Below are 576,716 nucleotides of genomic sequence, written 5' to 3' on the forward strand. Positions count from 1 at the left end.
ACCGACCATCGAGGGACACTGGGTTTCTACTGGGTGAGCTGGGCTGGTTGTGGGGGCGGGAGGGGCCAGGAGCACACACTGTCCCTGTGCTCACCGCTGAGACCCTCTTGGTGGATGCAGGAGGGCTTAGGTGTTATCCAAACGCTGATGAGGAGCCAGGCTGCTGTTTGAAATCAGGGTTGGTTGAGAAAATCCTGGGTCCCGAGCAATCCTACCTGAAGCAGAGGGCATATTGGGCCCTGCAGGCCACTGGCAGGAGTGAATAGGTCCTTGTTCACTGGACTCTGGGACCACGTGTGTATGGAAAGAAATCATTAGCAAGTGAAATGAAGCGTCTGTGTTTCACATCCCTGAAACACGACTTGCGAGCTTCTTATGCTCTCCATATTCTAGCCATATTCTGGTAATTTAATATACAGCTTCAGGGCTCTGAGAGAAGCTGAGAGCCGCCGTGCTAGCCAGGGCAAAGTTCTTAGATTCTTTTCCATGCCATGGAGCTGAGACTTATCCCAGAGTGAGCTCTGGCTTATCTGTCATTAGAGCTTTTAAAAATAGCCTGGAGGCCGATTTGTGATTTCTTTCCCAGCTTTACTGATCGCTCTCCCCTGGTGCACTATTGCTGGGGTATGGGATAGCAGCCTCCAGGTACCTGGGGAGAGATCAGGTGTGTATGGAGAAAGATGATGGAGACCCGATTTTTCCCCCTAGAAGCAGGCTGTCTTAAAATAACTGCATGACAGAATATTTGCATCAAAAGCTTCACGTGAAATCGTAACTCTGAAATGGTTACCTGCCTGGTGCCTGCTGTGTGTGGCAGTCCTCCGCATACCCAGATATGGCCCCTGTCTTCAGGGAGGATGTACTGTGAAGGGTGGGGGACACAGATGTAAAGAGCCTTTCTTTGGGGTCAGGGTGAGTTCCAGAAAGCCTAGTGGAGAGGGGAGCCCTAGAACCAAGATATCCTTGGTATGGGGAGAACTTCCTGGGAGGAGCTAGCATAGGGGGCCAGAACCAGACTGGACTGGGGACCCCAACACAGCTCTGCTGCCAGCTGAGGTGCAAGCAAGCCAAGGGAGCAGCCTGCAGCCTTTTTCTTTTTCTTTTTTTGTGAGACTGTTGCCCCAGGATGGCTTTGAACTCCTAGGCTCAAGTGATCCTCTTGCCTCAGCCTCCTGAGTAGCTGGTACAGTTCTACAGATGTGTGGACCACCCCAGTTCACGGGTCTGGTGCACTTCCTGCAAGGGCAGTGTTTAAAGCACCGTCTGGCTCCACCGTGGGCGTGAAGAAAGGGGCTGGGAATGTCCACTGACTGCTGCAGCGATGGCAGAGGCAGGAGAGCCCTGAGTGGCAGGGCCTGACGTGCACTGTGGGCCGGAAGCAGAAGCTCAGAAATAAAAGCTGGGCCTTTCCCGTTCAGACCTGGTGACCTTGGCCACAGGTCACCCTGAGCTTTTGCCCTTTCCCAAGTCTGGGTGTCCAACCACTTCCTGGCTCCAGTGACCTGTGCTCGGAGAATGCTCCCTGCATGTTTGCGGGGAGACATCACTGTCCCAGGTGGCAATGAGAAGCCTTCGAGTTCGGGATTTCAGCCCAGCCCAGAGCCCGGTCAGTCAGAGACAGGAGCAAGGGTCAAAGTGCAGCCCCAGAGAGCCGAGGTGGGGTTGGACCGGGGAGCAGGGTCTAAAGGGCTGCAAAGCCTCTGTCCAGTGGCCTGGGAGTCTGCTGCCTCCCTGCTGGGGGCAGAGCTGGGGTGCAGCTGTAATGACAGCTAGAGCAGTGGGAGTTAAAACCCAAGGTGAAGCCACAGTGATTCTTGTCCTGAAGCCCCATCCTGGATTTTCCTGGTGTGGGATCCCAGTGTTCGTCTCATGCAGTGGCAGAGGTCTTTGCTGGACGTCCTCCGCCAGCACGAGCCTCAGGACCCCCGTCGCTGTTGTACATTAGCTTTATTGTACCCATCACTTCCTTTTCCTGCCAGAGATAAAAAAGGGGGCAAAGCTCGTGGCCACAAGGGAACATGGATGTCTCACGCCTGCTTCTTTGGGAGAGACACCAAACAGGCCAGTGGCCCAGTCAGCTGGTTTTGACCTGGCAGCACAGTGCTCCTGGAATGGGCCCGAGCGACCCTCCCCTCATCCAGAAAGAAAGAAAGAAGTTCCTTGATGCAGTGGGCCACCACTGAGCCTGGGGCTGGCAGCATAGTGTGGTGGGGAGCAGTCTCGGAGCTGGTCTGCCTGGGTGCGGCTCGAGCTTTGGTCCTCACTGATCTTATGATCTTGGGCACATTCCCTCGTGCGACCCTCGGCACTGTGCCGCAGAATGCAGGCGCCTATCCCACAGGGCTCCTAGGGGATTCGCTGTGGCTCGCACCCCAGCTCCTCATAGGCACCCTGGGCTCACTGAGGCCTCTTCCCCGCCATGCCTCCAGCTGTGAAGTGCGCTCCGGGCCAGAGTTCATCACGCGGTCGTACCGCTTCTACCCCAACAACACCTTCAAGGCCTACCAGTTCTACTATGGCAGCAACCGCTGCACTGACCCGACCTACACACTCATCGTCCGGGGCAAGATCCGCCTGCGCCAGGCCTCCTGGATCATTCGCGGGGGCACCGAGGCTGACTACCAGCTGCACGGCGTGCAGGTCATCTGCCACACGGACACGGTGGCCGAGCAGCTCAGCCAGCTGGTGAACCACACGTGCCCTGGCTTTGTGGCCAGGGGTCCCTGGGTACAGGACGCAGCCTACGACCTGTGGCGGGCTGAGGGCGGCTGCGAGTGCACCCAGGCCCTACGCTTTGCCATGCATGAGCTGCAACTGCTCCGCGTGGAAAAGCACTACCTGCACCGCCTGGACCATCTGGTGGAGGAGCTGTTCCTCGGCGACATTCACACAGATGCCAGCCAGAGGAGGTTCTACCGGCCATCCAGCTACCAGCCGCCCCTGCAGAGCGCCCAGGTGAGTGGGCTCGGCGGCTGTTGAAGGGGGAGGCTGATAGCTGGAGCAGATACGGGAGGCTGAGGGTCACCGAGTAGGCTGGGACCCTGGTTCGTTTGTCACTGGAGACCTCGGGTCCTGGAGAATCTTGTAGCACTGATGTCCCAGAAACTCAGTGCTGCTCCTAAAAGGTATGAAGGAAACGTGGTGATGCCACAGCCACACTTGGAAAAGACCCCAGAGGCCCTCACTATGGAGGAAGGGGAGGGGACACCAGGGAAAGGCCTGCAGAAGGCTTTGGCTGTCAGGGGACCTGTCAGCCCATTCCTGCTGGCCCCCTTCCTTGTGCCTCCTGAGATTGATGTCACCAGGATGCCCTTGAGCAGAGGTGGTAGCCTCGGGAGTCCTCCATTGTCAGGCAATACACAGGTTTCACTGCCCAAACCCCAAGCCACATCTCCTCCCCACCGGAGCCCAGGTTCTTTCCATTCTGCTAAGTGATGTGTGAGGTCACTGGTGTAAGTTCCCTGTGAGCAGAGGGCGGCTCAGGACTGCAGGAAGCAGCTGGAACCTGCTCACACCATTTCCCTAGGGATACGGTTGTAGCTACCTGTGGAGCTCACCACGCCTTTCCTTCTGCGTGTTCAGTGTTAAGTCGGGGAGGAACACGGTGGCCTGTGACCTTGGGCTGGGGGAGCAGGCAGACCTGGCCATGCGGGGCAGGCGATTTTCCTGGGAGTGTCCCTTGGCCATCAGTCAACATGGGGGTCCTCAACACAGTTGCCTCGATGCAGAGCCCTATTGGGCTTCATTTACTGATCTTTTCATTTTTTTAAAAATCTGTTTTCATAGCAGTCCTGAGCCCATCGAGATAGGTCTGAGAACTTCCTCTCAAAGACTGCTCACTGTTACCTTTTTTTTCTCTGTTACTGCAAGCACATGGATGAAAGTGGCCTTTATTGTAACAGGGAAAGATCTGCTGAGGGAACCACGTGACAGAGGCTGCTTCCTCTGGGCACATCTTGTCTGGGTCAGGGCTGTGCTCCCTGTCCTGGCGCTGGGAGGATTTGTACTGCCACTCTGGGTTCTCCCTGCAGAGAAGGAGCCAGGTGCCTGAGTCTTGCTTTGGGAGTAGCCGGTCCACTGAGAGACACAGGTAGCATTGGAGTCCCTGTCCTCAAGTGGTGGATAAGTAATGACCCCAAAGTGCTGCCTGGCGTCACAGGAGAAGCTGGTTACCAGGCTGCTACCTAGCCAGGCGTGGTGCTGGCTTAGGTCCCTAGGTCTCTGGGGAAAGTGGAAAAAGTCGTGCATGGGATTCCAGGTACCCTCTGGGGCTCTGCAATCGGGGGCAGTGTCCAGAGACAGCACTGAGGCCACAGCTGGGCGCCCCTCTCAGGACTGTGGTGAAGACGTGGGAGGAGGTGGTGTTGCACCTAGCATGGCATCTCTGAGGATAACAGCAGATCCCAGTGGTGCAAGGTGTGGCTGTCATGAGTGAAAGTGGCCTCGAGCTACCTGATAACTTCACCTTAACCAAGAACCCCTGCTACCTGTCCCCCACCTGGACACCTGCTAGCAGGCTGCACCTTCCTCCTGCCCCATGTCCCTCCAGCAGGTCATCCTGGCCTATGTCTGACCTTCGCAGTGTCTGCGCCGTGCAGGATCAGGAGCCTTTGCTCACTAGCACTTGGGCTCCTGAAGGTCTTAAGCCTTTTTAGCACTGAAGCAAACGTGAATTAACCATAGCCACTTCTCCTGCCTGTCTCCACGCCCCACTCACTGCTGTAACCCAGTCTGGGCTCCAGCACCCACGGATCACAGGACCCTGCTGGGCTCAGCACCCACCTCATTCACCTGGGACAAGGACTCTTCCTGTTGGCCAGAGTCCCTCTGCCCCCAGCCCATCTCTTGGGAGTGACACACTCACAACTCTTGCAGGGAGATGTCTTGGAAGCAAGTCTTAATCCTTGGTCTGGGAGTTGAAGGTGACAGTTGTAGCAATGACCTTCCAATTATTTTATGAACAAAAAGTTGGAGGCTATTTTGTTAGTAAATCTGGGGGTAAAACTCAAGGCTTTACACTTGCTGTGCAAGTGCTTACCCTGGAGCTGCACTGCACCCCAACTTGTCTTTCATTCTGTCTGTCTTATTTATTTCTTCTGCATAAATTGGCAAGCATAGGGTTTTGGAAATGGATCCAGCCCTGGGACCCAGTTCTGCTGTGATTAGCTGTGCCATTGGTAGCTGTTTAACCTTAAGGAGTCTTGGTTTTTCTTTAAGGAGTCTTTCCTTAAGGAGTCTCCAGTTCCAGTGCACCCAGCCATGCCAGGGTGCAGACCCTGGCATGGCTGAGCCCTGTGGCATGTACCTGTAGCCCTGTGCTGGGTCGCCATGGCCCCTGGCACGGGATGGAAAGTGACAAAGAGCAGCTTCGGGGATCCCGGGGCTGTGGGGAGGGCAGAGCCGCCTCCTTTGAGCTCCACGCCTGGACCTAATTGCTGGTCCATAGAGACCTGGCTGAAAATTAGTTTAAATGCTAAATTGAGTTTGAAACCACTAGCCTTGGGCCTCTGTGGAAACAGGATACCATGTAAAAATAGAAACTTCAGGTCAGCTTGTTGTTTTAAGCTTTATGCTGCTTTGCCACAAGGTTCCAAGTCCTTTGGCAAATAAATTACATTTGCAGAGAATCAGGTAAGTGTTCGGGGAGTTCCTTCAGAGGAAATGGCCACTTTTCATTAACAAAAATCAAGGCGGCCGAAAGAAAATGCTTTGCCCAAGTGGACTAACCCTCTGCCAGGGGTCGCCTGAGCCCTGCAGCTAAAGGGTGAGTGACCATGTTCATTTGCATAGCGATGGAATCAGATGGCAGTGACATCAAATGATTTCCACGCTCTTCAGCTGACCAAAAAGCCTCGGAATGTGACCTGCAAGCAAGTGCAGTTGGTCTTCCTCCAAAATCCTGTTCTGATTCCATCTAAGGGTTGTAAATCAGAGGATTATCTGAAAACCAGTCAGTTTTCCCCAAGCTGCACATCTTACATCCTCTGTCCCAGCAAACCTGCAGCCCCCTGAAGATCCAACAGTGAGGAGAAGGAGCACTAACCCTGAGGCTCTGGTCCCACAGGCACTTCTCGTGGCTTGTTAGGCACCCATCATCCCTCTGTGTCCACAGGGGATGATTCTAGAACCCGTGGGTACCAAAGCCTGTGGGTGCTCGAATCCTTTCCATGAAACAGTTCAGTGCTTGCCTGGAGCCTGCACGCAGTCCCCCACATTTTTTAACCCATCCTGGATGACTTCGCAGTTGTTCTGCTGTTTGGTAAAGAGAATCATGACTAGGAAAAATGTTGGCACATGCTCAGTACAGACCCAACCCCCCCGCTATTTGTGATCATTCATTGGCTAAATCTTCACACGCACAACACATGGATACAGATGGCTGACCGAAGTGGGCTGAGGACCTTCCCAGCACCAGAGAGACTTCAGGTTAGGTGACCCTGCTGCAAGGGACAGTGTCCTTGGTGTGGCTACTGGGGATGGGTTAGCAGGTGGTGAGGGAACTCTTGCTTGCCCCCTTTTCCTGCCAGTATAGGGAAAGGAAGGGGGTTTACAGAAGTGGCTTGTGAAGGAAGAAGTTGTAGGAAGTGGAAGGCCAAAGAGATCCAACATCCAGGGGGCGCTGAGACAGTAAATGCTGCCTGTCGTGTGGAACAAGAGAGCTGGCTGTGAGGCCAGATGCTGGGGTCTGACTCTGGGCTCTGACGGCGTTGCTTTTGTGATGTTTCCTGCAGCCGAGGCCGGAGGGTCCCACGCCTGCTCCCTGCAGGATGCTGGTGGTGCGTTTTCATTGCAGATACAGATCTGTGTTTTTCTTGATGCCTGCAGAGTATCTTGCAGCCTGCGTGTTGCTTTATTTAAGGAGGCAGCAGACCAGGAAAGATGTGTGTCAGGAGTGATGCAGATGGTAAAATACTTCACCCCTTAAAAAGCAAGACCAAGCATTTCAAATGGACTTAGACATTCAAGGGTAGACAGCCACCATCTGCCACCACATCAGTACCTACAGTGACATTCTGGGGTGCCTGGGTGCGTGAGTGGGAGGATCTGCAGCAGGAAGAAACCCCACTCGCAGGTAGAGTGGACTCCGCTTTTCTGCAGGAGGCTTTTTCTGAATAAGACTGTTTTGATCCCCTGGAACAAAACTTTGGAAAGGAAGTTCCCATTCTTTGTTTTCTTTTCTTTTCTGCAAACAAAACTTTTCTGCACAGGCATGGGCTGCCCTCGCTCTGTTTGCAGGGGAGCCCCTCCACCATTCCTTCCGTTCTGGGAAGATGGTGGAAACAAGTAGGCATGACCAGCAGATGTTGTGGATGCCCCAGCCCTCCAGAAATAAATGCTGGCAGGAAACGAAGAGAGCTGGAGAGTCCCCATCCGTCATCGGCCCCGGAAGACCTCTTTCCGGGCTGGAGCCTGGCAGGGGCATCTGTGCCTCAGAACCTTTGCCTGAGAGCCAGGTGTCTGGGGGTAACACTCAGCAAGCCCCAAACCCAGATTAGGGTCTCCAGTCTGTGTTTGGCTTGTGGTCACCAGAGCCAAGTTCACCTCTGCACCTTGTTCTCTTAACTAGACAAGGGACCCAGTGTCTTCAGGAGGTGGGGCAGCTCAGGCGGGGACTGCTTGGCCCTCAGCAGCAGGGCTAGTACGTAAGCTGCAGTGCTGAATGGGATGCCACAAAGCCTAGCAGGAAGGCGGCACAGAGGAGGCGAACCCCACTCCTTGCCAGCTCTGCAGCTTACTTCAGAAGTGTAAGGTTTGTTTTAAATGTTTAGAATGGGCTGCTTTTCTTTTGGAGATTACTAGGCATCTTTCTTGTCCTTTCTCCTTTGAGTTAAAGGCATACATGGATGCAGGTGTGTACCTGTGTGCATGTGTGTACCTGTTTATGTGCATGCAAGTGTGTACCTGTGTGCACATGCAGGTGTGGACCTGTTTCTGTGCATGCAGGTGTGTACATGTGTGTGTGCAGGTATAGACCTGTGTGCGTGCAGGTATAGACCTGTGTGTGCGTGTGCAGGTATGGACCTGTTTCTGTGCATGCAGGTGTATACATGTGTGTGCACGAGCAGGTGTGGGCCTGTGGATGTTGCTGGTGATTGAAGCTGGGGCTTCCCACGTGGTAGGCAAGTGCCCTACCTTCATCACTGATCTACGTATGGCTCCTGACCCCTGAATCAAAGCTTCTTCAAGGAACATAGAGGAAACATCTGCCTTTAACTTTCAGATCCATGCACGGAAACTCGGACACTGATCTGAGATCTAGGGGGACAGGTAGGAGCAGGAGCTAAGTCACTGAGCTTGGAAAGCCAGCTTGTCAGATGAGAAGCAAGTCATCGAGTGTGAGTTCAAATTACAACCAGAGTCATTTTCTAAAGCACACGGTATTTCCTTGTGCAGGTCACTTTTCACGTTGAAGAGCTCCACGTGCTCTTCTCTTTCCACTGACCATTCTTGAAGGCCTCGAAGAAAAAGCATGTAGGAAAAAGAGGCTCTAGGGTCAGTACAGTAGATAGGCTTTACTTTCTGCTTCCCAGAGTTGCTCCTGGAGGCCAGAGTTTGTGTAATGTAAGGAAAATGGTTAACCTTGTCTACACACATGAAATCGTATCATTTTACAGATTATATCCACAACATGTCCCTGATGACAGTGGCCACAGACAAGCTGGGAGGACCTCCCTGGGTGTCACATCCTTGGTTTCTTAATGGTAGTTAGAGAGTTGCTTCAGAAAGTCACTTAGCCTGCTCACAGCAGTGGCCAGATTGGACCATGCGGAAGGCTATGCAGATGGCCAATGAGCACACAGAGAGGGGTGCTGTACTTCAGATTATTAAGAAAATGTAAACAAAACCACAGTGGGCCCCCAAGTCACCCATCAGGACGGCTGTTACGGACAAAATGAAATCCAGTGTTGGTGAGGGCGTGGGTTAGCTGCGCCCCTATGCTTTGCTGGTAGAAGTGTAGCATCCACTACAGGAAATGCTGCAGTGTTCCTCAAAAAATTAATCATGGATCGACTGTACGATCCAGCTGTCCCACTTCTGGGATTATATCCCAAAGGCTGAAGCAGATGGTACTCACACACCATGTTCACAGTGGGTGGTGGCTGTGTGGTCCCAGTGGTTGCATCAGGACCTGGGTCTCCGGATGTCCATATTTAGGCTTTGTGCAGAATGCAGTGATGCAGGAATGGCGGGGGAGCCCTGAGGCCAAGGACCTCGGGCTGCGCTGTGCATTGACCTCTGCACCCTGCGCTCCCCAAAGCTCCCTCCACCTGCCTCCATCCCTCCTTGTCTGGTCCTGGAGCTGCACAGCCCTCACTCATAGCCATAGGAGGCTGCCCTTTGTTTTTTTCCTCTAATGTGCCTCATAATTTTTTAATTAAAAACATAATTATAGGGGCTGGGGATTTAGCTCAGCAGCATAAGCGCCTGCCTTGCAAGCAGGCAGTCATGAGTTCGATCCCTGGTACTGATAAAAACAAAAAAGACAAACCCCCCCCCCATAATTATAGAAAAATACGCATAGCATGAAGTTTACCATCCTACCTATGTTCGTGGGTACAGTTTGGTGCCTTCAGGTACATTTGTGTTATGCTTCCACCATGAATCCATCCCCAGAACCCTTCACCTTGCAAACTGAAGCTGTGTCCCAAGACTGCACAGCTCCCCCGCCGCTGCCCACCCCAGGCCCTGGCAGTCACCGCACTACTGCCTGACTGTGGATTTCACTCCCTGTAGAGGTGGAACCAGTGTGCGTCGTTTCATAGCTGGCTTCTTTGACTCAGCACTGTGACCCAGGGTGCATCCAGCAGCAGCCTGAGCAGGAAATCCTGCCTTTCAGGGCTGGAGCATAGTCTCTTGCCCGCTTGTTTGTGGGTTCTACCCGACATGCTTGCCTACCCATCTGGAACCCCGCTTTCTGATTTGGGATCCACATATGGGTTCTGTGCTCAGCACTTGGAGGAACCAGCAGACCATTTCATGCAGTGACCAGTCAGGGTCCAGGTCCTTCCCCCAGCAGGACACAGGGTTCTGATTTCTCCACACTTTCACCAATGCTGACCTGCTGGATTCCCCACAGTTGTCCTGCTGGGTTTGAGGAGTCACCATTTCTTTCTAAAATCAACATCCAGCCCAGGTGGTCTGAAACCCGATAGGACTGGAGTCCAGCGTTGCCAAGCTGTGCAGTCCTTGCTGTCTTGGGGCACCTGTGTGTGCGTGTGTGTGTGTGTGTGTGTGTGTGTGTGTGTGCGCGCGCGCGCATGTACACGTGCCCACATATCACAGTGCTTGGCACAGACCTGGCTCCACATGCGTCCTGGCGGTGCTGGTGACCTCCGTGCTGCTCCCTATCTCTCATGAGCCCCTTGGGGTGAGTGGGGGAGCCCTGTGTGCCGGTCTCCCAGAAAGACAATAGTCCCTGAGGCTGTCTGTCTCCCGGCCGCAGAACCATGACCACACCTGCATAGCCTGTCGCATCATCTACCGCTCAGACGAGCACCACCCTCCACTGCTGCCCCCGAAGGCCGACCTGACTGTGGGCCTGCATGGCGAGTGGGTGAGCCAGCGCTGCGAGGTGCGCCCCGAAGTCCTCTTCCTCACGCGTCACTTCATCTTCCATGACAACAACCACACCTGGGAGGGCCACTACTACCACTACTCGGATCCCGTGTGCAAGCACCCTACCTTCACCATTTACGCCCGAGGCCGCTACAGTCATGGGGTGCTGTCCTCCAGGGTCGTGGGCGGCACGGAGTTTGTGTTCAAAGGTAGGCCATGGCCCTGGGGAGCACCCTGGTGCAGTTTGGGGACACTGCAGAGCAGAGCCGAGGGACGGGGCTTCTCTTCTACCTGGATGCAGTGGCGAGAGCAGGGAGTAAGTTCTGCCACTCTGCTCCTTGGAAACCCCAAGATCCCCTGCCTCAGTGAAACCTGGGATCTCTGCCTGCTGCCTTAGACATCACGGGGCCCATGCCATGCAGGCAGCAGGATACCCAACCTCTGGCATCTGGGTGCTTCTGATGGCCACAGCAGCTCGCACCCACGTGCTTCCTAGTGGGAGGAGCAGGTGTTAGTGTCTCCTAGGGGCTCAGAGTCCTCTTCCCACCCTGAGGTTGCTCTGCCCTTGAGAGGGTGTCACAGGCAGGGCCGGGGAATCCTGACAGGAAGATTTCCCACCTGGTGCTCACAGGCCGGGGCAGAGCACCCTGTCTTCAGAAGGTGGGCCTGCTACAGGTTTTGCTTTGTTCTTAAGTTTGAGCATCTTCAAGAACTAGTTTCAGCCTTGTCACACCAAGCAGTGAGGGACACCCACAGCCCCGGGGTGACTCCATTCCAGCCAGGAGGACACCTCTGTCGATATAGAGAAACCTGAGAGCCTGGAGCCCTCCTGTTGAGGCGGTGGCCCTGGTCCTGGGTCCTGTGTCCAGAAGGGGGCAAGTTCTAGCGCAGCCAGCCAGGCGCAGTGTGTGATGTGTGCAGTGTGGCCTCCTGGGGGACCTTACAGAGGGCAGCAGTGGAGGGTGGTGCTCGTCTGAGCAGTGTGTGATGTGTGCAGTGTGGCCTCTTGGGGGACCTTACAGAGTCCCGAACGCAGTGCTGAGGTGCTGGCCTTAGTCCGAGTGTGAGCAGCATGACATGCGTGTCAGAGGAAGCACACTGTGACAGAACCGGTGTGTTAGTTAGCTGCCCCCACACCAGCTTGGATTTCTGTTCCCTCATGTTTTTTTGCTTACAACATATTTGAGATGCCTGAGTCATGTGCTGGGATTGATTTGTGAGAATGCTAACTGGCCGAGATACTTGGCAGCAAAACTTTTAGACACTTTAAATCCTTTTCATGAGATACAAATTCCAGTTTCTGCTGCATAACTTTGCATCCTAGAGAGTCATCACGGTGTGCAGTGTGGGCAGCAGCATGGTCCCCTGGCATTTGCGGGGAGTGACCTCGCTTCCTAGGGAGGTCCTCGAATGGGGCAGAGTTCAGCAGACAAATCCCCCTTGCGCACATCTCCAGTGTGCGTGCTGTGTGCTGTGAGTCACGTGGAGATGGCAGTGTCACCTCTGTAAACAGTTCCACTGTGCTGTAGGGAGTAAACAAGCAGAGTCTCGCAGGTTCAGAGCAAACTAGCTTGCTTTCCCACAGCCTTCCTCATCTCTGGTTGTTGGGTCCTCTGATGTGGGGCCCACAGATGCAGACAGACAACTAATGGTGTCAGGGGCTGCCACTCCCAGGGACTCCTGTGACCAGCAGGGTGGGTGGGCAGGATGGCTGTGAAGGCAGCCATGGTGAGACAGAGTCCTCCGCTTTATTGTCCTCCAGTTTCTCCCTTGGAGTCATGAGGTCTCCTTTGTCCTCCACAGTGAATCACATGAAGGTCACCCCCATGGACGCGGCCACGGCCTCGCTCCTCAATGTCTTCAACGGGAACGAGTGCGGGGCCGAGGGCTCCTGGCAGGTGGGTGTGCAGCAGGATGTCACGCACACCAACGGCTGCATGGCGCTGGGCATCAAGCTGCCCCACACAGAGTATGAGATCTTCAAGATGGAGCAGGATGCCCGGGGGCGCTATCTGCTCTTCAATGGCCAGCGGCCAAGCGACGGGTCTAGCCCAGACCGGCCGGAGAAGAGGGCCACGTCCTACCAGATGCCCCTGGTCCAGTGCGCCTCCTCCTTGCCCAGAGCTGAGGACCTGTCTGCTGATGGTGGGGGCGAGCTGCACGGCCGGGCACCAGGAACAAGAGCCTGGCCCCTGCTGCTGGCCGCCCTTGCCTGCTTCCTGACTCTGCCGCTCTGGGGCGGGCCCAGCTAGAGGTTTTTAGGAAGTTCTATTTTTCTGAACTAGGATTCCTTACCATGTACAGATTTTCTTTATGAAAAGAAAAGACACTGATTCTTTTGATGCACTTGAATGCTCCTTTTCCCCTCTCCCTCCCTGCCCGTTTGAAGTCTCTGCTTTGAACTCTGTCCAGCCTGATCCCTGGCCCCAGCGAGTTTGCAACAGTAATTGCACTTTAAGTCCTCGGAGTTTCTGCTGGTGTGTTTGGTGGAGGCAGTGGGGGTGAGCGCTGGGTCCTCTTATTTCTGTCCTCCTAAACATTTGATTTCTGAGTTGGGCTTAGAAGAGCCTTTGCCAAGCTGTAACCTTTCCTGCGCGTTGACTGCAATTGCCCCCCGCCCAACCCTCCTCAGAGATGTCTCCGAGGTTTATGTCCTCGAATCGAATCGGTGCACAGCTGGTTTGGGACTGCGATCAAGGCCTTGCACTGACACACAGAAGATGTGGGTGTAGATATGTACAGAGGAGGGGGCGTGAGGTTCAGCTGGATTTCTTTACAGAAACGGGAGACCATCGAAACTTTCAGAAGTGCTGCAAGGAAAAGTGTAATTAAAGTTCCAAAGTAATTTAAACTACTTTTACATCATTGGTTTGTGGTTGTTGATGAGATTTTTGCTGTTTGCTGGTCTGGGGGGGACAAGTCTTGAGCAGCTTCTTCTTTTACCTTCTCAGCAGACCGGGTGGTGCAAGAGCAGAAGGGTGCTGTCATGAGTGCAGAACAGCGGCCGCACAGGGCCCACTGTGGGCATCCGGTGCAGTAGAAGTAGACTGGAGGGGCCCACTCATTGCCCAGTTGCCTTTGGGGGGCCAAGTCCTGGCTCCCCGAGTAGTTGGGGTGGGGGAGGAGAGATTCCAGCTCCAGCGTCTCTGCTGTCATTGCACCTTGGTGTGCAGCTTGACTCAGTTTCCCTCCTGCCTTGACTTGATGGTGTCCTGACCTCGAGCTCCAGGGCTGCCATTTGGAGTCGGCTACCCAGAGGCACCGGAAGGGCGCGGCTCCTCTGGACGATTGGTAACGGTGCTCCCTGCTTACCAAGTGCCACTACTGGTAGAGACCAGGATGGGGAAGCAGGCAGTGACTGAGAACACGGATCCTCGGAGGCAGGTGTGGTCCGGGCAGAGCCATCCTGGGGGGAGAACTGCTTAGTGCGCAGGGTCAGGGCAGGGTTAAGTTATAGTTTCTGCACAGAGTACAAGCTTCACTTTCAGACTCTTCTGAGTTGTGGTGTGTACCAGAGGGGTTTATACCAAATGAAAACACTAATTTAGTATCTGCCAAGTTTAATAAACAGGTCAAAAATAATTTCGCAAAATGCATTTTATATTTGAATCTATTTAATACTGATACGCAGTTTATAGAAAATAATAAAATTGTGAAAAACTGAATCCACCACTAAAGAATACTTCTGTAGTTCATTGTAAGAGTAATGGGTTTATAGAGCTCACTGACACCCACCTGGACTTATCTGTCTGTAACTATCAGTGCATGCATACATCCATCCAAATACTTAGGGATGAACCTTTGCGCAGTGTGTTTGCATGTGCATATGTGTGTCTTGGGTAGTATGGAATGCACGATCACACCACCTTCCGGTACAATGAATCATCCCTGACAAGGGCCAAGAATCTATTCACCAATCACTGACACAGGCAGGGGCCTGTCGCTGAGACTTGACATCCGCATTCCATCTGATCCCAGGGAATGTTGGGTTAGCACTGGCATGGGTCTCTAAACTGAAGTCCCAGACACCCCATGGCAGTGGTCACAGTGACTTTCCATCACCTTGGAGAAACAGCCGTCCATCTCTGGCTCATGCAGGTTTGAGAGTCCAAGGTGCATCCTGTCTGGGGAAGGCAGGCTTAACCCTCCAATGTTCTAGAACAAGCTGTCTCACAGCACGATAGCAGGCATGCAGGAGTGGAGATTTTCTCTTGACTGGAGCAGGTGGTGCTGCCTGTGGATGCCAGGCTCAGAGCAGTGATGAAATGCAGGATGTTTCTGCAGACCTCCCTGGCCTGCTGCAACTGGGCATCTGAGCCCATCACTGTACAAGCACTGGGTGATTTACAAAGAGCAGAGGTTTATTTGGCTCATGGTTTTGGAGACAGAGAAACTCAAGGTCAAGAACCTGTGCCCTGGGCAGGGCCCAGTGCTGCTTCGGCCTGTAGCAGAAAGTGGGAAGATGAGCGACATGGGCCCGAGAGGCAAAGCATGGGGCCAGCTTGCTCTGTATCAGTCTGTCCTGGTGGTGACTGGTCCAGTTCCGAGAGGCTGGCACTCACTCCTTGGAGAATGCTGTTAGTCCATCCTCGGGGCTCCCAGCCAGGCCCAACTTCCTGACGACCATACTGAGCACTTAGCACCCAGCATGTGAACTTGAGAGACACAGGGGCCAAAGCTCCAGGCTTTCTTTCTTAAGGGGCAGTGTGCTGACCAGGGGATGGGTCAGAAAGCTGCTCTTTGTGACAGTAAAATTCAGATGTAATCAAGACTTAAGACAACATTCAGGCTGACTCTGGGTTCAAAAAGGAAATTCGTGGCTGAGGTGCCTTTGGAATGGGCTCTCCCACAAACAAAGCTCACATGGGATACTTCGGCTTCAGGTGGCAAATATCAAACACCTGAAGTCAGATTGAAGGAAGAGCGTCTTGGGACATGAGCCTTTGGCGGAAGTTTGTATGCTCTCACGTCTTCCCCTTCTCTTAGACCACTGTGGTGCCTTTGTGACCATTCTAGTACACTACTATACCAGCCCTGGGTCCCCACATGTCCAGGTGAACTTCATTTACATATATTCACAGACTGACCCTGCACAAGCACTCGATCCACCTATTATTTCTACCAGTGTTTGCAGTGAGGCAAAGTCCAGCCTCCTTTCCACCTGCAAGGTGTTGGTGTGAGCCGGGCCGAGGTCTGTTCTGCAGGTGCACAGTTTGTCTGCAGTTTGAGGACGGCGTGGCGCTGTGCTCCACAGAATAGGCTCCTGAGGAAGTCCAGGAGGAGCTCCCACTGCTCGCAGGATTATCTTCTAGGCTTGCTGTCCACCCTCACCCCTCCACTGCCCATGACTAGCAGTGTCTCCTGCTGTTCAGTGGGGTACTGCAGGTGACCCCAGGCTGGAGGAGCATGCAGCCAGAGCCATGGCTCTGCTCAGACAGTCCTTCCCACAGCTGTCCCTCTAGATCACTGGAACCACTTCCTCCTGACCCTTCTGGCCTGAAGTACAAAGGCTTCTCCTGCCACCAGCCCTGGAGCCTTGCACCAGCCCTGGGCAGTTTCCCTAAGCTCTGGTTGTACCTAATTTTGAGGGAATCTTTGGACAATCCCCTCTGGATGATAGTCTTTTGAGTTTTATTTTTTCTCATGTCTAAGTTTATTAGAGTGACCAGGTAAACACAAGCTAGAATCATCATTTCAGATGAGGGCTCAGTATTTCCATCACAGCAGATCGTGCCTGGTACCACACATCCCCCTGCCGGGAGGTGGCTCCTTCGGCAAGTGGGCACAGTCTCCAGTGCATGCCCTCAACACTGCCTTTCTCGCACCCACAGGCTGCGTGAGCGCACAGCAGGCCCACTCCTGGGCAGGATGGGTGGCAGGGGAGGGGGTACTGAACACTGGCCGATTGCTGGGATCCATGTGGCTGGGACAAGGAGCACTTTCTGTCTTCATAGGTGCCACTTGCCACATTGGGGAGGCCGGAAACTAGCTGGGTTTCCCTTTTTCTCCAAGCTGTTTTCTGTATCCCATTTTCTCTGTCTTCCTGCAGAGGACTTATAGAACAACATGCTTGTTTTACGTATGTGCTTATTTCAATAGGAAAACTCTCCCGCATCAAGACACGCCCAGTGTGAAAAGATAGTTTGTCTTTTTTGCTGTCTGCTGGACAGTGTGAATGTAGAACTTTCCCACTTGGCACCACTGGAACGTGACACCCACTGATATGAGTGGCTCCCCTTTCCCTCTCCCTAGGTCCTGGCAGCCAACATTCTCCTGTTTCTCAGTTTGACCCCTCTAGAGGTTGCACAGAACTGGAACTCGTAGCTCCCACCTCCTGTGTCTGGCTTGCTTCCTGTGGCAGAGCGTTTTCTGGGTTAACCCGTGTTGCCCTGTGTTCCAGGACCACCTCTGTGTTAAGGCTGGGCAATATCTCACCGGCTGTGCATGTTGTAGCCATCCAGTGGTTGGTTGCTTCTATGGCTTGGCTGCAAATAACGCTATGGTGAATATAGGAGAGCAGATATCTTTTTTCAATCGTGATTTGGGTTAGTTTGGGACCACACCCAGTATTAGGATTGATGATTCCATTTGGATTTGAGGGACTTTTATGCAGTCGTCTATATATCAGTGGCACTGTTTTATACTTCTGCCCGTAATGCACAAGAGTTCCGACGTCTCCACATTCTTTCCAGCACTCATCTAGTATTTTCTGGCAGTGGCCTCCCTCAGGGATATGAAGTAAAATCTCATTATGGCATTGATTTGCATTTCCCTGATATTGGGGATATTGACCCTCTTTTTTGTGTTCCTTTTGGTCATTTGTCTATATTTGGAGTAGTGTCTATTCAAAGGCTTTACTTATTTTTAAAATTGGATATTTTCCCCTGCTTTTGGGTTACTGTAGTTTCCTGTGTGTTGGAAACATAAATCTTTTATTAGATATTCGATTTGGAAATATTTTCTCCCCTGCAGGAATAAACTATCACAAGTATGAATGATTTGTAACACTGAAAACTGCAAAACATAAGGGAAAATTACTAAAGAAGTCACAGATAAATAGAGAGCCATCAGTTGTTCATGGAAAGCCTTGGCACTACAAAGACATCCGTATGACCAAAGGGATCCACGTAGGTGGCACCACCCCATTAAAACCCTAATGATATTCTAGCAGATATAGAAAACACAAACTCAAGAGTAGTATGGAACCACAAAGGATCTCAACCAGCAAAACAACCTTAAAAAAAGCAAACCTGCCCTCTTTGATTTCAAAATATGTTACAAAGCCATGGTTACCAAAACAATGCCACAGTGACTAAGACAGACATATAGACCAAGGAACAGAATGGAAAGTCCCAAAAAACCTATGCCTCGCCAACAAGTCTTCTAAAAGTCAGCCAAGAATACATATGCAGGAAGGACAAAGTAATCTACAAATAGTTTTGGGAAAGCTGGAAAACCACATGAAAAAATGAGACGAGATCTTTATCTTGCACCATACATGAAAAGGAACTCCAAATGGATCAAAGCTTTAATAGCAACCTGAACCTGTAAAATTCATAGAAGAAAACAAAAGAAAAAGCCTTGTGTGCTTGATATAAGGTCTGATTTCGTGGAGATGATCCCAAAAGCACAGACAACAAAAGAAAATGTAAAAGTATTTTACATAACACTGCATGCAGCAAAGAAAACAATCAACAGAGTGAAAAACAGACTATGGGCTGGGAGAAAATACCTAGGCACCATAAATCTGTTAAGGGGCTAATCTCCAAAGCACACAGCAACTGCTACAACTTAACAGCAAAAAACCAGCTAGCTGCTTTAAAAGTTGAACAATGGACTTCAGTAGACACCCCCTTCCCCAAAGAGTTCACATCTCACGTTGGCAATTATTTGCTTTTTTCTTTTCTTTAGCTGTGAAAAGCACTTAATGATGTCACAGACGGATTTCATAAACATGGAAGTTTAGACTTCATGAAAGATTTGGTCAAAGATGAGAAATTGCTCTGATTTCCAAATACAAACAATTTCAATAGCCTAGAAAACAAAGTCCTTGAGATAATAAAACGCATTCTCTAAAGAGCCCCCTTTGAGTGTGTTCCAGCAGGCTGCTGCGTTCATAGCAAATTCTAGCCAACCTCTGTATTTCCTTATTAGCTTGAAACTAAATGGCAGGAAACACCCAGGGGCACCAGTAACACTTCAGAATCCTGTGCCAATTTGAAACAGGAGGGATGGTGCTGTGGAGCGGCTTGCTAAATACTTTGAAAATTTCCACGGACACAAGAGATAACAAACTTGAAAGGCAAGTGCTTTTTCGCATCAATAAATAAAAAATCAAAGTGATTATTGAGTCAAAGATCTAAAGAAGTGGCATGCATTTTTTAACGTAATAAAGCCGTGAATATGAATTCAAAGGCTCAGCCCGAGACTTACAGAACATGAAGCTTTCTATTCTTGAGCAACCTTTCTCCAAGGGAGCCCAGCAGACTCCTAGCTTTGCCCTGCTAAGCCCAGGCTCTCACTGGCTCTTTGACTCAGATCACTTGCCCAGAGCAGAGTTAACTGATAATTTTTAAGCTATCTCTCAGTTTCAGTTCACTCGGAAGATACCAAGATGGTACAGAAAATGGTAGCCATAAAAATCATTAGAAAGCACAGAAGGAGCTGGGGATTTAGCTCAGTGGCATTAGCATCTGGCTGGCAAGCACAAGATCGTGAGTTTGATCCCTGGTATGAAGGAAGGAAGGAAGGAAGGAAGGAAGGAAGAAAGAAAGAAAGAAAGAAAGAAAGAAAGAAAGAAAGAAAGAAAGAGAGAGAGAGAAAGAAAGAGTCATTTACACTTAAAAAAAAAAAAAGCACAGAAAATGTCTGGAAGCCCAAGACAAAACATACACTTAGGAAGACAGGGCAAAGCCCAGCCCATTGCTTTAGCTTGGGCTGGTAATGATTTGTCAGAAGGCCAGAGAGGACAGACCTGACCCTGGAAATGGGTTTTCCTTTTGCTGATTGCCCTGGGCACCTTGGGCAGTGATGGCATCCACAGTACCTCGGTGGCACCTGCTTGGTGCACCTGACTTCCCTAGATGTGCAGTGTGAAACCAAGGATTTCGGAGCTGAGCAGACCCCAAGTGAAAGCTGTAACCAGGAGAAAGGCCGCTTTCCCAACATTCCTATGGCAACCAGCTTCCCAGGCCCATTCCCGCCTCTCGTGGCTGCTCCCTCCTAGGGGTCAACCAGCCCACAGCCTTGCTGGACCTAGAATTTGCTAGAAGTGCACAGCCCTGGCTCCTTCCAGCCCTGGCACCTGCATTTCAGTAGGATCTCAGGAGCCTCTCTACAAGGCAGGGTGTTGTTTCCTGGGATCTCAGGTCCTGCTGCCGCCTGTGAGTTGCCATGGTCATTTATTTTCATTGCCAAATTGATTTATGCCTGCTGTTCTTTTAGTTATAAACATATTTTCATTTTAAAATTTATTTTTTAATGAGAAGAAATCTAATACATAACATAAAAGTTTTTAAAAGGGATGTTGCTGTATCCATAAAACTTAAGGTGGATGTATTGAAAAGACAGTATAAAAAGGGATAAAAAATATCAGTGCTAGCCAGGCATGATGCTGACCAAGCACCTGTAATCCCAGCTGATACCCAGTTATCACAGTGCTGTTAAATAGTCTGTTCCTTCCCACTGAAGGATCTTGGCATCCTGTGGAAATCAAGTAGCAGTGTATGCACAGATTTATTTCTGCAGTCTTAATCATATGCTATGATCTGTGAGACTGTGACCTCTTGTGAACTTTTATCTATAGTGTACCCTTCTATCAGTACCCCATTTTAAAAATTACTATAGCTTTAGAGTAAGTTTTGAGTTGAGAACTGTATATTCTCCAACTTTGTCTTAAATAGTTTGGTTAAGTTCTGTGTATTGTATATAAAGTTTGTGATTGGCTTTTCCATTCTGAAAAAAGAAGACAGAGGCTACCAGGAGTTTGATAGGGATTACACTGACTCAGTAGATCCATTAGGAGAGTATGGCTATCTTAACAATATTAGGTCTTCCAGTCAATGGACAAATTATGCCTTTCCATTTATTCAGGTCTTTTTTACTTTCTTTCAACAGTATTTTATAGCTTTCAGAGCATAAATCTTGCATCTTCTTAGTTAAATTTGTTTTCAATTATTTTTTTCTTTTAAATACAATTGTAACTTGAATTGTTTTATTAATTTCCTTTTCAGATGGTGGTTTCTAGTGCACAAAATATAACTCATTTTTTTGTGTCTGCTGACCTGCTGCTCACTGATTCATTTATGAGCTCCAATAATTTTGTGAGGATTCTTTGGTATTTTCTATATTTAATATCATACCATCTGTGAATAGACATGGCTTTTTTCTCCTCTATTATTTGAATGCCTTGTATTTCTTTTTCTTGATTAATTGCTCTGGGCAGAACACTCACTAAAATGTCAAATACAAGTGGCAACACCCTTGAAATCAAGGAACAAGAAATCTTTGTCTTCTTTTGATATTAAGGAGAAAGCTTTCCATTTTTCACTGCTGAGTGTGTGGTTAGCTATGGAACTTTTCATAAATGCTTTTATCATTTTGAGGAAGTCTCTTCTATTTCTAGGTTAGCGAGTGATTTATTTTAATCATGAAAGAGTATTGAATGTTTTCCAATACTATTTCTGCATTAACTGATCATATGGTTGTTTCTTTTTTACTGTTATTCTATTAACTGTGAATTGCATTGATTGGCTTTGTTACTTGGAACCACGCTTGCATTTGGGAGCTACATCCTGCTTGGAAATGGTACACAATTCCTTGAATATTGTTATAGTTTATATCCAGATGTCTCTTCAAAGCCTCATGCACTCATAGAAGGGGCTTTTAGGAGGTGATCAGACCATGGGGTGTGACACTCATCAGTGCATTAGTCCCTGATGAGTTTGTAAGTAAATGTGGTGTTGGGAAGTAAAGCCTCTCCTGAGGAGGTGAGGCATCAGGGGCGAGGCCTGAAGGGTTCAGCTCCCTCCCTTTGTCCTTGATCTCTCTCTGCTTCCTACTGCTGTGCCTCAAGCTGTTTCCCTTCTGCCATGCACCTCTGCCATGCCACCCTGCTTTGGGGCCAGCTCAGCCTATGGAATGGAACCTCTTCAAAGTGTGAGCTAAATAAACCTGTCCTAAATTGTGTCTGTCAAGTGTTTTGTCCCAGCAACAAAGAAGAGATACTAATAAATAATAAATAATGTGGAAATTAAACAACTCATTCTTAAATGCCAGTGGATCAAAGAAGAAATTTAAAAGCAGTCCAATGTTCAGGCTGTGGTATGGGTCCTGCTAGTTGCTGTTAGCCAGATCTACATTCAAAATAAGACACAACTGCTATTTCACCAGGAAGGAAACGCCAAAATTCATTAGTCCACTACCTGTAATGGTGGAAAGAATTAAGTTCATGAATCGAGGTGCCACTGTATCTTTTCTTTCCTCTCTCTATTTGAATGCATTTGCATCTTTGTATCTAAAATGAGTCTTTTGTAGACAGTAAATAATTGACACTGGTTCCTCTATCCATTAAGTGACTTTTATTTTTTTATTTATTTAAAGAAAAAAAGGCAAAACAGAAAAAAGGGTAGAAGTAATACAGAATTTCAAAGAAAAATATTAACCTTAAGAAACTACTAGTTAGGGCTGGGGATTTAGCTCAGCGGCATAAGCACCTGCGTTGTGAGCAGGCAGTCATGAGTTTGATCCCCGTACCGGTTAAAAAAAAAAAAAAGGGAAAAGAAACTACTAGTTAATAAGCTACATGTTGTCCTCTTGGAAATAGTTGTTTAAGTTACAATATCACAGCATAAAAAGTGGACACTCAAACATTGACAGTGTAAACCATTCTGTTCAATAATCTAATGGAAACTCAGTAATATGGTCATCTATCCCACACACTTAAATGTCCACATAGTTATACCCTTCAAAGCACTTTCCTTTCCTTCATTTTTACAATATCTGTTATGTATTTTGGATCTTATTACCCATTTAGTTTTTGTAATTTTTTACACTAGAGAGAAAATGTGATATTTACAAATGTGAGACTTCTTTCACTTACGACATTAAGTGACTTTTAAATGGAAAACTTGATTCATTTACATGTTACTTAAAGGTTTGTTCCAGATATTAGATACATTTTTACTCAGTTTCATCATTACTGCCTTCTTTTGAATTTATTTTTTTTTAGTGTTCAATTTCTGGTCTGCTTTTTAGTCATTTTCTTAGTGGTTACTCTGAGATTCACAATGAATATTTTAATTTTTAAACACTGTAGTCTGAATTAATATCAACCCAGATTAAAAAGTGTATAAATATCCTGCTGATCTTCAAAATCAAATTTTCTTTACATATTTTTATGATGGGTGCTGAAGCAAAGTCTTTTTTTATGTTTTTTGAATCCTTCATTGCCTCAAATTAAATCATTAACCATACCTTAAAAATCTAAGCCTTCTTTTCATCTAATACATTTTAGGAACTTTGTCTTTAAAATATTTTTTATAAAGCAGAAGTGAGAAAGTATAATTATCAGGGGTTCTTTTGTTTTTGTTTTGGTACCGGGGATTGAACTCACGACCTCATGCTTGCCAGGGAAGTGCTTATGCCACTGACCTAAATCCCTGGCCCCACGTCAGATTATTTTTGAAACACTTGGTGACTTGTGTTTCAATATCTTGCCGACAATATGTGATTCCACAATTTAATTATCAGGTTTTAAAGTTAAATAAAAGTAACTCTCATGTAAAACTGTGCGTTCACAAATAGTTGATAATAAACAAGTGTGAAAGAAGATGGCATCTACTCTTGTACAGTGGATAAATCTCAGCATATTTCTGTCGTGCCAAGACACAGTGGCACAAGTGCATTCATCTCAGAGGATGTGACAAATCATTGGTTCTGTCTTGGTTACTGTTTTTGTTGCTGAGACAAAATACCTGATACCCAACGTTAAAGGAGAAAGGATTTACTTCTGGGTACAGTTTGGAGAGGTTTCAATGTGTGGTCTCCTGGACTCGAGGCAGGACAGTGTGGAGGAGGGGCACGGCGGAGAAGAAACAGCACCCAGCAAGGCAGGCAGGAAGCAGCAAGCAGCTGCAGGCCTCCCTTTTTCTTTTATCTCATGCAAGCCTTTGGGTGATGTCACCCACACCCAGGGTCCCCATCACCTGCACCTAGAGCTATGGTAAACCAGTTAGTGGACTACCCAGTACCACACACTCCTACCCCAGCGTGACACCCTCACCGCACAATCCACACACCCTAGATCCAGAACCTCCAAAAGCCTAACCTCTGATCATGAGAGGCTTTGGGGGATATCTAGATACAAGTCATAATGGGTTTTAAAGTTAAATGCCTAGTTTGAGAGTCACCAGTTTTACATACATAACAGATAAATGATGCGAAGAACTTTAACTACATAACAGCAGAAAAAATACTGCAACGAAACAGGAAGTGTCACATCTCCACAAACTACACGCAGGATTTTACACTCAAGGAAAGCTTTGCCCCTGCCTGGTGCTGCCCACACCCGCTGGCAGCTGTCCAGCATCCACATGCACACTTCCAGGACCAACTCCCCAGAGTGGCTCACTCCACTTGGGAGCAGTGTAGTAGCTGGGAAATCCTTTCTCACACTGGGCTGAAATCAGTCCATCTTCACCCATGGCCCTAGTTGTCAGAGTAAGTTAGACTCTTCCTGTACTTGGAAAGCTCCCAAGGAGCTGCTCTTCCCAGGCCTGCTCTGAAAGCCAAGCCACGGCCTCATTTCCTCACACCTTGCTCAGATCACTGCCAGTGCTTCTGCTCACAGAGCTATTCCTGGGCTTTTGGTCAAGCTCTGGCTTGACAAGTTGACATTTCTGTGAAACACTGAATAAAATGTCATACTTGTACGTTGTTGTAGTCAGGGGTTGTACACAGAGAACAATTCAGGTCAGGACATGGAGTTTATAATATTTTTATAATGGTCACTGAAAGTTAACACAGGAGAATGCAGGAAATCTATCCACAACACCAACGACATAGATTATTTAAGTCAAGAGCCTAATCCCCACGGCAATGTTCCACATGAGTCCAGATAAAAACCCAGAGCTCAGAACAATGCCTCCACGAGTCCAACTGGAAGTCCAGAGCCCACAAGAAGGACTCATGCCAGTCTCTTTTACGGATTCGTGCCAGGAAGACCCAAGGGTCAGCGGTGGAAGCCAGAAAGTCTATGCCAGCAGGATGAAGGAGCTGTGCTAGTGGGATGAGGGTTCTACACTGGAGCTGAGAAGTCACACTCACAACAAAGAGCGAGGCTGTCCTGAAAGGAACCACAGCTGTCCTCAGCGACATGGAGGCCCCGAGCTCCTCCGGCGACAAGCACAGTCGGGTACCTGCCAGGAAGCAGTGTGACGAATTCACCCTGGAGACCAGGCAGCTCATGTCTTCCCCTCCGGAGCCAGGAAGCAATGCTCGATGTGAAGACCAAAGCTTCTCCAGGAGAACCAACAGCTCAGACAGCAACTTGTAAGAGAACTAACAATGCCTCCATAACGCCTCAATCCCTCTAGACACCTCTCTTCTTCTCCACCTATTTATCCTGGCAGCCCTCCTCAGGTGGAGCATCTTCTCTCAATTCATGCTGATGTAATCCAGCTGGCGTTAAGTTGACCACTAGTTATCAAACCATAACATACGTGGGCCTATGAATATGATATTGTGTTACCACCTCCCTGCTGTGATAGGACCTTCAGGGTCCCCAAAGCTTTGGGTAGTAAAGCTGGGTCCCTAAAGTGGGACTCTTGGGAGGTGGGGCCAGGGAGCAGTCTCTTAGTGGTTGAGGAGGTGTCTCAGAGGGGATCGTGGGACCCATCTCTTCCTCTATCTCTTTCACACTCTGGCTATGAGCGAGGTGATTCTGTTCCTCCATGCCCTCTTGCTTCACAGTCCCAAGCCAACAGCCCAGCCACTTGGACTGAAACTCCAAAAATGTGAGGCCAGATAAAAATTTTCTCTTTATAAGTTGAATGCCTCAGGTATTTGACAGACTAACAAAAATCTAACATATTTCCCTCCCATGGATCAATTCTGTCTGAATCCATTATGATTTGTAAATAAGACAACATTCATTTTATAGATTGATGTCCTTGAAGATTTAGAAAGTAAAGTTATTTCTTTTATGTTACATGGTGTATAATTCCAAAGATTCAACAGATCGTTGACAGAAGACGTTGAGATTCCTAGCATTCTGAGGAGAAGCAGTTTATGGATATAGTTGCTATGTGTATTTAGAAGGGATTTGAAGGTAGTGTCAGCTCTGTCTCCCTTGTAGCTGGCATCCATGAAATGCATCATAAATGATACATCAAATAGCAGATACTGCATGAAGATGCTTGTTAAAATACCTTACCTTTGACAGACCTAGTGCTCAGTAAAACTCAGACAGACCTAACTGTGATGGGAAAGCTCAGTCTTCATGGTACAGGGTTGGGAGATCAAGAAAGTTGGGAAGACAGGACCAGCAGGTTTTATTCTGTGAGGCACCAAGGAGCTTTTTGGGTTGGGCATCTTTTCAGGGGAAGGTAAACAAGGGAGCTTCACTGTGGGCTGGTAGGGATCGACTGTATTTATACTACAAGGCAGGGCTATAAATTTATCTTTTGCTTATCTTCGTGTTTTATTGTTTGTGCTTCTGAATGGATGACCTGTTTTCTTGGTTTTCAACTTATTGTGTTAGTTTGGATAGTATGGTTAAACTGTTTGAGTTCTTTAATTTGCAATCAGAATATCTTGATTTACTTATTTATATCCTACTTTATTCCTAAAATGATTCAAGGCAGCTTATGGAAATACCTACAACTCAACAAAACCAATCAGAACGTAAAAATAGCTGAGGACATCTGGACGACCAGAGAGTTGGACTGTGGAAAGAACAGAGATCCAGATGCGTCCTTGGTGCACTGGGGATGTGCTGTCAGATAACAGCCCTACTAGAAGTAAGCCTGCTTAGTGCCATGGGTTTGGGAAGCTAAAGTGGAAACAGGACTTATAATGCCATGTGACTTGAACAAATTAATTGCTCAAGAATAATAGTGAATGTTTCTGACAGCAGAGAGATCTAGCTCTCCTTCAGGGAAGGTATCCAAGGAAGGAGGGCCCACTTGTCCCCAGCATGGTCCCTCAGTTCTGTCCGAGAATGTAGATGCCAAGGGATCCCTGCCGGCCCCCTCTGACCTGGAGAGTGTGATGAGGGCACCTGTGTTCCCCACTCCAGTTCTGCCTGCATCTGTCCAAGCACGGGAGACTGTCACTTACATTTACAGCCCGGGACCCATCTGAACTTAGCCTTCATTGGTCCGGGGCTGTTAGAAAACGCATCTTTGCTATGTGTGCCTTTTAAGTCAGAGCCCTGCGTTCGGCCCAGAGCTGTGCCTTTTCCAGGCTATGTTAGCAAACTTTGACTTTCATCTATCTGTTAGATCTAATTACGAGAATGAACTGAAGAGACTTCCCATAAAATAAAAGTGAGGTGTTGTTCCATGCTAATGGAAGGTTGCCCGTGGAGGGAGATTCCTGGGGATGCAAGTCATAAACACAAGGGCTCTTGAACAGGAGGCCTCTTTCCCATCAAAGGCCTGAATTATTTGTCTCCGGAAGTCATCTGTGATTACTGTGGGTATTATTGGGCGTCAGTTGATGCTCAGATGTTTGCAGAGCGTTCTGCTGGATGTTCGATTGACAGCTTCGTTCAGCCCGTCCAAGCCTATATAACCCGAAACTGCTCACCTGGCTGGCAGAATCATGTGCTGCACAGCCCATGTGGAGGTGCCCTTGCTTTTGAAAACACATCCAAGGATGCTCCTGGATGAGATGCTGTTGGGCCGGGATGCGGGGCAGGGAAGAGCTCCTCTTCCTGTCCACATAGTGGGTCCTGGTGTGGCAGCCTGGGTCTCTCAGTTGCAGACTGCCTGAGGCAGTGTCCCCGCCCTCACACCAGCTCTCTCGCTGGAGGCTGTGACGCCCAGGTCCCTCCTGCCTTGCTGTCTACCTCCATCCACCCCTGGCCTTGCAAGGAGTCATGGGGACTCCAGCAACCAGTGGTGGTTCTGTCCCAGTGACCCAGTGGTCACTCCTGGCTACCCAAAAGTGAGGTGACACCCCAATGGGAGCCCCCGACACACCCCTCCCCATCACCCCCACTTTCTGCAGGACCCCCTTGTCTGCCCACAGAGCTGGTGTCTAATGGGCCTTAGCCAGGTCGCCCTTTCTGTGAAGAATGCCCCTGCTGTCCCTAAGAGTGGATGTGTGTAGCTGTGCATTTCTGTGTGTATGTGTGTGTCTCGGGTACTTTTGTTTCCGTGTGTGGAGTCTGGCTGTGCCTCTGTACCAGTGTCTCTGTGAGTCTCCTTGTGCATCTCTGTGTGTCAGCAAGACTGTGTGTGTTGCTGGGGCAGGTGTTTCCTGGGGTCTTTCCCTGTGTCTTAGAACACCCCCCCCCAGGGCTTTAGCTGAGCCTGCTCTTGCCTGGTCACCCCCCACCTGCCACCTGCCAAACAGGTGGCTACAGCTCAGAAGTCCCTTGCACAATACCTCAGTTCCCTGTGGGGTCGATGGCAGCCTAAGCCAGATGTAGGAGCCATTGGGTTGCAACACACCAAGGTGAGCTCTGTTTTCTTTTTCAATGACATTTTAAAGAAGCCTTTGACCTCCCCTTCAGGCACTTGCCAGCCAAGAGGTCACTAAAACAGTCTGCTTTTGCTGCTATCTGTGGCTCTTCCTCAGTGAGACAGGTCCTTCAGCTATCCCCAGATAATCACAACAGCCATGAGTTAAAAATATGTATAAACGAGATCAGTCTCCAGATGTGAAGATTCGTGTCGCAGCTCCCACCCAGTGGCTGTGGCTTCCAGAGCTGTCTTGGCAGTTTGGGATCAACCTTAGAGCCACCTCTCGGATTTTCTCGAGGCTCTGGGGTCCCCCCACGTCCGCCCCTCCCATGCCTCCCTGTGCCTCCCCTCCTGGGGTCTTTCTGCTGGGTGTCAGTTTTCTCATTTGCAATTCTAGAAACTATGATTTATCCTTATCCCTGTTGTTGCAGAGCAAGCTCCTTGGAAGGGCAGGCGTGGTCAGGTCCCCGCATACACAGGCTGCAGGCTAAAGTACTCTGGACTAACGCAGGTACCCCACAAGGGCCACTCAGCCCCTCCAACCTGGAGGCCTGGCTCTGCTAATAACTGATCCAGACAGGACTGGAAGCTGCCAAACACTACAAAATTTGACCAGAGAGCAAACATTTCATCAGAGCTCTGGCAGCCAAATTAACAGAACTTTAGCTTCAAAAACTATCCTGTGAGCTAACTCAAAGATACTCACTGTGTGTGAGACTTGTAGACTTTTTCCTAATGTGAATGTGAGCTGAATTTTCACTCTAAGATTTAAAACTGTCAAGGGCAAAGTTAATTGCAAATTCTTTCCTGAGCCAAAAGCAGTGGTTTTCAATGCTTGCCTATGAATCAGAAAGGAAATCATTCACTCAGGCAGGAAAGAGGAGCTCATCTGGGATAGTCATGTCCTGATAGACCCAGGACACACGCAGAGGTCCGCGTCCTCTCCATCTAGTGTCCAAAGCACACAGGATTCTTCCTGAACCTCGCTGGCCTGGACTGGCCAGAGCTGCATTGGGCACTGAGCCACCACTATGAGGGCATCTAACATCACCAGGCCTGGGTACCTGGCTGATGAGAGACACCTTTAGGTTGTTAAGCTCTGCCACTTTTACCCCCTTCTGCTTTTAACACACAGGACGTAGCAGAGGATACAACAACGGAGCGCTGTCTCCAGTGTCAGAGACAGACTCTGCAGGCTGGAACAGGCGGCTTTCTTTCTTGGTTAGTGCTCTGTTAGGCTACAGCCCGGTCTTGAACTTCAAAGTCACCATCTCCACATTTCAGTTCTACCGTGGGAAATGCTGCATCCTACAGAGAGACTCAGAAGCAGAGACTGGAGCAGCAGGCTTGCTGGGGCTGTGGATGCTGGCCACCCCACTCTGGGTGGGGTAGGGGGCAGCAGGAACAGCGCAGTCTGGCAGTGCAACAAGTACTGCGCCCTCATGTGGCCCATGAACCTCTCAGTGACATGCACCGGCCTGCAAGGTGAAAGCTGCCAGCTCACTATCCACCGGTCCTGTGGCTCACTATCCCCTGTACTGTGCTAGCAGTGGCAGGAAGCCAGCCAAGACAGAAACAGTCATGCAGATGTGTCCTGAAAGTGACAGGGCCCAGGGAGAGTAGAGGGGAGCTGGGGCCGACAGACCCGTCCGCAGAGAAGCCTGGGCCTGGTGCTCGGTGGGGACACTAGGCGCAGGGCTGTGCATCTGTGGAAGGTGTGAGCTGGAGAGGAGGGCCTCTGAGTGGGCACTGGGGGGCCTACCACCCGCTTCGGAGCCTGGCTCCCAGCCCTGCCTGTCACCCTCGCTTTACTGTCAGCTTCTGCTCTCAGTGCTTCTTGCCTTTTTCAGGCAGTTCCCGAGGACCACAGGGTGGGCACTGCACATGTACCTACTGACCCCACACTTGGTCATGCTGGCTGACCTCGAGAAAGAAGCCACTACAGTCCTTCAGCAGAACCCTCTGCTGCACCAGCCAGCCACATCCACCTCAGCAGCAGGCCCCTGGGCCACTGGGCAGAACCCAAGAGCCACGCCTAGGGTGAGTCTGCACCCTCAGGAACTGGTGCATTTTCTCCTATCCATGGGAGACCACTGAGCCCAGGACAGGTGTGACAGCCCAGGACATCTGTGCCCTAAAGTGTATGCTGCAGAGGGGTGGTGGGTGACATCATCTTGGGTCTGAGGATTCACTACACCAAGAAGACCTGATTTCCTAATGTTACCCAAGCTCAAGAGGCCCCAGAGAGTCACTATGATAAATGTCCCCAAAATACCTGCGAAGATCAGGTTACAGGGCCAGGGGCAGCTCGGACGTGAGAGGCTCTTGGCCAGACTGGCAGCACAACAGCTGCCCCTGATGCTCCCCGGGGCCCTTGTGCCTGCTTGGTCCCAAGGTGCCCAGTGCCTGCCAAGTGGAGAAGTAGGGCAGATTTACAGGCAGAAAAAAAGAAAGAAAAGAGGCCAGGGCACTGCCCATAAGCACTGCAATATTCCTGGCATGCAGGGGCAGCATATCGCTCTGGGACAGTGCATGTGCTTGATGGCCGAGCCAGCAGGGTGGGCTTAGAGTCCATCCTGCACCTGGCTGCCTGTGGCTCCAGAGGATTTTCAGTCCCCATGCTGGTAGGACCTCACACTGGCCGGCTGCGAGGGACACCAGGTCCTCCCCAAGCACAGGGTGGGCTCTGTGCTGTGTTACTAACCCAGGGCCCCACGGGAAACCAAGCAAAGTGACAGAGCTGCTGAAGCCTGTATGGGAGGGAGCATTCATGCTGGGACCACAGCACCACCTGCTGGGCATGCAGGGTGCTAAGTGCTGCCCCAGGGGCCAAGGGTGCTGCTGCATTGCAGCTCAGAAAAGCAGGGAGCAGGAATTGGAGAAGCAGGTCAGGGGACTTCTTGGCAGGATGGCCTAGAGGTAGAGGCCAGGGGAAAGGTGGCCGCAGCCTCTTTGCCATGGTAGCCCCAGGGTGGCTGGGCTGTCTGGGGCTCCTGAGCCCAGCTTTGTGTCTCCTGATGGGAAGTAGGGATGGCCTATGCCTTAAGGTGGTGCCCTGAAGACGGCCCAGGTCACTTCTCCCAGGTGCCTTAGGTCAGTCACAGAAAACACTCCCTCTCAGAGCAGGGGAGAAAGACTGAGGAAGGGGTGGGGTCCTAAGATATCCTTCAAGGCCACACCCCAGTGATCTCACTTCTTCCCATGAGGCCCCACCTCCTAAAAGCTCCACCCCTCCCCTCATAGATAGGGGCTAAGACTTCAACACAGGAACCTCTGAGGGACACCCAGAGCCTAACCTCCACAGTTGACACTTCTGATCTGCCACAACATTATTATAGAGGAAACAAGCTCACAAAAACCAGATCATATATGTATTATATGAAACATAGCTGAGCACTGGAGTGTGAGTGACAGTGTTCCCTCTCTTTCTGGCATAGAGCTCTGCTTGCTTAAAATGTGGACATTTTGTCTCATGAGATAACACAAACCACTTTCCTGATGGGATCTAGCACATGACAGAGCAAATCATCTCATTACGTTTTTGTTTGTTTGTTTATTTATTTATTTATTTTGGTACCAAGGATCAAACTCATGACCTTGTGCTTGCCAAGGAGGCATTTGTGCTGCTAAGCTAAATCCCAGGCCCCTAGTTACCTTTTTAAATAAATTACACTACCAACTGTGGTACCCTAGCCCCATGAATATGGGACTGCAGAGTCTAAAACCTCTCTTCAATTTCAGAGGTTGTTCAAGGTAAAACAAGGGGAACAAATGCAAGTGAGTAAAATCACAAATATAAATGCGAAGTACCTGGCTCAGCATAGGCTTTGCTCCCCAGAGGACAGAAATATATTTACATTATGAAATAAGCTGGAGCCCAGTGGGAACTCCTTATTATTATTAGATTTCTTCTTGAGAAGGATTTATAAATGAAAGCACAGTTTGCTATTTTAGTATTTTGTTTTTTAGGGAAGAAAAACTCTTTGCAAAAACAATTTCAAAGGAAAAATCATCCATTTGAAACACTTGTTTATTTTCTTATTTGCCAGGCTAAAGCTGTCTCCTTTCATGTCTGATTTTGTTGTGGGGTTGATTTTTTTTCCCTGTCTGCAAATCTGGAAGGTCTCCTTTCATTTATGAGCAGTGCTGGATCCTTCCTTTTTCACCAGGCCATTCTGGGCCCAGCACCTCCTTCTGCCATAACTGTGGGTCACCAGTTCCACCCAGTGGGCAGACAGGGAGAGACAGGGTGAGAGTCAGGTCATCAGCCATGGTCACCGGGGCCCTACTAACCACCACATCAAGGCTTCACTGGCACTGGCAGTTCACAGCCTGAGCTCCTGTTGGCCTTTCCTCTCCGTCCTGCAGACTTATGTCTCTGTTTCCAAGGAACTGGGGGAAAATGTCCACTGCTGCTTCCAGAACAGGACATCCTGTGGGCTTTGGCAACTTCATGTGGGAATAAACTTTATCTTATGTCATTGATCATTAGCACTTATTAACATTTATTGAGTTTACTACCATTTATTAGTTTCAAATCACACACATGAAGAGAAACTGCAAAAGATGTCTTCTACAGATTTTTCAATTTCAATTCAATTTTTCAATTTCGGTTTTGCACATCTGTGATCAATCCTGACCAGGGATGCCCCGTGGCTTGGTTCTATCAGTCCCCTGGTCTCCTGTTGGCCTCTGCTGCCTTGACAGCCTCCCAGCCAACCCCAAGGACAAGCCTGGCACACACTGCTGCCCTATAGGTGGACCTGGTGGCCCAGGGCTCAGGCTGCCACCTGCTGGGGTCTCTGTGTGGGGTAATCACCTGTCCCATTCCCGTGGCACCCGCACATCCTGCTGTGTTTTCACTCCTGCTGTCGCATGCCCACAGGGTGAGTCTGCCCCAGCAGCCTTCCCCAGAGTTGCTGCCATGCACATCTCCGCCTAGCTCACTCTCAGCATTCACCAGGGCGGCAAAGGTGTGCTGCCAGAGGGATTTAAAATAAAACACACATTATTTTAAAAGCGTCATTATGGAAGGGAGGCACATCTTATTTCACCTTTGCATAATTTGCATTTGCACAAAATGTAGCCACACATTCCTCAGAAAGGAAACAATTGGGCCAGAGGCTTCTCGCACAGTGTCTCAGAGTGAAGACAAGTGCCTGGTGCTCGGTGCCATGCAGGGTCTCACCCTGTGAGGCCAGCACCCACAGGGACCCATGGGAGTGGTCTGAGCTGTGAGGTGGCTCTGGGAGGGAGGAGTGGTTGATTGTGTCTCTTTAGGACTGAAAGGTAACAGAATTCTCTACAGCTGGAGCCAAATGATGGGTCTCATGAATGGGCAGCACTTAGCCACCAAGCTAAGTAAGGAAGCCAAGACAGATGGAGAAGAGGTCCCACTGTGAGCCGCGACTGTCACCATGGATGCGGAGGATACGGGGAGCTGGTGCTTTCCAGGCAGGGAGAGAAGGACCAGGAGAACAGGGAGCTGAGGGTTTGTGCAAGGGAGACTAAATGCTGTTGGTTAATAAAGTAGGCTGTGTAAACGCACGCGAGGGGTGGCTGTGATTGCCTCTCTGGCATTGTAACAAATAGTTGAGCCTTATAGAGAGGAAAGTTGATTTGGCCTCTAGCTCAGAGATTTGGTCCACGGTCCAGTGGCCCAATGTTTTGGGGACTGTAGAGAGGCAGCGAATCAGGCAGGAACTCGCGGGCGAGGAGGCCACTCTTGTTAAAGAGCCGGAAATGAGACACGGAACAGGACACAGGGTCCTGGATGCTTCAGTGATCCCGCTCTCCCGCCAGGCCCCGCCTTCTGTAGGCTCCCAGCCTCCAAGAACACCAGACAAAAGTCCTGATCCGTACTCACCAAGCCTTCGAGGGAACCTGAACCGATTCAAGCGCTTCCGCGTTGCGCCTGCGACCTTTGCAGGCGGAGCTTCTATGGCTCCCTTTGGCTTCGCTGTGGCAAGTTTGAGCATTTCGAGCCTCCGTAGGCGCCCACGGTCCCCGGCATCCTCTGCGCCGTCTGCGCGCTGGTCCCGGCGTCTTCCTCGCCGTCCCGTAGTTGCTGCTTGATCTTCAGGGCTCCGGACGGCGTCGTTCTCGCCCCACCTCAGGGACTGGACCCGAGGATGGCGGCCCAGAAAATAAACGAGGGGCTGGAGCACCTGGCCAAGGCAGAGAAGTAGTGAGTGAGCCTGAGTGCGGACGCGGGGCCCCTTCCGACCGCGACCCGGGCAGCTCTGGCGGGCTGGAGGGCGGGCGCGCAGACCGCTAGGCCGAGGGGCCTCAGGAGCCCCGCCGCGTCCTGGCTGGGGGCCTCGCGAGCGTCGCAGCGGCAGGTTAGCTGGGTCGTACGCTTCTCAGCGGGTGGTAGGAAAAATAGGCCAGGAGCTTAGAAGAGCAGATTTGATTTTCTCTGTTTTCTAAAGATTCTGGTCTGCAAATGTAGTTAATTGATAACGTCTGTTAAATGTGTCTTTCTTTCATTCTAGCCTAAAAACGGGTTTTTTAAAATGGAAGCCAGACTATGACAGTGCCGCTTCAGAATATGGAAAAGCAGGTATTTGTGACTGTAATACTTCTGTTGCAGCGTGCAACCCCTAAACAATCTGATAGCTTTGTGTCATTAGGGTGCTTATGCTTAATGTTTACCATGAGGCTTTAATATTTAAAAAAACAGAGCAACTGCTTCAGTTTCTGCATTTTTTTCCAGTGGTATGGAGAAGACAGCTCTCAGGAAGTTTCTCAGAATTTATAAGATAGTATCTTAGGGCTACTCTTCCTTGTTTTGCTGTACTGATTACAGTTGTTAAATGTCTGGTTATACTCTAGTCTATCAGTAAGATGCCTTTTTCATACATACACAAGCTGTATAAGGGCTTTGGTTTTGTTTTTGTTGTTTTGGCAGTACCAGAAGGGAACCCAGGGCCCTCTCCCACTGAACTATACCCTCAGATCACCAGCCCATTTTTCCACTTTAGTTGAGTTGAGTTTGTTTTGAGTCAGAGTCTTGCTGTGTAGTCTAGGCCGGCCTTGAACTCTCAGCAGTCTTGCCTCATTATCTCATGTGCTGGGATTGTAGGTGTTACCACCATGCCTGACAAAGCTATACTTTGTAGCCCAGGCTGGTCTTGAACTCACAACAGTCCTCCTGCCTCAGCTTCCCAAGTCCTGGGATTACAGTCGTGTGCCACTGTGCCCAGCAAAAGCTTTTTTAAAAAAGAGATGCATTACTAGACGTTTATTTGAATCTGCCAAGAGGGAGAATTTATTGTAAAATTAAGTATATATTGGTCTTCAGTTTCCAGATAATTTAATGAGCCACAACAAAAGCAGTGTTTCTGTTGAGCAATGCAGAGCTGCTGCAGTGAGTTGCAGTCTTGTGACTGAAGGCCCTGCCTAACACTTGGGAGCTCTGGGGGTGCTGGCCTTGGGATTCTGGGTTTTTGAGTGGATGTAGTACTGCTGTATTGCCAAAAACAAAATGAAACAAAACAAAACCAAAAACCATTGAAAAGACTTAGGAAATACTGATAATCAGACACATTGTAAGGGAATTCCTTGAGAAAGAAATGTCTCATAGTTTTATGCAGCTTCCCAGGTACTCGAAATCGCTAATGTATTTGTGATACTTCATGTAAAATGCAGATTTCCATAATGGTTCATTGGAGACTCTTTAAATGATAGAAATAGAAAGTCCCTATATGTAGATGGATACATTTATTTTGTTGTTGTTTTGTTTCAGCTGTTGCTTTTAAAAATGCCAAACAGTTTGAACAAGCAAAAGATGCGTGCCTGAGGGAAGCTGTGGCCCATGAAAATAACAGGGCGTATCCTTTTCAGCCTTGAAAAAAGTTTTTGAAAAAATAGATAACTTTAACAGAAACTTACTTTCTTGTACTATAAGTTTGTTGCATGCAAAGTAAAATACTTTTAAATTAGAAAATGGTTGGATTTTTAAGCTCTGAAGAGACATGTGGATCATGAGGTCCACAGTGGTTTCCGGAGCTGCACTTGAGAGTGTATTTTCTATTATAGTTCTATTATAGTTTGCTTGACAATGGTTTTACTTGAGATGAAGGAACACATGCTGAAGAATGAAGTATAGTACATTTATTGAAAGTGTATACACTTACATACATTCTTAAAAATACAGTCTAACTTAAAAATGAGTTTTTAGGTGGTTGTGAAAACATTTCGTAGGGCCGGGGATTTAGTTCAGCGGCATAAGCGGCTGCCTTGCAAGGCTGTGGTTGTGAGCTCGATCCCGGTACCAAAAAAAAAAAAAAAAGATTTTCTAACGTATCTTAAAATTAATATTTTTTAAAAATTTTATTTAAGGAGAAAAAGAAAAAAACAAAAAGGGTATAAGTTAAACAGAATTTCAAAAAAAAAATAAACTAGGAAATCGCTAGTTAATAGATTACATATTGTCATCTTAGAAAAAGTTGTTCAGGTTACAAAATTAAAGCATATAAAGTGGACATTCAAACAGTGAGACTGCAAACAGTTCTGTTTAACAATCCAACAAAACTCAGTAATATGGTTATCTATCTTATAAACTTAAATATACATGCAGTTATATTTTTAGTGCTTTAGAGCACTTTCTTTTCCTCTCTTTTTTACAGTGACAATTACACATTTTGGGTTTTATTACTCCCACAGATCTTATTACTTTTTTTTTTTGAAAAAAAAGTAACCGACAAAGATTTTTTGAAAAAAATAAAACCAAAAGTGACATAATGAAACAGAGTCAGTCAAATCAAAAAGGACATAGTACATAATGTAAAAACAGAATACAAGGTGATCAGCAATGGTTACCATAATGCCTCTTGCTATCTTAAAAAGAATTGCCTATATCATAATATAATCAATAATAAAATTGAACAAAACAGTAAGAATAAAACCAATAAAACCAAAACATTGGAGACATTACAAGAAGATAATAGTCAAACCAGAACGGGCATCATACTGAATCTTATTGTCTTCACAGTTGTTGCCTATACTCTCAAACTTGGTAGTATCAAGCAAAACAGAATAGAGGAAAATCAGTCAAAACAAGATGGTGAGAGCAATACAGGGTTTCAAATCAAGTTAATAGGAAATCAAAGTGGGTTACTATAATATATCCTGTTATTTTTTATTTATTTTTTCCCTTAATTAAAAAGATAAAAATAAAAAGAAGGAGATTGAGATAAAAGAGGACATAACAACAAAACAGCACAGGTCAGAACATAACCATTTAAGCAAAATAGTGTTTCACCGCAAGATAGCCCAACATAAAAGTAGTTCATAAGTGTATCCTTGAAATCTTTGAATATAACTTTGTATACTGTAGCATCAAACATATCAAGACAATGTAAAACCATTCAAGAGAATGACAGTATTACCGGGTATTCAAAACCAACTAACAGAAAATGAACAATGGTTTCTGTATTATCTCCTTGTCTATAAAAGTTTTTGTTTATATTATCACATATAATAAAATCCAATAAGATACAACATGTTAAGACCAATGGAGACAGAAGAACAAAAACTTGATGGGACTTCAAAACAAGATGATATTAAATCAGCACTAGCTATTATGATGTCTTGTTTTCTCCAAAATAGCTGTTCATACCATGCAACTTTCTCTGCCTCATTTCTGTTGGGCTCTTTTTCTGTCACTAGTTGTCAGTTTGTCTTCTTCATTTCACTTTCTGCTCCATTCATTGTGGCCTCTCTGCCACTGTTTCTGGAATTTGGTATTTTTCTCTTTTAGAATGTCCTGCAGTATTCTCTGTAGAGTTGAATTGGTGGTTGCAAATTCCCCTAGTTCCTCTTTATCCTGGAAGCACCTTATTTCTCTACTAATTTCTAGGGACAGTTGTGCAGGATATATCAGGATATATCAATCTTGGCTGGAGGTTATTTTCTTTCAAAGCTTGAATTATTTCGTCCCACACTCTTCGTGATTTGATGGTTTGTGCTGAGAAGTCTGCTGTAATTCTGATGGGTGTTCCCTTGTAAGTGATCTGTTTCTTGTCTCTGACGGCTTTTAATATTCTGTTCTTATATTGGATTTCTGGAATTTTGATTATTATATGCCTGGGTGTAGTTCTCTTTGGGTGGAAGATGGCTGGGGTCCTGTATGCCTCACAGATCTGAGTATCTTTACCTTTTCCCACATTAGGGAAGTTCTCCTTGATTATTTTTGTGAATAGCCTTTGCAGTTCATTTGTTTGTATCCCTGTTTCTTTACATTCTTAATTCTTAAGTTATAGATCCTCTTATCATCTTTGAGCTTTTGTATTGTTACTGCTTGTTTCCTTGTTATTTTTAAGAATTTTTTTCTTTTCACACTCGCACATTACAAATCTGTCCTCCAGTTCAAATAATCTATCCTTAGTTTCTTTCAAGCTGTTATGTCAGTTTTCAATAGAGTTTTTAGTTTCCCAATAGAGTTTTAGTTTAATCTCTTTGAACCTACTTCATGTATTCTACATTTTCTCTATTTTCTCCATCAAACAATTCTCCCCTTTTTTTCTGTTGTTCCATTCCATCATCTGTTTTTTCTTGGGAGGTGCTTAGCATTTCTTTAACTATTCTACTTATATCTTGCTTTACTTGGTTAAATACTTCACTTTTGAACTCGTCAATGAGGTCCTGGAGATATCACTTTATGTCTGTTGGTGCCATGCCTGATATTGCATGTTTTCTGTCCTCATTCTCTTTTGCATTTACCTTTCCTGGATCAGTGTTCTCAGGATTGGGGACTGAGGACCCTTTGTTGTTGCTCCCTCTTCCCATACTTTTTGTTCCTTCCATACAAGCGTATGTAGGAGGCCCAGTTTCTTTCTTTGTCAGTTACAGTTTGTTTGAATCACACCAGCTAGGTGTTCCCACCCACTGCAGTGTACTAGTGAGACACAGACATGGCAGCCTATCCTGGGCCCGCCCCTCCAGGTCAATCTACCTGCTGAAGGCTTCACTGCATTAGGGTGCACTGCCAGGCACAGGGACCTGATTTGGGTTAGCTAACTGGGTCTTAGTCACGGCGTCACCCAAGTCAAGTGCTCCCCACCAATCCCGCTTGAGAGGAAAATATGTGACTGAAGTCACTGCAGTGTTCTGTTCCAGCTAGTCTGCCCGGTCCCAGACTGTCCTCTGTTGGAGCCTCCTAGTCTATAGAAGGTCCCCGTTCCTCTCACTCACCACAGGTCGATGCAGGGCTCCCCGCCAGTTCTGCTCTCAGTTTGATTCGCAGATTCCTACTCTCAGACCTTTTGCGACTCTATCCCCGCTGTGCCGATTCAGATGCAGCAGCAGTGACAGGAAATTTAAATTGCGGTTTCCAGAGGCATGGGTTCCAGCTTTGGCACTGAGACTTTAGTTGTTCCAGTCATAGCACCAGGACTGCATTTCCAGTTAGTTTCTCTCAGCTTAGTTCGTTCCTGGTTCAGCAGGGTATCCCCCTGCTTAGGACTCCCCATACCGCACCATTCCTGGAATCTAAGCTGGCTATCTCAGAGAGCCTCTGTAGCTATTGTTATCTATCTGCCATGTTCTCCTGGAAGTCCAGTATTATGTGCTGATATATTCAATTATAGTATGTGTGATGATATAGCCAATTCATTGCACAGCTTGAGGGTCTTTCCTGCATAGGCTGTAGCTTGTGGAAGTCACAGAAAGCAGCCCATCCAGGTAGGGTCCTCTCCACAATGTGCTAGGTGCAAGCACTTTGACGCCATGACACCGCAGGGTATCTTAAAATTATCAATTAAAAATGCTTATTTTTGTCTTACTTGCAAATTATAGTCTAATAACCTTGCATTTTAGTAAAACTGGTCAGATTAATACTTGATAGGAAAAGTTTAAATCTTTGTGATCTTTTGTCAGTGCTTTATGAATATTTTGGTTATAAAAGACTTCAGCAGACATTGAATTATTATTATTATTGTGTTTTTACTTATTTGTAGGATTTGATTTTTGGGATCAGTTGGGTCAGTGAGTTGGTTAACTGTCTTAAATAACAGCTCTCTAGAAACTGATTTTCTTTTTTTCCCCTTAATTTTGACATTGTTACATCCATGCAGTCTTTTTCATGCTGCCAAGTAAGTAACACTGTCCCTGTTTTCATTTATTTGCAGACTATGTTTGAAAAGTTACTGTGAATAGACTGGTAAAGTTTTTCCAAGTTACAAATTTGTGCATTCTAAATTATTTTGTATCAATGTAAAGAAAATTGTTATTTTCTTTTTAGTGGAACCAAATACCCCACACCCACAGTTAAAGGAGAAGAGGTTTACTTTAGTGTCATTTTGTGGATGTCAGTCCATAGTTGGCTGGCTCCGAGGCAGGTTGGGATGGCCGAGAGGCATCGTAGAGGAAAAACGGTCTGTGGTGTTGCAGGCAGGAAGCAGCAGCAGCGGCCGCCTCCTCTTTATCCCATTTGGCCTAGAAGCCTACTGGTTAGTACCACCCACCTCTAAGGTGAGCGTCCCCATTATTCACTCCCAGAACTATGCTAACCCCATCAGTGGACCAATTTAGTTATCACTCAGGTGCAGCCAGCTAGGAAAAGCCCCACGGTGAGCAAATGCGGCTGTGGGGCATCTAGATATAAGCTGTGATAGCTGTTTTCATTTGCTTTGATCTCTAACTGAATCCTAAAAGCTAAGACACTTACACATTTCTAAAATTAATGTTAACAGACTGGCAGCATTTTAAAAATTATATTGTAAGATACACATTTAAATTAAATTCAGCACAGTGTTTTGGTGACTGTTTTGTTCAGTAGCCTGGAGACATTGGTGAGGCAATTCCTCCTTCCCCTTTCAGGTTACTCCCTGCCTGTGGAGAGCAGGGAGGGATCCCGCTTTTGTGGAAACTTATTTTAAAACTTAGATTTCAGTTTGTCAAATTAAGCTTGAGGTTGTCATTTAACCTTGCTGAGCCTTACCTAACTTTACATCTACAAAATAAAATGTCTTCAACTCAGTGTTTGCTGTTCCTCAGGCATCATTGACCAGGAAAATAAAACCCAGCACAGTAGGGTTGCGGAGCAGCCAAGTCTGAAGTGACACATTGTGACATGCCCTTTCACTAGAGTCCCTTCCCCCCAGGCCTGCACCCTTAGTTCACTGAGACTCACCAGGGAAACTGTCTTGTCTTTGCAGAGCCTACGAGCAAGCCGGCATGATGCTGAAGGTCAGTCATGTTCTTGTTATGTCACAAATGTTGTGTAGGTTAAATGAATTGGCTTCAGGGTGTTGGCCTAGAATTTATGTGGAGGTTGAAAAGTTTCCTTATAATAAAGCAAGAGATGCTAAGATAAGATCTGCTGTCCTGGGCAGTGCTGATTGGACACGTAGGGTATGTTCTTTGTGTCTTCAGGTGGGGAGTGTTAAAAGTGAAATGCGGGAGAAATGGGTCTTAGGGAATCAGGAGCGGGAAGGTCCGAGCTGTGTAATGGGACAGATGTGCACTGCTAGGAGGAAAGAGCAGTGTGTGAGCTCTCCCTGCCCTGGAGAACTTCAGAATGTCTTGAGATAGTAGAAGCTGTACAGTGTTTCCGTTCGTTGTGGGTTAGAAAGAGGTTTTGGGGCTGGGGATTTAGCCCAGCGGCATAAGCGACTGCCTTGCAAGTGTGCGTTCATGAGTTCGATCCCTGGTACCGATTTAAAAAAAAAAAAAAAAGGAGGTTTTTGTTTATTTTATAATTAGGTTTTTGCTTATTTTATAAATGTCACTTGGCAGTAGAGAGAATCAGAGACTTCAGCTATTGCTGTTTTACCTGATTTTCCTTGAATGGGATATTTTGATGAAGGTGTCACATTTCTGCTTATTAAAGCAAGCTAGGAAGTAATATCCTGTTGTGGTAAATGGGAACATCCTCCTGTAAGACAGACTCTCGCAGTAGGCAGGGTGGTAAATAAAATGAAATATTTCCCTTTCCATTTTTATATGCGCTTTCTGATGTGGTACAAGTTATTTGAATTATTTAAAGTTTTTAAGGCTTTGTTTTAAAAACTTACACTTTAGTAAATATCTTGATTACTTTTCTCTGGTTGCTGGGACAAAATACCTGACACCCAAAATGAAGGGAGGGAAAGGTTTATTTAGCTCACTGTTGTGGAGGTTTCATTCTATAATCAGCTGGCTCCAAGGCAGGGTGGCCTGGCACCGGGGCAACACTTAAAAGCAGCAGCCAGAGCAGAAGGAGACACAAGCCTCTTTTCCTGGCTTATGTTGCCGCTCTCCTTTAGGGGCGGGTGTAGCACTCACAAAATCTCCTTGCCCTGCTTTGCACAAGATGAGGATATTTACAAAGAATGAACCCTGGCTCCCTGCTGAGTCAGTTAAATTACCAAGCTTCTTAAGTTGACACAGTACATCAACCATAACAGAAAGGTTTTTGTTTTCTGTAACTTTGGTGCTTTGAGAGAGGATCTCACTTTGTAGCCCAGGCCTAGCTTGAACTCACTGTCCTAGCCACCTGAGGGCTGGAATTGTAAGGGTGTGCCATCCTGTCCAGCTTTCTGTGACTTAACTGATACTGTTCAGTGAGCGCATGCTCATTGTAGAACATATATAAACACTGAAGAGAATAAGGAATGTCAGTAATAGCTGTTAACATACTTAAAAGTTTTCATTGCTTTTGACGCAGCAATTTTAGTTCTAGGAATCTATCATAAAGAAACAAAATATTTGTACATAAACATGTTTATAGAAAAACAATTATCTAAAATTTTTAATAGAATTTTAAAAATGTAATACTTCTGATGAGTTGTTCATATGCATTGGAATAAAGCCTTTCCTGCTGAACATGCAGCAGAGTTGACATTAGGTGACACAGTTAAATGACCAGCAGCAGAGAAGCCAGGAGTGCATTCTGATCTCCTGTTTTCTGGCAGCTAGGAAACTCCAGGCAGTTCTTATAATCTCATTGCACCTTGTGTCTGTTTTTAGGGTACCGTCACTGCCTCCATTTATATTCAGTCAGCAGTGCTAAAGTGGTTCAAGCATCACCTCGTTGCTCAAGTACCTGTTTAATTTGAGGTTGGAAATGCAGTATTCTGAGGGCAGGGAGACACTGGATGGGTGGAGAAACAAGAAAGAAGACATTGTGTGCAAGTCTGGCATTGAGATGAAATGCCTTGGACAGATGTGGGTGTTACAGGTTCCTGAGGCTGCAGGTCATTCTGTGGGCTGATGTAGTCTGCACTGTGGCCTGCAGAGCTGCTCAGTTATGTGTGGCAGGGAGTGGCACCTTGGAGACCAAGCCCAAGAGAAGGCCTTGGGGTGACTTGGGATTTCCTGTCCTGTTTGCTCTGTGGAACTGTGCAGTACCAGACACACAAGCCGCTACAGAGAGGCAGCTGACAGTGAAAGGTACTGCTTTTAGTTTGGTAGTGTGGCATTTTTCCAAAAAGTATCAGTGTTGTGGTTGGACGCTGGTCACTCACAGACTTCTTGGTTTAAAGCAAAGTAGGGAGGTGTACAGTTGTTCTTCCTTAAACCTAGGTCCCAGTGACACCTCTTCATTCTGCTTCTGCTGCAGTCACTGCTCTGTATGCCCTGTGTTCTTCTTGTTCTTGTGTCCTTGGTGTTTATATGCTGGAGTACTCGGCATATGTTTCATAAGTGGATTGGTGAATTATGGGAAGGAATAGTCTATAAAAGTGACAATGACCCCCTAGGACCAGTTTTCCCAGATAGCCTTAACCATGTGCCAATCCAAAGACTTGGATTCTCTTACTGAACTTTGATTTCTAGAACAAAGGAATGTTTTTATCACAGCTTGGGAATATAATGTATTCCACTTGAGTAATCATGGATAGCGGCCTTAGTTCATGTAGTGTCTTTCAGGCTGTCTTGGTGATCGTTTCTATACCTAAGTAATAACCAGTTCTACCTTAGAGCTGGTAAGAAGGAGAGCAGCAGCTTCCCTGGACACATCTGCGTGTTTGTCACCTCAGTGAGGGGCTAAACAGGCCAGGCTAACCGCAGTCCGTGACCTGCCGGCGCACCTGCTTCCCCACACACGTTCACCCTAATCCGATACCTCCTGTGACCTTTACATGAACCTCTGAGTGATGTCCACTTTCAGTTTATTAAAAAAGTTTCGATTTGGAGATATTAAGGCCAAAAGACCTGGGCCTCACAGAGCGAGAGTAAGACAGAGAATTTATTCTGTGGGTGACAGCTTGGCTGAGGCTGCGGACTCTGGACCTGGTGGGCACAGGGGATGCTGGGTGAAGAGGCAGTGGGGCAGGGGCCGTGGACAGGCGCTGCCAGTCCTGGGCAGCGCCGCTCCGGATGGAGCTGCAGCTGGGAGCATGTGCTGCTGTTGCTGTAGCTCTGAGTTTTGTTTTGTTTTGTTTTTTTGAAAGAAAGCTATAAAACAAAATTTCTGCGGTTTCTGACTTGGAAATACTGTGTGCGTCAGCCAAGGCGCCCGAGTGGAGCAGCACTAGGGCAGCTCGCCTGCGGCCCTGTTAAGGAGCTGTAGGCACACAGGAAGAAGTAGTAGGGACAGTGCCTGAGCTTCCCATGGCTGTGGGGCCCCTGGAAGTCGGAAGGGACGTGACAGCTGGGCCTTCGCAGAGGGGCTGGTCAAGGCCTCCCGTGGCGGTGGCAGGAGCCAGCCATGGAGGTGTTCGCACAGAGAGCGTGTGATTCAAATGTACACGAAGTGATCAGGCTTCCGCTTGTTGACCATGTTATGTGCTGTGTTCAAAGGAGATGCAGAAGCTGCCGGAGGCCGTCCAGCTGATTGAGAAGGCCAGCACCATGTACCTGGAGAACGGCACGCCGGACACGGCCGCCATGGCGCTGGAGCGCGCGGGGAAGTGAGTGCTGAGTGTTGAGTGCTGCCCATGGGCTGCGCCCCAAGTGGGCTCTCTGTGCCTGTCTCACTGCGTCCCGCTTTCTTGTCTGATTCAGGCTCATAGAAAATGTAGACCCCGAGAAGGCCGTGCAGCTGTATCAGCAGACAGCCAATGTGTTCGAGGTGGGTTTGCAGCTGTTCCTCCTTAACTACTGGGCATTAGACCACAGCGCACCGCAGACGGGCCCGTGGTGGAGTTGGGGAGCCTTTCCCGCTCACCGCTGACCTCTGTCCCCTTCTTCTTGTTAGAGAGCAGTGATGACGCGGACTGGCAGCTCCGGTGCTCCAGCCGGTGCCCTTGCTCCTTGTAGTTACTGTGGAAGGATGAGAAGGCTCCACAGTTCAGCACCCAACACTCCCTTTTCTTTGATTCCCTCAGAATGAGGAGCGCCTGCGGCAGGCGGTCGAGCTGTTGGGAAAAGCCTCGAGGCTGCTAGTCCGGGGCCGCAGGTGAGTCTCTATGGCTGCGGACCGAAGTTAGGAGGGCCGTGCCCCAGGGCGCAGCCCATCCATCCGTCTTGCTGGCATCAGCCTTAGGCACAGCAGGTCACCTGGGGGAGATCTGGCACCTGGGAAGCCAGGCATCAGGAGGTCCGTGTTTCCAGGGTGCACTGCCCACGTTTACCACGCATTGTTTTTTACTGGGTCAGAGGAAAGCGAACAGTTTTCTTCATTTGTTACTTAGTTTAAAATGTTTCTTTCTTGAGGAAATATATATGTATTGGGATAATAGACAGGAATGCTTAAAATCCTCGCCCATGAAAATTGAGTTTCTTAAGAGTCAAATTTGACCAGGATCTGTATTTTTTTTATCCTTGAAATATGTGACTTAAAGCACAAATTGCTGGATCCTGGAAAGCTAAGCTCCTGCTGGATCTCTTCTTTCCGAACCTCTTTTTTACCTCAATTTATGCTTGGCACACAATTTGTGTAATTGATAAAATTCTGCTTGCCAACTTCTCATGTAATAATACAGTATTTAAGATAAACACCCTCAGCAGGTTGTAAATTTGGAGATGAATATGGTTTGGTTTTTGAGCAGGGTCTTGCTGTGTACTTTAAACTGGCCTTGAACTCACTGTGGAGCCCAGGTGGCCTCTAACCCTGACTAATCCTCCTGGCTCAGCCTCCCAAGTACAGGCATTATAGGCACGTACCACCACACCCAGTTTGGAGACAGATATCTTAATTAAAACTTGCATTTAGCTCTCTGGTGACAGAAAAAAACACAGATTTTTTCTTATCTTAAAATAGAAATGACTACTGAATCTCTCAGTCCCTTTCTAAGACTGCAATAATTTTTTTTAATGAAGATTGTAGATTCTAAACTATGATTCAAACATGTTTAGAATAACTTGGACATAAACCTTGAATTAACCTTTGTCATGTTCTCATTTAGATACAGCACTCTGTTTATATAAAGGCCTTTCCATTGATTAGGTTTTTGTAGGTCTAAATGGAATAGAAATTTCATTGTGCTTTTATAGTGAAGCCTATTGTATTCCAACAAACAGATTCATGAATCACTCCTGTTGTTACCTTGTTTGTTCTGCTGGCCATTGGTTCCCAGAAATGCAAATGACTGAAACATGAGCTCTCAGTAGTGGCCTTGGTCTCTATACTTCAGACAGAAACCAACGGGGGACTCTGGGCCGAGCAGAGTGGCTGACCTGCAGTTCACCTAGATTCCACTGCCAGTGAGGCGGCCCCAGCTGGAAATAGAAGGAGTCCTGTGCTCCCATCCAAGCCGGACAGAGCATGGTCACGTCCAGGCCTGCTGTTGTTCCTCTCTCTGGGGAGTGCACAGGACCCTCCCTGTCAGCCCACTGGAGGGGGAGTGAGTTGCAGGTGGTGGTGAAGGCTTCGAAGGCCAGACCAGCCTGCTTGGGCTCCCCAGTGAGAGAGACCAAGCATTCCCTGTAACTCCCTGTAAACTCCATAGCCCGCTCCCTGCTGTGTAGAGGTGGAGGAGGTTCAGGTGAAGAGGAGTTCCCACTGCTCCCTGTGCCGGTCCAGCCCTTGTAGGGGCGGCGCTGGTCTCATCCTGCAGATCTTCCCAGTGGGTATGCACAGCCGAATGGCGCAGCACTGTGACTGTCACCATCATTGTCACTGTAACCGGAGGTTGTGTGGGTAGTAGGCGCACGGCCCTGCCTGGATGTACTGGGAAGGGATCCTGTGCTCACCTCAGGGCTCCTTTTACTAACTTTTTTTAGTAAAACGGCATTTTGAAATGAAACTTTGTGCAGTGTTTGAACAAAAGTCAGCTTATGGAAACACAGTTTAAAATTATTTAATGTAGAAGTTGATGTGTGCTTGCTTAGGCACATGATAGAATTTGTTCCTGTGGAAAGCGTCCCTGGGTACGAGAGAAGTAAAAGCCCACTGGCATGGTGCTTGTGCTGAGATTTTCAGCAGTGCATGGTAGCAAGAAACATCGTGTCCCCCACAGAGATACTTAGGCCTGTTCCTGGGATCCAAGGCTGCTCAGGTGGTCATCTGCCTGGAAGGACTAAAACAGATGGCAGGTTCTGACGTCCCATGGATGACATCTAGTGCAGGATGGCCTACTGCTCTTGGGTCCATGTGAACCTCAGACCCTGTGTGGCCGTGACTTAGCGCCATCATCGGCACTGGTATGGCAGCATCAGCCCTGCTTCACATCTCATGCTGTCAGCCCTCAGCCCTCCTGCCAGCTCCGACACGGCTCAGAATCCCACTTAGGCGCATCTGAAGCAACCTCGTCCTTTGCTGCAAGCTGAGAGGACTGTGCCTCTGAGCGAGACCCTTCTCACCCAACCTAGGAGTGGGACTTTCTGGTCCCCACAACTGCACAGGGCTGAGAAGCTCAGGTGGGAATGGGACAGGAAGGCTGAAAACTTGCAGGCTGCGAAAGCAGGCCTGGGAGTCTGAGACACAGCTGGAGCAGGCACATCTGGGTGATTGTGAGAGGCGGGGAGGGAGGAAGTCCCCACAGTCTCCTGTCTCCTGGGGTGATTGCTGTGGCCAGGGCTTGGGTTCATTTTATTTGGGTCTGATTCTTTTAGTTACTGGAAGACAAAAACAACTGATTCTCTTCCAGATACATTTTATCAAGAGAACTAAGAATTTCTGGACGGGAAAGTCAGGGTCATTTCTGTTGCACTGTAAGGTTGCCAGTTCTGCGGACTTTAGCAAAGTTGATCAACTTTTTTGGCTCCAGACTCTTAAAATGCACTGGGCTACTTTTATGCCAATGAGCTAAATAACTTGTGGAAGAGCGTAGCTTCTGTTTTATGTGTGTAGATGTACGGCCCTGTGTTCCTGCCAGAGTTTGGAAGCTGGACGTGACGGGCAAAGGATGCTGTCCGTATGGTTTTTTGTGAAGCAGGGTCTGTGCGAGCACATGCTCACTGCCACAGGGGGCCAGTGGGGCTCTGAGCGTTAACTTTCCTTTGTTGTAATGAATCACCAGCAGTCCCTGGTTACCTCATGGTTAGGGTGAGATCGGAGTGTGGGGTGGACGGGCCGCCATGGCATCTGAAGGGTGCCCACCCAGGCTCACTGAGCATTGGTAGAATCTGTTTCCTTGCCATTGTTGACCGAGGTCCTTGGTTGCTCATGGTCTCTTAGCCATGCTCAGCTCTCGTGGTCCCTCGGTTCCTCAGCCTGTGCCCCACAAGAGCCTCTGCTGTGATCCTAACTGCAGGCGGCCCACGCCCAGGCAGACCTGCCCAGCACGCCCCATGGGCATGGAACCCAGGAGGGTGCCCACCTTGGCCAGAGTGGTGTGCGCCCCTGTGGGGCTTTCCGGGGGCTTCTGTGCAGTACTCTTGCCACATGTAGCCAAGAAGATGACATGCTCCCAAAAGGATGTCAGGGTGACCTTTGGACCTTGAGGATGCATTTTGGAGGGTGCACTGGAGTGGGCAAGAGCTCGTCTGTCCAATGCAGAGAAGCCTGGCACTGAGCTGGGCTGTCCTCTGCATTCACAGGGCGGTCCTGGGACTTAATAGGTGCTCGATGGTGGCCGGCACCATGCATTCCTGATGCACAGGCCAGAGGCAGGCCAGGCCTGAAGTGGAGCAGAGTGGGCACTAGCAGCCATCCTCTGTCACTCTAAAAGCTCCTAAAGCACCTCACGCAGACCTGTCTTGTTTACATTTCTTGTTCTGTTTTCAGGTTTGATGAGGCGGCGCTCTCTATTCAGAAGGAAAAAAACATTTATAAGGAAATTGAGAATTACCCAACTTGCTATAAGGTACTCTTTGAAAGTGCTCATTTTTAGTTTTATAGTAGGTAGTTTTTCACACTGGTTTAAATAAATACCCAAAAAAGGATTCTGTGGTGTGTTTCTGTAAAATAGCCCTTTGTGGGCTTCTCTTTTGTACCTGTGCCATTGCAGTCTTGCTGGTCTCGCTGACTGCAGTTGGAACTGTGGGGTAAAATACAGAAGGCAGTTGCCCACTGCACAGCGAGTGACCTGAGGGGTGCGAGCACTCTGCGGACACTAGGTCAAGGAGCCAGCTTCTGGGGCTCCCCGAGAGAAGCCTTAGCAGCAGAGGCCACAGCAGCCTCGCTGCCTAGAAGCCTAGCCACGTGGCCAGCCAGCCAGCCACAGCCCTGTGTCCTCACTGCTTGGCATGGCTCTGAGGTTGAGCCCCAGTGGCACCCGGGGGACTTGGACAGGGGAGAAGGAGAGGGAAAGGGCAGTGATGGGAACCCATTAGAGCTCTCAGTGACATGGTCCTTTCAGCACCGCTGCCCAGAGCCTCCCAGAGCAGAAGAGCAGTGTCTGAGAGGAAGTTGGACTGCAGCCCTGTAGGGTTTATCAGTGCGGCCTGCTCTCTGCTGTCCACTTACATGTCACTGAGTTACAGGTGCAGCTGTAGAGTTATGGGTCCCCTCCTCTTTCTCCTCACGGTTGTACGGCTACTCAGTTCTCTGCGAGGCATGCGGTGCTCTGAGGCTGTGCAGGCCCGAGTGGCACTGCAGCTTGCAGAGTCGGGTCTCTAGCAGCTGGAGAAATCCTCCAGGAGGTTTTCTCTCGTGTCTTTGAAACTTACTGCCGAATTTATAAACCTCTGTATAGACCAAGCCTGAAAGTTAGATATTAGAGCTCTGCTCTGTGAGACAGCTGTGCATTCGGACCCTGATTCTCCTTTTCATTTCAGAAAACCATCGCCCAGGTCCTGGTTCACCTGCACAGAAACGACTATGTGGCTGCGGAAAGGTGTGTCAGGGAGAGCTACAGGTGAGCCCCCTGCCCCCGAGGTGTGTCTCCCCCTAAGCTCAGGTTGCACAAACGAATGGCTGTAGACTTTGAATAAATTCTCTAATGAAAGTAGTCCTCAGCCACCTTTTTGGTTTAGTCATTTTCTTACCTGTGTTTTTCTCCTGGGAGTTTCCATGAAGTCAGTGACTTTAGACATTCTGTTGCGTTTGCCTTGTAAGAAATCAATTGCAAAGGAAAGAAAGTGCGGGGATAGAGCTCAGTGGCACAGGCGCCTGCCTGGCAAGTGCAGGGTCCTGAGTTTAATTCCTGACACCAAGAGAAAGGAAAGCACAACACTGTGTGTTGCAAGATTGGCCTGGGGCACCTGTTTGGGCCGCATGATTCCTTCAGGAGCGCCCTGCACACCACAGGTGTGGAGCAGCATCCTGGCCTCCACCCCAGGCAGGTGCCTGTGGAGCCTACTGGCCGTGACTTTGTCATGGGGGCGGTGAAGCAGCAGGCACTCTGTCCCCACAGCATCCCAGGCTTCAATGGTAGTGAGGACTGTGCGGCGCTAGAACAGCTCCTCGAGGGCTACGACCAGCAGGACCAGGACCAGGTGTCAGAGGTCTGCAACTCGCCACTCTTCAAGTACATGGACAACGACGTGAGTGCTGTGGGCGGGGAGAGGCTCTGCCTCAGGCTGTGCTCCTAGAGAGCCAGCCACAACCACTCGACTCTGCAGCCCTCTGAGGGCTCATCAGCTATGGGACCACAGCATTTTTACTTTTGTAAATTAGCTTATTTTGTGGTACTGGGGATTAAACCCAGGACTTTGACACTAAGTTGCATCCCTGGTCTTGTATTTTTTATCCTGAGACAGTGTCTCACTAGGTTGCCCAGGCTGATCTGGAACATTGGGACCCTCCAGCCTCGGCTACCCAGAGTGCTGGGATATATATAGCTGTGTACTACCACACCTGGCTCAGGGTAGTAGTTTTAATTTACCCTTAACTCTTAGCCTGTCCTTCCGTCTCTGACCCTCTGAGGCCTTTTAGTTAGTAAGTTCTTTTCTTTAGGCTTCTTGTGTGGGAGAGGCCCAGGATGTGGCCTGTGCAGTGCCATTCGTGTGATAGCTGCTGGCTGGCAGAGGCTGTTGTTGATGTCCCCACGCCCCAGCCGGCCCACCTGCAACAGGGTGCTCCTAGTGTCTGCCATGGTGGAGCTCGAGCAGACTCTGGCCGGCCGGGGGTGAGAAGGGCCCTGAGTGCACACTGGGAGCCGTGGCCAGGGCCTTCCGCAGTCTGTTTGTGAGCAGCGGCTTAGCGTCATTGAGTCAGGCGGCTGGAGGCCATGCGTGCATTACAGTGACACAGGTGGGGAGGCTCCTTTTCCGCCTGAGTTCTGAGTCGTGCTTTTGTGAATTTGTGTGGATTTTAACTTTGCTCCTTGCATCTCCTCCCGTGGGCTCAGCTGTACTTCCTTGGGCCCAGGGGTGTGACCTGGAATGTCTGCGTCATCTCAGTTCTCGAGGGTGACTCGGAGTTGGGTGGTAGTCCTACGCTGGCACATGCCCTAGGAGACAGCACTAGTGGGGTTCACGGGGGCAGAGGGCGAGGCTCTGTGGTTAACCCCAGGTCTCCAGCTCACAGTCTGTTGTGCCCCAGCAGCTGGGCCTGAGCTTGGCGGCTCCACTCCAGGAGCCCCTGGCTGGGGTCCCCTTGGCGCTCACGGACCTTCTCACCTGTCCTTGACAGTACGCCAAACTGGGCCTGAGCCTGGTGGTCCCAGGAGGAGGAGTCAAGAAGTCGCCAGCTGCACCCCAGGCCAAGCCAGATGGCATCGCCTCTGCAGCCCCTGAGGAGGAGGAAGACGAGTATTCAGGAGGCCTGTGCTAGATTTTGCTTAGAAAAGAAAGGGGCAACGAAATGGACCTGAAACTCACTGAAAATTACGCTTCCATGAGGTCGTGATTTTGCATATTAATAAAGACATCCTTAGTTACCATTCCCCAAGTCAGCTATTGTACCTACTACTGGGAAGCGTTTTCCTTTCCTTTCCACTGTAAGAACAGAGGATGTACTGTCCCATTGTAATATAATTGATTTTAAAATTTGCAAGCCAAATTCGAGACAAATCGTACCCTAAAGAAAAGGGTTGGTAGGTACCAGTCCTCTTCCTTGCTTGTGTTCCTGTGATTTATTGTATGAGGATTTTCTTTGTGTTTTATTTAATGTTGCTGCTAAAAGTGAAGTTTGCCAGTAGAAATACTATCATGTTAAGAACTTGCCTCGTTTTGAAAAGGAAGTTTATCCCCCATAATTCTAGACGGATTTAAATTTTAAATCTTCATCAGAGCCAAGATCAGGTTTGGGACTTGCAGTATCTAGCGCCCATGAAAGATGCATATAAGCTTTTACATGATAGTTTTGAAGTCCTTCTCTTAGGGCAGTGCTGCTGCTCCCTGAACTCTGCGGTGTGGAGGATTCGGGCATCTCCAGGACGCAGTGACTCCTGGGAGCTGCCTGGCCGCGGAGCACGGAGCCTCCTCCTCAGAGGAGCTGGTCGCGTCCCACTGTCCCCGCCAGAGAAGAGCTGCTTCGGGCCGGCACCAAGCTTGGAAACAGCACACTACAGAGGCCTGGCCAGCAGGGAAGCGGCTGCTGGCCTCTCCCAGTTAGTGGTTCCTGATGTTACTTCTGAAGCGTTCCTTTTCACCCCGCATGCTTAGACCTGCCACTTTGTGTCACCTGAAAGGAGAAAGAGGGCCACGGTAATGTGTGCCCTCCGGCCCTGCCTCCAAGCCAGTTTCCTCTCCCTCAGGCCTGTCCCCTTAGACTCCTCCCTGATTGACTAGCCTGCTTTGTCTTCCTGGGCTTCCTGAACAGGAGGGTGCTCATGACCCTGGTCAGTGGGTGGACACTAGTGTGGCTCTGCCTGGGCAGCCGACAGCGCTGGCAAAACTCACACTGCCCCAGGGCACCCCTCGGACGTGGCAGCTCAGTTACCCACTCTACCGAGACAGTGAATAGTGTGGTACGACTGTAGGGAGGCATTTTTAGTTCAGAAGAAACTAAGCTTTCAAAGATCCCCTCACTGCTGCATACATCCTTTTGGTCCATTCAGAAACTTCTAGAGTCTTCTGCTGGCGCCTTTGAGCAAACTAGCAATCCATGTGAGCAGGGTGGCAGTGCTCGCAGGTGCCTGGGCCGCCTGTTCACCGAGCACGTGACTCCCTGCGGCCTTTGGGGCCACGGAGAGCTTAGTTAAACCTTGAAGACAACGGGAATGACCTGGGCAGGGCAGTGCTGCAGGGGACGCCGCCCACCCTGTGCCAACACTGGTCACCGGTCACTGGGTGCCGGCCCAGAGTGTGCTCCGGTCAGGCCAAGCCTGCGCTATCTGCAGAGCTCCTGATCCACACCCAAACGTGGGATCTTCCCATGTGACGGTCTCTCCCGAGAGCAGTTAACAATGTTTACAAGGAGGGCATCCCCGTGTCTTCACGTTAGCAAGCGAGGGTCTGCGTGGGTGTGTCCAGAACCCGGTGCCCGCGTTCTGCACGGTTAATATATTGAAGTTACTTGTACACACGCAGAGGTGGTGTTTGTGGATGTAACCTGTGCTCTATTCCTATTTTTTTTCCAGCTCTTTGATGTTAAATGTGTTGTTACAGATTACTGCTTCTCTAAAGAAGATAATTATAAACATAAAACCAGAAACTAAATAAATGAAGTCTTTATTTTGTTTGCTTGTTCTTTTTTTTCAAGGATAGTGCCTTATTTATATGGTCTCAGCTATATTTTATAAGACTATTTTTTTTCTCTTCTGATGTATTTTCTGCTTCGGCTTTGGGAGTCAACCCTCCCTTGTGAAAGGGAGTCAGCCTTTCACCTGGTGAAAGTTAAGCTTGTTTGAGTTCTTTAAAATACCACTCAGCTACTGTCACCCTGCTGTAAAACCCACCAAAGGGTGAGGTGCACTAAGGCATCCTCTAGGAGGACGGCTGTTCCCGGGCTGAGTCAGACGGTGTGACACGAGGAGGCGATTGAGCAGCTCTGACACGCGATGCCTGTGGACTTGGCTGCAGAAGCGCCTGTGCGTCCAGAGACACTCTCTGATGCTGTGCAGGGTTTCCCCACACAGGGTGGAATCTGTCCTGTACACTGGTGCCTGGGTTTAGGGGACATCATAATAACCAGAGGGAACCCAGGAAACACAGGGCAATGAGTTCAAGACACTAAAAATGCTTGGTGGGAAGCAGACCACAGAGAGAGATGCTGGTTTGGAAAGAGCTTGCACCTTCCGTCTGAGTGCACGGAGGGCACTCCTATGGCGGCTTGTCAGCGTGTGGACTTCCCAGTTCCTTGGGAATTAGTGGGTACAAACTTACTAATTCTTTCTCTCTTAAGCAAAAGGTGACAATACTTTACATATTTCCTTATATTCTTCTAAATCATTTAAGAGGCCTAATTTTTAAGGGCCTTGAATTTCAAAAACTTTATAAGCGCTTATCTCTTACAAAGCTAACTTACCCAACACACACATGCCAAATTGAGCTTTCAAATCTTTAGATACTGTTGGTGGGTTTTGAAAGTTTCTTTCTCTAGTAGAAATCATGGCGGTGGTCAAACGAGGCGAGGCCAAAGCAGGAATGCCTACCACTTCCTGCTTCTTCCCCAGCTCCTGTTTGCGCAGGAAGCAAACTCCAGCTCCTCGCCCTCATCAGTGCCCGCCCTAAGTGCCACCTCCTGTCAGAGTTTGTATGTATATCCCATACCCCACGTTGCAGTTAGAGAAAGCCCCCACGGTCATGGAATTCTCTCCATGTCCTTGGAATAAAGGCTATTTTTACTTTATATTCTCTCTTTCATCGCACCAAAAACTCTCATAATGGTGCCTGTGTGGCACACATGGCAGAGTGAGCGGCTCCTGGGGCCCCTCCCAGTTGGGGCTGCCCTGCCTAAGAACCACCCTTTTCTTCCTCCGGGACTGTTTCCTTGCTGCTGCTAATCTGCATGCAACAGCAACCTTCCTCACTCCACACCGGTGAGCTGCCATCTGTGCCTTAGCAAGCTTGTGACAGAAACCCATCCTGCCGTCCCCAGCAGGGATACCAGTTTTCATGCTCCTTAGGCCACACAGCTTGGGCAAGACTGACATTTATGTGCCCTGGGACCCCACCTCACACTCTTCCCTGAAGAGAATGGGTGTTGGGACTTGCCGTGTCACACTTTCAAAATAGGTGACGATCTCTTTTGTTGTGACCCATGACCAGCTTCCATGTCCCAAGGCGGAGTTGTTCTCTCAGCTCACTTATAATTCGGTCATGGGGACCACTTCCTGTCCCCCGAAAAACACACCTCTGGGGCGCCTGGTTCATAACCTTGGTGCTCTTGGCCTCTAAAGCTGATGTTTTATTTATGCTTTGTCACAATGGCGGCAAGCTGGCAGAACCCTTCATCTTTAGGCCTTTTCACTGTGAGGATGTGTCCTTCTCCCACTCTGTCTTCCGTGATGGCCCAAACACTTCTGGCTCGCTCTGCACCCCCAGGATCTCCCTCCCTGCCCACCGGACCCCTTAGATGAGGCGGCTCCTGTCTTCACTGCTCCTCCCCTGCATCTCTCATACCAAACCCGCAGCCTTCTCAGCCAGAGGTTTCTGTGTCCCCTGCACCGTCCTCTTCCCCTTCCTCACCCACAGCGGCCTCTAATCCTTCCCTTAGCGTCTCTCCTGGTCTCTAGCTTCTCAATCCCTCCTACCTGAGCCATCTGTCCTATCTGAGAGTTCTTTGTCCCCTTCCCCTGCGTCACCATTTCCTCTACTGGCTCACCATAGGTGGTCTCGGGCGTTCCAGCTTTCTGGCAGGCCACATGGTTGCCAGCAGCCATGTTGCTGCAGCTCATGTGGAGGACGTCTGCCATCACATGGCCATCTTACAATGGGTCCCAGGGTCAATGGCCACCCCCTTGTGGACTCTTGTGGGATCAGCAGCAGCTATCCAGCTGTGGGTCACATGATGGCCACCCACCATCTTGCACCCCCTACTGTGTTACCCGCAGCAGCTAGAGTGACCCACCAACAGCCTATATTTCCTTGTTGCATGGTGACAAGTGGCCATTTTATAGTCAGTCATTGGGTAATTGCCCACACATGCCTAGCAGACTGCTGGCCACTTGGTGGCTACAGCCTTCTCAGTCTCAGTCTCTGTTCCTGCTTCAGGAACAAGCTGGCCCTGTTCCTGAGGGATTAGGTGATAGTCATGTTCCTTTTTTCTTTTCTGAGCTATCTCAGATTAGCATAAATTAGGTTCCTTTTCTGGTATTCTTATTTCAAGAGATCTCTGTTAATTGATCTACAAAAAGGTCCACACTAGTGTATTTATTATAGTTCAAATTGGCCAAATATATTTGAGTACACTCTAATTTTATAAGATGATTGTCAGCCTATATATCTGTTGTCTATTTGCCTGCTCTGTAAACAGCTGTTTTCCTTTTATTTGAGCTCAACAATTTTTCCTCCTCTTTTGCATTTTCATATCATTTAATCAAGGTTTACCTGGGTTATAGATTTAAAAATCATGCTTCCACCTAGGTTGCCAGCTGCTCAAAATGATGCTAGAATTGGTTAAACAAAATCCCTTGGGATGAAGAGACATTGGACAAGACTCCAATCAATAAACATGAAAGTGGCCACCTGGTAACTTTAACCAGCTCTTGTTCATTAATTGGAGCCCCCAATAATCTCCATAGCCTTTTGGGACAAACCTCAACTAAAGTTCATATGACTAAGACAATTCATTGTTGCTGATCTGATTGTATATTCACACCTTCAAATATAAAATTAGGATTGTTTATGATGACAAGTGTTTTCTTTCAGATCCAGACATCTGCCTTTTTCTTGTGCTCCAGCCAGAAGATTCAGATCAGACCAACATGAGGTCACCAGTCAAATGATAATTTTTAAATAAAAATTCATATAATGTATATGTTATATTTAGAGATGCTTAAATAGTGAGCAGTCCAAACAATGTCACAAATTTCTTCAGTGCTCAAATGTTAAAATACCCATGATTAATAGAAAATAATAGTTCCATTTAATGTTCAATGTTAAGCTTACTGTCTCTACTGTACTGTACTGTTAGCAATCTTATGAATGTTCAACAACCAAAATTAAAAAATAATTACAAGTTCCCTTTTGGATTCCTTTTGCTGGGATCTACCAGATCTTTTCCAAGAAAGTTATACGATACATATTGGGGCCATAATTAAATATACTCAACTGGTATTAAATAACACTGCAGCTAATCTCTCTCCTACATAAAAAGGTAAAATTAGTGAAACAGGCCATTCTCCAAAAATCAGATGGCATTAGACATTCTAACAGCACAAGAGGTACTTGTACAATTATAAAACCTAAATGTATGTAATGACAAATGAATGATATGTCAGTTTCTAAAATTCCCTAGACCTTATTCTTATCTTCCTTATAGGAAGCTATTACTAAACTTATAAGTACCCTGTTCATTCTGTTATTTGACTCTTGCATACTTAATTGATTCTTTTTGCCTTTGTCTCCTTACACTTAAAGCTGTACACCTACCCAAGATAAAAACCAGATGTCTTGTGACTGTGGAGGAGACAGATGCCTTCCACTGTGGGCCAGATCCCAAGACAAAAGGCTAAACTTGGCCCCCAAACCCTCCAGGGAGTCCTTCTTAATACAGCTTTTCATGTTCTCAACAGCAGAGATAGAAATCAAAAGGAAAAATAACAATCTGATCTTTTAGCAGTGACACTTGGAGCTCTGAGACAGGTAAACCAACACAAGGTGGAGCTGCCTGAGCCCCTCCTGGACCATGCTTCAAGTGCAGCAAAGAAAGACACTGGGCAAGAGAGTGCCCCAACCCCAGTGTTCTTCTGGGGTCTTGCCCCTATTGCAATCTCAAGGGCCATTGAAAGAGCAACTGTCCTAGCCGCCAGAGAGCAGGTAAACCATCCTCGAACTCCTTGCCCTCATAGGGCATCTCATCACCACCAGATTCATCTCTGACTGACCTACTCAGACTTGCTGTTGAAGACTGATGGGGCTCTGGGCCCACAGCCCTCCATTAAGGTGTCCTCAGAGCCCCAAGTTCCACTGGAGGTCTCAGGTAAGACATCTCTGTACTTGTGGACATAGAGGCCATGTATAGGGTTCTTCTGAGCTTTCAGGCTGCTATCTTAAGTCCTGAATCTCTATAGTGGGTATTGATGGCCAACCTACACAGCCTTTGCAGACAGGGTCTGTTCCATGCAGGTTCCAGACTCACTTCTCTGATCAATCCCATAGTTTGAGATACCTCCAATCCCACCTGTGCTACCCATGCCCTGCCTATGTTAATTTGTCTCAGGGATCCTTCAATTTTCCTTGTGTTCCTCAATATCCCATAACTTCCAAAGATTTACAGGGACTTAAACCTATAATTAAGCGCCTTTTAGACAATGCTTTTCTTAAACCTACCCATTTACCTGATAATACTCCCATTCTCCTGGTACTCAAGCCTGATGTGTCTTCCCTTCTAGTGCAAGACCTTAAGATACTCAATAGTTCTGTTACCCCAATCCGCCCAGGGGATTATACCACGCTCTCTCATATCCCTTCCTCCACCACTCACTTTATAGTCATAGACCTTAAAAATGCCTATTTATTCCTTTGTGTTTATGCAGGCTGACCCAGACACTCTGAGGTCTCAAAAACTTACACCTGGCATCTCTATAGTAAATACTCTTCTCAGGGACACATAGCACCCCCTTCCTTTCCTGTTCATCAATTTTGCAGACACAACCAGGTCAGGACTGGCAGGTAGATTTTACACACATTGCCTGCAAAAAAATCTCTCAAATATCTTTTCACCTTTGTTTTTACTTTTTCAGGATAGATAAAAGCCTTTCCCACAAACAGGGAGACTGCTGATGTAGTTACTAAAGTCCTGTTACAGGAAATCATCCCAAGGACTACACCAAGGTGGAGCGGCCCCTACATGGTCTTCTTGGCAACCCCAACAGTGGTCAGAGTTGCTAGACTGCCATCCTGGTTCCACATCACTCAGGCTAAGCAGTGCCCTCCAAGCCCTAAATCTAACCATCTTGAGAGGTCGTCTTGTCTTCTACTGCCCACCCATCTCTGTCTCACCAAGGCCTCATAGCCACTACTCTCAGGCTAAGTCATGTTTTGTTATACAGTTTGGTTGCTAATTTCTTACATTCTATTATCCTTGTTACTGCAGGACTCATGACAATCTTTCCTAAAGACTCCCACATCATGTGTGAGATCATCTTCTTGTTGTTCTACATGAAAGCTGTCTTAGTTCTTTCTACCCGCAGCTGTTTAGTCAAACGTAACATCCCTGTGGGCCTAAGCTCTTATCTCCCTTGTAGTGACACAGCCATGGCCCTCCCCACCTCTCTTATTCTTTCCAGCTCAACTCCTGGACCAGAGACACACCCTACCTACCTACACTCTTAGCTTTTACCCTTTCAGATGGGGGAATAATCACCTCTCATAACTTCACTCCTCCTAACCCCATAATACTATCTCACTGTGGTCCTGATGGAATGGCATACTTAAAGACACCTTCTACCTCCCCTGGGTCCTTAAATATGATAGTGGCCTGCCTCCTCATAGCACCTTGTCTCTTTGTTTTTTCCAGTCTAAGATGCAGGCATTCACCAATGATGAAGTTGTCCTGGCTGAAACACCTGGCACCTTTGTCCCAGAAGCCAGCCTTCTAGCTGGATTTAGGACCCCTTGGCTCCCCACAACTGTGGACAGGCCTTAGGGTCTGTTCTCATTGTGGGCTGTAAGGGCACGAGGGTCATGGCCACCTCAGGTCCATCACTCAGGTCCATCTTCCCCCCACTGACCAAATCAAAGGAGGCCCCTCATTTTGGTTTAAGGGAAGAGGGGTTCATTAGAGGCAGCCCCAAGGAGACACAGGAGCCCACTGGCTCAGGAGACAAGCTCCCTGTGGGTAGATGGGTGAGGGTCCTTCTTGGGAGGCAGGCACAAGTGCACAGACTGACCCCTGTGTGGTGGGAGGGAAGTGGCTCCCGTCCTGGGCCAGAAGCTGCACGTGTGTTCTGTCATCCAGGCTGGCACGGTTGGAGGAAGGTATTTTTGCCCTGGCACGAGAAGCCCACTTGTCTCTACCCGAGAAAAGTCTGACTTTCTGGTGCTGCCTGCAGGAGGGGCTGCAAATGCAGCAGAGGTCAGGCCACTGCAGCGCAGGGTCCCCAGGAAGCCGGGACCTGAGCGGCACAATGGCTCACAGAGGAAGGAAGCAGTGTCCTGGTTCCTGAATGGCTGCAGCCAGCTCCCATGTCCAGGTTTCCCTGGCCTGTTACCACGCACCTATAATGGCAGCACTCGGGAGGCTGAGGCAGGAAAATCACCGTAAGCTGGAGGCCAGCCTGGGCTTCAAGTTCAGCTTGAAATGCACAGGGAGACCCTCTTTCTATCTCTGTATCTCTGTCCTTGTTTCTCTGTATCCGTCTGTGTCTCTGTCTCTCTGCCTCTATCTCTCTGTCACTCCATCTGTTTCTGTCGCTGTCTCTCTCAGATCTCCTTGCCTATCTCTGTGTCCTCGTCCTCGGCTGCAGGGCAGCTTGGCTTGGTCCCCTGGGCAGCCCTGTGAAGCGTCTCCTGCCCACAGTGCCCACACCTGGTCTGACGGACAAAGACCGCAGAGCCACCTGGGGTTGGGGGGCTGAGGCGGGAAGCTCGGAGCGGAGCGGAGCGGAGGCAGGCGGTGGGCAGGTGCCCCATCCCGGGCTGGGCGCAGACACAGAGTGGAGCCAGCCGCCCCTCTGTCGCCTGTCTCCTCCGTTTTCCCCCTTTTTTTACTATTTATTTTTATTGGTGCAGGTTTGCAGTACTGACGCCTTTCATCGTGGGGGACGGCGCAGGTATCCCACACACCCTGGTCCCCTCCACCACCCCTTTCTTCTCCCCTTAGTCTGCCCTCTTCCTGCTGCACCAAGGGGCCTGGGCGGAGCCTGCCCGCCGGGCGGCCGCGCTCCCTCTCTCCGCCAGGTGGCGCTGCGGGGCAGCCCCGCGCCTGGGTCCAGAGGCGAGCGGGCGGCCTGTGCGTCCTGCGTCCTGCGTGTAGCGCGTCTCGGTTCCCAAGGGGGCGCTCGGAGCCCCCGGCTGGGCCAGGGAGCCGCTGGTCACGGGCGCAGGCGCAGCGTTCCCCGGCCGGCTCCCGCCTTCCCTCCCGGCCCGCCTTCAGCCCTCTACCCGAAGTTCTGCGGGCTCCCGGCCTCTCCCTCCAGGGCGCTGTCCCGCTCGGGGTTCAGGGTTCGGTGACAGCCGCAGGATGCGGGCCTGGGCTCCGCAGCCCCGCTGCTGTCTGTCCCGCGGCCATTGGAGTTCAGGGCTCTGCACCTCCTCCTGTACTCCAAGGACGCGGTCGTTACACTCAGGGCCAGCTGAGCCCAGGGCACCACCACCACTACCCCCCCCCCCCCTGCAGGAAGGCCATGTTCCGGGGCCACATTGTGCCACGGAGCAGGCAACCGCTCTGAGGTGGGGTCTGGGTGCGAGGCTTGAGGGCTCCTGGAACAGCTCCTGTGGGGCACGGAGCAGTGGGGAGCAGCAGAGGTCAGCGGGGTCAGCGGAGGCTAAGCAGGGGGCAGCAGGAGCTGCAGAGGGGCCACTGTGTATGAGGCAGGACAGAAGCACAAGAACGCGCTGGAAACCAACGTGAGACTCTCAGCTCACCTATGTCGCCCGATGAGTACTACTATCACATTTGTGATGACCCACTGCGGTGGAGCACTCAGGGCAGTTATGAGTACGTTTGTCATTAGCCACTATGTAATAAAGCAAGAATGCACTAGAATCCTGCGGTTCGTGCACAGAAGAAATGTAATTGTTGGTTTTCTCAAATTTGACAAAGTGTAGTGCTACCATCAGTGGGCTGTTAAAATGCAAACGATTTCCGATTGTCAGTAATGAAAAATAAATTTTGATCTGTCATGTTCCTGAAAAAATGGAACTTTACAGAAAACTACTATAAAGTCATCGCCACATGAGGAGATCAGAGCGTATGAAACTCTAGAGTGTAAGGAAAATTAATTCATACACAATTACAAAGGGAAGAAGTTCATTTAAAATACTTTTCTGGGTTTTTGTGACTTTTTGTGGTGTTTATCAACTTGTAAAAATGCCAGAGTGATCATTCCTTTTCTCTTGCTAAATAAACAATGAACTTCACACTTCTGTTTTCCTATTTTTGTAGTGTTCCCAATGAAGCTGTGTGCACACTGCAGAAAATGCAGGTCCTCTGGACTGAACTGCCCTGGCCCCCAGGACTGAGCCTGGTGATGGAGGCAGGGAAGACCGGCAGGCAGGTCTGGGACCCTGTGCAGGTGAGGAGGAGGTGATGTCTGAGCCGGGTCCTGGCCTGGTGGGGACAGAGCAGCGAGCTGACAGGTAGAAGGAGCACACAGCCACCGGTGTCGCCCGCAGCCTGAGAGCTGCTTCCAGTCCACAGCCCTGGAGGGGAGCGCGGGAAACTCCAGCCCCCCAGGCCTCCTGCTACCCTTCAGCCAGTCCCGTTGAGGCTTCATGTTCTCCAGCAGGGTAGGTCCCACTCTGTGCTCACGTCCAGATTTGGTTAGCTGCCACCTGTTTTGTTTTGTGTGTGGTGCTGGAGGTTGAAGCCAGGGCCTTCACGCTGAGCTATGGCCCCAGCCCTTTTGAGTTAGTGATTTTTGTTTTAGGCAGGTTTTGGTGTCACTAAGAAGCCTAGTTGGGACTCCAGCTGTGATCCTCAGCCTCTGGGGATGGCAGTGTGTACCTCCACAATGAGCTGCGTTCTTGGTAGGCAGGCTCCTGGCAAGGCAGAGAGGAAGCTACAGAGACCCCCACGTGCATGGTCTCAGGCCCTGTCGACGTCCCCCACTGTGAGCAGGGCCACATCAAGCCAACTAGGACCTGACCTTTGCATCGGCATCTCTCCTGCTGTCACACTTTCTACGGTCTGGACAAATGACACTGTCCACTGTCACAGGGCCACATGGAGTGTTTTTCTGCCCCAAACGTCCTCTGTGCTCCTCTCCACACCTCCCTTTCCCCACCCCCAAACCTCTGGCAGTTGCTGGTCTTCTCAGTGTCTCCATGGTCCTCCTTCTCCAGAATGTCACTGTTGAAATTCTCAAGACTGACTTCTCTAGCTCCGTAATATGCATTTAAACTTCCTGCACATATCTTCCTGGCCTCATAGGTCCCACTTCTTTTAAGTGCTAAATAAATATTGGTTATGCCATGGCTTATTTACCGCCCACCTCCTGAAGCACTTCTTGGCTGCTTCTATGTTTTGGCAATTATAAATAAGCTGCTGTAAACATGCATGTGCAGCTCTTCGTGTGAACACCGATGTTCAGCTCCTCTGGGCAAGGCCAGAGGAGGTGCACAGTAAGAGCAGGCAGAGGTTATCAGACGCCACTGAGCTGTCTTCCAAACGGCAGAACCATGGTCCTGCAGTATCTGAGGGAGGATGTTTTCAGGATCCCCAAGGCCCAGGGCCACAGGTATGAGAATGCCATTCTTTTTTTAACTTTTTATCGGTACCAGGGATCGAACTCACGACCGCCTGCTTGCAAGGCAGGTACTTATGCCGCTGAGCTAAATCCCCAGCCCCCACAGGTGTGAGAATGAATTCTTTCCTAGGGCTTAGCATGTCCTTACGATCACTGCACAGCCTTTAAATCATCTCTGGTTTACTTGTAATAACCAGCAGAATACAGAGGCAGAACTGTGTTGCTGAGGGAGTAATGACAGGAAATGCAGTGTACACGTCTGAATAGTTTTAATCCCCAGTTGGTTAAATCTGCCTGCAGAGGGCTGGCATGCAGTTTCTTGACCCTACAAGAGTCTGCTGCCCACTCCCCAGTCAGCATCCAGGGGATCAGTCTCTAGGATTTTGGTGATTCTAATGGGTGTGTAGTTGTACCTCATTGTTGTTTTAATTTGTGTTTTCCTGATGATGTGTGATGTCCAGTGTCTTTCCATAGGATGGTTTATCATCTATGTCTTTTTGCTGAAGATATATTTCATGTCATATATTTCAAATTGCCAAATAGTTTTATTTCATCAGAAGGTATATTTGTTAATTTGGTGAAAAATTATTTATTGCACTGCTAATATACACATTACTGCATTTTTTTACTTCAAATTCTATTGTCTGTTGCTGATAATTGCCTTTTGTATATTAATCTTGTTTCTTGCAACTTGTTAAGTTCAGATTTTTTTTTTGTCACTGCCATTGATTATTTGGATTTTTTTTTTACATGATCAGATCACCTGTGAAGAAAGACAGTTTTATTTTTTCTTTCCCTGTGTACTTTTTAATTTTCTTATCTTATTGCATTAATGAGGAATTTCAGTGAACACAGGATTAGTGAGAGGGACATCTTCACCCCATTCCTGACTTTAATATGGCAGCATCTCATTTTTATTGATCACCCCATGAAGTACAAGGCTCATTGTAGATTTTGGTAGTTACTCATTATGAAACTGAATTCTTAATTCAATTCATGTAGACTTTTTTTAAAAATTATTAGTACTGGATTTTGCCAAATCCTTTCTGTTGTTTCTCTTTTTTTAGGCTAGTGAATAGTGGATTGCATTAATTACTTTTTAATAGTGAATTAAACTTTATCTAAAGTCAATTCCATTTTTCATGATATATATATATGTATATATTATAATTGTAATTTTGATTTGCTAATATTTTGCTGAGGACTTTTACATATATACTCATGAGAGATATTGATCCACTTTCCTTCCCTCTGTCTCTTCCTCCAGGTTTTCTGGGTGCCTTGTCCAGTGTAAGGCAGGCACAAACCATATGGTGCTGACTCGGGCCTCTGGGCAGTGTGAGGAGCACTGTGAGACTTGGCCTCTACGGAGGTCACCATGTTTCACTGCTGTGAGTTGCTGTGGCCTGTGAAGCAGCATAACTCACAACTCAGCATCCCAAGTGCTTGTGCAGATGTACTGTGGGTGTTGAGGAAGACTGGATGCTGGGTGGGAGCCCCTGTGTGTGAGCTGGTGTCCCAGGCCAGGCGGGGTGGGGGCCCCCAGCTCTGTGCCCGCTGAGCCCTGGTCACAACTTTACCAGCCTTGATTTCCTGTGAAACCATCTCACAGAGATGGGACAAAAATATGGAAATTCAACTTCCCCAGAAAGAAACTTACTCTGATTGAGATGACATGAAAAATACCAAAAGGGGACCAGTGGTGGACAGAGGCTGGCTGCCAGGGAGCAGTTCTGTGGGAGGCTGGAGTCCAGGCACTGCTGGCTCCCTGGGGCGGGATCAAGGGCTGGCTTCACCCACAGCTAGAGGAGCATCTCCACCTCTGCAGTCCTCAAGCTTCTAGCAGTGCTTGGGCACATGCAGGAAGGGCTAATCCTGCCAGGGCCTCTGTGTGCCTGCCTGCCTCTCCCTTTACTTCCGGCTGAGCATCCCTAATCTCAAAATCTATGAGTTGAGGAGTGGCACAGCTGGGAACTCTCTGACCTCAGCCCAAACACAACACCTGACTGGGTGAATTCCCCAGCCTTGGGACAGTTTGCAGACAGACAACAGACAGTGTACCCAGCTCTCCCATTGGCTGGGAGCTACAGACTGCTTCACACAGGTTATTAAGGATACTGCACAAAGCACCTGCGTGCTGCGGGTGTCAGGTATCTATGAGACAGAGGTGGACTCGGTCCTGGGACTCGACTCCTCTTGAGTTCTGGGACTCAAGAGGAGTTACCAGGTCATGCTGTGACCCGCAAGGAGAAAGAGTCAGATGGAGACACTCTTAGTCCTGGACCCTTGAGCTAAGGGCCCATCACTGTCACCTGGGCTATCACCGGCTGCCTGGTGGTGGCCAGGATAAGGGGCCAGAAAAAGGTGGTGGTGAGGGGGGACCCCTTTCCTTGTACTTCTGGACAGCTCGGCCGGCTATGGAGTGCAGATGGCAGACCCTCGGTGTGGTGTGGCTGCGCTCCTGGCCAAGGTGACACTGCCGCCATGGTCTGGGACAGGACTTAGTCTTGGGTGGGGGACAGCACAGGGCCGCACAGTCCCACTGCAGATTTAATCTGTAATGGCCTTAGGGATCCTACAAATATGGGAAAGGCAAAATTATGGAGGTGGGAAATGGAACAACTAAGGGCTCCTGCTCTTCTTCCCAGAGCTCAGAGAAGCCGCCACATGCAAAAAGGACTCCAGAGCCCACATCTGCGGCTCCCGGACCCTGGGGCAGTTTGTTCAGGAGTATTTCAGTCAGACCTCACACCTTGACGGGTATGAGGTCTCTTTGTACATCTTCCTATAGCTGCTCTTTGCTAAATGTGCATAACTTGCTTTCTAGAAATTCCTCATCAATTTCCTTTTAGAAAAGAGACACAGGCACCAAGATTCCTCTGCTGCTGGGGATCAGAAGGCCACCCCAGGGGGCCACCAGGAGTAAGTGTATTGTAGAGATGACAGCTGCTGCCTTTCATGGCATGAGGACTGAATGCACTGATTGATTCTCTAGAAGACTCTGCCAATTCTGCTTTTACCTACTTAGTTTTTTTGAGACAAGGTGTGTGTATCCCAGGCTGGCTTTAAAATCATGGTGACCCTCCTGCCTCAGCCTCCCATGTGCCAGCATCATAGCAATGTGTCATCACTCCCAGCTCAATGATGTCCACTGGAAAGCTTTCCTCTGGGGCAGCTTCTCTGTCAGCAGTCCCTCCTGGCTATCTGGTTCGTACACACATGGAAAACAGACAAAACCAGCGAGAAGTGGTTCCTCAGCTCTGGGAGTGCTGCACAGTGCACCAAGAACAACGCCCCTCTTACTCCACGCAGGCAGAATGAAGAATACCTTTCAGCGACTCTGCAAGATGTGCTTTATTTCAAGTCAGCCCTGAACCCAAACTACACAAGGTCATGTTTTGACATATTCTAGCCCATTCAATGGTGCTTCTCAGAAACTGCATTTTAACATGGAATGAAAACTACATTTCACTCATAAATTTTCATGCTACACTGTTATTTCAGGAGAAGGTTCTATTACCAATGATAATAATTTAAGAAAAGGCCATTTTTATTTCCCCAAGCTCAATATACATATTTCTTTCATAATTATGAACTTAAAAAACCCGTTTCAGATGTAAAAACGTGAATTGGAATATGTAAACTCTTTGATATACCTGAAAAACAGGAAGGAGGCTGTCACGTACTGGAAAAACCACTGCCTTTCATCATGGAAGTGGGGAAAAGCGTGTAGGGGGCGGGGCGGGGCTGGGGGGGAGCACCTGTGACCTCAAGGCCTCGAGGCCCAGGCTCCTGGCCCTGGGCTGGCTGCCCCAGTCCTTCCTGCCTCTGTCTACTTTCGGGGTGGAGCATGAGCCACCCCAGAGCGGGCGGGGTCACCCTGGGGCCTCTGCCACACAGGTGGCCAAATATTGGTTTTGCTGCTTTTGGGTTTTTTTGTATTTTTGTTTCTTCCTGAGAACTTCCTGGTGTTTAATGGAAAGATTTCTTACTCATCTTCAGTAAAGGTAAGGCAGTAGGAGTATCACTAACGTTATCTTTTTGCTTAGAGTGAGGCTGGCCTTCTGTGTGCATCTCTGACGACCTGGGTTCCCTCTCTCTTGCCCTGGAAACACGGTTGGGGCTCTGGGCTGCTATTGCTCTTGTGTATCTGGACTGCTGAAGGCTCCCAAGCTCCGTCCACATATCCCCAGCTGGACATAAGCCGGCAGGGGCCTCACGGCATCACCCCAAGAGACATGTGGACCCCACAGAGCAAAATAAGATGCCTGTCCTTTTTCCTGGTTCTATCTTGCTGAGAGAAGGGACGCATACCTGGATCTTTGCCGCAGTCACTGAAACGCAAGCCACCACTGACTAAAACATAAAGCGAGTAGCCCTGATTTCAGAGACATGTCCTCAACAGCATCTCTGCTGGCGAGGCAGTTTGGACTGCAAGAGAGGTCAGCTCCTTCGCCCGCCTGTTGAAAGAGAAACAGATGCCACTGAACTAGAAATGCTTAGCTCTTAGGAGAATGTTGTGCTTTTGTAAAAAATTCAAATGTCAACGCGAATCGCAGTCCTGGGCCCTCGGGTGTCAATTGGTCTTTTCTCGGGTCCATTTGATCATGGTCTCTGGCGAGCGGTAGAGGAATATCAGCTTGGCATAGAGATCTTCTTCTAGTTCCAGTTCCCCCGTCTCTCGAACTAAAAAAATATCTGTGCACAGCTTCAGAATCCGATCTACATTTGGAAGCTCCTCGAACATGATGGAGTGTGAGATGCCGCTGAAGAACTCCCGGACGAACTTCCCAATCACCAGGACGACGGAAGCGTACAACCCCATGATGCTGGGAGACAGGAGGGGCGCAGGGGTGTTAGCGGCGGCCAGGGAAACAGGAGCCAGGGTGTCTGCGAGGGCGTGCTGCTTGGTGAAAGGCAGCAGCATACATACGCTGTTCTGAAACCAGCTGTTTGCCCATTAACAACCCTGTCTTTCTCAGGCATTTGCCCTTGTAATAAAATTCTGGGTGGATGCCCTTTCTTCTGAGGCTAACTGGAAAATCCAGCATGCCATTCTTGTGTCTCGTGTGCCTCATGTTTAAACACCAGTCAGGCCACAGGGAGGTGGTTTGACACGCTCACAGCTGTCACCTAACTGAAACACTGGCTAAAGGTCAGAAGCAGAAAATCCTGCCAATTCCTGGATTTAAATACCGAGTTTCCTCAAGCAAGGGCTCAACAGGAAGGCACCAAGTGAAGATGCCACTTCACCTGCGGGGTTGTACATGGTCCTAGGTGTTTTGAAGTCTTTGGGCCTCTGGTTCCTTATTTTTTTCCAAATCAATGGGCAAGGCTATGTGGATTTTAATACTGCAGCTATTCCATCTGAGCATTCCAAGAAGAAGCAAAGCGGCCCAACCCAGTGTTGCACAACTGAGTGGCAGGTTGCATAGCTGCTGGGGGCTGAGCGAGTCCTTACCCGTAGCCGGCCAGAAACCCCAAGCTGGGGGGGCTGACCTTGTCGTTGAAGACCACCAGCTCCAAAGCCTGAGCCTCGCGGTCGTATATTCTGTTGCCTGTCAGGTTGAGGACCCACCACTCACTGTTGGACTTGGTCATGTTGTCTCTGGACAAAATGATGGTGATATTCATGAAATCCTTTTCTGGAAGGCACAAAGGCAAACTCAAGTCAGTGCCAGAGTTCTAGGATGGATGCAAGTAGCAGCTCTCAGACGGTCACTCCTTGTATCCCACAGGCCCAAGGTGAACAGGACAAATGGACACACTGACCATGCTATCAGAAATACAACCAGCCCTAAGGTGTGGCAGTGTCTGTTTTTCAGCTAAGGAGCTTGGTGGCCAAGCTTGGTCACCTTCACATGTGCACCTGAGAGCTGCAGGGCAAACTGAGCCGCTATGTGGACCGTTCCAAACAGCTGAAGGACATTAGATTCGACTCAAACCACGGAACTCAAAGTGCCCTCATCTGCTCAGTGCCTCTCAGTGGGAGACACTGTGTTGAAACTGCACCAGTCATTGCTGCTTATCTTAACGGGAAAGAATCACATGCAAGCACAGTCCACGGTCACACGGCAACAACTCTAGGACCAGCAGTGTCCGAATCTCCCTGGCTAGACCACCGCTGGCTGGGGTGACTCATGAGTGGTCAAAGAGGAGATAACTTTGGAGCCGAGTTTTGCAGAGTGAGAACTTGGGTGGGGCTGCACTCATCCAGGAAGGCCTGGTGGCACAAAGCCAGGCAGAGCTCTGACGTTACAACATGCGGTCAGTGACTGCTTCTGCTGGACCAAGATGACAGTAAAAGGTGGGGTGGGTGAAAAACTTGGGGTTACAGTGCACGAGCTTTCAGAGAAGCTTCCACCATCCCCAGCAATGATAGCTCCTCCACTGGGAAGTGGCAGTGACTGTGCAGTCTGCGAGAGGATGAGTCATGTTTGCCTTATTCCACGATAAAGTTGTCTATCATAAGAATCTGGGACAGCACTCGATAGATGGATAAGGACTGAATGAGCAGATGGACAGAGGGACAGATGAGTGGACAAAGAACAGAAAAGGACAGCAGGACACTAACGTAAAAACTCCTATCAGGAACTAAAGCTCAGACACTCAGGTTCTGAAGTCTGGAGCCAGGTTCAAGGGGACGTGTGTGGTCCCGAGCCCAGACCCAGTTTTGGATCTAGTTCTAGGTCCTGCCTGCATTGTGCTAGAACTTTGGCTGCGTAACACACCCCCAGCTCAGCTTCTTCTAGAGTGAACCGTGAGAACCTCCAACCTGTGCTTCCCCACCCATGGTGATACCACCAACAGTGCAGATGGCAGCGTGGGGTGGGGTGGGAAGGACCAGGGGGCCCAGCGAGGCTCCAGGTGCGGTCGAGGAGGGGCAGGGCTGGGTGTGGGGGAGGCGGACCTGGAGGAGCAGAGAGGACGAGCTCTTCTCTGGCCTGGCAGGAGGGAGGAAGAGAGGGAGTGAGCCCCAGGACAACTCCCGGACAGAGCAGATCTACTCTGGAAGCCAGTGAAAGGCGCTGGCCACAACCCTGCGACAGGGAAGAGCTCAAAGGTGACTGCAGCGTGCTGTGGGCAAGGTCAGGCTGTCGAGCAAGCCACAGTCTTGCACTAAGAATCTCCCCAAGGCCTTCTCAGTGAAAGAGAATCGCGTTTTCCCTCACGGTGATGGGATGCGTCCTGAGAAACCTGCTGCTAGATAGTTGTGCCAATTTGCCATTGTGACCCACAGGCTGAAAGAAACCTAGACGGGTCCCTGCCGCAAACCCAGGCTGTGTGGGGTAGGCTGTCACATGCGTGTGCTCTGTAGGGCACATGCCATCACACACGTGTCACCTGTACAGCTCACACTGTAGTATGTGTGTGCTCTGCATCGTGTCTGCCGCCACATGTGTGTGCCCTGTGGCCCGATAAAGCACCATGATGCGGTAACTGCTGCCCCAAAACGTGGGCTGCAGCCCTCACTGTGCTCCTGAGTGCGATTCCGGAAGGGCTGGCCGGCTGAATGGCCCAGCGCCCCACCGCCTTTTACCGTTTTCACGGGAGAAGCAGCATTTAACAGTGTGTGCGCTCGTTTGCTGCCAATAATCTGCTGATAGAAACAAGCAAAGAGACTGGGTCATCACCACCACAGTCCACGACATCTGGGTTTCACCAAAGAGACAAAGAAAATGCAGAATGGAGTAAAAGTGTGCACAGGGGATGTGGGAAAGCAGCTGAAAAGGCTGCACATCTGAGCTGGGGACATGGATAGAAGTACGACTGTAAAAAGTTTTCAAATAACTTCTCATTCCTACCTGATAAGAGCTGCTTTATGGGCTTTGAGTTAGAGTCGCTGGGCGCTTTCACGTAGTACGGGTACAATTTTTCTATCGTCCTGTGTGGGGTGGGAAAAGATAGTGCAGTCTTAGCTGTTTGACCCGCCTACCACTGAGCCACTGTTTTTGACTTCACATCAAACAAATGATGATGAAAGACTACACACATGAACACAACGCAATTTCTGTTTCTATGATAATCAGAGCCAATTCCTGAGCTCCATGCAGATTCCCAGGGAACTCAGCACGCGACACCGCACGACTGACCCCAGGCTCCTGGGTGTCCCACGTCTGTCACTCGTGCTTGAAGCCTAGCAATTCTTCCTGCTAGAGATGATCCGTGACACTTTTTAATACTCCCACCTCCGTTGCTAGGATTTTAAGATTATCTGTAACCCTTAGGCCTGTGGAAGTGAAGGGCAGGGAGGAAATGTGGTGCTTGGACCCCAAGCTGCATCTGCTGCCTGGGTCCCAGGTGACCTGCAGCAGGTCCAGCTCTGTGCTCTCATCTGGAAACCAGAGAGGACTTGACGGTCTCCAAGAACACTGAGCTCCAGCGATTCAGGAAGGACCCTTCCTTTACCGGAGACTTTAGGCAACCGCCTCCGGGTGCTCCTTCTGCAGAACACACTAACGCAGGCAGGACACAGTGCAGGACAAAACTGGGGACTGCTGATGGGCATCTGGAGCACGCTGTGTAGCGTTTCTTTCGTTAGTGATGCTGGGATGGAAGCCAGGGCCTGCTGCAGCTGGGCCAGCACAGCCAGGCCAGAGCCCAGTGTTGCTCGCTTCTTCAGTGCTGGTTCTCACACTGCGCTCTCAGGCCACAGCTGGCATCTGTCTGAGGTGCAGCATGCACAGGATGAGATTGAAAAATAGGGTAATGCTCAAACTAAAAAACAGAAATGAAACCCTTTATTTCAGTAAAAACCAAACTGCCATTTTCCCCCTCAAATCTTCTTCTCTTTGAACACACGCATCCCACTGTCCTTGTCGATTTCTGAAGAGCTCTGAGTCCTCCTTCTGGAATGTCTTGCACTGTTGTAGCTACCTCAGTCTACCAAGATGATTCAAAACATGTCCCTGTCATGGTCATTTTGACTTTGGCGAGGAGCCATAGGGCACACAGTTCAGATCCAGTGAGGACACGCCGTCACGGGTTTAGGAGCCTGCCTTTCCAGGGCTCGGCACTTGGCAGCAGCCGGTACCGATTTTTGATCGCACACTGTGAAGACATCAGAAGAGAGGAGCTGCAGAAAGTGTGGAGAATGCCAGACTCTGCATGTCGGAGGGAGGGAAGGCTCTGGGGGTGTGTGACAACTTGTCCTTTACAGCAATCCCTTTAAAGATGAGAACGTTCACTGTAATCTCTGAGGCAGACGGCACGGTCACATTCCGAAGTCCAGTTCTGCTCCTCGGATTTCTCTGACCCTTGTGCTTCCTGCCTGCCTATCCCAACTCAGTCAGCTTGGTGTTCAGACCCCAGCGGGCAGGAGGATGGAGGGAAAGGGTCTTCTCTGGCTTCACTGCTTCCTGGGCTGCTGCATGGAGGCAGTGGAGAGGAAGGAATGTGGGGGACAGCGGGGCTCCCTTGGATAGCCAGTCTCTGGCATCTCCACTGGAGTGTGGTGTCGCGGTGTCTGAGAGCAGGCCGCAGGCACATCCTCCCCTCTGCCCACCCCCCGCCACTACTCGTTCCAGCCACACACACTGACTGTAACGCGTGTATGCAGGTGACCCTCCAAAGTCTTGTGCTGTCAGAGGCAAGGGTTTCTCAGGGGTGGTGGGTTCTACGGTATGCGGTGCTGAGATTAAGCGTGTGAAGCGTGGGATTCAGGGTGCCCAGTCTAGGGGCGAGTGTCACCTGCCCTTAGGGGTGGGCTGGATGGGGCCGAGTGAAGGCTGCTGTCCTTACTGCTGCTTGGCTTCTGCTCCTGTTGTGGCTGCTGCTGCTGCTGCTTCCTGCCTGCCCTGGCCTGCCCCAGACTGTTTCTCCTCTGCAGTGCCCTCTGCCAGGCCACCTGCCCACCATCAGCCAACTATGGACTGAAACCGCCACAACTTGCGGGCCAAAGTAAACTTCCATCCTTTAACTTTAGGTGTCAGGCGTTTTGCCTCAGCAATACAAAAAGTAACGAAGATGCCAACAGGAGCTACAGTCTCAGGGAAAAGCAACTTACACAGGCATTTTGGAACTTTCCGTGTCGTTGCCAGCAATCATTTTAGCTATCTGCTCTCGTGTGACATTTTTAAGAGGAAATGTGAGCTTATCTGTGGCTATTTCTGCTTTTGCACCCAGACTCATGTTTCTATAAAAAAAGAAAGAAAGGAAGAAAGAAAGAAAAAGCACAATGTCAGTGAATGTTTGGGAGTCTGGAAGAATTTAGAAATCACTTGGGTCCTAGTTCCAGTCCCCCCCAGGCTTTCATCCAGTCCACAGTGTCACCCAGCTTCCCCTCCCCTGCCCACTCATGTCCATCTTAGGAGATAACTTAGCTAATAAAACATGGGGTGGCGGGGGGCGCAGGCACCTTTTGGAACAGAATGGTACCACGTAGTCTGCTGGCTGAAAACCAAATCTATGTTTTAAAAAGAATGCTCCACCAGAAATTGAATTCTAAAATTATTTCCTGATTATTTTTCAGTAACACTTCAAATAAAAAGCTAGGAGGTAAATTTTTGGCAATTAGCACAGAAGTGGAGGTGAGGAATTTGGGAACACTTTTAAGGAGAAAATACAATTAAAGAAGGAGTTCCTAGGTCCTGAAAACCCCCATTTGAAGAGACCTGTTTCTTTGTGGATTCACTTTGGAGTCCAGAAAGCTTTCTTGTCTGTGCCATGATACTTTGTGACTCTGAACTACGCAGCTGGTCCTGAGGAGACCTGCGTGAGCCCACTGCCTGCTGACTTGAGTCCCGAACATCAGACCTCGATGATGGAGTCTATGGTTATCAGCCGGCGAGGAGTGCAAAGCTGTGTCGCTAATGTCCCAAACACCAGACCTGCATGCAGGGCCCTTCACCAGGATGCTTTCCGCCCACGCAAGTGAAGCCAAGGTGGCAGCCGCATGTGGGCTCCCAGGGTGCGAATCTCAGCTTGCCCTGCCTCTTCTGGGACCCACGGTGCCCTGAGACCCCAGGCCAGACAATGCGTCTGCCAGGCCTTCACTGGTGTGCCAGGGATGCAAGAGAAATCCCAACTGCAGAGGATGCCATTTCTTCAGCCTTGAATAGAATTTTACAGTTCCCCTAGACCGTCCCACTTCACAAATCTTTACCCGCTTTCTTCGCTATTTATTTCTCTGTCTTGCTCACAGAACTGACTGCCGGCCACTTGTTAAGAACTGAAGTTAAATGTATGAAAAGTAGGCCAGCCTGTCACTGGTTCCTGGGAAAGGGGCTACTGGGTAAACAAAAGGGCTGGCTTTGGCTTTAGCGGAGGCGGCCCAAGGCTTAATGGTCATTCCACATTCACCTCTCCCTCATCCGTCTCCCCCATCCCCCCGAGCTGCGCCTGGGGAAGAGACAAGGATGCATGGAAATGCAGTAACTACCTCTGGATACTCCATGAAAAAACAACAGAGAAGCTACTATTGGGGTCCTTGAGTTCCTGTATCATTTTCTGCTTACTGGGAGGGCTGATGGTCCACAAAGAATTTGAGTTTCCTTCCAGTTCTGCTACTGTTATATCTTCTCTTTCGTAATTTTCCAGAAATTGCATAGCACCCTGTATGCACACAAAAGCACAAGCATAAATCCTGGACACGATATTGGAGAGAGACAGCAATGGCTCTGTCTTTTCCCGGACTGCACAGAGGACGTCTTCCCCCAAGGGAGCGTCTCAGGGGGCCCTTCTCACGAGGTGGCCAGCATTTCATCCCCCCAGACAGCCCTCTCTGGCCTTGGAGTTCCTCAAGCTCCAGATTCCTTTCCACAGTGTGCACTTCTGACACCCATTCACTTAGTCAGTTCCTATTTAGAATTAAAGCTGCTACTTGAAAATTACTTTGGATGATGAGCATTATGGTCTCCTGCTTCCACAAGCTTGGGCTACAGAGGAAGGGACATATAACATCAGCTATCATTCAGCTATGAGAGCACTGGATTATTCTGTGCAGCAGGGATGGATTCCTGCTTTTTACCATTAAAAAGATAAGTTTATATCTTCACCATTTATGTTGCAACTTGAGAAATAGTCATGCTATTACAGTCTGTGTAATGTTTTTTTTATTACAACAGAGGCTACTTGGAAGATCTCCAGTCACCATGTCACACAAACGAAGTGGGAGCTGTTTTGTACTGTGACTGTCGGCGTGTGACCAAGCTGATCAAACTCCTTTAACACATCTGTCCTAGTCAATTCACCTGCCGCTCTTTGCTGAACCCTCAAATTGCTTCTCAGTTCCACTTATGTAGAGAAGGCATTCTTGTGCCTCTGTATTGCTTTCCCAAATTTTGAAGTGCTATCCTAGGAATTAGACTTCTAATTCAAAAATCAATATCCACCACAATTTAAAAAGTTAACAAACTGGATCCATATAGGTTGATCTAACATTAAAATGTTACAAATTCTAATTATATTTACTACCATCGCTGTCCAAAAACTGCTTAGATGCTCACAGTGCCTGGTGGCCAGGACCTGGCTACATCACCAAGAACCCTCCCACTACTGCATGCTGAGGTGGAGCAGGAAACAACAGCCCGACAGCTAGCAAACTCCCCTCCACAGAAGGTCTCCACGGAGATCTCTGCTATGCATTTACTTACAGTGTCCCTAGAGAAATCTTTCAAAAATTTGTTAAACCTCTGCTGGTCCATGACCTTCAGCTGGCTCTGCTGGGCACTCATTGTGAAAATGGGCTGGAAAACAAAGTGCATAGGGCTGTCAGTAATGCCTGGCTCTTCTGGAATCCTGGGTTGAACGTGGACACAGACCATAACCTGGTTCCCTGGAGGGCAGCTGGGCTGAGACTTCTCTCCTTCTGAACTGCTTTTCCCTGTGCTAAAAACCAGATGGATGATGCTTGCTGTTTCATGCACCTAAATACATGCGGGGCATTTGCGATGGACAGGGACAGGCAAAGTGTACCCCACCACTAAACAGCCTAACCATCACTCCCCTAAAACAGTGTGATGATTCAGCTGTGGGGCAGTGTGCCCAGTTACCTGGTACCCTCCCAGGGTGATTGTGACAGAGACATCCAGGGGCTGGTTGATGACCCCAGCGACAGACTTGATCAAAGACATGAAGAGAAGAGGAAACCAGACGATGCAGATGAGCAGGACGATGATCATGCCCCCCATGCCGTACTTGACCACTTTCTTCTTCTTCTGGCCCCGGGGCTGAGGGTACCTCTGCAACAAGAGTTCAGAAAGGCTCAGGCTCTTTATAAGAAATATAATTAACCTGAAAAAGGGTTTATGGACCGAAAATCAAACATGAAAAACAATGATCTATGTGACAGAGAACCAGAGAGTAATAGGGGCAATAGACTAGTATTTGTAGATAGGTTGGAAAGACAGACTTTAATAGGGGCTGACATGCCGAACACAGCCTGGCCCACCGTGGCTGCCGTGGAGGGTCCAGGAGCCGTGAGAGCAGGCGTGGCCTGATGCAGGTCGAGGCTGGCTGGCCTCTGCTTGCTCCCCCTGCTGATGAGTCCACACCCTGGGAGCTGCCGATGTCGGGTAGGGGCAGTCTGCATCGAAGTTTCCTGCTGTTGACTTCAATTTCCTGTCCAAACTTACTACTTTGAAAATAAAACTGAAATCTAACATTTGCTGATTTCAAGTTTTGACAACATACATGTGCGTGGGCATCTCCCCCCCCCCCCGACACACACACTCAGATTTCACTCTTGAGGCAAGTGTAGACAACCAGCAGCCCTTGCGGTGCCCTGGAGCCCAGCATCTCCTGTGCCAGGGTCCACGCCTTAAGGAGTCTGCTTTGTCTCTGCCAGTGGTCCTTTGTTGTCTTCTCTGCAAACTCTTGAGGGTCAGGGGTCATCTCAAGCACTCTTCTTTTTCGCTGGCTCACCCTCCACATCCCCTGGGCTGATCAGGGAAGACCTTGTGGATTGACCTTCCTGTCCTGGGTTGGTCCATGATCCCTGTCCCAGGTAACCCAGCTCCTCACCACATTTCCCAGCTTGCCAACTTACACTGTGGACACATTTCCATCAGCGTTCCAAAGTCTGTGCCAGTCCAGTTTCCATCACGGGGACACAATACCTGAGACAACTTGGGGGGGTGGTGGTTTATTTCAGCTCCTGGCTTCCAGGGTGTCAGGTCATGGGCACTCATCCTCACTGCCATGTGCCTCTGGTAGCTTAGTGGAATGTGATGGAGAGGTCTGCCAGCCTCATGGGAGACCAGAGTAGGGCCAATGTCTCAGTGACACTGGCCCCCAATGGCCTGCTTCCTTCCCCCACCTTCTGAGGCAACCCAGCCATTACCACAGGGCCCTAGGGGACACCTTGGACCCACCTTGGGCCATGGCACCTGGAGCTCACTGGAAACTCAGCAGGAGGACTGGCTGGCATTGCTGACCTTTAGCCTCCTAGGAAACTGCTCTTGCTTCCACAAAATTGCTAAATTGATCTTATCACAGAGCTTATGATAGACATAAATCAAGGCTCTCAGTGTGGGAAGGATCCATGGAGCGCCTGGGGAAAGGTGTGCTTTAACCTAGGGAGCTGGGAAAGGGGTGTTAACACTGCTGGGTAGAGCTGAGGAGTCAGGGGAGAGCCGTCAGGATGAGAGGACAAACACAGATCTCTGTCAAATCAGTCCCTGGAAAAAGCAGAGGAGAGAGGACAGGACTGAAGCAGCCAGGCACAGATATGGAAATGTATAGATGTGGACGCTGCCCTGCACGCAGGAGCTCACAAGACGCTCTCCCCGCCGTCACCGTCACAATGCCTGTTACATGCTGCATGTATTTGTGAGAGCTGTTTCCAATACCTGCTTCCCTCCCCAGATCCAGGCCAGGCAGGGGCCCCGCCTGTGGGTGTCTGTGCGTGCAGGGTTCCAGGCACACAGAGGGGGCTTAGCAAAAGCATATTGTACATTGCAAAAAACCCACAAAGGTCCCTAAATTCTCATTCTTGGGTGCACAGTCCTGAGGAACATGGCTTTGCCAAACCCCTAGCCCAGGTTCTCTTCCCCCTTGAGTCTAAGCTGCCTTTGACCAGCTCAGAATTCGGTGGGTGCATCGGTGAATGGACTTGGAGCCGTGGGCTACTTTGTGGCCAAGAGAAGAGGTGGTGCTCTCCAAGGACAAGAGACCATCGCTGCGGCTTCCATTGGTTCTGTGTCTGCAGATGTAACCAACTCTGATCAGAAATGTTTGGGGAAAACCGCATTTATACTGAACAAGAGCAAAGGTCTTTCTTGTTGTTATTCCCTGAAACATATGGCACAGGAACTACAGGCACAAGCACTGCTGGAGGAGCTGTGGATACTCGAGGTAATTCAGAGTGCATGGCAGGACAGGTGCCATCATGTGCCACCACTACGCAGTCTCAGAAGAGACAAGAGCTCCTGCAGTTTCTGGTGCCTATCACGGTTTCTGTCTGGCTGTCTCCTAAAGTCTTGTGTTAGGCTTTACAGCAGACTTGAGATTAGGAAATGGGGCCTGGACAGAGGAGGTCGTCTCTGTGGTGTGACCTCCCGTGACTCTGCTTTCTGTCCCCCATGCCACCAGCAGCTTTCTTCCACCAGGGCCCTCTGCCATGCTGCTCTGCCTTGGAGCCAGCTGACTGTGGCTGAAACATGAGCCAGAATAAACCTCACCTTCCTGAAGTGTCAGGTGTCAGGTATTGGTCCCAGCAACAAGGAAGTGACAGAGTGTCGCTGAGGTGGACATGGGAAGCACTCACAGATTCTGAGTGATGATTGCACATTTCCAGTGCCAGGGCCAAAGCCAAGCTCCTGGCCTGTAAGTGAGATGACCCAAGGGCACCCCACCCAGGCTGGGCTTGTAGAGTCAGCAGCCACAGGTCTGAGCTGGCATCTGAGCCCTGGGGCCTGGCTCAGGCCTGGGGAGGAGTAGGTGAAGCAGGTGTCATCTCTGAGCTGCTGAGGCCCTCTACAGGGGTGACACACACTGCTCTCTGTCTGTGAGTGAACAGCTGCAGGACTGGTGAGCCCCACCGCAAACCCAGGGTCTCCCCACATGTTGAGTAGAACACACTTGCTCAAAGTGGTGCTGCTGGAGGTGGCAGGACCTTCAGGGGGTGGGGCAGGTGGGGCATCAGGAGTGCACCCCAGAGAGGGGCTGCGGGCTTCACTCTCCTGTTTGGCTTCTCTCGTGCCCTCCTACCATGATGTTCAGTTCACTGGTCATGGGCTGAGTCAGTGTAAACCTGTGGTTTTAAAAGCTGATTTATCTTAGGTATTTTCTTACAGACACAGAAACCTGATTAACGCATGGAGGTGGATCCAGTGTCCTCATGATGTAAGTTATGGTTGCATGACCCTGCTTACACTCTTTGACACTTTATGGCAGCCAATTCCGTAATGGAGCAGCCTCAGTGGTTACAGATTTCCTCAGATCCCACTGCAATTTACTAGAGCTTTGTTACCAGAGATTTTTAATGTTTCTTTCCAGTACCTTACATTGTTGAAAATGGCTACTATCTCTGCCTTACACACCCCACGTATTTTCTGATTTGGTTCTTTCTCCTTTTGCACACAGGCCTGGCGTCCAGGCTCCTCTGTCACCCTGGTTTCCACCCCGTGGCCTTGTGGCAAGGTGGCTCTCACTGTCTGTACTGTGAACCGGATGTGGTCTGGCCCTGCTGCAGCCCTCGGCATCACAATGTGGAGAGGTGGGGAGGCCTCTGGGCCGCATGGGGGTCTTCCTCGTGACAGGAGTGATGGTTTTCCTGAGGGGCTGGGTTAACTATACTGGTGCCCCCTGCCCCTCTCCCCTACACCCCACTTATCTTCTTTTTGCCACCATGTGTGAGCAGTGGGTGGCCCTCAATGGAAGCTGCGCAGATGCCAGCACCTTTCTGTCCTCCAGAACTGTAAGTCTCAGTGTCTCAGTAAACTTGCTTCCTTCATAAGTTCCCTGGTCTCAGGTGTTTTGTTGCAGTAGCAAAGAATGCACTGAGACATTCTGTCATCATACCAATTTCACTAGGCATTAAAAATAAGGACACGTGAAGAGGATTTCAAGCACACTGGCCTCATTTCCTTCAATCCCACAAGCCTCATAAACACACATAAACGCACAGTGGCCCCATGAATATTAGCTGAAATTCTCAGGGACAGCTCTGCAGAATGCAGAAATCACACCAGCAAAGCTTTCCAAGGGGACATGTATGAGCTCAGATAAACTGATTTTCCTCCCGCTCACTCTGGGTAGTTGGGCATTTCAGTTGCTATAATGCAAGAGGTTCTGTTTTCATATGCTAGACTTCTGAAAAATTCTATAAGTAATAGTAATTTTATCTCTACTTGGACCTTAATATTCCATCTATAGGAATAATTGAACATTGGAGTTCCAATTTCCTTGCACAAAGAGGTTTGACAGCCTGTTCCTCTGCACAGAACGACACAGGAGCCCCTCCACACCACTGCTCTGTCCCAGAGGGCACTGAGGAGCTATGGGCAGAATAGCAGTGCATCCTTTCCTAAAATATAGCTGCAAGGGCTGGGGACTTAGCTCAGTGGTGTAAGTACCTGCCTAGCAAGTACAAAGTCGTGAGTTCAATCCCTGGTACCAACCCCCTCCTCAGATGTAATTACAGTGCCCTGCTGCTGAGAGGAGAACATCTGGGCTGTTGCTGAGGACGCACAGGAAGTTAAAATCCCCAACTCCAGCGGCCTGCAAGTCAACAGTTTTTCGGGTTATAAGTTACGATGGCTGTCCCCTTGCCTCCACTTTGTTGTGGGCCAAACTTTCAGACATCCGCATTCATCTCATAACTGAGCTGTATTTAAGAGAAACCGGCAGAAAGAAGCACTTTCCCTGGCGACCTACCTTCTCTGACTCCCGCCAGCACTTCAGGATGAAGATGTGTGCGTAGATGTCCTCCACACAGATCCAGCTGGACAGGCTCAAGGTTGTGTCCGTCCACACCCAGTCCATCACCGCCCTCAGCTCCGTCAGAAAGGGCACAAGGCGGAACCTGCCGGGAGCAACAGATTGTCAGAGACACTGGGGTGGCCCTGTCCCCATCCATCCCAGGGCTCCTGTGGTCTTTACTGTCTAAACCCTGAGACTCGTGGGAACTCTCAGGTGAACTTTGTGGTAGAACCCTGCTTTGCACAGGCAGCCCATGAAGGACCAGTGCTTCTCATGTATTTACTGCCCCTGATGGATGCTCCCCACTAGGGTTCAGTTCAAGCTGAGGGTCACTCAGCTTCTCTCGTGCCTACTTGTTTACATTGTAAGAACTGTCTGGATCAGGGGCACCAAGCTGCTGAGCTTTGTGACGGGTAAGTCAGTGAACAGTCTTCACTTGGGAAGGGAGAGATGAGGGCAGATGGGGTGGCATGGGGAGCAGGGGAATTCCCTGGAGTCGGGCCGGGAGGACGTGCACCTGTCACTGCCTTTCAGGGTGGCTTGGCCTAACCCTTGCCTTACCAAGGAACATCCTGGACTTTCTGAGCACCACAGGTCCTCTGCAGCCTGGCCACCCTGGGCTCATCCTATAGCCTTCACTCAATTTTCCTGGGGACCCCTCCGCTCTGTGGCCTGGACACAAATCCAGTCCCCAGAAGAGGAAATAGGAGAGGCTGCCAGGGAGGTGACTGGGAGGTGCTAATTCACCACAGGACAAGTGAGTGACACACCTGGCCTGGCTGGGGGCAGATGAGCACCCTCATCCAAGCACATGCTCGTTGGCCCGCAACAGAGGCCACTGATGTTTTGGAAAAGTCCAGACTTGAAATACTGTGTGACACTGTACCCAGAGAGTAGTGTTACTACTTAAGAGTTAGGGAACCCTAATTTTCACCATTAAATATTGCCTCAGTAATTAGGCAGGATACCAAAATAAAAGATTAGCCAGGGCGGGGGACACAAGGACAACTTCCTGGCCAGCTCTCGGGCCAGGCCCGGAGAGTTCTAGGATGGTGTCGTCACCATGTTCTCCATCTTGTTCCTCCCCAGGGGGATGAAATGTGCCCTTCAGTGGCTCTAATGGTGTTGCTGACACTGTCCTTACCCTTGGAACAGGAAGAGGTTGACGTAATTGTAGCTCTTGGTGAGGAAGTTTCCCAGCACGCGGGTTGGGTAGCCGCAGCGGATCTGATATGCAGACAGCCCGAAGTACACGCACTTCACAAAGTACCAGAGCTGAGCGACCAGGTTCTGGCTGAACTTCCTAACAAGATGCCAAAATGTGGCTTGTGAAGGAATGCAGTATGTTTCTGTTACACAAAGACACCAGTTCAGAAGGAACCAAAACCAATTTCCCTCTGTCACTGAGTCAGTCAGAGTGGGTCACTTCCAGAGGTGGGCAAAGGAAATCCAATAATTAAACAAGCCCTGCACTCGTGCATTCAGGTCCCATGGCCATGGCTACACTGAACTACTCTCAAGTGAATTTACCAATAAACATGTTCTCACAACACAAATGAGGCCGTGACCATACTCTCAGTCAGAGCTTATGGAAGAATGATTTTTATTTAGAAGGACTCACAGCTTGGAATACGGAGAGGAAAAGCTTGGAGAAGAGGCCCCTCTATTTCTTACTGTGCGTCTTTAAGGATAGGTAATTGTGAGGTCCCAGTCGGACCTGACTCCCCAGCCCCTGCACGCTTGCCAGCAGGGAACTTGGCTCAGCAGCAAAGCTGAAGCCGTCTTGGGCATGCACAGGGAAGAAGATGAGATAGGAGGAGGGATTTTGCAGGTTCTGGGATATCTGGAGACACCTGAAAATTCATACCGGATGCCTCAAGGACTCTGCCAACTGAGGTGCAAGACAGCCAGAGATGTTTATTAAAATCTCCCCTCCTAATGCCCCCTGCCTTCTTTCCACCCCTATAAAAGCTGCACAATTCTCTTTGTTCCCTGCAGACAGCCTTGTTGCTCTCTGCCCATCTACACCCAGGCAAAACAAATTCCATACCGTGTTGCCTTTACACAAGCCTGGTGGTCTTTGCTGGTCCTTGCCCCATATGTTTCAGTACCGGATTAACAAGCTTTCCAAAACCGGACTGTGGTCTGTTCCCAAGCTACGGAGCCTGCTCCTCAAGACACCAGCATTTTCTCTGAAAACCCTGCCTGCCTCTGGAAAGCTGTCCTTTGTTACCTGACTGCCTTCTGGAAACATGTCCTTGTCAGCAGATCTGATCTTTGTGCACTGAGCAAAGAGGCCAACAAATTCAGGAGATCTTAAATATAGCCAGTAAACATTTCCAAAAGGATGAAGACTTCTGACACCAAAGCTGTCCGCTTCTTGGTCCTCAAACTCTGGAGCAGGTTTTACACAGGCAGTGTACGACTCTTTGCACTCCAGATTTCTTTGTTTTTTAATTGAAGACCGTGTCCTTCAGTGGGCAAGCTGAGGCGCTAGGTGTCTGGGAGCCAGCAGAGCACAGGCTTTGGCTCTGCTTGGAAACCCAGGTCCTCTCTGTTGGTGTCGGCAAATTTCCTCACTGGTTCCTCCTTTAATTTGTCAGAGCCCTAAGAAGCCAAAACTCACACAGCCGCAGGTGGGACCCAAGGCCTTCTGGCTCAGCAGTGCCACTGTCATGGACACCATGGATTCTGTGATTGACTGCATCTGCTTATTTCATTCACCTCCTCTTCTTGGTGGAAGTCCACAAAAGGTTGTGCTTTTGTTTTCAGGACTGAGATACCCCTCTTTCCCCCTCCTTGGCTTCCACTTTGGCCCCTGGAGATCAACTGAGTCCCTCTTTCCCGACATCCTCTGGACTGCAGCAACAGCGGCTTCAGGGGAGTGGGGACGAAGGGACATGAAAGATTTTTCCAAATGCTGGCTGGACACCTGCATGATGTCCACTCACTCTACCTGCCCTGGGTGGGGACTTTCAAGGGCAGGATGATGCTGTCCTTGCCAGCCTGCATTGGGCGGTCAGACTGAACAGGAACAGACTCAGGCCTGGGGATGCAGCTCGGTGGCGGAGCCTTGGTGTGATAGGCTCTGGCTTAAGCTTTGGGATAATCATCAGTCAGTCAATCAATCAACCAATCAATTAATCTTATAAAGTAAAGAAAACTGGACAAGTTTCAATCTGCCCTGACCACTGGGTGTGCCCCTGGTCAGCCTACATCGTCATTAGAGTCCAGTTTTCCCAGACTAGGAGGAGAAGAAATATAACCAGTGTTCCGTATGATGAGAGGCATTGTGCATGGCCGCCTGTCATGGCCATCACTACTCTTTATCATAGTGTCTCGAAAAACACAGAAAAACCTTCACAGAGAAACTCGGGCTTTAAAAATCAGCTGAGTCCTTCCCTGTGACAGCTTTACTGAGCTGTATTCATACAGAGGAAAGGAACTGTGGGATGCCTGCATTTTCTAAAATTATATTAAGGCGGCCTGCAGTCTGTGTTCCTCGCCACTACTCCAAGGTCCCCTCCCACTGTCGTGAGACCAAGGATCCTTTCTTTTTGCTGAGTTGTATTCCAGGGTAGGCACATCCTAAAATGTGCTGGGCTGCTCGCCTCTCTGTGGACACTGACTTCCTTCCTGTTAGGGATTATCGCATAAAGCTACCGTGAACCTCGATGCGCACGCCGGTGTGGGGGCACAGGCTTGTATTGCCACACACACAACAGCCGGGTCACTTGGGAGGTGAGCAGAAACCCTCAGGAGATGACCAGATGCCTTCCACAGCTGCCCCGGCCTGCGGCCTCTCTCAGGGGCAGCCCCAGGGAAGGTGAAGGTCTCATGGTTTGAAGTGAAAGGAGCGATACTGTCAGTGATGTGCTGGCAGACATGACAGAAGGCTGGCTGGTCCTCTACATCTTGCTAAACACTCCAAAATAAGGCCCAGGCGAGCTGGGGCAGTGGGGATGGTGTCAGGTGAGGCTGCAGGGTAACACTGATGGAGACAGAGACCTCTGTGGCTGGAGTGGGGAACTCATCACACAGCGGCCGCCCCAGGGTGGGGCCTACTCGCGTGGGTGGGGCGCCTGCTCCACCTGCTGTCCTGCCCTGGACAGTGAAGGGAAACCACTAAACCAGGAGTGACTGGAAGCACCATGTTTCTGCATTCAGCCATCAACACGTGTGTGCCACCCATCCACTCCAGACTAGGTGAGTGCTTCTGGAAGTCTCAGTAAAGGGCAGGTTATTTTCTCTATTTAAAATTTTTTTTCTAACTGTGTTAAACCAAAAGTTTTATAAAACATAAAAAGCATGATCCTTAGAAAATAAAGACACAGAAAAGACCATCACACTTTAAGCTATCAGATTCAAAAGACAAAAAATTTAGTGTATCTGTTGAAAGTTGCCATCAAAGTTTCTGGGACAGTGGTGGCGAACCTATGACAGGTACCCTGCAGCCAACTGTTCATTATCACTGAACGTTCCAGAAGGTTTGCCATCACTGTTCTAGGAACTTACTGTCAATCCCTGAATGTCTTTCATTACACACTCATCACAAGCATTTCACGAGCTGGCACTTGTCTAGGGCCACGCCCAGACTGGCCCTGTGGAGAAATCTGCTAGATGCTAGGAAGAGATGAGAAGCAGCCTGCTACAGTTTAGGTCCACAATGGATCCTAACTGTGGCACCTCAGGAGGCAGGCTCTGCAAACAGGAAGTGAAGTCCTGGGGTGTGTCCTTGGGGGGTTAGGGCCTGCCCCTTCCTGCCTCCCTGCTTCCCAAACACCATGAGGTGAGCAGCGTTGTTCTGCGACATGCCCTGGCTATAATGTTCTGCTCAGAACAATGGGGCCAGAGCCCATGCACCAACACTTCTGAAGCCATTAGCTAAAATTCATTTTTCCTCTTTAGAAGCTGATTACCTCAGTATTTTGTCACCATGACAGAAAGCTGACAAGCACACCATACCTTGGTCTCCAGTTGTCTAGAGTTTATTATGAGAGATAATGAAGCTGGCAATCACAATAGAGTTACTAGATGGAGAGCACATCTAGAACACAGAGGAAGGGATCCTTGCTTAGACTGTGCTGCCAAGGTGGCTCAGAGGACTTCACAGTGCAGGTCACCAGAGTCAGCCACATGGAGCGGGAAGGCAGATACTGCTGGCAAAATTCCGAGATGTGGAAGAAAACAGCTCAAGGGGATACTGCAAGTGTTAAATGGTTCGGCGCCAGCCAGCTTCGAAGAGGATAAAGATCTGGTTTGTGCCACGTGGTATGATTTAGTCTGTGGTCACGTGGGGGCGGTTGTTTTTCAGGTTGGGTAAGGAAGCGGCTGAGTGAAAACACCCAGAAGAGCGCGTGGGGCTGCTGCGGAGGACCCCGGTCCACGTTGCACTGCACCAAGCATTCTGTCCTGTTCTGACCACAAGGCACTGCTGCTCTATGGTTACTTCTAAGTGCCTGGTAGAGAAATGTCACAGGCCCCCAAGCACATGCATGTCCCAATATCTGTGCCTGGCTAAAAGGATTCTGAGGATGTGATCAAAGTTAAGGATCTGGAGATGGAGAGATTATCCTGGGTTTTCCCCATGGGCCCAAGTCAATCCCGGAGTCCTGAACGGGAGACCTGAGGATACAGAAGTGGTCAGAGAGAAAGCACCAGACCAGGACAAGAGCACCATCACTGGCTTTGGAGGTGATGAAGGGGCCACAAGCTGAGGGAAGCGGGAAGCCTGTAGGAGATGCGGAAGGCCAGTCCTGTCCCTGAACCAGCAGAAGAAAGGCTGTTCTGCCACTACCTTGACTCATCCCACTGAGCCCCCATCAGAATGTTGATCGCAGAACCCTAAGACGGTACATTTGTGTTGGTTTAAGTCACTGGGTTTGCAACAATTCGCCGAGACAGTAATAAGACACTAACACCAGCAGGACGACTGAGCTGTCTGGCCATCATGTGATCCTGCTGGGGTGACCTCGATGACCACACCTCAGGTGAAAGCCAGCCAGGATGCTCTGGAGGAGCCTGCCTCTGCTTTGCATCTGCTCTGACTTAGCTTGGATTCCAGCCCCTGCCTGCAGCCAGCCTGTTCCCACGTGTGCAGCAAGGACCTTGGGAATCAGCCTGCAGGGGGTGCCGTGCCCCCAGGCCCCTGAGATGCTCACCTCTCTGTGACAACAGGGAGGATGAAGAACATCCAGAAGTGAATTCCAAACACGAGGATGACCTGGAAGATGACCTTGCCCAGCACCGTCTTCCTGAGGTAGAGCGCGCGGTCCACCACCATGGTGCCAAACTGGATGAGGACCATGACCAGGAACGGCCCAGGCACCTGGTCCTCGGACAGCGAGGAGGTGATGTCTGCTGCCGCTGAGTGTTTCTGGGGAAAAGAGTGTGGGTTGGTGCCGAGCCACCTTTCCCAGGGTAGAAGTCTTGGTCAGTGGACCAACCTACCCCGAAGGCCCAGAAGCCAAAGACAATGATGACAAAGTCCACGGTGTCGGCCAGGAACATGAGCACGTACACGTCGGTCACAGCGCTGTAGTCGGGGTGGATGAGGTTGTAGAAGAACTGCCGGATGGGCACGTAGATTTGCAGAGTCCTGGGAGACAAGAGAACCATGCGCGTGCTTCGAGAGGGCAGGTTGGGGGAGTGACCGCTCTGTCCTCATCCCTGCTCTGTGTCCCTCTCCCAGCCCAGCTCTGCTACATAGGGTGGGGCTGCTACATGGCCTGACGATGCTGCCATACTGTCCCCAGGACCTCCAGGCTGCTGCAGGTTCTGCAAACCTGGGTGCCAACAGGACCCGGGCCACAGGGGAATGGGGCAGGGTGAGGATGGCTCTAGGGAACATGGGGTACAGACTGGAGGGACTAAGGCACCATCCTTTTGTCTCCTTCCTGTCCCGTCCTTCTGCATGGAGCCAACTGGCCCTGATCTATCTCTCCAGCCCACTCTGCCTTTCCTCTGAGCTGGGCTCTGAGCACCACCAGCTTGGCTGGCAGCCCTCACCTGGCTCCTCAGAACCTCACATTTGCCATCTGGGTGGCCCTAGCAGGTGGGTGGGGACCCTGCAGGTGCTGGGGGCACGGGTGACCAGCGGTGTGAGTGCACCTGAGGCCTGTCTGGCTCTGTCCTTTTGGCTCTACCTGTCCACTGGGCTGGGTGGTAACCATGCCTGGGCTGTGCCCCGAAAACCCCGAAATCATTCATGTGCTTTGTTCTGGGAAGAAGAATGTGTATGTGAAAGCTACTGCATTTGCTGAAAAATGACTTTTAAGAACAGTGCAAACACAGATGGTTTTAACCCTTGGCAAACAGATGGTGTCTGTAGTCCTGACCTCTGGTGCGGAGGAGAGGGCACAGCCCAGCTGGGAAGCTGCACTCACTTTCGGATGGTGAAGTTTTTGGCCTGGACCAAGTGTTCCTGTAGCTTCTTCACATACAGCTCCCTCCTGCTCCTCTGCTTCACGCCCAGGATGCTGCTGCCCTTCTGGCTGCTGTTGCGGGTGCTCGTGCTGCCTGGGGGAGCCAGGACGGGAAGATGCTCAGGATGGGAGCCAGGTTTGCCACTCAGGGAGGCCGGGTCTGACTGCTGGGATGTGGGCACAGATGTGCCTAGCACTGAGGGACCTATGTGCTGGGCCTTCACCCGAGGTGTGGCTCTGCCCTGATTGTTCCCTAATGTTGTCCCAGGAGGGAGCACTTCAAAGAGTGGCTTCTATTGCACCAGGTAGGGTGTGTGGCCCCTGCCTTTTATCGCATCCCGATTTCTCCCACCCATAAGGAGTGTGACCTGGCCTCCCTGTGTCTGTCCCCAAACTGGCCCTGAAGATGGACACACAAAGGTGTCTGGAGAGCTCCAGACCTTGTACCCCAAAACACACAGCAGAGCATGTCACTTCCTGTTTATGTGAGGTCCACCAAAAAATCAACAACCAGCTTTGAAAGTGACTGATGATCTGGCTGACACTTCCCATGACTACACCGAAATCCATTTGCAAACTGAGCTGTGACGGGGGCATCCTGGATGCACCAAGGAGGACGTCCACCTGCAACATGCAGACTTTCCTGTGCCTAGCGTTCATACAGACCTCAGGGGTATGGTGGCCCTGCCCATAGTGACCTCAGATCCTTATCCTGGGACGGAATTTCCAGCAGAGGCAGAACATGAACCTGTTCAGCACTCTTCTCCCGTGCAGTCTCGGTCTCCTGCCAGCTCCCAGTGATTCAGGTCCCCAGGCCCCCAGCATCAGCAGAGCTGCTGTGGGACACCCACCTCTTTTTTTTTTTTTTTTTTTTTTTGTCTTTTTTTCATTTTTATCGGTACCGGGGATCAAACTCAGGACCGCCTGCTTGCAAGGCAGGTGCTTATGCTGCTGAGCTAAATCCCCAGCCCCTGGACACCCACCTCTTTTGGACCTGTTTGAGGAGAAGCTGGATCCTGGGGAGACTGGGGAGCTGCAGCTTGAGCGCTTCCTGCGCACAGCCGTGGGGGGCTCAGGGAAGGTCACGTGCACTGATTCCACCGAGGCAGCCAGGTTGATGGATTTGAGCGAGTCGGCGGAATCTCTCCGGCTGTGGCCAAGGGACAGCTCAGCATCCGAGTCCTCCTTGTCGGTACCACTGTCCACGACGTCATCCTCATCCCACAAGCCATGGCACTGGATAGGAAGAAAGGGACAATGAGATCACCGTTTTGGAGGAACAGCTAGAAGGCGGCAGCAGTTACCCCAGTGAGTGTGAGGGTCGGAACCCAGCCTGGCGCCCCCGGTGTCCAGCCACCCCCACTGCCTGCAGCCCGAGGTACCTTCAGGATGGAGCGGTGAAAGAAGAGGGCTAGGAGCTGGATGAGGTCGTAGAGCACGTAGCCCTCCTTCTTCTCCACCCCGATGATGTTCGGGGGGTGGTAGGGCTTGTCCTTGTGAACTTCCACGTTCTTGTTCCAGGGGAAGAACCCAAACTGGAAGAAATACTTCACCACGATTGCCACCTGCAGAGGGGTGACGGGAATTAGACCTATTTCGTTCTCCCTCCAGGAACAGGGTGACATGTGACATGGTGACACAGACATTCAGGAGCCCTCCGGCTCGGGCTGTCATGGGCAGGGCTGGACTCTGAGCACCTCGCAGGCAAGGTAGGGTGCCAGAGGCTCAGCCCACCCAACCCACACTGCGTCTTCTGCTTCAGAGAATGTGGATTTTGTATTGACTTAACTGAATGTTTACAGAATCATTCTGCTATGAAAACCTAGTAGCCAGGAGCAGCCAAGCCAAAGGGGGGCCTTGTCTCCATATTGCGCCAGGCATGGATTGGGCTCCTGCTGGGGCAGCACACAGGTCCAGAGCAGAATGCAGGGCGTCCACCTCCTTCCTCAGAGCAATAGAAAGAGCTCCTTTTCCCGTCTGTCTTTGAGCTCTCCTACCCACACAGCTCTCAGTGGTGGGCAACAGTTCCAACTGCGGTGACTTAGTTTCAGCTTAATTTCCTGCTTGCTTCATTCCTCGATGCTGGAGCGCCCCGTGTAACAAAGGGCTATTTTGGTTTGTCCTCTTAGACACTTGGAGAGATTGAATCCTTCACAGTGAGCTACATCTCCAGACCAGTTTTTATTTACTTTTGGAAGAGTCCTGCTGAATTGCTGAGTCACCGCGGCTGGGTTTGGACCTTCCTGCCTTAGCCTCCAGAGTGCTGGGATCACAGGCTAAGATGAAAGCTGTGCAAGCAACTCGTTCCCTTTTGTGTTCCTGGTGCCTCCTCCTCCTTGCCCCAGGTGGGGAAGGGCATTTGAGGGTGCCCTGCCCGACAGGGCCTGGAGTGCTGTTCACCCCAGCCCCGAGTTAGCTGTGACCAGCTCAGCCTCAAGAACACCAGCGGTCTTCCTACCCTTTCTTACCTGCTCCAACTGACATCCTGGGCATCTTGCTCTCCTTGGCTGCCGAGCTACTTGAAAGCCCTCTGCCCTTCCAGGCTCTTACCCTAACCTGAGCCCCTGGATGTCATGGCAGTGCCTGTTACCCCGATGTCAGCTCCAGGCAGGGTGGGTGCTCTGGACCTGAGCACCCAGGACTCTGGGGACCAAGCCTGTGAGCCTCCCTCTCTGGGGTCATGGGGCTGATTCTGAATTAAGAGGGCAGAGTGGGAAACACAGCTTCTTTGTCCGTCCAGGTGGTACTGGGAGAGATGTCACCTTTTTGGTCCCTCAGATTTTCTGTATCCAGGTAGGTCTGGATCTGCCTGTGGGTCCCAAGATGGACAGTGCCCCAGGCTCCAGGTCCCCACTCTGCTCAGCAAGGACAGCCCCCACCCCGGAGCTGATTCTTTGGGGCTTGTGGTGGGCTCCGGACGTCTCCCACCCCTGGCCAGGTGGGTCCTCTGGCTGGTCCTTGCGCCCTTGCCTCCCTTGGGAGCGATGCTGCCTCCCCCACCCCGTGTGGTGCTGGAAGGTGCCGGCTCAGTGGTGCCGGGCCTGCCTAACACACCTCGGTGTAGACGATGGCCATCATCCAGAAGCGCCGGCTGGGCCTGGGCACCGACAGCATGGCCCACAGGAAGATGAGGATGGGCAGCAGCAGGGTGATCATGGAGGCCGAGACCATGTGGTTGAGGATGATCACGAAGTAGCACACCATCTCAGAGCGGGCCACCAGTGTGTTGTACATGGCATAGAACAGCAGCAGGAAGCGCGGCTGGCCCACGTAGAACCGCTCTGACTCTTCCAGCTCGTCGTCATGGAACATCCTGCAGACACAGTGGACCGGTGAGGCGCCCGTCCCAGGCCCTTGGTGCAGTCCCTCCCACAGTGCCCGGCCCTCCTGCCTGGACCAAGGAGCCCTTGTCTTAAACGCGTGGGGCAGGACGAGCTCTGGGGGTGGGGAGTTTACAGACTGCAGAGCAAGGTGTCCAGAGTTTGGAGCCCGTGCACTTTATCCACGCAGCCTGAAGGTGATTTCATCAACTATCAGCACAGTTCGTTTCCTGACATGACATCACCCATGTCTGGCACTAGGTCTGCACTCAAAAAATGTCAGATCTGGGACCACTTTGGAGGGTCACTGTTTGATTCGAGGTTTGGGGACCGGGGGCGTGACTGCAGAAGACACTGTGAGAGCGGGGGTCACTCAGGGCCTCTGATGTTATTGCTGGGTCTGGAACTCAGTCACACAGGGGCCCCAGTGTGCCTTGGATGCACCGGGCCATCCCAGCCTGCGCGTGAGTGGGGCCGGGCTCTTACTTGTTAAGCAGCAGCTCACTGGCCGTCAGTTCGTGGGTCAGGGGTGGCAGCAGGCTGGACCCAAGCTTGTCGGTGCGGCTGTCATCTGGGCTGACCACCATTTGGTTCTTGGCCCCAATGCCATCCTGTGAGCCGAAGGACAAGTGCTCGCAGGTGACTGCCTTGCTGTAGGAGGGTGGCGCCTCCACCTCCCCGTCGTCTGTGGAGACCTGCGGCAGCTCGTCGTCATCATCTTCCTCCTCGTCCTCGTCCTCAGGAGTGAGGCTGGCGTCCTCAGCCTCTACCCCGTAGCCCACCCCGTACTCTTCCTTCTCCTCCTCCTCCACCTCCTCTTCCTTTGCCTCCTCCATCTGGGTGCCCACTGCCTCCTCCTCCACCTCGGCCTCCACCTCCTCGATGGTCTCTGTGGTCCCCTGGCGGGAGTACAGCATGGTACACTGGGTGGGCTCGCTGCAGGGACAGAGGAAGGCCAGGCCCTGGCTCAGCATCAACGTGGCCCAGACTCTCCAGGCCACAAGACACTACTCCAGACAGAACCCCACCTACCAACTTCCAGGCAGTGTGGCCACACTGCATTTGTCCTGAGCCTTCAGGATTTTCAGCTCTGAGCTGCAGAAACTGCAGCCAGAGGCCTGGAATGCAACATCACCACCAGGCCCAGGGCAAAGAGCAAACCCATCTCCTCCGAGGCTCCCAGCAGAGCCAGTGAGCCTCCGCATGTGCACAGGGCAGGAGGACACATGTCCTGCAGGACCAAGGCTCATGCACAGAAGCAGGCCTCAGCTTGGTCCTCAGCCCTGAGACTCATGGGGATGCAGTCTACCAGCAATCCTACCTCGCTGGGGGTGAACTCTGGCTGAACCAAGCAATGCACCCTTAAGAATCACCCTCTTCGACTTTTGCCTCCCCTTTGCTTTCCAGGTTTTGCCTTTTTCTTACTGGTGTGCAACACACTTGACTGAATCTCCTGCACCCCTAGGGGGCAGCCTTTCGGACTTCTTCACTTTTTTAGGGGGTGCTGCTCCTCCCCAAGGTCACTTTCCGCTCCCAAGGCCATCTTGTTGGGCTGCACTCCGGGGCTCCTGTCCCACACCCCCCATCAGCTTCAGCCTCTCCTCTACAGTTTCTCTACCCCACCACCACTCCCTGAGCTGGTTTTCTCCCCAGATCGAATCCGTTTCTCTCACCACTGCCCGCAGTGTAGACAGTGAGTAAGTGACAGTGGACCAGCCTCCACAGAGCCCTCGGGGCATTGTGAGCCTGAGGAGTTGGGTCTGCAAGATCCCTGGAGCCTTCTGGGGTCTGAATCCCCAGGACGTGGTCCTCAGAGTGGAGGGAGCCAGCTCTGACCAGCTTTGCTGAGGCTGACCTCAAGGGACAGGGCCTCCTGGGAAGCTGCAGAACCAGTCCCAGCCACAGGGGCTTCCAGACAGACTATCTCAGTGCTGCCGGACGGACAGACAGACGCAGCTTCCAGAAGTCTGGAAACCCAAGCTCCGTCCCTGTGACTGGGGCTGTCGGGGCCTGCGTGGCCATGTACCAACCTCATGCCCACCAGAGGACACCCAGGTGGCACATGCCTGCTCAACAGGCCTGCTGCAGTGCCTGCCCACAGAAGCGGGCCTCTGATGGTCACCGTGCCCGCCCTGGGGCTCTGTTCACATAGCTGAGGCCCTGGCCTTTGTTCTTGGGGGACTAAGAAGCAGTTTGGGCTCAAATGCAGATAATTGCATTTCTAAGTCATTTTACGATAGGATTTAATGAGGAGACTAATCCTAGAATATACATATATATATATATATATATATATATATATATATATATATATTTTTTTTTTTTACAAATAAAACAAGTGATAGTCTACAAAGGTGACATAGTCTACTGTATAATATTAATTCTTTTCAAAAGCCAGTGCTAAGGGGCTAGGGCTCAGAAGCACAGCACCTGCCTGGCAAGTGTGAGGCTTTGAGCTCAGTTACTGGTATCAAAAAAAAAAAAGCTAGTGGTAAACACACACTTTTAGGTTAGGTAAGTGCATGTGCTCTCTGCAGAGTTACTTTTTAGCAAACAGTGAAGTAAGGCAGAGTTTCACTTTTTACCACTGTATATATTTTTTTGTCATGAAACCTTTTCCCGTCTGAGGCTGCAGGAAGCCTGCTTAGGTCTTAGCAAATGGGAAGTGTGAACACTTAAAGGACCAGGTTTATGATAAGGATTTTTTTCTTTTTGTACCAAGGATCAAACTCACGACCTCGCACTTGCCAGGTAGGCGCTTGTGCCGCTGAGCTATATGCCTGGCCCTATGATAAGGACTTTGAATAGATAAAACTAAGGAGTGGTCAGGTCTCAGAGAGCTATCCAGGGCCACTGTGTCTCTGAAGGGCCAGTGGCAATGCTGTGGTTAATCATGCAAACTCTAAAACAAAGATGGAGAACGGGACAGACAGCATTACAGGACCCACACGGGCCGTGACGTCAGGAGGTGAGGTGAGGAACAACGCATGCACGAGGTAAGCACCTTGACACTAAGCTGCCACTGTCAGCAGATGAGGAGGACATGTCCATGCTGAGCATTTTACGGAGCCGAGGCCGCGAGCGCTCGCTCGTTTTGGGCACAGGGTCTGGTCCGTCTAAGTCATCAAGCGTGGACTGCCTCGAGAACAGCATGGTGGCTTCGGTGTAGCAGCTAGCAGCGCAAACAGTCACAGAGACACAGAGTTAGCGGTGGCGGTAGAATCCCACACGGATCGTGGACCAACACACAGCCATGCAGAAACCACACACAACGCCACCAACACCACTGACAGCGCCTGGGGACAGGACAGCGAGACACAGGGAGACTGTAGCTTAAATAACGCATCGGCTGTAATACATCATCACACGGCCCTCTCTGAATGGATGGGGACACAGACCAGCGATGAGGGCCATGAGATCTCTTGAGAAGCTCAGTGTACTTAACTTTGCAATGAGATTTTGTAGTTGAAGAAATATGCTTTCTTTAGAATTGCAATCCTGAGCCCATCAAGAGCATTTTAAAACCCAATTGCATAAGCAGAGATAACTGCTCATAGAATTTGCATAAAATTTTTTCTTTCTTTTTTTAACCACTGTCTTGCAAATGCAAGAGGAGAAGCTCAGGAGTGAGCCAACTAATAGATCTCCCATCCTCCTTCTCAGTGAGGCTCAGCTCCGTCAAACCAGAGGCCTTGGACAGGAGTGATGCTGGCTTGATATGCAGCTGGATATCAACCAACATCAAAGAACAAAAGGAATGCTACAGAGAAAATAACTAACAATGGAATTCTAGCAATGCCAGATCCTTGTGTCCATTAATGTTTCTTTTTAACTAATGTTTGTTCCAGATGCTGGGTTAGGTCTCAGACCTGCCTTTGGGGAGAGAACCTGTGGGCCCTGACCTTGGCAGGCTCCCGGCCAGGGAGGGCAGGGCCCGAGGCACAGGGTGCCCTGCAGTATACAGGGGCACCTCTAGGTGGCCTATTTTCTAAACAATGAGTATCCCTTTCAGATCTGGGAAAGTGTCTCAAAAATGTAACCGCAGCAATTTCAGCTGCTGTGGCTGCTTCAGGAAAGTGATGCTGTCTGATTCTGTAAGTCAATCACTAGAAATCAAGTTTGTCATTTTACATCTGGATCCGAAGGAAGTCAGGACCATTCTGTCCAGGAAATACAGATCCACTTGTCAGCTTCCCGACCCAAGCCTCATCACTGCCTGCTGGACAGTTGAGATGCAGGACTTGGACATCACAGCCATCGGTACACCTAGTAGATACCTCCAGCCAAGTCCTCATCCCTGCTGGGGGAGGGGGCTTTAAGGTGTCCAGGTCCAGCCTCCACAGAAGGACTCCCTCTGGGGAAGCCCACTGCCTCTCTGGCAATCATCTGCTTTCCCAAAGGCCCAAGAAGGAGCAATTATTATCTGGAAACCAGAACCTACCTACTTTTCTTCCTTCTTTCCTTCCTTCCTTCTTTTTTTTTTTTTTTTTTTTTTTGGTCTTTTTGAGACAGGGTCTTGCTATGCAGTTCAGGCTGGCCTTGGGCTCACTTTGTAGCCCAGGCTGGTCTTGAATTTGCAAACAATTCTCCTGCCTCAGCCTCCCAAGTGCTGGGATTACAGGAGCGTGTCACCACGCCTAGATGACCAGAACATTTCTGAAGTAGAGAAGCTGGGAATGTATAAAGGGTCGTGATGTAAAGGGAGAGATGCTTAACTCACTAAGCTCAGCAAAACACATCTAACTGAGGCTTCCCTTCCTTCAGGTTAAAAATCAAAGCCAAAATAGACTAAAAACAAATCTGAAAAGGTCTGGTTTTCTAGTAAATTTACTTATTGATTGGCCATTTTGTAACTTGAGGAATATTTTGACAGCATTTGCTAAAAAAGCAACCAGTGAATTTAAATATCTAATTTAAGGATCTCGTAACTCAATTTTCTTCCTAATTCTAACCCATAATTCTTGGTTGTGGATGTTATTTTACATTTATAATCTTGGGTCAGATTTTACTATAGGCAGTCTTTTTTATTCATTTTCTCCTAAGTTTTGATTCGTTGTATTTAGTTAACTCTTAACTGGAAACATTGTAACTTGTTATGCAGTGAATGATCACTGTTACAGTACTGTGTGCTATCTTGCAGGCAGTTTCTTTTCAATGCACTTTCTAATCTTTTCTATTCCTTCAATTCAGCTTCATTCTGAAGTAGCTGCTCTCAAGCCAGGCTCACGATGATGTTCAGTATACCCAGGATACCTTTTAAATTTAAGGAAATTTTTTGCATTTATGTGCACTTTATCCCTTTGGGAGTTAGCGCAACATTTCATGAAATTCCAAAAGGCTTGTGTTACCAATCACTGTTAATGTTATAACAAATGATGGTCTATTTCATTTATTTTCCTTTTTACTTGCCAAGTTCCAGGAACCAGGTAACAAAAAATCTTTAATTTATGATACAAGATAAGGAGGAAAGTTTTATAAGGGCATTTGAGAAAAGATTACAAGTCACTTTATGGGGCAGGCTGTATACTTTCTTGAAGAAAAGATGCAAAGGAACAATAGTGGAGTGGCAGACTCTGCCCAGGGGCATCAAATCCTTCACTGCGGAGGAGGAAGTCTTTCCAGATGAATACGAGCGTGACTTGCAGGTAAGTTCTCGAGAGCTGTCTGGAACTTTGTATTTTGGATTTTAAAAATATAGCTTGGATCTATGCAATTCCATACACATGGAGCCGACCTGGGCAGAGCTGGAGGCAGCTGAATATTGGTAAAAGTTAAACAAACAAACAAAAAAGAATGAATGGACAAATGAGCAAATTCATGGGTGGATGGGTGGGTGGAAGCTTAGCACATCCATCTCTCCGCCATTCCCGCTTTCTGGAAAATGGTTGTTGGTCATGAGTAAGTTCTATGTATCCTTGTTTTGTGGAGCTGGGAATGGAACCCAGCATCCCATCATCCACTCCACAGCAGGCAGATATGGAAAGTCTCCTCTGTCCCTTCACCCTTCCTGGAACAGGAAGCAGCCCTGGTCAGCACGAGAGCCAGAACAGAGACACGCCTGCCCTCACCCTGCGGCACACATCTGTACACCATGCACACCTACTTGGTGTCTTCACTGGTTATATTATCACTGCCATTTGGCACTAGGATCTGGTCCAGGATCACTGAGACACACTCCAGCCCGCATGAAAGCAGAGCTGGGAGTGATCCCGGACGCTAAGCCTCAGAAGAAGCGGGGAAGGCGGGCTCTAGGTTTTGGCACTAAAGCAAAGGGAGAACAATTTCATTTAAATCCTGGTGCCCAGATATAGCTAGAGTTTACTAGAATAAGAACACACTTAGGAAGACTGGCAGCTTTAAAACAGTCATTAGGCTCACAGGAAATAAAAATCAGCCACAGAATTAGCAAGGGCAAGGCTTCCCTAAGAAGCCTGTCTGGAGAAAATTAAGCTCGACTTTCAGTAGGTTGAATTGCAGGCTGCTTTCTGGAGGATGCAGTGAGGTGCCACAGGCGCTCACCAACTGAATGACAGGAAGTAAAACCTTCTTAGACAGAGAGTCCTCGCTGATGAGGAAATCAATGGTTTGACCTCAAAATTTGAAAGGCTCCTGCCTTAAGCATTTCCTCTTCTCACAAAAATACAGCAGGGACCCCGGAGCGGCTAGGGGTCCCTGGAGTGGAGTGGATGGCAGTGGTACCTCCATGCGGTGGCCACCACTGGGTTCCTGGGCTCGGGTCCCAGTGGAACCACGCACCTGTGGGGCATGGTGTGGCTTTCATAGGCTCCCAGCACTTGGTTTCAGGATGTCTTAAGCTCCCTGTAACCAAGCTCTGTGACTGGAAGGTATTAGCAACAATTGTTCACACCTAGAAGGATCTTCAAGGGTGGAGAAGGCAGCCCCTAGGCTCAGCCACTCTCTCCAGATCGCAAGGGAAGGAGTCAGTGGAATCAGCTCCATGGTGTTTATTCTAAAATTCTTAAAGCAATCAATCGGGACGGGAAAGATGAAACAGGTGGAAGGCCCTGTAAAACAGCCTGCATGGAGCAGCTACTTGGAAGGTGGGATGGGCTGGGGAGGGAAGAGACCGTGTCATTTGCTTCCAGCTCGGGAATCTGTCCTGGGCCCGAGAAGCAGAAGGGTTTCCACCGCTCACCGGCAATTTCCGCTTTTGGTTGCTCTGTCTGGGTGGAAACACTCTGCAAGCACCTGACCAGAGCTGAGCCCAGCCCACTCACTTCACCTCAGTGGCGTCCATCTCATTCACCCTGAGCAGGCACCAGCCTGTGCAGAAGGAGGGAGTACCTGGAGATGCTGTCGTGGGAATCTAAGCTGTCCATTCTGTGGGCTGCCGGGGCCCTGGGACCGGCTCTGGGCCCCTCCTCGATGGTGTCCAGGCCCGACTCCCGGGACAGGTTCATGATGTGGTTCTGATAGTACATGTGGATGCTCTCGCGGGTCGGGACGTTGCCCTGAGGAGAAGGGGACAAGCATGCCAGGGTTCTTACTCGAGCTCACCCAGCCCCGGGGCCCTGGCCTGTCAGGAAGACCATGCCAGGCTGGCCAGGCTGGAACGGAATCTGCTTGAACATGGTGTTAGTCAGAAGCAGCATCAGGGGATCTAATAAGAAGCCCATTCTCAAGGGCAGGTAACTTCTAGAAACAGACTACTAGTTATAAAAGCAATCTGTAAATTGTGTGTGACTGTTGCATGTTTTGCTGCTCTTCACGTAGCTTAACGTTTCCTGTGAGCAGTTTCAGGTCAGCTATCATCCTTCACGGGGCTCGTCTAAGTCCTTCACTGTAAACTCAGGAGAGCGGGGGAGGGGGACTCAGAATGAACCAAGCAGCGGTTCACTAGGATCCTGCAGGCCTGCGCAAACGTGTGGTCAATGTCTGATTACTTAATTCTGGGGCTGGAGTAACCCTCAACCTCCAGAAAAGCCAAAGGGCTTAAGCAACAACTCCCTGAAAAGAAAATGTTCTGTCTTATTTTACTTGGAGTTTTGGATCCAGCCTAGCTGTTCTGAACTATTCCAAACTATTCCGGGATCAGAAACTGCTCATGGGCTGACGGGATTTCTACACCTGACCTTGAGCACAGCTGCAGGCAGACTGAACCTGTCATGTGGAATTGGCTCTGGCTGTAGGATAAAGTGTGTGTGACTTTTTAGACTTAGGTCCCCTCCCCTAGGGCATTTCATGATGTATATAAATATTCTAAAATAAAACAATTCCACAGATGTGAAACATTTCTGGACTCAAACATTCTGGATGAGGGCTACAAAATCTGTATAATAGATTTGAAATTCCTTGTCTTGGCTTACACCGAGCTGCCTGTCTCTCTATTTTCTGATAGGAGTCTTGCTAAGCTGGTAAGTTGCCCAGGTTGGGCTTGAATCTGAGATCCTCCTGCCTCAGCCTCCCAGAGTATGGATCAGAGGTGGATACCACCTGGCCCGGTGTGGCAGTCTTTTGAGTGTGGAAGGATGTGAGGAGAATAATGCTACCTTCTTGATCTCTCGGGTCAGCATGCACCTCTCAATCCTCAGCACCGTGGAGATGTCGATGTGCTCCCTGGAGATGGAGTTGAGCCATGTGGTGAAGCTGTCCACGGTGGCCAGGAACAGGACCCAAGTGAACTTCACGATGTTAAAGATCCGCTTGATGATGTTGTCTAGGAGGAAAGGACACAGCGCCACTTCAGAGGAGGGAACACTGCCCGATGTGGCCGTCCGGACCTGCGGTGAGCTTTCACCAGAGCCACGCCCTGGCTGGGACTGCGGGATGGGACACTACCCGTGGCAGTGGTGGAACTGAAAGGAAACTGACATCAGCTTTGTCACATTTGACCCCAGGGATCAAAAGCAGCGGCTCTCACACCCCCAGGAGGTCAGTCCTCACAGAGCGCTGGGACACACAAGGCCCCATGAGAAGGTCCAGGTTTCCAAAAGCACTTGACAAACATCGCAGGAACATTGGTCAGTCCAGGGGCCTGGCCTGCTCCTATAAGGTCACTATGAATCACCGTCACACCATCACCAAGACAGCAATGACAGGGGCCTCTGTGCATATCCCTCAGAGGCCCGGTTCTCCTCCACGGGCTCGATGTGAGGCTTCGCAGCCTGCAGTGCAGCGGGCCGGCTGTGATCAGGCCCCCAGTCAGCAGGGCACGGCAGCAGCAGCACGTGTCTGCTCCTGGGGCCCGCAGTCCATCACTGTATTCTGTTCTTAAGAGTTGCTGGGGAAATAGTCTGCTCATTCATTCAGACTTCAGTGCTTCTTGCTGCCTTTGTGTTTTCAAACACCTGAAAGCTGTTTCTCAAAGAGCTCTACACACTGAGTAAGCGCGTGTGCCAGAAAACTGTTTCCTTCCTTCTTACCAGACTGAGCTGTGGCCCTCGCCACCACCATCCCCGGCCTGAGACCCCTTCCTCAGTGGCCTGGGTATGGCTGTGGCCCTGGACAGCTGTCACATAGCAGCTCAACCCAGGACCCCATTGTGTGCCCAGCAAGTGCAGCGTGTGGCTCTCTGGGGCCCCCGAGGTTTAAATGTGAAATGCTGAGAAATGCCTGAGGAGGTCTCATGGCTGTGACCTCAGTTTTAGGAATAGTATACAGCTGTAAAAATTGAGATCCTGTCATTTGCAACAGTTGGGTGAGTGTAGAAGACAGCACGTTGAAAGAAATAAGCCTGGATGCTCTCACTGGCTGGGGAGCCAAACTGCCCAGCTTTGAGAAGCAGAGTTCGGGGCTCCCAGGCTGGGAGGTGGGGTGGGTGAGGAGTGGGGCCAAGGGTTCAAGTGTGTGGCCTAGAGAGTGACTCGTGATTTGTGCGAACAGCATGAGGACCGCAGTCCCCGCTCCTGTACTGCAGACACACACCAGAGTCTGGGCGCTCTCCGCACAGCATGCACACACGACAGTGACTATGCGAGAGCTGATTTCCCGGGGAGTGTGATCTCCCACCTGGCACGGGACAGCTCCCTGGGCTTGGGCCCCCACAGTAGGAACCCCTGGAAGGACACGAGCCTTCACACCAGCACCACTAGCAATCCCTCCTTTCCGGCCTCTAGCCGTGCACGGCCCTCGCCTGGGGACATCAGACAGTGCCTTGGGGGAGCACATGGGAACTAAAGTCCACTCAGTTACGGGAACATAACTCGCGCTGGGCCTCGGTGGCTGGCTTTGGAGAGAAAAGCAGGGTGGGTGCTCAGCTGTGAATGGCACAGCCACCGGGCAGTTCTGTTGGGCCAGGCGGGATGGACACATCCTGTGTCCTGTCAGTGTTAAGCCAGTGACACATTGGCAGTCATTTTGCGATTTCAGGGGACCCAAAGAACTAACCCCAGCCCAAACACAGTGCTGGGTCAGTACTGCCCAGACAACTTCCACTCTGCACCAGATGGTGAAGGGTCACTTAGCTTCCACACTGCGCGCGTCTAAGGTTACCTGGCCCGTCAGACTTCTTTTTCACTGGTTCCTCCTCCCGGTCTTCCCATTCCACTGGACCTGCCACATGTGTTTAACAGAGATGAGTTACATTCCATGCAGGGTAATGAAATGCCAACAGTACTCCTCTGGGTGGAAAGGAATCTATAATCCAGTCTAGGACATTCTGCCTATTGCAAGAGGTCCTGGGGGAAAGGTGTGACAATTCGTTTCTGTGCATTCCAGAATAAAGATTATGTCTACAAGTAGCTGACTGCGACCTACAGCCAGGTACAGCCACAGGCTGCTGTTGGATGGCCTGAGTCCTAAAGGCTTTCATCTGTTTAATAGCTGAAGAGACATAAAAGAAGAATAGCTATGCATGGGAAAACCGTTTTTCAGTCAAATTTTAATGGCACTCAGCCATGCCCATTTCCTCCTGGGTCATCTCTGCCTGTGCCCAGGACGGCAGACCTTGAAACGCTCCTTGTTCATCCCGTCACAGAAAAAGTGCCACCTTCTGAGACATTCCATGAAATTTTAATTTTGCATACATTGGGATGGTGTTACAAATTTTAGTTTTAGTTTGCCATGTCTTAAGGTGACATCAGAGGATTCTGCTGGGTTCTTTACCCCTCACTTAAAATCAAGATAGAAAGAGCCGTAAATAAAAATACAGGTGGCCCGTCACACTTCAATTTCAGATAAAAAGGAACCTGGTTATGTTCCATTAAGTTACGTTCAGGTTGTACATAAGCTAAATATTACCGTTTTTTTTTTTTTATTTAGAAAACTCAAGCTTACTGGTTGTTACACTGGAGCCCTTGTGTTTCATTTGGTAACCCTAATGGAGACTATTCTGTTCCTGAGCTGACCTCACAGCTCACGTCTGCAAGCTGAGGTCCAGATAAATCTTTTCTACCACTGACTCGTTCAGTAGCCAAGCCGACCTGCTTGCTAGCGTTTGTGCAGGGCTCTGCTTTTGTTTCCGAAACGTCCATCTACGCAAAAACTGCCGTTCTGAGGAAGCCTAGAATCCCTCCTCCCTTGGGCCGTACCCTATTTTACTCTTTAGTCTCTTAGGAGAATTTGCAGTTTGCATGTCTTTAGGTTTCTTTCCTACACTCCTCTCTGGGGGGTTTGGAGCTGCCGGAAGTGGAGAACAGCGACACAGAATAGCCTGGTTCTGTGACCTTGGGCAGGCTCTTCCTGCTGGGGGCTGAGGTTCCTGCCTGTGCACAGAAGGTGCTGGCAGAAGGGCCTGCATGTGACCGTGCCCAAGGCACTGACCAAGGCTCTGGCCACCCAAGGACAGACAGTGAAGCGGAGGAGAGCTGGAAGAAGTGGCGCCTTCCACTGAGATGGCGCTGAGTGAGGGTTTACTAAAGGAAGGCACAAGCTGGTTTCAGCACTCCACAGCCCCAGGGTTGGTGCCTGCGCTGTGCTGTAACTGGTGGTTCTGCTTCAAGGTACAGAGCCAGCTTCAAGGTGATGCAACGACACGTGTCTAGGACTGACCACAGATCCTGAGAGAATCAACAGCCAAAGAACAAATGCAATCTTAAAAGAAGGGATGCCTGCCTTCCTAAGTGTCACAGCTGGCTACATGGCCACAGCTCAGGAGTACAGGGTGCAGGGCCAGAGTTCTGGACTAGGGAGAGGACCAGAGCAGAGTCCGGAATCAGACTGGGTGAGGGAGCCTGCCCTGACGGAAGAGGCAGTCAAATCCAATCAACAAGGAAGCACCATCTAACAAGCAGGGACAGGACAGTGTAGTTACCTATCCATTTAGGAATCCATATAACGAAAGACTTAAGGTGTCAATAAGATTAGTGGGAAAAACAACATTTGTTTATTATTTGAGGGATAAGCTTTATAAACCGGATGATGATTATGGAACCACCTGAGCAATACACATGTCACATAAATACATTAAAAACCCATTTACATAACACATACCTTAAAGTAAATCCAAATATCAACAATATGCCTAATATGTAAAGAAAGTCAATTAAGAAGAAAAAAAAAAAACCAAATAAGACCGCAACATGAACAAAAGGTGAAAGAGTTTAAATCTTAGAATCAGAAATACAAGTTAGCTAGAAAATGTGAAATCAATGTTTGGTCTCACTAGTTCAATGGCATTCAGAGGAGACTAAAGGCCACCTGTCATCTCTCGGGTACAAGTTACAAAATGGCAGGACTACCCGAGGTGTGGGAGGAGCCCCTGGCACCTGCCATGAAGTGGTGTACGTTACAGAAACCTTTGGAAAAATAGCTATTAAAATTAAAATGTCACATCCTTTAATCTAGTTAATCCATTTTAGAGAATCCAGTCTGTGACAAATGTGTTCTTCTGTACCTTTAAGTACACAGACAAACGCCTCGTTACTGAGGAAAGTTTTGCAAGAGCCTAAGAGCACTGCTTACTGTGGCAAGAGTCCGGAAGCAGCCTTTCTGTCCATTAAGATGAAATGAATGAATAAATTATGCACATCTGTATTGTGGAATTTTTGTAGCTGTTAAAAATGATACAGTTTCATGCATTTTTAATTGGAGAAATGTTCATGATATATTGTTAATGCAAGTACAAGAGTAATTCATAAGCATGAACTCATTTTGAAAAATAAACGAACAAATGACACACTCACAGACAAGGCTGAAATAAACAGAAAAGGGTGACAGCCATTATCAGCCTGCTCCCTTCAAGGCCAGTGCTGAGGCGCCCCTGGGGGGGCAGAGCTTCCATCCGGGTCTCTTCTCCAAGGCTTCCTACACTGGAGTATGAATGTATTTTGTTTCTTCACACAAATAAAAATCTAATTAAAGTCACCAAGAGATGTCAGGGGGAAAGGAAGTAAAAAAGAAGAGAGTTTTTCCCATTAAAATTACATTAGAAATTAAATTTTCCTTTTATTTTTTGGCTGCCTTTTGAATTTCACAGGGAATCTATGATGAGTTTTCTTTGTTAAAAAAAAAAAAAAAATATGGAAGACAGGACTCAAGTTCCCTGCAGTCAAACCACTTAATCTCCACCCTACTACTGTGGTTAATATGCTGAGTATTCTTCTAGATCTTTCTCTTGCATTTAATCACCATCATATTCACCCATTAACAATGCATATTACCTCAGGGGACCCAGGTCTCCTTTGTTTCATTAATGACTTCATTCTCTGCAGCCATTTTAGAAAGTGTTTTCAATAATCTGCTGGGAATCATTCTCCATGCCTATTCAGAGCCATCTACACCACTTTTAAGCTACCGAACAGCATTCCATAATATGCTGGAGATGATTCATTCATTACCCTCCTTTATACAGACATTTCGGGTGTTTCCAGAGTTGTGTTATTAACAAAAGAGGTCTGAGGAACATCCCTATATGTGGGTGTGTGCATGCTGTGAGGATGAGGACTACTTCCGGCTACGACGCACACCTAGGAGTGGGTTGGTCTCCCACAGGACGCATGCATGTGAGCAGGCCTGCTGTACACACCTCTTTGTGATGTGTGCAAGCACCTTGCTTTTAGCAGCTCTCAGGAAATACTTAGGCTCTTGCCAACCCACCAGATAAAAATTTAGTTTGTGCTTCTTGGATTACTAGTGAGACTGAACATTTTTGCTTCCTGGTCTGTGAATTACTTTTCATATCCTTTCATTTATTGGGTTGACTTTTTCTCTTGATTTGCAGGAATCCTTAGCAGACTCTGAATACTAAACCTTAGTGTAACAGCGTGAAAACACCGCGCACTGCTCCTGGGGATCACTCCTGTCGTCTGTGCACCTCTTCCCTGGGAAATGTGTCTATTCCTACACGGCACAGTGTTGAATTTGCTGCTGGTTTGAGACTAGGAGACAGACAATGTGCAGACTAGGGCAAGGCCTAGTCACCTAAAGGCCTGAGCTGGGGTAACCGGGATAAACCTCAGCAGGAATAAAACCTGCTGAGGACAGGAACATACGGGTGCATATGTTCATTTTTCGCACATCTGCCATGCTTGGTAGCAGCAGCAGAGGACACTCAACAACAAAGTGGTCTGTTTGCACACTCAGAAATGAGCATGTGCCCCTAGGTAGGGTTCCTGGGGTCCTCCCTGGGAACCTCCTCAGGAGGGAGGCTGTTCTTTGTTCTTTTGAAATGGGAAGGCGCCCATTTCACTCTCCTGCTGCTGGCCCCGCCTTGCACTATGCCCCCCCCCCCCCCCCCGTGCACTTTCTCTTTTTTTCCTGGATTAACCTCGTTGATTTTCTCCCCCAAGTCTAGCTTTCAGCTTAATGACTAAAGGCTTTCTCTTGTATTCCTTTTTTTTATTACTTAATATTAATTAAAAATTACTTTTCTGCCCCTTCTATTTTCTTTGGGTTGCTCCTCTTTTTTGCCACTTTATAGTATTTATCTTGAGTTAAATTTTTGCATTCATCTATCCCAAGTGCCAGCCGTGAGCAAGGAAGGACAAGTGGAGCTCTGGGCACCCTGGAATCTAAAACATCAGCCCTGGAAGCTGCTGTCCCTTCCATGCTGCGGTGCCCCCAGCAGGAGGTGCGGACACTCACCCTGCCCAGACCCTCTCCTCTTGCGTTTCTGCTCCTCTCTTGCAGACTTTTTCTTCTCCTTGCGCCGCTGTCTGAGTGCTGTCTTAGGGTCAGTAATCCAGGCTTGATACACAAACTGTAGGAAGAAAGTTCAATTACTTTCTGGTTTTTTAATAATTTGCAATGAAAGGGAGAGGGACCAATTGGAGTTTTCTAAGTTTAGGGAATCTTGTTTTTTTGCTCCCACCCCAAACCCTCCTTCATCTCCAGATGCTGGGCTGACCCATGCTGTTTTCATCATCTTAAGATTTAATGTGAAAACAGATGCTGTGAGAATCTGGTATCACAGCAGATTCCACTGTCATTTGGTATCACAGATGATCATGATAGGAACTTTGGGAATACACTAATCCCCTCCCCCTAAATCCTAAATCCCACCACCTCTGCCAGACTCCATGGTTGATTCTTTTATTCTACGCCGCCCAACAGGAATAGATGGAAGCCCCATCAGGGTGGTTAGAATGGTTTCTCCCATCACATCAGACTGAGCCCCGAACAAGACAATAGCTTTCACATTCACTTTGGGAAGTAGTTTTGCACATTTGATGCTCTCCTGTGTGGATAACAGCTATACCAGCAACTTGAGAAAGGCCTTGCAAGTGAGTAGTGTTTTGAGAGGAGAAATGGTATGGAGTCCGGACAGTGTGGAAGGAAACCGTGGTGTTTTGTTTGCCTTTCGTCATTTGAGTTTCAAAGCTGAAAATAGTTGCAGTAACGTATTGCGACCGATGACCAGAGATGACAGTCCCACACAGCATCCCCATCTTCAGAGTCATGCAGAAGGAAGGAGGGAGTCCCAAAGCCAGGCAGGCATGCCCCCATGCACCCCACACACTGGGTCTCAGGGAAGCTGGCTTTCACGCTAAGGTGAAGTGAAATGAGCGCTCTCCGGGCACTCCTGTGAGCCCAGCTATTTTCACTTTGTCCTACATTAGCTTCAGATTTTTGAAATCTTTGTAGAATGCAGCATGAACAAACCATTGACCTTGTGGCACCAGTGGGAGACAGAGGGGTCAGCGTTTCCACGTGTGCAATGTGAGGACCAAGGGCACCAGAAACACTGTTTTCCTCAGTGGTGGAATCTGAATTGCTTGGGCAGTAGAGACAAATATGAAATCTGTGGTTTTTTGGATAACAGATCCAATAGGCAGTGAATGTCAAATACAGGAAAAGGTATTTAACAGACTGAGAAAATGGACTGGATTTGAGCAAGGCTCACATAGACGGGAATTCTACCAGCTCGAAGGTTTAGCACCTCACAAAGCAAACTTTCTTCAGTTTAGTGTGGTTGTTTTAAGAGTTTGCACTTCTAAATGTGAAAAATGTCAGGTTTCAAGGGGAACATATGACAAATTTCCTTTAAAAAATTGTTACTATGTCGTCTTAGGTAATACAAGACTCCGCAAAATAAAAAATTAGAAGGCCATTAGAATTTATGAACATCATGTATGTAGAATTGGAGGGATTCTTTTGCTCTGAAGAAAAAGCAAACTGAGAAGGGAGGTAGGGAGCGGGAGGCTGCAGACAGCAGAACCACCAACGCTAGGCCGGGAGGCCAGACGCTGGCCCTCTCTGAGGACACTCCTGCTCCCCACTGGCTGTGGGGCTGAGATTGGGCAAATGGCGGGGGGAGTGAAGCAGGGAAGAACTGGAACCTGCGGCAATTCCATATTTGTGGGTAAACTGTCTTAACATTGAGGTTTGCAAACACAAACGCTTGAAGACTTGGGACAGGAAAGATCCCTCCAGGATGCCCTTGCTGTTCTGGGGCAGCTCTCACTGCCGCCCAAGTGGACAGGCCCACCAGGGAACTCGGGCACTGAAGCTGCCCACCATGGTAGAAAATAATCAGAAACGTATGTAGAAGACTTTGGGGGTCTCCTGAACCCCAGTAGTAGTGTACCTAAATTTATCTTAACTTTTATTCAAATTAATTTACCATCAATTTTATCATGCATATTAGAGGAAAATGGGATTTATTTTCACTGAGCTCTTACTATGCAAAAGTGCATGTATTTTCTAAAACAGGGAGAGCTCTGCTGAAGTGGAGATCTCTCCCCCAAATAGGGGAGGGTTTGCAGCCTCTGCTTTATTTCCAGCATGTCCACCGCCTTCTTCATGCTGTGTATGTTAGATTAACTAATGGTTTAGAGGTAAAGCGGAGGATTGTAATCTTTCACCTGCATAAAATTTTAAGTAGGAACTGGGTCTTGTGGTCGCCACCCAAGAGAAAAGGATTTCTTGGGAATCAGGGCAGTAACTAATAGCTAAGAGTCACTTCCTGGTATCTGACAAACTGAAGGGGGCCAGAGGGCTGGACTTGGCGACTTCGGGTGGAGCTGGGGATGGGCAACACTAGGGCCTGAGCTGTGAGGTCAGAGCCTGTGCCTCAGTGGGTGTCAGAGGCCCTGGTCTCTGTTGCACCTCACCACAGCGTTTCAGCACTAAGTGTGGTAGAAAGGGCTTTTGTGAAACACAAGGGCTTTCATTTGCTGTCTGCTGTGTTCAGTGATGATGGTGACTTCCCATGGGCATGAGATGGCTCAACTGGTAACCATTCAACAGCATGCCTCAGAGTCCGGGGGACAGGACACCGGGAAGGAGGCGACTGAGGGGGAACCAGAGGGCATGGAGCCTAAGGAGTTGGTCTTTTACAAGTTCACCTGGAATTTCACCAGCTTTCTGAGAAGAATTACCACGTGTTTTACTCATCATTACTGAGCATGCAGCTAGACGTGACCCTTGTGACATGAGATGTGACGTAAACAGCTATGCGGAGGACAGAGAGTACACACGTATCTGCATGTTCCTGTCCTACTCCCCATGGCCTCTGGTGTCAGCTTAACAGTGAGGATCAAATCATAGTACTCTGGCTTATAAAATCTCACTTTGCAGACTTTCCTTTAGATTTTGCACCTTTAGCTCTGCCATGGCAGGACCATAGAACAGTGAAAATGCAGATGTGAGGATGTGTTTGTCTAAACTTCTATGGAGCAGAGTCACGCACTACACGTCAGGAAAACATGAAATACCTTGGCAGCTCTGATTAAATACTGGAGAAGAGTTTTGGGAAGTTTAATGATAGACTTTGGCAAGGCTAAAATGGCTGACGCAAACTTCCCAATAGCTCTCTACAAAGAAGGACAAAGCAAGAGTAATTAGTAGAAAAAAACAAACATTGATCATGTCATACACGATGTCACATGAATTTGTACAGTTAACATCAACGCAGTTAAAATATGCCAAGCACTGCAGCCAGGAGAGGCTGTGCTCCACCTGTGAGGAACAAGGTCGTCCGTGAATGCAGGAGAGAAGGTGGCGCCCAAGGTGGTTAGAGTCACACTCACGAGAAGAAAATCAAGTCATTAGTATCTGCAGGCTGGCCGCACACATGCACATGGACGCAGTCACCAAGACACACACAAGAGCAAGAGAGCGGCAGAGATCAGGGGATCCCCATGGGGGATTTAGCTCTTCCACATCAGCAGGAAGACGTGGGTGGCTGGAACCTGCCTGCCAAAGAAGATCTGGCCAGCAGCCTGATGGTGACCTTATTGAGGGCACATGTGGCATGAGCCAGAAGGAACCATCCCTGCATGTGGTCACTGGGAAAGGAAGCAGACATTAAGCTGTAATCTCAGGTGCCATTAGTGGCAAGGCCTCATCCCTGAAGGCAAGACACCCCTCACCCAGCCCCCACATGGACGTGGGGATGCAGGTTCTGGACAGGCAGGTAGCAAAGCTGAAAAGAACAGAACTGGCCAGACGTCATCATCGTTATTCTGATTCCTTCTCCAGTCTTAAGCAGTACAGCGTAGACCGATCCCTGGAACCCGAAGCAGTGGTTAAACGTCCTTTTGTATCAACGCAGAGCAAGTACCACATTGTCATTGTCAGCGGTTCCACACACTGACCCCTAGGTTCACTCAAGCAGCCCAAAGCAACACCAGAGACGTTTTCTTCATCTACTTGCAACAAAAATAAAGTTCACTCAATGAAGCTTTATTTTTTTAGAAAGCATTAGCAAGTGTTTCAATGCAAGGGAATGAAGACCTGACCTGGACACAGTCCCAGATGGCAGCAGTGGTGGCGCTGTGGCCCCAGCACTCCGCAGTTTCACAGGAAACCCTGAGGGCTGTGACACCCCTGTGGCCTGCGTGGAGGTCTGCAGATGGGGAAACAGCTGGTGCAGGCATGACTCTCCTGTTCCTGCCTACCTGGAATGCTGACTTTCTTGGGGGCTCCTCGTCCTCCTTCTTCAGCTCTTCCTCTTCCTCTTCTTCGCTATCCGTTTCAAACAAATAATAATCTCCACTCCTGACCACTAAGCAAAACAAAATATTTACTTATTTTTTGAAAGGGAGATGAAATAACTGGGGAATCTTCATGAAATTCCCCCTACAGCTACACAAATGGACCATAAAAGGATCACAGCAAGAAACGTCAGCAGGGCGGAAAACAGGAGATGAAGAGACCTTCAGTGCGCCTGCGCCGTGTGGCGTTGGTGTGGCTGGGTCCACACAGACAGAGCGGCCACTGTAGGGCTGAGTTGACGACCCCACCCTTCTTTGTGGTAAATCAGCTCTACTGGGTCAGCTCAGCTCTGCAGCGGCCGGTTTCCCACAGGATGGACAGCCACCATTTCGCCATCAGCTAGGGCACATAAAGTTTAGACGAGGCCAGAGTGAAGTGGAGGAGCTGGCATCATCTGCCACAGAAGAGCCAATCAGGATGATTTGGGACCGAGATCGGTGCCACCAACCGTCCACTTCACTCGGTACCGTGCAGACCTGGCTTCTCCACATGGACACGCGACAGCACACAGAGGACAGGACATTCGGAAGAGTGAAAAAAGAAAAGAAAGGAAAAGAAAAGTCACACACACATTACCACGAGGAGGAAACATGTAGACGACTGAACACTGAAGACAAAAGGAAACATAACAACACCTCTAGGACCACTGCTCTGGCTGCTTCTGCACACGACCGTGACAGAGGGGACCACACAGTTGGCCCAGGCAGCTCAGTGCTGCAGGCTCCCAGCAGCATGTCCCTCCCGAGCTCAGCAGTAGGGAGTACTCTGCTGGCCAGGCAGGAAGCACACAGAGCGGGGTCTCTCCCTGGCCTGACCCTGTCCCTGCAGGAACGCGTGCCTGCGTTGAGAGAGGCAACGGGAGCGCCCAGAGGCGGAAAGAAACATAAGAGTCACTCTCTGTCAGCTTGGTGAGCATCTTAGGTTTATCAGGAAGAGAGACCCAACACAGACATTTCTGATGCTACAAGAGCTGCCCCATCACTTGGGAAAACACATTTGTACTTTCCAGTTCTGCCTGGGTTTGCATATGCCGAGGCATCTTTGGGGTGACATCATGGGACATCTCATGAGGTCTTTTGCGATCAGACTTCACAAGGTAATGGAAAACCTTGGCTTGTTTAAATTAGTTGTTTGCATATCACTGAACATAGTCAGAAGTCAAGTAATTTTGCCCATGGTTTCATATGAGTCTGAAGCCTCTTTTCTTGGTCTGCAGAGGGAATGAATTGGGCCTTATATCCTTGAACAGAGAAGCACTGTACTTTGATATTTTGACTTTGGAGAAAAAAACAGACCCGGAGTACCGGGTCCAGGCCTTTGGAAATAAATGCAATACAACATAAGAATAAGCAAGAACAAACCAAAGTTACAGCATTACGCTGGATAGTGAGGACAGTGAAGGCAATGCCCACACAGAAGCTGAGAGATGGCAGGGAGGTCTGGAGACTACTTCATGTGGTCATTTAGGAAACACATAGGGCTTTGTAAGTGGAGCATTTGACCCTCATTATAGGCACTGAACTCAACAACAGCTAATGCTGTGTTCAATCACACCTTCTGGAACGTTCACTCACGCGGGTGAGCCAGGGCACTATCCACAGGAAACACTGACAGCATGGATTGGATCACGAGCAACGACTCTAATTTGTTACGTGCACATTGGCACATTAATCAAAGAAGGGAGTGTTTAAAATATCCTCTTATACTTTATAAAGTGCTATTGGAACACTGAGAAATAACAGTGCCATCTGCTAATAGCGAGGAGGAAATCCTTTCCAGGTACATATGCTGTCTGCAGCCCCTGTGCACCCACAGCGTGGTATTCATGGGGTTGCCGAGCCCCTTGGAGTAGAACCACCCCACCCCTGGCATCGTCAGACCTTCGGCCTGTTATTTCAGACACCTGCCAGCGGAGGGGGCTCAGCACTGATGCAAGCAGCACTAAGTCGGTGTGAGATGTCCACTTTGGGAGGAAGGCATCATTGAACAGCAATAATGCAAGCCATGTGTGCATACAGGTGTGGATGGAGGAAACGAGGCCACAGGCCTCATGGGGGACATCTCTAACACGGCAGCTGCAGGAGGTCGTGCACAGATTTGCACGCTGGTACTCTAACCACACTTACACTCTCATCTCTGAGAAATCCATCTTTGAAGGCCTAATTACTCAACAGGGTAGAAGAAGGGCTTTAAATAAAATTCTTCCAGATCTACAGACAAGTTCTGGAACTCATCAAAGACTAAAATATAAATGACATGCTTGTTCTCTTTTGTTCCTCTCAAGCTTGAAACAGAAAATAAGCTTTGTAGAAAAATTTAACATTGCAGTCAAAATAGGATTCCAGACCATGAACCACACATATGCCTGCATTATTGCCCCACAATAACAGGCACATTTAGTTTAACTCCAGTTATCAGGAAATTGATTATAATGAGGGTGAAATGAATGTGAACACTCTAACACCAATAACCTTCACAGGAAGCTCTTTAAATTATTACAGCTGGTAAGATGATTACCAAAGACCATATCCATTTCCTTCAAAAACGCAATGCATGGATGAGAGGGGAGAGACAACTGCGTGGCCACCGTGGGGCTTCCCCCCAGCAGATGGGACGGAACATTCAGTTACGACAAGGTTCTGAAGTGGATAGGTCTCTCTAATGAGCAGGCCCTTTAACAAAAGAAGGTAGGCACAGTTTACTTGTGACTTGATAGAAACCGCACTGGCACTCCGCCTGGTCAAATGGTCAGCAAGACTCACCTGCCCACCACGGACAGGCGAGCTCAGGCTCCCACTCTGAATGAAACAGGACTCTTCATACCTCACTGTAATTTTCACACTATCAAATTCAACCCTGAGGGTCCAGTGTGTTTCTAGAAATAGTGAGCAAATTTCTAGTACCGCTTTGTTAAAGTAGCTTGCAGAGTTTTAGAACATGACTTCTGGGTTGAGAGAGGCCAATGCAAGATGCACGGGGCACTAACAGGTGCAGGAGAAAATACAGAATTAAGGCTTGATTTTCTTCTGATTCTGAAGCTCCTACCAATTGAGTCCTTCCTGGTGCCACTCCTCACCTGAGTAGGTGAACCACAGTGCAATCCACGTGGTGTGGACAGAAAAGGCTGAAGGCATGTTGAGCTGCCTGACAGCAATGATTCTTCAGGCTTCTAACACACTCTGGGACGGCCAAGTGGTGACTGGTCATCTCCTGTAAGACTACTGGCCAAGAGGAATCGAGTCTTGGTTAGCTCAACAAAAACAGCCACGATTCCTCACCCATGTTTTAGGATCTGGGCAGAAATGCACTACATTCCGTGTGGCTAAGATGCCCTGCGTTTCTGGTTTTTCCATTTATCACTGCTCAGCACATGCTAGGCATGGGTGTATGGAGTGTGGCTTTGGAGCCACTTGAGATGGCACAGGAGGTTCACTGAGAAGATATAGGCATCTTTGGACTTTAGATAGTGCCATAACCCCTCAAATACAAATAACATCAAAGCCCTGGGAAGGAGAGTTAAGGCCTTCCCGAGAGTTACAGAGGCTTGAACATAACAGACACCCTTGAACTGTAGTTTGAGGGGAGCCCAGAGTCATTTTTAATAAGGAGTTTTAGCCATATAACAAATGCAAGTGGAGTTCTGGACCTCAGAGTGGATCATGTCAGAGCCAATTGTTCTTTGCTTTGTGAGTTCAGGAGTCTGTCGGCCACATGATTGGCTTCCCTGCAGGAGCCGCCCCCAGGCCAGGGACCCATTGGTTGGCAATTTTCCTACATATCAACCCCTATCAAGTCACAAGACTCAAACCATGCATGGTACACACAGGTTACGGGCGCCTGAATTCTGGTCAAGGATATAAGGGTTAGTTGGTGAGATTGGAGAGGATCGAGAGAACCTACTGGAAGCATGATCGACCCAAGGCCGCCACCACTGCTTTTTTTTGCCCTTGGCTTTCTGTTTGTCTGCTTCTCCTAAAATGAAATATGTCCAAATATTAATTCTCATAAAGTGAGCAAACATGTCCTGAAAACTACACTTTAACAACTCAATCGTCAAATCTAGGTAAATCGCAAAAGTCTATCAGAGGTCAGGAAAAGGAATTCTATGAAATCTGAAAGCATACCTGGACTAAAACTGGCTCATGAGACAAACACGACTATTCTTTAACAGTATGCTACCTTTTCCCTTTCTTCCTAGGAACTGAGGGCATATAAAGAAATACAAGAAAAAGGAAGTCGAAATGCACCTCACGCTGAAGTTTCCTTAAATTTACAGAAAAGCCTGCTTAAACATAATAAAACTACTTAGTGCCAAATAATTTGTAAAAATATATAAATTACAGTAACCAGAAATTTTTCTTGTGATTGATTTAACGAATGATTGAAAAGTGTAACTTTACTGGTGATAACAATTACTATGCACTGAAAGTTACCATGTGTTGTATCCCCTCAAACAGGAGAGCATGTACACTTCTATAAAAAGGCTTTTAAAACTGTAGTAAGTCTATAATTACATATAACATACATATTGAACACTGAATTTCATCGAAACAGGCAATAACTGATATTTTAACTATTAATATTCAGGTGCTACATAATGCATGAATATCTATTTTTCATATAAAAGTTACAAAAATCGAAGGTGGCATATTGGAAATATCCTCCTTAAAAGAACAAAGTAAGCAAATCAAGCTAATTTTCTGCATAAGCACATGTTTACGAGGTACAGGAGGCTGTGTGGCCTTAGGGGCATCTTGCCAAACAGTTGATACTTATAAACCCATTCACTCGTCCAACATGCACCTTATGGGACAAATTCACCTCATTCAAAGTGGAAAGGGGCAACTGCCTGTGTTAAACGATAACATCGGCGACACCGGCAGAATGAGAAGGGTCGCTATTCTACAGCCCTAGCGAGCATCATGCTACCGTTCAGCGGCAAGGTGCTGGGAGAGGAAGAAATGTCTTGACGTACTCTCGTCATCCTCTTCGGAGAGCTTCTGGGCGTCCTGGCCTTCCCCTGACTCCTGGGTCAGGCTCAGCATCCTCTCCTTACCCTTTTTGTACTTCTGCTGCCTCGCCTTGATGCGATCCATCCTGTAATACAAAGCAGTGGGAGTAAAGCCAGGTGAGCACGTACGGCCTCCTGATGCTGGGACCTGGACCTCATGCCTGTATGTGAGCACTTAAAATCCTGGATGGAGTTTTCAACATCTGTGAAGCAGCTGCCTACTAGCAACAGTGTCTCCTCACGTTGCACAGGTTACCCTGCATCCATTCAAGGTGCTAGAGTGGTAACGGTGTCTGCAGCCACGGGGCTGGGGGTCGGTGTGCACCCCTGAGGCACGACCGTGCCGAGCCTAACACAGCATGCTCCAAAACACAAGTCCTTTACTCTCCCGAGCTTTGCATTCTTAAATAAATGGAAAATCAGCAAGGTGAGTTACAATACAGGCGTCACGAGAGAAATGAGAAACTCTTCATTCTTAACATAGGCTCAGACTTGCTATTGCTGTAGCCCTGCTTTAAACAGCAACCTACAAATAAGGACAGTTGTGCCACACTGCGTTTGCACTATGTATACACATTTACATATAATTTGTTGGAAAAAACAACTATGCCACGGAAGGGTCTAATGTACAAGAAGAAATGTTTCTGCTTGGAAGGAAGAGGGCAGTAAAGGAGGTCGAGACCCAGTGAAGCTTTCTCCCAAACTCAGGGACGCTACCTGGGGGCCCTGGGCGCCCAGACACCCAAGTCTTTAGAAATTGCCCTTTCTCTAGGAGGAGCCTCCTCAGTGCTCTGTGCGACTCTCCTAAGTGAAGTCCCTCTGTCCCTTGACCCGTACAGACTGGTGTGGTGGGCAGAACTCTGTGGTGACCACTGGAAGGAGGCCATTGGCGTAGGGCTCTAGGCCTCTAGCACTGGAAGGGAGCTGCTTCCTCCAGGGGACTGGATTATATTTCTTCAAAAGATGTTTGCCAGTGGCCCTCGGTCAGCTCCCTAACCCACACACCCCATGACTATTTGCTCCCAGCGCTTGGATGTAGGGATACCATCCTGCTCTTAGCTGGGTTCATCTTAACAATAATCCCACGGGAGACACGCAAGGCCTAATTTCAGCACAGAAACCTGATGTCCAGAGCCCTGGAATGACTGCTGATGGCTCTCGAGTTGGTCTGAGGGAGGACTCGCTACACCTGGAACTGCCCTGCTAAGCTGCCTCTCGGCTCAGGGTGAGGCCTGGCAGCCCCAGCACCAGGGCGAATGCCAGGCTTCGGGCACTGATACACACAGACCCTGTAGGGGCTGAGGCTCCTCGCAAGTAGAGAGCCCGCTATCTGGCCCAGAAGCCAGAACAGGAAGGAGGACAGGAGAACAAAGCATCCTTACTGTCTCTTCAGCTGGTCCATGGACTTTTTCTCCTCCTCGATTCTTGCTTTTACAGCTTTTACAATGGTGGCCTGGAAAAGTTCTGCCCCTCTACAAGGAAATGGGAAGCACAGAACAAATTAGTGTCCTGGTCACTCTTGCCTTCCAGACACAGGAAGGGCAGTGCAGTCAGGGGTCCCGACCACCCTTCCGATGCAATTCCTGTGCATGCCAGGGTGGGGGGCATGTGAGGCCATGAGTCTCCTCGAATGTGTCCCCCAAAAGTCCCACTTCATGTGCACTTGGAGTCACTCACCTGACCTCCCTAGAGCCGTAAAACTGGGGAGGGCTGAGCGCTTACACAGAAAGGGGGTGTGCGGCCTGGCTCCTTCATGGGATTGGGGGCCCAGGTCTGTTCCATCTCAGTTCTGTCTCTTCTCTCTCTGGTCCTTGTCCTTGGGTCATTCCACTTCCCTGTCCATCTCCCTTCTTAACCAGCCAGAGGTGTCTGCCTGAGCTCCTGTGCCTGGATCACATCCTCAAGGCTGTCCTGGCTGCCGCAACCACACTCTACTGCCCCGGCCCTGCCTGAGGGGTGCCCTCTGTGCTGCAGGGGAGTGTGTCCTGAGTGCCGCCCCAGACCCTTCAGCTTTCTCACAGCACGGCTGAGTGCACCACTGTGTGCTAAAGTCTCGGGCTCTGCTGCATGAGTGAGCTTTTCAATCCTCCCAAGGCCAGGCAGACCAGGACTGTCTGTCAGGAGGCCAAGTCCTGCGCTTTGGTCTGCTCTTCTCCGGCCAAGATCCCTTTCCCTGGGGACAGCGGGCGGACTGTTCTCCCACTGGGCCTGCTGGGTCCTTTCCCACCCGCGGCCTTCCTCTGCCTCTCACACCCTTCCCAGGCCTGGGTCCTGACCCACGCGTGTGAACACACTCAATTGTCACAGATCTTGGTGCTGGCAGAACTCAGGCAACATGCAATTCCTGGGTGCAGCTTGAGCTCCCACCGCATGGTGGAAGGGGGCGCCCTGGCTTTGCCTCCCTGCCTGCTGGCTGTGTGGTTCTGGAAGGCTGGGCCTGTGCTTCTCCCCCTTGATGACCTCATGGCTGGCCCCTGGAGCTCCTACTGCCACACTGCTGTTATTGAAGTAGGCTCTTGGGATTTGTATGTTGAAACCCTCATGCCCAAGGCAGTGGGGCCAGCATCGGCAAGGGGTGGGTAAGGCATGAGTACCCTGATAGAAATGGCCCACGAACTGGCTGTGGTGGCATAAGCCTATGATCCCAAGCCATCTGGGAGGCAGAGGCAGGAAGACTGCAACTTCGAGCCCAGCATGGGTAATTTAAGTGACTCAGAAAAACCCTGTTTAAAAATAGAAAGTCAAAAAGAGGTTGCAGCTCAATAGAAAGGCCCTGTACTCAATATGAAAAGAGAAAAGCACTAACAATGGCCTAAGAGGTCTCTTGCTGCTTCAGGCAGAAGGGGACAAGGTGAGAGGAGCAGTTTGTAGGCCAGGTGCCCCATGTGCCCTGTGACCGCATTGGGAAGCATGCTGGAGAAGGGCAACTGGGCCCTTCGGGGCTCCCCCTGGCTTGGCATCCTTTACCAAGGACATGCCTGCTCCCTGTCAAGCCCAAGCTCATCTCTAAACCAAAGCCATCATCCTGCCGCGACAGGAAGGGTATACTTTCTGAACAGTTCAGACCCCTCTAGGGAAAGACTCTTCCTCCCACCATGGCTAGGACCCTAAGGGCCTAACATTTTGGAGAGAGTGGTACAAAAAAGAGAGGCCTCACTGGCCGATAAGGTCACTGCTGGCCTGAGACACTAAGCCCTGCTCTGCAGAGGACATCCTGGAGACTGAATTATAACAGTGGTGCACAGCAGAACCCAAATGTAAGTGACATAAAGTCATCATCCGTGTGTATGAGGACCGAGGCTGCCATAGGCCCACAGATTAAACATGGGTTCCTGTTTGCCCTCTCCACATGGTCAAAGGCAGGTAATGAGGTCAGGGTGGCCCTCAAATAAAAGGATTTTGAAGTAAGCATTCCTGGAGGGGAAGGAGGCAGCTCTGAGCTCAGACGCAGTGTTTAAACCACAAAGGGACAGCGGTGGTGATCCCATCACCCAACCTCTTGGCCCGGGCAAGTTCTGCTCAGCCCAGAGCTCTGCATGCAGCCTTGTGCCCTTCTGTGTGTTCTCTTTTGAGGAATGTCCATGCAGACTGTTTGCCCCTTTTAAAAATGGGACTGCTTTCTCCTAGAAGTTTCCAGAGTGCCTCAGACTGGGGAGGAAATCACACACTACTGAGGTGTGTAAGATTTGGGACCCCTAATGATTCTCTCGCTGCCAGGACTTTCTCCCTAAGGCAGGGTGGGAGGGGCTGATGGGGCAGAAAGAGAGGCTGTGGGCTGCCCTGGGCTCTGCAACCCACCTGCTCGCCTTCCGCCTGCCAAGCTGTCCTGTGTCCTCTGTGAGCTGATGGCACACAGCTCTGTCACTACTGGATGTCAGACCTTACGCGCCTGCCTGGTGCTAGGGTTTTCCTGGAATCTCTCAGTGACTCAGCTCCTGAGCCAAGCTCAGGCACTATTTTTCTTGAGGGCCAGTTCCCCACCTGGAGGCCAGGATCTGGGACGCTTTTATGTCAGCCACGACGTGCAGGAAGTAGTAGCTCATGAACACCCTTCGCTGCAGCAGGAGGAAGGCGAAGCAGATGCTGTCCCAGATGATGCCTGCCTCCCCGCTGGGCAGTCTGCAGTTCGAGTCATCGGAAGCTGCAGGCAAGGAGGAGCGCTGAAATGAGGGTCCCTCCCGCGTGGTTTGAGGGTATGTCCCACAGCACTGTAATACGCCTCACGACCCTCGGGTTGGTTTGCTTAAACCCAGCCACCGATGAGTCCAGCACCAACCCGGGCTCCTGGGCTAACCAGCCCCAAGGTGGGCTCTCAGCAGGAAGAATGGGATGCAGGCGACACCAGGGCTGGGCTAGGAGACACAGCAGGGACAGCCCTGTGTCCCCACAGCCACCATGGAGACCACTTGTGGCTGCGACCTGGATTCTGTCCCTTTTGTCTTTATGGACGGGGCTCCTGGGATCTGCACTTCTCTCTCAAGCTTCGTGGGGAGGGAAGGGCCTAGAGGGCTGAGCACCCCAGGACCCTGGATTCTGTTGGGAGCTTTGAGCAAGGAGTGAGTGGGGCACTACCCCCAGCCCTGAGGCCCCAGAGCTAGGGAAGGTTCTGGAAAATGATCAGCAGTGCCTGAGAAGGGTCCTCTTAGGTCATGATGATGCGCCCTCAGTACATTGCAGTTCTGTGGCCTCTGTAGAGTGACAGCCGTGGTCTCCACTCTGATCTCTTCTCTTTATTGCCGCAGCCCAGCTTTTACACAGAACAATGCAATACCTTCCCCGGCTCCCTTCCACCTTCTAACACACAGCTCCTACTTACGCATTTTGTAGCCTTTCACAGTGCAGGCCAGGCTGAAGGCCTGGATCAACCAGCAGCTGTTCTTCACCAGGGTCCCAATGTATCCGCATGCACCTATCTGAAACACAAACGGGAAGGCAGGTTCGGGGGTGCTGCACCAAGGCACAGGTGCGGTGTCTCGGGGGCTCAACGTGGAAGTGAGTTTGCACTTAAGTCACCACGAGGTCATGGGCCAGCAGTGTGGAAACAATGTGAGGGTCAGGAAAGCGAGGTCTGAGCTGGAGAGGGTGGGCCTGTGTGAGCACTGCTGCACTCAGGAGATTTCAGTTCTCCAAGAGGAAGTCACAGCACTGCGCCTGCCGGACAAAGCCGGCTGTGTAAGGGGCGGGAAGCAAGCTCGGATTTTGGTAGAATTCTTTCCTCACAGGTCAAATGGGGGTGACTCCATGCCCCAGGAGAGCACAGCTCCTGGGACAGTGACACACAGCACAGTTTGGGTTTACTCCCAAAGTTTTGGGTTTACTCAGTATGGGTTCCCCAGACCACACTGTTTTTTTTTTTTTTTTTTGGTCTTTTTCCTTTTTATCGGTACTGGGGATCGAACTCACGACTGCCTGCTTGCAAGGCAGGCGCTTATGCCGCTGAGCTAAATCCCCAGCCCCAAGAATATACTCTTGTTCTTCCTGCCTCCTTCGTGGCCTTCCTGGGCACAGAGGGTCCTTCCCACTTTGGCTCCCTAGAGAGTCTTCCAGCTGTTTTCCTAGTATCACGGTTCACATAACACCTATCCAGGAAGCTTCCCCCCAGCTTACCTAAGCAGGATATTGGGCATTTTCCCCTCCTCTTCCCTCCCCTTCCTTCTCTCCTTTTGTTTCTTTTTAGTTTCCTCCAGTGTTATGAATAATAAGTGCACAGTTAGCCTTTACGAGTAGGTGTGACTTCCCTTTTAGAATGTGAGTTTCTTAAGGGCGAAACCTAAAGGGTGAATGGAAGGATGGGGAGGGGAAAGGTGGGGAGGGCAGGGGTGGAGAAGGGAGGGATGGGGAAAAGAGTGGAGGGAAGGTGTGGGGAGAGGCAGGGAGGGGAGGGGAGTGATGCTGGGGAGCAGTCTCCAGTGGTGGATCTCTCAACTTGGGACCAGCTTTAGAATGAAAGGCTCTAACTTGTCTATCTTTTATGCTGCTCTTTGAATTATTCACTCTGGTGTTCTCACAGAGTGAAGTCTGCAATAACAAGCTTGTGGGTCTCACTTCTCTCACTCAGTATTACAACAGCAGAAAAGAGAGATGTCGGGAGTAAGAAGGGAAGGGCGCCCAGGCAGGGATGCAGCGAAGGGGTGGAAGGAGCGGAGTCAGGGTGCAGTGTGCACTGTTCCCTGCCGACTCCCCCATGACAAATGGACTCTGCAGGCTATAAGTGCATACAAGAAAATCGTCTTTAAAAATTAAAAGAATAAAGGAACGGAACGCCTTCCGCTGTGGGGCTCATACTCTGTTACAGCTTCAGCGCCACTCTCAGTGCAAACACAGGGCAAGCATGGTCACAGTGCTGACTTACAGTAGAAAATCAGTCTTTCCTGGGCCCCAGACAAAGTACTCAGTGTTCACGCTGGCTCCAGACACAGAGGTACATGTGCAAAACCAGCAGACTCGTGGCAGCAGGCCTGGCTCCACCTCGTACCCCGTCAGGGCTGGGCGAGGCTGGCACGGGTTAGCACTGGAGCTGCAGGAGGGATATTCCTCCTGCAGGGCCCCGAAGCCTGCTGGTCACCTGTCTGCAGCACTGAGTGACTGTGTGGTATCCTCGGAGGCCTAACTGCTGGGCTGTCCCCACAGAAGTTGCCTGGGCGGGCAGTATGCTCTGCTCTCAGGGGAGGAGTGGCTCTGGCTCTGCTGCCCACAGTACAGAGCGGGATGGAGATGCGGTCCCTCAGTCCTATTGGTCTGTGCCACTCGTCATCAGGGAGCCCGTGCTCAAGGACCTCCTGTGTCCATCTGTGTCTCCAGAGACAAACACCTCGTTCCCTGCAGCCTCTTCTGCCTCACTCCCCGCCCTGTCTTACGCATCTGTGGTTTTTTCTAGACGAGAGCTGCTTTTATTTCTTTTCTCAGTGGAAAATCTGAGGCACAGTACTGTACCACTGTACCATTGTACCACTGACCTATAGCCTTGTCTATCTTACACTGAGCTGGGATGGCGCCACAATACCCAGACTACCCTTGGGCTTGTGCTGCTCCTGACACAGCCTCCCACACAGCTGGGGTTACAGGTGTGTGAGGTGCTCTTGGAAATGTGACCCAACTCTGCCAAGATTCACTGACTTGGATCCAGACCACCCAAGGGCCACCTCCAACACTTCCTAGGCATGAACGCAAGGGGTTGGTAAGTACCAGGCATCCCAGAATTGATTCCTGAGTATTATTCTTTCACCCTGTGAACCAGGATCTGGGTAATGAGGCAAAACGGGCCATGAACAGTCATTGGAACCCTGCGCTTGCAGCATCTGGTCACAGTTTCTGCCAGGCATGCACGCGAGGCGTGTGGGGGGTGCTGACCCGCGCAAACCCAAGCCCGCAGCGCCTGGGGCCCTACCGACAGGATGTTCTTCATGGTGATCACAAAGATGTTGTAGGCAATCAGCCAGTCCCAGTAGCGCAGGATGCTCCGGATGGGCTTCAGCAGCAGGTCCCCACCAAAGAGCAGGAAGTAGAAGCAGGCCACCAGGTAGCCCATGCAGAAGATGCTGATCCTGGTGGTGCCCGTGATGAAGATGATGGTGAGGACGAACCAGAAGAGGTAGCTGAAGATGACCACCTTGGACATGTCCAAGTAGGACCTGGAACAAAGCATAGCCACAGGGGACACATCCAGGAGGTTCTTCCTTAGAATGTGAGGAGAAAACGCTCACCCTCTGCTGGGCTTTCCATGGACACACCCAACCCCAGAGGCTTCTGGGGCCCCAGCACTGCCAGGGCTGGGAGCATGGGTGGGCCAGCTTCTCCCCACCGGCAGCTTCTCTACCTGCCACTTGAACACTCAAGGCTCCTCTTTAGAATTTCTTTATTCCTTTTAATAGCGGTTTTATTGAGATACTTTTCAAAGCATGACATCTGTTCTTTGAAAAATATAAAATTCAGTGGTTTTGGGCTATTCACGAAGTCAGGCAATGTTTTCACTACCCAATTTTAGGGTATTTTTATCACCTCAAAAAGCAACTTCACCCTCATCAGTTTTCACCCCTTTCTCCCCGCTCTTCTCAGGCCCTGGCAACCACTAATTTACTTCTTTCTTTATTTTAATGTAACAAATAATAGCAATAAAGAAAATATTAAAAGGCCCTCTTTTTACTTCTATGAACAAATAAAATTTCCTAGCAAATTAATTAGAGAATAATGGTCCCTACACCATCACTCAGAGTAGAGTCACAGAGAAAAAAAAGAGTCTTGCAAAAAGGGAACAAACAGGTGAGAGCACAAAACCTCAGTGAACTAAGAGAACCCCGGAGTATAAATGAAATAAATTAAGGTGTGTGTTACAACATTTTTGAAACAACGGAATAAACTGGGAATCATCTGGGCTTCTCCCCACTTCCTATTCCTCTGTCTTCTATTTTGATATTCATATATATAGTATCAATATACTCACACATGGAATTCTTCATGTAAGAGAAGCCTGGTGATATTTAAGCCTGTGAGTCTGGCTTATGTCACTTAACATTACGTTCCCAAATTGCATTCCTCTGCCTACTATGACTCAAGTGTACCTTCCTTATGGCACAGTAGCATTGCATCATGCTTAAATATCATATCTAGAGGCCGGGATATAGCTCATCAGTTCAGCACCTGTCTGGCAAGTGCAAGGTCCTTAGTTTGATTCCTGATACCAAAACAAATCAAAAACTAACAACCCCCACATTTCCTTTATCCATTCATCTGCTGATGGACACACAGGCCGCTGCTGAGATTTCACCAATACAAACCATGTTGCTATAAACCTGGGAATGAGTGCATCAGGTTTCACAGTGTGTCACTGCAACTGACCACTCTAACTCTTGGGAAGATACCTATGAGGGGTGGGTCACACGGAATTTCTATTTTTAGTTTTTGAGAAATCTCCACGCTGACTCCTGTAGTGGCTGTACTAGTTTACATCCCTACCAACAATGTCATACAGTTTCTTTTCCCTCGAAGCCTCACCAGCCTTTGATGCTATTCAATGTTTTGATGCTGTTGGTTCTGTCTGGGTAAGATGGAATTTCAGGGTTGTTTTAATTCACACTTCTTTAGTGGGCTACAGTGCTGAACATTTTTTTCATTTATTGGTCGTTTCCATTTGTAGCTTTGAGAAGTGTGTATTCATTTTAGTTGCCCATTTCTTGATTGGGTCTTTTATTTGGGGATTCCAATATTTTGAGCTCTTTATATATTCTAGATGTTAGACCTCTGCCAGAGGAACAATTTTTCCCCATCCTGATTGTCCCCTCTGTGTACAGGAACCTTTTAATTTGATATAATCCATTGGTTTTATTTCTTGTGCCACTGGAGTTCTGTTCAGAAAGTCCTTGCTTATGGTTATGTCTTTAAGAGTCTATATTTATTTTTATCTTCCAGAAAAGTAAATGTTTCTGTTTTAACATTCATATCCTCGATCCACTTTGATTTTAGTACATAGTGAGATTGATGGGCCTAGAATCAACCTTCTGCATGTAGATATCCAGCTTTCACAGCACCATTTATTAAAAAGGCTGTCTTTCCTCTTTGTCAAAGAGTACACAGCTGTATATTCCTGTGGCCATTTCTGCATATTCTGTTCTGTTCTACTGACCCACAAACCTGTTGTTCGGTCAGTAACATGCTGTTTTAATCACAGTAGCTTTGAAGTATGAGTTCGTATCTGGGATTGTGATGCTTCCTGCTCTGCTTTTGTTACCCAGGATTGCTTTTGCTATTCCAGGGTCTCTTCCTGGTTCCATCTGAACTTTAGTTGGTGGCTTCTCCAGATCTGTGAGAAATGCTGTTGGTATTTTGATTGGGATTACAGTAAATCTGGATATCAGTTTTGGAAGAACAGCTGTTTTTATTCATTCTGCCTATCTAACTACAGTATATCTTTCCATTTTTTGATGTCTTCCTCAATTTCCTTATTCAGAGGGATACAATTTTCACTGTAGAGATTTTTCACCTTGGTTAGGATAATTCCTAAGTATTTAATTTTTCTTGATGGTATTATTTTCCTATTTTCTTTATCAGTGAGTTCATTACTAGTGTATGGGAAAACTATTGATTTTTGTTGAGTTCATTTTGTAACTTACTACATCACTGAATTAGGTTATTAATTGTGGGGCCCTTTTGTTGGATTTTTGGATCTTTAAGTATTGAATCTTGTCACCTGACAATAAAACTTTAAATCTATTATGTGATGAATGACATTTGTTGGTTTGCATATGTTGAACCATCCTTGCATTCCTGAGATAAAGACTACTTGGTCACGTGTATGATTTTTTTTTTGATGCTTTGTTACATTCTGTTTACCAGTGTCTTGTTTTATCTCAGTTCATTAGAGACACTGGTTTATAGTTCTCTTTTTGGTCAGATCCATGTCTGATTTTGGCATCAGGGTAACGCTTTTTTTCCAAGGATGTTTTGGCAGTGTTCTTCTTCAATTTCCTTACCCAGTTTGAAGACTAATGCTACTAGGTCTTCTCTGAAGTTCTTACAGAATTTGACTGTGAACTCATCATGACCTGGGCTTTTCTTAAATGGTAGGGTTTAAAAAAAATTTTCTTCTTTAATTTCATTGCCTGTTATCAGACCATTCCAGAATTTTAAGTCTTCTTGGATTAGTTTTGGTAGTCCATATTACACTTGGATTTTCTCCATTTTTTCTGCATTCTCCAATTTTTTGGCATATAGGTTTATGAAGCAGTTGCTAATAAATTTCTGGATTTGGGCAGGGTCATTGTGATTTCAACTTTTTCATTTCTAATTGCACTGATTTGTGTCTTTTCTTTCCTGTTTTTGGTAATACTAGCTAAACACGTCTATTTTGTTTTTTCTTTTAAGTAATCAGCTCTTTGACTCATTTGACTCTTTACACTGGTTTTTAAATCCCCATTTCTTTGACTTCTGCTTTGATCTTTATAGTTTTCTTCCTTGTACAAGCTATGTACTTGGATTGTTCTTGTTTTTTGAGGACCTTGAGATGCATTGTTAGGTATTTTTTGGGGTTTCTTGTGTTTGACTGATGTGAACATTCGCAGTAATAAACTTCCTTTGTAGAAACTGCTTTCATTATGTCCTGTAAGTTCTGTTACATTGTACTGGCATTATCACTTTATTATAGGAACTCTATTTCTTCCTTAATTTCTTCTGTGACCTGTTGATTATTCAAGAGTGTGCTGTTTAATTCCATGGATTTGCATAGTTTGTGTGGTTTCTTTTACCACTGATTTCTACTTTCACTGCACTGTGATATGGTGCTATGCATGGGATAATTTTATTTTACATTTACTTAAGCATAGTTTACTAGCTAGTATGTGGCCTGTTTTGGAGAAAATACCCCTCACTGCCTGAAAAGAATGTGTGCTCTGTTGCTGTCTGGTAGAACACTGTCTATATATCTATTCAGTGCATTTGTTCGAAGGTTTGGTTCAATTCTGTGTATCTTTGTTGAGTTTTTGTTTAGCTAATCTATCTATTATGTGATAGTGGGATATTGAGCTCCCCACTAAAATTGTATTGATGTTTATCCCTGACTTTTTATGTTTAATAGCATTGGTTTTATGAAGCCAGGTACACCACGGCTTGGTGCATGTATGATTATAATTGTCATCTCTTCCTGTTAAATAGTTCCATTAACTAATAAATAGATAATGTCTTTCTTCTTTTGATCAGCTTAACTCAAAGTCCACTTTGAAAACAGGATAGCTACTCCCACTTGTTTTCAGGTTCCTGTTGCATGGAATCTTGTTTTCCATTCAGCCTGTGCATTTCCTTTTGTGTTAAATGTGTTTCTTGCGTACAGCATACTGCTGGATTTTCTTTCGATTCATTCTCCTAATTACGCCTTTTGATTTGTGAATCGAGTCCATTTACATTGATAACTGATATTCCTGTCACTGTACTAATTTCTTGCTGCTTTTTTGCCCTTCTCTTTCCCCTTGCTACTCCTACCTGATGCACTCAGTCTATTTGAACTTTTGGCACTGTTAGCGTCATTATCTCTTTCTAGGATATCCTTGAGGATTTTTTAGAGTGCTGGTCTGGGGGTCATGAATTTCTTCAGGTCATCTATGATGGAAATATCTTATTTTCAAAATTTCCCTTTGTCTTTCTAGGGGAGGCACTGATGATTGCAGAGCAAAAGAAATCTTAAGACACAAATGGGAAAAAAAAGTTAATAATGAATTTCTTCTCCCAGTTAGAATAGAGATAAATTAACAAAATCATATTTCACGCAAAAGTTTTGCTACAGATGAGAAAACTTTCCTTAGCGATGGAACAGCGCAGATTTATGACGGGGCTGGGGCTCTCTCCAAGCCTCTGTCTCAGGCTGGACGTCCCTGGTCAGTCAGGGTTCCTTTGGGGTTGTCCTTTCACAACAGTCTTCATGGACAGATGCTGACCCTGGTGTCCAGAACTTGGCACCCTTGCAGGAAAGCACAGCTTCTGGGGGCTCCCACAGCCTGGTGTCTGGGCCCCTGGGCAGTCTGAATTCACTCAGTTACAGTTTCTCTTTTGTGGATGGTTTGCTTTGGCCGTTTCTCTTTCCAGCTGAGGAGCATCAGACAAACAATTCTAGATCTGTTCTTTGATGAACAGGTTGTAGTTTTCCAAAAGTTAGTAAACAACCTCGGAATAGAATATGCATGGCACTTGGGCTACAGAGCATTACTGGGGAATGGTGAGTGGCGTCCAAACCATGTTTCAGATAGGTGCCCTTCTGACCTTTCCTTCAGAGAGTAAAATGTTTAAAAGGATTTTAATGAACTTTTTTCCTAGAAGCTGCTGCATACTTGCTTGGTTACACAAGCAAAAGAGGAAAGGAAAAGGTCATGAGTTCTAAAGGACCACAACCTCTGCAAGTGGCCAGGGCAGTGGCCAGGCTCACAGGGCCATCTGAGACATGCATGGATTAAAGTCAGCGTGCATGTGTGTGCACATACGTGTGTTAGGGCAGTGGCTCCTGAGGACAGTGGCTCCATTGTGGCCTACACCAACAGGTAGGGACTGGGCTCCCCACACATGCTTGGCCGTCCCGGTTACGTGGGGTATGAGAAGCCACACCAGCTCCTCACATGGCTGTGGTAGAGGCTGGGTGGGGTCTTTCGGGCTGCAGGAAAGACATCAGAACCAACACCACGGCCACCAGAGAATGCAGAGAGGTGGGACAGCAAAAAATTGACTTGCTCAAAGCCATCACTGTCATAAGGCCACTGGGCTGCATAGGCCAGGCCCTGCCCACCAGGATCCAGCCTGTAGCAGGGAGCTCTGCAGGGCTGAGCATGTAACACAGCATGAGGGACAGCAGCAGAGGGCACTGTGGTCCCTGTCCAGGGCCCAAGGGCACAGGACATGGGAGGGAGGTGGGGGGGAGGGCCCTTCTGGAAGATGCTGTTTGGTCACCTGCAGTGAATGAAGTCCGGGACAGGGTTGTGCTGGCTGAACGAGGCTGCATCCAGGTTCATGCAGATCTCCACATTATCACCGGCCATAATGCGCACGGCAGCCTTGTTCTCGTCCTCGAAGATCTGCCGTTGCAGGGAGGCACACAGGAGCAGCATGAAGTCATCTGTGAGAGGAGGATGGTCACTCGGGCCCAGTTTCTCTCCTGGGATCCACTGTAGCTTAGCAGAGCCAAGATCAAGGCCGAGCCCCAGCTTCTCCACCAGGGGACCTGTGTTTGTTACCACAGAGCTCCCTGGCCCCACAGAATGCTGGAAAGCTACCATGGCAGGTGCATGTTTGTGGAGCAGCAGGTGCTCTTGGGGCTGCAGGAGTGGCCCCGGTCCCCTTGGCTGCTCCTTTTTTCTGAAATTAAACCCAAATGTGTATAGGCTGGCAGTCTCTCCTGAGGTCCTGTTCTCCTACCGCTTTGGGTGGGGCGGCCACACCAGTGTGGCTGCAGGTGCCATGGGGGTCTGGGCCCCAGTATTGCTATCTGAGTCAGGTGCCCCTGTTTACTTCGTGCATGTATCCCATCGTGATGCATGAGGGCTCACTGAGGTCTAGCCTCTAAAGGACATGTGTGTGTGTGTATGCAAGTGCTAAGGGGTTTTGATGTTGGCTTATGAATCTGGTAAAGTAACAGAGCAAGCAGAAGCCATAGGGACCCAAGTGTGGACGCACAGGTCAAACCTTTCCATGCTGTGAAGCTGGGGAGGAGGCCAGGCACTGATGCATAGTGGATGGAAGACACAGAAACGCATATAGGGCCTGCGCCCCCACTTACAGACAAGGAACACGGGGTTGGGGCGCATGATGAAGTCAGGGAAGTACAGCCACTTGATGATGTTGTCATTGAAGTTGGCACCCTTGAGCCTCCATGGATAATCTGCAGGATGTAGGTGGCCGGTCAGTGCTCCCTGCCCTCCCCTGGTGCCTGGGTGGGGCAAGGGGACTGCGCTGCTCACCTCGGCAGGGTGCAGGGGGCACCCCAATGCACACCAGGTACTGCAGGGTGAGGATACAGGCCAGGAAGCAGCAGTACTTGGGCCACACCTCGGCGATGGCTTTCCTCCGGCGGCGGTACAGGACACCAATCAGCCAGCAGGCATGGATCATGGCATAGAAGTCCATCCTCTGGCCGATGACATTCACTGACATTAGGAAACAGGTCTGTGTAAGGATGACAAAGGAAGAGAATCGGGTTTTCAGGGAAGGGGTGTGGCATCCAGGGCCAGCCTGTTGGCAGTGATGGCCACCAACAGGTCCCTACTGGCCCTGAGAAAGACAGAACCATTCAGATTACTCCCTTTGGTAACAGTGACGGAGCTACAGCTGGGATGCTTCCTGTAAATGCTCTCTCCCTGAAGGACAGGCACCATCGCCATGGTGCAGCTTAAACAGTTCCTTTGACTACAGATCCACTTGGAGAATGCTCGGAAAGAAAGAAGGTCAATGATTTTTATTCTAAGAAACCAGCAACGATAATGGACATCCATGCATTTGGAAGGCTCTGAGGTCCCTCAAGCCAGCTCTGTTGTGGAGGAGAGGACACTGGCACGGGTGCTGGAAGACGCCCAGCAGAGCCAGGCTTACTGATGATCACCAGCCAGCTGGCTAGGACCACAGGATGGTGCTCACAGCTGAGCTGGCCCACAGCGGCCACTGAAATCAACATGCAGGCGGGCCGCAGAGCTTGGGATGAGGAAACTCACCTCCAGGCCGAACTTGTAGAAGAAATAGTTGACAAAGTACTTGGCACAGTTAACCAGCCCATCATCCAGGTGTAAGCGTGTGATGTCATGGAAGATGGTCTTAGACACTGGGGCTGTCAGGTTGTTCCGGCCACGGTAATACTCCTGGTGGCGGTAAATGGTGACTTCAAAGGCCAGGATGGCCAACATCAGGAGATTATTCTGTGTGTGAGGAAGAGGGAAGCACGGTGTGTACACAGATGCTTTGATTCAGTAATTTTAAAACCCTATATTTAATTGTGGATGTCTAAAAGGGATTTATAAATCCCCACTTGCATTTGGCATCATCTGAAGCTCAGTGTCACTTGCTCTGCCTTTTTTACTCGGGCATCGTCCCCAAATACCTATTTGTTTATCCTTCTAACTACTTTTAGAGCAGGGAATATTCACAAGGATATCTAGAAAACTCAGAAACTGCACACCGAAACTGGGGTGTCTACTATGGTTAAAAATCCCAGGTGCCGAGCCTAAGCTTTGCCACCGCCTCATCTGTGTATGTGACCAGGACTACACATATCATCGTTCGCCAAAGAAAAATGTGAAGCACTAACGCACCTGGTTTTTATTATGCTTGTACGACTGTGCCGTTTAAGTTTGTTTTGCAAAGCTATACTTCACTTTGTTATGTCTAACTGCAATGTATGCTCTTTATTAAACATTACAGCGAAACAGAATTTAGACACCAAAAAAGTTTTGTAACTCTACACCTCTTTCTCAGAAATAATTACTGGCTGTATGCTAAATTTTATCCAATATTTTTCTTTGTGTCTAGACAAGGTCATGCTATAAACAGGGCTCTGAAATTGCTTTCCTTTACAGTGTATTCTGGGTGTGGCTCCATCACGAAACGCCTTTTAACCTTGCTCTTGCGCTGTTTTTGTGCTAGTCTAATGAAGCATTTGTCATACTTTACTTAGGCAAGTTCAGAGCACATGGCTGATTTCTCAATAGTGCAGCTGATTTTACTGTTCAGTCGTCCGCCTCAAGCAGGTGGGGTTCCTGTCACTGTGCTGTGAGTGTTCAAGGCCAGGGCCACTCTGGAATCACGCAAAGCCCCCCAGGCGTGGCCTGGTCCTCACCCTCAGGTAGACAAGCAGCGGGGAAGACTTCCTCAGGCCAACCCACTCAGTGGGGTCGATCGGAGCACTGTAGAGCAGGGACTTGTTTAGTTCACTGAGAGGTATGTTGGTTTGGCTTTCATTTGGCTGAGAAGAGAAAATGGAATAAAAATGGATCCCCAGATTGAGAGAACTCCTACCGCTCTCCATCCCTGACCAGGGTGCCATCAGGTGTGGGGGGAGGCACAGGCCCCTCTCCCAGGGACATCTCCGAACCCGGCGGGGATAGATCTAAGCTGGAGGAACAGTGAGGGGCTCAGGAGCAGTCAGAGCCTGGGAGGGTGGGGTCCCCAGTACCCGCCTTGCTCCCCACAGGGCAGTGAGGAAATTCCGCCCCTGCTCACCAAGGAGCAGTTAATGGAAAAGTTGCTGGGCTTAATGGTCTGGAGCTGGTACAGCATTTTGCAGACGATGATCACGCATGTCCAGACGGTGCAGACGCTGGAGGCCAGACGACGGAGCTTGGCGTATGGCAGGGCAAAGGCCCAGGAAATCAAGAACACGTAGTTGAACAAAGACACCTGAAAATGTAAATCGGGAATGCAGCACATCACAGGGCGGTCAGAACATCCACGGCGCAGTGGCTGGTTTTCTGTCAGCCAAGGGCTAGTGAGGTCTTTGTGTGTACAGGGCATCGCCCTGGCTGGGGACACGTGGCTGAGTGACGAGTGGCTTTGGGGACACTGAGTCCGCTATGGGAGTGCAGCAAGGGCCAGCCCCCCACCCCACCCCCCACCCCGTGAGAGGCCTCGCACCAACAGGAGGAAGTGCATTCCGGGTGAAGGGCGTGAGAGCAGAGGCAAAAAGCAACAGACACTGCAGGAACAGAGAGCTAGACACTAGCAGTGGGCGCACAGCGGGCGGCAGAGGGGAGGGCACAGGTGTGGCCGAGCCAAGCTTCCCAAGCTATCAAGCCAGCAAAGCTCAGGGGCCCGCGCTGTGCCGCCCAGAGCGCGTGCGCAGCCAGGGAGGACAGCGTCCCATGTTGGTAAAGAGGCTAGGAGACTGGGCACAGGAGCCAGCAGGGATGCTGCTGGATAGAAGCAGCCAATGAGAAGCTGCAGAAGTGTTTAACCCCACAGCCGAGCCTCCTGCTGCAGCCAGGCCTGCTCGGCGTCGGGCCTGTGCCATTTTATCACTGGGCAACGGGCTCCTCTCCTTCCTCTCCCTCGCGACTTCCTTCCTGTTTTCTTCTTTCTTTCAAAGAACGGATGTTCTGCAACTGAGGCCCTCTTTTATTTGAGACCCACTGCTCCCACTCACTGGTTTTCCTAGTGGGGTGTGCTGGTGCATGCCTTTGGATCCAGGCACTTGGGAGCCTGAGGCAGGAGGAACCCCGGGTTGAGTCCTGCCTGGGGCACTCAGTGAGGCCCTGCCTCACACAGGAAACAAGCCTGCAGATGTAGCTCGGTGGGAGGGCACCACACTTAAATGGGCTTTCTGGCCTGCAGGGCCTGGAGGCCCAGATGCTCAGGGTCAGAAGTCACCTCAGAAGCGGTGTTTGCCGTTTCTGGAGAAATGCCGCTGTCGTCCTTTCTATTTCTTTGTGCTGTTCTGACCATCGACTGGAAGTCGGAAGTCGAACAATTCCCCGACTGCTGTCCATCAATAGACCCTGGTGGTCAACTCATAAGCTCAGAATGGATGCCAGGGTTCTGGCCAACATCAGGTCTGACCAGGCTCTGTCCCTTGTGGGCTGGGAGCAAGTTCTGGCCCAGACCACACGGTACAGAGCACTTATGCGCAGGGCATGTCTGGACCGTCTGTCTGCGGTGCTGCGGTTGCGCTCCGTTACTTCTGGCTAATGGTTATAGCCAGTAGTTCCCCAACCACTTGTGGGAGGTGCAAAGATTCTGAGTTGAACCAATTCAAAAATAGTCCTGGGAAGTCAGGACCATGAAGCAGCTTCTGCTGAATGAATGCCAGCACGTGAAGGGGCTCTCCCTTCGTGCAGAGTGGGGGACCTCCCACACTGTAACAGAGATGGCAAGAACTTTTGTCTTGGCTCTATAAACCCATGAGTCAGTCAAGGGCTTGATCAGACTTTGGTAACCCCTGGAAATGCTGCTGTCCCCAAGGAAAAAGCCAAGATGCAAAAAAGCAGCCCCCCAGCACTGACTGCCTCTGCAGTGTGACCCAGCCATCCAGAGCGCGCCGCTGCCTCCCCCTCGCCTCGCCCCACCTCTGTCCACCACAGTGTGGGCCCTGAGCCTCCCCAGCCGCCCGTGCTGTGCTGGCCTTTGGGGAAGCCCCGGGGTGGTGGCGGAGGAGCCCGGTCACTCGCCTCTTTCACGGACACCCAGATGATGTAGGAGGAGACAACCTTGATGATGTGCAGTTCCAGGAGCCACCACATGAACACCTGCAGCTTGTGGAAGTACTCCAGGAACTTCAGGAAGAGCACGGTGAGCCGGTCGATCACCAGGTGCCACTTGTTCCGCAAATCTGCAAAACAGGGCAGACCCGAGAGCACAGGTTGTCTCCGCGGTGTTCGCTGCAGCGTATCTGTGACTTCTGGGGGAACGTGGCGCTGTGGGGTGGCACCGAGGATAAGATCGGCGGACCTGGGGGAAGGTGGCCCAGGACTCAGGCTGTTCTGTGGAGACGTGGGGACAGTACCATTCGCCTATTCAGTGGCTGCCAGACCTATGGTGTGTGCCGCAGTATGCGGCTTCTATCACTGAAAGCTCTGTCCTGTGGGGTTTTTAAGGTATGAGCCGTTTTTTCTAATGAGACTTTGGTATCCTGGCTTAATCACAATGCAGTGTGGGTGCTTGTATCTAAGTCTGCTGTCACTGGATTAATTCATGCTTATGACTGAGCTCTCCTCTCTCCTCCGGTACTGCCTCCCCCTGGCCAGTGTGGTTGTCACCAATGCTGCTGGGCTCAGGCCTGAAGCCAAGGAAGTTTCAGTACTTGTGAAAGCAGCGCACCGGCCAGGACCCAGTGAGTGGCCCAAAGAAAGGCCCAGAGGCTGCAGTGAGCCCGGTGTGCTCGGCACAAGGGGGGAAGAGTGAGCACAAGGTCTGGAGAGACTCTAGAACCCACTGCAGGTGGGCGGACTACATCCCAGCTGCTCAGCCCCTGGAGTCACAGGGCGCTCAGGTACAGGGCAGGTGGCCCCAGTACCCCTCAGTCATGTGAGGAAACAGAGACAGAGCTTTCACAAAAGGGAAGAGGCCAAGAGAGGGAGGAAGGCAGAGGGGAGGAGACCAGAGAGAATCGAGGTGTGTTATACGTGTGCGCCCACTGCCCACATGGACCAGTAAAAATAAAAATAAGCCCTGCGTTTGGGAAGACAGCAGATCAGGAGAGACAAGAGCGGCACCTTAACTGCAAAGCTCCCAAAGGTCCCTGCGTCTCACGGCCAGGTCTTGGTCTGAGCTTCCTGCATGGTCAGCTCTGGGGACCTGGCCGGCTCTGCAGTCCCAGTGGGAGCTCCATCAGCAGGTCAGGAATCCAGGCCCGGCCCCAGATTCCAGCCAGATTCCTGGAGAGACAGGAACAACTAAAGCGACCAGAGAAAGAAAGCTGCAACTCTTCGATCTGCCCAAGCTGTGTGCCACCATTTGGGTCACACAGACCTTTGTGGAGTGCGTCCTGGCTTATTGTTACCTGACATGTCCTCCTCCTCTTCCGACTCCTCCTCATCCTCATCCTGGCTGTCTGTCTCTGACTCGCCCTTCAGGGCTCTCTCTGTTTTCCCCCGTCCCTCTGGCTTCTCCTGCCCAGGCTCCGCCAGCTTCTTGGGCTCGGGCTTGTCCAGGCTGGGGGTCAGATGCATCATGGCCAGGTCGGGTAGGCTGCCTTCGGGGTGTGCCAACCTGTGGGCAGAGGGCAGCTGAGGCCCAGGGCCAGGCGTGGGGCCAGAGTAGCAGCGCGACCAAGGAGGAGACAAAGCAGAGACCGGTGCATGGACAGCACCCTGTGATGAGGACGTGGGGTGTCAGGGAGTGGCCGCTTTGGGTTGGTTCGTTTGTTTTAGGTTCTTTCTAAAAACAAACTGTGAACTGAGCTCTGATTGGCTTCTCTCACCGAGGCTCTAGGGAGTCCTCGGGAACGAGAGCTGTGGACACCCAAACTTGACATTTTTCCCAGAGGAGAAATGGTCAGAGTTTAGGATGGAGAAGCATGAAATGGCACCGTGGCGGGCAAGCATTTCATGGCTTCGCGGGGGACTTACTCATTTTGGTTGATTGGTAATTTTTTCTTGATGCTGCTCAAAGTAATTGGGATAGAAAGGAAAAACAGGAGATGAGAAGAGAGGAGTTACGAGGAAGGTCAAGATCACACATCATGCTACACATCATTGCATCAGGGTGCAGTGTGGTGGGCCTGGGCTGGCACATTCCTGGCTCGTAGTGAGCTGGGGCCAAGAGCCCAGACTGGCGACGGGATCAAGAGTGAATGGGTCAGCAGGGGTGAGGACGAGGAGAGACGGGCCCAAGGCAGGAGACCTCATGCTCTCTGGGTGACACACAGGTCCAGCAGGGGTCAGGTCATTCTTGGGAGGGCACGTCTGTGTAACGAAGGAGCCCGAGGTCTCCACCCAGGGAGGGTGCAATGCAGGCGAAAGGCCTTCAGGGCTCCAACTGTCTGCAACACAGCCTGCTGGGGTTGGGGGAACCAGTGTCCACTGCAGACATGGCTGCCGGGCACATGTGGAACCTGGAGTGAAGTGGTGCCACAGGACAGCTTCCACTGAGCGCCTGGCCACCTGGGTACTGCAGCTTATTTCAGAGCAGATGATGACAGGTGTGGCTCCTCCTAAATTCTGTTTTGAAACCAGGCCTCACTCTATCACCCAGATGAGCCACCAAGTCCTTGGGCTCAACCTTCCAAGTAGCTGGGAGGTGGATATGTGCCATGATGGCTAGCTTCCTACATTTTGTAAAACAGAAGAAAAATTTTTAAAATTCCCATTCAAAGGAACACTTCAGAGAACACTGTGGACTCAGGAGTGTCTTAGAGAGTGTCCAGGAACACGAATGACCCAAGGGGCCATGACAAACCCACGCAGAATGATATAAATAATGTTCCACCGGTAGACTCCGGATTAATTATTTCACTTTTATGAAACTTAGTTATTTTTTTAGAACGGGTGGGCTTTACAGATAAAATCTAAACTCTTTTGAATTTTCAGATTTTAAATGTGAATGTGCCCGCTGCTCTGGTGAACCAATGGGTCCTTGGACTCCGGGACGCTGTCCTGTGCTGCGGTATGGAGTCAAGTGTAGGGCACCAGCAGCAGAGCCTCAGGTTCTCACTCTGGAGCCAGGGGAACTGTGCTCAGAGCCACACTGCGGTTCCAGGGTGTGAGGGCCGGGGATCAGGGCCCAGAGTGGACACAGGGCACTGTCCTTTTGGGCTGTCAGCAGATCACATTTCACGAGTGGGAAGATGTAGGGTGCGACCTGGTCAGTGTGCACATGGTCCTCACCCCAGCAGGGAAACCTGGGAGTCGCTGTTGCTACTACTGATGAGGTGAAACCCTTGACCTGACGCTGCCCCTGCAGTGTCCTTAGGCAGTGCTGTCCCCAAGCTGCCACAGCACACAGTTCAGCAAGGGAAGGCTGGAAAGAAGGTGGTAGGGACAGCCTGGGGTGAGCCACAGGTGTCGGCAACAGACCTGGGACCCCACAGAACCAGAGCTAGCCCAGGCGCAGGCTAAATGCTGCTCATGCCCATTGACCGGACCCATGGGGAAGGAGGGCTTGGGATTCTTGCATGGTCTTTGGAGCAGGCCACAGGCTTGGAAGGGATGCAAAAATCAATCAATCAATCAATCAATTAATCAATCAAAGAGTAAACATGGATCGGGCTGCACCCATTAGCCTAGAAGCTCATTCTGTATCTCATGTTGCATATTTGTGAAAATTTATGTGCCTGAAACATGTACAGATGAAATATTTTAAATGTATGCTGAGCGTGAACATTTTAAAAATACATCCTGTGTGAATCCTTTTATTTTTCTTTCATTCTTTTCATGACAGTTTTGAGAAGTGATCCAGAATGCTGAAAGCATAGGTTTTGGAATCAGAAAAACTTGAGTTCAGTCCCAATCAGATGAGCTACTGGCTAAGTAGCCCTACAAAACTACCCCACCTGTCTTTAAGTCTCAGTCTGCTGATCCATCAACTGGACATAAGCCTCACTGCTGGAATGTTTTGAAAATTAAGGCAGTTTCCATAAGTGCTTAAGACAGTATTTAGTTACAGCAAAAAAACAAAGCAAGGAGCCTTTTTTAAAGGATGAACTTCAACATATTAGGCTTCAGTGACCTACATGATAAATCCATCCTAATGAAAGTCAGGTTAGATACATACTTCTGCAATGCACCACTCAGTGATACAACTGGGGAGACAGATGCTGACCACACACTTCAGTTCCTGTATCAGCACAACTATCAGATCTGTGGCAGATCACAGATCCCTCACAGATCAGCACACTCTGACTGACACCTCACAGATTATCACACCCTGACAGATCCCTCACAGATCAGCACACCCTGAGAGACCCCTCACAGATCACCCTACCCTGACAGATCCCTCACTGATCAGCACACCCTGACAGATCCCTCAAAGAACAGCACACCGTGACAGATCCCTCGCAGATCAGCACACACTGAAAAACCACTCAGAGATCAGCACATCCTGAGACATCCCTCACAGATCAGCACACACTGACAGGTCCCTCACAGATGAGCTCATCCCGACAGATCCCTCACAGATCATCACACCCTGTCAGATCCCTGAAAGATTATCACATCCTGACGGATCCTGACGGACCCCTCACAGATCAACACACACTGACAAACCACTCACAGATAAGCACATCCTGACAGATCCCTCACAGATCAGCACACCCTGTCAGATCCTTGAAAATCACCCCACCCTGACAGCTCCTTCACAGATCAGCACATCCTCACGGATCCCTGAAAATCACCCCACCCTGACATATCTCTCAGAGATGGGCACATCCTGAGAGATCCCTCACAGATCAACACACCCTGTCAGATCTCTGAATGATCACCACACCCTCACAGATCCTGGAAAGATCACCACATCCTGACAGATCTCTCAGAGATTAGCATATCCTGACAGATCCCTAACAAATCAGCACACCCTGTCAGATCCCTCACAGATCAACACACTGACAGACCCCTCACAAATCTGCACATCCTGACAGATCTCTCACAGATCATCACACCCTGTCAGATCCCTGAAAGATTATTACATCCTGTCTGATCCTGATGGACCCCTCACAGATCAACACACACTGACAAACGCCTCACAGATCAGCATATCCTGAGAAATCCCTCACAGATCAGCAAACCCAGTCAGGTCCCTTGTGATCAGGTCCCTCACAAATCACTTCAATAAGAAGATACCTGGTAGGTACCAACCAGAGGTCATGAGATTGGGAACAGGGTCTTCTATCTTTCGCAAGAGAGAAAAGCAGGGGAACAGCAGGGCCACAGCCAGAGGGGTCAAAAGTGACCCAGAAGGCAGGTGAGGTGGTGACTTAGGCAGGCTGATGGTGCTCATGAGAGGACACGTGGAGAAGGCCACTGTTGAGCTGGGCTCAGTCATGGGCTCTGGACAGTGGCCACCTCACAGGGTGTCACCAGCCAATTCCCTTGGAGTCAGCTCTGAGCACCAGCTGAAGGCCCTGGTGACTGCCACACTGGTGTCCCCCAGGGATACACACTCTTGCTCACAAAGCAGTAGAGAGCTTAACAAACAGGAGATAGTTGTCGACAAAGGCAGGAGAGGAAACATGGAAGTACCCACCTATTTATTATCAGATACACGCGACCATTGACCTTGGCATGGCTGCGCAGGAGGCGGCAGGAGACAGGAGAGAGACAGAGGATACCATCAGACAGAGACAGCAAGGCAGGCGTCCCTGGGGCCTTCCGTCACCAGGCGAGCCATCGAGCCACCGCACTGTCCACACAGGTGACCTGCCTCGAAGAGTCGGGGCCACCAAGTGCAGCCGCAGCAGGACTTGCACACACTCGGGCACTCACACATGTGACCCTCCGTCCCACTGTCCTCCCTGCCCTCACTCCCTCAGGAAGGACGATGCTTCCAACACGCATGCTAGCAAAAGAAATGCAACCTAAGGGTTAGTGTTTGCTTCTTTCCCAGAATTTAAAAAAGGACAAAAATCTACTAACTAACCACAGTAATGTTTTTCCTTTAAGGTCTTCAAAACTGAAGTTTGAAAAGAAGCAGTTTTGTTGCTTTTTCTTTCTTTTTTTGTAGTTTTGTTTCTACATGCAAAGCACCATTTTCTGACGTGAATTGCACACAGATTACATGGATATTTAAAGGGCTGGAAAAGAGCTCTTATACATTATTATGAATTATTTATTATGTAATAAATAAATTATTACTAACGGTACGTTATAATAGATATTATTATCAGTAGATTTGTAACCTGAGGTTGGCTGCTTAGAAATCACAATAGCTTCTTCTTGTGGGTATTATAAAAGCTTTCCTCAAAGCTAACTTCATACATTTGGTAAGGCCAGATACAATAAATTCTGCTTCACAAAAAAAATTATTTTTCCTATCAGGACATATGTGAGTGCATGTGCACACACACACACATACACACACACACACACACACACACACACACACACACAGGAGGAGAAAGCAGGAAAAGTTAGTTAGACATCAGCAGAAATAGTAGTCCCAAGACAGAGTTAATGAGAACGGAGCAGCCGCTCCCGGCTATGGAGCAAGAAGCGGGTGAGTGGACAGCCAGGTGTGCTGGGCAAGCCCAGTGGCGGGAATATTTATTTTTGTTACTGCCTTAATTTTAAATGCAGGCATTAAAATCGCTGTCATTTACTCTGGGACAAGAACACTGTGGCGTGAGTGCCAATAAGAACACACTGCCATAGGCAAGAGGTGCTAAAAGCTGGAATTATACACCATCTGACCAAAACTAAGCCTGGGGACTCCCCTATGAATCTCTTGCATTCACCCCAAAATACCCTTCTTGAGTGAGTTCCTTATCTTCCCTAAGTTTTCCAGACTTAGAAGAACAAACCATCCCAGACGCTTAAACTCTTCAGGTAGTTGATTCTTCAACTCTCTCCCCACCCTCCAAACTTCCCTGTGAAACCGGCCTCGCGGGGCGTGCTCAGGGCACTTTTGTAAGCCTTGACAACTCTGACTCCCGTGCAGGCACTGTCTCTGTAAGCCTTAAAATGCGGGTGACTTCCCCTGTGCTAGCAAGTTCAGCTCCGAGGGCTCCATGCTTTCATCACGTCAGTCTGGAGATTTCTCAAACAGCTGGGATTGGAAGTCCCATTTGTTCCATCACTGCTTTATTTTTTCTATCTCTGGTCATCACTGCAGGAAGCAGGATTAAGTCCAGGGGACCCGAGCAGCTGGCCACTCAAGGCCCAGGTAACCAGCACAGGGGTCCCTCTGGGTTCTGTCACCTGGCAGTCACTGACATGCTGGTTGGAAGTCAGCAGGTGGATAATCGGGATGAGAATGGAGAGTAAATTTAAACCAAACATATAAGGGAAAGACGTCTGTGGAGTGTGAGAAAAGCTCGCAGAAGTACTTTCCACCATCAGATGAAGTTTTTCAGAGTTATCAAAGGCTCCAGTGCCTACCAGAGCATAGGAACTCAACGTATTTGCTAAAATCACTGTGAGAAAATTTGACTTTTGTCTTCTATTAATGTGTCCCGAGTCCCCTGAAGTCCAGCGAGTGCTGAGAATTTCCGCCGGGGCCTGGCGCTCATCTTCACACAGTCCCCTGCTCCCTGAGGGGCTCCGCGTGTCTCCCAGGACCACTGCAGGCCCCCATAGGAAAAGCAGCTGCCATCTCCCTGCAATGGGCCTGACTGAGGGCCCAGCAGGATGCACCGCGGCCTTCACAAGTGGTACCAGTCTGTGCTGTAAACAGTCGACATTTGTTGGTGGAGAGAAAAAACAGGCAGCTGCTAAGAGAACACACTGTCTTTACTGTCTCACTTTAACCAGCGCCATGGGCACGAGGGGAGGGCGGACAACGTCCTTCCATTGCTCACACACGTCCTTCGCTATGCTGTCCCGTGGCCTTGCCATGCCGTCAGCGTAATAGAGAATGGACCCCAAGTTAGGCGGACATAGTAAATGTCCTAACCAAAATGTTAGGACCAAAATGTCCTAACCATAGTAAATGTCCTAACCTGTGATGCAGGCCTAGCCCACAGCTACATCCAGGTGCCTCAGTCTGCACAGCTGGCTAAACTCCTACAAAGCTCAAGGCTGACCGCTGGTTAGATCCTCCTCCTGAGCAGCCCCTGGGCAGGTGCCTGCAGGCTGGGGGACGGGGGAGTATCCCTCACACTCACCTATAGATGGCACTGTCTTCCTTGCTGGGGATGGACTTGAGGTCTGTGAGTTCCAGGAAGCGATCGTGGAAGTAGTGCAGGTGCAAGATGCACACCAGCAGGAAGGAGGTGGGGATGAAGATGCGAGTGAACAGCTCCGCCACGGTGAACTGCTTCAGGCCCAGGTCCTCCAGCCTGGAAGAGGACGGCAGGGGCCCAGCCTCCCTTAGGCCATGGAGTGCAATGCTTCGGTCCCCTCCCTTCACTGGGCTCCTCGGTCAGCACCCTCTGCCTTGCATTCCCACCCAGCCCTGAGTCCTGCCTTGACTGTGTCTCTAGCCCTGTGCAGTTGCCGGTCCTCCCGCGATGTCCTGCTTGTGATGCAGGCTCCTCCATGCACCGCCACCTTCCACAACCCCCAGAGCCATGGGAGGGGCAGGACTTGACTCTTTTCCAGCTGCACAGTCCCCCAGGGCTCCCCTAGTTCTCAGGCTTTAAGCTCCACTGTCTCAGATTTCTGCACACTCTGTGTTCTCGAGGTGGCAATATTTCCAGCCCTCTTTTCCAAGCACGCACAGCTGGGGAGCCTAGTGGGCCTGACCACCCTGCTCTACAGGGTGCCTGTAGTCCACAGTCTGCAGTGCTGGGCCCAGAGGTGCCCAACGTCAGGCCCTTTGCCTCTGCTCTCCTCTCCACCTGGATGTTGTCCCACAGCTGGCCCCACTGCACACACTTTCCCAGGGCAAAACTGGTTCTTCTCTGCCTCCTCTGGCCAGCCCACCAAGACTGCCCCGTTCAGTTCTCTGCTACTCACTACTTCTGCCTGATGTTTCCTCCCCACAGTTTTGGGCACAAGTGGCAAGGGACTCATGTGTACACTAAGAGGCTGTGTCTGTCTCCTCTGGCAGGGTGCGAGGCCTTGCCCTGTCCCTTGGCCCCTTGCCGTGACTCAGGCACAGCTCTGGCCCCAGGAAAGCACTGTGACATGGCTGTTATGTGAACCCTGCAGCCAGTGTGATACTTTCCTTCTAGACTTTTCTCCTTGACACACCACCTGCTCACCCAGACCAGCTCTGGCCAAGTTCTGGGACTAAGTCCAGAAGCTCACAGAGGCACATTTGGAAGGGAAGGCAGTCCCCAGCACACACAGGAAACACTACTGCAGTGCCATGCACAGTCAGCACCAGCAGGAGACTCCGCCTGGGGCTGTCAACCCTAGAGGTCTCACACAGCAGCCACAGGCTCTGCCTTCCACCTCAAGCCGAGAGCCAGGAGCCTGCTCTGACCCCAGAGCTGAACCTAGTCTGCAAGCAGGGAGCAGACACTCTCAACATCACAGGTCACTAAAACCTCCCCATAGGCGCTGAGCCACACACACGCACACACACATCGCCCACCACAGAGGCTTACTTTTCTTTCTTCAGCCCTGTCATATTTTGCCACAAGCCTGGGAAGTTTTCAAACTGATACGTGTAGATAAAGATGAGCACCAGCATTGTGTAGATGACCACTGACATCCAGAAGTATTTCAGGATCTTCCGCCACCACTCGTAGTGCACCTGCGAGCCAGACATTGCAAAACAGAGGAGGGGAAGATGGTTATGGGAAGCTCAGAAAAACAGCAGTGTCAGAAATGAGGCCTATCTTATGCTTCATGTTTAAACACTCTGCTCCTAATGCAGGTGGGTGAGTGTGAGTTAGAAGCCCAGTTCTCCAGGCTGCGGCACGGCATCAGGTGGAACGAGCAGGAAACACGTGAGCCCTCATCCCAGCAGGCAGCCGAGGAGGGGCACTGCATCATGGTTATCACTGCTCAGGGAAAACGGCATCAGCTCTGGAATCCAGCGTGGCACTGTGTGGGTAAAAATGTGAACCACAGAGAGACATCGCCCTTCGCCAGGGGCCACATCTCAGCGGAGGCCGCACAGCCTGTGTTTGTGAAAGGGTTCAGAAGTTCGTTCTTTTCTCTTGAGGTGCTTTTATCCCCACCTGGGCACTCTGCTGCTTTGTTTTGCTGGTTCCCGACCAAGAATACTTTATCGTTACTCCTGTTTCTCTCCTTGGATTCTCTTCTCATGCTGGGTAAAACTGTGCTTCTGGAGAGCACAGTTCAATTCAACATGATCATCTATGCTTCAGCTAGTGATGTGCTAACACTCGCAGTGTGACACACATAGAGATCTGTGTCCATGCACAGGCGTGAGGAGTCTCCTCATTCCCGGCACCCCAAGAATGCTCCCCTGTGTAAGATCACCCAGATACTCTCTGTTCCAAGATGTAACCTGGTTATAAACACCCCTTTCTTTTGTTTTTTGGCACCGGGGATTGAACTCACAACCTCACGCTTACCAAGCAGGTGCTTGTGCCACTGAGCGAAATCCCTGGCCTAATACCCCTTTCTTCAATCAAGAATTGTGGGAAAAGTTATGAACCTTTTCCTGATTTCTAAAGAGTCTATACTTTTAAGATGGGGAACAGGTTGGCACTGCTGGCGTCAGGATTCTCAGAGTGCCACATCTGACCTTCACGTCACTCTCTGTGCTCCCTTTATTGGACTGGGGCAGCCTGGACTCTTCAGAAAGGAAGCCCGTGTGCGGTCCTGGGCCAGAGGCCACAATTGGAATTTGGGCGTGGCTGTGAGTCTCCTACCTGGTACAAGGCCACGCAGAACAGGAAGAGCACCATGTAGATGATCTTGTACATGACAATCTTGCCCTCGAAGCTGACGAAGAAGAACATCCCGCCACACACATAGATCCAGTACTTAATGAACATGGCCACCACCAGGTTGCCCAGCACCTTCATGATGTCCTGGTCATCTTCCTCTTCCTCTGCCTCCTCCTCTTCCTTTCTTCTCTCTGGCTTCTCCTCTTTTGCTCCCTCTTCTTCCTTCTTCTCTCTGGGCTCCCCCTCCACTTGCACATCTTGAAGTTCTTCATCTTCAAAACAGAAAGCACTGCTGTTACACTCAGAAGGACACCTGACCAGCACTGCGCAGGACATCAGGTGACACAGGGTGTCTCTTCCAGGCCTCTGCGTGAGACTTGGTTGATTTTAGGCTGTTCTACTAGATAACATGACATGCACAACTGACTCACAGACAATTTTCACAACTCTCCTGAAAGGAGGTGTAAAAGGAGATACATTCAGCAATAATTTACACTAAGCTCTTCATAACCCTCTTTTCATTTTCAACATCTGGGACCCAGGATCTAGAAAAATAAATAGGTGACAAAAACACAAATCAAAACGACCACGCTGATTTCAGATTCTATTGGTCTCACCGCCATAGATGATCCAAGCCTTCCCAGACTGCCATGTGCTAGCAATCCAACCCAATGAGTGGCATTAAACCCAAAGAATAACTACGATTTACCTAAGTCGGGAGCAATCTTAGGTGTGACAGTGAAAAACATTTCCTCTTGCTTTAACATATGCTGGTACACGGACTCACTCCGTGTTACCGAGGCTGCTACCTATGTTTGCTCCTTTTGTTCCGTCAGCCTGCCAACCCCGAGCAGGGGGAGCAGAGGCTAAGTGAGGCGTCAGATCAGCTGTTGATCTCTGCGAACCTTTCTTTACCAAAATGCCTGGATTATCAGATCACTGTGCTGACGTTCAAGGTCATGGGCAAGATTGAAATCTTAATGGCAGACTTGCTGATGAAAAGCAACTTGACGGTTAGGCCTACATAGAGACCCTGTTAGACAGCCTAGTGGGTCCCTGGACCGACGGCTCCAGATGGAGGCACCAGTCTGGTGTGGGGAGTGTGTAGAGTGCCCTTTCCAGAGCAGTGCTCCCTCCCGGACCTCCCAACGGCCTCAGTCCGTTCTGCACATGCCAGTCTCCTGTGTCTCGCTGTGTGTACAACGCTCAGGAGCCTTCTCAATCAGTCTGGGTTGCAGGCCTAAAGCTGCGGAGACAGCACCCAAACCACTGCCCTCCCTCCCTGCCTGTCTGGTTTACTTTGTGGTGCATGATTTTTAGGAGTTAAAAGATTGCAGTCAGCTCCTGATTCCAGTGCTCCCTAAAGCGCCCCCTTGGAGAGCCGCGCTAGCTATTTCTCCTTGCACATGTGTCACCTGCCCTCTCTTTTCCACTTGCCCTGCAAAGTCTAACGGTGCTGCACTGGAACCCTGCCTCTTACTGCCCAGAGTCCAAGGCCCTCTTCTGTCCAGGCCAAAGCGCAGAGCTTTGATGGTGCATTGTGGTCTCCTTATCATTTTGCAGAGCACAAGGCAAAATGAGGTCGCACACTGTTCCCATTCATTTACCTTTTTCCTCATGTTCCTGACTCCCGATCTTGACCTCTGCCAGAAGAGCTTCCTTTTCTCGAAGAGCTTTTTGCTCTGTGAGGTGCTGCCTCAGCAGGAGCCAGAAAGTGATAGTAAAGAGAATCTGCAGAGAGAGAGACAAAGAGAGAGAGAGAAGAGAGAGAGAAAAAGAGAGTTGAGAGGGAGTGGCCCCTTCAGGTTGCCCCTGGAAGCCACTGCTTCTCGCCCCTTTGCTAGGGAGGCTGCAGGCACTGGGCCAGAAGCACGCTCAGCGGGCCCAGGCCCCAACAGCTGGAGCCCCCTGTGCTTGTCTTCAGCTAATCCCTGTTCCCCCCAGGAACGCAGTGCCGCTGCTGCTCTGTCTCTGGTGATAGCCCTGATGGGGTGCAATTAGCGTTACACACAGTTCACTCACCTCAGAGACAGGGCAAAAGGCTCAGGGGTGCAGTGAGTATTTAGGATGTCCAAGGTCCTGGGTTCAATTCCCAGCACCAAAAAGAAATGGTACAATTCTATCAGTTTCAGTGTAGTCACAAGTTGTGCAACCATCATAATACAATTTAAAATACTTTCCTCGCTCCAAAAAGAATTTCCAGAGCAGTGACCTCCTCGTCTCCCTACCTGAGCACCAGCAATCACCAATGAACTGTTTGTTTGCACGGATTTGTGTAAACTAGATGATTTAAGTAAATGAATTACAGAAAACATGCTGTGCTCTTTTCCAACATTACACTGAGCATGATGTTTTTAAAGAGTTATTCACATGGTGATATATATAGTTTTTTGTTCCATTTTCTTATTAAACAATATATCACTGTATGAAAGTAAGATTTTTATGTGTCCATTCACTAGCAGTGGGCATACAGGTTGTTTGAACTTCTTTGTGGCTGTTGTTTCGGTGACTCTGGAAAATGCTGCTGTGGGTATTTATGTGTGGGTTTTTCTGTGGACACATCTGCATTTCTCCTGTGTATGCGACCCCAGGATGAAAATTGGTGATCAAGTGACAATTCTGCCATTAGCATTTTGAGCAGCTGACAAACGCTGAACATTTTCCAAAACTGTGCCCCACTTTACAGCCCCACGGCATTGTGTGACACTTCTAACCTCCCCCGGGGCCATAGGACATTTGTTGTCTGCCTTTTTTTGTACAGCTGCCCAGCAGATGAGAGATGGCATCTCACCCGGATTCATAGCAGGCTTTTAATAAATATTTGCTGAAGAAATGAAAACAATTTAAGAAAGCAAATAGGTCATTTTCCTGTTGGGTAACTGCCTACGTAACTATCCCCAAATATCTACTTATCATCTTCTTTCACCCCACCAGGTGCTGGTAAATATGCCCAAGCCTAAAGAAATCAAGGACCATGCATGCACATGTGAAAATCTGGCATGAAAATTCTGTGAGTTGTGAGAATCTGATGCATGAGCAGAGAGGTCAGGAGGAGCTAGGGCCAGTGGAGCATCTTTCCCAGGGAGGACGAGCTAAAGCTCGGCTTTGACAGTGGCAGGTGACACAATTTGGTGGAGCCACGAATGAGAATTTGGTGGAGCCGGGACCCAAGAATTTGCTGCAAAATGCACACACCTGTGAGGACCACCGCCAGACTCACTCCCACCCTACTGACTCTGCCAATGCCCCTGGGACAATCTGAGCCATCTGTTTTCACAAACATCACCACTGCATCAGAGACTTGAGGGAGCTGTGTCGCTGTCATTGAGGACAGCACTTGGCAGCACTTTTGGGCTTCTGGGTGCATTAAAACAGACACAGGGCCTGGCTTCCTAGAATCTGGTTTTTAAAATGAGTAGTAATATTTCCTCCCCAGAGCACTGCTATTTTTAGGTTAGCAGGGAGTATCTACAACTTAGCCTGCTGCCTTTTCCACGACTCTTCGATACTGCCTCAGGCTGGAATGGATTTACACAATCGACAGGGAAAAGCTGGAATCTAAAACTCTGGATTTCTGCTGTAGAGAGTGACTAACTCACCCGTTGTGTATGTGAGTTTGTATCTGTGTTTAAGGGGAAATGATGGAAGGTGAGGGGGGAACAGTGTCAGATAAAGAAGATTGTGAATGAGCACACAATGTGGGATTTTCGACAGAGTAGTTTGGAGAAAAAGTTGAGGTGAATAAGGCATGGTGTTTGGGACAGGTGAATGAATAGATGAAGGAATAAATTATGAATGAAATCTCCACAGTCCATGAACAACACACAGCATCCCTGCCATGGGTGTTCCCCTGTTAGGATTACACTGCCTTTGAGCGCGAAGCCCTTTAGTAAAAGACCTGTTAGAAGGACCGGTCTCCTCCCACCCCACCTGCCACCTTCGAGACTGGTGTCTGACACTCTCTCCGTGGCTGCTCCAGGAAAGGTGGACTCCTCCTTCTAAGATACTGATTCTTCTCTCTGTCTGGTGGGGAAACAGTGTCCAGGCTCATTCAGTAAACACCCTGCATTGCCTTTGCGGCTTGGAATCCCTGGTATACAGGCGATGTGTTTGGAGCCAGCCACTTTGTTACAGAATGGGGAGTAAATCTGGTCACCTCATCTAATGAATGGACATGACCAAGGTGGCCCACGAGAGATCACAGGCCATGAAGAGACCGTGACTGTCCTAATGACAGATGAAAGTGGATCAGCAGACGAAGAAGAACCAAAAGCAAGGGTCAGAACTTAATGTTAGGGGCTGGGAATTTAGCTCAGTGGCTTAAGCGCCTGCCTGGCAAGCGCGAGATCATGAGTTCAATCCCCGGCACCAAAAAAAAAAAAAAAAAGAACTTAATGTTGCAGCTAAAACACTTTCAGAACCATCCTGGGGACAGTCTGCTGCTGAGAGTAAAGGACAGTCTATGACAGCAATGAGCCAATGGGGCTCTTTACACAGTGACGCCTATGAAGAGTTTGTCTTTTAGCCCCTTGCTGGATGCTACCCTGCATTTTCCTACCTTACTTCTGGCTCCTATTACCACATCTGCATGCTACCCCACTACAATTTACACTAAAAATAACTTAGACTCTCATTTTCCCTCAAGTAGGAAACATTACCATTTTTAAGTAAAGCCTACAAATGCAACGTCAGGTTTAAATGACGAAGTTCTCGGTCTCATGTGTGTTCATTTTCTGCAAAGCACTGACTATCTGGGGTTTCCTATTGTAAGGTTTTGCTCGATGCCACTACGACAATGACTACGGTTTTGTTCTGTTGCCTTCTATTTACTCACCTTCGAGGCAAGCTCTCCTGGCTCTTTCTTCTCTAGGAACCCTGGGACCTTCTTAATTTCCGGAAGCTCAAAGCTCCATATATACTGCAGCACCAGCAGCAGATTTGCGTAGACGACCATGAAGGGTGAGCTGATCATGGCGTACTTCCGCCGGTTGCGGATCATCCAGAGCGTGCAGGACCAGATGAGGAGCACGAAGGTCAGCCAGCTGTGGTAGGTGATGCTCCAGGCCTCAGGGGAAGGAGGACAGAGAAAGCGTCAGGGTTAGGGTGGCACAGCCTCCCCCGGTACAGTCCAAGTTTCTTGCAAGGGAGAAGGAGGACGAGTTCCAGGGGTAGGGGAGACTGAGTGCCCCAGGCCTGTGGCAGAGGATGGGAGAAGAAGGGAAGGGGTGCTGCTGCGGAGGGCATGCCTTCCACTTCCCAGGGACACAACCAAAGGCCCAGGCTTCACTGTCACCCTACTTTGCAGTCTTCAAGTCAACGGTAAGGAACTCTTTATTTCCTGTCCCCAACAGTCAGGGGTTATTTATGAGCGATTTGTGAGTGTGAGCCATAGCTGAGCTGAGCAATAATAAAACACGGAGAATCACAAGGTTAAGCATACAGCCAGGCAGAAGAGCCACAATGGAAATGAGAAAGCTCACGTGAGAGTCATGTGTTAGGTGCTCACACATCCCACCCCAGCGAGGGCTGTCCACACAGGCAAGGCTGGCCTCTGTCCAGTCAGGGTGAGGACCAAAGGCCCAGCCATCCTGAAGACAAATGGCACGTTTTCATTCCCATTAAACCATCAAAGAACCAGAAACAACACCCCAATGGCAGCTGGCAGCTGGCAGCCAACCTGCAAGTCAGGGCCATGCATGCTGTTAACGTCAGCAAACCTGCTACACGTTTCTGTCCCCTTTGACGCCATTTTTTGTGTATGAAAAGAGATTTATGAATATTTTCTAGGGTTTTTTGGAGCTGACTGAAATCAAGCACCTTCTTGCATTCATTATGAATTACCAAGACAGCTCTAAAGTCCAAAATGTGTTCCTGGTTTGTTTGCTTCTGGGAAGCTGGACAGCAATGAAGGTGAAGGAAGCAGCAGAGAACAAACGAATGTCTCTTCTCAGCAGTTTGTACTTCAGTCCCGGAACACCACCAGCTTTCTATGTGATGAGTTATTTGAAAGTGCTGGTTTAAAAAAAACTTATAAGCTAGAAATTAAAACTGCTTTTCTGAAAATGAAGACAGTAAATGGCAACTGAAGTCCTCTGAATTATTTTCATGAAAATATTATTCCTTATAGTGTGCATCAAACCAGGCATGATGGTGCACACTTGTGATCCTAGCATTCAGGAGGCTGAGGCAGGAGAGCCACAAGTTTGAGGCCAGCCTCGACTGCACAGTGAGTTCAAGCCCAGCCTGAGCTACTAACTGTTTCAAAACAAAACCAAAATTAGTCCAAAAAAAAAAAAAAAAGAAATAGTGTGTATCAAAGGTTAGGTAATATCTGTCACAAGTTTAGTGGGTTTGTATTAAAGGATGTATTCAGCGCACTTATCGTGGTGTGAAAAGCAAACATAACCTTGCCATTGCGGGTGGTGCAGGACTGGTGGTAAGGCTTTCAGAACCCCAACAGGTTTCTCTCCCTTACTGCTCACGGATGGAGGTGAGGGAGGCTGCTGAAAAGCGCCCTGGCTTTGTAAGGGCTCTGCACAGCCAGCTGTGGGGCATGTGCAGAGTCTACATGACGCAACTGGGGGAGCTTGGTGGCTGGGCTGTCGGAGAGGTCAGCACCCTCCCGCTTCCGATTTCTGCATAGACACACAAAGCGTCCGCGCAGACCTGGCTCCTGCCTCCTGGTTCCTCAGCTTCTGCTGTGAGACAGGAGCGAGCCTGTGGGTAGGCACTGACCGGCAGCGCTGCTGAGTCCTCAATGCTGCGGCCCGGCCAGGACAGCGTACCAGGAAGGGTACATCCAGCGAGGGGCACTGAATTTTCACTGCTGATTTTTTTTCTACTAAGTACCAAAACACATCTCAAAGCTGTTTTTGCTCTAGTTCTGTTTCATTAGGGAAAAGACTAAACTTACCAATACGAGAGAGGAAAAATATGAAGGGCACCCCTGGAACCGCACATTGCCTTTGTTACAGAAAGTGATTAGCATTTAACAAGCAGATTCATGGCTCTTTGGGAAATTAATTATTGGAAATTAAACGAAGCATATGGAGTGGACTCCACTTGAAGAATGGAACCAGTACTCTCCATGGAGCGCCTTGAATTCTGAGGCGCGTGGGCTTCTGCTGCCCTCTGTCAAAGCAGGTCTGCTTAGGGAGCTGCTTCAGCCCAGAAGTAGACAACCACGGAGCGGGCGCAGCTGGCTTAGGGATTTATTTCTCGGGAGTTATAAAGTCTTTCCATTTTTATCATCAGAGGTGTCCATAGGATCTCACCACTGACAAAGAATTTGGAAGAACTGTGTTTTAAATAGGAGTTTTAGATTTCTTGAAATTATGTCAGTTTTCTTGAGAAATTTTTAGAGTGGAGAAAGATTAGAGCTTTTTTATTTGCTTTTCTGAAGCCGTGATGGTAGAGATGGGGTTGTCACAGCAGGCAGGACTGGGAGCTCACAAGTCTCACCCCTCAGACAAAATACTGGTCCCACTCGCCTCCCATAAGAAGTAAAATCATGGTGTGCCAACCTCGAATTCCATCAGAACCTTCCAGGAAAGTCATCCAGTGTGTCCTCATTAGTTGGCAAAATAGGGGACAGTTGGGCTGATAAGCAAAGCTGAGGAACACACATTCATATTTAAAAGAGGGCAGGCAGAGCCGGGGAGGACGTGACTCTGCAGTGAGCACAAATGTCCGTGAAAAACTGGCACAGCCCACGCGGTCTCCCAGGCTGTGGGAACACGAGGATCCCCACACCAGACTGAGCCAGGCTCCCTGGGCATGGCAGCCATGGCCTGGGAGCCTGGTTGGTACCTACCATCATGGCAATGAGGGCGCAGATGTAGCTCTGCTTCATGATGAAGTGGAACACAGACACCATGGCGTGCACCCGGACACTTCTCCTGTCGTCCTGGCTCCTCTCCTCTTCAAATTCTTCCTTCTCACCCTCCTCATCCTCTTTCTTTTCTAGATGGACAGAGACTTTGTGTAACTACCACACAGACAGGCGACATCTGTGGATGCAACTCAGGCTGGTTTGGACATAGTCTTTTAGTTCAGACTTCAGGCATTATTATTATTATTATTTCTACTTAATAAAATTGCCAAAATTGAAATGGAATCAGCAAGTCCCGGTGGTCAGGTGCATGGTACCTGTTATGTTTGTGCTTGGATGTCCCCCCAAAGCCTCATTCAGTCATGGGGCCAGGATTCTAGAGTCTATGAAAGACTCATGGTCCAGTGCTGGGATTATGGGTGCTACATCCAAGTGGCTGTGGCCTACATACAATGTAAGGGACAGAGTCTTTGTCTTGCTCTTCTCTTTTTGCTCTTGTTGCTTTTTCTGTTTTCCACCACCATCAATTGTTGCCCCCTGCATTGTGCCATCCTGCCCTGGAACAAATTGATTATGGAATGAAACCTCCACAAACTGTGAGCTAAATAAACCTTTCCTTCTTTAACTTTGGGTGAGGGTATTTTGTCTCAGAAATGAGAGAAAAATAACTGAGACAGTACCTGTCCCTGGGAAAGTGCAGGAGGAAAACTACAGGAGAGGACAGAAAGCCCTAGGAGAGCCCTGGAAGCTTGGCCTCCTGGCACTCAGGCCCTGGATGTGATGGGCTTCATGCCCCAAGGCCATTCTGAAACAGGTGAGATGGAGAACCACTCCTAGCTCTGTTGTAAAAGATAGTGGCTTTGCCACGGACACCAGCTATTCCTGAGACAGGCCAGCTGCAGTGTGTGACTGCCCATGGAGCTACCCAGGTATTAGGAACTGAGGTCTCCATCCGCCAGCTTCCAGCAAGATGGCAAGGGCTATGGGGTGGGGCTAGGGGTGGGTCTGATGCCATCTCATGAGGGACCCATCTGGTCACACCCAAGTTCCTGACTGAGCAATGTGCATGTGACATAACACAACTTGTAAGTCAGCAGGTAGAACAGTCTCCTGATTTTCTTGTTCAAGTTAACTGGGCTGCACAGGAAGCATCATGGCAGGAGCTGTAGCACGCTGAGAAGGAAGAATAAGCCACAGAAAAAGCCAGTGACAACTGCTAATCCACAAGCATTTGGGGGACCCGCCACAGGGCAGGGCTGTGGCCTTCCCTCTGGCATCATCCCACAGGCAAGGGTGTCAGGGAACCAGGCACCCAGCAGCACACTTCAGCCCTGTGCACAGTGTTTCTGAGTGTATGGAGTCCATTTCAGAACAACTTTCCAGGTTTTATTTTACTTTTGAAAGTTCAGTGTATGGTATATGAGTGTGCTTGTGTTGCCTTGGCAGTTGGCAAAAATCCATGTGCTCTCACACAAGCGGCATAAAGAGAAGGGTGTCTTGGCTGGGTCCAGAGCACCCATGGTACTAGATCCTGTCCAGTGCCCCTGTGGTGCCCCTGTGGTTCTGGGCTGCTACTCTGAAGGGCAGCTCGGACTTGAAGCTCTGCCACCTAGGTGAGCAAGTGGGTGGCGGGAGCTCATGGAAGCGGCTGGAGTTGGCGTGTGTGTGTGTGTGTGTGTGTGTGTGTGTGTGTGTGTGCGCACACACACGTGCAGGGCCAGCTGACTTTGATCCAACCTCACTGCAAGCACCGGATGACCTGACAGGTAGCAGGTAGCAGGACTGTCAAGGGGCAATCGCAGGAAGTACTGGGAAGAAGCAGGAAGAACAGAACACTAGGCCAGGCCAGGCAGGGGTTTTGCAGAAAGGTCTCAGAGGATGCGTAATACATCTCAAATGCAGATGTGGGCAGATCTGCCTTCTCTCAAGCTGCTCTGGGGCTCCCTGCATGCATTCTGACTTCCTTTTCCTCAATATTCAACTCATTTCCTTTTCATAAGCTGCGACACCAGCTTATAAATCGACCAGTGTCCAGCACAGCCGCAGACCTATGCTGCTGATGTCCACGTTCTTCAAGCCATTCCAGAAATTTCTGTTTCTAGGTCAGGGCTGCAGCCTTCAAGATATTGGCTGCTAATTAGAATTTTTTTTTAAAAAAGAATGATGTGCAGACTGAAAACAAGTGTGCGGGTAAGACTTCAGCCTTGGGCCACCACCCCATCACCGGAATAGCTTTCCTTCAACACCATAAATGGAGAGACAGAATGCAAGTTTTGACCTCATCCGTGGTTCTGGGGATTGAACTCAGGGCATTGCCCAGCCTGGGCAAGGACCTCATCACTGAGCCTGGCCCCACAATGGACCAAAAAAGACTCATTCCTACAACAGTCATGGATTATCCAGAAAAGCAGTGATGATCACTGTCATATCAACAGGAGATCAACATACAGAGACTTAAATCTATATATATATATGTGTGTCCATGTGGGTTTCATGCTATCACAAGTTTACATGTTTGGAACTTGTTTTATTTTGTTTTTGAGTCAGGGTCTTGTTATGCAGTCCAGCCTGGATTTGGACTCACTGTATATCCCAGGCTGGACTCAAACTTGCAGTGACCCTCCTGCTCTAGCCTCCCAAGTGCTGGGATTACAGGTGTGCACTGCATCGGCTGGTTCAAATATTTTGTTCTAAGTTCAAGAATGGAAGATGAAGGGTAACAGGCTTAGTTAGAGCCAGTGCTTAGACACGTCCAGCACGAGGGCTCGGTGTCTGTTGAAAAGTGACAAGTAATCTGAGCGAATAGCAAAAGAAACAGCCAGTAGGCCACACTCACCACTGTGGCCCCAGTGCTGGGCTCCTCACCTGCTGACTCTTCCGAGGGCTCCCAGCGGTAGCAGGGCGTGGAGTACAGGTCAGGCTTGGCCGGGCCGTTCTCCAGTGGCAGGCTTGGGTGGATGGTATGGTAGTCCACAGGGTTGCCGTTCACCGTCACCAGCAGGCCCTGCGGTGGAGCAGGAAAGAACTGCTGAGGTCAGCTTGGAATCCCATTGTGAGTGCCTCTTTCTGCCCTGTGCCCTGTGCCACCCCACAGCCAGCAACTGATGGAAAGCTGATTCTGCCGACATGCCAACTCTCCTGCAAGGTGAAAGTGTGCAACAATCTCTAAACCCTGTCTGCACAGAGTGGCTGCAGCACCACACATACCTGGTCCTGTTTCATCTGTGGCAAACCATGCAATGAGGCCCTGCAGATCTTTCGCCCCTTCCCCCAGTCTTGCCCACACTGCATGCAGCTCTGCAGAGGGTGCGGGTCTCAGCTTAGATGCTCTCCCGGGATACAAGCCCTGCCAGTCTGCACACGTGGGCTCCTTTCTGTCTCTCTGGCCCACTGCTGTTGAGCTAAACACATAAATGCATGCACATGTGTGTTCATGAGTGTGTGAGGCTTCTCATCTAAATGATGCAGTGATCAGCACAGCCATGGCTTAAACAACAGCCCCACAGATGGACAAGGCTTTCCAAAGTTTAAATGTGCCTCACCTAGTTATGTGCAAGGTCACAGCATGAGTCTTGGGTTTTTAACAGCAATAAGCCCGATATAATTTTTGCTAGAAAATAACCAAAAAGCTTATAGCGATTTTATATATTCCTAAATAGACTCAGAGGAACTCTTGTAACATCCCACTTTTAACTTTTAAGTCACTTATGCAAGCATAAATGATAGTTCTAAGGATATACTAACGTCAGATGGTTTGTAGTCATCTTGGGTCATGGATAAAAGCTGCAAAAAGCAATGCAGGACAGCACGTTAAGAGGTGAGCTGGAAGCGTCCCAATGCTTCTATGCATCTATGAAGTCCCATCCACACAGCCCCACTCTCTCTAGCTGGAGGAAGCCTAGTACATTATCGCTGCCATGCAAAACATAAAGCAACAAATCATTGAGCTGTGAGATGCTGTTTACTGTGGCCACTTCCTGAGTCTGATGTTTATTTACTTTTAATGACAGCAAATATGCAACCATAAACCACTCAGTTACAGAATTTACTATCTTTTTTAGGTGTCCTGTTTTAACAGAATAAAACACTTGGTTTTATGCTGCTAGAACTCTTAGAGAAATCTGCGAATTCTGGAAGTTTTTTTTTTCAAGAAAAGTTTCTTAGTAAAATGAATAAACAAGCAAAAAACATCAATTTTTACTGATTTTTGAAATTATTTTAAGATTTGCATATTGCTCACAACAAAATAATTATTATAGGATCATGCTTTTAAACTACAGTAGTGCCAAAAGTTTTGGCTGTCCTCAAATAATTATTAACACAGCAAATATATCTTGGGTATTCTGGAGTCTGAATCCAGAACACCCAGGACTGCTGTGGACTTGGGAGCACTGTCCGCTTAGGCCCTGTGACACTCATTTGAAAAGCATGCTGCCCCTGCCAGCATTGGTGCAGACACGAGAACTGCACAGTGTCCTGCTTCTATCTGGCCACACCTCTGGGTGATGGAGACTTTTAGGTCATTACACTCTCTTGGCACCAGTGCTGTCCCCAGCCACAATCCCTGCAAGAGGGTTTGCTCCTCGACATGCAAGCTTGAGGGAGCCTGGGGGACCGGCCAAGGATAGAGGAGCGTTTGTCACCACTACACAACCGGGCTAAGGGCACAACTATGACAGAGTGGAGCCCAAAAGGGCAAAGGATCCAGGCCTTGTGAATTATACAGTGTGCCCACATGTGCTGGCCACTCAACAGAGAACAGTGACACTATCCATTCCATTTATTGTGCATTTTAGAGGTTTTCTGTACTTTTACCAAAGAAATTAGAGCATCCCTCTTAGGACTAAGAGATGTCAGCAGAAAGGGTGGACACAAAGCGCTGTCTCCCAGAGCGTTCTGCCCCCTTGGGAAGTGCTGGGCTCCTCTGCTAGAGCGCCCAACCTCTCTGCAACCCAGGAGCACCCTGCACCAACCCAGACTTCCTGGGCCCATATGCAGGGTGAACACACGCACAGCAGAGCAGACCCAAAGCATGCCTGTCCCGTGACTTACTTTCCTCTCATCAGTGGGGTAGTGGGCTGCGTACCACAGGCTCCGCCGCCGCTCTGCTGAGTAGTGCTGCTTGGGGCTGTCACCCAGGGCATGGTCCTCCTCCTTGGCTGGCTCATCTGGCACCTAGAACACAGAGTCACAGCCACAGCTCTGTGTCCCAGAGCAGCCTGGGCAAGCAGGGCTGCATTTGCCCCACTGACTGTTTTTTCAGAGCTAACGTGTACTCCACATGGGACATGAACGAGGCACACAAAGCCAAGTGCCAACGCTGCCCTGAACTCAGTACAGACGAGGATGTGAAAAGTCCCGGTCCCCATGGTGCCCAGACCACCCCTGGGTGCCCTCACACAAAACAGCCCCAGTTTCTCAACGTGCTACACCCCAGGCTCTGTGTGCAAGAGCTAAAGGTCTGCACAAGCGTCTCCTCACTCCCAGGGGGCAGCCAGGTGGGGCCTTGTACAGGTGTCCCAAGTTACGGCTACCTGATGATCGGGTCGTGCCTTCAGCAGCCAGGCCACTTCCTGCCCACTGACCTGGTGGTGATGACAAGCGCCATCTCCCCTCTCTGCTGGGGACCTGCAGTGCAGACCCACACAGGACAGTAGAGACACCTAGCACTTGTGTAACAGGCTTTGCACTATGGAGTCTAACCCGAGGGGTCCGAGGCCAGTCAGAGCAGTCCAAGCCGAGCCACGTCGACATTCTAAGTGAATTCTGACTTGTGGGTGTTCTCAGCCCAAGGGTTTGTCAGGAAGGGACCCCACTGCAAGCCAGGAGCATTGAGAGGACACTGGACTCCTGAAAGTTGCTGCTCTGTGTATGGGGGACTGTTGCTTCCCTGCCCACAGGGAGAGCCTGACAGTTTTCATGAAATGTGCCAGGTTCCTTGAAAGTGCGATTCGGTCAGTGTTCCATTTCCTGATGCTCCCTCACCAAGCAAGTCCTCTGCCCTTGCCCACTGATGTGAACCCTTGAGGTGTGGACACTGCTGCTGCAACCTGCGGTGCTGCCTCTGCCCGGGGGTTCTGCCCCATCTCTGCCTCTCTGCCCCGACAGTCCAAGGCTGGGACCACAGAATACGGCAGAGTTCGGTGGGGAGTAGCGCTTTTGCTGAGCCACCTCCTTGTGAGAGAGACTTTTGGAGCCCACAGGAAAACCACAGGCAGAGCCTCATAACAGCTGCAGCGAACTGTGCTCCTGTAATGGTGAGGGGATCATTACGAAATAGTCCCATCATGCATTTACTGTCTTATGCACATCGTTTATGGATGTCTATATATTCCTGTGTGCTGTGATTGACACGATATATGGCGAATGTTTAAATTTTTAAAAATTTATTTTGGTAAAAAGTTATTAACCTGCCATTAATCTCCCTCATAATCCGTCTCTCGGAACGCACTCATCCTATTGTTCTTGCTACTTCCTGGAGCAGTTCTGGAAGTCTTTTTTTGTGAGTTTTTGCAAAGTGTGATTAAAAATAAGTACACCAAACGTAGCTGTTGACCACCATCCAACAGATGGTGAACACGCGCCCTAAGCACCTGCCTGAAGGCCTCACCCACCTCCTCCAGCACGTGTGGGGTCGCGTGGCTGTCGGCTCTTCTCTAAACTCCAAATGGTCAGGAAAAGGAAGGCAGCCAGGACAGGGCATCTACAGACACTCGGAAAGAGGACTTCAGAGTGGCTGTAGAAAGTGGCAAAGACGACAGGATGAAAGTGTTCAAAGAACGGGGGAGAATTCTGAGGGTTCATGGCAATGTGTCTTTCACTGCAGCACTTATTAGAAATGGAAATGTTCACTATAAACGTTCATTTTTTAGTCATACTTCATGTGTTTGTGAAGGATGCAAACATCATGCTATTTTAAAGGGAGTTCCTAAGGGAGCTGGAGAAATGTGGCAAGAGATGGCTGGATTCCTCCTGACCTTACAGAACAGTTGTGACTATATCTGTACCCTCGGGCTCAAAACGAAGATGCCCTCTGAGGATGCTGCTAACACTCCTGTGCACGGTGCTGCCCTCACACAGAACCCCAAGATGGGGCAGGGGCACACAGGTTTAGGAAAGGTGGACAGATGGTGCCTCTGCCAGGGTTGCCCTGAGACGTGCGCCTCGCCCACTCACAGTCACAGTGGAATCAGCGCCATTGACTCCTCTGGGTCTGATTTCCCTGAGGAAGTGTGGGCCCCGGCTGCGGGGGCAAGTTCTGATCTTGGACTGACTGACGGAGTGTGTGGCTAGAGCATGCTAGAGCGTGATCTGAGGATGTGAGGACAGGAGAGAGGATGTGAGGACAGGAGAGAGAAAAGAGAGAAACAGTTCCAGGCCTAGACGTGAGCGAGGACAAGGGAAGATGGACCGGACTGCAGGCCTTGGCTCAGCCCAGCCCTGTACTGCTTCTGCCCTGAGTGGCGCCCTCTGCAGGTGGCAAGGAGGCAGCACTGACCCAACTGCCTGAGCAGAATTCCTGTCTTGGGATGACCAGCGGACCAGGAGAGGGTGGCCACAGTCTCCACTCTCCCTTTGAGTGGCCCTTTGCAGGGCCCTCCTGCCGTGTGGGCTGCAGGCATCAAGGTGGGGGCTGCAGCACCCTCAGGCTGGAGAAGCCCGTGAATACCATGGGGTAAAAGAGGCCGCGGGGTCAGGAAGTTTGTGATTTCAGGAAAACCAGCTCTGTAAGTCCTCATTTCCCTCACCTGTTGGAAAGGTGAGGCGGAAAGGGAACTGGCTCTTCCGAGGGAGTGTAGTAAAGTTTGTAAGCAGCCTCGTGTGTTACCCATAGTTAGTAAATGCTCAGGAAAAAATGAACCCTCTGCTCTCTTCCCTGCCCAGGATTTGCGGCAGCACCAAGGGGCGCTCACGCGAGAAGCCAGCCACCCTGACCATTTTCTGTCCACCAACAATAGGCAGCACGGGGCTCTGTGACCAGACGCTGCAGCAGTGCTGGGCTGAGACCTGGTCAGCAGGGAGCTGGAGCAATGGGCAGTCCCTGAGGGGCCAGGTCACAGCAGACAAGACCACCACGGGCACCCTGGACTCTTACTAGGGGCTCCTGGAGCCAGATGCGGATCAGCGTGGCCAGTGTGTAGTACATGACCAGCAGCAGGATCGGGTTGGCGTGGTGGTACCAGGACAGGTCTGGGTTGACAATGATCTTCCATGTATTGGAGCAGTCGGTTTGGATCACTGACTTGATACCAAACAACCTGTTCAGAAACAAAGAAAACCACTAAGCCATCTGTCTCCACCCTTGCCCACAAGTGCACTCCACAAGTGCATCGGGATGAACTGCACGCAGACCTGTGTAACACACGTGCAACCTGCACACTCTAGAAACAGGCATGCACAGTGTGTAACAGCGATGCCTACATTAGAGTGATGATCTTCACAATGGCTCAAAAACCCAGCTACACCTAAATTCCTGCACATCTTTTACAAATTTACATTCTGATTGCCATTTAGCCCTGTTAAAACCCTGCATTACTGAAAGGCCAAGTATGTGGTAACATGTTACCAAGTCCAACTAAATGAGCAAATATTTTGCTTGTGGCTGGACTTGGCATCAGCTATTTAGCTAGTGTTGACTTTACAGGGAAAATACTGAAAGTGGACACAGTTCCACAGTTCAGCTGTGAAAGTCAAATATTATTAGCAGAATTGCTGTAAGATTCATCAAGTTTCATTTGATTTTTTTCAAAGCTTTGTAATTAATCATTTACCTTGAAAGATGGCTTTATGAAGCTTGTCAGATTTTGAAATAGTTTATTTTTTACTGCTGTTTCCCACTATAAATCAGAATGCTTTTGATTGTATAGTGGGGAAATGTACAAAATATGATTTATTTAGAAATTCATTTTGATGTACAGTTTTTCTCAGACAAAATGCTATTAAATGAATAAAACTTTTATGTGCTAGATGCATTCCATACTGTTATATTGTTTGCATTTTATATAAATTGAACTTCCTTTAGTTTTTATATCATAGTCTACATTCAGTTATGACAAGGATGGGTGTTATAATCCTGCAATGTTAGAACTATTTTCTATCACAGAATAAACACAGTGATACAACACAGATTTCAAAGTAAGCTAAAGAGAAATTTAACTTTCAATTGTATTAGAAAAAACAACACACTAGAACTTGTTTTTACTATAAGAATTTTTTTCTTAAACCCAAGAAGATTTTTTTTAGAATATTTTTGATACCGGGGATCAAACTCACGACCTCGCGCTTGCCAGGCAGGCACTTATGCCACTGAGCTAAACCCCCAGGCCCCCTCCCTTTTTAGAATCTTTGTTTTCTGTTTTTTTAAACCCAAGAATATTTTTTTGTAGTCAGCATCTGAAAGAAAAAAGTACTGAAATATCACACTAAATCTCACTAAAATATACAGTAATATATAAATACATAAAGTGTTACTTTAAGCAAAACAAAATGGCAAAAAATTCTTTAATAGTGAATTTTCTGAACATGGTTTTTACAGTCTTATATTGAAATATAATTTCTTGTGAGATACAGAATGAAGCTCTAGATTTAAAATTGGATGAGCTGCACAGGCTTTTAGGTTCTTCTAAGAAAGAGGCTGGTTGTTGCAGGTTCCAAATCCTCACACTGACTCCTCAGCTAGGAATGACCTCATCCAGCTGCGGTTTACAAGGACCTGCTTTGCTCCATCAGAGATTTAATAGTGACTTTCCACAGCTGTTTGTAAACTGACCTAGGACTCCTGGGAGGGACTGCACCTCACCTCCACCCTTCACACCTTCCCAGAGGGCTCCTAATTTATCCCCACGGACTATACACATTCACACACACACACACACACACACACACACACACACACACACACACGGAGTGACTGCTGTTGGGTGGCACAGGTGTGAGATCTCACAGAAATGAGCAGAGGCCACACAGTCCGGGCCGCTGTCTCTCACAAAGACTGTTCCCTAATGGAGACGGTAAAAGCCTTTAAGATCTAAGGTTCTCCCCTTAAAAACCTGAGATAGCGCAGAAAGGATTAATAGATGAGGTAGGAAACTGGAGGTCTCACACCCATCTTTGCAGCGCAATCCCATGATTCTCTGCAATAGAGACTACAATTTCCTAAGCCCTCTCTTCTCCAGAATTGCATGAAGACACGGGTGAGACAAAGAAGAGCACCCCACAGCACCTGTCCTGGGAACTCCCCGGGACAGCAATGCCACGGGCTGGCCATGTGTCCCTGCTCTCCCTGCATGTGGACACTTGGAGAGGGGTCGGGAGGGTGAGTGCAGCACCCTGTGCAGCCAGTCCAGGAAGGTTAGGTTGGGGGAGGGGAGGGAAACCTGAACAGGTGAGCTGTCGCCAGGCTGTGGGGCTGCACTGGACTGCATTAGATGGAATGGCAAGGCCAGAGACTTTGGCTACGACGCCCCTCTGGTTGGTGCTCCATGCTGCCCTGCGGGGACCACACGCCTGCGTGCCTCTGTGGGGTCCCAGCCTGGCTTCCCACTGACTGAGCACAAAAGCAGTTGGTTCTCCATCCTTGTAGTTCCCCATTTGTGGACTCCAGCAACACACATCAAAAAGTATTTGGAAAAACAACTAGGTGTATTCATATTTCTGCACATGTCCCAACTCTTTTATTGGTTATTATTCCCACGAGTGCAGCACAGCAATGAGGCATCTGTGTGTTTGATGAATCAGTCACAAGCACGTTTAGAGGCGATCGTCTTAAATCTCCTGCAGTGGGATCTGAGGCCGTGGCACGGTGCCCCTGCTTAGCACTCACTGGAGTCTGAATGATGCGGCATCTCCCAGCTCTGTAGCCCTTGTCCCCTTCGGAGCCCAGGCTGCCTCGCTCTGTTGAGAACACGTGCGCGGGTGCTAAGTGACTCATCGCTCTGGCTGATGCTTGCTGGGGAAATCTAACAGCATCAGCACATGACGTGACATCTGGACAAAGAAGGATGGTTTTCCATTTTTTGTTTTTGGTACCAGGGTCAAACTCAGGACCTTGCACTTGCCAGGAGGGCACTTAAGCCACTGAGCTAAATCCTCAGCCCTATGGATGGTTTTCCAGATAATCTTACCCTAAATGCTAAAGGCCTCGCCAAGACCAGTGCTTCCCCAAGGGAGGCTGAGGATGATCAGTCCCCAGGGGAGACAGATGGGCCTTTGGGGCATGGTCTGCCTTGCTGTGCTGTTCTCTGTGGCCCACGTTCCTGTCCACAGAAGACCACTTCCTGCCTCTTTTCTCCAGTCCACCCCGGACTGTCACTTCATTTAGCGCCAGGAAGCTCAGGTCTGGCTCTCCCCATTCCCCTTTTCCTCCTGCACTGCCCTGGCCGGGGGCATGAGCCCAGGTCCCCACGGAGGGAGTGTGGCTGCTGTGTCACACCAGGTGTCACTTTCCTGTCCCACATAGGTGAATGTGAGCTCGCAGAAGCTGAGTGTCACTGTCACAGCCAGCCACCTTGGTCTTCCAGGCCTTAGCCAGCACTTTCCTGCCCGCTGTGATTTTTCTGGGGTTGCAAACTGAAGGACAAGGGGTGCATGTGCTGGATACCTCTGCCCCATCCTGAGCCGTGCGGATCCCAGGAGCAGACAGGCAGACTGCAGACCGCCTGGTATTTCAGCACTGCAGCCTCTGACCCCAACTGATGAGCGCAGGGCTGCATGATCCAGTCCCCTTCAAACACAGAAGACCTCAGAGGGACATTGCAGGTGGAAACCATGACACACTCCTGTCCATCTCAGTACACAAAATGCGTTTAGTCTACCTTTGAAAGTCATCAACCTGTGAGGCCAGGAAGGGCTTCCGACACTGGTATCTCAGGACTGCAGCCTCCCATCCTAACTGCCCCCTCTTTTCTCTCCATCCATGCGTTCCCTCCACCCTGAGCTCCCAGGACATGGGCTGCAGCCCAAGGAATGTGCAGTTCTCCCACGCACCGTCCATCTTCTAAATCCTCATGCTAATTTATGAAATTACTTTCACATTGGTTCTTTTATTCTTTAATGTACACCAGCAGCCTGAAACTGATCCCCGGCCTTTTCCTGTGCCATCATCCTAACCCTCTATTTTGCTTTGGATGTCACTGACATGGTGACATCTGCCTGCAGGCTGCCGTCCACATCTGTCCTGGAGTCATTCTGCCCGACTCTGAATTCAGGCATGAACCAGATGGAATGCAATGGAATGGAAACCAACACCTAAGACTTAACTTTGCAAGTCACAGTTTTAAAAAGGAGGTAGAAGGCGCAATCCGGGCTGCAGACATACAGAAGCTTTGAGAATTTCTGGGGAGACTCTCTGGGATGATTGGAGCCTGGAACCCACAGCCTTAGGGATTTCAGCTTGGACAGGAAGCAGAGAGTCAGTGGACAGAAGCACACTTTTGTTCCTTTAGGCACACCCCAGGCCATGGAGCGCGGACACTTCCTTTTGTTCTCCAGCTGCACTTTGAACTTTACCCTCTGAATGGCCACCAGCAGATGTGGACAGCCAAGAATCCGGGTGGCATGGGTGGGATGTGGTTGGCTCTGAGTTGCCTGTGGTGACCCTGGGAGTGGGGACCTGAAAGGCAGGGCCCACTGGGATCCTCGGCTATGAGCTCCTGGTTGGGCCATGGGGCCCTGTCATCTCTGTGGGGGGGTGACCCTTCCCTCCCTCCATGCACTCCCGACATCCTCCCCAAGGCCCTCACTGAGCCATGCCCTTGACTCCCTGTGTAAATAATTCCTTTTTCTTCATAATTATAGCCCACAATGAAAAGCTGACAAACACATCAGGTTTATAATTAAGAAACAGCAAGAGATTCCAAATCTATTAGGAAGAAACAGGAGGCAACTGGATGGTCCTTTTCAGCTGCGGCCATACTTCCCTTCAGTTGTATGAAATGCACTCCCTGCCCTGCGGAGAAAGAGGTACTGGCCGGGCAGAAGCATGCGCTCTCACGGTCAGGCCAAGCGTCCTTCCTCCCAGGCCCAAGTGCACCTGCAGCTGCCTCTGGCTCAGCGGGCTCCTGGCAGAGGCCTCTGCCCTGTAGGCCCTTCTCTGCTTCTTCTTCTCTCTCTGCAGCACTCGCAACATCTGACCTCCCCTAGCCATCGTGACTTGGCAGGGTGTCGGTTACCATGTCCCACAGTGGCAGATTTTTAAAGTGGCCACATGCTTCAGGTTCATACCTGCTCGGTGTCTGGTAACAGAGGGACCTGCCATGTGCAGGAGAACACGTAACCCTGAGACCAGTGTCACACTTGGAACACAACCTGACTGGGGAAACACACAGGATATAAAATTGGCCCCTTCATACACAGGTCAGTGGGCGAACTCTGCTAATCCTGTGCAGACGACATCCCGAACTTCTTCAGCCTGCAAAACTGAAGCTCTGGGCTCACTGCACCATGCTGTTCTCTCCTCTCGCCAGTGCCTGGAAACCAGTCTGCTTCTCTGTCTGAATTTTTCTCCTAGGCACTGGAGTCCTATAGTGTTTGTCTTTGGGGCTGGCTCATCTCACTTGGCATGGTGTCCTCAAGCTTGTGAGACAGCATGTGCCAGAATTCCACCCCAGTTGAGGTTGGGATCCTATTCCTTTGTGTACACTTTGTTTATTCACTCGATAAACGATAGGGACTTCCATATTTCACTCTTGTGAACAACACTGTGACGGGCACAGGTGTGTAACACCCTTCGGGGTCTTGCTTTCAATTCTTTCAGGTGTTTAACCTGGAGTGAAACTGCTGGATCACACAAGAGTTCTAATTTTCCTTCCTGGGAGGACTGCCAACCGGTTTGCTATGTACTCTTGAGAGTAATCATTCTAGGGGTGTGAAACGAGATACTGACACTTTTAATCTGGCCCTTTCTTCTCAAGAGCCCAGAGCCTTTTGTGATGGGGTGGGGGCTCTCAGAGGGAGGTGCATTCTGCAATTGAGCGTCAGGGAGCAGAAATGGGCAGGTGTGCCTAGCATGATAAAAGGCTAAGGCGGGCACTAAATCTGCTTTGAAGCCAAGAAACAGGTTCTGTCCAACTGACTTAAGATGGTTACAATCTTTTGGGACAAATATCCTCCAAAGAAAACATTTTTAATAATCTCATGTTTAATGGAAATGGCACACATCTTTGAACTGAATGGAAGGGACGCCACATGGGTGGCAGAGTGCCCACGAATCTGAGGGTTTGAGGACCTACCAGTGAAGGTGGGAAGAAGCCAGGCTCAGGGAGAGAAGGCTGGGGATACGTGGCCTGGCTGTACCACAGGGAGGGCTGGCACTGTGCATGCCATCTTTCATGCTGCATGGGAGCCACCCTGGAGCAGCACTCGGTGATAGACCCCAGGACCAGGGTCCCTATGGGGATTCCCAAGCTAAGACTCGACCTCATTGTCTTGGTGGCCACTGTCACTGACAGTGACCCACCCTTCCTGTGCCTGCAATGAGTGACGAGTAGCTGGTAGCTATGGGGGAAGGAGCAGGACCACCCCATGCTGAAGGCAAGTCCTGACCCAGCCTATGCCACCACTCCTCTAAATGACCCCTTCCTGTCCTTCAAGTTTTCTGTGTGCTTCAGATGAGGGAGCCCCAGATATACCTGCAAGGCGCTGGCCAGTCTCCCTGCTATCCTGAGCCACCAATTCTAGGGTGACCAGGCTGAACTGCTCACTCTGACAGTGAATTGTCCACTGGAGGCAGTCCTTTCTGCCCTGTGTGACACCCTGTGACCTGGGGCTGAGGACGCTGGGGAGTGCCCCGCCAATGCAGCCACAGCGCCCCCATGTGAACAGGTGTGCAGCTCCCCACTTCCTTGGCTCCTCCGCCTTTTTCTTTGGGAATTTTTGCCCTTTGTACTTCCTCTCCTGGTTGTGCTGTGGCCACCTGTTATGGCTGATTACAGAATGCAGACAGCTCTAATGGCTGACTATGGTTAGAGCTGTCAAGCCTGCCGGAGCTGCAGCTGCTTTGGAAGACCTTCGAGGGTGTCATTCTTCAAGCAGACATGGGAATTCCGAGGAAGCTTGTATCACAAACTGCACAGAAAAATCACCAGGCACCTAACACACACACACACACACACACACATACGGTCTGGGGCAGCTTCACAGTAGAAGTATCCAACCCTAGGGGAGGAGGCTCCCAGACTGAAGGCCACACAAACAGTCTCAGGCTTCTTGGTAAGGAGTTAGAAGGCACAGGATGAGGATAATCTGCTGCAGATTCAGAATACTGAGCAAGAAACCATCCCAGTGTATGACACTGTCACATACAAAAGGGAGCAGTGTAAAGGCACAGAAACCTTCCAAAGTTCTGCTTTCTGTTTTTCTAGCTTTCCTTATCCCCCCTCCCCACCCCATTTCATTGATTTATGTACCGTTAGGCTGGAAATACACCGGGGACTGAAGCTGGCTACACAGGAAGCTCCTAGTCAGTTCTCACATGAATTGCCGATATCCCAGGTGTTTACCCTAAAATTCAATTCCCACAGGCAGTGTCTCAGCAAAGCTCCATCACAAAGATCATGCGTGCCTTTCTGCATCAGCTTCCTTTGAGAAGACCCTCTGCTCACCGCTGGCGCAGCATTGGGTCAGAAACTGATCTAGAGTCCCCATGAGCGACATCTTTTGCTCTTCTGTTCTTCCAAGCCAAGTAGAAAAACAACCCTTCACACAGAGTTTGCAATGCCCCTCCAATCTGGGCCACAGTAACAAACTTCCAGGAGATGCAGCAGAGCTCCTCCTGGTCAGGCACATGTCCTCACCTCACCCCCAGTTTAAGAGCGCAGAGCCACAAGGATGCTGGTTCCTGGGACTTACCCTGTGGACCTTCCGGGGTGCAGTAAGCGAACCCTGCTCATCCCAAGCACATTAGTGGATGTTGCTGGAGGTCATGGATCTCCCTTGAGTCACAGATGTGCTTGAGCCGATGAGGACCTCAGCCATTGGTGGCCTTGCTTTCTCTACTTCTGTCCCCATCCTGTCCTGCTTCCTTCTGACTTGTTCAAAACTCCTGACATGACTACATTGGAGAGAATACCTAGAACTAGAAGCCAGGCCAGTTGGAAACTTTATTGTCAATGGACTGCAAATTCCACTGCTTGGTTAATACTTGATTTTGGGGGATGAAGCATGGGATACCATGCTCACAGAATAACAGCATGGCACCTAACAGTGCTCAAGAATCCCCCCCTATTCCCACTGTCATTGTTGTTAGGGTCATGGTTTAACACCGAACTTATGGCCCTGCAAACAAGAGTACACAAGATCCTCTTCCCGAGGAAGGCCTCACAGAAACCACTGCACTGTATGCCACGATTAATGTCAGGGTGTTCACTGAGAGAGACTTCTTTCATCTTGGTAAAGCGGTCAGAGAAAGGAAGAGGGTCAGTCAGCACTCAGTCTTGGATTGGTCTCAGCAAAGCATGGTGGCCCACAAGCTCTCTTACCCACTCATGAGGTGGGTGTTGTTTCTTAAGCAAACAAAGACACAGAGTACAGAGCACTCACAGATACCTCCCGGGCTAAAAGGAAAGTGGGGTGGCAGGTGATGGGCAGTCTCATGGCTGAGGCAAAGTGTGGGAGGCCATGTTCTGGGTTGCTCGATTTCAGCAGCCATCAATAATATCATCTTGCAATTCTCCAAGTCTAGAATGGGGACAGTCCTCAAGGCAAGTCAGTGATCCTCTATAGGGGAAGTCCCCTCTCAGGGAAAACGGAACTTCATGAGGACTCTTTCCAAATGGTACCCATCATCACGACCCAACAGCCTGCCGAGCTATCAACCTTGAATGCCTGGCATGAGGGGTAAGGGATAGGTCACAAGGACAAACCACTATCACCAATAGGCATTAAGGTCTTGCTTCAGACTCCGGGGCCGCAAGGTAGCTTGAGAACTCCATTCGTGGAGCATGTCAAAGTCTCTTCCCAACCCAAAATGCTATGTGCAGTTTAAAGGCCCCAAAATGAACTGTGGAGGGTGCAATAGAATCAACTTGTATTTGTGAACAAAGCCGAGGTTCACTGTCAGAAACGTGTACACAGTTGGATGTCCACAGAAGGCAGCATTTGTGCATCGCTTCAGGAAATTTCCTCAGTGTCTGACAAGTGTCTCTGGTGTGGTCTTCAGGGAATCCTTGCAGTCAGACTCCCTGTTTCTTGGGGGGTGCCCCTACGTGGGTATAATGCTGCCTTTTACACATGAGATTTTGCTACACTGGCCTCCAGTTCCTCCCCTTCCTGCTGCATTGCATCATACAGAAAACACAGCCAATGTTTAACATCCTTCTTCATTAGTTTCTTACTTGGACTTCAAACATGTTTCCATGCCAAACCTGTGGACATGGCTGTGTGTGTGTGAGAAACTGCAATTTGACAGATTTCATGCTACATTGTTTTTATAAGCTCAGAAAAACTTTGCATCTAGTCTCCTGGGCTCTACATCAAATGCCTTTGAAGATTGTGGCACATTTATGTCTTAACTATTTGCCAATTTTCTGTAATTGGGCTTTATGCTATATTTACACTAAATCACATCTGTCCAAAGGATGGTTTTGTACCCAGTAAAAAGTGTGCTGTACACAGAACTGCAACTGTGGACAAATTGAGGCCATTTGGAAGTGTTTTCCAAGTAATGACTGCAGGCACTATTTCTTTGATGTCACTTGGAGGGTTCATAAATGGATGCTGGATTTTGTGAGTGTTTTAATGCATGGTCTTTTTTCCTTGCCTCAGCATAGTGCTGCAGAAGATCTGAGCAATAAGTCAGGATCAAGACTCCCAGAACCAGCTGGCCTTGCATGTACCTGTGCTGCTTTTATGCCAGGAAGACCTCACTCGACCTGCAAGCCCAGCCCTGCCGCCCAGGCGTAAGAGGGAGCAAATGGAGGCACTTTATCACACATGAAGAAAATTTCTTCTGAGTAGCTATGATAGCGACATGGGCTTAAACGTCTCATTTAAAAGTCCTTGACTAGTTTTAAAGTCCTCTCCAGTTAATGGTCAATAAAGCTACAACATGGAAGAGAAGGAGACCAAGTTATTTCCCTGATGAATCAGGTCAGACAGTAAACATCCCCAAGCAACTGTAAGAAGCCATCCATCCATCCATCCCTCCTCACATGCAGATTCTAGGCTCCAGTGACTGGAGAGGCAGCAGGGGAGGGGACACTGATGGTCAGGTGGGCTGGCTTCACAGCATCGTGGCGCGCTGTGGACACTACTAACCACTTCCTGCCAACAGATCTGCAATCTACATGGGAAGGCAAATTCTTTGGAAGATAAAACTCCAAGCCCGAAGAAGAACAAGATAGCACAACAGTCTTATATCTATTAAAGAAATTGAATTTGTGGGTAAAAACTTTCTCATAAGGAAAACTTTAAGTCCATTTACTGGTGGATTCTGCCAACCACTAACAACAACAACAAAAAGATAGTACCAATACCACATCAATTTCCAGATCATTGAAAAAAAAATATTTTCTAAGGCATCTCATGAAGTTACCAAAGATATTCTAATTAAAGAAAACTACAGATCAACAATCTAAACCAAATTTTATTAATTCAAATCCAACAATATACAACAAAACTAGTATCTTTTCTCGTACTGTTCTTGAGATTCAACCTAGTGTATTACACATGATAAGCACATGAGCTAACCAACCTTGAGCTAAAACCCACACCCCAGGATCATCCTTTATGGCCAAGGGAGATTTACCACAGGAGTATCAAAGTGACTTAATATTTGGAAACACCAATTCACAATATTAACAGACTAGAAAAGAAAAAAAAGATGATCTGAATATATATTGGAATTTTATTGTGATTAAATCTGACCTGAATGTTAGCAAACTAGGAATTGATGGGAATTTTTATCAACTTGGTAAAAACACCTGTAGAAAAACCTATTAACATCATACTTAATAAAGACAGAGTAAATGCTTCCCCTTTCAAAGGGCAAACAAAACAAGGATACTCATTCTGATCACTTCAACAATCGAGTTTCTAGCAATAAGAAAAACAAATAAAAGATACTAAGATTGAAAAGAATGAAGGTAAATTGTCTTTGCCTGTGGGTAACTTGGTCTGGTTTAGAAAACCTGATGGAATCTACAAAAAAATCTTGTAGAATCAATGCAAAACCAATGATAGTGTGTAATGAAGTTGCAGAATATAAAATATACAGAGTAATTATATTTTTATATTATCATCAACAAGTAGACATTCAAAACTACCATCTTTAATGGAATTAACACTATGAAATACTTAAGAGATAATGGTGACAACTGACACTGAAAGGCTTGGACACTAAAAATTAAAAAAAACACTGCTGAAGTAAATTGGAAATGATCTGTGCCTTGTGCATGGACTAAAGAGTGTAATGCAGAGCTCTGTATTGAACCAATGCAATCCCAATGGGCTTTCCTGTAAGGTGGAAAAACTTATTTAAAGTTTATGTGGAGCCATAAAGAACCTAGAATAGCCTAAATGACTGTGAACTTTAAAAAGTAAAGGATTAACTACACAAAATCAACACAGGGGCATAAAAACCAATGGTACAGAGTGGAGTCCATGTTTAAACCCAACCACACATAAAGAGAAGCTTCATTTTTAAGAGAGGAATAATGCTGTTACTGAAGACAGTCTTTTTTTTTTGTCTTTTTCCTTTTTATCGGTACCGGGGATCGAACTCACGACTGCCTGCTTGCAAGGCAGGCGCTTATGCCGCTGAGCTAAATCCCCAGCCCCTCTGAAGACAGTCTTTTCAATAAATGATTTTGGAATAACATGACATTATATTTTTTAAAAATTCTACAAAAGAAATCCTACAAAAAGAAAAAAAAAGAAGCAAATTTTGTCACTTGAAGCTTAACAAAAATTTCTGAGTTAGCAAGATGATTTTTCTAGTGAAGAAACATTTGCAAAAATATACACCTGACAAGTGATAGTGTCATATCTGTCTAAACAGCTCTCAAATTTTAACACCAAGAAAACAAACAGTACTACTTTTTTAAAAAGTAGCTTAAATATTTTAAGACTTCATTGAAAAATATTGAATCAGCTCATGAAAATATTCTCAGTGTCACTAGACATTAAGGAAATACAAATTAAAGCCACAGTGAATTCTGAGTACGCCCCTACTGGAAGGTGTGAAATTGGAAAGGACCAACTTGGTCACCTAGAAGGAAAACCTGCAGGCGCGGAGCTCTCCAGGGTGGCAGAGCAGAGCCTGGTCACCGGGGACACAGGTGTGCCACTTCCCCTCCCAGGAAAGAATGGGCAGCACATGATTCTAGTTTCGTGAGATCCTAGAAAACAAACATGAATCTAGGTGCAGAATGCACAGCAGTGGTTTCCCCACCTGGGCTGCAGGAAAGGCAAAACAATGGGACTTGGGAGAAGGTTGGGATGTTTTTAGTTCAAAATGTACACTCTGAATATGTTCAGCTCATTCCCTATCAGCTATACCTCCTGCAACCCATTACTAGTAAGTTTCTGAACTCTTGTTAAATCCTCTTAGCAGAAAGCTTCTTTACAGAAACTTTGGAGAGAAAACTCAAAACCTTTGGCCCTGGGAGGCTGAGCGAATATCTAATGCTTGAGTCATGGTGACTTGGAAGTGACAAACAGACACAGGGGCAGAAGTTACTGCATAAACAATAGGCATGAGCCACACGGTACCCAAAGGGATAAGGCAACACACTTCTGCCTGTTTATTTTTAAAATACCTCATGGGACAGCCAAATTGGCCCATCTGTAATAGAACTGAAGAATTAATGGGGTGTTGCTGCAATCGGTGAAAATCCAGAGCAGAGATGAGGATTTTAGCTAGCAAATACGATGGTTACACATTCCAGTAAAATACTTGCTGGTTAAATAATCATTTTGCTCTAAAATGCCTCCCCTGAAAGATCTCTTTAGACTGACTTTTTAAATACACTGTTATCTTGACTTGAAGGAACAAGAAATTCTACCATCACTGACCTGTTTTCACAGTTGAAAGAATCTCTATGTTTTATCCAGACACTGTTTTGGATTTGTCCGTTAACAATGATCATTTGCAGGCAGATTTAGAGAAACACGCACTGCACTAGGAGGAATCTATTCCCCTTCTGGTTCTGAGTCTGCATTGTGTAGCAAAGCTCGACTGGAGCCTGTAGTGAGTCAGATGGGATATGAGATGCTGAGGTGACATAAAGCCAAGACAGATGAGGGCAGGGTCCCCTTCTACTGGGCGATCTGCTGGCAGGGCGCTGTGCCCAGCTCCCCCCAGCAGGCCTGCCACAGTGCCTCCTGAGGCCACATCAGGGCTGTCCTTCACTGGGGCTCAAATTCCAGAGCTCCTGGTCCTCGGCATGGGGAAGTGCAGGAGCCAGGGACCCCGGGGATGTCTGGAGCCAGCAAGTGGGGAGGAACCGCTCACAAGTACTCTGGGAGGGGAGCGGAATGGGTTATGGTGTGGTGCACGCTTAGCATAGCTGATCAATGCACAAGGCCAGAGTGGGGCAGATTCGGGCTCAGGTCCTGGTTCCACCATTTGACAAGCACATTACTTAACCTCTGCAGGCTTCAGCAAGGCCCTCTGAAAACGGACTTAGATGTTAACAGCACCACTCTAAAAAGGTTCCTAGGAGAACGAAATAACTGCACTAACCAAAGTATCCTACACAGAGTAATGACCAAAAGATTATAGTACTTTCCAAGGCAGGCAACAGGCACAATTACATAGCCTAAAGCCAAAATTCATAGTTGAACTCAGAGTTTAAAAATAAGACATTATTCCTGTAAGTTGTGACTAAAATTCTAATCAAATGTGGAAAATCTAATTAGGATAATTTATTTGGCCAATTTAAAGTTTGTTAAACCTCTTTACAATTCTTATTATCTACAGGTATTGTTTTACAAATACCACCTCATTCAATATATTTTACTATACTTTTCCCATGTATGTGTGCACATGTATGAATAGGTATGCACAGGTACACAGAAAAACACACACGTATACCTACAACTTCAACTTGATTTTGCTTCAGGAACATATTTTGTTTTATAGGAAAAATATGAAGGAGAAGAATTAAACAGTACTGAACTTTGCAGAGATGGAACCAATTCTGTGGATTGGCAATACAAGACAGTGGCCGGACTGTTCAAAGGAGATGAAAGAAGAATTATTTTGTAAGACTGGGTTTCACTAAGCTGCCAGACTCCACAGGAAGTGGAAGTCAATCGGCACTGAAATACTCACTAACCCACATCTCAAGTCCACTTGGTAACAAAAGCACAGGGCATGTTTTCCACATACCCTTAGGCGGAAGGGAGCCGAACCCAGAGCTTGCTCATTGCCCAGTTTTCAGGCATCACGATCCGTGCACTCAGTGGTACCACCCCACCCATTCTGGAATGGCTCCCAAATTAAGAAACACTCCCCAAAGGGCTCTCCAAAGAGCACATGGACCTGGGTTGGAATCTCCAACCTCCTCCAAAGCCAAAGCTACTTGCCCACTACTGTAGCCCCATGCTTCAGAGCGGGCAGAAAGCTACCCTCAAGTTTCCTAAACAGTAAGTAAAATCAAACTAGAATTTTTTAAAGACAAATCTAAGTATTGGCTACAGTGTACGTAAGGAACCTCAGCCACTTTGGCCACCACCTGGAGTGGCCCCCATGCTAAACCAAATAGATCTCCAGTAAGTCAGGAGCTCCAGCCCACAGCGCACAGTAGGGTGGCCTTTCTGGACACTTGCTTCCACTTGCCGCTGCCCACAGCCATCTCTGGGGCTCATCATTCAGGATGTGTCGGTCTCCTGTTATTTAAACAAGGAGCAGAAACACGAGGGTGTGGGAAATGGAGAGAGAACAGTTTGAGCAGGGAGCTCGAGGCAGCCCAGCCTATCCTCAGGAGCCACGGGGCCTTCGCTGCCTGACAGCCAGGGCCTCTCGAGGCAGGGACCTGTCACACGCAGCTGTGCTGCCAGCCTGAGAAAGCCACTGCCTGGGGACGATACCTGCTCCTCTCACGGGGCCAGGGAAGGTTCTGGAAGGGGGTGCTGAGCAAGGCTCTGAGCAGGAGAAGCGAGCAGGGAGTTGGAGCAGGGAGAAGAGCAAGAAGAGGATGACTTTTCCAAAGGAGGCAGGAGTTGGCTGGCCGCTCTGTGTGCTCAGGGACCTCCCAGTGCAGTTGGTAGGGCTGAAGTCACGAGCGAGTCTGAGCATGGACAGTGGTGGTGGCCCTGGCAGAAAATATCAACGCTTTTCTACCAGCACCGCCACATTTCCAAGCACTGAACTGCATCCTCCTGGTTCACAAGCAACCTCCCTCCCAAGGAAGTGTGCTTCCCACTCCTACTTCCTAGACAGGGGAAACCGAGTCACAGAGCTTTTAAGACAGGGCCACAGGGCTTGGGACACTCACAATACCGGGATGCTATCATCAAGTACACAGAATCAATCAGCAAAGTGCCGTCAACCCCTCACTCGAGTCAGGTGGTGTCCAGAGGACCAGGCGGAAGTTATCCTTTTCAATTCTTCATCTGCATGTGGGCACAGCCAATGAAGTGCTGTTCCTGACCCTTTGTTTACATATGGCAAGAAGTCAAGCAAGCATTTCCATAGAGCAGTTCACACAAGGCACTGTGGGGCAGGACAAGTGCCCCCATACCTTACTTGTCTGAGAGGGAGATAACCCGGGATTGTACTAAGACCCTACCTTTGCTCCTGGGGCTGCATCATGACTGGTTCACAGCCCTCTCTCTCTGTGGGGTGTACCTCTGGTCCCTCCGCAGCACACGTATTTCCTCCCTGCCTTTTCTGTATGTCTTGTCCGATTCTTTGAGACAGCAAATACCTGGAGACAAGCCCCCAGACCCTTCATCCAGCGACACTCTGGCAAATGCTTTGCCTGGGGAGGCAGTGGGGCCAGTCAAGCCCAGCAGAGGACTGCAGGAAAGTGCTCTGGATGTTCCTGCCATCCTTCCCCATGCTCATGCTAAGAGGTGACATACACTGGGCCCTCTGAGCAGAATGGCCTTCGCCTGAGGTCATGTGTCTGCAGGTGAACTGCTTCTTTCCCTATGTACCCTGGAAAGTGTCACCCAATATACTCAACAGGGGGGCATCCTCGGTGCCCACAGAGGACCGGACACCTGCCCCATCAGCCTGTAAGGGAGTTCTTTCCTGGGAACCCTGGGGAAGCCACATGCTGGAGGGGCTTGGTCTGCACAGCGCCACTTAAACTGTGAACCCAGGCAATCACAAGATGTGGCCGCTGTCTTGAGGGACTTGGGGGTCTAGCTATTTAAGTTTGGTTATCTCCCTGTTTATCCAGGGCAACTCAATTCTGTTTCAGCTCCCATGTGTCACCTTCCAGAAGAGCACTAATGAACTCTGTGACTGCCAAGGACATAGTCATTTCCTCAGGAAGAGTCTTCAAGATAGAGCTAAAGTCAGCTCGCCATTGTGCCCCTTACAACTGTACAAATAAAACAACAATGCTCATGGCAACACTGCCAGGCATCTGTGGACATACAGGGAAAGACAGGGTTAAGCTGCCCAGTCTGCCTGTCCCACTGCATCAGACGACAGGCTTTGCATGCACTTCCCCATGTGCTGGGCTCCTTTCACAAGAAGTGCTTGCCAACTGGCCCCCCAAAAAACAATTGAGTCTTTCAAGCCTGTCTCCACTTACTAAGCCCCGGCTGGGCTAGCACGGGCCGGGCTCACATAGCACCCAGCAGTGACCTGGCTCCTGGCGGCACTTGCAGAGCCATCTGCTGCAGACCTGCTGGCAGGGGCCAAGTGCGTTCATTCTCCTCTGAGGGATACTACTTCCCCTGCAGGAGACAAAGACGTCCTGCTCCAGGCCTCCATTTCTCCCTACATGCCATCGATACTTTGTGACTGTTAAAGTAGTATAAATATAATAAATGACATTATACCTTCCACAGTTGTTTCCTAGCCTCCTTGTTTATTGTGGGATGGGCTCCCAACGCTGGAGGCCCAGGCCTGGCTGGAACTCTTTTGTTGACATCAGTTTAAGCCCGAAATAAACATGAGCTTACCCTTCATTAAACATGATTCATTTTCTAATCATCATGATTCATGAGCGGGCAACAAAAATGGTTAACGGGGCAACTTATTGTATATTTATTTGATAGAGGGCTATTTCCATGGGAATGGCCTGAAAATCTCCCCTGAGCCTTTCCCATCTTTGTTTTCCAACTTCCCAACTTAGGGGGACGCACCAGCAAAGCCATGAGCTGAATTTGAGCGTGACCCTGACTCCCACTCTCCTAAGGGCCGTGGAGAAGCATTCGAGGGCTGGGATGAGAGGCACCGGCGGGGAGAAATACCATGGGCAGCTCACCCTTCCACAGTGCCCAGTAGCCTGGAAACACCAGAGCATGCTTTCGCTTAAGGACACTGTCGGGCCTGGGATACTGCCCAGTGGCACAGCGCCTGTCTGTAAAGCGTGGGGCCCTGAGTTTGACACCTACCCCCCAAAAAAAGCAAACAAACACCACCAACCTCTCCCATGCCTAGCACCCTGACTTACTCAAGCACTTGAATTATCTAGGTAGTTTGAGATAAAAAGCAGGCAAAAAGCTCACATTTTGTCAAATGAGATCAAATAGAAGAAAAAGGTAGGTAAAAAGGAGACAGGAAAACTTTAGCTTTAGGTTTGATCAAAGTTACCCAGCCTTCCCCGGGCTGTTAGCCCCTTGGTGGTGTGTCTGTTTTGTTGTGCGTGTTTCTTTTTCCCAGACTCATCATATGGTAATCCCTAAGTCTCTTAAGCATGCTATAAGTAGATAAATTCTAAGAGCCACATCAAAACTTGTAATTGCAAAAGAAACAGTACACGAACGAACAGGGCTATCACAGCTCTGCACTTCAAACACACAGAAACAGTTCAGATTTAACTGAGTTGGTAGGGGCAGCTTTCATTCCAGTCCACTAATGGCAAACAACATCCTCTTGAGACGGAGCCAGGCACCAGGTGAGCGGTGAGCGGGTGACAGCTCTCTTCAGACCAAGCATCCCAGCCCCCAGCCTTGGCTGCCTCCACACGTGGCAGGCATCAGGCCTTTAACCAAGAGTCCCCTGGCCTCCCTGATACAGTCTGCAGGGGACAGCAAGAGCCCACCTGGCTGACTTAACTTAGTCCTTGACTTTAAGGGAGATCGCCTTAGACCTGGATGGTGACATCGAGGACTGTTTTCAGAAACGTTTGCCTCGTAATCACTCGGGTGTCATCCTCACAAGGAAACACGTGTGCCACCAAACTTCACATTGGCTTTCAGCAAAAGTCATTGGTGAACAGGAAGAGCAACTTTACTGAACACATGTGCACTGGAAGTTTCTAAGGCCTGCGCACCCTTGCCAGCTCAGCTCAGGCTGGGCCGGGCTCCTAGCCAGGCATGTCCCAGGCAGGGACAGGGAGAGTCTGCACCCAGGTCACCAGCAGACCCAGCATCACCACACCTTTAGTCCCTGTGCTAGTCGGCATTTGCAAGGGAACAGATTTAATACAGGATACACAATTGATAGGATTATTTAAAATAGTCACTCAAAAAGTCAAATGCAGGACAGTACAGCAGATCCTCCCACACACTAAGACCCAAAGAATCCAGCTGATGGCCTGGATCTCACAGCAGTGTCCCTGCACGAGTCCAGAGGAGGCCTAGAGCCCACGACAGTGACTCCTGCAAGTCTGTTTCACAGATCTGCGCTGGGAAGGCCCAAAGATCAGTAGTGGAAGCTAGAAAGTCTCTGCCATCAAGGTGAAGGATGTCTGCCAGCAGGGATCTGCACTGGAGCCAGGAAGTGACACTTAAGGTAAGGACCAGAGCTCCCCTGAAAAGAACCTCAGCCATCCTCAGTGACAGCGAGGATGTAAGCTCCTCTGACAATGAGAACAGTGGAGTTCACATCAGGAAAACCAGCACAACAAGTTTCTCCAGGAGAACCATCAGCACCATCTTCCCCTCAGTTCTCCTTTACGCTGTTGGCAACAGTCAGGTGGGCCTTCCACAGCCAGACCCACGCTGATTCAGTTCAGGTGGGAGCTCCAAACCGACCATTAGTTAATCTGTCACAATCTCCCAATCCTGTTTCAACTCTCAAAATGTGAGATGATTTTAATGACTGCTCAGTATCACTGCTTGTTTGTGGCCTGTTCAGGGTGTTTATGTCCTCTTGGTTCACTTTATATAATTCTTTCTGTCTAGACCTCTATTAATTTATTTCAGATTTTCCAGTTTCTGGAATACAGGTTTTGGAAACTATTGCTCATAATCTTGATTTTGGTGATTTTATCTTTTTCATTTGTGATTGCATAGGTATGGGTCTCTTCTTCTTTTGATGAGTTTGGCAAAGGGTTTGTGTATTTTTTGATTCACTTTTTTCCCTCTTGGTTTCATTAATTTTCACTCTGGTATTTATAATTTCCCTTCGTGCACTAGCTTTGGATTGTTCTTGTTTTTCTAGGACTTTGAGGTACATGGTTAGGTTACTTATTTGAGCTTGCTGTGTTTTCTGATGTGGGCATTCACAACTGTAAACTTTTCTCCTAGGACTACTTTCATTGTGTCCCATAGATTCTGGTATGTTGTACTGGCATTATCATTGGATTCTAGGAAACAGCATTCCTGTACACCAACAATGAACCCACTAAGAATAAAATTAGGAAAATAATATCATTCACAATAGCTTAAACAGAAAATTAAATTCTTAGGAGTTAACCAAGGAAGACAAAGGTCTCTATAGTGAAAAACGACAGTACTCTGAAGAAGGAAATAGAAGAAGACATCAAAAAATGGAAAGCTATCCTCTGTTCCTGGATATTAATCCAATACTATCAGGATGACCATACTGCCCAAACTGATGTATAGATTTAATGCGATTCCAATCAAAATACCAAAAGCATTTTGTACACTACTAGGAAAACAATTCTAAAATGTACATGAAGCAAAAAAAGACCCAGAATAGCAAAAACAATCCTGGGCAAAAACAGCAAAGTGGGAAGAATCACAATCCTGTATTTGAAATTATATTACAAAGCTACAGTGATAAAAACAATATGGTACTGGCATAAAATCAGACATGTGGATAGATGGAACAGAACAGAAGATACAGAAATAATGCCAGGCACATTCAGCCATACAATCTTTGGCAAAGAAGAAGAAAACATATCCTGCAGGAAGGAAAACTGGCTATCTACATGGAGAAAATTGAGTCTAGACCCACACCTCTCACCACCCACTACACTAACATCAATGTGGATCAAAGATGCAAATATTAAAACAGAAATACTTAATCTGGGAAAGACAGAATAGGTAATATTCCTGAAGGAACAGGTATAGACAAGAACTTTCTGAAGAAAACCCTAATTAAACAAGTAATGGCATCAAGAATCAAGAAATGGAATTATTATCAAATTAAAAAGTTTCTTCACTGCACAAGTTATGACTAAGAGTAAAAGAAACAACATATAAGACTGGAAAATGTTTTGCCAGCTACATCTTGGATAAAGCACTATTATCTAGAATATATAAAAATTTAGAAAAATTAGAGCCCCACAAAATAAAACTACCAATAAAAAATACACAACCTAATAGACCTTAAAAGTACAAATGGCCAGTAAGTACATTAAAAAGGTTCAATGTCACTGGCCATGAGCAAAATACAAATAAAGACAACACAGACTGCATCTTGCTCCAGAAAGAATGGGTAGCATCCAAAAATCTAATAATAACAAATGCTGGTGAGGCTATGGTAAATAAACCCTTCTGCACTGTTGGTAGGAATGTAAGCCAGGATAAGCACAATGGAAATCAGTATGGGAATTCTCCCCAAAACCTAGAAATATAAATTCCATTTGACTAGCTATTCCCCATCTAGTTAACTTCCACAACAGTTAAAGATATTATATTACAATGATTCATGGATACCCCTGTTTATAGAAGCCTAACTTGTAACAGCTAAATTTTGGAAGTGGCCTATATGTTTGTTCATCAACAGAAGAACTGATTTAAGAAAATACGGCATTTATACACAATGGAGTACCACTCTGCCACAAGCAAGAATAAATTCTGGTCAGCTGTAGGAAACTGAATGCACATTGAAGTAAGGGAAATAAATGACACATATAATCTTAAATATCACATGGTCCCGCTGATACAAGAAACCCAAGGTATAAATAATAAAACCAGCAAACTAAAGAAGAAATAAGGCAAACTAATAGGAAATAAGGAAATAGCGCTTTTGCAAATGGGAAAGAGACCAAGAGATGAAGGAAAGCGAGAAGGCGAGGAAGAGAAAGAGGAATAAAAAGAATTATGGCACATGATGTACCTGTACCAACTCTCCACAATGATGCAATCATTATGCACCACACACAGGCACCAATAAAAATTTTTAAACTATGAGATGCTTGCAGCCTGCAAAAGTTCTCTGGGCCAAAACAAAACCTCTGTGGATGATGGCACTTGTGTTAGTTAGGGCTATCTTGGTTTAGCTCCCATAATGTAAGTAATGGCTTACATTTCTTCTCTAGTAAGAGGTGGCAGAGTAAGCTTCAATAGGGCTCTGGCCTGTTACACAGGCTGTCTGAATTGTATACATGGGTCTCGTATTTAGTTCTGTGGATGCATTTTGAAGCTTTATTTTGCTGGATCAACTTCGAAAGCATAATCACTAATATTTTTAGGGTTGGAATAGACTGCAGCATTTCAGATTTGGAAAGGATAATCCTACTTTCAGACACTGCCTTAACCTTCCTGGAAGTGCACTCATCCTTGTCAAACAATAAGTTCTGGAGTTTGTTTCGGAAAATATTACTATGCCACTCCTATGCGCACAGATGGAAGACATCACTGATTCTCCTTCCCCACTCAACATCAAGCCGAGCTTCCAGCCAACCCTGGTTGCTCCCACATGCTCTTGAGTCCAGCTCTCTATGCCTTCTGCTGGATAACACTGATGGGAAAATTCCACCAAAGTCTAAGGAATCTGTGAACAACCAGATGATGCTTGGGGTTCACTGGGTTAAAAAGACAAGATCACCCTGGAAAAATAAGACACTCTCTACCTGTGCCAGCCTAGGAATACAGTCAGTTTCCTATTGCTGAGATATAAGACACAACTAAAAGGAGAAAAGGTTTATTTCGCTCACGGTATCAGAGGTTTCAGTCCACGGTTGGCTGGTTCCAAGACAGCCAACATGGCGGAAAGGCATGGAAGCGGAAAGCTGCTCAACCCATGGCTCTACAAAGCAGAGAGCAGGAAAGAGCCCGAGAGCAGGAGGGGGCAAGGACCACATATAGTCCCCAGGTCACTTCTCCCTGGCCTACTGGGGTACACCCAGGAGTGTGTTTTACTAATCTTTCAGGCAGCTGTCAAGCCAATTGAGTTGGTAATCATGATGAACCCTGACACAAGGCAAGGATTTCAGCAGACAGCATCAGCAGACTGAGGGCATCACAAACGAGTAGTTAACAGGATGCTAGGCCAGGACCATGACCGAGGGGTCCTCATACAGGACCAGCACTCACACTCTTTGTGACTCCCTCACAGCTGAGAGATGTGCTGTCATGGGGCTGCTTCTTGGTCTTTATGACTGTTTTGCAGATCTAGAGATGAATAGGATGTTGGCCCAAGTGCAGGGCAGAAAGGAGGAAGAGACTCAGGCACGGAGCAGCTGCATAGCAAATGCTTTGCGTCCTGTGCAACTCACACTGCAGATTTCACAGCCTAAGAGGCTGCACTACCAGGGAGAGTTTTAAAACAGTACGTCCAGTAGGTTCAAAGTTGGTCTTAAAAAGTAAAAAAGAAAAAAACTGGAATGATACAGACCACAAGTCAGTAGGATTTACTTTAGGGGTTAGAATTACATTTTTTAAAAAGTGTTTCCCTCTGTCTCATTTTTCAAACAATCTCCAACAGTCACGTATGAGGCCAATGACAAAGACATCAATTCGAAAAGTCTAAAAATAAGGATCCCTCACTAACGTGTCCACCACGTGATCCTGCAGGAACCAGCACTGCCTGCATGGTGTCAGCAGCACGTGTGTCCAAAGGCTGGAGGTGGCGAACACAGTCCCTGTGGCTCTGACTATGTGATAAACACCTCTGAAAGACAACATTCATTTCTCTGTCTGTGTGTCTGTCTATGCTCACCTATGGTTTGAGTTTTTCCAACTCAGTCTTAGGGACCAATGGCAATACATTTAAATTGTGCCTTAGGAGAAAACAGTGGTTTTAAAGATACCAGTTTTGAAGATCTACAATAATAAGCGAGGTCCTATTATCACAGTTCAGGGCAGGGCAGCGGGGGAGACCTGCAACGGGAAATTTACCCACTGCTCTGCTCCACCCCGTCACCCTGCCAAGGAGCCACCCAGCGCCCAGTCACCCACTCCATGAAACACAGGACCAGGTGAGCTGGGAGAGTGACCGTCTACATCGTGGCTGTAAGAAACAATGGCTGCACTTCCTGGTTTGTGACAATTCAGATGAAAAACCTACAGCAAGTCATTGCCCTGCTGGAACTGCTACTGTCCACCCCACAGCACAGCAGGCCATACCCCCGGGGCCGAGCCTGGGCCGCTGCCTGTCTCAGGACGGTTTATGAGTCTGATATTGTCAAAAGGCTAGAAAAACACAAAGGAAAAATACTGGATGAAATGTGACAAAAATATGGAATTCAAATGTCAGCATTCATGAAATTTTAAAATGCCTGCTCACTGACCTCACAAGAAGCTCGCCTGATCTACACAGGCATTTTCAAGATGGTTATAAATATTCCTGGTACAGCGGTGCCTTGACTCATGAACACTTTTGTTGGGGAATAATTTGGTTTGCAATCAGAAGTGTTTGGCATTTTTTTTTGTTGTTTGTAGACTCCACATTGAGTGATGAACGTGACTGTGGCCATCTTTTCCAGAATCATGGAGTAAATCAAGTTCGTGAACCGAGGCACCGCTCTATTCTCTGCCATCAGCTCTAGATGGCAGAAGAGATCCTTAACTAGCAGGGAGAAAGAACCTAAGCCACAGACTGGGGTCCTGCAGGGTATTCACATTTCCAGTCAAGTCATTCCCTGGGGGCTGCTCTTTCAGTGGTACAAAGCGTTTTTTCTATACATGTTTAATAAACCAAAAATTAAATGTCTGAAAGAAACTACAGGACTCCTTTAGTGCAGAAGTAACGGCTGTACTGAAACAGAGCGTTTGTTCCCCGCCACTAAAACACACATGGTGTAATCTGCTCTGTCAGTGTGCCCCGTAACACGTCTCCCTGTGGGACCCAGGGCTGGGTCTTCGGTTTCCAGCTTTGCCCCGTCAGGGCTGGATTGAGAATTAAGACTGTGTGTGTGTGTGTGTGTGTCGGGCACCAGCTTTTATTTTACTGAATTTAAGTGGTTTTGGGATTTGATCCACCAACATGTTGCATTTCTGCACAGTGCAGACAGAAACAAAGCAGCATTTTTATGGCTCAGTGCTGCCCAGGCATTTCTCAAGCACACACGGCCCTCCTTCCCAGGCATCACAGTCCCTGTGCTCTGCTCCTTTGCCTTTCCTAAAACTTTCAGTTGTGGACGTCTCACTGTTGAGGACACTGGATCCAGCAGGACAGTGGATCGCTCCACACTGATGACCTTGCACCAGCCCAGCAATTATCTGAGCTAAGGCTCAGATGTACTCCGGACACTGCAGCACTCAGGACGCTGACTTTCTCTGGATGCCACACCCTCACCCCCTGGCATGCGGCCCTTGACACCAGCATCCAATGCCCATGCAGTATTGCAGTGTGCCCTGCTGGACCCCAAAGCATCCTTAGGGATCGGGTGTTGAACCAGATCTACACGTGTTTGTGGGTGCCTTTCACCCCCTCTGAGTGAGGGCAATCTCACCCCACCCTTTGCACATCTCTTTTCCTTTTTTTGGAAGTGGATGTTAGAGGACCAGATGTTGACCGTGGAGAACCCACACCTGGTTTTGTTCTGTCTTTCTTTGAGAGCCATTTAAAGCAGTCTCTCCGGCTTCTGGTCACATCTCGGCAATATGGTCGGAGGCTGTCATTTAAGGTCACAGACGTCACACACCACACCACACTGAGAGGGGACGGCAAGCTATACACCCCTGGAGCTGTGTGTGTCATCAGCTGGTCATGTGATGACCACCTCTGCAAACCATGACTTTCCCTCTGCAATGGCCAGCAGTGCAGAACTCTTCACCCCAGCCAGTATGTAAGGAGTGATTTTCAGTGGTGGCCAGAGGCCTTTTCTAACCTTTTTATTCCTTTCCCTTTCACTGGCCATGTTATCCTGTAAGGAAGTTTCCTTTTTGACTGAGAAGGACATAGAATCCTTCACAAAATCAAAGTCTACTCTAGATTCTTTATCTTCAATTACATTCGCACAGTGAGGATTTGGTGTAACGGGCACTCGGAACTGAGGCAAATTATCAGCTGTTTCCCTCTCCATGGACATTGGTGTTATTTTTTAGTGTTTACAAGGGGCTCATTCTACTTTTGTTAATCACACACTTGGCCTGTGTGCTCTCCTGAGCTGGTTGCTGCAGACACCATCTAATTGTTCTTGGGTGTAAAGTGCTCCTCCAGGAGATCTCGTGTTGGCCCAGGTGCCACAAGCTGCAGCACCCCTTCTTTCTAACTAGCAGCACCTCCAAGCAAGGGGATCCACTTTTTCCCTCTCAGTTGATTCATCTGATAAGACTAAAGGGCAAGGTAGCTGTCATGGCTTGTGTCTAGACATTCCCCCAAAGCCTCACGTGCTCATAGGTGGAGCTTTTTGGAGGTGACTGAGCTACAGAGTATGAATGTGGATTAAGGGTGTGTGATAACTAAATCAGCCCACTGGTTAGTTAACGTACTTCTGAGTATGGATAATGGAAGGCCTACTCTAGGGATGGGTGCTACCAGCCAATAGCTGTAGCCTGGGTGAAATAAAAGGGAAACAGAGGTTTAGTGCTACTCCCTTCTGTCTGCCCTGCACGGGCCATGTCTCCTCTATGATGCTCCTCTGCCATGCCACCTTGCCTTGGAGCTAGCCAGTTACAGATTTAAGCTCCTACAAACTTGAGCTGAAATAAACCTTTCCTCCTTTAACTTATGAGTGTCAGGTATTTTGTCTCGGCAATGAAGAAGTAACTGAGACAGTGGCTTCCCAGTTCTACCATGTTTTTGCTCAACACTGAAGGTGATTACGTGGGTGGGAACCGTGTAGCCTCTCCTTCCCACCCTCACCCCTCACCTTGCATAGTAGTCGTTGGGGGGCACGGCCTCCTGGAAGAACTGGAACTGGTACAAGTACAGCCCGATCAGGTGCCCCGCTGTGAAGATGGCCAGCAGGACACAGAGGCAGCTGAATAGCAGCGGGTCAAACGTACGGCACCAAGACCACCAGGTGCAGAGGCCAAGGAAGACGAGGAAGTACACAGCCGAGGTCAGCGAGGGCAGCATCATGCCTGGAGACACGGACAGGGCATCAGTGACAGGGACTGGGGCACCCTGCACGGCAGGCCCTGAACTGGGACCTAAGGGGGTCCTGTCTTTGCCGTGGTGACCACAGCTTTGTTATGTGATCAAGTGCTGAATTAGTCATGAAAAAGACAACACGAAAGTGACAACTTTCTAGGTACAAAGAAAGATGAGAAAGACGAGATGACCAAGAGCTTCCTCCACGGTTTCTCAGATGAGCACAATCTGCTTGACTCCCTAGGAGAAAAGCATCTTTCTGGCTGGTTTCTCTTTCAGATGTTTCAGAATAAGTGCACACCCACTGCAACTTTACAGTTTTTCCTTTAGAATGATTTACTATTTTAAGTTTTTTTTGAGACAGGGTCTTGCTATGCAGTTGAAGTTGGCTTTGAATGCACTATGTAGCCCAGGCTGGCTGCAAACTCTCAAGTGATCCTCCTGCCTCAGCCTTCTGAGTGCTGCGACTACAGGAGTGTGGTAGGAGGCATCCGGTTTTACCTCCTTTTAGGATTCATAATAACATTACACTGTGGCAGCTAAAGTCTCCTCTATTTCGTCCTGTTCCACAAAGAGGACATGTAAGAAGAGGCCAGTCCCGTACAGATGCTACAGGGATTTTATTGGGCATCTGAAAAGACTCCTAATTAAAACATTGGGTTTCGTTTCTTTCTTACCCTCTTTTTCCCAGTCAAAAACAGCAGTGTCATTTCATTTTGGCTACTGCTGGGGAGAGCCTGGGGTGCGCAATGCTAACCAGCATCCGTGCCAGGGGTGGGGACCCCGAGGGAAAGATGGAGGTAACTCCACTATGGGCCTGTCAGCTGCACCTACACCTGGCCAAAGTGAGTCTCGGCTGGAGAGCGCAATCAAACTTCCCAGAGTTCAGTGCAGCTCCCCGGGCTCAGTGCTGACAGCCGGGCTGTGGCAGGCGGGGATGCACTGTCTGGGCACCCAGAGCTCACACAAGGAGTGACTCACCTAAACCCAGGAGGTCAGGGCCCTGCCACATGGAAGAGCACGTGACAGAGGTGCACAGAAAACAGCTGAACACATCAAAGCAGGATGGCACAGAAGTCGCTTTCTCAGGACCACGTGTGAGGCTGGCTTTACCACCCGGTGGTGGCGGCCACTGGGTTGCCATCCCCTGCTGACCACTCACCCGAGGAGCCCAAGAGGATGGTGACCACCACCTTGCCGGCAGTAGTGATCATGTTGCCCACAAACTCCTTGAGCCTCGAGGCCACTGAGGCCAGCTGGCGGAACAGCTTCAGCCGCGCGCTGTCCTCCAGCTCGACGTCCTCACCATCACCCCCGTCCAGGTCCTTGTCCTCGTCAATCAGCGCCTCCTTGGAGTCCACTTTCTCTCCTCTGGCCTGCAGGAGTGACAAGCAGAAAATGCCCAGTACGGACCCCTGCAGATGCATGTGCTTTTGTCAGGTATTAGGGGTTGAGCCCAGGGGAATCTGCACTGAGCTACATCTTCAGCCCTTTTTATTGTGAGTTGCTAAATTGCCCAGGCAGGAATTAACACTGTGATGCTCCTGCCTCAGCCTCCCAGAGTGCTGGGATCACAGGCTGACTTCTTACAGGTAGGATAAACTGCCCAAAACCTCTGTTAACCATCTCAGCTGTACCAGTCTGGGCTCTCTATGGTCCTCCTGGTTGTTGGGAGACTCAAAGCCGCCACGGCTCTGAGGGTGCAGGTGGTGTGGCCAAGGCACAGGTAGCCCCCATGCTCCCTGAGGCTATCTTGGCTGCCATTTCAATATTTCCTGGCTGGGTAGGAGGACATGTCTGGGCTCCCTGGCTGCATCTGTGATCACTTCCTGTCTTATCTCTCTGGGGAAGGACACTGGCTCCGCCCAGGGCGGGATTACTAGGAACCTGGTGTGTGGGTGGGTGAACATGTGTCCCAGACACACACAGGCTTTTCATTGCCAAGGTGCCTTTCGCACCTGTCATCTTCAGAGACTAAACGGGAAATTTGGGGCTGACCACGGTCTTTCCCTGGAAGGGACTCATACACGCACTTGTACATGGGAGCTGTCATCTCAAGACAGAAGGGCTGGGAGCAGCAGCCCCGTCCACTCTCCTCCCCAGGCCTGGCTGGACTTGGGGACAGCAGGGCCCAGCTTCTGGGTTCTGGGTCCTCAGGGACACTAACTTTGTCTACTAGACTGTCACGGGACTATGCTCACAGAGAGTGTCTGTCCATGCTGGGTGCTGCTCTCGGGGTAACACACCCTTCCCCAACCCACACTGGCCCTCGGGGATGTCTGCAGAGATCTGGCTGGGACCTGCACAGTTCCCCTGCGGTGACCCCCTAGTGGCACCATCAAGGCCAGGGCTGCGTCAGGAGGGGAGCATGGCAGGAAGGCCAAACACCTCACACCCTTGCTTTCCTGAGCACTCTGGGGTGCGAAGGACTCAGAGAACAGACCCAGGCTCCCCGTGCTCGTCTGGGTGCATGCTGTCCCCGAGCAGTGTCCGGCTCGCCACTCTCTTCTCTGCAGCGAAGCCAGCCTGCAGCCACACACAGGCCAGCACCCGTGGGCTCTCCTCGGCCTACACTGGGCAAGCGGCACAGGAAAAGTGCCCTCTGGGAAGGAAGTTGCTTGGAAGTGAAGAAAAGGACAGAAGGGCCAGGCGTGGGGGCACACGCCTATAGTCCCAGCACTCGGGAGGCTGAGGCAGGAAGATGGCTGAAAGTTTGAGGCCAGCCTGGGCTATGCAGTCAGGACTGTGTTAAGAAAGTAGAACAGAAAAAGAAACAAAGAGACAGAGAGAGAAAGAGAGAGACAGACACAGAGACAGAGAGAGACAGTGACAGAGACAGGATTGAGGCTGCCCAGCCAGGCTGCCGACAGACTCCTCTGGGACTTAAGTTTCAGACACTCGTCCTATGCTTCGGAGTGGCTAACTCGAGGCACCATCAGGGCTGTGGGCTCGGTGAGGCTGTCAGCCACAGCCTGGCCCTCGGTGGGCCTTCTGGCAAGTCACACAGAACTAGCTGGGGTGGAGACATTTCCTAAACCTGCAGGTGGACTGCGGGGTTGGGAGGTCACCCTGCGCCTGCCGACCCTCACAGGCCGGCAGGGTCCCCATCTGTCCTGCCCTCTGGTTTAGTCCTAGGTGCCAACCCACACACCTGAAGTGGGAGAGGAAGCCCACAGAGGCCCTATCCCGTGCTAGGCACAGCTGGAGCTTGCAGGGGCCTGAGAGAAGCGGTTAGCGCAGAGCTTACAAAGCCAGTGGAACGGCCTACAGCTGTGACCTCATCCGACCTGAACCCTGCCCAAAGGCTTTGGAGACCTTTGCCTCCCTTCTCCAACACCGACCTCAACAGGAAGTCCTGGTGTTTGTGACAACATGATGCCTCGGGGACGTGTGCCACATGCTGGCCACCAGGCCCAGAGTACAAGCCACACTCTGCGTGGAGTCTGGAGGGCTGAACCAGGTGGCCAGGGCAAGGGTGGGGGTGGCAGGGGATGGGACAGGAGGCACAGTGATGGGGCGAGTGGACAGTGATGCTGTACCGCACGCTGGGAAGCGGGCTCATGAGAGGATGCTCCAGGTCCTCAAGGTGAGCGATGTGTTCAGGTCACAGACAGTTGGGCCCCTGTGACCCACTCATTCTAAAATATACACAGGCATGCGGACGCCAGCTGCAACCCATAAATGTACTGTTTGTCAAATGAAAATAAAAAGCTGAACACTAAAAAATAACATTTCCTGACTTCAAAAATCCAGTGAATGCTATGGACCCAGTGCTGTGGTCTTTGCACACAGCAGCTTCCAAGTCCCGCCTGTGGTCACCTCCCACCTGCGGCAGCCCCAGACCATCTGCCACCCTTTTAGTCAAACCCATTTACAATGGCGGGGCCCAGGCATTCACGTGCTTGTACCCAGCACTGACTGCTAGGTCTGGGGACAAATTCCAGGAACCATCTGGGGACATCAGGGGGACAACTGTTCAGGCTTCACTTGAGAGACGGGGGTGCACAGTAAGGCAGAGGCTCTGGGGTGCAGGGCTGCACAGGTGTCCACGGCAACCTGTCCTGCAGGAAACAGCTTTCGGCTCCCTTCTTGGGAAACCTGCTTCAGAAACAGAGCTCAGCGCCTCCAGCCATGCTGCAGAACCAGCATGCTAGGAGCCTGTCCCCTTCCTCAGGCTGGTGGGGGACAGGGATGCTTAGCACAGTGGCCACAGGACTCCCAAGGAGTACGGGCCTAAGAGACTTCTAACCACTGGGACTCGCACTGGCCAGGATGGGTCACCTCTCAGCGATGGCTGCAGTGGATGAGAGAGCGCGAGCCCCACGTGGCAGCAAAGGACTACAGTGGGACCCGCCAGACTGGGCTCAACGTTTATGTAAAGAGGATTTCGCTTTCACGTTAAAACAAGCTCACTCATGAGGCAGCATGAACCCAAGCAGCATCCACAGGGAACAGCCATGCACAGGTGGACGAGGGGCCAGGGCCCTGCTGATCTGGGTGGGGCGGGCAGCAGCAAGGGGCCCTGCCACATGGGGCAGATATGTCCCATGTCAGTGGTGTCCAGTTCAAGGAGAAGCGTGGCAGACAGCAGGCCAGGAGCTTCTGGGTGATGCACGGCTGGCAAGGGGACACCACAGGTCCACTCACTTCGGGGCCACCAGCCCACTAGGACAGCCAAAGGGCAGAATTGCCCACAGGTATTTGCAATTTAAATGCATAAAACCATCTACCAAGTATTTTGGGAGCAGAACAAAATGTTCCGAGAACATCTACCAAGAGGGATCTCAGACATCACTGAAGATCAAAGGTGCCTCTGACTCTCTGAAGAAGGCAGACACTGGTGCCCGCTGTCATCCACGGCTCCGTGTTGGGGAAACCAAGGCGAAGCCGACTTAGAACAGCTGGGCTCACTTCTGAGCCTCCTCTGAGCCTACTCTGCACTACTGGGCCACTGGGGAGCCCCTGGTGGCCCTGGTGATATGGCTGGAGGCCCTGGGGACACAGCTAGTCATAGCTGAAGGCAACTCCTCTCCATGAAGACAGGGGCCATGGTTTCCTTAACCCTTCTCATTGTCTAAACGGATGTCATGTAACACTGCCGGCACCGAGAGCTCGCTCACATTGTGACAACACTGCTTTTGCCAAAGTCCGACCACAGACAGGAAGTTCTCCCCCTTCCAAAGGTGAACTTCTGAAGCCCTTTCAGGAGGCACCCTGCTGTATCACGAGATGTGCCAGCATCGAGGGGATAGTCCCAGGGACAGGTTCTCTTCCTGGAAAAGCATGATGTTTGAGGCCTGCAGATACCTGGTCACTATCTGGATTCTTACAGCTCAGAAAAGTTAACGTTGGAGTAACTGTGTCCGCCTGCTTGGAAATGGGCCAGGACATCTCAGCAGGAGATTCTGGACTCAATCTAAGCACCTAAAACCAGGGGTTCTTCCTAGGCTCCAACTCTTGCTCTGTGAAAGACACAGCCTGGGGCTCAGAGCTGGCACTGGAGGTACACCCATGGGCTACTTTCTGTGGCAGGCTGTGGATCTGTGGTGCCCCAGGGAGTGGAGTGTCAGGAAGCAGGGCAAGCTGAGGTGCAGAGCAAACCTCAAAGCACATTGCCTGGGCCTAAACCTGGAATCTCTGCTTACAGTAAAATATCCTTTTAATCCTTTATTTTAAAAAAATTATTTGATTTGTTAGGCTATTAAAAATTGCCTCTTTATACAGACTGAATTTTGACTGCAGTTTCTATTTGGACAAACAACTCATCATAAGCTTGCTTTGAAATACATGAAAATATTATTTGTCTAACGGGCCTCAGGTCTCAGGAATGCAGTTTCACCACATGGAGAATCCTTTACCACATGATTTAATTTTCACAATGCAACTCATTTTTTAAAGGTTTCAGAATAGGAGTTTTGGGCTGAATCCTACTTGGCAGATCTGCTCTGACTTGAAATGAACAAATAAACACGATCATAGGTAGGTCTGATGAGAAACCCTCCTGGCATGTGAGGAGCCGCTGCCTGGACGAGCCAGGCTCCACACCACTCTGCAAACATCAGAGTAGGACAAAGCCCCAGCTGCACTGATGCCCTGTGACTCTACTTCCCTAAAAGGATCTTTAAGGGACACTTTGGATTTCGTGACACTTTCAAGCTAGCCCACGAGCACCCCATGAGAATCGCCCAAACAAGGAAACCCCTGGGTACCCCAGGGACTACCACTGTCTTTCAAGGACAAGGCTGCAGCCCAGGAGGAACACCCCAGGAGGGGCTGACAGAGACACTGCTCCACCAAGATGAATGAGAGCAGAAACAGCATCAGCAAACACTATTCTCTTAGGATCCACAAACCCAAACATGTTGGAGTGCACACGCCAAGATTTATAAGCAGCAGCAGGAAGAATGCTGGGTCCTTCAAAAATAAAATAAACCCCTCCACTTGCTTTGGCACGTGTGGGCTCCCACTCCTTTCGGACTTCCTGCTGGTTTGTCACATGTGGGTCAGTCTTGGGGGAGTCACCCACCTCCTGGCCCTCCTGGGCCAGCTGGTTGCCCGGAGTGGACAAAGAGAATGGAGAATAATATCTGCAACTGGGCAGAACCAGATTTCACCAAGAAGGAAGATAGACCTCTCCTAAAGGCCTCTGTCCCTGGCAACACGGGTTCTGTTCAGGAGAAGCTCTGAAGTTCCCACCTGGTCAGCTAAGTGGAATACAGGAAACTCCTTGGAGTGGGCTGGTTCAAACGCGGTGTCCACTCTGGTTTCCAGACTTCTCAGCGGACCTCGAGTTTGAAACTGTCCACTGCTCATGTGGGGAGGTGGAGATGAGGCCTCGAGGAGCAGTTTATCCCGAAGGCAGGCACTGTGCTGCATGTACCTCCCGTGACATCTGATTTAACATGCACAGCCCCCACGGTAGATCAGCATTTACGTCGCTCTTACTTTACGTTTTTAGTGGTGTGAGCTGAACCCGGACTCTGCACACACTAAGTGCATGAACTACGGCTGAGCTATACCTCTCGCCCATTAACCCGTCAGGCGGAAGAGAGAGGGCAGACCCGGCAGGCATCGCACGGCCCTGGAGTTTCGGCAGCTGCCCTCGGCCCGTCACCCACAGGACAAGGCGTGACCCCACCTTTAGGAATCAGGGCCAGGAATTCAAGCTGAGGGAAGTGTTCACTTCTGCTGAATAAGGACAACTTTTAATAATGCTTTAAGCAATAGTTTCCAAAACTATAAATATACAATGAACTAAAATGTGAAAACAAATATTCACAATTTAAATTCCATGTCCTAAAACTACAAAGTCAAAAATTGTAAAGTCACAGTTCAATCCATTTCTAGAATTTCTAGATGTGAAGGCAACACTGTTAGCAGCTCCTCTGCCTCAGCTAGTTTTCACACCATGCATCATTCTTGCCCTAAAGAGCATCAGAATATTCACCTGCAAGGTGATTGCCCGTCACTGACCCTTGAGCATTTCAGGCAATAACAGAATTTCTCGTTTGCCTCTGCTTGTTGGATTATGCCCTCTCTCTACTGTCTTGCTTTGACATGGGTTTACAAGGAAATTTTCTGCTTAAGAGTGAAGGACATAAATCACTTGCCGCACCTGAGAATTTTCTTCCTTTGATGTCTTAGTGGCTAACGTTCTCAATTATATAATTTCTATTACTGTACTTTTCTCTTTTTGGCACTTAGTATTGACCCTAGACTCCTGCACTGAGCTATATTCCCAATCCCTTTTTATTTTGAGACATGGTCTCACTAAGTCAGTCAGCTGCCCTGGCTTCACTACTTGTAACCTTCCTGCCCCAGCCTCCCAGAGTGCCGGGCTCACAGGCATGTACCATCATGGCTGGTTTAATTGCTTGCTAAAATCTGTGACTGAAAACATTTGCTAATTCCAAGTGTCTTGTATCAAATGTCCAAATCAAGTATTTCTGAGTAACTTTTTTCTTTGCAAATGTCATTTCTTTTTCATTTAAAAAAGCAATGACTTTTAAATTGATGTCACCTCACCCTGTGTGATACTTATCAAACTATCACAGTGTTCTGAGCAGGTGGGGGACAGTGTGAGGAGGAGTCTGACATCCTCCTCACACTGAGGAGTGAGCCTGAAGTGTCTCTGTGATGTGATGATTTTAACTTGTTTAGGAAGACATGGGATTCAGCCTATACATCGATTCACAGATGGAAAGAGAAAGAAAACATCGAATTTAAACACAATAAAGTACTACTCTGCCATAAAAAGAATACATTTCAGTCATTTGTAGGAAAATAAATGAACTCGAGATCATAATATTATGTGAAATAAATCAGACATAGTCTTAAATATCACATTTCTATTTATGAAAACCCAAAAAGTAAAATAATTTAAAGAACAAAAAAAGGAATCAGGAAGCTAGATCTGCAAGTAGGAAGGACCAGGAGGTGGCAGGGGAGGCAGGGGAGGTAAAGAGAGCTGAGATGTGCTGCCTACGTCACCAGCCCACCACCACGAATGCAGCCGCTCTGTCTGCAAGCATGCACTAAGAAAAATACATTTTAAAAATAAAGTGCTGCAGGTCTAAGGGTTACTCTAAAAAGTCTTTAGAAAACATGGGTGAAAGTGCTTCCCTCATTATTTCCCCTCCTCCCTCAAGGCTCTCTTATCTGGGTGCTTTCCCCTGCCAGAGAGCACCGCAGCCACGCCCAGGTGAGGAGACAGGAGGAATGTGTCTCTCCAAGGAAGAAAGTATGTGTCTCCCTGCCCTAGGATGTTAATTCTCTGAGTGCCCCACAACAGCCAACGTGGAGGAGCAAGTGGGTGGTGACCCATGGATTTCTGTAGTGGGCAGCAGCTCAGATAAGTGACTCGGGGTGACCCAGTGTACCCTGATGCTTCACTGACTCCCCAGGTGGCACGGTGGCCGGAAGGGCGAGGCTTGGTTCTGGTGTCCTGGAGAGCACCTGATGGCCCAGGTGTAGGACTGTGCAAGCCGGCCAAGAGACCACCGGGCATGACAGTGACCCCCCACACCCACCTGGGGCCAGGGTTAGAAATTGAGGCAAGAAGACCCGAGCCGCAGGACTTACCAGTTCCTCACTTTCGAACTCCAGGCTGTCCTGGACCGTTTCCTCCTGTGCAGGTTTCTGGACCATGTTCCGGCAGACAAGCCAGATGGTCAGGCTGGCAATGAACATCCCTATGTCTGGCACGAACACACGGATCCCATTGCCAGCATCAGCGCCCTTCAAGCTAGGAAAGAAAAACTAGAGATGTTCAGCTGTCCCTGGGTGTGGGGCTGCATCTCCCAACAGGTTCTGCTCCATAGTGCTTTACAATAATAGATGCCCAGTTTCTGTCAAGCAGGCACCAGGAAGCTTAGCGCTGACCTCAGGTCTTACAGAATCCACCAAGACGCGGGAGGGTCTTGCATTCCTCCAGAACCAGAAACTTGCCAGTGAGCAGGCTGGAGTAGGCTATGCTGAGCCTGTCAGGAAGTAAGCATGTATCTGGTTCAGAGGCAGCTGTTTGCAGTCTGGCTGAAGCAGCTTAAAACCAAGCGCACACTGGCAGCTAGCAGGTACCATATTATAAATGCAAATAGAAGACAAAAAGTACTAATGTATTTCTGGGGCCCAGCACCTCTCTGGAATCTATACCCTTGGGTGCAGATTGTCGCTCACGCTGCTCTGGGACAGATGGATCTAGGGTACTTCTTGTTCTAATGGCATGAAAGCCGTGTGGGACTCAGCCCTGCATGTGACGCAAGGAACTGCTGCTTCCTGTCTACCACCGGACTCATGACTGATGCTGCTCTCCGGGGGCAGCAGAAAAAGGGTAGCTTTGCCTTCCCTGACCCATTCCAGTGAAACAAAACTCCAGGCCGAGATTTTAGAAAATGTGATGGATGCTTTGGTGTGCAGTAACAGTGTGGGCACTGGGATCAGAGACGCGCGTCCCACTGAAGCCTGCAGTTTGAGCCCTTTTCACATAAGAACACACTAACCCTTCAGAGGCGTCAAACTTCCCAAAGTCACACCGACATGGAGGTGCTGGGATTATAATCCAATTCTGATTAAATTCACATTTATTTGCTCAGTGCCCACATCCTCATCCGTGTGCCCAGGCCACTTCCCTTTGATCCTGATTCTGTGTACAGAGTGAGAGATGCCAGAGCTGAATCCATGTTTCACCTGCAGGTCTGAAAATGGTCACTAACATTTTCACAATGACCGGTAATTTTTAACTATCATCATGGTCACTACCATTTTACATAGAACTTTCCACTGACTTTTTACTGTATGATAGTACATAAGTGTCTTCTAACCCAGGATCTCCCTCAGACCAGTCTAACTGGCTTTTTAAATAAGAATGGCTCGGAAAAGGTATTGCTCGGGAACAGTTATGTGTTTATAAATGGTTCTCAACTCTCATTCCACAAATAAAACAATCGTCACGTGTCAGACATTTTAAAAAATGGAAATGTATTTTATTTTGGGCAATACTAAGAAAATTCAATTAAGAACGCTTCATCTAAACTAAATGCATGATAATGACCTCTGATGGTGGATGTTGTTGTGGGAAAATGTGAAAGTTCACTGCATGCTTTCAAAATGCGCTCCACAGTCGGATGGAGCATGTGACTTAAGACCACTAGAACCAGACAAGGAAAGGGGTCAAGGAAAGTGACTAGGAGCCACAGCCAGGCTGAGGGGAGGCGTGACTGACCCAGTGTGGGGTTGGTGTCCTCAAGTCCCTGTTGCCACTGAGGAGATTCTGGGCAACAGATTTTTATAGCTGTTTCAAGGAAAACAGATTGACTGCAGCACTGTATAAAAGGTGGCACTGAGCTGAGCTGCAAAAGGTTCCTGGGGAGGGGGAGCCCAGCTGTAGCCCCAAAGCTCAGGACAGGGCGGCAGGAGCCAGAGCCCCACCTTCACTGCTGAGGATCCATTAGGCTCCCAGTTCCCAGCCGGTCACTGTGAGGCAACAGCTCTGCTTGATGCTTCTCTGTCCCCAAAGAGACATTTCATCGCATGTATGCATTAGGGGAATATGTGAATGCGGTTTTCAAAAGCAATCATTCTGCCCACTGTGCCACAGCCCGGCTCCTGTATCCCATTTAGAACTCAATCATTGAGCCTCAGAGGCACTAACCCCTTAGCCGGCCTGCTGTGTTAACAAAGCCACGCATTCATCACACACTGCTGAAGAAACGAGGTGGCCTGGAAAGCAGCATGGCACCAAGCACGGTGAGCAGGTCGTACTCGAGCCGGCTGTCCTGACAGGCCTGCTTTGGAGTTTGGAGAATTTTAGACAAAGTACATTCATCAGAGCGCTCATCCTCAGAAATGCTCTGCACCGAGGTAAAACAAGGCAGGGGAAGAAACAGTTTTGGCCAAGTAAGTTCTCAGAACCCACATTGCACACTGTTATCCTCCAAGACTTGAGAAGTTCCAAGGCCAAGTGATTAATTTGAATTCACTTAAAGCAACATTTGGCAAATTTATTTGACCCCAAGACAATTTCTTAAAGATTTCATTTAAGTCCACCACCACCTATATAGCAGAAGTTTAAAAGATGAGTTTTGGAAATGCCACGCTAGGGAACACTCATCAACTGAGGTTTCTGATAAAATATAATTCAGCGACGTAGTGATGTGTAGCGACTCCCTGTGCCCCTGATTTTAATTTCTGAAGTCAGAGACACCTCAGTCCACTCCCTCACCTAAATCTCTCCGTTATCCATGCATTTGCTGAGTGAGCCTTTAAGTCACAGAGCCGGAGGAGAGAGGCCACTGCCTTCCATCATCTCACGGATCACAGAGACCAACACACAGACAGGCTGCCAGGTGGGCTCAGCACATGGTGGGCAGGACCCTGTGGGGGTCGCAGGCTTCCCGACACCCCATTTTCTCTTTCCAGCACCCATAGCACCCAGCTTTCACCTTGCTGAAATTCTACCTAACAAGGTAGAAGATGCTTGCTTAAGGGAACTGGGGCCTGCAGTGCGGGGCTGGAGTGACCCGTCCCCGTTCTCCTCACACTCCGCTGCACCCCTGCCTCGGCTTCTTCCTCACTCTTCTAGTTCCCCGCCTCCGTGAAGACCCCTGAACACCCGAATTGCTGGCAAAGCATCCCAGGCTGCACACACCAGACTCCTGTGTTTCCTGCTGAAATGGCCACGAGCTCAGCAGGCTCGGAGCCCCACCGGATTTCCTGTGATTCTGCACAGAAGCCAGGGGATGGACTCTGGGCTCTGCACAGTGACTCGCACATCTGCACATGCAGGCCATCCTCATCTCCTGCGGGACACTAACAGATGCCCCTTCTCGTACTAGGTACACCTCTTTGGTATTCTAGAGGTTTCCACACTAAGGGCCGACACTGTTTCAAATGCTGTTTTCCTACGTTCCCCACCTTAAAGACTGTTGCTTCCATCATCTAGCAGCCAGGGCAGGGTCCAGGCGCCCGCCTTCTGCTGAGAACGCCCATTGGCTCCGTTTTCTCAAGACAGCCCTGGCCCTGCCCGCCTCCCCTTTCCTTTCTCACCTGGTCCTGGCCTTGGTGCCCTGGACACAGCGGCCTCCCTGCTTGTTTAAGTCCCCTCTTCAGCCTGGGCCTCTGCACGCTCCTGGTCAGCCTTGAGGCATGGAGCAGACAGTGCAGACTGCACCTACAGGCAGTACTTTCTCCTGAACAGACCTGCCCCTCTGCGGCACGAGAGCCACCCTCACTGTGGACATATGGGTGAGCAGGTGCATCTGTGCCAGGCGCCAGCTGCTTCTCCCCGGTTTCCATCCACCAGTCTCCCTGCCCTCTCCACCGAGCAGTTCCTGACCCGCTCCCAGCTCCGTCTCAGCACTGGCTGGCCCCTTGCTCCAGCAGGGAAGGACATCACACACCAGCGGCCAAGGCTGGGGGTCCCTGACCGTCTGCAGCTCTGCTTGGTGCTCCTCCAGCCCCGTGGACAGATGGCAACCAGCAAACGGGCGAACGATTGCCACGGTGGGCTGGCGGACACATGTGGCCCTGGCTGGGTAGGACACGCTGCTCTCTGGACCCAAAGCTTCACCTTCACTTCCCAGGGCCAGGATCAGCCCAGGGTGGGAACAGCAAGACAGACTGGCACGCGGTAAAGACTGCTGTTGCCTAGGGAGTGTCCCAGGATTCCAGGTCACGGATAGAGTCCCAGTTATTTGAATATGTAGATATAATCACCAATATCGGAAGGTGAAAATCATTAGGACATATATTTGGTTCTGATAAATAAATACGTCACAGAAAACAATTCTGACAGTTTTTCCCATGTGCGAGCCAACATGGCACCATCTTCCCAGTTCTCTCAAACCCACTTGAATCACTGGCTTTTTGCACACGCGCCAACGCTCCTCCAATCAGCCAATCAGTCAATACGTCATCTCGCCTGCCCTTTAACTCCACTCCTGTGTATGCCAAATAAAGCTCGCGGTTTTTCTTTGTCTGTCTCAGAGGGTGCTTGGGTCTTTTGGTGGTCTTCCCTTGCCCGCAATAAAGGCCTCTTTCCTTTCTTTCTCTCTTCTCTCTCTAGGACCAAACAACTTCAAAAACAGGAAAGCAAATGTTTCAAGAGCATGGAACAGGTCCGTGTAGCAGAAATTTGTATTTGCGAGTACAAATCAAGTCACCTCGGACTGAGCCCATGTGGGGCGCCATCCCAGGTGCACCGTGGCCATGGTGATGAAGGCCACGCCTGGGAGTCAGCAAGGATGTGGCTTCGGTGCGGTGCACAGGATGGGAGCTGCAGGAGAGACTGGGGTTCTGTGTGAGGAGTGCTGAGCACCTCAGGGCAGGCTGTAACCCTAGCTGCTGTCACTTGGGACTATTATTACCTGGAGGCTGGCGCATAGGCTCTAGTGTGTTGATTAAAGGCAGCTAACAAATTAGACTGCTCAGGGCTGGCGCAGCACATGGAGTAAGGGCATGTGTGAGGCTTTCTGCACTAATTATATGCTATGGGGCATTTAACCATAACTAAATTTTATTTCGAGTAAGTTCTGCATTTGGCCAAGCAGGTTTTGTGTAGAAGTTCTGTTTTCGTAAATCAGTGAGATGAATGTATGGGTTTTCTCCAGACATTGACCTAAATTGTGCTGTTCCTAGGCTCGCGCCAAGGACAGGGGTCACAGTATATCCTGAGCCTCATCAGATGTTGGTTCTCTTAAACAGCAAGGGTTTCCTTTCCATGGCTGTGGCAGTCCATAGAGCTTACTGTTCACAGTGCAACTGTGCCTCTTCGAAGGGCTTGGAGGATGCTGGGAGTTAGGAAGAAGCTGTTTGTCCACGAAAAGAACAGACAGACTGAAAGAATGTATGGGTAAATGATGTGTCCTGACAATAAACTATTAGAGAGATAAATGAATGCCAATGTACATGGGAGCTAGGTTCACGAGGATGAATCAGTCTGTACTTCACAAACAAGACAGTGAATAAAAAATGTAGCAAATGTGAAAAATAGGGATTATATAGAGATTCATGCCTTAGGAAATAAATGAAAATGACAAATATTTCAGGGCAAGAGAGAGACAATCAACTGTACTGGTGCTGTCCAAGTTCTTAGGCCTGCTGGAAGCTCTGTGGTAGATGGAGAATTGCATCATTAAAGCTTTCTGTTAAAGTCAGAACACTCATGCTGCTTAGAATTCCTTCGCGAGAGCACGCCTGAGGGACATGGGTCAGCTGTCTTGTCAGGGGAAGGGAGGACAATGACCAACTGAAGCTCCGACAGCCCTGGCTACATTGCCTAACTGACTTAGTAACCGACTCCTACTCTCTCATCTGCCCAGAGGAGAAGCCAGACAGGCGAGGGGGCTTCACTTTCCTAAGTTTCATTTTCTCGTAAGATGATGTTTCGCCAGCTCTGAAATTTCATTTTGACTATGAAAATCCAAACCCAAGAGGTGGTGGGTACACAGGAACAGCAGAGAAGAAAACCTTGTATCTCGGATGCCCCAGGGTGGTGGCAGCTCTGAGACACGTGTGTGGCATTGCCAGGCCCTGGGCTCTACCCTGGCACCAAAGAAGCTAGAAGTTCTCAAAGGGCACTAGTGTAGCCTCCGGGGAGTGGACCCTCTGGCTGTTTCTGTAGCGAGCAGGACTTCTACTGAACTGCAATAACGCAACTACAACATCAAATGAGCATTCTTTAAATGAATAAGAGCTACTGAAGGTTTGTAGTTAATTTTCTGGTGGCTTTTGAAATTTACATGGTTGTTCTTTTTAAGCTTAAGTATGACTCTGTGTGATCCGGGCCTTTCAGTAGCTTGGGTTCAGGAGCTCTGAGCAGACACAGTGCATACATACCTAGTAACAAGGACTCCATAAAAGACACATAGATATTACAAATGGACCTCACATTTGGTTTCTTTATCTTTTACATTGTACATTTGTGTCAAAGGTGTACTAGACTCATTTTGTTGGATTTACAAATGAATCTGACTTACAAACACTGCGCCCTGAAAAGAATTTTTTCATAAGTTGGGAACTTACTATGCTGATAGAATGCTAACTACCCAGTTCAGCACTGTCACCCAGTTCCACACCACCTTCCAGTTCCACACCTCCCTCCAGTTCCACACCACCAGCCATTATACTCCATCTACTTCAGCACCACCATCCACTTCAACACCAGCATCAAATACACCTCCACCCTTCTAGTTTCGTAGAATCACCTTCTAGTTCAACACCACCATACAATATAATTCCATCCAGGTAAGCACCACCATCCACTTCAACACCATCATTCACGTCCACACCACCATCTAACATTCCTTTGTCCTCCTCAACACCACTGTCCTGTTCAAGACCCCTATGCAATCCCACACCACTAATGTGACACAATGCTATCAGCTGATAGGAAACTTCACTCAATTATGCCCAAATGTTCCACACTCCTTTGCACCTAGGATCCTAAACAAGGTCCTGTGTTTCATTTGGCCTTTGAATCTCATCCATCTTGTTGGGCCTGGGATGTCAAGGGCTTGCTCTTTGACCTCATGCCCTTGACAGCTAGAGTGGGGACCATCTCAACTTGGCCCATGGATTCTTGCAGCAAGTACACAGACACACAATGTGTTCCTCTTGGTGCAGCATATCTGGGTGCACAAACCTGACCCAACTCAGCCTTGTCAAGAGTGACAGCCTTCTCTTCTGTGGTCATTATCTTTCCAGCTGCATTTGATCTGCATTCTCTAGGCACATATTCCAAATTATACCAATATGCCATTCCTTATAAACCTCTCTACGCTAAGCTTAGGAGTCGATGCCACCAAAGAGGTGATTAGCTGTGTCCACCATTATTAATGAGTGTTCCATGGCAAGCAAGCACTTATTCCTCTTATCTCCAGTTAACCAGCTGCTTAGCAACTGTTATCACTGTAGACCCTGAATTCCTACTTTATTAGATGTGCTGTGTTTTGAAATTATCAGTTTGTTTCGATGCTTGATTCGCCCTTGAGTTGTGAGAGCTCCTGTGAGCTGGCTGTTCCTATTTGTCACTGTGCGTGGCCCTGTTTTCTGATGCAGAGAGATTTGCAGGCCTTTTATCCTTCTGCTCCCTGCCCTTCTCCAGAAAGCACTTTTTCTTTTAGGGGACTGTGGTGTTCAGAGCTGGCATTCAGATCTGTGCTCCTAGAGTGGCTGATGCTCCTGGGGGTCACTGTTTTGGAGTCTGCTGACTGCATAGATGGGAAATATTTGTATAGACACTGATTCACATGAATGGACATTGATAACTCTTTCCACACCATCCTTTGCAAATTTATTTCAAAACCTCATACATTCATTCTGATATTTTCGACTTCAGTTTAATACCTCAGGAATCTTTCTAGTCTCTGCATTTCATGTTTATGAATCTTTGCTGCAATCCTGAGAAATCTGGCTCACATTATCTGTCACATATTTTGTTATGAGTCCAGCCAGTTATTTGTTTACTTTAACTAATTTCCAATCTGCTGCCACTGCCTCATCCACCATCCTCATCTGCCTTCCCTCACAAGAAGCCACAGTCACACTGAGGAGCCTCTAACACCTCACTGCCATGTGACAGCACCCCAACAACCCAGATCCTGCAGGGGATGACAGGAGGCCACAGCCAGGCAGTCAAGGTGGCAGAGCTTCGCCCCACATGCATCCTTGGAAGACACAGTGGCCGAAGGCTTACCAGGAAGGGAAGGGGGAAGTGGAAAGACACAGAGAAGAGCTCTTTATGGGCTCCTGCAGTGGGAGACAGAGACGGGCACAGGTCATCTGTCACCCACAGAGTCCCAGGTTCCACACTCAGTTCTCCATCCTTCCCCACAGACTACTGGTTTCCCTCATTCTGTAGCTCATTTACTGAACACAGTGCTTCAATTCAAGGAAACAGCAGAGCCTGGCGTGACCACTTCTGTTCAGAGCACGAAGCGTGCTCTCAGCCTGAGATCTCTTATGGTTTGGATAGTGAATTATTTTGAGGCTTTGGGCCAAAGGTTTGACCCTTTCAAACTGTAACTGTGACTATCACACCTTTGTAGGTTTGAGGCATTAACCATGAGTGTTTGCGTTATGTCTTTGGAGATGAATGCTAAGGGCGTACAGCACAGTGATCTGTGTCCCAGGAGCTGGTGGTGCTATGGAGCTGGGACTGTCCCCGGAACCCCTGACCTGCCTGGGCCTGTGTGGCACACGGATAGGGGCACTTGCATGTGCTGGAAAGGTGGCAATGAAGTCACTGTTTCTAAAAGTTCTTGTGCAGTGGGTGACAGACACAGTGAGAGGTGCAGGGACAACCATCCTGGTCCCTGCCAGGCACTGGGGTTTGCCCCACAATGGTGGAAAGAGCTTCCTTCCCCCAGGCCTTCCCAAGCACTCCCGACAGGTCCCGTGCTGGCTGCTGACAGCACCTGTCTTCTCGGCCTGGCTGTGAGTTTCCACCTTCCCCCTTGACCTTCACTGCCCAGTGCTGCCCAGTTCCCGGGATAAATTCTTTAGTCCATAACAACTATGTTCCCTGTGAAACCCTGTGAAGTCCCAGTGTCACTAACTGGCTCGCAAAGCTTACTGCAAAAGGCAAATAGGAGCACGGTCTCTGCCAACCGGAGCCTGCACCTTAGAGGTCGGAGATTCTCACTTATCCCAGACATCCCAAAGCCTGGCGCCCTGAAGGGACAGGACCCTGGACCTCCCCCTGGTGGTGGGGTCTGAGGCGAGCCTGTCCTGTTTGTACAGCTGCGCCCGCAGATGCCATGAAGCAAATCACCATCACCTCTGTAAGAAGTGCAACAGCAGAAGCCGCTTCTGGCTTGCTTCGGCTCAACCACCCACATTCACCCGGTGACACAGCACGACTAGTCAGTCACTATAAAGTAAAGCCAGAAGGCATGCGGGATAGGTAAAGTAAGGTAAGTAGGGAGCAGGCAAGAAAAAGTCTAATTTTGAAATTGTACTTTTAATTAAAACATTTTTCTTTGGCTATTACTTTTAAAATTCTGCTTAATAAACCCCTTTCAACCTCTCACATATTGAAAATTCTTTTCTGTGATGGAAGCCAGCAAACCTGCAGCTTACCCCTCGAGTGAAGCTCCCCACCTCTGCACTGGAGATTTCCTCAGGCCTTGACTGCTGGCGCTTCCTTTGGTGAGCCAGCCAGGAGGGAAGGATGCTTTGGAACTGTGGCTTTGCTGAGTCCAGCTGAGGCATTTCATCTTTTTCCTTTTCCCCCTTCCCCAAGCCCTTGCCCTCTGACACATAGCTTCGAGCTTCTCTCTCTCCCTCTCTCCCTCCCTCTGTCTGTCTCTCTCCCTCTCTCTCTCCCTCTCTCTCTCCCTCTCTCTTTCTCTCTCTGCTACCTGCTCTCCTTTCACTCTCTTGCTCTCTTTTCTCTTGTACTTCCCCCTCTCTTTTCCCTCCTCACTCTTTATCTCTTGCTTTCTCTTTTTCTGCAAACATTTACAGGTTTAGGTTTTTCCTCTTCAGCAGTTAGAAGGTTCTAAATCCCTAGAAAGTGAGTGCTTACATATAAAAGCACAGAAAATACAAGTTTCCTGCTTCCCCCACCAGAAGTGGGAATAGACGTCAAGAGAGGTGCTCTAGGAAGAGCAGCAGCCTTGTGAGATGTCCCTGCTGCTCAGCACGCCCAGGTCAGATGGAACTAAACAGCTTCCAGAACAGACCCATTCAGCGTCTGCAACAAGGCTTTCCCAGTACGGGAAGACTGGTCCCAAGACACAGCAGGCAGAACCGGCCCCAGGATGACGATCAAAGAAGCTGTCTCCATAAATCACATATGCCTTTTGGTCTAAACATTTTAGATAAAGGAAACTCCCTACACCGCCCCTTTAATCCTTTCTCTCTCCATCCCTCAGCTTCCTCACCCTCAAAACTGAAGGGCATAAACTTGGTCTGTCTAATGCCCTTTTTGGGTGGCTGGACACACATCTTCACAGATTCTAGTGGCATCCTGGTGACAACTGACACTCTCCTCCTTGACACCTGGCAGATCTCTGGACTCAAACCAAGAAGGATAACACTGGTTTTCTTTTTTGTTTTTGCCCTCTCCCCCAAAAACTTTTTTTGTCCTTTTCCCCCTCCAACTCTGAGGCTTTCGTCTGTCAGGCAACAGACTCTCTTATCTTCTTCTGCTGTTCACTAGCAGGGAGAGGCAGGGAGCTGGAGACGGAGGAAGACACACGGGAGCTCAGAGCGTTCGGGCAGGTGACTTCCGAACCCAGGAAGGCCATGGTGTCTGCGGAGCGTAACTATTCCTCTGCTCAGGTGAGGAGGAAGGCTCCCACTCAAGGTGTCCAGCCTGGGTTTTGATGCTGATCAGAGAGTAAAGTGAACCATGCCCCCAATCCTGGGCCAACAAAGGCCCAAATCCTACTGGTCTCTCCTCTTCTTTGGCCAAGACTATTACACCGGGGCCAGGGCTCTGTGCCCCATGTTTTCTGCTAATGGACTGGAAGGGAAAGATACAAGGGGACTCGGTAACTTGGCAGGACTAGGTGGAGCCCAGCTGTTTCCCTCTCCTCTTCCCTAGCCAGCAGCTCCGTGCTGTGCTGAGGATGGGAAATGGTACAAACATTTGGACTTGATTTGTGCCTGGACACAAAGGCCTCTGGGGTGACTTTCTGAGTCAAGCTCAGCTATTGGGTATGACTGGTTTTTCCCACCTTTATGATAAATGTAAAGTAAATGTAATATAAAGTAGTTTCACATGCTTAAGAGGACCTGGAAGGAGTGGGATGCAAGGATAAGGATACTTGCCCTGGTTATAATGGCAGCAGGACTGGACAATGTGTCTGACCCTGGGGCAGATCTCTGCGTGACACTTGTCAGGACAGAAAGTTGGGGTAAGTCGTGCAAATGGTCTGGTCTCAAGTTCAGGTAGGCTGTGCATGCAGCATGACCCTAGGACAGTTCAGGTGGGCTTGGGTCTGACCCCGGGAAAGCTAGGGTAGGTTACTTAAACACCTGGCCCCAGGAAAGCTGGGCAGAAGTGTCCACTAAAAGGAAAGCCATGTTGTGCAGGCCTGAGCAGAGGGCCTGGAGAGACTCCTGTCTGTCTTCTTTTTCTGTCTGTGTTCAAATATACACAGGGAGATTTAAAGACAGTACATTCTACTAACTTACGGTAATTCAATGACTGTCTCTTAGGTGTCACCTTAAGGTTACATTTTATGAACTTGGGACCATTACAATATGGAGGATTTTTTTTTTAAAAAAGTAGATTTTCTCTACATTTCTCTAAATGCAATGTGAGCAGTAAGAAGGTGCAGCCTCAAACTTGGTTTTATAACCAGGAGGGAATAAAGAACCCACATAGCAACCTATAAGTCCTCTCTTGCTTTGACTCTGGGTTATAAATCTGTGGTGTCAATAAGAACGAGGTACCCAGAAAAACTTTACACATTCAAGAAAATTCTGTTGTGATTTACATAAAAAGAAAGTGCTAATTGGTATTCCCTAGGGAAAGTTCTAACCTACTTGTCTATTTACAAACCTAAAAGTAAGGAAAAAACACCATCACAATCTGGCGTGGCCAGTGCATCCAGAAGTGCCCGCTGATTCAGTATAACTGTTTTAAGAGTGCTACGTGCTTCCTATCTGCCTGCTAATCTATTTTTAATACCTGGCTAATAGGCTTGCAATTGCTCCCTGTACCAGCAGAAATGCCAAAGAACACTCTTGATTCACTTCCTTCTGCACTCGGCCTGGATGGGGCTGGTTATGAAGCGTGTGTGTAGCAGGTGGGCAGGTGGGCAGAGGGACTGTGGGCTGTGGGCCAAGAGCCCGGGAGCCCTGGGTGACAGGAGCGGGAGGTGTCACATCTGGACTCAGCATGTACACGGCCTGTAGGTGCTGTTCCAGACCACCCGAGCGAGCTTCGGGGTCCCTTGCCCACCCGCATCACCCAGCCCTGACCCTGTGCACTGCATGCTGTGAGCAGTGGGTGTGCGTATTGCGACCACAGACAGGCTCAGGGCTCTGTGTGGAGTTGGAGCCAGGGCAGGCTGGGACCCCAGGATTCATCCTGCAGGGTGAACTGCGAGGCCAGGACACAGGGACTACACCAGTGATGGTTGGTGGCTGGAAAGACAGGAGACAAACACTGTAGTCCTGACTGCAGAGGGGCTGCAGGATCAGTGCCTGCAAGCCAGGCCTCGGCACTGCAGAAAGAGAGAGGTGGAGGACAGGCAGGAAGCAGGGGGAGGAAAGGCGGAGGAGAAAGAGACAGGAAGAGGAAGTGCAGGGCAGACAAGTGGGGGGAAGGGAAGAGGATGTAGCAGAGGAAGAGGAGAAGGAAGGTGCAAGAGGCAGGAGAGGAGGAGAGGGAGGAGGGAGGGGAGAGGCAGGCGGCACCTGGAGGCCCACAGCAGAGTGGAAAGGGGACCTGAGCAAAGCGAATCCAAGCCCTACACTGGACCGAGGTCACAGCAGCAGCTCCCAGCTGGCACCCTGCTGAGGCGCGGCATCACCAGCAGGGCCCTCTGTGTCTGCACGCCAGGGCCAGGGCCAGGGCCAGGACCGCTCTGTGCCAGCTCTGCCTCTGCATGGGAGGAAATGCAGGCCGAAAGGCAGGGCTTTGCTGTCACGGGATTTCCACAGCAGCCGCTCCTGGTTTCTAGGGCCTCCCAACGGGAAGCACTGAGGGCAAGGATGACACGAGCAGTGTGGGTGGGGAGGAAACATTTTCCTGCAAATCCTTTGCTTAGAATTCTGCTTTAATAGTTCAAAAGCTGCTATAAAACCACTGATGTGGGATGATAGCTGAGTTCCTGACAGACTTTCTCCTAAGCAGAGATTTGTTATTTTCATAAATAAATAAAAGGCATACGCTGCGCCCCAGGCTCCCGAGGGCTGCAGGCTCCAGCAGCGCATGCTTCTGTCTCCTCACCGTCCTCTGCTTGTTTCTATCTTCTTGTCATGCCACTGGTTTATGCAGATGAGCAGGCTCCATCTCAGTAGATCTGTGCATCTGCAGGACATACTTTGATCATGTTACCCCAGCACCCAGCCACCCCCAGTCTCACTGTTTTGAGGAGCAGCTCGACACATATCTCATATTTTGATCATGCCACCCCCTCCCCTTCTTCTCTCCTTGGGTCTGAGAGCCTCTCTCCTTTCCAGTTGGTTTTTCTGGATCCTATGCATTAGTGAGAAAGTACGACATGTCTTTCTGAGCCTGGCTATTTCTGCTCTGTGGTGTCCAGCACTAAAGGAGCTCCCACAGGCCAGCCAGGTCACCCTGTCCCTCCAGGTCTGCCACAATATCCCTTCCCTGCGCGGCCCTCTCCTACTGGCCATGGCACCCGGCTTCCGGTTGATCCAGGAGCTGCTTAGTGTTGGCCCCTGGAGGATTCACACAAGTGCTGTCTGCACGGAGGCTACACAGCCTCTCAGATCCTTGGTTAATGAGTGAGCCACACGTTGGAATGCGAGGTCCTTATTGAACAGATCCCTGGATCGAACTGCGCAAGAAATTGCACTGTGTCGAAGGCGCGGTGCCCACTGAGCTCACACTTGGCAATGGCCTTCATGCTGTAGTGAGTGGCCTTCATGCTGAGCAGTGACAGATGACACTGGCTTTGTTGCCACTGTTCTTGTCTCTCTCTCTCTTTTCTAACAATTAACTTGGGTCAGTGTGGAGGCCAGGGACAAACCACACCACTCAGACCTCAGGTCCCAGGGACCAATGACGGTGACAGGGCCACACTCAGCAGCCTTTGCGAGACCAGCACCGCTCTTCCAGGGGAAGGCACAATGGGTCTGGAAAGCACCCACAACTATGAAAGCATGGGGGCAAAGCAGAGCTTTAGTTTCAGATGCTGAAGAGCAGAGATCACCCCTCCTCCTGCTGCTCCCCATCCCCTCTGCTTCTCCTCCCCCTCATCCACCTTCTCCTCCCCTTCCCTGTCCTCCTCCTCTGTAGTTTTCATCCATTAGGGCCCTGATGAAAGCCGCCAGCAAACTCTCTGAACCTGCGCTCGCACCAAGGCAGAATTCGATTATCTGAGTGGATTTCTACGTAGATACATTTAACCGGTCAGAGCAGAATGCAGAGAAGTTTTCAAACCCAAACATTTGTCATGATGCCCCAGAGCAAACAATCTCCTGTCTGTTTACGGCAAGCAGGTCAATAAGCAGCCTCTAGCTCAGCACTCGGAGCCTCCTGGGAGCCCCAGCTCCTCTGATTTCACGTTTCTACCTGCTGCACGATCAGCGTCCAGGGATCAGGTACGTCCACCTGCGCCCTGAACCACATCCTTTCTGCCACTCACAGCTCATGCGTTCCAGCATGAGACAGCCATGCCTGAGTTAGGTCACCAGCATCCCCTGCCCCTCCCTGGGGAGCAGGTCCATACAGGGTGCTGGGTCCTATGTTCTGTGCTCCGCTGGCCTGGCCTCCCACTAACTGCAGGAAAACCACCTCCCAAGCTCTCAGGGAGAAGCCAGCAGCTTCCACTACAGCAGCGCCTCAGCCCCAGGGGGTAAAGGGAACTCATGTACAGGATGAGTGTCCTTGATCCAAAAACCCCAAGTCCAAACAGCTCCAAGATACACAGTGACGCAGTAAGAAACCCCATGCCACAAAACTTTTTCTATAGCTGCAATTATTAAAATACTGTAGACTGACTTCCTTCAGACACCGTGTACAGGTGAACTTCAGGTTTGTACTGGAGTCCCATCCCCGAGATATCTCATTAGGTAGATACAAACACCGAGACTGAAAAATGCCCAAACCAGAAACAGAAGGGCCACACACTTCAGAAAGTGCATTTAACTGTATCGTTCCCCAAACCCTAAGGTTCCAAGAGAAAAGTTAAACACACTAGATATATCACCACCTCCTCCCAAAACCAGGACTCTTGATATTTTTGCAGTTAGGATCATATTCGTGGCTTTTCTGATGTTACTGACTTTAAGTACATTTTTAAATGCATGGTGGTAATGGGAAATTCACCTCAGGCTAAAAGGAAAACGGTATGTGGGCATCAGCAAAGTTTAACTCTTATGTTGATCCTTCTGAAATAACAATTCTTCGTGTAATAAAGTAATTTAAATCTTTCCTCTTCTGTTATACAGGACTACTCAGTCCTAATAAAAACACAAAGATTTTCTTTACTATAAATGATCACTGAGCCAAAGCCCACAATCCCTTCTTGGTTATAAGGATGAAAACCCCTCCTGTAAGCTCTGGTTTACAAACGACTCTGGAATTCACGACAGCAGATGCTTACATTGTAACTGCTTTGCAGGAACACACTCTAACTGCTGTGCGCTAAGACAAGGTACCAAGGCTCCGGCTGTGCCTGCTTTACGAAAAATGAGTTTTGCTCAGGGAAAAAAAAATGTAGTTTTAGTGAAAATAAAGTCCATAGATAAAACTAGGACAGAAAGGTTTCTGGAAGGTGTCCAGGAACCAATGAAAGATCTGACTGGAAATGTGGGCGGGAAGCATCTTGACTAGTAGGCTGGAGGCTGAATTCATTCAGTAAGCAGGAGAAAGATCAGAGTACAGCTGTGCTTCAGTAAACAGGGTGGGGTTTTCCTCCCTAGGAGAAAGGGACTAAGTAAGAACTGAAGTAAGGCCAGGAAGGCCTGTAACAGTTCCAGGGGGCACAGGAATGCCCAGGATTACAGGAGGCAGACATGTGCCAAGGAAGAGGGGATTTGCAGAGCTTCTCTCCAGGAGGCGACGGCACAGTCCCCAGGCAAGGCGAGCAGAGATGATGCCTGGATGTCACACAGGAATAACTGACAGTGCAACTGGGAGTCCTGCCTGAGCATGCTTTGGGACCCCTGAGCATGTAGGGGTGCAACAGATAGGAGGGAAGGAGGTGACTGGGGACATGGCGTGGTGCCAAGGTGGCGTAGCAAGGCTGGCCCAGGGTGCTGTACTTGAACACAGATGGGCCGCTGGGCTGCTGGCATGCAGAGAGGTCACAGAAGCTCCTGGGATCTCCCTGCAAACACTGCCTGCTGCTCAAAAGTACACAACTACGGGGGCCAGGGCCCGGTACTGGCATAGCGCTGTGATTATCTGCTCCTGCAGTTTGTGAATTTAGGAAGTGTGTGTGTGTGTGTGTGTGTGTGTACAGACCCGACAAAGGCACAACTAGGAAGGGATCGTGTCCACCTGGTTTGCATAAGATTATTCCTCAGGACCTGCTGCTGAGCTCACACAGTTCCTGCGGCATATGACAGCAGGGCTCTGCTCCTCGATACGGTGTGGCCCGGACCCAGTCAAGGCACATCATACTAGGAGAGTGCAGCTTCAGTCTCAGAGGCTGGAGCTAGCGAATGTCTGTCATCAAAGCAACTCACAGACAGGGCCCAGCTGGCGGCCCCAAGGCCAGCACCAGGGTGGTCTGTCCCCAAATGTCTCCTCCTATCTCCTGAGCAACTCACTGTCGATTCCAGGCTTTACGATTAGAGAGTGTCTTGCACTGTCCCCTGTCTGAGCCACTAAGGACACCGGAAACATTCGTGTGGATTCCTGTCACTTTGTATGGAACAGAGCACCCAGGAAACCGAGGAGCGCAGGGCTTTAGTGTGGAACCTAGTCCGCTCTGCAGATTCGTGCCTCATCCTGCACAATCTTGGTGGCTCACGTCAGTCGTCAGTCGCAGTGACCGGCTTTAACAGAGATGCAGATGACAGACTGGAAGATGTTTTCTTCAGCCACGTTTTGAAAGAAAGAGTAGAAGCCTTAGTAAAGGCTTATGTATTTTTCCTAGAAGAAAAATAGATCTTTCTATCAAATGCTTACTAGATGATGCTACTGCTTGAAGGAGGAAGGCCGAGGAAATTGCTTCCCCCACTGGAAGCCAGAATCCCAGACCAAACTTCCAACAGCCTTCCCTTTTGCCTATGATCCTTTTGCTAGAATCCTCCAGCCTGACACCAGCAGTGGATCCACAGCGCTGGGCTCACGTGTGTGGAAATAGTGCTGGCCTCAGGCAGTGCCAGACCTTCTAGCTAACAATAAGCTTTGAAAGGAAGAAGAAACGAAGAAGAAAATAACTCAAAAATAAACACACTACGTGCAGGAGCTGGTATTTCCGTGTACGAGCTTCCATGGTGCGAACTGGATCTGTGCGACCTGCATGAATGTCAGCAAGTGTCAGAGATACCGTGACAAAGAAGAGCCCGACCCATTGGATTCTCGGGCTGCTTCAAACCGGTCTCTGGGCATTGGGGCCATGGGCTCTCTGGGCTGGACTAACTTTGCAAAACAAGTACAGCTGTAGTCACTTCCATCACTGCCACCAGGGGGACCCCGTTTGCATCAGCTCCTCAAGCTGTGAGGAGCAGGAGTCTGCCCCAAGTCTGAGCTGCAGGGCATGGAGATAGATCACATACTTTTGTGACATGCACACGCATGCACACACACACACACACACACACAGGCACAGGACTGGCCTCAAGCAGCAATGGCATCTATTTATATCCCTTTGGTTATATCTCTTTCAGAGTTGAGAACAGAGATACTTCTGCCCACTACTGCCCAAGCTGACCCAGAGCCAGGGAACAGGTGGATGAGGCATTCAGAGCTCCAGTCTCCTGTCCATGCCTTCTGAGCATGGGGTCACTGGGCAGGGGCTGCTGTGCCTCAGTTTCCTGTCTCTGAAGCCTTGTGTAGAGGATGAACACACAACACCAGCACCATGTCCAGCACTGGCTAAGCAGTATGACTGGTGTTTTCGACATCCCCATGTTGGATGGTGGCAAAACAAAGTCAGTGAATTAAATACGGAGTCACATTTGGATTTGACCATATCCTAAATTTTAAAAAATACATTTTCTAGCTCTTCTGCTTCAATTCTCCATGCCTCAGTGGGCCCCGTGCAGTGGGGGGGGGGGTGCTGTAGGGCCTCTGGCCTCCAACTGCAGGATGCCACCTCCCAAGTTGAGCTCAGGTCTCTTCTGTGTCCAGGTGAGTGAGGGTGGTATGGACATTGGCAAGGGACTCATGGTGCCTTCACTGAAACAGGATGTCCACTCTGAGACTGTGGAGAGCGCCACACTCCGGAGCCCCTGTACCCACCGCTGTGATGGCCCCGCTGCTGTGCACAAGCCCTCCAGTCTCTCCAGAAAGCAAGCCCCACTCTGCTCGTCAGGCGCCCTCGTGACTGGTGACAAGGCACCTTCCTGTTATCTGAAAACTACAAACCAGGGTTTTTGTGCTTTCCGAGTGGTAAGGAAAACGATACTGCAAGGAAGAGTGCTCTTCCAAAACTTTGCAGCATAAATCCATGCCAAAGATAAAGCGAGAACCCATCAGTGTCGATGTTTACCGGTGCACATGGCAGCTCCAGGCCTCCAAGCACATGCAGTCATCTCCTGGACGTGCAGCAGGCAGAGGGGACAGGAAACACGTGTGGCCAAGGGGCCCTACTGCGTGGACTCCCGGGAAGCTCAGGCAGAGGGGTCATCCCGAAGGCTCAGGTGGGCAGCTACATTTGCCCATCTACCTCTGTGGCTCCCCAGGGCAGAGCCCTACTACCCAATTCCTTCCAGGGTGCCTGTGTGTGCAGGCATAAACCCCCTTAAGGTGAGGAAGCCCACACTGAGAAATGTCCATCACTGAGAAGGGCAGGGCAGAGCGGCTGGGCCACTTGAGCTGAGCTCCCTACAGAGTGGCTCTTAGGAAAAAGCTGATTTCTTCCCTCTCACCATGTGAGACTCCTCCCTCTCCCTCTTCTGTGTGTGTATCTGTGCACATGTTCCTGCTGTGGGGTACCCTCTGCCACCTGTAACTCAGCCAGGAGGCCGTCCCTTAAGCAGCATGCCAAATGGACATTACAGCTACCAAAGTCATGAACCAATTAGTCCTCTTTCTTTTACCTATGACTCTGCATCAGCTATTTTGTTACAGCAACAGAAAGCTGACTAAGACACCTACCTCCCCAGGACATTCTCCATCACATGGTGTAGTCATACTCCACCCAGGCCCACCAAGGCAAGAGCCAAGGGCCCACCTGGCCTGCAGGCTGCTCCCCAGTGTCCCCCTAACCATCCCTCACTGCTGCACTCTCCTTCAAGGCCCAGCAGGTCTGAAGGCAGCTGTAGTATGGTCTGACACCTGAGGTCTGGTTGCACAATCACCTTCCTCTCTGTCCCTCAGCCCTGCTGTCAGGGCTCCCTCGGCCCCCTCTCTCCACTCTGGAGCACACACCTCCCTAGAACGCTGCCCCGCACTATGCACAAGCTGTTCCACGAATGGTGCAAAAAGTGCTGATCTATGCACACCAGGCCTCATTGCATGACATTCTGTGTTTGCGCCCTGCCATCTTCTAACCACTGTGCCCACCTCTTCCCCACGCAGCGTCCAGCCCACTGTGCGTGAAAGGGCGGGAGACTCACACAAACTGTGCTCCTGCCTGGCCTGTGACTCTCACCAGCTCAGTGACCTGGAGGACAGTGCTCGCCCTCTGTGACTCAGTGCTGCTCATCTGTGAGCTGAGGAAGGTCCACAGGCAGATGACACCACTGCCCGCTCCTCTCCTGTGGCGGTACCACACATCCTGCCCATTCCTGTGAGGTCTGCAGTGGCCCTGTGGGTGGCACATGCCTGCTCACCCAGGCCCTCCTAGAACCTAGGACACAGAGCTGCTCACCAAATGTGTTCAAGCGGCTGAGCTAAAGTGCAGCCTGAACTTACTGTACTGCAAGGCCCTGGTTGATTGTCACTTCCTAGGGAATGGACAGCAAGCAGAAATGGCCAGGTGGACATCACATCAACAGTCTCTTTCAAGGCCCAGGTTTGGCATGGCCATGGTGATTTTCCCAAGCTACATGAGGCTCAGTGTCAGCCCTGACACCATCCTGAGGACGGCCCAGAGCACAACTCAGCCACTCCATGGCTTCTGCAGCTCACACTGAACTGAGGGTCTGGGTACCACATGAAGCAGATGGCCCAATGTGACCTACAGAACTGGACTGCAGCATGTTGGGAACATTCAGTGAATCCTCCAAGTAAACCACTTAGCAGGGATGGCAGCACAGGCATTTAATAAATCTCAGCCCTCTCCCTGTGCACTGGAAAACCCCAAGTCTAGCCCAGGCGGAGCAGGAAGTGTGGTTTAAAAAATCTTCAAATAGATGAATACATTGATATGTTGGGTCTAATTTTAAACACTAAGCTGCAGAAACATCCTTTTCTTCTAGTCATTTCCTGAACATAAACTACTCTGACAAATTTATATCATAATTTCAAAGTAGGTTGCTAAACTTCCCAGGAATATTTATGTCCTTATTGTTTGAAGGAATTTACAAGCCCATCTTCAGGCCAGCACAGGACAGGGTCATCACTGAGCAGAGAGGGCTGCACTGTGCACCCCTGTGGATGGGGAGGGGCGCCACTGGCTTCCAGCTCAGCCAGAAAACCGAGCTGCCAAACCCCAGCAAAGGTGACCTTTTGTACCCGGCACACAACAAGAATGCAGGCAGTGTGGCTCGAGTGTAACGGTTTATTCTTTCTATGTGCGATTCAGAGAGAAATACCAGTCTTACTACAGGCGAACAGATCCTCACATTGTCCCTACCCACGGACTCACGCCCACTCCTTAAAGCTCCAGCAAAGTCCACAAAAGCACAAAGTCTGATCATTCCATAGCTGGTTTTACTTCCATCTCATTTCTTGGGTGCATAAAAAAGCACAGGGTAAAACCGTCCACCGGACCTACTGTTTCACTATTTCTCAATACTTCACATAATGTTATTAAAAGGAGCAACATTTATTCCTACAACCAGCTCTTGAGTTACACAATTCACTGTACTGGAGGATAAGTACTCTAGGATAAAAACTGAAATTTAGCCTTAAATCCCCTCTCTGCCAAACTACTCATTCTTCAGAATAACAGACACAGTAACTCAAATGTCCTAAGAAAAGCAAGCTCCATGAGAGTGGAGAGAGGACACCGGAGCAAGCACACACTAATAATTTCTATGAAAGAAATTTGTTTTTAGGGAGAGGAGGTTTCCCAGGGAGCAGACACAGCAGACCTGGAGACAGACAGAGAGGGGAGAGCAGAGCCACGAGTGGGTGAGGTCCGCCCTGCAGGAACCTCTGGGAAGATCTTACATTTCAGTTGCCATGGCTGTTCTCAGGAATGAATCTCTGTACTTAAAAGTTCTCTGAGGGGTGAAGTACTTCCTGTGGCCTTGGGTAGTGTATCATATAGATTCGGACATGAGCACGAACCTCGGCAGAAGCTGAAGAGCTGTGCTGACCACACAGACTCCCTGAGAATCACTTCTTTGCTTTTTAAGTAAAAATAGGCAAGAGCTCAGAAACCAGCTGTTATTTTTAAATAGGCAGCAATGCAATTTCCCAGAAAGCAGGGACTTTTCCGCTGATCGGTTTTGCATTCAAGCCTAATTACTCGCGGAAGGAGTTCTTTCTTAAGGGAAAGCACAGCTTTAAAAGGAGAGTTTTTGGTGCTGGAAACTGAACTCAGACCTTGCTCTTGGGAGGTGGGCATTGTGCCACTGAGCTATGTCCCCAGCAAAAAGAGAAAACCAGGCTCAGACCTTGTTTGGAGAGCTCTGGGATAGATGTTGGGAGAGCTTTCTGATGTTCCTGCTCAATGTCACTCCCTGGGCACAGGACAGGGAGGCACCTGTGAACCGTGAGCTTTAGTGACAAATGCCACCCATAGGTGGGCACATTTATGGTGCCTGAAAAAAGGCAGAAGCATTGCCCAGAGACACAATGCCGAAGGGGTGACTCGGCCAAACAGAGACACAGCCTCCTGGAACAGGAAACCAGCGCCTGCTGTGTGAAGGCACTGGCCATCCAGCCACCTTCACTGATAACTCTTATTCAGGACACCGGCACGTCATAATCATACAAAGCTATGCTAACTTGGCATAGCCATAACACAGACTAATAAATGATCATTGCCTGGAAATATTTACGACCACAAACTTAGGAACTCTCCCTTGAAAGGTGAGATGTCTAGCTAAAACCCAAAGACAGAGACAACAATAACAAAACCGTGAGTGCACCTTTGCTATGTGAAGGTCAATGGTGATTTTCCAGGCGCTTGAAGCATGACCTATCTCACAGCTCTTCTCAGGAAACCCTGACAAATTCCTGACATGCCCAGAGGGGAGACACAATTGTGTCCAAGAGGACCTTGACCTCCTATGGTGGGTTTAGCCAATACCCTGAGCTGATGTGTTTCTTCTGAGACAATGAACACAATCGCAGGGCTTCCAGAAGGGAAGTGGCCATGTGCGTCTTACGGGAGGAAAGGTCCTCCACTGTCCCGTCAGGCACCCGCAAGGAGGGTGGGCAGGCAGATCCCTGAGTCCTCCTTCCTGTGACAGAACAATGCAAGACGCCTTTGCTGTCCAGTTCTTGGAGAAAGCTTTGCAGCTTCAGCTGACTATGTTGATTCTTTTCTCCACTTAGTGTGACCACTTGAAAGTTGCCTCTCAGCCAGCAGATTGAGGCACACAAGCAAGGAAGACATCAGTATCACTTAGGGATGCTCAAAAGGACCTGTGAGATGTCCCTGGAATTCCTTTAAGACAAAGATCAGGTTAAACTCCAGGAGCAAAAGCAAAGTCCTAGACAGCGGCCCTGCTGCCCCAGGCCTTGCAGCTGTAGATGTGCAGTACCCTGCATCAGTACCTGCTCTGACGCAGTGCACAGGATGCTGCCTGCCCTTAAGTGAGAAAACCGGACAGCATTTTACAATGATTTAAGAACACAGAGATTTCCAAATGCGCCAAGTAAGCCTGCAGTGTGAGCTCCAGACAGACAGCCAGGCTATGGGTGCAGTGAGCAGACTGTTCCGCACCCTGGGGACACCTTGTGTGGCAACTTTTCTGCTTTGCTGCATCAATTGAGACTTCAGGAAAGCAGGGTAATGTGGGCATTACACTGTCTGGATTTATTCAGAATAGTCAGAAAATGAGAACAGTCAATAGACTTGAAACTTGAGGCTATGTCCCTGCGCGACACACACAGGACAAGAGACCTGTAACTCAAGACTTTGTGCGCAGTGCAGAGGCTTGGTCTTAGGATGCAGGTTGGAGCCTGAGCACAGCCAGCTTGGCTGCCTCCTGTCTTTCTGCCCAGCAGACACTGTCTGCAGTGAGGGTCACTGGCAGCCTCCAAATCCTGAGCTTCCTGTTTTCATAATAAGTTTTCTTAGAATACAGCCACATCCACTATCTCTGACTGCCTGCTACTCCAACAGAAAAACTGAAAAGTTGCAATAAAGACTACACGACATGCACAACCCTAAGGGTTTACCAGCCATCTCTTTACAGCTCTGCCATCCCCCTGCCTGGGGGAGTGTGGCCCAGCACTGCCCTCACACTGTGTGAGCATACGGTAGCTATGTTCATGAAACCATTATTCAGGGAAATTAGCGCTGAAGCTGCAGGCCAGCTGTCAGTTCTGTCGCCACATCCACAGTCCCCGGGCCATCGCAGGAGCAGCTCGTGCCCAAAGTGCTTCACTCCGAGGGCAGCAGACCCTTCCTCTGTCTGTGATGGAGAAACGACTCCAGGTACATGAGAAAATTAAAAGGGCATCGGGACACTATTTCTTATCTTTCAGGCTGGCAAAAACTCAAAAGCTGTGGGTTTGACGGCTTACTCTAAAGCACTGTAGGTGAGAATGAAAGTTGCTGAAACTCTACAGAGGGAAATTTGGCAACACTTAGCAAAATTCCACATATATTTACCTCTTTGTACTCAGGAAAATATGCCTAAGATACCTGGCAGAAATGCAACTGCCATTCGTTTTGATGCATGTTTCCCTCCAAGATGATGCAGCCAAAATGTCCAGCTCCATGGCCCAGCTAAGCAGGTTGTGTGGCACCAACAGGAGAAGGGGTGAAGCCAGTGGCCTGGGGCGATTTTCCCCATGAGCACACAGTTGAGAAAGAAGGCCGGTGATCTACATGCTTAACCTGGTTCCATCCTTTGCACACGTTAACCGGAGAACTGGTCAAATAGATCAGCAACTTCTGTTGGGCAGGAAACCCTCATCAGTGGGGTAGTTCAAGTACATAGCCATCGTGGGGCAGCGCAGGAGGTGTGGCTCCCTGGAGAACCTCACAAGAGACACTGGCACATCTTGGTTTTAGAACAGGGGATGTCACAAAGTTAAAGTTGCCTGTGATGTGAGGAGCGGATCCTCACCTCTTGCTTCGGGTCAGAGCTGGGATCTGGTGGGAAGAGAGAACTGGGACCCATGGGGCATCATCAAGCCTCCCTGGAAGCTCCCAACCGCCCTGAAGCTCCATGGGTTCCATGCTGTGCAGGGTCCCCTGTATGTGCACACACCTGAAGGCACACAGGTTGTCGCTGCACCCCAGTGTGCACACAGAGGACCAAGAGCCTCAGCCTGGGGCCCAGGGGCACCAGTGCTAGCTTCCACTTCTGGAAACAAACATCAGAGGTGGAGCCCAAAGCCAACCCGAGATTATTGCAGGGGAAGGGGACACAGAGCACAGGGAAGATAGGAACCTGCATTCCTCAGAAAACATCTCATCGTAGGATGCAGACGGAGACACAGACAAATGTGATGTCTTCAAAGACAATCAAAAGGAAATCATGACAAAATTCAACCAAATTATATGTAAAATCTGAGATATGAATTACTATACTTTTTGGTATTGGTACCATACATCCTGGGTGGAACAGTAAATTAGACAAATGCAAAAAGCTTAAAACCATACCCAGCCATTTTTATTAGTGGTTACCTTAGTCTTTTTGAGACATTATATGTACTTAAAATAAAATGTAAGTTTTGTTGAGTTATGATTTTTGGAGAAAAAAGATAACAATCTCACATCAGAGAAGTTGAAAACTTTGCAAGACTACACTTGAGCTGGAAATAGTCTAGGAATTCAGGATTTCTCATGGAAAGTACAATATATTTCCTAGTTCCCTCTATTAAGCCCAGAAGCCATGACCCCCTCAATGGACGAGCATCCCTAATATCCTTCCTCACACACAAAGGGCCCCACGGCTGACCCACCAACAGGCTGGGTGTCAGGTGAGCCTGGCCAGCTCGCTGGGCCCGGACTCAAAAACTATGAACTCCAGGGGGTTGGTGTCAAACGCGCAGGAAGCAGACCTAGAGCTGTTCCCAGAAGCTCAAGGTGGAATCACTCAAATTTTGATGACACTGGAGATTAGAGAGCTAGATTAGGAATTGTCACGGACAGACAAAGCCAGAATGAAGACATTCCACTAGGCAGCAGACCTGGCTTCTTCAAAAAAAAAAAAAAACCCAGACAGAGCTGGGAAAGGTAGGGTGGGCACTGCTCTAGCCAGACACAACAATGGGGTGAGCTGTGTAGGCCTGAGCAGCATGACGACTTGGCCCAAGGAAAATGGCACTTTTGAGATGACTGGGAGATGTAAATGCTGGGTGGGTAATACGGGATCGTAAGGACTTCCTGTGAGTTGTGGGGGCCCCAAGGACCTTCTGTGAGTCATACTGTTAGGAATAGGAAAGGCACTACGGGTATGGTAGAAAATGCCCTATTTTGTCAAGATGTGCATAAGTAGGAGGAGGTAAGAGGATGATCAAGTCTTGCCAGTGTACGGAGTGGATGTATGGCATTCACTTGGTTATTCTCATTGCTTTCATGTATGTTGTTCATGTTTCATAACACAAAAGAAGCACCAAGAGGAGGGGAATTTCCCTGCCACAGAACCTACATGCTGTTTGAGGTGAAGAAGCTAAAAAAGCGTCAACTATAATTCCTGTAATTCTCTATTACATGAGGTTTATACTGTGTCATAGTCCAAGAAGCACTTTCACCTAAATTTTCCCAGGTAACCTTTAAAATCCAGTGCAGGGGAAGATCTTACAAAGTAAAGCTGTAACTTGGCGAGACCTTGGGACTCAGAAAACAGCACCAAAGGACAGAGTGCAGGAGTAGTGGCAAGACCACCGGCTTAGGACCAAACATCACTCAAAATGAAACAGGACAAAGTAGCTAAAAGTGGAGTGCGCCACGCCCTGCTTACCTTTCAAAGCCGATCTGCCGAAATGTCTTTTCCCAGGTGGAGCCTGTAAAGGAAGGAGACATGGAGTCAGCTCCCTGCATACATGAAAGTGCTTCTGTGTCTTACAGAGACACTGTGTCATGATTAACTAGTACATTCATCAGTGCAAACATTCCTCATTCCCTGCAGTGAAAACAAGTCCTCACTTCTAGTTATTTTGAGGTACATCAGTACAGCCATGCTACCATGCAGCACGTGATCAGAATCCATTTCTTCTATAAAACAGCCATCTGATGCCCAGGGATCACCCTCCTGCCCACTGTTCCCACTCTGGTGCCCACCATCCTGCTGTCTCCTTTCATAGCATAAGCTTTTCTAGATTCCACAAATGGAACCCAAGTAAATGTAACCAAATGAGGTTAGAGTGAATGAAAAGCTTGCATACAATCATGCCCTAAATATCGAAGGCTCTAATCAGACCTGTAAAACTCTTGTGTTAAAAACAATGAAATAGCACATGATAGGTCTGGGATCCCAGCAGTCAGTACACTGACATCCAGGGGACCCTCTGAAGTGCCAACTCATGCAGCATCATGCTCTCTTACCAATGTTGGAGCATAGGGTTAATGTATCTTTTTGTAAAAATTTAAGTTATTTTTAATCAGAAGAACATAAGAATGCTATTTTAAGTCACACAAGTAATATACCCATATCACAGGAGAATGTGATATCACAGGTGGGTATAAAAAGATTGCCTATGTCAGTGGTGGTGAACCCATGGCATGCACGTTATTATGTTTCTCTTTCAAGACTTAAAATGTTGAAGTATGAGTTGTTTTTTTCTAAACTAAAACCTCTGTATTCAGGTTTAATTGCAGTGCTGGCGCTTTGTGATAAATAAGTAGGGTTTGGGTTGCAGTTTGGGTGTTCATCTCCGAAAGGTTCATCATCTCCAGCCCTCACTTTATCCGTATAATATTTCTTCTCCACATGATAGATATATAATAATTTTCTCGGTACTTGACATAGAGAAATGTGCTCATTTTTATCAAAAAGCATTTTCATAAAATCTCTGCATTTGCAGGAGTTCAGTGTTTGAGCTAATCCACAGTTTTACACCCTCCCTGTGTAACAACTACAAACAATTTCCCACTTGCCCTGAAGTCACCAGCTGTGCTGTGCCCAAGCTGCTGTCCACTTCAGTTTCACGGCTCACTGCTGCCTCTCTGTAAAAGACAGGTCAGCCAGCTGGTAGTGGCAGCACAAATCTGCAGAGGCAGCTCTGTTTCTTTCCTTGGGCACAACAAACTGGATCATGCTTATATTTCTTGCTTTTGAATTCTGTGCAAGGCTTTATCTTTAGGGGCTTTCAGCCTCCCCATCATAGCAGAGGAGGCAACCCTGGACCCTGAGCTAGCCTCGAGAGAGCCCGAGCCTGCCCAGAGATCGACTAAAGGTGGTGTTTTGCCCTGATGTTTGAAGCTCTACTGGAAGGTCAGGATGCAGTGTCTTAAATAATTTTATTGGGAAGAAAGAACAAAAGTGCACATATGAATCACACACACAAGATTAAAGCAGAGCCAGGCCTAGTTTTTTGCTGACTTCTCTCTGACCGGCTGCATTCCAGCATCTGTGCTGAGCAGGAATCAAGACAGACTGCGCCATCTCCCAGGCATGCTGGCCCTGGCCCAGGGAAGCAGCTCCGCAGGGCATCTCCTGGCCTTGGTCTCACGGAGGCCAGGAAGAACCCTGGCTCCAGGAGTCTCCAAGACAATTATCTTGCCTCTGAAGTCCCAGCAGTTAACAGTGACCAGGTGCAAACACAGAGCTTCTCAGGTTCCAGGCCACACCCAGTCCATGCTGGAAGGGCCCTAGTCCTCTGCCGAAGGTCAGGCCTCTGCCAAAGGTTAGGTAGGAGGGGGTAGCCAGGCAGAGCAGCTCGCCAAACATCCTCTCGGATTCTGGACTCCCGGGAAGAAACAGAGCATCTCTTGAGGTTTTCTGTAGTTCTACTGTTTTTCCAGATCTCAGTATACTCCCCAAATTCTAAAAGACTTATCCTTTTTCTTAATAGATGTGATTTGCTATTGAGGGTAAAATTTTAAAAAGAACCAATTTGGGACACTGAACTACTGGACTTGTGGCCATGGACACGGAGTAAAACAGGCCCATCTTCCATTTCTGAGCGGAGGAATTTCCAATGCAGGATGGACTGGGGGTCTCTGGGGTGACCCCCCACTGCTACCTGTTTTCCATCCACCAGAAACAGACTTCATCAGTAATTTCAGCACCTCACGCTCATCGTTTCCTGCTGTTGGGGCTTTCCTAGCCACCCTCACACGCGAGCAGTGAGGCTGGATATTAAAATGCAGTCCCCGCCCCGGACCCTCAAAGGCCCTGGAGGCTTAGATTTTCACAGTCTTTTGTGAGCGCTTAGGCACGAAGACCATGAAACACACGATAAACGAACAGATGTGTCCAGAGCCTTGGAACCCAGTGGGTTTCTGGCAGTTCATTACTTAGCTGCTGGGGAATTCTTTTAAAGCCATTAAGCATGCTCTACATGGTAAGGGGATATCATTCTCCCTTGCCAATGTGGTCAACATGGAGAAAATATTAAGAAGACTAAAGGACCTGGCTGGCTCCCTGGACAAATGCTTTCCCAGTGAGATTCACAGTGGCTTCACTGTCTGCAGCTTCAGCCACTGATGGTCAAGCACAGTCTAAAAATATAAAATGGAAAATTTCAGAAGTAAGGATTTGTATGTCTTAAGTCACTTTCTGTTTTTATAATTGTCCTATGTTATCATGATTTAATCTTACTGTGCCTAATAGGTAAACTAAGCTTTGTCACAGGTTGGTCCGAGTAGGAACAACCCTAGTACACCCAGGGTGTCTACCACCCTGGGGTGCCAGCGTCCCCCAGGGTCCTGGATGTGGCCCGCAGGAGAGGGACAACAGTACAATAACGAGACACCTAAAATTTGCTGCATTTCTCCAGAAATAGCAAACAACAGCAATAACCATAACAATGAAAGTGCAAGCCTAAGCCTAAGGAAGTGAGTACCTTCAAAGGAGACTGTCCCTCCTCGATCTTGGGTGAAGTACTTAGAAACAACAATTCTCTACTTTTAAATCAGTCCCAGTAGCAGACTGATGGAACTGAGACCTGCAGTGTGAGATGACAGAGCTTGGAAGGAAGGACAAGAACACAGTTAACTCTAACCAGAATTTTCTCCCCTGGCCTTCTCTTCAGAATCAGTGGGGGTGCTGGCAGCACGGATGACACTGGGGCGCACAGCAGGAGCCGCCTGTGCCAACAGGCATGGAGCAGAGGTCCTGCACAAATCTCTGTGTGTGTGGCAGGACAGAGGTGACTGTTTCTATTTCTGCTAATTTTTCTTAAGTAGTGGTGCTAACCCCCAGGCTCTGCTTGTTTTGGGAGTCAGACATGCAAATTCCTGTAACAGCTCTGCCTCTGGTCCTCTGTGCCCCCAGGCTGCTCTCGGGTCTTTCTCTTCCCTTCGCGTCACATGAAGGGGCCTCAACAGGTGCTTTCCAGGTTGTAATTCTACTTTTTCATAAATGTGATCATCAAAAACTGAAGTCTCTGTGTTGTAGCTCGTCACTCACAATCACGTTTCCTGCTGATTAGTTTTATCTACCACGTGTTCAATCCCTTTAGCACCAATTCCAACTACCAAAAAAGTCACCTGACTTTTCTTCCAGGTTTCCTCATGCACTGCCGGAACTGGTGGTCCCTGCAGTCATCAAATTCAGTAGCCCAGCAGCTTTCCACCAGAGACATCGTGGCCCCAGTGACAGTTGGATTGGGACCTGTGGCTCTGCTTTTTTAAAATAATCAGCAGAAAATGACTAATAACTCACAAAAGTAGTTGTTTTTTCCCAACATATTCCTATAAAAATAGAAGTATGAGGTGTGATAAAAATACAGCATGTGTTTAAATTTTCAAAATTATTATCATAAAAGACACATCACCACCACTCATTCCCTTCTCAACATTTCCCCAGCTCCGAATACATTTATCCCATCATCTCTGCCACTTTCTGAAGCAGCTGGAGTCCTCTTTCCTGAGGGTCTTTAGTTGCACGGTCCAGGGTGCCTCGATGTCCTGAATTGATTCAACACCTTTGCTCTTCATAGTCCCTTGACTTTGGGAAAGGACCAGAGGTCACATGCCAGATCGGTACATGCGGCGGATGAGGATGCAGCACAGTGTTTCAACAGCCCACCTGGCCTGGGGTGGCATTTGGCAGCGGCCTTCACCATGTCCTTGGTCACTCTTCCAAAGACACTAATGAAATGTGCCTTCCAGGCCTGCTTCAGAAAGTGGCAGAAACAGCGGGATAAATGTGTCTGCAGGGAGGGGAGCATTCTGAGGATATACGTGGCCATGTGGCTTTTACGGTAATCAGTGTTTTTAATTCTAACATTCACCACACAGTATTCTGCCGTCAGCACTTGTATTTTAATATATCACAGGGACTGCCAGGTGATCTGGGACAGAAATGGGTAATGAGACTGTCAGGTAGGAAATTATCCCATGTATAACTGTGCTGCCAGAAGCTTCACCTGCACCACACATTGCATACAATGTGAATTTTTAGGAGAAAACAGTAACAATTCGCTTTGCAAATACGAAGGTGAGCTTGTGTTGAATTTGAGTGAAATGCCCTTGATCCTGGGAGTAGGTAATTTAAACAATGACATTTACACAAGTAGTGCAATCCTCATCCAGTGAGCAGTTTCAGCATGTTGGGGTAAATGGTGATATCCGCAAAATTTCCCAAGTTCTGTTTCCCTGGTGAGATTTGTTATTGATGATTCAGAGTAAGAGATATAGATAGGGAAAAACTGCCATTCTTAATATCCCTTAAGTAACAGCTCTCATATCAAATGACATCGTTTTGTGAAGTGCCATTTTCCCTCTTGGCCGACACTCTTATTCTATACTGGCCACCTTATCCGGACAGGTCACTGATGTCCACATACCACCCCTGCAGGTACATGACAATGGTCAGTAAGTTCATACTCTGTTAGTACTGACCACAACATGTCTTAATTTTCATCATCATGTCTAAGGGCAGGTAACCACATCATAAAAGATAACGGGTCTGAATTCATTTTTTTTTTCAGCTTGGACGTTTAACAGTCTGCTTCCCATAATGAGCAGTTTTTGGTTTTCGTCCTTTGCAAAATAACCTAGATCACTACAAAACATGAAAATATTAAACAATATTCCATTTTTGCACAAATGTGCATACACATACAAATCAAGACACCCACAACTATCCTCATACACAGAAACCAGGGCTCATCCTAGTGTGAATCCTGCCCAGACCCCAGCTACGCGGACGCGCAGGTCCACGGGGAGCAGAAGCTGGGTGCGCAGTGCCTCTCCACAGAGACACTTCCTTCAGGGGACAGCTTCTCCTCACCCACCTTCCCTGACCACCTCCTATCAAGGGTCCCCCACATTAACTCGACTCTTGAGTGCAGGTGGGTGATGAGGGGAGGAGAGAGAGAGTGAGAGGAGGTGGAAGGGGCTGGACGGCGGGGATGAGTGGCCACTGCTTTCAGAGACAGCAGACTCAGCGGGAGGAAGTTAGAGGGATGCCTGAGAGCTCACACTTCCTGGCAGCTCCCAGCACGCGCTCTGGAAAGAGCCCGAATGTGTGAGAATTACAGCATATTTACACACACTGTGAAACACATTGCATTGTGTGTGACAGTAAAATTTGATTTGTGATAAAAAGCAAGAAGCAGACTGAAATCTCTGGCCTTCGTGCAATCAGCGGGCATGGCCTGAATGCGCCACTGCAGCTCAAGCCCACGGTTTCCGTGACTCCAAGTCTTCTGCTCCTTAGGCCGCTCCTTCAGCACGAGTGCTTAAATTTTTGAGCACAGGATGGTTAACAATAGTATCTGGAGGAAAACCGCTCAACATTTAAAGGGCAAGTTAGGAGAAAGGAGTCAGGATTTTGTTTCATTTTCTTAAGAAGAAAGTGTAAAAGGGAGGCGGGAGGAGATTTAAGAGCGAGGAGTCAGCTTCATAGCGGGGCCAGTTTGGGCTGCAGGTGGCCTGTGCACCTGCCTTCTGGGAAGTGGTGACAGGGATCAGACAAGTGGCAGGGGACGTGGCAGTGTGGCTCAGTGGTGAGCACTTGCCCAGCAGGCCTGAGTCCCGGGCTCCAACTTCACCACTGCAGAGATGAGTAAGATAAAGTTGCAGGAGTCTGGGCTCTGAGGTGGTGTCGGCCAGGAGACCGTGCAGAACCCACAGGGGCTCGTCACGCCAAGTGATTACAACCTGTGCCCCAACACACGCACGCACACACATTTAAACAAAAGTGGGCACTTAAATGCACAGAAATACACTTCCCCAAGGCTTCTCTTTTACTCTGGCACATCACATATCATGATTTCGATCACCCATGTTGAGATCTGTGTTTTCCAGAATGTTTGCCCCAAAAATCTTCTTACGGGAAGCACATAAAGCCCCATTAGGATCTTGTCCATAAAAACTGAACTATTTTAGCCTGGTATCCTTCTGAAAGAACTTACTTCACCCATGAAAGTGTCTGACAGGTGCCTATGAGGCTGCCCAATGAACATGCAGGAGAGCAAGATCTGGGGCTCGCTCCCCTCTCTCCCCAGGATACAGCTGAGCCAGGAGTTGGGGACCAACGAGATACCTGAGAAACAACCACACTCACCCAATGAAAACAGAAAAAGAGGAAGAAATGATTTCAGTGTTCTTATTCGCTGGCAATTACAAAGTGCTGGGCAGCACTGGTACCGCAGGTCACCTGGCCAGGGCAGGACCCGACCCCTGTGCCCTCCTGTGTGGCCTGACCTGGGACCATGGCCCACCCTGCTAGAATTGGGGGCCTAATTCCAATGCTAGAAATTAAACAGAGAATCACGGCAGATGCATAGACAGTGTGAAATTTCAGGGCTAAGAGAAACTCACAAAGCATGTTTCAACATGCAGTAGCCACTTAGTTCTATTTCCCCTTAAGATAAAAAGATGAATATAATATAAAATTCAGACAAAAGGCCCATGTTTGTTTATCACACGGGGCCAGGTCATTCTCAATGTAACTGATAAAAGTATGCAACAATGAAATAGTCACTGATTACTAAATGTGTGTGGGAGCGCCCATCTTGCACCTGACACACGTTTAGACACCTCGGCTCAGCAGTGCCTCACTCCCGAGAACACGGCAGACGATTCCTTAGCTGCCTACCATCAGCTCTGCTTTTAAGGACAGGAAGACTGGGATTAGACTGTGAGGGGCACTGCGTTCCTGTGTCACCGCGTTGTCCTCCTGTGGATTAAGGGATGGGATAACCTGCAGGGCCCATGCACACTGCAGTTTATTATATACTCAGCCCTAGGGAGGATGGAGTTCATTCTCTGCGGCATTGTGTATGGATGGAGATTGAGACCAGCACGTGAAGTGAGACAAGCCACGTGCAGAAGGACAAGCACTGCCTGGGTCCAGTCCTACAAGGAATCGAAAATGCTGACCCCGTGGGTGCAGAGAGCAGAAAGGGCTCCCTGAGGTAGGGAAGGAGAGGCAGGTGGGCTGGGAGAGACCCTTATAGAGCACAAAGTCAAGCCAGGAGATGGCAGTTCTGGTACTGCAGTTAACAACACTGCACTGCGCACCGTGAAGCAGCTAGGGGCTTTCCGAGTGTCTCACTATGGAGGACTAACAAGCCCTGGAGGTGCAGGTAACTTGTCTACAGCAGACAAATGCCTGAAAATGCCATAGATTATCCTGGAGAGATGCACTGTGATCTGTCAGTAAAAATAACTCTAAAAGTTCTGAAAATAATGCTAGTAATTTAACACCCCTCAGGGAATGGGAAAGGCAAGACAGTCACTTGGTGTACTCCGTAAAAATCCTTTGAGTGTGGATCCCTGTGAGAGGTGGCTGGGGTGGGGCACGAGCAAAACTCATTGGGGCAGCAGGCGGAAGGAGAGGGGCTTAGAAGATGAGCCCAAAGTCGAGGGTTCTACAGAATGGGGCCGGGTGCTGCGAGCAACATTCACCTTCTGTGCTTCCTCTTCGTGCATGTGTGTGTGTCACACTCAAGGCCTTGGCCCCCTGAAATCTCAAGTCTGAGTTCTAGGGTGTCCCTTGTTGCCCAAAGCCACCCCACATGGTCCAGTGGCTGCCTGGGCCCCTAACGTCTGAATCTCTTTTTGCCAGGTCTTGGGTGGATGACCAGCTGTCCACCCTGCTGCAGCCACAGACTGCTGCCCACATCCCCAGTCTGAAAGAGCCAGGCTGCAGGGCCAGTGTCCTCTGCAGCAGATGGAGCTTGGTGGGCACACTCGGGGCTGGGGCTCAGGTCCAACATCTTGGCTCTGAGCTCGGAGTCTACGGCCACCAGAGGCCTGGGGACACTGGAGGTGCATGTTTGTCCTACATGTAACTCACAGGGCATGAGGGGGGAGGTTTCTGATGACTTAGCAGACACAAGAGTTCTGTGCTCTGTGCTCACTCAGTCAGGCCATTGAAACCAGCCCAGACAAGGCTGGCAGTCTGGGCCCACAGGAGGGACAGAGCACAGCAGGGAGGTGACCCACCATGGTCAGAACACAGACGTCCATCTTCTGCTAGGTTACGCATCTGTCCCCCAGTACCCTCCTAGGCAAAGGACAATGATGGAGATACAATGAATGCAGACCGGAGGACCAGGACTACCTGAATTCGCCTGGCCTGTGAGCTCTGAGCAGCATCTTTCTGGGTGGACAAAAGGCAGCATTTAGACTCAATGCCCACTGCCCCTGCGGGAGAGCGCAGCACATGGATGCCCTGCAGAGGAGTGTTCTCTTCTCCCAGCACCTCACTGACATGACTGGAGACAGGGCAAGATGACGGACACACTCTGCTCAGCTGGTTGCCAGTAGGCCAGCTAATTGGGAGCCTGAAGCAGGAGACTCTCTGGATCCTAGGAATTTAAGGTCACCCTGAGCAACATAGTAAGGCCTATCTCAAAAATAACATACAAGAAAAAAAAAAAGAATATTTAGAAAGAAAATATACCTCTTGCCATGCTCCAAGCTGCTTGTGTGAAAGCAGAAGCATAGCATGTTGCCATTTTTCACATGGAGACCATAGGAACTGGGAGGCCTGCACCAGTCACACACAGGGGCCTATCAAGATGCTGGATCCTGGGTGCCCTGGCCAGTACCACTCCTGAGTGGGGAGGTGGCACAGGCAGTGTCTGCCTGTATCTAGACGCTGCTCAGCCCAAGCTCTGATGTGAGACTGTACTTGGGCTGCCAGGCTCCATAGGAGAGGGGTTGACATCACTACTGTGACAACCAAGCTGCATCTTCAGATGCTCCTACCCACAGCCGCTGGCCTGGGCACTGCATGTAGGGATGCCCAGTTGTGGGCTGAGGCTTGGCACCAAAGCTCTGGGTTGCAGACTCGAACCCATCAACAGCAATAGTACTTGAATTAGGGTAGGGCACACACCTGATTTAAAAACACACACATACAGATGACAGATGAGAAATACATAGATAGATAATAGGTAATAGGTAGATGATTGATATTAGTAGATAAACAGGTAATAGATAATTGATAGTGATAGATGATAGACAGTGTTATGGTTTGTGTCTGTAGGTTCCCCCAGAGCCTCATGCAGTCATGAGAGCAGGCTCCTAGAGTCTGTGATTGATTCATGGTCCAATGCTGGGATTACGGGTGAGTGCTACAACAGTAGGGCGGGTAGCCTATATACAATATAAGGGACAGAGTGTTTCCTCTCTGAGCTCCTCCCTCTTTGCTCCTGTTGCTTGTGCTATTTTCTGCTGCCATGAATGGTTGCCTTCTGCCATGTGCCTCTCTGCCTTGGAGCCAGCTGATCATGGATTGAAACCTCCACAAGCTGTGAGCTAAATAAACCATTTCTTCCTTCATGTTGAGTGTCAGGTATTTGCATAGGTACTCACAGCTATGAGTTTGCCTTAGATCTCAGAGGAGACCTAGGATTCGGACTTTTGCTGAAACTGTTAGGACTCTGGCCACTATTGGAGAAGGACTAAATGTCTTTTGCATAAAGGATGTGCATGAGTGTTTAGGGACAGGAGCAGAATGTTATGTGTCTGGATGTCCCCTCAAAGCCACGAGCATTCATGGACAAGTTTCTAGAATTTGTGATTAATCACAGTCCAATGCTGGAATCATGGGTGAGAGTGCTACATCCACCCTAGGGTGGGTAACCTACATGTGATATAAGGGACAGAGAGAGTCTTCTCTCTGTGCTCTTTCCTCTTTACTCTTGCTGCTTTTGCTATTTTTGCTTCTATGATATTTGTTCCTGTGACACCATTCTGCCTTGGTGCCAGCGGAGTATGGACTGAAACCTCCACAAACTGAGCTAAATAAACCTTTCCTTCCTTAGTTTTGGGCATCGAGTATTTTGTCTCAGCAACAAGAGAAAAGTAACCAACATAGATAGACAGATAGATAGATAGATAGATAGATAGATAGATAGATAGATAGATGACAGCATTTTCAGGGGTAAGGGCTTTCTTTCCTAAAGATCACACCCCCATTTCCACCTCCTATGGCTTAGGTCGAGGCTGACCCAAGAAGTCCACACCTCCCAGAGTTTTCTGAGCTCTGATCCCTAGAGCAGGCTCCATTTATTCTACTTCCTGCTCTCTGCCTCTCGGTGTACTGGAAATAAGATGCCTGCATTCAGGGAACACAGGGCAGTGTAGAGGGGAGGAGCCAGTTCTGAGGACTCCAGCCTCCACTGCTGAATTTAGTCCAGTAACCCTGGAGCCTTCCACAGCACATGTGGCTCAGTGGACCTCACACTGGAGAGGGGCAGCAGGGTTGTCAGATGCAACCTCACAGGGACAAGGGTGCAGGGCTGAAGGAGCAGCTGGCTAGGGAACTTGAGGTGCGCCTGTGTGGGTGCACGGATGTGTGTGTGCATGTGTGTCAGGCCCACTGGGCATGGTGGAGAGCTCCTCCGTCTACTGGAAGGGTTCCAGCCCTTCACTTTTAGCACCCGGGCAGGGTTGACTCCAACCTCCCCCTTTAACTGTTCTGGCACCTTCTGAAGGAGCAGAAAGCTGTCTTCTTCCAGAACTCCTCCCTTTCTTTCACTTTTTTTCATTCAATAAACAGTCACAGGGTGGGTCCATAACACAGAATGCTTGAGTGACCACGGCACCACGGGAAGTTGACCACGTGGCATTTAGCACGTGGCTGGCACTAGTCTAAGGCCTCATGAACACTCTTCCACACAATCCTCGTGTCCCTCAGTAATGTCAGTATACCTGCTCTGTAGATGTAGGAAGGAAGTGACGAGAGTAACTGCCATGGCCGTGGTCACACTGCTCTCCACACCGTGGAGAGCCAGGCTCGCCCCTCCCCAACCCCAGCTGTGCTGTAGTCATCTGTCGGGCTTGGGCCTCACCCAGGGCCACTGCAGCTGTTCCTACGAGAATCAGGATTGTCTGACATCTTCCAGGGACCCGTGTAGTGGGGACTCTCAGGAAATGTGGCCACTGTGCAGCGTCCCCTTGTGGACACAGCCTGTGGCTGGCAGCAGCCTGCTGCCCTGCTGGGTGCTGGCTTTCTGTTAATGCTCCAGGCCACAGTGTAGAAGCAGGTTGGATGCGGTCCCAGTGAATGGGGCCCATACCTACCCCGCAGGCTGACTCAGAGGGGACTCCTGCTCTCAAACCCCACCTTCCCTGGAACTGCCAAGGACAGCTTTGGCAGCAGGTCGTCTGTACTGGTGTCCCCTGACCTGCACACTTCACTGGCTGCAATCTCCTGTCTCTATACTGAACCAGTCTCCACTTCCTCCTCAGAGCCAGAGAAACAGGGGCTCTGCACGCCACACAGCTGGCAGCGGCTCTCTCAGGCAGTCTCTGGAGCAAAGGGAGGCACCTTCCCAAGCCCCAGTCTCACCTCCGTCCGCCTGGCCTGGCTGTGCTCAGAGAACTTTGGCTCAGTTTTGAAACTGCAGCATCTCAATGTACTCTTTTTTATTTAAAGTGATGCAAACTTTACAGCTCATAAACCTTCAGGGATTTATAAAGGTGGAGCTTGCTTTGGAATGTCTGCTGCAGATCACTTTTTTACATTCTTGGAAACAAAGAGAAAAAAAGAAGGGAAGGAAGGATCAAGAGACAGAAAGAAGAATCAAAGAGAAAGAGACAGACAGACACAGACAGGAAGGAAGAGGGAAGGAAGGAAGGGAAAGCAGAAGGGAAGGGAAGAAAGAAAGAAAGGAAGAAAGAAAGAAAGAAAGAAAGAAAGAAAGAAAGAAAGAAAGAAAGAAAGAGAAAGAAAGAAAGAAAGAAAAAGAAAGAAAGAAAGAAAGAAAAAGAAAGAAAGAAAGAAAGAAAAAGAAAGAAAGAAAGAAAGAAAGAAAGAAAGAAAGAAAGAAAGAAAGAAAGAAAAGATTCAGAAACCTCTTCCTAAGCAACCAGGCAGAAGCAGCCTGGCTGCAGAGCTCACTGGCCAAGCCCTGCCCACTAGGCCTTTTCCTGTCTGCCTTGAGCCCAGCTAATTCTCCTGGGCTGGGGATTTAAAGGCCCTGAGCAGGTTTTGCCAAGCCTAAAAGGCCTGGCGCTGGAGTTCTGCGCAAATGCAGGAAGGAAACAGTCAGATACCATCTCTACTGGGCAGACTTTCGGAAACTCGGCCTCGTTGACCACATGTTTACGAGAGATAAGAACAATAAAGTGCAGACAAGCCATGTTATGCCCTGCAGACAAGAACCGCAGGCTGCAGAGCTCAGCCTCCCACCAGCAGCACAGCAGGCCCAGCCCTGAGAAGGCAGCCGCCTAGGCCTCAGCCCCTGCCTCAGAGCCTCCGACCTCTGCACAGCCCTGCACAGCGGCCACTTCCTGAACTTGCTGGGAGCTGGTCTTAGTGGGCTTTGGCTTCTCCACAGTGCCGGCTCCGAAAGCAGACAATTCCAGCTCATGGTCATCCAGAACGCAAGGAATATTTAGTTTATGAAGAGGAACGAATCTACTGGCAGATCACACCACTGACCAGGAGAGGGCACATAGCTGAACACTGCTCCTCACAATCCCTGCATGGCAGGAAGTGCTGAACTGAGTGACCATGGCCACCTCCTGGGGCTTAATGCCTCTCAGGGCATCTATTCCCAAGGCCTTGGGAGATCAAGGACGCCTGCTCACTTGCGTCTGGACCTCTCAGAGGGTGGTCTTCAGGCAGTTGAGTGCACGGCAGTCTTCACCTTGCCCCTATCCTGGCACCCAGGGGTGAGGTCACAGTTCCCTCCTGTGGCTGGGATTTCAGGATTATCAGGGCTCTTCCACGTCACCCCCACTGTGTATCACCCCCTTCACTGTCTTGTGGTGCTGTGTCCCATGCCAGAGCAGTTCTCACACAGCTCTGAATTAAAGAGCCACCCTGGATCTCCATGGAATTAAGATCCCCTCAGCTCTCTCATTTCAATGGCATCTCCTCTCCCAGCTTTGGGGAGCTTCCTCCAAGCACTTAACCTCCAGGGCCACCTCTGCTCTGGTCTGTCCTCGCCGCTTAGGCCACCCCTGGTGACCTTCTGCTGCTCTCCTTCCCCGGCATCTGGCTGCATCAGCCTGTGCATTCTCAAAGCCTTTGCCTGGCTTGTGGCAGCCCAGGGAAGCAATGAACTAAGCCACAGCAACTCATGCTTTTAAAAATGCTCCTATATAGAAACCATTGTTCATTTTCTTTTAGCTGGTTCTAAATACCCTGTAATACTTTCATTCTCTTGAATGGTTTCACACTATCTTGATATGTTTGATGCTATAGTATACGAAGGTATACTCAAATATTTCAAGGAAAGAGACTATGGTAACTACTATTATGTCAGGTTATCTGGTGGTGAAACTATGTTGCTTAAATTGTTCTGTTGTGACCTGTGTTGTTATGTTGTTATGTCCTCTTTTATCTCGATCTCCTCTTTTGTTTAAATTATTTTTTTCTTATTTTTTTAATTAAGGGAAAAATAAATTTAAAAATAGCAGGATATATTATAGTAACTTTTTTGTTTTCCTATTAACCTGATTTGAACCCCTGTATTGCTCTCACCATCTTTTATTAACTAGTTTTACTCTATTCTGTTTTGTTTGATAGTATCAAGTTTGAGGGTATAGGCAGCTACTTTGAAGGCAATAAGATTCACTATGATGCCCATTCTGGTTTGACTATTATCTTCTTTTAAAGTCCTGTAAGGTCTCCAATGTTTAGGTCTTACTGGTTTTGTTCTGTACTGTTTTGTTCAACTTTACTATGCTGATGATATAGGCAACTCTTTTTAAGATAGCAAGAGGCATTATGGTAACCACTGTTGATCACCTTGTATTCTGTTTTTACATCATGTACTATGTCCACTCTTTTGTTTTGACTGACTCCGTTTTGCTTTGTCACATTTGGTTTTATTCTCTTCAAAAAAAAGTAGTAAGAACTGTGGGAGTAATAAAACCCAAAATGTGTAATTGTTATTGTAAAAAAGAGAGGAAAAGAAAGTGCTCTAAAGGATATAACTGCATATATATTTAAGTGTGTAAGATAGAAAACCATATTACTAAGTTTTTGTTGGATCATTGAACACAACTGTTTGCAGTCTCCCTGTTTGAATGTCCACTTTGTATGCTTTAATTTTGTAACTTGAACAACTATTTCTAAGATGACAATATGTAATCTGTTAACTAGTGATTTCTTACTGTTTATTTTTTTGAAATTCTGTATTACTTGTACCCTTTTACTGTTTTGTTTTGTTTTCTCTTTAAATAAAAAGAAAAATTAAAATAAAATGCTCCTGGTCAGCTGGTTGTGACAGCAACCCCGGGGTTCAGGAAGCAGTGTAAAAAGGACGTGCACTCTCTGGTGGATGTGGCAGTGTCGCCTTACAGCAAGTCCCACTTTGTCATTCATCAAAGCAGGAAATAAGGCATCTGTGGATGAACAGAGAACAGAGACAGCATGGGCCATGGGCGCAGAGGGAGCCAGATCCATGCTCCACCCCACTCTGGCCTCAGCCTTCTCTGCCGCGGCAGGTGACAAACACACAGGTGTCTCAGTGACTCCTAGTGAAGAAACAGTGCGGGGCTCACTCTGTGGGGTCTAAGCTACAGAAACATCAAGCATGGGCGAGGCCACAGGTGACACAGCTGAGACACCCGCTAGGACTACACAGAAGTGAGGCCCTGGCTCTGCTAAAAATTCCAGGGCTTGATGAAGGAAGGAAAGACTTGTAAATCCGTCTCCTTAAGGAACCTCTGTCAGAAGTCAGCAGCGACTTAATATTTTTAGTTTTTAACGTTAATTAGATTTGAACAATTCCTTGAAAAGCAATATAAAATAATTACTTAGGCATTACCTGTGATGAATAAAACATACCACTCTAACAGAAGACAATAAAAGTGGATTGTTTATGATCGGAAATGAAAACAGTATACACTATAAATGGATATAGCCGTTCATTTCAAACAAGGAAGATTACTTTCCAAAAGCAAATTTCCAAACCCCTAAAGAGATAACTAGGTAAAGATTATTCACATTCCAGATAAACTAGGAGCTGGCGTTCTTCACATGGTTTCCAGAGAAGGCTGTAAGCCAGGGTGCTCCGATGACCCTAACACCAGGGAGAGCACTGTGTCATCCCTGTTACCCGGGCATGTGCACCTCTGGCCCAGCTGCACCCAGGGCTTAGCGTGGGAGTACGTGGCGCCAACCATGGCTGTGATACATGTGGAAGACAGCGCAGCCAGGCCTCGCAGCTGCACAGCAAGTGTCTTGCTGTGCCTGTGACGTGCACAGGAATCACTGGTTTTCTTCAAAGGCAGGCAGGTACTCTGCTCAGAAGCAAAAGCACCAGGGACTGCTGTGTCCAGCATCTCCTGCGTGTCCTGTGAGCCACACGAAGAGGAGGTGACTGGCGCATCAGTCTCCTTCACCTCTGCTAACACACGGACTTGCTGTTGAGTGTGCTGGGGAAACCAGGGGTGTGCAAAACAGGCGGATCAGCAAGCGCGTGGCAGACTCCTGGCACCGATGGGCAGTGAACAGCTGGAGAGCTCTCCCCAGTGGACTGGCACAAGCTCACCAGGCAGAGCAGCTCTGCAGCAGAGCTCGCCAGCTACGATGCCCAGCATCGGCATTGCACAGAAGCAAACACAGGGCCCGGTGTCCTCCTGTGCTGAGGACATGAGTTCCTCCAGGATCAGCACGGGGCTGGGTAAAGACAGTAAGACAGGCATCCTGAAGGCTTCTCACCTGCTGACCCTGCCCCTGCTCTGAAAGACTTCAAGCCCCATAGGTTTTCATCACCACCCTGGACCAAGGCTGCAGATGGAATACGATGGCTTGAAATTCCCTCTATGCACCTAGGACTGCTGTGAGATACTGAAAATAACCTAAAACACGTACATCTCCAAAGTTCCCTGAGTCCCTTTACAGCATCACAGAGTTGATTTTAAAAAATCAGTTGCCTCAAAATTCAAATATCTAAACATAAGAAGCTTTCATTTTTGACAGGATAGCCAACTGGACACCTTAAAATTTTACCTCAACTGTTTAAATGAAAAACTGTTGACAACTATATTTTTATACATGTAAATGTAGGACTGACCTGAAAAGAAAGGAAAGAATCCTCGGAGGCTGAAAAATAAGTGCACTTCAGAAGCGCTGATCCTGCTCCTGCAACATTGCACAATTGCAAAGAGCACACAGGGGTGCGCAGAAGACCCAGGTCCTCCCAAGTCGAGGACCAGAGGCAGATGGCACTGTTACTCCATTATTAATAACCCTGTTACTGTTTCTCATTACAGTTGCCCCACTGCTTGTCACTCCACTGCTACTACCCCACTGTTATGGGCTCATTACTATTACTACACTATTATTACAGCATTACTGTTTATCTCAGCATATGAATTTCACCTGAAAATGACCCAACACAGAAGGAAATGACAAGACAACCTGTTTGTCTCTACCAAGAAGAGGAAGGAAGGTGCCTGCCCTAGGAACTCGTGTCCAGACACAAGCCTGTTGCCAGGATTCACATAACCCATATGGCCTAACACGCTGGGAAGCCAGCGGTTCGCATGAAGGTGGCTCCAGATTGGAGAGGTTTCCCAGATTCCCAGTAGAAGTAAAGATGCTTCCTTTTAAAGGGACATATGTCATACTCAGCCCCTGAGGGTCTCTCTATGACAGTTTTCTCAGGAATAAAACATGAATGCAAACAAACCAAACATTCGAGAATCCAGAGGGACCCAAGCTGAAACCAGAGCAGCACCCTGAGATGGGATACTGGAATCAGAGACGGGGCAGAAAATGGGCTGGTTTGATTTATTTATCTAAACAAAAATAAAGACTGAGAACATAAGTAGTGAGCAGAGGACTAACAGTACAAACAGAGGACATTGAAAAGAATCAAAGGGGAGAAAACTAAAAATAAATAAAAATATAAATATTTAACACAAACATTTAGTAGATGCGCCAATCACCAGACGGGGATGAGGGACAGAAAGATGGGAGGAAATCATCCAAATTGTAACACGAAGGACAGGGCACTGCCCTCACCAGAGGTCCAAAATGAAAGAATGAAAATGAAAATGACAGGAACAACAACAGCAGCAACAAAAAGAAAAGTCAGAGATAATGTACACACATTTTTCCAGACTTCTCCAAATATATCTTCAATGATACTATGAGAGCCCAGTGAAACACAGACATGATTAAATTCAGAGAAATTTACAGAGAGACACATCTTAGTGAAAGTCAAGAACACCAAAGACAAAGAAAGACTTTGAAATCAGTCAGAGAGAAAAGCCAGACCAGCTAAGAGCTGTTGTCCTGAATCCAATATCAAGAGCAAGAGCAACGAGTATTCTTTTTCTTATCTTCACTCTGATAGTAGTTTCTACTTCCAGCCAATGAGTTACAGAATTCAGATCTACCTGCCCAGCTGACATAATGAAAATATATTAAAGACAAAGTTGTGAAATAGATCCTTTGAGACAGTGACTCTCAATCAACAAAGGACAGTGGTCCCTGATGAGAATAAAACAGATGACACAAACCCAGTAGGTGCTTCCAGACCTTCACCAAGAAAACATGGTGACCCCAAAAACCTAGGGGAAGAATCCAGGGAGGCTGTGAATGCAGCAGTGCTTGGGGTGGGCCCTGGAGAGACCAAGAGCGAGGCAGAGCCCAGGACCTGAGACAAGGCGGTGGTGTCAGCACAGGGTGTAGAAAACACCTGAGCTGGCGTGAACCTGGCTGGGAATGTGAGAATCTTCAGAGCCTGTGGCACCAGCTCCCCACAGCATGGAACAGAGTAACACAAGGTCTTCCTCAGAGGAGGAAAAATCTGGACACAGACTGAGTGCGGCTCTGATTCCGCCTCACAAACATTACAAACAAGACCCGAAGGATCAAAGTATTTTTAGACAGCTTAAGTCCATTCCGGAATGGAGTTAAGAACACATTTAGGAATACTGAAATTTACAGCATCCAACCAAGTAAGATTTACGTGATAATAATTCAATAAAAATTACTAGGTACCCAAAGAAGCAGAGAAGTATAATCCACAGCTAGCCAAACTCTTGCTAAAACTTCCATAGGTATTCACACTAGCAAACAAGAAAGTCAAAGCAGTTATCATGCTCATATTCTGTATATTCAAAAATTAAGAGGATTTCCAGAGGCATTAAGCAAACAGTTTAGCTTATTGAGATAAAAAGTGCAGTATCTGAGATGACAGTGCGCTGAACGGGAAAGCCACGGTGGATTCGCCTGCAGAAGAGAAAGCTGGTGTAGGTGAAGCTATAACATGAGAAAGCAATGCAGATGAAGCCCAGAGAGAAAAGTCAGTCACTAACCATGAGAAGGGCCACACACAGCACAGCATCCGTGAGGACAGGCCCTGGAGAGTGGCCAAGGATTCTCCACATCTGATGAAGCCATAAACACGAGACCCAAGAGCGCCGTGAACTCCAGGAACGAGAACAGGGCAGAAGCTCTCCCTAAGCACACACAGCACACGCAAAGGCTCCAGACCGACGACGATGGAAAACCTTGCAGGCAGCCAGAGAGAAGGGTCACAGTACGCACAAAGAAACCAAGACAACAACAATGACAGCGGATTGCGGCACCACACGCAATGAAGGAAAAAGGCACTCACACAATGTTTTGAAGTCCTAGGAGAAAAAGAAAAGCCTGTCAAGTTGCACTTCCATGCCCCTGCAAGGCTGCCTGTTGGAAACAAAAGGGATGCTCATCTAATTTAAGGGGACGTTCGATTTCATCTCCATCTTGCAGCAACAAAGCAGTGACTCAGGCCTCCCTCCTGCTCCCCGGAGCAACCAGGGTCAGCCTGGAGCCAAGCACAGGAACGCAGCTTGGTGAAGCAAAGCAGGCAGTATCCAGAATCCAGTAACAGCCAGCATATCCATGAGGCAGTGAAAATTCCTTGTTCCAGCTAGCACCAGGGAAATCATGACAGACAGCAGCACTAAGGTGCATTGGCCCTTAGAGAGATCCAGCAAGAATCCTAAAGGGACCAAGTAAACATGCCACAGCTCACAATTGGGAATCGTCCTGAAACACACAGAAAAACCGAAGATCTCAAGAGAGACATGAGAGGTCTTACAATAAAAAAACTAAATGGAGGTTGTGGGATCAAAAAATATAAAGCTAAAAGTTTAAAAACATGCAATATGGGCTTAATTGGAGAGTGAAAAAAGGATAGAATTGTTATGAGTGAGTGGGGGGGAACCTCCATAAAGTTTGCTTAATCAGAGAAAGACAAAACAGGCTGGATAACGAACTAACTAACTAACTAAATAACTAAATAAAGTCTCAGGACAAACCATGTTTGGGGCAAAGGAAAACTCTGGGAGTGGCCCGAGAGAAGGGATGCATTACTTCTCAGAGGGGCTCCACTTTAAACTTGAGCCGGCCCCTTCTCTGGACAGAAGGAAGTGATATAATAGGTCTTAAGGATCAAAGAAGGGAATTTCAGGTGTGTATCCTGTATCAAACCAACGTGTTTCAGAAACAAAGCAGAAACAGCGGTTACAGGTAAAAAGACAGACTCGCTGTGACAATGTCCATCAGAAGAGGAAGAGCAGGGCAAGGGCTGAGCTCAGGGGACCAGCGCCTGCTTGGCAAGTGTGAGGCTCTGTGTTCAATTCCTGGTACCAAAAAAGAAAAAGGAAAAAAATAGGACGAAAAAGGAAGCGCTGAAGCCGACGCCCTGCAAGTCCGCGGCAAAGACGTCATCACAGACAGACGTCGTGTGAATGTGTGAGCACAAGGAGGCCCCGGGCCACCCGGGTGGCAGGTGTGCAGGTGCAGATGTTCTGTGAATCCTCTGACTTTCTCTGAAAGGTGAGTGTTGAAGCAGGTGTAGGAGCGACACATTACATGACCCCTAACATACAGTATGTGACAATGACATTTTACAGGGTGGGCAGGAATAAATGTGAGTCCACTATTTCAAGACTCATAATAAATGAAGTGGTTTAGCATCATAACATCACAGGAAAGCCAACTGTGACAAGTTAAAGGTGAACAAAATAAACCCGGAGAAAACTACTATGATAAAGAAGCAAGCCAGGTGCACTGGCGCACACCTGTGATTCCAGCAGCCAGGAGGCTGAGGCAGGAGGAGCTCGATTCAAGGCCAGTCTTGCTGGTATCATTTCCTAATAATAATTCACAAAGACGTGGCCCTCCCTCTCAACTCGCACTTCTGGAGAATTTGACCTGAGATGGATTTTATAACCCATGTGCACTGTAGAAACACAGCTCGAGGTTCAACAGTGTTGTGTGTGGATGCATGTGGACGCATGTCTCCACTACTGACATTCGGGCTGCAATTACTGAGGTGTGCAGACCTCAGACTCTTGGGAACGCTTGCTCCTTGGGAAGCAGCTGCTCTCTCCTCTGGAAAACCTGAGTGGCATCCATCTCTATGCAGGGCCGAAATCCTGAAAATGAGGCTGAAAACAAAACTCAAGCACTCGCAGAAAGGGTCTTTCTCACTCAGCAGAAATGGTAGCTACACCTATTTTGAGGGGAAATTTCCTGGGAAATGGCTGCATATCTCCTCAGTTTTTAACTGGCTTAGTTAGGAACTAGGAAGCTCCTTTTCCCACTTGCTAAAGCAGGATGCAAGCCCCGAGTCTGCGTCCTCTTGCCCTTCCCAGAGGCAGCCTGACAAGCACAGTGAGATCCAGCAAGAACCAGGGACACCACCCACTGCAGAGGCACCAGCCCCCCGGGACGGCTAAGGAAGAGAGAGTGTCGAGGGTCCCTGCTCCTCACAACCCGTCAGCAGCCCCACGCACCTCTTTTGGGTCTCAGCGGTCACCCTCCACAAGGGCTGCCACTGAGGAATCACCAGTTTGAGCCCAGCCTGGGCAACTTAGTGAGACACTGTCTCAGAAATATTTTTTAGAAGGTCTAGGGTTCAAGCCCAGGACTACACCAAGACAGAAAGGGAAGGAGAGAGACTGGGGGGCAGGGAGCCAAAGGCACCTTTCTGTGCAGCAGCTTCTTGGGGAGACAGAGGTCCATCCCTGACACTTGGCAAAACCAGCAGATGGACTGCACTGATACGGCAGTTCCAGAACAAATTTTATGCAAACAAAGGGAAAAAAATTACTTTTATGTATTAATGAGTCAGAGACTGAACTTGTTTACACTGCTACTGGTTTCTAAAAATACTGGCTCTATCCCACATATTTTAATAGGGGTTAATACTGAAAATCAGTGACAAGTTACACAGTTTAATCCATGTTTTACTGTTGTAAATCCATGTTTTACTGTATTTTACATCAGGGAACCAAGGCAGGTGCAGAGGGGAACAAAGCAGAGGAGCCAGGTGGCAGGAGGACCGGAGTGTGATGCCCACCCTGACAGGGGGGCCTTGCAGCGTGAGGCTCACAGATGTGTGCAGCTGGTGCGTCCCAGGCCTCAACTCCATAATCGGCCCAAGATCTACAGCGAATCTCTGCCTTTCACCTTCTGTTTCCAAAAGTCACTCAGATATTCTGGCTCTTTTGTCTCTCCACATGGATTTGAAAATCAATCTGTTGGTTTCTACGGAACCACTCTGCGAGATCTCTGAGTAGGAATGAGTTTGGAAGAAATAGCCTCGTAACCATAGAGCACCTTCCTGCCCACAGGTATCTTCCTGTCTTAGATTTTGCTTTATTTTAGCAGCACCAGAACCTTGCAAAGTTTGGTTAGACTTATAGCACTATGTCTTTGATGGTACTGCAAATATTTAATTGCAAGAAGATGCAACAGTAGTTCTGCCTAGAAACAGAAGGTTCCTGCGTCACCCCCAAGCATCCTGGAGGGAGAAGCAGCCTAAATGTCAGCCAGAGCTGCTGCTCAAAGAAGTGGATTCTTGCACAAGGTGCAAGCAGGCTGGAGCCTGCTCTGGAAATGCTGGCCCACATGCCACCTGTGTTTGTGTACATGCATTCTACACATACCTGTGCGAGTGACCCTCTTGCCCACACAAATATCGGAACATGCCCCTACATGCAGGAAGGGCTGAAGCCAAGGTGGCCGAGAACACACAGTGAACAGAGCCCCGATGAGCTGTAAATGGGATGCAAACTGTTTCAGCCATTTCAGAAAACAGCATGGTGTCCTTCAAAAAACTAAAACACAACTGCTGCGTGGTCCAGCAATCCCACCCAAAGCCATTGTGAGGCATCAATCACCCAGAAACGGAGAGGGGTCAGCGGGGGCGGAGAGACCCTGGTTACACAGCAGCATCCCTGAGCCTGCAGGAAGCAGCTTTAGAGGGGTATGGTACCAGACATGCGACAATAATGTTCTATGTATTTCAAATCTGCCCAAAGAATAGATTTTTAACATTTCTCACCACAAAAACATAAATTTTTGAAGTGATGGATATGGTAATTCTTTTAATTAAACCTTTCTACAATATATACATAGACTGAGACATGACATTGTACCCTAAAAACATGTACAATTATTATTTGTCAATTAAAATAAATGTATTAACAGTATCTCTAGTTTCACTCTACTAAAAACATAAGGCTACTTTTCCCAGAATATTCTTCCCAGAAAAATATTTGTGACATGAGTGTTGTCTTTGTATTTCTTTAAGTATCTACAGTGCAACAAAAACGTACTTCAGAGCATTTACAATGTGTTAGGGCCATAAAAACCTAGACATAAGGTAGGTATGAATTTGGTGACTCTAAAGCATAAATAAAAATACTAACTACGGGAATTGTATATTATTAAATATAAACTTTATTGGTACAGTTACTATAGCATAATAAATTTTAAAATTATGTCACTATTGAGAATGTTTACTGCTATGACTCAAAGCCAAAGATAGTGATTCTAAGAGGAAAATAAACACCAAACACTGAGGACAATGTCTGCCCACAGTTGTGACAGAGGGGAGACCGTCACCATATCCTGCCAAGAATCAGTACCTGTTCTTGACTCCGTCTCCCTAGTGAGCCACCTCCTTGGGGGTCAGGTGAATTTCCCAGACATGGACTGTGACTTTAAAGTCTGTACTGATGACTCTCGGGCTGTTTCAAATGGGAGAAGTACTTGTCTTGTTTCATTTTCAGAGTCCACCTGGACCCGGGATAACAGAAAAGACGGGAATTCACAGAAATCAGGTAATTACCTTTGCAATTATTTTAAGCTTGAAATGATCTAAAATCAGACTCTTCAACAGTAATTTAAATGTTAGCGGCTTAATTATCTGGATAGAGCAGAATGTCACGAATCCGGGCTCCCTCGTGTTGCATAGGACATACATACACAGACACTGCAGGGCAGCGCGGGGCTGTGCCCAGCTGAAGCTGCACGGTAGGTAGCACAGACCACAGTCACTGACTGCCTATATTGTCTAAAAGCTACAAGAAGAAACCTGAATTGTGTCAGCATAAAGAAACAAAACACGTTCAAAGAGTTAGGTAAGTTCACCCTGCTGTGAACACTACACCGAGGGTATACACATCAAACATGAGATGATGTTATATCATGCAGTTTTTATATTGGATACAAATTAATAAAAAAAAATTACAAAAATAAATTATAGCTCTAATAAAACAAGGTGTCTACATTTCTTTTAATTAAGATATTCATGTGCTACCAGATCACATTATAAATAATCTGAGCACAAAGAATTTTATACTGGTACATTTTTACTGCACTAGACATACTTAAATAAAAAGACAAAACTCAGGTCACAAATATTTTTCTCAAATAATTATTTAAAATCCCCATTATTTTAAGCTTCAGGGAATACAAAATTTATTTTAAATACTTTTTAGATTTGCAGAGTCCAAAATTATCAAATTTAAGTAAATCAAGCTCTAAAAGTTTTAAGTGGCCCCACATACTGATAATATAGAGTAAGAAACGATAATTCAGCACATATATGTAATGTGTAATGATCGATTCAGGGTAAATGGCTTTCCTTTGCTCTGAGATATTTGTAACTATGTGGCTCTGAGCCTGTCCTACAGAAATTCTGTAGCACTTTATTGCTTTAATTATAAAGTCCTAAAAATGTGGAATCAATATAATACATGATTCCAATACTGTCATTTGTGGTATCTCCTGCTTTTTCCTTGACTTTAGTCTATCTTATCTTACTCTTCTTTGCCTCATCTAGCAGCTGCTGATTGATTTCTCATGGTCCCTTGCTAGTTTTGAGAAATCTTTCTTTTCCTGGTCACTGCAAACCTGTCTTCAGTATCTGAGATTCTGTCCTCATGCTGGCCTAATCTGCTTCAAATATTTATTCTCCTGGGTATCTGCTTGAATCTGTTTTATGAATTCTATTTCTTTCCTATGCTGAGCTTCCATAATTTTCTTAAGCTCTTCTATTTTTTTTTTTTTTTTTTTTGGTCTGTGTCTGCTTTAACGTCACTAAGCCTGGTATTTTGATAATCTCTGTAGTTAGCTGAGAGATTATTTCTGATTTCACTTTTTCCAGAGTCCCATTCAACTGCTTTATGGTTTCCACTTAAGGGAGACCTTGTGGGGGTTTTTGGATTGTCCCATCTAATTGTGTCTTGGATTTGCCTTTGGTGAACTGGACGGATGTCTGGGGTTGCATTTTGCTTAAATGTCTTCTCATTTTCTTTTCTCTAGAAAAGAACTCAATTTTATGATTATATAACAAAATGTAAAACAAATCAGAAAATTATATATAGTATATAAGTCTTTAATGTGTCAATTTTGCCCTTGGGGGTTACAATTTTAAATGGATTTAGGAGAAAATAGAGATCTGGAAAAAGAGGAAGAGATAAGAAGTAAGGCTGGAGGACAAAGGGGGGATCATGCCAACTTGGGGAAACTGCAGAAGACTTTAGTCCACTTCCAGGCTTTTCTCTGGGTTCACTAGTAGACAATCTGTGGAGACAGAGTCCTGAATTGTGCTGATCTATCCCAGCAGGCCAGCAGTAGCTTTCTGGCGTAGATTATCTACTCTGGCTGAGTAGACAATCTCAGCAGGCCTGCCCTGAGACCAGACTCACTGGGCTTGCCACTCTCCTAGCAGTTTCTATGGGTCTGCAAGCAGCTGGGAGCTGCTAGAGGAAGCCAGCAGCAGTTCTGGGGTCTGGGCTTATCCAGCCCCTATCCAAGACAGTTCCTGGCTGACCACTCCTTCCCACGGGAGTACCAAGTCCTCTGCACTCACCACCAGCCAGTGCAGTTGTCCACATCCACCACTGCCATCCCCTGCTGCATCTCTCTGTAGAGGTCTCTGGGGTCATCAGCTGTCACCATTACAGTGACCGTGTGTCCCCAAGTTCCAGCAGCTCCTCTCATGCAGTGAGTCCTGTTTCAGAGTGAAGGTGCTGGTGGCTACCGACTTCTTTTTCCTTGAAGTTTCTCTTTTCACTCTCTGTAAACTTCAGTTTTCACTTCAGAGCGCTACATTTTCACTCAGGATGCTACATTTCAGCATCTGGATCCTGACACACCAAGAAGCTGTTTTCTCTGCTGTTTACCACCTTGCCATTTGGGTCTCCAAGCTTTCAATGCTAACTTTAATTTTACTCCAGTGCTTCAGAGGTTGTTTCAAGTATTTCAAAAACAGCTCAAAAAGATCCATTTTATGAAGCAAGAGGCAGAATTTCTTGCACGTTATACTGCTATGACTGTTTCCAAGGAGCAAACTACAGGAGAAGTGGGAATTTTCTCATCTAAAACTATTGTTTTTATAGTTTCACATTCACCCAAGCTCTAAAAAGCATTAAAAATGCATAGGGCAGCACCTTCCACCCTAAAAGCCTTGTGCTGTGGACAGACCAGAAAGGGATCAGCTTTAGTGACAGCCAGAATTGGTGCAGTAACGTTAGTGACACTGCAGTGGCCACAAAAAAGATTGTTTTTTCCTAAATTGAGGCTGAAACTCTATTGTATATTTGATGCTGAAACTCTATTTATTGTATATTTGATGGATTTTTATATATACACTGTCAGTTTGCAGTCCCCCCCCCCCGAGTTGCTTACTCAGACTAGAAAAGGCCTCCCATCCCTCATTTTATGAGCTCTGTTCTGAATGTTTGCCAACATGACCACGTGACGGGGGTCACGCATCCTGGTGTGAACTCACTGCACAGACCTCTGTCAGTGCCCCTGTAGACAACAATAACCACTGTGTCTCTGTTCCTTGTTTCTGACATGAAAAGATGGTGTTGGACATCTGGAATGTTCCATGCGGTGGAAAAATCTGCCCCACCAGAGCAACAAGCATTTAAAAGAGCTCACATTAACTCTCAAGGACTCCCAGTTCCAGTGGGCTTGGGCATCAGCTCGAGGCAGCCAGGAGCCAAGAGCCCAGCACTTTTGGCCTACAAGACTGGGCGTCCACAAAGACAGAGTGGGTCCAGCAGAAGATGGTCTCTCATGAGTGGCAGAAGGCCGTTCTTCTTAAACTTGAAATGTGAAAGGCAAGGTAGCCAAACGGTTGTTCCATCCAGCAGGAAATGACGTAAACAACACAGAAAAGGACTCGAGGACTTCCCGGAGAGAGCTAACGAATGGGTCTCACAACCACACAGCGGTGCGCAGTGGGTGTGCCCGCCAGGTGTGCCGAGGACAAGTGAAGAGTGAAACTCTGAAGGCCATGTGCAAGGCTTCCCAGAACGCTCCATGCTGCGTACAGCAGCCAGTGCTGTGCTCAAGCACCTGGTACCACGGTCCATGGTCACCTGTGCCGGCAAGATGACCAAGTGACTCTCAGGATTATCCCACAGCCCTCAGTCAGAGCAGTTTCAGGGAAAGTCACAGCTCAGTTCAGAAAAAAGCTCTTTCCAAAACAAGCACAGCAATGTCACCCAGGCTGAGTTCTCAGAGGGCGACACACAGGGCCACCAAGGCCATGGCTCGGCCTGCCCCCTCACCCACCCAAGCCTCCTTGGACATGGGGAGTTTCCTCCGAGACACATTTATGCTTTGGACTCCAAACAATATTTGTGTGTCTCTGCCTAAGTCTCATGTTCGAAGTTCACCAAGTAGATGTTACATTTAAAGTCACAACACTGACCCAGTACCTAATCCCAGGGGAAAGTAAAGAATGGTTTTGCACATTCATTGGTTCCACGAGGGAGCAGTAAGAAAAAACTCCACAACTCCCTTTTGGAACTTCACTTTAGCTCAGCCCCAAATGTATACCAACACAGCAGTCCCCGGGCAGCAGGTCCACCACCATCTAAAAATATCAGCTGGATGTCACAGGATACACAATTCCTAGGTTTTAAACTGTGTGCTGCTCTGAGTGATGAAATCCTCCAGTGTCTGGCTCTGTCCCACCTGGACTGGAGTGTATAGCATCCCTCTGCCCTGCATGGGCACTTGGCGGCCATCTCACTTCTGGCGGACCAGGACCTGTGCTCAGGACCCAGACTGCACTGACCAATGGCCCAAGTGCCAGAGCAGTGGGGCTGGCAGGTCCATTAGGTTTTAGTTATAATTGTTCTGTTTTATTGTTAATCAGTGCTAATTTCTTGTGCCTTCTTTATACGTGAAATTTCACCGCAGACATGTGTTACAGGAAAAGTATAGTACATGAGGGTTGGTGCTAGCTGAAGTTTCAGGGAGCCTGTGCCAGTAAGGATTTAATTTGTAGCAGAATGAGGGGAAAATCCTCATAAACTGAGTACAAACAAAGTCTGCAAGAGGTGGCCCAGCATTACCTTAACAGATATTTGTCAGTCTCAGGTTTGATGCCGAGACCCACACGCGGGTCATACCTAACTCTGATGTGAAGGAGACCGTAGCGATAATAAACACTGTGCAGGATGTTTTTGTCTTGATCTCGGGATCCTTAAGAACTGCATTTTTACTTGAATTTTGGTTTTACAAACTTACTCAGAATCCGGAAAAAGGGAAGGAGGAGATGGGCTCTGCCCACCGGGAGCCCAGTCTCCTGCCCCTGAGAGCTGCTCCCGCAGAAGGAAGCCCCGTGCTGGTATCAAAGGATGGACTGTTCAACCAGTGATGACCAGAAAACCCAATGGCCACGTGGGAGGAAATTCCAGTCTTCAAAGTCTCCATGCAAAATAAGCTCCAGACAAATTAAAGAGTTGCATATATTTTAAATGATAAAAACTAGTACGAAATAGTGTATGGCAGAAGTAAAATCCTATGATGTATTGCACTGAAGCAATAAAAAGTAGCAACAACAGATTGTACCACTGAAAATGAAGAAAAACAATGAATCAAAAAGTTTTAAAAGGGATGTTTAAATCAATCTCATAAAGCACCTGCCCAGAGAGTAACATGAGCAGCAAGGCCAGTGGAAGGCTCGTCCCCGCTGATGACTGCCTTTAAAAGGAGCCTTGGGCTATTTATACCCACTCAGCTGTAAAAGCTCCCCTCAGATGGGATGAGAGTCTGCGGACAGGATGTGGCATTTATCTCCTCTCCCTTGTGGAGCAAAACACACATCCCACAGGTTCAGCTGCTGGAAAGACTGAGACTGGGGCACTCAGAGAGGTCACAGAGCTGCGCAGCCACTGCCCTGGCCCCAGGGACCGGCCTCTTCCAGCATTTCATCTGACATGGCAGTATCTGTATTTGCCTTCTTCACTGGGTGTAACTCCTGGGTTCAATCACACTGCATTATTTACCAGGATTTCATTCTGCAAATGAATAGCATTCTGTGCATGTGGATGCCACACTCTTGTTTTGTTTACCCATGAATCCTTTGAGAGATTTGAGCTGTTTCTAGCTTTTGACTATTGCGAATAGTACTGGCGTGAACATCTGTGAACAGGTGCCTGTCTAAACTCTTTTGAGTCTTTAGGCCCTTACTAGGAGTGGAACCGTCAGAGGATTCAGCAGTTCTGTGCGTAGTTTTTGAAGACAACCAAAGTATTTCCCACAGCAGCTGTGTCGTCATGTTCCCAACAGCAGTGTATGAGAGCTCTGGTTTCTCTGGATTCTCATCAACACTTAGTATGACTTGCCCTTTTAATTTCAGCCATTCCAGTTGGTGTGAAGTTGCAGGACATGGCAGTTCACCTGTCCATACCTAGAGACTAATGAGGTTGAGTTTCTTATATACTTACTGGAAATTGCTAGAGCAGAATGGGACAGTGGGTTAGGATTTTTCTGAGACCTCAAGGAGGCCCAAGGTACTGAGCCTACACTTTAAAATAACTATTCATCCACCTGTCCATCAGGCCAGCTGTCCAAGTGTCCATCTATCTGTCTTTGCTGGTGACATTCTAAGAGGTACAAACATGTTAAAGTGAGAAGAGTCAAAGGAATAGCCAAACTATTCAGCTTCCATAATCCACTCCTGGAAGTGTATCCTATGGGAAAAAGGATAAATTCACACGTGACAATGCTCACAGACAACGCTATATAGACTCCTGTATTCCTATGCTCATTTCAGTGCAGTTCAAAGCAGTCAGCACAGGAAAATGACATTAATGTCACTAGAGAGTGGGTAGATAAAGAGTACCTGGTCCATATACACAACAGGGCATCATGCAGCTTGCAAAAGAAAGAAGTTCTGTCACTGGTGCCAACATGGCTGGCATGAAGGACATTGCCTTCAGTGGAACAAGGAAGACACAAAAGACAGAGCTGCGGGACCTCACTCACATACAGGACCTTAAAAGTGACCTTGCAGGAGCAAAGAAGAGAGGGTGCTCCCAGAGGAGGGAGAGAGGGGTCACTGATCGCAGGGGTGGTGTTTCGCTTAGGGTGCAGGAGTCTCACCCTTCTCTCTCTGCTAAAAACCCATCTTCTCCCCACTGCCTACGAAACCCACAGGGTCCTCTGCGCTCAGGCCTCGATCTACTCCCCGCAACCCCGTAGTTATGCCAGACCCAGTGCCCCAGCCATGGCAGGCACACAAGCCCCTGCGGATCCAGCCCCACCTGCAGCAGCCCTGTTTTCTCTGGCAAGATGCCCCTGGTCATTCTTCTGGGGCACCACATCGATTCCCACAGGTCCCAGTGCCCTCGGCGCCAGCTCACGTCAAATCCTCCTGGGCCCCTCAGTCCCTGGTTCTCCCTGCCCCAGGCTGAGCAAGCACATGCAGCAAGCTTGAGATCAGGGTCTCCCGGTAAACATGTGTGGATGGGTGACGGGATTGCAGATAACCGAAATTACTTAAATCTGATTTCATTGATGGTTGTGTGGTTCTACTTCTGGGAAAGACTTTCTGAAAATTAATAGTGCCTGATATAATTATCACTGTTATAAAAATACAGCATTTATGCTTCTTTGTGAAGCAAGTACCAAATGATGTTTTCAAGTCATACCTGTAAAAATAAAGGTGCAATTGCAATGGGAAATATTACCCTGATTTTGAAACACAAGAAAATGAAGGGACTCTGAGGGCTTTCTCGCTTGATTACAGCCCTGGGGCTCATGTCAGCGATGCCCTGGTGTTCCCTGTAGCCACAGGCAGAGCAAGAAGGCAAAGCAGCACCCGGGAGGCGCGAGACTCGGGCGTCAGCTGTGCCCTCTGCACCATCTCCGTGCTGCGGGCTCTCCCAGGATGACTGCCTTGCAAAAGGCAGATTACATGCCCAACATGTGTGAAACAGTGTGACATACAAAAAAGCAAGAGAAAGACATTGAAGCAAAAATCATAGGACAATACACATTTATAAAGCAAGTTGTGAAGAAATGGTAAATCCTATGTAAAACATTTGTCTGTAACACTTTAGTTTAATGTCTTTAATATCTATTCCTATATATTCTCTTATTTAGTAGGACCCACCACGATATGCTTAGATTGTTTCCTAAAATGAATTTAATGTGAGAATGATATTAGTAACTTCTTTGCCAATCTTTGATCAATATATTCTTGAAATCAAGATGGTGTTAAATTTCGACTAATAGAGAAACAAGGCCTTGATTCATTAACTCCCATATCTGAGCCATAAAGCATACAGCAGTCTCGTAAACCATCTGCAGAACACCCAGACTTGCACTGTATGGGGAGCATGCTCTGGAACATCACCACTGCACTCGGCCCAACTCTGCGGCCTCCATCATGCCCTTGAAATGCCCTTCCACTCTACCGTAAATCCAGACACACCACTGAGCTTCTTGCTGTTCCTCTGCAATTGTGAGGTTGAGTTTATTCCCCTACCACACAGACCTGTCTTGGTGCTTTTGTTGTAAATAATTCACACTAGAAAAGCTGTGTCATGGCCCTGAGGTTAGGGAAATCATTATTTAAGCAAACAAAATCAATCCCAGAGCATCTTAGGCGCCCTGCTCTGTGTTCACCTTACAACAAGGACGGGTGGGCATGGTGGGGTGGTGAGCATGGGTCTGGGGTGATGTCTTATCTAGGGTCCTCCTGGGCTGGCCGTGGGACCCCAGGCCAAAGCTCACTTGCCCCACCATGGTCCGGATCCTTTCTCCACTGGTCACCTCCCACTCCAGCTCTCTTTTATATTTTTCACTGCTACCTTCTCCCAGTAGAAATTTCTCTAGCTTGAGGCTCCTCTTGCCAAGGAAAGGGACACCAAGTAACTGCACCTGATGGGCACCTTTGAAAGAGCAACCGAACTCCTTGCTGCTGATCCTACCCGAGCGGGAAGAGAAGCAGTGGGGATGAATTTCACCTGCACCTGCAGGACAGGAGCCTGCAAGCAGAGTCAGGAGGGAGGGACACTGTCACTCACAACCACTGCAGACTTTGATGTGTGCAATGTGAGGACAACAGCAGGAGCCAGGCCAGAACAGAGCCGGGCAGTCCACAGCACCACACTGTCACTTCCATTTCCTGCAGACTCATTGGTTCAGTCTTCAGCATGTGGCAGGGGCTCGGGCTGCCAAGGAGGTGAAAGGCAGAGTCCTACCGTGACTTGATCGCACTTGAACGTGAATTCGAGAGCTGGCAGAGCTCTGGGCCACAGCTCTGTTCGAGGAGCTCGCTGGCCACCCAGACCCCTGGGAGCCCACAGGCACTGACCGCCCACGGGGATTGGCTCTGGCCCAGGAGGGGGCAACAGGTACTGAAGGGTGGCCTAAGGCAGGTGTGGGCAAGACCCAGCCTCACTGCCACCATCACCAGTCCCTGCAGGCTCTCCCGCACGTGAGGAAGGTGCTGAGGGTGGGTATGTACCAGGGCCAGGACATGCAGCTGAGGTGCTATGAATAAAGTATGCCTGACACTTGGGGACACAGGAGCTTTATCAAAACTGGTTTAGGTCAAAACTTAGAGCCAGAAAGATTTCACACAGGCAGTCAGTCACCTTCTGTGGGCCCTGTCATGACATAACTGAAACCAGCCTGGCATTTATTTAAGTAGCATAGCTTTGACAGAACGAAAATATTTGGGTTAGTGGCACAACACATTTGGGCAAAACGTGCAGAGGCTCGCTCCATGAAGTCTGGCTTACCTCTAAGAACTCCAGTTTGGAAACAAAGAGGGAGTGGTGTCGGGTTTCAGTTCCACACAATAGCACCTTTAACAAACCTGCCAGCCAGGCACACAAATAGGGTTTAAAAAGTCTTTACTGCCGCCAGTTAATATTCATGGCACTCTGGGGGAACAAGACCCCCGCGAGGACTCAGTATTTGAATTGCTACTGCTGTCCCCAAGCACGTGCTGCAGATTCTTGAGACACGCTGAGAGCTTTTCTTATAATGGGGGCGAGGATACAAGTTTGAAGTAGGAAAAGAGGTCATTAGGAAAAAGAAGATTTAAACACATGTAAATGAGCACGCGGTGCTCATGAATTTGAATACCACTTGACAATGACTGAGAAACTTGCCCGGCTTGGTTATTTTAATTTTTTACCAGGATCTTTAACATAGAGAAGAGCCTGATGACCATGACAGTGTCTGCTTTCTGATTTCAAAATTTGCCACTTTCTATTTACAGATGCCAGAGAAGGTGGAGCTTCCAAATTAGGGTATCAGAACAACTGAGTTTGCATTTGTAACTCTGATGGTGTAACCACAACTGTGACTGCTGGAGAAACAATAACATCAGTAAAGTGAACTCAAGCCCGAATTAAAAGCTGGTATTTCCATTACCCACCTTCGCAGTATTTTCTGGAGTTTATATAGTTTGATCATTAAAAAATGCTTGAGGCTGAAAACCTAGTCTATGTCAGTTTTGGACACCAAGCCAGCCTGCCAAGTGCTGAGGTCTGTTTGTCCTTCTCTTTTACCCTTCTCCAAGAATGTATTAACATTAATGCTAAAAATGCCGCTAGACCCAAATAACCTGCGCCACCTGAGACGCCCAAGCTATTGGACGCATGGCCTGTGTTTTCAGAAGAAATTTACGATGTCTAGAAATTCAGCTTCAAGGAAGTAAAGAACTCAACTTGCTTTTAACTCAGTCTTTTAACGATCCTCTGGTCTATTGATTACTCCATCAAAAATACTGGAACTTCCATTTGGAACTTTAATTTTGCTAGCAATAGAGTTTGAGTTGGAATCTGACTTTGTAGAAATCAAGCTCACTACTGTAACTTTCTTTCAGTGGGCTCTCTGCAGCCCTGAAGGGGACTCTCGTACGAGGACAGCAAGCCAGCAGAGGGCTAGACCTCTCCTTAGGCTGTGAATGGTTCAAGTGACACCTCAGGAAGGAATGAGCACCCCTGTGCACCCCTGTGCACAAGGATCTCTGACAAAGACAGGAACACCACCATCGAGAAGCCCCGATCTTTAGGCAGAGAGTGTAGGAGACGCAGATCGGACTCCACAAGACTGGGTTGGCCAGGAACACCCAGGCGGAGGGATGTCCAGGGGCCAGTGCTGTCTACACCCGGTGGCCTCCTCCTTGCACTCCCAGAGACGCAGACATCTCAGGGTGTTGAGCCCACCTGAAGTGCCCAGGTATCCTGGATCCTTGCCTGGGAAGGAGGGGCTGAAGCAAGACCAGATGGGCATTCTGTGTGTGTGCAAGTGTGTCTGTCTATATGTTACAAAAGAGAACATACAAACACATTTCTAAATAGAGGGAGGAACGCTGCCGTAGCATTTTGTGCTGCAATTTTATTTTGCTTTTTGTAGAATTGTGGCAAAATCATCACTATAGATACAAAGAGAAATACCTAGACGGTGTGTCAGAAGCCCTAACAAAGCTCACATCACTCAACAACCAAGACACACATTTATAAACTCAAGTTTTATATCTGATAAGTTTTAATGCATCCAGTAATGAAACACTTCTAATGATGGAGAAACCATTATTCTTGAAAACGCCTTTTTTGTGGATTCTGCTTATGGTTATAAAACCTGTCCTTATGTCCCAGGAGCGCCGTGCTGAGCAAAGACCAAGGTGTTTCTGGTTAGGAGTTACACACAGCTCCACTCTTAACTTTTCACTCAGTCCAGAACAAGGTGAGCCTGGCCGAATAGGAACCCTTCTCATCACTAGAACAGAGCTGCAATGCTATGATTTAAACGTTTTGTTTTCATGATTTAGTAATGGGGTTTTTCAAACACTGAGCCACATCTTAGCAACAGACTGTTCTTCCAGGGAAACCAGTGAAGCCCTGATACAGGTCCATCACAGCGGCCAGACACTGATCACACATTTTATAACTCAATCATTCATAATTTCAAAAAGTGCAGGCTGGGTAACCCTGACAGCGACAGGAAGTGGGCTAGTGGGTGCCCAGGGGTGGCTGGAAGGACGCGCCCATGCCTACCGGTGGACAGGGCTTCTTCGAGGGTGAATCCTGTTCTAAAACCTGTTTTTGAATGACTACATGGTCTTTTGAATTAAAAACCATGAACTGTATGCTTCAAGTGGATTAATTTAAGCATACTTAAATTCTAAATCTTTAATAAATATCCTTTTGGTAGGCACTGCCAGCAGAGGAACTCTGAAGGAAAGAAAAACAGCCCAAAGGGATCCTGACTTAGTTCTGTTTATGTCTACGAGGCAGGGAAGGAAAATGAGCAATTCATGAATATAAATTCTACTAAAGAATTCCCTCACTTTGTTTAAGGTAATACTTTGATCCACGGAGAATTCTGAACTCTATTTTCGAGGCGGGGTATGTTTACTTCAGATTTCTTGTCCTGGGGCTCAGGAAAGTTCAGGAAATTTCAAGCCCACAAATGAGTTCTTCAAAGAAAAACTGACAAGTTACAACTGTTATTATAGTCTATTTCACATATCCCAGGGTTTCTTGAGGTTTAATTTAAAACATATGGGTTGTATCCCACGCACTTAAATGTTTCTGTATTCCCAGCGACAATCACATATCCAGAAGGTCAGAAGCATGGTTTATTATGGAAAGATAACATCTAGACAAAACATAAGCATATGGCCTTTCTCAGATCATAAATTAAATACACAATGGCCATTAGACATATTACTTCTTATGAATATCAATACATAATTCCCCATTTGAAAAATATATGTGTTATGACATTTTCCCATAAAGACATAAGAACTCTTGTAATATGGTTTGTAACAGGACTGATGTCACTGTCATGTATATAATTCACATAGTTATTTAGCTTTTGCACTCTTATTGGTCTTGTCAGAAACTGTGTATAGCTTTCCTTATTATCTTTAATAAAATACATTTTTTCAAATCGCCAGGGCTCCAAAGGCTGTATGTAAACCTTGATTTTTCAGATGAACCCTAATAACGATATTCCACTCATAGGTGAGAACCTCTATCTAAACTATGTGGGGTTCACTGTTGGTTTCTGTGGCAAAGTTTTCATGGACTCCTGCAACACTGGATTGCGAATGTCTACACATTTCCCTAGATGTTTAATGCACATGTCTCCCAGAGTGCAATGATAATGACCCTTGGCTTTCTCAGACTCACACTAGACACAAAAGCAGCCTTGGACACTCACAGTTGTAGCTGGGTGCGATGCGGTGCTGGGCCTCGAGGCTGGCCAGCGTGATGTGGAAGATGATGTGGAGCAGCAGGAAGGAGAGGCTCGTGAAGCACAGGGACTTCAGCAGCCGGCCTGTGTGTCCTGGGGACAGAGACAGAAACTTAGGAAACATGGAGAGCATACGTGCATCCCGCCCTGGCTCTGACTTCAGCGAGGCCTTATCCACGTTGAGCTCAGGCTACAGCTAGAAGCCCGGTCACTCCCTGGGCAGCACCATGTAACTGGCTTTACACTTAGCAAGAATTCGCGGTAAAATATGCACAGCCACCCAGTAAACGGTACATTACAGCGGAGACACAGAAGGCTCTGGCCTAGGAAGTTTTATAAGTAAATGCTGTCAATTTTGCATGAATAGATAAACCCTGCTTATAAAAGGAGTTCTAGGAAGAAGGAAAGTAGCCTATAACATCTTGTGAAGTTAGGGTGACTTTCTCTTCAAAATTAAATAAAACTACAAAAGAAAACTATGGCCTAAGACAACTTTACTTAGGAACACAGACCTCAATTGCTTTTAAAGTTTGTTACCCGCTGAGGTAGCAGAGCATATCATAATCAGCTAGAGTTTATTACAGAAAAACAAGTGTATTTTTACATTAACAAAGCCAAAAAAGAAATTCACACACTACTAGACTCATATCATGATTTTCTCAATGGATACAAAGAAAAATTTCATAAAGCTCAACATGTACTTAATTTTAAAAAAAAACAACAAACCTAGAAACAGAAGGAAACAACTTCACAGGATTTATATCATGTTTGAAGCAAGCATCCCAATTGGGGGATGGGGATCGAACTCATGACCTCGCGCTTGCCAGGCAGGCACTGTGCCACGAGCTCCATCCCCAGCACCTGAAGCAAGCATCCTGTTAATGCTGAAATTTTATCCAGATCTCACCAAGGGCAGAGAATCACACACATTCAATACCATCACCAGCCATTAGCACATCACTGAGAGTATTCGTCAATGCTGTAAGGTTTTTTTAAATGAAGCCTTAATAACTAGCTTTATTTGCAACAATATGATCAAATGGACTTATTTCCAGATGATATCATTATCAATATAGAACACCAAACTAAACAGGCAAAGCAACTACTAAAACAGATACAAGAATTCTGGAAGTGATTCAGATACAAAATTATCTTATGAAAATCAATATACCTCCTCTACATTAGTAATAATGGAGTAGAAAATAGGAAACAACTTCATTAGCAATCGGAACTGGACTGTCACAGTGTTGCTGTGGATTGTACCAGGGTGGCTCGGCGTTAGCACAGTTATCTAATCAAACACGGATCTAGGTGCTCCTGTGAGGTAAAGATGCGATTGAAGTCCAGATCACCAGGCGACCTTCTCCAGGGAGACTGTCTTGCATTGCCAAGCAGGCCTGACTGAAGCAGGCAGGAGCCTCTAAAATCAAGCGGAGGAGACAGCCTGCGAACATGAGGAGACGTAACTCGAACATTTACAAAGAGAAGCTATCGTCTTCCTGCACCAGCTTCTACTTGTGTCCCCAGAATGCAGATTTCCTTAGCCAGTTCACTGGTCAGTTTATAACCACTTCCCTGAAAACTAAGCGATGGGCAAGGGAAATGTGCAATTCATAGAAATATTTCCACCTTAGAGCTACTTTGGTTGCATTGTGATTTTAAAAAATTAAAAATTGAGCTGGGCATGGTGGCTCACGCCTGTAATCTCAGCACTTGGGAGGCTGAGGCAGGAGGATCATTGCAAGTTTGAGACCGGCCTCGGCTACAAAGTGAGCTCAAGGCCAGCCTGAACTGCAACAGAGAGACCCTGTCTCAAAAAGACAAAAAAAAAAAAATTAAAAATTAACCTAATAGAGTACTTTTATGGTTAAAATAGAAAAACAAAAAAAGAAGACACAAATAACGGAAGAGACATGCTATATTTATGAGTGAGTTATGATAAAGAGTCCATTTTCTACAGATTTAATCTATAAATAACACAATTTCAAATGAAACACCTATACTTTCAATAAACACATGTCAAATACCTAGGGAAAAATGTTTTCAACTTTAAACTGTGCTTCAGAGCTGGGTATATAACTCAGCAGCACAAGTGTCTGCCTGAGTTTGATTCTGGTTACCCTTCCCAAAATGCTTAAGAATAAAACTGTGCATTTCTATGTTAATTCTGAAATACTGAGAAATAAGGCCAACAGTGATGGAGCTAATATGTCCTAATAGACATTAAGGCATCTATAATCATCCAAGTTAATAAAACAAAACAATCAGAACCGAAAGAAAGAAAGAGAGAGAGAGAAATGGAATAACACACACTCTTCAGAAACAAGCCAGTGTACTGAAGCTGATAAATGTCAAAGTTGACCCTAAAGCTAAGAGGGACAGGCTGGGACTGACACCTCCCAGAAGGCAGGACAGTGTCCCTCTCCCCACAAAGCTGGGCTTTGGCGCCCCCCCTGGCTGGGAGGGCTCCTGCAGGAGGCCTGGCATCTCTGTTGTGTTTCCAGATGCTCCATGGAAAAAACTAACAAGTGTAAACAAACTGAGAAGGCAAGAGAACAGTGTCCCTTTACCCAGGTCACATCCCTGAGGTAGCCCAGATAGTGCCAGGAGAGGTCTGGCTGGCCTGTGGCATCTCCACCAGGTGGTGTGTGGACGACGAGTGCTGGTCTCTCCTGGCCTTGTGGGGCACCTCTCAGGAGCCCCATTTGCCTCTACCCAACCTGGAACTCTGCAACGATGAGCCCAACTGGGCCAGGTGATAACCCAAGCAATGGGCCAGGCAAGAGTGAGGGAAGACACATCATCTGTGTGTGGTCCTCAGCAGCCAGCCACAGACCTGATCCCCACGCAAGACGATGGGGCTCACTCAGCCCTGCAAGGAGGCTGAGCTGAGAACCCAGATAGGTACTGTACTGCAGATGCCACACCCACACACCCTGTGCTTGCAGATCTCAGGGCAGCTCCTAGCAGCTGGCTTCACTGTGCTGGGTAAGGTCGAGGAGCTCAACCTTGAGCAATGGAGAGCCCTGCCCTGGGAGAAACACTTGGCGTGCTCAGTGTGGAGCATGGACCTGCGGAGCAGTGAAGGTCTGGGGACCTGAAGTAAGAAGGAACCAGGTGCAGCCTGGTGCAGCCACAGGAAAGGTCTGAGAGAGCCCAGACCCCACCAAGCTGGCTGCTCTCGCCTGAAGCCTGTGGGTTGGGAAGTGGAGGGCGCCTGCTTCTGGCAGTGTGAGAACAGTAGAGGAGGCTTCAAGGAACACAGAGGATCAAGGAAACAAGATGTTATCAAAGGGAACAAATAACGCTCCAAAAAACACGAATTAATCTTGTAGCTCACTGAGCCACAAGAAACAAAGAGATACGTAAAGGAAGTCAGGGAAATGACATATGAGACAGGCAACAGGGCGGTAAAGGATGAAAAAGAAACTTGAGGGTTGGCTAACAGCGCTCAGATGAAGGATGCAACAGAGCCCCAATAAAGAGTGGGTGCAGAGGGTGTACAACCGGAAAACTTGACAATGAATCATCTGAAGTTATCTAGGACAAAAACAAAACTAAGAAGAGTGGAAAACTCCTAATGGGCTGAGGAACAGCAAAGTGGGGACCAATAGTGTTAGGGTGACCAGGAAGGAAAAAAGAAAAAAGAAAAGAAAAGAAAAGAAAAGAAAAGAAAAGAAAAGAAAAAGAAACAAGGAAAAGGGAGGAAAGCTTATTTAAAGAAAGAAAAGCAGAACAATCACCAAATTTGGAGGGTTAAATGAACATACAGGTCCTAGAAGACCAAAGGACTCCAAATTGGTCAAGGCTAAAGATGTCTATAAGAGAAGATAATTATCACATTGTCAATGACATAATTTTGAAAGCTGAAAGAGAAAACTGACTTACACACAAGGGCACTTTCAGAAGACTATGAATGTATTTCTCCGCGGGACAGGAGAGGGATGACACACTCAAGGTGCTAAAAGAAAAGTCTGCCAACCAAAACATGCACCTAGCAACCATCCCTTCAGACACGAAGGAAAGACTAAATTCTGTCTTTGACAATTTGATAATAATCTTCGTTTACAAACATCTTAAGGTTTGACCAATTTGGAGTTCTTTGGTCTTCTAGGACCTGTATGTTCATTTAACCCCCCAGATCTGGTGAGACCGCAAGAGCTGAGGTAGGTTATCACCACGGAACCAGCCTCGCAAGAAATCCTAAAGCAAACTAAGACACTGATCTTGAAAATACAGGACAGCATACAACTCAGAAAAACACAGGAAGTCATGAAACTCAGGGGAAAAACTAAGTACAGAGTCAAATTCAGAATACACTAACACTGGAAGGGAGGCATGTAAGTCATACTGAAACCTAAAACAAAAATTATAATCCAAAAGCGCTGAAAAGCACTACCATCACAATACATGTTCATGAGGACAGATTTATAACGATGCAAGTTGTGGTGTCAATAGCATGAAATGTGGGTAGAAGTACAAGTACAGTGTGTGTATGTGATTGAAATGAAGTTGGTGACAATTTAAAACAGATCATTTTTAACTAAAATGATTCGTATAAACCTCACAGTAATCACAACCCTAAAACCTAAAAGTAGATACACAAAAGATAAAGACAGTCAAAACGTATCACTACAAAGACATTATCTAATTGCCAAGGAGGACAGAAAGAGAAAAGAAGAAACTACAAAAATATCAAGACAATAACTAACAAAATGGCAACCGTAGATCCTTATCTATCAATATTTACTATACATGTAAATGGGTAACATTCCACCGTCAAAAGATGTGGGTGACTGGATGGATTAAAAACAAGGTCCAACTAACTGTACACTGTTTATATGAGAAATTTGTTTTAAGGACATAAATAGTCTAAAAACAAAAGAACTGGAGAAGATATTCCATACAAATAGTAACTAAAAATGGGCAGAGTTTATCTGTTCTTACATCAGACCAAACAGACTTTGGGTCAAAAACGTTCACAAAAGACAAAAAAGAACTACATAAAGATAAAACAGGAATATAGCTTAGTGGCATTAGTGCCTGCTGGTAAGCATAAGGTCCTGAGTTCAATTCCCAAGACCCCCTCAAAAAATAAAAAAAAGATAAAACAGTGAATGTATCAAAAGGATGTAATAATTTTGCATATATGTATATGCATACAACATCAGAGACCAAGCAAATATTAACAGAGCTGAAAGTAGGAATAAGTAGCAATGTGGGAGACCTCAATATTCTATTTTCATCAATGACTGGATCATACACTAAAGAAACAGCCACACACCAATGGAACTGACAGAAATACACAGAATGTTCTATCACATAGAAGCAAGCATACGTTCTCCCCAAGCACAAAGAATATTCTCCAGGAGAGGTAAGAGATGAGGCTACAAAACGTTTGAACAAATTTACTGTCTGCACATATTAAGGATCTTGAGTGATTTCAGTGGTATGAAACTGGAAATTACTAACAAGAGAAAATGTGGGCAACTGAAAATAATAGGAAGTTATTAACATTTGCCTGAACAACACCAACAACAGAGGACCAAAGAAAAATGCAAAAGAGAAGAAAACTTGCCGGAAGCCTGGCCGAGCGCAGCGGTAGACTGTGTGTCTGGCATCCGTGAGGCCCTGGCATGGTCCCTGGTGCCACCAAAAATCAATATATACTACTGGAGACAGACGAACACTGAGATGCTTCTACACAGCAGCAGAGGCAGTTCTGAGGAGGGAGTTTACACCCAAAAAAGGGTAAGAGAAAGAAATCTCTCAAGCAACGTGGACCTAGAAAGGTAAGAGCAATCTAAGCCCAGAGATATCAAGGTTAGGAAAAAAGTAAAATGGCATAAATAACGTAAGCAGAAACTAGAAAATAAGAAAGTCCATGAACTGAGAGTTGGTATTTTTAAAAGATCAACAAATTTAACAAACATTTTACTAGATTCCACCAAAAATCTCTTAAAACTAGTAAATTCAGTAAAGTTTCATCATCATATAAAATAAGCATTTAAAACCATTTAAAACACTGAAAACTATTGAAAAAAATTTAAAAATTTTTATATTTAAAAGAATAAAATACTTAGACATAAAGGAGGTGCGACATGTACACTGAAAACTATAAAACACTGGTGAAAGGCAGTAAAGTGGGTATTAACGCAGTGCCATGCTTACAGCTTGAAAGCCCAGGACCTTTGCACTGACCTACATTCTAAGCTGTTTTACCCAGGCTGAGTTCCTTTGCCTCAGTCTTCCAGATTGCTAGGATGACAGGTATAAGCCACCAGTCCTGACTGAATTAGCAATGTTTCAATGTTCATACTACTCAAAATGATCCACAGATTCAACACAATCAAATGGTATTTTTCACAGAAATAGAAAAAAATAACTATTCTAAACTTCATCTGGAACAACTAAGATTTCAAATGGTGAACACAACCTGTAGAGGAACAAAACTGGACACATAACACTTCTTCCACATTTCAAATTATGTGACAAAACTGCGATAATTATAAGAGATTTTTCATGGTATAAACACATGCACACAAACACATGGAGCGACGACCTGAACAGAGAGCCAGAATCCACAATCAGCTTGTTTTGCAGAGGGCTCCAAGAATACTCAGGAAGGAATGAGCCTCTCCACAAGTGGTGTTGGGAAATTTAGAGATCTAGGAGAAAAAAATGAACGTGGCTCTTTATTGTATGGCATCTGTGGAAATCTAGTCAAGGTGGATAAGAGGCTTAAAATTGCAGGACACCCTGAGGAGAGGAGAGTGTGGCAGGCGCTGAGCCGGGCATGGTGGCTCACGCCTATAATCCCAGCTCTCGGGAGGCTGAGACAGGAGGATTGTTGTGAGTTTGAGACCAGCCTGCACTACAAAGTGAGCTCAAGGCCTGCTGAACTGCATAGAGACCCTGTTTCAAAAAAAAAAAAAAAAAAAAACAACCTGGCACTGGCATCACCAACAGAACGAGAAACAGACGTTAGGGTGTAAACTTTTGGAAAGTTTCTTTGGACCAAGCAAGCACCACACCAAGAAGGCCACAAATGGGATGGGAGAAAATGTCTGCAAACTGAGTATCTGACAGTGACTAACACGCACGGGAGGTGAGGAACTCACACAGCTGCAGGATGTTAAGGCAAAGTAGCCACATCGAAAAATGGGCAAAGGGCCTCAGCAGACATTCTACAAAAGCAGGCATGCACATGAGCAGTCAGTCTTCCAACTCCCCAACAGCGCCCACAGCAAGCACTGTATGCCAGAGAAACTGGCACAGCAGGCCCATGGGCACTAGAATAACGCCCTTCACTCACTGCACACAGGGCAGTAAACGAGCTACCTGGACTCCTGCCAGGGAAGGGACAGAGATGCAAAGCCATGGAGAATGTGCATCTCCAGATGTCTGCAGCAGTCGGATGCCTTAAAATACAGCATAAATGTGCTGGAGCCTCAACAATTATTAAAATAGTAACCAGTAAAGGAGACACAGCACAGAAGCATCAGATGGGAACGCAGGCGGGTGAGCCACTCAGCATGCCTCTCACAGATGCCAGTATGTGTATTTAAACTGCTGAGGAGACACACCGAGTTTTCATACACAGAGGCAGGACACAGGAATGAGAACCGGATGAGCACAAGTGAGCAGCCATGATGGACCCGGCAGCCAGCAACTAACCCAGGACACAGCAGCTCTGGGGGCTGCAGAGCAGGCTGCTGCAGCTCCTTGCAGCCAAGGGCGGGGCAGTCGAGGAACACAGGGCCAGTGACAAGGGTCTGGCCCTCCATCTGATACTGGTCCTGGGACTGTGCAGGATGATTAGAGTACCCCAGGCTGGGAAACCCCAACCCCAAAAATACAAAGCGCTTATGTGAGAGGTACTTATGGTAATTATATACTATCTATCTGTCTACAAATTGTTTTATGCTCATATAACAATACTATATATTGTAAATATATCTATGCAAGATAATTTTATATTGAAGAACATATGTACTCACACAGATCTTAAGATCCAATCAGAGATTAGCGTACATTTCCACATAAGCTCCTACCATATTGGTTGTTAAAATTTGCTTTAAGTAGCCTAAATAACTTGATTCTTGATCTGATATCAGGAGAGAAACTCTTTAAGAATTCACTTACAGCGCTGAGTCAGTACTAGGTATCTCCTGGGGCAACATTTCAACCATCCTGGGGGAAGTTATTTTCCTACTGCATGAGGAAGCCTTCTTTCACTCTGTGCTGCCTCACCCCATCACGCACAGTGCATCTTGGGGACACTCAGGATCTCTGGCCTGTTGTTGGAGATATGCAGAGCCTGGCACCAAAAACCACACTCAGGGCTGCCCACCTGCTGCTAGTCCTGAGCTCAGGACATTTACTTGCATGTTTTCCATAGCTGACCTGGATCCAGGTCAGAGGAACCCCCAAATCCCCTCACAGGAAACCGGGACCTGCAGTCACAAATGAAGCTGGAAGGTCCAAAATACCATGGACGTGAAAAATCAAATAAACTTTCTTCATGGATTTTTGTCCTAAGATGCACTGCCTGTATTTTTCCAACTGATGAAAGACAGTGTACATGCCATCAGTTGCTAAAAGGAAAACTCAACTGAATAAGGCTGAATTTTATTGGTCAGAAAACAAGCATGTAACATGAATGGATATAAAAGGTGTGGATCTGTCTTCAATGGTACTGCAGGCTTTATCGCTTTGGGTGTGACCTCAGTATCTGCACACAGACAGGCATTTTCTCAGGGTCATTAAACAGTATGTGATTACTGCTATCAACAATTAGATTTTACTTGTCAAGTATACAGCAGATAGATAGATGGATAGATAGATAGATAGATAGATAGATAGATATGCAATTCACATAACAAATCAGTGTCATGCAGTGTATTCACAGTGCTGTATAATTCTTGCCTCTGTTGACTTCCAAACCACTGCCATCCTCCAAATGCATCTGTTAGGCAACTGCTCCCCACTTTCGCCTTCTGCCTTGGCAGCCACCGGGCACCTTCTTAATTCTATGGCTGGTTCACATAAAGGTAATTCTACAGTACACGGCCTTTTGTGACTCAGTTTCTTCACTTAGCATAACATTTTCACTCCACCCACACAGCAGCATTTATCCTCATTCATGTCCTCATTCTGCTGGGGCCAAATGCCACCCCATCACATGCATGAAGATCTGTTCACACATCATCTTCTGATGAGCCTTTGGTCCTTTGGGTTCTGTCAATAATGCTGCTGTAGATATGCATATGTATTTATTTGAGAACCTTTCTGCAATTGTTTTATGTAGACAGCTAGGACTGGAATTTCTTTATCACATAATAATTGTATATTTAGCTTTATAGGAGCTGCCAAATTGTCTGTGTTAGTTCCATTCTACATTCTTCCTAGCTATGTATAAGGTTTCTCCACATCTCTGCCAAGATTTGTTGACTGTTTTCTTCAAGCTTTATTTTCAGTAGTACTGCCATCCTGCTGAATGTCAACTAGTATCCCACTGTAATTTTGATTTGCATTTTCCTAGTAATTAATGATGCTGGACATTACATGTGCTTGTTGGCCATGTGCATGTTTACCTTGAAGAAGAGAAGTCGATGTTACTGCTCTACAGTTCTATGTTCACAGCGTGAGATCGATTACTGCAGCGTGACAGTTAAGCTGAGCTGTCACCTTGATAGGCTTAAGAGTTGTCCAGTGAATTAGTAAAGCACATCGTGAGCATATCTGCATGAGTCATGGAAGTATAACCTCGGGGTCTCTGTCTGGTCCCTGCCTCTGGTACGGTTTCTATTCTCTGCTTCCCAGACACCATGAACTAAGCAGCTTTGCTCCACCATGCCCTTCCACCATGAGCTTCCTTTCCTGTCTTAAAGTAGTTTACCATGGACTAAATCCTCTGAAACTATGAGCCAAATTAAACCTCTTCTTTAAATTGTGGGCATCAAGTATTTATCCAAGCAATAGGAAAGTTGACCAACCTATGAAGCTGTGTAGTGACTTTTAACATAAGGCAAGGTGTGTCCTACAATGTTGTTCTTCTCTTTCAGTACTAATTTTGCTCTTTGAAACCTCCTCGGGTTTCCACATGAACTTGAGGATTAGTTTTATAGCTAACACACACACACACACACACACACACACACACACACACACACCCCACTGGAGTTTTGACAGTTGTAAGTTATTTTGCACAGCACTTATTTCTGAGTTTAGCATTTAATACTCGTCTTTTTTTTGTTAGCCTGGTTAAAGCTTTGTCAACGTGGTTGATCTTTTTAAAGGACCAAGTTTCAAGTTCACTGATTTTTTATTTTCCTAGCCTTTATTTCATGTATCTCATCTTTTATTACTTCTTTCCTTCAGGGGCCTCTGTGTTTAGTTTGCGCTTCTTTCTGTATGATGCAATATCAGGCCACGGGTTTGAGATCAGCCGGGCCATGTGCAGTAGTGACTTACAGCTTTTCCTTCCTCTGAACGCCGTGTTTAGTTTCGGTCTGTGGATTCCTCTGTGTTTAGTTTTGGTCGATGGATTGTGCTCCCATTTCCACGTCTCCAGTTTCCTTGTGATCGCCTCTTTGACTGGTTAGTTATCTAAGAACATTTTGTTTGACTTCAGGTATTTATGAATTTCCAACTTCTCCTTCTGTAGTTAATTTCCACCTTCATTCCTTTTGCTGTGGATGGTGTCTGTGTGCCCTTCCCCAAGCATGATGTGGTCATAGGTGGGGCTTTTCGGAGGTGGCTGGATCTAGGTTGTGTGATGCTGGGATGATTCATGGTGCAATGCTAGGATTAAAGCTGCCCTACTTTGGGTGTAAGTGCTACCGATCCTAAGAGTGGGTACCCTAGGTAAGACCTAAGGGACAGAAAGAGGGTCTCTGCTTGCCACTTGTGACTTCCTACTTGTTGCTTTCTATCTTCTGCCTGCCACGAACTGTTGCCCCTCTGCCATGCCACCTTGCCTTGGGGCCAGCCGGCTATGAACTGAAATCCTTACAAACTGTGAGCTGAAATAAACCTCTCTTTCTTTAACTTTGGGTGTTGGGTATTTTGTCTTAGCAGCAGAAAAGTAACTAAGACATCTTTGTCGTTAGGGAAGTGCTCTGCGTGACTTCAACCTTTTAAAGTTTCTTGAGAATTATTTATGGTCTGACAGATGCTCTCCCCTGGAACACTTTCCCCATGAACTTCAGAGGGACATGTATCCCCTTGTGGGTGGGGCACATTTGATATACGCCTTTGGGTCTACTTGGCTCGTGTTAGTCAGGTGCCCTCTCCTTTGTGCTCTGTGTAATGCTCCCACCATAGCTAAATGTGCCAGTTACTTTCCTCAAGTATATCCACAGGAACACTTATGTTTTTGAGTGTATATTTGTAATTATTATTTCTTTCTCTAAAGCACTGACCCTTTATCATTAATATCTTCACCTTGTGTCTTATAAACATTTTTACTTAAGCTCTACATTGTCTGATTTTAATGTAGCTGCTTGAGTACTTTTTTGGCTACTATTGCAGAAAATATCTTTGTCCATTCAGACCATTTAGTCTTTGGATTTTTAGGGAGTCACCTTTAGATGACACATGGATGGATCATAGTTTACTGTAAGTGCCATCTGGGCCTTTTCACTGGAGGTTTTAATCAATTCACATTAAAACAATCACTGATGAGTATGCACTTCAGTCATTTTGCATTTTATCTTTTCGTTCCTTATTCCTCTTATTTTCTTTTTTATTTTAACCGGTTTTCACAATGTACTGTTTTTATTCCATTTTAATTTCCTTTTATGTGTCATTTTTAGATATTTTCTTAGGTGTTATCATGAGTTATAATTAATGCCTAAATTTATAATAATCTACTCTACATTCACACCGATTTAGCATCAATGTCACAGAAACCTCTGCTCCCACACAGCTTCATTCCCTTGTTACTCTTCTAACAATTTACATCTTAGTACATTGTGTATCCATTAGCACAGACTTGCATTTATTGTGTTATGCATGTTTTTTAAATCATCAAGGAAATAAAAACAAGTATGAATCACAGACAATACTAGCTTTTGTAAGTACCATTACTAGAGTTCTTTATTGCTTGGACTGTATTCCAGCTATTGTTGAATGCTCTTTGATTTTGAACTTGAAGGATTCCTTTCACCATTTACCTTGGGCAGGCCTCCTGTGATGAATTCTTTCAGCTATTCTTCATCTAGGAATTTCTTAAATTTTGCTTTGATTTTTAATGACAGTTTTGCCTGACAGAAAATTCTTTTAAACCAGGAGTTTTTTGGGTTTCGTTTTGGTTTGATTTGGGTGTTTTTTCAGCTTTGTACAAATGTCATTCTCTTCCCCTGGCTCCCATTATGTCTTAAATCCAATTGCAGATCTTTTAGTTGCAGTGAATCCTGCCTCTTTGTGCTTTCAAATTTCTTCCTTTGTCATTGGGCAGTTTTGTTAAAGGGGCTTCTGAACACTTCTGCTGTATCTTCATGGAGGCTGCAGAGCTAAGAATACCCAATGGTCTTCAGACTTGGAAACATTCTATCATCATTGCTTACACATTCTTTCTCCTCCTTATGTTCTCTCCTTTCTTTCTGAATTTCCAATATGTGTGTGATGGGATGCTTGGCAGCATCTCAGAGTTCTCAAGCTCTGATTATTTTTCTTTAGCATTTTCCTTTCTGATGTTTCTCTTTCCTTTCTGATGTTTCATCTGTCCTATGTGTATAACCACTGATACTTTCTTCACATGTTCAAATACACCACTGAGACGCACTAGTGAATTTTTAATTTCAGTTATTACATTTTTCAGTTCCAAAACTCCTGGTTGGTAACCTTTTACATTTTCTCTTTTTCCATATTTTCTATTTGCTGAGATTTGTTCTTATCTCCTTTAGGTCTTTTTTCTATGATTGTCTTTAATATTTCAAAGAATATTTGAGGCAGTCTAAAGTCTTTGTCCAGTACATTCAAAATCTGTGGTGATTTAGGATTAGTTGCTTTTCATTTCTCCTGTGATTGGCCTGCACTTGGTGATTTTTCTTTTTCGCATGATAAATAATTTTGTGCTGCAAATTTTGAGTATTATTACACTGTAACTCTGGAAATCAGATTCTCTCCCTCCTCAGGACTTACAGTGGCACTGTGGTTCACGAATATTTTTGTTTGCAAGCAATTTGGTTCACAAACAAAAGTGTTTGGAAAAACTTTGATTTTGTTTGCAAACTCTGCATGGGAAAACAAACATGACAGTTACAAAACAAAGAACTGTGAATCCAGATATCTACATCCTATGAAAATATCCTTCAGGAATGAAGGCAAAAAGAAGACACTATCCGATGAAGGGAAATGAAGACCTACTCTAAAAGCTATGCTCAGTCTGTTCTTCACCAAGGGGATTCCACAGGAAAATGGGTCCACAGGAAAACCTGGAACTTCAGGGATGCAAAAGGGCAGCCAAATGCATAAAGGCTTATTTTCACACACAACTCATGGCATTGCCAGAAATGTTCTCCCGTCTCTGGTCTGGGAAATATTCTGTGTACACAGAAACAATTGATGATATCATGTTGCCAGCGGGTTCTAAGTAGGAACTTCTCCTACCGTAAGAAATATGAATGTTCTTAGAATCTGTATTATCCTAACATATGTCACCTAATAAATACTGACTTATCCCAAGATATGTCACCTAATAAATAATCATAATTAGAAACCTAAGAAAACAGGGTATATGTTTAAAAGAATAAAAAATACTCATAACTTCAAGATGATTTCCAACAGAACCCAGGCAGCAGAAACACAAAATAAGTGTGTTTAACCATAGATAACTATGGTTAAAATGATATGGTACCAAATAGTACATTTGTATGCCAATTTTCTCCAATGATTAGAAGGCCAAAGTAGAAGAAATTCAGTATGAAAGAAAGGAATAAGTAACAAAGAGGGGAAGTAGAATTTGTCTCAATCAATGTTGGTTCTTATTCACTCATGTTTTAATTTGCAATATATTCCTCTGTAGGAATGTATGTATGTATAAAAACATAACTAGTATCACTTCCTACTTTCCATTCAATGACTGGGATTTAAAGCAGGGAGGACTTCAGCCCTCCATTATTATCCTTCTGCAATTAAACTGGAAGTTCTGATTACTTTCTAAATTACTTTCTAAAGTAATTTAAAAGTGACCTCAGACAAGAAAGACCTATTGTTGTGGTGACAGTGCTGGGTTTTGTAATTAAGGGGAAATTTTCCCCTTAAGAAGCAACTAAAACCTAAATCCCTGAATCCCTAAAGGAAAGTTCTGACCCAGTGGTCATTATCTTTTTGGTGAAAACACAGCAGTACACTTCCCCTTGGTGCTGTGCCGGGGAAGCCACCAAGTCAGATCCCGGTGCCACATGAAGTCCCCTCCACTCTCTCGCGAGTAAACTTTTCAGGATGTCCACAGCTCCACTAGTCCAGCTTGACAGAAGAGCAATGTGTCCATGTGCAGAGAAAAAATACCTTATGTGTAGGGGAAAAGCGTATCTTGGAGAACAAGCACTCTGTTTAACGGATGTCCTGCAATACCATGTTCAACAATGGAAAAGAATTGACTCTATAAACAGTGGGCGTGCGTGTAGCACTGTAAGTGGTAGCTTAACCCCTCCCCGCGTTAAGATAAAATGGGAAGAGGACAGAGAGATGCAAGGGAGAGGGGATGTAAAACGAATTGAGATGTGCAATATGCATGTAGAAACTCTCCCCAAGGATCACTGTGTACTGCAAATGTGTGCTAATAAACATTTTTAAAACGTAAAACAATATTTTAAAGTATTTTAAAACTTTTTAAAAATTTAAAACAATAAAGCAATTGATGCAAAGTTGTAGGTTTTCTTTCCAATTCAAAATGAAGCGAAATGCTGCCACACAATGCTGCAGGTGAGAAGCAGAAGTGGAGGTGGAGGTGGAGGTGGAAGCGGAGGCGGAGGGGGGGGGGAGCAGAAGCACAGCGATCTTCCTCGAGGCCCACAGGAGTGGCCTGGTCACCAGAGCTGCATCACAGCCCAGCCCTCACCCCAACTCCTCACAATCCTGAAGGCGTAAATCACACGGAAGCAGCCTGGGTTCACTGCCAGGGTGGCAGCTGTCAGTCCCGGGTACCCTCGCACCACGCAAACCTCTGGGCTGAGCAAGCGAGCCTGCACCATCTCTCCAGCCTCCCTCACCCGCGTTCAGTTTTCTCCTCCCATTTTTTAGCAGCACCTTACTGGGGCCAAAGCAAAGTCGGCTTCCCTCTGCCCTCCACAGGGGTCTATCCTGCTCACCTGGCTTTCTGTCCTACTATGTTGTGGCCATTCCTCCCCGATATGTTCACAAGGAAACTGCAGGGGTCAAGCGCTCCAGTAGGGCTGAGTGGCAGTGGGGACAAGGGGCAGTGACATGGAGCTGCCAGCCCTCCCCCGGGAGCAATGATGGGTGGCCCTAGGGTTGACCTTCAGGATGAGGTCTTCACCCTTCACTGCATCCCTCCTTACAGCCCTGATCCCCAGGACGCTCCCCCCAGCCAGGGGCCCCTTTCACATCACCTGCAGTGGCAGTCTCAGTAGGGAGCTGGAAAGGAAGGGGTGCGGGCAGGCGTGGCAGTGCTGCCACGGCAGAGGCTCTGAGGATCAGGGAGCTGGAACTGGGGCTGGGGCAGAGTCCCATGGCCTTCTGCCCCGAGTCTGCACACATGGAGGTGACTGTGCCTGCTTCCTACACGGAAGACTGTCGCAGGGCAGGAACACAGTTGTCAGGTCTACAGTGCTGGAACTGGGGGCAGGTGATGTGGTCGTGGAGGGGGATGTGCGTACTTCCCCCCATTGTGGTCACCTCGGAGTGGACACTGACTGTCCCTAGATATCACACTGGCACGCGGAGGTGGGGACAGCCAGTAGCTCAGTGGGTTCTCTGTGGCTGCTGGTGGACTTTACCCTGGGTCTGCTGGCCTTGGCATCGTCAGCACTTCCTGGGGTCACACCCACAGACAGTGACAACAGGAGGGATCCATAAGCCAAACCAGTCACCCTGAGGTACAAAGCACAAGTCACTTCCTGGCACTTGTCCTCAGTAGGGAGCAGGACAGCAACAATCCTCTGTCTGCCTTGAAGGCTGAGCTCACACCGTGTGGCATCTGTACCTGCTCCAGCTATCAGAAGCCAAGGATTTTACTCCAAATTCTTTGTTCAGAGCTGCCCTGTTCTTCTGTCCATCCCATCATTAGCTCCTGCTAAGGTTGCAGCCAATGTCTCTAAAGGCTCACATCAAAGGTGGGTGCCACCATTAGGAGCCAGGGCCAGTGGGGGTCTTGAGGCCATATGAAGCCATGTGGGTGCCCTTGAAGAGGGCAACAGGAGCCAGGCCCCTTCTTCATCTTCTCTTTGCTCCAAAAAACTGGACTAGGCCCACAGCCTCTGGGCCACCCATTGTGGCTGGGAGGCTTTGACTCCAAGAACCGAAAGAAATCTTTTTGCTTCATAAGTTATTTGTCTTGGGTATTTTAGTATCATGATACGGAGCTGACTGACACAGCTGGAGCCAACAGTGCTTCAGTACAGACACTAAGCTTCTAGTTTCATATAATTTCTATGTGTCTTAAAGTAGTATTTTACTCTTGATTTTCTCTAGTCATTTAATTTAGCTCCCAAACAAAGAAACCAGTCATGACGGGCAGGCTGACCCTGCTATTTGTTGACTACTGCTGGTGCTGAAGAAGACATTCTCAATAGCAGGACATTTGTAAGTACAAATAAACAAGAAGTACTGTGGCTCGATCACCCAGGAGCTCCCAGCAGGCTTCCCATGGATTCCGCCCTGGCTGCAAAGGCTCCCCCAACCCGGGGCTGCCAGAGACATGAGGGCTGTGCCATGCAGGGCTGAAGCCAGCCATGGCCTCCCTGTCCCTGGTCCCTGGAGGAGATCCCTCCCACTCTCAGCTTCTACAGTCTTACCACTTCCAGAAGCAAATTAGGTCAAAGATCAGAGCCCTATTTGTAATGATTCCCTTGGTTGTTAATTTGTTATTAATTAATGTTTCTTCCTCCAAGAAGGCATCCAGTCTTGAGGAAAGCAGCCCGGATGGGAGGACCTAGCCCCCAGCACCTGAGGCAAGGAGCTCTCCTTGCACGACCCCAGTCTTCTGGGGACAGGTGTGGCAGAGGAGAGGCCACCCACAGGCCCAGAAGGGACATAAGGGTCTTCCCTGGTGGGATCCCTCGCCCTTCCAGTTGCTCAGGCCTCCTTCGGGTGGTCATGCCATCTCCATGGGGCAAGGCAGGCATGAGGAAGCCACCATGCATCAGTGGGCAACACAGTCACAGCCTCTGCCTGACCTCCAGGTCTCCTGGGGCCCAGGGTGCAGGGCTCAAAGCCAGTGCAGGATGAGCAGAGTCCTAAGAAGACTTTCCGCATACTGTGCAGACGGGAGCCAGGGCCGGCTGCCAATGTGGTGAACAAACTACAGCACACACAAAGAAGAGCTGACAGCCACTGTTTTTTGTTATTTTTAACTTTTTAAAAACCCCATTATGACTTTCATCGCTCTGACACTCAATGAGGCAGCTTCAGGGTCTCTCTGGAGGCCTGGGAAGGGCAGGGCCTCTTGACTGTGGAAAGCCCGTCCCCTGCTCTTCTGACCAGAGACTTCCTGTCCGCTCTGGGCGTCACTCCAGCAGGGGAGCCGTGCAGTGACACCTGGAGTGGCAACAGCCTGGCCCCTGGCTTTGCCAACTCCAGAGAGGACAGAACTTGGGCACTGACCAGATCCAGGCTGGACACCCGGCCCATGGTTCTGGTTCAGAAAACTCCCAGGCTGCCTAGACCAGTCACCTACCCATCACCTCTGGGGACCACACAGCAGAGGCCGTGTCCAGGCTGCCTGGCCGGTCTCTCAGGGTGACTAGGACAGAGGCCGCCTGGCTCCCATCCACCTGCTTGCTCTCAGCACAGCTGCCGTAGGGAACTGGGCTCCAGAGGGAGGGGAGGGTGCAGGATGCACCTGCCTGGATACCTCGGGCACCGTGGGAGGGAGCCTGCAGTGAGAAGATGACTGGGTCAGGGTCGAGGGGTTCTTGTTGTGAGGAACAGTGCTGCCAGCAGGCACAGAGCCTTGTTACTCTGTGAAGGCAGCTCACACCTCCATGTCATGGAACCCGCAGATGGCCACACTGTGGCTGCTCCCTCTCTGTCCTGCCACTCAGGACAGGGGCTCCTCAGGATGGGACTCTGTGAGCCTCTGGCTGCAGGCCACCTCACATGATGCCCCTGTGAACCACGCACTGTTCTCTGTGGTCCCAAGAGGTTGTCCTCTGGGGAACTGTGTTACAGGTGTTCGGTGTGGGCAGGAGCAGCTGCCTGGAGAGGGGACCAGTGTCTCCCCACCACCTCCCGCCAAGGGGTACTTGGGTGTGCGCTGGCTCACGGGCGTGGCTGGTAGGGATGCTGGCTTTTGCACACCTATGACTACTCACTCTGTCCTGAACAGCAGCTTGGCCAGCAGGGAAGCAACGGTGCTGTGCCATCTTCCCCACAGAGGACCGAGGGCTGTGCCAGGCTGCTGCCACCCACCGTCGTGGCTGTGGCATCTGTGCTCCCTGCCCTGCTGTCTTCCAGCCAGCTCTGCCTGCCACGCTGACTCACCCGTGAAGGAAGTCCTAGCTTCTCTCCCCACCACAGCTCAGCAAATGGGTCTTTCCTATTAACTTGTCCCACGGTCACAGCGATCCTGATCCATCTCTCTGTGAACCTGGCCCAAGAGGACTCCACCTCCCCTGAAGAAGGGGAGCATCAGACGCCACTCTGAGCTGCCAGGAGGCTGAGGCGAGCATCTCTGTGTCAAGGATCTGGTACCATGCTGGTGTCCCCTGTGTCCCCAGCACACAGAAATGCTCAGAAGGAAACATGCAGTGCTGTCACTGTCGGGGGTGGGCGGGGGGCTGAGAAACTGAGCAAGGGAGAGAGACAACTGGGGAGCATGGCCATCAGGCCCAGGACCACAAGGAGCACAGTGCACAACTGCTGACCTCATGGGGACAAGAGACTGAAGAAGGGCCCTGAGCACAGCAGGGAAGTAGAGGGAGGGGAACCCAGGGTGCTGCCCTCCCTCCTTCCTTCCTCCTTCACTTCTTCCCTCCTTCCTTTGTTCTCTTCCTTTCTCCCTTCTTCCCTCTCCCTCCCTCGTCCCTGCCCCTGTACATAAATGCTCATCTGTGCCCCTTTATGTCTTCTTTATTTGACTCTCATGCATAGTCTGAGAATGAAAATTCCCCCCAATAAAGTAACTTTTAATTATTCATCATTTTTACACCGGGACCTCTATTATTTAGAAGCTGAAGATGTGCACAGCAACTTAAAATGTGTCTTTGAAACAGAATGGTAAACTCCTAAGTCCAATCAAGAAGACTCAAAATATCAAAGATGACTACACCGTAACCTCCCCAGGTCCACATGTGCTTTAGGACAACAGTGACCATCGTTGGTCTAGGGGACAATGCAGGGGGACATGGTGACACACACGCATCCTCCACTTTCAGGTCAGTGTATCTGACATCTGGGAAGACCTTGGGGATTGGGACCATGAGGTCACTTAAGAGTCCCTCGTGCTCCTCAGGTGACCTCACTCTGTGGAGATGTGAAGACCTAGGGCTGGTGTGCAGCTCACTGGGGAGCTCCTGCCTGTATCACAGGGCACCACAAAAAAACAAGACAAAACAAAACAAAACTTCACTAAAGCTGAGGCATAGAAAAGTCACCCCGGGATTCACACAGTCAGACTCCAGATGTCTGAGACAAACAGCGCATCTTCAAAGGCGCTAAAGGACTGGCCCTCAGCACCCCAACCCAAGGGACTGCAGCAGCGGAGAGCAGTGCGAGTCACGGCAACCTTGGCACAGGCAAAGGAAGCCAGGAGCCCGGGGCCTACAGGTTGGCACTGAAGGAGGGAAGCTGAGAAACCAGAAGTCCCCTCTCTAATGGAGCTGGTATTCAAAAGGGAATTGGTTTGAATCTATTTGCACAAGAAACATGACCAAGCACGCGGCAGCCGGTGACCACCCACACTGCAGGAACCTGGTCCTCTGGGGAGGGAAGCCCACCCCAGACCACACTGTCCTCCAGGGGGCAGGCAGGGCACAGAAGAGACAGGAGGTTGCGTGTGACCAAGTATGTGCCGCCCGCCCCCATGAACCCACTCCCACCACAGACACTGTGTCTGACAAAGAGCAAGACAGGTAGCATTGCTGATCTGAAACCTGGGGACCAGAACTATGCCAGGTGGCGGGGCTTTCAGATTTGGGAATAGACTTTACTAGGGGAGTATCCCTAAGCAAAAACCTAAAATCTGGTTCCAGTCTGTCGTTGTGGAGCATCAAGTCTCCTCCTGAGTATGTCACCCTGGGTCCCCCACCCACAGCTTTCACCAACCCTGTTTGAGCAGCCAACTCCTTAGCACAGAGATGTGCCCTAAGACAGCAGCTTGATGGGTACCAAACTCTCCAGGCCAGCCATAACCTGGTGCCAGTCAAAGCACTCATTGCCTGCTGCCCCAACACATGCTGGCGTCTGGCCTTGGGAGGGGTGGCTCTGGACCTCCAGCCCTGACCACCAAGAGTCCAAACTGCACTTGGAACCAGAGTTCCATCCTTGCATTCCAGAAAGCATGCCCTCATCCATTCTCACGCTCCCGGCTGCATCCTGTGTGCAGAAGTTTGCTGGGCACCATGGCAACGAAGGTAAACAACACACAGCCACTAATGGGAAGCAGTCACATTTCAGAGTGCGTGGGGACCCGCTAGGTGACTGAAGGTATGTGGGTGTTCCGAGGTCTCCAAGAAGCATGTATGCCGCCCTGCAGTAGGAATCACAGATTATAAATATTTGTGTCCTTCTGCCTTGGATAATAATCTTCCAGCTGATTAATCCCACAAGGAAATGGACCAGCAGTCTTTGCATGCAATTGTGTCTCTGTCAGCTTCTTATGTTACCCCTTGCGCTGTGTTAAGGAAAGAAGTTCGCTGTTTAACTACTACTGTGCTTTTGCCCAAGTCCTCAGGGTCTTGATGACTCACCCTCCTCCTACACAGGACAAGGGCGGCCAAGTAGGGTGCTCCCTGGGGCCCGAAGAACCCATGGGCTCTTGAGAGGGGACACGTGGCGTTGAGTCTCTGCAGAGTGCTGGATTTCAGTGGCCTCGCTGTGCATGAAAGCCACTTGGGCACCTTTACAAACAGGATGTCTGTACTCAAGCCTCAGACATTCTGAAGCACTACTCCAGGTTGGCAGACCACAGCCCTAACGGCTCCCGGAAGTTCCACAGCACCCAAGGGAGACCCTCGGCTGGCTGGAGCCTGGCTGGGTGGGAAAAGTGGCTGCAGAAGCAGCAATAATGCTCTCCTCTGACCGAGGAATTGAACAGATCTCAGTGTTTATTAGAGATTGAGGTGATTCCTTAGCATTTACACAGAGCACCATGTGTGGGACACGGTAGAGATAAACACTACAGGCTGACCTGTGTCCACGCCATGGCTCCCGTGTGGAACAGCTGACTGTGACTGCTTGGATGCAGTCAGGTGCCATGAGGTCCTAACCTAGCAGCCCAGGTGTCCTGAGAAGACACGTCAGGACAGGGACATGCCCAGAGGGAGGACCACGTGAGGGCACAGGAGAAGTGGCTGTGCACGAGCCGAAGTGAATGTTCTGCTGGGCCCAGGCCCCCGACGCCAGCCACCATGGTGGGGAGAAGCCACTGTCTCTTGTTCAAGTCACCCAGCTCCTGGCTTCTTACTGCAGCAGACAAAGCAAATGACAAGAGACATAGGCAGGCTTGAGGAGACAGGAAGGAACTCCTGAATTCCCAGCGCCTCATCAGAGACACACTTCAGAGCATGTGGCAGCCACCATCTGTCTGTAACAAACAGAGGGAAATAAAGGCCCTATGGGACAACCACGCCCTGCGGGGATTCTCAGTTCTAAAACCCAGACACTCCAAGTGCCTTTCCCTTCCCTGGCATAGTTAAACTTAGATACATTAACTGTTTCCTTACCATAGCCCAGGAAACCCCTTACGGTACTGATTTGAACAGTGTTTTTATGTTAAATATGCTAAATAATTTCACTTTTATTTTTCTTATCCTTAATCCATAGGATTCAAATTCCATGTTAAATTGAACACAGCATTTTGCAATGACCATTCTTTTTCTATAACCTTTATTTTCTAGCATTCAAACACTATTATTCCATAAGCTCACAGCCTGGAGAACCTATTTTAAAGCTGCAGGAAAAGGAGCTACAAAAAATGGGAGAGGCTGCCCTTGCACTTGTATTTCCCAAGGAAAAGTATTATTTCCCACAATCCTTGCTGTATTCGAGTTTGTCTCAGCTTTTTCATTCCTGGGACTCAACATCCCACACTACAAATTTAAAGGAGGAGAGGTTTGTTTGGCTTATGGTTTCAAGGGATTGAGTCCATGCTTGGCTGCTCTAAAACAGAAATATTGTGGCAGAAAGGCTGCTTATTTCATGGTGGCTAGGAAGTAGAGAGGTGGTGCAGCACCAGAGAGGATGGGACCAAAGGCCAGGCACAGACCCCAAGGTCATCCCCACGACCCACTGGACATACCTGGAAGTGTGCTCTACCAATTTCTTAGACAACTAAAGCTGACAATTAACTAATATAACTAATATAAATGTCTAAAAAATAATATAAATTGTATAACTGAAAAGGGGTACACAAACACCTTTTGCAAAAGGGGAAAAGTGTTAGGGAAAGATTAGCAGGTCGTGCCCTATTTTTGAAGGCAAAGCACTTTCAACAGTAAATAAGTCTACACAATCATTACTTAGGCTTTCAAAAATCATTTTTAGCATCGTCGGCAGCTTCCTGCAGGGCTCCATTATGGCCCCTGACATCAGCTGAAGCATTTCCCACAAAGTGTAATAAGCAGGGCTTTTCTCCCTCAAGTGCAGTCCCGCCCTAAACTGAGGGAAGGAGTTTAAAATAGACACAGGAAGAGCCATGGTCCCAAGAACACAGGACGCTCTTAACCATTCAACAGTATTGATCACCTATCAAATCTCCGCAAAGACAGTGTAGAAATCCTGGAGGGGTCTCTGGGTTCTCATAGCTGCTAATAAAATTTCACTGTGAGAACTAAACAGATGGAAAAACTTGTGTGAACAATTTAAAAGTTAGGGTTTCCCTGTATATTCTTGGACACCACCTCAGGGGGTGAGTTAAGCAGATTTTTTTGAACTTCCTCATTATATGAGAATGCAGGCAGCCATGCGTTGGCTACCCATTGGCCTGTGAACCAGTGGAATACTATATCTGACTTTTATCTTAGCTCTGATTAATCCAGGCCTCCTTTGAGGACATTAAGTTACTCCTGCATTTTAAACTTCCCAACTAATGTAGTAGCTCCAAGAACCTGTGACTCTGTGACCTCCTGTTGCACAGAAGACTCTGACAATGTGATTAAATTGACTCCCATGTACTGGGGAGATGAGCCTGGGGCATCCAGGTGAAGTCGCAGAGCACTGGAGGGAGAGGAGGGGCACAGAGACAGCACCTGAGTGAGGGAGACCCAGTGGGTCCCCCCTGTTTTGAGAACAAAGGGTCATGAGCCCAGACAGCCAGGCACCAGCAGGTGTGGCAGAATTTGCCCAGACCCCCGGGAAGGAGTCATTCTGATGAGACTCCCGCAGACTTCTGACTATGGCACACTGTTCTAATCCACAGTGTGAGATAGTTTCTCATCACAAACACTGTTATTATTTGGAAACGAAGACAAAAGGCATTCATGAGCAACTGATGTTGATTTTATCATTCTATTAAGTTTAGTTACTAATGCAAGGTCATTCACTGTCTGGAGGGTTGGGAGGTTGTGGGTAGACCAGATGGCCCAGGCCTCCTGGCTGCCCCCAAGGCTAAGAAATAGGCAGAGCTGCTCAGTTGTTTCTGACTCACTAGGAACAATCACAGATGCCTGGGTGGTCTGATGAAAGGCCTGACTAGAAACTGAACGACCCCTTGGGCAGAGACATGGGAAACTCAGACTGTGAGAAACCACTTAGAGGCTCCTGGTGAGCCAGTGCTGTGGGTGGCTGTTCCAGTCTTGAATGTGTAGTTCCTCCAGCACGAAGGTCACCAAATCCTCAGCCAAAGCTTCCCAGACGAGATTCAGAACAGCTGGTGCGACCCTAAGGACACTGCCAGCAGGGTTAAGAAACCCAGTGGAACAAGAGGTGCAGGGACAGTTTGCAGGGTCGCGGGGCCCTCAGCCCAGGCCCTGGTGCATACCGAGCACTGCAGGTCTGGGCACCACGCCTGCTAGCTGAGTGCGGGGCGAGGCCCTCCCAGCACTTTAGGGACCTGCAGACCACCGGCATGGCTCCGCCTGCCTCTTTCCTCTTCACAGAATCATCACAGAATATTCTCTGGCAATCAGAGACCAGCAGGTCATGTCCCTGACAGTTGCATCTGTAATGTTCTTTTTGTCTGTCAGTAACACAATCAAATGTTCTGGGGATTCAGCAAGTGAACAGATGATTCGACGTGAAAATTTTAGAGCATATGACTAACTTAAAGTTTAAGAAAGAGTGGCTTAAAGCTGGATTTAGTGGCGAATGCCTTAATTCCAGCGTTCTGGGAGGCTGAAGCAGGAGGACTCCAAGTTCCAAAAATTCAGGAGGGATCTTCGATTGTTCTATATCCTTCAACATCCAATCTTCAGTGACCCTACCGATGCTCCTCTCTTCCCTCCCTCTCCTGTCTCCAGAAGTTTCCTGGCACAGGCCCAGCCTCCACCACCAGACTGGCCTGGACCAGCACTTCCCAGGGCTTTCTCTGAACCCCTTTCCTGCTCTGTCCATTCAGGCACCAGAGATCTTTCAAAGACATAATCTTACCACATAGCCCCTTCTTAAAACACTGTGGGGCTTCTTCTAGCACTGAAATTCAAATTCAGATTCTTTATCAAGCCCTAAAGCTCCCACACTCCACAGGACCTCTCCAGGTTACCTGGGAGCCGCGTCCTTCCGGGCGGGCGGCACACTGGGCCCCAGTTCTCAGCAGGACTGGCTGTTTTTCCTTCCTGTGTTTCCACTTAATGTCTCCTCCTCAGAACAACCTCCTGAGACCGTGTCCTCATAAGTTCCTCCCAGCTGCTCCTGTGGCCCGCAGTGGTCCCTGGCCAGGCTTTCTCGTTGCAGGCTTTGCATAGTTGCCCCTGCCCAGTGTCCTGTGGGGCTGTGTTTATCCCTCCGCCCAGACACACGCACAGCTCTGGTTTCTATAGCCTCTGATAACGTTTGTTATACAGCAAAAATGACTCATACACTCTGCTTCATCATCTTGTTTATTTTCTTTGCAACACTTATTACAATCCATAATGGATTTATTTACTTGATTATTTCCCTGTTTATTAGAGTTCACGAGGGAGCAGGTTGGGACCTCCAGGCCTTTGCCTCCTACGAGCAGGAAGAATATTTGCACGATGAACACGTGCACTCCCTTGGGCTGATTTTACCCATTCTTTAGCAGCTGACATAAGTGTTCTCTTCCTTAAATGCTTTCTATGAAACAATTAGAAACCTCAATTCTGTAATTTTGTAAGTTTGGGATTTGGAGTCAGTGGTTTGAGGAAAACAAAACATAATTATCTCCTCAATAAGAAAACGCAACCCTGAGGAGATCCCTGTTTGAAAGATGAGGCTGTGGCTTTTAATTATGTTCTACACAGCAGCTTGGTTTGTAGGTCTTGACCCGAGCCCTGCTGTCCGACAGTCCCAGTCCACCTGCAGTGTCCCAGCAGCAGCGTTGAGGTTCCACCGCTTTTGCTGGCTCTGCAGTCTCCACCGAACAACTTCCTGAAATACTGTTTCGCTCAGCTTAAGTGAAATTGGCACTTGGGGTGCAATTATTTCCCATAATTAGCTTAAGTCAAAATGCAATATTAGGGATTTCTGATTTCACATGTGCAGGCTAGTCATTTTCCTGTCTGTACCTGGCACTGATGAATTACTATTATTTTTCTAGAAAAATAAACTCCCACAGCTCTTGGGCTTGTGGGCAAGATCATGGCAGGCAATTGCCGTCCAAATGACCCAGTAATTGCCAAGCAGGCTTGAAAGACACTCAAATTACACGTCTCCAGCTGCTGGCGAGCCACTGAACACAAGTTAGCTGGCGGCCACAGGCAAGGCGACACCCTGTGTTTCACAAATGAGCTTTTCTCGTTTTCACACAAGTGATAGGTCTCCTGAAGCTCATTCTTAAAGCGCGGTCCTGAAGGCAGCTTGGAGAACACTTGGGCATTTTTTGAGTAGGGTGTTTGTCCTCCAGCTCCCAAGTTCCGTTAGGCTGTCGTTCCCGACACTCACGACACAGACAGACCACGTGCAATCAAAGCAGCATAGGAGATGATGGGATGACGGGGGAAAGACGGCGCCCAGAAGAGAGATCTGCTGGTGCCTGCATCGCAGGTCCTTGCCCAGCAGCAGGGCGTACCGCCATGTGCAGCCCCACTGCTGAAACAGCTTGTCCAGGGCTCAGACACCAACCCCTGCCCCTGCTCAGCTGACTCCTTACACTCCAGAAGGAAGCTCTGACCGCCTCTGCCATCCCCAGCCACACCAGCCTGAGATGCACGTTCTCACCAGCCCAGCCACCTTAGGAGGCTCCTGGCTGGCTGTTGGACGCCACATCCATGCCATGCTGGCTTCTGGTCTCTCAGTCTCATGGGGCTCTGATGAGGGCATCAGAGGAGCCAGGAGCTCTGGGCTCTGCATCAAGTGAGTCCCGAACACCACACAGGTGTAGGGACCCATGGGGTGCCTGGGTGCACTAATTCAGGGGCTGCTGTTCCTTCAAGTTCTGGTTTTTTATGGCCCAGGGTGGTGTTCCACACACATCACACCATGTGTGACTCACGCAGGTAAAACCTTCCCTTTTGCTGCTGTGAAATACTCAGTGCAGCCCTGTGACTACAGTGACCGTACTGTGCGGCAGAGTATCAGAACCGCTTCTGAAGCATTATTCGGGACCACCGGCCGGCTTCCCCATGTTGGTTGCCTTTCATTCTAACAAAACACTGGGGGAATCAACTTACAAAAGAAACAGTGGTTTTGGCTCAGTGCTGGAGTTTCCAGTCCAAATCTGGACAGACCTACTCTTGGGGTCTCTGGTGGCCAGGCCAGATGACAAAGGTGGGAGAGAGGAGAGGAGAGGACACACCAGGGCCCATCCACCCTCTTCAGTGTGCAGCCTCAGTGACTGAAGGGCCCTGAACACGGAACTGAGGTCTCAGCACACAGCACAGAACCCTGCCCCATGTCTTTGGGGCTCTTTCTGCAGTGTCTTCTGGGTGCCTCTTTCCATGGTGCATCTGTGTGTCCTTCAGCACCACCCTTCTGTGGATTCTGCCACAGAGGAAGCCTCCCAGGGACCAGGGCATGGCATGGGGGGCTGTTCCTTGCCCACACCTCCACTCCACTGCTGAGCTGCAGATGCCCCCCAATTCCCACTGGCCCAACTTCTGTTGCCCCGCCACCCTCTCCCATCACATCAGTTTACTTCCACACGCAGTGTGCTAATACTGCCCTCTCCCTAAGGAGCTGGGCGGCTCAGGATGGAGACCCGGTCATCCTGACTCCTGTGCTTCAGGCCACGGACAGGGAGAGAGAAAAGCAGGTGCCTGGCAAATATATGAGCATCTGAACCCCACAGAGGGATGAGAGAGGACAAGAGGGGAGTGACCCGGAATGTCTCTCTGGAAACTGGTGAGCTGACATGCACTCTCCCACACTCTGTTGAGGACCTATGTCCCCAGGCACAGCTCCCCCAAAACCAAGACAGAGGCAGTGCCACCAGGCAGCCTGCTAGGGACACTGCAGCCTCAAGTGAAAGCCCAGCTGCAATGACAACAGCAAGTGACATGCTCAGGCAGCAGGAAGAGTGGCCCTGGGACGGTGAGGACATCGGTGAGCAGGCTGCAGGCCTGAGCTCTGGACCTGTTTCTGCCAAACCTGTATGCCATGCAGACCAGTCCAAGGACCAGGGATGGCCATGGCAGAACAGAGGGCACACGCCAGGCAGAATGGAATAAGGCAAGAGGGCAGACAGGACAAAGGATTCAAACTGACAAGGAAACAGGAAATATAATCATTTAAAATTTAATTTCTGAGATAATACAAGCTTTGCATGAGAGCTATACATAACAGTCATCTGGAATAATCTTCAATGCCACATTTTATTGATAGGGGTTTTTTTTCTTTTCTTTTAAGTGGAGAAATCTAATTTTAAAAATGGTCTTAGGTAATGGGTTGATGGACAGAGGGGAGTACACTGCGTTTAAGTTCCATCTTGGGTCTTCTTTCACAATTGTGCCGTATGAATAAATGTAAAACTCATTAACATTAACAAAAATAGCCCCTTGCTGTAGCTCCCCAGCACGGTGCTCACAGCAGGTCCCAGAGCCTGGAGCCCCGCTAGGCGCAGTCTGCAGCTTATGGCTCCCAGAGTGTTTTTCCATTGAAGAGTTTTGCGTTTTATTAGTTCCAAGAGCAGAACAGACTTTTATAGAATTGCTAAATACACTGAAAGAACTGTCCTACAGGAGTCTTTTGGACAAATTCTTCAAAAGCTGCATCTGAGAATGATCCCCACAAGGGGACCCAAGCTGTGCACACCTCAGAGCTGGGGGTCCCGGGGTGCAGGCTTGAGGCACAGGCAGGTGCAGGGCACATGCCCCTCAGCTGGAACACCCAGCACCAGAGCACCTGGTTGCTGGGTCAGGGGTATGTGCATGAGGACGACGAGGCTGCATCTGCACGGTGCACACACAGAATGCGGCTTCAGCTGGACCCACGTTCACACGTGAAATCCCTTTGTTTCTTGCACCCTGACACACACAGCTGGAAGGCATAACATTTCAGTAATTCTATGGATGAACCAAAGTCACTCATGGTATCAGGTTAGTGTGCACAGTGGTCCCAGTTTCAGAGCACTTCAGATTTCTGGATTTCACACTGGAGACACTCTGCGCTGATTCCACAAGCAGGTGTTCACGGTCATGTGTGGCAGCGCTACTTGCTCCAAATTCCAGAACCACAGTTGATACTCTGTTCCTGTTGGCAAACACCAGGAAGGAACTAGCGTTTCTGTGCAGCATGGCCTCGCAGCGTACACTCTATGCAGCAGCAGGCTCCCTCCGATGTGCGTGGGGGTCACTGATGCGGCCTCCATCCCTTCCTGTGAGCACGCGTGAATTGGTGGAGCCAGGACCCTCACTCCCTGCAGCATGAGGGACTGATGATTCCCCGGCAGGCTCAGTACTCCGCAGAGAAAGGACCAGCCATCCAACAAGTTCTGCTGCCCCTGCAAGGCTCGTGCCCCATCAGAACCCCGCTGGTACAGCCCCTGGAAAAACATCCATCCACCTTAGGTGTAAGCAGGGCTCAGGTCTGGCTTGTGCCTCTGCGCACCATCAACTGTAAGCTGTGCCGCCAACACCACGTGAACTGTGAAATTTTTGTTTCACAGTTGTAACAGCATCAAATTAGCTGGATACTGCATTAATTTTTCACAGTTCAGGTTCGGTCTGGGCCTCCTCCATATTCGATTTAAGAGTGTGTCTGGACTTGGCTCACAGGAGGGCCCTGTCGGGTGGACTTCCCGCCAAGCCACAGGGCTCCCATCCAGAGGGAGCTGGGGGCCCCCAGCCACCGACCCCGGCTCGGCCCTGTCCCCACTGCAACCTGGGCACAGTCGATGTCAGGGCCAAGAATCCCAGCCTGGCACCTTCCCCTCAGCCCCTCCCGGCTACATTCCACATCAAATCCATCTGCAAATCCTGCTGGGGTTTTCTCCCAAAGGACTGTGAAAGCAGGCCCTTCTCCGGGTCTCTGCACCTCCCAGCCTGGCCCTGCCACCCTGGGGAGGGAGGGCTTCTCCAACCAACTGAGCTCTCCACACAGCCCCACAGCCCCTGCTTGCACTGCAGCAAGTATCTGTCCAGGAAGAGAATGAAACCTTCCAGCCTTGCAGCTCAGGCAGGGCTGAGGACAGAAATGGGCAAAGTAAGCCAGGCCCAGGGGGTCACAGGCCGTATCCTGGCTGCTCTGCAGAAGCTGAAATTGCTCTTGAAGCAGAAGACAGCAGGGCGATGGTCAGGCGACAGAAGGATGACCCTGGTGGGTGTCGACAGCACTGCAGGTGACTGCGGAGCAGCGGTTTTCTCATTATAATAAAGAACAGGAAGACAGGAGTGAGGCGTTGCACAAAGATGCAGTCAAGACGTATGGGTGGGAAGGCCAGTTACCCTGGGATGGCATTCTATGCTTATCAAAACTTCACACTGTTCCCCATACATAAGTACCATGATTAGATGATTAGGTCAATTAAAATTTTTTAAAGAAAATAAAAACATAAATGGGTTCATAAGACAGAGCAAAGGCTAAATTCTCTGCCTCCTCTGCCAGGCCGCACACCACCTCTGCCCCAGCTCCACACTCCACTGCTGTGGATCGAGTGACATAGGCCATCCTCCTGCTGGGTTTGCCTGGAGGACTCCCGATTCTGCCCGCGTCTCTTGCCCCTTCCTCCTCTCTCCTGAGAGGCCCCTCCAGGCAGCCCCTCCATCTGGGTCTGCACTCCACCCTCACTCCCCTCCCAGCACCTAGCCCATCTGGGCATCTGCACAGCTCCTGTCCCATAAACATCGCCTCCTGGGACTGCAAGCTCATGGACCGACCTGCATCACCCTGCTGATCCTGAAAGTGTCTGCATGGGTTCCAGAAAATGGGCAGTCCCTACTCCCATCAGGTCCTACAAGAAGACAAAGCTCTGCATGCACCCCATAGTCTCAGTGCTCTCAAGCCCTTCTGGAAGCTTTAAATTGCCAGCTGCCACCCACATCTCAGCCAAGGCTCAGCCCCGTGCACTGATGCAAATAGACTCAAGAAGGGCGTCGGGTGTGGACGTCACACTCACGGCTGAGTGTCACAGAAGCACAGCGGCCACAGCACTCCCTCCTCAATTGTAAGATCTTCTGTCACTAAAATCACCTAAGTGAAGGGCAATGTCTGGGAGTCAGGAACAAGCAGTGTTGGTTTGGGGATCAAACTGTGCACCCTCTTGTAGCTTTCCAGTCCAGACCCTGTGATTCAGCCATAAGAGAGCCCCAAACCCTTGTGACAGAAACTGGGGTCAGGGAGCTCAGAGCTTCTCTATCTTCCAGGTCATCAATTCCACTTCTGTCCTGGGATCTGAGAAGCCCATACTAGCTTTAGCTTTTGCACTTGGGTAGAAACTACAGCTCTCAGATTCCTGACAAGTCTGGTTCAGCTTGGGCACATTCGAGGCAGCCCACTCAAGAAGGCTGACCCAGGAAAGCCAGCGCTAGAGAAAAGCCTCTCACTTAATTGGCACTTTTTCAAAAAACGAGAACTTGGGTTCAGCTCCAGTCACTCTGTAAAATACGTGCTTACACCTTCAGCAAAACTAGAGAGGAATATAAATAGGAGATAATAAACCTCATACATCAAGACTTTTAAACTTAGGCTTCATCTAAAAATCCTAGTGTTTTAGTTCAGAAAAAAATGGTGAGCATCACTTTTATGTTGGCCCAGGTATTTTCTTAAAAATAGCTGAATTTTACAACACTGGAACTGAAACAATTTGACACTGAACAACCTGCACAAATTTAGGTCTGATCCAGTGACGGTGCTGACAGTGACAGTGACAGTGACAGTGTTGAGTGCCAACATTTGTGGCACACGAGCTGCGTCCTCGACACCAGTTAGTTCTCTTAACAGAGTGACAACCCTAGGAAGCGAGAAGCTTCTGGGGGCAGGCTTAACATGGCATTTCAGGCCCACAAGAGCCAGGCCCACATTCAGAACAAAGGAAGCCAGTGGGGTCTAAACTTGGCCAGATACAGCTGAGAGGCGATCAACGCAGGACATGCTGCTAGCAGATGAGGGGACAGCAACGCCCCATGAGGTTCTGTCTCAGGGCACCCTGTTGTCCTGGGACAGAGCTTGGCAGTGACACTAGCTGGAGTATGGACAGGGGGGACACTGAGCACAGCGGGGACACAGACGACTCGGGGGGCATCTGACATACAGGTGTGGGCTCAGAGAGGCCGCTGCATTTGAAGTACCAAGGGATACATTAGTTTCTACTCATGCTACATGCACTCATGCAGGAGAGGATGTGTACACACATGCTGGGAGCTGTCCAGGGTCAGCCTTCGCTCCAGCCACCCCATGCTTCTGAGCCAGCCCCTCTCAGTGACCTGCAGTGAGCTGTCGAGATGACCAGTGGGGTAGCCCCCAGGAAGGGACGACAGCACTGGGGGCTCTCCAGCCATGCTAGTGCTGACTCTGGCCAGTCTAAGAAGCCAGAAGACCCCACACAGAGGGACAAGAGTCCAGACGCCCTGGCACCCAGCTGCTCTTACCTACCTGGCAAGATGCTGGCATGCACCGGGCAAGGCTGACGACGGTCAGCATCTGGGAGGCCGGTGCCCTATGTTCACTCTCTCTGCACCGCAGTGGGGCACTGTTCTCCCTTCCTCCACACCTAAAGAAACCAGTGTTTCCAGGCAGTGTGACATATGGGCAGCCCCACACTAGTCAGTGGAGGTGGGATTTGCAAGGGCAAACAGAAACACCAAGAGGGCACAGCAGGTTTATTCATGTCCTTGGGCTTAGAGCCCAGCATCCCCAGGCACAGGGTCGAGAGCGCTGGGAGAGTGCAAAGCCAGCAGGGGAGCCAGCTCCCACACCCTGCGGGCTCTGGGCTGGGTTATAACTCGGCACTGAGAAAGTGCAGCGAGCCGCCACCATGCTGAGCTGAAACTGAGGGGAGAGAAAATACTCCTACTTTTTATTTGAACATTTTTAAAAACCGAAAAGCTCTGCTAGGCCTTACGTGCTGGCAGTCTCTTTCTGCCCAGCCTGTGTACAAATCCTCAGGGGCTGGAGTTGGTGCCTAATGGCCCAGGTCACCACCGAGTCCCCTGTCCTCTCCCGGAAACTCTGGTGTAAGGATTCGCTCTGCTCTTGCTGACCTGACGTCTGAGTATAAGTTACACGTGCCAATGTTTAGGACAGATCCCCTCACCACTGCTCACCAGGGGAGCTAAAACAAAGGCACAAACTTTGTACATTTGGAAACAAAGAAAACAAAAAGACAAAGACAAAACAAAAGCCCTCTCAGTCTCAAGTGCCAGGCAGTTAGAATGATTTTAAAATCATGAGTCCTGTGTTCTCCAAATCGCCAACTCCTGACTGCTGGACAGACCCTTTCCAGGGGTGCTAGACAGGGGGCGGTGACCTGTAACCTCTTCCACCCTCCAGCCCCACCACCAGCTGACCACTCACCTGTTCACTACAAGAGGCCAATTCTGTCCTGAGTGTGGGTAGGGACAGCCCATGACTCTTTGGGACATTGGGGCACATGGGCAAGTGCCACACGGAGACAGAAAAAACACAGCCAGTGTACAGCCAATCTGCATAGCAAGTCACTCACCCCGAAAAGCATTCACAGAGGGCTGGGAGGCGTGATTACAACAGGCCCCCACACTCCTCCAGAGGTGTACAAGGGGGGACCAGAACACACAGTGAGTGTTTATGCCAAAAGATGCATTGACAGCTTCCGACATATTTGTCCCGTAATTCTTGCCACATTCTGAAGCAGTTCTGGAAGTTCTCTTTCATGAGTGTCTTTACAAAGTACGATCAAAAACATGGTAAACGTTGTTCCGTGGATCTGGCACTGTGTCTCTTCCGGTTCTTTCTCCAAGTCCAAATGACCATGAAAGGGACACATTATGAATCAATTCAGGACACCAAGGCAGCCAGGAAAGCATAGCTAACGACACTCAGCGAGGAGAACTGCAGAGATGCTACAAAAAGTGGCGAGGACAAAGGGACAAAGGGGAGAAGAGACTGAAGGAAATTCACGGCAATGCATATGTTTGGTCAGACATTCTTTTATTTACATATTCACTGTACTTTTGACCACACACATGTAAATTGCTAACTAGTAAAAGGATAGAATTCCCTAACCCCCAAAGCCCAGGAACCTGTCCTCTAATGAACAACAAACAGTGTCTGTATCTGTTTGCCAGAAGACAAATCACACCTCATTTTCAATTCCACAAAAAGATTACTACACAGTTATAAAGACAACAGGTTTGCTTAAGCTGGTGATTCTGGTCTCATACACAGGGGTGCTGTATCGTGCAGCCTTGGGAGGGAACTGCATGGCCAGAGGGATGGAAATTTCTTGTGTGGATGGCAGAGTGAGTGGTGCTGCAGCACACGCACTGTGAGAGCAGACAGCCCCAGGGTAAGCAGTCTCACCAAAGCCTCCCACAAATCACGAGTGACACAGGCCTCAGGCAGGCCCATCTCTGAATAACTCACATCAGGATTTGGTTATGCTGTGGGTTTCGGCCCCTAACTCTAACCCAGGCCCTAACCCTAACACCTAACCCTGACTTTAACCCTAACCCTAACCCAGACAATCCCAGGGCCAGCAGTCCTGAGAACTCGGTCCTATGCAGGCAAGGTGCCTGGTGCCTCTGGAGTCTCCGGCTGTACTGGAGGCTAAGACAAGCGAGGAAGCAGCCTGAGCTCCTGGCTTGCTGCAGAAGGCGTGAGCAGAAGACTTCCAGGCCTTGCGCCTGGCTTCTTCTTGGGATGGGCCAACGGAGCCGACTCCTAAACACGGTGAAAAGAGCCAGTAAGCCTCGGGACCCCTGAGCCCTGACCCAGGGCTGCTCTGCATACAGGACTCTGAACCACGGGGTTTCCTGGTCCCACCTGGGCAGCACTGCAGGCTTCCGGCACCCACCCGTCCTGCTGCACTGCACATGGTGCCCCGAGTTCTGTGAGCTACTTACAGCCTATTGAGACTGAAGGACGCCGTAACGAGACCTTTCCACATCTGATATAAAAGGTGCTTTATTCTGAGAAGAACTCTTGACAGAACCCTAAGTCACTGGATTACTGAGGCTGGTTCCACCGGTGTAATCAGCATGGTCTTACTAAATCGTCCTGGGATCATTGAGAATGCAGCATCGTTACAATGGTGGTGACACGGAATGAGCCCCACAGTGCCGTGACAATGAACCACTGACCTCGAGAGCCAGCTCACTCCACTGAGCCCTGCCGTGCGGACCAGGGAGAGAATAAATCACACCCAAAATCATAATCTCTACTCCATTCCAGAGTGGAAGCATTCAGAAGTATCCTTGGCCTCTGGCTGTTTTCATGTTCACTACTACATGTTTGACACTAGAGATTCCGTCTCACCCTGGAAAGAATGGCCATCATCAAGAATCCAATAATAACCAATGCTGGTAAGGCTGTGGGGAGAAACAGAACTTCTGCACCGTTGGGGAGTGTAAATGTGTAACACCACTGTAGAAATCAACACGGAGATTCCTCAGAAAACAAAAACTAGAAATTCCATTCAACCCAGCTCTTCTTCTAGGTATCTTCCTGAAGAGTGCAAGATATCACATTACAGAAGTAAAACATACTCATGTTTATAGCAGCATAGCTTAGAATAGCTAGATCTTGTGTGGGGGGGACCTACACATTCATCATCAGAAGAAATGGATAAAGAAACTGTGGTGTTTACACACTGTGAAGTACCACTGCCATTCAGAAGGATAAACTTGATTAGTTTGTAGAAAAACAGATGCACCTTGAGACCATAATGTGAGATGAATCAAATACACAAGCTTAAACATCATATTTTTTATATTAGAAACCCAAAATATATATAATTTTAAGGACAAAATGGCCTCTCGGTTATAAAACAGGAAATTGTAACACAAGCTTCATTTTATAGCTCTTCTTAACTTGGAATCAGAGAGGATTTTATGAAAAAAAAAGAATACTGTCCTTTCTCTGCTGGTGGGAGGACCCACTGAGCTCAGTCCAAGCAGTACCGGCTTCAATATGGCGCCCATCTCAGGGGCTTCCTGCAGGATCCCCATCCTGGGATAAAGTGCCAGAGACTTTGGCAGTGACTGTACGCGGCAGCCTCTTATGTATGGTAGATTATGCAAAGCTTCCAGGGCCTGCATTCAAGTAAGTTAACTTTTGCAAATTCTGAGTTTGACCTTCTGCAAAGCCAAACCACCTCTGATCTGAGAGAGACACTGGGTGAGACTGAGAGTATGCTGATGAACTTCACGTTACAGAGGTCTCAGTGGATGTGAGGCAGGATGGGCGCTGTCACACGGCAGAATGCTTACTTGACGCACTGCACTCGAAGCCCAGGGAAACCAGCGTCTGTAGGGTTTCATCAGCCCCACTCTGAAACACCCTGACAATCACACACCAGTCCACACAGACCCCATCGTATTCTCTTTGCACAGCATGACTGCTTGCAGGGGAAGCCTCAGCTTTCAGACCACCCTGGTGAGCAATGTTACTTCTAAGTTGTGTTTCCCGTCCAAATCTCCTTAAAGGCAGGAAATGAAAAGGGAACTTTTCTCACCCCACGCGTAAGTCGGGGACACTTTGTAAGAGCTGTCACCGACTCCAAACACTGTAGGTCCCACTAGTTCCTTCGGCTTGCCCCTCCTCCACCCTCCCATCATATCTAAGTGCACCCCAGGCCCATGGGTGCTCAACGGCCCCCCAGTAGCCAGGAAGGAGCACAGAATGTGGGCATCTGTGAGGCCCTGCTACTCACTAATGTGCAACCTCAGACAGACTGCGTAACTTCCCTGAACAAGCTCTCCCCTGCTAAAATGCAAACACAAATCAATTAAGAAATGCAAATAATGGGGCTGGAGATTTAGCTCAGCAGCATAAGCACCCGTCTTGCAAGCAGGCAGTCATGAGTTCGATCCCCAGTACCGATAAAAAAAAAAAAAAAAAAAAAAAAAAGAAATGCAAATAAGGTTAGCTCCATATAACCTACAGCGACTGGATAACTTCTGCAGCTTTTACAAATCAGAAAGGGCTGTCCTTAAACCCTTTCCAATTTCTTCAATGTTTCTAACTTCTCTAAGATAGATGACACTGAGAATTGTCCAGGCGTGGGTAGGTAGATGTTGAATGTGTCCTTAAAAAACTAACCAAGCAAAAGCTGGTACTTATGGTGCAAGCATTTACAAAATAAACCCTAACAGCCAGACTTATGCTGCCTGCAAGGTCCCATGCTGAAATGAGGCAAAGAGGAGGAGGAGGAGAAGGAGGAGGTGGAGACAGACAATGGAAACTGTGTTGCACGCAGCTGGCTGGGAGCAGGACTCAAGTGTTGGAGGGACCTGAGGAGGGGAGGGGAGGTAAGAGAAGAGAAGAGGAGGGGAGGCGAAGAGAAGAGGAGGGGAGGTGAACAGAGGGGAGAAAAGGGGAAGAGGAGGGAAGGGGAAGGAAGGGGAGGGGAGGCGCTGCACCTATACCGCAGGTGATGGGGGCCCTGGCCTGGGACTCTGGCCACACAGGAGGGAGGAAGACAGTGGCAGGCTCCAGGCTGCTCTAGACCCTTGTCAGCAGACGCCTTCTAGGGCAGGCTGCTGTGCAGAAGGCTGTTGCTGTGCTGTTTTCTGACTTTAGGCTGCAGAACCCAGCGTCTCCTCCTCACACCCAAGCAAACGCTCTGCAACCTCCTCCATCCCTGTCCCTGGAGTTTCTCATGCCTTGACCTATCTAACCCCACTCTTAAGCTGGCTCTGTTTTAAATTCACACACACACACACACACACACACACACACACACACACACACACGCGTGCACACTCACACACACACCCAGCAACACCCATAGGACTCAAACTAGCAAACACAACTTAAACTTCAACGAGCCATGTGAGGCCCCAGGATCTACCTTCCTGGTGCATTTTCAGGAAACGGAAATGTGGCCCTTTGAGCCCCTCCATCCCAGGACAGACACAGGGACTCTGTCACAACTGACAGCTGTGCAGGCGGGAGCACGTGTGCACCACTAGTGTTCCAAAGGCTGACACACACGTCTGTCTGCACGATGTACATGGCCCTCACCCTTGGGAGACCCGAAGAGCAGACTGGGCCATGCCTGGCCCTGCACCATCTGAACTCAGAGCGCCACCAGAAGTATGTCAGCCCTGGAGCAGAACTGTCTGAAGATGCTCCTCAGTATCCACAAGTCTGCATCCATTCGCGGTTACAGATCAGGGGTTCCGCTATTCATGCTTCTAGTATCATCAGAGCACTGTCATCTGTGCGCTTCACACTGTTTTCAACCACAGACTCAGAATGAAGTTATTTCTTTATACCCTGTGATGGTCAGTCTGTCTTTACTGCAACTGAGCATTCGTAAACCAGTTTGTAAGGAAGAAAGGCCTCCGTGGTTCCCAGCCCATGGCCAATCCACCCCGCTGCTCAGGACCCTGTGAGAGGCAGCAGGCCCCAGGGAGGCTGGAGCAGCAGAGCTTCTCCCTGGGGCACAGCAGGAATAGGAAGGGCTGGGTCTCGAGGTCCCTCCAGCCACAAGGGGCCAGACCTCCTCTCTCAAGACCGGGCTTCCTGAAGCCCCATCCCACCCAGCATCCTGCCAGGTGACCAGGTCTTCAGTCCACTGCCTGGGCAGCACTCAGAGTCACACTGTCACACCTCCTACCCTGACCACGAGAACCCTCACTGTCAGGTGAGGTGGTGACAAGGGTGTTGCTGAGAATGTGACCAGGCTGGGGCTGTCATCTTCGCCATCATTAAATAAAGTGATTCGATGATCTAATGAAATTAGTTCCATGAGTGGATGTCTCACTGCTGTTCCTGGGGGGCAGCACTACAGGGTCTGCTTCAACGTGCTATGCGATTTCAGGGTTCTGCCTCTCACACAGATCCACACATCTCCTGAAACCCGGAGGGCTCTGCCCTCCTCCTGAAAGTCCAGACTTTCCTGTGTGAAATCTCCCCCTCCATTGTTTAGTCCCCACCCCGACAATCACTCTCATTGCAGGGGAAAACAGTGTATTACGGTTTCACCATTAAGTCAACTCTGGCATTAGAAGCCACTCTTCTTCCCAACAAATTTGATTTCCATGAAGTTAGATTCCATTAGTCTCCGCTCTAAAGAAAAGCATTCCTGGTTTTTGCACAGTTCAAAGGCCAAATGACACGCCTTCCAACGGGTTAAGATGGGCTCATTTCCTCCAGAAGCACTGCTAATGACAGGACTAAAGGAGGCCAGTGGGGCCAGCCTGGAGGACCTTGGAAGCCACCACCTGAGAACAGGGCACAGGAAATGGCACCCCCTGGTGGAAACGTGTGCTTTCTCTGGGCAAGACCCCACCCAGGCCAGAGCAACACTGTCTTCCCAGCAGAGTGGACCCAGCAGATGTGCAAACCAGATCACTAAATGGGAGGTCTTCTGATTCAGCTTCTCTGACCACTGGCTGACTCCTCAGGGGAACCCCAGTGACCCACTCAAAGATATGTTAAATCTGGGGCTCAGAGGAGCCGCCCACCACTGAGCAGAGAAGATGGTCACTCACAAGCAGCCCTGATGATAGGGGCAGAAGGACAGCTGGACACTACACCAGGAGCCAGGACTGTCTGGCCAGAATGGAGCAGGATGACCCGGCCAGTGGCCCCACATCAGAGAACAAAGATGTGACGTCAAGGCCAGAGCAGCCCTGTGAAACCCCTCCAGAGCACAGGACGGCGCATCCACTGTTCCCAGAGCTCAGGGTGGATGCTCAACAGCACATGCCAAGGAAACCGGGTAGTATATTCTGACACAGTATCCCCACATCTGTGTTCCTCTGGCACGTGTAACAAATCTGTTTCTCATGTTTCTGCTATCTATTGTTGAGGTTTTCAGGAGAGAAAAGGGTAGAGACTATTGCTGCTGTGAGACAGCTCATTAAAAGCGTAAGTGCTGTGCTAATCTGGAAATCTAAGTGAAAAATCCTGTAACAGACAATCTCACTACTTCCTCACCGAATTCGCCAACAGCACAGCACCCTGCATCTCTGTACCTGGCCACAGCCAAGTCACACCCTGGAATGCACAGAAAAAAGGGCGCCCCTCACCCCTCCAGTGCCACACACACCCAGCCCCTGGCGCCCACTGTGCTGCTGCCACTCTTGGCGGGGATGAATTGAAGGCCAGATGCTTTCGGGCAGGTGACAGAAAGCTGGGTTCACTGTGCACTCCCCAACAGCCTTCTCTCAGGTTAACCAGGAACTATGGTGCCCACCCAGGAGTAATGCTAAACAAGAGGCCTGCGTTCAGAGCTGCTGTCCCCAGGGTCACACGCAGTAGCAGAGGGACCCACAGCTCGGCAGATCCCATACTGCATTAACTGTACACTGTCCCCACGGCCCTAGCGTGGCCGGTGTGGGAGGCGAAGCCCTAGCCCCCCAGGACCCAGGGCCAGTGGAGGTCGTGCCTGCCCACTGACCAGCAGTGCTAGAACGGGACAGCTGCAGAGGAGAGGGTGCCAAGGTCAGAGCCAGCGCCCAATGTCCAGGCAGCCCCTCCTTCCACAGTGGTGTTGTGCCCCCTGGCCACCTGTTAGAAAGCCCATCACCACAGTCCCTGAATGGTGTGCTTAGGAGACAATTCGCTCAAGCGAGGCATGCTGGACATAGAGCCACGCAGATCAGCACTCTGTCAGTGTCCCTCGCACCAGGAGCAGGATGCCAGGGCCCGAGCTACCTGCTGAGAGCAGGCAGATCTGAGTTACACGAGATATGGGAAATACATCTTCTGTGGGGCACACTGACACACACACCTCCTTAGGGAGGCTGTGGCAGGGGGATCTCCTTGAGGTCAAGGCCAGCCTGAACTATACAGTGAGACTGACTCAGAAAAAAAAAGTCTTCAAAGAAGAATCTGCAGATAATGCTTTGTTTTAGTTTTATGAGTAAACCCCAAAATGTTCTCCAAAATGGTCCTAGCATAGGAAGAGGGGTTCACCAGCAGCCAAGGTGAGTTTCTTCCCTCACGTGGCCCCTGGGTGGGCCATCTCCCTACTGCCATAGTACTGCCTCAGGATCTCAGTCTCAGACACAGAGCAGATCGACACTGAGAACAGGGAACCGAGCAGAGCAGATGGTGGCACTGAGCCCAGATGGGGGCATGGATGAGGCGAGGACCTCTCCCCGCAGGACTGAGGGCTCAGGGCAAGTGTGCGCGAGGGTTAGTATTGCCCAATTTAACAGATAAAAACACAGGATTTGAAGTAATATGAATTTCACATAAAAATGAGTAAGTGTTATGGATAGAATTACATTCATTATAAGTGACTTGTTTTTTTGTAATGAAAATTCCAATTGGCCATTTTGCGTTTCCCCTGAAACCATGACTATTGCCACACAGTCCTAGGGACGGTCTGCATTCTTTGTGTCTTCTCTGGAAATTGCTTTCTCTGTGCACGGGAGACAGAACGCTGACACAGAGTGAGAAAGGAGAGAACAAATCTGTAACTTACCAGGAATCAAGGGTAGAAAGACATCGTGGAAGGAATACCCACATCCGCCTCAAGAGTACATGTGCGTGTGTGCGTGTTACGTGTGCACTGCATAAGTGTGTACATTTCTCTCATTTTTTAAAGCATTAGACCACTTTGAGTCTAAACATTAACAATGATGTGTGCAGGGTTTCTGCTAATCCTCCTTTCCTGCACTTCCGGCCTTTAGAACCCAAATTCCAGGAGGATCTGCATCTCCATGAGCTTCTCCACACACTCCCTCTACAATGACCTAGAAATACACCCAAGCCCGGCCTTGCCCTCTCCTGGGGGTGAAAATTACAAGAGCAATGAAAGGAACTGGCAACATGGGAGAAGAAACACAACTGTCCTTAAGTCACTCATGATGTGAGGAAAGGAAACAGAAAGGCCAGCACGAGATCTCTCCCCGCTGTCCCTCCTGCTGGTGGTAGATGTGCACCTCAAGGTATGTGTGGCACTTTTCAAACACAGACCTTGCCCTCTACATCTCCAGAAGCAGTCTCAGAACAGACACTGCTGCTGCAAACCTGGCTGGAGGGCACAGCTGCAGAGGACATGGCCCCCGTCCACCTCAGGCCCTCTGAGCTGGCCTTTCTGTGCGGAAGGAAACCCAACAGCTCCATTCCAGGAAGGGGGCAAGCATCTAGAGGCCGCACTGTTCTCCACGGGCTGCAGGCTGTCCTCATGGTCGAGGATGGCATAGTCGGCCCTTGTAGATCCCGTGGACATAGGATCAGAGAATGCCTCATGACTGCTCTAGGCTGGGATGGGAGGGCTCTGACCCTCTGCGCAAGCCTTCAAATGCTGGGCTCCCAGTCTCGGTGCTTCTATTAGACAGCTCCTGGGATACACACGGCCATCTCACTCACACTGACTGGGTCACCCGCAGGGCTGGGCTCAGGCCTGGACAATGCAGTGTATCCAGCTGTTTCTGCCTGAGATGGGCTGGGAGAGGGCACAGCAGCAGGTGGGGCCTGGTGTCAAAGGCTCCAACCTGCCGGGCACACACGCATTCCACATGCCCAGCTCATCCCATGTGCTTCTGCGCTTGTCCACAAGGGACCTGGAAGGGCTTTGGTACTGATTTAAGGTACCAGAAAACCTCAGCAGGAGGCACACGTGCAAGGACAGCATCTGTGGAAAGCCAGGACTTGGGAGCGTCTGCAGCTGCACAGGGCCCTGACTCTGAGGCTGGCTCTGTTCTTGGTCAGTGATGCACAAGCAGTTCACCAGCCTGAGGACAGCAGCGGCCGTAAAGAACCAGACAGCCCCTCTGCCCCAGGGGCGCACCAGGGCAGCTCTGTTCACAGGATGGAGAGTCCCAGAATAAACCAGCAGGACCTGAACGCTCAGATCCACTAGGGTTTACACACAGCCCAAACCGTGGTCAGACTCTGGACCAAAGCATCTCCCATTCCCAGCACCCACTCCCCTGCTCTGGCTCCACACTCACAGCCCAGCCCAACTCCGGCCGATCGCCTCACCGCACCCCCACACACACACACCCTGCACACACACAGCCCACAAACAGTCTTGCCAGCTCAGCTACTGAATATTTGATGCCCACATATGTTGTGTGACAGAGCGGCTCCTGCCTTTCAGGGACAGATGCAACAGGATGCACAGGTCCCTCAGGCGCATAAGACAAGGGTGTGCTGAGCCCTTGGAGGACTGCACAGCACTCACCCTTGGGTGCCTTGCTAACTGCGTGGATGTGGAGCACGCTAGTGACCAGTGAGGAACCAATGTCACCCACTGTGCACTCAGCAAGCAGGGACCGAGGAAAATGGAGAGGGCGAGGGTGCCAGGTGCAGTGTAGCAGGTGGCCCAGCCATGGGCACTGGCAGGGATTGGCTCAGGTTCCACCTCACTAGTGCTTCCCCTGCACCCCAAGTCACCTGCAGGACGGACTTCTCGCCAACTCTCTGTGCCTGATGGACTAGATGGGGTCCACATGGGGTGTGGCTCAGCATCAGGAGGTCAGGCCCTCTTCTGGGTCCAAAGGAGCCACTACCTGAGCCTGGGGGCAAGGACAGGCAAGGTGCAAACTTTGGTGGGGGAGGACAGGGATATGAGGAAGGCAGGACACAGGGTTAGAGACCCCAGCCAGGTAAGGTCAGGGCAGAGACCACAGTGCAGGAAGGTGGAGCCTGGGCAGCAGGGCTGACTGAGGGGCCCTTCAGGAAGCAGGAGGAGGACCCATGTTTGGTCGTGGTCCCAAAGTGCAGTTGAGGGGCTGGGCAGCATCCCCATCTTTGCCTGTCCTGGCCAGCCACCCTGGTACTCCCTGCAAGGGCCTCAGGTAGGACAGTCCATGGTGAAGTGGTCGATGCTGGCAGGAGACGGGGGACCCTCCAGTGAGGCAGTGACGGCCCCCAGGGGAGATGAAAGAGGCTTCTCTGGGGCCTGAAACTCACCAGAGTTCATAGCCATGGGCTCTGGCTCCCCCTGCCAGCCTGACGGTGCTGGTGGTGGGTAGAAGCTGTTGTCCTGGATAAACACACCTGAAGGCCATGAGCTGAAGGTGAGGTCCTGAGCTAGGCACAGTTGGGAGGTAGGAGGAAGCTAGGGTGCTGGGGCATAGACCTGAAGGGGAGCCCCTTTCTGTTTCTGTCTCTGTCTTTGCCTCCCCGCTGCCCAAGAGGTAAGCAGCTCCCATACTGTTTGCCGTACTATAGCACCATGCTGGGCCACAGGCCAAGGCCAACACAGCTAGCTGACCACAGGCAGAACCACGGAACCCATGAGCCACAACAACCTCTCTTCACTGTGTGTCAGCCAGCTCGGGTGCTGTCAGGGCAATGGACAGTGACTACTACACAGGACACATTGCGGGTCACTCTGACAAAGTGGCCACCTCAAAGCTCAGTGGCCCACTTGAGTGCCTTAGGGCACCGTGCACGCTGTCCCCCAACACCTTCGCCCAAGACAGCAAGCTACAGGGCAGGCAAAACTAATCCACAACCTGGATGACGAAAGGGAAGAAGGAAAGATGAAGGAGACCAGCTCACGGGCCCTTGTGGCTCAGGGGCCCAGCTGACACCTGGTGGCTTCAGATACTGACTGGGCACCAGCCAGACAGGGCGGCCTGGCCACCAACTGCTGCCTCCCCTTGGCGCTGTACAGAGAAGTGAGAAGGCCACAGTGCAGCACCCTTCTCCCCCAAGCTACAGCTCCAGGTCCACATAGGCAATGAGGCTGTAGCAGAACATGTAAGAGAGGGCCCAGGCCAGCAGGGGATGTGCCATCTCACAGCTCCCCCATCCTGCTGGCCAGGCAGGGCTGAACCTGTGCACCCGGGGGCTGTGCTGCAGGGGAGCAGCACCCCAGACACAAACTCCAGCCAGAGAGCAAGCTCATCGGAACACAGCACCATCCATCCTTCCAAGAGACCCAGGTGCAAAACCCAAATAAACTGCTCTGCAACAAATGTTGGCCAATCAACTAGGGCTGCACACTGTGGTTAACGGGAAACAGATGTTAGAGCTACCTGTTCCCTCTGGGAGTCAGCCCCTGCACGTGCCTGTCATAGCCCTGCTGCATCACCTGGAAGGGAAAGGGCAGACGCCCTTGTCCACCAAGAGCTGAGCCCAGCGCCCAACACAGGAGGAAACCAGTAGGCTAGGGATCTGAAGGCCCAAGACCCTGCAGCTCTTAGGCTTCAGAGTGAAACTCAGGCCCTGGGGACAGAGGGCCTGTCCGTGTCTACACTGCCTAGGACGCAGCCCAACAGAGAAGGTGCCAGGAAACACTTGTCAAATGAAGACATAGAAGCTTCTGCATTCCAAGAGCTGATCAACTGGTGTCTATTCAAGTGAGTTAATGCTCCATAATGACAGGGCAGCAATCTTAGTAAAAGGTTTATTATAGCTAAATAAAGCAAAAGGGCTTGGGACTTCTGAGATCTTCTCTTCAGTCACAACGTGACTGAAATGGGAACCAGGAATCTCCACTGGTGCAAGACACTCAGTGGGCGCTTGAAGAGGTGGACAAAGCCAAGCTCTTCATCAGCCAGCATGGGCCCAGGGTGAGAAATTCTCCAGACCCTGGCCCAGGTCAGCGAGGAGGGAGTCTTCGCAGCCTTGTCTGAGCTGGCCTGCGCGAGGGTTCAAGCAAAGTAGAATTTTACAGATCAGCATACAGTTGTTTCTGAGGTCGGGGACTTGGGCACAGAGTTGGCTCCAGAAGTAAAGGAACCTTGAGGTCACCAGACAAGCACGGAACATTTTCTGTCACACTTGTGGGAGGAGAAAGAAGCTTGCAGAAACGGGTCTGGGGGCTTTAGGCTTTAGATTTCCCCTTTAATAAAAAGATCCAGTGTTTCCTGAGTTGGGAATTTACTAAGCAGAATAATCCCCCCAGCTGCCTGAATACAGTGTGCTAAATTTAAAACAATAATGGAACACTACACCTGAACTATCCATCCCAGAAAAGAACAGGTGAAATACCCTAAAAGTGTCCATTAAAAATTACAGAATCAGGCCCCTTGGAAGCGTTCCTCTCAATGGTGAACAGGTCACACTGATAATGAAACTCTGACCTTCTAATTTACTCAATTAAACGTTTCCTTGCTGTTTGCTTTATTGTGACATGGTGAAACACAGTAATAACCCTAATGGCCTAAAGACCGTTTTTAACAAAAACCAGATGCAACTGGTTTTAAATATCTGCTACTATTTCCTTTCTGATGTCTAAACACAGCTTTACAAGTTACAGGCCTCTTGGCCTCTTCAGGTAGGCAAGGCGAGCATCGTTTGTCTTCCCCGGCTGCCGTAGGTGACTCCAGCTAAGTGTGTCCTGGGACACGAGCTCAGGACAAAGCCCTTTCAGTGTTTATTTTACACATACACAGCGATCACTTGAAGATTAGTACAGCTTCCTGCCAAGTGAGGACCCCACCCCAGGTTGCACAGCGTAGCATCTGCCCTCTTCCTCTGTCATCCGAGAGTAGCTCTGGAAACTTTACAGAGCCTCACTTGGCCTGCTAAGATCCCTCCTGGTCACAGCTGTCACCTGAACGCAACAGAGCCTTCCTCTCCGCCTTCTCACTCTGTGTCCCTGAGTGATGGCGGACAGCCGAACGCGCAAGAAAGACGTGTGATGACTGAGGACTGTGGAGCGTGACACAACACATCTGCTGGGCACCAAGAAACAGAGCAGAGTCTGCCAGGCAAAGAAATAAAGCTTCTGAGAGGGTCACTTCCTTCACACAGGGAAGAACTCTCCTCCACAGCAGCCCCCACGGGAAACTATGCCCACGGCACACCCAAGCAAACCTGCACCACTCCAGGCCTGGGCTGGCTCAGCAGAGAAAGGGCCCTGGTATGGCACCAGCTCCTCCGAGAGGGGGTGTCAGGAGGACCCGCTGAGGCTCCAGAGCCTTCCCATTACCGTCCCCTGGGAGTCTCGTTCTCATCTATGCCAGGGCGGGCGCACTACAGCAAGGCTTCTGCAGTGTGCAAAAGCCGGCTCTGTGCAAGCACACACAGCGGCCTTCACCCTTCGTGTGTGAAACACAAGCATCTCATACACGAACTGGTCCAGCCATGATGCTTCTGAGAGACCCCTGCTGTTGATGCAACAACAGTGTGTCCAGCTGGCCCCCAGTAGGTAACTGACGAACCCCTAAAGGGAACAAGATGGCCCACCTGGCCCTCCCTTTAACCTGTGAGAGCTCAGGAGTGCAGAGACGGTCACTGAGCAGCCCCGAGAGCAGACAGGTGACTTCCAGCAAGGCACTCACCTCGCAGTGTAGCTGGGGACACCTCTATCACCCCGAAGTGTGTGCGGCTCATGGGTCTCTTGTCCATTAAGAGTTCAGTAGGGATGAGGGGCAAGACAGACTCTGGGTTTTGTTACCTGCACGATCACAACCAGGATCTGTGCCCAGCCCTCAAGGAGGCAGAACCCACACGGCTCCATGGGAGACAAGGCCCAGCCAGGAGGAACGGGGCTCCTGATGCCGGCTCCAGGTCTTAGCCGGAGGGTGAGCGCCAAAATCAGCATCAGGCTTCAGGAGTCTACGTGTGAAGTAGGCACTAACTCCGGTGAGCTCACAGGAGTGGTCTTCACCCTGGAGTGGATGTGCTGTTCTGCAATAGCACAGTGGCTTCTCTACCCCTGACCAAAGGATCTGGGCTCAGCACGGCCACTGGCACATGGGGCAGCAGAATGTCTGTCTTGCTTTCTTACAAACATCCTTGCTAGCTACCTGTCCAGACCAGCATCCACATCCTATGCTTCACCTTGTTCATCGGGATTCTAGAATAAATCCAGGGAGCTGACACTGCCCCAGGCTGCCGCCTGCTCACCTGGGGTCTCTTCCAACAGTGCATGAGATGGCAGAAACCATCCCTGCACACTAACTCAGCGGGCAGACACCCATCAGTTTGTCATGTGTGCCGGCCATGCTGTCCTTACCAAATCAGCCTCCAGCCTTCCTATTCATGATGAACGTGGCCTTGAGACCCTTTGCTTCACGCTGATTGCTTTGCTTTCTTTCTTTTGCAATCAGTATAACTCACTTCATCACCAGTTCTTCCCCCACACAAGCCTGACTCCAAACTCTGGGCAAATTAGATCATCTGCCCAGGACCACGGTTCCAGCTCTGAGACAGTTCTGACAGGTGACATGAAGTCAGCACAGAGCAGCAACAGCACCACCACAGTGAGCAGGTGGCTGCAGACGCCATGGAAAAGCCACCACTCAAAGAGGTGCGTAAGGTCCAACCCTCCAGAGAAGCACAGTATGTTCTATACCTTCTCATCCTCCACACCCGAGCGTGGAGCTGCCTGAAGAGTCTTTTGATTAACGCATGTTGAAAGAAAGTACTCATCACACTTGCCGCGCTGTGCTCCACAGAACAGGCACCCGAGGAGATGGAAGCTGCTCCCTCGGCTTGCTCCCATGGTCCCCCAGGCCCCAGGCCAAGCCTGGCAGTCTGTCGGCCAGTGTGCATTCATTACCTGCCTTGGCAGCCCGAGGACCTCGCTGTGGCCCAGAGTAAGTCAGACAGGCATTGGGCGTAGCCACCCACACACCGGTCACGTGTGCACCCCTGGAACACAAAGCTTTCTGAGCGTCATTTTCAATCAAAAGTCCCCCTGAGAGTGAAGTTCATGACACATGGGAGTCACACACATACGCTAGAAGACAGCAGGACCAGCTGTCCAACACTGGGTTACAGCCTAAACATCACGTCACAGGTCATCAGAGACACTGGGAACGGCTCAGCAGAACAACGTTGGAAATCCCCAGCTCACTCATTAGAAAGCACCACACTCCCTCAGGGAAGGGTGGCTATGTAACCTCCTCAAGAGGCCAAATCTAGCTCATGCTGACATTTGAGTAGTTAAATCACATGCGCTTGAAACTGATAGTGACAGTTTCAGCCAATCCTTATGGTTTTAATACTAAGACTCCACCCAAACAAGACACAAACAGCACCGTACTGCCTGATGCGTTGCGTCACACAGGAAAAGGCACCTGTCCTGTGTCTGGAGGTACCTTGCTAACTTGCAATGCTTGGCCATATGGAGTTACTGGATTCAACAGAGCTCTCAGTTCCACGCAAAGCACAATTTGTGGACAGCAAGAAGGAGCTCGTTTCCTTCCCCAGGGTGTCCAGGTATAAATAAAATGCCCATCAAGGCAGGAAATAGCATGACCCAGTCTAATGTTCTTGCTGTCTTCAGCTGCTCTGGATCCTCCCATCCTGATTGGATCTGAAAGAGCAGAGCCCTTGGCCTCTGCCATGTGAGCATCCATCTCCAGCAGCCTGCTGTCTGCGATTCACTGGTCCACAGCAGTAGCTATGGCCAGGGCAAGGTGGGCACAGGACAGAAATCATGTGGGTCCTGGAGGTGGAGCCACCTTTTCCCTTCCTGGGTGTGTACCAAATGCCTGGGAAATACAGCAGTAAGCAAACTGAGCTCCTCTGCCTTCCTCAGAAAGATGTACTAACAAGCTACTCCATGAGGCTCCCAGGGACCAGCTTCCCAATAGATGGCACAGGTGAAGCAACATGCGATCAACCCAGCTGGAGGGTGGAGGGCAGCAGAGCAGGTCTGAGACCCTGAGGTCACCACCCAGCCAGGGCCGCACCGCACCGTGGCTTCAGATCCACTCTGAGATCCACAGTCTGGGATCGGGGACAGTGACGTTCTCTAATTTCTCCCCATGAGGGGAGAGGACCTGTCAGCAGACTCATGAAAGGTGTCAGAACACAAAGCCTGAAACTAAGCCTCCCTGAAAACCCCATCTGTGGGATCTATCTCAGCTGGGTACCACGTGGGGCCCACACTGCCAGAGAAGCAACCCAAGAGGCCTCCAAACACAGGTTTGAGGGGCATTTGGGCACACACACAGGAAAAGCTTGAGGCCTTTCCTTCCAGAGCCATCTGCCTTCGATTCCATAAACTCACACACTTGGCCACACTGAACACCGGTAGCGATTCTCGGCACTGAAACACAGGAAGGGGGAAGACAGAATGTCACACTGCTGCGTCTGGGACGCACCGGAGGGATGCACGTGGGCTGCACGCTAGCATGCGTGCTTCCTCCCCTCCTGCCATCCTCAGCACTACCACACCTGCGCACCCACCCGTGCTCTGCCTGTGCCCTGACCTGTGACACTGCGCCACACGAGGGGAGCTCAGCTTTGCTTTCTACCCTTCACGCAGTGCAATCCTCTCCATGGAGCTGTCCACAGCTCGCCTGGGTGGAGGCCCTTGTGCACCTGATTCACTACTCACTCTGGACTGCTGGCTTGGGGAAGCAGTTCAGGGCAGCCACTTGAATGGGGCGCCAGCTGCCTGAGCTCCCACAGAACCCAGAGGAGTCCTCTTGGTACCAGCATTTATTTAACGGGATGTAGGAAAGTACGTTTGCAAGGCGCTGCAGGGTTCTCCACCTCCTGAAACCTTTCTGAGAAACGAGCCCCAGGCTGCAAAACCAGAGTGGGCTTCGTGGTACCATCTGGCTTCTGAGGCCAGGAGCCATTCTGCTCAGGCTGCTCTCCAGGAAGGAGGCTGCCTTTAATGAGCTGTGCGTAATCCTGGGCAGTGAGTACTGAGGGACCGTTGAGCTCTCCTCTCGGGACCACAGTATCAAGCCAGCATCTGCAGTCCTGCAACCAGGACACGGGGTCATGATATGCTACATAAACTGAGAGATCAACTTTTCTGCAGAACAGGAAAGTCGAGGCCACGGTTTGCTGCTCTGCATACACAAGGTCTGAGCTGCTTCTCCCAAAGGTCCTGAAATTAGCCAGGGAGTCAGCATCATGGCCCTTCCCATGCCGTTCTGTGGGTCAGGTCAGACCTCACTTCCTTTTCCTTCACACAAACAGACAGCTGTCACACTCACCTGTGGCCCCGCCATGCTCCTTATTTCTTGTTATGGAAATGTGTTTAAAAAACCAAACAATTGGCCCAGCTCATAACCATCATCCCAGATCTCTAGGAAGCTGAGCAGGAAGATCCCAAGTCCAAGCCTAGTCCTAAACTCAGTGTCTGAGTGAGATCCTCTCTTGAAAAAATACAATAAAAAAGCACTGGGGACGTTCAGTGCAAAGGTCCTGGGCTCCGCAGAACTCAAAAACATGTTAAAAATGCAGTGTATTAAGTTAACTCAGTGTCATTTCCATGTCATACTTGTAGAAGAACTTTGATGAAATCAAATTCACAGACCAGGCTATTCTTCCTCATCAGGGCCTTGGAAAACACTGCTGCTCTCTTCTGTGTGCCGTGAGGTCTTGTGGAGAGTGAGCACATCCTGCAGCTTTACAGGAAGGTGCCGAGAACTAAACCTGCAGTCGCACTGCTGCTGCCCCATGGTGCTGCGTGTGTTAAGAAATCTCACTGGAGCATGGCCGGGGCATCTTCTCTGCATCCCCCAGAAATGCCACCCCCTGCTCTGAGCATTCTCCTCAGCAACCCAGGGGTAGCACGGGCCCCACGCTGCCTGCCACCTGCCAGGTCTGCCTGACAAGACAGGGGGTAAAACACTTCTCAGGCACAAAGCCACCCTGCTGCGAAGGACCTGACAGTAACATCTGCAGGGGAGCAATCTGGGTGTGGGTGTCACAGCATGCTGTCCACAGCCCCACCTGGGCGGCCCTTACCAGGCAGGATCCCCACTTCCACGGGGTCACCTTGTACCCAGATAACGTCTTGCCCACTAAAGAAAGATGAAGCCACAGAGCCAAAACCACACACCCAGACTGGACAGCTGTGGTACAGGAACGGTAAAGACTCTTACCTTGCATCGTTGCTTTTGTTGGTTCTGAGAAGAGAGGAATGAGCAGGAGGTAGATAAGGTAGACGAAGGAGAGCCCATTGTAGCGGAATGCACAGGCTGCAGTTGGGAAGAGAGAAGAGAGGAGAATGTCATTAGTAGGATTTCAGGACCAGCGGCGACAAAACAAGTGTGGGTGATGGCGTGAGGCATCGGTGGGTGGGACAGCATCCCTCCCTAAACGGTATGCCCATCACAAAAGTCGCACACTCGGAATTTCAAGTTGAGCATTACTCGGAACAAGATGTGAACCTGAGAATTAAAACGCAAGGTCCCTGCTCTTAAAATCCAACCAGGAAGTATAAAGTTTACAAAAGAACGGTTTAAAGAATTAATGTGATGGTAGCTTGGCTCATGGGCTTCATTTGCTCAACGATTTGGGGGAACAGGGCTGCATCTGTGTTGTGTGGGGAGCCTGGCTGCAGCTGTGTTTGTCATGCAGCCTGGAGTCTGTAAACAGAACCAAAATTCCGTTCAATACCTTTGTTTAAGAGTCGTATTGTTTGTAAACAGAATGTTCATGAACCAAACTACAATCACCGTTGAAGACATAAAATAAATGTAAACTGCAACATAAAATGTTGGGAGAAGGGTGGAATATAAACTGTAGACTTTTATAGGCAATTATGTTAAATTGTTATCAGCCTCTAATATTCTATTCTATAATAGAATATCCTATGATGCTCTGTGTAAGCCTAATTGCACTCAAAAAGCAAAAATCTACGGTGGATCCATAGAAGATAAAAAGGTTAGAAATCAAAGCATATCACTGGAGCAATAATCAAAAGAAAGACAGGAAGAATAAAAGATGTGTAAAACAACCAGAAAACACAGAACAAAAAGGCAGTGGTAAGACCTTGCCTATTAGTGATTACTTTGCATGCAAAGGCATTAAATTCTCCAAACAACTGACACAAAGTGGCTGAATGGATTTCAAAACCCAACTATATATGCACTACCTACAAGACATGCTTTTCACATGTAAGGACACTGAAACTGAAAGTAAAGGGATAGGAAAAAATATTCCAAGCAAATACAAATGAAAAGAGAATGCAATAGCTATGACTATGTCAGAAAACAATACATTTTACATAAAAAACTAAAATGAGACAAAGGGCATCATATAGTGATAAAGGAGGGTCAAGGATTTAGCTAAGCGGCACAAGTGCCTGCCTGGCAAGCACAGGGTTGTGAGTTCGCTTGCTGGTACAAAAAAAAAAAAAAAAATATATATATATATATATATATATATATATATATATGAATAAAGGGTCAATTCATCAGGGGATATAACAATTGTTAAGTATGTATGCACCCAACACTAGCGCCCCCTACAGGTAGATACGAAGGAAGAGGCACCCTGTAGGACACAGCAGTAACTCAGTACCTCACTTTCAGCAATGGACAGATCTAGACAGAAAACTGGAGGGGAAACATCAGACTTAAACTAATGGTTAGATTAAAGGACAGACCAGACACATGCAGGACACTCCACCCAGCAGCAGCAGAGCACACAGTCTCCTGAGGGCATGGGAAAAATTCTCCAGGACAGACATGTTACACCACAAAACAAGTCTGAGAAAATTTAGGAAAACTAGAATCACATCGAATACCTTTACCAACGCTAGTGCTATGAAACTACACATCAGTAACAGGAAGATTTCTGGAAAATTCACAAATACATGGAAATTAAACAACATGCTCTTGCAACAATCAATGAGTGAAAGAAAAAAATTAGAGACATTTTAAAATATGCAACAAATGACAATGTCACAGAACTTTTGGGATGCATCAGGAGCAACTCTGAGAAGTTCATAGCAATAATGCCTAGACACAAGGAATGACCTCAGATAATGCAGCACTACCCTTCGAGGAACTAAAAAAGAAGAAATTAAACCCAAGATCAGCAGAAGTGAGGAAATGAGAAAGAACAGAGTAGAAACGAACAAAATAGAAAACAGGAAACACAGAATGCTCAGCGTAAAGAATGGTTATTTTCCGAAAAGTAACCGAAACTGATAAAACTCGGACTAGGGAAAACAGGACAGATACAATCATAAATGAAAGAGGAAACACCATCAGTTACCACAAAGAACTGTAAGAGACTACAATGAGCTGTTTACAACAAAATTCCTAGATGCCTCTCATCCAACATGGTGAAGAAGTAGAAAAACAGACTGAAAATGAGGAAGACTGAATAGTAATAAACTCTCACGTCAAGGAAAAGGCCAGGACCATCCAACACGTAAGAAGAAAGGACACTAATCCTCATCAATTCCTCATAAAAACTAAAGAAGAAGAGCACTTCCAAATTCATTTTGAGTCCAGTGTTACCCTGATACCAACCCCAGAGAAGGACACCACAAAAAGTCTGTTTAATCACAGGCCGTTATAGCAGATGATAAGACTGCAAAAATGCTCAGCAAAATCCTACTCAACTGAATTCAACAGCCTCCTAAAAGAAAGCGGGCTGTATCCCAGGGATGCAAAGATGGTTCGATATCCACAAACACCTAACTGTGATCCACCAGATTAACAGAATAAAGAACAAAACTGCGTGATCATCTCAAAGATGCAGAATAAGTATCTGACAACATCCACATTTTTAAGATTTAAAAAAAAAACCCTCTCAACAAATTAAGGATCAAGAGAATATGTTTCAACACCACAGCAGCTGAGCCCGCTCACAGGGGTCACAGATGTAAATCTAAAAGCCCTTTCTGTAAGTCAGGAACCAGAAGGTGCTCACGCTCACCGCTTCTGTTCAGCACAGCACTGAGGTCCCAGCCAGTTAGGCCACAGAAACAAATAAACCGGTCAGCAGCGGAAAGAGGGAAAGAGGCAACATTGTCTCTGCTCTCCAGTGCATGATCTGACACACAGGAAACCCTAATAATGCTACCAAAATGCAATAATTATTTTAAAAATTAGTTACGCTACAGAACACTAAATCAACATACAGCATCAAGTGCATTTATATAAAACAAACTACCTGAAAAAGAAATCAATAAAATAATCCTATTCATAATGGCTACAAAAATACTTCAGAATAAATTTAACTAACAAAGTAAAAGTCCAGTGAATACTAAAGGAAACATTGATTGATAGAAGAAATCACAAATAAGTGGAGAAAAATCCCATGTTAATGGATTGGAAGAATTAATATTGCTAAAACATTTATACTACCCAAAGTGACCTCTGCAACCCCTACTCAAATCCCAATGGCATTTTCCCAGAAATTGAAATAAAAAAATCAAAATTTGTTAGGAACCACCAAAGAGCCTACATCGCCATGGCAACCTTGAGCAGACAAGGCACAACCCTCCCCGACTTCAGAACACACAGCAGGGGCTGACCTAACTTCAAACACATCTAACAACGAACAGAGAAGAGAGCACAGAAATAAATCCACAAGTTCCTCTCAGAAAGAGGTGCAAGACCTCAGAAGGGGGAGAGGGCACTCCCTCCAATAAACTTTGCAGGAAATCGGGTGTCCACGGGCAGAAAAATGACATGGGCCCTCACCCCGCAGCGTACACACATCCCCTCTGATCTGTAGTCTTCCGTTCCAGTCAGCCACAGCCTGGAGTATAAAACGGGGAACTCTAGAAATAACCCTAAGTTCACATGGTGACTGGGCCAGGGATCAGATGGACCCCCCCAGTATCACAGTGCTAAGGTGCAGGTTCAGTCCTGCAACTCACCGGCTGTCCTGAAATGTGTGACAGGGGCTGTACAACAATCACTAGAAAGTGGAGCAAAGAAGTACGGAAGACCCAGCACAGTGAGATACGTCACCCCCATGGTGGGTGGGGAGCTTGGTGATCCAATCCCAGCTGCCAGCGGGAGACACTGGATGGTGGAGTGGGAGCTGACTCTGGAGGAGGGGTGAGGGCTGACCTCAAGAGTCGGTGCTCCCAGAACAGTGGTCCCTGATAGCAGCCAGGCCCCTACCTGCCCAGAGCCCCTGCGGGACCAGTGTGCATGTGGCATCCCAGAGGATCCTGGACAATCAAACACATGACTTCAGGTGCAAGAGGAGTGTGGCGTCCATCCTGGGCCTCCCTCCCCGCCCTGCCCAGCCCTCTGAAGGAAGCCACTTGCGCCTGGTGTGCTGTCCTGTGGAAAGCCTGTGGGTTGGGGTGTTTCCCGCCGTCGCCAGCCCCTGACCAGCACACCAGCAGGTCCTCGCCTGGCTGTGTCCTGCCTGGTGCCTAAGGGTGGCCTGTGAGAGACCCTGAGCCAGGTGGCCTGTCCTGGTCACTCCTGCCACCCAGACCCAGAAGTCCAACACAGTGAGCCTCATTTTAATCTGCTCATTGTTTGGTTAATTTGCATGCAGCAACTGATAACTAAGACCCAAATTAAATGAACAGTAAGCCACATCTCAAAGCCCACACTCCTTTTGGTCTGAAATATCCCACATGACTGGTGGTAGGGGTCAGACTGCCGCAGTTTCTGCTTGACTTTCTCTGTCTGAAGCTGCTACCCAGGACTCACCCAAGCTCAAGAAGACATCAAACACCCTATCTAAGTGACTTATCTCCATCTACGGCAAAATATGTCTTTGAATTTGGCAGTACAGCACATCCAAGCTAAAAAGTCTTAGAAGGCAAACACTTCTCTTTAATCAAGCATGATGCTGACCCCGCTCAGGTCCGGAGACAAAGTACACACCATCACTTTTCATAACGAGCGGTCACCTCGGGCTGCAGAGCCTCCGACACCGCACTCTGACAGCTCAATCGGGGCTGCACCTCGGCCCCTGGCCTGGAGAATTATATTCTTGGCAGAGCGCGGAGAACGCAGACCCAGTGCTCACAGGAAGAATATTCCTTGCTCTAGATAAGAATTGGCGTGGTCTCCACACTTCCCACCTGGCATTAACCATCCAGAGTCAGAAGGGCGAGAGGGGCGCAGAGGAAGTTCTCAAGCAAAAGGTCCCTGCCAGGCACAGAGCACTCACAGCGCCCTGGGTCACAGCCATGTGAAGAGCTGTGCGGACAGCAGGGTGACTACGCAGCAAGGTGCCTACGCGAGTGCTAGACATCCAGGCTCATCTTCTCTACAAACTTTATTTTCTGAAGATGAAAAGTCACCTCGAAATTTCTGAAGACCTCTAAAAGGAGGGACAGTGACAAATGTGGCTTGGATAACCTTTATCGATGCAGAGAGAGGAAAACCTTCACAGACCTGGAACTGTTAGCATGGCCAGGCAACTTTCCCTGTGTGGCAGAATGGATCCTAACTTCCCTGCCACTGTGGTGTGACCCTGATGGCAGCCAGCCCGAGTTCCAGGGCCCCTGCCACACTCACAGAAATGACTGCAGATGGCGTGGCCGAAGGTAAATGCCCTCGGGGTTGAGTGTGTAGCAGGCTGTGTTTCCTATTGCCCGCAACCTCTTGGCAAGTTCAGGCGACCTCTCACTCCTCTCCTCACCCTTGCAAATGGCCTTCGATGTTTGGAGCCTGCATTTCCACTAAGTACCTTCTAATGCTCTTTACTGGTCCACCAGCTTTGTTTATTTTAACAGTTGCTAGAGCACTAGACAGATACACAACGTTACTCAGGAGAAGCTACTTCGGTATCAGATGACAAAACATTTCTGCTGACTCAGTGGCTCTAGAAACTGTTTACATTTTTAATATTTTCTATACTTCCAGTGATCAACTGCTTTTTAAATGGATGTTCTCTCAAAATCCTTGTTATCTCATAAGTTAGAGACAGAGACCGGCATAGCTGCAAAGCCTTTACAATGAAGCAGGAAACAAATTAAACAATCGTAGATTTTCCCAAGGAAGCGGAGCTATCAAAGAAAGGAGAGATTGGAGTGAGGTGGCTTTGCCACCTGATTCATGGTCTGTTTGTGCAGAACTCCTCCCCATCACATGCGTGGGGCTGCATATCCGGTGAGAGCTGCCAACTCCCAGGGCAGACGCTTTGGGACAGCAAAGAGCATGCCAGAGCTCTCGCTTCCTGTCCCTCCATCCCAGGCTCTGTCCCGGGCCTCCTCAGACAGAGGCAGTAGACACTACAGCTTCCCAAAGGGTGGTGCCAGCCTCCCGCACTGCCACGGAGAGGGGAGGACATGGCTGTGCCTCCTCTCACACAGGCCGCGTCATGAAGAGGGCCTTCGAGTATTCTTGACATAAAAAAACCAGCAGAAACGCTTTTCAAATGAGAAGATGTGACTTCAGATTTAAAGTGAGTCCGTGCGTGTGAACACGGCATTTTTACCCAGAGAAGTGCGCCGACAGTGTGGACACAGCACCAACGGTTCAATCATGCCTTTCTCAAGAGACTTCAAGACAAATGCAAACTAGTGCAACCACTGTGGAAGTCACTACGGAGACTCCTCAAAGAACTGAAGGTAGAAATCCCGTGCGGTTCAGTTACCCCCCTTCTTGGTGTCTTTCCCAAAGAGCCAGTGACATCGTACGACAGCGATACATGCACACCAATGTTTAAGAGCGCAATTCATAATACCTAAACCCTGGAAGCAGCCTCTACACCCACTAAGGGCAGCTGGATACAGAAAATGTGGCAGCTAATAAGAAGGAACACTACTCGGCTGTAGGGTGACACACTGGAGGCATCCACAGGAGATGGATGCACGTGGAAAACATGATGTGAATGAAATAAACCAGACACACAGGCTTACACACAGCACAGGGCCTCTCATTTGAGTGAGGCAAAGTCTAACAAGGAGAATGAGGAGGGAGAGACAGGGGATAGATCTCTTGCAATAGGGAAGTGAACAAGTTCAGGGTAAGGAGGAGGGGAAGGGAGGATAACGGCACCCATCATGTGAGTGCCACATACCGTAAGGTGAACTGAGACTGATAACACCAGCACTGTGAAGATCGGATGGGGAACTGGAGGACGGAGGGAGAGGAGAAGGGAAGAGGGTGTGAAACACATGACCACTCCTCGTGATGACTGGAAGCTGCACGCACTGCAAACATATACTAATAAAATTTTAAAAATCTTACAAAAGAAATGTAAATCTTACACTGTACATTAATTTCATTAAGGAAATTAGCTTTAAATGGAACTTTAGGGTAAAATCTCAAGGAAGACAAGATCTGTGCAGGATAATAGATTACAAGGACCTAGAGTTACACTGCTATTACAAGATCACAATCGTGAGTCATCTTATAAAAATGTTAAGCCAATTTAAATGTAAAACTGGCCTGAATTTTATACTTTGTCCAAACAAACTGGGTGTAAAATACGAGTCACAACAGATGATCACTAAGATCATAATTGGATGTTTTTGTCTGGCCATGAGTTTAGAAATTCACTGCTTGCAGTGAATATGCAAGGGCAGGATCTGTTCAACATAGTACACACACGCACACACACATATGTATGACATCAAATATTAATGGCAGTATTAAAAGTGTCACTGAGTTTTGTAATCTGATGGACTGCAGAGTTCACACAGATTTTTCTTTGAAAAAGTAACAGGGCTAATGTTTTCTTCCTTTAAAAATACCTTTTGCTGCAATTTTATGAATGTGCCCACAAAAAGTTGCTGCAGGTAAAACCCAAGTCCTCTCCCAGCTCAGGTTCAGCCACATCCACACCACACAATCGTCTTTGATCTGAGTGAGCGGTGTCAGGGGTGGCTCCTCGGACAGCCAGAGAGGAAACAAAGCTTTCGTGCTCGTGGACAATTTCTTAAGCCATCTGAAAACTTACAGCAGATACTAGAAGGCCTGAGAGGACAGCATGGGGGACAGGACCTATGTGGGAGGCCCTGAGGAAGGAGGAGGAAGAAGAGACGGGAGGGGTGGAAGAGGAGAAGCAAGAAGAGGAAGGGACTTAGGGTTACTGGCTTGTGAGCCGAAGAACCCTGAGCGGGAATCCGTGGCCGTGCTCTCCGGGACTGGAGGAGGGGTCAGCACCAGAGTCCTTGGCTCCTGTTTATTTTAGTGACTTCTGTTACGCTTTGCAGACTGAAGACCCACGGTGGGCACCTGGCCAGGCTGCTCAGGTGTACGTTTACCGACACCCTCACTGTGCACCACGGTCACACACATTCTTGTGTGAGCAGTGAACTGTCACACAGGGAAAACTAGAAGAGCTTAGTGTAGATTTTAAAAATTATTAATTATAATTAAGCCACAATCTGTAAAGAGGTATGGCTCTTTAAGAACTGAAGGCCTGCTGCTGTTTTCTCTCTCTCTTTCTTTCTTCTTTCTTTCTTTCTTACCTTTCTTTCTTTCTTTCTTCTTTCTTTCTCTCTCTCTCTTTCTTTCTTCTCTCTCTCTCTCTCTCTTTCTTTCTTTCTTTCTTTCATACCAGAGATCAAACTCACAACCCTCCAGCTTGCCAGGCAGGTGCTTATGCCAGAGCTAAATCCCCAGCCCCCTGCTGCTGTTCTAAGTAAAAAGTACTGCGTAATAAGTGAGCCGCTTGAATTGTTTAGGCCTTTTTGATTCATTTTCTGACTTTTTGATTTTTTAATAAATTGTCTTTATTACCTCTGTCATATTTTTATTAACTCTACTCTTCCAAAATTTTCCCCAACATGAGCTTCTCTCTCCTCCATGCAAGCTGACCCCACCAGCTCCCACACCTGGCCTTCCTCTCCAGGGTCTCAGAAGCAGGTACATCACCAGGGTCTCAGTTTGGGACAGTCACCCCTCCATGTTGCTGCATCAGGGTCTCTGACATATCACATCAGGCAGTGAGGATTTCACACCCTGGTCAGAGGCTGTTTGCCATCAGCACTGAGCATCATGTTCTGGAACTTGATGGAATCGAGGGCTGAATTCACTCCATGAAAGGAGCAATGACCTCGATGGGGTCCTATGTCAAAAAATATCAACTGTTAGCCAGTTCGCTGGGCTAAGCTAGCACACTACAGAGGCTAGTGGAAGCAGAGACTGAATGTCACTTTCGCTTGAGGAACAATCCGATCAGTATCAGCCCCAACCTGGTCTCCAGCTCTGGCAAAGGTCAGAACATACACACAGATCCGGGCTTTCTGCAAACAGCAGTGGCTTCTCAATAACTGCAGTAATTTACTGCCTGCCATAGCTTTCTTCTTTCAAGAACTTAGTAAAAATAGATTTGTGTAGGCTTTTCCTGCAGGCTGCAGAGCATTCGATGTTATTCTTGGCAGCATCTCCTTGGACTGATATGTACAACAGCCCTGCAAGGAACCCGTTCTGACCACCACAAGGAGGCCACACTTCTGGGTTCAGCGCACGCAGAAGCCCGACCTTGGTCTGGTGGAACAACTCATGCAGCTCAGAAGTTACTGCTGTTATCTTGTTGAGTCTGCCATGGCTTTCCTCCTGCCTTTCCCCGGGGACAGCCTTTCCCCTAAAATAACTTGAGCTGGACAAGGGGGCACACCTTTCAGGAGTGAATTCAGCCCTTGATTCCATCGAGTTCCGGAGCATGATGCTCAGTGCTGATGGCAAACAGCCTCTGACCAGGGTGTGAAATCCTCACTGCCTGAACCCCATCCCAAGTCAAAAACCTCCCAAGTAACCCCTGCTGTGAGTCTCTGATCTGTCTCTCCTGCTCTGAGTCTTCACCTGCATTTGTTCAGATCACAGCAGTCCCTGCTCAGGGAGCACAGTGGGGCCCAAAGGCCCTGGGACAACCCTCAGCCTCAGCTCAGTGCCCCCTGCCTCCTCCCTCTGCATCCTAACCTGCCCTGCCATGCACACCCTCCTCCCCGTCAAAGGCTAAGGCCATTGCACCATGGCAGGCTGGCAGGCGCTTTATTCCAGAACAGAGTAAGGACTGCAGAACACTCTGTGCTGTTCCATAGGCCCTGCATCCAGACAGCCTCTGATTTTTCTTACTGTAGATAAAACAGTTTCCACTCTCCCAGGCAAAGATGACGTCTCACCTTCCCTGGCCCCACTTAAGCCCTACAGGATCCATGAGTTTAGGGAGTCGCCTTGCGTTCCCTAAAAAGTGAGACCACTTTGCTCAGAGTCGACCTTCAAATAGCAGCTAAAACTCACAAGCCATCAGGAGACCCATGAGGATGTCCAGTTAAATCCAGGAATACTTCTGCTAGGTCACTCGGCAGATTTTCATTGGGGACAGACTTTCACTCCTGGCCTAACACTTGAAGAAGTCAAGCAATAATGCCCCCTTCAGTGAACCTCCTTCAATTTTAGCCACGTCCTCTAATATCCATTCCCCAAATGCATAAATCACCAGCCCAGGCTACTGTGGAGTAGGCTTCGTTTCCTGTTTTGTTATTCTACTTCCAGTTTCTGTGCCAATTTCTGAACATTGTAAGCATCCAGTAATTATTTACTGAATAAAATAAATTCTTGCCTCTTTTTCTGCCAAACTGTAATTTTCTCTGCCCAAAACTTCATAAGTGGCTGAAATGTTTGCCTCCTCCCCGAGAAAGTCTTCACAACCTCAGCAAAGTCATGTTTTGTCTGAGTGGAGGATCTGTATCTGGTGACAAGGGAATAATTCAGAGTGGATTTTCACTCCGTGAAATCCAGGGCCACAGTCTCAGAACAACTGCTGCATGAGGCAATGAACAACAAAAATAAAAGAAACAGACTGCAAAGTGGTACAGAGGACTGGCTGAGAGGCAGACACTGTGAACAACCTAAGAAGCAGCTAAGGTCGGGGAGAATATGTGACCAGGTGCCAGGTAAAGAGTTAACCCTCTGTGTTGGTTCCAGAGTCCCTACTCTACTCCTGATTAGGGCTTACAACTAGATGCCACCCCTCACGAAGTCTCTTGTACTCATTGGTAGGGCTCTCGGGATGACTAGATCATGTGTGTGTGATGCTGGACCATGGGCATTTGATACTGGGTTAGTCCGTTGATTGGTTTAGCACAGTCCTGGGCCTGGCTGAATGGATTTACTAAAGAGCCCTCCCCTGGGTATTGGTGGCACCAACCAATAAGCTTGTAGCCTGAATGGAATAAAAAGGGTAAGAAGGAAGGCTTGTTGCTTCCTACCTGCCAGGCCATAAGCTGTCTCTCCTCTCCTGCCTAGAGCCCTCTGCCATCCACCCCGCCTAGGAGCCAGCTGACTGTGAACCAAAATAAACCTCTCCTTAACCTGTGGGTGTCAGTTATTTTGCCCCAGCAACATGAAAGTAACAAGATATCTCCTCACACAAGTAAAAAGAATCAATGAGGACTCTATCACACTATTAACTGAGAGAAGCAATTACAGGAGGAAGAACTTTTTTCTTTAGCATGCAAAAATACATTCCATATCTAGAAGATAAAAGTATACCCAAGGAAAACATCAGCATTTCATCTCTTAAGACCCACTGCATTTTTGATTTGTCACTCTTAGGCTCTGGTTGCCCTGGGTATACAGGAAGTCACCGTGTAAGTCCTGCTAATAGCTCAATCCTGGACCATCTAAGAATCAGGCTTCGAGCTTGCCATGTCTGCAGGAAGCCTGGGGCAGCACCTCACACAAATAAGCACATGACCACCGGGTACGGCATGCAGAGGTATGGGGATGGGTCCCACGGCTCCCTGCACCAGGCATCGGAAGAAAGCTAAGCAATACCCGGCATCAGCACAGAGTCCAGCAGCTCTCACTGTGCAGGGCGCTCTGCAGTGTCCACACTGCCCAGCATACAATGCCTACAGCAGTACCAAGAGGAACGGAGAAGAAAGCCAGGGAGTCTCTGGGGCCCAGCTTAGCCTGGTGTGCACACGGCCTGGCTTCAGCAGCCACCACTACAGAAAAATGATGTGAGGGTGAGGGTAAGTGGAGAGTGAGGAGCCCAGGAGCCCGAGCACCTCCAGCCTGCACCTCTCTGTCTCAGAGAAGGCAAGCAAGCAAGCACCGGGAACATTTGTTCCTTCAGAAGGAAAAGGAGTGAAGCCAAAACACTACCATGCCTTCCCCGCATTTCTCTTTCTGTAACCACATGAGGCTCTGTCCGTTTTGGGGAGCACCCATACTCATACAGCACTGGTCTGTAACCCATGGGGTGGGCGTCTTCACAGGTGGGCTGGATCTGCTCCCTGCACCAGGAAGCTGAGCTCTGGGCTCTCACCTGTGCACTATCCTTTGTGTTTTCTTCCTCCGGTCATGCACAGGAGAAATCTCCCCAAACTCGACTCCTCGCAAGGCTGAGTTGCACCCCCACTATGGACCCACACCCTGGCTGACCCACCCTCCGGTCCCCTGAGTCTGGCTTCCTCCCCCAGAACAGATGAAACCTGGACAGCAAGTGATACTTCTTTTTTCTCTTCTTCCCTCAGCCACCGCATAGCACGTGTCGGTCTTTGTTGCAGACTATGGAACATTACAGCCCAGAAACAGAAGGAGGCCACCTCCAGGCCACACTTCTCCCTGGAACTGCACCCCAAGGCCCCAAGGTGTTCTCCCCACAATGCCACAGACTGTGATGATCATGTGGGACCCCAGCGGGTCACTTCCCACACTCCGTATGCAGGGCAGCTTCACGGGACTGCAATGAGGGCTGAGCCTTGGCCCTGTGCCCAACAGCAACTGCCGGGACTGAGGCTTAGCTCACACATGCACAATCCGTGTGCAGGGGAAGAAGGTGCAGTATGGTGACTTCTGCAAGGTGGCGGGAATGTACAGTGATGGGAACGTACAGTGATGGTCTCAAACTCTAAAATACACCACAGTGACAGTCACGGCCAGGAACTCCCTCAGGATCCCACCCCATCTCAAACACCCCCTACTCTCAGTACCTTCAGAAGCAGCTCTGGAAGTCCTCTCCGAGTGTCTTTTGAAATAGGGCGAATGTTGCTGCCGAGGGCCATGCAGTGGAGATAAAATGTCACCCTGTCCTCCTCCATTGCTTCCCCAAAGTCAAAGTGACCATGAAAGGGAAATGTTCTGAATCAATTCAGGACACATGAGCAGCTAAGACAGCATAGCTAAAGACCCCCAGGAAACAGGACTCCAGAGCTGCTGCAGAAAGTGGTGAGGATGAGGGGAGTGTGAGGGGAAAGTTAGTGGCTAGGTGTCTCTTACTGTAACAATTTTTAAAATGGAAACATAGTCCCTGTATTTTTTATCGCTCATATATTTTACTTCATGTCTAAGTCTAAAAAGCTGCTTGTGTTTCGCTACAAGGCAGAAGTATTTTTATCCATCTTGTAGACAGCCCAGAATTTCTCTTAGAAGAAGAATCCTATTCATGTGGTTGTTTTCCTGGCTGCTCTTTGGTTAGGATGAAAAAGAAGTATCCCTGGACACCCAGCAGAGGCAGAAATGCACAGCCGGAGGGGAAAATGTGGGCTGTGGCTTCAGAAGGCTTCAGAAGAGACAAAACAGGTGTCAGCCTTGCTCACCAAGCCCATGGGGTTCACATCCCAGACGCTGAGCTCTCCTTCAGCCTGAGGAAGCAGAAACAAGCCACACTTGGCAGGGGGACCCATCAGAAGGACACAGCACTTCAGAATTCTCAAGCACTCTGGACTGACCACCTGTGCCTGGGGGGTTGGGACAGGAGAGCCTCACGGGCAGCTGCATCATGCAGATCTGAACCTGAATCGCCAGTTTGCTTGGTCCATTTTGATGTAAGAGTCAGTCGGTTCAGCAAAGCAGACAGACAGGTCAGGAAGGGTCCCAGCTATCTGACTGCTGGCAGAATTCAGCTTTCTCCTTGGAAAACTTTGCTGAACAGTGAAACTGTACGCAGCGGGTGCCAAGTCCCAGTAAAGGCGATGGGAACCCCAGTGGCCGACTGAGCCCTGTGCCCCGGGCCACACTTGGGGTGCATGGGGCAGGGACATCACCATCCTCCTCCCAAAGAAGATGCAAACAGGAAGCAGAAGAGGGCCAGGTGACCACAGCAGGTGTGAATGGCCAGGTGGCACCCAGAGCTCGGCTTCATTTCTACCATTATCTTCACATGTATTAAGCAGCAGAAAAACAGGGCTCAGCTCGATATTCCTGCATCCAGTAGGCATCACTCCCATCCGAGCACGTAGCACTTTTTCTGATCAATTCTGTTTTCTTATCTTCTTTTCCCTGAGACAGGTTTCTGCCCTGCTGCCCAGGTTGGCCTTGAGCTCTCTTCCTGCCTCAGCCTCCCGAGCACCTGGGACCGCCATACCTGGCTCATCTGTGTATGACTCCTCGAGTCTCACCTACACTCTTCCTGGCACAGAGCAGGTCACTGTGGATGGCAGCCACCCCGCTGTGCTTGATGGGGACCTGGCACCATGACACTCACTGCCTCGCGTCTGGGTGTCGCCTGGCACCCTCAACCATGCAGACCTCCCACGCCTCACCCCTCCCCGCCCGGGCCCCCACCCACCAACCCACTTAACCTCAAGCAGCAGGTCTGGGCTTCCATTCCCCAGCGATTTAGTTTCTTTGACCTTCAGCAACTGTGATCTGACCTTGCTCTTTGCTCCATCCATTTAGATACATATATCTTTATTATTTATTTATCATTTATACATATATCTTTATTTATTTATTATCCTTTTGAAATAAGGCTTCACTGTGCAGTTCAGGCTGGCCTTGAATTTACCTTGTCGCTCAGGCTGGCCGTGGACTCACAGTGCTTCTCCTGCCTCAGCCTCCCAAGAGCTGGGATTACAGTGCTCCATGTGAGTCCTCACATCCGACTCTGCTCCATCAAGAATTCCTTCAGTCATCTGAGAAGCCAGGAACCCACCAGGCACCTGGCACTGGCATGCAGCTCCTCTGCTCTCACAGGAACCCAGAGCAGAGGTGGTGCCATTCTGGTGGGGGGCACTGTGCTTGGTACTGAGTCCACACAGCCCATGGGGACAGCTCCCGTAGGCATAGCTCCTGTATGTTTCACTCTGCCACTCCCAGCCGCAGACCTCGCAGAGCCCGAGACCTCTGCAAAGCAAATGAATGAGCCACGGGCACCCACTCCTGTCACAGAGCTCCATGGTCACCGTCATTTCACTCTGAGACGAGACAGTGAAGGCACACAGTCCCCTTGCACTGCAGCCATCAGAGGGAAAGGCAGTGCGAGAACCAGCACTGCCCGGGCTCGTCAGCTCACTGCCTCCTGCTTCCCATCCTGACTCCTCCTCTGCTCCACACCCAGACACCCTGACACTTCACCCCATGACCCCATGGCACCCCAGACCCCAGGGCCGCGCTCGCAGGGTCCGAGACTCCCCCAGCGTCCCCTTCTTTCTTTCTCCTTCCTTCTTCGTCCTCTCTTCCTTCTTCCTTCCTTCACCTCCTTCTGTTCCTCCTCCTCCCTCCGCAGGAAGCTGAGGCTGTAGGCACCGCAGAGGATGGCCCCATCCCACCAACTGCTCCACAGCCTGGACCTGGGGGCCGCAGCTGGGCAGTGGGAGGGCTGCTCTGAGTGTGGGAGGTGGTATGTTCTGCTCCACGGTCCAAGCACTGGGCAATGGAATCTGGCTGGTTTTGGGTCCTCTGAAAGAAGCTGTGGGAATTCCCAGAGAGAGTTTCAGGGAGGCTGAAACCATGGCTGAGGTGTGACCTTCCCTGACCCACTCCAGCAGGGGTTGACGAGGCTCTCCCCAAGATGTGGAAAGACCCAGGCCCTGCTACCGGCCTCTGCTGCAGAGACGATGGGATGTGAGTGGCTGGAGTCACAGTGCCAAGGTCTGTGGTTGCCAGCGTCTGGGCTGTGCCCCCTGCCACAGCTGCCTTCCTCCTTCCATGGCCCGTGTCCAGATCCAGGCCCCAGAGGCCACATCACGAAGGAGGAAGGGAAGGAGAGGGAGAGAAGGCTGTAAAAGGGGAAGGAAGGAGAGGAGGATACAGCACCGAGTGCCTACTGGGAAACAAGCAGAAGGTGCAGTGGGCTCAGGGCTCAGCACTGGCTCAGCTCTGAGGCCAGGGCTCCTGGTCCCCAGCGCTGTGCAGGACCAGTGGGGGATGGAAACGGAAGCACTGTGCCTGGCTGCAAGCTGGGCGGTGGAAGCGGCACAGAGGGCAGAGGCAAAATGCAGGGTGCACCCAATGCGACGCCATCTGATGGCCTCTCAGCCCATGGAGGGCGGAAGCACTTCTGACCCTGGAGCTGGGAAGAGGGCAACGGAAGTCAATTACTCCTGGGCAAAGCGCCTGATAAGCCAAGCACAGCACGAGGCAAAAATAGACACACAGCCACTTATCTTTCCACTCAGTTCCTTCCGGAGCAGCTTCAGGGCACCCAGCTCTTTTGGGGGGACAGGGGCACTGGGGTTTGCAGGAGGAGGCCAAGGTGCCAGAGAAGGAAGCAGCAATAACCAGGGCACCTGAAGCCTCGTTCTGAGACCACAGAGGAAAATCCTCTGTATCATAGAGAAAATCCGAGAACAGCAGCTCTGAACCGTAGCATTGATACAGCATCCTATGCGGAGAAATTATTGCAGAACCAGTGCGTTAACGGCAGCATGGAGCAAGAGCTCTTGCAGCAGGGGCCTTTCCTGATGGGGGCTTGGGAGATGCTGCCAGCTCCGGGCATATTGATGCCAGCCTGATTCCACTGAGAAGTGGCTGTGAAGGTCATCCAGTGCCGAGACCACAGAAGGACTTGGGGATGAGTCTGAGCAGAGCCTCGGGCAGCACTGGGCACACGTTATGACCAACACTTGTAGAGAAAAGCATGAGAAATAACCACAGGAAAGCAGCTTCAAAGTCAAGGAAAGGCCACGCAGTGGGACCCGTCCATCCACTTTGAATCCAGATGACGAGGAGTATTCCCCAGGAGGTTGTAAATAAACACAGAAAATTACAAAAGATAGACAGCAGGTGATTCGGTGACAACAGCCACCCCGAGGAGACCCGGGAAGCAGTGGAATGGTGGTCATTGCCCAGCACTTGTGTTCTGCATCCGAACCTTTGCATCTATTTTATATTCCACAATTAACATTACAGCATTAGAACCAGGAAGGTAGGGTGTTAATTTTTAAAACTTCCATGAAAACAAAAAAGTCAAAGCACAGCTCTAGCCAGGCAGGGATGAACTCCGCAGGGCCTCTGAGCCGCAGTTTGTGAAACCTGAACAACTGGAGCTTTGTGCCGTGGGGCCTTGGTGGCTCAATGGGGCTCAGTCTCCATCAGGGCGTGGGGCGGAGCACAGAGGTCACAGGGCTACCGCCCCCACCCTGCCTGAGTGCTGGGCTGACCATACAGAAGTAACGCTGGCTGGTGAGTCTCCACACATGGCAGGCAGGGAGGGCTGAACCGAGGGCCTCTGCACTGAGGTACACCCCCAGCCCTTTTACTGCTTTATTTTGTTTTGGGTCAAGAGCTCCCTAGTTACCAGGCTGGGCTTAAACTTGCAATCTTCCTGCCTTGGCTGCCCAGGGTGCTGAAATTACAGGTGCCAAGCTTCTAAGGTGCTCCTCCAACCAGACCTCTCATCCCAAGTCCGAGCTAGCCCAGAACTTGCCAGGAAGGCGCCCTGGGTGGCTCCTGCTACCCGCCCAGCCCCAGTGGCTCTGCTAGCCCCATGCAGTGCTGAAAAGCAACCTGGACTCCATGCTTCCAGAGCCTTGAGGAACACAGCTGCTGCCTCCTCTCCATGTGTGCTGCCATTCTAAGAGCTGCACTTTTTGTCCTGAGTAAGTCGGGAGAAGTGACCCCAAGAAACTCCAGCAAGATCCCACCCCACTCACAGCAAACCCTGCCTGTCTTAGGGGAATGTCCAAATTAGTTCTTCACCTGGCATCTGACACTACTCAGAGAAACCCAGAGGCCCCGTCTGTAGCAGCACTGGGCTGGGCAAGGTGCATGAAGGTGCCAGGCAGGCAGGGAGGCACTGTGTGCCTGACTCCAGGTGTATGGCAGCCTTTTCGCTGTGTGCACAGCCCCTGGACGCAGCCCTCGGCAAGGAGGCCAGGGCACAGGGCCTAGGTCACACCCCAATGGCCCAGACAGACCCAGGTCCTGGCTCCACCCCTCTGGTGCTGTGACAGCGTGTGGTTTGCAGCTGAGCCCTGCCCAAGGCCAGCGAGCTCTGACACAGGTGCTGAGCTGGCCCCACCTGGCCCTGGGGACAAAGCCTCCTGACTGCCATGGCGGGGCTCTGGTTTCCAAAGCAAGGAACTTTGCTCAGCAATTTGTGGGCCCCTCATTCCCGGTCCTCGTGCCAGGCTTTCCAAGAGAAACAGAAAGTGGCGGCTTTCAACTCCCTGATCCATGGCTGGTTTCCTGCCCTTTGCTCTCCTATCCCCACAGACACACATACACAGCCACCTCGGGCCTCACCATCGAGGCAGGGCAGGGTACTAGGAAGGGGAAGGAAAAGGACGTTAGGACAGAACGGACAGCAGGCCATGAACACAGCCCTGGAGACCAAAAGGACACAAAGCACTGCTCCTCCCATGTTCCTGCTGCCAAGGTGAGCAAGACGGGAACCCCGCCTGGGGAGGAGATCGAGGGGACCACCCTTCGCCCCGTGCAGGACAGGTTTAGGATATGTGGCCAACAAGCGTCCTTGTCCCGCACCAACCCTGCCCCCGCACAGGACGCTGCAGCGTAGTGGCAGGACCGTCCTCTGTCCGGACCAAACAGGGGTACAGGCCCAGACAAAGATGCTGTCCCTGTGAAAATCACTCCTGCCCGTGAGATCTACAAAGGGATGTCTCCAAACCTACCCCGAATCCAGGCCCTCAAACTGAGAACAGCTTTCACACTGTTAATAGACCGGGGGGAACCCAAGGACACTGTCTCTCGGAATCCAAAGACTGTAAGAAAGCTAAGCCTCAATGTCCTCCCCAGGCCCAGGGCAGCATGGCCATGCTGGTCCTCCAGGGTTCACAGCCCCACACAGACCCCAGCAGCAACACCAAGGGCTGCACGGTGCCAGGGGACGGGGGCTGGGCTGGACTGCAGGACAGGCAGGCCTGAACTTCAGAGTCCATCCAGAGGCCACAGGGCCAGGCCTGAGGGTTCCAGTCAAGTGGAGCTTGAGCTCCAGCACCGCTGGGTCGCTGTCCCTGAGGGCTCCTTGTGCCCACACAGCCCATCCCAAGTCCACCACTGTGTCTCTGTCCCAAGAGTGCGAGGACTGGGAAACCCAGCACTTGTGAGAGTGGAATGCTGAGCCAGAGCCAGTCCACCTGGGAAGCTGTCCACCTGTGGACATCACTCGCTTCAATCACTCGCATTTCCTGTGCCCCGGTCAGCAGCAAAGGGACAACGTGAGGCTTATGTCCACCTCCAAATCCCCTGCACGAAGCTTTAACAACACACTGACCTGTGATAATAGGAAGGCATTATGGAAACAAGGCCGACAGCCTGTACCCTGCACAGTCAAGGGAACTCCGGGGGTCTATTTTAGGAGAAAACCCCAGGGGCGGAAGATTCACATACCAAGAATGTTAGCCTCAGCTTTATTTTTAAGACTTAAAAATGAGAAACTGGCTAATACCAACCACTCGGGATGGTGACGTGATCACAGGGCTCAGAGAGGGAGATCACCGACACACTGTCCAGAAACATGGGCACACGGGCTCCTCAGCTACCCAGACATGCTGGGCGCGACCACGAACACTGTGCTTAAATTTTAGCATATAAATCTATTCTTCTAAACCAGTATTTAGTTTTTACAAAAGTATTATAGACAAAATTTGATAACTTGCCTCGTAAGCAATTCACTTATCAGATCCGTATTATAATCTAAAATCTAAAGTTCCCAGTTGATGGAAATTAATCCGATCTGTTTATTTAGCAGTCTCGTAGGAACAGACACCTAATCTTGCTGTTTTTTTCATAATCCTGCATTTAACAGACTTGGGCCCCATACAACCAGGCCTTCGTGCCGGTATTTCTGTAGGCTAACAACCTACCGCAGCGTGAAATGGACATATTTTAAATCTCAATAAATAGCAAATCCCCTCCCAGAAACTGAGAAACATTCCACACGGAATTTTCCTGACAACCCCCCCCCTCTCCAATTCCGACTCCATCTGTCCTTTGACGGTCAGGTGTGGAATCTTGTCCTACCCATTTGCACTTTGATCGAGGCTGCCGTTTTTCTTGCTCTGATTCTCCGCTGAGAGCGCCCCTATCCAGCGGTCTCCACGCCAGTGCAGCTGCAGTCTCCTCATGTCCTGCAGCCTGTGCCCCGCTAGCTGTGGAACTGTAAATGCTTTCTTGCTACCATCATTTGCCTTTTAGTTTATGAATTATTTTCTTATGGAGGAAAGGGAGGGCATTCAGCATTCAGCACACAGCAACGTGACACAACGGTGCAACACCACCTGTGCCTGCTTGGACGCCTGGAGCTGGACCGTGCGCTGCCAGCTCTGCCAGACATCATTTACAGTTTCGGCTGGGAAGAGGTTTTCCCTAATTATTCAGTGAGGTTTTTAATTGAATACATCTGCCCTGAATCCACAATCATTTGATTCTCTTGCTAAAATAATTGGTTTCAACAAATTGTTCCATTTGATTTTTCCTTCCAGTTGAATGCTCTCAAAAAGCAATGGAATTAATTATAGCAAAGTGTTCACAGAGCAAAGTCAGAAGTCACCGCACTCCCCCAGCTGCCTGGCCCTCGGCCAGCTCCGCGGGAAACGGCAATGAGGACAGTGGCCGGGCACGTGGCTGGGCAGCGGACCTGCACCCGCAAAGCATGTCCCCTCGGACATCTGCCCTTCCTTCCACCCTTCTTCTCCTTTCCTTTGCTTTCCTCTTTTTGTTTTTTTTTTCCAACACTCGGGATGGAACAAACCCAGGGTCTTTCATAAAGCTACGTTTTCGCCAGCCCTTCTTCAGTTTTTCATGCTAAGATGGGGTCTACGTCTTGAGCTGCCCAAGCCTGACTCGAGCCTGCCGCATTCCTGCCTCAGCCTTCCTCTATGCTGTGATTAAGGGCCCGGCCCCCACGGCTCTTCCTGGTAGTGCTCACCACACTGTCCATGTCCCAGTGCTTTGGCGAGTAGCTCGGGAGCCCTGGGGTCACACAGGGCAGGGTACAGACCAGCAGGACACGGAACTCCCTCAGAAGGGTATGGAGGGGCTCCCAGTTGTAGGGGCACCGGTGCCAGGGTAGGCAGACTGAGGCTCCACTCAGATCTCCCAGGGCCATCTGGTTCCTCCATCAGCAGGAGAGGCCTCCCCCATCCTCAGGAGTCCTACAGGAGACAGACGCCCAAGTCCCTCTAGGGTCCAGGACTCCACGGTCCACCAGAGGACAGACACAGCACAAGGCCTAGTGTCTGTTAAACTGCACAATAACGCCGCTCTCCACAAAGCCATTCTGTATGAAACCACATCACATGACAGACCGTCAGCACTAACACAACACATTATTTTTCATGGTGGCACATATCTGTAATTTCATCACTCTGGGAAGCTGAGGCAGGAAAACCTCAAGTCTGAGCTCAGCCTGGGCTGAGACCCTGTTTTAAAAAGAGTGGGGTAGGGCCGGGAATCTAGCTCAGTGGCATAAGTGCCTGCCCTGCAAGCATGTGGTTGTGAGTTTGATTGCCAGTACCAAAAAAATTTTTTTTAAATTTTTTTAAAAGGCAGGGGGTGGGGAGGGTGAAGATGTAGGCCCTAGGTTCAATCCACAGCACTGAAACACACATGCACACACACACACGCTCATGTGCACACACATAACATACACACATTATTTTTATGTACCAGTGAGAAAAAAAGCTGCCAATAACTCTGAAAATATTTTTAATTTAGTTGAAATTCTGAAATGGAAAAACAGGACATTTTCACCAAGAAATTCTATTTCTCACAAGTTTATCTGGTCCCAAACCAAATGACATAAATAAAACGTTCATGGCCAGTATTTAACCCTCACATTCACCCTACCTGCACAGCTTGAGGCCCCAGCAGGCAGAGACCTCAGGGACACCAGGCGTGGCTCCCGGGAGACACGTGTGTGCTGAGTGTCAGATCGCAGGCCCCACAAGCGAGGCCAAGTGGTAACGAGCAGGGTGAGGATGCAAGCGTATCTTACTGTTTTTAGCTTCCAAATCTCTGATCTACCAGTTGCTGGAGCAAGAAATTTGCAAAGTTATTTCTCTAGGAATCACACCACTCCAACTCAGAACCTGGAGGCTTAATCATTCAAAACCAGGCTTCATCCTAACCTTTATCTTCTTTCTTAACCTTGAAAGCATTGCAGGGATAGAGAACCTGAGACCTGATGGAAATCTTTCTCCAACAAACTAAATCCCTTCTGGACTAGAGAAACACATCGAGCGAGCAGCCACCGAAGCCCATGGCTGAACACACAAACTCTGGGGTGCAAAGCGGCTTTAACTCCAGCGTGCGGTACATGCTGTGGGCAGCTCCGGTTAACCTTCCCTGGCCCCGAGTCAAAGACCTGGGCATGCTGCAGTGCAGGTGAGGGTGGGAGCCAAGCTGCCTAGCTTGGGATCACCAGGGGACTGGAAGACACTTCCAGGTGTGTCTGGAGGGCCACGGAGGCCTGGCCCAGGGACTACACAATGGGACCGAGGCTGCCAGGAATGCTTTCCCTGAAGTGTGCCCACCACCTACATCCGTGAGTCTGAAAGCTCTCATGGGCTAAGAATTCAAACGTTTCGAGTGGGATCAAAACACAGCCTCTACTTGAAGACACAGCTGGCGCTTGAGCAGCCGGGCTGGGGGAGCTGCGGGTTGGGGTTTCTCCTTCGGCTGCAAGGTCCCCACCCGCTGCCTCCCAGGCCGATTCCTCAGGACAGTGCACCCCAGCTCGGCCCTCAGACCAGGCCTCAGCTTCCGGTCCTAAGCTAAGGACACTGCTGTCTTCACTCGCTGGCGGGCCAGCTAGACATTGGTGCAGTCAGCACAATGCTTTTTCTATTTTCTTTAAATCCCAAAAACTTCTGGATGCAGGTGAAGGTCATTGTCTGCTCACGTTCTGTACACATCACTTTCTGCAGCACAGTTGTCACTATAAACAGGTGCCCTTCAGGCACAGCTTAAGCAAAAGCCACCCCAGAGTGGGATGCAAGTGGTTTCAGGACACGACCTCCCCAGCCCACTGTACCTGCCTGCCCATCTGTGCCCAGAGGCCCTGTTGTGCGGTGTGGCATACGACAGCTCCTGCCACTCCCCTGCTTCTCTTTATCCTGCTTCAAAGTGGGGTGGGGACTCAATGAGGGCTAGCCAGGGTGAGAGCAAACTCCTACAATGGCACCCCAGTGCTGGATGACACAGAAAGGCCCCATGGGTCGCACCTGATCTTGGGGTCTCCCCCACACACCAGCCAGCCCTGGGAGCTTCCCCAACCAAAATAATGTCAACAGGCATTTCTCACTTTTCCCAATTCCTACACTATAAAATAATTTCCCAAGAATGAATTACCAGTGCAAATTCTAACAGGCCACCTTGCTTCACAGTGAGTTTTGTATTGAGTGAAATGTCTGAGTAAAAGGCTCTCCTTTATACTAAAAAGAGACTTTACTGCCTGATTCTGTCTGAAAACGCAGATTGAGGAGATAACTGAGTTATGATTATAGGCAGAGTCAGACCCAGAGCAAGAGCTAGAAGCTCTAAGCCTGGAGGAGACTGTAATTTACTGCCTCGAGAATGCCAGACACCTGTGTCGTGCCAGGCAGCTACACCCTGGCAATGGGCCTGACACAACCCTGAGAGGGGTGGGAGAGGCTGGGAGAAGAATGCCAGCATTGGAATCTCTACCATCTACCTACAGAACAGTACTGAAAAGATAAGCAGAATAGCTCTCTGGGTAAGCCAGAAAAAGCAACAGAATACACCTTTGCATTTGGTTACAAACAAAACCAAGTTACAACAGTTCAATGAAAAAAGAATCAACCAGTAAATGCCATTGCCTGATTACACCGTGACTTTTCTTTGTCAAAAGCTCATCTAGCCCCAGTGATGGCACAAACACAGTGAATCCGAGGACGGCAGCAAGGCTGCCGAAGCAAAGGGCAGTGACCCTGGGTCTGGTGTGAGACCCTGCAGTGAGCCAGGCCTTAGGGGAGGACACCTCTCACCACCTGCACCGCCATGCCAGGGAACAGATGTGAGGCCTATGGTGGTTGGCAAACCACCTCCACGGAGCAGAATGCATGGGCCACCAGTCTCAAGAGTTTCTGGCAGCTGGTAAGCAACTGTATGAATTCAAGAAAGCAACAAAGCATCAGTCACTATCTGGAAAACTGGCACTAAGCAGCCAATACTTCCCCAAACTGCAGGTACAAGCTTCAGAAGCCAGTCATTGCCCCTCCACAACATCCCTTAAAATAGACTCAGGTGGTCCGCTGCCCAGAGAACCAGGCAGAACTGCCCAGAGCCCAGTGGGGCCCCAACACCGAACCCAAGTGGCACTCATGCTGCCCGATAGCGTGCCAAACCTGCTGTCCCCAAACTGCCCATGAGCTGCCATTCCCCAGCCCAGAAGTGGTCAGTAACCCCAGCCTCCTCTGAGATGCCTCGCCTGTTACAGAGCACAAGCAGCATCACACCAGCTCGAGCCAAGGGCAAGTTCCAGGGGCCTCTTTACTGAGAAACATTTGCCACACACCAGGTTCTCCTCGAAGAGCGACACTCTGCTCATTAATGTCAGCCTCTGCTTTTACGCAGGACAACTGCTTCCCCACCTCCCGGCTCTTCTGCCAAAAACTGGCAGAGGGAAAAGGATGCAGCACAGAGCACCCTGCTAAGTGCAGAGGCAAGGGTAGGGGAGTCAGGCATGGGGCCCCAATCCAATGACAACTGATTCCACCTGCCACGGATGCACGGTCCACTATATAGATTCGGATCTCAAGGTCTTAAAGAGGTTTTTTAAAAAGATCCTTCAAAGGACCATCAATTTGTGGAATGCTAGCTTATAGCTTATCCAAATCGAACGACAGCTACAGGGCTCTGAGGAGATTCCTTTATTTGTACTTTTTTTTTTTTTTTTTTTTTGTCTTTTTCCTTTTTATCGGTACCGGGAATCGAACTCATGACTGCCTGCTTGCGAGGCAGGCGCTTATGCCGCTGAGCTAAATCCCCAGCCCCTATTTGTACATTTTAAAAACCATAAGAATATGTGCAGGTTAGATCTCATTCAGTTTCAACAAATATCTTACAAAAAAATGCTATTAAAATACAACACGCTTCAAAATATCCTATCAACTGCATTTTTCCTACTAGTCAAGAAAGTTAACAAATGATTTCATCCTCACATATCTGAAGAATTCAGCTTGCTCAATTGCTGCTCGTACTCCCAAACATTGTCAGATTTCTCCTGGCAAGACTTTCATTAATTCCAAAGGATTTGACAGATCAAGATCTTCCCTGACACCAAATGCGGGTACACAGTGAAAATGAGCACTACCCCAGGGTTAAATGTCAGTGACTGGCAGAAACAGAATGTCAGTGGCGACAGGGTACAACCCCTGATGTCCCCACGCAGGGTACCCGGTCTCCCTCTGATGAGCAGGACGTTCACGCTCCCCGTTCTGTGAACTATGGCCTGAAATGAGCTTAAAACCTCATCGAAAAGATCACACACTAAAGGGTCTTCCTGCTGAGGACTTTCCCAGTGTTCCGGCACCACTGGTAGACATTCAAGACTGACCTTTAACATGTATATTTACATATATAATGTATACACATATTACATATGCATGTGTTATACTACTAATCTGTTCATCAAAAAGAACAGTTTATGCTTTCAATGTTTGTTTGATCATTTTTATGCCTAAATCTTGTAACTTTGAAAATAACAATATGCAATATATTAACTAAAGTTAATTTCCTATTACTTTGTTTTGAAATTCTGTCCTTTTATTTTTTGTTGTTTTTGTTTTGTTTTTAAAATTAAGAAATACGTAAACTGCAAAAAAAATTTACTTTCTAAAAGTCTCATTTCAAACAATTAGCTGAGAAATTTGGTAACGTCTTCAGCAGATGCCAATGCCAATGGACACCATCATTAACATAGTCTGAGGTTCTCCATGTGTCATTTTCCTTGTAAACCTCACTGAAAGGCAACCTCATACTCACAGCTTCCACACGAGACCGTCGGCTGCCTCCATCCTCACAGAACCCAGGAGCAACACTGCACGAGCAACCAATACCAGTGTAGAAAAAATCCAGAGTAATTCACAAGTTGAGGTTTCCAAGAATAACATACAAGTAAGGAAGGTGAGAATGGACGGTCTAGGGTATCCTGTCCTTCAACACAGCAAGATTTGTCTGTAAAACACAGAGTGTATGTTTTTCTTCATCCTGGGGCAGCCAGAGGGTCACCCCAGTAAGTGGGCAGCCTAACCCTGCAGTCCTTAAACAGCCGAAGACATTAGCGTTTCAAAACAAACAAAGTAAATCTTAACCATCTAACTCCCTTGGAATTATATACATTTTTAAAGTATTATGCTTTAATAATCTAATGTAATAAATGTCTACATTTACCAAAATACTCAGGGCAGATGTCATTTACCATAATATCTCTAACTCTCCCTCCTAAGAAACTCAAAGTAGTAGGGGAAAAAAATATGTCCAACAAGTCACAAAGGCTTCCTGTGGGTCCTGCATGGGGTTTCTATGTGGATTTGGATCCAACAACATCGGCCCGAGTGCCAAACTCCCAGCCGCACTTTGCTATTCAGTTCAGTGCTGACGGAAGCCCACTCGCATATGGACCCTTCCTATGACACAGAGACCACCAATGCCAGCGGGGAGGCATCTGCCAGCTTCTCATTGGCAGGAAAACACTCGCTATTAGGTTAATTAGTAGAGATCACGGAAGATTGGGGAGTGAACTTTCGTTTCCAAGAACAGAAAAGAATTCAAGTTCATCAGTGCTCCACACAGAGCACTGCCTCCTGCGTGCTGGGAAGATGGGCTGGGATTGCTAGAAGAGTAGATTTTAGGTGTTTTCACCACCAGACAGTAAGTGTGTGAGGTAATGCATGCAGTGAGAAGCTCGATCTGCCCAGTCAGCACCACACACACAGACGGAAGCCTCGTGTTCACATGCTAGGCACGCAGGTCACTTCTCAGACACACACTAACTTACCAGCATTTGGTAAGTGACAGGCAGAGCGTGTGTGGCTGGCAATGCATACCCAGCACGTATCTGTTAAATGAATCCATGACAACCCAATCAATGACTTTCCAGGCTCACCGGAAGTTGGAAATGCAAGCAATTGCACACCTGGCTAGTGGAGGGCCACTTGAAATCAAAGCCTGCATACAGCATTTTGCTTCTCTAGGGACACAATGGCTCTCTCATCAGGGTCCTACTTCCTGTCTCCCCAGCGTCCGTAGCTGAGCCTGGAAGATCACAGATTAGGCTGTCATTGATTCATTTAACAAACACGTGCTGGGTTCTCATTGCCACCATCCTAGAACCACAACACAGCACTGTCCAAAAGGAAAAAGAACTCAGTGGTACCAGCACAAAGGACCAGCATTTGGGTGCCTGGTGGAAGCCGGACCCTGCCCCAGGCTCGGACTCCAGGATGAACCCTGGAGAGAGGAGGAGCTCTGATCCCTCCCAAGGTGAAGTCAGGAAAGTGTGCAGAGAATCCCGGCTACCTCCTCAGAATGAACACTATGCTGCCATCTAAACACTCACGTGTGCTTTTAAGCGTGGGCTGCACGGGGCAGATGGACATAGTCAAAGTCACTCTGCAGAATGGAAAACACAGATCAAAAGATCCAGATGTAAAAGATGTGTAAGCAGATGTGTAAGAAACTGCACTTGCGAACTTTTTGTGCCTGAAACTCAAGATGGAAACCGACTGACAGCCTGGCCCTGAGCCGCCAGCTGTCTGAGATCTGACAACCAAAACACAAGGTGCTGACTGCCTCTGAGCTTCTGTTTTTCTCACGTAAAACCAAGTTTCTTTCCATTTGTTCATGGCGTAAACACAAGAGAGTGCTACCGATTTCACCGAGCACTTTCAACTGCTGAGTGGAACCATGACCTCTCATACACTCGCTCACACAGTCACCGACATAGCCCATCTGCCAGGTGCCAGACAGGGACATGGGCACCACCAAGCCGGAAGGCATGGTCCCAGCCCTTCCTGAACTAAGGTCCAACGATGTGAGATGTTTTACACCCGAGCCGCGTCAGCAAAGAGAAGGCATTCCATTAAAGCCAGTACCGTCTCAGCACTGCAGAAACCCAACTTTACTCAAGATGCTTGAGGAGGAAGTCCTCTCCACCGCACTCACAGTGAACAGACTGGCCAGCAACACATCTGTGAGCTCTACAAAGCCGACATGCTTCATTAAGTCGCTAAATTGTTTCTTCCCTGCATCAGAGGAAACTGAGACTGACATACTCTATCTACTCTGGATAAAGACCAACCTCAGAGAAGGGTGCCCTGGCTTTATGAAGTCCCATTATGCCCACAAGGAAGGAGGGAAAGAAACCTCAAACCCAGGGCTAGGGTCACACACCAGAGAGGCCCCAGCACGAGACAGGACAACATCACCACTGCCCCCCAGGCCCTGGGCCCCCTACATAGGGCCCACACTTCCATGATGAGACTGCTCTGCCCACAACGGCTCTCACTGACTTGACTGCACAAGAGGCAAGGTGCATCAAAGACAGGATACACAAAGAGTAGCCAGGGACGGCCTGTCCTTCCCATCCGGAACCTGCCAGCTCCCAGTGCTCTCCCATGGCAACAAGGCTGGCACCACCAACATCTGTATAACGCCTCCAGTTCCTACCCACAACACACCCACCCATTCCCTCTGGGACCTGCATGCCTGTTTGGGTACAGGACAAAACCTAGGGCCTTGTGCAAGGCAGGGAATCATGTGACCACTGAGCCACACCCTCACCCCTCCACTGAGCAGACCAGGAGCCTGAGGTGAGAGCCGGTGGAGGAAGGAGGGCTCACATGGTGCCACCTCCTCTGCAGCGAGTGGATGGCAGCACCAGGCCAGGCTGGATGATCGCAGCTTTACAGGAGCCATGTGCTTTACTGCAGGGAGCAGAGGAGACTGGAGGCAGAGAACGGCCAAACCCTAGGGAACATGCGAGAAGGCAATGGCGTCAGCACACTCTGGGACACAGGAGCATATGCAGAGACGCCTGTTGGATGACATCTTTGGGGGACCTGGGGATGAGTCTCAGAGCAACCAGCAAGGACAACAACCGTGCAGCAAAATCAGCTGTGACTGAGGAAAAACAAAAGGACCCCAGCGAGGCAGGAAGGAGCAGGACTGGTTTACAGCCAAGTGAAAGATTTAGTGTTTGCTTTGCAACTGCATCAGAACAACATAGGAGACTTTAAACTGCAGTGACAGCTGACTTAATGTCACAACGCTCACTGCGGAGTGTGTGGGAGGACAGATGGCACGAGGAGGATGCAGAGGCCCTGGAGGCCACGCTGTGTTTAGCCCAGGAGCACGGGAAGAGGCCGGGAGGGTCTGGAAACCTGCACAGATTGGCTAAGTCCAGGCAGCTACAATCCCCAGAATACGAAGCTGCTCGCCCTTTGAGAAGCAAACAAAGGGTGCTGCAAAGGCAGAGAGAAAGAACACAGCCCTGCTCCCAGGAATACCACAGGACCTTTGCCTAGGCTGGCTTCACTCTCAGACCTGAAGGACAAGTGTTGAGTTTTGGGGTTTTTTTTTTTAAGACCCCAGATCCCAGAATAAGCTCCTCTCTTCTCCGCTCTTCCAGTCAGTACAAAATTCCAAGGTATGTTCCCAACACTGGCGCTGAGGGGGAAAATGAGGTACAGTGGTCAAACAGGTAGAGGAAGCAGCACATGTTAAACCAGTCCAAAGCTCACGACTGCCCCGAGCCTGCTCACCACACAGACCATTTCATCCACTAGGGCTGACATTTGCCAAAAATGCCTACTCGTGAAATTCTCCTTACTCTTGGGGTAAAAATGCTGGCTTCAGATACTGAAAATCTGTCCAAAATAAACACGTTTCTCAATAGGAACCATGCTGTTAGGGACCACAAATTCACAGTGACTGGTTTTATATTTTCATTATGGGATAAAAGGAAGCACTGGGATTACTGGTATCACCCACCTGAGATTTCCCACTGACTCTTCTTTGGGGATCATCCACACCTTCCTGAGTCATCTCAGGATTATACTCAAGGTCAAGATACTTCTCCGAAATTAACATAATCTGCTATGTGGAAAAGTCTTTGAGCCACTCCCAAGATCCTGCTGAGTTTCCTGATTTTCCACTCTAATCCCTTCCTTGACTGAAAAAAAAATATAGGCTTCCCAGAGACGTTTTTTGTCTTAGCCACTAAAGTCTCAAACTCTGCAGAGGGTTTGATCTTCCAGGAGCCCTAAAACCATATCACTTGTTTACTTAAGCCTTCGGTGTACACTAGTTTGGGAGATTGGGGATCTAGGCCAGGTCTCCAATCATGTCATGAAATTCAAAGAGCCAGAAGCAAGGATGCACTGGTGAGGACCCTAGGATGGGAAGAAGGGTCCCCACAAGCCAGCGTCTCTGAGATCCTGCATCCCCTGCTGTCTTGATGGGGCCAATGCTGTCTGGAAGCCTCCAGAGAAAACCTTAGGCTGTTTCTGAAAACTCAGCTGCTTAGCTTTTAAGGAGAAAGAAAAACATTAAGCAAAAAAAAACTACATTCTCTTATGCAGTTATTAAGAAATGAGATAGAGACATGGAACCAGAGTGACCGGGAAGATGCAGCGAGACATGGGCCTCCCAAGACTCAGAGACAGTCAAACTGCTTGGGCCACAGCCAACAGACACCTAGAAAGCAGCGTCAAAGACACTGAACCAACAAAAAGCCAGACTCAGTTTCCTTGGCCATTCAGAGGGCAGGGCCAGAGCTGTCCCAGCTGCGAGCAGGGGCAGCAGGTCCTGAGGGGTTCTGGGAAATGTGAATAGGGCTCATGGGAAGGGGGAGGAAACCTGATCAACAGCAGAGGGTAATAAAAAATACCAATGACAGGAAACAAAATCGCACGTGGACGTGACAATCACACTTCAGATATGTTCATTTGAAGAAAACGAATCCTGTGAGTGCCTGTGCCTGCACATTACCTCAGTGAGGCACCACTCAGAGCTAGCCAAGTGCAGCTTGACTGACTGACTGATTGACTGATTCTCTTTCTTTCCTTATTCTGTAGTACTGGAGCCTGAACCCAGGGCCTTCACACTGAACACGACCTCCAGCCCTGTCCATTTTCATTTTTTATTTTGAGGCAAGGTCTTTGTAAGTCACAAAATTGATCAGGTTGGACTCAAATTTTCAGTCCTCCTGTCTCAGCCTCCCAGAGAGCTGAGATTACAGATGTGTGCTATCTATCTGCCAGGCCAGCACTACAGCTGAAATGGATATCCCTGGAGTAGACCTAACATGAAAATCTGAGTAGAGATTCCCTGGAATAATAAACAGTCCACGTTACAGGAGCAGAACAGCATCTGAGATCTGTAATGACCTTGAGAAGATAGACTTTTGTAAAAATTACTCAAAATGTTTTGATATCCAATTTAAGAAGTGCTTCTCAAGATAAGTCACATCCTTTAAAAAAATAACCACAGCAGGAAATCAGTGCAGGGTGAGTGTGGTTTTAACATGAGAAACATGAAAGCATTCACCCCTGTGCCCCATGCCTGGCCCAGAAGGGGTGCGTGGTTAGGCAGAGGCACCACAGGCCAGAAGTTCACCTGGATTCGCCTTGGCACAGCTGCCACACTGATGGTCAGAAACGATCACTCCAGAGCTCTGTGGTGCTGGTGATAATCCCAGGGAGCTGAGGCCTCAGGAAAACACTGAACAAGAAGAACCCCCCACTCCAGGAGCTCCCTCCACCCATCTCATAACCCAACCTCCTGGCCTCTCTCCCGGCTGAAGGTGGAACCAGCGGCCACGAGCCATAGTGGGTTCACCTGGCAGGTGGGTGGCGGGTCTGGTGTGCACAGGGCTGTTCCATGGCTCTCCAGCGCCAGTGAGTCTGAGCTCCCAGGCCAGTGGCAGTCAGGGCTCGCCTGGCAAGAGCAGGCACTCGGAGTTAGTGTGAAAAAGGAAGAGGTAGAGAAGAAAAGGGAGAATGAGGGAGAGGAAGAAGAGGAGGAAGGGAAGGAGGAGGAGGAAAATGACGGAGAGGAGGAGAAAGAGAAGGAAGAGAATGAGGGAGAGAAGGAGGAGGTGGAGGAGGAAGAGGAGGAAGAAGAAGGAGGAGGGGGAAGAGGAAGAGGGGGAAGAGGAGGAGCCCACAGCCCACAGCAGGGTCTGAAGCCAGATCGCAGGTCTGCACAGGGAAGCCCCAGGGCTCTTCCGCACACACCTGGGACTGGTGAGCATTCCTGTCCTCTCCTGGTCCCAGCGTTACCTCAGGACTTCCTGAGGTCTGCAAAGTCGCTGTAATACCACACTGATTAACTTTTGTTAAAGCCTACAGCAAGAAATCCCATCCAACTCAGGCACCACAGATGGGGACTTCCAGAGGGGGCTGGAGCGAGGGACTCAGGCTGCCCGCCCTGAATGTGAGAGGCATCAGTCAACAGGCCCGCAGCCTCAGAGGACCGAACGCCAGCTCCTGCTGTTTGGCTGCTGCTGGCCGCCTTCTGCCTTCCACTTTCCGACATGGACTGCTCCTCCTCTGCACCGTCACTGTGCCCAGCAGCCAGCTGACCCCGGACTGAAACCATGAGCCAGAATAAAGCCTTCCTGCTTTAACGCTGGTGTCGGTATGCTGTCTGGGCCCTGAGAAAAGTAACTGAGATGAATCTGCATTCTACTCGACATACCTTCTTCTGCTCACTCAAAGATTGATGGTTCCGCGCCCGCACGGCCATTAGCATCATCACTATCACAGCGTGGCTGGCTTTTTGGGCCTGCCTGGCCGCACACTGTGACAGCACAAGTCCCACACACACACACTCTGGCTGTCACTGCCATCACCAGGGAGGCACAGCCCCCGTGGCTCTGTTCTGGTGTGGCCGAGGAAGGTCTCCGAAAAGCCAGACCTGTAAAGCCAAAGCCACGCGTCCCCTGCACAGCCAGCCCCCCTGGGACCCTCAGGACAGAGTGAAGTGACATTCCCCACGGCAGTTCCCAACCCTTTCCTGGGAATCACACAACTGATGCCATGCCGCTGAAGGGGTCAGGACAATGTAGATGTCAAATTCTGACGTGTCGGTCTTAAAGCACTGCTTTCCGTTAGAACTTTTCAGATTTAAAAAACACATGCAGAGATCATTCTGCACAGACCCTGAAAACCCGAGTCCTGAACCTGCTCCCTGCACAGATACCATCCCACACGCTCGGTGAAGCCACCTGGTTCGGGCGAGCCTAGGCCCGGGGCCTCGAGCGGGTTCCCCATGGCGCCACGTGGCTGGTGAGAAGCTCTGCGTCCTTCCTCCTGTCTGCACCGGAGGCCAAATCTGCTGACCTAGAGGACCTGACCACAGAGAAAACAGGTCGATTCCTGTGGTTCCGCAAAGCTGAAAACAGTTTAAAATAAATATGCACTGAAGGGTGCTGCTTCAGTCAAACTTGCCATTGTCACAGGGTTTTTCTTTCTCTTTTCACTGAAAAGCAAGTAAAAAGTGTTAATTGCCATACTGATAAAAATCCTCATTTATAAAAGTCCAAGAGAGGATAGATCAGGCTGGTGGGATTTTACACTTAAAGACAGAAACCAGTAACTATTGGAAGCTGTACCTTAATGCTGGGTTCAGACTTCTGAGATACTCAGGGGAAAGAAGTTACTCAGGGAGTCCGAGTCAGCCAGCACACATGTTCACACAAGGACCGATCAAAAGGTGATGGTGCGTTTTTAAACTTTAAAAACGTACTAAGGTGAAGACATGTTGCCACAAATCATCCTCCAGTCCTCCCCTCGGTTCAAAGACGTTCATCCCACTGTCCCTGCCACCTCCTGAAGCAGCTCTGGAGTCCTCTTTCCTGAGGGTCTTTATGAGGAAAAACTGCAGCAAGTGTCACCGCTGAGTGCCACCCAACAGAAAGGCAGACTTTCAAAACCATGACACTGCGTCTCAGAAGTCACCCAACCTGGCACCGCGAGACTTCCAGCTTCCCCAAAGTCAAAGCAACCACGGAAGGCACACATTTTAAATCCACTCAGCGCAGCTAAAGACTGAGTGCCGAGGACTCCAGAGCTGCTGCAGAAAGTGGCAAGGACGACAGGAAGATTTTTGAGGATTAATGGCATATGCTTTCCACTATAATGAAATTGTAAACTTTAAACACCCCCATATTTTGCGATCACCCCAGGCATGTGCAGAAAACTGAAGTACAAACATCAGACACAATGCTTGAAGTTAGAGAAACCCATGATTCCAGCAAGCACTTTTTTTTTTAATTTTATTTTGAAAGTATAAGCGTCTGTACTGTTGGGAAGTTCCATGCTAGGATTACAAGGATCAACTCTGAACCTGGAAGGTGGGGAGGAGAAGGCAGGATTCTAACGCCAAGCACAAGACTCCACCGAACACTGGACAGAGGGCCAGGTGTGCACAGGGTGGCCACCCATCTACCTGTGCAGGAGCAGAAAGCCACAGCGCCACTCTCCAGTGTAGCTGTCTTGGGGGAGGGGGTGACAGGACCCTGGGTGCCCCAGGCTGCCTCCTGTCCCTCTGGAGATGACTCCAATCTGTGCCTGCCCGCAGGCCCGCTGCTGGTGAAGCGCAGATCTCAGCATGCACAGTGTCCAGGACACTTTCCTCCTATTTAAGGGACTCTGGCCCTGTCACCTCAGTCACACTCCTGAGAGGATCTCAATTCCCACCCAGGAACATAGTGACCTCCTCTCCCAGTGCTTCAGTCTCTGTCAGCCAGAGGACTGACCTGGAACTGATCTGGCTCCAGGACGGTGCTGATCACATCTAGCCCTTCCTCAGGGACCTGACTGTGCCCACTGAGTTGTTTCTCAGCTGCATGGTCATGCTTGCTCTCTGGACCCTGGCCACAGAGAAGCCCACCTTCCTGCCGGGCCTCCCAGAGCCTCCCCATCCTCACAAGGCTCTCTGAGGCAGGGTGGCCGCCCAGTTCTGTGTGGCCTGGGGTGCACTGGGGTGCAAGCTTTGGCCACAGCCACCAATTAGGGGCCTCAAGTCCTCCCCTCACTTTCTCCTCCCTCCCTCTTTCTTTGTTTCCTACCTTCCTTTCTTCCTTTTTCCTTCCTTCTTTCTTTTCCTCCCACCTCCCTCCCCTCAACCTTTGGTGCATATGTGCATGAGTACACCTGCCTGCATGCCTCTGTGGCGCCCGGGCTCCACCCGGCCCTGGACCCTGGACCCTGCTCTAACCTGAGTCACCCGGCAGTGGGAAGCCTGGGTTTGAGGCCCTTCTCAATACACTCAGCTAGGCTCAACCACAGGGTGGCTCCAGGGCCCACGCCACATGGAGTCCCCTGCTCTGTCCTGGAAACCGGGATCACAAACCTCCTGGAGGACAGCACTGCTTGGGGACACCATCTGTTCACCGACCCTCTGTCTCCCGAGTCGTCTGCCCACCAAGGAGTGAGCAGCTGCCTGCATCACACTCGGGTCTGCTTGCATGGGCCCAGGGGACCAGGACTGGTGGCCACAAGCCCAGTGGAGCCCTGCTGGTAGGTTGCTCAGCTCAAGGACTTGTCCCAGTGACAAAAAATGCATTCACACACACACTCACACACAAACTCACTTTATAAATTAGAAAAGTACATTCTCTCGCTGATGCTGTAGACAGAATTCCCCTGGGGCTGGTGTAACCCTCATGTTTCCCACGTGCGAGGCCTGGCTGGAGCCCAGCACCACAGAAATCAAACAAAAGCTTGGCTGACTGCACCCGTGAGACTCTCTGGGTCAGTGTGACCATCTGGGACTTTTGAGGTCAGAGGTTGGGCTGGACCTCAGGTCCCTCTGCTCATGCTGCTGGCCACATAGTATGGATGTCTCCTAGCGTGGCTCCGGGCTTTACCTCCATTCGACAGGATCTTTGTTTTGTTGGCTAGTATCCTTGTCCTCAAAACAGCTGTTTAAATCTGCCAGTTCTACAAAACCGACTGAAGCCGACTGCATGCATGGTGTCTGCAGCTGCTCTGAGACCTCGGGACGCAGGTCACTGCTCAGTTTTCCTGAACACTGTGCAAACGTCCCTGTCAGTGCGGCAGCAGGACTAGTGACTGCTGGTCATGCAGGGATCCGAAAGGAAAATCCCACACGCAAACCCAAGTCAGGCCGAACAAAGACTGTAAGACTGAGGGTGTGGTAAGCTCAGGAAGGCTGGAAAGCACTTTGTGCTGCTGCGGGGAGGCACTAAGCTAGTAGGAAACAGGCAGACGGATCTAACAGACTGAGCTCAACTGGGGCGAGAGTCCTGCTAACCCAAAAAACCTCCCTGCCACACACTGACTTCTGTGGGATTTGCTCCAGGAAGCACCCAGCTGCCCACCAATTCCTGCAAGCCCTCTCCCTCCTAGTCCATGCCACCACCTGGCAGGCTGGAATCTCCAGGACACAGCTCCCGAGCCCCTGGCTGGCGTCACCATGCCCTGCAGCACCTGCCATGTACCACCTGGGAAACACAAGGCATGTGGTACAGACTGCCACTCGGACACACAGAAAAGGAGGCACCAGAAAGAAGGGACAGGCAGAAACGACACTGTGTCTGCGCATAGAATGGCAGGGCCAGGTGACTGCTACCTGAGAGCCCCTCGGAGCTCCCCTCTGACCACGATGACCACAAGGCCTGTGGCAGTCCACAGAGGACAGGATGGGCGCACCCCTGCTGCTCTGGGGACCAGATAACTCTGCCCATCTTCACCAAATACTTTAAAGAATTTAACTGTTTTAAAATAGTCTCTTTACCAACATGTCTAATCCTCTCAATTACTTTTGTTTTTGAGAATAACAAGTAGCATGTGTAGCAATACAGGTAAATTAACTAACAATTAAGCCCAAGAAGTCCACGTACTGCACAGCCTGCAAGGAGTTTGGCAGTGGCAGTGGCAGTAGCCCAGGATCAGGGAGCACCAAGTAGCAGCAACCCTCGACCTCGCTGCTCAGGGCAAAGACCCCACGATGACACATGGATCAGCACCACCTGTAATTCTTGGGCTATGGCCAGGATTTCAAACTGAGGTCTGCTACTCAGAAAAGTACAGCCTCACTGTGAGCTTCGACACAGCCACTCCTGCACTATGGAGAAACTTGCAGGAAACTTCTGACCACGCAGCAGGACCTAAGTGCCTGTTGTCCCAACGAGTGCCTTGGTTGCTGGGCTCCGCAGGGCTACTCAGCACTCTTCTCTTTCTGCCCCGTTCTTCTGTGACCTTGGGCCCCTCGTTTCCCGTGGAGCCTGCCCTCTTGCTCCCCCTTGGTTCCAGCCTGCCTGGCTTCCCCTCCCCTTGGCTCAGGCAACCCTGAGCGAGGAGGCACACACAGCTCAGGAGCCAGAGCGCCCATCCCTCCAAACCCCATAGCTGCACCCTGAGGATCGGGGTGTGGGCGCAGCTCAGCCATACAGCTTGTGCTGGGCATTCCCGCAGGAAGGCCCCGGCATCCCCAAAAAACAACCTGGAAGGCAGAGTTGTGCTAAATTAAATGAAAATAGCAGTTAAAATGTTCCTCCATGTACGGCGCTCAGCAATGATCACATATCATAATTATTATTGAAGATTTATAATTCCATGAAAGATTTGTGCCCTTTTATCACACAGTACACACACAGGCAGACTGCGGGCACACAGCCATGGGTAGACATTTAAATGTTTTCCAGATGTCTAAGATGCCCAGCACCGAAGACGTGGGCATCTGACAGCAGGTGTTCACTCTGGATGGTAAACAACCTGTTCTCCTGTGGATCTGTGCTTTTCTAGCATAAAAACACTCGAGACTCTCACAGCCACCTCTCCCTTCTCTTCAAACCTCGCCATCTTTCACTCGCTCACCATGGCAGCTGGCGCTCACACCCACTGGCAGGTGGAAAGGCCAATGCACCTCTGCAGGAGCACTTCACACCCTTGTGAGGGGAGGCTCAGAGGAAAGAAACGCAGCTTCCACAGAGGCTTGGCTTTGAAGTTGCCCTGCCCAAATGTAAAAATAGACGGCTAAAATGTGAAATCGATTCTAATGGCAGGCAGCTTGCTGCACTCCCCATGTCCAGGATGTGAGGGAAACCGGAATGCTTGATTTAGTAGTGGCTTGGGAGCAGGCAGATCTCAACCCCTCCGATAACCTTGAAAACGGCCACTCCCCTGGGAGAGAATGAAGGTGGCTTCCTCCCTTCGGGTTCCAGCACAGTTACCAAAAGGCACGTTTGTGTTCCAGAGCAGAGCAGCAGCATGTGAGGGGGCAGAGGGGCCAGGCCTCCCCCAGGCTCTCCTCCCTGCTCCCACACAGAGGAGCCCAGCTCTTTGGCTGCCCAGACAGGCCTGCCAGGGAGGACCAGGTGGAGATGCCTGTATCCATGGCAGCACACGGATCACATACTCTCATGACCTCCCACTCACACACATGGTGTGTCAGCTTTGCGTCACTGTGATAAAATCCCTAGTCTGAACACTTTAAAAAGGAGAAGTTTGCTTCAGCTCATGGTTTAGAGTTTAGTCCATTTTCGGGCTCCACAGAGGAGAGCATCATGGTGGAAGGGCGTGGTGGAAGGAAACTGCTCATATCACAGCAGCAGCAAACAGTGAGGAAGCCAGAGAGGAACGGGCCAGGGGCACAACACAGCCCCAAGGTGAGAGCCCAGGACCCTTCCCAGCCACTAGACTCCCAGCCTGAGTCTCCATGACCTCCCAACAGCCTCGGCGATGACCCCACCCCTAGATCCACTGATGAAAGTGGAGGCCAGTCCCCCTCCATTAGGCCACCTCAGAACTTGGGAACTGTGGGAACAGCCAGATCCAGACCCAGCACATGACACCTGATACACAGGTACACTCAGCACACATCTCAGCACACACATCTCTCACCCACACACAAATACATGCTCATATATACCTTCACAGCAAATTACACACCCCACATGCACACAGCTACACGCACATACATGGGACCACACATATTCATACCACAGACACACAGCCACCATTTCACACACACACATACACTCAGCATCTCTCACACACTTGCAGCATCTCATACATTCATATGTACACACAGCCCCTCACACACACTCTCCCACAGTCCTATCAGCCTCCAGGTGTCCCCAGAGGAGCAGAGGAGTAAGGGGTGCGGGATGCAGTTCTCCTGCCTTCACCCCTGGAAGCCCAGCTCCTGCCCAGCATCCAGGATCCAGCCTCAGGCTGTGAACACTGCAGGCTGGCCTGGTGGGGACCTCAGCCTGGGCAGCAACTGGGGGCTCCTTCTGGAGGACAGTGCAACCCTCCTCCCAAAGCTCTTTGAGGCCTGGACACCCACACCAAAGTCCAAGGCTGCAGCCCCAGGAGCCAGTGGCCTGGGACAGGTAAGCTGCACCCTGCCAGAGTCCACACTCGTGGAGAGGTCGCAGCCAGCAATGTGCAATCTGTCCTCACTGCAATGGGGTGAACTGGCTGCTGGTGACCTCTGCCCAACTCCCCCCAAAGCCACTGCCAAGCCCTGTGCAGGGGAGGGGGAGGTAGAGGGTTAGAGCCAGGGATCCACAGGGAGTAAGGGACCCCAACACCCCCACTTCCCTCCCCCACCACTCTCAGCCAGCAGTGCACCCACCCCACCCCAGAAGCTCCACTAATTCAGCCCAAACGTCACATAGAGAATACAAAGGTATCCAAGCTTCAGGGGCTGGGACCCAGTGTGTCCCCCACAGCACATGCACAGCACACTGAGGACAGCTGGCCAAGGCTCTCCAAATTGCCTACGGGTGCACATATCACTTTGTGGAGAGGCACTCTCCTGCACCCCACCAGGGCCCTTGCTGAGGACAAGGATCCAGCTACAGGGTTCCCAGATGCCCTAGGTTGGGGACCTGGGTTCTGAGCTCAGAAGCCAGGCAGGCTCCTAAGCTGTTCATAAACGACTACAGAACAAGCGAATACAACCCACAGCACAAGTCCTCTGCCCTCTCTGGCCTAATGTGAAAAGGTGGCCTGGGTGAGGGCGCACCGGGAGACTCCGTAAAAAGTATGAGCTCGCTGATGCAGGTGGGGACAGAGTTGCGCCCCTCGGAGCGGATTCAAAGCACAACTCCTGAACCCCAGGCGATTAGTCCTGACATGGACCAGCCCTGCAGAAACAGCAGCTACTGGCGTCCTCCGTGCAACTCCGCAGCCTGCAAAGTCCCAACCCTGCCTTTCAGCCTTTAACTATGGAGAAGAGCGCGCAGGCGCTGGGCGGGCGGTGGCCTCAGCACCCAGCTTCCGCGGAGGTAAAGAAAGGCGACTCCAGGCACCGCATCCCAGCACGTGGACCCTCACTGTCCCCTACCCAGCTACTGGGACACAATGGGAAGAGGTGTGCCACCGGATGCCAGGTGCCACCCAGCTGCCCCATCCAGTGAGCGACAGGGTCTCCACCGAGATCCTACATTGTCCCTCCAGTGGTCAGAACTCCACCACAAAAAATTCGCAAAGTTCAGCCCAAACTCGCCAAAGTACGCCGACCTAGGTTAAGCCCCAGCTCTGTACGCCCCAGCGGGAAGCCCAGAGGGGCTGGGATCCTGGGCTCCGCAGTCCCGCGTCCAGGGCGCTCACTCTCGAGGTGGCCGGAAAGCTCACAGCCAGAAGCCCCCCGCCACCCCGGAAACTTGGTTGAGCGTCGGGGACTCACCGACTGCCAGGCAGATGGGCAGCAGCAGCCTGAAGACGAGTCCGCACACCACCTCAGAGGCCATCGCGTCGGAGGCGAGGCCGAGTCCCGCTGCGGAGGAGCCTCGGGGTCCCTAGCGCCGGGGCGCCGGGTCCGCGCCTGCCCTGGGCCTCCTACCGCCGCCTGTCCGCAGCCGCCCAGGCATCGCCCCCCGGCTGTGGGAGCCGCGGGGCCCGGACGATCCTGCACGTCCGGGTGGCGCGGATCCAAGTGGGGCGGACACTCTCAGGGGTCCCGGTTTGTCGGTGGAGATCTTCGGGACGGGGCCCTGCCAGCGGACACGTCTGCAGCTGCCGGGCTCTCTGCCTCGCGCCTCGTGCACCGCCGCTGGCTCAGCCCGCGCGCGCCCCGGCTACGGGCCGCAGGGCGCCGTGCATCCCCGACCCGCGGGGCGCGAGCTCCGCGTCCTGGGCCGCAGGAGCCCCGCCCTCCAGGAGGATCGCGGGCGCGGGCGTGGGCGTGGGCGGGGACGGACGCGCACGGCGGGCGCTCGGACGCCTGCTGCCCCGGCACCGCCTGGGGTCTGGAGCGCTGAGAAAACACGCCAGACGTCCAGAGCGCCCGCTCTGCTCGGTGGGCCCCGGCGGCGCGCGCCTCCCCACCTCGAGGAACTTTCTGCGCGCGCTGGGACGGGCGTGTCGGGGGCGAGGGGCTGTGGCTCCCGCCAGGGCCGAGCCCGCCCCCACCCCGAGGCTGGCGGCGCGTGCACCGCTCGGCCCTGGCGCCAGGGCGCGCTGAGAGGCCGCCAGGTGCGCTGCGTCCTGCAGCCCTGCTTGGTCCCGCCACGACTGGCTCTCATTCAAGCATCCTGTGCACGAGTAGTGGCCGGGAGCGCGCCCAAACCCAGGAATCTTACTTGGTTGTGGCCCGGCAGGCCTTAGAGTAACGAGGCTAGAACTGTTTCCTGGGGCTGTTACTTCTGCTAAATCCACTGTTAACAAACCAAGAACTGATCAAGCAGAGCAAAGCAGGAATTCACCAAGCTCTTTGTACTGAACCTAAGGAGAGGTTCCTCCTCTGATGGGCCTTTCCCGGACTCGCACAGACGTGCGGGTGCGTGTCCACTTTGTGCATTTTGGAGGACTCTCCTTCTGCGTGGGGTCTCTTTGCTGCTTCTTGTTCCAGAGACAGAATGTTGGTATCCAGAGTGCTCTAATTACCTCCCTTTTGCGCGTTTTCTAATGGTCTAGAGAAATCTGATTTAGTTGGGGAAGTCCAGTGTGTGGGTCCCTGCTTTCAAGATCTTGGGAACTGAGCATTGGAGCAGGGTAGACTCTGGATCAGGAGGTGGTCAGGCTCAGAGCCTGCAGGGGGGACCTTTTCCCACCTACTTTCCTCTGGGCTTTGTGGTGAAGCGGATGAACAACCAGCCAGGAAAACGATGCCCTCCTTGGTCCCTGGTGAAAGGATTTTGCCCCAGATGGGACACTGTAGCCAGTGAAGCTGGGAGGTGGAACCAAGGGACTCTAACTTGAGGTCATCTTCCCCGCCCCTAGGAATTTACCTGTGGCACAAAATGAATATCAATGATGAATATCAATGAGCTACCTGTGCATCACTTAATGCCCCTTAGGCACCATCCCAAACCTAAGCTACATGTATGCCCCCACACCACGCGTCTGGCAGAGAGAATGCCAGACCCTGGAGGGTCAAGGGGTCTCTCCCCACATTCTTAAAATAAAGGTCATTTATATTTCATACTTCTTATCTTTTCAGCCGCGCAAAAATCCTATCAGATGGTTCCCTTCCACGCCGAAAAATTCTATCATCTAAGCTAGTACTTCTGTTCAGCCCTGTGACCTGCTCTTTTGGGATGCTGGTTTCTAAGGTACAGTGAGCTTGGTGCTTGAGGCTCAGACATTTTCAAAATTCTCCAAGAACTGCAGGGAAAGTTGTACAGGACCCACTGTCTCTCGTTTTGTTTTGGTTTATGTTTCTTTTTCCCCCCAAAGATCCAAAATAGTTAACATCTTATGAAGACTCCTTAAAATTTAGGCCATCCAGACATTTTCAAAATTCTCCAAGAACTGCAGGGAAAGTTGTACAGGACCCACTGTCTCTCGTTTTGTTTTGGTTTATGTTTCTTTTTCCCCCCAAAGATCCAAAATAGTTAACATCTTATGAAGACTCCTTAAAATTTAGGCCATCTGTGTACAGCCTCCTCACGCTTGGAAAGCACCTAACCCCGTGATACTGAGAGCCCAGAGGCCGCAGGGGTCAGAGTCCGCAGCTTCAGTGATCACAAACCCTATAGTGTGTGTGACTGCCTGGCTCTTGTTCACTCTGATCCTTTGTGTGGCCTCCCTGGCTCTCCCCCATTAACAGCCACCTAAAGTCCATCGAGGTGGCTGTCTTGGACTTCCAGTGTGGATACCCAGCACCCAGCAGCCCAGCGACCTCACCAACTGTTCCTTTGCTTGTGGTGACACATGGGTGCAGCTTGGGTGTTTCATGCCTGGAGGTTTTAGCGGCTCATCCTCACTCGGAGCCTTCAGCCATCTGCCTGGAGGGGATGCATCTCACCCAGGGTGGAGGGGCTCCCAGTCCTGGCCTCCCTGGCCACTCTTCACACTCCCAGAATCCTGGCCCGACTGTCATGGCGTGATCCCCTTACCCACACCTGGGTATTTTTTAAAAGCTCTCAGATGATTCTCAAATATACAAAAGGTATAGAAACCACTCTCTTCATTCACCAGTCAGGACTCGGAAAATAGTCCCCTGGGTTTCAAATCCAGAGTCCCAGATGAGGCCCACCGTCTGGGAGGAGGCCTTTCCCCTGGTGGCTGTCACACATGGGGCCTGGGGCACCTTTTCACAAGCGCAGTTCCACCTCAGCCTTCTGGCCGCAGGATGACACCTGGTGTGCAGACAGACGTGTGTGTAAGGGCTTTGCTCACTGTTCAGGAACAGTTCTCTGTCTGGGCTTGCATGTGTGTCTCCAGCATTCTGGGAGGTGGCACAGCCTGTCACAGAAGGGGGACTGGCAGATCTCACATTCTGGGGACATCATAAGGTCGCTCTGCTGGGCTCCCTAAAGTGTATCACACAGCCTTCACTACAGTCCTAGAGACACCTTGTGGGTCCCAAGGCTGAAGGTAACGGCTGCTTCTGTGTGTGCAGCGGAAGAGCTTCGTAAAGCGGTTGGCTGGTTTGTGCCTATGCCTTACCTTCCCAACTGGAGTGTAGACTTCAAGGCTCAGACTCAATTTCATCTAGAAAGCAGACTGTGAAGCAAAACGCTGTTTCCAAATGACAGTAGTATCCCATTTAACTGCTTGCATAATACATGGGCACACGTGCACATGGACCCATAACTGGAGGAGAAAGAAGTTAAGGACCATGTACACTCTTATTTGACTTTTATGAACACACCTTGAGCTTGTGGGGAGGGTGCTCTGTTGAAGTCAGTGACGCCGTGGGCAGCAGCTGCACCCAGGTGGCCGATGCTGAAACACAGAGAGTACCAGTCATTACTGACAGCCAACACCAGGAGCAGACTTCATCTCAGGTCGGGGCTTGCCTGGCTGAGCCAAGTCTGCTCTTGCAGCTTTGAGGAGGCTGCTGCTTTCAATGTCACCTCCTCCAGAAAGTCTCGTCCTGCTCAGAAGAGAGCTGGAATTTTGGGGCTAATTTAGCAGTGAAGTGAAATCATTCAGAGCAAGTGACTAAACAAACAATATTCAGGCTTTTTCTTTCTCCATCACCACACAGGCAAGAAGCTCCTGGTCTTGTTAGACACTCACCTCTCAGTAAATACTTGTTTTGCATGGGGCTGCCTTCTTCTGGGTCTCTTGAATGGGCACAGAAATGCTAATATTTATTAGGATTGGGTGATTTTCATCAATTAGGCTTCCAAAGAGGTTCCACTGGTATGCAAGCACGTGTGTACATGACTGCAGGTGCGTGAGAGTGCGAGGCTGGAGGGTTTCCAGCTACTTCCTGGCCTGGAGCTGGGAGGAGAGGGGCTCCCTGGCTGTGGAGTCTCAGGTTCACTTTCTTTCCTGCACTGCCACCTTTTGGCTAAAAGTATGTTTAAAAGCACTGGCATTAGCAGAAGGGAGCCTGCGGCACAAGCATGGGACATCCAGGTGGCTGCTGGTGACAAGTTGACAGGAGACACTGTGGTGTACGAAGCCACGAAGCCCTGCCCAGTGAGGAGATTCCTCAGGGTTAGAAGACATCCACCCATGAGTGTAAGTGAATAAATGAGCCAGGAGTAATTTTGAGTGGCTCCTCTGGAAGCGTGGCCAGAGGCTTAAGTGTGAGCAGTTAACCTAAGCCCCTCCGAGGGACTCAATGGAGGCAGAGCCTTTGAGATGCTGGTGTTGCCCGGGTATTGCAGAGTGAACACAGAATCGCCAGCATGGGGTCCCCTGGAGGGCAGACTTCGTGGTAGACAGCGCTGGACTCCTCGGATCCAAAGCGGGTGATGAACAAGTCGAAGCACCGCCTGGGTGGGCAGGGGAAGTAGTGCTGCAGGACGGCACAGACGGGAGCCCAGGCAGTGGAGTATTCACCACGCGTGTCCCAGGAACTTACAGCAGGTGACCGGGAATCTCCAGCTCTGTCAGCTGGGGTCTGCGACCCAAATCAACCGCAGCCCGTTTTCTACACATAGGTGAGCTGGGACACGCTCTGAGCACTGGCCCAGCTGCTTGGCACAGAAGCAGCGTCTACCTGCTGCAGCTGGGCAGCTGCCCACATGTGAACCCCTCGCCAGGACCACAAGGCGGGGGACAAGTCGTTTCGTTGGCTGTTTGGCCTTTGTGAATTCTGTGAGTTTTTCCCAGCATGGGGCTGTGTGTGTCCAGTCCACTTCGAACTGAGTTCCTGAAGCTGCACGTTCTGCCTGTGACAAGGCTGTTGCATAGCCGGCTGTGTCCACGCAGCCTGGTCAGTGTCATCCACATACAGAAGGTGCCGTCAGCCCTGACCGAAAGCTCAGCCACACACACTGAACACGTGATGTCGGTGCTGTTCATGAGCCTCACGCCACCAGGTCCAGTGCTGTCCCCATAGGCCATGCAAAGCTCCCCCGGTTCCGGTTCTACTGGTCCATACTAGGGTGAGCACTTGCCCCCACCTTTGCTAAACAGACAGCGCTGGCCCTCCCCTTGGCCTCTGCGGGAACCCCAATGCCCTGGGGCACAGGGTGGGAGCCCCAGCTGAAGAAGTCCTCTCCTTCTCCAGTGAGGGAGACAAGGCCTTCACTTATGTTCTGCTAACATCTCTAGGGAAGAAGAGGCTTTTGCAGGGCAGACAGTGCTGCCGCAGGAGAGGTGAATGGGCCATGCTGCATCTTTTCCAGACTCAAGCTTCTGGTGTTAGAAATCTCGTAATGATGGCTTCTGAGGGCCCCGGCTGTGGCCAGGGCCCCTGCACGACCCTGAGCCTCCTTTTTGAAGAGTAGGAAAGTGCAGCTCTGGTTGTTGGTCCCCGCCTCTCCTCTCCTCTCCTCTCCTCTCCGCTCCTCTCCTCTCCTCTCCTCTCCTCTCCTCCCCTCTCCTCTCCTTTCCTCTCTTGTCTCTCTCCCTTCCCCTTTTCCTCTCCTTCTCTCCTCTCCCCTCCCACCCCTCTCCTGTCCTCTCCTGTCTTCTCCTCTCCTCCTCTTTCTCTCGTATTTGCATTTAGTTTTGTGCTAAGAAAAATTAAAGTCACTTAAGTTATCAATAAGGGCGTACAGTTCCCTCGGGCACTGACACCTTTGCTGGTGTCACCATACATCTTTGTATTTATTTGTTTTTGAGACGGACCTCACTGGGTTACCCATGCTGGCCTTGGACTCCTGGACCTATATGATCCGTCTGCCTTAGCCTCCCAAGTAGCTGGGACTTCAGGCATGGGCCACCATGCGGGGCTTTTAACCATTATATACTTTAAATGCACATATGGAAGCCTTTTCCTCACACGTAGGGTAACTGGACTCTCACTGCTGGCATTCTGTAGCTGTTCATAGTGCAAGAGCCAGCACGCTGCTAGGAACCAGCTCTGTCTCACCTCCAGATTCATTCACATCCTCCCCACTCTGCTAGGGGCCTGCCCTTTCCTTCGCATGAACACTAGCAATGGACGTGGCTGGCAAGCACAAGAGGGGCCACAAGGAAGAGAGGCCACGCAGGGTCCCTTGGTCCTTGATGGTCCTTGGTCCTGGCCTGCTTTCCACATCAACGCTGGTTCAAGGTGAAGCCCTGGTCCCAGGGGTTAGGGGCTGTCACTAATCTTCATCCTTGTTGGTCACTGGCGACAGCCTCACCTTCACCTCCATGCATCGCAGGCGCCGCCTTCTACCAGACACAGGGAGCCCCGGAGCCTTGCTGCCAGCTCCGCACCGCACCTGCTCCGTTTTCCTGTGAACTTCAGCGTACACAAGCTCAAGCATACCTTCCTTCGCCTTCTGTGGGCACCTTTAGGCTCCATGGCACAGTGATCTTTAAACACACCATGTACGGGGCTGGGGATTTAGCTCAGCGGCATAAGTGCCTGCCCTGCAAGCAGGCAGTCGTGAGTTCGATCCCTGGTACCAATAAAAAAATGAAAAAGACAAAAAAAAAAAAAAAGAAAATAAACACACCATGTACAATCCCTTCTGCTGCTCTGCTGGTGCAGGAGTTTCTACGCATAAGGATGTCTGTTCCTCCATGATGCCTGGGTTGCCCTGTGCGGTGTCTAGCAGGATCACCAGGTGCTTTGAGCACCAAAGGTTGCATCCTTTGTGGCTACTTCTTGCTATTCAACCATCCCGTGAAAATGCACTCCTTTGTTTTTCTCCTCTTGATGATTTAGTTTGGGGCTCTCAGGAATTCAACTGCCAACTTTAGGAAGAGCTGAATCTGCAGGAAGTGTCCCAAGAGGCTGACAGGGCGTACAGTTCCCTCGGGTGCTGACACCTTTCTGGTGTCTGGGTCCCACAGACTCTTCCCAGAAGGAGCAATGGTGCTCTTGGCTGCCTAGGCTGAGCAATTTTCTGTCCCAACTGCTGGATGAACCAGGGGAAGAGGTCCCTGTGATGCAGGATCTGATCAAAAGGTACTGCCTACAGCCATATAAAATCAAGGGTGGCCGTGGTTACCATCCCATTACATAAAACCAACCAATCAAAGTTAAGCACACTGACATTCCTCCTTTGTATAAGTGATCTGCCTAAAATTGGCTAGCCCTGCTTCTGTACCTGCAGTTTGCAAATGGAAATAAAGCTTCTCTCCCCTTTTAGTATCTTTCTGTTGAATTTTTATTAACATAACCAAGCTGAGTGGTCTTGGACAAGTCTTTGAGGAAAAGTATAAATTTATCTCAGTGTAGATGTAAAAAGGGAGTGGCTGGCTCTTACGGTGATCATCTCCATGGCAACTCTTGAGGAAGTTGGCGCCTGGCACAAGCCCATCAATAACCTGTGAGAGTTCCAGTTGCTCCACATCTTCATAAGTACTTGACGTGCTCAGTCTTTTTCATTCCAAGATAAAATTATACAGATTTTGAGACAGGTCCTGCTGTGTCCCACCAGGAGGCCAGCATGGAGGAAGTGTCCTTCTGGGGCCATGATATTGATTCACCCAGACATCCGACTTTCACTGCCAGGATTCTAGCCACCTACCCATCAAACCCTGTCACAACCAGTGCTCAGGCCCCTTTATGGCCTGCTTAAGGTCCAGCCTCCACTCTGAGCAGCATGCCAGGGGAACAATTGGCCTCAGGTTCCCTCTAGCAATGCACCTGGGCTCCAGGAAATCACCCCCACTCCCTTCAGATCCTCATCCAGGAAGATAGTGCCCCTTACCCCCAGCTCCTACTCCTATCACTGTAGAGTGCAGTGATACTGAGAATCCCTCTTCATAGATTCCTGCATCACTGCACTCTACATATTCAAGAGCAAAAAGAAAAAGTGCATTAAGAATTGGCATTATTGATATTTAAACCAAAGTTTTAAAAAAGCAAACTGGGCTGGGGATTTAGCTCAGTGGCATAAGCACCTGCCTTGCAAGCAGGCAGTCATGAGTTCGATCCCCGGTACCGATAAAAAGGAAAAAGACAAAAAAAAGCAAACTGAGGAGCATAAGCAAAACATATGTGACAGTGAACTGCGGTTGCTATTTAAACAATCCATGAAATTTATCTGGGAGAAAAGTTAACACACACCAAGATACTCAATCTTACTGAAAACTCAAATTAGAAAAGCTTAAATCAAAACAAAGCATGATTTTTCACTCATGAAATTATTAGCAACTTTAAAATGTAATAATATGCAACAATGCGGAATAGAAGCATTCATTTTTTTGTTGGATGCAATGTAGATTTTTAAATTCCTTTAATAAAGGAATGGGGAGGGGAGATAGAACACAAATTACACACATTTACCAAAAAAGACTAACCCAAAAGAAGCCAAGAGGTTTCAGTTCACTAAAACATCAGTTAATAATAGTGAGAAAACTGGAAATAACCTGATTATTCAGCAGTAGAATAATAAGTTAATATATTTCATAATGGTTTATTCATAGAATTGTTTTCAACTATTCTAGTTATGTGAAACTAAGTAGCAAGGTATTTCTGATTAGTTAGGCTTAAAAATCAAAATTCCATATAAGCTATGATTACATTATATAAAGTGATACATGCTGAAAAAATTAAGCAAATTAATTAATGGCTTCTATCCCTGAATGAGAGAAGGTCCTGCTGCCTTTCATTGTGGTTTGCAGCTGTACTCTGTCGACCTCTTGGGCAATCACAGCTTCTGAGTGCCAGAGTTCCTATGGCACAGGTTTCCCCGTGGCTGTCAGATGATGACACTGGTGGACTGAGGCATAAGTGGGCCCAGCAGAGCCCAGAACTCAGAGGAAAATACAATGGGAAAACCCCAGGATGTGCTTAACGAGCTGCAAATTCTGAAATGCAGACAATTGGTGACACCCTTGTCACTGTAACACCATTGTCACCACCATCAATATGTATCTACTGTACATGTTAGGGTTTCTGTTCTTTCAGCCACTAGATTTGAGATCTGTTTTCCAACAACAACAAATATTGCATGTGCAGCACACTCCCTCGGGAGCCTCTGTATCCTGCTTGTCTTACGCCCTCCAAAGACAAACCCTGGGAGCTCTGCAGACACGATGGACCCTCAGCAGCAAGGAGGGCACCCTGTGTGCCCCAGGGCTGGAGGGACCCAGGAGAACGTGGTGGTGAAGCAGTTCCCATTGAGAGTGGATCAGAGAGCAGAGTGGAGTGGAGACAAGAGGGGGTGTGAGATGGAGTTGGAGTGGGGGTGTCCCCAGGTCTCCTGCAGAGGAGGCATGGACAAGCAAGGTAGCCCTGAGCTAGGGCGTTGGCAGCATTGGAAGCTGGGCACTAACCACATCACCCCCATTTCCTGGAGTCACACCAGCTCTGCACAGCTCTTACCAGGAAACTTACCATGTGAAGAACGGGCTCCAGACCTTTCAAATCACACAGACCCAGAGAAAGAAGGTCTTCATACCTGTGCTCCAATCTATGAATCACTAGATGTTATCTAGTTAAAATTACACAGCAGTACTAGAGCTGCTATCCTGGCTGGTAATGGTCATACGTGCACTATCTTATCACACATACATATGACACAGTAGCACACTTAAAGAAGCGCAGGTGCCCTCCAGTGTTGGGCCAGGGTCTTTGAGGCTGAGACGTATCAAATACTTAGTGACAGTATTGAATTGTGTTGTGCAGTCCTTGTGAGAGCTGATGGAATGATGCTTTGTGTAACCTTTACTGCTGTGGGTTAACCAAACACACGTGCATTGTTCTCACACACCGGGTACCTGGAGGGGCCACCCAGGATCCTTCACACCTGCACACCACCGCCAGGCTGCAAACCAGCAACTGAATACCTGTGGGTAATGTGTCTGCTCACTTCACCGACAGCAGATCAAAAACATTCTGGGAAAAACTGCATCTGAACTGAACTGGACTTTTTCTTGTTGGTATTCAGTAAACAAATAGTATGACAACCATTTACCTAGCATTTTTAATGGCTGATACATTGTGTCAACTTGAGAAGTTTAACTAAGTAACTCAGCAGGAGGCCAGGGTCCTGACTTGTAAACATCCTGAACCTGTGAGAGAGGAGGACATAGAGATGATGTGAGTGCTGCACCCATCTGAAGGCTGGTAGCCTACATATGGTGTAACAGAAGAAGTTTGCTCCTCCCCTTTTGCTCTTGCTGCTTTTGCTGTCTTTTGCCGTGTGCTACCCTGCCTTGGAGCCAGCTTTCTATGGACTGAAGCCTCCACAAAGTGTGAGCTAAATAAACTGTTCATTACTAAAATTTGGCCTTTCAGTATTTTGTCTAAGCATCAACAGAAAAGTAACTGCATTAGGTTTGTGAATCCTCTGGGGAAGATGTAACAGATATGGAAGAATGTTCGGGGGTTATATGGAAACACCATGCTGGTTTCCAGATGTAATTTGGTATGGAAGGGCAGGGAAGTGACCGGAAATCAGTGCCCAGGAGACTGCAGGTCTCTGTACACTAATGACCCTGGGTGCCATCACAAGTTGCTGATTCTCTCCTTCATGGTGGCTTTCATGTGTCCAAGATCATGGAGCCCTCCTTCATGCAACTTCTTTCCAGGCTGGAAGAAGGAAACAGTGGCAAAGGAGCCGAGTTTCTGCCATGTACTCAGTGAATTTCAGGGCGATCTGAGGAGTGAATCTTTGAGTGGTTGCCTTCCCTGCCCTTTGTCTCCAGACTACTTTCTCCTGGTTCTCCACCACACAGGCAGCCCTGACTTCCAGGGCAGCTGAAGCTCTGCTGAGAGAGGGGAGCGGTGGCACCGGCAGCCAGGTGGCAGCATTCTCCCCGTGGCCCATGGTGCCTTGGGGACAGCAGGCACATCAGGGCAGCATGGTAGCAAACAGACACTCTGCAGGGCCCTGGGCTCTGTTCCCACTGCTCAGCACCCAGGACAGAGCCCAAAGGGCCCTGCAGAGCTGGCCCAGCCATACCTAGTGTCACAAGTGGAGCTTTAAAATGACTAAGGATGTCAGGAACATGCAACTCCATGCTGTCAGATGCACGTGCAAGGACCCCATCCCTCTGGTGGGATGCAGCCGCCTGCCACACCGCTGTCCCTACACAGACTCCCCCAGCCGCCTCTCCCCATAAGGACACTGGTCACTCGGGGAGCAGCGGCTGGTCCCTCCCCCAGGGAGTGTTGTGGCTGCAGGTACTGTGACATTTGAGGCTCCATCCAGCCCCGTGGTAAGCTCTGAACCCTGCGACCTGAAGTGGCTCACTCGAGATTTCATGTTTCCCTTTTCTTTCATATTAAGAAGGTGAGGTATGGTCCGTGAGAATGGCAGGCTGGCAGCCTCCATGGAGACCCGGGCTCGGCCTCGAGGGTCAGGGATTCAGGGAGAAGACTTGGCACCAGCGTTTTCCAGGAACGGGGAAGTCGGGCTGACCGCCTGCCTGCAGTACCAGCTATGGCACCTCACATTGATCCAGCTCCTCTCTCCAGAGCCCAGAGTGCCTCTCAGACACCACCTCATCAACTCACAAACCATGCCTGGGAATCGGTAGGGAAAAGGCCGGGCAAGGGTTCCTGCCTCTCCATTCCCTCAGGAGGCAGGCCCAGCCGCCTCAGGCACACTGTCCTCAGGCCCCAGGCCCAGGGAACGGTTTTCAGATTTCCAGTTCTTCCAGAATGGCACTGCCTTTCAGCAGGTAAGTCAATGGTTTCTTTACAAAGACACAGTGTTTGTGGAGTTTTGCTCCCAGGAGTGAAACTCAAGCCCAGCCCTGGATTTTGTGGCGAGTGGGCGCTCTTGCCACAGGGCCCTGGCTGGAGCAGACTCATCCTAGGAGAATTCAGCTCTAAAACGATCACGCTGATGGGTCCAAGAGATGCAGTCACACTAAGCACACCAAATAAGGCACAGCCATCCCGCACCCCAAACCCCAGCTGAAGACACTAAGACATCTAAAGAAAGAGCAGGCAGGTGAAGGAGGACAGTGTAGGAAGGGGGAGTGGTATTTGTTGGTGACCAGATGAGCGCTGGCATTGATGGGATCACCACGCTGCCGGGCCTGGCCGGTGGGCCTCGAGGTCCTTAGAGAAACGTGTCCTTCCACTGTGCTTGGGCACAGGGCGGAGAAGTCACGGGTGCTGTCTGAAAAATGTGGGCAGCCCGAGGGCCCAGCCAGTGGGGAGAGAGCAGCAGCCAGAACAGAGGCCACTGAACAGGAAGGCCAGCCACAGACCCTAGCGAGGCAAAAGGACAGACTTCAGCATCAGAAGCCTGGCAGACCCTGTGCTGAAACAATTACACAACAGGACCAGGTGGTGTTTATCCCACGCGTGGGAGCAGGCTCAACACACAGAAACCTGTCCCTGAGGAAATACCACATCCATTAACTGAGCCAGGTTAACAATGCAAAGAAGACAGGTGACATCATCCAGCAGCCTCTGTCATAGAAACAATGAAAATCCAAGAATAGGAAGTTTCACAATTTAATACAGTATTCAACGAGAATTCCACAACTAATTTATACTTAATGGTGAGAGAGACTATTTAACACCCTAAAATCAGGAAAAAGACGAGGGTTTTGGTTCTGACATTGAAGGTTTTGACCAAAGTAATTAAAATATATTTTTAAAAAATTAACATATCTCTAATTAGGCTGATGAAAGAGCAGGGAGAGAAACTAGGAGGAGAAACAAATTTTAAACACCGGTTTAATGATGAATGAAAGCATATATATATATATGAGCAATTAATTTAGTGTTGCTTATTCAGTGTGCCCATCTGAGTTTATGCTTGCTAATTCGTGTTTAAACACACGAAATAAATCCCGAGTGACAAGATGTGTGGGGGAGAATAGGCAGAGGCCTTAAGGTGGCAAAGGGACCTCTTACATGTGCATCTTCACACTATTTTCTACATAACAGACTAGAAAGATGCTTCCTATCTATTAAAAAGTGAAATTACATAAAAAGAATGTAGAGAAGAAAATCCAAAATATGAACACAAATGAATTTCCTTCTATGTGAAATTAGAATTGCATAGAGAAAATATTTCTGTGAGAAATCACTGAACACATCAGTCCAGCCACGCCTCTGCGTGGGCCCGGGGTGCTGTCTGTGCCCTGCAGTAGGTTGTGTGAGCAGCCACGCTGGAGACGCAGCCTGGAAATTCTAACAGCAAACAATGAGAGTGAACGTTGAAGTTACTGGGAATAAGAGCTGTGGTGTAACAGGAGATTTCAAGCATGAGCTACAGTGGTTGAAGGTGGCAGAGTGCTGCCTTTGAAGTGGAAGCCTGACTGGTGACTCCGGAGCTTTAAAATTCCCATGACGAGGCCCCCACAGGAAGGGCTGACATGCGGGGATACCCCCACACCCACCAGGGGCCTTAGCGCTGTTCCCCATGTCCTGAGAACCCTGTCCTAGTGGACTCCGTCCTCAGAGGATACCTGGCTGTCCCCAACAGGGACGGGGTGGGGCCAGGCGAGTGCTGATGTCCTTGCCAGAAAGCGAAGGCCAGGGAACGAACCACAGGACATGACAGAAGGACTGGGAGACATGTGAACGGGCCCAGTCAGCCAGCTGAAGTTAGGACTTCGAACGCCAGTAAGAATAATCACTGTGACAGGTTTATCACATTGAACACACCAACAGCACAATTCGATAATAATGTTCCAAAGCTGAGCGGTGGGCTAGAGAGGACACTACCCACGTGCAAACAGGGACGCAGGGGAGGGGAGGGGATGGGAAAACCATCATTTTGTGCACACACAAGTTTCTGGAGAACAGCGCATTTGTGAAGTGTCGGACCTGAGCAACGGTTTTCTAGTTGCAAACGGAGACGAACATCACGTTCACCGAGTAATCAACTTGAAGCCACCTCATGCCTCTGGGTGTGATGCCTCCCGCAGGGCCCAAGGTCACCTTCGACGCATCCCACAGTGCGGGGCCCGGGGTCATCTCCCATGTGTCTGTGCAGCCTGTGATGAAGCCGCCTCACTCATCTAAGCAGCACAGGGAGCAGAAGGAGCCATAGAAGTCAGAATTTGGGAATAAACAAGCCCAGGACAAAGGGAGTCTGCAGTTAGAAAAGACTAGAACGATCCACAGAGGCAGCACACAAGGCCCGATTAGGTCCTGTGCTGAAGACCTAGAACGATGTACCTGGGCTTTGGGGAATGTGAGCCTAGATTGGATATGAGACTATATTTTTAATTTATAGACTTTGTATTGGATATAACAATGGCACTATAGGCAAAGGGCCTTCTTAGGAGACACAGGTGAGCTCTTTTCGGGTGACATTTCATGAAGTATCAGCAATTACTTGTGAAATACTTAATAACAACAAAAACTATAGGGAGAGGGACAGGAAGGAAACATGTACGTGCATGTGTAATATATACGAAATAAATGCTAAACATTTCTCAGATTAACATGGAACGTATACATATTTGTTATCCTTTTGGTGTTCCCTGTATGTTTAAAAATTTTGAAAGTTGGTATATATTTTAAATATCTCCTTTTATTATTAAATAGGTCTGAAGCAATACATTTTATCACTCACATTGAAAATAGTCAGGAAAGCATTATGGGCTTAAAGAATTTCCATGTAACTTACTTACATGCAAAGGGCAAACTGCCGGCAGGATTAGCTTCCGAGAAAACACTCCTAAACCTCCAGCCCTTGGAAAGCTGTGAAAGCAGGAAGACCTCTGCCCTGCACTCTGGCTCTCTTTCCACGTGAACATTTTAACAAGGATTCCAATCCTGAAGATCACTCACAGGGCCTGGCCTGTTTGTAACTAAGGGAAACCGTCTTAATTACTTTTTACTGGTTGCTGAGACAAAACACCTGAAGCCCAAGTTGGGAAAGGAAAGGTTTATTTCTTACAGTTTTTGGAGGTTTCAGTCCACACTCAGTTGGCTCCAAGGCAGGCGGGCATGGCTGGACCGAAGTTCGTGGCAGCCACCGACAGCAAGCTCAAACAGGCAAAGAGAAAGACACACCTTCTTCCTGCCATTACATCACATCCTGGCTCCACCCCTATGTGGGTGGAGCACTGACACCATCAATCCAAGCACTATACAATGAACCATCACATATGAACAACACAAACTCATGAGGCCTGGGGGACACAAACATAAACCATGACATTCCACCCCTGGCCCCCAGGACTCATGTACATCCTTTATACAAAAGACATTTAGTCCACCTCCAAGAGTTGCCAAAGTTCTAACAGCTTCAACGTTGCTGAAAAGTCCAAGTGCCAAGTCTCCTCCAAGATCTATGGCAAACTCTTAACTGTAAGCTCCTGTACAAAGGAAACAAGGTTAAACATTTCTGAAATGCAAAGACACAAGATAAACATTACCATTCCAAAAGTTACAAACAGGGGCAGAGAAAGCATTGGAAACAAAGCAATTTCAACATCCAGCAGGACAAACATTAAGTCCTAGAGTTCCACACTCAGCATCTGAAGCAATCTGGTTGCAAGTTCCAAAAGCCTTGGGTGATTCCACCCCCAGGGCATTTCTGGTGATTTCAACTCCCGCAGCTTTTCTCTTAAATCCTCTCTGCTCGCTTTTTGCAGCTTTCCTTGGATCATCCACGTTCCTGGCTTTTCCAAACTTCTGGGATCTCCACTGCACCTTCGGCTTCACCCTTACATCTTCACAAATTGCCCTCTCAGGGGCACACTGCTTGGCCAGCTGGGCCCTTTGCAATCAAGGTGGAAGCCATCTTACCCTCAGAATTTGTGCATTTTCCTTCCGTCTAAAATCAGCATGTTGTGGATGCTGCCAAGGTTTGCTGCTAGCTGAAGCAGTAGCCAGGCTTTTCTCTCTCTTGGCTGTAGGGGTCAGTTGCCTGGATTGCAGGGCTCTGTTTACCCGATTGTGAGAAAAAGCTTCTCTGTGTTGTCGCCATTCTGGAACCTGGCACTCTGTAGCTTTTTCCTCTGAGCAAAATTTTTCATCTTTGCTGTGAGGCTGCACAGGGTGGGGACCTGCTTCCTGGGATGCCCCAGGGCCATCTTTCTTATCTCTCTGTTTCTCCTCAGGAATCAAAATCTCAACTCTATCTTTACAATCCACACCCATCCTGGAATTTTCCTTCTGGCCAAACTCACAGCATTGTAAATTATCCTGCTAGGCCTTTGCTCCTGATTTGAAACATAAAGCTGGCTAAAAGCTGCCAACAATAGCCATGCCACAGCCTCAATATTTGGTTGCTTTTTAATTTCTTTTTCAAGATTAATCAGTCCATTGCCCTTTGTCTCAGTCTCAGGCAAAGTCTCTGGGCAGGAGCAAAATGCAGACAAACTTTCTGCTAAGCCATAATGCACATCATGTGGAGTCCAACGACCAATGCCATCCTTCCCAGCAGAAACCTCCCAAGCCTGGTGTTTACCATTAGGCTTTCTATCAGCTTTCTGGTCTCTTGAGCTCTGACCAGAATCTCCTCTACAGAACAGCCTAAGCTGCTGCAGCTCTATGCATCTAGGTGACATGTCCAAACCTTTCCAAACTCCAACCATAAGCCACTTCCAAAGCCTCTTGAAAAACATGGCCAAGTATAGTCACAGCAAACAACCCCACTCCTTGGTACCAAATTTCTGTCTTAGTTACTTTTTACTCGTTGCTGAGACAAAACACCTGAAGCCCAAGTTGGGAAAGGAAAGGTTTATTTCTTACAGTTTTTGGAGGTTTCAGTCCACACTCAGTTGGCTCCAAGGCAGGCGGGCATGGCTGGACCACAGTTCATGGCAGCCATCGACAGCAAGCTCGAACAGGCAAAGTGAAAGACACACCTTCTTCCTGCCATTATATCACATCCTGGCTCCACCCCGATGTGGGTGGAGCACTGACACCACCAAGCACTATACAATGAACCATCACATATGAACAATACAAACTCATGAGGCCTGGGGGACACAAACATAAACGATGACAGAAACCCTCTGGTCTTCAACCCTTCAAAAAGATGGAAAAACGGAAACTCCTCAGGGAGCATCACCAAGTTTGGGAAACGAAGGTATCAATTCCGTGACTTTGTGATTGGCCTGGGCCGGGCTTTTGTCTTGGTGGTGACACAGACACGACGTCCACCTCATACTTCCACAGTTCGGTAATTGCATTTTTCAGCCCCCATTTCCCTAAGAAAATAGCAGACTGATGGCTGTATTAAATGACCACAAATCTGCGAATCCAAATGGAGGTAAAGAGCTGGACTCCTCTGGGCCTTGAAAGCCCTGCTGAGCTGCTCTCATGCTGATGTTAGTCCCTTCCCCTTCTTCCTGTCCTTTGCAATCCTCAGCCCCCACCACTGTCTCTCAGGAGAATCTCTGGATGTGGGAGTGGGATGGATAAACTCCTATGAAGTGTTCCATGGAAAGGGGACAGGAAGAGCTTCAGGACGGCAGGACACACTGGCGGGCAGAACCACACCCTCCTCACCACAGGTCAGCCGTCCTCTCCCTCTCTCCTTCCTTCCTTCCTCCTCTGCCCCCAGCCCCTTCCTTGTTTTCCGGCAGATCAGGTGCTTCCGGCAGATCAGGTGTATGGGACCCCTGTGACACCCACCTGCTGCCTGTATCTGCAGTGACCGAGCCGGGGGTCAGCATGCCCACCACCCAGCAGCCTCAGCTCTCTCTGGGTCAGGGTTCAGTTGGGGCATGAAAGCCCTCTCTTGTGGTTGGAAGCAGCACCTGCAGCACTGCCAGCCGCAGCCAGCATTGGTAGCAGGACCCCAGAGCTCATTCACTCAGCCAGTCCCCTGCTGCACACCCCACTCCCTGTTGCTGAAGTCAGCTGTTTAGACTGCAGTGTGCTGATTTCCTGTGACACTGTGGTCTCGAGGTTCACCCTCCTTACTGCTAATGGCTTTGTTTCCTGCTGTACCAGGGATTGAACCTGGGGCCCTCACACTGGGCAGCATCCCCAACCGTTTCTGTTTTTTATTTTGAAACAGGCTCTTTTCAACTTGTTAAATTGTCCATGCTGGGCATGAACTTGGGTTCCTCCTGCCTCAGCTTCCCAGAGTGCTGGAATTACCAACAGGCATCACAGTGCTTGGCTCAGATTCCATCCTTCACGCTGGCCGACCCATGTCGCCCTCTGTGCGCACGCGTCTCATTTTCTTCTTCATTCATGTGCTGATGGATGTGTCGTTGACTCCATCCCTCAGCTGTTCTGAAAGGTGCTACAACAGATGTGGGGCACGGGTGTCTCTTCAACCTCCCGACCTTGCTTCCTTTAGGTAAACAGCCAGGGTGGAGCCACTCCCAGATGGCCTCTGCACCCTACTGTCACTTTCACTCCAGTGCCTGCATCATGTGCCCTGGTGGCCACCTGTGCCGAGCTGCAGGCCAAGGTACTGGCAGGGAGCTATCTCCCCACATGGCCTGCTGGGGTCCCCCAGGGCCTGGTGATCTCAGCAGTTATAGAGGTGACAGCCTAGGTGACAGGCAGGAGGGGCCATGGCTGGATGCTCTGAGGAGGCCCTCAAGGTGCTCCAGAATAAAGTGGTAAGGGAGATGAAGGCAGCCATGTCTCCTCACCACTCCGCCAATGGTCCACATCAAATGCAAGGTACAGATTGAACTGTAGTCCTGTCTGTGAGGAGGGAAAGATGGTTGAGAAGAGCGGGTATCATGGTTTATGTCTGTGGCCCCCAAGCCTCATGCCTTTGCACTGTGCATTTCTGATTGGTTCTTTGTGTAGCACTTGGATTGATGGTGTCAGTGCTACACCCACATATGGGTAGAGCCAGCATATGATGTAATGGCAGGAAGAAGATGTGTCTTGCTCTTGTGCCTGTTTCCTCCTTGCTGTTTGCAGCCACCATGAACTGCGGCCCCACCATGCCACCCTGCCTTAGAGCCAACTGAGTATGAACTGAAATCTCCAAAAATTGTAAGAAATAAACCTTTCCTGTCCCAACTTTGGGCATCAGGTATTTTGTCTCAGCAATGAGTAAAAAGTAACTAAGACAGAATTTGGTACTGAGAATTAGGGTCATTGCTGTGACTATGCCTGACCATATTTTTTGAGAAGCTTTGGAAATGGCTTGTGGGCAGAGTTTGGAAAAGTTTGGACATATTGCCTGGATGCATAGAGCTGGAGCAGTGTAGGCTGTTCTATAGAGGAGATTCTGGTCAGAGCTCAGGAGACCAGAAGGCTGATAGAAAGCCTGATGGTAAAGACGAGGCTTGGGAGGTTTCTGCTGGGAAGAAGGACTGCATTGGTTGTTTAGACTCCCTGTGATGTGTGTTATGGCTTGGCAGAAATTTTGTCTGCATTTTGCTCATGGCCAGACACTTTGCCTGAGACTGAAACTAAGGGCAATGGACCAATTAATCTAGCAAAAATAATTTCAAGGCAGTAGAATATTGAGGCTGTGGCATGGCTATTGTTGGGGGCTTTTAGCCAGCTTTATGTTGCAAATCAAGAGCAAAGAGCCCAGAAGAATAATTTACAATGCTATGAGTTTGGCAAAAAAAAAAAAAAAAAAACCACTCCAGTAAAGCTGTGGATTGTAAAGATAAAGCTGACACTTTGATTGCTGAAAATAAACAGAGAGATAAAGAAGATGGCCAGGGGGCATCCCAGAAAGCAGCAGGTCTCCACCTTTTGCAGGCTCAAAACTGCAAAAGTGAAAGAATTTGCTCGCAGAGGAAAGCTGCAGAGCAGCATGCTCCAAAATGGTGACAGAGGCCACATGAGGTTTCAGAATGGTGGCAACACAGAGAAGCCTTTCTTTACAATCAGGTTCACAAAGCCCAGCGATTCAGGCAATCAATCCCTACAGCAAAAAAAAAAAAAAAAAAAAAAAAAGCCTGGCTACTGCTCCAGATGGAAACAAACCTTGGGGGTACCCACATGGTGCGATTTTAGGTGCAAAAAATATGCACAAATTCTGAGGGTAAAAGAGCTTCCCTCAATTGCAAAGGACCTGGGAAGCCAAGCAGTGTGCCCCTGAGAGGGCAATTTATAAAGATGTAAGGGTAAAGCCAAAGGTACAGTGGAGACCCCAAAAGTTTAAAAAAGCCAAAAATGTAGATCCCCCCCCCCAAAAAAAGCTGCAAAAAGCAAGCAGAGGGGGGTTTTTAAAAAAAAGTTGCAAGAGCTAAAATCCCTAAAATGCCATAGAGGTAAACTCACCCAAACCTTTTGGAGCTTATAACCAGATTGCTTCAAATGCTAAACATAAAACTCTAGGACTTAATGTTTGCCCTGCTGGATGTTAGACTTGCTTTGTTTCCAATGTTTTATATTCTCCTGTTTGTAACTTTTGGAATGGTAATGTTTATCTTGTGCCTTTGCATTTCAGAAATGTTTAACCTTGTTTCCTTTGTACAGGGGGTTATAGTTAGGAGTTTGTCATAGATCTTAGAGGAGACTTGGGAGTTAGACTTTCCACAATGCTAAAAACTGCTAGGACTTTCAACCCTTGGAGATGGACTAGATGTCTTTTGTATAAAGGATGTGCATGAGTCCTGGGGGGCCAGGGGTGGAATGTCATGGTTTATGTTGGTGGCCCCATCCCTCATGCCTTTGCATTGTGCATTGGTGATTGGTTCATTGTCTAGCACTTGGATTGATGGTGTCAGTGCTACACCCACCTAGGGGTGGAGCCAGCATACAAGGTAATGTCAGGAAGAAGGTGTGTCCCTCTGTCTTGCCGGTTTCTGGCTTGCTTGTTTGAAGCCACCATGAACTGCTGCCCCGCCATGCCAGCCTGCCTTGGAGCCAACTGAGTGTAGCCTGAAACCTGCAAAAAACTGTAAGAAATAAACTTTTCCTTTCCCAACTTTGGGCATCAGGTATTTTGTCTCAGCAATGAGTAAAAAAGTAACTAAGACAGCCATCCAACTTCTTGGGGCCTGGGGGCTCTGGTACTGCTGAACCTGGTGTTTCCTAACATCCCCGCCTGCGTCAGTGACCGCTGATTTATACCCTGGGCCCAGCTGTGGCTCTGCAAAGCTCCTGTGCAGAACAGGGGCAGCTCGGCGTCTGCTGGAATGCTTGGCAGCCCAGGCTTACCCCTTGGTCAGCTCCAGGAGGCCTTGGCTGGCCTTTGCTGCTGTTGCCCAGCACTCTCCCTGGCTCTGAAGCGGCTCCACATGACTCAGACCAGGCTGCTCCCACACGGCTGTGAAACTCATCAGCGGGAGATGCCAGCAGGGCCAGGCAGGGGCCATGTGTGTTCCTTGGAAGGCCAGGCAGCTCCTCTGGCTACATCCCCAGGCAGATCAGCCTGGAACCAGAGCCAGGGCTGCCCCAGAGAGGGACTGAGCGGACCCAGAGTCCTGCATGGACTCCTGGCCCACTCTGTCACACTGCAGAGCACCCTGGCATCCCTCCATCCAGACCTCCCGGGACCCCCCTCAACGCTGTGCCTACTGCCTGCCTGTCCCCCGAGACATGGCAACGGGCTGCTCCATGCCAGTCTGCATTCCTGGGATGCGGGGCACACTGGGCACAGAGCAAGTGATCATCCAGCAGGGGCTGGATGAGTTGACGCCAAGAGAACCTGCCAGGCACTATACCAGGAAGTGGATGGTGACATGGGTGGGAGTGCCTGCTGCACAATGAAACTGTGTTCGGGAGTGGATTTGTGCTGGGTCGGTGGTCCTAACACTCACTGTGGCCTGAACCCGGTCCTGCAGATCCTGTACATGGAAGGAGGCCCCCTGTGGCCAGAGTGGCACAGAGACCTGCACCCCCAGCCTGTGGTAACCAAACTCCTCCAGAGCTCACAGGAGGTTCAGATTACCAGGGAGGAGGCTGCTTGACCAGGTTACCGGGGTGACAGAGGCCAGGCTCCCCTAACCTTAACCTTGACCCCAACATCAATCCTAACCCTAATCTTAACCCCAACTGTGACCCACACATGTCTTCACTTCGTGGTGACATCATGCTCCATGACCCAGAGCTGCCGAGACCCCAACAATGCCACAGACCTCTGCACCCATTGGTTCTGCCTCTCAGTCCCCCAACCTGGGTTTGAGTTTCAGATCTTGCTCCCTGCTTCTGAAGACTATGCCAAGAATTCCTTCTTGTCCGCGGAGCCCGAGCCATCGCGGGCCATCCTGCTGTCTCCTGGCCCATCTGTCCTTTGAGATCTCCTTCTACAGAGAGAGGCCGCCATTCCCTGCTGGTCACCTGTGGCTGTGAGGAAACGGGGCGTCCAGGGGAAAGAGCTCCGAGTGGGCGATTCCTACAGAGAGGCAGGGCCTCCCCTTCCTTTCTTCCCTCCCTTGCTTCTTCCCTCCCTCCTTCCTTCTTTCCTCCCTCTGTCTCTCCCTCTCCCTTTCTCTCTCCTGTCTTTCTGTTTCTTTCCATCTTTTATCTTTCCCTCCTCCCTTCTCTTCTTCCCATCCCCCTCTTCCCACTCAGGCCCTGTCACTGGCAGACTGTGTAGTGGCACCTGGACCCTTCCCTGCAGTACTTTAGGGTCCCAGCCTTGCACGTCCTACTGAGGTCACCTGTCCAGTGCCCCTGCTGCTCAGAGTGACCGCACACTTGTCCTGTCTGTGCTTACTTCCAGAATACACATGTGCTCACAAAACCAGAACCAGAAAACTGCACTGAGTGACTATCTCTGCCACATGTAATGTGGGTAGTGTGGTGCCCCGTACTTACAATCCCGGCACACTGGGAGGCTGAGGGAGGAGGATGCCAAGTTCGAGCCCAGCCTGAGTGTCTCAGCCCAGATGGGCTCCCAGGCCCACTGTGGACACAAAGTCCCTTGTGTAGGATGGTAGAGGATTTCCACACCACTGTCCATAGTTCCACGTACTTTACATCATCTCTGGATTGCTTATTGTGCCCAACACAGCGTAAACACTGTGGAAATAGATGTTGCACTGTGTTGTTTAGAGAAAAAGGCTGAGAAAAATCCTGTTCACTTTTCCCAAATAATCTGTGGATGGTGAGCCCCTATACTTTACACTTCTAAGGCCTCTGAGTGTTGCACAGGACTAGATGATGAATGTTTACATTTAAATGTTTATTGCAGTAAGAAACACTGCCGTGCACACTACCATCCCCTCCCCACTCTGGACACACTGACGCGTCACTCCTGCCGCTCTCTGCAGCGTCCCAGTCCTCCTTCCTGAGCTGCTGCCAGGTGCCGCTCAAGGGAAGGCAGGCTCCTGAAAACCCGAGGCCGCCTGCTCATTCACTGAATGTGGTACTCTGAGATTTGTGTTTCTTCCCCAAAGTCCGAGTGGACACGGGAGGTGAACTCTTTAAACGGATCCAGGACATCGAGGCAGCTATGGCTGTGAAACTAAAATAACTCACATTTTACGAGAACCGAAAATTTGGACCCTCAGGGTCATAGGAAAATATATCAAAACACTGCAGTGTTCCTCATTTCATGCCTAGACACCCTGCGCTATCATGTTGGGGTGCCTCGGGTGCCCCATCCACCAAGAAGGACAAGGGCTGTGTTAGGTGAGACTGTGTATTAGGGCAGGAGCAGAGTGTCCCACTTCTGATCGCCCTTCACAAAACTGAGCATTCGAATCCCTAAGGTATGGCTCTGAGGCTTTTGCAATAGTAAGATTGTTTTTAAAAAATGTATGTGAAGACTGGTAAAACATTTTAGGCTTAGCAAATGTGTAAGCTGCAATATATCAGGCATATGGAACACTTTGTGATGAGTGGCTGATCCTAATGTTTGACTCAAATGCATAATTTAGCTTCTTGCCTTATTTTAGTCTCTGTCAGATAATCTTGATATATCAAATGTCCAGCTATAAATATATAAATTTCAACCAATTCACTTATTATATTCACCTGAACCTCTCTAGTGAGGAGCAAGGCATCCGCAATAAATCTCCAGATGTTTTCCAGACTGTACGGGTTATGTAACAACACAGCTGTCTGTTGAAAAGTGCTCCTGAGTCTAATGAGGTCCTGGGTTCCAGACACAATTCTTAATGCCAAGGGCAAAACTAGAAACATAGTGGGTCTTCAGAAAATAATTCATAACTTCTGAAGATTTCATTGAAGAGACTTTGGTTTTGGAAATGACTAACCGAAATATGACAATAACAAGAGAAGATGTTGTTGATGTGGATCTTCACTAAAAACTAGCCAAAGCTAAAACATCCCAGCAATCTGGGTTATTCCACACCGTGCTGGAGATTCTTGAAGCACTGTGAATAGAAAGCAGAGAGCACACATTTATGCATCAAAGCTACCTGACTAAAGTCTCTGGAACATACCAGGTAAAAACATTCCCTTGTTTCTGTAAGGAGATCCTGCTAGAAGTACATTGATCAATTACAGAATGTAAGGACCTTGATTAACTTCAGCCAAAATTGCTATCCCATAAGCAGACAAGCTTTATTGGCCACACAAAGAATAAACTTCAATAGGAGAAGACCCACAGTTTCCAAATGAATCTTTAATGGGTCAGAGAAACCTGACGAAATAAAAAGAAAAAGCATAACCAGCACTTGTTACTGCTGGCATGCTCACAAGTTGAGTGGAGGGAGCCGCGCAGAGCAGACCCTGACTCAGGCAGGACCCAGCACCCGGGCCTAACCACCTGCCAGCACCCGAGTGCTGCTCTGCACACTGCCGAAGCACCAAAGGGAAGTAAAGCACAAGTGTGCTTCAAAGCCACTGCTGCGAGCTTCTCAGGCAAAGAACAGGAATTTGCTGTGGGAAATACTCAGCCATGACTTTATCTAAATCATGAACAAGCCGAGCTACACATCTTCATGTATAAAAGCACCCACGTTGTACCCCATCATAAATAATGACAGTTATTATCTGTCAACTTAAAAATGTTTAAAACTAAGCAGAATGACAGGTTTAAAGTTAATCCTTCATTGCCTTCCTGTGCCATTAAAGTACAAATTACCCTTTATCTAACTTTATTAAAACTATAAATTCACAGCATCTGCCTTCAACATTAATTGAATCGTCATATGTCAACCTCTGTATTATGATCCTAGGCATTTGCAAAACCATTCATTTTCATTACTCGGCTAAAAGGTTTCCAGCCATCCAATAAGCTGGGTCATCGTTTTGGAAGTTGTGCAGTAAGAGGAAAGTTAACCACAAAGTGCAAACTTGCTTTTAAGTTCATGGGGCCGTTTATTAAGGTTACTCTTATGCTTACTGCAAATCGAATCGCACACAAGTCAATGCAGGATATATTGTCTTTATTCGATAAGGGCTTCTGAGCCTGTGCCAGCGTTTTACACGGACCTCTGCCGAGTCAGAAGGTCCACGTGGAGCTCAGATCTGTGGAGCCTTTGGGCCTCTTTGGGAGTGGGGAGAGGCCTAAGTGTCCAGCACTGTAAGAAGGTTTTCATTTACTTAGCAGACAGCGCAGAGAGCGCTGCACCATCAGAAACCCTTGAGGGTACAGGTTTTTTTTTTTTTTTCCTAATGAAAAAGATCCTGCTGATGCACATTGTAGAAAACTATTGAAATATTTGGCTGTTCTTGTGTGGCTCCACGGTATTAATGTAACCCCACACTGTAAGAGACTTACAGGACTTACAGGGTTTGAGTGCATCGGAGTGAACAGCTCTGTGCTTCTGTGTATACTCGTCCTGCCTGAAAGCCAGAGGTCTTGACTCTTAAACCCAGGCCAGGCTCTAACGACAGTGCCCTTGGGCGTGTGCTGCTCCCCAGACACGAGGCCTTAGAGCATGTGCACAAGGCAGCTCCCGATGCTTTCCCAGTGCAGGAGCCTAGCGCAGGCAGGACCGGAAGGCAGCCCGGAACTGCCGTGAGCCACCTTACACACCTCTCTGGAGCTGGTCCACAAAGCCCTCCTGGTGAGGAACGTCTTTGTTCTTTCTCCCAGCACAGGCTCGGGTGGAGTTTAACTCCAGTGCAGTCTCCGTGATGAGCTGTGTTCACTGTGGGCTGCGGCTGCATGGAGGCATGGTGACCTGGCTGCAGCTACCTCCAAGGCAGCAGCGCAGCCCCCAGCCAGGCCCCTAAGTCCCGACCACTCAGTGTGCACATGCTAATCCCAAGGCTGTGAAATGCTCCGAGGTGGGAAGGGCACGGAGGCTGCTCACCAGCTGACCTCAGGGAGTGTCCTTCGTACCAGTGCAGCCACAGGGTCCCTAAAAGCAGAAGTGAGAAGGACAAAGAGCTTCAGAAGGGGAAAGGATGACCCCGAGGTCACAGAGATGCCACATTGCTGAGGTGGCTGCTGTTGGGGCTCACCAGCCAAGGGCAGCAAGAGACCAGCATCAGGCACCAGGAGACCCGCCTCGGGGAGGTGACTGGGTCACAGTTGCAGGGCCCTGGTAATCAGCATCCTTGGAGAGACCTAGGAGACCCTCACCTCTACTTCCAGGAGAGCCAGGACACAGACAGCCCTGCCAAGCATCAGGCCTGCCCGAGCACCTCAGTCTCAGACCGCCAACCCGGTCTGAGACTGAGGTAGATGCCACCCAGTCCATGGTGTTCTGTTCTGACACCCCACAGGCTCGGGCATCCTTGACATGAACGTGTACCGAGGGTTCCCTGTGCACTGGACCCTGATCCGAATGCCTCTCGTCTGGGAGCCAGTTCTCCTGTGACTCTGCAACACAGAGAGAAGTGGTGCTCCCAGCCAGACTGGAGGCAAACCTAGGCTCACGTGCCGTCTTCTGTCCCAGGACCCTCACTTGCCGAGTGGGAGCTGGGATTTGACCCATGTTCTCAGCCAGAGGTTCACCATCCACCAAGTGTTCCGTCAAGCAGCTCTCTGTACTGAGCACATAGTACTGGTGGGACACAGTCCTTGCCCGAGACAGAGAGCAGGTCCAGGCTCTGTCCAGCCACCTGGCATAATGGACTCATGTAACAAACATACACCAATGGGAATGAGGACCACCATGCATCATGGGGCTCGCCAACACCTGGAGGCTATAAGAATCTGGCCTGGGCCCCCCAAAGGGCAGGACAGTCTCTCAGGGTGGTCCCGCCTGGAGTGCTTGTTGCACTTGTGGAGTGAGCTGTTCTTTGCCTATTTTGTAGTGCTGGAGGGTAAACCCAGGCCTTCACACTAAGCTACATCCCACGCCCTTTTAATTTTTTATTTCGAGATAGCATCTCATTAAATTGCCCAGGCCTGACTCAAACTTTCAATCCTCCTGCCTCATCCTCCCTGAGTGCTGGGGTTACAGGTATGTATGTGACACAGCAAATAGCAAAGCCGGCAACTGTGAGACTGCGTCCAAGCCACAACCCTGTGCTTTTTACTGCTCCTTGGAAATGTGCAGGAAAGGAGGTTCATGCAGAGGAAACTATCCCTACCCAGCGGAGACCCAGGCTAGGACTCTCAGTCTCCAGCTGCACAGTGCCCAGCAGTGCAGGCACTCTGGGTGACAAAGTGGGGAAATGGACGATGCTGGCCCTGAGGTGGAGAAGCTGGCTCATCAGGGTTTCCTTTCGCATAGCTCACACGTGGAAAGGGTTTTCAGCCAAGCCTGCCACAATACAGCATTGTTTACTTGTACCAGCTTTTATTCCAAAATAACTTTTCCTAAGTAAATGTTACAATTTCAAAGACTTAGTAAAGTTTAGTGACTTCAGCAGATCCTCTGAAAGGGCCGAATCATGTTTTCCTAAAGTACCATGAATCTTCACAACAGATTATCTGTTAAGCATGTGCCTAGAAGTCTTTCTCCTCCTGCACATCCCCGAGTCCCACTGGAATGCCACCATGCAATTCTGACTGCACTAAGGATTTTATTTTTCAAAAAGTGTATTTTGATAAAGTAATACTAGATTAGACAAGGAAGCCGCCCATAGTCCGAGATCATGGGACGGATCCCCTCAGCTTGGTGTCCCCACAGTGGGTCCCCACAGTGGGTCCCACTGTGGTGGAGAAGCAAGAGCCCATTCAGAACACACGTGGTAGGGAATGCGGGAAGTCAGGCTCACGCTGAGGGAGCTGGAGGTGCAGGGGACCAAGCACTTTTGGGAGGATTCACACTCACAGCGGGCAGCGCAGAGCTGCAGCCTAACGGCTTTCCCAGGCCCCTCCCAGAGCCCTGCACCCTCCACATAGTACTCAGGGCCAAGCTGCCAGCGCAGTGACTCCAGGGGTACAAGCCACATCCCTACCCCGTGAAATCAGCACATGCACCACACGGGGACAGCGCTGGTTCCTCACGCACACTTGGCATTTGCGCTGACACCAAGGTCTCCAAGACGCTCTCGGTTCCCGGTAGGTGACGCAGCACTTTCTCCGCTGCTCTGGGACACGCATGTGGTCTTGGATTTGAGGAACTTTGTGGAGGAGCCTCGTCCGCCCTGGGTTTCGCTCCCTTCCCGCGCTTGCCCACGGACTGTCCCAGCTTTAACCCTTTTACCCACAAGGTTTCCTGCCGTTGTCGTTTACCTGACACTTTCCCAGCCTTGTGCTTTTACCTTTCCTCCCCACATCGGCCATGTGATCCGTGCAGATCTTTCGTCGTTGCCACACCTCCCTCCCTGCAGACTTACTGTTTTCTGTCCTCTCTCTGCTGTTGCAGTCATTATGCATTCCCTGTCCCAGTGCCCCAGTCTACTCGGAACCCCCAAGTGACTTGTGTCTGCTCCTTGCTGTGCTTTCCGTCCCTTCAGCTTCATTCCAACTCCTGTCTCCTTGCCGAATGCTGCAGGTGCTGCGGAAGCATTTTTACAGCCGCCGCTCAAATCCTTGTCAGGTCCTTTCAGCCACTGATGGATCGCAGAACACTGAGTTCTGAAAACTTAATAGGCGCTGTGCAGAGCGGCCGGGCTTTCCTTCATTCTTGTTAAGGCAAATGACTTGCTAATTGTGTATGAGGCAATCTGCATCCATCCTCGGGGAGTCTGATGGATCTAGGCCCCTCCCATTCAGCAGCCCACTCCATCCAGGCTGGCTGTGGAGGTTCTGGGGGTCTGGAACAGGGTCTCGGGGATACTTCAGGCTTCAGGGCCTCCTGGAGCCACCCTACTAGGCTTCACCCTCCTGGGCCTGGGGGTCCCTGGCAGCTCTTGCTGCCCTCTCTGCAAGGCCGGCTGCTCTGTCCGTTGTTCTGGTGGTCTACCACCAGCCAGGGTGATGGGAGCAGGGAGCAGGCTGTGCCGGGAAACAGAAACACCAGGCCTCAGGTGCCCGAGTATTGGGGAAGGGCAGGAGGGGTGGCTGGGTGGCAAGCTGGAGAAGGCCAGCTCTACGTGGACTCCTCGTTCTTGTCACCCACAGGTAATGGAGAGGTAGAAGCTAGTCCAGCACACTGTCTGTGGTATTGGCGACACAGGAAACCTAGGGAACCCAGGATGTGCTCCACCTGAGCAGTCCCTGGAGACCAAAGGTAACAAAGCCCTCTCCCCACCCACTGTGAGCTGCGAGTGCCACACCATCCGGATGCCCTGCTTGTTCCTGGGTTCACTTGGGACGGCGCACGGTCACGTCTCCTCCTGAGCCTGTGTTAACTGTGCTGGGCTGGAGCCTTGGGCAGAGGCCTGCAGAGCCCCAAGGCCAGCAGAGCGCAGTGCACCCACAAGTGATGGGGACTGACTTATTGTCTGATTCACCACAGCCCTGTCCTGCTCTGAAACCAAGCACACATCCCTGGTCTGACTCAGCTGTTCACCCAGGAGAAGGACAGCGTGGTCCACCGAGTCCCGGCCCAAGCCTGAGAAGTGGAAGCTTTGCCCTTCGTTTTCTCTCAGAAGCTTTAGGGTTAGGTTTTATAGTCAAGGCCACATTTGTTTTTAGTTAGCATTTGGTGAGCTGAGAAGTTTAGATCACACTGCCTGCATGTTGGTGTCCAATCACTCCACTACCATTTATCAGGTCACAGTTGCACCAACAAACTGCCTTGATGCTTCGATAAAAGTGAGTTGAGCACACGCATACACGCACATGCCGTGTATTTCAACACTGTGCTTATTTCCTTCATCTGTAACATATTGAGTTATTACCATAAGCTTTCTAGGGAGATTTTAATATAGAAAACCTAAGTCCTGAATTCTGCACTTCTTTTAGAAAATTGTCTACTCTACATTTTTTTGCTTCTTCATAGAAATTTTTAAAATCCATCTTGTTGTTTTGTCTATAAAAAAATTTCTAGGACTCTGGCCAGACTTGCCCGAATTTATAGACCAATGGGAAGAATCAACATTATAACCAAGTTGAGTCTTGATCTAAAAACTTGTAAATCATCTCCTATGTGTTTAGCTTTGAAAATGATCTTTTATAATTTTTAGTAAATCTTATATTTTTCAGATTAATCACCCTGTATTTCATTTTTATGTCCTACACTCTGATACTTTATGTGGCTAGAGTCTATTTACTCAGATTTGATTTTTTTGCTTTAATGTTTATGAGGGATATTTATAATTTCCATTTGCTTCAGTACTTTGGCTAGTTTTGGAATTAGAGTATTACTGGCTTCATGCACCTCAGTTTTTCTGGGTGAATTTGTCTATAAATGCTATTATTTCTCCCTTGCGTGCCTGGTAGCCTTGGCCAACATGGACAGCTGAGCCTGGAGTTCTCACCTCAGTTTCTTTGTGGGTGACAGTCTCTTTCAGGAAATTGTTGTCTTTGCTTTCATCATTGATTTTACTTTGTTGTAGGCTGTACTTGTTTCCTTCATTATTCTCAATGTCTTTATAATCCACTGCAAAGTTACCCATCTCATTTCTGATAATAAGTGCTGTATGTTTCTTTTTTTAACTCGCAAGTCTGAATAGATGATTCTCAATTTTCATTCAGCTTAAAATCCTATTTTCCTTTATTCTTCTTCTTTCCATGGCTCTTTGTGTCCTACTTCATTTCCAAATATTTGGGGATTTTCCAGGTATTTTTCTGTTAGTGACCTTTAAATGATTTTCATTATGGGCAGAGAACATATTTTGTATGACTTGGCTCCTTTTAAATTTGAAGATTTGTTTCTTGGCCTGGAATATGCTCCATCTTGGTCAGTATTCCAGGAGGACTTCTAAAACCACTGCCCGATGTCCATGAGTTATGAGGTGTTCCATGCTGGCCACTGGAACAGAAAGCGTCCCCACCTGTGCAAGCTCCAGCTTAATTTCCTCCTTCCCTTGGGTGGTTCTTTCCCTAGCACTGAATAATTTCCACATAGGCGCTCAGTGACTGGGGCTTGACAAGATCCGAGGCAGAGATCTCCAGGGTTACTCTTCCCCCACCAAACTGACAGCAACGAAACTTATGCATTGTGATTTCTTTACCTTTAACTTTACTGAGGAATCTGTTACCATGCCAAGGAAATATTTTTGGTGCATCAAAACCCACTGAGGTAGGAAGGGAGATAGTTTAGTAGTACAGAATATATTTAGCTTGCACAAGGACTTGAGTTAAATCCCCATACACACGCGAAGAAGAGAAAAAGAAAAGAGAAAGAAAGGAAGACAGAAAGAAAGAAAAGACAGAAAGAGCAAGAGAAAAGAAAGTTCAGTAGTGTATCTTTCACTTGGAGTGCGCTCATCATGCTTTTACCATCTGGAAAATACTGATTCAAACATTAACGTTGATTTCATAATTGTGAAGGTATTTCATCACACGATATTAAAAATTCACCATTATTATTTTTTCTACAAATTTCATATGAATTCTTTAAACTTGGAATGTCAGGTTCTCTTTAGCTCTTGCAAGTTTTCAAAAATTATAATGTTCACTTGAAAATTTTAATCTTAATGCTAGTAACAAATATGGGCCATTGTTTTCTTTAAAATGATGGGCTTGCTTTGTTTCTTGAGAAAATTTTTGTCCAGAACCCAAGTGTAAAGAGCCCAAGTTTGCTAGTGACCGTGGAAGGACTGGCCAGCTGTGTGGGCAGCACACGAGCCTCTGCCTTGAGCACGCCTGACCCCACCAAGCGTTCTTGCCAAGGCCTTAGGGAGACCCCTGCCGGCCAGGCCAGGAGCATAGAGTCAGCTGCTTCATCAACCACATGTTCAGGTGAAGCCAACTTTCCCTTCCAAAACCTCTGCTCCCAGGCAGCGACGGTGACCACACTGTGTGGAGCTGTTAGTTTTTCTCACAATTCTCGAAGTCTGTCTAATCTACTGTGACACTGCCAGCCTCATGCCGTACCCACGGCACAGGTCCTGCCCCTGTTTTGAGACTTGTGTTCTAATGTTAGATTTCCTCATCCTTTTCAGGACAAATGCAAACATGGTGAAAACTGCAAGTAAGATTTTTTTTGGGTTGTGAAATTAGTTTTGACCTCATGAGTCCCTTGGAAAAAATTCATAGGAGCCCCGAGGGCCCACAATTGGAATCCATGTCAAGTCCCACTGGCTCAGGAAACTAAGCTGATTAAGATACTGAGTGCTCTGCAATCATCACGGCCTCCATTCTCCGAGCGGAGCAGAGCCTGCTCTCCCGCCTCATCCCCAGGATCTGCCCTGCAGCGTCCGTCCACACCTGGTGCAGCCACAGTGTGGAGGTGGGAGAGACAAGGCCACTGTTCTTCACAGCTGAGCCGCACCGCTGCCGGCCCCTCCCCACTCGATTTCCCGTCTTCTGCATTCCATTAGTCCAGAGGCACAAGAGCCAAATCATTTTTTCTTCAAGTTATGTTTTATTGCCAAAAGCCAGTTAAGCAATTTTCAGGCAGTTTTCTTTCTTTTCATTTCTTTTCATGCTGAGCGAAAGAAACTAAAAACCTAAACAAAAGGCTCCCAGACCCCAAGGCTGCAGGCTGCCGCTCCCAGTGGTCAGACACTCTGTCCTGTCAAGTTTGACGTCCAGGCGCTGGCCCCTGCCAGGCCCTGAGTGCATGTGGATTCTGTCGCGGTCGGTCTGCTGGGTGGAAGCGGGCAGGGAGATGCTTCCTCCTGGGAATGCGCCTCCTTGGCAGTTCTTTTAAATTGTTGTTCTCGACTAGTAGTAAGTTCAGTTAGGAAAACACATTTGCGTGAGCATCTAATTTATTTCAAATGAAAACTGTGACAGATAAATGAAAGTTACCATTCTTTCTCGCTGGGTTTTGTACCTGTGTCGCTCTTGCATGTCCTCAGGGAATTGCTGGCTGTCCCAGCGGAGCTCCCACTCTGTCTGCAGAGCCTGGCAACCCTTCCCCTTTCCAGGACGTCTGTATCTCAAGGGGAAAAGGAATCCAGGGACACACAACAGGACTGGACCAGTACAATGACATCGCCTCCTCTGGAAAACACTTTTGGAGTCCAAATTAGCCCCAAGATTTCCATTATGCTATTTTAGATTAAGATACTGATGTTCTAGGAAACAACACAACCGTGTCACTTAGGAGAGATAACACAGAGCTCCAATACTACTCTGAACACACTGGCAGAATCTTTCAAAATTGTTAGCAAGTTGTCTAGGAAAGCTTCAAGTTCCGGAGACAGGCAAACACTAAGGCACCGGAAGGAGATGCTCTTTGGAAATCTGTAGCATCTTTTACTGAAAGTCACTGAGAAATTTCTAAAACTGTTCTGAAAGGTGTTTGATGTGAGTTACAGACAAACTGAGATTACCTTTTATTATACTCAATGATGAGTGAGCGAGGATGTAGATGATTATAAAATTGTGGAAACACAGATATTTAATGTTACGTATGCATATTTTTAATACCTGTTAGTATCCATTTAATAAAGCTGTAAAAGAATTTTTATAAGTGTTTATTTTTAGAGCAGCCTTAGTTTCATTGCAAAACTGAGAGAACTATATATGAATTTCTCACACACCCTGCCCCATATTCAGAGTAACCCATGAGGGCGGTGCATCTATTAAAACTGATAAACCTGCTTGGACACATTGCACTCACCACCCAGACACTACAGTATTCTTTAAAATGCTTATATTGTAAGCATTGATATTGTAATTCTGCAGGTTTGGACAAATGTATAATGACACATATCCACCATTATAATCTTAGCTATTTTCTCATTGCTGGGACAAAATACTTGACATCTACAAGTTAATGAGTCGGGTTTATTTCATCCCACAGTCTGTGGAGGTGTAAGTCCATAGCTGGCTGGCTCCAGGGCAGGGTGGCATGATGGGGGCATCACAGAGGAGAAGCAGTCCCTGGCAGGGCAGGCAGGAGGCCACCAGCCTGCCTTCCTCCTGTCCCTTTGTATTCCATCCAGGCCACATGCCTATTGGTTGGTGCCACCCAAAACCAAGGTAGGGCCTGTGTAAGTCCATCATCCTCATCCAAAACCACACTCAAGCAGTCAGTGTGCTGACCCAGCTACCATGCCCATGATCCATATCACACGCCCTAGAATCGTCCACCTCCCACAAGCCCCACCTTGGAGCCACGGGGAGCATTTTCACCACCCTCAAAATGAGGGTGCTCTGCTTACTTATCCCTGCCTTCTACTCTCAACTTTGGTAACCACTGATCTTTTCCTTGTCTCTATTGTTTTGTCTTTTCCAGAATGTCATATAGTTGAGAACAATACAGTACATAACATTTCCAGAGTGGCTTCCTCAACTTAGTAAAATGTACTCAGATTCCTCTATGTCTTTTATCTCTCAGTTATATTCCTTTGTTAGCATGTGCCAGTTCATCTATCATTCACCTTCTGAAGGTTATTTCCAGTGCTATCAGGAGTGGCAGTTATATACAAGCCTAAAACAAACTTCTTGGTATAGGTTTTAGTATGCACGTACATTTTCAACATCATTTGGGTCAATAAAAATAAATTTTTAAGAAAAACAATCCTGTTTTCCTTAAAATCACACACAAGCGTTCTAAAAGCTGGAAGCTTAAGGAAAACAAGTGACGACAGCAACTTCTGTGCCTCGTGGCTTCAGTGTAGATCTCCCATGTCTCACAGATGTATCGGTAGACATCTGAGGGGCCTTCCCAAGCTGCTAGCGAGGCTCTGAGGAAGAATTTCAAGTTTGGGTGAAGGACAATTAAAGGTCACTGAATAAGAAATGGGCAGAAGGCCAAGCTGGCACTGCCACTGTGTGCCTAGGCGAGGCATGGAATTCTGCACTGCTGGGGAGAGACAGTGTAAGCATGGGAATGAAGGGGATAGGAAAGTTCTGTTCCTGAAGCCTGGACAGATGATGTAGCTGGCAGGTGTCACCATAGAGTAAAGAAGACAGGGGCCTGGAGATAGGAAAGGAGAGTTTTGAATCTTAACCCCTTGCTTACTCGGTAATACTGAGGATGATTGTACCCACTTTAGAGCCCATTTCCTAATTCATAAAACATTTAACACCTTTGTTGTGGTTCTGTGTTTTTGAGATAAGGTTTCACTGCGTTGCCCAGACTAACTTTGAATTCATCATCCTCCCACCTCAGCCTCCCGAGTATGGGGTCTGCAGCCGTGCACCCTGTGCCTGGATGGAACACTTCCTCCTGATAACCCTTCTGTGCACCAGACATCTGCTCCTTGGGGCAGAGCACAGGAGACACCTGGCTGTGGCTCCCCTGGCCATCACCAGGCCTGCTTGACTCCACAGCCTGGCTGCTTGTCCTTCCTTGGTCCTTCATCTTCTTGAGGCAGGAATGACAAGGTCCACCTGAGGCACAGAGGGAGGCCTGGGCACATGAGGACCAGGCATTGCTGAAAGACCAGCACTCTCACTGGCATGGGGGACTTGGGTGGGGAGGCGGAAAGGAAGAGCCATCGTATTTGCCTATCTCTAATATATAACATTCTACTATAATAAAACAATATAATGTAAATGATATGCAAAGGCTTACTATATGGGCTGACAATGGCTGCCTGTGGAGGATAAGAGTTCATGTCAGAAAGCTGAAGGGTCTGTGCTAGAAGCCCACATCAGAAACTAGAGAGGAAATTCCCAAGACAGTGACGAGGACCTGAGCCCATCCAGAGGAGCAAAAGGGAAGATTTCCTCTTTTTTCCCTTTTCATTCCCACGAGGCTGCAAGCCTATTGGTTGGTGCCACCCACATTCGACGTCAGTCATCCACAGACATGCCCAGAACTGAGCTCCATTGATCTGGCAGGCTGTTCTTCACCCACGCAAGCTGGCTTTACCAGGACTCATCTCTCCATCTGGCTGTTTTGACTCCTGCCACAGCCCTGGTCCCAGGGGTGACAAATGTAAGATGAACTGAAACAGAAACACTAATGGCACAGAATGGCTCTCCTCCTTCAGTGCTTATTACAGCTGGGTTCCTCCCACAGAAGGAGAGTATAACCTTCTGCAGGTTAACACACAAAAGCACTGAACGTCTCTGAAATTCGAGTTGCCTGTTTGCAGTCCACACTGATTCTGTATAGTTCTGTGTGTTCAAACACCAATAGCCTCATCTGATTGAGTTTTCTAACATTCCCAGGACAGACTGCAGAGTTCCTGTCACTGTGGAACAACATGGTTCTGTCTCCCAGAACTCGTGGTGTTTGAGTCGCTGGGCAGCATGGGGTTTGGGGTAAGGAGGACGTGGCAAAGGCCTGTGCTGTCACCCGTGGGCTCCGCAGGGTCAGCAGGGCTAATGGCTGCTCTGGTCGCAGCAGAACTCGGGGAGGCAGGGCTGCATCCCTGAGGCACCCATTCTCTTGTTCCATTTTAATGTTGATTTTTATTAGTTCATGCTTGCAGCACCCATGATCACATGCATCAAGGAGAGTGGGTGCATGAACAGGACACGTCTTGACTCTTTTCATGTCTCCTTCCTCTCCCCTCCCTTCTCCCTCTTTCCCTCTTGGTTCACTTCTTATTTGCAGAAGGTCCCCTTGTTTCCTATTGTCTTTTGTTTTGCTCTTTATTTATACTTTGGGCCTCTCATATAAAAAGAAACCATGTAGCATTTAGGCTTGTGTGTCTGATTTTTTTCACTTATCATGGTTTCCCGTTTTCCTACAGATGACACAAATGTATTCTTCTTTATAGCAGAGCAGTGTTCCGTTGTGGATAAAGACTGTTTTCAAATGACCCATCTGCTGATGGACACATAGGCGGCTTCCATACCGCAGCTGTTATGAGCTGTGCTCCTGTAAAGGTGCTATGCAGGGGTCACTGTGGAAAAAGGACTTTAACCCTTTTGGTATCCCATTTTCTTGCTGGCCAGCACTGAAGATCATCCTCAACTCCTGGAAACCACCTCTTCCTTGGCACCTGGTCACCTTCCCTTTATCACCACGCTGACATGGCAAGAACTTCACATAGTAGGATTTCTCTGCTCACCTCTGCAATGGCTGAGACCTAGGAGAAGCAGATGGATCCGCAAAGCCACATTGCAGCATCTCATCCCTCTCTCCATGACAGATGGGACAAGGAGACAGGAACCCCATGTGCGTGGAAGGTCAGCAACCCACCAGCCTGACCAACCGACGTCTCCGAATGCTCCTCCAGCCGTGGCTGGAAACAGATTCTTCACAAGCGCAGGAAAACATTAGAGCATTTTCCAGGCTGAACATCTGTATGGTAAAGTAAGTCTCCATAAATTCAAACCCACAAATCCAAGTCATACAGAGAAAAATCTGTGACCACAATGGAGCTAAATCAAAAATCAATAGCAGAAAGATTTCTGGGAAATTCCCCAACTTTTGAAAATGAAATATCACACTTTAGAGTAAGTCATGGGTCAATGAAAAAACCAAAAGAGAAACTGGAAAGTATTTTAAACCAAATGAAAATAAAACCAAGGCTATCACAGTGTGAGGATGCCATGAACCAAGGCCCGGGAGACATCCTGCCACAGCAAAAATAAAAGTTTCAGTTAAACCCCCTCCACCTCTGCTGAAGAGCCAGACAAGGAAACCAAACTAAACCAAAGAAGGAAAAAGGAAATGATCAAGTGGCAGCCGGAGTTTAGGATGTGGGCTCCATGGTCCCTGCCCTCGGTGTCCACCCACCCCTGGAGGGGTCTGGGATGCACTGGGAGCCGCTTCTGGAATTCTTCTATTGTACAGCAGAAGGAACTTTCCATCTATGGGTGGGATCCGAGTGGCCAGGTGTGAGTCCATCAAGGGAAGATGGCTGTCAGTGGGCCCACTGAGGTCTCCTGCCAGGGAGAGACGGTGCTGAGGTCACAAGTTCAAGCACGGCCTGGGCAACTAAGTGAGCCCTTGCCTCAAAGGTAAAGAAGTGGTGGTGGTTGTTTAGCTGAGTGTGAAGGCCCTAGCTCAGTCCCCAGTGCCACCAAAAATAAAACAGGAACTGAATGGTGACACCTCAGAGAGCTCCCTTCCTGATGGTTCCTGCCACCAGGGGAGGATGAGGATTCTTGCAGCAGAGTGCGTGGCACTCAGTGGCCTGCATGGGTCAATGACAGTGACTCCTGGGGCAGAGACCTGCATGAGAAAGGATAGGGGCGCACGTGTGGCACAGGACATGTGGGCCACATCTGAGGACAGCCACAGTGCAGCTGAGCCTTTCTGGAGGAAACCAGACGGCGAGCAGGCAAGTGAGAGGGCCTGCGGGTACAGATACAGGCTCTGCGGAACCTGGGCTGATCTCACTCAGGAACAGAGAGCAGCCATCAGGGGCTCACTTCACAGTGAGGGTGACAGGAGGTGGGTGATGGAGAGGCCAGACTGTGGGCGTAGAGGAGGCTGCAGAGGAGGAAAGAGGCCATGTTCAGGCGGCGTCATGGCCAGTGTTCCCGGGGGCCTGCAGAGGGACAGACTGTGACCACTAGTCAGTCTGAATACCTGGAGGACCCCGGGGCTTAACTGGTGAGTGCCCTGAGGAGGGGCACTCAGCCGTGCTGTTTGTGCAACAGAACCTCAGAGGGCAGCAGTCAGAGGAGAGGTGACCATGTCGAGAACCACACCCTGACACTCCTGGCCCAGAGGAGGTCTGTGTCCCAAACCTGAGCCACCAGTAGAGGCCTCAGGAGGCCGCAGCACCACGTGGGCAGTCATGGGTGAGGCGCTCGAGGTCACTAATGAGGTGCAGGAAGCGCCTGCCCCACCAGAGGCACCCAGTGGGGACTGGACAGCTCCCTTGACCTTTTATGTCAGAAGCCCACTTAGTACATTGTACACCCTCCGTTGCCTCAGTTTGGTGGGCAGGAGAGCGACTTCGAGGCCTAGAGCATTTCTAAGATTCCAGCACTTTTAAAAACCACATTTCTGCAGTTTATCTGTATGCTGCAAATGTCATAAACGATTCAAGCTCAACTACAATTTTTAATGGACTAAACAAGATGCCTGTGACAGTGGCTGTCACTTCCTAGATTTCAGGGGAGAACAGAAGAGCAAAACGCCCATCTTCCCCACGCTCCCATCACCATCCGGCTCTACCGGTGACATTTCTTGGACTTTCCATAATTTTTCTCCTTCTTTCCACGTTCTTCCTACCAAACCAGTGAAGAGGCCATGAACAGAGACACAGCTCCCTCACAATAGCACCTGCCACCCAGGTGCACCTGGTCTAACGGAAAGAGAAGGCAGAGCACAGGAGAGGAGCTGGAGCCAGGAGTAACAGCCAGGAGCAGGCACCAGGGTGTGCAGGAGGATATATAATTCGAGCTTAGCGATCAATGAGCTGGTAGGAAGACGGACCAAGCAGCTGGATGGGAAGGCCACTTAAGAAGCAATACAAATAATCAATAGGCAAAAGAGCTACACTGAGCCCATCCAGCAATAAAGAAATGCTTGCTTAGGAAGAAAGGAATTCTGCTTTTCTTCGCCCATCAGATTGGCAAAGAACCTCCACCCTGACTAGAGCAGGACGCAGGATTAGATGACTCTGTACATGTTGGGAAGGGGTTTACAGCAGTTCCTCCTTTCTTTGTAAATTGAGGAAACCTCTCTTTTACTCTTTTTTTTTTTTTGTACTGGGGATCGAACTCATAACCTTCTGTATGCCATGCAGATACTTGTACTGCTGAGCTAAACCTCCGGCCATCTCTTTTATTCTTGATCTTTAGATTTTAAAATTATTGGGGTTCTGTTTACACTTTGGTTTATTTGTCTATCTGTTATTTTCCAGAGAATCAGAAGCAGCAGGCTGTGTGTATGTGTCTGTGTGCACTGCTCAGGTGATTTGGTCTGAAAGTCCCAGGCCTGGGGCACAGGCTTGAGAACTGGGACACCAAAGGTACAAATTCCAGTCTGAGGCCACAGACAGGAGATGGATGTCCTGCTTGAAGAGTGTGGGGCAGAGGAGAATCTTTCTTGTCCAGTTATTTAACTTTTATTTGCAGTGCTGGAGATTGAACCCAGGGCCTTTGCACTGAGCTACACCCTCAGCCCTTTCTCTCTCTCTTATTTAGAGACAGGGTCTTGATAAGTCACTACATTGCCTGGGCTGGGCTCAGACTTACAGGCCTCTTTCCTCAGTCTCCCCTTGCTCAGTCTCTTGCTCTGGTCCAGCCACCCACAGTCCAGGGAAGCACAGCCTGCCCTGCTCAGATCATGGGCCACGCATGACTCTCCTTCAGAAACACCCCACAGACACACACAGGTGAGTGTGAAGCTGAACATCTGGATGCCCCCAGCCCAGCCCAGCTGACTCATAAGTTAATGACCCCAGTGGCCCATCCATGCAGAGATCTTCTCCACGGGAAAACGACCCAGCACTCCTACCAAGCAGGTGCGGTCTGGCATGTCGGCTTCCCTTCACTGATTTTCCTGGACGATGTTTTATTCAAGACTGTCTATCTGTGCACCATCCTGATGTTCTAATCGGCTTTCAGGGGGTGTCTGAAACTCCACCGTTACTGCAGTACCTGAGCGTCTAGCGCGACATTAGCCTCTCATACTTGCAGCTCGTCCCCACTCGGGCAGAGGGTCCACCTACTCAGAAGGCTGTCAGGAGCCTCTTGCCGCCAGGTTTTTCTCTGTGAAAGTCCGGGTCGCAGTGGGAAGCAGAACCTCAGCAGCAGAGAGCTGCAGGGCCGTGCAGGAAGAGTGTGCTGGGTGAGGATCTGCCATCGTCCGCAGGGCAAAGACCAGCTGTGTTTCCAGTTGTCCATCTCCTCCAGAGAAAACCAGAACCTGAACGGAGGTAGAAAGTTGGGGGTGGTTTGCCAAGAAAGTTTTCATTCGTTTGGATTTATAGCAGTGGGTCTGAAAGACACAGAAAAACATGCTAAAATTTTTCCAAAGTTGGCTCATTTTGTATGGACTTATTCATAAGGAGGGCGCAATCTTGAGAAACTCTTACCATCAAATATTGTGTTATATTAAAACTTGAAACTTGGCTTTCTCTCTTTTGAGATGGTAAGTGTATCATAGAATTCTTAGCAAGTGTTAAGAAAACGTCATCTTTGTAACCTTCCCTATTGCCCACATGGCAGGAGGGCTCCTAGTCTCACAGGAACAAGGGTTGCTTTCTTCGTGGGCCTGTCTCAGCCAGCAACCTCACCCTTCATGGGATGCTTTCGTTTCTAAAATGCTTTTTGAGCTGCTCATGATGTCTCACAGGCTCCCACTTTAAGTTCAGTAAATTCTTAGACATCTGCTCATTTCATGTTTGGCTAAAAGTCACAAGTTTAGAGCTTTGCAACCGAGGACATTGTCCTTCTAATACAGAGTTAACACACTGATGAAGAAGGAATTAAACTCCTGGCTTCTTGCATCCGTGTATCCCAACCCAAGCCCAGCTGAGGTCACATCCCACAGAAGGCTCACGGCCAGTCAGCCCAGCTCAGGTCTTGGGTCTTGACTCCTGGAGAGCAGTGGCCCATGCTAGAGAGCTACCACACTTCTCTGGAGGGTTGAGAAGATGTCATCATTTGGGTGTCCTGTGAGTATACCCCAAAGCCACGCATAAAGACTTGGTCCCCAGGGTGGGGTCCTCTGGTCCAGGCTGGAGAGAGGCCTGCTCACCCCAACCCACCATGACATACTTCCCATCCATGGCCCAAAGCCAAGAGCCTACCACCCTGGTCTTGACCCCCCAGAACCATGAGCCAAAATAAACTGCTCTTTACTGCATGAGTAGCCTGTGATAGGAGCGTCACCAGGGTGACATGAAGTAGGGAACTCAGAGCTCTGGCGCAGGGCTGCAGACAGACAGTGCAGGTTTGCACCCATGAGTGTCCCCTCGTGCTGTGTGGCTGTCTTTTCAGAGTGGCACACGGTTTGCATGCAAGCCTGCCAGAGGCCCTGGGGGAATCTGTCACCCCACAGCCTCACTTGCTGCATGGCTCAAGCCTAGAGAGGCCCAGGAGTTCGGGGCGTGCAGTCAGATGGCCATAGAGACACAGGGAGGACCTCGCGCCCTTCCTGACCAGGTCTGGTGTCAGGTCCCTGTTCTGTGTCCGTAACATTTTCTTTGGCCAGGTCTCCACAGCCTGCCCTTGTTCTGTGTGAACCACAAGAGTGCCGCTTCCTTCTCTTCAGAAGATTCTCAGACTCTCACCTGCTTCCGGCCTGGGGGTGCGCTCCCTGCCTGAGCTACATCTCTGTCCCCTATCCTGTGCCAACCCGACCACCAGGCCTGGGGGGCTCAGACAGGGAGCTGCTGGGCCCAGACCAGGTCACCTGGGATACAGACTTTCTTGTCCTCAGGCTCAGTTTCCACAGTGCTGCTACTGCCCTATTCTGGGCCCACATGAGACCAGGGCTCGCTGCCCTCAGCAGGCTTCTGACACAGGAGGCCTCCCTGTCCTGTCCCTTGCCATTCTGCCAGGGGACATTCCTGTATGCCACCTTGCACCTTAGGCTGGGAAAGGGCCTCTGCCCTCCAAATCCCAGCTTTGGCTATGGGAGGGGCTTCGGCAGCAGTGGGGGGGTTTAAGGACAGTGAGAGGCCTGATAGAGAAGTGGGGGTTAGGAAAAGGGGTGAGGTGCAGAGGTAGAGGTCCCGGGACCAGACAAGATGAGTTCTAGTCACCCAACTGCACCACACCTCCGACCTCCCTGACACAGCCTAAAGTATCAATAAAACCTGACATGGTTAATGTTGAATTCTTACAGTACACATGTAATTTTATCACAAATTCATTAAAATTGTTACTGTAAAAAATCAGTCTCTATTAAAGAAGCTTAACATTCAAAAGAGAAGCCACCATTGTGCTCTTGGGACACTTCTTCCTTCGGTTGCATTGCTGGCTTGCAGACAGGGTTTCAGAACTGCCCTTCCTCCTCTCCTACAGTTTGGCTTCTCCAGAAGTCGGGTGAAGTCAAGGCCCCATCTCTGATTATATCCTTCTTTTCCCCAGGAAAAGAGACTCCACTTTCCATGCTTAGTGGAAGTGGGGGATGTTTAACTCTAACATCTGGCTTCTTGCACTGCTGCCACCATGGTAGAGGCCTGCACCTAACCCCTGTACCTCTATCCCTGGCACCTGGCGCCCTGCACCTGCATCCCCTGTGTCTATTCCAGTTCTCCTTCTACCCTTGGATCTCACCTTCCAGGAGATATAAGTTGGGCCTCCTGCCTTAGAGCAAGGCCACAAGCTCACCAGCACTGAGATCAGATGCCAGGGATCCCCAACCATTGAGAAGTGAATATTTTATCTAGTTATATGTTGCGGTATTTCCTTTACCCTTCAAATAAAATTGAATTGTTAAAAAGTTTTTGTGGTGCATTGACAACGGATGGTCAGCTTGTAATACCCAACTAAACTGAGTCAGCCTGGTGCTGGTTGTGGAGGGACCTCCTGACAGTTGTTGGCAAGATAAAAAAGAGAACTGGAGAAGTGGTGTAGATTCTCCATTGCCACTGGTGCTCCTGGAGCAGCTCGTCAAGCTTCTTTCCTGATATGAACTTGGCTGTTCTTGTCAGAGCAGCTTAGGACCTTGTTGTCCATGAGAATGGCTGTGGTTCACTTGAGGGGGCTCTGGCCCTTACTTTGAATGTCACTTCCTGAGTCCAGAGGAGAAAATGTGCACTGCTCAATCTCCAGGAGATGCTTGTCACGCTGGCTTCCTGATATGAACTCAGCTGTTCTTATCATCGGAGGAGCTCAGGGCATTGTCCCTGAGGATGGCTGTGGTTCTTTTCAAGGGAACTTTGGTCCTTACTTTGAACATTGTTTCCTGGCTCCAGTGAAGATCCGTCAGCCTGCTGGCACAGACTTTCTGGCTTCCACTGCTGACCTTTGGGCCTTCCCAGCACAGATACATAAAATAAACTTGCATGAATCATTGTTGTGGGCTCTAGGTCTTCAACTCGACTCCTGCAGGACATTGCCATGGGATTTGGGCTTTCAGCTGGATTCTTTGGGTCTTAGTGCGTAGGCAGATTTCCTGCACTTTTTTGTATCTATTATAAAATGATTCTATTATTGTGTGTCTTGCATTAAATTGTTTCCCTTGTAAACTCGGAATACAGTGATTTTTATTTTCTTCTAAAAATTTTGTGTAAAGAAATGAAACAAATTAGAGATACACCAAAAAATTATCAAAAAAGTAAAATTCAACTATAACCCTATAGATGAGGGCTGCTTTATAGCCTGATTCATGTAGAGTCCAGGGTCTTTTCTGTGACATTCCATGTTCTGCTTTTATGTGAAAGGCATGATTCTATGCTCGGCTTTTGTAAGCCTCTCTTTCCTTTAAAGGTACACCTGGGCATTTTTATATAGATGTCTACGTTGTTCCATTGCATAAACATGCATTTTTCCAGGCACAGTGATGCATGCCTCTATTTCCAGCACTCAGGAAGCTGAAGTAGGAGGTCATCTCAAGTTTGAGGCCAGCCTGGACTACACAGTAAGACCTTGTCTCAGAAAAGAAATAAATGCATTTTATAAAAAATCCTGAGACTTCCCTCCTGCATGAAGTTCTCAACTGTAAGCTTGCAATGTGAACTTAAAGTTTATGGTGTCAATGTCCTCAAAATAGCTTGCTGGGATTTTCATATCATGATGTTGAGGTGATGGATTTCATAGGATGGAAGTAACCTCTTAGCTATACTGAGTCCTCAAATCTATAAATAAAAACTAGATATCTGTAATTAGATATTCTTTTATTTATTTCCCAAATTTTGTATTTTATCACAGGTAGATCATTCACACATTTGTTGATTTACAAATTTTTATTTTCGAGCAGCATAACTAGTGTCATGCTTTCCTATGCTGTAGTCAGGGGTTGCAAGAACAAGACAATACAGGACACATAATTTATAGTATTATAGTCACCCAAATAGTCGAATACAAAGAAAGAGTGCAGGGAATCTGTCCACCCATTAAGCTCCAAAGAATCCAGCTGAGGGCCTGGGTCCCACAGCAATGTCCTGCACGAATCCAGCTGGAGGTCTACAGCCCATGATGAAGCCCCCATGAGTCCGCCTGGAGGCCTAGAGCCCAATGACTCATGCAAGTCTGTATCAAGGATCTGCACTGGGAAGGCCCAAAGGTCAGCACTGGAAGCCAGAAAGTCTGTGCCAGTGGGGTGAAGGATCTGTGCGAGCAGGCTGAGGGATCTGCCCTGGAGTCAAGAAGTGATGCTCAAATGTAAGGACCAGAGCTCCCCTGGAAAGTATCACAGCCATCCTCTGACAATGAGGTCCCGAGCTCCTCTAATGATGAGAACAGCCGAGTTCATATCAGGAAGTCGGTGTGACAAGTTTCATTGAACATCACACATCTTTCCCTCCAGAGCCAGGGAAGCATAAGGACCAGAGCTCCCCCAAAGTGAACCACAGCCATTCTCAGTGACACCAAGGTCCTGCGCTCCTCTGACGATGAGAACAGCCAAGTTTATATCAGGGAAGAAGCTCAACAAACTACTTCAGGAAAGCCAGTGGCAACAGGAAAACCCACAGCACCAGGAGAACCAGCACCTTACCTCCATCTCTGTAGATCTCCTTTTTAGCCTGGCAGCAGTCCTCAGGTGGGCCGCACACACTCAGCACCATGCTGATTCAGGTCAGCTGGGGTTACAAGCTGACCACCGGTTGTCAGTCCACCACAACTGTCAAGCTGAAATGTCCACTGCTGTGTGCAGGGAAGTCGCTAACTTCTGCATGTGAGCCTTGTGTTCTGTGGCCTTGCCATGGCCTGGTAATTACAGTCTCCTGTTTGTTTCCTTTTCTTTCTCATACTCATTTCTACACATGAGAATTGTGCCATCTTTGAACAGGGACAGTTTCATTCCATCCTCCCCAGTCTGCCTCACTCTCCCTTTCTGTCCTAGTCCTGTGTTACCCTGGCTAGGACTTCCAGGCTGGTGTTCCACAGAGTGGTCGGGCATCCCTGCTGTGTCCGCAATCCTGGCAGGACGGTTTCCCAGCGTTCAGCATGACATCACTGCAGCGTTTTTGGTGGATGTTCTTTGTGAAGGGCAGGAAGCTGTGCTCACAATTTCCGAGTTGTCATCATTAGGAACCATTGGAGTCAGGTGCTCTTTCGGCCACAGCCTGCTGGTCTCATGGCTTAACCTTGATGGCTTTTTAAATTTTGAATCAGCCCTGCAAACCTGAGATCAATCTGCTTGGGCATGGTACAAACGTTTTGAAATGCACTGGAGGGTTTGATTTCCTAATATTTTCAAGACTTTTTTTGGTGTGTATGTGCCTGTGTGTGCATGAGCATTCGTGCGTGTGAAGGTGTTATTCATCATATTCTGTTTTCATTCATTTAATGTCCATGGTTTCTTAGTGATGGTTTTCTCTTCAGTTAAGATATTAACATTTGTTCTCTATTTTTTTTGGACACCATGGCTGGAGTCCCAAGGCCCCAGCCCACTTTGAAAGTGAATTCTCCCCATTGGACTCTTGTGTTCCCGTCCACAGCTCTGGAGAATTGCTGGCCTGACTCCTGAGGAGGGCCCTTTGGCTAGAGAATGTCTTGGATTATATTTTGAGAAACACCCTTGGGGGCGGCAGCAGAAAAGAGAAAAAGCAGGCAAGGCCCTTGCTGCACCCCGAGTGTGTGCAGAGTCCCAGAGCATGCGGAAGCGGGATTCCGTCCAGTGACCCTCAGCAACCGGGACGTGGTCTGCTCCAGAGGGAAATGCCATTGGCAGTGACCGCTTTAATGGGGCCTCAGCCGGGAGTGGCCAGAAGGACTTGGGGAAGAGGAAATGAACTGCTGGCCAGGCGTCACGGAGCAGCAGGACTTCCATGGGGGACACAGAGAGGCACGCCGAGTGTCAGCGACCCCAGTGGCCAGCGAAGCTTCCATACCTTCAGCCCAGGTGTCTGGAAAGCAGAGATCGCAGCAGAGTGGTCTAGATCAAGCAGAGGGCTTTGTAGAAAGAATGTGAGAAAAACAGGAAGCGGGAATGGAGAAAACTTGGCAGGGACCAAAGGTCCAGCGGAGGCATCACACTTTCACAGCGGGCAGTAGGAGGGCCCAGGGTGGCCGAGCCCAGAAAGGTTGTGCAGGAAGAATGAGAGGACGTAGGTCTTTAGACACTAAACTGCTGGCAGTAAAAGGACAAAACACAACTACTGAGGCTCTGGACAGAGATGAGTGTCCTGTCCCAACTCTGTCCCTGGGCACAGGCTCAGCAGTCGTCTTAAAACCATGTGAACTCTAACCAGACAACCGAGGGCACCATATACTTGGAAGTGGGCAACACCCTAGTTAAAAACATTAAAAATATATATATAGATATAGATGTAGATGTAGATGTAGATATAGATATGTCAAAGAGGAAGTCTCACAGGAAATTAGTAAATATTTAAAAAGAATAAAATGGAAATTTATGAAACGTCATGGGATATCACTAAAGCAATGCACAGAGGGGAATTTATAGCAAAATTCAGGGCTATCTCAGAAAAGAAGGAAAATTTCAAACCATTAAACTTCTACATCAAAAAATCAGAAAAAGATGATAAACCTAAAACATGCAGAAAAATAACTTAAATATTAAAATAATAGAACTAATATAATGGGAATTGAAAATGTAAAAAGAAAAAATCAATGATTTGTGAAGGATTAATAAAATTGATGGAATTTACAAGATAAAATTCACCCAAGATGAAGTAGATAACCTGAATAGTCCTATATAACGTAAAGAAATCAAATCTGTAGTTCAGAACCTTAGGCAAAAGAAAATTCTATGCAAAGACTACTTCAGGAATTTTAAATATTCATGGAAGTAACTACTAAGTTTGTTTCAACTACTTTAAGAAATAAAAGAGAAGGGAATATTTTATTCAGTAAAATGTTTTCCAATTTCTCTTGAGACTGCTTGTTGGAGGTGTTTTTGAGTGTCCAAGTATTTGGGGGATCTTTCAGTTATTACCATGTTAGTTAGAGTCCCTATAATTTTAACATAACTGCTGAAATTCTGAACAAAGATACTGTGAGAAAAAGTTTCTGTTCATATTGCGCTCCTATATTTTAAGAGCTCTCCAAGTCTCATGTCTTTAATGAGCCCCCGAGGGCCATGTGAAGACACTGCCCTCATACAGCCGGAGAGGCAGAGCCCCTTGCAAGTTCTCCGGTCCCACTCACCAGGGCGAAGCCCTCACGCTGTGGTCAATTCCTGACATCCCCTCTTCAATCCTATCATCAAAACAAGTTTGCATTGGCAGCACCCCTGATGTCAGAATTCTGTCCAAACTGTGAAATATGTACCAGGAGAAAGTGGCAGAAATTATTATCTTCAAACTTAAGGGACACTTAATGCTTTGCTAAATACCTGTGTAAACACAACTGAAATCCTAGATGCTACTTTATGACCAGGTGAACTAAGCAGGAAAATAGTAGCTTGGAATGATAGCCTGGCCAGAAGCCTAAAAACTCTTTTTTTAAATTTTTTTTATTTTTAAAGATAGTAAAATCCAACAGAACAAAGCCAATCAAAACAAAGCATCAAAATTTGTACAGAACTTCAAAGCAGGATACTAGGAAAACAACAGCTACCATAGTATGTATATCTTGTTATCTTCACAGTAGTTGTGCATTCCATCACACAAAACAAAATCAACCCAAAATCAAAACAGAATAAAATCACTCAAAACAGAATATTGAATAAAGCAAAATAGTGAGAACAATATTGGATTTCAAAGACAAGATGAAGGAAATCCCCCATATTTGTTATATTTGTTATATTGCGTACTGTCATCCTCCCAAGAGATGCCAAGACCGCTGGCAAACAACAACCAAACAACTCAGGCATTTAGTTGCTTTATGTGCCCAAGTTGCGATCATCTCAGTCTGTCCTCAGAACCAGCCAGTCACTTATTGGGAGAAGAGGGCAGCTGATTCTCAGCCTGTACAACGGTAGGCTCACAGGAGGCACCATCTGATTTTTCCTGGAACCCATGTGGCTTGCGCAGCTCACCAGAAAGGCTGGCTTCTTGTTGGACCCTCCCAGTCCCGGCATGGCTGATACTCAGGAGGCACTGACTTTTCTCTTCCTGGATAAAACTTAATGGCAGAAAAGAACTGTGAAGTAATATTTCCAATACTCTTCCTGAGGAGTGAGCTTTATTTCTCGGACCCACAACACTGACACCCTTTGTCTGAGCATGTTTGAGAGACCCATCCTCTCTAGAGAACTGAGAGAAACTCAGCCCTGGAAAGATGGCACACAGGTCAGAGCATCCCTGAGTAACCCCCTGTGACTCTTTGAAACTGAAAAGCACTTTTCTAGTTCTGGAAAAATTTCAGATCAAAATCTGAATATCTGGTGCCACCAGCAGATCTGTCCTCTGCTGGTTTCACTCTGACACAGCAGGTGCTCCAGGTCCTGTGACAAACGCTGTCCTTCTTCACAGCAGGCCCTGGCTCCCTGAGCCTCCTCAACCCAGCCCTGGGACTGCCTGGCAAACCCAGCTGCCTCTGCTCCACCACTAGTAAACCCTGCAGAGTTCCCAAGAGCTCCTGCTACCAAGCGCCTGTCTCAGAAGCTGCTGCCAGCCATTTTAATGTCCAATTAATGATCTCTAGCTGCTGGAGGAGAAAGCACGAACACCCCAGCTCTGGTGGCAGCGGAAACTTACCATGCCCATGGCTTCCAAGTTTCCTTTGCTCTTGAGAGTAAACTGGATGGGAAATGAAAGAAGCTGAGGCGTCCAGCTCTAAGACAACAAATCATACGTCAGGTCCAAGCTTTATCTGGTGGCCCATCCAGGGCTGTGCTGAGCTGAGTTTTGTAAAGCACATTTCCCTTAAATGCATCTGAATTTCCTGAATCAGGAATCCTGGAGAGATGCAAATGACCCTCAGCTGTACACTGCAAAAGAGTGAGCAGGTATGGGTGCGTGCGCGTGTGTGCACTCACGTGTGTGAGTGCATGTGGGCCAGTGGGGCTGGGCCAATGAAGAATATCCATGGAGACAAGAGTCAGGTGACCCAGTGCACGCCTGTCCTGTTGGAGCCCTGTGTAGGGTGCTGAGGATGATGCGAGAGTGTGCACTTTGAGTTTGCTTCTGCCTCAACCCCACCTCGGTGGCTGGGGTGTTCTGCAAGCCCTGGCCGGAGGGTGAACAGCGAGGGAGACAGGAAAGAGGAAGGGATTGGGCACCCCATGGCCCAGTTTCCAGTGCTGCCTGACCTTATGGACACCGAGGGGCTGCACACCTACAGCAAGGGGCTGGGAATCAGTAAGGCAGATGCCCAGCTCGGTGTTATTGTCCTTGGGCTCCTGGTGACTCATCTCATCCCCAAACACCTGAGTCACGGCCGATGCAGGAATCTCAAGCTGGGCCCATGTCCAGGTCACTGGTGTCAATCAGTACCACATCCTCTGCTCACAGTAGCATCTCTGTGTCACTCACAACCCTGCTGTGGCCACCACAGAGGGGACCCAGAGTCCCACAGAGCAGGCAGCAGCACCTGGGATCTTCTCACTGGACTCAGACTCACACACACTTCTGTGCATAGACGCTACATTTCCCATAGGCTTCCCTGCATCCTGGGATGGCACCTTTGCCCAGCTCCATAGCCCCATGGGTGGTGAGCCCCATGCCCTCTCCCATCTGCTCTGCCCTGCCCTGCACCACCCTACATCACCCAGGGGCACAGCTTGCTCTCTCAAGAAGTGGCCTGCTGAGGCGGGAGTGGTGCTACTTGAGAGGCATCTGGGGCTCCAGCTCCACTGCCCTCGGTGTCCAGGGACAGCTTCTGCACAGCAAGCAGTGTGGGCACCCTGGACACACTTGTGCAGCCCACTTCTTGGGTGCCTGGGGCTCACCTGTGATCTCTGATTTTGCACCAGGCAGTGCAGAGGCCAGGCTGCCCCAGCGTGGCACCCGCCCCCTCCGCGACTGACACTTCCCCAGCAGGCCCACGTTTCTCACCCTGTTTCCCCACCAAGCATTTGCATTTTATTTGGGTTTCTCACTTGAAGTCTTTAAATGAGGGTTTTAAAATTCTGTTTTCTTGGCAAATACATTTGTTTTGCAACATTCCTATTTATGGGGCACAAGAATTGTGATAGTCAAGAATCATAAACGTCCAGGACTCTAGGGCCAGGCCCAGAGATCTGAGAGTACCCCCAACAAGCTGGCTCCCCTCATCACTGTCCACACAGCTGGGCCTTTGCACGTGTGCAGGCTCCTGTCCCCACAGTTTCACATCACTAACGTTCTTCCCTAGGGTCGGGCAAGGACTTGGGGGCTCTGCTCTAGTGGGGCCTTGCAGCACAAACAGCAGGCGAGCAGAGATGACCTAGTTGCACCATGGCTGCAGTGGACTCGTGGCTTCCTCCGTATCCCCCAGGACACCACATCAGCTGCCCCATGCATGTCACGTCCAGGCCCACAACACCACGATCTCACAATTTATTGTGAGATTCACAGTGAGGTGCACTCACCAGTGAGGACTCTGATTCTCAAGCCTGGTCACACGTCACACATCATGTGATTGTCACATACAGTAGTGCCCTAGGAGGTGAGATACTGCAGGGACATCTCAGCCGTCCCCATCCATGGGACTTCCCTCTGACATCACCCATGTCCAGAGCTCAGAACCTGCACCTGTCACTACCCAGCCTGCCGTAAACCCTTCGAACCCCACAAAGCACAGACTACAGAGGAGACACTGGGACTGCAGGGACAAGTGCAGGGCCATGGCGAGGTCGCCCTCTCACCAACCAAGGTGGCAGGCATGAGCATCAGATGGGTCACCTGAGCAGTCAGCTCCCAGGACTTCATGGCTCCTGAGCCTCCCATCCTAAGTGAGGCCAGTGTGGTGTCTGCTGCTCTCTGTGATGGAGGTGCTGGCGGTGAGGACCACTGTGTCTGCCCTAAGCAGGCGTTGCTGATGGGAGCAGATTTATCTTTCCTCCCAGGCCCACCGTCACACCAACCCCGCCCCCCAGTCCACCCCCACACCATACCCACAGCAGCTTGCACCAGGCTGCAGCCTAGGAAGCTATGGACTCCCAGTGCTGGGGAACCAATTCACGCGGGAATGAAAGCACTTTTCCAAAAATGCCAAGCAAATGAGGTCCACTGGGAAATGCCGACCTTTGATTGCAGACCAGTTGGATGTTTTATCTAAAACTTCATTAAATTCTCATCATACCCAAAACACTGACTTCATGACTTCTGCCAAGTAGCCCAAAAGTCGGCCAAGGTCAGAGTGCCTGTGAATTCCCACGTAGCTGCCCTCCCCACATGGATTTCAGTGCAGTCATCGTTTGTATCCAGTCACTTCCGGTCACCAGCCACCTGGCTGGTGGATGAGGTGGGTGGGACGCTGCCTCATGCTGGAGCTGTGGGTGGGTGCTGGGGAGTGTGCAGGAGGGAGGGATGGCAGGCCTGCTCCAGGATTCAAAAATAGATCGTGATGCAGAGAGAGGTTTTTATCAGCTTAGAACCTCGAGTGAGACCAATAATTGCCCCAGTAGAGAACAGAGGGTTCACAGGGGTTGAAGGAGGCTGTGTTGGACAAGTGCTTCCCCTTTAGCCAGAATGAGGAGTGTGCAGCTCGAAAGGAACATTCGCAGTTACCTCTCCTGGGTGCAAGTGCCCAGTTACTTGGGAGGTTGAGGCAGGAGGATTGCAAGTCTGAGCCCAACCTGGGCAACTTAGTGAGCTCTTGTCTCAAAGTAAAATGAATAAAAATAGAAAGGGCCAGGGATGGAGCTCAGCAGCAAACACAAAGCACAACGGAAACCAGTTTGTCTAAGAAACACTGTGCTGAGGCCAAGTCTGACTACCCATGGGGATTCTGTGAGTCCCCTATTTCCACTGAGAAAGCCTCCGGCCACCTGCCACCATCAGAGACCAGACGGCATTCACTGTGGAGCCTGAGGAACCATGGCTGGGATTCTTTGGAAGAGCAACGTGGCCGCACCTGTGTCCCTCTACATGGGCCCCGCGGAGGTGGCTTCTGGAACGACACGGGCAGGCGCTGTGAGCAACAGCTGCCCGGGAGGCAGCAGAGCGGCAGGTGGGGTCTCTGGAGCAGAGCACCCAGGAAAGGCCTCTGTGAGCACCGTGCCAGGGGCCCCCTCTGGACGTCCTGCTCTGCTGACCACAGGGAGGAAGTGGGGTGGGACAGAGGAGCAGCTTCCTGCCCTTTCCCAGGGACTTTCCTGCTGAGCTGCACCTAAGCCCGAACCAGAGTTCAGTGCCCTAGAAAGCCAGTCTATCGAAGTTTTCCTGGTGGTGACTGGGAATGAGACAAATTCCAGGCAGGTGTGCTGTGAAAGCATAGGAAGGGCAAGGATGCAGGGAGCAGGGCCCCCTTTTCTCGTCTCCCAGCTCCCGCCTGTGCGGGGACCGCTGACCCTGGCAACGGCTGGTAACTTGCTGGACTTTCTGTTGGGTGCACTCACACACAGGAGGCTCCAGCCAGCCTTTAGCCATGCTTCCTCCTGAGGGAGGGACGGGTACCCCGACACCTGTTCAAAGAACGGTGATGGCCCCATGAGCAGCTGCAGGCTGCTCCTCCCAGGGAACGCCCACCTCACCACCTGCTTCCCTGTCTGAGCTTCCACTGCCAGATCCAATTGATCCGCCTTTAGGCGCAGCCAGGCTCTGTGGGGTGGGATCTGCTCCTGGTTATTGGGAGCCTCCTCTGCCCCATTAATTCTACCTGCCTTGTCGCATGAATTTGCGGCTGTGGCATCTCCCTGCATGCGCTGCTGACGCCTTCAACCGGGCCTCACACCTGCTTCTGCCACCCATTTGGCAGGAACATGTCAGTCACTGCTTGGGACCCAGCGTCACCTTCATGCTCGATTCTGCTGGGCGTCACCACCCCCGCCCCAGACCAGTAGCCCCGTGCTGCTGCTCCCTGCGTGATGCAATTTAAATTGCATCAGATGTTGCAGAGGGGAGCGGTTTGCTGCTCTGTGACTCCCAGTTTCTCCGAGGGTCTCTTGCAAGACAGAGGGCAGCAGGCCTCCATCCCTGACACATGGGTGAGCAGTGCCTGGCTCAGAAACTCTGCCTGGAGCCCGAGCTGTGTGCTCCTTGGGAAGGACAGTGCCCAGTGCCATCCCCAGATCCCCGTGACAAAAGCCCGGCTGGTGGCAGGAATCACATGAGGCTGGCGCTGGCTCGGGACCTCAGTGGTGGCTGACGTGACGTGTTCCCTCCCCCAGACACTGTCACACTGGACCATCTGTCTGAGGGTTTCAAGTGCTTCAAGTGCTTTCCCAGAAAGAAATGATTCATGCAAGCAGACAGACACACTTACTCTGACTGGCACTTTACATGAGGTGACAGCCTGGGCACACAGCGCACCCCCAAGTACGCATCACGCCTCATGGGGCCGCAACATTTAAATGAGAGGGAACCACCAGGACAAGCCTTCGCTCCTAAAGAGATCACGATGTCCTCAGGAAGTTTCTTAAAGCTTGGGCTTCTTGACTCAGAGATAAGGAGGCTCCCAAGCTATGGGCCAGAGCTGGTTGGAACACTGCAGCAAGTTTCTCAGGCTAACCTGGAGTTTGCAGTGCTCCTGTCTCAGTTTCCCAGAGTGCTGGGATGACAGGTGTGCACCACTGTGTCTGGCTCTAGAATTTTTCTTAAGTGAAAAAAAGAAAGAGACAGAAAGAGAGAAAGAAGAAAGAAGGAAATAAAGGAAGGAAAGAAGAAGAGAGGGAACAAGGAGACCAAGAGGGAAGCAGGTCTTGTTCTCAACTGCTAATGCAAACCTGAGGAGCCCCCATAACTTTCCTGGGGTCCCCAGGCTGTGTCACCGAAGGCCTGGCAAGCCCACTTCCTGACCCTCAGGTCCCGAGCCCTGCCCTGGAGCCACAGAACCACATTCCAAGGAGTTTCTGCCTCTGGCTCTCAGCAGGCCTCCCTGCTCAGCCTCCTTCTCCAGCACCCCATTCTGCGGCCTGCTCCCCAGCTGCCCTGGACTGGGCCAGGCCTTGAACCCTAGTGTGGCCAGCAGCCAGCAGGCACTCCAGGCCACACAGAGCATACAGGGGCCAGAGGCAGTCAGGGCTTTATTTCCTTTGATGCTGACCAGCTGAGGAAGCCAAGCTCCTCTGCCTCACGTGTGAGGAAAGGGCTTTTCCAGTTTCTCTCGCTGTCTTCCTCCCTCAGCCTACAATGAATTCAGGGAACGGGTCCTCCAGAGCCATCCCAGGTTGGGGTCTTCCGAGCCAAGCCTGGAAGCCAGCTAGGGAAGCTTCCAGAAGTCAGAGCCTGTGTCCTTCATCCTTGGGGCAGCAGGCGACACGGGGTGAGGTAACACTGACCCTGCACAGGGAGTGTCTAAGCCCAGACCCAGTGATGCTCACTGGTGTGTGAGGGCACAAAAGCAGCGGCTTCCTTCTGACAGTGCAGTAGTTCGCATCTGGGGGCCGGTTCCGGAATCCCCGTGGACGCTCAAGGCCCGGATAGGATGATGAGCTGCTGATGCAGCGGGTTACATCCCGGGCTGAGAGAAGGTACAAATCCAGCCACTGACCCCCTGCCCCAGGCCAGGCCATGCCGGTACCTGGCTGCGCCACAGTGACAGAAAGCAGGACGACGCTGGCGCTGATCACAAGGCCGAGCAGAGACCTTGGCTGTCACCTGTGGTGTGACCTCATCTCAGCCCCATGCCTCACTCCTTGTTTCTGAGTTGGAGACCATCATAAGATGCCTTCCGGGGCTTCCTGGACAGCCACGCTAGGGGCTGAGGGACACGTTCATCACACGTGAAACACAGGCAAAGCCAGGATCCGGTCAGAGAGAGGCTCAGAGGGAGGCTCCACGGGGAATGCCCGACCCCAGAAAGGAAGCTAGGAAAAGACATGATTGTACGGGGCCACTGTCAGCCAGTGGGCCTGGTTATCAGATGGCACAGGCAGACGCTGACCCTGAGTCACCTCTCCCACAGCCAGTGAGGGACAGACATGAGTTGCAGCCGCCCGGTTGCTCTGCGGCACATGTGCCCAGCCTGCGAGGCCTCTGACGCTGCGGCCTCAGACCCTGTGTGGGTGCCAGCCTGTCTCCCCAGACTTAGGACCACGGCCCAGGGCCAAAGGGCAGGGGCGGGGTGGGGAAGTAGAAGGAGAGGACTGAGGACCAGGGTGAGAGGCCGGGGCAATGTCTGCGGTCCTGGGTTGAATGGAAAGGTCCACGTGGAACGGATTCCAATCCCACCCCAGGGCTGGGTTGAGTGTGAGGCCAGGCAGGACCCCTGGGTGTGGCCGGAAGGAAATCGTTTCAACAGGAAATGGCAGGACCAAGGAGGGACAGGAACACCCAGTGGCTCTCAAAGGCCATGAGAGTCCAGGGAGGGACAGGAAGTGTGAGACTCGGAGGTTGCATGGCGGGGCGCCCCCTCAGGAAGCTGGTGCAAAGGCTGAGAAAACCCAGTCTGCAGGCGGAGGACCAAGCGGGAGTCTTCCGGTATGCTTGTGGTTTTCAGGGTGGATGAGGAAGGAAGATGTGCTTGGCCTGCTCCCAGGGTGGGCAAGGAGGGAGGGACTGCAGGAGGAGGAGGGCGAGGCAGCCCGGGCAGTGGGCAGCGAGGGGCACGAGACCAAGACTGCGGCTCAGATGTGCAGGCTCCCCACCCTGCCCTTCCCCTCCTCCTCCTCTGCCCTGCAGTGTGTGCACTGCCTTGCATGTGAATCCCGGTGCTTGTTACCCAAACACGAAAAATCCTTTGCTTTGCGTTTTTTCCCTATTCTTTGGGAACTGATCGTTTATCCTTTTGAATGCTGAGTCAACTGAAAGAGTAAACACGTTGGCAATTTGTCTAAAATAAGAATACACTTTAAAAAAGAAAACAAAAAAGGAAGACAAGTCTCCCCAGAGAGATTTTAATACACTTGAGCATTTAGCAAGAAAAACACACAAAAAATAACCAGCATGAGGCAGGGGACCACAGAGCCAGCAAACCTGGCTCTAAATTCCAGGCAAATGCAAGGCAAGTCCGAGGGCACCTTGCTGCCAGCCCGCCCGCCTCGAGGACTTCACTGGTAAGATGCAGGTGCAGGAGCAGAGAGAACTGAGAAGTGCCGTGTGCACGCAGCTCTTCGTGGGAATGCAGCCGTATATGTGCCAACGTGTACTAAAAAAGTAAAAATGAAATAAAAAAAGAGTGGGAAGCAGACGAGGCCATGGCTCACTGCTGACAGCAGAGGTGTTGGTGGAGGATTTGCCCAGGCTCAGCCCTTCCCCAGCTGCCTGTCCGGTCCTCACCCCGGAAACTCCCAGCTGCCCAAGCTCCGAGAGTCAAGAGCCAGACCACAGAGGGGCAGAGCGGGCACACACGTGGCTCCGGATGGTCACAGGACACACTGGCCCAGGATCAGGGCCCCGCGTGGCAAGACGCTGTGGGGGACTGTTCTTTCTCATGGGTCCCTTGTCCTTTCTCACAGGAGACCTCTGTGCACACACGCTCATGTATGCTTCACGTCCAGCAGCTTCCCACCTTCTGTCTCCAGCAACCCTGTGCTAATTACAGTAGTTATAAATACTACTCTGACTTTGCCAAAAACTGTATTTTTTCTATTTTTACCTCTTCCTTCCTGCATTGTACAAACAACTCCAAGAGGCAGCCCAGGCCACCAGAGTTCTGCTTGGTACCTGGGGAACACAGGGTCTGCACCCTGATGGTGGCCACACGGCCACCTCAGGTGACCGGAGGACATCGTGGAGCCTCATCAGCTCCCAGGAGCACTGTGTGTACCTTGCCTTGCACCCAGCATCAGCACAGCGTGGAACTCAGATTGTAAGACAGAAGCTTGAAAATGTAACACGGCATCAGGAAGCCTAGACATAACGCAAAAGGTCTCAAATATGAATTCTAACTAAAGCAGTAGACACGAAGATGGAGTGTGAGCCCGTTTCCGTCACTCTGAGGAAACACCAGACTTGAGCTCACAGGAGAAGCAGGACGCCGGCCGGCTTCAGAGGGTTCGGTCCATGCTCCTGGTCCCTATGCGCTGGGGCTGGGACGAGGCAGTGTGGGGTGGAGGGAGAGCGCAGTGGGGCGAAACTCGCCTCACACCGGGAAGTGAAAGAGGAGGGGCTGGGTCCTACCCTCTTCCTCTAGGGCCACCCAGTTACCCAGGAACCTCCCACCAGGGCTGCCATCGCCCCAGCAGCACTTCCCTGGGGAGTGGTCTTCGGCATATGAGCTTTTCGGGCGCATTCAAGTTCCTCTGTAGACAGCAAGGGGAGCCCCTGCATACACAGCCCAGGCACAGCACGGCTACGTGGGAGTGGGGAAGCCTATGTGCCAACCCTTCTATTCCTGGCTTGTCTAGTCCAGGGCTGGCAGTTTCTCCTTAACCAGTGCTTTGAAGACTGTAACGTGGCAGAGTTTCTGTCACTGAAACTCAGGAGAAGCCATAGAAAGTACACAAACCGTCAAGCCCGCACAGTGGATGAAGCTTTATTTACAAAGCAGGCTGTGCTGTCTCCTGCCTCCCTGGCTCATGCCTCTCACGTGCTAATGTTGACACCTGCGCTCTCCAGAGCCTGGAGAGCAGCTCAGCTGCACAGGGCCAGGAGTGGGGTCACCCTCAGTAGGAGACCCGGAGCACGCTGCCAAGAGCCACTTTGCTCAGCCATCATTCCGTAGGGGATGGTTTTGTTTCAGCAGGGTGGGGAGAAAGGAGGGGAAGAAAGAAGGGAGGGAGGGAGGGAGGAAGTCAGGAAAAAAGAAGGAAATAAATTCCGCCTTAATTAGCTAGGATCAAAGTCTTGAAGGCAACTTCGGATAGTGAGGGAAGTCCCCACACTACCCCACAGACATTCAAAATATATGTCACTGCTTTTCCTATGAACCAAGCTTGTATTTCTGTGGACTTCTAGGCTAATGTAAACTTTCCCTATAGTTTAAAAAAGATCATCATGTTAAGCAAAATAAGCCAGACCCAGAAAAATAAATATTATGTTATGTTGGATCTAAGAAAAACAACCCAGAGATTACATGAACGTAGAAAACAGGGTGTCCGAGAAGGGGGAGGAAGAGGGAGGAGGGGGAGAGGAGTGAGGGGTGGGGGCTGGAGTCTCCTTGTACATTACCGCAGGCCCAGATCACCCCGGGTCTCCCCTAGGCACAGCAACAAGAGAAAATGAGAGACGCTAGAACAAAGAGAGAGAGACACAGAGAGACAGAGACAGAGAGACAGACAGACAGAGAGAGACAGAGACAGAGAGAGGCAGAGAGAGAGAGAAAGACAGAGAGACAGACAGAGGCAGAGAGAGACACACACAGAGACAGACAGACAGAGATGGAGAGAGAGAGACAGAGAGAGACAGAGAGACATGGAGACAGAGACACCAAGAGAGACAGAGACAGAGAGGCAGAAACAGACAGACAGAGACAGAGAGAAAGAGAACTTTAAGCCTAAAGACTCAAGCTTGAGCTCGAACTAGGGCTTTGGGCTTTCTTATTTGGTAATTTTGTTTTATCTATTACCATTCAGCTATGTTTCTGGCTATTGCATTTATTATATTTCTCTTCTTAAATCTTTTATTAAGAACAATTTAAATATTTCCTGCCAGGAAATGAGAATTCAAAATCAAGAACAACCTTGAAATTAGGAATCTGACATTCTGAGGTAGCTGTCTTAGGTTGTGGAGAGGAGCCTGGGTCCCCCAGACACAGAAAGAAAAGTTACGAAGCATGAGATCAAGTTCTCAGCACTTCAGAAACCATCTAGCATCTCGACTCTCACTGCTGAAATTAAACTTATCTAGGGAAATGCAAACTGTCCCCACACTGATTTAGTCAATGGGTCACCTGGAATTGATGTCTGCTTGATATCACTGTTGCTCTGGGGAACTTTGCAAGACAGATGCATTTTTAAAAAAGAAGAGCAGCTTCTCACACTAGAGATGCACCACCATGAACCTGTGTGTCCTATTTATTTCACCCAAGAGTATGATCTCAAGGTGCCCAGAAAGGTCTACGTTTATCCTTCTTTATAGCTGAATAGTACTCCATTGGATGAAAAGGCACCTCTCCTCCACTGAGCAAACCCCTAGGTTGACAGACAGCTATGGTGAGGTTTCCCAGCACAGACTCTGTGTCTGCCTCAGCACCCTGGACTTTAATGAGGCTCCTCAGGCCTGGCCCCTGAATGAGTGCTGCTCGTGGTCTGCAATACCATCCCTCAAGCACGGGGAGGCGCTCTTCTGTTAGTCCTGCATTCCTGCACACCTTACATCCAGAATCCGTGACTGCTTTTTATTCTGAAAGACATGAAGGGTATTCTTATGGAGAACAGCCTTGGAACACAGCACAGCACTTTCCTCTGAAGCGGTGGTCAGTGCAATGACTACCCAGCAGAGAGGGAGGTATCTGGTCCCGGATGTGACCACTGTGGGGCTGCCTGAGGACCACGGGGTCCAGGCTGCCCTCGGCCGGATGCACTCCTGCTGTGGGTCACGGGTCGGTACTGAGCTCCATTTGAACGAGGAGTAGACTCTGTCCCAACATGAGTCCCGAGTCGCGTCTTTACAGACGACCCCGTTTCACTACCATTTTCAGAATTCTGCAATTCTGATGTTTCCCGGCTTAAGTGACGCTTTGCCGGCATCCAGGAGAGCGGGCATCTGGCCTTTCCGCGAGGTGTCACTGTGTGGCTGACCGCCAAACGAGCACGACTGAAAACCACACAGCCTGCGGCCCCTCCACGTCTCCAAGGGGCCAGGTCTGCCCCGTGCCCAGCCCCAATCCTCAGGGCACCCTGGGCCCAGCTTCCTTGCACTGTGGCCTCAGGGGCCTCCACAGGTCAAAGTACCATGTGGACAGGAGCGGAGTCCCAGTGCCAGCCCACAGGAGCAGTCGCCTCCTGGCATTCAGACGACCTAGGGGGACTCTGGGGGTGCATCCCCTAGGGAAGCCACAACTCCCTGCTCTCCTCAGACAGTGTGGGTTCACTGCCCACTGGACCTTTCTAGCCGAGCAAACAACACAACCAACTCTAGGAGCTCTGGAGGCGAGAGGAGTCCCACATGATTCTGGGACAGTCGTGGTCCCTGCTGCAGGTTTGTGTGACGCCTGCCACGCTTTTTGGACAACCTGGCTCTCTCCTCCCACAAGAGAAGCTGACAGACTGGGTGAGCGGAGGCGAGATCCAGCGCCCACATCTGTCCCAGAGCCTCCTCACAGCTGCTTCTTGCCCTCTCGATGTCGGCTGCCCTGGGGTCTTGCATATGAAAAATCTGAGGGATGCATGTCTGTCATGCCACTATGCTGGGAGGCTGAGGCAGGAGAATTCCAAGTTTAAACCCAGCATGGACAAGCTAGTAACTGAACGAGACCCTCTATCACAATTACAAAAGGTATTTTTAATGGGCTAGGGATGTACGCTAGTGAGAAAGCCCCAGTTTAATCTCCAGTATCGGAATAAAACCCTCAGAACTGGAACTTTCTTGACCCCAAATTTTCCTCTTTGCCTGCAGCCCCAGGGCGGGGCCTGTTGACTGTCCCTCTTCCCTCTCCCCTCTGTCCCTGTCCCCACCACACTTGCTGGAATACTTGGTCACTAGAGAGACAGTGACTCATGACAGGGGTGGGGCCCGGCCCGGAAGCCTCTGCAGAGCAGGGCAGGTCTGGCCTGGAGGCTGTGCTGCCGGCCAGGAGTCCAGGGTCTGCAGCATCACCCCTCTGTGAGGACACCTGGAAGCTCCAGCGGCTCCAAACTGGGCAGAGGGACAGCCCTCCCATCCTCACCTGCTCCACAGCTGCCCACTTGCCCACTTCTACTCCCCTCAGCTCCCTCTCTGCGGGGCCCAGGCCTGCCCTGCAACTAAGTGTGCCGTTCATGCTCTCTCCTTTGGGGACATTCACAGAGGTCTTCCTTGGGGAGAGGCCAGGAAAACCCCAGAAAACCCTCCCTGCATGGCAGAGACAGGTAAGTGGGCAGTATCAGGAGATGCCCACTCTGGGACAGTGCTGGGAGTGGAGCCACCGATGGGGATCCAGGGAGGACCCCAAGGTGCTGCTTCTCTGGACATGCTCCTGCCCAACCAGAAGTTGGCCTCCCTGTCCCACTGCAGCCCTCAGCTCCTATGTTTCCCAAGTGCCTGTGGCTGTAGTCCAGGATGGCGGCACACTGGGCTGGCTGTCCTCAGGACATGGCCTCCCCCCTTCTCTGGTGCTGGGCTCAGCAGGAGAGGTCTTTGATAAGCACCCAGGATCAGAGGAGGCCTTGGGCTCTGTCTCTGATGGGCTTCCTGCTTACAGGAGCCCTGCCCTCCACCATGTGGGGCTGCACTGAGGACAGGGCCCCTGGCACCCACACGGAGCTCCCTAGGCTGTGCCATGCAGCACGGACCTCAGACTTCCAGACTGCAGGGCTGCAGGGGAGGAAGGACATCTACAATCTGCAAGGCACTTGTGCCCTGTCAGTGGCCCCAGGGGACAGCAGCCCAAGCAGATGTGGACTTGTACCCTAGAGGGCATGGCTGGCTACAGCCCTGGCACAGCCCCTGACTGCTGATCAGGGAACCAATGAACATCATCCCTCAAGGCCAGTGCCTGGTAGACAGTTCTGAGCTACAAGAGAGCCACAGTGACCTTCTCTCTGCTTAGAACATCAGGGTCCAGCTCCGTGTCCATCTGAGTGCCACTGTGTGCCCACAGCCAGAGGCCTCACCTTGGCCATTGCCAGGCTACTGAGTGCTGGCCCTCACTAGTGGTGGGAGTGGGCATTACTCATTTCCTGTCCATGCTGGACTTTGTAGATTTCTGTTCCCTCCAAAGGTACAGCTGGGTAGCAGAAGGCTTGCAAACTTACAGATGGTTACACAGAACGCGTCCAGTAGTTCACCAGCTGGGGCTTTCCATTAGAAGTGCTGCTGGGCATCCATTCGATTGCAAAGCCTGACAGGCAGCCCCTGCCCTGGCTCTTCTTGCCCGGCCACTGCCCAGACCAGGGAGTAGGGGTCACAAGTGCAGCCGTAGCAACCACAGAGCAAGCAAACAAAGAGAAGTCCAGGTAACAGGGGCCCAGGCAGAGCTCTTCCTGTCTGCTGGCCACCGCACCACAGGTCCAGACATGGCAGGAACTCCTCGTGACAGACGCCCTGGTCCCCCTCCAATCCCTGGCAATGTGGCCAAGCGCGGTGATCGTTTAATGAAATCGTTTCTTTTTTTTTTTCTTTCTTTATTTCTGTTTTTTTTTTTTGTCTTTTTCTTTTTTATCGGTACCAGGGATTGAACTCACGACCGCCTGCTTGCAAGGCAGACGCTTATGCCGCTGAGCTAAATCCCCAGCCCCTTGAAATCTTTTCTTTGATTTGGCTCCTGGAGGCTTGTAGGTTGGAGTCTTACCTTGTCCTGGGTGGAAACCATGTAAAACTCTCACATCCTACACTGCTTCCAGCCCGGGCCAGTAACCCGCTGGCCCTCACCCAACCCAAACCTCGGCCCTGATTCCCTCAACCTTTGGCACAGGTTTCCAAACCTCAAAGAGCCTTCCACCACGCCTGGCAGGGGCTGAAAGTCTCTACTCACAGCACCCAGCCTTGACTGAAAACCAGCACGCACACCACGCACTGCACAAGAACAAAGGGGCTCCTGCAAGGTAGGCTGTGCACAACTTCTGATTGATTTACCTGAAGAAAGAAAGACAGGAAGGGAGGGAGGAAGACAGAGGAAGGAAGGAAGGAAGGAAGAAGGAAGGAGGAAGGAGGAAGGAAGAAAGGAAAAAATAAAGACTCAGAGAGCCAAGTGGGGTGCTGGTCGTGCTCAAGGCTCCGTCGCTGAGCACCCGATCTAGCTGCGTGTGCTCCCGGGCAGCTGGGGACTAGCACCCGCGATTTTCCTGCAGTTCCTCAGAGCTTAGCACTGTGATTTGGTCAGTGTCCCCTGCCCCTGTACAAAAGAGCACGGTTGCTCTTTAAATGAGTACTCCAATGCTTCCTACACACTGCAATTGGAAACACACCCACACACACGTGTGCAAAGGTCTACGTGTGTGGCACCTATGATGGGGCTGTGTGCAGACACTGCGGAGTTAGTGCTAATTGAGAAGCTGCCGGTCCTGCGGTGAATACGCTGTTGTAGCAGGAGCCACCTCGTGTGCTGCCGCCTGTAAACAGAGCCAGGAAATTGGCATGAAGGCTCCTGCGAAGTGAATGTTCCTCTCACAGAGGCCCGCAGGACTTGACTTGCACGTCCATGGCAGGCGGGGTGCTTTCCAAGTCCCCAGGCTGAGAGGCTGGGAGCTGAAAGGGCTCCACTTGTCTCCTTCCCTCATGTTTATTGTGGGGCCGGCAAGCCGGAGAACTGGAGCTGGGCCCATCCAACAGCGCCGGGCGGCAGGAGAGCCGGAGAGGCTCCTCAGGACCCGCCTCACTCACAGTGGGGCGGGGGTGCACGCAGGGGGTTTAGGTCATGTGAGCAGGAGAAACTGAGGTGTAGCAAAGATGAGTCTTAAACAGTGCACAGGAAGAGTGTGGAGGGCGGGGACTCCAGGTGACCTCCTTGGGCCTGAGGTTGGGGAGCAGCCTGGAGATACCCTAACACCTGGGGCTGTGCATGGAAAGCCCTTTCTTCCCCTGCAGGGCTCCACCTTCCATCTCAGTGGTGCAGACCACAGGTGTCCATTCTGCTGTCCCTCAGGGTGATGCTCTCAAGAGACCACTGTCCTTTTCAAGAACTTTGTTTGGAACTCAAGTTTCTTAACCACAAATCCAGTGCCAATTTAAGAACACCTGGATTCTTAAATTCCATGAGCGCTCACTGCCAGAGCTCTGCTCCTGGAAGGAATGTCTCATGCTCAGTTCGTGGCCTTACCTCACTGCCTTTGTGGATTCCCCTGGGGCTGTCCATCCACTCTGGACACTACTAATGGCCCTTACACTGCTGCATGTGGCCATAAGACAAAAATGCATGGCCAGTCGAAACTGTAAGTCATCGGTTGAAAGTTGCAACCTTAGTTCAAGGTGGTGTTAAATGTGCAAGCAGGTAGACCTTGGGGGCCATGAAATAGTGCTTGTCGTGTGCCCACTGGGCCCCTGGCCCTGTAGAGCATGCTCCTCCCCATGTGCTGAACTTACTCTCAGTCAGGTATCTGGGAACAAGCTCTGTATTGATTTTCCCCTGCTCCTCTTCCATTAGACTGACCAGGCATCAAGAACCCACTGTAGGACAGCTACAGAGACAGGTCAGGCACAGGAGCGCGCGAGCACCTAAACAAAAGCACGTGTGAAGCCATGTGCCGCCCGGAGAATCGGCCCTCGCTCCCGTCCTGTTGCTCTTTGTCCCTGCCCGAGGAGGTAAATACACCTGAATCTCAGACAGCAGCACACAGTGGACACAGAAGAGGTGAGCTGAGCAGAGCCGAGCCAAGGCCACGGGCTGAGAGGAAAGACTGAAAATAGACCTGAGGCCCCTCCACTTCCAAGGCCTGCTGCCCGGCTCCACCTGCTGGACCCGATGCGGTTATCACTTTTGCCCTGACGCCTTCCTGGGGTTGTCGAGGCAGCTATGTAAAGCAGAGCAAACCAGGACCAGGCACTGAGGGGCTGGACGCTGGCTGGTGTGCTGACTGCCTCCCCTGCCTCCCAGGAGCCACAGACCCACGATGGACCCGATGTCCACTTGGCCCTGCAGCCCAGGCTCCCCAGCTGCTAGGGGACAGGAAGTAGTCTCCAACCCCGCTTCCCTCCTGGACGTCTCCTGTGTCTTCAGAGCTTAGCCTGACTTTGTTCCTTGTAATTCTTCTTCTTGGTTAAAGGCTTCACAATTTCCTTAAAACTAAAGATGTCCCCTTGCAAAGGACACACTGATGTCAGGCTGCCAGTTTCAGTCTCGAGGGGAGATGGATGCTGGGACGGCCAAAAGCACAGCAAACCTGCAGGATACTGGGGACTCCAGGCGCCATGTTGGACTCCTTCCCACAGCCGAGGCGCGGGACTGTGTTTGAAGTCCTGGCTGTCTTTAGCTGTTGGTCGAAGACCAAAGCAAATCCAGGAGCTAAGTTTTCAAAGCCAAATATAAGTCCTGCATGGGTGGTGGGGAGGTTAGAAGCTGACAAAAAGGGGTTCAGGAGGCACTTCAAACTCACTTCACTGAGGTCCTCACCTTTAACAGTGCAGGTTAAAACACATGATTAGATTTCAACAGTGTACACAGGCGTATGAACATGGAGGAGATCCCTAAGAGGCTAAGGTGTGGTGGGAGAAAGAAAGAAAGAGAGGGATAAAGAGGAGACGAATGAGTGGAAAGACAGATTTTCCATGTGTAAGAGTGAGTGGATTAAATTTATCCATTGAGGGACTGTCATAGTAGATCACAAAGTTTAAAAAAGGAAATATAAACCAATATAAAATTAGATTCAATAATTAGAAAAGCAAAGATTATAAAAGCAGTAAAAAGTTGTTTTATAAAACGACATTGATTTCTAGTTTAAAAAAAATATGTATTGGCATGGAGGACCACCTGGGCGACCCTCCTGGAACAAAGAGCAGTTATCTCCACTTTGGCTAAACCTGGTTGTAGCTCCCCGTACTGATGTGCACGGAACTGGCTGGGCTGCTTTCTTTTCCCTTCAGTTGTCTCCGAGCAATGAAAAGAGGGCTGGCGGAGATGCTGATGCATGATCTTTGAAGCTGGGAGACAAGCACTGTTTCCCACCTGCCCCTCACCCCCAGTAACATGGTTGAGCCAGAGGGATGAAGAGCCGGCTCCAGGGCTGCCAACTGGGTTAGAGCCTCGACCTAAGAGGCTCTGATTTTGCAGAGCAGGAAAGCTTACCCATCAGAGCCGACTGGTCATTCTGCACATTCGTCTCTCTGAGTATTCAGAGGTGCTTTCAGGCCTCCTACCCAGCCCAGCTCATGGCACTCATGCCACTCCCACCACTCACTGTCCCTCATCCTCGGCCCCTCCCTTCCTTACAGATTAATAAAATCTGGGCTGGGTCTGGGGTCAAGGCCTTTTTCCCAACAAACCTTCATCCTAGCCTGACTTAGGAGCCCTTGGCTCCCCTTAACTATGTCTTAGTGTCTGTGTTCTCACTGTGGGTTGCACTGGAAGTGGTAGATTGGAACTAATTCACTAGAATTCCAATAACATTTCCATGGGATTACAAATATAAATTTCCTGGGCCTCAGTGAAGTCTGGGAAAGGCACAGGAAAAAGTTATAAAAGGAAAATGAGCACAGATTACTACAAATTAAAACAATTAAAATAAAAAATTTTGTCTGACAGTATTAAATAAATTTGAAACTGGGATGAAATTCATAGTTCTTCTAAGGAAACACAACATACCAAAATTAATTTAATGAATTGAATCAGACCAGTTACCAAATAAAGTTTTTAAAAAATTATCCTCAATGAAAAAAATACAGGTCCCAATAGCTTCATAGAGAAATCCTATTGTCCTTGTAAAGATCAGTGAGCTGAGATGTGGAGCTCAGAATGGAATAGCAGTGCTCGGATTATTTTGAGTTAGGAGCAAGAGACAGCCTCAAACTTCATACACAGAGACCTTCGAGCATGCATGCATTTCTCATCATGAAAATATTCCCAATTAAATATTATCGGGCAGAACCCAGCATTACATTAAAAATTAATATGTTGTGACCAAGTGGAGTTAATTTCAGCAGCCTTCAGTACTGGGAAAAGTATTAATCTATGTCACCATTTTAATAGGCTATTGGTGAAAAACACCATATAATAACTCATAGGTTCAGAAAACATATTTGGTACTTCTCATAGAAGTAGGAAGATACTTTCCTGGAAAGCTAGAGGTGATGTCACCTCAGTCACTGACTTCATGCTTATTTAGTGGGTGAAAATATCCCATGAAATTTATCAATATTATGAGTTTATCCTAACATTATAATTACACAACATTACTCAGGTGATACTAATGCAATAACATACTGTAAATATGATATCATTACAAAATGGAAGGTAAGGGAAGGTGAGAATCATCTTTGCATTTTAAAAATCATTAGAAGGATAGTTTTAATTTCAAAACACTTTGGGAGTTTTTGATAAACTTTTGTCATTGCTATCTATCCTTATTGCAATAGAGGTAACATGTTTATGTACATTTCTGAAATGAATTGAGATTTACTTTTGAAATATTAAATGATCAGGTTTTGTAAATATTCCTTGTAAATTTTCCATATTTGCAGTATTTCCATAAAAAACCTATTAATGGCATTTTCACATTTTATTCTCTGGCCCGATCAGGAAGCAGTCGCATACACCATGGACACCACCCTCTCTTGTCTCCTTAAGCTGGACCCTCCAGCCCAGGCGGTGAGCTGGCACTGGAACTGGCTTCCCAGGAGAAGGGGAACAGTAGGCGGGCAAGGGAAGCTTCCTCATATTCACAGCTGCTCCCCACGGATCCAGGTACCACCTGAGGTCCATCTCCCCTCAGTTCCCAGGCAGCTTTAGATCCCCAGAGGAGCACAGACTCTCCTGTAACCTGTGCATGTGAGGGCTCCAGGCTCCACACTCTTCATGAGAATCCAACGCCTGACAATCACAGGTAAAGCTGAAGTGGTAATGCTAGCACTGGGCAGAGGCTGCAGTATAGGTGTACATTAGCAGACAGAGACCATCATAAATCAACAGCTTAATGACACACATCAAATCCCTCTCAGTAAATGACAAGTGGCAAGTTGCATATGGTGGCAGGCAGACTTTATGGTGGCAAGTGGGTTGGTGAATTTTTACTGAACAGCTGCATCTGGGGTCAGCCTTTACGTCAAAATCCTATATTTACTTTAGTCTCTGCATGGCCGCCCATTATGTTATTTACCACTTCTGTCTGTCCTCCTTCCCACCCTGCACACTTGTCTCAGTCCCAGTTTGATAGCATACAAACTGGGCCTCAGTGAGTGAAAATAAACATCATGGAGAGCTTCTTTGAAAAGGGGAAAAGAGCCAGTGATGGGAGAGCAGAAAACTAAGATGCCAGCAAAAAGAAATCTGCACTTGAAAGAAAATATCACGAGTCCTACTGAAATTACAGGTTCACTGCCACAGGTGACCCACAGCCTCCAAGCCTGCTCGCATAATATGTGGTGACAGCTGCCCGGGAAAGCCCGGAAACCTACAAGATTCTCCTGCTGCACCCTGCATTAAAAGCCAAACCTCAAGAGTGTTTCAGGAGAAACGTGAACAGAAAGCATGGAAGCGATTACTGAGGCCACCACCCCATGGCCTGTGTCTGCACCGAGAGCATCCTCCTCTTGGCCAACTGCTGAAATAAAGCTGAGAAGCCCTGATCTACTGATGGAGAGCAGACTCTGCCTGCTGCTGAGGACGCTGGTCCTGAACTTTCAGGAGAGGCTGCCATTCACAGAGTGACATGCGTGCCTCTTTCAGCCAGCACCATGTGCAGATGAATAGGTGAAAAAGCAGGGGACACTGAGGCATGACTGTTAGACAGGATGACGGAGCCGCTGTGGTGCGCAATCCAGGTCGACGAGTTGATAACAAGGTGACAGCTCTGGCTTCTGTGGGATGTGCTTTTCGGGAGGATGAGCACATGAACATGACCCATGTGCTTTCCTTGACAATGAACATGGGGTGGCAGAGCCACAGTGGAGCCTCAGTCCATGCACTTCACTATTTCCATAATTCTGGGTGCAAATGAGTTGTGTTCCATTCAACCACTGTATTCAAGTCTCCCCTGATTACATAGCCGAAAATGGAATCAGCCATTTCACGTCAGTTTATGCATAGCTGGAGCTGAGACTGATGTCACTACTCTGGTCAAAGAGGTCGCTTCTTGCTGGGTGTGGAGTCACACACCTGTAATTGGGGCAGTCAGGAGGCTGAGACAGGAGGATCGCCGTGAGTCTAAGGGCAGTCTGTGCTACATTAGTGAGTTCAGGACCAGTTCAAACTACACAGTGAGATCCTGTTTCAAAAGCAAAACAAAACAGACAGACAGACAACCAAAGTGGTCACTTCTGAATGCATCTATGCACTGTCATCCACAGAGAAATGCAGTGTGGCCAAAAAAATGTCACCTGGGGGCTGGGGATTTAGCTCAGCGGCATAAGCACCTGCCTTGCAAGCAGGCAGTCGTGAGTTCGATCCCTGGTACCGATAAAAACAAAAAAGACAAAAAAAAAAAAAAAAAAGTCACCTGAACTAAGCGATGTTTTGCAGGGTGTGATTTAGTACCAACCACATTAAAGTACACACCCTTAACTGTCTGTCCCACGGTTCTGTGAGGAGTGGGCCCGGAGCACAAATGTTGCCCCTACACAGAAGGGAGGTGGCTTGCTTAGTCCTCCGACACACCCAGCCTTCAAAGGACGCCACCTGTCGCCTCAGGGGTGAGGTCGGCAGTAGAGTGGCTGCGCTCAGCCAAACTGGAACGCTGGGGGCAGCAAGTGGACACTAGGGTTTTGAACTGTGCCAAGCTTGGCAGAGATCTGCAGCCCGAGTCAGGGCCCTTCTCCCGGCTGGCGTCTGACCACCTGTCTCTGCCTTCAGGAGTCTGGTTACTTCCCAGCAGGAAGACCCGGGCTGGGAAGGACCGCACCTGTGACCGCGTGTGAGCAGTCGGGAGCAGCGGCCTCGTCTACACTGGAAGAGATCACAGATCACGGTGGCCACGGAAGAACGCTGGTGACACCTTCGTTCCCCACATGCTCTGGGTCAAGTCAAGGTGGACTGCGCCGAAACTGCCACGAAAGCTCCGAGAAGCCTGCTTCCCTTCCCAGCATGCTGCCCTGGTGAAGCCGGGTTTCCCTCAGGGACAGTGACCACAAGAGGGTCACAGAGTGGGCTGGACGCATGACACAGTCTGGGCATCACTGTGTTCCTGTCACCCCTGCAGGGGGCATCTGGTGCGGGTGGCACTGTGGGAGCTGTGTAAGCGGTGCAGTGTTACAGTGTCACAGCGGGAGGAAGGAAACACAGTAAAGGTAATGGCTGGAGTCATCCTGAAACCACCCCACTGCAGCACCAGCCTCCAGTGCTAAAAGTTTGGGGACACTGCCCTTGAGGGTTCACCTCGCACGGACTCCTCTGCTTTGGGACTCTCATTTTCGGCTCTACCAGCCCATTCCCGCGGGCAGAGAAATGTGCTGAAATCTCCCCAGACTTAATACCACTTCTCTTCATGTAACTTCCTTTGCCCCGAGCCCTCCATGTCTCTGCTGTCTTTATTAAAAGCGTCTTTTGAGAATTGTTTCCGGGCTTGTGAATGCCGCTGCCTCTCCTCCAGTTCTCTAGTCCACCCAGTGAAACCCAGATCTTGTCCCCACTGCTCTGAAATCATGCTGAGGCACTGCCGCGCTGATGTCACCGAGTGAGGAGAGGTCAGCAGCCCACCGCTCCCCAGCACCACAGAGCGTGATGTGCTCCCGCTTACACCCCCACCCCCATCTCAGTTCCTTCATCACCTTAACTCTGCATGTGGGGGTGACTGGGGCCAACCCTCGTGTATGGAGGTCATCTGTGGCCAGAGGACAGAGTGGCATGGGAGGGGTGCCGGTCACTCCTGAGGGGCTGCACACACCAAAGGAGGCAGGGATGGGCTGGGTGAACCACAGCCCAGGAGGCAGCTCCCAGCTACTCAGGCAGGGAGACTTGGGGTCCCACCTGCTCCCGCTTTCCTTCCTGTTTTCACACACTCGGTCTCCCCACCAGATTGCTTACTTCTTTTTGTGTATCTTTCTCTTTTTCCCCCAACAGCTCTCTCTCCCTGGTTTCTATCGAGCTTTTCAGAGAACATTTGCCTGCCGTGATAACCTCCAACCCGGGAAGTCTTGTGGCAGGTGCCCTCTGGGGCATAGGATGTGTGGAGAGTATGGCTTTGGATACTTTGTCTAGGTTGGGCTCAGCCATGGAAGCTTTGCTCACAGTCCAGCTTGGGCTATGGCCTCTGGCGGGAAGCTATAGCAGGACAGCCTCTGAGCAGAAACAATGGGTATCACCAGGCAGACACACTGATGATCTCAGCGACAGGCAGCCTGGAACCCTGGCTTGGAGATGTACTTTTTAATAGAATAAAAGGCATTAACAGTTTACGTGATAATTAAAATAATTTTCATCACTTCAAAATCTCTGAGAATTTGTTCACCATGTTTTAAAAAAAATTTTCCACCCAGTTCTAGGCTGAGAAATAATATTAGGACGTCATAAACCCTGTAGTACACTCACATCCATGCCCCAGCACAGGGGCCCAGTCTGCCTGGAGCACCCAGGAGAGGCCTCTCAATCTTGACATTTTGGCCTACAAACCTATTTTTGGGGGGGAAAAAAGTCAAAGTAATGACTTCTGACTACTGTGAGCCTTTAAAAAACGCTCTATAATACAACAAAAAACTAACCAGACAGCATATTACTCACAATTCACAGAATACTTCTCTCTGGATGGGACCAGCCTGATCTCCGAGGAAGCACAGAAAAGTCACTCAGATACTTAGGAAAAGTACAACATTGCTCCTATCCTTAGGTATAAAAATTCTCGACTTTCAACACTAGAATTGGCCTTATCACAGATAAAATAGAACATATTTTAAACAAAAATCATAAATACATAAATAATTTCAAAAGCAAACAGGTACTTCGTTTGCAGTGTGTATACCAGAAGTAGATCTCCGTGTATTCCGGGTAATAGAATTCTCAGGTGTTTAGATTACAGAAACACCCACCAGGCAACAACCCTGTGCTGCCTATGTGCCATCTGGCACCTGTTCTGGTGCCTGCAGGAGAGCTGGGCACCTGAGTTCAGGGTTGGTGTGAGTGGGGCCAGCGGACCCAGCCCTGGCTTTGCTGCTGGTGACCAAGGAAAGTTCCTAAACTTCCATCCTCTCAATATTAATTAGAAGAATGTGATTAATAATTGGTATTCTCAGTTTTTAAAAGAATTGAGTTAAATACAATGTATGAAATGCCTAAACCCATGCCTGGCACTGACCTGTATACAGGTAATTTGCATTTATTTTCTTGTAATCTTCCAACAAGGGTATTTCTTCTGTCCTCATGGTCTTTTTCACAAAATGTGACCATGACAAGATCTCTTGACATTCCACTGTCTTAGCAATAATAACATGAAATGTAATCACTTTGTAGCAAACCAGAAACAAATTAAGATAACTGAATTTTTCTAATATCAAGTGATTTTTAAACTTTAACTGCATCGGAACTGCCTGGAGCTTTTACTAAATGTGGATTTTCCTCCAGAGTTCTGGATGGAATTTGCTATTTAAATGTCTAACAAGCATCCACAGATGTCATCTGTGGACTGTGGCCAGACCGTGGACCAAAGTTCAAGCTGCAGGACTCGGAGAGATGAGCTAGTGGTTGCAAAGCGGATATTATTGTGGCACGTGCAGCTACAAGCTGAAGATGTGAAGAGAGCTCAAGAGGAGTGTAAAATCAAGGAAAAAACATGGGAAAGTTTGGTTAAGTGATAATCTAATGCAGGGAATTCCCAAGAACCTGCTAAATACACATCCGATTTACAAATCAGATTAGCTATGAAACATTCACACCTGCTTGGTTTCCCAGTTTCCCCGCCTTCTGTAACCCAGTACCCAGGCTCCTCCAACCAGCAAGACAGGGCAGGGACAAGGACGCCAGGCCAGGATATCCAAAGCCAGCACTGCTGGAGCACTTCAGACGCTGACCACAGGCTTCTGCTTTCAGTGACCAGGTGCACCATCGCACTGAGGGTCCTCTCCATTTCTAAATCTGTAAAAATGCTTTAAATTGAGGAAACGATTTCCTCTTTTTTCCAGAATGCTGACATCTCTGTGTGGGAAAACACCTTTCTTACTTTACACAATTTTGTTTGCTATACTCAAAGGCAGCCACCTCAAGCTCCTCATAGCCTCCAGCACCCCATTCCCCAGGTCTGAGGCTGCTTCTGCCCCTGCCTCAGGGCAAGGTCAGAGTAAGCCACATGGGACAACATTTTACATGTTATCAGCAACTACCCCAGGCACAACCCTTTTCTCACTGAGACAAAACACCAGACATCCAAAATTAAGGACGACAAGGTTTGTTTAGCTCACAGCATGTGGAGGTTTCAGTCCATAATCAGCTGGCTCCAAGCAGAGGTGGCACGTGGCACAGGGACAACAGTCAAGGTGGCATAAAACAGCAGACGCAGCAAGAGCAAAATGCGAGAAAACAAATCTCTCCTCCTCGCCAGTACTGTAAGCAGGCCACCCTCATCCGGGGCAGGAGTGGCACTCACACCATCTCCTCTTGCACAGGATGAGAATGTTCACAAAGAAAGGACCCTGGCTCCCTGCTGAGTCATTTACTTAAACTTCTAAATTTCCCAAGGTGACAAGTATCAACCTTAACAGCTTCTATACCCATAAACTTCAGAAATGCAACATCTGCAAAGTTGAAACACAATCATATGAAAACGGGATTTTACCAAAGGCAGCACAATTCATGCCAGTACTGAAAAGTGGCACCCATGGCACAGGAAGGAGTAGCTGGAGAGAGACACAGGGGTCACCATCAGCAGGCACCGTGCCCCACAGAACTTTCACATCCATGGTGCTGGGACCAGGCCGCTCCCAGGGGCTCAGGGCACATCTCCCACAGTTCAGCACAGTGGCCACTTTGCTCTACTAAACTCCTTAGGTAACATAAAAGATGTCCCTTTAGTTAATACTCGCCTGTTAGATCTTCCAGAATAAACCTACCCGGCCCTGATCCTGACTCTTAACTCTTAAACCCTGACCCTGACTCTGACCTTGAACCTTGACCAGGACTCTGACCCTAACCTCTAACCACTAACCCCTAACCCCTAACCCTGACCCTGACCATAACCTTTAATACCTAACACTTAACCCTAACCCTGACCCTAACCTCTAACACCTAACCCTAACCATGACCCTGACCCTAACCTCTAACACCTAACCCTAATTCTGACCCTGACCCTGAACCTAACCTTTAACCCCTAACCCATAACCCTAACCCTGAACCTGACCCTGACCCTAACCCAGTCACTTCTTCAGCTGCTCACCTTGTCACAGTCAGAGTCCATGGAAGGTGATAGGGAGCGACAGTAATGAAGACCCCGAGCAGATCTGCAGGCAGGCAGAGCCTTCCTGACTTGGCCATGCTGGCATCATCATGTTTTTTTTTCTGACAGCCAAAGGAGAGGGGAAGAAGCAGTCACTTCCATGAGTACTGGGAGAAGCAGAAGTCCTTCTGTCCCATCCTGAGCCAGGTCCCATACAGGGTCCTGCCTCACTATAGTGGCAGCTGCTAGTGCTGGGGCAGCGCGGCTCTCAAGTTATGATCAGTTTGTCCACCAACTCAGGGACCATGAATTTGTGTCATCAGTGGCTCTTCAAAGCGGCAGTGTCCCTTCTGGAAGAGGACACCCCAGCTACAGCAACTGACAGGCAAGGATGGGATAGGAGGGGCTCGAGCCAAGGTAGACACAAGGTCATGCCAGAGGTCTGGCAAATCCAAGGTTCTTGGGATCAAGAGTAGGAATGCGTAAAGCTTTCCCTTTCATTGTGAGAAATGAGGCTTGTTAGAAAATCGCTATCTTTGAAAGTGGGTATATGTGGACTTCAGTCAATTCTGTATTGTAATAGAGTGTAATTTTTAAAATGTTTATTCCTTCCTTTATACATTGAAGAAAATGAGATGCAGATAGCTCATATAAATACATGTAGTGAGGTGGTGGAGAAATCCCGAGAAAGAGGGAGCAGAAGGTGGGAGCAGCAGCAGTGACTGTGCCCAGCGCAAACCTCTGAGGTCCTCTGTCTACAAGATGTGTCCTCAGCCATGGCGCCCAGTAGGTGCTCAAGAGACAAAAGTGAGAATCAACAATGTTGCTTGACATACCTGCAGGGCAGCACTAAACAGCAGGCCAGAGACTTCCTGCTGCCACGAGAGCAAAGAGCACTGTCCTCCTGAGCAGAGGCCCTGGAGATAGACATGCCCTCAGTGGTCACTGCCCGAGGACCCAGCATAGGCTGGCCCTGAGCAGTGCTCTCAAAGCAGGCGTTAACCATCATGGCCACACTGAATTCAGCAACAGCAACTTCACAGCATGAGCTGGGTGAGGTCTTCAGGCCAGATCTCATCAGTCACTGTGAGCCCAGGGTCAATGTCACAGTACTCAGAAAGCACAGTCATTGACAGTTCTCCAAGCAGCATCTGTGGGTGGTTCTGCCTATGTAGCTTTGGTTGGTGGAGAGAGACAAGGGCTCCACTCAAGGCCAAGATGATGGAGGCGGAAGGCAGGCAAAGGTCTCCCCTGGATCTGAAGAGACCCCATGAGGACAGACACCATATTTAAACATCCAAAAGACCTATGGAACACATTACTGGTTGAAGGTGCTTGTCACCCTTCAGGAGACAGTACAGGTCAATGCAAGACACCTTATGTTCAGCGGGAAGATTTATAATCGCCAAGATTGACATCACTGCATAAATTAATTTCACTGATCATAAATTCAATATGATCACTCTCAGGATCATAGCTGGAATTTTTTGGTTGTAATTGAGAAACTGATCCTAAAATTCACATCAAGACTTAAAGCACCCACTACAGCCAAAGAATTCCTGAGAAAGAACAAAATGTAAGCACCTTTCCCACTTTGAAATCTATCCCAAAGGTATAGTAACCAAAAGAGTAACGTCTGGATTCAGGATGGATATATAGGCCAGTGGCATACAAGTGAGAGTCCAGAAACAGACAGCTATGTACTCAATTGATTTTTTTCTTTGGTTGGTACCAGGAATCAAACTCATGACTGTGCACTTGTAAGGCAGGCGCTTATGCTCTGAGCTAAATTCCTAGTGTCAATTGATTTTTAACAGGACAGTCAAAGCCATGTACAGGGAAAGAACATGATACTCTACTCAACAAGTGTCACTGGGATGATTGAAGATCCACAGCAAAGAATGAAGCTGGTGCCTATCTCACCAAAAAGGGTAAACAAAGACCTAAACAGAAGAGCTAAAGCTATAAAACTCCTAGGAGGAAAAGCAAGGGTACATTTTTGTGACCTTAGACCAGGAAATCATTTTTTAAAATATGGTACCAAAAGAACAAACATTCAAAGGAAAGATCAGACAAATATACTTAATCAAAATTAAAGACTTCTATGTATTGAATGACAGCATACCAGGAACAGGACAACACAACTCACAGAATGGAAGAAAATATTTGCAAATTACACATTTGATATGGGTCTAGTGTTCAAAATATATAAACAACTCCTGTAATTCAATAACACAAAGACAAATGAACCATTTAGAAATAAGCAAAGGGCACAAGAAACTATCAAAATAGATAAATAGGACCACGTCAAAAATAACGAAAAATTATGTACACCAAACAGTGATGTTATCATTCTGTGTGACACATTATTAAGGAAATGCTCAGCCTTGGGAAGTTACGACTAAATGACCCCAAAGGATTGCTGACCCAATCAGATGGTTTATAAGTATTTGCGAGTTTCTGTCCATGCATCCTCAGGAACATGGTTTATGATAACAATTTTAATAATGAGACACAAAAGTCATATATTTGTCCTTTTTCCATTTTTGTATGGGATTTGTCTTTTCCTCTGCAGTACTGGGGCTTGAGCCAGTCCTGTTTACACTGAGGGCTTTCTCACCAAGCTGCATCCCAGCCCCTTTGTATTTTTTATTTTGTATGTGGTCCTGGTAAGTAGATAAGTTGCCTGGGCTGGTTCAAAGCTAGGGTCCTTCAGCTCCAGCCTCCCACAGTGCTGGGATTATAGGTATATGCCACCATGTCCAGCAAAATAAAAACATCTTTGACTTAATAACATTTCACAAAAAGTTGATGAGATGCTGACATTATTAAGAGCTAAAGCCTCACAGATTTAGAATTGTCTCTGAGGTTCAGGCTGTTTGGTTGGCTCTTTACAATTCTTACTCCAGCTTTGAAGTTTTGTCACTTCCATAAATATCTTGACTATTGTGAAATTTCTATATGCAAGCATACAAACATCCATTTTAAAATTATTGAGCCAGCATGAGCAGAGGCACACAGCCAGATCCGCCCTGTGCATCTGCCACCCCCCACTGGAAAGCTTGTTTCCTGTGGGCAGCCAGCATGGACAGGCAGATGCAGCCAGATGTGCCCAGTGGACCTTCAGGCCGCCACTGGAGACCCTTGCTTCCCTTTAGGCAGCCAGCACCCGTCAGGAGAATCAGATAAACACACCCCTGTGTGCCTGCCGCCACTGGGCGAGTCCTGGTGTAACCCTGCAGGCTGAGAGAAAAAGCAGCCCCTGGCCATAGAAGCCCCAGTGTAGCTGCATGCATGGTCTGGAGAAGCCTGCCCCATGCTCTGCTACCTTCCTGGGAACCTGGGTTCAGAGAAACCCAGGTGACTGTCCCATTCCCCCACACTGTGGAGGTGCCACCAATGTGGGGAGTGCCTGGAACCCTATAGCTGGCTTGTTGGGAGGAACCCAGGAAGAACGTCAAGACAAAGGAGCAAAAGGCAACTCAGACCTCCAGCCCACACAGAACAAGTCTGGGAGACACAGTCATGGGAGAAAAATGGAAGTCACACTCCTGAAATCTCTGAGATGAAAGCAACGGAAGTACAGAAACAGCTTTATGAGACTATAAAAGTAATCAGATCAGAAATAATGTCTCAGGCAAAAGAAGAAATCACAAGCATTATGAAAGAATTCCTGAGCCTATCTAAAGATGTAGATTTAAAAAAAGAGGAGCATAGAAAATGATGGAAACTTTGAATGAACAATATAGGAAGGAATTACAATGCATGAAACAGATTCAAAGAGATCTCCAGGAAATTAAAAAGTTGATCAAAAGCTGGCAAAAGTGCTTGAAAGAGACTGAAGATACATTTTCAGTCCTTAAAGACAGGATTGCAGCTGGCAACTGTGAAAGGAAAAAGCTCTTAAAAATAACAAACAAGCAGGAAATAACAATTCAGTGGCTGCAAGATGACAAAGAAAAATAATTTAAGACTGATAGATATCAATGAAGAAGAAATGAAATAAAAAGACAATTTACAGAAGTAATAGCAGAAAACTTCCCAAAATTGGGAAAAGGATCTGGAATGCGGATAAGTGAGGCCTATAGAACTCCAATTAGCCATAACAAAAATAAATTTACACCCAGACATATAATAACCAAGATCCCAGAAATTCAGCACAAGAACAGAATATTAAAAGCTGTTACAGAAAAGAAACAGATCACCTATAAAGGAAAATCAATCAGAATCATAGCAGCTTTGTCAACACAAACCATCAAGTCAAGAAGAGCTTGCAGTGAAGTGTTTCAAACCCTGAAAGAAAACAACTTTCAACCCAGATTGATGTACCCTGAAAAACTACCTTTCAAAATGAAGGAAAAATAAGATACTTCCATGATAAAGAACAACTGAAGGAATTCATGATCACCAAACCAACCCTACAGAGGGTGCTAAAAGATATTCTAGAAAGAAAGAAAGATAACCATCGTTCCAGGAATAGCAGCAGAGGACAACCGCCAAACAAAACAAGCAATTGAATGAAGGGGAAAGTGGAGGCCAGCAACAGGAGGACAGCAGGGCAGAGACGAGCCAATGCTTGCTGGTTGTAACCATCAATGTAAATGCCTCAGGTCAGCACTGAAAAGAAAGAGGAGAACAGATCAAGAAACAAGATCCAGGCTGGGGATTTAGCTCAGCGGCATACGCGCCTGCCTTGCAAGCAGGCAGTCGTGAGTTCGATCCCTGGTACCGATAAAAAGGAAAAAGACAAAAAAGAAAGAAACAAGATCCACCAATATACTGTATACAGGAAACACATTTAACTGGAAAGGAAATTCATAGACCAAAAGTCAAAGGAGAGAAAACAATTGTTCCACAAGACAGGAGATTAAAAAAAAAAAAAAAAAAAAAGCAAGGGTAACCTGCCCATCAACCACAGAATGGATAAGAAAGACGTGGTATTTTCATACAATGCAAAGCTATCCAGCTATAAAATAGGATAAACTCAAGGCTCTCGTAGGTAAATGAATACAACTGGAGATCATGCTCATGGGTGAAATGGTTCAGCCCCACATGGGTGAACACCGAGTTATAGCCCTAGTGTAAAAGTCTGAAGGAGTTAGTGGGATCCATAAAGAACAATAGATACTATGAAAGTGATAGGGGAGGAAACGCCTAAAAAGGGAAAGCGTTAAGCACTGTTAATTTCTTATTATCTTGTTTTGAATACTTGTGTGTTTTTCATAATTTTGTTGGGTTTGGTTTTATTCTGTCTTGTTGTGTTAGATTTTACTGTGTCTGATGGTAGGGCAGCTATTCTGAAGATAATAGGATGTATTACGGTAATTGTTATTTTGAAGTCCTATAATGCTTTCATTCTTTTGTTTTGATTGGTTTTATTCTGTTTTATTTGATTTGATTTGATTATGTGTGACGGTATGAACAGCTATTTTGAAGAAAACAAGAGACCTTACAGTAGCCATTACTGATTTCCCTTTGTCTTGTATTGAAATGCCATATCACTTGTGTTATTTTGTTCTGATTTGCTTTATTCTGTTTTCTGTTTTATTTCATTCTCTTTAAAATGAAATAAAATTGTTTCACGCTGTGTATAAATAGTGCTGAGATTTGGAATTTTGGCAAAGGTTGCATTTTATCCTCTGTACATTAAACTTGTGACCCGCGCAGCAACCACATCCTGAATTTAACTGCTTGTTCCTTTTTATAAAGCAGTCTGTTTACATGGCTTTGCCCTCTATTTTCACCTTCCATCTGCATTTGTGTGTTTCCATCGTGATCCAGAATTACTGTATCTATACATACTGTTTGGATACAGATTTCTCATTTAGCTGGAGAATGTAAATACTCACATTCTGCTGTAAAAGAGGAACACTTGCTGCCGGCAGCCTCGCCCAGCACCGATTCACACAGCCATGGCTTTCTGTTTCATCGACTTGCTTAGAATATTAATTCAACTTATCACTTATTGATTTTGTTTGCATTATAGATATGAATGTTCTGAGTCTTTACGCATCTGGAAAGACTTGTTTACCCTAATGCTTAATGATTTTGCCTGAGACCTAGAATCTCTTGATACCATTAAAGTCTAATGCGTGCTCGGGTGGCTGTTTTTGGCTTTTGCTTGTTTTCTTTTATGATGAGATGTGTAAGAATGTTCTCTGGTTAAACTTCAAGATTCTTAGAGCAGTCACTTTTCAGTCTTCCTTTTGGCATTCAATAAACTATTTAAAATTGAAGAGTAAATCTTCTTTCACTTCAGGGAACTTTCTTCTTTCCCTTGTTTCCTTCCTTTTTTTTTTTTTTTTTTTTTCTTTCTTAAAGATATTTCATCTTTTCTCTTATTGCACTGTTTCTGGTAGTCCTGTTAGACAGGTATCAGACTTTCTTTCAAATTCTTCTTTGTGTTTGAACTTTTCTTTCACTTTCTCTCTAGGTTTTTCCTTAAGGAGTGATGCAGGAGATTTCCACAGTGTATCTTCCAGGTGACTACTTAGAACCTGAGTCATGTAGTATTACATCATTCCATTTTTATGTCAAGCTCTCTTAAAACACATCTCGCTGTGTTTTAGGTTTTGGTTCCCAAGAGTTCCACCTTTGCCTGGTTTCATGGCTGGCTGCTCCTTTAATACGGCATTGTGGGTTAAGGCCTTTTATTTTATTTGGAGTTTTCCCAAGTTCTCCTTCTCGGTCTCCAGGGCTTTCTGTTGGACATGACATTCCCACTGTTTGTGGAGGTCCTTCCTGCGTGCTCTGAAAGTCATTTACATGCCACTTGGTTTTCAGTTTGTCTATTTATCACTGAGACAAGACTTAAAGAACGGGTGTTAAGCACTCCTTCCACAGCCGCACTCCCAGGCAGAGCAGCAGCTGCAGGGTCTGCGGCCACCATGGCCTGGCTCCCGGATGTCCTGTGCTGGGAGTGTGGCCCCTCGCCCCTGGTGCTCCTGTGTGCAGCGGGGCCTGATGGGAGGAAGTGAGGTCACTGGAGGCATGGCCTTGGAGGGGGTGGGGATGACTCCTTCCTCTGTCTGTGCTTCCTGGCTTTCCTGAGGTAAGGAGCCTCGTGCTCCGTTCTCCGAAGCTCACACCATCCTGCCCTGTGTACCTGGACCCACAGCAACTGAGCCATGAGTCAAATATCTCTTTCCTCCTCCTCACTGCCTGCACCACATGTCAGTCCCCTTGGGAAAGCTGCCCCTCAAGGTGGTCTGGGGGTGACCGTGTCCATGGGGACACAGCTGCTTTGGGGGCTGGGTGGGCACATGGGGTTTCCCACAGGGGTGTCCAGCCACTGAGGCCCCCAGTGTCTTCACCTTGCAGTGGTAGCAGCTCCACAACTGACCCCATACACAGAAATGACTGTAAAGGGAAGAACAGGGTCAGACCCGTAGCTCTTTGTACAGGAGAAGGAGGGTGCACCAGCCCCCTTGTGGTAGACTGCTAAGCACTCCGCTGGCCTGATGAATGTTTAGCAGTGTGAAAACTGCTGAGTGACAGTGTGAACACTCTGCACCCCAGCCTCTGTGGGTTCGTCTGAATTAAATGCCACAACCCTCAGCCACAGCGTGGCACCTAGCCCTATGCATTTAAACCTTTAATGCATTCCTTTAAGGGGCAGCTCTTGTCTTACAGACCTTGTAACCATCACATTTTCCTGCAAGCACTAAGCATATGTTTCTAAACCTCACTCTCCACCTCCAGACGAGTCTTGTCCTCTGGAGACTAAAGGCATGATGACTGTGTCACACTTCAAGCCTGGCCTGAGGCCCTGCTGGCTCCTGCTTAGGGTCCAGCATCCCCGTCTCCTCTCTCAGCCTAACCGTCCACGCTGGGCCTCAGGACTTTGTTTTAGGGAATCCTGGTCCTACAGCAGACAGGAACAGAGGCAGACAGTGCAGGCCACCCGCCAGATCCTGGATGAAGAAGGAATGTACAGTGGGGAAAGTGACAGTGGAGAGCTGGTCCTTTGGGGGCTGAGCCTCTGTTTTCCCCTGTGAAATCCCCTCCAGTGACAGCAATGGTGCCTGACTGTTCCCTGGTGGCTTCCCAAGAATAATCCAAGCTGTGGCATCACTGACCAGTTCCTCAGCAAATAGTTTTTTATTGTGTGATTCCATTGAGGTTTTTTTAAGGAAAAAATTTCTTGCCCTTGAAACAGTTTAAGGCTGAATTAAAAATGCAGGTTTTGGTCCTGTTCGTTTCTGTTTGTGTAATCAATTTTATAATCATGTGAGAATGTTCATACCTGGGATTTGACATGTAGCCTGCCTATTTTTATCTTATGTCTAAAAAGATCGTCTTTAAGGCAAGCACAGTGGTGCATAATTATGGCTCTGTAGCCACAGGTATTTGGGAGGCTGAGGCAGGAGTATTACCAGAACCCAGGTGTTCAAGGCCAGTCCATGTGTTATGGTCTGTGTCTGGGTACCCCCTCCCCCGCAGGTCTCATGCCATCATGGAGGCAGCTAAGCCTAGTGTTTGTGATTGGTTCTTAGTCCAGCACTGGGATTGGTGGTGTGAGTGCTGCACCCTTCCAGGGGCGGGGAGCCAGCATAGGGCAGGAAGGAGGCGTGCTTTTCCTCTTTTTACCTTGTTTGTTCTTGTCACTTGTGGCCTCCATGAACAGTTGCCCCTTAGCCACGCCACCCTCCTTGGAGCCAGCTGAGCATGGACTGAAACCTCCAAAAACTGTGAGCTAAATAAACTTTTCCTTCCTTCATTTTTGGCATCAGATATTTTGTCTCAGCAATGAGAGAAAAGTAATCAAGACACTGTGTAAGATAGCAAGACCTCATCTCAAAAGAAAGGAAAAAAGAATCAACTCTTTTTTTCTTTTGAGGTGATAGACCCATCATTTCTTTTCAAAGGATGCCAACTTTTCCCTTAATCAAAATATTTTCCTCAGGCCAGTAAGGAACTTCTGGAATTGGATTGTGGCTACTTTTCACTCAATGCATATGTAAATGTATGAATGTAAATGTTGATATGAGACAGTGTCTTCATTAGCTTTACCACAGTCTTACCCATGGTGAGCTGGGTCGTCTTCATTGTCAGCCTGGCTGGCTAAAGAGACTTCCTGGAGAGGGCACTGCATGGGTGGGTGAGGCCTTTCTCCCAGAGGAGCCCAGGGTGTGGGGAGGGCCTGCCAGCGGCAGTGGATGGGACCGAGTGTGCTCCTACTCTTCTCTGGCTACCTGTTTAAAAAGTAATTAAACAACGTTGCTCAGAAAATGCTTTTTAAATGCAGCAAAATGGTCAGAAATACCCTAGAGGCTTCCCCCGTGAAGGCAGCTGGAGGGTGGTGACACACAGGCAGCTCACGCCGGTGTGTGTCCTCTGAGCCTCGCCAGGCTGCCTGGGTGCGCTCTCCGTGCTTTGGCCACACTCGTGTGTGCCCTTTGTGCTCACAGATGGACACAAACTACCTGAGAAGGCTCAAAGGCACTTAAGCAGTGTGTGACATGTGTTGAGTGATTTGTTAGAATGCAAGTGGAAAAACTGAGGTTAATAGAGAAACTAATATAGGCTGAAGGATGTGTTCCCCTGGGCTTCTTGGAATTACCTGGGGAAGATCTGCAAGTCCTCCATGTAAACCCTCTCACTCCACAGGACCAATGGCAATGGCGATGCGCTGACAAGGTGCAGTAGCCTCCCGGAGTCTCCTTCCTTAGAAAGCCCCTCCCACCCTTATGCGGGGGGAGGCACTCACTGTCACCCATTTCCATGCATGGCTGAGAAAGTACCTGTGTCACATACATGCCACTCACCAATGCACACACCTTCACTTTCACTGCTGAAATAGAACTGCATGCAAAAAGTCAAAACAATTAGAAAAGGCTGACCATAGGACAAGATCATTTCTCCAAGTCTTGGGACACGGGGAAGATCAGGGAGATTCCTCAGGGAGACTGGAAGTGTCACAAAACAGGACTGCGAGGGTCCTAACAACAGGACACAGGAAGCCACGAGGCGGGGAGCGGGGGAAGGGGGAGGGGGGGAGGGGGGAGAGGGAGGGAGGATGTGATAATGTGAAGACTGGAAGAGTTCTGCCAGTGTGCAGAACGGTGTGTGCAGAAGGTGTGACAGTTCCTGAAGGTCCTCTCCTCCCCGCTATACACTGCATAGCCTACCCACCCTGTGCTTCCCCCCAGTTCTCCTCAGACACAAACTGTCACCTCGAAGGACGCCCAAGGCTTAGCTCCATCGCATCCCCCAGTGCTGGTGCTTTGTCTGAGGGCAGGAAGCTGAAACGCATCCCTGACTGTGGCATTTCTGATCGTATCAAGCAGGAAGAGGGTCTGTTTGTCCAGATGGGCCAGCATTCCAGATGACTGCTGTCTGCCTAGAGGCAGCGGTTCTGCCCTCCTCTCAGGCCCTTGCATGTCCTTATCTGTTCTTCAAGTCTCCCTTCCTGAAATCAGTCCTGGAGCCAGCTGTGTCTCTGTCCTTCCCTGCCATCTGGAGACTGGCATGGTCTGAAAGAATCTATGTCTTCTGGTCCCAAAACCAGGGTGTCTAAAAGTAAATGCAGCAGTCCCAAGAGATTCACCATGGCCTTTTCTCCTTGTCCATAAAAAGTAGACATGAAGTCACTGCAGAACTGACGCACATAAACCGAGACCATGCCCTTGGGTGGTGACCCTGGCATTCACCAAATCTCATCTCATTTAAGTATCTACATCTTTAAGCACAGGGAAGGAATTAAAACTCAGTAGTGACTCAGAGTGGGAGAATAAACATGAACACATGTCTCTGGCACAGGGAAAGCGGGGGCCAGAGGATTTCCCCTTCAAGCTCCAGGTGTCTGTGGATTCTTGGGAAGACAAGGTGAAGAGAGCATTTTTCACCTGCAAGCCTGCAGAACAGAATCCACGAGTCTAAACTGCTACCAGAGGACTAAAACTCTGGGAATGGCTGAGCCTACTGGTTACCATCAGTGTGGGAGGCCAGGCTGATAGGCAATCCGCATTCAGTAAGTTAATCTTCTAATCTAAAAACGTTGCCCTGCCATGTGCTGTTTCTGGGTCATTACCACAGCAGACAAAGACACAAACTTTTATTCCCACAGGATTTTCAACTAAGTTTCAGAACAGTAAATAAAGGAGGTTATAGATATAACCCCAAGAAAACATAGATAATAAATACGAACAGTAACTCTAAGGAAAAATACCTCAGTTTATAGTTTGAGTGGCTGGGCATATAGTGGTGAGTTAGTGAAATCTAAAAGTAGGGAAGAAAGGGAGAAGACCGAGTGGGGGCGGAGTGGAGCAGGAAAAGCTCACTGTGGACACTGTCGCGCGGGGCTGCCTGCAGACGTTCAGGACAAGACGCCCTGTACAGTCAGTTACACATACCTGGAGCGCTGGAAATCTGGGCAAGACATGGCAATGTAGGCATTACAGGTACCCTCGGAGTATCACTGTGGGAGAGGAGCTAGAGCTTCACTTTGGTGTGCACACACACAAGTACCCTCTGGTTTAGGGGAGCTTGGGTTCAGGGCCCCTGTGAACTCCCAGGTCAGAGACATGGTGCCCCCTGGCCCTGGTTGGCGAGGACAGTCCTGACAGCAGAGTCCTGGCCAGCACACCTGGCTGCTCTGCTCTGGGCCTTAAACTGCTGGTCGGGCTGGTGCAGATCTGCAGCCCACTGTCTTTCTTCCTGTCCCCGGATGAGCTTCTCAAGGCCTCTGCCCGTAACCTCAGCTGTCCCTAGGCCCTGTCCCTTGGGACAGTGCATCCTCCTCCAGCCTTGTGGTCAGGAACTGGAGACCCCCATGATGACCCTGAGTTCAAGGGCAGATTCCTGGGAAACATCCAGGAAACCACGAGGTGTCTGAGCCCCTACAGCACACACAGTGACCCTCAGTGGGCCAGGCCCCTGGCCACCTTCACACGGCTGTGCTAACACTGTGCTCCTGCAGGAGTTCGTGGTCTTGCTCTGCTGTGGTGTGCTGTGTCATGTGTGTTTTTTAAGGTCTTCCGTAAAGCTTATTCTAGTGTAAGCAGCAGCCATCATGTTAAGCAATGAAATTCAGATCTTCCCCCAAGCTGTTCATACTGTCCTAAGAGGAGGTTGGGCTTTTCAAGGAAATCAGTTACCAATAGAAACTCGTTCTTGCTTAGGGGCTCTGCTGGGGGCCACCAAACAGATCTGTCTTCAGGGCTCTCCCAGCTTCACAACTGCATGAAGGGAGCCTTGTTAAGCCCGTTCAGCTCAGTGGTGGTTGAGTTTGGACTTGGAAAATCGAATAGGTTTGATTTCTAAAATCTAGATTTTATTTCTGCTTCCCCCCAGGATCTGTAGATAACACACAAGGTGTAGTGAAGAACAAGAACCATGCAATCAGGTAGACATTGGCCCACTTTCCATTCCTGCATATTTCTTGTGTGTGGCCTTGGATTTGTTATCTGCCCCCATGAAAGCATCCTTTTGTCATCTGCAAAGTGGAGATAAAAGCACTGCTCCGCTGCATGGTATGTGCATTAAATAATCTTCTAGGTACATTTCAGGGTACAGTATCATGGGAGAAACACTTCCACCACATCATCTTGCCTGGATTCCTTTGATAAATGCTTAAGATGAAAATACAACTCATATCATTTTATAAAAGTCTCATAAGGGGGAAAATAAAAGCCTCTAGCATATTTTAAAAATTGTTTTAAATGAACAGTTTAGGAATCATCTGGTTTTGCCTTTGACATTCATGGCTGGAGGAAGAGGAGATTTGGGGATTACCAACACAAAGACAAGTATTTTCCTGGCCAGACGTGAGGACCCAGTGACCTTTGAGTCCCTAAGCAAGAGGCCATCTGAATTGTAGCCATAGTAACCCTGGGAAGGAAAGAAGAAATCATACTTTAAAGATTAGTGTTTCAAAAAAAAAAAAAAAAAAAAAAAAGATTAGTGTTTCCAGCCCTCCTGACCTGAAAGCCAAAGGGACAAGCACATAATTTAAAATAAGTTTTGGCCCTGTGTTTCTCTTCTGTCACAGATCAGACATTACCAGTATTTTACTTGATTCCATTCTTTTTTCCAGAGCAGTGTGTTGCAGCCAGCCAGGTACAGATGCATAATGTATAAATCAGTCTTGTTGACTGTTGTACTAAATTCTGGGGAATCGCTGACTGCCTTCAAAAGCCAAGAATGTTTCTCATATGAGGTTTTCTAAACTCCAGCCAGACTTGCAATGGATCGAATGTCTCGTGGCTATGTGCAGGGGACAGAGGTCAAATAGCTCCAGTGGCCCGGCAAGACCACTGTGTTATCTAGCTCTGTTGTGGCTCTGGGGACAGCAAGTGTTGGCAGAGGGACCAGAAAGGGACTGCACTTTACTGGCTGAAAGACAAGCTCTCTTTCATTGGGTTCCCAATGACTGGCCAGTTCATGCAAAAAAAGAATCACAAAGATTTCAAAACCCTTGCTAATCCAGAGCAATATAATGGCTACATCCCTTTATTAGACACGTGACATACATTTGTGGAATATGTCTCAGGGTGAGTGACAGCCCTCGGCCGCTTACTACTACAGTAGGTTCATGAGTGGAGGTGAGGACTAGCACCATTCAAAGGACGAAGGAGTTCCTAGTGATGACAAAGGAGGTGGGGGAAAGGAACTATGAGTGACACAAGGCCCCCCGGTGACTCTGTGGTGCTGCAGAGCCACACATCTCTGACCAGCTGCTTGGGTCTCTCCACGGCATGCCCGGATAAAGAGTAGCACTGAGAGCCTTTGATGGCTCCAGACACTAAGAGGTGTTGGGATGGGGTGATGACATCTCACCTGTGGGATGGACGTGGACCTTGGGAACTACGGATGGACTCGTAGACAGCATAATGCTCCCAAATATGTCTCTACTGCGATCTCCTAAGTCTATAAATACATTATCATAAATGGTAAGAGGAGCTGTGTAGATCTGATCAAGAATTAGAGAAGGAATAGGATACTGGTTACTTGGATGGGTCCAACAGAATCAGAGGGCCCCTGTTACAAGAAGGCAGGAGACCAGCGTAAGGAAAGGAGGAGAGACGTGATGGCTTCCCTTCTGCAGAGCGTAGAAACAGTCAGGGAACTGACAGTTGGAAGAGGGCGGAAAAGCCTCTGCCCTCGTGCCTCCTACTTTTGGCACCTGACAGCATTATTTCTAGCTTGATTAAGGCAGCATCTACGCTCTTGTCTGAGGCTTGTTACTGTACCTCTGTTGGCAGGTTTTCTCGGGTCTAACTCCCGAGTGCAGGGTCCCGCAGCTCTGCCCACAGCTGTGGCTGTGAGTGGCACTAGGCCTTTATCTGGGAAACCTGTATCCGGCTCGGCTTGATTGAGATCGTCATTTACATGCCGTTTACGAACATGCGGATAGTGATCCCGTGGCCATTACGCTGGAAGAAGTTGAGCCTGATGGCTTAAACAGCACTTGACAATATTCGTGCAGTGAATCCAAAGCCCATTTTACTTATTTTGGACACTGTTGGTCCAGAAGTGAGTATAAATCTGCTGCTGCCTTTCTACTGATTTTAGCAATTTCTGGACATTTTATTCTTCCCTGCTTGATTATAAAGATGGTTCATAGATGCTTAACTGCATTTTTACAGCAATAGACTTGTTCACCACTCTGCTGAGGAGTTTTCTGTGGACTCTGACACAATGGCCCTTTCCTCTGGAGGCAGAGAAAGGCCTAGAAAAGGCCCCCATGGAATAGGCTGTTTGGCTTGGGTCAGCTGGACTAGCCATAAGCGATCATTTTCAGTGATTTGTCAGAGACCAAGAGCAAAGTATTTGAGACTAATCCGTCCTGCTGACTCAACTCAGATGGTCAAGGAGAAAAACTAATGGCTCCTTTCCAAATATTTTAAAGCATTAATGTGTCTTTTGCCAAGAAATACTAGGTTGGTCTAGATTCAACAAAATGGCCTTTACTTTAAAAGAGGGAGATTTTATGTTGAATCATGACATAGCGATCTGTGTTCCCTAGAAAAGTGACAATTTGACAGAGACGAATCAGTCTCCGGATGGGTGGAGTGGGGAGGACTGGGATGTCTGTGATGAGCCCATGCAGTCACACACACAGCCGGGTGACTTTCCCCATCTCTCCAGGCTGGGAGAACCTCCGAAAGCCGGGGTTGAGAAACCATCAGCTTCACAGTGCCGGCCTCCACGCAGCTGACAGTGAGCGTAACTTTTCTGCTGAGGGTGGGACAAGCTCTTTTTCACCCCTGTTCATTGTGCTGAAGCTCCAGGAAGGCTGAGTTTTCAATCTACAGCAGCCTGCAGAGGAGGGAAAGCAGTGGGGCACTTTGGACTGTCAGCTGCTAAACACTGATGGTGCTTTGGATAATTTTTGAATTGTAATTCACCTGTCATTTGTTGAATAACCGTTGTGTGTGTGCATCTGTAGATTGCGTGTGCGTGTGTACACTTGTAAATGCATACGTGCACTTGGGGGTGTGTTGTGGCTTAAATCAAAGCCTGCTGTGCACAAGGGTGGAGCTGTCGGAAGCTGACTGGATCCTGGGCAATGCAGCCCACCTGCCCTCAGCAGGTATGAGCAGAAGTGTGTCTCCCTGCTGGCTCCCACCTCTCGAGCTGCTTCATGGCCACGAGGTCCTGAGCAGCTGTTCTGCCCTGGGAACCAGTCAGGCCCTGAAAAGTGAATCCCAGTGAACCTCTCCTCCTATAAGCTGTAGGTGTTGGTATCTACAGTGTCCCAGGGATAGGAAAGGAGGGCAAGGTGTGTGCATGTGTGCATGGGTGTGTGTGTGCATGTGTGCTTGTGGACTCGAGGCTGGGTCTGTGGGTGTGGGTGTCATGATGGTGATTGTGGAAAGAGTGTCATGAAAGAAAATTTTAGAAGGCTCAATCGAGTGCATTTAATTTTAGTAAGATCTGGAGTGAGTGTGTGACTCATTTGCTCTCTGCAGAATCTACCACCCTCCAGGCTGCACCCAGTGACAAGAAGCTGGCACCTTCCTGCCACCTAGGCACCTGCCTGCACTGCTTCTGCATAGGGCCCTGGACTATGCATGTGGTTCTCCAACGCTGCTACAAAGCTTTCTTCTGGATCCTAAGTGCTTCAACTAACACCCGAGTTTTTCCATGGGGCAGTATCTTACAGAATGAAGAGCTCATTGGAGAAATGGGGTGTAACTGTTTAGGTCTGTCAGATAGTCCACAGTTAGCCAAATAAAGGAAAGAAAAGTACCTCACATTTACTTCAGTTCTCGTGGTACAAATTTTGTATTAGTGTTGGTATTATCTATAAAGTAGATGGTTTGCATAAGACGAAATGGTTCTAGTAAAGCTCTTTAAAGCACCATGACTGTAGCTTAGAGTTACCTATTTTTGCCTGGGGCTTTATCACAAAAAATAAATGAATTCCAGGCCTCTTAGCCTCATAGGTCTCCTGGACCAGAGCACAACAATGCACAGGGCACAACAATGAATGAGAGCACAACCATGAATGAGAATATCCCATGGATGCAGTGAAGAATTTTGAGTTTCCTGATTCTCTGCCACTCCCCCTCATTGGAAAACACGGCTCTTTTGGTTGGAGGATTACGCAGGGGCCTCAGACAAGTGAGGCTTTTCTTCACCCAGTGTGTGCCTCCGCTCAGGACCAGCCCCAACGTTCTCTCACAACAACCACACTGGTACCAGGGGCCAATTCCCAGAAAGCCTCTGGGCAGGCAGTGGGTCTGCTGGAAGGAGAGGGAGGAAAGGCCAAAGGGGAGGAGGAATCTGGCTGATAGCTGCTGCAGGGCCCAGCAGCTGTCAGTGACCGGCCCCCAGAAGGCTGCAGCAAGGGGAGGAAGGGACAGGGCAGGGCTCAGCAGGCCTTTGTGGGTTGCTGTATATGTGACAGTCTTGATGGGCAGAGACCCAGTCCCCGCAGCCTCACTCGCACAGTGGAGATGCACAGGGACCCCAGGGCTGAGTCCAGCTCACCACAGGTACAGTGGATCTGCACTCTCACCCGGTGCTCACCGCCCAGCCCTATCTGTGTCACTGTGATGGATCTAAACAGGGATCAAACACTGGTTTGCACTCACCTTTCCTGTCTGCCACACTTCAGCCAGAACTACTTACTGGAGGCTGCTGGAGCACGGAGATGCATTTGATGATCTCAGTGCTAAAACATAGACTGTTATTTCCAGGCCAAGTGCAGGTTGTTTACAGGAAGTTTCGTGCTCTTTTCATGCTAAAAATGGAAGTCGTATATCAGATGCCTAACCCATTTTCCCTTGTAAGGAGCAGTTGAAGCTGAAAATTAATCACACACATGGGGGCGAGGCAAGCCTCTTCCAAAAACAAAGAGCAACCAAGGCAAGTCAGTGAACAAGATGCTTCAGTCCAGAGAACACCAAGCCCTGAGGCAATCCAAGCAGTGGGTTGCTAGGCAAAGGGGTGTCACGTGACACCGACCTGCTAAATGCATACATAAATGCACTGCATTGATTATTTCCTTTCCTCCTGTCCACAGTGTGGAGAACCAACTGAAAACTCTCCCTGAAAGTAGAGCAATTGTCTCTTTTTTAGCTAAACCTGGCCCTGGTTCTATGTATTGATATGTACAGAGCTGGTGAGGATTTTTCTTCATCCCTTCAACTGACTTTAAGCAATGTAAATCAGTCTGTCTGAGGTGCTGGTGTGTAGACTTTGAAGCCAGGCGACAGGGCATTGTCTCCTGCTCCTCCGCCCCCGTAGCTCCCCCAAAACACCTGAGCCAGGCAGGAAGGAGATCCGTGCTCCATGCTGTGGGCTGGGATTGAGCCTTGAAGTGAGAGGCTGCAACTTCCCAAGGCATAAAAGATTACGCAGAGCTGAAGCCCCGACCCAGCACGTTAGCTAGCACCTCAGACTGTGTTACGCAAATGACCCCTCCCGCCCACCGCCTCTCTGCACTGCAGAGGTGCTGGGGCTCAGGCCTCCATCCCAGCCCAGCTCATGGCGCTCCTGTACTTCTGCCATTCTCACGATCAGTCATCCCCCAGCCACTGCCCTCTTCATGAGTGAATGAAACCTGAGCAGAAGACTTTGTTCCAGGAAGCCATCATTCTAGCTGGACTTAGGGCCCCTTGGCTTTCCACAATTGTAGGTATGCCTTAGTGCCTTTATTCTCACCATGAGTTGCACTGGAAGCAGTGGGTTGGAATTAACTCACTAGAATTCCAATGACTTCTCCATGGGATTATAACTGTAAACCCCCTAAACCACAGCAAGGTCCAGGTGGGGCTCCCTGTACGGAGAGAGGCCCCCACCTGATCTCAGGTCTCTGTCTCTTATCTTTGCTTCTCCCTCCTCTCGCCGTCCTTCCCCCGCTCTGTTCGTGGCAGTCCCTCAGAGGAACACAGACAGAGCACATGAGAGAGTTCTCTGTTATTGCTCAGCTTAGTAGCCAGTGAAAATTTATTGGAAGGACTTTTGGAACATTTTGAATTTCCACAAAATAGAACGTTTTAAATGTCCTCTTGTTTTAAAATATGGCCCAGAATTGCTAAAGGAGGCATTCTTTACCTCTTCGTAATAAATTAACATGTGTTTGGTTCATCTAGAGCCAAAAGCCAATTTATAAAAGCAAGTAGCTGAATTCTAATGGAGCTCTTCATAATTCAATGTGAAGCATATTGATACCAAACACCACTGAGATGGTCCTAGATTACCGGAGATTTTGTCTAGCATCACAAATAAACTATTTGAATAAAAGTGCTTTATGTAGTAAAAATTGTTAAGTTTTAAGAAATTAAAAACATCAAGCAGGCAGTCGTGAGTTTGATCCCTGGTACCGATAAAAAAAAAAATAATAAAAACACTTAAATTTTACTTACCAAGTGCATCTTAATTTTGCAAATACTATTTCTTCATAAATATATTGTCTGTGGCAGTCACATATTATTTTTAAATATTAAATTTTATTTATATTAAATGTTTAAATAGTTGGGAGAAGTCAGGACTTAAAAGTATTGTCATCCTCCCAGTAGCTATAAGACAAATTGCCATTTTCCTTTACATATTTACTGCTTTTAGAAATAATAATTTTATTTCTAGCAAATTCTTTTCTGTATTTATCCAGCCATTCATTTCAACAAAATTCTTTTCTCAAAGAGTTATTCTATGAGTAAATTTTTTCTTAATCATTCTTTACATAACACCAACAAAAATAAATCACTGTATAAACAGTAAACAGTATTTCCTGGGCCGAGGGTGCACCTCAGTAAGCCCAGCGCAGGTGAGGCCCTGGGTTCAATCCCCAGCATCAAAAAATAACACATTAAAATAATTGCCCTAATTAGGAAATTCTGAGTAGTGTAAAACTATAACCAAACTCATAAACCTTTTCATTCTTACAGACCTTTTCTAATGGTAAAGAACTACACTGACATTCAAAACCTTTAATCTGCAGAGGAGCTTCATTTTCCTTTACTAAAATACTGTCCTTCATATTCACTAAAATGACTTCATGGCCCTTTTATGAGCTTATCGGGTAAGATTATAGATATGATTGCAGGCTTACAGAGGAGCAAGGGAATTTGTGAAAAATTTAGATCTTTGGATTTAAATTACTGCAGAAGACTTCCTTAAGAACTGCTTTCTTCAGAGGACTTCTCTGAAAGGCGGTGTGCATTATACCTCAAGAAACAAAGAGGACGAAGAATGGCCTTTCTATGGCGGACCCTAAGCACTGCAGCATGATGACTCCTGAGAGGCAGGAAGAGAATGAGGGCACCCTTTCCTTGTCTGCATGGCTGCCTGAGACAGTTCCTATGCTCCTACACCCCCGGGAGAGCTTGGCAATCTGGGTTTGAGATGGAGTGGCCAGGGCGGTGCAAGCTCACAGGGCAGAGACAGGAAAGATGACAGCTGCAAAAAGAGTGGCCAGGACGGTCTTGGAGAACACACTGAGGGTGGCTTGGGTGTGAGGAAACCACCTGCAGTCAGAGGAGACAAGCACCTGGGCAAGCAGTCACTGAGAGCCACATGGGTGCAATGCCACCTAGTCCGGGAGCACCAGGCAGAGGCCTCGTAAGTGTCACAGAGACCTTTGGAAGATCAGTTCCCTTCATAAAATTATAGGAATATAAAACTATACCCCGTGAAATGAACTGCACACTTTTGGGATCCCAGTCAAATATTACCAACATGCAGAGAAGCAGAAAATGGAATCCAGAATGACTAGAGCACTAGGTTAAAGATACGGACCGGGAAACGACACGCACAGTAGAATTCATGAGGCTGTGGAAATGCTATGACCTCAGACAGCAGCAGAGTGGCAGTTTCCAGGGACCACGGGGAAATGGGCAATGGGCAGTGGGTCCAGGCTTTGTTTTACAAGGTGAGAGGATGCGGGGAGGCGGAGAGTGATGATGGTTGCATGTTACAAGTGAATTTAACACCACTGGACTGTACACTTCAAACAGGTAAGATGTTCAGTTTATATGCTCATTCTAGAATACAGTGAAAATGGAAAAGTTTACATCTATGTTCTACCTGTCAAAAGAGAAAGACATATTGATCATATTAGGGACAAAATGTGGGAGACTTACAGTATTCTCAGTTGAAGTCTTAATAATAAAGAAAATTCTTCAGATGAAAAGCACACTGTATGGGATAAACAGCATCTTAAATGGAGCAGAAAAGATAAGTAACTTTAAAGATGAAGCAATGAAAACATCTAAAATGATGGAACAGTAAAGAAGGTAACGAAATATAAATATGTAGAGCATCATGTAATTGGATGAGTACTTCAGGGCTGCTAATACACATGTAATTTGAATATCTATAGAGGAGAAAACTGAAAAAACACTTGAAAAAATAATGGCTTAAAATTTCCCAGATTTCATGAAAACTCAAAACCCTTAGATGCAGGCGTTCAGTGAAACTCTAGCAGAAGAACGGCACGGCCCCGCTGTGCTGACACACAGACCAGGATCCCCAGGACCCGCCTAGTGAAACAGAAGCCCCACTTTCATTAGAAGCTGCCATTTCAGGAGCCAAGCTCTGGGTTTAGTTCAAGGACGTCTTGTTGTTGAATGACACTGAAGAGGTAAAGTCAGCACCTTTATAATTTCCTAAGAGGTTTGTGAAGTGTTTTGAAAGTAATGTCTGTGATTTTTAAACGCTTGGTGCCATCAAGCCAAGCATCTCCTCATTCGTCTCTTCTTAATTCTCTTTTACACATTCCCTTTGTCACCAGTGAGCTGGCGGCTGCGTCTAATAAGATGCAGCGCTCCTGAAGTTCGTAACATGAAACACCTGGCAAAGCACACTCCCAGGAGCAGCTAGGTCACTGGGATTTTCAGACAATGCCCATTCTCCACAGTTCTGGGTTCCAAAACATGTAAATCAACCACACCTACCTACAACAATTTGGCTGGAATGCCTGAATTGGACATTTTTAGAAAAACAGTCACAAAAGGAATTTATTAAAAGGACAAATTTGTGAAGAAAAAATGAACTAAAGTATAAAATACTTTTTTCTAATACCCAGTATACTAGAGGTATTAAATGTAGCTTTAAAGAAAATACAGAATAACTTCTTGGCCTTTTGGATAAGATCTAGTATAAAAAAAGGATGGGCAGTATTTCTTTTAAAATTCCACTAAATACCATTAGTGCTTCCTATGCACTTTGAATTTTAGCACAAGTATTGTTCCTTGACATCTAACTTACTGGAAGCAAAACAGAATGTGATGGAAATACGGTGATTTTAATCCCTGTTCTGCTTTGAATCTTTGCTCCTTTGCTAACTTAATTTTAATTCTTTAAATTTTGTGTCTAGTGGATCTGTTAGTGACAGTGGGATATGAAGGTCCCGCACCATTATTGTGAGGGTCTTTATCTATCATTTATGTACAGTAGAGCTTGTTTTAAGAAGTGAGCACCCTGGTGTTTGCTGCATATGTTCCTGTAATTGCTATCTCTCTGTCATGGTTTATGTCTGTGGCCCCCAGGCCTCATGCATTTGCATTATGCATTTGTGATTGGTTCATTGTCTAGTGCTTGGATTGATGGTATCAGTGCTACACCCACATAGGGGTGGAGCCAGCATACAATGTAATGGGTGGAAGAAGGGATGTCTCTCCTCTCTCTTGCTGGTTTCTGCTTTGCTGTTTTCAACCACCATGAACTGCGGCCCCGCCATGCCACCCTGCCTTGGAGCCAACTGAGTATGGACTGAAACCTCCAAAAACTGTAAGAAATAAGTCTTTCTCTTCCCAACTTTGGGCATCAGGTATTTTGTCTCAGCAATGAGTAAAAAGTAACTAAGACACTCTCCCTGTGGAATTGTTCCCTTAAACAGTATGTGGTGACTTTCTTTGCCTCGTCTGTTTAGCTTTGGCTTAAAGTCCTGATATCTGAATATAGGGTATTTACTCCTGATTTCTATGAGATTCCATTGCATGGAATATTGTTTTCCACTCTTTGATTTTTGATCTGAATTTCTTTTCATACTAAATATGTTTCTTATATATACACCGTATCTTCCATGAAATTAAAAGGGAAGAAGTACCACAGTCATTCCTAGAGATCAGCAGTACACTCATTCCAAAACCAGAAAAACACTGAACTGAAAAGAGCTGAACTGTAAGCCAGTCTCTGTAAGGGAGAGACATAGACACAAAATCCTCAAGATACTGGCAAACAGAGCACAACAAATCTTAAAAAAAAAAATCAAACAAGATTCATCCCAGGGATGCAAGGCTGGTTTAACATATACACACACAAATAAATGTAATACCTCATAGAACAGAAGCAAGAACAAAAATCACATGATCATTTCAATTGATGCAGAAAAAAACTCTGACAAAAGCCAAAATCCATTCATGATAACAAAACATTGAAAATAATAGATATGGAGGGACCTTTCTCAATATGATAAAGCCATTTATGAAAAACATCATGTTAAATGGAATAAAGCTGAAAAGCTTTCCCTCCAAAAACAGGAATAAGACAAAGAGGTCTCCTATCCCCTCTGTTGTCTAATACAGTTATTGATGCTGTACCCCAAAAAGGCCCCAAGATGAAAAATGGGGCAAGATGATGTCTTTTTTTTAAAAAAGAAGCACTTTTATTTAAGCTGGTATCTAGTGGCACAGTACAGATGGAGCTTGCAACTGAGTTAGAATTTTAACAGAGTTTATAGCACATTAACCGACAGAGCAGGAATTAGGAAGGCCTTTCTTTCTCCTTTGCTTGAGGTCAGAGATGTTTCACAGTTGGTGGTTAGCCCCTTTTTTCCTTAAGTTATAGCCCTTGGTCTGCTAATTCCAGGAACATTTATTTCTCACAAAGCAAATAAAGGTTGACACAGCATCATTGGTCTCTCACAAAGGAAACAATGGTTGGCACAGCAAACAGGTTACTAAGGTGATGACACATACAGAACAGTATGGTGACACCTCAGTTAATTTATAACTAATTGATAACAATGTGGTCAGTGTTCCAGGTACATGGTTACTAGGGTGATAAGCAAAAGAAATAAAAGTATACGCATTGGAAAAGAAGAAGCCAAATTGCCATTATTTGCCATAAATGACATGGTCCTCTACATAGAAGACCCAAAAAATTCTACCAAAAGACTACTAGAATTAACAACCAAATTCAGTAATGTAGCAGTATACAAAATCAACAGCATTCCTGTACACCAACAAAGAGCTTACCAAGAAAGAAATTAGGAAAACAGTACCATTAACAGTAGAATAGAAAAAAATTAAATACTTAGGAATTAACCTAATTAAATGAGGAAATGACAGACCTCTACAACAGGAGCTACAGTATTTTGGGAAAGAAGATAAAAGAGAAATCAGAAAATGGGAAGATATCCCATTTCTGAATAGATGGAATCAGTATTGTCAAAATGACAATACTTCCAAAATTGATACACAGATTCAACACAATACCAAGCAAAGTGCTAGCAACATTCCTCACAGAACTAGAGAAAACAATCCTAAAATTCATGTGGACCCAGTAGAGACTCAGAATAGCAAAAGTGATCCTGGGTGACAAGCAAAACAAGAGGCATTAACGATCCCAGGTTTGAAGTTACTGTACAAAGCTATGATGACCTAAAAAAAAACCAGAAGCATGATCTGGCACAAGACCATATGTATGGATCAGTGGAACAAACAGAGCAGTGATGGTGAAAGCTTCAGAGTTTTTAATTTTATAAATAGCTTTCTGCATGCCATGGGTTTGCCTCCACTGAAACACAGATGTAGAAACAACTTAGGCAGACAGAGGACTCATCCTAAAATATATAAAAGCTCAAAAATTTAGATCTCCTAAAATAAAAGACCCAATCAAAAAATGGGCCAGTGAAATGAGCAGGTACCTCTCAGAAGATGTACAAATGGCCAAAAATACATGAAAAAATGTTCAACACTTCTGACCAAGAAAGAAATGCAACTTAAAACAGCACTGAGATTCTGTCTTACTCTAGAAAAAATTTCAGTCATCAAGAAATCAGATAATAACAAATGCTGGCAATGCTGCAGAGAAAAAATCCTTCTACATTTTTATCTGGGATGTAAACTAGTACAACCATTATAGAAATCAATAGAGACTCCTCGAAAAACCAAAACTAGAAATTCTATCTGATCCATGTATTCCCCTTCCAGGTATATTTCCTAAAGACTTAAAGACATTATATTACAGTGATACTTGCATGCTAATGTTTATAGCAACAAAATTCATAGCCACGTCTTGATAGCAGCCTATACATACATCAACAGATTAATAGGTAAAGAAAATGTAATTTTTTAAAAATTTTATTTGAGAAAAAGAAAAAAAGCAGAAAAATGGTATCAGTTATACAGAATTTCAGAAAAAACAGTAGGAAATCACTAGTTAATAGATTACATACTATCATCTTAGAAACAGTTGTTCAAGTTACAAAATTAAAGCATATAAAGTGGACATTCAAACAGTGAGACTGCAAACAGTTCTGTTCAATGATCCAACAAAAACTCAGTAATATGGTTATCTATCTTATACACTTAAATATACATGCAGTTATATCCTTTTAGAGCACTTTCTTTTCCTCTCTTTTTACAATGACAATTACACATTTTGGGTTTTATTACTCCCACAGTTCTTACTACTTTTTTTTGGTTGCACCAAATGTGACATAACAAAACAGAGTCAGTCAAATCAAAAGGATGGACATAGTACATAATGTAAAAACAGAATACAAGTTGATCTAACAATGGTTACCATAATTCCTCTTACTATCTTAAAAAGAATTGCCTATATCATCAGTTATAATATAATTGAATGAAACAGTAAAGAACAAAACCAATAAAACCAAAACATTGGAGACATTACAGGACTTCAAAAGAAGATAATACCAGATGGGTAGATAATACCAGATGGGCAGATAATACCAGATAAACCAGAAAGGGCATCATAGTAAATCTTACTGTTTTCACAGTTGTTGCCTATACTCTCAAATTTGGTACTGTCAAGCAAAACAGAATAGAGTAAAATCAGTCAAAACAAGGTGGTGAGAGCAATACAGGGTTTCAAATCAAGTTAATAGGAAATCAAAGTGGGTTACTATAATATACCCTGCTATTTTTTATTTATTTTTTCCCTTAATTAAAAAGATAAAAATAAAATAATAAATAATAAAAAAAGGAGATTGAGATAAAAGAGGACATAACAACAAAACAGCACAGGTCAGAACATAAACATTTAAGCAAAATAGTGTTTCACCACAAGATATCCCAACATAAAAGTAGTTACCATAGTGTCTCTTTCCTTGAAATCTTTGAGTATAACTTCATATACTGTAGCATCAAACATATGAAGACAACGTAAAACCATTCAAGAGAATGACAGTATTACAGGGTATTTAGAGTCAACTAACAGAAAATGAACGATGGTTTCTGTATTATCTCCTTGTCTATAAAAGTTTTTGTTTATATTATCACATATAATAAAATCCAATAAGATACATGTTAAGACCAATGGAGACAGAAGAACAAAGCTTGATGGGACTTCAAAACAAGATGATATTAAATCAGCACTAACTATTATGATGTCTTTTTTTCTCCAAAATAGCTGTTCATACCATCCAACCTTGTCTGCCTCATTTCTGTTGAGCTCTTTTTCTGTCATTAGTTGTCAGTTTGTTGTCTTCATTTTGCTTTCTACTCCATTCATTGTGGCCTCTCTGCCACTATTTCTGGAATCTTGGAATTTTTCTCTTTTAGAATGTCTTGCAATATTCTCTGTAGAGTGGAATTGGTGGTTGCAAATTCTGCTAGTTCCTCTTTATCCTGGAAGCACCTTGTTTCTCCATTAATTTCTAGGGACAGTTGTGCAGGATATATCAATCTTGGCTGGAAATTATTGTCTTTCAAAGCTTGAATTATTTCACCCCATGTTCTTCGTGATTTGATGGTTTGTGCCAAGAAGTCTGCTGTAATTCTGACTCCCTTGTAAGTGATCTATTTCTTGCCTCTGACAGCTTTTAATATTCTGTTCGTATATTGGATTTCTGGAATTTTGATTATTATGTGCCTGGGTGTAGTTTTGTTTGGGTTGTAGGTGGCTGGGGTCCTGTATGCCTAATAGATCTGAGTATCTTTATCTTTTCCCATATTAGGGAAGTTCTCCTTGATTATTTCTGTGAATAGCCTTTGCAGTCCATTTGTTTGTATCACTGCTCCTTCCTTTACATTCTTAATTCTTAAGTTATAGATCCTCTTATCATCTTTTAGCCTTTGTATTGTTACTGCTTGTTTCCTTGTTATTTTTAAGAAGTTTTTCCTTTTATGCTCCCACATTACAAATCTGTCCTCCAGTTTAGATAATCTATCCTTAGTTTCTTTCAAGCTGTTATGCCAGGTTTCAATAGAGTTTTTAGTTTCCTGGTAATCTCTTTGAACCTGCTTCACGAATTCTATGTTTTCTCTATTTTCTCCATCAAACAATTCTCCCCTTTTTTTCTGTTCTTCCATTCCACCATCTGTTTTTTCTTGGGAGGTGCTTAGCATTTCTCTAACTATTCTACTTATATCTTGCTTTACTTGGTTAAATACGCCACTTTTGAACTCGTCTATGAGGTCCCGGAGATATTGCTTTATGTCTGTTGGCGCCATGCCTGATATTGCATGTTTTATGTCCTCATTCTGCTTTGCATTTACCTTTCCTGGATCAGTGTTCTCAGGATTGGGGACTGAGGACCCTTTCTTGTTGCTCCCTCTTCCCATACTTTTTGTTCCTTCCATACAAGCATACATAGGAGGCCCAGTTTCTTTCTTTGTCGGTTACAGTTTGTTTGAATCACACTGGCTAGGTGTTCCCGCCCACTGCAGTGTACTAAGGAGACACAGACCTGGGCAGCCTATGGTGGGCCCGCCCCTCCAGGTCAGTCAAACTGCTGAAGGCTTCACTGCATTAGGGTGCACAGCCAGGCACAGGGACCTGGTTTGGGCTAACCTACTGGGTCTCAGTCCACAGCGTCACTCAGGTCAAATGCTGCCCACCAATCCCGCTTGAGAGGAGAATATGTGACTGAAGTCACTGCAGCGTCCTGTTCTGGCTAGTCTGCCTGGTCCCAGAATGTCCTCTGTGGTAGCCTTCTAGTCTATGGTCCCCATTCCTGTCACTCACCGCAGGTCGATGCAGGGCTCCCTGCCAGCTCTGCTCTCAATTCAGTTTGCTGATTCTTGCTCTCAGAGCTTTCTCATCTCCATCCCTGCTGTGCCGATTCAGATGCAGCAGCAGCAGCAGGAAATTCAAGCCATGGTTTCCAGAGGTGTGGATTCCAGCTTCGGCACTGAGACTTTAGCTGTTCCAGTCGTAGCACTGGGATTGCATTTCCAGTTGGTTTCTCTCAGCTTAATTCATTCCTGGCTTGGCAGGGTATATCTCCCCTTGCTTAGGACGCCCCACACTGCACCATTCCTGGAATCTAAGCTGGCTATCTCAGAGAGCCTCCATAGCTGCTGTTATTTATCCGCCATGTTCTCCCAGAAGTTCCAGAAAATGTAATATTAACACAGTGTATTAGCCCTCATCGTGGGGTGAAATATCCTATTCCCACAAAGTAAAGGAGGAGATGTCTATTTTAGCTCACAGTTTGTGGAAGTTTCAGACCATCGTTAGCTACTTCAAGGCCGGGTGGCATGGTAGAGGAGCACAGCAGGGGACAACCAGTGCATGGCAGAGCAGACATAAAGCAGGAAGCAGTGACCCTTTTCCTTCTATGCCATCCAGGCTATCAACCTATTGATTGGTGCTACCCATCCTCAGGTGGGGTTTTCATTCTGTATGTCCAGAACTATGCTAAAGTAGTTTAGTTGCCACACATCCTTAAGCCCAGTATCATACACTCTAGATCAAACTACCTCTGAAAAGTCCCACTGATGAGCTCATGAGGCTTTGCAGTGGCGCATCTGAATATAAACCACAACAGACACATGGAATAGCACTCTGCCATAAAGAAGGATAAATTTGAGTCTTTTGTAGTCAAATGAATGCACCTTGAGGCTGCAATGTTAAGTGAAATAAACCAGACATACAACTGTAAATATTGTATAGTTCCTCTTACATGAGAAACCTAAATTCTAAGTGGAAACAAAATAAAAGGTAGATAATGGGAAGGAGGGAGTTAGACCTCTCTCAAATGGGAAAGGGACTGAGAGATGCAAGGGGAGAGAAGGGGACTTAGGAGTTAAGATGTGTTATGTCCCTGCACCAGTGCCTTGTGAGGAATGGAATCACTATGTCTGCAAAAGTACTAATTTTAACAATGAGAGAAAGAGTTTTAATTAGGGGATGCTATGCTGAGTGAATTACACACTGAAAGATTATGGGAACCTGTGAGACCCCTTTGGGACCATCCATGGCTGCCGCAGTCCCTGGATCAGGCCACTGAATTTCTAATCAGCCCCCTGCTGAGAATTTGCTCCCACAAATCTGTAGACAAGTTTTTGTAGCTTGCTCTATTTGTAATAGAAAAATACTGAAAACAACTCATATACTCTTCAATGCTGAACAAACTCCCTATAACCAAAATGCTACTCAAAAATGAAAAGGAATAAATTATTAACATGTGCAAAACTCTGGTCTCCTGTGTAATGGAAAAAGTCAACATCAGAGGTTATAGGATGTGGATTCTGTTTTCCTTTAACTTTTTGTAATCTGTCTAGAAAAATTATTCTGTTTTACCAAAATAACTTTCTGTGCTTTTTGTTTTTATCAGACTCAGAAAACTGATTCTCCTCTGTTCAAAGAGCTAAAATATGTTGTCGTTTTTACAACTCTGTACCTTTCTGGATTTTGCATTTGACATCTTGTTGTTGTCACTGTAGTTAAACAGGTAGCTGCTGTGGACCCAGGGTGACTGGGTCAAATGATCCTATTTAAGCAGTTTTACATTTTTGAACTTCCAAAACTAAAATTCTAAATGAAGTTGTTTTTACTTCAAACTGCCTTTAGGATTTCCCAAATGGTCCCCGGAAATCTCGGAAGAATTTATTCTTTATCCCTATAAAAAGATTGATATTAAACTGGTTAGGTGTATTTAATTTGCTAAATTGCATGGATGTATGGTCAAATAAAGGTGATGTTTAACCCTTTTGTATTTGTATGAACACGTTGGTATTAACATACGTGAAATTGGCTAAGGTCTGGCCACACTTGGACATAAACTCCTTACATAGAAAAGTAAGACTCAAGGGTGAGTCCTCTAGCTTTTCAGGAATGGGTATGTGCAGGACGAGCTGGCTTGTGTGGTCAGTGACCTTTTGATGTCACAAGCTGCAAACACCCAGAATGTAATTCCCCCAATAAAGCAATGTGTGAGCTGTGAAGAGGCTGAGTACGGTGTGCATTTGCACAAAGAATCCCAAAGTTTCCCCTTCCACACAGCAATAAGCAGCCTCCCTCCTCCTTTCTATAAATTCTTCACTATCAATCTGAGCAGGTGTGGGCTCTTTCTCCCATCTCCTGGCTTGCTTTCTCTCTCTCCTTTCTTCCTTTCTTTCCCAGCATGAACTTAAACCATGTTATTTGCTCCTGTGAATGTCAGGCAGCAAGCCATAAGTTGTGGGACCTTTCTAGGAAGCTGACATGTCCTGGTGTAATGTTATCAGATGCAATTCCATTATTATTTTTAAATGTTTAGGCCACAGAAATTACCAAATTTCCTCACCAATGGCATTAAAATAAACTTTCATCAGACTGTTAACCATGATATATATATTAATTAGGTGCCCTATTATTTGCAGGAAAGATCCAACACTGCAATTTAAAGGAAGAGAGATTTAATATGGCTCGTGAATTAAGGAGGTTCAGTCCATGGTCAGCTGCTCCAAAGCAGGAACATCATGGGAAAGGGACCTGAAAGTGCAAAGCTGCTTAGCTTGTGCTAGCTGGGAAGCAGAGCAGGGGAACAATGCCAGAGAAAAAGAAGCCAGAGACCAGATTCAGTACCCACAGTCACCTCAATGGCCCACCAGGAACACCCACAAGTGTGCTTTACAAATCGCAGAGGGACTTCCCCAGACAATCAAACTGATACAATTAAACTTCATAGCACACAGACATTGCATTTTCTGGCTCATGGACAACTATAGCTTGAATCTAGTGCTTTCCTAAATTTTTGCCAACCTGCTGTAATCTGAAAGGTCTTCAAAGAGATTCTTGGAAAAGGTTCTGACAAGTTCAGGTTTATGATAACTTACGGTTACAGCACTGCATAGGTCAGAATTGCCAGACATCTGAGAGAACGAAGGATCCATTAAACTGCTGGTCCAAGATTTGGCAGAATTAGTGTCCACTGCTGGAACCCAGTGAACTGATGTGGGTGGTTACAGTTCTTCAATCTTCTCAACTGAAACCTTTTTATGTTTTGTGTCTTCACATTAAAGGTTCCTTCCCTTCCTCTTTAGCTACCTGAAACTTTACAATAATCTGATAGATTATATGTTTGCAAACAGCATTGCAGCACGCATCTTGTTTTCCTAACCTCATCCCTTCTGAATAATGAAACCTCTACTGGGTGCTCATTTTTATAGCAAAATCATGACTCCCATAGGTTAATGGTTCTGTCCTTAAAACAGAACACAGTTGGAAACACTGATTCTATGACCAAGGCTCTGATTGGAATCTCATACTGAGAATAACATGCAGAGAATCGGATACAAAGCAGTGGCCGTGGTGGGCTCAGTTCAGCTCCATGGAAGGCGATCACCTCGGAGAGATAGGCATTGTGCCTGCCTTAGGACTCCCTGCCTTACAGATGGTAATAAAGTCACATCCTAGAAGGCCTGGAAACCTCAAGAAGAGAGGAATTCACTGTCTGTGAATATTTCAGGTGAAATCTGGTGAAGAGTCCTTGCTTGGATTCCTGGCCATAGGCACTTTTAAAAGTTCAACCCGAGACTCCTTATTAAAAGAAGCAAAGCAAATTCCAAAAGAACTACGTGGTCAATCACTACTCTTTCTGTGCTTGTATAAGTAACAAGCCAAGTTTAATGAGACCAGAGGTATTTTACAAACAGAGTAGTCTTACTGTGGTTAGAAAGGGAGACGATTTTAATGACAAAAAGGAATTTAGGGATAGAAAACTATAGCACACCCAGTATTATATTCTAGACCTATCATCATTTGTTGTCGAACTTCTGTTATCTAACTGTAATCTGGACCAAATCCTGAATTCTGGTCTTCTAGGCTAAGATTTTTTTCTCCTGCCCTTCTGACTTGCTATTACTAAAAACTAAAACCACCCTCACGCAGATCCCTGGAAGTTGAAGCTGAATGACAAGATCAACTTCAGAGAAATCATGACCAGTCATGTGTGCACAATATCTTCTCCTACTGCTGTACAGACCTCAGAATGTTCACCCAAGTACACCAGACATAACCAGAGGCATTCAGAGCACACACATACAAAAAATAGGCAAATAAATGATATTCATCTGGACTTCCAGAAATCTCAACTGGTTGTCTGTCCCTCAGATTCAGAAGCTGGATTTATAGTCTGCTCCAGTCTGTTTTCAAAACCTTGGTTTATCTTTTGTTTCCATGGAAACGCCTCTTATTAAATACCTCTTGTTCCTATCTGCAATAGTATCTTCTGAAAAAATAAAATGCAAATTACAGCCCAGTATCCTTCGTGCACACATACACAGATAACTTCCACGAGATACAAGCAAGCAACATCATACAGTGTGTAAAAGAGTGATGCGTATGACTGAAGAAGATCATGCCGAGAATATGAGGCTGGCTCAATGCTTCAAAATAAATCAGCAGAATTTAACAAAATGCTATGGTGACCTTCTCACCCCACGGACCTGTGAGTACGACCTGATTTGAAAACACACGTTTGGCAGAATGTGATCAAGCTGAGTTCTCAGAGTGGCCCTAACCTGGTACCATTAAGGTGCTTGTAAGAAGAGGGAGAGACACACGGGGCCGACCCACGTGAAGAGACAGAAGCCCAAGAGAGGTGACTGAGGCACAGACTGGACTGAGCATCTGTAAGCCAAGAAATTCAAGGATTGCGGGAAACACCAGTGGCTTAGGGAGGAGAGGAAGATTCTCTGCTAGAGAGTCAGAGGAGCTGGTGCAACACCATGCTGAGTCTGGAGTGCTGGCCTCCAAAACCATGCTGCACATGCTCCTATGTCGTGGGCCACCAGCACTGCTGCTGTGTCACAGATACCTAGGAAATGGTTGCACTGCCTGGGGAAGAAAGCCAGCAGAGCCTCAGCAGAGGCAGAAGTAAAATACTTGGAACATGTACTATTTATTTTTATTTAAATCTCTCAAAATTAAGAGCTGAAAGAGAACTTCTGAAGCTCCTAAGCAAGTATCACATGTACCGAGTGAAAATTTCACCTAACACCATGCTAAATTATAAAAGCCTAAATGCTTTGCTTCCATCAGAAGTGGATTAAAGAAATTTTTTCTCACCACTTCTGTTAAATATCATAGTAATGGTCCAACTCAGTGTAATAAACAAGAAAAAGAAAAAAATACAAGATTTCTGAAAGGAAGACATAATACAGTCTCCTTCACTGCTTCTATGATCATCTACAAAGAGATCCCCTAGATGGTTTTTAAGGATTCCAAAACTAATAAATGATTATAGCAAAGTTGCAAGATACAAACATAATGTTCAAAAATCACTTCTATTCCACTTAAACCAATGACTAATTAGAAATTAAAATGGGGGGGCAGATTTCATTTTTAAAACATTCACAAAAAAATGCAATACTTGGGAATGAATGTAACCATTTATATGTCAGCTGACAGTTTTCAAGCACTGACAAAGCACAAAGGCCAAAGTACATGAGAAGATATACTGTATTTATGGATTAAAAGCCTCACTATAATCAAGTTTTTCATTTTCTACAGGGTGACCTACAAATTCATAGCTATCTTAAAACATTTCATGTATATATCAACACATTATTCTTAAATTTACATGGAAGTAAGCACTAGTTTATCAAAAACACTTTGAAGATTAAAAAAGAAATTAATAAAGATGAATAGCTGAAACAAAAGGGCGTAAACTTGAGCAGACGTCACAGTGGGAATAACCCACGAGCACAGGAAGAGGTCCTCGGTGTCGTCAGTCTCCAGAGAAATGGGAAAGAAAAACACAAGGGAGAAGAGTCTTTTCAAGAAAATGACTGATGAGAGGAGTGGCAGTCCCAGCTATCAGGAGGCCGTGGGACTCTGCACACCCGACAGAGCTAGAATTACAAGCTGTGGAGGAGCGCCCGCAGTTTCCCAGTTCACATACACCTGTGTGTGTCAGACCTCTACTCCAGGACTCCCATCAAGGAGGAACGAAAGCCCACGTCCACAGAAAACCAAAACGTAAACGTTCATAGTATCTTTACCCACGTAGGTTGAACATCCCTAATCAAAAATCCTGAAATCTGAAAGTTCTAAGACCCCAAATTTTGAGCTGCAGTACACTGCCACAAGTGGAAAATTCCACCACGTGAAGGTGTGTTTCATCTGCAGTTAAAATATTGTGTTAAATAATTCAGACTGTAAATATAAATATATGTGAAGCATAAGCAAATTCTGTGTTTAGATCTCATTATATATATGCAAATATCCCAAAATATGAAAACATCCAAAATTCCAAACACTTTTAGTTCCAGGTTTTTCAAATAATGGATAATTCCTATATTCCTATACCTCGCCCTCCCCAAAGGGACAAAGGCCTAACAAAACATTTGTAAAATGAAAAACTAAGTGACATGGAGAAGAGAGTTACTCATGCGTGCAACACATAGGATCCTCAAACAGTCTCACTCTGGAGGGGAGAAAGCAGGCTCCACAGCACGCCCTGTGTGTCCTGTGTATGCGAGTCAAGGACGGGGGAGATGAACCAGCTGTGGATACGAGGGGTGGGCTGAAGAGGCAGAGGCAGAACCGCCTTGCACCTCATTTGGGAAGTGGTTTCCACGGCCTCCACAGTTGTTGAAACCCCCTGAGCCAAGTACAGATACGCGGACCTTATTTTCTGTAACCCACGTGCAGCTTTCTGCTGAGCTGGCCCTTGGGTTAATTCTGTACAGTACTGGAATTAACTGTGTTAGTTAGAAACTTCCAACTGTGTGCCTTCTGTGTCATTTCAAAATCCCAACTTCATTTCTTCTTTTTCGTCCCTAAATTAAGAAAGTATGCATGTTTTGCATTTGCTCAGCCTTATCAAAAGTTTATGTTTTAATTTCCTTAATTTCTGCTTTTAGCATGTCTGTCCTGCTTATTTAGAAATTGGTCTTTTTCTCTTTCTGAATTCTTGAGGTTGAGTCTTAGTCACTGATTCTTGAACTGTGAATTCTGAGATGTTGCCCTGTGGGGCAGGAGCTGTCATATCGATGCTCCTCCCCGACCCGGGTAGCAAGGCCCCAATGCCACCAGAAGCGCAGAGTTCTTCAGGCACAGCGTCCACCCCCCAGCTCATGCTGGGAAGGGTCCTGTGTCCTGCACCTTCCTGGAATGTCAGTTGTGTCTCCTGGTATTGAAATGAACTCGCCATCCGGGTTTCTGTTTCAAACTGTCACCAGGAAGGTGACCCCAAGTCCCTCAGCTGACACAAAGGTTGCTGAAGTCCCTACCCAGGAGTGCAGGAGTTGCTCCATCTTAAAAACTGAAAGGTCATGTGCTGTCCTCCAGACCAGATTGCACTCCCAGGAGACAAAGGTCCACAGTTAGAGTCACCAAGTGAGAGCAACGATATTTGGTGGATAAAGAAGGCATAATTCAGATTCACAGCATTTCACTTTCAGGGTTCAAGCGGCCAGAGCCTTGCCAAAAAAAGATGCATCCAGGGAAGATTATTTTGCCATGCATGCATCTTAGGGCTATAAATTTGCCTCTGTTGGCCGATTGTAGGTAACAAACGTTGCCTTGGAATTCCTACTCTCTTCTAAATATTTTCTGACTTGTGATTTCTCTCTTCAATCCCCCCTTCTGAGATATTTCTGAGTGTGACTAGTTTCCAGCATTTTGAAGGGAGATGTGCGCTTTCTTGGTGAGTGAAATGTGTTCAGTATGGAAAAAACCACCCACCTGTTCCCAGCCCTCCAGCCCACACTGGTTGGCCCTAGTCTGGCGCTGTTTGGCTCCCCTGGGAGCTCTGGGATTACGGCTGGGGACATTTCACCCAAGTGCGGCACCTCAGCGCTGGAAAAAACAAACAGATGGTCACCCTACCTTCCGCACCCTGCTTCTTTGAAAGAGGTCCCAACGCAGAGAAGCCTTCTCCCGCCCTCTTCCTGGGGTTCACATCTTGGGCCCTCCTGAGACCCAGGGTACAGGAACCTCCCCATGCTGAAGACACAGCACACAGGAAGCATCCAAGCCACAGACCAGCCACAGTCCAGCTGCCCCTGTGAGTGCAGTCCTGCATCCTGTGGTCGCATTTCCTCGAGACCGTCTGCTCTGGGTTGAAACTGATCATGAGCACAGCTTGTGTTTGGAGTCTTTGTTTCCTGGTGAAATTTTCTGTGTCACATAAAGTTCACGATAAATAAATGTATACAGTTTTCTCTTGTTAATCTGCTCCTTGTTAGAGAGACCTTGACCATGAACTGAGAAATGGGTGAGAAAAGCATTCTCTGTAATAGTAAGGAGTGTGCGTGTGTGCGTGCATGCATGTGTGCATGTGTGCATGCGTGTGTGTGTGTGTGTGTGTGTGTGTGTGTGTGTGTGTGTGTAGTTTGTATCTAAAATGCCCCCTCATGTCTCACATGTTGGGAAAGTGCCTGGATCTTGGATGCTTGTCCTGACCCAGTCTAGGAGGTGGGGCGGGGTGACCTGGAACAATGGGTCCGCCCAGCTCCTCTGTCTTTACTTCCTGCTGCTGTGGTGTGAACACCTCTTCCTCCACTGCCCTCCCACCACCACCCCACTCCTGCCTTGGGGCCTCCAGTCACAGACTGCTCCCATGAGTCCCTCTTCCATGGGAATTGGCATTGTGTTCCAAGGACAGGAAAGCGGCTTAGAAATATATATTATGAAATAATATATTATTAAATATATATTATGAATAAATAAATATTATGAATAAATAAATATATATTATGAATAAATAAATATATATTATGAAATTTGATATTTTAACCATCTTTATGTATGTAATTCAGTGACACTAACATTTTATATTCTCTAATCATTAGTTGTAAACTCCTGCCTGTTAAGTCAATGGTGTGCTGTTCAGATCTGTAAACCCTCATTAACCTTGATTGCTGCTTTTCCATTACTGTAAGAGGGTACAAATTCTATTACCATAATTTCATAGTCTTTTTTCTTGCAATTAAATGTTTTTAACCATATTCTTTGGCACCATGTTGTAAAAACCCAATTATTTTATCTTCCAGGGAAATTATCTACATTCCCAACATGTAATTCCCCGTTACCCCACACACATTTTTGCCCTAAAATTTACCTTACTGCGTGTGACGCTATCACAGGACTGAGCTGAGTGAGTGGAGGAAGTGACGCTCCAGGAGAGCCGAGGTGACTGGATTGCCTGCCCCCTTGTGGGTGCCCTGTGGGAATTGTTTCTCTGGTAAACACTGACAGACACAGCGACCAAACATGCCTTGCAGAGTGCAGCAGGGAGAGGGCACAGCTGCTGTGGGTGCTCCACACACCAAAGAAGAAGCTCCTCGGGAGGATGAGGCAGGAGGATGCTAGCCAGCCATTCAAGGCGGGGCTGGGCAGTAGAACAGGCAGAAGGGACAGGAAAGAAGCTGAAAGCAGAGCACACCAGCACTGCCCTAGGTTTCTCCTTCCTCCCTGAGGCTGAATAACGTCCCAGGGGTGCATTGTATGGTCGAATTTCATCCTGACCTTCATCTGCAGTAGGCACAGCTTAGCTTTACCTCTGAGCTGTGGGGAGAACTGATTCCTGGGTAGAGGGAGCAACATAGCGATAGAGAAGCAAAGCCATTCTCTGTCCTCACAAAGGAGTAGTGGCCACTTTATCATTTTCATGAGTAGCTTTCCCAAGTAGTCATTCTACACACACACACACACACACATTCACAGACACACACACTCACACACTCACACACACACAGGGGAGCAGGCTCTCTGAGTCACCTCTTGCTAAAGCGCCATCTGGCACTTAGTCCTCTACTGGACATTTGACCCCAATCGTGGCTCCATGTCCAGACTTTCTGTCTGCCTTAGCAGGGTGCAAAGTGGACTACAGCTCATAGCAAGCTGCTCCCACACTCTTTACTAAAGGAAAGGGAATGTGACAAAGCTTGGAGACGGTGTTAGGGCAAACTATGAAGCTGTGACTTCAGCTCAGAGGGCACCTCTCAGTGTACAACAAGGATAGCCTGCATTTTCCTAAGCTGCACGGTGAATTACACCAGAGAAGCACTGTCACCTCACTCTAATGTGTGCCAGTGAAATAAACAACCCTTTATGATTAGGGGTTTGTTTGAATTCTTTCATGGCTTCCCTGTGAACTACTTTGCATGTTTTTTCTTACTGAAACTATTCTTTTCTTATAATAATATTTGTGGTCAATCTTGCCCAAATATTTTTCTCCTTTTTGGAGTTTTCTTTCAGCATCTGTAAAGCACTTTGTGACAAACAGAAGTTGTATTATTTTAAGTAAATTTCCATATCTTATGCTGTATCATCTGCTTTTAGTGACATCCTCAAGCATTTATCACCACAATCCAAAGGGTGACCCATGGCTGTCATCTCAGCCCCCAGGGAGGCCGAGGCAGGAGGATCACAAGTTCAAGTCTCTCCTGGGTAACTTAGTGAGACCCTGTCTCAAACTATCTCCACAGCCCCTCTTTCCTAACATGTACGGACATGTATACAAACTGTAAAGTTTCATATGTTTTTGGGTTTGTTATTGGCAATGCTAGGGATTGAATTTAGGGCCTTCTATATGCTGCACAAGGGCTCTGCCCTGGAGCTGCATCCCCAGCCCCTGAAACTGTGTTCTCTCCATCTTCCAGAAAATTTTCACTTTTCCACGTCTAGAAACAGGGTTCACACATCTGGAATTCATCTTCACATTCCAGTGAGGCAGGGAGGTAATGGAGGATTTCTGGCACCACCTATTAAGTAACGATTTCCCCTTATTACTTTAAAGTGTCTCGGTGTCACGTGCTGAAGTCCACTTATGCATCTCCCAGCAAACGGAGTCCTGAACTAAAACAGTTGATTTTGTACAAACCCACGCTTTTCTCATGGAGCCAAAGAATGAAATCACAGACGAAGGAGGAAGTTAGAAGAGTGTTTATGGGAAATTACAAGGAGAAAGCCAGGCCCTAGTGGGCACCCACGAGGAGGGGACTTCCAAAATGGAGTTTCCCAAGTGCCTTGTCTTAGTTTTGGTCTTACACAGATGAGCAGAGAGCAGGAATTGTTCTAAACAGGTGATTCAATGGGTTTAGGGATTAAGGAACATTAATTCTTTAATTTGGCTGAGTTGAAAGGAAGCCTCATTCAAAGGAAACCGGCTACTCCACATTCCTAAATTCCTCCAGCCCAGCCCAAGACCTGTCCTGGACACAGCATGGTCCCCTGCGTCTCTTTCCTGGAGGGAGGCGTTCTCATCTGCCCACTTTTTATCCTAACTTTTCATCCTTTTCCCTGTGTGTCTTACATCGCTAAGCTTCACTAGCTGTATGACCTGACTTAGCTCCCTGTGTGTGGGATTCTCTGCGTATCTGGCCAGCTCTGTCTCAGCCCGCCCCTTACTGCCGGCCTCCTTCCTCCTTTGAAACTGACTAAGCTGTCACTGTGTCTCTTAGCTGTTTACTGAAGAAGGTTCCAATCACACTTTCAAAATGCTGTGTGCTTTGCCATTGTTTTTTATTTTCCGAGCTTTCAGATTAATTTCCCTTTTTTCAGTGTAAATTGAAAGGAACTATCAGAAAGTTTCAAGTGAATCTCTGTGCCATAGCTCTGGAATATATTAATTTGGGAAAAACACTTTTTGATAAAATTAACTTCCTGAAACCTCGGCACACTAATTTTCCAATTTTCCCTTTATGTTCTTCGCTAAGACTTTGTCATTTTCTTCTACAGATTCACCCTAGGAGAGTTCCCACACCTTGTTTAAGGCTCTGGATGCCTGGTTCTCCACCCTGGAGGCAGCTGCACTCTGTGATTCCCTCTGGCTTCTGTTGGACCTGGGCTCTCTGCCGGTCACATACCGCCCACCTGCCCCCCAGAGGCCAAACCCGGAGCGGCCTGGCGGGAGCCTCACCTGCAAACTTCAGGCAGAGGTCTCGCTAAGTGTAGCCTGGGCTGCTCTGTCCCAGAGCTGGCAGTGGCTGATGAGCCTGGCTGTGTGCAGTCTGCCAGCACCGACTCTGCAGGTTACATTCCATTTTTTCCCTGTGATTAATAAATAAGCTGTAGAGTAGGATCCATTTATCTAAATTTTCCCCGTGAGTTCTAGAATCCTTGGATGATTTTTACTCTGCTGCTGGTGACACAGATTTCAGACTCTGTCTTTTCTCTTTTTATGCTCCTTGTTGGCGAGGAGATTGTCTTCTTCCTGGCTCTCCTGCCCTTCTCTCTTCTTCTTTCTTTCCTTCCTTCCATTCTATGGACAGAGGAACTCTTCCCTCAGCAGGCTGACGTCTACTGCTGTCCTTATCATGGATTTTTTCACTGTTCTGCCAGATTCCCTTTCTTAATGTTTTATTTATTCATCATCAATATTTATAAGTGATATTGACCTACAGTTTTTATATTGTATGCTACCTTTATCCAGTTTTAATACAGTTTTTATAGGTGTTGTAAGAGTTACCAGAAAATCTCAGAGCAATTTAAATAACAGAAAAAGTCATGTTCTCATTCTTCCAAGGTTTTTAAGTGAGTAAATCTGGTTCTCTCTCTCTCTCTCTCTCTCTCTCTCTCTCTCTCTCTCTCTCTCTCTCTCTCTTTCTCTCTGTCTCTCTTTCTCTCTGCCCCTACTCTGACATTACAGTTAAACTTACACTTTCTCTTATATTTAGTGTCATTTAGGATACATTTCTGTAAAGTACTTTTATAATTATTTTACTTTTTCTAGTACTCTAATTACTTCCCCATTCTTATTTCTAATTTAACGTTCTATATTTCCCCCATTTACTCCTTGATTTAGGGATCTTCTACTTTCTGTCAAAACTATTGTTCATTTTTCTCTTGAAAACTTAGCCCTTGATATTTGCCTCAGTTCTGTTATTCTTCCCTCCCCTGGCTTATCCTAAAAGCTGTATTAATTTCTCACTCCTGCTATTTTAGGCCTATTTTCCGTTACTTTTTACAAGCTATACTTCATTCTAAAGCCTGCTTTCCTCTGAGTACACCTCGACGGTCAGTCTTGGACTTTTATTTGCAGCATTCCTATTATTTCCTAAATATTCTTCAATGTTTGGTTCTACTTTCTCTTTGATCCTAAGTTACTTTCAAGGTGTCTTTGGAATTTGAATATCATTAGAGATTCTTTTATTTCCACCATTGGTCTTCATTCATATTGTTTCCAGTCGAAAATACATAATTTTTATTCCTGCTAAAGTTTACTGACGCTTTTCACTTGCCGTGTGACACAGGGCTAACGTACACACATTAGATGCATGAACGGGAACTTGGGGTTCTGTGCATAAAGTCAACCTCCGGCCAATCTGAAGCTGCACTGGTGAACCATGCAATGTCCTGCTGCCACCCACATGGGCCCACACAGATGCTCCTGAGGACGGAGCAGGGGCAGTGACCTCTCTACTTTTGCTTCCTACTTTTGATCTCTCTCTTCCTAATAGTTCCCGCTCTGTGGGAAAAATAAGAATGTCTTTGTGGCTCAGTTCAGCTCTCAGCCACATCCCCTGATTCCACTTTATCTGAGTTCACCTGCTGCTTCTCCACCCTGTTCACTGTGAGGAGAGCAGCTAGGACTGAGGGGGCCCACGGCTGCCCTGGCATCCCTTCCCCTGAGCTCTGTCCTTGCGGTGATGGAAGGATCTGAACTGTGTCGGGACTGTGGGAGGCTCAGCTCCGAAGCAGCATGCACCTCCGGTCTCCGGTGACAAATCGAGGGGATGAGTCAGTCCCCACGTGGCATGGCATTCGGGGGACCTTATCCTAGAGGCCTGGATCCCACTGTCCCTGATGCCACAATCTCCCTGCGAGCTGCCCCTGGGGCCAATGGGTCCTGCACCATGGCCTGACATTGCCAAGATCTTGCTTTTTAAGCTCTAAATCGTTTTCTGGAAATCCCACAGCTATTATCTGAGGGGGCAGTGACTGGAAACCTCTTCTCCTTGACCTTCTCACCACCACCTCTGCCTGGGCCTGACATTTTCTAAAGGTTCTGTTCCCCAAGGATCATCAGGGTCTGTACTGAGACTTCAGTCCAACACCCAACTTGCCTGAATCTGATTCCACAGGTCTGTGGTGGAAAAGCCGAGCTGCATATTTACGAGTGAGCAGCAGCATGCACAGAGTAACAAAGACATGGACATGTGGAGCTGGGTGCCATGGTGGAGCCTCGGACTGGCCGCCTCAGTTTCCCTGCAGTACTCCCTCTGCTGGCCCACCTCAGAAACAGCCAGGAGCTCAGTTTGTGGAAGCCCGGGAGCACGGCCACATCACCCTCGGTGTGACTTGGGATGAGTAGGTCCCAGTCTCAGCCGGCTTTGCATTTCAGTAACAGATGCCTGAGCATCAGCTCCACAGAGAGTGTGCAAGTCCCAGTCCAGCTCCTGCCCTCACTTCTGGTCACTGAACTCATGGGAACAGGACAGGAAGAGGAAGCGACCCCAAGGCCGCACACACACCCCAACAGCTGTAGGGTCTTCGGGACGTCTGTGATCAGAACTGTAGGAGGAGGCGAGAGAGAAGCCACGCTGCCCACGAGCACAGAGGATCTAGGTTCACGCAAGGTGAGGCTGAGTTGGGGGAGCCCCGCCCCACCTCTGCTGGGCCCTCTGTGTGCGGAGCAGGAACACAGGCGAGTCTGGGCGGCACTGGACGGGTTGGTAATTTTACCTCGTGGTGGGCAGCGGTCACAACCCTGCCACGCCTTACACAGCAGTAATCATCACCCCAGTGTTGCACTGCGCACCAGGAAACATGACGCATCCACTGACCTGGCTTCGGTTGTTCTGCAGGAACCATGGCAGGAGGTGAAGGACAGCAAACAGATCAGGATCCAGGACCTCGGGGCCTGCAGATGACACAGGAGGACAGGACCAGACTGGGCAGCTGCCTCCCTGGTTCAGTTCTGCCGTCACAGCAAAGCCACATGTATCTGTCAGCCAGACTTGGCTTCCTTCACTCTATTTCAGAGTGAATTAATTTTTCAGCTGACAAGAATCATAGGGCATTTCCTTGAAGAAAGAGCTTTCACGAAAACCTCCCATTCAGCCTCTTGCGGTCAAGCCCAGCACAGGGAGGGTGCTGTACCCAAACACTCGGCAGAGGCCAGGTCTGGATGGGAGCCCCAGACATAGAGAAAGATAACACAAATCCTGCTGCCCTCATAACTGGAGAACCAGCAAAAGAGCCCTAGAGGAAATAAAAACCATAATCGCCACTTTAAATTGTTCCTCTGGTCCAAATGACGTTTATTGGAAATGTTTTCCCTCTGCTGTAAAACAGCACACACTGAGAAGTCACAAAGTGCTAGGTGGATCTCATTTCCTGAGCCTCTGACCCAAAGAAGGAGGCTGAGAGATGCCGTGTGGCCCGGAGCACCACCGGCAGGTTCCTGCAGGTCACCAAGGCGGCAGGGGTCAGTGGGCTGCGGGGCTCCATGGCACTGAGCATAACTTTCTCATGAAAACAGTGAACTACGAAGGGACCCGAGCCTCTGCCTCATGACCAGGTTTTGGTTCAAACCTCTGATCTCGGTGCAGAGAGGGAAAAGGCAGCTGCATTGTTCCAGTGCACGATGATGTTCCTGCCAGCCAGAGTCCCTGCCACGCCGAGGGCAGCCAGAGCTAGGCCATGGTGCTGTCCACTCCAGTTACAGGGTGTCGAATCTCCTGGTGCCCTGGGTCCCGGAGCAGCAGAGTCATCTACAACTCGAGCCAGGCAGGGGGAACCCACTCACGTCTCTCAAAGGGTTTCTCATCTTCTTAACATAATTCAGGTTTGCAGGTCAGCTGCAAACTAGCAAGAACCAGGAAGGATGTGCCACAGGGAGGTTTCCCGGTGCCCAAGGAAGCTGAGGTTTCTGTGCCCAGAAGCTCACTCATGGAAAAGCGGGTTGGCCTGGGCATCCCATTCTGGCCCAAGTACACCAATGAGTCATCCTCAGGACACAATTTTGACTATGAATGTGAATGAGCTAAACTAGAAACACATGGCTTAGTGTCACATGCAGAAGATGTGGTCATCTTGGTAGCTCAACACCTTGGAAAGAGGATACTAATGACGGTGGGACCTGAGGCACTTAATTAACCATGACTTCCCAAACACTGCTGAAATTTTCATTTTAGTGGAACTGGAGTTGATCCCAGGAGTGCTCTACCATGGAGCTGTACTCTCAGTCCTTTCTTCAATTTCTATTTGAGACAGGGTCTGGCTAAATCAGCCGAGCCCCAGATTTCATCCCCCTGCCTCAGCTCCTGAGTAGCTGAGAACAAGCAGGAGCCGCTGCTCCTGCCAAACCTTTCTGAATGCACCATCCCTATAACAGTGCTCCACCAGGGCTGGAGTGTCCTGGAAGGGCAAGGGTACACCCAGTAGCTGGGAAAGGTTCCGAGGCTGCTGCCTGGGGAGGTGTGGACAGAAAGCTCACCACAGCCAGTGGGAGCCGGGAAGCCACCACAGGCTGGGACCTGAGTACACACAGGTCAGATTCTGCCACTTCCCCTTCTCTTGCCAGGCTGCCCATGGCCATGTGGACAGGGAGCCCAGAGAGTCCAAGACGCTCCTGGAACAGTGAACAGGAAGTGGCACCAAAGGCAGTGAAGACCCCAGCTTCCCAGGGACCAGGTGAAATGGCCCAGTCAGATCCAAGTCTGACCCATCTTGCACTGTGGTACTGGGCTCGGGCAGAGGACCACTCCAAGGGGCCCCGTGGCCTCATCGTCCATGCTGCAGTGGCTTAGAAGTGTCCTCGGGGCTCTGGGTGGTGGCCCTGCCCTTGGAGGGGCCTGGTGAGAGCAAGGAGGTCACTGCACAGTCCTCAGATGGGACACTGGGACCTTGGCCCCTTCCTGTCTGCTTTCTAGCCACCGTGAGGTGGGCAGTGTCTTCTCCCAGCAGCCCAGAGCAGCAAGCCAGGTGCTGGTGCACAGCCCTCTGAGACCATGGCACCTCGAGCTCTGCTTTCTATGGCCGAGTCCTCAGTGATTCACATAGCAGTGGAAACCAAATTAGCACCACTCGCCACAGGAAGTGGATGTGCTGCTGGGGCCCACCAGAGCCTTGCCGCCTGTCCTGTCTGAGCCGCTTCTAGGGAGGGTGCCCTAGTGGAAGGGTAGCCGGGGGCAGCCAGGAGGGCACTGTGTGCTGAGTGACCTCAGCAGGAGAGCTAGGCATAATACCTTTTGTGGACAAGCAGGGAAGCAGTGACCCAGACCTCCTGAAAAACTCCTGAGCAGTAGATATGCATCCCTGTTCCTTCAAGGAGGAGGAATGGCTCCTGTCCAATGACATGGGAAGGCAAACTCCCCAGCTCACCCAAGACAAGCACCTTGCTGTGAAATGTGACATCTCAAGGGCAGTGGAGACCCCCACCACGATCCTTTGAGCAGCCAGGCAAGGGAGGCCCATGCACCAGGAAGGTGAGGTTGCTATCTTCCCTGGGTGACATGACGCTAGAGGAACTGAGCTCCACAGCCCACACCTGCACACTGCCCAGTGCTATAAATGACAGAGAAGTGTACACAGGGACCTCAGACAGAAAATGCCTGCCGCATGCTTCACCTGGGTCAATGCTTGGGTCCCAAGTTGCATCACGTAGCCTGGATTTGTCTGCAGATGTTCCTGCTCCAATGGGGCATAGTCAAGCCACTGGTGTTGCAGAACAGGTACTAATGGGAAAGAAAGTTTCTCCGCACCGAGGAGTAGGAGTGCAATCATTTATTCTACCGGTGGACTGATGGGGATCATTCCCGAGCACTAGCCCCAAACTGCAGTCAGACTTAGGGTATAAGCAGGAAGTACCAAAGTGGAGAGCAGAGCATGGGAATTTAGGACAAAAGCCTTCGTCATCAGTTACTAAGCAGGCTACACTTGACAGCTGGTGCCTTGCTGTTTGTGGCAGCCATGAATGGTGGCCCTGTCCTGTCATCCTGTATTGAAGCCAGACTATGGACTGAAACCTCCAACCTATGAGAAGTAAACCTTCCCTTCCCTAACTTTGGGTATCAGGTATTTTGTCTCAACAAGGAGAGAGAAAAGTAGCTAACATACTTGGCTTTATAGGTTTTGTGCAGAATGAGTACATCTTGTGGCCTTGTTGCATTTTTATCAGGCAGGAGAAGCTTATTTTTAAATTTTCATTCTCCTGGGAAAGTTCCTGAATGACAGCAAAGCATTTGCTTCTTGTTGAGAAAAGCCCTTCAGCAGGGGGCTGTGTGTGACTTACACACACACGATGACCTGCGTGTAAGGGCCTCAGCCGAGTCTCTGCCACGGAGGCCATCACTGGGGGGTGTGGCCCAGGACTACTGCTGGATGTGGGCCCCGCATGGAGATGCTCAGTGTCACTATCTGTGAGTAACATTTTTCACATGGTATGCCACAAACACACAGTATGTTATGTGCCAATTAAAATTTGAAAGTTGAAACGGAAACCCTGGTGCATGATGCCCGCATTAGCAGAGAGACAGGCTGCTGCAGGCTGGGGACTGGCTGGCCACATGCAGAGGAACAAGAAATTAGGGAAGGACTTGGATCACAGGCCACCAGGAGACATTGTCTGGCCATGAAATGGGCTGGATCTGGCAGAAGCTAGTTTCTGGACTGAGATTCTGAGTGTAAGGAGTCAGTCTAAGGAGTTGAGACTAACAACAAAGGTTCCAGTTATTTAAGGCCACAAGCAAAACATCTTTTTAAAACACCCTCATTTTAAAAAAATCTCCATTCTTGGGCCATTTGGGTTCCAGGAGGAATTAAAATTAAGTGACTTTGTTTTATAGTCTAGCTCCTTGTAGAAGATTGCAATTCTCGATTAGTTGGTAACATTTCTCATCGCCCTAGGGCACACATGATGCTGTACAGAGAATTAAAATTAAGGAGGAAAGGCTGCAGTGAGGCCTTTGGAGGAAATTCTCTTCACAGCAAGGAAATAAAGCCTTTGTTTTGTTGTCATTACGATCATTATGGTTAATTACAGCGTGTAAGTGACACTGAAGCATAGGAAACGATCCCATGGTGTCAGACACTTCATTTGCTTTTGTTTATGAAGTAAGACACTTGCAGAGTGCTGAAGCCAAGAGGGGAGGACCAGGAAAGGGCTCTTCCTTCCTGAGCACGCGGAGGAAGGAAAGTCCCCGCTTGCACGGGGAGCAGAGAAAAAGCAGAAGCAGGTGTGGCAGTGCCCACAGAGTTAAGCATGGTGGTAGCCAGTAAGAAGTCAGAGGGTGCCCTGGAGACAGGGACGTTAGCAGTGACAAGGGACAAAAGAATCTAGCCACAGCCAAGGAATCTGGAAAAGCCAGGGTCCCTTGGTCCAGGATCGCTGTAATGGGGACTTTAGTAGCCCAGGGTTGCCACCGGGTAATCACTAAAGAGAGACCAGGGTGAAGTGGGGAGTGTGGGGTTGCTCTGTCTCCAGAGGCTTTAGGAGAGCAAAAGGAAAGCCTGCCTTGCTGAGGCGCAGGCAGAGAGAGAACAGTGGTGCAGCCGGGGCTTAAGTCAGAGCCTGGAGGACAGGGAAGGGCAGATTGCTGGGCAGGGCCATGCAGCCACAGAGCCCCACGCCTGACCCCTGGGGTAGGGCCAGGGTGCAAGGACAGCATGGGGAGGGTAGAGAAGCATGGGCACTCAGTTGCTGCCGGGCACCCAGGCTTTCTGGACAGGAAGTCGTGGGCTGATGTCCCTCTGCAGGGACAGAGGGCTGGGACTGCACTGCAGCAGCCATGAGCACGTGAGCCTGGGGCTGCGGGCATCGGACAGGAGGGCAAGTGGTCTCCAGACACTGTGCAGGAACAGCGCGGAGCAGGAGCTGCTCCGAAAGAGGCTCCTGGTCCTGAGTACTCCACGGGGAGCCAGAACTGGGCTGAGGTGGATTCGGACCCCTGCCACACCTGCTCTGACGAGTTGTGTCCAGGTCAGAGCCTAGGCAGTGAGTGAGGAGCATGAGGGTGTGAGGACCACATATGAGAGAGAGAAATGGAGGGAGAGTGCGGGAGGCCGTTCAATCAGACTGAGACCCAAGCGATCACCGGCATCCTCAAGGACAGGAACAAGGTCAAGGATGGATTCCATCCCCAAGCGGGGCCTGCCTTTGAGTGACCCTTCAAGCTACCACATCGCTGAGGAAGGGACCGTGTCTCCTGCAGCATTTGCTGAAGCAGCTAAACCGAAAAGTACTTTCTGGGAGCCAAGAATGTAACTCAGTGGTGGGGGCTTGTGTGAGACTGGGCTCAATCCTGGCATTGCTGAAAGCTTATCTTCTCACCCTGCTGGAATGCAGGCTTTTTGAGGGCAGAGACTTGTGGCAGCAGAGCCTCTAGGAGCGCTGGCCTGGCTGCAGCGACCTTCTGGAGCCCAGAGCTGTGCTGGACACGCCTCCAGCCCGACGCCCAGGGGACCTGGGCAGCATTGCTATGGCTGGTGGCTGTAGGAGGCAAGTGTGCTCACTGATATGGCAGTAGATTTGCCATTTTTGGTCAGACCTAGAAAGAAAACACAGCGTGAAAGGGCACTTTTAAGCCTGGCCGCCAGCTGGCTGCTGAGAGGCAGGCAGCTGTGACATCACTATTTTGCTAACCTGAGTTCTCAAAACCTTGCGTGTGCCAGGTCTCTTCTCAAAATGAGTCCTTGACTGGAGGAAAACACTTCCAGCAGGAACCACATTCACACGCCTCTTAGCCTGCATCCTCGGCTCCCACATTTATCCCCATTAGTTTTTTTCCAAAAATCACATTTAAAGTTTAGTGAATAACTGCCAGATTCCTAGAGTATTTATTCTTTCAACCAATCATTTTAATGGCAGCCTTTAATCTTCCATTCTTGGGCTCTCTTTCCCACACGATGTGAGTTATAACACAGAGATTTTGTTCCCCAGGATTAGGAACATTCACAGAAAACAGGGTATGATTCCTCCTGGCTGTTTTGAAAAACCTGTGCTCTTTAAAAATTGGCAACACTTGTCATCTGGGTTAGGAAAAGGGAAATTCGTGAAATGTTCCTCATAAAGGCAAATTGTTGGATTTTTTTCTTTCTTATTTTTCTCTCAAAAATATCTCAGGTTTTATCTGCTTCGGTACAAAATGATCAGGAAAGTTTTTCTGATGGAAAAAACTACTTTTGAAGAACTGTGATTTTTGTGTGTCCCCAGAGAACTTAGAATTATAGGCCTGAAACAAAGGAAATCTCACTCCAAATCCAGGAGAAATTCTGGCCCTCAGCCCCACTCAGAGTGAGCCTGGCTCCTCCTCCGCTGAGAAATGGGACTGGAGCTGCATTCAGCTCACTGTGGTCCCTAGGTGACAGCAGAGAGGGAGACAGCTCCGCAGCTTCTGGGGAAAGATGGTCTGCCCGTTGCCCATGGAAAACCAAAGCCAGGCCACAGAGGAGCAAACGGAGAGCCAGCAACTGCTTGCAAATCCGCCTCCCACAGGAGGAAGTCTTGAGGTCCCATAGCCAGTTTATTTGGAGAAAAGGAATTAATTGCATCATGAGAAGTGTACCAAAGATGAAGTTTCTTTTCATTTGCAGGAAATGAGGGGTGAGGATGAGAAAGATGAGGGCCTTTTATGTTTTCAGCAATAAACACTGCAGTCTAAGTTGACATCCTGAACACATGAAAGGAAGTCACCCTGCCCTCTGTTTTGGATGGGACACTCGATGCCTGGACCCAGTGTCCTCCCAGCAGATACAGGCGCTTCAGTGGGCTCTGCTGATGTCACCGTCCTCAGGCTCCAGGGAGCCGACCAGGAGCAAGCGGCAGTTTAGCCAGTTTAGAGAAGCTGGCACTGCTGAGCCCGAGTTCACTGCCTTTCATTGCTCACCACAGAGGTGGGCGTTTCACTGCTGAATGTGAAAAGCCCTCAGCAGTGTCCCCTTGGGTGTCCATTATGGACTGAGCAGCCTGATCTTTTGTGTACCACCATGACCCCTGACAGGTGTCAGGACCCAAGTGCCCTAAATATATTGCATAGAATTGCCTTTATGCTTATGCCTATGCAGCTATCCCAAATCTGAAAAGAATCTTAGATCCCAGCATTTTGGAGAGGGTGTCTGATCTGTACTTTTTTCTTTTTAACGTGGTGTAATACTTAACTATCACCCCAATAAATCTGAGAAGATCCTCTAATGTCTGACTTATATTAGGAAATTTTCTTTTAAATACTTATTCCTTGTTTTACCTAAATAGTTATTCTACAAATTTCCACATCAGAAGAAAAGTTCTGAGCTAATTTTATTTTGATGAAGAAAAGAGGAAAATGTAAGATTAGGAAACTATTTTTTAATTTGCCATTCTATCTGGATCTTTGGTAAAATATTTAAAATTAAACTTATTGTCTCAGTTTAAGCAAAATTTAAATCCTCAGCTAAAGTTTCTAGAGGCCTATAGCCCAAGGCTAAAATAAAAAACATTTTTTTCCATAGAGAAATCTTGCTGTATTGCTAAGCAAATAAGAAATATACATAATAGTATACACAGTGTAATCTCATTTGAGTGAAATACAAAATAATTGGAGTAAATTGTTAAGTCACATGGAGCCCAAGGAAGCCCATAGGCAGGCAATGTGTGTGAGACACCTGCATGCAGGTGTCCAGTGCACCTGTACAGGTGAATGTGTGCATGCCACAGAGGTGCAGGTGCAGTGAGTGGCAGACACCAATCTGCTTGTGTATGGAACCTTGGTCTTCTGTCTTTGGGCAACCTACAGTGTGCTAACATTGCTGTGAAGAGCACACGATCTGAGAGCAGCCTGGTGTGCTTCCTGCGGGCTCTCCTCAAGACCCTTACACCTGCCACATTCTGTGGACAGAGGCTGCTGCCCTGCTCCATGGAGCTCAGATGCCCAGGTGCCCAGAAGCCCCCAGCCTGTGTGGCTGGAGAGCCACTGAGAAGAGCTAGGACAGGTGGAGTGCCCTCTCTGGAGAGTCTCATGCAACCTCGGGGTCAGTAAGCCTCTACCCCCTGGTGCTGGTATAGGATTGCATTCTGCAGTGTCCACAGTTTTCTGGCTCTAGGACTGTGGCTGACAAAGTCTCCAAACCCCATGCACAAGCCATGGCCCCCGTATCTTCACTGCCACCTGAGACACAGCTGGAATGTGGGCACAATCCCACAGCCTCATCCCTGCGCTTCCCTGCAGACTCTGCTCATGGTGGTCACTGGCCAGGTGCTGGCTGCTGTGGGGCTGGCAGGACTGGGGAGGAGGGCGCTGTATCCTGAACAGCTGACCCCAGCGTCACTCCAGCTGTCCCAAAGTGAATTGTTTCTCTGTTACTTCCCACTTCAGTCCACCTTAGCCTGACCTCCCTGAAGACCAATGTCTGTCGGCTGGCCTTGGGGGCTGTGGCAGGAGCTGTGCACGCTCACCACCAGCAGACACAGCAGGAGAAATAAGAGCCCCTTCCCTCCACAGTGATTCCACTCCTGACAGCGAAATCTGGGGTCAAGATGAGCTGCTGGGAGGGAGCCGCAGGCCGTGAGGATGCACGCCGAGGGCACAGGCTGAGCTTCCCAGCTTAGTACAGGTCTCTCCCCTCCATCCCCAGGGAAGGACCAGGGGGCTCCCTGAAAGGTCCCAAAAATCTTAGAAAGCCACCTCAGAGCAAGTACTAGAGAACCAAGCTCTTCTCTGTCCTAAAAGGAGCTCCTGGGAAAAGGAAAACTCCTGGAACAAATAGCAAAGCAAATCATGATGCCAAGCGTTTCATTCAAGATAACCAGGAAAGCACAGGCCGCAGGGAAGAAAATGGCCAGTCAATAGACACAGACCCAGAAAGAACAAAGGAAACAGCCTTAGATGACAAGAAGAACACCCATGTGGTTGGGGCCGCAATCTGCAAGTCCAAGAAGGAGTTGTGTGAAGAAGACCATCAGCCCAGGTAGGGAAGGAATGGATGATGGGATCATCAGGAGATTGAGTCAAAGAAGCATCACCAACCATCAGGGACAGGGAATGAGAATTTCCAACGAAATGAAAGAAATAACAGATCTGCAATTGGAGCCCCTGGGAGGAAGACAAGAAAACACTTGAAAATATAACAGCCGAGTTTCCTGAGTACAGTGAAGCCGTGGTCCCCCAGGACCTGGTGGCGACAAGCTCCCAGTGAAGCAGCCAGGGAGGCGCCTACTCCAAGACTCGAGTTACCAGAGAAAAGCGATGCGCTTGCTTATTGACATATTTTATTTATAAAACTCAGACATTTCATCAAAACTAAAAAAAACTTTATCCTCCAAGATACTTACTAGGAAGTGAAAACGTCTGCTGTAGAACGGGAGAAAACAAACACAAAGTGTATATTCAACCAGGCACTTGTATCTGGGACCAAGAAACCTGAACGGACAGGAACAAACGATCCAATAAAAACTGGGCTTTAAAAATGGACAGATAAGATGATAAAGATGGCACCTAGCACAAGGGACACCCATGACCACAGACCTGCGCAGCAAACCAGGAATCGGTGCTGGCCTGTGTCAAAGGTGACGCAGTGGCTGGTGTGAGTGCGGCAGGACCCCAACAGGCGAGATACCCAGCCCTCAGTGGTGGGATGGAAAGTGAGGGGCTGCGTCAGGGAACAGGTCTGAGCTTCCCTAAAGATGAGGTGCGAACTCCTATGGGATGCAACTGTGCTACTCCTGGGAATGGCCCAGCGAGTGGGAGACACCTGTCCACACACACTGCCCTCAGTGACCAAAGCGGCCAGGGAAGCAGCAGGCCTGGAACAGCTGTGCCTTAAGGCCAAGTCCTGGCCCTGAGTCCCAACTCCGGGCTGCACACAGCCCTGTCCTGAGACAGAACCTTTAGCAGGCGAGGTGAGTGACCACGGCCTTAGAAGGAGGACTGTAGGGTGTGAAGAGTCCCCTCAAGGCAGGCCCGCCTGGGGACCCAGGGCAAAGCCACCGTCTGCCCCTGAGGCTTGGGGAAGGCGGTCTCCCTCAGCATCTTGAGCTCAGTTCCACCTGTACGAGGGAGGAAGTGAAGCCACCCCTGTGGTTTCTCAACCCCCAGGGACCAACTCGATGCCACCAGCAGACCAGAGACCCACAGAGCGCTGGTTCTCCATATGGAGGAGCCCAGGTCGCCTGCACCACACCAGATGCAGACGAAGGACCCAGCAACACACAACCTGCACGTGGTGAATATGCAGAATGGGAAGGTGCAGAGCTGTAGAAAATATGCCCTTGCCTATAGGGTGGGAGGCAAATCTGTGGCTTCCTATAGGCAGGGAGGGGAGGAAAGGATGGAGCACTAAGGGACAAGAAGAGACTGCAAGAGGCGACGATACATCCATGTTTGGCTGTAAACTTCCTGATTGCACCCAGTTCAAAACTCATCAGATCACACCTTTTAAATGACCTCAGCTTATTCCACAGCAAGTACACTCTAATAAAGTTGTAAATTCTTTCACAATTGACAAAAGTCACTTTGTTTTTCATCTTCAAAACCTATCACCCACACCAGGCACGGTGGCACACAGCCATAAGCCCAGCACTCTGAGAGGCTGAAGCAGGAGGATCCCATTGGTTCTCCTGGAGGAGTTTGTTGAGCTTCTTTCCTGATACAACATCTCAGGACCTTGCTGTTGATGCCTGAGAACCTCGTGCATCGCTTCCTGGCTCTGTAGGGGAAGATTTGTGATGTTCAATCTCTAGAAGTTGTCCGCTGGCTTCCTGATAGGAACTTGGCTGTTCTCATTGTTGAAGACACTCAGGACCTCACTGTCACTAAAGATGACTGCGGTTCTCTTTGGGGAAGCCCTGGTCCTTACCTTGAGCATCAATTCCTGGCTCCAGGGCAGATCCCTCAGCCTGCTAGCACAGATCTTTCGCCTCACTGACACAGACTTTCTAGCTTCTATTGCTGATATTTGAACAGATCCTTGCAGATCTTTGATGCAAACTTGCATAAGAGATTGCCGTGGGCTGTTGGGCGCAGGTGCTCAACATACCATACCCCACCCGGGACTAAGGACCATGCCAGCTTCCGCAATGCGCTACGTCCCTCTCCAAATTAGCCACCCCGTGCTCACTTCATATTCACCACAGCTGAGTATATTAGCCAGAGCCCGCGTCTCATTCCAGCCCTTCCTCCTCGTGGCAGCCCTCGTGGCAGCCTGATTGGCCACAGTCAGATATATAAGCCAGAACCCGCGACAATAAAGTTGGCAGTTCCTGTTACCACCTGAAGCGTCTCCTGTTTCATTAGGGCTGCGCCGGTCAGTGGGCTCTAGGCCTCCAGCTGGACTCATGCAGGACATTGCTATGGGATCCAGGCCCTCGGCTGGATTCTTTGAGATCTTTAGTGTGTGGACAGATTTCCTGCACTCTTTTGTATTTGACTGTTTGGGTGACTGTTATAAAATAATTCTATAAATGATGTGTCCTGTATTACTTTGTTTTCCTTGCAAACCCTGACTGCAGCAGAAGGGACCACAGACCTGTCGAGGATACGCAGCTGCCTGCACTGAATGCAATCACTGGGCCCTGAAAACACATACTAGTGAGGACAAAACGCTTCACAAAGACACCGTCACTCCTCCACTCACTGTGGCATCTCCACCGTGGCCGGGACACAACAGGCAGCCCGGCCCCATCACAGGTGAGCAGCTGAGAAATCACACTTACATTGGTGAGCACTCAGAAGACCCCCATGCTGGCCAAGTCCCAGGGACCCTGAGAACAGCCAGGTGAGATGAGCCAGAGATGGAAAGAAAAGCGTTACCTAACCTCACTGATGTGTGGGGTTTTTAAAAAATCAAATGCAGCCGGGGACGTAGTACAGTGGCACAGGCACCTGCCTGGCAAGGGCAGGGTCATGAGTTTGATCCCTGGTATCCCCCAAAATAAAATATAAAAAATCAACTACATAGAAATAGGGGCCAAAGTAGTGGTGATCAGGACTGGAGGAAACAGGGAGATGGGGTCAGGAGCTGCTCAGAACAAACACGCGGACCAGATGAGTCAAATCAGAGGCACGGCCTGAAGACCACGGCTGGTACCACAAGGGGAGAAATGAGTGACTTATAGGAGACTATGGATATGTTCATTTATTTCACTGTAGTAATAATTTATTCTTATGTATATTCATAATATCATGTAGTATACCCTAATTAAAAAAAATTTTTTTTACCGGTAGCAGGGTTCAAAGTCACAACCACGAACTTGCAAGGCAGGTGCTTATGCCACTGAACTAAATCCCCAGCCCTTAAAATTTATTTTTTAAAACCTTATCTCCATCACTTAATAACTAATTATTCTTAAGAAAGTCGCTTAACCTCCCAAAGTGCCTACTTCTCATCTAAAATATGGGATAAAATCTTACTATCTTTGCACATATCTGATATAAATTTTAAACAAGCTCATGCAAGTAAAGTGTGTTACCAGGTGTCCCCTTCCTGGCGTGGCCATGTGGAGCTGTGTCCCTGATGGCTGTGAACATCCCTGAATGAACCAGGACCAGGGTGCCCGTGAGCCGAGCAAGGGACAAGCCTTGCTCCTGTGAGGAGAAATGGAGCAAAGACCAGCACCTCCCCGCCCAGGTGTGGGTCTGCAGTGGCTCCCCCTGTCAACGGACGTCCCCTCTGACGCATGTGTCACACTCTTCTGACCTGGAGAACAGGGGCCAGCAGCAGAGGCTGGCCTTTGGGACCTTTCTGTTTCATTTTTATTAGTACCTATTTGCAGTACAGGCACAGCACTTCCTCTCATCACAAGGAGCTGGTCCATGTGCATGGCACACCATAATTCTTCAGAGACTTTTAAAACCCTCCCTGGAGACTGTTTAGTTTTTAAGGTTCAAACTGAGCAGGTGAAAGCAGAAATGTATGCAGACAGACACACAGAACAAGCCTCTAGCCCAAGATATCCATTAGAGGGGCTTCACGTGGAAGGGACAGATTCACTCCCACAGTGGGGGAACAAGTTAAATGTAAGAGAGGACACCCTACACCCCGGATGGGCCCTAAGAGACCCTGCCATGCTATGGCCAATTTCCACAGGGTCTCTGACCCCAGCACCCAGAGCAGGGTCCCTCCATTTCTGCAAAGAGCTGAACCACAGGACATGTTGCTCTCATCAGCAGCTTTGCACTACAGATGACTCAGCCGAGCCTGACAAACAGGGCAGGGGCTCCCTGGCTGAGCGTGATAATCAGCAGCACGGGTTCCCTGGCTCTCGTACCTGAAGCTGCCATGGGGGAGGAGAGAGCCATCTGGGTCCGTCCAGCTGCCCAGTAAGCTGGATCTGCGTTTGTCTTCTGCAGTGACAACAGTCACAGATTTGCTGCAGGACACTGGGCCCAGCTTTCTTCCTGGCACAAGAGCTGCCCAGGAAGGAACGGAAATGAAAATGGGCAGCACCTGGGTGTCGCGTCCAGCGTGGAGGAGGAGCCAGTGCTGGGCAGGGAGAAAAGAGGCGCCCCGCCCCGGGGTGAGCAAGCCAGGCTCACCCAGCCCATCACACACTGAATAAAGAAATTCCAGACTCGGCGCCAACCGGCAGGGAACAGAGAAGAGGGATCTACACTGCGCTGGAGAGGGGCGATGACTGAAAACAGGTGGGCATGAAAATAGACAAAGGGCTGGCCTCAGGTAGGAGTGGGCTCAGCCACAGGCAGCAAAGCAGCCCGGGCACCAGGGAATGAGGCCAAATGGAGGTGCAGCCTTCCCCGGGGGCGGGGGGCGGTGGGGGGGGGGGGATCGAGACCATCTGGACGCCAACTCTGGAGAAAACAAGGAGACAAGGAGACTCGAGAAGGAGGCTTTGGCTCCGTGGCTGCTTTCAGTGATGGCTCCACCTTTGAAGTCCTACCGCCCTCAGGAGAATCTACTGACCTCCAGCAGGCACACTTGGACACTTCACACCAGGCGGAGGGACAGGAAGTGAAGGAAGGCAGGGCGGGGCAGGGCGGGGCAGCGCGGGGCAGCCCTCTCCAAGTCCTGGCAGCAGTGACCCATCCCTGAGAACCGGAAAAGAAGGCTGCAGTGAATGCAGGGTCCCAGCAGATCACATGGCCCACATCTGGGCCAAAGGACGTGGGGCAGGATCAGTACCGGAACCAGCGGGGGTATTATGCCAGAACTTACGGAAATCAGCGCCCAGCAAAAATAAATCGCAAAAGAAGGGTAAACGTGTACCGTTTGTCTGAAGAATTACAGTAAAACTAAAATAACCACGAGAACGTGTTGCTGGCACGGTATAAACGTGTACCTCAATGAAACCAGTTACACAGCATCCAGAAACAGATGCCAATACACAGGCTGCCGGCAAAGGGCCCAGGACAGTTCAGGGGGAGCCAGGAAAGGGGGCTCCTCAGCTGGAGCAACTTGGGAAATAAGCTATGGTGACTGTTGCCTCACAGCACACATCAAAGCAATTCAAAGTGGATAGCAGCTCAAAGCATGGGCACTAATGCTCCAAAATATGAGAAGAAAACGTAGAAGGAAATCAAGGATGTAAGATTGGGTAAAGATTTTGTGGAGAAGCCAGAAAATCCACACAACAGATTTGAAAAATAGAGCAAAATTGCCTTCATTAAAATGAAAGGCTGAGACTCTTCCCAAGACAGAAAAATGAAAATGCAATGAATTGAGTCAGAGAAAATCTTTGCGAAACACATTAGATGAAGAACTTAGATCCTCCAGGATACAGAAGAAGTCTTACAACTTCGAAAAACATTCAATAGGAAAGAGACTAATGAACAGCTGTTTTGCCAAAGGAGACACAGAACAGCTACTGAGGACAGAACAGTCGCTCAGTGCAATCGGTAGCCAGGCCCCGCGAGGGAACAGCTGCGAGGAGACGCTGCCACCGGGCCTCTGAACCGCTGCGATTTCAAAGCACAAAACATCAAGGGCAGCAAGGAGCAAGTCACCCTCGCGCCTGCAGACAACAGAGAAGGGCACAGACGGCGTGGCAGCGTCTCCCACAGTCAACACGCACTGACCACATGGCTGCTGCCCCGTCGCACTCACCTGGGAGCAGTGGATCCCCGGTCCTCAGACACGCGTGGCTCTCGGTGCAGCACTGTCAGGACACTCCAGGCCACAGCCAGTGCAGAGGGTGCTCGGCGAGACACGCATGGTGGCTGACCCTGGCCGTGTCCATGCCACGGATCACTGGTGCACCACGACAAAGAGCAAAGTAAGGACACACGGAGAACGGTGCTCCCAGAGAAGCCCAAGTTCCCGCAGATGGCTCTGCGGGCCAGAGAGGACGCAGAGCTGCAGGGCAGGAGGTGGGCAGTGGCAGCCCACGCTGGAAACCAGGCAGAAAGGTCTCAAAGGAAGACGTGCATTGTGATGGTGCTCACCGGCTGCTCAGAGTCCGAGTCCGAAGATAAGCAACCCCACAGTGGAAGGTTAACCCCTGCCCAAGAGACTAGGGAGGACTAGGGAGCCCAAGAGAGTCTGGAGCAAGCCAGGCAAGGAGCCCGCAGCTGGGGAGAGGCTCGGTCTGCTGAGGCAGGGCTCAGGGCTCAGCGCTCAGCAGTGGCTGGAGGTTACCACAGACTGTGCTCTGTGGCAGACCACGGTGTCTTCAGAGCTGTCCCAGATCGTGTTCTTTTCACACTGAGCGTGGTTAAAAATAAAGGAGAGAGAGAGATACCGAGTAAATCACCAAATACTGGGAAGCTATAACATTCGCTTTTAGGTAATTGTGGCTCAAAAAGGAAAATTCAAAAGTATTTTTAAATAAATGAAAATAGCAACATGATGTCTGAAACTTTGGAGATGCTTTAAAGCAGAACTAGAGAAAATTTATGGCAGTAAAAGTCTGTTTTAAAAAAATTTTCAAGCCAGTGACCTGTGCTCCCAAGCAAACAAACTTGAAATCAAAGTGCATATCAAACCCAAAGAGAAGAAAGCAAAAAGATGGAACTCAAAGCGCTGGTCCTTTGGTGTTTGTTCTCTTGTCGGGTATACGATCCTTACCTTTATCATAATTAGCATATATTGTAATGTACACGTGGATAACCACCAGATAAGACTTTCAATTTATACCTGTTTAATCTGTGCTTCCTGCTCATTGTGATATGTAAATCAAAAATAGCATATTTTGAATTCTCCTTTACCAAGTAGAATATAACACATTTACTTTCTGTTGATTTTTTCTATCCTGTGTTATCCAGTGGTAACTGGATTTTGTTAGTATAAGTCAAAAAATTTTTAAAGATTTTCTTATATTACATTTTTAAATTTTAAATTAAGTTTAAATCAGGTGTGAAAAAGCTTTATTTCTATTTTTTCGCTTGTCTTCCATTTACACATTCATTTCTGTAATATTGGTGTACATGTATTCTTCAAAGAAATGGACAACCTTATGATAGGCATGGAAATTTAACAGGGAAGTTATATATATCTGTCAAAAAATAAAGAGCCCAAATATACTAAGTCTAGCTCAACATACACACATACACCCCTAAAACTGAAACTTCTGAAAGCAAATATAGGAGCAGAAAACCTGCACACCGTAGAAAGCAAAGATTTCTTAAACCACATGCAAATTAAAATCAAAGCAAAGGAGATAGATAAGGATCCATTTCCCAGTCCACGCAGTGTTTCCCCAGGCAGGCCTCTCCTTCCTGTCCTGGGTTTTATAGTGGGAAAGGACCTCTCAGAGCACCCACCCATCTTGTTTATTTTATAGATGAACAGTCAAGGCCGAGAGATTTGCTGTGACTCCCTCAGGGTACTAATGACAAAAAGCACCGATTTTTCTTTGTGCTCTGATTACTTAGCATGGTGCATGCTCCAAAGTAGTGGCCTGGCTATAATGTGAATGCATGATTTTCAGATACCAATATGAACAAAATTAAATGGATTAAAATGCTGTTCCCCACTATTTTTATAATTTACATACGATTTTAAAAGTAAAATGTTTGTTTCAGTTTAACAGGAGAAAAAAAAACTAAATCCTGAAAACATTCAGTAGCCAACTATACTTATTTTGATCAAGAGACAAAGGGGTGAGATTTTATTTCTGAAAAAATGTAACTGAAACGTTCAGTTTCACGTGGTGGGGAGCAGTTCACCCTCACTGCCTGGCTTGGCAGGATTTCTCCCATCTGCCACCACCTCACTTCCAGGTCTCGGCTCCTCTGACGATGAGAACAGCTGAGTCCCCGTCAGGGAAGCCAGCGTGACAAGCTCCTTCAGGAGCACCAACAGCCCCAAAAGAACCAACATCTCCAAACAACACTCCTCTTCCTCTCTGGGCTTCCTTTTTGTGCCGGCAGCAGTCCGCAGGTGGACCGTCCACGTTCAGCACCATGCTGACTCAGTTCAGCTGGTGTCAAACTGACCACCAGCTTTTAATCCACCGTGCTCACAGCTCAAATGATGGACTACACTTAGCACATGGCAAAGGCACATGTGAGCCGCTGCTGAAGGAGCTGAAGCTACAAGTGGACCTTAACCAGCTGGAAGGTGACCCTGGCGGAGGTCACCCACACAAAAGGAAGTCCTCTGACAAACAGTGAGGCCCTGGCACAGTGGCTCCCTGGCGAGCAGTCTGCTGTTATTTATGCAGTCTCCTGTCCTTCCCGGAGTAACTGCCCAGGCATTTGTTCCACAGAATATTTATTTATTCAGAGCTTCCCCTCGTCAACAGGAAGGCAAGGATGTGCTGAGCTCTTTCTTGTGCGTTGTTTTCTTCATGAGTAATTAATTAGCAGCTCTGGAGATTACCAGGGAGATTTTAGAAAGAAGGTGCAGATGGTGCTGTTCATGGCTGTGCCTTAGGCTTTGGTCATCTAAACCAGTTGGCCCGGGCACCTGCAGCACTGGCAGGGAGAGGCCCATAGAGCAAGGACCCATGAGGTGCACGAGGCTCCTTCCTGGCAAACCTGGGTGGGCAGAGAGCATGGGAGACACTGGAGGCAGAGACTGGCGAGGCTAGACTGGAGAGGAAGTGAGGGTGGCCAGGGGCTGCGCCACACTGCCCATTCCGGCTGAGCCCGGCCAGGACCCCATGGGAACTGAAAGCTGAGCCTCATAGAGTCATGGCCTGTACTTTTTTTTTTTTAGAAAGTTGGTATTTTTGAGTAAAAGAGCACCCAGAGCACAATCTGCTGTTGGCGCTTGAGAATGAAGGAGGCTGTCCAGCCACCGGAGGGCTTTCTCTCACCCGCACTTCGAGAAACCAGAGGTTGAAGGGGTCCGGGCCTGCCCCGGCTTCTCTCCACTTGCACGCTGGCTGTGGGTAAATGTCCACATCCCAGAAACATAGCCCAGGCCTTCCTTGCCAAAAGACTAGAGTGGGTAGAAATCTTGGCCAGAAAATGCACACACATCTCTCGAAAAACGGAGGCACAGTCAGGAGCAGCACTGATTCCTGGCCAGATCGCTGGATCCCTCTAGGACTACCCCTGGACGAAGGCCACACAGGTCACTTAGAAATGCCCCAGGTTCGATGCCCTCACAGCTCAGCACTTGAGTCTGACCTCCGAGGGCCCCCTGTGAAGGGCAGCCCATGCCCCTTCACCTGGAGGGACCATGCAGGGGCTTGCACATGCAGTCAACATACCAGATACCAGATGGCCACAAGCTGAGGGCTTACAGCCCGCAAAACTTCCTATCTCCAGGCCCTAGAGGCCCAAGTCCCAAGCCTCAGGGCTGTGTGAGCTGTTCTCTCTGGAGGCCCAAGAGGAGGCTCCATGGCCAGTCTCTTCAGATCTGGGGCCTCCCTACCCCCATACCATCTGCTGTGCCTCTCATGAGGACACCTGTGAGAAATCCCCCCAGGGACAGTCAAGAGTGACCTCCCCCTGACCTTGAACCTTTCCCTTACGGGGTGACACAGGCTCCAGGGACTGGACTAGCCCCGGTGCTTTGCCCACCGTAGTGAAAGTCTTCTCTGCTTAATTAGCCGTCCCTTTCCCATGAGACGCCTGCATCTTCTCAGCTGCCACAACAAAACGAACGGAGAAGAGGGCTGAGCAGCAGGTGTCATTGCTGCCTTGCAGCTCCGGTCGCGGGCAGGGGCACCGGGCACGGGTGCAGCTGGGGTCTGGTAGGGCCTCTTCCCGCCCTCTGCGGAGCACTCAGCGGGGAGGCAGAGAGCGACCTGGCCGGAAGCACAGTGCCTTCCCCCAGTGCAGCTGGAGCGCAAGGGTGCACAGCAAGGGCGGTGGAAACATCCAGCTGTCCTGTGGCGCGCAGGCCCAGAGGCCACTGTCCACCCCTCCTCACAGATGCACTTACCCTCACTGACAGGCCAGAGGCCCTGAGCATCTTTCAGGATGAAAGGAGTTAGTATCTTTCCTTCAATTTTATTGTTTTAATTAAATTACTCAAAAATAAGAGACAGTTATTTTCTCAGAATAGTAGCCATTGAATAAGCACATAAGCCAAACTGTGTGTGAAGAGTATGTGGGCCTTTCTAAACCTAGTAGCTCGCAAACCTGCCTGGGCCTGAGCTTTCTGGAGTAAGCAGTGGTTTCCTTCCCATACACCAGTTAGAAAGGATTTAAAGGCGAAGCCTGCTGCCAGCTCCTCTCCCAGGCCTGCCAGGCTGCCCTTCCGATGACCTCTGGCTGGAGCATCACCTTGCATTTGCTCCTTCCCACTCTAGTGCAAGTAGTCACTGCAGAGGCCACAAAAGCCTTCTGCCGCCTTCTCACAGCACAAATGATGCACGCGAAGGCTGCAGGCACAAGTGCATTGACCGGCTGCATGTCCACCTCTGGCCTCTGCACAGCTGTGGCCTCTGCATGGTCACAGGTGCAAGGGGCACAGAGGCCCAGCCTCGGCTGCCCCTCACTGCCCATGGCAGGCTGCCTGGGGCATTAACGTGAAAGAACACCTGTTAGGCTCAGTGTAAGGGATTCTAGTAAACCAGCACAGGGTCCCTGTCAGACCCAGACAGCTCTGTGCATCCAGGGGTGAGGGAGCCACTGCTTACCCTGCCACGTCCCCACCCTTGTGTCCTGGTGACCTGGATCCACTCATGGTCTCCCCTCCCCACTCCCTTGGTGTCAGGGCTTTTGTGGCCTGCAGGTCTGACAGTTCTGAGCTGTGCGCCCCACAGCCACCTTCAACAGGCTCATCAGTCCACCCAGAGAAGACCTTACTCACAGAAGCCCAGCAATGCCCCGTCACGGTCCCCAGCACCCACTGTGTGTCCTCCCGGTGGCTCGGTCCCCTCCCACTGTGTATCCCACTGTGGCCTGTGAAAGGAACACCTGTTCATACTTAGCAACGTGACAGACACATGGTTCTCAGCTTCCTCAGACCTGAGTCCTCCGAGACTCAATTGCCACATCACCTGACCCAGGTAAAACTCCTCCCTCCCATACGGTGACCTGAGATCCACTCACGGGTCCCTCGAACCCAGCACAGCCCAAAGCAGCTGATCACAGTACACCTGAGGGGCCACCAGTGGGCCCGGAGGCACATCTGCCTTCATCTCCTATGCCCTGCATGGGGTCAGAGGGACAGTGTGTTGACGCCCAAGGTAGCATCTGTCTTCCCTTCCCTCTCCCTGGAGCATCCTGCTATCCCGGCTCCTTGCTGGGCCTGCAGGACTTCTCTTCACCTGGCCCTGGGCAGCAGGAGAGATGCTGGTTCTGTTTCCCCTGTCCTGTGCTGTCCTGCCTCTCGGAGCCCAGTCCTTTTCCGGGAGTGGCTGCCCTAGCACTGGTGCTGTGTGGAGAAACCCTCAGGCCACATCTGAGGAAAGCCTGATGAACCTCTGTCAGTAATCTCCTGGTCACTGCCTGCAGCTACAAGAATGCAGGAGCAGCAGAGACGCAAAAGCGTGACAGGAATAATTTGCTTTTCTCTCAGGGAGACCGCCCTGCCTGCCCTGGGACTCGAGTCAGCTCGTTGGCACAGCCCTTAGGAACACTGGGGACAGAGGTCAGGAAGAGTGTTCGCAGGGATACCCACAGCAGATGGCCAGTGAACCAGGACACTTACAGCACTTGAGTAGCTGAAACCCATAGTGGCCGCTGGCCGCATGGAGCACAGCAAGGCACAGCCGAGCACCCAGCCTGTCCAGGTTCTCTGAAGCCAACTTGATGGTGTCCTGCCAAGAGCTCTCCCAGAACTGAGTCTTGGGACCGAGGTTCAAGCCCACGTGCTTCCCTCGGCAGGTGACAGAAACGTTGCCATGGAGCAGGAACACAAGAGAGGCAGCGAGGACCACAGTATGTGGTGTCCTACCAACCCCAGAGCACTGGTGCAGGTGACAAATGCACAGAGGGGACAGCTAGTGCTCCCCACTGGCTGAGGACCCCTGGGTGAGGAGCAACACTCCTCCCCGACTCCCAGGACGGTTCTGCTGCCAGGGTCAGCAGAGTAGGAGCCCTTCGGTGTTCGGGTGGGTGGGGGCTGTGTGGGGCTGGGAGGCAGCAGACAGACACAGGATGTTTGCTGCTCAGGACCACACGCTGTGGCCAGGATAACCCCGAGACGCTGGCCACAGAGGGGCAACCTCCATGCAGCTGAGTGCCGAAATAAGCTGGCTCCCCACACTCCTTCCCTGCTACTGACCACGCTGCAGTCTCAGAGCCATCGGAGCCGTCAGAAGTATGGGGTTTCCAGACCCGCTACCAGGGCTGCCACAGGACTGCCCAGGGCCTTGCCTGGACGAACCCAGTGCCCATCCTCCAAGTCATGTGGTTGAAGGAGAAGTTTGACAAACACCTGCTGACAAGCCAGAAGCCTTGCTCACAGCTGACATAGTTCTGAAATCAGTGACCATCTCACAGGCCCACGTGGCCTCCTGTGGCTGCCTAGCCATTGGAAGGGAAAGCTTCACTGTGTGACAAATGGCTGTCCATAGTGTCCCCCTGGGCACCAGCCTGTAGCTGCTTCCCAGAGTGCCCAGCCAGGAACCCATCTCCTATGCCCCGCATGGGGTCAGAGGGACAGTGTGGCGACGCCCAAGGTAGCATCTGTCTTCCCTTCCCTCTCCCTGGAGCATCCTGCTATCCCGGCTCCTTGCTGGGCCTGCAGGACCTCTCTCGCCCCATGCCTCCCAAGCCAGCAGACGACGTCCCAGCATCACTGCTGTGACCATGGTCAGCAGCTGTCATGCTTCCATTCACCGTCCTGCATGCCCACAAGGACAGTGACACTGGACATTGCCTGGTCTAGGGCAGTGATGGGCTCCATCTAAGGCTGGGATTTTCGAAAATCACCTTATTTTCAGATGGTCACCTTTGCATTTCTAAGGAAAAATGTATGCTCTGGGCTTTGCCTCAGCGTACATCAAGGCCACTCTGTAAACTGAAAGGCTGGGGTTCAAGGGTAACACTGGTCCTTGCAGGTGCAGTCTCTGGGTGGAGATGCATAAAACCGGTTTATTCTTGAGTCAGATTGGGCTTACTTCTTCAAGCACGCATTTTGTTGATACCTTAACTCTGTGACTAATTACTCATCATCCAAGCTAGTGTGGAGTGTTAGAGCTGCACTAAATGTTAGCTGTTGAAAGAGAAAGTTACAACAACTCTAACTTTACAGAGTTCATTTGTCCTTGGTTTTATTGGTATGTGTTTGCAGTGCGTAATAACCGCATTCACCCATATATGTTGGATCCTGATCATTTTGACTGCCCTGCTGATTTATTTCACTTAGACTTATGGTCTCAGGATCCACCCATTTTCCTGTAAATGACTGGGATTCCTCCTTCTCTTTGGAGTAGATCTCTGTAGTTTATACCAAGTTTCCTCATCTGTTTGTCTGTTGGGCATGGGGCTGTTTCCATGACTGAAGGCTGTAAGCTGTGCTGCTGTGGACATAAGTGTGCATGGGCCACTGTGATCCGAGGTCTTTAACCCCTCTAAGGAAGCTGCCCAGGAGACACACAGCTTGGTCAAATGGCGCTTCTAGCCTAGTGTTTCGCAGACTCGCCACGATTTCCACGGCGGTTACACTCATTTATTTTTATTTATTTATTTATTTATTTATTTATTGTCTTTTTCATTTTTTACCCGTACCGGGGATCGAACTCACGACTGCCTGCTTGAAAGGCAGGTGCTTATGCCGCTGAGCTAAACCCCCAGCCCCGGGTTACACTCATTTACATTCCCTCCATCGATGTAGAAAGGTCCCCACACTCTCACCAGCATTTGTTGATTTTCTAGTCTTTCATAAGAGCCATTCCTACTGGAAAAAGACGGAACCTCCATCTTGATTATAATTGTGCAGATTTTAATTGGCTTTCTTGGTGGTTCAGGCTGCTCCACCCACCCTGGGAGCAGGTTACCTTTCTAGGAAGGAAAGGAAGCGACTTCTGGACAGGGAAATAAGAACAGAGAGTGCCCGATGTCTCTTATTCAACTGCGCAGTCGGCCACTTGTTACTGGCCAAGATCCAGTTACTCGTTAGGGTATAGTCTGTTTACACAGCAAGCTCGGTTACAGGTCACCCTGGAGTGGACCAGGCAGACACTTCCCACTGGGGACCCATAGCCCCTTACATGGAAGGAAAAGAAGTTCTCAGCTAGAAACTGCAATGGCCTCTGTTCCGACTGTATGGATACAAAACACCCAGGGTGAAGATGATGTTGGCAGTGAGAAACATTTTCTCAGTTAAGGGTCAGAATCTCCACACACCTGCTCATGTACCTCCAAGCCAGGGATTATAAAGGTAAATGACAGCATTGCCCCAATGTCCCTGTCTGGAGAGGTGCTAGACTGGCCCTAGGAGCACTGGCGTGAGGTTCTAAGCAAATGAGGTGTGGATATAACCTGCCACGGGCTCTGCCCTCTCTCTGCTCCACTCTTTCTCCACTGTGCAGCCAGGACAGGCCACACTCCACACAGTGGCCGAGCCTATGGCCACCTGCACATGAGGCCCCTGCCGCTGCACCTCAGCTGCCAGCCCTGCTGGGGAACACACACCCCACACCCACTCCTTCCCAAGGGCAGAGCCTCAGGCAAGGGCCCTGCAGATACAGCTCACAAGGCATGATGTGGGTTGGTAGTATCTTCACGGCTGCAGGCATTTTTGACTGTTTTTATTTACATACCAATGCCCACAAATTTAAGAGCCTGGCTGAGGAGCTGTGGCCACACTGGCAGTTTCCCCCACGCAGATGAGTCGCTTTGACCTCTGCTACCATCCCCCTTCCCATCTCCCCGCCCCCACATTTAGGTGAGCTGTGATCCACCTCTAATCACCATGGTTCTGCCACGTTTGCCACGTGTGGCTCAGTGTGACTCTGTTCAGATTCTTCCACATTGTGGGTTTCCAGAGTCCATTTATATCGCTGAGGTGCATGACCTTTGGTGAACACGTGACCCTACCTTCTCTGTGCTCCAGTTGACAGACACTTGAGTTGTTCCAGGTTTTAACCCTAGTAAACGTATTGTCCTAACTGCGTATGAACCTTAAACTTGCACCCTGGACTTCCTGCCAGCCGACGTCTACGGTGGAATGGCTGGCTCCCAGGGAAGTCTACGCTGAACCCGAAACTGCAGCATCCTTACCGTTTTGCCCCAAGCCTTGATGAGAGTCACACTTTGCCCACGCTCCGGTGGTGTGAAACTGTGGTCCTTGTGCTCTCAATCAACTTCCAGGGGCACGGAACCTGGGATGCCTTGGCTGAGCGTTTGTGGCTTCATCTCCCGGGTCAGTGGCGGCCACAGCTGCGCCAGCAGTGTGGCCACGGGCAGCTGCGTGCCTGCTCTCATCCTTGCTGGCACTGCACTGTCCCCAGCAGCTGCATGCGGCCCGCACCACCAGGACGCAGCCACAGTGCAGCCCGCTGGGCTGAGCACAGCTGCCCTGCCCTGCTACACCCCAGTGTGAGGAAGTGGGGCCTTGGTGCCCCCACCTCACTTTGGCCGAGGGCGCCTTGGCAGCTGCCCTGTAGCCTGCTCCTCAGCGGACACTTTCAAAGCATTTCCCCAACTGCAATGTTTTTCTGACATAGCCCATTACTTGCAGAGTATTCTGGTCTTGGAATAATTTGTGTCATTTACTAATAGACATGGTCTCAATCAGTGATCAATAGCAAGATAATAGCTGTGTCTCCCAGAGAGTGTCTCTGGCAGGAAATCAGGCAATTTCCTGATATAAAATACTGAGTGGCCCCCACTCCCCTCACCGTCCAGCTGCCAAGCATCCAGGCAGCTCAGGTACAGGCTGCCGACACTCCCACTACCACGTCTTCACTGGTTTTGGAGACTGATATGAGGGCTACGCTCGCATCTTAATTCATCACTACCTACTTTGAGCTAACTTGGCATTACTTGCGGTAAAATGTGGAGAGGGGAAATTCACACACATCTGCACACACGAGCTCACACCTGTGAGCACCCTTCCCCTTCTCCACTCTCGCTGCCTTGTTTCATACCAAGGAACCATGATGTCCCTGGGCTTTGGTCTGTAGGAAACTCTGCCACACGCCCTGAAGTCCAAGCTGGCAGCTCAGGCACCTACTGTTGCTTATCTGGAACTGTCCCGGCACCCCAGTTTTGAAAGATAACTTTGATGGGTGCAGATAATTTCTTGGTGACAGCTGTGCGCTTTCACTTCCTGGTGTGACACTGCGACACTGACCCCACCGCTTCTGCTGAAGACTCAGGAGCCCGCTCCCCGTTGCTCCCAGTGTGACACCGGCCCGGCCTCTTCCCCTTCATGTCTGGGTCTTGCAGATGTGGTGACCATGAGCTCCTTTGGGTTCTTTGAATTTAATCTCGAGGATTTATCAGACTCTTGGATCCATAAATTAAACATTTTTACCAAATTTAGGAATTTAGCCTTTGCGGCCTCAAATGTTTTATCTCCTGGTCTCCTTTTTTTTTCTTTTTCTAAAGCTCCAATTTCATATATGTTGCTAAATCACTTGATATTCATCCAAAAGTCTCTGAAACCTTATTCATATCTCTTTGGCCTCTTGTTATTAACTGTTAAAATTGTATAATTTCTATTATCTATATCCAAACTGTTTAGGATGAAAATTCCATTTCCAGAGGGGGAAAATATTTAAATCAAAACAGCTTTCATGACATCAAAGTTTGTTTATCATTTCTTTGCAGAATAACAGCAAAGAAAATGAAGTCTTTCTTTCATTTTTGTTGTAAAATTCTTTGTCCAAAATAACTTTTGTTGATAACTTCTTATATTTTCTTATAGGAATTTTCTTCTACTAGGCAATCAAAATATATAGCCAATATATATTTAGATTTATACATGAGCACTAGATTGCTTAGTGATCACAGATAACTTTCATGTGAGTTTTTTTTCTTGGTTGATGTTTTTGTCTTTCCTGGAGTAAGTCATTTGGTAGTTCTCTCAATGAGGTCTATGACTAGCTTTTTATGTTCTCTCATGAGTTTTAGATATATCTTCTCGCTATTTACTGTCATGTTGATGATTAGAATATGCATGTATAACTTATCAAGTCTATTAGAGTTCATAAGGAACTATTTTATATAAAATTTAGAAATTTTGAGTGAGAAAATTCTATTTACTAATTCATCAGGTCTTTACCTACCTTTATGCCACTTTGTCATGTATTTTCTATTTGTACCTGTTATGGACCCCAAATGATGATATAATTTTCAAAAGTCAATTACCTGTTGAAGAAATTAAGAGAAAAAAAGGATTATTTTCCATTTACTCCCATATTTACCACACTGTTCTCTTTATTCTTCATGGGATTCCCATTCTCCTCCTGGCAAGAGGAGCTCCTGCCTCAGCCCTCTGAGGAAGACTCTGGGGGCAGTGAATTCTCTCACCTGTCTTCCCCCTGAAAACTCACCTTGCCTGCTTGGATAAGTTGTGCTTGGATATGAGTTTGGGAATTGCCAGATTCTGTGTTTCCTCTAAGACCCTCAGAAGTGGCATGCTCACCGTATGGGATGTTTACTTCCAGGTTTTATCTTTATTCTTGGGGTTCAGCAGTTTGCTCAGGCTGCGTGGTAAGGGGCGTGGAGTCTGCTTTGTTCCTGCATTTACAGCATCCCCAGGTCTGTAAGGAAGGAGGTTTCTTTTTTTTTTTTTTTTTATTTAAGAGGAAAAAGAGAAAAACACAAAACAAACCAAAGCGGCGTAAGGGTACACGCAATACAGAACTACAAAACAAAACAAAACAAAGCAAAACAAAACAAAAAAACATAACAGTAAGAAATTACCTGCTAGTAGATTACACACTATCTTCTTGAAAATAGTTCCTCAAATCACAGTATCAAAGAACACAAGGTGGACATTCAAACAGGGAGACTGCAAACAGCTGTGTTCAATGTTCCAAAAACATTGATAAAGTCAGCTATTTAACACCCCCAAACACACTTGCTGTTATATCCGTTAGAGCTCTTTTTCTTTTTTTTTTTTCCCCTCTCTTTTTTACAACAAAATTTACACATCTTGGATTTTATTACTCCTTAGTGCTTATTACTTTCTTTGGGGGGGGGGAAGAATATAGTCAAATATGGCAAAACAAAGCTGTCAGTCAATACCAAGGATAGACATAGCACATGGTGTAGAACAGAGTACAAGTTTATCAACAATGGTTATCAACGTTGTCCCTTGTTTCCTTAAAAAGAATTGTCTATCTTATTAGATATTATAAAGTTGGACAAAACAGTAGAGAAAAAGACCAATAAAACTTAGGCATTGTAAACATTACAGGACTTCCAAAGAAGACAATAGTCAAACCAGAATGGGTATCTTAGTGAATCTTATTGTCTTCAAAGTAGTTGCCTATGTCTTCAAACTTGATACTATCATATAGAATGGAACAGAGTCTAATCAGTCAAAACAAGATCGTGGGAGTACTACAGGACTTCAAAACAAGTTAATAGGAAATCGAAAAGAGTTACTATTTATATATCCTAATTTTTTTGAATTTTTTCTTTAATTAAGACAAACATAAGAAATGACTAAATAATTTTTTTTGAAACAATAAGGGGGAGATTGAGATAAAACAGGACATAACAATATAACAATAGAGGTCACAGCATGACTGTTTCAACAACCTAGTACTTCACCACCTTATAACCTGACTTAATAGTAGTTACCATAGTGTCTTTTTCCTTGAAATATTTGGGTAAAACTTCATATACTCTAGCTTCAAATATTTTCATATCAAGAAGCCCAGAATAAAGCCTTTCTAATTAATGAGTGAAAACTTTATAAGGCTTCAAGGCCACCTAATGGGGAATCATGATTACCACATATTTTTATATATTTGAATCATTATTTACATTAGGGAAACTATTCGGTATTCACACATGCGAGATTGATTTATTTCACTAATGAGTATGGTCTCAAGCTGCGCCCATTTATTGATAAATATCTCAATGTGATCCTTCTTTATAGCTGAATAATACTCCATTGTATAGAAATACCACAACTTTTTTATCCATTCCTCAGTTGATGGGCACTTGGGTTGTTTCCAAGATCTGGCGATTACAAATTGTGCTGCTATAAACATAGGTGCACATATATCACTGTGGTATGATGCTTTCAGTTCTTCTGGGAATATGCCTAGAAGTGGAATAGCTGGAATAAATGGGATTTCCAGTCCCAACTTTTTGAGAAATCTCCAGACAGATCTCCACAAAGGCTGTACCAGTCTACACTCCCACCAGCAGTGCAGGAGAGTTCCTTTTTCCCCATAGCCTCTCCAGCATTTGTTGTCGGTTTTCTTGATCCTGGCCATTCTTTCAGGAGTGAGATGGTATCTCAGTGTGGTTTTAATTTGCATTTCTCTAATGACCAATGATGATGAGCATTTTTTCATGTATTTATTTGCCATTTGCATTTCTTCATCTGAGAATTGCATATTCATCTCAGATGCCCATTTTTGGATTGGATCTTTGAATTTCGGAGGTCTGAGTTTCTTTAATTCTTTATATGTTTTAGACAAGAGGCCCTTGTCTGAGAGAGAGTTCACTAAAATCTTTTCCCAGTTTGTGGGTTTTCTTTTCACTATGCTGGAGATTTCTTTTGACATGCAGAAACTTTTTAATAAGAAGTGGTCCCAGTTATTGATTCTGGGAAGTATTTCCCGTGCGGTTTGAGTCCTGTTCATGAATTCTTTACCTACTCCTATGTCTCCAAGGTTTCTACCTATTTTGTCTTCCAATAGATTTAGTGTTTCTGTTTTAATATTCAGATCTTTGACCCATTTACATTTTAATTTAGTACATGGTGATAGACATGGGTCTAGCTTTAGTTTTCGGCAAATTGAGAGCCAGTTTTTCCAGCACCATTTATTAAAGAGACTGTCGTTCTTCCAGTGAACCTGCTTGGCTCCTTTATCAAAAATAAGGTGGTTGAGTGTGTTCATAGTTGTGGTTCTATCTTCTAATCTATTCCACTGATCTTCAGCTCTGTTTTGATTCCAATACCATGTTGATTTTACTACTGTTGCTTTGTAGTATAACTTCAAGTCAGGGATTGTGATGCCTCCTGCTTTGTCTTTGTTGCTTAGAATTGCCTTTGCGATTCTAGGTCTCTTCTGGTTCCAGATGAAATTTAGGAGTGATTTCTCTAGATCTATAAGGTATGTTGATGGTATTTCTATTGGGATTGCATTGAATCTGTGTAACAGTTTTGGGAGAATGGCCATTTTCACAATGTTTGTTCTTCCTATCCATGAGCAAGGGATGTCTTTCCATTTTCTGAGATCATCTTCAATTTCCTTTTTCAGTGTATTATAATTTTCACTGTATAAGTCTTTCACTTCTTTCGTAAGAGTAATTCCTAAATATTTCATTTTTTTGCTTGCTAATGTGAATAGTCCAGTTTCTCTTATTTCCCTCTCTGTGATTTTGTTGTTCGTGTATAGGAATGCTATTGATTTCTGAGTATTGATTTTGTATCCAGCCACATTACTGAATTTATTTATTGTATCTAAGAGTATTTCAATGGAGTTTAGGGGGTCTTCTATGTAGAGTATCATATCTGCAAACAATGATAATTTAACTTCTTCTTTTCCTATCTTTACCCCTTTTATTTCTCTTTCTTGCCTAATTGCTCTGGCTAGTACTTCCAGTACTATATTAAATAGGAGTGGTGATAAAGGACATCCTTGTCTTGTACCTGATTTTAAAGTAAAGGCTTTCAATTTTTGGCCATTTAGTATGATGCTGGCTGTTGGTTTGTCATAAATGGCCTTTATTATATTGAGGTAAAGACCATTTATTCCAATTTTCTGTAAAGTTCTTATCATGAATAAGTGTTGGACCTTATCGAAGGCTTTTTCTGCATCTATAGGGATGATCATGTGATTCTTATTTTTGGCTTTATTGATATGGTGGATTACATTTATTGATTTGCGTATGTTGAACCATCCTTGCATTCCTGGGATGAATCCCACTTGGTCATGGTGTATAATCTTCTTGATGATTTGCTGGATCCTATTTGCCAATATTTTATTGAGGATTTTTGCATCTGTGTTCATTAGGGAGATCGGTCTATAGTTCTCTTTTATAGTTGGGTCTTTCTCAGGTTTTGGTACTAGAGTAATATTTGCTTCCAGGAATGACTTAGGAAGGATTGCTTCCCTTTCAATTTCATTGAATAGTTTGAGGAGTGTCGGCATTAGGTCTTCTTTATATTTCTTGTAGAATTCTGCAGTGAATCCATCTGGGCCTGGGCTCTTCTTGGTGGGCAAGGACCCAATTACATTTTCAATTTCATTAACAGAGATTGGGTTATTCAACAGTTTTACATCCTCTTGATCTAGCTTTGGTACTTCATATGTTTCTAAGAATCTGTCTATTTCTTCTGTGTTATCGAACTTTTGAGAGTAGAGGTTTTCGAAATAGGTGTTGATGATCCTCTGTATTTCTATTGGGTCTGTAGTGATTTCTCCTTTTTCATTTCTTATTGCATGAATTTGAGCTTTTTCTTTCCTTTTTTTAATAAGGTTGGCTAGGGGCTTATCGATTTTATTTAGTCTTTCAAAGAACCAACTCTTTGATTCGTTGATTCTTTGGATTGTTTTCTTAGTCTCTATTGCATTGTTTTCTGCTCTGGTTTTTATAATTTCCTCTCTTCTTTTGGCTTTGGGCTTGACTTGCTCTTCTTTTTCTAGCTGTTTGAGGTGTAGCATCAAGTTATTTATTTGTATTCGTTCTGTTTTCCTGATGTGGGAACTCAGTGCAATAAATTTTCCTCTCAGAACGGCTTTCATTGCATCCCACAGATTCCGGTAAGTTGTATCTGCATTTTCATTTTCTTTTAGGTATTGTTTAATTTCTTCTTTAATTTCTTCTGTGACCCACTGATTACTCAAGAGTGTGTTATTTAGTTTCCATGTGTTTGCGGAATTTTTGCAGTATCCTTTGTCATTAATTTCTAATTTCAGAGCGCTATCATCCGATAATATGCAAGGGATGATTTCAACTCTTTTGCATTTGCTTAAATACGTTCTGTGAGCTAATATATGGTCTATTTTAGAAAATGATCCATGTACTGCTGAGAAGAATGTGTATTCTGATGTTGTTGGGTGGAACATTCTGTATATGTCTATCAAACCCATTTGTTCACAGGTGTGATTCAGTTCTGTTATTTCTTTGCTCATTTTCTGTCTGGTTGATCTGTCCCTTGGTGTCAGTGGTGTATTAAGGTCTCCTGTTACAATTGTGTTACTGATAATTTGAGTTTTCATTTCTGTTAATAATTGTTTTATATAACTGGGTGCTCTGGAGTTTGGTGCGTATATATTTAAGATAGTTATCTCTTCCTCTTGGAGTTTTCCCCTTACAAGTATGTAGTGACCTTCTTTGTCCTTTATGGTCATTGTTGGTTTAAAGTTCACGTTGTCTGCAAACAGAATGGCTACTCCTGCCTTTTTTTGGATTCCTGCTGCATGAAGAATTGTTTTCCATCCTTTGACTTTCAGTCTGTGAGTATCTTTCTGGGTTAGATGGGTTTCCTGTAAACAGCATATGGTTGGATTTTGTTTCTTGATCCATTCTGCTAGTCTGTTTCTTTTGATTGGTGCATTGAGACCATTTACATTAATGGTTATTACTGTTAAATGCTGGTTAATTGTAGGAATGTTATCTCTCTGCTGTTGCATCTTTATCTTTCGGTTCTGTTTAATTATTTGCTTTGCTTAGTGGTTTTTTCCTTTGTGTATCTAAACTGTTTTTCAATATTTTTTGCAGGGTTGGTTTGGTGTTCATGAAGTTCTTCAGCTGTTGGAAGGAGGTTTCTTAAGACCAGATCTGAGAGGTGTGACCTGCAATTTCTCCCACCTTTTCTCCTTCCTCCTCTCTCTCCTCCTCAGTCTCCACCCGTGGGTAAAACTCTGCTTGCAGTTCTTTCTTTCTCTCCGTTAGGTCGTTTCTGTGGATTATGCTTCAGGTTGGCTGAAATCTTACTTTGCAGCTTCAATTTGCTGTTAACCCCGATGCACTCAAGTTGTAACCTGAAACTGCTGTTTTCACTGTTACTATTTGGCTTTTTGTAAAACTCCAGTTCTTATCTAGAATACCAAATCTATTCCCTGTCACTATTTTAAATCTTTACATTTATGCTAAATATTGAGGTTTATTTCAGGTTTTTGTATTAAGGTCATTGTTAATTCTAACATCAAGAACATTTCGTTTTTACTTTTGTTTTGGAGGTAGAGTTTCACTATGTAGTTCAGACTGGCCTCAAACTCGAAGCAGTGCTCTGCTTCTGCCTCCTGAGTACCGGAATTACAGCTGTGAGCCACCACACTGGGCTTGAGAACACTTTACACTCTGCTTCTGATGACTGCTTTTTCTTTAACAAAGGGTACATTTTGTCACAATCTTTCTCTGTATCACAGTTTTGTTTTGCTCAGGACATCATGAGTGATACTATTCTTGCCCTGCAGACGCAATTTAGTTCCCTGTTTGTGTGGGTGGAGGCTACACTTAAAGCCTTGGGCTTCCTTTCAGTGTTAGAGCTTAGAGTCTTAAGAGTCCTTATTGTTAGAACATACTTGCTTTCTTCAGGTGCAGACCCTCTGGGACTCCCGTGGAAAGGTCATACTAATCTGGTGAGATTCGGACTTCACACTCTGCTCCCCCTTGCTAAGGTTAAGATTGAGAATGTTCCCCAGAAGCCTTATGTGTTCTAAGTCGGGGCTTTCCGAAGACTGCGATACAGGGGTGCTTACTGGTCGGTGGTTTCATTCGCCTATGAGTTCGGAGCTGACTGTGCTCTTAGGACAGGGTCCGGCTGCAGGAGTGGGGCCCTGGAGTGGTGACTTGGAAGGTTGTGTTCTTGTCTGTGTTTCCTCTCTCTCCTTCTCCCTCACCATCCCCCTCTCCGCGTATCTGGCTGTCTGTCTGTCTCTCTGTCCCTCTCTGTCTCTCCCTCCTTCTCTCTCGCCTCCCCCCATCCTAGCTGCAATGAGTTGAGTCTCTTGCTCTGTCCATCTGCTATGCCCTCTTCCTTGAAGCCAGCCAACCACAGAGAGAACTCTCTAAAACCATGACCCAAAACACACTGAAAATTCTGATGTCATGTACCGTGTCTCAGCAATGGGAAGGCCAACCAATACACTTGTGGTGGGAAGCAGTTAAATTCTGCTTTGCTCTCCCAGCTGTGATGCTGATGTTTTCTTGTAGGCTTCCAGCTTTCCCCTGTATAGTTCATGGGTACGTAAAACATGAAGATGTCAGATTTCTCCTGCCTTTCTCCTTTTGAGGGATTTTTCTCCTCCATGTCCACCCTCTTTGGCAGCCAAGAACTCAGTATTTTGACATCTCATCCTAATAAAACAATGATGTTTCTGAATTTTAGCTCTCTCCATACTGTGTGGACTGAACATGTTTTCAGGAGAAGGATGGTATAAATATAACTCTGCTCTCGCCACAGAATGTTTTTGGTCTCCAAGGTTCAGAATTCCTCCAGCTTCAACCTGCGGCTTTTCCTCCTTCAGCAGCTTCCAGCAGTTGTCAGTTAAGCTGCTGAGTCTGGATGGAGGTGATCAATGTTATACAGAAGAGGATTAGGCTGACAAAGGTTATTTCACTGTTTCCGAGTCCAGAGCTCCAAGAATTGTTTAAATATTTATCAGCTTATGATTGAACAGATCAAGTAGGTAACATACATCCAAACCACGAACCACAGGAGAATAGGCTGTGGCTGCAAATCTTCAGGTATAATCCCTTATTTATGCTCAGAACTCCAGCTAAGGCAGACAAACTCATCTGTCATCTCTGGAGCCAAAGTACACTTTAATTCACTCTTTTCTGGTGGTATGGTGTCTGGGAAGGCCAAACTTCATAAATGGCCTTGCTTCATGCTCCTACCTGAGCTTCTCCCTGAGTGGCTGGCAAGCTAGTCTTTCACACCATTGGCTCTAATAAGGGTGCCTACTGCATCTCTTTCCTTCTCTCTCCTCCGTGTGTTTTCAGATAAAACTGCTTACCTAATATACTATTTTATGTCTAATAAGACATGTGTGCATTACATACTTAAAATAGAGCTCCTAAATTTTTCCATCAACTCTTTCTACCCAATTTCTGCATTCCAGCACAGAGCATAATTACCACTCGCTTTCTCAAGTCCTCTCTGTTCTCCCCCACGCAACATCTGGAATGCACCCTCTATCCCTGTCTGCTACCATCATCCTGGCTCTGATCTGGAGCCCTGGGATGCCTCCTGTGGCTCACTTTCTTCCTTGCCTATGTGTCCTCTGAAAGGGTTGCTTAACATACGTGCATTCACCAGTGAAGTTGTCCTGGCTAAAACTCCTGGCACCAGCTTCTACCTAGACATCAACCGTCATCCCGTTGACTCCCCTAGACCCCAATACAGCGCCCTCAGCCAGCAGGAAGTAGTTACAGAGAGAAATCTTCGCCCCTTTTCCTAATAATCATAAGACGGGTTATGAAAGTGTTGCTGGCCCAGACCACCGGACACTATAGCCAGAAAAAGCCTCAGCCAGAATTAGGGAGCTCCTGCTTCCCCTGCCCCTAGAGATTTACCTGTAACCCTATACCCCCACCCCTAAAAATCTGTCTCTGGCGCCAAATGTGTGCCAATGAAATACCTGTGCATCCCTAATACCTCTTAGGGTCCACCCCAGACCAAGGCTACTTATGTGCCTCACTCCACATGTCCCAGAGAGAGATCGCCGGCCCCAGGGTGGAGATGCTGCACCCCGGGGGGCCGGGGGTGTCTCTCTCCGCATTCCCAAAATAAAGGTTACTTATATTTTATACTTCTTATCTTTTCAGCCACTGCCGGCCACTCCTTCCCCCTCCTCCCCTTCTCAGACCTATCATCCTCCACCACAGCCCAGTACGTCAGCTCCCTATGCTGCCCAAGACAGCAGAGTGGGGCTACATGGCTTTCTGTGAGTCATCCAAATTCATGGCTTGAGAAGCACAGTTCTCTTGGCTCAGCTCCCAGCACTTATACACACCAAGGAGCGCACCGGTCTTAAACACCTCCACTCACTCACAATCCACGTAATTCTCTATGGTGAGGACCACGCATGCCAGACGCCAAAACTGCAACAACAAGGGCAGCAATGGATAATCATTCAACATGATGACTGGATGCCTGGGATCAACCCAGAGAAAAGCCCTGGCTCTGCACGCTGAAGACATGGAAGTCTGCACTCACTGTTGCTGCCACTGCTTGAAGTAGTAAAAGGTTTTCAGGGTTCATACTGTCCACCATGGAACATTTCTAGGCTAAAAACGTGGACCTGTTCTCCATAGTGTTCATCTGCGGCATGCATCAGTCAGCACAGCTTGGGAACTGTCCAAGCCTTGCAGGGCAGGTGGCCTCTGGCGTAGGACTCTATTCTGCAGTGTGCGGCCAAATTAGCTGGAACCAGTGGGTATGGCTTTCTAGCCATAAGTTTTACTTACAGACACAAAAGTTTAGATTTCATGCCATGTTCATTCTTTCGTTTACTCTCAGCCCCTAAGTCCCCAGGGCTGGGGACTTAGCCCAGTGGCTCAACCACTTGCCTGCTAAACACAAGTTCCTGAGTTCAATCTCCAATACCAAAACCAAACAGATGGGGAGGAGCAAGATGGCGGATAAATAACAACTAGCTACAGAGGCTCTCTGAGATAGTCAACTTAGAATTCAACATAATATAGAGTGGGGAGCCCCAAACAGAGGGAGATGAATTCGCTCATTCCAAGAAGAAATTAAGGTGACTTGCTGACCATCTGAGGTCCCAACGTGGTCCTGCTGCAGCTTGCCAAGGTCTCACCAGGCTTGCCAAGGTCCCGCCATGACTTGCCAAGCTGTTCGAGGTCCCACTGCTTTGACATTGAATTCGGGAGCTGGTGAGCCAAAGGGAGAGCTGAGTTGGCAGGGTGCCTACATCGACCTGTGGTGAGTGACAGGAGTGGAGCCATTCCATAAATAGGGGGGCTCTGGCAAATGACATTCTGGGACTGAGCAGGACTGGCAAGTACAAGGGGCAACAGCGACTTCAGTCAATTGCTCCCTTTCAGAACAGGATTGGTGGAGTGAGCTAGGCCTGGGTCACATGACCTGGCTGAGACCCAATATGTTATCTGAAATCAAGTTCCTACAGTGGTGATGCACACCAGCCACACTAACCCAGTGAAATCTCAGAAGTTTGACTGACAGTGCAGGTCCAGCATCTTGACTAACCCAGAGGGGAGGCAGTGCAAAGAAATGCACTGCACATCACAGCAATTTGACTGATCCCTGCACCGCCACACTCCAGCTGCCGCCTGGAGCACTTCCTGAACGCCAGCAAGACTTGTCGCTGCGGGCCCGGGAGTGACTGGACACCCACTGGCTACCCCCGCCCCTGATCCCACTATGGCCACCAACCCAGAGGGGAAATGGCACAAAGTCCACTGCTACTGCTGCTACTGCTGCCACTGCCACCGCCACTGCCGTGCATGAGCCGCCGCCACCCAGAGGGAAGGTGACGCAAAGTAATATGGCACTTGACTGATCTGGAGGGGAAGGGCCAGCACATACTGTCCCTGTCTGCAACTCACTAGCACACTGCAGTAGGAAGGGTCATCTAACCAGCGTGCTTCAGAAGAATTATAACCAACAAAGAAAGAAACTAGGGCCTCCTGGAAGAAGCAAAAAAGATGGGAAGAGGTACCAAGAACAAAAAGTTCCCAAGTCCCAACCTTGACAACATTGACCCAGGACAGGTAAATTCAAAGGAAAACAAGAACAGCAAACATGCAATATCAGACACAGCACCAGTAGACATAAAGAGATATATTCAGGACCTCATAGATGAGTTTAAAAGTGAAATATTTAGCCAAATAAAGCAAGATATAAGAAAATTAATTAAAGAGATACTAAGCACCCCTCAATCAGACACAGATGGAAAAAGAGAGGAACTCAAACAAAGGAGAGAACTATTTGATAAATAATATAAAAAATATAGAATACATGAAGCAGATTCAAAGAGATCACCAGGAAATTAAAAACTCTATGGAAAGATGGCAAATCAGCTTGAAAGAAACTAAGGATAGATTATCCAAACTGGAGGACAATTTTGCAATGTGGAAGTATGAAAGGGAAAACTTTTTTAAAATAACAAGGAAACAAGCAGTAACGATACAAAGGCTAGAAGAGGACAAGAGGATCTATAACTTGAGAATAAAGAATGTGAATGAAGAAGCTGGGATACAAACAAAGGAACTACGAAGGTTATTCACAGAAATAATTAAAGAAAACTTCCCAAACATAGGAAAAGGAAATGATATTCTGCTATATGAGGCACACAGAACTCCAGCCACCTACAACCAAAACAGAGCTACACCCAGGCATATAATAATCAAGATTCCAGAAATTCAATATAAGAACAGAATATTAAAAGCTGTTAGAGACAAGAAACAGATAACCTACAGAGGAAAGTCCGTCAGAATAATGGCAGACTTCTCGACACAAACCATCAAGTCAAGAAGAGCGTGGAATGAAATATTCCAAGCTCTGAAAGAAAATAACCTCCAGCCTAAATTGATATACCCTCCTAAACTGTCTCTAGCAATTAATGGAGAAACAAGATGCTTTCAAGACAAAGAGGAACTTGGGAAATTCACAACCACCAATCCAAGTCTACAGAGAATACTCCAGGGCATTCTAGAGAGAGAGAAAAGTGCTAGGATTCCAGGAACAGTGGCAGAGAGGCCTCAATGAATGGAGCAGAAAACAGAATGAAGAAGATAAACACACAACTGATGGCAAACAAGAGCATAACAGAAATGAGGCAGAGAAGATTTTATTCAAAACTGATATGATTGGTAGTATCAAATCTGAGAGTATAGGCAACTACACTGAAGATGACAAGACTCTATGATACACATTCTGGTTTGATAACTGCCGGTTTTTGAAATTCTATACTATATACAAAGTTGTGTTTTTATTAATACTGTTAAGTACTGATATATTCAATTATACTATGTCTGATGATATAGCCAATTCTATTGGAGAAAACAAGAGACAACGCAGGAACCATGGTAGAATTCTTTGTACAATGGTCTTATATGTTTATTTTGTTTCATGTGTTTATAGGAATATGTTTTGTTTTGCTATGCTTTGTTTTGTTTCTCCCTCTAATATAGAAAGGATAGAAATACATGTTAAGACTCATGCACATGTAGAATCTGTAAACAGTTTATGAGAACAGATCTTATGACACATGATGAAATGAACAGATACTTTGAAGAAAAAGAGACACTAAAATACCCAGTGCTGATCCTGGAGTGTCATAATGTGAAACCCAGCAATAGTATTATTCTTTGTCCAGAGTGATATTAGCCTGCTTGGGTTTATTCAATGTCAACATAATTGAAGATATGGATAACTGCATGTATGTTTAAGTGTATAGGATTGATAACCATATTACTAAGTTTTTGTTGGACAGTTGAACAGAACTGGTTGCAGTCTCACTGTTTGAATACCCACTTTATACACTCCACTTTAGTATCTTGAATAACTATTTGTAAGAAGACAATCTGTAATCATCAACTAGTGATTTGTTACTGTTTATTTTTTCTTTGAAATTATGTATTATTTCTACCTGTTTTCTGTTTTGTTTAGTCTTTCTTTCAATTAAATTTTTTAAAAAGGCACTACAGTACCCAGTGCAGATCACAGAGTGTCATAATGTGAAATCCAGCAATACTATTATTTTTTGTTCAGAATGATTTTAAGCTGCTTTAGTTTGTTTAATCTAAACATAAATGAAGATATGGAAAACTGCATGTATGTTTAAATGTATAGGATTGACAACCATGTTACTAAATTTTTGTTGGACAGTTGAACAGAACTGTTTGCAGTGTTGCTGTTTGAATTCCCACTTTACATATTCCACTCTTGTACCTTGAACAACTATTTGTAAAACGACAATATGTAAACATCAACTAGTGATTTCTTACTGTTTAGTTTTTTTCTCTGAATGTATGTATTATTTCTACCTATTTTCTGTTTTGCTTAGTCTTTCTTTACATAAAAATTTTAAAAAACAAACAGATAAACAAACAAAAACATTACAACCTTCTCATTCTACACCAGAAGTACAGTGGTCCAGACTCAGACCCTTCTGGCTTTGTTTTGCTAGCTCCTGAGCGGGAACATGGTCTGAGTGATGCTAGAGGTGGCTCTTCTGTGTCTCTGAGACCACAGGGTTCCTGGAGCAGATTTACCTTCCTCCTAAGCCTCACCTCCCAGGACAGTGTTGATATTGGCAATCCGTGGTCCAGAGCCTCTTAGACTCCATGACAAAAAGGCCTCAACCTTCATCCAGGCTCTAAGCCAGGGTCCCCAGGTGTCCTCCTCTGCGCTTCCCCTCCTCCACCTGGGTCATGAGTAGGCAGCCGTGCTGACCACTTTCAAACCACAGCAGAGGCTTCCAGAAGCCACAGTGCTCCAGGGAGCTGGGTTGCATGGGGCTCAGTGGGATGAGGCAGTGCTTGGACCAGGGCTGGGACCAAGCAGTGAACCCCATCCTCACAACCAGAACTGTCCCTCACTGATCCCTGTCCTCCTGTCACAGGGAGGCAAGATAGAGCACACAGCCCTGGGTCACGTGCTTGAGGTGTGGCACTATTGGGTGGGTCTGGGCCCAGGGCAGAGTCCCTTGACAGGAAGTGAGGTCACAGTGACCCTATCCTGAAGGGGACACTGGGCACCTTGACATGCCTTGCTTTGTCAAGGGCACAGGGTCTTCTGCTAGATTCTGCTGCCGTGGGCACAGAGGCAATGGAACCCATGCCTGGGCTGATGCCTCCAAACCCCTGAGCTAAAATGAACCTTTCCTCTTTGCTCTTTGTGACACTGGGGGTTGAGTCCAGGGCCTCTGCCCCGAGCTGCACCCCAACCCCTTTGTTTTGATTTTGAGACAGGGTCTCTACAAGTCCCTAAGTGTCAGCCTGGAACTTGCAGCCCTGCTGCCTCAGCCTCCCAGTGTGCTGGGTCACAGGAGAGCAGCACCAAACCTGGCTTCCTCCCCCTTTTGAAGTTGATTTATCACAGGTATCTGTCAGAGTGATGGAAAGTTGACAAACACAGATGCCACCCTGGGTCCAAAGTAGGAATTCACTTGGTTCTGGGATAGATGGTATTGACGAAGCATCTCACTTTGAACCCAACGCTGCTCCCATAAACAAGACATTCGCTCTTAGTAGACCTGGGGTTCCCAGAGTGGCAATGATGTCAGGAAAGTAAGCGGAGCTTGACAGATTGTCGGGAAGAATGCTGTGGAGGAAGAGGAGTGGTCAGCTGTGAGACACAGACCAGTGAGGGCCCTGCTTGGGAGCTGGAGGTGGAGAGATCCTTTATTCAGAGCTAGCGAGTGGGCGTGTTCAGGGCCTGGACATTCAGCGACCATCCCATCTTCTCAGGAGCCAGGCCGCTGCAGAGTGGAGAGGAAGGTGTTGCCATGACAGCAAAGCGGGCTCCAGGGAGAGCCTCTGCTTCCCTCTAAAGCTGAGCAAAATCAAGACAGTGGCAGGGGAGGCAACCCTGCTCCTCTGAAAGGAGAGGGTTAACACTGCGCCTGACAAGGATCCATTTCCTTCCAGCTTCTAAAAAGTCTGCAGTTCAAGAATATCGATCCCTCTAAAGTAGAACGTTGACCTCTGGTAAGCAATAAAAGAAAAGCATAAACAGTTTCCTCTCTGCCAAAGAGTTTTATTTCATTATCCAAGCACCTGCACTTTCATGAGGCCCAGATGAGGCTGTCGATCTACAAGGCAAATGTGATTCACCCAGTGAAGCAGGGACCAGTGTGGTTCTGTCTGCTTGTTGTTTGTTTGGTTTGGTTTTGCTGTTTTTCCTTTTTTTATTTTAAAGAGAAAAAAATCTAACAGAACAAAGCCAATCAAAACAAAGCAGCAAAATTGTTACAAACAACAAGAACTTCAAAGCAGGATACTAGGAAAACAATAGCTAGCATAGTATGTATATCTTGTTATCTTCACAGTAGTTGTGCATTCCATCAGGTATAACAAAATCAACCCAAAATCAAAACAGAATAAAGTCAATCAAAGCAGTGAGTAAAGCAAAACACTCAGAACAAAGCAAAACAGTGAGAACAATATTGGATTTCAAAGACAAGATAGCAGGAAACGCCCCATATTTGCTGTATTGCATGCTGTCATCCTCCCAAGAGATGCCAAGATCACTGGCCCCAGGCCTGCATTTAGTTTCTTTTTGAACCTTAGTTGCTATGAACTCAGCCAAGGTCCCCCACTCCCTGTAAGCAACCCTCTGGTTTGGCTCTAGTTTTAATACTTCCAGCATTAATAACAATTCTAACCTTCCTGGCCACCTGATTCACAGCATCCAGAATTCAAGTGTTTTAGAAATAAGTGATACCGATACTACCACCGCTGCGGACCAGAAGGTGCGGGTCCAGCTGAGCGGAGGCGACTCCGGTCCAGCCCCGCTGCTGCCTCTCCCACCCGGGGCCCATACTACCACCGCTGGGGACTGGAAGGTGAGCACCCAGCCCAGGGGAGGGGACTCAGGTCCACCCGCAGCCTCCTCTGGCCAAGGAGCACACCACAGCTGCTGGCCGGAAGGAGGGAGCTGGACCGAGCTGCTGAAACCTGCTCTGACCTCACTTGTGACCTTCTTATGATCTGGAGAGAACCAGCACTACTGCCACTGCCTGGAGGAAGGAGCAGTCCCGCTGAGGAGGGGAGCGTTGCTACCAGAAGGGGAAACTGTGCAAATTGAGGAAGCTTTAGGTCTACCTGAGAGGAGCCTGGCAAGCCTCTTTTAATCCAGGGGCTCTGCTGCCCAAGGAGGGAGCTACTACAAGAGGAGTCCCAAGAGCCCAGGACATAAGAGTCAATTTACAACATGACCAGGGAAACTCTGGAACAACACTTGAAACACAGTAATATAGGAAAATGACAAAATGAAAGACCAAAATTCAATCTCAAACATCCAACCCATCCCAAGAAAGCCTAGGAGCCATGTGCATAGAAGAAAATACATGCCATATACCTGAAATACCTGAAACAATAGTAACAGAAATAAAGAAGCAGCTCCGGGAAGCTTTGAAGGAATTCAAACTAGAAATAATATATCAGGTAAAAGAAGAAATAATAAAAGAAATGAAGGAGATGCTGAACATAGCTAAAGAAGACACAGCTAAAAAATTGGAGGAATTAAACAAAGGATAGAATCTCTGGATGAACAATATAAGAAACAAACAGAATATATAAAACAGAGGCAAAGAGATATACAGGAAATCAAAAGCTCCATTGAAAGTTGTAAAAACTGCCTGAATGAATGCGAAGATAGAATTTCAGACCTCGAAGACAAGATTGCAGCCAGTGAACAGGAAAGGAAAGATCTTTTTAAAAATAACAAGAAATCAAGAAATAACAATTCAAAACCTGCAAGATGATGCAAAGAAAAACAACATAAGGTTGATAGGGATAAATGAAAAAGGAGACAATACAAAGGATGTCAAGAGGATATTTAGGACTTCCGGGAGAACATGGCGGACAGATAACAGCAACTACCGGAGGCTCTCTGAAAAACTAGGCTCAGAAGCCAGGTATGGTGCGGACTAAAGGGACATAAGCAGGTGGAGTTATGCTCTACTGACTCAGGAACGAACTCGGCTGAGAGAAACCAACTTGGAATGCAGTCCTGGTGCTAAAACAGGAACAGAAAAGTCTCGCTGCTGAGGCTGGACCCTGCGCCATTGGAAGCCGCGATTTGGGTTTCCCGCCGTGCGGCGGCTACATCTACATCAGCTCGGCAAGGAGAGAGACGCGCGGAAACTCTGAGAACGTGAGTCTGCGAACGGAGTCGAAAACAGGACGGGCAGGGAGGCATGTTCTGACTTGTGGCGAGGTGAGTGAGAGAAACTGACACTCCACCACAGTTTGACTCCAGCGGACTTTCTGGGCCTGAGCAGTCCTGTGGGAGCAGGGCGCGCTGGCGACTCCAGCCACACATTCCCCTCTCGGGCGGGATTGGTGAAAAGTGCCTGGCCTGCGTGACGTTGCCGGCGGACCCCGTAGGCTGGCCCAACCCAGATCGCAGAGCCTGACGGAGGCCGGGAGGGGCGGGCCCCCGCGTAGGCTGCCTGGTGCGCAGCGGTGAGTGGGAACACCTAACCGGCGCAATTCGATCAGACTGTGGCTGACAGGGAGAGAAGCTGGGCCTCTCATATAAGCTTGCATATATAAGGAACAGAGAATATGGGAAGAGGCAGCAACAAGAAAGGCTCCTCGGCCCCCAATTCTGAGAAACAGGCAATAGCGGACACCGCACCAATACACATAAAGCACCATATAGAGAGCCTCATAGACCAATTCAGGAATGAAGTTATCAACGACCTGAAGCTAGAAGTATGCAAAATAGTTAGAGAAATGCTAAGCCCCACCCAAGAAAAAACAGATGGTGGAATGGAAGAACAGAAAAAGAGGGGAGAATTGTTTGATGGAGAAAACAGGGAAAGCATAGAATACGTGAAGCAGGTTCAAAGGGACTACCAAGAAACTAAGAAGTCTATCGAAGACTGGCATAACAGCTTCAAAGAAACTAAGGACAGACTATCTGAACTGGAGGGCAGAATTGTAATATGGGAGAATGAAATGAAAAACTTCTTAAAAATAACAAAGAAACAAACAGCAATAATACAAAGACAAGAAGATGATAAGAGGAGCCATAACTTAAGGATTAAGAACATAAAAGAAGAAGTAGGGACACAAACAAATGAACTACAAAAGCTACTCACAGAAATAATCCAGGAGAATTTTCCTAATTTAGCAAAAGGTAAAGATACTCAGATGTATGAGGCATACAGGACCCCAGCTACCTACAACCCAAACAGAGCAACACCCAGGCATATAATAATAAAAATTCCAGAAATTCAATACAAGAACAGAATATTAAAAGCTGTCAGAGACAAGAAACAGACCACTTACAAGGGAGCACCCATCAGAATTACAGCAGATTTCTCTGCACAAACCATCAAATCACGAAGAGCATGGGGGGAAATAATTCAAGCTTTGAAAGATAATAATCTCCAGCCAAGATTGAGATATCCTGCACAACTGTCCCTGGAAATTGATGGGAAAACAAGGTGCTTCCAGGATAAAGAGGAACTGGGGGAATTTGTAACCACCAATTCAACTCTACAGAGAGTATTGCAGGATATTCTAAAAAAAGAAAAATACAAAGAATCCAGAAATAGTGGAGGCCACGACTAATGGAGCAGAGAACAAAGTGAAGAAGACAAACTGACAGCTACTGACAGAATAAGAGCTCAACAGAAATGAGACAGAGAAGATTGGATGATAGGAACAGCTATTTTGGAGAAAATGACATCTTAGTAGGTAATACTGATTTAGTATCATCTTGTTTTGAAGTCTCATCTAGCTTTTGTCCTTCTGTCTCCAATGGTCTAAATAGGTTGTATCTTACTGGATTTTATTATGTACAATAGTATAAGCAAAAACCTTTTAAAGACAAGGAGATAATACAGAAACCATTATTCATTTTCTGTTAGTCGATTCTAAATACTCTGTAATGCTGTCATTCTCTTAAATGGTTTTACATTGTTTTGATATACTTAATGCTACAGTATACGAAGTTGTACTCAAGGATTTCAAGGAAAGAGACAATATGGTAACTACTTTTAGGTCAGGATTATCTGGTGGTGAAACACTATTCTGCTTAAATGGTTATGTTTTGATCTGTGCTGTTTCGTTGTTATGCCCTCTTTTATCTCAATCTCCACTCCATTATTTACTTTTTTAATACTTTTTTAAAAAATTTTTATCCTTTTAATTAAAGGAAAAAAATAGCAGGATATATTATAGTAACCCACTTTGACTTTCCATTACCTCGATTTAAAGCCCTGTATTACTCTCACCATCTGGTTTTTAACTGATGTTCCCCTATTCTGTTTTGCTGGATAGTATCAGGTTCGAAAATTTAGGCATCAGCTGTGAAGATAATGAGATTCATTATAACGCCCATTCTCGTTGACTTTTATCTACTTTTGAAGACCTACAATGTCTCCAATGGTTTGGCTTTGTCGGTTTTGTTCTTTACTGTTTTGTTCAATTGTATTATAACTAATGGTATAGGCAATTCTATTAGAGATAGCGGGAGGCATTATGGTAACCATTGTTGATCACCTTGTATTATGTTTTCACATTATCTATTATGTCCACCCTTTTGACTTGACCGATTCTGTTCTGTTATGTCACATTTGGTTTTACTCTCTTCCAAAAAAAGTAATAAGAACCGTGGGAGCAATGAAACCCAAAATGTGTAATAGTCATTGTACAAAAGAGAGGAAAAGAAAGTGCTCTAAACTATATAACTGCATGCATATTTAAGTGTATAAGATAGAATATGATATCACAGAGTTTTATTGGATCATTGAACAGAACTGTTTGCAGTATCACTGATGGAATGTCCACTTTACAAGCTTTAATTTTGTGACTTGAACAATTATTTCTAAGATGACAGTATGTAATCCATTAACTAGTGATTTCCTACTGTTCATTTTTTTTCTGCAAATCTGTATAACTTGTACCCTTTCTCTGCTTTTTTTTTCTTTTCTCCTTAAATAAAATTTTAAAAAAAAAGAGGATATTTAGAGAAGTAATTGCTGAAAACTTCCCAAAAATGAAATTGGAAACTGATATCAGGATCAATGAGGCATACAGCACTCCAAATAGCCATAACCAAAATAAAACTACACCCAGACATATAATAATCACCATTCCAGAAAGTGAACAAAAGAATAGAATATTAAAAGCTGTCAGAGAGAAAAGTCAGATCACCTATCAAGGAAAACCTATCAGAATCACAGCAGACTTCTCAACACAAACAATAAATGCAAGAAGAGCATGGAGTGAAGTATTTCAGACCCTAAAAGAAAATGATTTCCAACCTAGACTGATGTACCCTGCAAAACTGTCCTTCAAAATTAATGGAGAAATAAGATACTTCCATGACAAAGAACAGCTGAAGAAATTCATGATCACTAAGCCTGCAAAGAATACTGAGAGTCTAGATACACTCAAGAAAAAATCACTTAACAAAGCAGACAATTAAATAGAACAGAAAGATAAAGATGCAACAGCAGAAATGTCACCAATAAACAAATATATAACAGTTATAACCATTAACGTAAATGCACTAATTAAAAGAAATAGACTATTTATTGGTCTTGTTCTCTACTATTTTGTCCAACTTTATAATATCTAATGAGATAGACAATTCTCTTTAAGGAAACAAGAGACAACGTTGATAACCATTGTTGATAACTTTGTACTCTGTTCTACAGCATGTGCTATGTCTATCCTTGGTTTTGACTGACAGCTTTGTTTTGCCATATTTGACTTTATTCTCTCCCCCCCCAAAAAAGTAATAAGAACTAAGGAGTAATAAAATCCAAAATGTGTAAATTTTGTTGTAAAAAAGAGAGGGGGAAAAAAAGAGCTCTAACGGATATAACAGCAAGTGTGTTTAGGGGTGTTAAATAGCTGACTATATTAATGTTTTTGGATCATTGACAGCTGTTTGCAGTCTCTCTGTTTGAATGTCCACTTTGTATTCTTTGATACTGTGATTTGAGCAACTATTTCCAAGATGATAATATGTAATCTATTAACAGGTGATTTCTTACTGTTATTTTTTTTTGTAGTTCTGTATTATGTGTACCCTTACACTGCTTTGTTTTGTTTTGTGTTTTTCTCTTTTTCCTCTTAAATAAAATTTTTTAAAAATAAAAGAAATAGACTGGCAGAATGGATCAAGAAACAAAATCCAACCATATGCTGTCCACAAGAAACCCATCTAACCCAAAAGGATACTCACAGACTGAAAGTCAAAGGATGGAAAACAATACTTCATGCAACAGGAACCCAAAAAAAAGGAGGGGTAGCTATTCTGTTTGCAGACAATGTGACCTTCAAACCAATAATGATCAGAAGAGACAAAGCAGGTCACTACATACTGGTTACAGGAAAACTTCAAGAGGAAGAGATAACTATCTTAAATATATATGCACCAAATTCCAAAGCACCCAGTTATATAAAACAAGTAATATCAGAAATGAAAAACCAAATTAGCAGTAATACAATTATAACAGGAGATTTTAACACACCATTGACACCAATGGACAGATCAACAGGACAGAAAATCAGCAAAGAGATAAAAGAACTGAATCACACCTGTGAACAAATGGAATTGATAGACATATACAGAGTATTCTGCCCAACAACAACAGAATACACATTTTTCTCAGCAGTACATGGGTCATTCTCTAAAATAGACCATATATTAACTCACAGAACATATTTAAAGAAATGCAAAAGAGTTGAAATCATCCCCTGCATGTTATCAGATCATAGCGCTATGAAATTAGTAATTAATGATAAAAGATACTGCAAAAATCCCATAAACACATGGAAACTGAATAACACACTCTTGAGTAATCAGTGGGTCACAGAGGAAATTAAACAATACCTACAAACAAATGAAAACACAAATACAACTTACCGGAATCTGTGGGATGCAATGAAAGCTGTCCTCAGAGGGAAATTTATTGCACTGAGTTCCCACATCAGGAAAACAGAACAAATACAAATAAATAACTTGATGCTACACCTCAAACATCTAGAAAAAGAAGAGCAAGTCAAGCCCAAAGCCAAAAGAAGAGAGGAAATAATAAATATCAGAGCAGAAATCAATGCAATAGAGACTAAGAAAACAATACAAAGAATCAATGAATCAAAGAGTTGGTTCTTTGAAAGAATAAATAAAATTGATAAGCCCCTAGCCAACCTTATTTTAAAAAGGGAAGAAAAAGCTCAAATTCATGCAATAAGGAATGAAAAAAGTGAAATCACTACAGACCCAATAGAAATACAGAAGATCATCAACACCTATATCAAAAACCTCTACTCTCAAAGGTTTGATAACACAGAAGAAATAGACAGATTTCTAGAAGCATAAAGTACCAAAGCTAGGTCAAGAAGAAGTAAAACTGCTGAATAACCCAATTTCTATTCATGAAATCGAAAATGTAATTAAGTCATTACCTACAAAGAAGAGCCCAGGCCCAGATGGATTCACTGCAGAATTCTACAAGAAATACAAAGAGGACCTAATGCCGACACTCCTCAAACTCTTCAATGAAATTGAAAGGGAAGCAATCCTTCCCAAGTCATTCCTGGAAGCAAATATTATTCTAGTACCAAAACCTGAAAAAGACCCAACTGAAAAAGAGAACTACAGACCAATCTCCCTAATGAACACAGATGCAAAGATCCTCAATAAAATATTGGCAAATAGGATGCAGCAAGTCATCAAGAAGATTATACACCATGACCAAGTGGGATTCATTCCAGGTAGGCAGGGATGGTTCAACATACATAAATCAATAAATGTAATCCACCATATCAATAGTCAAAAGTAAGAATCACATGATCATTTCTATAGATGCAGAAAAAGCTTTTGATAAGGTACAACATTCATTTATGATAAGAACCTTACAGAAAATTGGAATAGATGGTGTTTACCTCAATATACTAAAGGCCATCTATGACAAACCAAGAGCCAGTATCATACTAAATGGCCAAAAATTGAAGGCCTTTACTTTAAAATCAGGCACAAGACAAGGATGTCCCCTGTCACCGCTCCTATTTAATATAGTACTGGAAATACTAGCCAGAGCAATTAGACATGAAAGAAAAATAAAAGGCATAAAGATAGAAAAAGAAGAAGTTAAATTATCACTATTTGCAGATGATTTGATACTCTACATAGGAGACCCCCAAAACTCCATTGAAAGAGTCCTAGATATAATAAATAAATTCAGCAATGTGGCTGGATACAAAATCAATACTCAAAAATCAATAGCATTCTTATATACTAACAACAAAATCACAGGAGAGAAATAAGAGAAGCCACACCCTTCACACTAGCAACCAAGAAAATGAAATATTTAGGAATTACTCTCACAAAAGAAGTGAAAGACATATACAGGGAAAATTATAATACACTGAAAAATGAAATTGAAGATGATCTCAGAAAATGGAAAAACATCCCTTGCTCATGGAGAGGAAGAATAAATGTTGTGAAAATGGCCATTCTCCCAAAACTCTTATACAGATTCAATGCAATCCCGATAAAAATACCATCAACATACCTCATAGATCTCGAGAAATCACTCCTAAAATTCATCTGGAACCAGAAGAGACCTAGAATAGCAAGGACAGTTCTAAGCAGCAAAGGCAAGGCAGGAGGCATCACAATCCCTGACTTGAAGTTATACTACAAAGCAACTGTAGTAAAATCAACATGGTACTGGAATCAAAACAGAGCCGAGGACCAATGGAATAGATTAGAAGATACAACCACAAGTACAAACACACTCAACCACCTTATCTTTGATAAGGAGCCAAACAGGTTCACTGGGAGAACGACAGTCTCTTTAATAAATGGTGCTGGAAAAACTGGCTCTCCATATGACGAAAACTAAAACTAGACCCATGCCTGTCACCATATACTAAAATAAAATCTAAATGGATCAAAGATCTAAATATTAAAACAGAAACACTAAATCTATTGGAAGACAAATTGGGTAAAAACCTTGAAGACATAGGAGTAGGTAGAGAACTCATGAACAAGACTCAAACCGCACGGGAAATACTTCCCAGAGTCAATAACTGGGATCACATCTTATTAAAAAGTTTCTGCACATCGAAAGAAATCTCTAACATAATGAAAAGAAAACCCACAAACTGGGAAAAAATCCTAGTGAACTGTCCCTCAGACAAAGGGCTTCTGTCTAAAACATACAAAGAATTAAAAAAAATCAGACCCCCAAAATTCAAAGACCCCATCCAAAAATGGGCATCAGAGATGAATAAACAATTTTCAGATGAAGAAATAAAAACGGCAAATAAATATATGAAAAAATGTTCAGCATCACTAGTCATTAGAGAAATGCAGATTAAAACCACACTGAGATACCATGTCACTCCTGAAAGAATGGCCAAGATCAAGAAAATCAACAACAACAAATACTGGAGAGGCTGTGGGGAAAAAGGAACTCTCCTGCACTGTTGGTGGGAGTGTAAACTGGTGCAACCATTGTGGAGGTCAGTCTGGAGATTTCTCAGAAAGCTGGGACTGGAAGCACCATTTGACCCAGCTATTCCACTCCTAGGCATATTCCCAGAAGAACTGAAAGCATCATACCACAGTGCACCCATGTTTATAGCAGCACAATTTGTAATAGCCAGATCTTGGAAACAACCTAAGTGTACATCAACTGAGGAATGGATAAAAAAGTTGTGGTATTTTTATACAATGGAGTACTACTCAGCTATAAAGAATGATCACATTGAGACATTTATAAATAAATGGACACAGCTCGAGACCATACTCATAAGTGAAATAAATCAAACTCACCTGTATAAATTCCGAATAGTTTCCCTAGTGTAAGAAATGATAAGAATACGTGAAAGTACGTGGTAATCATGATTCCCAGTCACACTGGGAAATCTTTGCTAGGTGACGTTCTCACTGTGTGGCTGTCCTGCAGGGAACACAGCAGAGTGGACTCAGACCTGGACACCACTGCTGCACCTCTGCTAACCCTGCTACTGCACACATCTGCTAGGTCAGGGAGAGTGAACCACTTAAAGCTCTCCACCATACCAACAGCCTACTGCAGCACCAGTGCCATAGATAGGTTCACCATTGCAGCACGAGGCGGAACGTATGTGTGCTCCTGGGCTGTGAACAAAGCAACATGAGATCAAGCCAAGCACAGGAGAAAATGAGGTCACCAAGAGAAGAGGGCGCTACCAGTGCCACCCGGCCGCGTTGGACAGTGAGCTTTCTTCCTGTAGAAAGAAGAGCACTCTAATGATTGAGACTGCAGTACAAGAAATGCCCTAGCCCGCAGCCAGCACTGTCGGTATTCTCGGGGACTATGCTCTGCACCAGCCGTGTGGGCCTCACCTGCACGGGACCAGCTGTGCAGGCGCTAGTTTTGCATCAGCGTCCTCACATACCCGTGGGCAACGCTCTGAATCAGTGTCATGCTGGCTGGCACATCACAAGGAGGTGGGTTTCTCAGCCTCATTGTGAAGCACAGGACCAGCACTGCCCACACGGTCACCATGGACCAAAGAAGGCATTGCTGTGTGGTGCAGCCACACATTCCAGGGGTTAGTGCCCTGTGGGCCTCACTTCTGCCCCGTCCATCTAGTTTCCATATCTTTGTACTACCAGCTTCCCAGGAGATGTGGACAAACCACCCCTCCCTTCTCACTTTCTAAAATGGATTATAGAATTGCTGTTGACTCTTCCCTAAAATTTTGTAGAAGTGTCCAATAAAAGTCGTCTGTACATGGAGATTGATTTGGGGGAGTTTTAATATAAATTCAACTTCCTTAATATTTATAGAGTTTTACAAAATATTTTCTTCATATTGGGTAAATTAATGGTAGCTTGAATGGTCTTGAAATTAATCCACTTAAGTATCATGTGCTCGTGTGTGCACACAGAAAGAAAAAGCGAGACAGAAAGAATCTTTTTTGGATATTTTGTAGAACATTGCTTACCCTTTGGTGACTGTAGGGTCTGCAGGGTAGCTCTATTTCCGTGGCTTAGATTGGCGAGTTATATTTTCTGTTTTTATCTCAATCCTCTTGCTACAGGTTTGTCAATTTTATTGATACTTTGAAAAGATCAGCTCTTTGTTTCACTGGTTTTCTCTATTGTTTTCCTGGTTTCAATTTTACTGATTTCTGCTCATCTTTTAATTCCCTTTTCTCTCCTCTGCTTTGTGTTTCTTTTGCTCTTCTTCCTCCCAGCTCTTGAGACCAGAGTTTAGATTATGAATTTGAGAGTTTTGTTTTTTCAAATGAAAGCGTTTAGTGCTGCACATAATTCCTTCAGTCTCTGGCAGTTTTCTTTGCTTGAAAGTCTACTTTCTTTTGAATAACATTTGCATGTTTTTTTAGTCTTTCTACTTTCAAAATAGCTACATTATTACATTGGAGTGACTTTCTTGCCTACCTATATAGTTGGTCATGTTGAAAATCTGCTCTGTTGGTTTCTTTTAGTTGGTATCTATAGACTGCTACAGTCTATAGGTGAAATTATTGTAATTAAATGTAATTATTGACATGTTACAGGTTGTGGTTATGTTTTGCCTTCCACTTCTCTTCTTTGTTTCTCACTTTTACATTCTCCTTTCCTTCCTTCTCGTGGGTTACACATTTACTTAGAACATTGTTCTGATTTTCCTGTAGTGCTTTGGATTATGTCCTTCTGTTTTCTTGTGGTTGAGTGAGTATGACCTTGTGCATACATTCACGGGGACAGGCATACACTCCCCTGCAGCCCCTGGCATCAGGTTTACCAGGTGAAGGACGGAGACGGAGCCTCCCTGTGCCGCCGTCTGTGCAGCTGTCTCAAGTGTGTCTTCCGCACGCGTTTCCAGGTGTCCGTTGGACGGTGCTGTCGTTTTTGCCTTGAATACCAACACAGCTTAGGAAAGCAGGGGGCAGGAACGTGCATTTGCTTGCATCCTCCCTCCTTTCTGATTTCAGGGCCTCCTCCGTGCACCCCATCCTTTATAGCACATCTTTAGCTGCCTTGCTGGGGACCGCCGGGACAGTCTGTGGCTTTCCTTCATCTCAGCGTTCCCCTCTGTCTCGATTTCCCTCCATTCCTGAAGGATGCTCCCCAGACACTGAGTTCTTTCTTGACAGTTCTATTGTCATTGCTATTTTCAGCACCCCAAAGGTGCTGTGCGCTTCCCCAGGCCTGCTTCTGATGACAGGACCCACCCTCTTGACCTGTTTGTGCTCCTGTAGGGACAATGTCTTCTCTCTCACTCTTTCAGGATTTTTTTTTTTTTGTCCCTGGCTTTACATCTTTGGCTGTGATGCGTCCTGGCTTGGATTTCTTAGGACCTCCCTCTCTGAGATTCCCCCACTCCTTGAGTCTGCAGGTGCCTGCATTTTGCCAAATTTGGAAAGTTTTCAGCTATTAGCTATTTAACTATTTCTTCAGCCCTGTCTCATTTTTATTTTCTTTCTGAAACTACAACAACACAAATGGTAGATTTTTTGTTACAGTCTTACAGCCCTTGAGACTGTTTTTTCTCTTCCTCCAATGTGCTTTCTCTTTGTTCATTTTGAGTAATTTTTATTGCTTTTTATTCAAATATACTAATCTTTTTCTTCCATCATGTTTGTTCTGTTACACAGCACATCAGTTTGTCAAATTTTGATCATTGTACCTTGCTATTTCTTCCCTTGATCTCTCTCTGCTTCTCACAACTATTCCATGAGCTGTTTCTCCCCTGTGATACCTCACTGCCATGCTACCTGCCTGAGAACCAGCTGGCCAAGGACTGGAACCTCTGCCAACTGTGAACAACAACAAAAATCCTCTCCTCCTTTAAGTTGTAGGTATGGGTTACTGTGTCCCATCAAAGTAGCTAAGGTAGCGACCATGTTCTTTTAATAACCATGTTCTTTTATACATTTCTTCCTTTTTTAATCACAGAATGTGACACTTTTTTTGAGTCTATGCACACATTTTGGAGTTCGGTGGTATCTTTCCTGTATAAACTACACCTATAAAGCATCATCTCAGATCTCCATTTTGTTTTAAGGAAGAAAGATATTTACAGCACTCTGACAATAAAGCCCAAAAAAACTTTGAATTCTCACACTATTTTGTACTATTTCTTCCTATTTTTATCTATAATCTCACTCATAGCTAATTTAATATTAAATTATGGCCATCACTTTTAAACTCTAAAACATCCAACTTATATGTGTAAAAGCAGCAACTGTACAGACAGACATATAACACGTAAAATATCTTATTTACAATCATAATAGAGATGCATGGGCAGTCACAGGGATGCAGGTAACTCACACTGCTTAGGAGGAATCACTGTGGCCAGCTTAAAGTTCAGTGAAGCACAAGAATCGACCATGTCTATCTGTTAGAAAACTTGGTGGTGTGGTAATTCTAAAGCTTCACATGATCTCACTCAGGTCTGCATCTTACTTTCGCTCTCTAACTCTCACTAACCCCAGAACCGTTCCAAACTTGGCTGAGAAATGGCTGAACCCTGACTCTGAGACTGAATAGGAAATTATTTATTATTTGTTTACTGAGGAAGCAATGTTTTCTTAAAACAGAGGATAGGTGGTAAAAACAAAAAGTCTAGTTCTTTGCTAAGGAAGAGATTTCTGTGCAGTCAGACTCCTCCAAGGTGGTGGCTACCACCCTCTCAGCTGAAGATGAGTATGTTATCTGCTTCCTCCTGTTCTCAGCCAAATACCTAAAAGGCATGACTAGAAAAAGATAAGGCCCTTTGAGCTAAATGTTCTTAGAGCTAATTATTTTTAAAATGTTTTCTTGGTGACGCACATGGGCGGGTACCCTTGGTTCTGTTCTGTCCCAGGATGCAGTGACTCTGAGTCTGAGTGACACCTTCGTTTCCTGATACAAAAAATCTTTTTCCAGAAAACAACAGGGATGGTCTGCGCTCAGAGAACTTAGAGGAAAAAATATCTGAACTCAAAGAGAGATTCCTGAGACCCAGCCACTTCCAACACTAATGCATAGAAAAGTATACATTAGGGAGTTTCCCCAGAAGCTGATCTTGTGGAAGATGGGAATGCGAAGGCTTCAGAGAAAAAAAATCCAGAAATTAATCAAAATAAAATGTACCCATGCTTTCCTGCACCCTCCTTGTTACCTGAGCCGAGAACGGCTGTAGATTTTGGGATGGGTTCTCAGAAGGTAGGTCTGACCAAATTGCTCTTCTTTCTAAGATAAAAGTTTGTGATTTACTGAATTCAGGGTCTGGGCAACTTGAAGCTAGGCAGCTAAACAAATGCATTAGAAATTTAAAATGCAGTGTTTTAAAGCTGATTTTTAGTTTTGCTTTCTTCTCTGTTCTTTGTTTCAGAATTGGGTGTCTTTGAGACACCTGAGAATTCCAGAGGATTGGTATTTTATAGCTTTACCACAGGTGCGGACTGGCTGAGGCTTCCCTAATGACTCACTTTTTGGAATCCTTGTCCTTTAACCTCAGCATCTCGGTCTATAAGCAGACTCTGCTGTAAAGAGGACCATGCAGACCACACTCTGCCAGGCTCTGCAAACTAACCAAAGGCCAGGGCCCTATCACCCTCTCAGCTGCCTCCCACAGGAACAGGAAAGGGAGTCCACACACACTGCCCCAGCTCCTCACCATTCCTCCTCATCATTCATAAAATCATAAGACTTTGAGTAAAACTGATGCTAAACACCTTCTGAGTCCCCAAGAAATCAAGGCCCAGTTTTCTTCAGATAAGAAGATTGCCCACCCTGGAAATCACCATTCTAAGGTTCAGAAATGATGGCTAAAAACTGTGCTGGCAGAAAAAGCGACGATAATACCATACATGTTAGCGTGGAATAGGATCTTTCTGGAAGATTAGTAACATTAGCACTCTGCATGGCTCCCTCTGACTTGTTATACACAAGTCTGGAAACAACCTGGAAATTCCACTGCCCATCATCCTACCGGAGCCTCAGGTTGGGCCAGCTTGTCTCAGGGCTCATGTCTTTCCCATGTGCAAGCCCACGCTGCCTGAACTGGGTGCCTGGACGCCCAGCCTGGAGTCGCAGGGCCCAGCACGTCCTTGCAGCACCTCGAACCAGAGCAGGGCAGAGACGCGGTGGGGAGGCACGGAACCCACTGCCCCAGCGCTGCGCGGGACTTCGTTACCAGTACCCCAGGCTGATCCGCAGATCCAGGGCCTTGCAACGCCTCAAGTGTCTGCTTCCAACCCATCTCGAGAAAAAAGACAAGCCAAAGGGAACAAGTGGGACAGAAAGCCGCGCTGTGTGGCAGGTTAGCAAAGGCCAAGGCCATAGGCAGGTAGGACGGCTTCACGGGCCACGACTGGGAACTCACGGCCTCCTGCTGAACCTGCCTGGGCAGGAACCAAGATGGGAGCGGAAGTGGCTTTGCGTGCGCAAGGGTCGGGGCCCGGGCTGGAATCGGCTGTTCACTAGGATGCAGGGGACCCCAGCGCCGCATCTGCCTAGAGATCCGCAGTCCGCCCTGCGTTCTTTCCCGTGCTTACGCACCGAGCACTGAGCAGACTGTCCTCACAGGCGCACACGTCGCTGCCCACACGCGTCACCGCCTGCGCACACACCGTGAGCACGCACTCCCTGAGCTGCACTGCATGCAGCTGTTGGCTGTGAGTCAGGAGCAAATCAAGACCCACACGCGGCCTAGGGCTGCGTTGCAACGCACTGGACAGTAAAGCTGTCTGGCATTGCTGTCCAGCTACCTAGAACTGGGCTGAGACAGGAAGTGTCCGAGATGGCGTACATAACTGTGGAGGAGCCAGCCAGGAAGATGCGCTGCGACTGTCAGACCTGACTGTGATCAGGAGTGTGTGCCTATCCACGTGCATAAACACCATGTAGTAGTCACAAAAAGAAGACAAGTTTAGCAACCTTAAGATTTGCGCTTTGCCTGCCTCAGACAATGATATAAAACAGCATAAATTAGCTAGACATGGTGGTGCGCACCTGTGAGCTTGGCACTCAGGAGGCTGAGGCAGGAAGATCACCATGAGTTTAAGGCCAGCCTGGGCTACATAGTGAGATTGTATCTCAGGAAAAAGAAAGAAGGAAAGAAAAGAGTAACTTTGCACCATCATGCCTTCCTGGTAAGTTTGATGAGTGCCATTAACTATTTACAGGGGCTTTGCTAATTGTGAAGGCCCTCAGGGAATTCTAAGAGCACATACTTTCAGAGTTCTGAGTCTGGCAACAGTTTTAAAATGCACAAGTGGCAGGAGTTGGCCAGGCTTGTAGGGACCCTGGAATAGGAACCAGAGCGTGTTCTCTGGGACCTGGCCCACTTAGCCAGGGTGGGCAGTGGCCTGGGTCTGGGACAGGATCGTCACCCGCAGCAGTGGGGCTGCACAGCTGTCTTCTGCAGACCATCACCCGAACCCATAGCAATGATCAGGGGATCTGCCGTCCTGACCGAAAGGCAATGGTGAACCTCTTCTCCTGCCCACAAGTGGAGCAAGCGGCAGAATTGGGACTGGAACGAAGAATGAAGTAGGACACAAGGGAAGAAGCTGCTTGTGCCCTGATGGCTCTGCCATAACTGACTTTAGCCTGCAATTCACACACTGCAGCTGTGGTCCCTAAGAGGCCCAGCCACAGTCTCCCAGCCCTCAGGCTCCTCTGGCCCCACCAGGCGCCTCACCTGGGGAAGTCCCATCTGCCTCCTCGGAGCCAGGCGTGGTACGACTCGCTGGGAACCAGCAGGATGCTGTGGGTCTGTGCGGCACAGCAATGTGGACCCAACTGGCCGAGACCCCCACACTGTGAGGACGCCTGGGCCACAGGCAGGGGTCACGCAGATACCAGTGACAGCCCCACGTCAGACACAGGTTCATCCGTGATGCCACTTGCAGGACCGTGGCCCTCCCTGGTCTTTGAGGCTTCACCAGAGCTCTCCGAACCATGTCCCTCTGGTCTCCTTCCCGTGGGACTTGAGGCATAGAGGGACTGTGTCCCTCTCATCTCCTGCTCCATGCTCCAGGCTTGGGGTCGTAGCAAAAGCAGGTGCAGCAGAGACTCAGCTGGATTGCTGCCCCGAGCTCCAGGATAGGCGACAGCCTTCCTTGGGTTGTGTGATCAGCAGGAGGCTTCAGGGGACGCTGTCACTCAAGGTCAAAGCCCTGAAATCGGTGTCAGGGCTGGGGCTGCAGCGTACAGAACTCTCCGACCCAGCTGAGGACTGACACACCTGTTTGATGGCAGCAGTGCTTCTTGCTTCTTGGCATTCACCCCCCTTCTCCATCAGCCAGCCAGAGGAATCTTCGCCACATCATCAGACTGAATCCGCCCTCCCTCGGAGCTCAAAGAAGAGGCAAGAGGAAAGGCGACTCCACGTGGAAGATGGTGAAAACAGCTCGGAGGATTGCTGGAGGACAGCCTGGAGGCTATGGGCCCCTCCTAAAACCGTCTGCAGGCTGCTCAAGATGCAGTGGCTGGATGCAGTGTGCATCTGAGTGTGTATACGTGTGTGAGTGACAGGCCGAGAAACTGGGGTCACCAGCAATCACAGGGATTGATTTTAGGGGCCCCCGCGGATTGTCCTCTATCCTCACCACGTGCAGATGATGCTGGCTCTGTATCACACTCGCTGGCAGGAAAAGTGTGTTGGTGACGCCCCACAGCAGCACTGAGAAGAGGAGGTCTGCTCTCCGGGCAAGGGGAGAGCCCAGTCCATCACACCCTGCTCCTGCTCAGATGCAGTAAGAACAAAAAGAGAATCATGAACTTAGGGGGAGCCCGGAGTTTCTCCACAGATCCACAGCCCTGGGCATGTTTCCAACAGCATTCTTGACACCAGCCTTCTGCAAAAGCAGTTCTCAAGAAGAAAACCAGCAGAGAGCTGAGCCACGATTGTAGGTCAGCTGCAGCCTGCACTCCAGGTGTCTCACAGTAGGTAGGAGAGACCAGGTCCGCAGCACCGGGGCTGCCGAGGCCAGGGAAATGTGCTGATCCCATGTGAACAGTGCACGTGTGGAATGACCACATGCGGAAGCCTGGAAACACAGCACACAGTGAGCAGGGTCTCCACTAATCGATGTCATCAAACTGGGGCTGACGGAGGTCTTTACAAATATTCATGGTTTTCTCTCTCATTTCAGTGGTCACATCAGGTTTTCAAAACATCTTTCGCATTTTAGACCATTTCCTGTGAGGGTCACTCCAGTGCCAGGCTCTCCATCCACGGCTGTCTCCTGACTTCCCGCTGGAAACCAGGGTGTGACACTTGGGGAAAGCCTGGCTTCAAACCACTGTGGAGAAGGAACCTCTGCTCCAGGCTCCAGCTGACACCACTTCAAGATCCCTCTGCCCTGCTTTGTGCGGAGTCCAGGCTTGGCACCCCTTCCTCCCAGTGACTCCACAGAGAACATGGTTTTCCCTTCCTCTTGCCTTTGCTTTGATTTATGCTGTTGTTTTGCCATCTCATCTCCCCGAGCCTGGTTCATCAGAGAAAGCTGGGGCCGTTTCCAAGCTTTTGCCTGAGAAGTTAATCCTGAATGGAAAACATTTCCAAGCAGCAAGTGACAGACAAGCATGGCCTTGTTTGGGGTCCTCACCTGGTGCCAGGCAGCCGTGGAGAAGGGTCCTGCTGTGCCAGGGAAAGACTAAAGCCTGCCTCGCTGTGCCACCTGACCTGGAAACAGAGCTGCACCCTAACTCACCTGTCGCCTGGGACGCTGTGAAAAATGCCCCAATGAATTAGCGTTAAGGGAGCAAGGGTTGGCTTTGGCTTACAGTGTCTGAAGTTTCGGCCCATGGAGGCTCAGCCTTGCTGGGATCTGGGGCAATACTGTCCCTCATGGTGGGAGTACGTGGCAAAGCAAAGACAGCCAGGAAGGGCTTGGCTCCCAATGTCCCCTTCAAGGCTGGGTCCCCGTGGTCTGCCCCAACAAGGCCACCCACAACACACAGGGGATCAAGCCTGCGACACGTGGGGCTTGGGAATGCGGCAGAGCCAAGCCAGAACTGCCTCAAGGGCTGTCCCCACTCAGCCACAGTGACTCGGCAGGAGACATGTCACTTGCCTTCTAGAGTCACTTGAGGGAGCATCCAGGAGGTTCCAAGCCAGTTTTTTTTTCTACCTGCAGATCACTCCAGGGCATTCTTTTTTCCTTTTTTTTTAAAAAACTTTTTTAAATTTAAGCTTTTATTTTTATTAGTCCATGTTTGCAGTATGTAACAATCACATTCCTTGCAGGGAGTTGGAACATGTGCACGACACATCCTGCCACAAGGCTGGGCCACTCTGAGCTCCTCACAGCCCTGGCCAAGGCCCCCATTGCAGTCACACCATGGTTCAGGCTCTGGGGCCCGAGCCAGTCCCGCCTCTGACCCAGCAGCTCCGGTGAGTTCTACCACCACCCGCAGGGGAGCCCCAGCCCGCCTCCTTAGAGCCTAACCACACTGAGCCTCATTGGAGTGGAAAAGAGGGAGGCACAGCCACGTGGACACAGCCCAGGCTTGACACCCACACATCATGGTAACCAGACACGCACGTGTCACATGCAGCATGTGTGTACTCTAAAACAGAATCACCAGGTACTGCTTTGAATTGTGGACTCAAATTGCACCTGGAAATTTACAAATTTGAGAGCGATTGATGTTTATCATACACATTTATCGAAAACTAATAATTAATTGTATTTTTCACTGAAGGAAAGTAAAATACAAAGTGGAAGTTAGATTAGATTATGTATTTAACTTAATGTGATAGGTTAATCAGCTGCTTAGTTTATCACAAAGAAGTTCTTGGCCATGTTTACTCTTTGAAATTATCTGGAGGTTTTGTTTTGTTTAGTTGTGGTTTGTTTTTAATTGGGGGGGGATTGTTTTGTTTTGTTTTGTTTTGTTTTTAGTACCAGGGAATGAACTCATGACTTTGCACTTGCCAGGCAGGCGCAGGCGCTAAATCCTTGGTCCTTTCTGGAGGGTTTTGAGCTTCATCAGAGAGATACAGCACTTGTTACACAGCTGGAGTGGATGAGGTAGGCAGAGAACTGTGACAAGGAGCATGTGTGACTCTTGCTAGTTGCATGGAAAAGGAAGGATGAGGTGGAATCAGGAGGCTCAGTCTCCATTCATCTGGGTGAGCTGAGCCCCGGCCTTGGCTCCTTATCTGCAGAATGGAAAAGGTGCTCCACACACTTGCGAATCCACACGCTCAGTTCACGGGGGCTGTCCCCAGACTCCTGGTGTGGCCGTCCCACACCCTCGGTGCCATCTGTGAAGAGCAAAGTCTGCACACACCGTGCAAAGATGGTGCCAGCGGCTGTTAGCCAGCAACTCAGTGGACTATACCAGAAAACGGTGCTCCACGCACTCCGTTCCCACAGCAGTTAACGGCACTGCACGGCATGACAGGTGCTTGGCGAGGAAGGACGCGATGGCTGTAGGAGCCAACGTCTCTGTCCCTATCATCTGTTCCCAGAACCCTGCCTCTCCAGAAAGAAAACAGTGGCGCCTACAAACAGATAAAGCCATGGTGCTGTTCTACCTGGCAAGTGTGTTTTAGAAAACAGGTCAATAAATAGTGTCAGGTTGTGATCTACATATTTAAATTAAGCCAAAATGTAGCTCAAACTGCTGAGTTGCTGATTTATGCTTTCAAAATTGTTTGGTAGTGAAACCACTTTCAACACTCACCCTGGAAGGCCGTGGATCTTAGACCTGTGTTCTGGAGCCCAGTTTACTCCTAGACGCACAAAAGTTTTAAAGGGGTTGCAGTGGTCGAAACTGCTGTGAGTTCAGCAAAATACAGATGGAGGCCGGGGTTCTCCCTCCATGGTACTGGGTGCTCCCCTAATTTTCACCCCTTGCACCGAGGGCTCCCTGCTTCTCTCAGGAAAGAGAGGGGCACCCGATGTCCAGAGCGGCGCTGAGTGGGAGCCACTCTGCTAGTGAGCTGCATTTGCATGTCTGTAAATTGCAGGCGGCAGCAGATAATTATTGTGTGAGCACCAACAGACCAAAGGCTTAGTGTCCTGAACACATGCTGACCCTCGTGAGTACATTTCCCAGACCTTGTTCTGTTTGTGGGGAAAGCAGGCCAGTGTTTAGAGTGATCCTGAATCTGTCAAACACACTAAATTAGTGTGGCCTCTGGTTCTGACATTTTCAAGTCCTTGAGTCACTTCAGTACCTGATGTGACACTGGGTAGGATGACAGGGAAGTGTCACCCAAGGGAGTTGGGTGCCCCAAAAGCTGTGAGGCAAAAGTTACCATGGAGGTAAAGATCGGTTATCACTGGACGCTGGCCAGAGGAGCTGTGACTCCTAAGTGTACTCAAAACACAAATTGCTGCGGGAGTCGGAAGCCACCACTCCACGGGAATCGCACTAACTAGTGGACTGCACCTGAGAAACACTCCGAGACAGGCGTCCAGTGTCTGTGTCCCTCACCTGCAGCTGTGCCTTCCGAGGGCCCCGCTGCCCACTGTGTCCCGCACCTGTGGTACCTAGGGTAGTGCTGTCCCCAGCTGCCCACACTATGGTGGGCGCTCAGGGCAGGGCTGCTTGGCAACAGGAGGTTCAAGCAGCCAAAACCCAGTGGACAACAGGGCCGGTTGGAGTCCTAGGGCAGCCGCAGCCCTGGCGACAGCAGTGTGGCTTACAGACCCCTCTGCACTCTCACAAGGGCCTGCAAGCAGCCAGCTCTGTGTTCCCGAAAACAGTGAGCTCATCTCTCTCCCCGCTGCTTCATTTGTAAAGACTATAGTATGCAAGTCGCATAAATCAATTCTGCAAGCCCAGCACACAAGCAGTGGTCCATTTTCACTTGGGGTCCATTTTTGGGGACATCGCCTTCCTGTACTGAAGGGATACATCAGAGAGGGCGGCCTGAGCACCAGGCGCAGACAGTCCGAGAGCAAAGCTGCTGGCTGCGGGCTGCACTTGCTCGACCCGCCGGGGCCTTGCCAGCAGCTCTGGGGAGCTTGAGCTCGGCAGTGGTTTACAACAATGGCAGAGGGATGGAGAACCTCTCTGAAGCCACACAGCCAGCCTGGGGACAGCGCCGTACACCTCACTGTCCGCCTCTGGAACAGAAGAGTGGCCTCAAGTGCCCTCCCGAGGCTGGCACCCGTGCCCCCACTGGCCTGCGGCCCTGCAGAGTGGGTGTTCCTTCTCCACTCTTTTCCTCCCATCTTGTGCTGTCTTCCACTCCTTGCTCTGTCTGTCTCCCCCCTTGGAAAGGGCAGCCATGTCCCCTGGTAAGGGGCCAGCAGTTGCTAGCATCACCTCTGGCAGGGTCCTGGTAGAAGCCACCTTGACCGCACCACATCCCTGGCCCCCACTGACCTCGGCTTCTCAGTGGTGCTGAGATGGACAGTGAGGTGACCATCAAGTGCCGTGGAGGAGGCCTGATTGAAAAGTATCTGAACATCCAAGTTTAAAACTTCATTACATTTTTAGTTTTAGTCTTTGGCATGTGGGAAGTCAATTTTTCCAGCTCCATTTATGAAAGAGACTATCTTTCTTCTCGTGAACATGTTTGACACCTTTGTCAAAGATAAGGTGGCCGAGTATGTTTGTAGTTGAGTTTGCATTTTCCAGGCTGTTCCACTGATCCTCAAGTCTGGTGTTTTGTTTTGTTTGCCAGTACCATGCTGATTTTATCACAGTAGCTTTGTGGTATAATTTCAAGTCAGGGATTGTGATGCCTCCTGCCTTGCCTTTGTTGTCCAAAATTGCCTTTGCTATTCTAGGTCTCTTCTGTTTCCAGATGAATTTTAGGAATGATTTCTCTGGATCTGTAAGGTATACTAAATGGTATTTTGATTGGGATTACACTAAATCTATATAAAAGTTTTGGGAGTATGAACATTTTCGCTTTGTTGGTTGTTCCTATCCAATAAGCAAAGGATATCTTTCCATTTCCTGAGACCTTCTTCAAACTGTTTTTTTTAGAGTGCTATCATTTTCAATGTATAGATCTTTTATATCCTTTGTTAGATTGATTCCTAAGTACTTCATTTTTTTGGATGCTATTGTGACCAGTGTGGTTCCCCTAATTTCTCTCTCAGTGAGTTTGTTGGTTTTGTACAGGGTTGCTGTTGATTTTTAATGTTGACTTTGTGTTCAGCTAGGCTTTTGAATTTCTTAAGAAGTCCTTTGGTGGGGTTTTTGGGGTCTTCTGTGTAGAGTACCATGTCACCGTGAATAACTGCTTCCTTTCCTACCCTTATTCTTCTTACCTCTCTTTCCTATCCTACTGCTCTAGTTATGTTTCTGGAACTCTACTGAATAGGAGTAGTGATAGTGAGTATATTTTGTCTTGTTTCTGATTTTAGAGTGAAAACTTTCAGTTTTTGTCCATTTAGTATGATGTTGGTTGTTGGTTTGTCATAGATGGCTTTTATCAGATTGAGATAGAGACCATCTATTCCAATTTTCTGTAGGGTTTTTAATCATAAATGCATGCTGGACTTTATGGAAAACTTTTCTGTATCTATTGAGATGATCATGTGATTTTCGTCTTTGGCTCTGTTGATATGATGTATTACATTGTTGATTTGCATACGTTGAGCCATCTCTGCACTCCTGGAATGAACTACCCAAATGTCCATCATCCACTAAATGAATAAGAACGATGTATTTTTATATAATGGAGTATTACTCGGCTGTAAAGAAGGACAAACTCGAGGTTTTTATAGGTGAATGGATACAACTTGAGATCGTATCAATGAAATGAATCAGATCTGCTTGTGTAAACATTGTATTGTCTCCCTAGTATAAAAACTAAAAGAATAAATAAACCCAAAGTGTACAATATTTATTGTGAAAGCAAAAGGGAAAGAAACTGCTCAAAAGGAAAGAACAACTATGATGAGGAAAAGGAGAACAGAAAGAAGGGAAAAGGTTTCCTATACTTATGATATATATGATATAGATCTGTATAGAAAGATATATATTTATATCAATACAGATCTATATATACTTATAATTTTATTATATATTGTAATATATATTATATAATAGTATCAATACAGATCAATATATAAACCTATATATGATCTATATATGATCTAGATTTCGTAGGTATATGATAGAAAAATTATACTACTACTAATTTCTGTTAGTTCGTCAAAAAGAATGGTTTGTGTTTTCATTTTGATCATTTTTTCATGCCTATATTTTAAAATCTGAACAACTACTTTGAAGATAACAATATGTAATACATTAACCATTGTTAATCTCCTGTCATGTTAATTTGAATTTCTTTATCATTGTTTTTATTCTTACATGTTTTAAAATTTCATTGCAGTAGAAGACACCTTGCCATTGACCTCAGAATACGCCCCTCACTTCCAACACCCTGACCCCTCACCCTTGCACTTTCTGAAACAGGTCCGGAAGTCCTCTTTCCTAACTTTACCAAGTATGATTAAAAAAGCATGGTGAATGCTATTGCCAAGGACCACTCAGGGGAAAGTCAGGCTTGCAAAGACGTGGCACTGTCTCCTCATCCGCCTTATTCACCTCATCTGGCACCATGACACTCACGGCTCTTCTCCAAGGTCAAAATAACATGAAAGGGTAATGTTTTGGGTCAGTTCAGGGCATCAGAGCAGCTAGGACAGCACAGCTAAAGACACTCAGGAAAGAGACTCCCGAACAGTGCAGAAAGCGGCGAGGGCTCTGGGGTGAGTGTGTTCCTAGCCAGGGGGAGGACTCTGAAGGCCATTCGCAGCCACACGTCTTTCACTGCAACACATTTTAAAGAGGTAAACACTCGTTGTACACTTCAATCGTATCTCATTATTCCATTGATCAACCATTATTACTGTTATTGTCTGTGTCTTCTGTTTTGTTTGAGACACAGTTTGGCTTTGTTTTCCAGGGTGGCCTCAAACTCCTGGGCTGAAGCGATCCCCTGCCTCAGCCTCCCAAGGCTGCAGCACACCCAGCATGGCTGATCAACTCTGGACCGCTCCGATGGTATCTATTGGTCCCGGCATGACTTTTTAAAACCTTAAGTGCCCCAATGCAAACCGAATTTAGGGCTTCTACCCTACCACCCAGAGTCAGCTTCATTCACCCTATCTGTGGCCATCTCACCGGAAGGACCAGAGGCAGAAGTGCTGTCTGCCGCAGAGCTCTGTCCATGGTCACATTCCCTCTAGGAGTCAGCCAGTGCTCAGTTCTTGGGAACCTCTGCTTCTCTGCTGCAAGACGAGTCCCTTCCACCATCTCTGAACGTGAGTATGACAGGGCTGGAATGGCAGGGCTAAGTGGTTTTGACAGACTCACTCAGAGACCTCAGCAAATATTAAGTGACTTTCCATTAAGGACAGCCCCATCGGCACATTGTCTCCAAATGTCTCTGAAATACCAGTGATCCTCCAGGAGAATTTCTTATGAGACACAGAATGGGGCAGAGTGAGGTCTGCATTATCTAATGTTCCTTGGAGGCTTCTGGAGCCAGAGAACCATTCTTTCCCATCTGCATTTATTCCTGAAACTTGGCCCTCGGTGCTGCAGAGAGGCGGTGGCTTGGGGGACAGCATGACCTCACCACTAAAGGCCAAGCCAGAAGACAAAACATGATGGGGTTAGAAAGTCATACAAAGAATGAGCTCATCCAGTGAAAAATGGACAGCTCAGTGCAGCAGGCAGGATGAGACGTTCCCTGGATGAATGGAGCTGTCACAGTTGCCAAGCTGCAAGTAGCTGTTGGGGCAGGATCCTAATTTTCACGAGCAAAAACCCAAAACAGAGCGTAGTGTGTTACCTCCAACCTAATAGAGCTGCAGGAGAAGGAAGGGATGGAGGGACCCACCCATGCCCTCTGCCTCCAGGGACCAAAGCCACAGGGCCGGTCCTCTGGGGAATTATACCCCACACTCAACTTTGCAAAGGCAAGACCCATACTCAGATGGGTAGTGAGCATGCTAGCATGGTAGTTAGTTAGTTAGTTAGAGTCGCTAAGGAGGCTGAAGATTCTCGTTGAGGGCCTCTGATGGCTTCTCTTCTCCAACTTGCGCCTGTTTTCCCATCCCTGTTCATCCAAAATGCTGCAAATCTTTCCAAAAATACTCATCCGGAACAGCTTTCTGTGGAATGAGCTAAGCGAAAGGCCAGTATTTCGCTGATTTAAGCTCAGAATTAGTGCTCTAAAAACACTGCAACATTTTGTCTTGGGTAAAGTCTTCCCTTGCGCTTGGACCTGAGCTTGACCTCAGAGGCGGCTCTTCCTGTGGCAGCAGGCTCTGCAGAGGCTGAGCCAGGGATGCAGCCGCTCACGCAGCCCGGCCATCTGTGGTGCTTGGCACCGCAGCTCTTCACTGGACACACTGCTCCCTCTGGCTTCCAGGAAACTCTGGTCCCTGCCCTCCCCCGTAAGTTTCCTTCTCCGTGTCTTCTGCGGGCTCGGCCTCCCCGCCCACCACTGGTGCTGCGGCTTCTCAGAGGTCACCTACAGTTCAGTCCTTTTGCGCTCTGTCAGTACCCAGAGCCACACCGAGCCCTGGTCCTACCCCGTCCCAGGGCCTCTCCGAGGTCCTCAATGCTGCTCACCACTTTGGAGACGACACAGGGTTTCCCCTCTCCTCGTCCTGCAGATGCTGCCTCTCAGTCCAGGGACTTTGCCACCTGAGTGTCTCGTCCCCACCTTCAGCCAGCACTGTGCTGTCACCCAGAAGATAGGAAGCTCCCCGATTCTGTCACCCTCCACCCTGGCGGCTCCTGGCAAGCAGGTCCCTGGGGCTCCTGCTGAAGCTCCAGAGTCCTGGAGCTCACATCTTCCCCATCTCATAGCCAGGCACAAGGATACTTCTACAGAAGGCCTGGGCCTGGACGGGGACTTCCTTCCCCGTCAATCTGTTCCCAGCCTGTCCAGGTCCCTGCACTTGGCCTCCAACTGTTCCTCATCCCTCAGGCTTTTCCCTGGCCTGGGATTGTTGATGGCAGCCATGACAGGAGCACTCAGTGAGGAATGCACTGTTCCCCTCCCCCTGCTGCACAGAGGTCACCGGACTTCCACACCCTCCATGGTGCCCCTGACTCACAAGGGCCTCTGCTCCAAGGGCCTTGGGAGGTGAGCCAAGCCCAGAGGGGGAGCCAGAGGCACAGAGCGCTGTGGGGACCTGGCCGTGCTCACTGCAGGCTCCAAAGCAGGAACACTATGGGGGTCTCTGGCCAGTGCAGGATGCCATAGATGCAGGAACCTGGCCACAGATTTGGGAACTGGCCACGGAGTCACTGACTCTGCTCCTGCAGGGCCCTGCTGCCTGGCACTGCACCAAACACCCTTAGCACCTGCAACCAGGCCCTCACCTTAGGGACAGCTCACCAGCCAGGGGCCACTGGGCAGCAGGAGTCATTTGCCCATGGTAGGATGTGGACACCTGGGCCTACATTCCAACCCACTGCCCATGTGCCGGGCACGGCACTGTGCACCGGCCAGCACTCTTGGCTGCATGCGTTGCAGGGCCAGCCCACCGAGGCTGTGTGCTGTGTGCTATGAAGGGGTGGCGGGGGTCAGTAAGTACTTTCTCCCTGTTTATACCAACTTCCCAGGGCCAGGAGGGAGTCTTCAGCAGAGATAGTGGCCCTGGGCATTACCCTTTCCACCTCCCTCTCCCCAGCCACCCTGGGGTTCCCAGACTCTCTATTCCCACCTCCTGTCCAGGTAAGGGGGAGTCTGTGCCCTCAACTACTCACTAGCCACTGGACCGTTTTCCTGGAGACCATATCACAGCCCCTACAAAATCATCTTGTGGCTTTAACCCATTCCCATCCTACCAGGGCCCCGTGGCCTGGGTTAGCAGCACAGGCTATGTAGCTGGTCAGGAACACTGGGCACAGCAGGCCACCTGAGTACCTGCTGCAGCCTCCACACGAGTCATCCCTGGCACTGGAAAGAACAAAGTCTCAGCTGGGATTCAGATGCTCCGGCCAACTCAGGAAAGGTCACGGTGTCACCCCCAGCCTTGGCAACAGGCAGTAACTTTGGAAGGGGCTGCTGGACTTGCTCCAGCTCCTGCATTTGAGAAGGTGAATTAGCCACTTCCAGAAAAGGCTTTAACTTTAAAAACAAGATCTCTTATCCTCCGGATGGGAAAGAAACTTGAGACGCAGAATCTGGTGAGGCTGTCTTTTCTAGAGCAGTGAACACAGGCCTGTAGCCCCGGGGTCCCCCAGAGGCAGGGGCCTCACCTCCACGTCCCCTACAACAGAGGGAAGAAGAGCTGTGCGCTGCTCCCCATGCAGATGAGCGGTCCACCCAGGGCCACCTTTCCACCCCTGACCCCTGGAAGAGACTCCTCTTCTTTACCAGGTTACAACTATAAAAAGGAGAAAAATATTCTAAAGGATGGAAGGCTTCCAGCTCTTCCCGCCACAATAAGCCTGCCCTCCCAGACGCCAGCTCAGGAAGTGTGGAGCCAAAACCACGAAACAAGGAGAATTCCCCCATTACCACTGAGCTGGAGCTGGTCCCTAAGCGCAAACCACACACACACACACACACACACACACACACACACACACACACACAGCATGTATCACGGAGGCAGCTCTACGACTGAGAACTGAGCAGTGGGCCACAGGGATGCCCCAGGTCGGAGCTCACTGCCGGCTCGAGGCTGATCCCCAGGCAAGGAAGCATCAAGCTTCCAGTGGTTCTCACCACGTAAACAGTTTGAGGGGCACCAGGGACACAGGTTCCACGTCAGGCTTCCTGCATTCTCCCCACTGTGCCATCCTGAGATGAATGTGACCGTTGTCTCTGATTGGTCAGCAGACACTGGCATGGTGACACAAACTCGGAGGCAGTGTCTGTGACAAATCAGGTCAAAGCCAGAGTCCAGCCTCTGAGCTGCACCCCAGGGAGGGGCCAGGGGTCCCATGGCAGTGGCTCTTGGCCCCTCCCTGTGCCTGGCCTGGCACCAGCAGCTCTCTGCAGGGTGATGGGCATCGGACCCTGTCAGATGCCTTCCAAGAGGAAGCACCATGCACTGGCGAGGCCAGAGGCACCAGGCTGTACCCCTGCACACAGCTGCATCGCCAGAGCCACACTCCGGTGCTAGGTGGCTGCTGGGTTGGGGCATCACCAGGCCCATGGATTCCGGCTTTCAGCCTGGCCCTGGGAGGTAACAATGCTCCCAAGCCTATAGGTGGCCACATGGGGCACAGAGGCTGGGGTGACTCACCCTGCACCTGGCTGGCCCCGGCCTCTAAAGGCCGTTTTCAATCAGTCCCAGCTGTCTGGCCCCCAGCCCCTGCAGTTTCCCTCCTCTTCTGCCCTAAAGGGCCTGCTGCAGTGCCCGAGGATGAGGGGTCACCTGCCTGCCCTGCCCTTCAGACATGGCCCTGTCCCTGGGCCCTAGCAGGAAGCAGCTCTTTCCTCCCCTTGCCATGTACCCGCCGGTAGTCTGGCCTGTCATGCACTTTCGGGTGAGACCCCTCCATCTCTGGGTGTCACCCAGGTGTCACCCCACCAAAGCACAGGAGAAGCACAGAGAAAACAAGACCCACTTTCTACCTCCCCGCTCCCTGGCTTTGGTGACCCATGCCTTCAAGGGGCAGAGCTCTTTCAGAACCAGGAACTTATGTTTTCTACAGAAAGCACCTTTCACCTAACTGTGGAATCCTCTCAACGTTATCTTCAACCCCAAAATGCTGGCCAGCAAGAAAATGTCCACATGAGCAGTGGATTCATGCACAGCCCCCATGCACACAATACAGTAAACCAAGGTGAGCTGTGGGTGCTCCACAGGGTGAGATCTGAATAGGACTTCAGGTCCAGCCCATGTGACGGAAAAGTCAGCCCTGTCTCAGAGCCAGGGGAAGGGGGAGAGGGAACCCTTGGAGGAGGTCTGAAGTTCGTGTGACCACAGGAGTGGAATGGAGACTACCTGGGAGGGACAGGCCTGTCCCGCTGAGCTGACCTGTGAAGCCTCAGAGGCTGGGCCCCTATGGGCAGGGAGCCCAGGAGGACCGAGTTACCAAAGAAGGCACCAGCTGCCGGAATGCCAGGGTCAGGGAGAGGGTGTCCTCCTGTGCCCTGGACAGACTCCAGCAGCTGTGGCTCCTGAGGGACCCAGAGCAGGTGAGGGGGATAGGACAATGTGGAAAATGAGGCAAAAGTGAATTCAGAACTGAATGGAACGGGACGTAATCTCAGTGCTCCGGGAGGCTGAGGGAGGAAGAGCCAAGTTCAAGCTCAGCCTAAGCAACTTACCGAGACCTTGTCTTAAAATAAAATAAAAAGGGTGGGGCTGTCGCCCAGCGGGAAGGCCCTAAGGAGGATCCCAGTACCACACACACCATACACACAATTGCACACACGCTCACCTGAGTGACCGGAGGTTGTGAGCTCCCTGCTCCACTGGCAAGGAGGTCCCATTAGGGAACTCGGTGCTTGTGCAAGTTCAGCCCCCAAGTGACCCCCCCAGCACTCACTTCAGGGGACAGAGGCCTGCAGGATGCAGCCTGGGCTGGACAGGATGCCTGTCCCCTCCGCGAACCAGGGGAGGAATGGCCCACCAGAAGCCCGGATCCCCGCCCCAGCTGGGCCACTATGGGCCTGGGCCTGGGGAAGAGAGGTGCCACCCTATGGGCCACCCTGGACTCCGGGCCTCTACAACCTAGCCTTGGCCTCCTCCTGCCAGCCTACTTTTAAAAGTTTTCCTGGCAGGGCTGCCTTTTTACTTCTGGTAATTGCTTTAGAGGAACAAAGCTCTTTGTTTAAGGGGGGCCCAGGGACCTCGTAATTGCCACAGGCACATGAGCAGTTCCTAGACATTCTCAACAGCTTCTCTTTTAGCATTAAATATTAAATTCCTAATGTTTGGTGGAGTGCAGATGCAGAGGTGGGGCTGGCAGGAGGGGCAAGGTTCGCAAAGACCTCGGTACTGACCCCAGCCAGGCAGGAGGCCTGGGAGTGGGGGGCGCTCTGTCTGTCCCCACCCCAGGGACAGAGCACAGGAGACAGCCAGCCCGCTGCAGAGCCCGGCTCCAGGCTACCCTGGAAACCAACTCTGCCCCTGGAGGTCTCAAGACAAAGCAGTTCTTTCTTTTTCCCCCTTTTCTTCTTTTCTTTTTCTTTTTTTATTTTTTGATTTTGCAACAAGGTCTTCCTAAGACCCTTAGCTGCCCAGGTTGGGCCTGAACTTGTGAGACTCCTGCCTCAGCCTCCCAAAGCACAGGGACCATGGATGTGTGGCAGCTCCCCCCGCAGAGCAGCTCCCGAGGAGCGACTCCAAGTCTCTGGGTGCCAGTCCTCTGCACAGGCTCCCACTGACCGGACCACACAGACCCTGCAGGCAGAGCACCTGAGCTGTCACAGCAAAAGAGGCTGAACAGCGACCCCCAGGTCAGTGTGTCCCATGTTTGCAGCGTGCTAAGTGTGTGCTCCTCACTGTGCATCAGAGAGCGATGTGGACTCTACCATGGTCACATGGCTGCACCCCCAGCCCCTGGCCTGCCTGACCAGGAGGACACAGCTCTCTGCCTGCAGCTCCTGCTTTCCTAGGGGAGCAGTGCGGAGACAGTGCTGCCCTCGCCCCCGTGGGACCCCGGGTCCTCTCATGCCCATGTGCACTCACAGCTCATCCACGGACTGGAGGCCAGGCGTGCTGCCGGCTGTCACAGCATGGGGGAGCAAGATCACCTTGGAACCATGAGCCCAATTAAACCTTTCCTCTTTACATCCTGTGTGGGCTGTGTGTCTCCTGATGGGAAAGCTGGCTTGAACAGTATCATAAGAATTAGGGTTAGCTCCACATAGCAACAAATGATGACAATTAAGAAAAGAAAGGGACATAAATTTAGACAAAGCGAAAGCTTATTTTCCTGTCACATAAAAAGTCCTGGGCTTTTGAGACTCTGTAGTAAGCAGGGACTCATTCTCTTTGTCTTTTGTGTTCTGTTATCCAGCCTGCCACCATAGGGCCAAGATGGCTGCTTGAGCTCCATGATTGCATTGGTAGTCCAGATAGCACAAAAGAGAAAGCGGCAGAGAAGCATGAGGTCCTCTTGGAACACTTCCTAGGATGTACATAAGTGTATACTATTTTACCTCCCTGGCCTCGGCTGGGGTCGCATGGCACTTTTAGCTCCACATAGAACGTTCGCATGGGGGGCCCCACATAGAACGTTCTTGCTGGCTATCACATCAAAGTCAAGATCCAGACTCTGTTCCTCCTGGGGGGAAGGGGAAGAACGGGCCTGTGTCATTCTCTGACAAGGGAAAAATGAAAGCATTACTAGAGTTGGCAAGAGGTTTGCTCTCCCTGTGGCAGGTGTGAGAAAAACGGTCTTTTAAAACAGAAATGAACCCACAGTCTTGGGCAGAACCTGCTGCAGGTTCCTGGAGAGACTAATTTCCTCATGGCCCTGGAGCTGAGCTCCAAAGTCAACCCTGTGTCCAGATCCGAAGGACAGCTGAAGGGGAAATACAGGGTTTTTCTTCCTCAGCTTCACCAGCATCTCCTGCTACTCTACAGTCACAAACCTCTTCACCATGGACACTGACCTGAACCCAGGACCAGCATCTCGGGAAGAGACTGGCCTGAACGGCTCTGGCCTCCCAGGGCTCCCTAGTCACCCTCTGCACCTCCAGGCCGTGCATGGACAGGCTCAGGAGACTGCAGCCACCTTGTCCATCCCAAGGACACAGAGATCCGCACCCCTGCACCCCCAATACCTCCACGCACCATGCTGTCTCAGTCTGCAGCCGGCAGGCTGTCAGCTGTCACTGTGGGCGAAACTGGTTGACAACCAGAGTGCCCGTCCTCAGACAGGCCCGGCAGAGTGCTGAGCAACACCGTACCACACTGTGAGGAGCTGCCCACAGCTGCCCTGGGGCCCTCATCGTCCTAAGTGTACTTTGAGCCTCGGGTGTCACCCCAGCACTAGCGTCTGAGGCCAGGTCCCAGCTTCCTCAGGCACAGGGGGCGCAGCCTGGGAAAAGCAGGACCTTCCAGAAGTGGGGCTTTCAGGTCCCTGGGGGCTGCAGGGGGTGGGACCCAGCCTGTCCCCTCCCCAGCTGGCTTCCTCCCCAAGCCAGGAAGCAGCTCCACTTCCTGCTACCCCCACAATGTCCCCAACCAAGGCCAAAATGCAGCTTCCTCCTCGGTGTTTGCTGCAGTGACAGAGAGCTCGCGGAATACGCAGAAGAGGACCTGTCCATGTAGCTCGTGTCACCTCCACGCCGGTCAGGGGGCTGGGCTAGGCCACTGGCTTCTTGGGTGGGGAGCCACAGCCCAGCCACTCACCACCCACGCCAGGCCTTGCATTTGAAGGATTTGAAACCTGAGGTGCAACCCAGCAAGACTATGGCTGGGCTGAGGGTACAGTGCAGATGAGAAGAGGCCGCCATGGCGCCTTCCCCTCGCCGTCCCCTCAGGGTCCCACAGTCCCCTGCCACCACAGGGCAGGTTGGGGTGGGGGGACAGGCCACAGGCTCAGAACTGAGCATGGCCTCAGGGTATGGATTCCTCAAGGGGGGTCCTGGGCCCAGAGCCCTTCCAAGCTCTTGTCTTGTTCAAACAATTGCACAAGACTGGCAAAAAGTGCAGAGATTTTCTCAAGGTCAAAAAGGTAGCGGCTTCCCGGGCCACCATCTTCCCCGCCCTTGTCATGAGGTCGGGTCCGGGTCAGCCTGCTGTGTCCTGCTCAGTCCCAGCTAAAACCTTTTTGCCCTGGTATAAATTGCTGAAAATCATGGCAGTGGTCTAACACGGCGGAAGGCCGAAGTGAAGAAAACACTTACCCTGAGGACCACTTGCTCCTCCTTCCCTCAACCTGCTGCAGATTCCTCTTTCCTGTGTCAAATCAGCTCCTCACATATCATCCACGCTCACCACCCACCGCTACCCAGAAGTCACATGACCTTCTGGCTGGTTCCTTTCTGGCCGGAGGAGAAAGCACAGTGCCACAAGTTGTGCACTCCTCTCCACGTCCTCAATAAGGTGTCCTTTTTCCTTATTTTTGCTCCTCTACTGCACTGGAAAAGCTTAGTGCTGGCCAGAAAAAGCGAAGGCCATGTCCTCCAGGGGCCCCAGCGTGGCCCGGAAAGGGCTCTGCACGTGGGTCTTGGTGGGACTCTCACTCGCATCCTGCCTCCCCACTCTGCCTCCATGCGGTTTCCTGTGTATTCAGCTCCCGGCACAGTAAAGTACCTGAGGAAAGGCTCGGCCTGGGCCACAGAGGCTGCAGCGCAGTCGCAGCACGGCCGTCTCGGGGCTACCAAGAGCCTGAGTGTCATGGCAGGGGGTGGCAGCAAACAGGGAGGAGGCCAAGCCTGGTGCCCCCTTGCCAGAGGCACCAGGAGAAGTGGGATACGCTCAGTGCACCCCAGGAGAGGCACCTGGATCCCCGGCCCTGCAAGAGATTGTCTTGAAGGAAAAGAAAATACCCAGGAAGGAAGGGCGGGACCTGAGAGCAGGGTGGAAGCAATGACTCCTTCTCCTTCCAAGGCAAGTGCTGAGACTAGGAATCACCCGACTGGCTGAACAGAAAGCGCCAAAATGTTAAAGGACTGTGATGAAAGAGGCTAGTGAAGGAGACGGGCTCAGAGAGTCTGGGAGCACCCTGGTCCTTTGCTTCCAGGAAGAGGTGGAGGCTGCTCACCCAGACCATGATGTGTCTGGAGACAGAAGCGGGCCCTGACCTGGAAGCAGCTCAGGCTCCCCATCTGCCTACAGTCACAGGGGACAGCGCAGGTTGCCGAGCCGCATGGTAAGGGCAAGCTTCGCTCACAGCATGAAGCATATGAGCCTCTGGCTGTTTCCTTCAGGGTCTAAGCAGAAGTGTCCAGGAAGTGCTCCAGCGCCAGCATCCCCGAGCTGGTCTTGTCACCTAGCAGCTGCCTGGCATACACGGGTCTCACCACACAGCAAGGACTCTCTGAGTGACCACAGACAGAGATCCCTGCAACATTCAAACAAAACCACTGGGCAGACAGTGAGGGTACAGTGGCTCGGATGCAGACCCTCAGGCTCCCAGGCTCCGGGAGTGTGGCTACAAAGGCCCCCATGCCTGCACCCCAGCTCTGGGGCAGAGGCTGCTGGAGCCAGGGGCCTCCTGATGAGCACTCTGGAAAAGCTTCCCCAGCATGCTCTCCACGGGGCAGATGCGGCTGAGCCGGGTTTGCATGGCTGCTGCCCTCAGGCCACAGCTGGCATGGGAAGAAGCCCACTACCCTGGCTGCAGCAGTACAGGAAGAAAGGGTGCTGGTCCCCAGCCAGGCTCAAACGCTGTGTTTTTCAAACCTTTTCAACTTAGCAAAAAACCTGCAGGAAAGTTATTTTCAGCTCTCCAGACAGTTAACTTGGCAGTTCTTTCACAGTGAAGGGGCCAGGCACAGAGACCAATTCAAAGCGTGAGTTTATTCATATCTGGAGCTGACAACCTGCTAGTGAGGACAAAAGGCTTATTTTATAGCTCTTGATTATGGCTAAAGTATTTTTTACTTGTAAATGTCCACATAAAAATCAATCAATGCTTTAAAATTCAGGGTGGCAGTTGGGCATGGTGGCTTATGCCTGTGATCCCAGTGCTTAGGAGACCAAGGCAGGAAGAACTCTGTAAGTTCAAGACCAGCCTAGGCTACAAAGTTGAGCTCAAGGCCAGCTGGAACTGCATAGTGAGATTATGTCTCAAAAAGACAAAAAGGAAAAATATTCAGAATCTGTCTTAGTTACTTTTTACTCATTGCTGAGACAAAATACCTGAAGCCCAAGTTGGGAAAGGAAAGGTTTATTTCTTACAGTTTTTGGAGGTGTCAGTCCACACTCAGTTGACTCCAAGGCAGGCGGACATGGCTGGGCCGCAGTTCATGGCGGCTGCAAACAGCAAACAGGAACCAGCAAAGAGCAAGATACACCTTCTTCTTGCCATTACATCACATTCTGGCTCCACCCCTTTATGGGTGGAGCACTGATACTATCAATCTAAGCACTAGACAATGAACAAATAACATGAACATGAATAACATGAATAAAATGAACAAATAACAAATGCACAATTCAAACTCATGAGGCCCGGGGGCCACAGACATAAACCATGACAGGATCCCACATCTAACATTAACACTAATCCCCACACCTAAACTTAACATAAAACTAACATAGCCCCACTCCTAGACCTAACCCTCTGACCCTAACCATAAGACTAACCATGATCATAACCATAACCGTAACCCCAACCTCACACCTAACCTGAACCTTAACCTCAACCCAGAGGAACTGCCCTGCCCAAGGCCTGCTGTCCAGCTATTACAGTCAGCTCTCCAGGGCTCCACACAAACCAGCTGCTGAGGGAAACAAGGCTCAGACTCACGGTGTTGGAGGGTGTGGTATATGGTAACTGTCCCTCAGCTGTAGGTCTGAGATGCGTATTGTGAGGTGTGGGGTGGAGGAGAGGAAGGTGCGGGGGACCACTGCTCCTTGCAAGGCCCTGCCCAAGACCTCACTTCCTCATCCAGGCCCCACCTTTCAGAGTCCCCCTACCCCTACAGTGTCACGGGCTGGGCATCCAGCTGGACACGTGGCCTTCAAGGGACATTCAAGACTTGAACCACTCCTCTAATGCTCCCATTGAGTCTGAAGTGGAATCTCTTCCTTCAGAGGCTGGGCTGAGCTTGGCAACTTGTATGGTCAACACAGTTGGACAAACAGGACCTCTGAGGCTGGATGGCAGCAGCTTCTACCCAGGTCTCTAGAACACATTCTCTGGAACCTCTGAGTGGCACATGAGGAGCAACTGTCTGTGAGTGCCAAGCTGAAGGCACCGTGGAGATCCCAGGCCAGGTGCCAGCTGCAGGGGTGAGGCCGCCTTAGATGTGCCAGTGGGCACCATCCAGCTACACCGGCAAGCAGCTGCCACAGAGTCAGCTGCCTGGCCCTGCCTGAGCTTCCAGCCCAGAGCACTGAGATAGCAGCAGAATGTTGTGGGTGTGGACCCCTCAGCTCCAGGATGTGTGCAGGGGTCGGGAGACCACATGGGACTGGGTCCCCAGGTGCTGGGTCCCGAGGAGGCTGGGTTAGGACTGCAGCCCATGAAGTTGAGAATGGAGAAGCCTTGGAAGGAGCACTGTCCTCTAAGCAGTGGCCGCTCACCTGCACAGAGCACTGTGGGCCCATTCCTGGAAGCTCAGAGACATAAAGCAGAAACGTCCAAAACTCTGCTGTACAGCCCAGAACCCTCACAGGGCTTCTGGGAGTGGACATACCATGTCTGTGTACCACACAGAGACCCACAGGGGCCACTCTAGAAGCCAAGAGGTCCCCCGCCTCAGGCCACCTGGGTCTCCAAGGAGCTGAAGGGAGTTGGTGTATCTGCCATACAAAGATCCCAAGCGTCAAGCAGTCTCTCCAGTGCAGTGGTTCTTTACTGAGCACTGATTGCATTCAAGACAGAGAGGAGCTCACCTGGGCAGAACACGGAGGCTGAGGTGGTGCTGGCAGTGCAGGGTCCTTCTTTCCTCCGCCAGCACATTGTGAGAACATGGGCCTAATGGGCAGCGCTGGACCTCGGGGCAATCTGGAAACTGAGCACCAGAACTCATGGAGATCCAAAGACCGGCACAGCAGGGAGCCCAGTGCAGGGCGTCCCAGACGGCAGTGACCGTCACAGACAGCCGCAGACCTGAGCAGCAGCTCTGTGCAGAGCAGCACCGGGCGGAGGCCACACAAGAACCAGAAGACCAAGCAGAAGAGCCCCTGGAGGCTCCGTCCTTCATGCCGTGAGGAGTTTGGTACAAGCGACGTGTGCTCATCTTACATGGTGTGCAAATAACATGTGCTCGTCCTATGGTGGAAAAAATACTTCATATGGTAAAGAAAATATATTTTTATAAGTTCTCAAAAAGGTACAAGACTTTGGTATGCAGACCACGTGGTGATTGCACCGCATGGTCACCTCACGAGTTACCACACAGGCTCACCGTTGAGTGCTTGTCCCGAGCAGTTTAGACAGAGACAGCAGGGGCAGCACCAGCTTCCACCCTGCTCATGTCACCTGAGCCACCGCAGCCCAGCATGCTCTGTGGAGCGAGCACCTGGGGCAGTGTGCCCAGAGAAGCAGAGGTGGCCGTTGGGGATAGGGAGCAGGGTGCTATCAGAGAAGCAGCAGGGACAGAGACAGGAGCCAGGCACGCATGGCTGCCACAGTGAGTGGGGTACCCAGCTGCCATGTGGACAACGTGAGTGGTGGTGGCACCCTCCTCATTAGGGTGAGCCACCTGAGAGGAGCCACCCCCTCCAAAGGCATAGCAGCCCACATCCTGCTGCAAAGGAGACCTGATGTCCTGCCAGTGGCTGTGCCCCAGAAGGGCGAAGCTCAGAAAACCCCACGGGAGGCCATGCCACAGGAGTCATGCAAACACTGGGAGATCACTGATGGGCGTGAGCCTGGGTCATGGGTAGAGCCCAACCCCGTGCCTGCTCATCTGTGTCTTCGGGCATCTGGGTCCCAAGCGCATAATCAGATAGACATTGGGGATAGAGAGCCACCAGCCATAGCAGTCTTCACACTGGCAGGGGTGGAGAAGACAAAGGGGGAATCACACACACAACACACACACGCAAAGCCACACAACATACAATACACACATTCACAGAAACACGACATGCAACACACAAAAACAACACACAACATACACAAACACGCCCACACTGTCATATGTGAACCCACACCATGGCGCACTAAGGAGAGGAGTAACAGCACCCCTAAGATCACAGATGGGGTCCCCAACCTCCCAGCTGACGTGGCCAGGCTGGCACTAGACAGATGTGGGTCTTGCTAGAGTGGAGAAACCGAGTTCCATTTGCAGCCAAGGAGGTGACCACCATGTTCTGGTCCATCCCAGTGGGAAGCAGGGAGCTGAAGCTGTGCAGCCTGCAGCCCCGACAGAGAGGGGATGGTGCCACCCTCCACTGCATGGGGCCTCGACTCTCCGTGGTCCGTTAGCCAAGGCCACCACAAGAACCACTGAGCACCAGCCCCACCTCTGAGTGAGGCAGGAAGGTGCCAGCTGGGCAGGCAGTAGGGGAAGTGATTTGGGAACCAGCACTGGAAAGCACCATCCCCTGCGCCAGTGCAGCATGATGCCCTCTCTGGCCAACACCTGTGTGCAAATTAGAACTGAGTCACATCCCACAAAGCGCACACTCAGTTTCTGCTGTGAGCCCTGCACCTCACTGGATGATGAGTGCACAAGCGTCACTGTAACAAGATTAGACATGAAAACTGCCATGAAGTTTTAAAATAAGCATTATGCCCGGAAACATCGCTAATTAGAATGTTGGGCAGCTGTTTGAGTCCACTTGGCCCTGGTGCAAATCCTGCTCCAGTCTAGAATGGTGAGGTACAGAAACTTCTCTGTACTTTTGTTGCCTGGTCTGGAACAATGAAACTGGTAGCAAGGTTTCCGGCTAGCACGGCAGGGAGGCACCAACTGATCGACTCACTGACGGCTGAAGAGCCCTGCACAGCGAGCACTCAGCAGATGCTGGCTGCGTTACGTTACAGCACAGCAGGTTGCAAGGGCTTCCGACAGGAGAGTGGAAAAGCAGACACTCAGAACACAGGCAATGCATCCAGTGCCACCATAACAAAGATCAGTCAACTTCCCGTGAAAGACAAAAGACTGCAGAAAAAAATCACAGCATTTCAGAGGGCGCATTGGCGTCAAAAGACCACAAGAAGTTCCTTTTCTTTTTCTTTCCTCTCTACTACAAAGATTTTGCCTGTGTAGGATTTTAAACTGTGTTTTTAAAAACTGGAAATTATATCTGCTGACATAGGCTTGAAAGAATAAAGCTATTTCCCATAAAAGAAAAATCAGAGCTTTAAAGGTGCATGCGTGGTACGTCCAGTTCCCTGGGAAGCTAGGCACATCGATCTGCATCTGCTCTGCACTCATCGATCCCCAGACCCAGGGCTGCCCTCGAGGGAGAGCGAGGGATTGGACCTGATGACAGGTAGCAGCTGGGTTGCTAATGCAGGTGGTCAGTGCCCACTCCCAAGAACATCCGTCTCCGCTAATGCCCCGACACACGGCCTAATGCATCCACCAAACGCATGCATATTTCAACAGCTAAAACTACAGCATCAACAGAAAGTGTGACAGGTTGATAGCTGGAGTTCTCCCTTTAGTTACTGTTCACCTGTGCAGGGTCTGCAGGGAAACCCAGCCCTCAGGAGGGATCTAAGCCCTCACAGTCACCGTCCAGCTGTGAGCATGCTTGACAGTCACTGGGAGGGAGGACAGCTGGTTGTGTAGTGACCAGATGGAACACACGGTCTGCACATGCATAAGAACTTACCAGAGCGGCTGACAATGGTCAGCCAGTGTGGGATGAGGGAATGGGCAGGGCTAAGGTCTGGAGCTCACTGCAGCGCCTCACCGACCCCACTCAGGAGCCTGATGGGGCTGCGCAGGAGACTGAAGAAGCCGGGGTGGAAGCCTAAGCCAGGAGGCAACGTCAAGCTGCAAGCAGAGACTGGAGCTCCTCTGAAGAGCAGAGGCAGACCTGTCCTCCCCAATTCCCCTTCATACCTTCCTGGCCAAGAACCTCCCCAGGGCGGCGCCTCTGCACCACAAGATGAAGAAAGGCTGAGCTGATTCAGTTCAGCTTCTAAACTTCTCAAATTGGTGAATTATCCAACCCTTGCAGTTTGGTCATGGTTTCCGAGGTCTCAGGCTTTAGACCACTGAGTCCTGTTGCTCTGGGCTGGGGTGGCACTGCCCATCATGGTGGAGTCCTCTGTAGTCCTTTTGTCTTTAGCACCACAATTCCTGATGATGCAGCCAAGGTCCAATCACTCAGGGTGACACAGGACAGACATGGATATGATGCACTGTCTTGGCTGTGTCCAGCCAAGCCAACATCACCTCACCAGGTTCCCCAGCGCCTGCTACCACCTAGGAGCCCAGCCTGGAGGACGCACTTGTCCCTGGGGCAAGCCAGGCCTTGCTAGGACAGCAGCTGTCCCTGCTCTGCTCCAGGTCACCTGACTGCAAGGCTGGGGTGGAATTTGAAGGCAGGGATGGAGGACAGAGCAGGGGACACACAGGAGACAGGAGCTGCCCCTGGGCTCTGTGCAGTCTCCATGGAATACACCCCGTTCCACCATCCCTGCTCCCCATCCCCACTCTCCCTGTTCCCCAACCCCATTACCCATTCCCTACCCCACGCCCTACACCACCCCTGCCTCCACCCACCTCCTTTCATCTTTCAGTGAAATGGGAGTGAATCAACCAGACAGAGAGACACTGGTCCAGTAGCGTTTGCTTTCAACTTCAGAGGTCACCTAAAAGGAAATTTGAAATACTAAATTCTTCCATGTGGAGTTTTTTTTTTTTCTGCTTAAGCTTTTTGCACACACGTGTGCACATGAGTACACACATTCAGAAGTTCTTGTATGGCATGAGACCAAGGCTTGGAAATGGTTGGCACATGGGGGTTTAGAAGGCCAGAGAGCTTTTCCAAGAGAGCCATGGGGAGGTGGTGAGGAGAGCCCTGGCCTTGTCTGTCCTCCTCTGTTTTAAATTTGTTTCATTTCCCAAGAGTGACAAATAGCATTGGAGCCACGGTGCTGCTGTACCTTAAATGAAGCCTCAGTGCTGGGAGGTCTCCTATCTGGTAAAAGTGTCTCTCATGGAAAGGAGTCTGCCTGACTGAGCAGCAGAAAAGTACCCATAAGTGGTCGGAAGTAAGAACCACCCTGGAAAGGTCTGCATTGCCAGCTGCCCCAAAATGCATGGGCAGAGGGTGAGGACCTGGAGTGGAGTGCTGGATGGGCCTTCTGTCCTGGATTGGGTGACGGCATAGCACAGTCCCCAGGTCACCATGGGCTCAGCGGGCATCCTCACAGCTCGGGTCTGCATGGGACCATGGGGCTCCTTGGGTGATTTCCCTGCGAGCCCAGGAAGATAGCTCCCAGGGACGAGGACCCTACTCGGCTGCTGTGATTGTAGCAGAATGCCGGGCTGCACACTCTATGCAGATGAAAGGTTTGTTTAGCTCACTGATCAGAGGATGTAAGTCCAAGCAGCAGATGGCATTGCTGGTGGGGGGGGGCCCAGAGCTGCCAATGGCACCCTCGGGGCTCACATGGGAAGAACCAGTCACATGAGAACCAGGGCCTCGTGACAACTAACTCGGGGACGGAGGACTCATCAGTCCCTGCACCTCCCGATGGGACTGCTGTGTACCAGGCCCCGAAGGCCTTGGCACCTCTTCACTTTCCAGGATCTCACTGACGTGGGGGCTGGAGCAGCCTCAGTCTGCACATCCTCAGGGAAGGCCTCTTCCCTGCTCTGTCCTAAATGGCCATCTGCCAGCAGAGGCGCTCACTTGAGCCACACAGAGGAAGGCTGGCTCACTGGCTAGGACACTGGGGACCGGGAAAGCTGGCTGGCAGCCTGCTCAGATCCAGGAAGGACACCCGGTATGGGGGCGCATGCCTGGCATCCCAGCTCTGTAGAGGCTGAGGCAGGAGGAGCACTCTGAGTCTGAGGCCAGCTTGGCTGCACAGGGACAGGACCTATGCAGGTCCCAAGACAAAACAGGATTCTGGAAGGTGGTGAAAGGCAGCCCAGCTGTGACACGGAGCGGCATCCCGTCCTGTGATCAGGGCTGATTGCAGAGTGAAGATGGCTTCCTGCACTCTCCACCTTCACAGAGACGTGAATAACACCACCCTGGCCAGGAAGCAGCGCGGCTATAACACAAGCAGGCACGGCATGTGGGGTGTGTCCCATCGGGAAGAGCAGGTGAAAAAATAGGAAACAGACCAAGTCACTCCCAGGGGTTACGTAGCAACTGCTTGCAAAAACTACTAATAGTTCAAAGAACTCAGACTGGTTTCTACAGGCAGCAGTGTCCTTGTCCTGGCAGTGATTAGTGTTTTCTTCCCTGTGGGACCAACTTCCAGCCTCTCTTCATGGCGAATCACCATTTGCAGCCTGGACAACCTGGACAAACCCATGGATGGTGCACACGGCACTGGGCATGGCCAGAAGCGGGACTGCTGGGCTCCGGGGTGGACACAGCCCACCCGCACCACCCCCCCGCTGACGCTGACACTGATGCTTCTGGTGTGGAGCAGAAGTGCAGGGCAGGTTCAGGCCCCAGAAGTGACGTCCCTGTGGCAGGGACCAGCAGGACCCGCCAGGGAGCAGAGCTAATGGACGCTGGGCTCACTACAGCTCTCAGGACACCACGAGTGCCCCATGTTGCCTCAGACTGAGCCCAGAACAGGCCTGGGCCTCAGGCAGATGCATTACTGAGAGGACAGTCAGTTTCATGGAATTTAATAAAAACAAGGCAACCGCCCCGGACGCCCCTTCCCCCATCCAGGTTTGAACTTTCAGTTCCTGGGATGCAGGTAATTCCCAGCCTGTGAGTGTCAAATGAGCCCTCTATGCAGGGACCTAGTAACTGCCACTCAGCTGAAATTACCATGTATGTTTTCACTCACATCCAGACTGTGTAATTAAACATGTCTGACTGGCGTCTTGGAGATGTGTGCATAGTGGGGTCCTGGGTGGCGTCCTCCTGCATCTGTCCCTCTGATGTTTACACCAGGTAAGGATACCCCTGCTCACTCCTGGGGGTGCAGCACCGCGCCCCTCCCTGCATCTCTCACACCCTAGGTCTCTAGAACCAACACCTCAGCGCATCACCCTTCAGAAACCAGGCCGTCCCCCTCCACGCATGCAGGGATCCCCTCTTGTCCCCCAGCCTCCCTTCACCAGAGGGCTGCTCTGCTGATTCCAAGTACACCCGCTACCTGCCAGGACTCAGTCCCAGAGCCCCATGGACTTGGCACTCCGGTGCCCCAGACCTCTATGCACTGCACACCCACCGAACGCACATCCGGAGGCTCCCCCAGAACCAGGTCGGTGACAGACAGGTGCCGTGGCTGCTGGGGCCCAGTTCCAAAGCACAGTGCAATGCACAAGATGCAGCAGGTGGGGAAGGGTGCGCTACAGCCCCTAGGGAAACCGTCCCTAACTCAGAAGGCACCTGCCATAGGGCACCTCCACAGCCAGCACCTGCAGCTGGGAATTTCAAGCTGAGAAAGAGAAGCAGAGACAGAGACAAAGACAGAGACAGAGACAGACAGAGATACAGAGACAGACACAGGGACAGACACAGGGACAGAGACGGAGAGACAGAGACAGACAGAGAAACAGAGACAGAGACAAACAGACAGAGACAGACAGAGACAGACAGAGACTCTAGGTACCCAGTGACCCTCAGAGTGGCTTTAGACCAGCAGACTGAGAATCTGTAGTCCTAGCACTCTGGGAGTCTGAGGCAGGAGGATCTCAGGTGCAAGCATAGCCTGGAAAATTTAGCAAATTTATGAGACACTGTCTCAGATAAAAAGAAAAGCACTGCGGAGGTAGCACAATGGCCTAGGTTCAATTCCCAGTATGGTAGGTAGGTAGGTGGGTAGATGATAGGTAGGTGGATCATAGATAGATACACAGACAGAAAACAGAAGACAGGTAGGCAATAGGTGATAGATGATAGGGAGATGAGAGATAGGTGCTAGGTGATAAATGGACAGGTAATAGATGATAGGTAGATAACTGATGATAGATAGATGATAGGTAAGTAGGTCGATGATAGTGATAGATGATAGATGATAAGTAGATAGATGACAGGTGACAGATAGTAATACATGACAGGTAGGCAATAGATGATAGGTAGGTGATAGATGACAGACAGACAGTCAGACAGATGGCAGGCAGACATCCAGGCTTTCCCTGACCTGACTCAGGATGAGGCACTGGGGACAGGACAGGGTGACACAGTGATCGGCGTGGCTGCCGGCCTCCCCACTGTCCCCCGCAGCTGGACCCTGCACGCCCACCCTGCCAGGCGGAAAGGCCAGTCTCGGACCTCCTGCACACAGCCTGCGGGCCCAGGCACAGCGACAGAGGCCATGCAGGACTCCGTGAGGGACGCAGAGGATGGGCCAGGCCTCCGGAGACCACGGTCCCTCTACTCTGGGAAGGCAGACAGGAGCGCGGAGGCTCCCGGCCCCTTGTTGCTCTGCTTCGTGCTGGGTGCCGAGCTTTGATGCTCCAGGCCCACGTTTGCAGGACACCCTTATGCATGTCCGGGACTGGGGTTCCCATCCAGCGGGAAACCGTCAGGCAGAGCATCTGTAGGCCTGTGGCGCCCTCTGGTGCCGAAGGAGGACATGATACGACGCAGGCTTCCATCCTAACTGGCTGTGACCTGCGCCCACGGCAGTAGAACACCAGGCCAACGCCCTGGAGCCACGGAGCCTGGAATTGCAGGGTGTCTGGGATCCCAGCACGGGGTGGGCAGGGCCTGGAGGGGAGGAGGCCTGGCCTGTGGCTTCCACCCTGTCATGGAGACAGACTGCGAAGCCTCTGCTGTCCACCTGGGTGTGCAGCTGCACTGCTGGGCTGGCACACACTGGCGCCACACCTGGGCCAGGTTCACAGAGCTGCATCCTCCTCCCTCAGCCAGGCGGAGCGAGCCACAACTCCTCCTGTGTCTTCAGGCCATCCCGAGAAGCAGAGATGGGGTTCAACCGCAGAGAAAGGCTCCCCAAATCCACCAACAGCAGCAAAGCACACACGTCGATTTGATGTCCCTGTTGCACAAGCAGGGTTCACAGGAGTCATGTAAAGTTGGCCTCTGTCCACATTACAGCATGGTGCACACCTGCCCTCGGTGATGTGTCCCTACTGCAGTACCCCAGGGCTGTGACAGCAAGCCCAGCTGGAAGTGAGCAGAGAAAGGGCCAGGAGTGGAGGGAAAGAGTCAAGGCCCTGAGTCCTCTGGCCACAAGCAGAGGCCCTCGCACCCTCCTTCCCTCGTGGTCCACACGCCCTCTGTCCTATTGTCTGAGCAGGAATCGGCTCCCAAGCCGGTTTCTGAATTTAGGATCCAGGTAAAGGATAGGGAGGAAGTTCTTCCTTCAGGGAGAGTGCAGCGATGGTGGTTACATCTGTGAAAGCTGACCACCCAAAACCGAAATGTGGCAAGATGGCCTGGCAGTCATCTGGAGACACCTGGAGAATGTGGGGCAGAGATCACAAGCACAGAGGGCCGAGGGTGCCCCAGGCCGGGCAGGGCAGCCGTGAGCCGGGGGGGGGGGGGTGCTGAGTCCCCTGGGACACACCCCTCCGCCCTCCGTGGTGGGAGACTTGGCAGAGCCCAGCCGGGTTGTGAGGCTGCTTTGCAGCCTCCTCCGCAGCTCCCTCTCACCCAGCCTGCAACACACTGAAAGGTAGAAGCAGCCTGAAACGAAAGCCATGCATGCACTCTTGAAACTTCCTTTGCTTCCTTGGACTGTAGATTGCAATTTTAAAGTGGTGTTAGGAGGGAGAAAAATCTGATTTCAGAAAAATTGTATTGTTCCAAAATGTAAAGGACAGTTTCTTGCTGGGGGGGTGGGGGGTGGGGGGTGGGAGTTGTTCGCTATCTGGACCATGCAGTTCACCTCCAGAGAACAGGAAGATGAGGAGAACATGGTCAGATGTCAGCACCATTGGGTGTAACCGCACGGCTGTCACCCAAGAAAGGGCTCAACAGCCACATTTCTCAGGACCAGGCAGCCAGCGACAAGACAGGCAGGGTTAGACTGAGGCCCCCACAGCAAGCGTGTGAAAGTGAGCAACACCAGCCCAGCTGTGCCAAGAGCTCGCACAGAGGATGCAGCAGGACGTGACAGGTGCCTCTGGGGGAGCCCAACCAGCAGGAGCAGTGAGGTGGGGCCCCAGATAGGAGGGTGGGGTGGGATGGAGTTGCAGGAGTGAAGGGCGTCCCTGGAGATGACTGTCCCTAACTCAGAAGGCACCTGGCACAGGTGAGCTCCTGTCTTTCCAAAGGGCACAGCGCACCTGCGGCTGGAAATTTTGACATCTGCAAAAGAGGCAGAGGCAGAGGCACTGGAAAAGAAGAGAACTTCCTGTGGGGACACCAGCCATCTCTGTGTGTGCCTACCTGGTTCTCTAGTCAGTGGTCCTCAGAGAGTGGGCTCCAGACCAGCAAGCTGAAAATCCACAGGGACAGTGAATGGGACATGTAGTCCCAGCACTCTGGGAGGTTGAGGCAGGAGGATCTCAGATTCCAGCTCAATTCAGCAATTTAACAAATTAATAACCTGTCTCAAAATAGAAAGTAAAACAGGTCTGGAGAGGTATTTCAGCGTGAGAGTCTGAGTTCAATCCCCAAATAAACAACAACTGCCATCAAGACTGCCGATGATTCCCAGGCCTGGCTCTGAAGCTGCCTGAGGGGCTGGAAAGCTGGGAGGCAGTGGCCCCTTCGCAGGCCCTGCAGTGACCATGCTGCGTGCTGATGGCCAAGGACCTGAGGCTTGGACGAACGAGTGGGTTGGTGGAGGTCACTGCTGTCACCCAGCATGGCCACTGTCCCCAGCCCAGCGAGCCCCAAGCCAGCCACTGGGGATGGCATCCGGCGCGGTCTGGGGTCTGCTCCTAGCTCCTGTCCCTGCTCTCTCAGCCCCCCGAGTCCTCTCCTGGGTTTGCTCGGACTCTGAGGACTCAGGCCCTCAGGCACTCTCACTGCTAACTGCAGCAGCTGGAGCAGCCAGCCTTCACGCCTTCTTCTCCTGCCCCCTGGTGGTGGCCAGTGCTGTCTGTGTGCAGCAGGGCTCTGGAGCAGGCAGCGGACCCAGATCCAAGGCATCCAAATCTTCACTGGGCCCAGAGCCAACGAGCAGAGCCTTGTGGGACACGGTGTCACAGTGCACAGTCCACCCCAGAGGCCCCTGCCCATAATTATTCCTGCCTTGAGTACTAATCCCCAAGCTGGGGATGGAGAGGCCTGGCCCCTGAGACTGCAGGCCAACATGGTGACCAGGACCTGGCAGAGGAGCCAGTGTCTGCTTCTGTCCTGCCAGACCCTGCCTGGGAAACATTTCTCTTGGAGCACTTATTCTCCTGTCTCTTGGGGGTGACAACTCTGCAAAGAATATTCAGTCTCCAGGCCCTCAAAAGCAACATGGAATCCACTTATAAGGCGCTTTGGTACCAAAGGAAAATGGAGCCCAACTCAATGGTCAGCATTCTTCAAGATGAGGAAGCTTCCATAGAAACTCAAATTCAGAACTGAAGCAGTTGCAGCCACCATCCTGGGGACAGATGCCACTGTGCACTCACCTGTCACCCCACAAGCCCTATTACTGGCCCGTCTCAAACCCCTTCACACCAAACAAGTCACAAGATACCCACAGAAGGGTCCTTGAGTCCAAGGTCTGGCATGCAGCCCCCAGGTCTGCAGGCCCAGCTCAGCAGGGCTCTGCCAGGCCCAGACCCCAGGGGACGCCCCAAGGGAAACTCCTGTCCAGGACACAAAGCCAAGCCATGCAGAGAAGGTGGGAGTGTGTGTGCCAGTCCTGGGTGGAAAGGACAGTTCTCGAGGGCAAATTGGAGCAGGGCCTGGCAAGGAGGCCGGTTGGTCAGTGGGGGCTGCTGTCCCAGTGTGAGCACATTTCGGGGTCTGAAGCAGCTTCCTTTCACCTCTGCTCTAGTGCTCTGAACCATGCAGATGCCTCCTCTACCCTTTCTCTTTTCTCCTCGCCCTCCACTCGCAGGAGATTTGGTTTGCACTGTACATCCTGCCCTCCTTCTCTCCTGCCCTCCCTCCATGTCCCTCGCTGCTCTCTTCCCACTGCCTCGGTTTTTGTTGGGTGTGGCTTCACCCTGGGAAAACCTTCAGAGATGATGCCCCACCATGTGCCCTGCTGTCAGTGTTGTACTTCCCCAAAAAAGCCCCTGAGATGAAAAATGGGGCAAAACCCCTGAGATGGAAAAGATGGGGCAGAACGACGTCATTTTTAGGAAGAAGCGCTTTTATTTTAGCTGGCCCAGCAACACAGTGCAGATGGAATTTGCAAAGCTGTGCAACTGAGTTAGAGTTTTGACTGATTTTTATAGTTCATTTATGATTAGCTCATTGATCATTAAGTACATAGTGATGAGAAACAGAAAGAAGGTGGGCCTTTGCTTGAGGCATTTCACAGTGGGTGGTTAGCCAATTCATAGCCCTTGGTCTGCCAATTCCAGGAACATTTGTCTCTCATAAAGGGAACAATGGTTGACACAGCATCATTTGTCTCTTACAAGGGGAACAAAAGTTGACATAGCACACAGGTCACTAAGCGGGGGGGGGGGGGGATGATGCATTACAGAACAGCAGAACGACACGGTCAGTTAATTTATAAATATGTGGTTGGTGCTTGGTTACTAGGGTAACAAGCTCAGTACAGAATGACAATATTGCTAATAACTATCCTTTTAAGTAACTATTTTTGCTAATTATCTTTTAATCAATTATTCTAATTTTTCAGCATCTTAGTATAACAGTCAGGTTCCGAGCCAGGGCCAGGACACCTGGTCTACATAATGGCACTACCTGCCCATGCTTTGCACTTTCTCTGCTCACCTGTCCCAAGTGCAAATGACTTCACTTGCCTGCATGCAGGAGAACCCACAGCTCTGTACCTGCCCCCCAAGAGCAGAGTGAATCAGTGGTGTGGGAGCAGGTGTGAGGCCACAACCACCTCCCCGGAATCCAGCGCATTGCCTGTAACACCCAGGCCATGAAACGATGTCCTGAGAACACTGTACCTCTCCCTCCTACTGGGTCACAGGGAAGGCTCCACAGCTATGGAAGGGGCTTACCTTTCTTCAGTACCCAGCTGTGTTACGCTCTCCAGCCAGGCTCAGAGGTTGCAGTAACCGGTAACAGAACACTGGAACACACCAAACCCAGAGGAGGGATGAGAACACTGCTGATGTCTTTAAGAAAACACCAGTACCAGCTCCATTGCCTGCAGCCACTGTGCAGAAGTATAAAGACACCTCTGAGGAGGATGCCCAAGAGATGACCTTGGGCAACACATCCCTGCAAGGGCTGGAGGGAGAGCCATGCCCAGCCTGACATGAATGGGAGTCCTCCCTGTTGATGCCAAAGCAAGACTTTGTGCTCCCTGCCTCCATCAGGAGAAACCCAAGTGCCTGTCCCATCCCCTACACTGCAGAGGGACCACCAATGCAGGAAGCGCCTGGGACCACATAACCAGCTTGCTGGGAGGAATCCATGAACATGTCAACACAAAGGAGTAAATGGCAACCTCAGACCTGCAGCCCACAGAGAACAAGTCTAGGAGATACAGTCATGAAAGAAAATGAAGTCACACTCCTGTAATCTCTGAGAGGATAGCAACTGAAGTAAAGAAACAACTTCATGTGACTGTAAAGGTAATTAGATCAGAAATAATGTCTCAGATAAAAGAAGAAATCACAAGCATTATGAAAGAATTCCTGATCATATCTAAAGAAGACAGATTAGAAAAGAGGAGCAGAGGAAAGTGATGGAAACCTTGAATGAAGAATATAGAAGAGAATTACAATGCATGAAACACATTCAAAGAGATCTCCAGGAAATTACATTTCTGCCATTGAAAGCTGGCAAAACCACTTGCAAGAGACTGAAGATAGACTTTCAGACCTTGAAAACAGGATTGCAGCTAGTGATCATGAAAGAAAAGATCTCTTAAAAATAACAAGACAGCAGGAAATAAGAAGTCAATGGCTGAAAGATACTGCAAAAAATAATAATAATTTAAGAGTGATAGGTGTCGGTGAAAAAGTAGGGGACAACACAAATGCGATAAAAAGGCTATTTGTAGAAGTAACACCAGAAAACTTCCCAAACATGAGAAAAGGATCTAGCATACAGATAAGCAAGGCGTATAACTCCAACTAGGCATAATCAAAATAAGTCTACACCTAGCATATAATGTGATAGTTCGGACCCCGGAATAAAATCCAAGGAAGCAAGAAATTAAGAAATTTGGAGCAAAGGCTTTATTTCCAGGCCTGGCAACGCAGCCTCCAGTAGCCGGTATGGGAGACTGTGTGCCTAACAGGTTAAGGGCGGGGTTTTTAAAGCTGTTGACCTAGTTCAGATAACATCTGGGATTCTTGGTACATTCCGTTGCTCTCCGCAGTTAAACATTTTCCCGGAAACAGCACACCTTGCAGAAACATACAGAAGGGGGGTTGGGGGTTTATAAGAAGCTGAAACTTAAGTCTTTTCTGGAAATGGAAATTTAATCCTATCAAAATGGCACATACAGAACAGGATAGAGGCGCACTGGTTAGAGCTAGGCCATACATTCCCCTCTGATGTTGTGACTGAGGCTAAACCTTTGGCCTAATGTTATGGATCTTGGGGAATAAGCTCATAGGCTTGTTGATAGATCATCATCAGTTTTATGCTCTGCATTTGCTGTCTAATATAAGCAGTCAGCTTATTGATTATACAGGGGCCTAGGGTGACTAGTAGTAGGATCATGACAAGGGGGCCAGCTAGGGTCACTACTAAACTAGTTACCCATGATGAGAAGGAGAATATTTGTTCCATTCATCCTGAAGTTCCTCATCTTAGCTTTTCCCTTTCTTGAAGGCCCCTCTGGAGTTCAGCTAAGTTTTGTCTTACTATTCTAGACTTGGCATACAAGCAGCATTGTTCCCCCAAAGCTAAAGGAGGTCCTTGCTTCCCAAATTGAGGGCGTCCCCTCCAAAAGTACAAAGTGACCGCATTCCAAATAATCCCTCCAGAGTACTTACTTTTAGGTGTTCAGAATTGAGTCAGGGGTCTTGCTTCCATCCAGGACAGCCCCCAAATGTGATAGCTCAGACCCCAGAATAAAATCCAAGGAAGCACGAAATTAAGAAATTTGAAGCAAAGGCTTTATTTTCAGGCCTGGCAACGCAGCCTCCAGTAGCCAATATGGGAGACTGTGCACCTAACAGATTATTGCTGTATTTGGTTTGTATTACTAATAAGATTAGTAATATGCTTGTTGACCTTTTGCATTTGTTCTCCTCAGTTTGCCCATTTTTCTTTTATACTTTTTTCTTTTTCTTACTTGAAAATGTTCTTTCTACATTTCAGAAGTTAACATTTTGATTCTTACATGTGCTGCATATATTTTCGCCAGGCTAACAACTGACTTCCAAGAATTATTTATCATTTTGTTTTTATTCATTTGCAGGGAAGAAATTTTAAACTTTTATCTGGATGGATTTATCAAAGTTTTTCATTACAGTATTTGTTTTATTTCTTGTGGAAGTTCTTCATAAGCATGTCACACATAAACATATTCTTTTATATTTTCTTAACATGTATATCTTCCTTTGGTTTAGCTTCTGTTTTTGAGCCAAGAGTCACCTGCATTTTTGTGAATTGCAGGACTTGGTGGAAGTAATTCTTTTCTTTTTTCCCCAGATGGGAATATAGTCACTCTAATACCACTTATTCAATTTGCCATTCTTTTCTACTGATTCAAAATGCCACCACTTTAGTGAATTAAGCTTACACGTGATTTTATTGTGGTTATACACTTCAATATTTTCCTACTTAAATACCAACAGTACAACTTTTTAATATACTTTATTGTTGAATAGAGCATTTTCCCCTGCTTGCTCTTGTATGTTATGTCTGGTCACCCTCTCCCTACCTTTGTCATTGTTTTTAATTTTTCAGTTTGGATTTTCTGAGTAAATGATCATACTGAAGTACTGACAAAAAAAAGAAGGAAAGAAAAGAAAAAAAATAATACAGTGTTGATGAGGGCTTTCCTAGAATGAATAAAAGAGCAATAAACCAAAGATCCAAGAAACCCAGAGAACGTCAGGATAAACACCCCAGATCCACTCTTAGGACATTTTATATCAACCTGAGAAAGCCAAAGACCAAGAAAACAGAAAAAAGCCAGAGGGAAAAACCACCTTTGCCTAGTGGGGAAAAATAAAATTATTGGAAAAGTCTTCAGAAATCATAAAACAGAAAAGGAAGTGGAGTTAAATGCTTCAATGTGTTCAAAGAAAAACATCCACAACCTAGAGTTTTGTATTCATAAAAATTAACATTTAAGATTGAAGGCAAAACACTTTCTTGGACAAACAAAAATTGAGAAATTTGGTGATAGTAGCCTTACCCTGCAAAAAAAAAAAAAAAAAAGAGGTTGAACCACTCAAAGAAAAAGAAAATTATCCAGTCAGGACCTCAGACACATGAAGAAAAGAAAAGAAAAAACATTAGAGAAAGAACAAATGAAAGTTAAATGAAATATTTTTCCTTACTCTTACATAGTAGGTTCATACAAGACAATATTAGCAACATGAGTTTGGCGAGTGTGGCTTGGTGAGTGCCCAAAATGTATGCAGGTGGAGGGGGCAGTTGGCAGGACTCTGTTACTGCTTTGAAGGTGGACTTAAAATAATTGTGCTTGTATACTGTAAACAATAGGGCAATGAATTTAAAATGTTTCTAAAATATAACTGATATGTTAAGAAAAACTGGAATCATGAGTTATACACAACTCAATGAATAAGAGAGTAGAAGATAAGAAAACAAAAGGTGAGGGCAGAAAATAACAAATTGTATTTAAATTAAATCATAACACTAATCACTTTAAATGTTAATGGTCTACATTCATCAGTTAAAAGATAGTGACTATCAGAGTATATTAAAAAATAAAGAGCACTGACATTGTTTAAAGAAAGCCACTTTAGTACAAACACATGGGCAGATCCTAAGTAAAGGAGGAAAGAAAGGAGCAGGGCTCTCAGCCTCACACTTACCCAGAGAAAGCTGGAGCAATGACACCGGGTGGTGAGCAAAATAAGACAGACTCAGAACATTAAACACCACATTTCCTCTCTATTATGGATTAAAAACTGGTGGTCAGTTTAAGGCCAGCGGGATTGAATTAACATGGTGCTGAGTGCAGATGGCCCTCCTGAGGACTGTTGGCAGCACAAAAGGAGAGACAGGAAGAAAGAGTGGGGCATTGTGGATTCTCCTGAGTGTCACTGTTTCTTGGAGCCGTTGGTTCTCCTGGAGGAGCTTGTCATGCTGGCTACCTGACATAAACTCAGCCATTATCATCAGAGGAGCCCAGGACCTTGTCGCTGAGAGTGGCTGCGGTTCACTTTGGCAGAGCTCTGGTCCTTATTTTGAGCATTGCTTCCTGGCTCCAGAGGGGAAGATGTACGCTGTTTAATCTCCAGGAGAAGCTTGTCGCACTGATATGAACTCCACTGTTCTTGTCATCAGAAGCTTGGGACCTCGTTGTCGCTGAGGATCTCTGTGGTACTTTTCAGGGGAGCCCTGGTCCTTATCTTGAGTGTCACTTCCTGGCTGCGGTATAAAACCCTCAACCTACTAGTATAGACCCTCTACCCTGCTGGCATAGACTTTCTGGCTTCCACCTCTGACCTTTAGGCCTCCCCAGTGCAGACCTGTAAGACAGACTTGCATGAGTCCCTGTCATGGGCTCTAGGCCTCCAGCTGGACTCATGCAGGACACTGCTGTGTGATCTAGGCCCTTGGCTGGATTTTCTAGATCTTTACTGTTGTGGACACATTTCCTGCACTTTCTTTGTATTTAACTCTAGGTGACCATCATAAAATACTATTATAAATTCTGTGTCCTATATATAATCATTCTCCTTGTAACTCCTGCCTACAACACTATCATGTGTGGAATATTTTTTAAAAACTAATTAGGGCTGGGGAAAGGAAAGAACACAAGAAAGCAGAAGGAGACTAGTAAAGATGGGGACAGGAATGGGGGGAGTGGAGGGGAGGGAAGGGGGTCACACAGGGGGTGAACATAATCAAAGTATGTTGTGCCAGTGTGCCCAAACAAAACAAAGCCTATTGGTCAATATAATTAGTATGCACTAATAAAAATTTTTAAAGAAAACTGGAGAGCTGTGTATGGTTGCACAGACCTACAATCCTGAATGCTATAAAGCACTCAGAAGGCTGAATCAGGAGAATCACTGAGTTCAAGGCCTGTGTGGGCTACACAATGAGTTGAAGGCCACTATATAGTGAGACCCCATCTCAAAAAAAAAGCAAGTAAGCAAACTGAAGTAGCTATTCTAACTTCAGACAAAGATGACTTCAGAGCTAGCAAAGATGTCAGTTATACAAGAATGGAAAGGAGTCAACTCTCCAGGAAGAAATAGCAGTCCTTAGTGCAAACTGGTATAACAACAAAGCATCAAAATATATAATGTAAAAACCTGCAGAAATATTGAAGTAGATAAACCCACCATTATCATTCAAGGCATTGACAACCTTCTGCAGTAAGAGACAGACCCAGAAGGACACAGTGAAGCTGAACACCACCCCCTGTCTGCGGAATCCAGCTCTCCTGAATACCCTCTCCAACAACAACAGAAGGATCATATGGACCATTCACTGGACTTATCCCTTCTGGACCATAAAACACACTTAAAAAAAACCTAAGGATTTGAATCATACAATATCCAGTCCCAGGTAACAGTGGCACTCTCAATAACTGAAACAGTCAGAAAGTCCCCAGATACTTGAGATTAAGCCACACACTTCTAAATAACTCATCAATTGAAGATAAAAATCTCAAAAAGAAATGTTAAAAATTTTCAGTAAGATGGTAATGCAAGTTATAAAATTTGTGGGCTGCAGGGAGGCAGTGCTTCTAAGATTTGCAGCATTGAATACATACAATTGGGGGAAAGATCAAATCAGCAATATAGCTTCATCTTCTCTTAGGAAAAGAGAAACAAATTAAATCCAAAATAAGCAGAATTAAATACACATTTGAGGTCAGAAGTCAATGAAATTGAAAGCAGTAATTCAACACAAATAAATTAACTGAGCTTCTTGAAGAAATCAAAACAAGTGGTGAACCTGTAACCGGGTAAACTAGGAAGAGAAAGAGAAGACACAAATTTCTGACATCAGATATGAGAGAAGGACATCACTACTGATCCCATGAAACAGGTAATGAAGGTGTGCAGTGAACAGCTCTGTGCCCAGAGACCTGATAACCCAGATGAAATGAATCAGCTCATTTGAAGGGTACAATCTAATAAAATATATGCAAGAAAACATAGATAACCTTTTTAGGCCTGTGTCTATTAGGGAAACAGAACCCTAGTTAATTAGTGGGCTTCCACACCGAAAGCACTGGGCCCCTCCAGTGAATTCTTCCAAACATTCATGGAAAAATTGCGCCACTTTTCCACAGTTCCTTTCAGAAAACAAGTAGAGGAAATACTTCTGAACTCTTTCAAGGGGGCCAGAATTACCCAACACCCAGCCAACAAAACCATTGCCACAAAGAAAAGGTACAGATAAATCCTCATGAATAGAGATGCAAATATCCTCAACTAGACAGCAGCAGCCCAGCCAGAAGCGTGAAGTGGCCATCATGGCACAGCATCCCCAAGCCATGGCACCCACGGGAGAGAGAGCAGGGCACTGCAGAGGTAGCCACAGGTGCCAGGGGTACCTGGGAAGTGCATGGAGCCAAAAAGCCTTGGAAACACCCTGCACCCTCTCGGGAAAACCTAAGAAGGAAAAGGTCGACCTCCTCCATGGTGTGTTAGCACAGGCTGGATAAGACACGGTCAGAAACAAAAGGCCCAGCAGTGCTCCACCACCTAAGTAACCACATGTGGGCGGGACCTAGACCTGTCCACTGTGTCACCACAGTGGTGACAACACCACCAGTGACAACGTGCAGGAAATTGACAGCTGCAGAAAGAGAAAGTTAGCAAAGCTCAACTAACAGTGCCTGGCAGTGCCCCACAGGCAGGTGGGATTTATCCCACTAAGAATGGCAAATGCTCACACATACACACACAGAGAAGGAAAAAATGACTCATGCAAAAGCACATGGTCATTAAATTCAAGAACCTTGACTTCCCACATCTGAAGGTAACTTCTAGACAAAGACGCTGAGAAGCTTCTAAGAAGCTCTGCACCTCAAGGCAGCAGGGCAGGACCGGAGGCTCTGCAGTTCCCAGGCCTGACAGAGAAAGCACCTCTCCGACGCGGGAGAGGTCAGTACTGTACCTGTCACAGACTGTGGCAGGCGGGTGGAAACTCCACTCTCTGCTGAGGCAGGAGGCAGCTAAGGAAAAGGCCATACCTGTGCACACTTCTGGCCACCATTCGTGGGCACAGGAGAAATCCAAGGACTCTGCCATTTGACTTTGGGCATTTCCGAAAGAGAAGCATGGCAAACACTTCTGTAGCCAAGGACTGCTTCACGCCCCCAGCAAGCAGTGCAACGCAGACAGCAGGGACCTCTGCCTGATGGCACGTCCCCTCTGTCACATCCTCTCCCAGCACGCCTTACCTCAGTCTCATCAGAGCAGGACGGAGAGTGGAGCGCAGGTACAGGAAGCCTGGCCAGCCCAGTGCAGGCTGCCAGAGTCAGAAAGATGGGAGCGAGAAGACCAGGGGAGGGAGAATGGGCATGGGTGTGGTGGGGCAGCCCAGCTCAGGACCACTCTGCCGTGGTGCTGGGGGGGCAATTCGAGACTTCAAGATGCAGAGGGGCAGAGTCCTCTTGGGGAGGGGCATGAAGTGGTAGAAAATGGAAAGTCTGCTGGCCACTTCAGGGAGACTCAGACAGACAGGGCACACACATGGTGCTCCAGGGGCATCGATGACAACAGCAGGCATGGAGGTGAATGCAACACAGAGCTCTGGGAAGGGGCAGCGACAGATGCAGCCTGCTTGGGACAGAGGTGAGAGACCTGAGCTGACAAAAGGAGCCAGGGACAAGCACAGAGCAGTTTATACAAAAAGGACCATCCCGCGGGGCTCCAGGAGTGGAAATGCAAGAAACGAACAATGTCAGCTAGGGGAACAATGCTGATGTTAGCAGTGCCAAGACCCCACCCTGTACCCCCACTTCAGGGCTCCTGGTGCCCTTTTGAAGACAGCAAGAGAGTGGCCCCTGTGGGGAAGGGAAGGATCCAGGGCCCTTATTTCACATCCAGCATTGGCAGCAAACTTTCCGCCCGGCTCTTCCTGCACACTGGGCAGTTGCTGTATAAACAGTGCTCCTCCCTTGCTGCTTCTCTGATTGGGCAGAGGGTGGCTCCCGCCTGGGTATTGTGCTGAAGCCCAGCCCCTGTTAAAGTAAAGACTCACCCTGGTAACTCCATAACCCCCCACACACACACACACACAAACAAAGCCATGTGAAAAGTAGTTTCGCGCTACCTTGTCAAACCAAGCACATACATATTCCTAGGCTGGAGAAGGTCTCTGCCGGGTATGTGCCTAGAGCAACGCTGAGGCCACGATACCAAATAGAGGAATGGGTGGTTTCCAGCCACACTGTTTTTAAGTGTGCAAGAAAAAACTGGAAAGGGCACACCTGTGTGTGCTCAGCAGGCGCATAAAGAGTCCCTGCCATACATGTGTGCCCCGCTGTCTTGTGTGTCAGCTGTGCCCTCATGACAGCTGACTCCGGCATTATCAGCACAGTCATCAGGAATCTGCCCTGTGGAATCTCCTCAGCTCTGTTCTCCAAGTCACTTATTTTGTCTTAGTGAGCAGCAAATAGTTCACGAGGGAAGCACAATCAATCAACAGTGGTGATCGGGATTCTTACATGTATTTTCCAAACAGAACCATGGCTTCCAGAGAACAGAACAAGGTGCCCCAGGTCACCAGAAGAGAAAAACAGAAACATGGCCTTCACTCATGCTGTCCTGTTACGATACTGTCTCTGAGGAAAACTGAATCCATAATCTCCTTCCATTTGCAGTAAACAAGATTTTTTTTTTTTTTAGAAAACCTTGCCTACCACAATGACAAGCAAATCTGAGTCACCTGTGTTCTTTTCCAAAGTTTGCTCGAGTGTCTAGAGTCAGACGCCTTCAGTTTCCTTCTTTGGGAATCTCGTGTGACGTTCGCATTGCGCATTTATATCATAGCAGGTATTGAAGTCCTCCAAGTCCTTTGCATGTCTACAAGTTTCTCACTGTCGTACCAGCACTGCAGAACACGGTGTTTTATGCTATGATCCCAGGATGTCCTTGAGCCCAGCCCTCCACATGAGGGGTGAGTGGCTTTGAGCTTGGTGCTCAGTGTCAGTACTGTCACTGCCCTGAGTGAGCACTGTGGCCAAGGCTGGGGCTGAGCCATTTCCTGTCTGTTCTTCCAAGAGTCATGATGCCCCCACCTGTCTCCCCCACAGGGAATGGGGTACACACTGCTCATCTTTCCTTTGTAGCATGAGCTGGCCCTGCCCCCAGGATCTGGTAGGAAATAAGCCCTTTCTTTTCACTGGGCAGTCGTCCTACACCACAGCAACAGCCTACTCAGCTCCTGCTGGTGCTGTGGCTCTCTGGAGACCTGCTTGTCACCACACAACTCCCGCGCTCACTCCAGCTGGGCCCTGGACCTGGCCACAAAAGCACTGGGAGCTCCACCACCACAGGGCTTGGGGACTGATAGAATTGTGGTGTGGCTGAAAAGATAAGAAGTATGAAATATAAATGACCTTTATTTTAAGAATGTGGGGAGAGACCCACCCACCCATCCACCGGGGTCTGGCATTCTCTCCCTGGGGTTGGCGATCTCTCCGGTGGACATGTGGAGTGGGGGCATACATGTAGCTTAGGTTTGGGGTGGTGCCTGAGGGGCATTAGTGATGCGCAGGTATCTTGTTGGTATTCATTTCGCACCAGAGGCAAATTCCTAGGAGCTGGGAAGATACAGCCCCTTGGTTCCACCTGTAAGGCTTTATCGGCTACAGTGTCCAGCCTAGAGCAAGATTCTTTCATTCCCGTCTTATGATTATTAGGAAAAGGGGCAGAGATTTCTTTCTTTTACTGTTTCCTGCTGGAAGGGGGCGCTGTACTGGGGTTTAGGGGAGTCAACAGGATGACAGTTGATACCCATGTAGAAGCTGGTGCTAGGTGTTTTAGCCAGGACAACTTTACCACTGGTGAATGCACGTATGTTAGACTAGAAAAACAGACAAGATGTTATGAGGAGGCATGGCACTATCATATTTAAGGACCCAGGTGAGGTAAAAAGAGAGGTGCCTTTGATTTAGATATGTCAGAACCACGTTGAGATAGAATCATTTCCATGGTAAGGTAGAATTCTGAAAAATAAATGTGGGGTTAGGAGGAGTGAAGTTATGAGAGGTGATTACTCCCCCATCTGAAAGGGTAAAAGTTAAGAGGGTAGGTAGGCAAGGCTTGTCTCTGTTATGCATGATGCGGGAGTCTTTAGGAAAGACTGTTGAGAGTCCTGCTGTAAAAAAGAATAAGAAATTAGGAACCAAATTGGATAACAAAACACGACATCCTGAGAGTTGTGGCTGTGAGACCTTGGTGAGGTAGAAATGAGTAAGCAAAAGATGGTTAGATCTAGGGCTGGAAGGGCACCCCTTAGCCTGAGTGATGTGAAACCAGGATGGCAGTCAAGCAACTTTGACTGCTATTGAGGTTGCCAAGAAGACCAGGTATGGACCACTTTAACTTGATTGTAGTCCTTGGGATGATTTACTGTAACAGGACTTTAATAGCAGTTTCCCTCGTTGGTGGGAAAGGCTTTTATATATCCTGAAAAAGTATAAACAAACTGAGAAGACAAAATTTATCTGTCAGTCTTGACCAGGGTTGTCTGAGAGCTTGGTGAATAAGAAAGGAAGGGGGTGATATATCTATATCCCTGAGGAGGGGGTTTACTAGCAATAACAGGTGTAAGCTGTTGAGACCTCAGAGTCTGGGTCAGTCTTTTAAAAAAAAGGGAATAAAAAGCATTTTAAGATTTAGGACTTTATAATAAGCACTAAGGAGTAATAAAATCCAAAATGTGTAAATTTTGTTGTAAAAAAGAGAGGGAAAAAAAGAAAAAAGAAAAAGAGCTCTAACGGATATAACAGCAAGTGTGTTTAGGGGTGTTAAATAGCTGACTATATCAATGTTTTTGGATCATTGAACACAGCTGTTTGCAGTCTCCCTGTTTGAATGTCCACCTTGTATTCTTTGATACTGTGATTTGAGCAACTATTTTCAAGATGATAATATGTAATCTACTAACAGGTGATTTCTTACTGTTAGGTTTTTTTTTTTTTTGTAGTTCTGTATTACGTGTACCCTTACACCACTTTGTTTTGTTTTGTGTTTTTCTCTTTCTCCTCTTAAATAAAAAAAAAAAAAGATTTAGGACTTTAGAGTGAGTGGTGGAGGGAAGATTTGGCACCACTGGGTGGACTGGAAAGAAGCAGTCTGGAACCTGCATGAAATAGGCCCTGTTTGTAAATGGCATAGGTTGACCATCAATATCCCCTATAGAGACTGAGGACTTAATATAGTGGCCTGAAAACTCAGGAAGAACTTTATATTCATGGCCTCTATGTCTACAAGTATAGAGAACATCTTGCCTGAGACTTTTAGTGGGACTTGGGACCCTGAGATGGACACCTTAAAGTGGGTTGTTGTTGGCCCTGAGCCCCGTCAGTCTTCAGCAGCAAGTTTAAGCAGATCTCTCAGGGATTAATCTGGCAGTGTTGGCATTTCCTGTGAGGGCTAGAAGTTAGGATGGCTTACCCACTCTCTGGTGGCTAGGACAGTCCAGTAGCCCTGGGTTAAGATCCCAAAGGAACACCAGGATGGGGCACTCTCTTGCCCAATGTCTTTCTGCTGCACTTGAGACATGAAGGGGGCCCAGGCAGCTCCATCTTGTGTTGGTTTACCTGTCTCAGAATTCCAAGTGTCACTGTTATCTCTGTTGTTGAAAACACAAAAAGCCATATTAAGGAGGTCTCTATGAGGTTTGAAGGTCAAGTTTTGCCTTTTTGTTTTGGGATCTGGTCTATAGTAGAAGGTATCTATAGAATTTAATTAAGTATGTAGGAGTCAAATATTATAATCACAGGGTATTTATGATTTTAGTGATGGCTTCCTGTAAGAAGGAAAAGGTCCAGAGAATTTTACGAACTGACATGTCATTTATATCATATATAAGTATTTCTTTATGTTATTAAAAATGTCTAATGCCATCTGATTTTTGGAGGATGGCCTGTTTATTAATTTTTACCTTTTTATTTAGGAGAGAGATCAGCTACAGTGGCATTTAATATCAGTGTAATATAGTTAATTATGGCTCGGTGGAGGGCTGAGCCAGGGCAGGCAGACAGGCTGGTTTAAGTTTGGCTTCTGCCACAGTATTGGTCTTGTTGCTTTGCATGTATCATATAACCCTTGTTTTGGAAAAGAAGTAGTGGTTCCCAGCAAAAGGAATTTATAATTATCTCTTAATTTTAGTTGTTAAACATTTAGGAGATTGGTAACAGTACAGTATAATATAGGCAGTAAGCTTAATATAAAACATTAAATGGCTATTAACCATGAGCATTTTAACATATGAACGCCAAAGAAATTTGTGAAACATCTCTAAGCGTATATCTGGATCTGAAAGAAAACATTTGTCGTGGCTGGAACACAAGAAAAAAGTAGCAGAAACAATCCAAATTTTATACTTTAAAGCACGAATACACAATCAGATCAGCAATAATGAATTGTCTGCTGCTGCACTGGCAGCCAGAGCTGCACCTGTAGTCAGAGCTGTGTTTGCCATCAGAGCTGTGTTTACAGTCAGAGCCACACCCGCACTTGGGGATGGTGGGGGGGGCTGGGATCGCTCCAGCGACCCGCTTGTAGGGTAGGCAGAGCACCCAGGCTGGGGGTGGCACATGCATACAGAGTGGGTGGGGCGCATGTTGGGCATGCAGTGTGTGGGGTGGAGCTGGAACTGCTGTGGAGACAGGCAGGGTGGGGGGTGGAGTGCAGAAATGGGTTCACAGTGTGAAGCTGGGACTGCTCATGAGGCACAGCAGGGAGCTGGGACCAACGCAGAGCTGGGACACCGAGTGAAGCTGGGACTGCTTGAGGGGTTCACGGAGTAGGGTGTGGCATGAGAGCCGGAAAAGAGCTGGACCCCACGCGGAGCTGGAGCGTGGCATGAGGGCTTAGGGCAGCCTGAGCGTACCTCTCAACACTATTTGGGTGCACCTCCCCCATCTCAGCAGGGAATGGATCAGTTCATGGCGGGAAAGGGGAACGGGGAGGAAAGAAAGGGGAAAAAGGCTTAAAATAAAGGCTTAAAGATAGAGAGTTTTGTAAAGTTTTGTAAACTTGTCAGTGTGATAAGCCATAAATAGGTATGGTTTTGGGGGGGGGACAGAAAGTGGTCTCCGAGATAAAATCTGGTGTGGGGCCTGGCCCATGGAGTCACAGCCAGGTGAGACAACAGACTGTGGCCTACTCAGTTTAAGTCATCATCTGTACTTCATAGGCCGATCGGTATTTTGGTTCCAAAGCTCGTGATAACTGGCCGTCACCACACACTAGTGGATTTTAGTAATGGCTCTGCCTGTGAGAGCTTAAAAAGCTCTAAAGGATGTGAGAGTTTTTCAGTGTGGGGCCTCGCCCACAGAGAAAGACTCTGCCTTGGGCTGTCTAAGGATGTGAAAGCGTCACGCAAATCCAGGGAACTGGGGAGAAAATCCGCGTGGGGCCTGGCCCAGTGGCAGTGATCTCCGGGGGTTGCACCTGTGGTAAATGAATTAGACCGGTGTTGTTTGCAAACCAGCAATGACAAGTTTAGCAGCTCCTGAGTGTTGAGAAGTGAGGAATTAATCCAGTACACAGTCAGGTCTGCGAACGGCAGGGGACTCAGACTGGGAGGCTCCCAAGAGTCTCTCATCTGCCATTCCAGGTCAGGGAACCATATGATAGAATTGTGGTGTGGCTGAAAAGATAGGAAGTATGAAATATAAATAACCTTTATTTTAAGAATGTGGTGAGAGCTGTTTCGGACTGCCGCGCCTAGCCATCAGTGTGCAGAGGAGGGGCTGGGCGGATCTGGGGCGCCTGCATTGGCCTCCCCGTGTGTCTGGAGGACTGTGGATATCTCAGCAAGCAGGGAGGGATCGCAGGTTCCTGAGGCACCACGGCCTGTGGTGAGTGCTCAACGCACTCTGCCCAAATCCCAGACTGTTCCAGACCCTCCTGGGCTGGACCCTCCTGGGGCTGGGCGGATCTGAGGCTCCTGCATTGGCCTCCCTGTGTGTCTGGAGGACGGTGGATGTCTCGGCGGGTGGTGGAGCATCACAGGTTCTGGAGGCCCTGCAGCCTGTGGTGAGTGCTCAGCGTACTCTGCCCAGAGCCCAGACCATTTGGGTCCCTCCAGGCTTCCAGGTGCAGTGAAGTGGAGAGGTGGGTTTGAGGCGTCTACATCTGCCTCCACATCCCTGCTGCGATTGGAGAGCTGTGGAGCTTCCAACGGGCAGGTGGGTGCACAGTGTCCCTGAGGCCCAGCTTGTCTGGAACTGCAGAGTTCTGAGCAGGCAGAGGAGGGCCATTGGATCTGCAGGCCCAGTGGCTTGGGGTAGCGCAGTACCAGAGTCTCAGTAGCTGCAAACATAGAAAGGGATTTCCAACAGATCCTGAGGAAGCTTTCAAATAACACTTGAAACACAGAAATATAGGAAAATGACAAAACCAAAGACCAAATTACAACCTCAAACCTCCAGCCCATCTCAAGAAACCCTAGGAGCAATGTATATAGAAGAAAATATATGCCATTCACCTCAAATAGTGGACACAATAGCTACTGAAATTAACAAGCAACTCCAGGAAGCTTTAAAGAAATTCAAACTCGAAATAATCTCCCAGGTAAAAGAAGAAATGATAAAAGAAATGAAAGAGATTCTGAATATATCTAAAGAAAACACACATAAAAAATTGGAGGAACTAAACAAAAAGATAGAATCCCTAGACAAGCAATATAAGAAACAAACAGAATACATAATGCAGATGCACAGAGATATACAGGAAATAAAAAACTCCACTGAAAGTTGTAAAAACTGCCTTAATGAAAGTGAAGATAGAATTTCAAACCTTGAAGACAGGATTGCAGCTAGTGAACAGGAAAGGAAAGATCTTTTAAAAATAACAAGGAATCAGGAAACAACAATTCAACAACTGCAAGACAATGCAAAGAAAAATAACATAAGAATGATAGGGATTAATGAAAAAGAAGGAGACAACATAAAG

At 48.6% G+C, this 576,716-nt stretch overlaps 3 protein-coding genes and 1 long non-coding RNA gene across 9 annotated transcripts in view; 2 read left to right on the forward strand and 2 right to left on the reverse strand.

Moving 5' to 3' along the window:
• The window catches only part of Apcdd1 (APC down-regulated 1), a 24,341-nt gene extending 10,930 nt beyond the window's left edge, over positions 1–13,411 (forward strand). For both annotated transcript variants that reach the window (XM_003464429.5, XM_063231986.1), the window contains 4 exons: positions 1–33; positions 2,430–2,955; positions 10,445–10,766; positions 12,361–13,411. The exon at positions 1–33 is cut by the window's left edge and continues 151 nt beyond it. In XM_003464429.5, coding sequence (XP_003464477.2) covers positions 1–33; positions 2,430–2,955; positions 10,445–10,766; positions 12,361–12,809 — 1,330 coding nt within the window. In that variant the 3' untranslated portion in view covers positions 12,810–13,411. The remainder of the gene's footprint in view (positions 34–2,429; positions 2,956–10,444; positions 10,767–12,360) is intronic.
• Positions 13,412–24,537: 11,126 nt separating this feature from the next.
• Positions 24,538–34,252, reverse strand: LOC106026392 (uncharacterized). The gene is made up of 2 exons (XR_001200016.2): positions 34,114–34,252; positions 24,538–33,225 (listed from the first exon to the last, which is right to left on the reverse strand). It is a non-coding gene; the product is annotated as an uncharacterized LOC106026392 (long non-coding RNA).
• On the forward strand, positions 34,252–54,061 carry Napg (NSF attachment protein gamma). 2 transcript variants are annotated; one of them, XM_003464451.5, is made up of 12 exons: positions 34,252–34,434; positions 34,742–34,809; positions 35,995–36,079; positions 40,325–40,342; positions 41,408–41,438; positions 44,973–45,082; positions 45,177–45,243; positions 45,500–45,570; positions 49,282–49,360; positions 50,274–50,353; positions 50,852–50,981; positions 52,072–54,061. In XM_003464451.5, exons 1-12 carry the CDS (start codon positions 34,379–34,381, stop codon positions 52,210–52,212), a joined length of 936 nt encoding a protein of 311 aa, XP_003464499.1. In that variant the 5' UTR covers positions 34,252–34,378; the 3' UTR covers positions 52,213–54,061. The 2 variants fall into 2 exon arrangements, with proteins under 2 accessions (XP_003464499.1, XP_063088058.1); XM_063231988.1 differs by lacking the exons at positions 34,252–34,434; positions 34,742–34,809; positions 35,995–36,079 and adding an exon at positions 37,418–38,254.
• A 13,173-nt stretch (positions 54,062–67,234) lies between these two features.
• On the reverse strand, positions 67,235–353,259 carry Piezo2 (piezo type mechanosensitive ion channel component 2). 4 transcript variants are annotated; one of them, XM_063231991.1, is made up of 55 exons: positions 352,842–353,259; positions 312,225–312,320; positions 260,431–260,556; positions 224,065–224,107; positions 197,626–197,788; positions 189,707–189,920; positions 188,321–188,534; positions 162,121–162,283; positions 159,078–159,200; positions 157,770–157,808; positions 156,891–157,029; positions 154,008–154,156; positions 151,029–151,259; positions 147,802–147,925; positions 146,177–146,466; positions 144,938–145,086; positions 143,549–143,722; positions 140,974–141,015; positions 136,796–137,004; positions 135,465–135,625; positions 133,525–133,701; positions 133,142–133,267; positions 132,024–132,224; positions 131,277–131,481; positions 131,096–131,197; positions 130,270–130,435; positions 124,238–124,481; positions 121,667–121,763; positions 120,832–120,991; positions 118,233–118,322; positions 116,815–116,936; positions 115,740–115,811; positions 111,743–111,849; positions 110,558–110,656; positions 107,487–107,601; positions 102,957–103,016; positions 101,015–101,181; positions 99,810–99,976; positions 95,509–95,676; positions 92,991–93,440; positions 92,239–92,497; positions 90,567–90,749; positions 90,168–90,420; positions 89,146–89,278; positions 88,211–88,358; positions 87,922–88,136; positions 82,905–83,063; positions 81,716–81,863; positions 76,891–77,079; positions 76,492–76,584; positions 75,279–75,451; positions 73,905–74,033; positions 71,704–71,783; positions 69,360–69,543; positions 67,235–68,727 (listed from the first exon to the last, which is right to left on the reverse strand). In XM_063231991.1, the coding sequence occupies exons 1-55, from the start codon at positions 352,903–352,905 to the stop codon at positions 68,475–68,477; spliced, it is 8,607 nt and encodes a 2,868-aa protein (XP_063088061.1). In that variant the 5' UTR covers positions 352,906–353,259; the 3' UTR covers positions 67,235–68,474. The 4 variants fall into 4 exon arrangements, with proteins under 4 accessions (XP_063088061.1, XP_063088059.1, XP_063088060.1 ...); XM_063231989.1 differs by lacking the exon at positions 110,558–110,656; XM_063231990.1 differs by lacking the exons at positions 110,558–110,656; positions 140,974–141,015.
• Positions 353,260–576,716: the final 223,457 nt, after the last annotated feature.

Source organism: Cavia porcellus, unplaced genomic scaffold, assembly GCF_034190915.1.
Source record: "Cavia porcellus strain 051 isolate PalLab524CR breed Dunkin Hartley unplaced genomic scaffold, mCavPor4.1 scaffold_20, whole genome shotgun sequence".
Lineage (NCBI taxonomy): Eukaryota > Metazoa > Chordata > Mammalia > Rodentia > Caviidae > Cavia > Cavia porcellus.

Bases quoted from the DNA above. Each gene is read 5' to 3' on its own strand.
- Napg (XM_003464451.5), top strand. From the start codon at position 34,379: ATGGCGGCCCAGAAAATAAACGAGGGGCTGGAGCACCTGGCCAAGGCA. The intron at 34,810-35,994 runs GTATTTGTGACT...GTTTTGTTTCAG, and splicing joins TTCAGAATATGGAAAAGCAG to CTGTTGCTTTTAAAAATGCC. The intron at 41,439-44,972 runs GTCAGTCATGTT...CTGTGTTCAAAG, and splicing joins AAGCCGGCATGATGCTGAAG to GAGATGCAGAAGCTGCCGGA.
- Piezo2 (XM_063231991.1), bottom strand. From the start codon at position 352,905: ATGGCCTCTGAGGTGGTGTGCGGACTCGTCTTCAGGCTGCTGCTGCCC. The intron at 224,108-260,430 runs GTGAGTGTCCAA...CTTCCTTTACAG, and splicing joins CATCGCACCCAGCTACAACT to GCTCCACCTGGGAAAAGACA. The intron at 157,030-157,769 runs GTTAGTATATCC...GCTCCACCGCAG, and splicing joins ATGACTACAAACCATCTGAC to GGCCTGCTGGTGACGGTGAA.